The sequence below is a fragment of the Mirounga angustirostris genome, unplaced genomic scaffold, assembly GCF_029215605.1.
Source record: "Mirounga angustirostris isolate CCGP_5_RB_7025 unplaced genomic scaffold, mMirAng1.0.hap1 SCAF_7, whole genome shotgun sequence".
Taxonomy (NCBI): domain Eukaryota; kingdom Metazoa; phylum Chordata; class Mammalia; order Carnivora; family Phocidae; genus Mirounga; species Mirounga angustirostris.
Genome location: NW_026991715.1, coordinates 127,555,373 through 128,132,088, shown reverse-complemented (window position 1 = coordinate 128,132,088; position 576,716 = coordinate 127,555,373). Strand labels below are relative to the sequence as shown.

General features: G+C 42.6%; 7 protein-coding genes, 1 long non-coding RNA gene and 1 pseudogene across 16 annotated transcripts; 5 read left to right on the top strand and 4 right to left on the bottom strand.

The window, feature by feature from the left end:
* Positions 1–58,049: 58,049 nt before the first annotated feature.
* On the top strand, positions 58,050–84,839 carry TARS1 (threonyl-tRNA synthetase 1). Of its 2 annotated transcripts, XM_045862734.3 has the most exons (19): positions 58,050–58,249; positions 62,717–62,797; positions 64,779–64,969; positions 68,977–69,100; positions 70,601–70,722; positions 71,207–71,324; positions 71,591–71,655; positions 71,744–71,822; positions 72,576–72,722; positions 73,853–73,951; positions 75,084–75,250; positions 76,398–76,560; positions 76,657–76,794; positions 77,710–77,787; positions 77,949–78,049; positions 78,140–78,244; positions 80,222–80,294; positions 82,782–82,896; positions 84,313–84,839. In XM_045862734.3, exons 1-19 carry the CDS (start codon positions 58,193–58,195, stop codon positions 84,459–84,461), a joined length of 2,172 nt encoding a protein of 723 aa, XP_045718690.1. In that variant the 5' UTR covers positions 58,050–58,192; the 3' UTR covers positions 84,462–84,839. The 2 variants fall into 2 exon arrangements, with proteins under 2 accessions (XP_045718690.1, XP_045718698.1); XM_045862742.3 differs by lacking the exon at positions 77,710–77,787 and having other exon boundaries at positions 58,080–58,249.
* Positions 84,840–116,275: 31,436 nt separating this feature from the next.
* ADAMTS12 (ADAM metallopeptidase with thrombospondin type 1 motif 12) lies at positions 116,276–414,916 on the bottom strand. Of its 4 annotated transcripts, XM_045862677.3 has the most exons (24): positions 414,484–414,909; positions 407,094–407,458; positions 301,434–301,584; positions 244,436–244,632; positions 243,619–243,702; positions 231,977–232,101; positions 228,125–228,274; positions 219,066–219,209; positions 218,355–218,499; positions 212,727–212,819; positions 211,163–211,308; positions 206,778–206,947; positions 194,387–194,520; positions 186,409–186,529; positions 176,315–176,559; positions 174,236–174,374; positions 166,677–166,803; positions 158,978–159,188; positions 149,098–150,207; positions 144,104–144,256; positions 137,000–137,176; positions 133,861–134,004; positions 126,986–127,139; positions 116,276–119,995 (listed from the first exon to the last, which is right to left on the bottom strand). In XM_045862677.3, the coding sequence occupies exons 1-24, from the start codon at positions 414,608–414,610 to the stop codon at positions 119,817–119,819; spliced, it is 4,791 nt and encodes a 1,596-aa protein (XP_045718633.1). In that variant the 5' UTR covers positions 414,611–414,909; the 3' UTR covers positions 116,276–119,816. The 4 variants fall into 4 exon arrangements, 3 of the variants coding, with proteins under 3 accessions (XP_045718633.1, XP_045718641.1, XP_064452876.1); XM_045862685.3 differs by lacking the exon at positions 126,986–127,139 and having other exon boundaries at positions 414,484–414,910; XR_008505101.2 differs by lacking the exons at positions 116,276–119,995; positions 126,986–127,139; positions 133,861–134,004; ... (4 more) ...; positions 166,677–166,803; positions 174,236–174,374 and having other exon boundaries at positions 176,422–176,559; positions 194,380–194,520; positions 414,484–414,912.
* On the top strand, positions 127,134–134,939 carry LOC135365448 (uncharacterized). 2 transcript variants are annotated; one of them, XR_010413332.1, is made up of 5 exons: positions 127,134–127,584; positions 132,126–132,331; positions 133,405–133,527; positions 133,609–134,009; positions 134,100–134,939. It is a non-coding gene; the product is annotated as an uncharacterized LOC135365448 (long non-coding RNA). The 2 variants fall into 2 exon arrangements; XR_010413331.1 differs by lacking the exons at positions 127,134–127,584; positions 132,126–132,331 and adding an exon at positions 132,387–132,897 and having other exon boundaries at positions 133,405–134,009.
* A 16,716-nt stretch (positions 414,917–431,632) lies between the features above and the next one.
* RXFP3 (relaxin family peptide receptor 3) lies at positions 431,633–433,346 on the top strand. Its single transcript, XM_045888053.2, has one exon. The coding sequence runs from the start codon at positions 431,907–431,909 to the stop codon at positions 433,281–433,283; it is 1,377 nt and encodes a 458-aa protein (XP_045744009.1). The 5' UTR covers positions 431,633–431,906; the 3' UTR covers positions 433,284–433,346.
* Positions 433,347–437,580: 4,234 nt separating this feature from the next.
* SLC45A2 (solute carrier family 45 member 2) lies at positions 437,581–478,898 on the bottom strand. The gene is made up of 7 exons (XM_045862664.3): positions 471,956–478,898; positions 469,945–470,121; positions 451,799–452,124; positions 446,675–446,818; positions 445,857–445,980; positions 440,692–440,906; positions 437,581–438,383 (listed from the first exon to the last, which is right to left on the bottom strand). The coding sequence occupies exons 1-7, from the start codon at positions 472,338–472,340 to the stop codon at positions 438,165–438,167; spliced, it is 1,590 nt and encodes a 529-aa protein (XP_045718620.1). The 5' UTR covers positions 472,341–478,898; the 3' UTR covers positions 437,581–438,164.
* A 285-nt stretch (positions 478,899–479,183) lies between these two features.
* On the bottom strand, positions 479,184–497,291 carry AMACR (alpha-methylacyl-CoA racemase). 2 transcript variants are annotated; one of them, XM_045862641.3, is made up of 5 exons: positions 496,925–497,291; positions 494,699–494,842; positions 493,430–493,590; positions 488,782–488,968; positions 479,184–480,087 (listed from the first exon to the last, which is right to left on the bottom strand). In XM_045862641.3, the coding sequence occupies exons 1-5, from the start codon at positions 497,169–497,171 to the stop codon at positions 479,678–479,680; spliced, it is 1,149 nt and encodes a 382-aa protein (XP_045718597.1). In that variant the 5' UTR covers positions 497,172–497,291; the 3' UTR covers positions 479,184–479,677. The 2 variants fall into 2 exon arrangements, with proteins under 2 accessions (XP_045718597.1, XP_045718607.1); XM_045862651.3 differs by lacking the exon at positions 494,699–494,842.
* Positions 484,987–486,506, top strand: LOC123853796 (protein SET-like; annotated as a pseudogene).
* Positions 497,292–501,398: 4,107 nt separating the features above from the next.
* Positions 501,399–524,832, bottom strand: C1QTNF3 (C1q and TNF related 3). Of its 3 annotated transcripts, none has more exons than XM_064596804.1 (6): positions 524,425–524,832; positions 519,099–519,210; positions 516,498–516,652; positions 512,441–512,570; positions 506,748–506,847; positions 501,399–503,312 (listed from the first exon to the last, which is right to left on the bottom strand). In XM_064596804.1, the coding sequence occupies exons 1-6, from the start codon at positions 524,686–524,688 to the stop codon at positions 503,153–503,155; spliced, it is 921 nt and encodes a 306-aa protein (XP_064452874.1). In that variant the 5' UTR covers positions 524,689–524,832; the 3' UTR covers positions 501,399–503,152. The 3 variants fall into 3 exon arrangements, with proteins under 3 accessions (XP_064452874.1, XP_045718577.1, XP_045718584.1); XM_045862621.3 differs by having other exon boundaries at positions 524,386–524,789; XM_045862628.3 differs by having other exon boundaries at positions 524,605–524,786.
* Positions 524,833–545,738: 20,906 nt separating this feature from the next.
* Positions 545,739–547,807, top strand: LOC123853463 (pyruvate dehydrogenase (acetyl-transferring) kinase isozyme 3, mitochondrial-like). Its single transcript, XM_045888042.3, is given in 2 exon segments — positions 545,739–546,500; positions 546,503–547,807. Coding segments are annotated over 2 exon segments (1,107 nt in total). The 5' UTR covers positions 545,739–546,022; the 3' UTR covers positions 547,132–547,807.
* The last annotated feature ends 28,909 nt before the right edge of the window (positions 547,808–576,716 follow it).

The window sequence follows — 576,716 nt, the reverse complement described above, 5'->3', positions numbered from 1 at the left end:
CTTGGTCTGCCAAGATCCATGTGCTGGTTATAATCCTCCCTCCTCCATCACAGTCAGGTTCCCAGTGATTGAGCCCTAAATATTCCCCTGCACTCCTCATGGTGGGAAATCAGAGTAGGGGCTCCTGTAAAGCAACACACAATGCTGAGAGATGAAACGGTTGTCCTCCCTGGGTTCTCTTTTCCCACTGAAGGAACCAGATGCTCAGCAGAGACCTCTCTGCATGGTGCTGTGCTGGCCTAGAGGAGGAACAATGCAGTCAACGTGTAGCTATTTCTCTTACCTTTCTAAGGCAATCTGTTGCCATCTGTCACGGTCTCTGCGGTGCAGGGGGTGCTTCAGCCTTACCCCTATGTTCTAGGATTCTTAGTGGTGTCTTGTTCTTGAACAGTTGCTAGTTGTTGTTCTTGTGAGGGGTGCAAAGTCAAGAACAATCTCTGTCACCATCTTGGTGACATCACTCTGACCAAAACCCATATATATATTTTTTAATCTTTATTTTTTAAAATTCCAGTATAATTAACATAGAGTGTTATATTAATTTCAGGTGTAAAATACAGTGATACAACAATTCTATGCATTGCTCAGTGCTCATCACAGTAAGTGTACTCTTAATCCCCTTCATCAATTTTGCCCATCCCTCACCATCCCCCCGGCAAGCACCAGTTTGTTTATATTTAAGAGTATGTGCTTTTTGTTTGTCTCTTTTTTTCTTTGTTCATTTGTTTTGTTTCTTAAATTCCACATTTGAATGAAATCATATGGCATTTATTGTTCTCTGACTGACTTATTTCACTTAGCATTATACCCTCTAGATGCATCCATGTTGCTACAAATGGCAAGGTTTCATTCTTTTTTATGGATAAGTAATATTCCATTGCATATATGTATATACCACATCTTCTTTATCCATTCATCTATGAATAGACACTTGGGTTGCTTCCATATCTATCTGGCTATTGTAAATAATGCTGCAATAAACACAGGGGAGCATATAACTTTTCCAATTCATGTTTTTGTTTTCTAGGGCTAAATAATAGTGGAATTACTAAATCGTATGGTAATTCTATTTTTAATTTTTTGAGGAACATTCATACTGTTTTCCACCATAGCTTTCCCAGTTTGCATTCCCACAAACAGTGCATGAGCGTTCCTTTTTCTCCATATCCTCACAAACACTTGTTTTTTCTTGTTGATTCTAGTAATTCTGACAGATGTAAGGTGATACCTCATTGTGGTTTTGATTTGCACTTCCCTGATGATGAGTGATGTTGAGTATCTTTTCATATGCCTGTTGCCTATCTGTATGTCTTCTTTGGAAAAATTTCTGTTCATGTCTTCTGTCCATTTTTTAATTGTATTTTTTTTTTTTTTGGTATTGAGTTGTATATGTTCTTTATATATTTTGGATATTAACCCCTCTTTTTGTTTCATTGATGGTTTCCTTCAGTATACAAAAGCTTTTTATTTTGATGTAGTCCCAATAGCAAAACCCAAACTTTTAAAACAAGCAATTAAAGCATTACAACTTTGAATATTCAGCCCCTCTAAAAAATTTTAAATAACTTGATATATTAAAAAAGAACAGATTACTATAGTAACAGATGATAATAACAAGTAAAAATTTGGCAAAATCTAACTAGAAATCAAACTACCATGTTATTTCTTAGTTTACACCAGCGATTCTTAATGTTTTATGGGATGAGGATTTATTAAGGAATCTGATAAACACTATGAATCAACCTCTACCCTCAGGAAAACACACACACACACTTTTACAAGAATTTTACAGAAAATAGTAACACTGAGTTGTGAGCAATATTAAAACAAATAAACCAATTAAGATCTAGAAGTCTACCATTAATTTGATGAAGTTCACAACTTAAAATGGGAACAATTTATAAAATGGCACTTAGAATCCCAAGATAGGCCACAATATCAATAAGTTATGTGGGTAAAATACTGTATACATAGTTTTTTTAAATAATAGAGAACAATCCCTTCTAACTGGAATCAATTGATAATTACCTATTGGGCATCTACTGTATATGCAACTGGAGTAGGCATATCAGGTACACAAAAAAGTATAAGACTTGGTCAGAACTCTTTAGATAGGGATTGCTGACTATCCCCCAACATCTTTTCGTCTCCTCTACCTTAGTGAAGAACCCTCAAATGGGATGACATTTTCAAAATACTGAAAGAAAGAATAACTGTCAGCCAAGAATTCTATTTCCAGTGAAACTGTTCTTGAGAAACGAAGAAGAAGGGGGTCTGAGTGGCTCAATCAGTTAAGCGTCTGCCTTCGGCTCGGGTTATGATCCCAGGGTCTTGGGATCGAGCCCCGCGTCAGGGTCCTTGCTCTGCGGGGAGTCAGCTTCTCTCTCTCTCTCCCTCTGCCCCTCCCCCGCAGCTCGTGTTTTCTCTCTCTCTCAAATAAATAAAATCTTTAAAAAAAATAAAGGTATTAAAAATAGTAATAAAACAACTAGTAGCCATTGAGTGCTTACCACCTGCCAGGCAGAATGCAAAGCACTTTATACACATTTCTCATTTAAGCCTCACAGCAATCCTATGACATGTAGACTATTATTAGCACCCAACCCTTACTCTTTTAATATTTGAAGAAACTGAGTTAAGAGAGGTAACAAGACATTGCCCAAAGTCACATGCTAGTAAAAGTCAGAGCTGGGATTTTAATCCAGGTCTGCTTGAATCCAAATCCCAGGTCTTTAATCTTGTTATATATAATATAAGGGAAATTTGGGGTTGTGATTCCCGGCATTAGTAATTCCCTTTTGTTGCCTGGATTGTTTGAGAAACAATCTAATAAAAAAAATGTAGAGAATCCCTCAGGGAAAGAGTTACAACAATGCAAGTACACCATATAAGAAAAGAAGTTCCGTACCTCTACCAAGTGCTCCCCTAAGAGGGGAAAAAAGAGAAAAGGGAATCATACATCTCTTATACATTCAGAAGCGATAAAAAACCAAAAGGACCAGCTAGAGAAAAACTGAGAAGTATATATGCCAGGGTCACATCCTACTCTTGGAATCAATTTCTACCCTAATAGCCACCCATCTATCTTTCCAATTATAGGTCCCAGAATTGTTCTGTGCTCTCCTCCATGAAACATTTCTCTCAGGCAACAAACTCCTTTCTAGATATACTTACTAGGATTGAATAGTATAGCTGTCTAGCCTCCCCCAGATATTTATGTTTTAAGCTTCCACCACGCCTAGTGGCAATCAAAACAATATGGGAGGGGAAGCACGTGCACTGGAAAGCCAAGAAACTATTTATTTCCTGGCCCCTGAAAGGTGCATAGTGTGAATGACAGATTCTTCATGTTATGGTGTTAGGAACTGAGCACACGTGAAAAAAAGCACCCATCTGGGAGCTGGAGGACCCATGCTTGTATCTCCCACTTTGGCTACTAGAGTATCTTTAGCAAGTCACTTCACCTCTCTGGGCTTTAGATTCCTTATTTGTAATGAGGGGGGACTATAATAAATATTATATATATAATACATATATATTTATATTATAAATATAATATAATAAAGAATTTTATAACATTTCTAGTTGCAGAACCCTTTCACCAAATGATATCTTTCAGGGAAACTAACAATGTATAATAGACAAAATGTGAAACTACTCTGAGTGAAGGTCAAGGGGACCCTTTCCCATGCCCCATTGTAATAGATCATATTAAGGTGGTTCTCATTTTAAACATTCCATGATTATAAATAAACTCCTTATAACCTGAGGAGAAGGCAGCGTCCCTTTGAGCAGCTGCACCAGAGAATCCTCTGGCCCCCAGATGGCTGCCCTCCTTTATCAGTGAGCCTCTTCCTAAAGCAAATAAGCAAAGAAAAAAATCCCACAGAAACAGAGTCCGACGTGAGGACTCAGGGAGCCAACAGAATGTTCAACTCTATCCAGGCAAACTAAAACACATTCCAAGGAAGAGATAAGGTTTATGAAAAGGAAACTAACACAATCACTTAAAAGAATTTCAACATTAAACCACTCAGGCCAGGCTGCCAGGCCACAGGGAGGCTACAAAATTTCCAAGGTCAGCCCTGAAAAAAAAAAAAGGCTTCACAAGGACCCATGCCTTGGTTTTCCTCTTTTGTTTCCCATTGCCCTGGGGTCAACTTCTTTCAGGTCCCGATGTGTGGGAAGTGGCAGTACATTGTACACAGCATACATTTCTTCTGGCACTGAGTCCTACAGGAACTCAGCATTTTGGGAAAAGGGATTATAGGAAGAGTGACTACAGATTAATAAATCTGAACTTTTACATATATCAGAACAAAGTAGTCAACTCAATAGGGTCACCTGATGAAAAACACAATACCCTATTTTTGAATTTTCAACAGATTTCAGATAAATATGAATTTCAGGTAAACAACAAATAATTTTTTAGGATAAGTATACCCCGAATATTGCATTCTTAAAATAAAAGTATTGTTATTTACCTAAAATTCAAATTTAACTCAACATCCCATGTTTTTGTTTGCTAAATCTGGCAATCCTAACCCTCAAGATGAAAACATACTCCAGCTATATTTCCAATATCCAAATCATTTTTTTAATCCTATTTGGAAATGGCCTTTACAAGATGAGGGACATTCCTTCCCCAAGCCTCTATAGAATTAAAGCTTCAGCCTTGGAGACTGGATTAAATTTCTGAAGACTACCAAACGTTATTCCTCAATTGTGTGAGTGAATGAGAATGATCAAGCAAGGTGACTCCGTTTAGGGCCAAAACATGAGGTGTGATTCAGTGTTAATGAAATGAGTTGTCTTGTGAAACCCACTATCTTTACTAACTCTCTACTGCCTACAGAATAAATTCTCAGTTTTGCAATACTGCATTCAAGGTATCCAGGTAAATCTATCTCTCCAGCCTCTGTCTTCACCCACTAGGGCCACACAGGCTACCTGTTGATGGATCCTTTCATACTACTTCTTAGTATGAGAATACTACATACTTATTGCCTTTATCCAGAAAGCCCTTTCTGGCCCTACCTACCTGATTGACACTTGTATTTCAAGACTCAGCCCAAATGTTACTTTTCCAAAAGCCACTTTAAATCCTCTCTGAACTATGTGGAAGGAAGGATGAATGCATGGATGGATAGATGAACCAATAAAACTTCTTTATAAAATTTTCTTACCTCTATTCTCAACTCCCAAGCACAGGTTAAAAACATAGGCTTTGGAGTTAGGCAGACCTGAAATCAAATCCCGGTTGTGTTATTGAGTAGAGATGTGATTTTGGGGAGAGAAGTTTAACATCAATAAATTGCAATCCCCTTACCTGTAAAACTGGGATAATACAGCTCATCCCACAAAGGGTTATGGGGATGATTAAATGAGATAGAGTAAGAAAAAGCACTTGGCATAGTGCCTAACTCAGAATAAACATTTGCTAAATTGTAGTTATTTTCTTATTAGTAGTACTCCTTTCTTTGTGTTCTCTCAGTACCCTCCTATCATAGAACTCAAACCACTTAACTGCATTTAACAATTTATATAGCTCCTAGACAAGGACCACTTCTTTTTTTTTTCTTTTAAGCATCAGCTCCTACCACACAATTCCTAGGGGTGTAGAAGAACAAGAGAACAAAAAGGGAAGAATCCAATATTTATTTAATGTAACTATATAAATATGTACAAGGCACTGTGCAGGACATTTTCAGTATACTACTTAACCTCCATACGAGACTTACAAAGTAGATAAAATTATATCTATTTAAGAAAGAAGAAACTAGGGGCACCTGGGTGGCTCAGATGGTTAAGCATCTGCCTTCGGCTCAGGTCATGATCCCAGGGTCCTGGGTTCGAGCCCCGCATCAGGCTCCTTGCTGAGCAGGGAGTCTGCATCTCTCTCTCCCTCTGCCTGCAGCTCCCCCCGCTTGTGCTCTCTCTGTGTCAAATAAATAAAATCTTTAAAAAAAAAAAAAAAAAGGAGAGAAGAAACTAAATCCTAAAAGCTCAGTGATTTACTCAGGATTCAAAGGTAGGTAATGACATGAGCAGGATTTGCCTCCAGGCCTATCTGACAGCATGCCTGCCTGAGCACACCACCCACCCACACCACAGAGATTAGTCTCTTGACTTTCCCATTTCCAGCTCTTTCTAAGGTCAGAATGAGTAAAGGTTATGGAAATCAGTGGAAAGTTTTGCTTAGTGGAGGTAAACTAGGGATTATGATAAGGAGCAAGAGGAAGCACAAAGGGAAAGACTTGTCAGGCAATTATAATAAGACAAGGGGAAGGCTATCTTGTGCCAATTACCTCAATTTCTTTTTTCTTCCTTCAAAACTGTTTCACATATGATTTAATAAGTCTTTAACTCATTATTTTTCAGTTAATATCTAAGAACATCAAATATAAATAAATCATTCTACTTTAAAACAAATCAAACATTATAGATAACAAAGTCCTCTTTGCCCACCTCTCCAATCCTGGTCCCATCCCTACTTATTCCAAGCTAAAAGATACTGGATAAGGTATGTTCTCTTTCAGACATTTACAAATGCATTTACATACAGAAATGTGTAGCCACATAAAATATATATTGTTTCATGTTTAATTAATGAATAAGTTATTTTTATTGTATACACAAACAAAAAAAATAAAACCCCGATTTACCCAACTCCTATTCTATGTAGGCATTCTCTAACTCCAAAATGGGTCTTTCCATTATTTCAGGGATTTCTGATAAAGAGATGAAGCTAATTTACTATTTAGTATTGGTATGGTCTACTCAAAACTGGATTTTAAGAGATACATTGTAAAAGAAAGCCAAAATAAAGACTACTACCTGAATTAAGAACTGAACCACATTTTTTTAAGTTTTTTTTGTTTTGTTCTTTTTTTTTTTTACAGAGAGATGGCGGGGGGCAGAGGGGGAACCGGGTAGAAAAAGGGAGGAGAGAGAACATTAAGCAGGCTCCCTGCCCAGTACAGAGCTCGATCCCATGACCCTGAGATCATGACCTGAGCCAAAAGCAAGACTTGTTCACTTAACTGACTGAGCCAAAATCAGGAGTCATTCACTTAACTAACCGAGCCACCCAGGCACCCTGACCACATTTTTTTTAAAGTGAAATTCAAGCCAAACTTTTGCAGAATACTTAGTGTCTTCATGGATGGAGCCCCATGGAACATAGTTTGAAAACACTTGACTTGATATTCTCTAGGCCTTTCCTAGGACTATATTTCTATGATTAATAAAGTGTGTGCATATCAAATCTAGACTCTGAAGAGGAAGGACTTGGTTCTTTGGAGGTATCAGAAATCATAGACCCATGAGCCTCAGCCAGGTTGGAGCCAGTTCTGACCTTAAAGAGTCCCTCCCTGCAATGCAAACAGTCCCATGTTGTTTCCCCTTCCTGTACCAAAAAAAAAAAAAGTACACATAAACATATCTTTAAGTGTCAATTTCCTTGTTGAGACCATATTATAATGGAAGGGTTTTGCTGAGAGCTATAAATAGTAATTTCCTTCAGTAGTGATATACTCTATTTCTGGTAAGAGCAAGGAAATTCACCAGCTTCTTCCCGGCAACACTATACTACTTATATAAGAAAGTGACCTACAGAAGCAGGATGGCCATATATAAGGTAAGAGGGTGGGTGAGGGGCCTGGGAAATGGAAGCAGCAGGGGTTATTTTACTTTATTCTCCTGAAACTCCATTACCCCATTTCTGTATATGAGGAAAAAAGTAGAAAGGTGTCTCCATGGTCTCCCTCTCTTTCACAAAAAAACCACCTAAAGCTCTCCTCTTCAGGGCAGGAAGGATTTGAGATAAAAGACATATAACCAAATAAAGTGAGTGGACCCTTTTTGGCTGATTGTAAAAACAACAAAAAAGAAATGTCAAGGCAATCAGAGAAATCTGAATGTGGACTTGGTATTAAATAACAAATATTCAGGAATTATTAATTTTATTAGATGTGACAGGGCACTGTAGTCAAAATCTGTCCTTTTTTTTTTTTAGATGCATCCTGGAGTATTTAAGGGTGAAGTGCCATGCTGCCTACTTGTGAGGGTATGTTTGAAATTTTTCATGATAGTTTCAAAGAAGAGAGGTAAAAAAGAGTATGGCATAATACTGATGGTTGTTGAAACTAGGTGATGAGTTCATGGAGGTTCGCTGAACCCCTTATTTTTGTATATGTTTGGAAATTTCCATAATAAAAAGTTTATATTGAAACTTCTGAAATGTGACCCATTCCTTTAGCTAACCACACACCCATGTTCTTCATTTTTCCCACCCATCTACTATGTTGATTATCACTCTAATGATTGGCATCAGAGTTTAGTGGTTAAGTTGCAGGCTCTAGAACTACACTGTCTGGGTCATTGCTGGGGTCCTAGCATTGCCCACTTGATCTTATGAGAGTTCATTTACCTCTACATCTCCTCACCTGTAAAATGGGAGATGATCATATTTGCCTTTTGGGCTTTTATGAAGATAAATGTGTTAATAAATGTATTTAGAATAGTGGCTGGTATATAATAAGCACTCAATAAATCTTAGTCATTATCATTATTAAGTAACTTCTGAAAGTAAGAAGGTACACTACAACATCATCTAGTCTTATTCTTTGTTTAATAAAAGAAAAACTTAGGGTCAAATGTTTTTAAAAAAGAAAAAAAAATACCTGCCTAAGGACACAAAGTTGGATAAAGGCAGAGCAGATTAGAATTCAGCTTTCCTAGAATCCTGGTCAATGTCTTTATACTTTATTCACTTTAATACATATTCAATATTGAATTGAATCAGTATTTGCCATGCTCTCTGCTTAGTACTAAGTAAAAGATTAGATCTTTTCTTTTAAGTAATATACCATCTAGTTGGAAAATAGTAATAATACTAGGTTTTGTACAGTGACTTTCACTTTTCAAAGTGCTCCTAACAAGCTCAAGGGCAGGAAAACTAATCTCTAGTGACAGAAATCAGAATAGTGGTAGCCTCTGGATGGGATAAAAAAAGGGACATGAGCGAACTTCCCACGGTGAAAGAAATATACTATATCCTGATTGGAGTGTTGGTTACACAGATACATACATTTTTAAAACTCATCAAATTGTACACTTAAGACATATGCATTTCACTGTACGTAAATAAATTTTACTCTAAGTTTTTAAAAATCCCTCTACATACATGTATTTTCCTGGCTTCTCAACACTGTTAACTACAGCAAAGAGATATTTCTTAAAAGCTGAGAAACGTGGAAGTTTTAAAAGGGCGTGTTCAAGGATATACAGCAAAGCTAAAGCTAGAAGTAGGTCTCAGTTCCTGGCCCAGTATGACTTCAAATTCAAGAATGAACTCAGACAACACAAGGTATTAGTATAAGTGGGAAAAGAGAGGAGAGGATAGAAGAATTGCTAGCCTTGTTTGGAGAAAATATGGAGAAGACAAGGATCAACACAGGACAGATGCATTCGGGAAGGCTCTGTGGGTAAAGTGGGACTTATTTGAGTCTGTCACGAATGCTCTGGTGGCATCTGCCCCTCTCTGTCACAATATCTCAGGCTCTTTGAGAGCAGGAATCATATTGCATGCAGTGGACTCCAGGCATAAATACTATCACCTCAGCTTGTCCTCTGGGGCCTCTAATTCTGTCTTTTCATCCCCTCTTGTAACTTCTTTCCAGTGAACTCCCAGGACACGGTCAATCCCCTCAGGATAAACTCTGAGCCAAGTGTCTTTACTCTTCCTAATGGCAAAAGCCTTGAGAACAGGAGTAGTAGAACAAAACTCCAGACATTCTGTGGGATACAGTGAGTGTTTAGTGGTTAAAATAAAAGTCCATTGTCCCTTATTCTTCCCTCCAGATTTTATCAACATGGAAAATAATGCCCTTCACGCAATGGCAAAGTAAAGTACAATGTGGTCTTTAATCTGTCCTTCAGTGTTTATATGTGAGCCATTTGGCACCAAGTAAGCAAACAGGTTCACTTTAGTGGAGGAAGGTTGTCACTTTCACACAATGCATCTGAGCTAAGTGGTGTGATGTAACTACTGTCTTAAAGTAGAACCACCCACTAAGGAGTTCTGCTCCTGCTGTTATTGGCTTCAATAGCCTGTGGTTTAACTGCACATGCTGAATGACTCAGTAGTTCACTGCTGTATACAATCCTCACAATCTACAATGCACTAGCCTTTAGAACTGGAAGTTTCCTTAAAGATCCAAGGATGGGGGTGGGAGGTGGGGTGGGGAAGGGGCAAGCATGAGGAATGGTCCAGTTACACAGAGCCGCCAGGTCTTGTGACCTGAAACTTCCTTGTGGATTTTAACTTGCAATTGATATTTGATTATTCTACAGTCTTCTTAGTCTCTAATTGCTCCATCCCTGGTGGCTTTGCTTTCCTAATGACAACAAGAGTTCTGAGGGACGAGATCGGGTACGTTCAGCAGGGTGGTATGGCTGCTACCTTCCGCTGTCCTGCCAGGTTCTGAAAAGATCAGAAGAATAGTTGAAGTCTTGAGAGCTGATGTAATCCAGGGTCTGGGAATTCTGCTTTTAGAACTGGTATATGACCTTTTGGAAGAAGAAGATGAATTGGAGAGAGAGGTACATTTGCAGGAGCACATGGGTGAAAAAATATACAACTTAGAGTGTAAAAACTCTCCAGCTGAAATTTTTTGAAGAAAATGTGAATTTTTGAGAATTTAATCTGCCAGAACTAAAGACCTATTTTCAAAGGTTTTTGGCTTAAACAGAAACAAACCCATAATAATGGCTGGAGGCCATTCACCATCCTTATATCTCCTTTTTTGTTGTTTTTGTTTTTTTTATAACTGGAAAAAAATGGGATGGAACAGAGTAATATGAAGCAATGTTACACTGGCTATCTTACTCTCTGGATGAGGAAAATCTGTTAGAAGATGTCTGTTTGGTTACTGTTTACTGAGCCTTAAACCACCAACTTCATATTTAGAACTTTATTTTTTTAAGGTACTAATTAGCTTGATTATAGGGCCATAAAATTAGATTGGAAGTTTTACATAGTACTATAGTAATAAATGCAATAGGAGAAACAAATAATATGTCACAGTGATACTAGTTGTCATTGTTAATAACTTTAGGTAGTAGTTGATAAATTATTTTTTAAAAAAGCCAATTAATGATACTGGTAGTAGATTTGAATATGAATATGAAGTTGTATCTACCACTTGAGCAACTGAATTCCTTTTTCACATATTGATGGATGTTTAACCTTTTATTTTCATTTAATATGAACGTCATTTCTGGCATATAAGAATTGAAACTAAGAAATATTTTGGCTTTGTCAATCAATGTTTTTGTATACTGTTTTTTTTTAGAGTAATATTTTCATCAGCAAAAACATTTCTTAAACACTAATTCCCTTTCCAATTAATCAATTTGTAAGTGAAGTCCAGATCCTTTTAGTTATGTTGGACATATTTATCTCCTGAAGTTCTATCTTCTTGTACATCAAATTATTGGTTGTCTTTAAATGTATGACTATATATCACGTATTTTATTGGTTGTTTAATAGGGGTAATTCCCATGTGAGAAATAAATTGTTTTTTATAAAAGTTAAAAAAAAAAAAAAAGAGAGAGTTCTAAGGGAGAGACTTTATCATGGTGCAGGCTCTAGCAGGTAATAACTTCATACCTTTCTCACACGACTTACCATTTCATGAGCACCTACCATGTGCCAGACACTGGATTTTTACAATGACTCTATGAGGTGAGCACTATAACCCTCACTCTACAAACAAGAAAAACAATCTACCAAAGTAGGTAGTGGCAGAGCAATAATTTGATCTTATGTCTAACTAATACCCCTATGTGCTTTTCATTTATCCACACTTAAATCATTGAATTTCTATGATAAGAAAAATTTTGTACTTTCAGTTACCTATGTATCTTTAACTTTAGTGATTCCTTTCTGTTATATTAAATTAAAACTTTTCAAGCTACTCTTTAGTGCTTAGAAATTCCTCTAGACAAGCAAAAGATGGAATTATCCCAAGGACCAATGGCTGGATATTTTTTATTTGTTCTGCCAGATCTCTTTTCCACTCAGCTTTGTGCTCTGGGAAGTAGCCTTTATGCACTACATCATTAGTTCCCGACTCTCTGGCTTTCAGCTGGGTTTACCCACTGGGAGCACTAGATGGAGGTTAAGAGAGAGAAGAGAGTGTTAATGATAATAATATTTTCCTTCTTCTTTTAATTCTGATATCACTGGACATGATAGAGGTCGTTCAGGTTGGCTGGTTTTATCTACAATAGCCACAGCTCCTATCCTGTGGCTCTCTCTTCTGGACCCATACCTATTGCCTTTGGGGTGAAACTTCTCCCTTCACTTGTCCATTCAATTTAGGCGTACCAACTTCCCACTGTTGATAGCCCCAGAATGCTTCATCATCCCTTGATACTTTCCCTTAAACCTATTTCACCTGAATAAATAGTTCCTAAATTAAATTTTCCTTAATTGCTCCACTTGAGGATCCCATGGATTTCCTGCAGGTTTTCAAAATGATACAACATGAGCTCTAGAATCTTTTTGATGCTTTGGATCACTGAACAAATGCAAGGTGCCTTTTCATGCATACATTTGTGCATTCATTCAACAAATACTTATTGAGCACCTATTGTGTGCCAGGCACTGGATTTACAATGGTAACAAATGTGGCCACAGCTCTCCTACATAAAATAGAGTAGATAGATTAAACAGATAATCACACACAAACTAGTAGAACACTATAATTGTGCCATGGCCCAATGAGGGCTAATGAGAGGAGTCAATCTGGTAGGGAGATCAATCAAGGCTTGCATAAAAAAGCAAAAGTTGAGCAAAAGACAAGTAGGTATTTATTGGGCATAGAAGAACAGAAAGAGCATTCCAGGCAGAAGCTGATGGCTGATAAAAGCTGGTGTGGCAGGAACAGAGAAAGCAGGAGATGCTTGAGGAAAGATAAAGATGAACAGGCTTTGTAGGCCATATTGAAAAACTGCCTTTATCCTCTAGTTTATAGAGTGTGAAGACTGGGTTGGATGGCCAAAGTGGATTGAGCACAGACCAAGTAGACAAGGTGAGAGGTAATCTAAATGGTGGTGGGGAAAATGGAGAAAATAGATTGATCTTATATAGAGATAGAGAGAGAGAGACTGAAAAATAGATTTGATCCTCCCTGGAAGATTTCAGTGTCTGGTTCCTTATATACATTAATACAACTGTCTTAGGGCAATGACTTCTCAACAAATGGAAAAATTCTTCCTTCTCATTGTGAGATACGGGTCAAGAAAGATTATTCTAGGTCTAAGAAAAAGGATGAAACTCAGTAATGCAGTTATATACACAGGGTCAGGACATAAAAACGGTCCCCATAGTGACTTCCTGTCTTGACCTTTCTAACAATTCTCACTCCTTAGAAATTCAACAAGGCAGAGGATCATAGGGGAAAAGAGGAAAAAATGAAAAAAGATGAAACCAGAGAGGGAGACAAACCATAAGAGACTCTTAATCTCAGGAAACAAACTGAGGGTTGCTGGAATGGAGGTGGGTGGGAGGGATGGGGCGGCTGGGTGATGGACACTGGGGAAGGTATGTGTTGTGGGGAGCGCTGTGTATTGTGTAAGACTGATGAATGACAGATCTATACCCCTGAAACAAATAACACATTATATGTTAATAAAAAAAAAGAAAGAAAGAAAGAAATTCAGTAAGAAGTTCAGACTGAGTTCTAGAGAGAGCAGAGAAACCCAGAGAGATGAGAGTTACAATCTTGGCTCTCCCACTTACTGTGTTGACTATGGAATTAGTTAATTTCTCTGATCTTCACATTCTTCTTCTGTAAAATGAGAATGATAAATATTTCATAGGATCGTTGTAAGGATTAAATTAGGTAATGTATGTGTATACATATGCTGTTCACTAATTCAAATAACAGAAAACTGATTTTAAAAGGACTTAAAGCAAATTTATCTAATATATTGGGAAGTCTTAGGTATGACAGATTTCAAGGTTTACTGACTCAGCAGCATAGTCAACCTCTTTCTGACTTTCTCCTCTGTCACCCTGGATGTGTTGTTGACTCTTGCACTAGCTCCCCTCATGATCGTAAGTTAGAAGTATCACATTTAAAGAGAGAAACATCTAAAGTGGAAAGGAATATCTTTTTCACTATTCCCTACTTGAATGTGAAAAACCTTTACCAAACAACAACAGACTTATATATCTCATTTACTAGAACTCAAAGTAAAATACACAAAGGCAGGAATATTTGTCTGTTTTGCTTACTGATGTATCTCCAAAAATCAAAATAGTGGTTAGGCCTCGAAAACCATTTATTGTTTGAATGGACCACATGCCTAATTCTAATCTAACCACTAGTAAGCAAAGTGGGATTACCATGTACTGGCACTTTTTCTGTAAAAAGCAAAATAATAATTTTAGGTTTTGTGGGCCGCATAGAACCTCTATAGCATATTCTTCTTTTTTCAACCCTATAAAAATATAAAAAATATTTTTAGCTCATGGGTCTTCCAAAAACAAGCCAAGGAATGGATGGCCCATGGGCCATAGTTTACTGCCCCCTGGCTTAGATTAATCATGTGGGGTGAAATGGAGGGACAGTAAAGCACCATGACCAGTAGAATATGTACAGCACTCAGCAGAATCCCCCACATGTAAAATGCACTCAATAAATATTAGCTGCCATTGTTTTTGATGATGTATCATTTTCCTTGTTCTTGTTTTTCTAGTATAGCTGGACTTCAGAGACCTGTGTTCTGTGATAAACCTGCCATAGGTTGTGGACTGCCTCTGACTCTGGACTGAACCATGTGAGCCAGTGCACAGAAAGATGTACCATACACAAAGAAGATAGAGAAAACAATAAGGTCAGGGTCAAAAACCAAGATTCACAAAATTAGCAGAGGATGTGAGAAGTGTATTATGGTGGAGGAAATTAATTCTATTCCCAAATACTAGAAAACTCAAAGTTAAAAAGGTAGGGGCGCTTGGGTGGCTCAGTTGTTAAGCGTCCGCCTTCGGCTCAGGTCATGATCCCAGGGTCCTGGGATCAAGTCCCGCATCGGGCTCCCTGCTCGGCGGGGAGCCTGCTTCTCCCTCTCCCTCTGCCTGCCGCTCTGCCTACTTGTGCTCTCTTTCTGTCAAATAAATAAATAAAATCTAAAAAAAAAAAAAAAAAGGTAAAATAAGTTCCTTTACTGTCTCAGAATCTTGAATAGGCTAATTGGCGACCAGTCTCACCAAGATAAAAACGTCTGTACTATTTTCAGTACAACAGAATTCTTTTTCCAGAGACCATTGCTATGACACTTTTTTTAAAGATTTTTATTTATTTGTTAGAGCACAAGTGGGGGAGTGGCAAGCAGAGGGAGAAGCAGGCTTCCTGCTGAGCAAGGAGCCTGATTCGATGCAGGACTTGATCCCAGGACTCTGGGATCATGACCTGAGCTGAAGGCAGACGCTAACTGACTGAGCCACCCAGGTGTCCCTAGAGACCATTGTTATGACATTTTAAAAAACATTGCCTTTGAGGTTTATAGCTGGTATATCATCTTCCTTATTTTATACTACCTGATCTTCAGCAGCAGCCCACTGAAGCTGGGAAGAATGTTATTATTATCCCCACTCATTGGTGATATTAAAAATATTTAACAACCAATATAGCTTGGGACCAATCATAGTCCTGGAATGAGGTGGGTCTTTAATGCCCCCTGCTGAGCCCCACACTGATGCTTTTGTTACTAAATTATGAGGAGGTGGGTGGGAATCTTAATGGAGGGGATCAGTTAGAGTAGCTATTCACCAAACAGTACAGAAGGATTTCAATATTTTAATAAGCAGCATAGCTATACCAGTGTGTACCAGATTACTATGAGCCCTACCTACGTTTGCCAACATAAAGGAGGAAGGAAGGAAGGAGAGGAAAAGAGGGGAAAGGAGAGGAGGGGAGGGCAGGAGGGAGGGAAAGAGGGAGGGTGGGAGGAAAGGAAGAAAGAAGGGAGGGAGGGAGGAAAAGAGGGAGGGAGGGAGGAAAAGAGGGAGGGAGGGAGGAATGGCTTTTCTAGGACTATAAATCAGTAAATTGCAGAGCTTGGATTCAAAATTAGTCTTCAATAATCCAAATTCTCTACTATTTTTTCTGTTACCCACTTTCTTTTTTTTTAATTTAATTTTATTATGTTATGTTAGTCACCATACATCAGTTTTTGATGTAGTGATCCATTACCCACTTTCTTTACTTGTATGTTCTTTTTCACATCCTGTGGATCATCCTAGTCAATGACTCAGATCAGAGAAAAGAATATTGTATTTGGAGACAGAAGACTTATGCTCAGGTCCTACTTCTGCTATTTATTAGTTATGAGACCTTGGGCAATTCACCTGATCCTACAAGACTGAGTTTCTTCACTGGGGAAATCACAGTAATTATGTCTACATTGCAAAGCAGCTGAAGAAAAGCTTTGTAAAATATTAAGTACTATCCAGATGTCAGCCATTCACATTATGCACAAATTGGCAGTTTTCATCTTAAAAATCTGAATGTTGGAACTGGAATTTTCCAGATGAGAAAACTCAGACTTCTGAGAGATTAAATGACTTGCCCAAGGTCACACAACTAGTGATGACAGAGCCAGGAATGATTTCAAAGCTCTTGACTTCTAATTCATGGCTTTAGCTTTTGGCAGCCTGCAAACTCACATCACAGGCTACCTACAAAGATAGAAATGTGAATGATCCTAACTTACAGTCAGAGCTATGTTGGCAGGCCTTTGTCATCAGCTCCTTTCAAGTCTGTAGGAAGAAGGCCTGCTTCAGGCCCAGCATATATCTTCTATAATTCAGGGTGCTACTAGCCAATTGCTAGGTCACTCCAGCAGCTGTGGGACTGGAATAGCAAAATTATGGTGTTAATGTCAGTATTTCTGCTACAGATATGCAAGCAAACGATAGCATGGATGGGGACAGTGCCTACCTCAGAGGGTCTGACCTATAAGCCCTCATCTGCCACAGGCCAAAGGGGTCAGGATTCGTAGTATGACAACTGAGAAGGAAGAGTTATTCTCAGCTTAGGAAGATTTAGCCTACGTTGCCCCAAAAAGACAACTCTCACTGAAAAGCAACAGAAAGTCAAATCAATCCCAGAACTCTAGGCAAACTGAGTAAAGCAATGTGGTTTTGTAAAATCTGGTTTTAGAGTCAGATAATTTTTGGATTCAGATACCAAGTCTTCCACTTACTAGGTCTGGTAGTCATTTGCACAGCCCCCCAAGTTTCTAGCTCTGCCTTCCAGGCATATGATAGGGCTACACTTCCTAGCTTGCCTGTGGTTAGGTAGAGTCATAGGACTAACCCTGGCAAATACATTGAGAAAAAGGGACATATATCACTTCTAGGCCAAGCTTTTATTGCTGCTGTGACACTCTCTAGAGATGTCTTGTTCCTCTAGTACAGCAATATTTGTGATGGTTGCTGCTCTGCAGCCTGGATCCCTAACAACGATGAGTAGGGCCCTCCTGCTGACTCACTGCGAACATGTGACACAAGCCAAAAATGAACCTTTGTGTTTTAAGTCACTAAGATGTGGAGGTTGTTTACTACTGCAGCATAATCTAGCCTATCCAAATTGATACATTAGCTATATGATTTTTAGTAAGTTACTTAGCTTCTCTGAGCATGAGTTTCTGATGTTTAATATAAGGATGCACACCTTTTTACGACTGTGAGGATTACCAATAGTTTATGTAAAGCAGCTCACAGCTCCTAGCACGTATTTGGTCCCCAAGCAATGTTATCTATTACTATTACAAAACAGTCAGGGAGAAAAGCAGGTGGAAGCAAGATATCCTTAAGCAAATCCATAGCTCTTAAACTCTCCTGAGCCAGTCACCTAGACATAGAGCTTTGGCAGCCAGGAGAGCCAGATAGAAGGAGGCCCCTGAATGCCTCCAGTCACTTGTTCATTCTTTCATTTTGTAAATATATAGTGAGTACCTACTATGTGACAGACACTGTTTAGGCACTGGAAATATAAGAGAAACAAAGTCCCAGCTCTCATGGTCTTTACCTATGCCACCTAATGCATTTGAATGGCTGTTTTTTGGATTACCTAATTGTACCCTCAGAGGAAACAAAGAGCCTGGAATTTGATCCTTTGCATTTTAGGGGGTTTTAATTCCTTGGAAATATTTTTGCATATATTAACAGACTCAATCCTCACTGCACTTTTTCAAATAGGCAAGGATGTTATTACTGTATATATTCACAGGTGCAGAAATTAGGGCTGGGAAAAATTAATTATTTTGTTTTTTTTAGCATAAGTGGCAGTGCCAGATTTAGAATCTGTACTCTGTTTCCTCATTGAGGGTCATGTTCTTTTTTTTAATCCCAGGTTGACAATAAAAACTTGAATCACCATCTTGCCCAGGGATACTCCTAGATAACATTTTTATTTAAGTACTGTAGGTGAAATATAAGAACGGAGTCTTTCTGTGGTTATAGTAATAAACCATCACAAATAGGATTTTAAACAGAGCTGTCCTATACCAAATTCTCCCTGCTAATGGGTCAAATTTCAGAAAGTTCCTACTTCAAACTCCATGTGTGGAGAGAGACCTAAGCACACATTTAATGTAGATGATCTCACCACCTTGGTGCAGTATGTAATCAGAAAAGACCAACACAAATATTTTCTGGCCTCCTGGTGTCTTTATTGTTGGAGTAAATGTCCTAGAAAGTTAGGCCACACCTAGTTCCTCACTTACAGCTCAGTATTTTATTCTAAGCCCATGCCTTGAAAATCCAACATGTCAAGGATCAATTCAAATGTCATCTTTTATGGAACCTTCTTTAATTGCCTTATCAAAAGTGATGTCCCATCATCCTTCATCTGCACCTTAATCCGGTTCCTATTGTATCCTAAAGTCATATCCAGATGGTAGTGAAACAGACTGAGCTGTTGTTCCACATAGGGAAATGATGGAAAATAAAATGAGAAATACAGATTGAGTCAAATTGTGGAGGTCTCTGAATGCCAGACTAAAAAGTTAGATTTTCCTCTATAGGCAAAAGTAGCTGCTGGGAAACTTGGAGTGTTTACAAAATATAAATATAATCGTATGATCACTCACCTGCTGAAAGAAAGGGAGAAGGTAGAATAGAAATCGGGTTTCAATAACGTGAAATGAGAGTCTAAACAGTTACTTTTGTCTTGGGGATATTTTTAGATTTACATTTGACTAGTTACATTTGTTCCAAATCTGATAAACAAGCTGCAGGTGAACACCTGAACCAACACTTGAGAAACTGGGCAGTGTGATAAACTGTGAAACCTCGCAGGAATTCTCCTAGATCACTACTCTCTCCTGATCACTACTTTCCCAGCAGATCAGAGAACTCCGAAATAGAAGTACTCTTTCCACAAAGTTAAGAAGTTGAATTAACTGGGGCGCCTGGGTGGCTCAGTTGGTTAAGCGACTGCCTTCGGCTCAGGTCATGGTCCTGGAGTCCCGGGATCGAGTCCCGCATCGGGCTCCCTGCTCGGCAGGGAGTCTGCTTCTCCCTCTGACCCTCCTCCCTCTTGTGCTCTCTGTCTCTCATTCTCTCTGTCTCAGATAAATAAATAAAATCTTAAAAAAAAAAAAAAAAAAAGAAGTTGAATCAACTAAATATTGATTGGCTTTGAAGAGGGAGTTTGTATTCACACAGATGTCACTATAATCACCAAGGGACCCCGGGCTTCTTCAGTTGGCAAACCCATCATTCATGGCAACCAGCTAACACCTGAGACCTTTTCCTAAGTAGCGTGTGAAATTCTGAGGTGTTCTCACTTCTAACGTGTTAGACACACAGACTGCTCCGCATGAGTTGAACCATGAGGGTTCAGAAACGGGGCTTTCGGCATCTCCCAAGTGAAAAAACGACGACTCCTCTCCACCAGCACCGACTCCAACTCACCAGCGCGGCTTGGCTGGCACCGCTTCACGTCCCATCTCGCTGCAAGCCTGTCCTGACAGAAGCTGTTGCTCTAAACCTACGCGTTGTCACTAATCTGGCCAGATCTTTGCGGCGCCGTACCTTCCGGTCAAACGGCCGCCATCTTGTTTGTGCCGCGCCTGTTCCAAGAGCCACTGGCGTGCCGCCCAGCCCCGCAAACGCCTCTCTCTCTCAGTCCTCCAGCGCCGCTCTATGGTACGTCCCTTGTAGTACACATACCGTCGTTTCGCCGTCTTCACTGCTCGCTAGTCCTCCCCAGCTACTCTTTGCTGTCCTCTGTGAGGAGAGCACCAGCCTTAAGCAAACCGCATTTGGCACGTTACCTAGAATAGTAATCTTCAAACTTTTTAGATTATTTACTCCCAAAAGATTGAAAGTTAAGTATCCATTCACACATTTTTAACTTCTGTCCTTTAAAATTTCTCACCATAAATTTAAATAATTGCAAAGGGGGATATTTCCAGTGCACTGTAAATAGTAACATTTAAAAACAAAACTGTTGCATCGCTTTATAAATCTGTCCAGTGAAATCTAAATGCCACAATGATTTGTTACCCGTTCACGGCGCCTGGGTGGTTCAGTGGTTAAGCTTCTGCCTTCAGCTCAGGTCATGATCCCAGGGTCCTGGGATTGAGCCCCGTGTCGGGCTCCCTGTTCAGCGGGAAGCCTGATTCTCCCTCTCCCACTTCCCCTGCTTGTGTTCCCTCTCTCACTGTGTCTTTCTCTGTCAAATAACTAAATAAAAATCTTCAAAAAAAAAAAAAAAGAAAATGAGTAAACGAACACTTAACATATATTTTACACTGTTACTTTTTTTTTTTTTTTTTTTTTTGAGAGCAAGAGAGCCTGAGCAGGGGAGGTGGGGAGGGGCAGAGGAGAGGGAGAAAAAGAATCTTAAGGCAGGCTCCATGCCAGACCTGGGGCTGGATCTCAGGACCCTGAGATCATGACCTGAGCAGAAACCAAGGGTGAGTGCTTAACCCACTGAGCCACCCAGGTGCCCACACTTTTGCTTTTTCGGTCATCAAAGAGAATACCCTCATAGAATTTGCCCAGAGAAATATGTCTCTATGCTCTATTGATCCCCCTGTCATAGTTCTCTACAACAAAACTATGTTATTCAAATATGTATTTATGTTTTTAATTTCCTTTATCCATAATTCTCTTGTTTATAATTTCTTCTAGATTGAGTTAGCCATTAAAATTATTACTAGCACATGACTGTTCCAAACAACATAAATATATTTAAAAATTTGATAATTATTTAATAAAAAAGTAAAATTTTACTAGACATATATCTTTTAAATAATATATAAACATAATATATGTTACATATTATATATTATACATATGTACATTACAAAACATATATTATGTATTTTACAAAATACCTCATAGGAAATGTAGAGCTGAAGTTGCAATAGGAAGGCCATCAGAGCGACGACAATGTTTTACGAGGTTCAGAAGGCAGTGGCAACCTCCTTGATTTCTACAAAGACTCTTCAGTGCATATGGGAGAAAGCCCCAATTCCAGCCAGGGATTTGAAAACCTCCCAAATGGGGCCTAAACTTCTCTTTCTAGATTTTCTTATTGCACTTTCCTTTACCAAATGCTCTCCTTTTCTGCCAACATATGCTTTTCTCATTTCTGTTTTTTTGCTTTATATGAGAACCTCTCCCCAGACAATGCAGCATTCAGACTCAGTAAGGGATTCAGAAATGATGGGAGGTATGCGTTTCTTTTGTCAAGTGGTGGAAAGGTGATTGTGAAAGGAATGCTGGGAAAGAGAACTAGAATGACATCCAACTTAGGCTGATCAGCTTTAGGAAAAAGTGAATGTGGAGCTTTAGGATTTAGAAACGTATTCCCTAAATCTCTCTCAACCCACTCAACCCTTCCCAGGAGTTTCTATGCACCGGAGGGGTACAAGTAATCCAGTTTGTTGACAGTTGACCTAAATAAAGGATAGGTATTTGGATTTCAAATGGCTCAACTGATAGGCATTTCCTGGATAATAAAGTACAAATAAAACAGCCAGAAAAAGAGAAATAAGCCCTTATTGAGGCCTGACTTTTGAATCAGCCACTGGGCTAGGTGCTTTCATATACAGTATCTGATTTCAGTCCTTACATTAACTCTGACAGAAAGATGGAGCATGTATGAGCTTCTTCCACAACACCGACTTGCAAATATTATCACATCCTTTTAATGTTTTAATTCAAATCAAATTTGGCTTAGCCCCACCTGAGATAGCTAAAAATCAGCCACCACTTAATTTCCTCTCTCCTCTCCACAGCAATGTCTGATTTTCAAACCAAAGTTCTGGGTGGTGATGGTCTTGTTAGAAGGGAATGCCTAATACACAAAGAAATTTAATTCCCTTAGGAATTAGGCAGCACAAAACTCCGGGACATAGGGCATGTGGAATGTGCCAGAGAAAGGGAAAATTACTTCTTGAACCTCCCATTTTTCTGTAACATTGAAACCAAACAAGATGGCAGTTAACATCTGAGTAAAACTTCTAGTGGCATAGTTACTATTATCCGCATTTTAGAGGTGAGGTGAGAAAACTGAAGTTCAAGGAGTTTAAGCAATTTGCCTAAGGCAGGCAGCCAGGAAAGGCGATTGATTTAGAATGGCCTTGCTCCAGTGTTAACCCTTCCCCTAATTAGATGTGGGAAAGTTTGCTTTCTTTCCCCCCTCATTGCTCTGCAGCTGTCACACATGAGTTTGGAAAGCAAGGCAGGCCTTTTCAGTAGGTCTGTGTGAATATACCTGTAAGCGGAACGCTGGAGGCTTGGTGAGCTTTACTGCTCAAAGATAAGACAAAAGTGAGATGCTTCTGTGCCAAGCGCCCTCCACTTTTCTTGCTTCCTCCATGGACATCTGTGCTTTTGGTTGGCAGTAAAGTCACTTGATCCTACTGGGTCATTCCATTGGAAAACTTAAAGCCAAGTGGCAATCCAGTCATTTCCTTTTTGATTCTGTCAGTGTTCATACAGTACAAACAGCACAATGAACCACTACTACATACCCAGAGCCCCCACAGTCTGGCTCTGTGGTGTTCTTTGATCCAGTCTCTCCTCTTCAAACCCCTAGCAAAAGATCTACCCTCCACCTGAGCTTAGGGTAGAGTCCTCAGACAGTAATTCAGGTTCCATGTTGAGCCAATACCTGATTGTCTTCTAATCAGCCCCCTCGCCGTGGTCAGAGGGAAATATTCTAAAGCCACAGAATTCAATCATTTTTAAGATTTAAGACTTTGAATACATCATCCCTGAGAGAAAATCTCATCAGTGGCTTCCTTTCTACTATTTCAATTCAAATGTATTTTTTATTTTTTATTTTTATTTTTTTTTAAAGATTTTATTTATTTATTTGAGAGAGAGAATGAGATAGAGAGCATGAGAGGGGGGAGGGTCAGAGAGAGAGGCAGACTCCCTGCTGAGCAGGGAGCCCGACGTGGGACTCGATCCCGGGACTCCAGGATCATGACCTGAGCCAAAGGCAGTCGCTTAACCAACTGAGCCACCCAGGCGCCCTCAAATGTATTTTTAAACCATTTCTATCTGCTTGATGCCATAGGGTATATAAAAATAAAATGCTTGCAATAAAGCTGGGGATCTAAAATGTTTAAGAGGAAGCAACTTAAGTTTCTTGGTAGCAGAGATGGAGTTTTCACTCCTTGTAATCCTGTGTGTTGGCAGAAAAGGAGAGCATTTGGTAAAGGAAATTGTAATAAAAAAAATCTAGAAAGAGAAGTTTAGGCTCAATCTGGGAGGTTTTTAAATCCCTGGCTAAAGAGTTAGCCCTTTCTCCTATATGTACTGAAGAGTCTTTGTAGAAAGCAGGGAGTTTGCTACTGCCTCTGTACCTTGTAAAAGACTGCCTTCCTATTGCAACCTCAGCCCTACATGTCCTGTGAGGCATTTGGTAAAATATAGAATAAGAAAACTCTGTCACGAAGGCAGATATGTGTGTGTCTTTACCTGGGAAGGAAGCTTCGGAGTTACTGCAAAAAAATCTGAGAATCCATATGCACAAACTGCGCTATCTGTAAAATACATAAATAATATCTCACATATACAAGTACCACTATTTTCAAAATGTATGTAGATATAAATAATATTGGGAATGCTGGAGAATGAGCAAGAAGTGGAACAAAGAAAACTCCAAGTCATCCCACCTGAGGTCATTCTCAATTAGCCAATGACCAGCCAAACCCCAGGCATGTGAGCAAGCCTAGCCAAGATCAACAGAGCCACAAAGCCAACCCAGAGCTGGCCACAAGAGTGAGACCAGCTAAAAGAAGCTAAATCCTTATTAGATTAGTTGACCCCCACAGACTCACGTGCATAACAAATGGTTATTGTTATGTCATTGAAGCTTTGAGGTTGTTTATCATGACAATAGATAACTGAAACTACCACTTACCAGTTCTGTAACCTTCACCTATAAAGTGAAGGTATAAAGGTACTTACTTCAAGGATTGGCATGAGCACTAATTGAGACAATATGCATGCAATTCTTAATACTGTCCTGCACTCTAAAAGTGGTTAGTGGTATACCGAGAACAAGAAAGTGAGAGTGAGAATGAATGAGAGAAGGGATGTGGGAAGAGAGAATGAATTCCTGCTACCCCACCGCCTTGACCTCAGGGGCATTACTGGGTTTTAGCACAAATGGCATAACATTGCCAAGATCAATTTTAAGCATTTAAATAAAACTTTGCTGAAGTTCTCAGATCACAAAAGGGAATTAGAGTACAATGAAGCAAAATAATCTGTCTTCCAGAATATCTTCAGCTATGTCTTCCAAAATATCTTCTATGGGAGTACTGCTTGGTATGCACCCTCTGCCTCCAGATGGAAGTGAGAATCTTTCCTCACCACTCAGGAAAGCCCCTGAACCCATCTCAAAGTCCAGACTCACTGCAGTACCTGGGTGTCTCAGCTGGTTAAGCATCTGACTTTGGTCCAGGTCATGACCTCGGGGTCCTGGGATTGAACCCCATGTCAGGCTCCCCACTCAGCTGGAGTCTGCTTCTCCCTCTCCCTTTCCCTCTGTCCCTCTCCCACTCATGCACCCTCTCTCTCTCTCTCTCAAATAAATAAATAAAATCTTTAAAAACAAAAAGAAAGTCTAGACTCACAAGGAGGTAGACTTAAAAGAAGCAGATGTTTTCTCCCTGGCTAAGAGGTGCCTCCCCAAAATTAGGAGAATCAGTGTCCTGACAGAAGCATGGTCCCTTCCACAGATGATGTACTCAGAGACCCACCCCACCCACCCCCTTTAGAAGGATCCCATTACCTAGTCACGGTAGAGTGGCCTTAACAAAACAACCATGTCCGAACACAATACAATAGTTTATATACCTGTCCAAGATGTGTGAACAGGCAGGGCACACTGGGGAGATGAGCTCACAGATAAAAGACAAAACAATTCTCACAGAGCATTCGTCCATTATGTCTTCTACCTACAATGCCAGGTCCCCTCTCTCCCTACTATTTTCATCGTTTCAAGCTTCAAAGCCATCCCATTTTGCCTCTTTGAAGTTTTCTCTGATCGTCATCCCAGTTCAAACTCCTGCAGGAGTTTGTCCATAGAGCAATCACATAGAAGAGGGGGAAAATATAATTCTGATGGTCAGAATCCCAGCTATGCCTCTCATCAGTAGTGGAATCTTGGGCAAGTTGTTTAATCCATCTAAGCCTGTTTCCTTACCTAAAAATAGAGAATGTAATAACACCTGCTTTGAACAATGATGAAGTAGGCTATTAAAGTACTTAGTACAACCTGGCAGATGGTAGATGTTCAAGAAATGTTAGATATTATTATTATTGTTGTTGTTGAAATAATTATTTCGCAGTATGTGATGATACTAGCAGAATATTTGCCACACAGTCGTGAAATATTTTATTATTATTAATTAGTAATCACTTTATATTCTATATTTTTTACTTTTCCTGTAAGAGATTCTTAATTCACACTTTCGTAGTGAGTCACTTATCCATCTTATCCCCCTAGTGAGATTCTAAGTTCTTGAAGACCCATCATTCCAAAACATCTTATCTGTAGAGGGCAGAGAAATTTGAGGTATTCAGAGTTTTAGTGGTATTTGCTCTGTGGTCAGGAATTGCTAAACCTCCCTACTAATGAAAGAAATACTGTCCTTGAATGCAAGTCCAGCCATGCTGCACTCTGCAGGCTAACTATATGGGGGACACAGGGTCTCTTTTGCCCTTAGCAACCAGGAAGAATTAAGTTAGTGTATCAGATCTCCAGCATTCCCTAGGCAGGCAAGACAGACAGACAGCCTGGAGAGGAACTGTCTTTAAATAAGTGGTAACTGGGAAAACAAGCTCTTTCTGCAGTGTTAATAAGTATGGCAAACCCAGATAGCCTGGGTGCCCAGGTCCTGGGCAGAATTTTGATTTAGGATTCCTTTTTCCCAGTGAGTCATAACTGTCATGGTCCTAACACCTGTCACCAGAAAAAGGCAAAATCAGTGTAATCACAAGAGCAGTTGCCCCAGAAATACATTCTTTTAGCAGTTTGGTTGGAAGAAGTTCAAGAATGCAAGTAATGAGTTGATTTCAAATGTGAAGCGACCACAGTTGGCCTAAGTGCTGAGCTCTCTGAATTTAAGGGAGAAAGGAAAGGAGAGACAAGTTATTTTATTAACAACAGCAGGAAATCACGTTATTCAAGACTCGTTTAGTAATGGGTAAAATCAGCTCTGATGCCAACATTTCTAGTCCAGAACTATGAAAAAAATTATTGGATTCCCCAACTGAGCAATTAGTGATGGGGTTGGCCAGATAAAAAGAAGAGAATTGACGGCCAAAAGAATAATTATCTGGGATTATACCCACCTTTTAAAATAAAGCCAGATGAAAAGATGACAAAGCAGCCGCAAGGTCTTTAGATGGTAGGGTGGAGGTTACAGTTGACAGCATGGTAATATTATTTTCTTGTTGTCCATGTTATTAAATTCCTTAGAGGTCATATAGGCCATTTGATGAAATGAAAGCCATAAACCAATGCAGTCATCTTGTCCTAAACCATCAACTTTGAAATTCCTGTTGCTGATGGTCCAATTTCTTTGAAATCATTTTAGCAAATCAAACTATAATAAAATCTGACTCCAGTTTTGATGTCTAATCTTCAACAACTTTTAAGCCTTACCTCTCCTGCTTCCCCTTGTAGTCCACAACTGAGCAGGTCATAAGGCCCACATATTTTTTTCCTTTGGCACCAGCAGAATATTTAAACCATGCAAATAGTGGCCAGTGGTTAATACTTATCCTGGCCCCATCCCCAAATCCCAAGGTCACTTGTTTCTCCTGTCACTCAAGCTGTTCCAGACAGGCTTGAGTATCTGCCTTATTCTCCCTCAGGAAGAAAAAGAAATAAAAGGCATATGGATTAGAAAGAAAACTTAAAACTGTCTTTATTTAAATATAGCACAACCTATAGGAAATCCGAAGGAATCTACCTAAGGGAAACTATAACTAATATGTGAATTTAGCAAGTTTGCAGTTTGTATGGTCAATATTTTAAAAACCAATTGTATTTCTATCAAGTAGCAACAATTGGAAATGGAAATTTTTTAAATTTTCATTTATAATAACATCAAACCATAGAATTCTTAGGTATAAACTTAATAAAATATATGCATGACCTGTCACAGAAAACTATAAAACATAGCTAAAAATTTTTGAAAGACATAAATAAATAGAGAGATATACTATGCTTATGGATCAGAAAACTCAATATTGTTAAGATGTCAATTCTCTCCAAAGTAATTTGTAGATTCAATAAAATTCCAATCAAAAATCCAAGCAGACACCTTTTAGAAACTGACAAGCTGATCTCCAAATGTATATAAAAATACAAAGGAACTAAAACAGCCAAAATAATTTTGAAAAAAAGAATAAAGTTAATTTCAGGAGGTACTGCAATGCTACAGTAAGCAAGAAAGAATGGTGTTGGCATAAATTTAAACATACAGGTCAAAGGAACAGAATTAAAATTCTACAAATAGACCCTCATGTAGATAGCCAATTGATTTTCAACAAATGTTCTAAGGCAATCAGTGAGGGAAAGGAAATCTTTTCAACAAACTATGCTGAAATAACTGAATATCCATATGCAAAAAAGAAAACTCTTTATGTTCTCCAATATGCAAAAATTAACTTGAAATGGATTGTAGAACAAAACATAGTTTTAACAAAAGCTAAAACTATAAAATTTCCAGAAGAGATCATAGGGGAAAATCTTAGTGACCTTTGGTTAGGCAAAGTTTTTTAAATTGGATACAAAAAGCATAAAATATTTAAAAATAGAAAGATTGGATTTCATTAAAATTGAAAACATTTGCCCTTCCAAAGACACTGTTAAGAAAATGAAAAGGCAAGCCACAAACTATTATATGAGCAGTTATTTGCAAAACATATATCTAATGAAAGACTTTTACCCAAATTATATTTTTAAAAATGCTTACAATTCATTAGGAAGAAAACAAGAACAAAGGAAAAAAGATTTTGCACAGACACTTTACCAAAGGACATATATGAATGGCAAAAATTTCTTAACATCATTAGTCATCAGGGAAATGCAATTAAAACCATAATTGAGGGGTGCCTGAGTAGCTCAGTCAGTTAAATGTCTGACTCTTGGTTTGGACTCAGGTCATGATCTCATGAGTCCTGAGATTCAGTCCCTCGAGGACCAGCTCTGCGCTCAATGCTCAATGGGGAGTCTGCTTAAAAGATGCTCTCCCTCTGCCCCTCCCCCTCCTTTAAAATGAACAAATAAATCTTTAAAAAATAAATAAAACCATAATTGATTATACCACTCATACTCTAGAACTCTAGAACTCCTAAAATCAAAAAGACTGATAACCTAAGTGTTGGCAAGGATGTAGGGCAACTGAAATGCTCACAAATTTCCATTTCTTATAATGTTAAGCATACATGTGACCCAGCAACTAAGATTTTAAATATTTACTCAAGAAAAGTGAAAATACATGTTTACATGAAGACTTGTGCTCATATATTCATAGCAGCTCATAAAAGCTGAAAAGTGGGAGAAAAATATTCACCAAACGATAAATGGAATATATACTTTGTGATGTACTCATGCAATAGAATATTATTCAGCAATGAAAAGAAAATGACTACCAATAAACACACAATGTGAACGAATCTCTAAAGCATCATGCTAAGTAACAGAAGTGAGACCAAAAAAAGAAAGAAAAGAAAAGAAAACTCTACATACTGTATGACCTCATTTACATGAAATTCTAGAAAAGGCGGAAGTATAGTGAAAGGAAGCAAGTCAGTGGTTAATGGAGCCAGGGAATGGGGAGAGGAGATGGATTGCAAATGACACAGGGGACCTTTTTGTGGTGATAGAAAGGTCTTATATCATGGTTATGATGGTTGTTACACAACAGTAAATTTTGTCAAATTTCATCAAATTGTGCATTTCATCCCATGAATTCTATTCTAAAAATCTGTTCTAAGGATAAAGCTTTGATATGTGGAAAAAATAAGCCAAATAGTATTTATTGCATTTTTTAAAATAATAGAATAATGTCCAATCGGGAATAATGTCAAATTGCAAGAAATTTAATAAAATAAATTATGGTATATCTACAAGATGGATTGCTATAAAGTTATTTAAAAATAATGGTGTTGAAGATATTTAACGACACAGAGACATATGGTTACTTTCAGGTAGATAAAGATAAAGTAGTATGCCTATAGTCCATTTATTATCCATTTATGTTATTGTTTCATGTATGTATATATGTATATATACATATCTTAATATGTATATATACATATATTTAGATCTCTATAGATCATTAGAAGGTTATGCACCACGACTTTAACTGGTTGTTTCTTCATTTTACTTATCTTTATTTCCTAAGTGTCTGATAATAAATATGCATTTCTCTTGAAGTAAGAGAAAAAACAAGTTACTATTTTTAAAAATACATATTCTTATGGCCTAGATAGAAAAAGAGACATGTAAATAGCATAATACATGATAGAATGAAATAAATACCCATAGAAGGTGAGGGAGAACAGACTGTGTCAAGTATAGTTTCATACCAAAACTGGAACCACGGCACTCTCCAACTTTCAGACCATGACCATGTTATTCTCTCTGAGACACTGAACCCACTTTCTAGACTCATGATCGTTTTCTCTCAGAAGATCCATGATCCTTGGCTGCCACTTTGTCCCTCATCCCAGTGTATCAGACAAGTAAGTATATTGATATTTGAACTTCAGTTGTGGATTAAATTCAATTTTCCTTCCACAACAAGTCAAAGATATACCTGGATACCTGCAGGTCAAAGACAATTTCCAGAGGGCCCCTGAAAATTCCATGGTAGAGTAGAAAATGCTGAGGGGAAAGAGCACCTCTAAAAGGCATTGTATCCTCAGTGCCTGACACACAGAAGATGCTTAGCAATATTTGCTAATTATTTACTGGATATACTGAGAATAAAAGCATGAGCTCAAGATTGTTTTGGCTGCTTATTGCCCTGACTTAATCTGGGAGGACTTCCTGAAAGAACTGGAATTCTCTGGTTTAAAAGCAATGTCTGCACACCGCTTCCACCCTTGTTACTCTTACATTTGGAGCAATTCCAAGACAGAAATGTTTTCTGTTAGTCACTAGGATGCTTCCCATCTCACCAGCTAGGATATTTATACACTAAACCTATTTCCAGTGTTTTCTACCAAACTTTGCTAGTAGTGCTGAGGAGGGCTGAGCAAGTCAAGCAATAAGCAGTTTGGTCTAAATTCTCCAACTCTTTCTCAATATTCTGGATTCACTAAAACCCCAGACATATTCCTACCTGGCAGTTTTGTATGTTACTTTTCAAACTCAGTGGATTTTCAACAAAACTGAATCCCTGTTGCAAATCTGTTTGTGTTCTATTCCATCCAAACTCAACTTTGCCAGAACCATCTAGGGTTTCTAGTTAGAAGCCTCCAAAGTCTTGTGTCTAAGGAAAGGATAGCAGGAAATCCCAATTTACACATAAACAAACTAAGAGTTTAACATCCAGTATGAATAGAGACTGTAGTATAATAAAATCCAGATTATAAATTTTAATTTATGGTGTAGAAAAATGAATGCAGACTAGGAGTGGGATATTAGTCCAAAATCTGCCTTTATGGCTGTTTGATTAAGGCAGGTCACTTAAACTTTCTGAGAAACCTCAGTTTCCCCCTATACTGTCTAGGAGAGCTGGTTTCTTTTATTTGGGTTACCAAGTTCCTTTCAACTCTAGGATTCTATGATTTTATAATGTTCCCTTACAGATGCTCAGGGAAGGCAGTCATTTGGCAGGATGCTTCCCCAGTCCCTGCCTTGTGTCATTACTTGTCAGTGTGTACAAAACCAATAAATAACCCATTGGTTGCAAGAAAAGTATGTGTTGGATCAAGCTGATATGTCTGCTCTCTGCCTTTTGGAGAGAACAGAAGAGGCTTTGATGTTGTCAGAATGGGGCCACATTTTGACCTTGAGACCCTTCAATTCCAAGTGGCCTCCATTGCCAAATACATGAAACAATTATTTACAATTAAAGAAGCATTCTGTACCTCTTTCAAAACTGCCACAGTTTTTTATTTTTAAAAGAAAAACAAAGCATAATCCCAAAGATTAAATCTCTTACTTGGAAATGGAAGAAAAAGGCATGCAACGGCAAGGGCGGAGGGGGTGGTCCTGGAACCTTCTTTTTATATACTGCTCCTGTTTAATGTCAGGTAAGGGACAGGGTAAGTGATGTAGCCAGTCTGCATGCTACTAGGAAGTTAACCCAGATTTCTGGTTTATAATGAAGAAAGCTTAGACATGAAACAGATATGTGTAATCCTGCATCATACCCAAAAGTCTTGAGGCCTTTCTCTGCTTAACCCGGGTCTCCAGATCAAACCTTTCCTTGGGCTGAGACTTTATAGTGGCCCGTGGGATTGGTGATGTACAAAATGCAGCACAATTCCTGTCACATGAGAATTGTTGCTTCCTTTCCCCTTCCCCAAATGTGCTGTACAGATATCCAAAGGCCTGCCTTCTTCCACATTCAGTCAGTTCTTTCAGAGTAGAATGACATTTTCTGAAATGTGTCCTATGAAACTCTAATCCTGACAAATAAAGTGACACATACTAAGAAGTTTGAGATGTGCTGCATAATCTTCTCTTGAGGTTCACTTAAAATATCAAAAGCTCTAAGAAGTCCCACACACAATAAATGATGCTTTTGTTATTGGCCAGGAATGGCAAAGGCAACTGAGCACTTTATTTCTCTATAGATAGTCCATCTTTCCTGGTCCCAAACTTCCTCTCTGACTTATCCGCAGCCGGCCCCACCGCCACCACTCCCAGCAGTTGGAAATAATCTCTCCTGCTCTGAACTAGATCTTTATTTGTATCTGTCTCATAAACTTTTTAGTTTGTTTTCTGTTTTATAGATATACATAGATACGTTTTATCTCTCCTGATTGCCTGTACACTGCTAGAGAACTGAGTCCTTGCTCTTCAGTCTTTATCTACCATAGAAGACCTTGTAAATGTGGTTAATCTATACATATTTGGTTGAATGGGTCAATCAGTCTAGGAACTAGCATCTTCTAAATATTTGCACCTTCAATTGGTAAATAACAATGGAATCTACACAAATTCTCAAGTAGTTAAAAAAAATCCTATACTCAAAGTTAAAGTTGAAAAATGAAAATATTACCACTAAGGGTAGAAGCATCAAATGTCTCCTTTCTTTCTCTCTTCACTAATTCAATTACAAAAAAACTGGATATCATGACTCTTGCATCTTCAGATCTGGAAATGTGCTTCATAGTCATGAAATTTAGGTACCATAAATTGACTTCAGAGGAATATGTTGACTTCAGGGAATCCATTATAAAAAGATTTTATTATTATTTGTGAATAGGATTATGTAGGTTTAATATTCAGAGAACTATGGTGTTAAGGGCTTTGATGTCACATCTTATTCGTTAGAATGGTGATTGTTCTAATTTTACATTCTAATTATTTAAAAATGACCAAATAAGAGGTCTACATAAATGATCAATTATGAATCAATTTTGCTTTCATAAAATGTACCCAACATTAAAACCAGAATGGGGCGCCTGGGTAGCTCAGTGGTTAAGCATCTGCCTTCAGCTCAGGTCATGATCTCGGGGTCCTAGGATTGAGCCCTGCATTGGGCTCCCTGCTCCTCAGGAAGCCTGCTTCTCCCTCTCCCACTCCCCCTGCTTGTGTTCACTCTCTAGCTATGTCTCTCTCTGTCAAATAAATAAATAAAATCTTTAAAAATAAATAAATAAATAAATAAAACCAGACTGACAGAATTAGATAAATTTTTGGAGGATGTGAGTATTGATCTCTAGGGGACAAATATGAATAAGATATAATCTCTATCCTTCTCTAATTTTGAGAATCAAAAATGTCCGGTCATTGCTACATATATCTCCTAAGAGACAAAACTGCCCCAGTGGATAACTTTTGCCATGCAGGAAGAGATACTTAAAGTTGTATAGGGTTTCAGAGTCATCTTCTGACCACTAATTCTCATTTTACAATCCTATTAGATGTAGGAAATGTAGAAAACCTTAGGCTAATTGTAGACCACATCCAAAACACAACAATAAATGTTTGATATTATTTCCTCTATCTACAGAAGAATAGAATAAAAATTAAAATATTTGTACTTTCTGGGGGTTTGAGTACACCACTAATCATTCATTTATTGAGTTCTTTGCATACAGTAGCCAGCTAAGGATAATGAAAATAGAAGGGTCTGATATGTTTCTATGTTTCTATGTGTAATTAAAATCTACTTGAACAACAGAAGTAATAGAATTAAACAAATGGCATCTTAGATATGATAGCTATTCCTGTTTTTTATATGAGAAAACTAAGATCCAGAAAAATCAGAAAGGTGATATGACTTAAGGACATCTACCTAGTAAATGCACTTGGGCTAACACATAAATGTCCTGATTCCAAGTCAATAACTTGGACCAATACCAAATATTAGCTAACTGCTAAACAATGTAAGACAAACTACAAGTTTAGGAGGTGATTAGAGCAAAAGGAAATTGAATAAGGGCTGGAATAGTCAGAAAAGGCAACAAAGAAGAGGAGGGACTCAAGGCAAGCCTTAAAGATCACAGGTGGCTTCAGGAAAGGGGTTGGGAGGGCTATGGCAGCTTTCCCATGGCCTTGGTGCCAAGTTGGAAATGACATGAGAGGAGGCAGAGAGGCAGGAGAGTATCTGAAATGAGCCAGGAACTGAGTTCATGTAGGGAAAGAAGAAAAATAAGATTTGGGATGGTTTTCAAAATCATTCTGAGAAATCCCAGATTACCCTCTTTTCTGGATATTGTCCCCACTTTTGTTCTTCAATCTGCAAAATGTCCTACTGGCTCACAGAGGGCCTTTGAGAGCAGCTTTGCTGGAGGTGAAAGGTATCCCCAGGTTTTAAGGCACCTTTGGAGCTGCCAGCCCCCCAAAGCCATCATCCTTATGATTCACTTTATGAGTTCAAAAAATTCTCACACACCAAAGTGCTAGGAACAAAAACAATCATTGGGTTTCTAAGACTGAAAATTTCATCACATTTTTCCCTTTAGTATTTGATCTTGAATATTAAATGGACTTGATCCCTTTTGTCTTGCATAAGCTAAATTTTCCCTGTGTATCAAGGGATGAGTCTGGCATCAGTGAATGGATTAAGTAAATCATGAGAGAAGTGAATCTGATTATATGGTTCAAGAAATTGAATTAAATAAATAAAAGACCCAAAACATGAAAATTTCATCAAAACCTGGAAAAGATCCATTGACAAGGCTTCTTCAGGAAAGAGTAGATGGGAGTCAGCTCACTAATATTGTGAGCTTTTTAGAAAGATTGCCTGGAAAAAAAGAAAGAAAGAGAGAAGCCATACTTCATCATATCAGTCTATTAAGAATGGAGGTGATCCTTCCAATGTGTGTGTGTTTGTGTGTGTGTGTGTGTGTGTGTGTGTATACATATGTCTGGAGAGAGAGAATGAATGTGAGATGGAGGACTGGCATTGAATCTAGAAGGAAAAAATGAAGAAAAAGGTAGATGCTCTAGCTGAGGTTTAAAAAAAAATGCAGAGAGGCAAATACAACTCTAATACAGTACTTAATACCACTATCACAAAGTGATAGCCAAGGTAAATAAGATAGTCTTGTCTTTCTCCCACTTTCTCGGGCATTTCTTAAGCAAAACACACCCCTAAGGCATTGAGTCGACTTTGCCCACTGTTCAAGCCTTCTAAACAGATTTGCTGAGTACCAAATGTATAATTCCTTTTCTCTCTTATAATCAAATTTCACTTGTACGAAAATGTTTAGAGAAGTAGGACACCAACCGGAGGAGACATCATGGCGTCTGTTTCAGATATTATTCCCAACCGTATCTCTGAGTCCAGTGAAGAGGGGGCTGCAGGTAGAAGCCTAAGGAAATGTTTTCAAAGGGATTCCATGAGACATGGGGACCTGCTCAGTAAGGCACTGATGTTTTAGGTGACAAAGTATGGCACAAAGCTAGGAAGCAGGGCCTTCTTCACACGTCTGTGTGAAGCATTTCTTCAATACAATGAGAACTTTGGAAGAGCATGAGGAGACTGCATCCTTAAGGGGATGACACTTAGAAAGAGTACCAGCAGTTGGGACTCTGTTGGGACATATCCCTCAAGGAGCCTTTTCATGTATTGAATACCTCAATAAAATTTATTGAACAGATCTCTGTACCAGCCATTCTTCTAGATTCTGAGGATTCCTCAGTGAGCAAGAAGCAAGGGCAGAAGAAGGCAATAAGAAAAATAGAATAGCACATGAGAAACTATTTATGAGCTCATCTGGGACATTACAGAGACTCTCAGAAATAACTAGGGTAAAGTGGAGCTAGAAGCCTGTAGTTGGAGGTTGGACCTATGCAGATGAGGACATAATCCAGTTAAATTCATAATCCAGTTAAATTTTGGTTAATATTCCTACTGTGACCCCGTGGGTATATGCACACTGCTGTATACATGTATGCATAAGGGCTGGAAGAAAATACCAAAATGGTAACAGTGCTTATTATGAGCAATAGGATTATGAATATTTTTATATAATTTCATATAATAGTATATATTTTCAGATGTTATAGGGTGAGTAGATATTATTATTACAAACAGAAAAAAATTTTGATTAGGGAGCAAGTGGCATTACTTCATCATTGCTTTGCTTTGGGTAATACAATTCTCTAGGGGAAACTGACCATGTTGTTTATTTAGAAGAAAGGTATTTCAAGATAAACTTACCAAAACAATGGATTAAAATGGAATATGTTTCTAAACAACATTATAGAAGGAAGAACTGACAAATTCTCTGCTGATGGTTTGTAATTAAATGTCTAACCTTAATGCATCTTTTACTCATTCCAGCAAAGTAAGTTTTACCAAAAATGAAAAAAATGTGGGTAATTATCTCTCTCCAGGAACAAAAATCATCTCTGTAACTTCCTAGAAGATCAATTCTACATCAATAAGTAGATAATTAATTGAACTCTCCAGACAATTCAAGAATTTAAATATCACATCTTTGTCCCGATGTCTCTATAAAGAGATGCAATGGTTTACATGTGTTCTATATCCTGTTATCATAAATGTGTACTTTCTACTTCATTTGTAAGGATTTCCCCTTGAAACACTAGTCTTCAAAAGTTTAATTTTATGTCTAATGAAACCATGCACCTTAATGTTATGTATATTAATTGCTTCTCCTAGAGAGCTATAATTCAACCTAGTATTTGATTCAGTTGTTATTCCTTTGTTAGAAAAAAAAAAGCAACAAGAAATTTTATCTAGTTTCTCCTCTTCAGACTTAACTGCAATTTAAAAAATGGAAGATTAATTTTCCTAAAAACAATGTGCTTTATGCAAATATGAGCAACATGACTTTGCCAGAGTTGGAGAAATGAGTAAGATACAGAGATAGGTAGCAAGCCTGGAAAAGGCAGGCTTGGGTGGGGCATAAAAATGAGGGATCAGCATCAGGACCACAAAGTGTGGAAATTCCTGGAAGTGCGAGACTCTGGAAAGACAGGTAGGTGATGGCACTGATATACAGTGTTGTCCCCAAATGGGTCACTTACTACTGCTTGATGATGATGTTCGTGGCAACTATGCACCTTGCATCACTACTCCCACAAAATAAACTATCAACACTGATTTGGTTGAATGAGACCTTTAACAGAATTCATGCAAGACTTTCAGAGAGTTTCCACAAAACTGTTTTGTCCACAAAACATTCATAGCTCCAATCAATCCAAACACCAGGGCAAGCTCATGGGGCTTCAGAAGCCTGACTGGCTCCATCATAAAGCATGCTTCAGGTATCCCAGCCAGGACACAGACATAACATGGGTATGTACGTGTACTTTGTCCTGGAAGTCCAGACATTAGGGTCTGTTTGTGCCCTCTTGTACCTCCTTGGTTAAGAGGTAACTTTTGAAATGAAGAAGTTCACCCTGCTTAGGTCAGGTTCATTGGGAATCTTTGATGCATTACAGACCTTCCTTTAAGCAGAGAGGCCCTCTGATAAGATCTCCTGGGAAATCTAAAAGAAGAGTTGTGAAGGGCATCACAGATCACACCCAATCTATAGAAAAGCTTGACAGCTGGTTCTTTCTACCACATTGAAAGTGCGGGAACTCTCCCGTCAATACTCTACTGTTTTCTTATTCAGTCTCAGCCTGCCCTGGGAGCCAGGCAGAGCCAGTTGGAAGACATGAGCTATTGTGGGAGCTCTCCCCTGCCTGATGGAGATAAATCAAGTTGGATTCTCAATATACTTCTAAGCCTTGCCAAATGAGCTGTTCTGCCTGAGTAATAATCCAACAGCCTTATTGTAAAAATGCATACACTTTTCCGCATTACAAATGCCATACAGCTAAAAATGCAAGCCCTTCAGTGATTGTCAAATCACACAAGAGGATGGGAATGACATTCATGTTGAATTACAATTCACCATCTCTGTGGTACTTGCCAATGCTTTCTCACTGGTTCCATTTTTTTTCTCTTACAGGATAAAACCAGATAAAATATGCTTTAAGTTTTTCCCACTTAAAAAGAAAAATACAAACCTAAGTAAATAGTACATCTTAATAGTTCTTCTCTTGCTTTCAAGGGAGAAAAACAAGTGGAAAAAGTATTAAATACATGAGTAGAGAAGGAGAATCCCTCCCCTTGAAGCTAAAATGTGGGTGAACAAGTATAGTTGCGTATCAGAAAAAAAAGATTCTGACCCACATTACCAAGCTAAATTCCAAGAATCATCTGGAAAATATGTTTTGAGGTAAATTAATCTGATGCTATTTTCTGGCACTCATCAGTTGGAGTTGTTAAGATTTGGATCATATTTCCTAGTCTACACTGCAGGCTATTCCATTATGGAAGCTCTCTTAGGTAGGAAGGTAAGTCTTTAAGGATGAGGCAAGTGGACCTAATGCCAAAACTTAGCTCTGCCATTAACTAGCATTGTGTCCTTGGGCAAGTGAATTAAGCTCTCTGAGCTTTGGCTTCTTCATTCATAAATTGATGCCAATAATAGTACCTGCCTCATTAGGTGTATTACTGTAGGTAAAGCGGTTAACACCTGCCTGGCATAGAAGTACACAAGCACGCATTAAACCAGGAGTCAGCAAACTATGGCCTGCAGGCCACCAGTTTTTGTAAATAAAGTTTGATCAGAACACAGCCACACCCATTCATTTACATAGTGCCAATGCCTCCTTTCTAGCTACAAGGACAGAGCAGTTGAGACAGAGATCATGTGTTTTGTAAAGCTGATAATATTTGCTACCTGGCCCTTTCCAGAACAAAAATGCCAATCCCTGCGAAACTATTAAAAAATATTATTATGGTAGCTTGCTTTTCTTTTTCTTTTTTTTAAAAATGTAGAAGGAAACTGACCTTCAGAGAAGTGTAGCAACTTAGTGAAAATCACCCAGCAAGGTGGTGACAAGGCTTCTCTTTCCCTTTCTCATTCTGTATTCCTCACTGTGCTTGTAGAACCGTGAATGAAGTCATTTTTTCAGGAAGCATATTTAGCATCGGGTCTCATAATGCATCTGCTATTTTTTCAACTGATTGGCTTTCAATTTAAATTTAACTTACTGAAACCTACTATTATTATTTATGGCTTTGAATATGATTAACAGTTGTACATAGCTTAGTTCATCCCAAGAACCCTTCCCCAAAATATTCTGAATACAAAGTTGGCTCAGATATCCCCACTGTTGCTTATTATCTTTCTCTCTGGGCTCAGTTTGCTTTGAAGTCAGTGAGAGCACAAAACATCCCCAGAGGGGGAGTGTGCCCGACTAGAGCCCTAATCTCTGGAAGTAAGTTTTCAATGAAAGCCTCAGGGTCATCCAAGTCATCATTGAGCCAGTGGGTTAAAAACTGAGAAGTACAGACAAATTGGCAGTTAAAAATTAAAGTTTTCCAGAAAGACGGTTCAACTGAAAAAGCATTTCACTTTCACAACACTCTGGCTCATTTATTGATAAACTACAAAGAGAAATTTTTATAAAGTGAATTTGATGTGCAGCTCCAATCTGTTCACTTCCACCCCCCGAAGTCCCTTGCTATTAAAATGAAAAGTAGAATTTGAACTAAAACTTTAAAATGGGGAAAAAATATGCAAGTAACATGAGCGAAAAAGACAACTGAAGCAGGATTTCTGTGGGTTCATCTCTAAGGCTGAAGAAGGACAGCATCAGAACACACATGAATGGTTCCTCCGGGCCTTCATGTTGTCTGCCCTTCCACTGTATAACCTTTACGAAATGACTTTGTTAAAAACAAGAAATTTTTTGAAAAGAGAATTATGTTCTCACCCAGATGTTGACTCGGTTTATTTGCAGAGATCTCAAAGTGAACTTCTAAAGTATATTCAAAGTCATACAGAATGGGAGAACTGACTGAATTCAAAAATTGTGCTTTAGGATTTGGAGTTGATGAAAAATAGCAACTAGATTTGAACAATTGGAGGTTTTTGCTGTTATTTAGACTCTTCGACATTTTGTTCAAGTTAAGATAATTTATTTTCGTCTTTCCTAAATGGCTCTGGGATTGACAGCAAATTTCAGACTTGAGGCAGAATTTTACAGCCAAGTTGCAAAAGCCTGACAAAGTTTATAGTGGGAATGCTACAACACAACAACATGATTGGCACCACTATAATGGAATCAAAATATTCAGGAAATAAGTTTTTTGACAGTAATAGACAAGAGAATACGAAATTGCCATGTCGAAATAGAGCACATTTCCTGGTTATTTACTGAATTCTGACATCATAACCATTTTGCCCAACATGGGGTTACTTGAGGGAATATAGAAATTCAATCAGCACATGCTTGAGAGATGTGGACACATGTGATGGTCAAAACAACTGGAATCTTCCTACAATAAGCAACTTTCATTTCTTAAGAATAAGTTCATTAAGAGAATTTTTTTTAAAAAGGGAGAAAAAGACTGAAGCCTGACCACATAAAGTAGGAAAAACAGCAGATCACCCCAGCTGTCTAACCCAGGGCAGATATAAACTAAAAACAGACTAGCTTAAGTGCAAGTCTGGTGAGGTGTTCCTTCAGGATGGAATGGAACAGAAAAAAAATGAGAATACAAGAGCTGCTCCCTTAGATTCACAGAACTCCATTCCAGTAGGAGAGCCATAGTTTTATATGCGTTCATGAACAGATGGGTCACATCTCAGTATTGGTGCAGAGTATTCCCATTTTCCTATCTCTGGCAGAATCTCTCTGATCACTTTTTATCTTTTGGAAAGTAGATTGGACCTGCTACTTCACCACCAACAGAGAAGTTAACCCATGGCCTTCCTTTCTGTTCTGTCTTTTTAAATTTTGAACTCCTCTGTTCTCGCAGCTTTTCTTGGGAAGGTGTATGCATTCATCTTGATAGCTTATAATTAATTATATAGCAGTTTCCACTTTCTATACTCTTTCAAACACCCCATAGCACCCCTTTGCAATAGTATTATTATTCCCAGTTTACTCAGGAAACAAAGCCAATATTAATAGACTTATTTATTTATATACATGATCCATTTCCACCCCCATCCTGAGAAAAGGATTTATTGTGACTTCACATTTATAAGCATTACATAAATGACTTTCCCATATAAGCAAAACTTCTTCTTTTTGGACACCAAACTTCATTTTAACCATTTTGTAGGAAATCCTTCTCAAAAGCTTAAATGTCACAAAGGATAGGAAAAACTGGAGAGCTACATGCAAAAGAATGAAACTACCACTTTCTTATACTATACACAAAAATAACTCAAAATGGATTAAAGACATAAATGTGAGACCTGAAAACATAAACTCTTAGAAGAAAACATAGGCAAAATATCTTTGGCATTATCCATAGGAACATTTTTCTAGATATGTCTCCTCAGGCAAGGGAACCAAAAGCAAAAATAAACTATTAGGACTACACCAAAATAAAAGGTTTTTTGCACAGCAAAGGAAACCGTCAACAAAACAAAAAGACAACCTATTGAATGGGAGAAGATATTTGCAAATGATACACCTGATAAGGGTTTAATATCCAAAATATATCAAGAAATTATATAACTCAACACCAAATAATAATAATAATAATAATAATAATCCAATTTAAAAATGGGCAGAGGACCTGAATAGACATTTTTCCAAAGAAGACATTCAGATGACCAACAGACACATGAAAAGATGCTCAACAGGGGCACCTGGGTGGCTCAGTCAGTTAAGTGTCTGTCTTTGGCTTAGGTCATGATCTCAAGGTCCTGGTATGGAGCCCCACATTGTGCTCTCTGCTCAGCGGGGAGTCTGCTTCCCCCTCTGCCTTCCCTCCCCTGCTCCTGCTCTCTCTCGCTTACACTCTCTCTCAAATAAATAAATGAAATCTTTAAAAAAAAAAACCATGCTCAACATCACTAATCATCAGGGAAATACACATCAAAATCACAATGAGGTATCACCTTAAACCTGTTAGAATGGCTAGAAAGAAAGAAAGAAAGAAAGAAAGAAACAATGTTGGCAAGGATGTTGAGAAAAAAGAACCTTCATGTACTGTTGGTGGGAATATAAATTGGTGCAGCCACTGTGGAAAACTTTATGGACATTCCTCAAAAAATTAAACATAGAAATATCATATGATCTAATAATTCCACTATGGTATTTACCCCCCAAAAAACTAAAACACTAATTTGAAAAAATGTATGCACCCCTATGTTTATTGCAACATTATTTACAATAGCCAAGATATAGAAGAAACCTAAGGGTCCATCAATGGATGGATGGATAAAGAAGATGTGATATATATATATATATAATACTCAGCCATAAAAAATGAGATTTTGCCATTTATAACAACATGGATGAACCTAGGTGGTGTTACGCTAAGTGAAATAAGTTGGAAGAGAGAGACAAGCACCACATGATTTCACTTATATGTAGAATTTTAAAAACAAAACAAAGTAGAAACTGACCCATAAATGCAGAGAACAAACTGGTGGTTGCCAGAGGGGAGGAGGATGGGGGAATGGGCAACATAGGTGACGGAGAGTGGAAGATACAGGTTTTTGGTTCTGGAATGAATAAGTCACGGCAGTAAAAGGTACAGCATAGGGACTATAGTCAGTGGTATCGCAATAGTGTTTTATGGTGACAGACGGTAGTTATTACTTACAGTGAGCATAACATAGCATATAGAGTCCTCAAATCACTATTTGTACACCTGAAACTAATGTAACGGTGTGTCAACTATACTTCAATTAAAAAAAAAGCGCTCCTATGTCACAAAGGATAGCAACGTAATTTAACCTTTTCTTGAAGACACAAGGTTGTCATTATAAAGATCTTGTCATTTTATAATGATGTATAATACAGTTTTGTGGGGGTTTTTTGAGTCTAGCAATTTGTCCCCTTATAATCAGGCTATCTGCTGTGGTTTCTTATTTTAGTGGGCCTACCTCTTACAGTTCCATTTCTGTTTCGAATCCTCCAGAGTCCTCTAAGCCAAGAACTAGATTACCATGTTCATTAAGAATTGCATGTTAGATAAGGTTCAAAGGATGATACAGAAGTGAACGTTAATGGGTTTGATGCAGAGACCTTAAAAAAGCTATTTCACTTTTCAAAGAAAGCCCTTTTCAACTTACTTTCCATTCAGGGCCATGTTAAGAAAGGAAAACCTGAGGTTGCTAAAGTCTAAACTTTATAAGCCAGGGGTTTGTGAATTTTGATTGCCATTTTCATTCACATCTACTCAATATCTTGCATTCTCCTGTGAATTATATGCAAGCAGGTCTCAAGGCAGAGGATTAATCTCTGAATAATGTTACTTTTTTTGTCCAGTGTCATTGGTATAATCACAAATCACAGAAATTTGAACAGTCTATCCAAGATCCCCAAATTATTTAGGAAGTAATATGTTCAGGAAGAAAAAGAAACAAAAAACATTATCAAAGTTGAGAATTGATGCAAAACATCATTTCCAGACATTATTCAGTCTAGAGAGAGGAAAGTCCACTGGACTAGACGTCAAGAAATCCAGTTTTAATGCTAACTAGCTACATGAATTTAGCTAAGTCATTTTATCTATCTAATCCAAATAGTCTGTTTTTGTTTTTAATTAACAGAAATGATTGAACAGATATGACTCTTTTTTTTAAATTTTATTTTATCTTATTATGTTATGTTAGTCACCATAACGGATAGGATTCTTAAGGTCCCACTCAGCTCCCAGATATCCTGGCATTTAAAGTATGGTTGGAATTGGGGCACCTGGGTGGCTCAGTTGTTGAGTCTGCCTTCCTTCCAATCAGGTCATGATCCCAGGGTCCTGGGATTAAGCCCCACATCGGGCTCCCTGCTCAGTGGGAAGCCTGCTTCTCCCTCTCCCACTCCCCCTGCTTGTGTTCCTTCTCTCACTGTCTCTCTCTATCAAATAAATAATAAAGAATCTTTTAAAAAAATAAAATAAAATATGGTCGGAATAGCACAAAATCTGTGAGAGGATGACATCTAGTGGCTTCTCAGTTTCTATACATCCTGACAAACAATACCAACGAAGTCACCACTGATTACTACAGTCTTATATATTAAAATATTTAGAATTTTAAAACATAGAGGAATGTAGACAATCATCTAGTTCAACCCACTCCCTTTACACTCATGAGAACTGAGAACTAAAGCAGTCATATCCTTGCTTAAAGACACACAGCTAGAGGTTATCCAAAGTCTACTGAGTCTAAATTTGGTGTGTTTGGTTTTTACATTTTTATGTTCCCCACAAAAGCCAAAAAAAGGCAAGAAATAATACCATAAAAGACCAAGGAGGATTTTATTCCTTTGTGCAAGATCATTATCTGTTGATGGTTATCATACTGTTTTGTAATGTTTGTTTACATGTTTAACTAACCCCATTAGTCATGAGGTTCATGAGGCTAGGGAACCCCAGGTCTCACTCATTTCTGCAGCCCCAGCACCTAGAGTTATCCTGAACCTATCACTCAGGCTCACATCTATCTACTAACTTTCATCTATCTACCTACCTATCGTTCAAGGTTTGGGAACATACTGTCATACATCCTTTTTAAAATTCAGTAAGGAGTGTGCAATTCTATAAAATAAGAAAGTAACAGCATATTTTTAAATGTAACTGTGTATTTTATGTGTGGCCAAAAATAAGACGTATTTATTGAACGATTTTTTCCCAACTTTCTGTTAGAAAACTACCTATCTCCATTCTGCATCCCTTGGATGTGGCCGACCCAGTCTTTCTCAGTGCCAGAAGTTCATGATGAAGGGAAGGCCGGTCCCTGTTTATCTTCCCCCTACCCAAAGTGACTGATTCGGGGACTTTTCTGCTGAAGCCACTGGGAAAGATACCTCCTCTTTGTCTAGAATCTGAGCTATAAATGTGTAAAGATGATATAGACTTGGAATAGCCAGTGGCCATTTTTCCAGCCACGTGGAAAAAGCTCTTCTAAAAATGTAGCTAACATATAAAGGAAAACAGAGATAAAGACAGTGGCCTGGCATTATCAAAGACCCTGAATCTGGCCATTGATTTTCTTTTCGCTTTAACTATCTTGAGTGGGTTTCTTTCCCTTAAAAATAAGGGCTGATAATACTACAACATATTACTCCAAAAGCAATTTTTTGAAGACAAGTCTTTCAGATTCAGTTCCCAACTGTTTCCATGTAAAACAAAGCAACAGGATCCACTCAGTGTGAAAATAGAAAGTCATATCCTAGACATGAAATATGAATTATCTCTTCCTCTTCCTCCGAATGCCTATAGAATGCATTATAATTGATTATTTATTGATAGTCTCTATGTTGAGATATTTTATTTCTTTAAGCTTATTGTGAACTCCCAAAAGGTACAAATCACAGAATAGCTTAGAACAAAGCAAGCACTCAGTAAATATTTCTTTTTTTAAAAATATTTTTATTTATTTATTTGAGAGAGAGAATGAGAGAGAGAGAGCATGAGAGGGGGAGGGTCAGAGGGAGAAGCAGACTCCCTGCCGAGCAGGGAGCCCAATGTAGGACTCAATCCCGGGACTCCAGGATCATGACCTGAGCCGAAGGCAGTTGCTTAACCAACTGAGCCACCCAGGCATCCCCTCAGTAAATATTTCTTAATGAGTATAAGTTCTAAATTGTATATAACTATTCAGTTATATGTAACACCCTCAGAAAATATTTTATGAGAATTATTTCAAATGAAGAAAAAAGAACTTCCTAATTAAATAAAACTTGCAGTAAGGGAGAGACTATGTAATTTGCAGAATTGTCGCCTAAGTGGTTGGTCTCATGTGGCAGTGGCTGCTAGTTTCCCACTAAAATCTCTTCTTCCCAGGCATGACAGAAATTAAGCTAGGTACATGACTATCCAGGTAAAGACTGGATTCCCCAGCCTCCCTAGCAGCTAGGCAACTAAGATTGGACCAATGGGATATGAATAGAAGTGATGATGTGCCACTTCTGGGTCTGGGCCTTAACAAATTTGGCTTGAGCAATTTCATTATCTCTTTCCTTTTTTTTTTTTTTTTTTTTTTGTACATTGCAATACAGAAGTCCCAGCAACCCAAGTGCAACCATGCAGATGAAAACAACACTCTAAGTTAGGAGTCAGTCAGCTATAGCCCACAGACCAGCCACCTGCTTTTCTGTAAATAAGATATTATTGGAACACAGCTAGCCCATTGGTTTACATAGGGTCTATAGCTGCTTTTGCACTATAGTGACAGAGTTGAGTAGTTGCAATAAAGACTGTATTGGCCTGCAAGCCTACAATATTTACTATCTGGCTCTTACAGAAAAAGTTGCCAGACACAGGGACTCAGTATGGCTAGGGGAAAGCATGAATGTACCAGCATGGTCCTTTTGGCTCTGGGAAGGTTGGACCAGCAGAGCCCTCCACTTTAATTAACCCTACAAGCTGAGAGGAACTCATCTGACTATATACGTCCTCAAACTAGCTCAGTGGCTCAGATTGAAATCCCAATATCAACCCTGCCAAGTCAGTTCTTGGGAAGACAATTAAGGATTGTCCAAAAAGTCAATGGAAAGATGTAATAGTTAATTTTCTGTATCAGCTTGACTAGGCCATGGGGTGCCCAGATATTGGTAAAACATTTTTTGGGGTATGTCTGTGAGCATGTTTCTAGGTAAGAAAAACATTTAAATGAGTAGATTGAGTAATGTAGATTACACCTCTCCAATGTGGGTGGGCTTCATCTAATCAATTGAAGGCCTGAATAGAACAAAAAGGCTGAGTTAGAGGGAACTCCTTTTGCCTGATTATTTGAGCTGGGACATCGGTCTTTTCTTGCCTTCATACTCCAACTGAAAAATCAGCTCCTCCTGGGTCTCAAGCCTGCTAGCTTTCAGACTAGAACTTATACCCGTGCTCTCCTGGATTTCCAGCTTGCTATCTGCACATGTTGGGACTTCTCAGCCTTAATAATTACATGAGCCAATTCCTTATAATAAATCAATCTCTCTCTCTTTCTCTACACACACACACACACACACACACACACACATATTCTATTGGTTCTGTTTCTATGGATATTTCAAATGCATATGTTAATAATCCATATATTCCTATGCAAAACAAGAACTGAAAATATATTTTTATTCATAATCAAAAGTCATCATAACTGCATCACTAGGTAATAAGTGTTAAGGGAAAATGTGGATATATGCAGCTGGTGTGTGTGTGTGTGTGTGTGTGTGTGTAGATTTGTTTGAAAGAAAAATGATCTGGTCATGGAATTCAGTTAGAAAACCGGGTTGCTCTTTACCAACAAACACTCAAAGTCTACATTTTCAGAAAGATTTCCAACTTACTGCCCTAATACAATGTTTTTCCTTTGGATTTGATAATGTCCAAAGATTGCACAGATGGAACTTCATCCTTCTAGGCCAGTGTTCTTAGCTGGGTGTGATTTGCTCCCACAGGACATTTGGCAATGTCTGGAGACACTTTGCTTAGCGCAACCAGAGGAAGGGTCTTACTGGCATCTTGTGTGTTGGTGCCAGGGATACAACTCAGCATCCTACAATGCATAGGATAGCCACCCCCCTGCCCAAACAAAGAATTATTTAGCCCAAAATGTCAATATTGTTGAGGTTGAGAAAACCCTGCCTAACGCAAAAGATTGTGCTTTTTGAATGAGAGAACATATCAAAGTCAGGCAGTCATTTATTTAGTGAAAATGAATTCAGAGCCTTTCCTGGAAGCTAGTTTTCACAGAGAGAATTGGGTGTAGAAGAATGTGAGGTTCCTGAGTACCTTTAGGGAATGGCAGAAGTACCCCACAAAGAAATGAGAAGGGAGACATACCAAAGACAAATTGCACAAATTTACAAATTTATGACTTACTTTGCAGGAAAACATGCCCTTTTGGAAATGGGTCCAGACCCTCCAAAAAGCTACTCAAATGTATTCTTAGGAGGCAAGGGGCATATGATGTCTTGCATGCATCAAACTTGAGCTCTTGTTTCTAAAAGAATTCATTGGTTCCTCTCTGACAAAATTAAGCAAAAAACTAAAAGAGCTAAAAGAAGTAAAGAATCAATGCCCAACCTGTGTCTCTAGACCACTGTCTCCAAGTCCTGGGTGGCCAGACTCCAGGCATTGAACACTCCTCCATCCAGTCCCAAGAGGGCGCTGTGGGAACTACTTTTTAAAACCTGGCAGTCATCTTAACTCTAAGCTTCATGTATTACCAGGATCCTGGCAAGAATACCTGGCATTCACAAACTGAGTAATTCAAAGAAACTTTAATAAAAGGACTATTTCCAAAAATATGGGCATGATACAGGGAAAACACATAATACCACCCTTACTCCTGAAGGGTTATTGGGAAGGAGCCTTCCTCTAACCACTAGATTTGGAGAGCTGCTTAGGAAAGACAGTCTAATAAGGGCTTTGACATTTAATCAAGGGATGCAGCCAAGCCATGAAGACCCTAAAAGGAAGTAGCTGAGGAACAAATATATCCATCTAACCTCCCCTCACTTCTGAATGCATGCTGGTACTACTCCTTGACTGAATCCAATGGGCATTGAGAAAGCAAGAGGATCATTTGATGAAGGTCACTGTCTGAGTCCATTCAGGCTGCTATAACAGAAGACCATAAACTAGGTGGCTTATAAACAACAAAAATGTATTCTCATAGTCTGGAGGCTGAGAAGTCCAAGATCAAGGCAGCAGTAGTTTTGGTGTCTGGTGAGATCGCTTCATGGTTCATAGATGGCTGTCTTCGTGTTGCAACCCCAAGTGGTGGAAGGGGTGAGGGAGCTCTCTACAGTCTCCTTTATAAGGGCGTTGTCTTAGTCTGATTATGTTGCTATTACAAAATGCCATGGACTGTGTGGCATACAAACAACAGAAATTGACTTCTCACCATGCTGGAGGCTGGGAAGTCCAAGATCAAGGCACCAGCAGATTTGGTGTCTGGTGAGAGCTATTTCTTGATTCATAGATGGCTGTCTTCATGCTGCATCCTCACATGGTAAAAGGAGTGAGAGAGCTCTCTGCAGTCCCCTTTATAAGAACACTGATCCCATTCATTAGGCCTCCACTCTTAAGATATAACACCTCCCAAAGGTTTCACTTCCTAATACCATCATATTGGTGGTTAGGATTTCAACATACGAATTGTTGGGGAGATACAAACATTCAGTCTATAATAGTCTCCAAGTCAGACCCAGGAGTAGAGTAGGAAGTAGATCTGGAGGAAAAAAATCAGAAACTCTACAACACAGTCCATCCATTGTGATCCTCAGCATGGATTCATATCCTTAATTTAAATGAAAACTTCGTATCACCATCACATATCAACCATTTTATTCTGATTGATACCCATTCATTCATTTCCCACCTGAAAACTAAATGTTAGCTAGCATAATTATTCTTCATATAATGAAGAGGGGTGGAAATAATGAGAAAAAGAAACAGTTAATTAATATATAGCACAGCACTTCTATAGTTGTTCACTAGACTAAAGCTGGTAATCATGGCTGTTTTCTTCCGCCCTCATTTCAAAGTCCTTTTATCTTCTGATAGCACCACAGAAAAACAATATGTCAGTTTTCCTGGGGTACATCTATTTCACTGGGAGCTATGAAGGCAGAGAAGAAAGATAAACTGGAAAGTGATTAGGATCCAAGCTGTGAAGATCTTTTAGTGATAGGATAAAAACAACCATTGTTCTAGGCAATGAAAGACCATCATCATAAGGTTCTCAGCAGAGAAGAGATAGGACAAAAGTGAAGATCAGTTCAGGGGGATTTTTCGGTATAACTTCTAATGGACTTAGAATAATCCTGAGAGGGTAATTAGCCAGAACATCCATTTCCCCAAACATAATTAACTTTTATAGGCCTTTAGAATTTGCAAAGTACTTTTCATACATCTACTTTCATTTTACTCTCCCAACAAGTTCCAGAATCATGTGTTAATCTCATTTTACAGCTGAAGAACACAAATATATCACCCAAGGTCCAAACAGGAAACAGATGGCACACTCGAATTAGAGTAATTCGAAGTGTTTATTTACAACGTGTTATAAAGGGATAGTGGATGTGTAGAGAACCTGGGGCCGGTAATAGTGGGAAATCTGTAACCACTCCTAGGCCAGGAGGAGCAAGGAAAGCCAGCTATACTGGAACCTACAAGGAAAGAGTTGTGTAGAAAGGATTGCCGTGGGATAAGCAGTGACCTTTGGCAGTGAGACATTAGCAAGCCAAAGCAACCTCCTCTCAGGGAAGTGCCAGGAGAACAAAGACCATGATTTTGTCCTCTGCCCTCCCATCTCCTATTAAGGGTCCCATTGGCTGGAGGCAACTAGAAGGTAATGACTCAGGAGGCTACTGATGCAGGCTGTACCTTTCCCCCCTCAACATCTTCTCAAGTCTTTCTTCCACATGAAAAGTTCTTGTCCCTAACACAAAAGATACATGAAGTCCCTTAAGATTGTGTGTAATCATCAATAATATTCCCTCATGATACCTAAAGTGTTAGCTCCCTCTGGTGTTCTTCATATGTGATAGAAGGAAAAGTTGGGGGAGGGCAGAAAAGAAAAAAGTGACGTAAAACATAATTGCTACAATCCATACTTCTTCCTGATCATGAGGGCAAAGTTGGGAATCATAGCACCAGGACCAGCTTTGCGGGTGTATATCTCATGTGGCCACATGGAGCCCTAAACTTAGAAGCATCCTGTACTTAGTCAATACTCTCCTAGTGATATATTGAAGTTCTTGATAATATTTGAACAAGGGTTCACACATATTTATTTTGCTCCGGATTCTGCAAACTAGGTAGCCAATCCTGCGTAGCTTTCTTTTTCTAGCATCTATTCAAGTTACCTTAGCCTTTGTCAGAATTTGGCTAGACAGGGTTCTTTACCTAGTGGATGACCCAAAACTTCCTTCTTTGTCTTTATTGGGTTTTCCAATAAGCAGAACATTAGGTAAGGCAGTATTAAAAAAAATAAAAATGGTTCATTGATACTCTGGGTTCCTGACAAAATCCTCCTTTATGTAGCAGATACCCATTTGCCCTCCACTAATCAGAATCAATCCTTCTGGCCAGAACAGCAAACATCCATTCTGCCTGTGGGTACAGTAGCCTGTAGAGCCCCAAAAGGCCAGGGGGCAGTCCCAACCAATTCATCTGAATCATGACTGTACCCCCCTAGGGACTAAGACCTTCAAAATTATCTAGCCCAAAGTTGTAAGAACCAGAAGCAGAAAATCTTCAGATGAGTTATTAAGGGTTAATAATGAGAACGATCTCTCCTTGAATTCTGGACATCAGACTAAAAGCCCCATAATACTGGTAAAAAATGGTGTACTGGTAAATGTTTAACAACCAGCTCTCTCGGAAAACAATAAGCCCTGATTTGTAGGATCTGCCAGTTTCTGAGGTATAAATATTCCCACCATGGCTAACTTCAAGTTACTAATGTCTGAACTCGGAGTTAGGAACAGATATGCAGTATATAGTATTTTTTTTCTTTTTTTTTTTTATTATGTTATGCTAATCACCATACATTACATCATTAGTTTTTGATGTAGTGTTCCATGATTCATTGTTTGCGTACAACTCCCAGTGCTCCATGCAGAACATGCCCTCTTTAATACCCATCACCAGGCTAACCCATCCCCCCACCCCCTCCCCTCTAGAACCCTCAGTTTGTTTTTCAGAGTCCATAGTCTCTCATGGTTTGTCGCAGTATATAGTATTTTACCATACTGATAAAATAGACAAAAATGAGCTCAAGAACAGAGATAATATTTAATGTAGTAAAATAATTAGGAAGTGGTAAGTTTTGCATATTTATTACCTCTTAAAATACAATATATTTGATTATAAGTTTATATAATAACTATAAATTAAGTATATATGTAACATATACAATTTATATATGTGTATATGTGGCAAAAATGTAAAGTTATTTCAGAATAAAAGTTTCTAGGGGCGCCTGGGTGGCTCAGTTGGTTAAGCGACTGCCTTCGGCTCAGGTCATGATCCTGGAGTCCCTGGATCGAGTCCCGCATCGGGCTCTCTGCTCGGCAGGGAGTCTGCTTCTCCCTCTGACCCTCCCCCCTCTCATGTGCTCTCTCTCTCATTCTCTCTGTCTCAAATAAATAAATAAAATCTTTAAAAAAAAAAGTTTCTATATTTTTTATATTGAAATAACTTTATATTTACAGGAGAATTGCAAAGACAGTACAGAGTTCCCATATGCCCTTCACTCAGCTTCTTCTAATATTATCATCTTACATGACTGTGGTACATTTATGAAAGCTAAGAAATGAACACTAGTGCAATATACAAACTAAATTGCAGACTTCACTTGAATTTCATCAGTTTTTCCACTGATGTCTTTTTTCTGTACCAGAATCCAATAATCCAATTCAGGATACCACACTTCATTTAATATAATTTAATTTTTAACCATGATTATGCTTAACAACTGACCTGCAAGATTTCTGAATGGGTTCTCAGCTGTTTATACTGTGACCAGGAGCTGATTTTTTACAGTAGTTTTAGTTGGCATTTAACTTCAGCAAGCCAGGCACTTGTCCTTATAAGCAGATTGTATGGGCCTCCAAGAATGGCTTTGTCAGTTTTTCCTTGCACTGAACACTGGGCTTGGGTAATCTGTTAGGTATTGTTAAAACAAACAAACAAACAATATTTGTTCTTTCACAGTATTTTTCAGCCAATGTGCTGAACGATAAAGTACAAAGGTGACTAATATATGCATGGGCTATGGAGTAGTCTTGTATAATAATACTAGTACTAGTACTAGTTTTAGTACAAGATCTAGGTATCCAGAGCTAGATCAACTGCCCTAAATCCATGCCTGTTTGCATGATTCTGGAACCATATTTAAAGGTAAAGGGGGAAGGCTGAAAAGATTAACTTTTTTTTACTTTTGTGGTTTGTCCAGAGGTTTCACAAACCATGTGATCTTAAGCAGGTTCTTGAGAGTTAAGAAAATTAAGAAGAAAAATTGGTAGGTGTTATTGACAACAACAACAACAAAAGACCATGGGCCTTTATTATAAAGAGAATATGCTCTTCTGGGGGACTGAAGTGGAGAAAAAATTCAATTAAATTATTGTAAACCCAAAGGTGAAGAAAGTAATTACAATTTTAAAAAGATAAAAGAAGGCAGGCTGATTATGCTGGAGGAAGACAGAGGTTCCCTTAAAAAAATTATGTTAGCGTAAAGAAAGGAGAAATGATATCTTTAAGAAAAAGATAAGTACATATAAAATGGAGTAACTTCAAAATGTAGTAGAGGAGTAAGGTATTCTTCAAAAAGGTAGTAGAAAGCTAGGGTATGTTCAATGTTATTAGATCAGAATAACTAAGAGATCCACTGAAATCAAACCTAACAGAGGATGGAAAGCAAGGTCTCTAAACAAACTAGAATAACTCACTTACAAGAAACCAGGATTCAAATACCATAGAGAATACCCTCTTCAAGGTATAGATAGACTTTCTATTTTGGAACTATCTACCAAAGGTTGACACTGTCATTCAAAGTGCCCTAAGGACATTTGGATAGATTTGAAATTGAAACCAGAAACATTGGTGTAAAGTACTCAAAGAATTAGCAGGTGAGTTTCAAGTTGACAGTTATTATACCTGTGCCCTGAGTAAACACCATCTTCTAAAATTGCATCAGCATTATCTTCTGTGTTATTATCTATACAAATGTATTTTGTATGGTATGAATGTGCATGATGATTGGTATCATTTCTAATGACATTCCAAATTTTAATCATATTTTTAGATTAACTGTAGAGAAATCAGAAGAAAAAAAAAATCCACATCAGCAAGGACCACATGTCTAATAGCTCTAAATATTTTACACTAAAACATAAACCAAGATTTATTTGGAAAGCATTATGTCACTCTAAGTGTGATTTGTGGGTAATTATATCATAATGAACACCTTATAAGTGTAGTGTCACATTTTCCAAAGTGCATTCATGAAATAACTATTTCTGTTACAGTCAGAAGTTCAGCATCTCTGCCTCCCCTTCCAACAAAAAGCTCTCACAAAATCTTCTTTTTAAGTGAAACAGCACTCAAATTGTTTATAGTGAAAATATTGCCAGATAAATCACAAACACATTTTGCCTTAGAGATATAACTCATAGCACCTGTCATGCTCAGCATCCTCTTCTAAAGGTGCCCACACTCCACAATGAGGAAAGCATCTGATCCCTGCAGCATGATGGCTACACCATATGACCAGCCCCTTAACCACTGCTGAGCAGACTAGGGGAGGTGCCTGACCTGAAGGAACAACCCCTCAATCCATAAGCTAGCCTGTGACCTATGACTACGTGGCTTGGTAATTAGACAGCCACTCTCATTCTGCTCTTCAGAAATTTGAACCACAACATATAAAGTAAATTGGTCAGCTGGTAATAGGAGGAGGAACAAGAGACTAGAGTAACTGAATCATGTTAAGAGTGGAGTACCAGAGCTTAAGTCACACCTTTTTTTTTTTTTTTAAGATTTTATTTATTTATTTGACAGAGAGAGACACAGTCAGAGAGGGAACACAAGGAAGGGGAGTGGGAGAGGGAGAAGCAGGCTTCCCATGGAGAAAGGAGCCCAATGTGGGACTCCATCCCAGGACCCTGGGATCATGACCTGAGCCGAAGGCAGACGCTTAACGATTGAGCCACCCAGGCGCCCTAAGTCACACCTTCTTGTTACTCTAGAGACCTTGGATTTTGATTAACCATCAAGCTACAGTCCATGCAGTCTCCCATGAGGCCCAATTGTTCAGTTTTCCCTGCGGTCCATGTGGCCGGGCTACACAGATGAGATTCCTATTTCCCTTTCTACTTCATGTGGTTTTATTTTTTATTTTTTTTAAAGATTTATTCATTTTAGAGAGAGAGAGAGCACAAGAGAGACCATGAGTTGGGGGGAGGAGTAGAGAGAGAGAATCTTCAAGCAGACCCCCACAGAGCTTGGAGCCGGAAGCACAGCTTCATCTCACAACCCATTAAATCATGACCTGAGCCGAAACCAAGAGTGGGACACTCAACCGACTGAGCCATCCAGGCTGCCCCTACTTCATGTAGTTTTAGAATAAATTCCTCATTTGTCAAAAATCACCAACTGACTCTCTATTTCTTGCAACAAAAAGAGCATCCTTCCCGATTCACCCCATAATCAGATTCTTACTCACCTGGCCATGTCCCAGCTGTGTGTTTTTCTGAGACATACTAACACCACAGCCAAACTTCCAATGCATATCTTCCATTGCTGCATACTCTACTTCCCTTTTTAAAAATGTTTTTACATGAGTGAATAAAAGATTATTATAGAGATTATATATTTTATAAAGATTATAAAGATTTATATTTTATAAAGATTTATATTTTATATAAATATATATTATAAAGATTTATATTTTATAAAGATTATATATTTTATAAAGATTATTAAAGTAGACTCTTCTCTAATTCATATTTTTATAAAGTTGATTGTATGCAATCTTCTATTATTTGTAACATTATTTGTGGTATAGTTCATAATTAATTTTGTTTCACTTCTCAAAAGGCAGAGCAATTGAGTCACTGTCCTAAAATGTATGTAGGTTAGAGGGCATCAATTATAACACTGCATGTCAATCTTGTGAGTAAATAAACAAAAGTTAAAAAATAGCACGTTGTCCTCTGGATCTGGGATCTGTTGGAAGCTCCCATTATCTCTGCTTAACCCTAAATGCACATATGATGGGGGGAAAAAAAATCCCTTCCTAACACTAGAGGGCACTGTGCCATTGGAATATCTCCCTGAGAGGTTTCCACACTAGCAGGGGATATTTATAGCTTCCCCTACATTCCCATAGCACACTGAATCTTCCAGAAAAGATTTTTGCTTTTTCTTTTTTGCCATCCTCAGACCTGGGCTGGTTCTCAGGTTGAATGAGAACAAGGGGTTAAGAGAAGCTGCTACAGGCCAAGTTGCGTAGCAGTAAAATGAGTCTGCAATTGTAGCCTATACTGTTCTTCGTGTAGAAAATTCAGTAGTCTCAATCTTTCTGGTCCTTGTTATCTTTTTTAAAATTAGCATACAATTCAGACACGTATATACAATGAGCATAATTAAATTATTTTATTTTGGAAAGTAAGACTAGATCTTGTTGATTCTCATTATAATTTAAATATAAGTCAGATTGGTCTACTTAAGCCTATTAAAATTGTATAAAACTCCCGGAACTTCTTAAGGAGAACACCCACCAAGTAGTACCAATAATCTACTCTTATTATAAACCTTCTAGATATAGTAGTTTAGGGAGTTTGACTCCTTTCTTTGACAATACAAATTAAGAAGTAATTTTTCAAATAAAATTTATCTCAACACTTATTAATGCCCCAACATTTATTGAACAACTTTTTGCCAGGTTTACATCTGCTAGATGCTGGCAAAAGATATACAAGTCGTGTTTTTGTTAAGTTTTCAAAGTAGAAGACAGTAATTTTTTATATTGTGAAATTGGTCTGATGGGTGCTACTGAGAGCTACACGAAACTACCTGCAGATATAACAGGGAGACTTGGTCCCTCCAGTAAGGGTGGTCAAGAAACGGTTCCCCTAAGAAAACGATTCTTGAGATCTGACAAATAAGTAGGGGCTCAAAAGGCAAAAAGTGTGTGGAGGCAGACAGAGGAGAGGATGGGGAGAACTACCTCAGCACGTACAAAAAAAAAAAAAAAATATGTGGGAGAGCCCCTAAGGAATAAAATGTTACTATAGTTCCAGCTCAGTGTGTAGTGAAGGGGCGAGAAAATTGGGCAATCGACGGGCTTCAAAGCCATAACTACATTTATTCTAAGAGTAAATGAAAGCCACTTAAGTTTTAAGCAGAATGTTGCCGTGATCACATATGTATTTGAAAAGACTATCCTGGTGCCCTGTGAAAAACGAAATGCCAGGTTAGAAAGCTGTTGTTCTTTGTGGAAGGATGGCTCTGAAGGTGCGGGTTGTCGAGGCCTGATGTTTAGAAAGTAAAATTCATACAACTTAGTGATGAACTACATAAACTGTGAATGAGCTCATTGAACTTCCGGTTTCAAGTTAGTAATTGTTTTTAATTGGCTGGTAAAATAAATAAAAATAGGCCCATTCGATTCCAAACACTGAGGCTTATGCGTGAGATCCCCGGAGTCAGCGTGTTTAGTTCCTTAAGTAAAAGTCTCGTATTTTCCTGGGCCCTTTGGAAATGCTCTCTGACGCATTACAGATTGGCGGAGGCACAGATTAAGGAAGGTCCGAGGAAAGGCGCTCGTCCCTGGATCATCAAGGCTTGGGTCTCGGGAAGGCTGAACTGCCATTAGGAGAGCTCCATTCACCGCTACAGACAGAGAAGCCTCGGAAGGCCCCAGAACTCGGCAGTCACGTCAGGTCAGGCAGAGCAGAAGCCGTAGGAAACCCTGGGCTCTAACCCTGATCCGTCCCAGTGACAGGGAGAGCATTCGGGTCCCTGGAGACTCCCAGAAGCTTGAACCCAGCCCCTCCCACTCGCTATGGTGGCTGGAAAGGTCCTTGACTAATAGGCGAGTAAGCGTGAAAAAAAGGTGCACGCGCATTGAGGACTTCTAGGCTCTCGGAGGGGTTAAATCCTGCACCCGCAGGGAGTACAGGTTTAGCGCCCGCGGATCCCTTTCCCAGGCCGCCGCACTCTGTTTTCCGAAGGAAAAACCAAGTTTTTCCATTGGTTTAGAGACGGAAGGACCCGCCTTCCCCAGTTGTCGATTGGCTGCCCGTTCTCCCAACGGATTGGGAGGCGGGGCTTGGGCGCTTTCCGATTGCATCAGCTGGTCCTTTCCGGGCCACGTGGCGCAAGCGCAGTGTTCCCGGGGCCCCAGCCCGCTTTTGACTGGCTTCGGCTCCCCTCTCTTCCAGAGCGTCGCTTTTGGGTTCCGTCTTTCCTTCGTGGTTTGTTGATGTCGGAGAAGAAGGACAGGAGCCCTTCAGGGAAGATGGGAGACGAGGAGAAGTCGGTGAGCGAACTGAGTGGGTCCCGGAGGCAGGCTGGGGCTCTGCGTGGTGTCCACGGTGCCCAACCGGGCAGGAAGAAGGAAGCGGCCCGGCCCGTGTGGGACCCGAGGGGGGCGATGGAGCTCCTGGACGAGCCAGAGCCTCTTTTGGGCAGAAACTGTCCATTTATAAAGTAGGGCGGGGCCTTGCAGGTCATCTCTAGGTCCATCCTCTTTTAGCACATGAAGAAACTGAGACCCTGAGAGAGGGACTAGCTTAGAGCCAGACATCTAATTGGAAGCCGAGACAGAATTAGAATCTAGGACTCGGGACTCCCAGAGTAATGTTTTTTACTCACTTTAGGCGGGAAGAACATTGCAGAACCTCATTTAATCCTAAAACCTTGTAGAGGTAAAGAGCTTCAGTTTAAGGGAGGGAAAAGGGAATCCCCGAGATCTGACCCAACTTACCCAAGTTTGGGTGGTTTATAATAAGTAAGTGGTAGAGACCGGGTGACCCCAGTTGACAGACCTTAGAGAGGTTACACACTTCCCCTGCCTGGTGCTGTAGACATGCCTTACCACATTCACACCTGCTGATCATTTCATCTTTGAACTTTCCCTTTGGTGTCATCCATTCCTTAGGAACAACTCCCAGGTCACTTTCACACCACCAGAATGAGAATTTTTTTTTTTTTTTATGGTCAGCAAATGTCAGGTATTCATTTTGCCAGGCACTGCTAGAAGATGAAGCTAGGCAGATGAAAAGGACCTAGTGCCTGACGTCTAGGACTTTACAGCCTGGTGTGTGAGGCAGGAAGATAGTCATTGTGCAGTGTGATCAACCCTATGGGAATGCAGAAAGAGGGAGTGCCTAACCCTGCTTGGGCAGGGCTCCTTTGAGTTCAGTTAGGAAGTAAGAGTCTAAGTTCACCAGGTAAACCAGGCAGGGCAGTGCTTCCACAGGTAAAGGTAGCAAGGGCAGTGAAAAGGCACACCCAAAGTGTCTGTGAGGTTGCTTGCAAGGGATCAGCCTGAAGAGGGGGGAGCTAGAGCTCTTAGAAGGATTTCAGGAGATACTTGAAATTGTGATCTACAGGAGAAAGTTCTTAAGCAGGAAAATGATAGATGTGGATTGTAGTTTTTAAAGATCATTCTGTCATTGGGATGGAAGGTATGTTGGAAAGAGGTGAGGCCATAAGCAGGATGCTGTTGCAGTAGTCCCAAGTGAGGAGTGGTGATGTCTTAAGCTAAAGCAGCCTCAACTCTAACTCTCTGAAAAGATAAATCACATAGAAGCCACAATTTTCCCAGTAAAATGAAGATGTCCTCTAACTCAGGAATAGAATGGGGAAAATTCATATGTGCACATTCTAAACCGTATAAATCAAATTTAAGGTGATAAATGGTGCCTATTCATAGAGTTTTCTCTGTTTATATTTTTTCACTTAAATATGGTATCTCTATTGTTTTGTAACTTGTTTACTTTTTTTGCTTAATAGTCTGTAGTCAACAACTTTCCATGTCCACAAATATTATGTTATGCCATTCTTAATTGAAGGTTATGTAGAGCTAACAAATACATGATTTTCTCTTCTGTAATAATTTGCAATACCTAATATTTATCGAATGCTAACTGTGGATCTGGTACTATATTATACATTACATGCATTAACTCAACGTTTTCAATCCTTATATAACTATGAAGAAGGTTCTGTTATTATCCTCATTATACAGATGAGGAAATAGGCAAAGAATAAGTAAGTACCTTGCTCAAACCCAATATTCTGTAACAGTACTCATAGCTCTGGTGCTGTCCTGCCTCCTGTCCCCTGCCTAGAAATGAGTCAGGGACAGATACTACATCAAACTATTGGACTTCAGTACTAGACCAGCTGTCCCAGTCCCTGGGGTTGAATTTAATTACACTACACTCTGTAGGTACTTTTCCTTCAACTCCTAAATATCCCTGAGGAAGGTAATTCTGTAGCTTCCCTTCACAGTCCCAACTGTGTTCCAACTTTTGGATTGAAATTTTAGATTGCTTATACATAGATACACGATGCATAAATTCACATATTTTTGTTCTGTTTTTGTTGGAAATAGAGAACAGTTGCCCAACATCTTCCTAATTGTTGTAGTAAAGATGGGATGGAGCTCAGGGTTCTAGAGAAACCTGTTTCAATGTCCTGGCTTTACTACTTACTAGCTGTATACAGATAGGCAAAATACTTTACCCTCCTTGGGCCCGTATTCTCATTTATAAAAAAAGAGGCATTTAGAACACAGAAAACCTTTCTGTTAATTTTCACCTTCTTTTCCACTACTCCTGTTCATTGGGCAGATATCCATATGACCAAAGCCAAAAACATACACTCCGAAAAGTAGAAGTGTCTCATTCTTTTTCCATTGTAAACCTGCACACATCTGCAATTAAATTTCATCCCTCTTACCAGAGATACTTGACTAGTTGCATCATTTCTACAGTAGAGCAAAGGCATATAGAGAATCTTGTAACCCTGTTGGTTAGTGCTTTATTGATTAGAATAGGCTTGAATTATGTTAATTATTTATCTATTGACTATAAATGAACCTGAGAAGTTTGTGAAATCCAGAATCCCAGAGTGGGAAAAGTTTTAGCTCAGCTTGAAATTGGAAGTCATATATTTTTTAATTTAGTTTAATTTTTAAGTTATACAAGTAATACATTTCAAAATGTCCGACTGTTAAGTGGATAAATAATGGAATATTATTTGGCAATAAAAAAAAGAATGAAGTACTGATATATGTAACATGAATGATCTTGAAATCATGCTAAGTGAAAGAAACCAGTCACAAAAGACCACATATTGTATGCTTCCATTTATATGAAGTGCCTGGAATAGGCAAATATATAGAAACAGTAGATTAGTGGTTGCCAGGGGCTGGGGAGAAGAGAAAATGGAGTGACTGCTAATGGATACAGTGTTTCCTTTTGGGGTGATGAAAATGTTTTAAAATTGATCTTGGTGATGGTTGAATGAATACATTAAAAACCACTGAATTGTGTACTTTATATGGGTGAATTGTATGGTGTAGGATAATGTCTCAATAAAACTGCTAGGAAAAAAAAAGACCACAAACATAGAAAACTATAATAAAGTCCCCCCTTCTTATTCTCAGTTCTACCCTCAAAACTCCTTCACTGCTGATCATCACTTCCCTCTTTAGGGTGAACCACTGTCAGCACCTGATTGGGTATCTTTCCTGTGACTTAATGTGTGAACCTAGAAAAATCATCTAGTTTTTTCCCATTTAATTATATGTGTAAAATGGGAATGATAATAATGTCAATCTCACAGGGTTGCCAAGAAATAGATGCGATTGTTTGTGGGGAACTTTGTACATTGTAAAACTTTTTGTAGTGCAATTTGCTTTAGAATGTTTCTGTCTGAGCAGTGAAGTAAAGAATTCATTTCTGTGAAGATACTCTTCACAGTATCCCATAATGAATTTCAGGGATTCTTGACCTTGTGAACTGGATAATTCTCTGTTTGGGAAGGCTGACCTGTGCATTGTGGGATGTTTAATAACATCCCTGGTCTCTAGCCACTGGATGCCAGTTGCACCCCCCCCCCGCAGTTGTGACAACCAGTATCAGCAGACATTGCCAGGTATCCGCTAGGGGGCAAAATTTCTTCTGGTTGACAACCACCAGTATAGACCAACTCTACACTGGTTGCCTTTTTGCACAGGACTTACTGCTTTAAAACTTTCTATGCCTTCATGTACTTCTAATTAAAGTCCACATTCTTTATGGTAACCCCATAACCTTTAGTGTTTGCTTCTGTCTAAGCCCTAGTCTGTCTTAACTGACATGATTTCCTAAAACAATCTGTTTTTGTCAGCCTGGTTTTGTCATTCTCTCCCATTTTTTTCTCATTCTCTGTCTCAACATTTCCAACAATTTATTTCCTCCATTCTCAAAACCCAGCCTGTTGAAATCTTCATCCTTTAAAGTCAGTTGTCCTAACTTACTTAACATCTAACCATAGTGCTGCAGCTGTGTTCTTTCCTTCTCTGGGAGTTTCTCACGTGTGTGCCTCAGTTTCCCTGCAGAGATTAAGTTTGCACATCTAAAACATTAGATTTTTTTTTTTCTGCAAATACTATTACTGAATAAATTGCATGCTTTTTTGTGGCCATATACTGAGTATATGTCCAGGCAAACCTGAAGTGAGAATCACAGGACAAGCAAAGTAAACGAAATCAGAGGACTTGAATGTTATCAGGTTACTCCTCTCTACTTTTTAAAGACTTGTCCTTATTGCAAGTTGTTAATTTGTCTTTGACAGTGGTGAAATCTTTTAGTCTTTCAAAATCAGATTTACTCCCCCCCCCGCCTTTTTTTTAAATACATGCTAAAAATCCTCAGAAGTTTTCTGGGTGCAGCATGAAGGGGTGTCAAATTAGAGTAAAATATAAAATCTTATTTCTTCTTTGCTTATATAGGTAGGTGCTGGGGAGGAGAAGCGAAAGGAAGGAGGCAAGAAGAAGAACAAAGAAGGATCTGGAGACGGAGGCCGAGCAGAGGTGAATGTTTTAGAGCCCTCTTATCAAAGATTGACAGGTGGCAGGAGCTGTCTCACACTTACTCTGTATGAGATTGTAATGGTTTACATGGCACTAGGTGGAACACTTGGAGAAGAATTAGGAAAGTCAGGGTGGAAAAAGATTTGCAGCTATTTATTATTGAAAAAGGAAAACAACATTGAAGTACAATTGCAAGATGATCTTTGGGATTAGATTTGGAAAAAAAAGAGGAAAAAAGTTGGAAAGAAGGGGATTGGTAATTACTCAGTTGCCAGATTGGATGCCAGCTGTCTGATCATTTCATTCAGTGAGATATTAAGAGGTAGAGACTTGATGTTTAAGTTTACACTGAATGCAACAGAAACCAGAGAGGGCCCAATTCCTTGACCCATCACACTGTTTCCACAAGGACTTGCCACTAGGGTTTGGTTTTGAGCCAGATAGATCTCCTTGAGACCTCTCCATTGTAAAGAAAATGCTTACAGTTCCCCCAGCGCACACTGAGAGGAGGTAGTATTTCAAAAGTCAGCCCAGAATCAACCTGATTTCTGGGTATTCTGCTTTAGGAGGCAGTTAAGCTCGTCTTCCCACTTTATTTTTGAAGTTGAACTGCTGTGAACCATGTTTCAGTTTTTGCTTTAGTCATTGCATTTTATTAGAGACTCCTTAGAAAACTACCAGGATGCAGAAGCACAAAGGAGCAGGCTTTGTAGAAGTGTCCTGTAGCACATAAACTGGCTTTACAGAGCTGCTCTTACTAATGCTGCGTTGGTAAATTTCTAGTGCTTTCATTTACTGAAGGGTCATTTTGTAGGTGATCAGGAACTAAGTGTTGCTTACAGCCCTACCTAACCACTTCTCTTAGGTTTTGTCCATTTAGTCCACTGTAATTGTGGGGGAAATTGTTGATTGTGAATTTTAAAATTTGCAAGTAAATAGAAAACTGTGTATGTTTCCTCGTCTGTTTTTCATGGTTTCAGTACAGTGGTACGTGTTATTCCGTCACAGCTTGAGAATTAGCCTGCAAAGAGGAAACAAAAGGTGCAATTAAAGGACCCTTCTGATTAGAGTATTTTAAGTACAAAATGTGACCATATGTGTCTTAAATGATCTGTCTGGAAAAAAGTTCACCGTGAGCTGTCTAAGACCTTTCTTCCTCCTCTCTGCTCCCATCACTTGTGTACTTGTCTTACCTCCCTTCTCAGGGCAATGTGCAGGTATTCTTCTTCTCTTTGAATTCAGAGGGAATTTTCTGTGAATGGGAGCCCGTAAGTCAAATGAATTTATAGTTGATTAGTTAAGAATTGTAAGTGAACATATAGTCTGACCAGCTGTACAGACCATCCCTTGAACAAGATTGAAACAAGATGGAAAAGCCATTTTATTTCTAGTATTGTTTATAGCTGTATGTGTCATTTGATTAGAAAAGACCTTCAGAGAATGTCTTAAAAGGAACAAAATCACCTTATGCAAATAGCAAATGGTAATAATTGTCCATTTAAGATATTAACAGCCCACGTGTCTGTTGTTACTTGTATTTTTCTATTTTTTAAAAAATGCTTATAGTAGGGCGCCTGGGTGGCTCAGTTGGTTGGGCGACTGCCTTCAGCTCAGGTCATGATCCTGGAGTCCCGGGATCGAGTCCCGCATCGGGCTCCCTGCTCAGCGGGGAGTCTGCTTCTCCCTCTCCCGCTCCCCCCTCTCGTGCTCACTCTCTCTCTCTCTCTCAAATAAATAAATAAAATCTTTAAAAAAAAAAAATGCTTATAGTAAAAATTATAAGAAGACAGCATTTAATTCTTTTTCTTACCTTAATTTAGGACATGATTAAGCCAGTGCTTAGTGATTTGGGCAATCCATTTACCGTGTTGCATTAGTAATCATAATTTTTGTATTGTCTGTTTTTATTATTTCTTTCTTTTTTCTAAAGAGGAAAGCAAGTATTTACTGATCATTTATTTCCTCATTTGTTGTCTTGCAGTTGAATCCTTGGCCTGAATATATTAACACACGTCTTGAGATGTATAATAAACTAAAAGCAGAACATGATTCCATTCTGGCAGAGAAGGCAGAAAAAGATAGCAAGCTGATTAAAGTCACTCTGCCTGATGGTAAACAGGTCAATGCAGAATCCTGGAAAACTACACCATATCAAATTGCTTGTGGAATTAGGTATAAGCTACACCTATCTTGACCTCCTATTGTTTGTAACTAAGTTTTTTTATTGTCAAGTTTTATCTTCATAATATTTTTATGTTACTGTTTGTATTTTTAATGTTTATATTATTTGGGATTTTAAAAAATCAAAATGATGTGGAGCTCTATACTCAAGATTCAAAGTTAAGGGGCGCCTGGGTGGCTCAGTTGGTTAAGTGTCTGCCTTCGGCTTAGGTCATGAGCCCAGGGTCCTGGGATTGAGCCCTGCGTCGGGCTTGAGCAGGGAGCCTGCTGCTTCTCCCTCTGCTTGCTGCTCCCCCTGCTTGTGCGTGCCTGCGCACTCTCTCTCTCTGTCAAATAAATAAATAAAATCTTTAAAAAAAGTTCCTTTGAAAAAAAAAGATTCAAAGTTAATTTTTGAGAGAGTCCACTTTGGTCTTATTTTACAAAGGATTTTATATTATTAGTTCTACTTTGATTGTAAATATCACAAAACCAAGTAGACAGTGTTTCACTTATTTTGACTTAAATGTCTGTTTTGAAGTTAAAAATGAAGGTAGAACATCTCACATGGGGACGTTAAGAAGCTAATATAGGACACGTGAAAATAATGTACTATTTTTAATAAATTCAAAGGACCATGTCTGATCTTAAAACTTGTATTGGGTTGAGAGAAATAACTGAGAATTAGATGTATACTTTGTAGTAGAGTCAAGCTTTCTTACTCTGATATGATTGGGATTAATAGTTGTTTATAGGAAATGATAAAGATGGGAAAGCATAAATTGATGTACATATCTAACACCAGGTGTTGGCAAACTGTGGTCATAGCCTACTTTTGTATGGCCCAAGAGCTAAGCATGGTTCTTAAATGGTTTGAAAAAAAAAAGAAAGAAAACTAAGGTATGACAGAGACCATGTATGGTCCAGGCTGAAATATTTAGCCCTTTACAGAAAGAGTTTGCCAACTTCTGTCTTAAACATTTTAATTTAAAACACGTAAATACATATTCACTATATCTTTCACCCTATATATGTAATTATTTCTAATTTATTTTTATTATCTCATTATATGTTGATTTGAACCACCTGCAATCAGGCGACTGTCAAAAATGGTTGATTATCATCAACTTCATATTGTTGAACCTAAGGCCTAAAACAAGTACATACAGAGGTTTGGGAACCAACCTAGCTGATTAGCAGTAAGCCCACTATGCAGCTGGTGAGCGTAGAAGCAGTTGGCCTTTGAGCCATGAATCTTTATTGTGTCATGGACACTAGTTAGTACTTTTTACAAAGAAAATGGAGTGTTTCAGTTAATTTGACCATTGATTCTACCTAAAGTACTTATATCTTACTCCAGAGGAAGTAAGAAGGAAATTGTAATATCAAGGTTTCCATGTGAGATCATAAATAACTGGATAGACCTCTAAATGAATAAGTTCAACCTTGCATTTTGGAGGTGACTTTCATGGGCATTTTGATTAAGGTAATCCTCCGTTGTTGCACATTGAGATTGTAGCTGTGTTGGTATTAAAATTCAGGCTCCGATTAGTCCAGGAACTTTTTCTCTACATTCTACAATGTTGTCCTCCAGATTACATTGTAATTTTATCAAATAACCAATTAGAAAATATTTTTTTTGAGAACTGCAAAATTTAACATAAAGCTTTGATCCACAAGTGAGGGTGCTTTAAGACATTTTTACAAAAATACAGAATAAATTCTTGCTGTTGTGTGAAAAATTATAGCATGAGTAACAGACTATTGAAAGGTTTGGATGGTAGTTGTGAATACAGAAGGGAAGAGAAAAGAAGCCGTGCTCCATGTGCTTCAAAAGGTTTTTCTTTGAAGTTCTATTTTGTTTTAAATCTGAAGGTTTAATTACTTTATCCCTTCTTTGGAAAATCGAAATGATCTCATATGGTCTGTGCGTATCTACATTTTCAAAGTAACTCTGCTGTTAGCAACACAAGGCACTATTTTGGACCCTGAGATAAAAGCCATTTTCTTCCCAAAGAATATGGAGAATATTAGTCACCTTTTGGCCAATTCTTTAATCTTCTGAAAACTTTTACACCAATATGATAAAATAGATTTCTCTCTGCCAAATCCATGTATGTCTTATGAAATGTGTGTATTTTTTTCATTTTGTTGGCTTTATATGATCTCAGAAGGAAAGAAAACATTGGATGTAATCTGTTGGAAATTCAGTGAATTTGAAAATGGGATGGGAATTTATGGTTTACCTTTTGTTATAGTGCTGTCCTAAACCTCAAGTGGGGGAGGTTGTATGTACTTAGTTGTACTTATACAGAGTAAGAAGAGAACCATCCAACACTGCACGTCTAGCCAGCTGAAGCCTTCAGGTGGTAGATTTATTTAAGATTAACATTACAAAGACTGTAAACTTTTCCTTCAAAGTATAGAGGGCTGTCTGCTTTTGTTGAGTTGTCTAGGCTATCACACACTGTTACTTCTCTAGCTACACATTCAGACCTGTAATCTGATTAATCTTACTCAGTTCTCTAGCCATGCAGCTTGCTGAACCTTTCGGTTTGGGGTTTTTTTTTTAAAGATTTTTTATTTATTTATTTGACAGAGAGAGACAGTGAGAGAGGGAACACAAGCAGGGGGAGTGCGAGAGGGAGAAGTCGGCTCCCCACTGAGCAGGGAGCCCGTTGCGGGACTCGATCCCAGGACCCTGGAATCATGACCCGAGCCGAAGGCAGACGCTGGACTGAGCCACCCAGGCTCCTCTTCCTGAACCTTTCTTTTTTTTTTTTTTTTAAAGATTTATTTATTTATTTATTTATTTATTTGAGAGAGAGAAAGAGAGAGAGCACATGAGAGGGGGGAGGGTCAGAGGGAGAAGCAGACCCCCCGCCGGGCAAGGAGCCCGATATGGGACTCGATCCCGGGACTCCAGGACCATGACCCGAGCCGAAGGCAGTCGCTTAACCAACTGAGCCACCCAGGCGCCCCCTGAACCTTTCTTTTTTTTTTTTTTTTTTTTTTTTTTTTAAAGATTTTATTTATTTTTCAGAGAGCCAGCGAGAGAGAAACAGCATGAGAGGGGAGAGGGTCAGAGGGAGAAGCAGGCTCCCCGCTGAGCCGGGAGCCCGATGTGGGACTCGATCCCAGGACCCCGGGATCATGACCTGAGCCGAAGGCAGACGCTTAACCATCTGAGCCACCCAGGCGCCCCCCCCTGAACCTTTCTTAACACACATCTCCCTCATCCGGAATGCCACCTCCTCTCCTTTTCTGATCTTTCAGCCCTGATCTTTCAGCCCCTCATTACTTTATCCTCAAACCCTGTCCAGACTAATCTGACTTTTGCTGCTTTCCAGTCCTCAGAATTCCTGTGGCTGGTACACTTGGTGTGGTCTGATAGTGTGGTCTTAATCGCTTGGTGATAGTTTATATTGTGTTCTCTGTGCTGTGTGTGTAAATGGCTTTTTAAATCCATATTATAAACCAGTTTTATTGACTAGTCCTTTATTTTACCTATATGCTTATTAAAAATCATACCATCTTAGTCATTTACAGAATTTATTCTGTGGCTAGCATTACCTCACAGAAAAAAATCTATTACAGATTTCAAGTAGGAGGGAGAGCAGAAGAGTTACTTAGTAACCCCTCTTTTTCTTTTTTGGAGCCTAAATAGCTTGGCTTTGTGGAAAACTTTATTTGGAGAAGTGAAAAGATTAATCAAGCCACTGAAAACTGTTTATCACAGTTGTGTCTGCTTAAATAAGAGGCATTGAATGTAAAATAATAGTGTTCTGGATTTTGGGGATCCTCTAGTTATACTTGGGTACATTTTGGGGGTTTGTTGCTTTTTCCATTTTATTTCAGAAAGCTATAATATACATTATAAGTAATGTATGTAGTGTTAATATAGAATATATATAGCGTTTATTTTCCTATTCTTGTTCTCAGATTAAGTGTTGTACTACAAAAGACTCTTTTTTTACATTCTTTTGTTTATATATATGCTTGTGTGTATATTTTTTAAGTCAAGGCCTGGCTGACAACACTGTTATTGCTAAAGTGAATCAAGTTGTTTGGGACGTAGACCGTCCTCTGGAGGAAGATTGTACCTTGGAGCTTCTCAAATTTGAGGATGAGGAAGCTCAAGCGGTAAGTTTTTATACAGTAGTCACTGAATTTCAAGATAAAGGTTCACATTTCCAGTGTCTTCTGCTCCCACTGTCAGTGGGTTTAGAGTTTATTGGTGTCTCGTTGTCATATTTGAAATCTTCATTTTATCTTTCATTTAGGGAGCAGCATAAAAGAGCTTGCCTTGTGTATTTAAGAAGTGAACATGAATAAATTTATTTTCATTACTGGATAGTTCAGTGAGAAAAGTGTTCTGGTAAAGCAAGTAAAAATTGCTTCTGCCCTGTCAGTCAACACTTAAGCAAGATATATAGATTTTACAAATAAAATTGAACAATTCTTTAAACTACTCTCCCTATTGGACAGTTAATTTCCATATTTTCCTCATCTTAAAATGCAAATCTGCTTGAAAGCACTATAAAAATCAGCCTGCATTTGATGGCAAGGTTTTCTTATTTCTCCATGATAGTATACCATATAAAGGGAAATAAAATATTTTGTTTTATTATGATAGTTTACTTATGTATGTGTATCAGTGGTTTTCAGATGTATTCTGCACTCCTTAAGTTTTTAATGAAAATTTTAAAAATCATTTTGGTACCTTAACAAATCTTAAAAATGTAGTTGTGGATATATTCTGACTCATCTACCAAGTATAGATGACCCCTGAACAATATGAGTTTGAGGTCTACTAATACACAGATTGTTTTTCTATAAATAAATATCTGTAAGTATTTTTTGATAAAGTAGATGTATTTTCCACATGATTTTCTTAATAACTTTTTTTTCTAGCTTTATTATAAGAATACAGTATATAATACATATATCATACAAAATATGTGTCAATTGACTCTGTTATCAGTAAGGCTTCTGGTCAATAGTAGGCTACTAATAGGTTTTTGGAGAGTCATGAGTTATACTGAGTTTTTGACTGCATGGAAGGTCAGCATCCCTAGCCACTGCATTGTCCAAGGGTCAGCTGTATTGCCATCACATTTCAGTGTCCATGTTTGTCCTTGTGTTTTATAAATGAGTTGTGGGGACAAGTTACAACACCTTAATTGTTTGCGGCCAATAAGGAAAAAGAGAATGTAATTAAGTAATGTCCCACATCTCAGTAAGGGCCACAGCATAGCACATGGGATGTGGGACATAGGCACATTGTCTCCAAAGACCCTGGGTCATTACAGTCAAGAAGACAGTCACTTTGTGAGTGGCAGTTGTTTTCAGGGAACAGAATCTATTCCTTGTAATTAATGATGCTAATTTGAATTTAATTAGTTTGGAAACAACTAAACCAGACGATCTCTAAGGTACAAAAGCAACTTAGTAATTAAAACCCTCCTAAATCATTTTGGCTCTGCATAGAATCACACCAAAGTTTATACATTTCTAAATTTAGATTTTTCATGTCTTTGGTTTATTTAGAGTAAATTTTATGTATCTTTTTCAAGGCAGCCGTATTAATTGACAGCATATATGCCCAAACTCAGACCATCCCATTTTTCTTTGCATTTTCAGGTATATTGGCACTCAAGTGCTCATATCATGGGTGAAGCCATGGAAAGAGTCTATGGTGGATGTTTATGTTATGGTCCACCAATAGAAAATGGATTCTATTATGACATGTACCTTGAAGAAGGGTAAGTTATGTAACTGAATAAAAAATAAATTCTGAATTACTCAGAGTCCATATATTATTTTTAAAGAGTTCTCAGTAAGGAAGGAATGATAACAGGCTTACTGCTTAATAGTTACCAAGTATTTCCACTATCAAAACTTGAAGTGTTGTAGTAACTTAGGAAGTGCTAGTAACTTATAAGAGCTCTTTTGTAGATCGATGGAGGTAGAACCCTAAGGTATGTTGGGAAATAAAGTGAAGCCGGTCATAGAGGTGGTGGAGGGAGGGTTCACTAGTGAGAAGTCTCCGTGATGACCAAGGTAGAAGCCACTGAAAATATAAAATATAAAAACAATAATATCTAGTTTAAAATTCTAATATATGATGCAAGGGTCTATTTTTTTATATTAAAACTCTTCACGTTTTTTTTAAAGAAATACTCCTCCAAGCTACTATGTGAGTAGAATAGAGTGGAAAGAGATTAATTATACTTCCTTTTCCTTCAGGGGTGTGTCCAGCAATGATTTCTCTTCTTTGGAGGCTTTATGTAAGAAAATCATTAAAGAAAAACAAGCTTTTGAAAGATTGGAAGTAAAGAAAGAAACTTTACTAGAAATGTTTAAGGTAAACTGAGCTGTAACATACAGCCTCCACTTCTGTGTCACTCTGTAATGTTACTTGAAGTTGTCACACTGGGGTTTAGTGTATTAAATTGAAGCCTGTTCTTTTCTTTAGAAAAATGTAACAGTGTTTTTAGAACATGAAATATTGACATACTTATTTTCCTGCAGTGCTTCGATAAGATGTATTTTGAGTTATATTTTAGCTGTAGTATTTAGAGATAAAAATTAAAGGAGGGTTTTTTACAAAACAATTTTTCCTGTTTTTAGTACAATAAGTTCAAATGTCGGATACTGAATGAAAAAGTGAATACTCCAACTACCACAGTCTATAGGTGAGAATGTCAGTTGTCATTAAATGTAACTAACTGGTATATATGTCATTTTAAGTCTTTGTTAAACTTCCTTTCTTTTAATCTCTAGGTGTGGCCCCTTGATAGATCTCTGTCGGGGTCCTCATGTCAGACACACTGGCAAAATTAAGACTTTGAAAATACACAAAGTAAGCAATGTAACTTTAAAGACTATGTGAATGTATCTATCTGTATATGTTTAAACTTCTCTTGGTTTATCTTTCTGCCTATTTTTCTCTTGCAAATATAAGGATGGATTTTTTTCTCATGCTAGTCACTGTCTTTTTTAAGTGACTAGTCTTTTTTAACTGAAAGTCTGAAGCTGTGACAATTCATCACCAGAGCACGTGGGGATGGAACTTTACCGGATTCCCAAAACTCACACAGTCATGGTTTGAACAGCTTTGAAACTTAGTATTAGTATGTGCTTTTGCTCTTTGTTTGTCTTAAGTAATAATTACTTTATTTGTGCTTTTTAACTAAACTAGTCCTGCCAGTTTTTCCCAGTTCATAAATATTTTATGGGTGATTATCAAATGCACTTTAAATTATAAGAATAAATTGGGTCATTCCAAGATATTTTTTGTTGGTTTACTTTCCATTTTTACTTAATCTTCTTGTGGGAGATGCCCTTGCATCTCATGTTTGTGGAGTTGTGGTTTGAGTGGATGGTTGAGAGGGAAGTATTTTTGAGGGAATCAAACAGCCAGCTTTGTACCTTAGCTCGGCTTCAGAGCAACTGTGAGATGCTTAGTAAGTGTGCACCTTTTACACCATTTTTCTTGTCATAAGGACTACTATGAATTTGACTCATAGACCACTATAAGAAATAACATCTAGTTCGAAATAAGTGAGATAGTAACAAATTTGAATATTGTTTCATGGTTAATATTTGTTTTCAGAATTCCTCCACATACTGGGAAGGCAAAGCAGATATGGAGACTCTCCAGAGAATTTATGGCATTTCATTCCCAGATCCTAAAATGTTGAAAGAATGGGAGAAGTTCCAAGAGGAAGCTAAAAACCGAGATCACAGGAAAATTGGGAGGGTATGTTAAAAAAGAATAATAATGTTTCTAGGCTGAATTTTCTTTATTTTTATTTGCAACTTAGTTGTATTAAGTACTAGGAATTTCCTTTTAAAAAGATGCTGTAGCTTTCCTGTATTGTGCTGTATCCTATATAATCCATAAATTACTTATTATTATCTTACTGTTATCTTACTTACTGTTTACTGTCTATATTATCTTTCTAGGATCTAGTGCTCAGTACCACCGAAATACTCATTTTAACTACTATTTTTATTAAGAACAGATACTGATGACCTAGTTTCCTGTAAAAGCAGCATAGCAGGGTTTCATAGAGCTGGGAGATACTTTGGAAATTCCTGGTCTCACGGACTTCTTTTAAAGATGTGGAAACCAATTTCCCCTAGAATTAATCTTCTTGTTGCCCAAGGTGACATAGCAAGTCACCAGTTGATACTATGGTGTTATTTTCTTTATCCCTGTTCCCCTCAGTGTTTTCTAAACTGGAAATTAGGTTTGATAAAAACATGACGTTTCTAAAATTGGGTTCACTCTGTGCCATCTCCTACCCTGCTCTCTCGGTGGCCTGAAATAAATTGCAGTGGTAAGGAAGCACCAACAGTTGGTGGGGCCCCTCCCTGAGAATTCTGGGCGTTTGGTGGGGGAGTGGTGGGCCAGAAGGTAGGAGGATGTGCTGCTTTCACCAAAGCCCAAAGTCAGGCAGCTTCATCTGTGTCTTCTCTTTCATTATCGCTGTCCTTTTCCTGGTCTCCTTCCTGCTGCTCCTACTTTAAAAAAAAGAAAAAAGGAACAATATTCACATCTCAGAGCTTTGAGGAATTAAAACTGTGAGAGCTCCCACTGTGGATAGTTGAAAAGAGCTAACCCCTGCTCCAGGTCATTCTTGGGTAAACTTGACTGGATTCCGGAATGTAACAGGCAGAGAACGTACTTAATGCTAAGTTATAAATCAGCTGCGATTCTGTACTATTGAATTGTACACCAGAAAAGTTAACAACGTCTTCTTTGATGCAGGAATGGCATACATTAAAGTATGAGATATCATGGTCGTATTCTGAACTCAGGAACACTGAAGTTTATGTTGATGTTACGTGCATATATAAACATTCTTTTGCTTTTTTTTTACTCAGGACCAAGAACTATATTTCTTTCATGAACTCAGCCCTGGAAGTTGCTTTTTCCTGCCGAAGGGAGCATACATTTATAATACACTTATTGAATTCATCAGGGTAAACCATATTCACTATTTTCTTCTGTAAATTTAGGAAAAAAGTTGATTATATTAAATAAGGTCTACTAAAAGGAAAAAAACAATCTTGTATTTGAGAAGAAACATTTAAAGGAATAAAAATGCAAGTGTGAATTATCATAAAATGTTTAAAAAATTCCTTCCTCCTGGAGCACTTGGGTAGTTGTCCGTTAAGCATCCAGACTTGATCTCAGTTCAGGTCTTGATCCTCAGGGTCATGAGTTCAAGCCCCACATCGGGCTCCATGCTGGGCATGAAGCCTACTTAAAAAAAAAATTCCTTCCTCTTAATACATGACTTTGTCCTTATACATGGGTATGTACACAACAGAGAAGCTGGTGAACTTAAAGTGGGAGCTCTGTATGCTCTTTGACCATTTATATTTTCCTCAAAAAAACAAGTTAGTCTTTACATTGCTTTTTTATTCTTTATAAAATATGAAGTCTTTCAGGCTCAGGTTTGTAGGGAATAACACCACCACCATCTGCATACTCACCCCTTGATTTACCACACATGTGCACTGGGCTATATTTGCTTCACATTTTTTTATTTAAGTAAAGTAATATGTGTAGAGTAAAGAAAAAAGCTCCCTTTTAGGACCCCTTTTGATTCATTTCCCTCCTTTCCTAGAAGAAACTAGTATTTGAAGTTAGCATAGATTCATGTTATTTTATATCTACCCCATACATATGTACCCTAAATTATTTATGTGTTTGTGTAGTTCAAATTTACATACGTGAAGTCTCATTGTGTATCAGTCTTCATAATTCAAAAAATCATATTTTAAAAATCCTGTTTATTTTCACTTGTTACTTACTCTGTTCTTTAACTACCACACTAGGCCCATTCCTTTATTGGTGGACACTGGTGTGATTTCTAATTTTCTCATATTAGTGATTGTACAGTAGTAGCATTGTTTTGATAGCCCTCCTTATGTGTGTGCAGGAGTTTCTTCTTTCATATATACCTCCAAGTAGAATTTCTATATTATAACGTATGTGTATCTTGAATTTCACTAGATCCTAGTATAAAACTGCTCTTTAAATTTTACTCCCACCAGAAATAAGAACTTCTCTATTTCCTACATGTGTATTGTGTTTGTTTTCTAACAGAGCGAATATAGGAAACGAGGATTCCAGGAGGTGGTCACCCCAAACATCTACAACAGCCGACTCTGGATGACATCGGGCCACTGGCAGCACTATAGTGAGAACATGTTCTCCTTTGAGGTGGAGAAGGAGCTATTTGCTCTGAAACCCATGAACTGCCCCGGACACTGGTATTTAGTAGCTTTGAGTTCCTATTAAAGATTTTCCCATGCTGCAGTTGGTCCTGGTATGCTCTCCCTCCTTTGAAAGAATTTTTGTTTAAAACAAATTATGGAATCAGAAGAATATTTCATTGTAACTTTGTTGTGATATTATAACATCTTTCCTGCCGAGTTAGAGCCTCAGATATGTAGACATTCAAGAATGGCAGTGGGATAATAGCAGCGAACAGGTAGAATATAAAACAGGTAGACTGAATGTGGGCATGGCCAGTTCTCTAGAATTTTTTTTTTCTTAAACATGTTCTTTTAAAACCTGCTAATGAATTGACATACTTGGGAGATCTTCCTTGCTTTGCAGTTATTTCACTTTCTATCCTTGAAAGTTAGACGAAGAGTGACTTCAGGGGAATACTAGGGAGAGCAGTGGCTGCCGGTGGCTCGGTATCTCCAGCTCCTAGCAGCAAGGCCTCGAAGGTGACGGGGGAGGGGAATCTCCCTAAGGGAACTGGGTTGTAAGTCAGCGGGCCAGCTGGCTTTGTTCTTAGTTTTCCCAGATTCTCTAAAGTTGCTGAAGCACCTTCAGACAGAACTGAAGCAGTTTTGGGAGTGACAAGAAGGCACAGTCTTTAGTTTCCAGTGTATTAAATGATTAGTATGGAGCTAAGATTTTTTTTTTTTTTTAAGATTTTATTTATTTATTTAAGAGAGAATGAGATAGAGAGAGAGCATGAGAGGGGGGAGGGTCAGAGGGAGAAGCAGACTCCCTGCCGAGCAGGGAGCCCGATGTGGGACTCGATCCAGGGACTCCAGGATCATGACTTGAGCCGAAGGCAGTCGCCTAACCAACTGAGCCACCCAGGCGCCCCAAGATTTTTTTTTTTAATATGAGCATTAAAGGCAGTCCTCAAGTTAATGGAAATATTGAGCACAAGGATTTGACTCCAGACCCATGGGAATCAGTTTTTATTTTCTCTTAGTTGTGGATGTTTGTATTATAATTTATTTGCTATGTTATTCATGCAAGTGCTTACATTGTGGTATGAAGTCCAGAATTTGAGAAGTGTTGCTTGTATAGACAGCCTTTCATATATTAGAAAAGTAGTTTTATGCTTGTGAAATTAATTATCAGTGGGTTTTAATTTTCTTTTTTCTTCAGCCTTATGTTTGATCATCGGCCAAGGTCCTGGCGAGAGTTGCCTCTGCGGATAGCTGATTTTGGGGTGCTTCATAGGAATGAGTTGTCAGGAGCACTCACAGGACTTACGCGGGTACGAAGATTCCAACAGGATGATGCTCACATATTCTGTGCCATAGAGCAGGTATTACGAGATTCTGTGGGATAAAATAATTTGAAAGAATTGTGAAAAAAGTCAAGGAGAGTTACCACTGTCTTTTTTTTTTTTTTTAATTTAAAGATTGAGGATGAAATAAAAGGTTGTTTGGATTTTCTACATACAGTATATAGCATATTTGGATTTTCTTTTAAACTGAACCTGTCTACTCGCCCAGAAAAATTCCTTGGAGATATTGAAGTATGGAATCAAGCTGAGAAAGTAAGTTTTGTTTTTCAGCATGCTTGAGTACTATTTGACTGAAATGAACTTGTTCTAAGAAACAAGGCTCTTTAAATGGCTAAAAGCAAGAGAAAATTGAAATGGTTCCTAGGTTTGAGCAAGCTAGTTTTTTTATGTATGATTTCATATTACAAATGGTTGAGTATTTTTTCAGTCATCAAGCTGTAACTTATAAAAGGGGGGAATTGGAGAAAGGTGGTCCAAAGATAAAAACTTTCAGTCATGAGAACAGCAGATACCAGGGATGTGATAGGCATCGTGATGACTTTAGCAGACACTGCTGTGTGATACACAGGAAGATTGGTCAGAGAGTAAATCCTGGGAGTTCTCATCACAGGGAGAACATGTTCTTCTTTTTTTCTTCTCTCTTTTCTTTTTTTTTTAATTTCTTTTTTATTTTTTATTTATTTATTTATTTTTTTAAGATTTTATTTATTTATTTGAGAGAGAGAAAGCACATGAGAGGGGGGAGGGTCAGAGGGAGAAGCAGACTCCCCACCGAGCAGGGAGCCCGATGCGGGACTCGATCCCAGGACTCCAGGATCATGACCTGAGCCGAAGGCAGTGGCTTAACCAACTGAGCCACCCAGGCGCCCCCTCTCTTTTCTTTTTATTGTGTCTGTGTGAAAAATGGATGTTCGCTGAATCTAACCGGTAATCATTTTACAGTATAAATCAAACCATCGTGCTGTGCCTCTTAAACCTATACACTGATGAATTTCAGTTATTTCTCAGAAAAGGGGATTTGTATGTGAGTATGTTTAGGTGGACAGAATTCTAACAGAGAAAATAGGGACCCAAGAAAGTAATTACTGTAGTTTTAGTCTTAGATCAGGCTGGAAGAAGGGAAGTTGCAGATGAACAAGAATAAAGATCATCTTGCTTTATCCTTAGCAACTTGAAAACAGTCTGAATGAATTTGGTGAGAAGTGGGAGTTAAATCCTGGAGATGGAGCTTTTTATGGTCCAAAGGTCAGTATGAAAGTATATTGGAGTAATGTGATTTTTATTTTGGGGTGAAGAAGACATACTTTAAGTTAGAAAGAAAGCCAGTCTTGTTATAACTACTGAGTTGAGCTTTAAATATAGACAGCATCTTAAAATAACCTAGTCTTTACGTCTTTACTTCTTAGATTGATATACAGATTAAAGATGCAATTGGTCGGTACCACCAGTGTGCAACAATCCAGTTGGATTTTCAGTTGCCCATCAGATTTAATCTCACTTTTGTAAGGTGAGTTTCTGGAGTCTGCTCTGAGTACTCGCCTTTAGGGGGATATAAAGGAATATGTAAAGTAAAACCATACTTTTTTTTCCTATGTAGCCATGATGGTGATGATAAGAAAAGGCCAGTGATTGTCCATAGAGCCATCTTGGGGTCAGTGGAAAGAATGATTGCTATCCTCACTGAAAACTTTGGCGGCAAATGGTAATTTTTGTCATTGTTTTTGTCTAGACAGTGTAAATTGACTAAAAGAAATGTCTGCTGTCCAGTTTAGTTATGCAGTAGAAAAGGAGAATGATCTGATTGTCACTTCTAATTAATGACAGGTGTTCTAAGGAATCATAATCTAAACCCAAATTTTTGCTTTAAGAATAATTATTAGTAGTATTTTTATTTCAGAATTTGATTTGTTTGAATTATATATAATACTTTCTAATTGGGAGTTATTATACGCTAAGCACATTTGTTGCTTTGGGATTAACATGGTTTTGATGTTTCTGTCTGAGTAAACAAGAGTACGCTTTGGGCTTACTTTGTTGAGTATTGCTGATCATAATAAGCAAGTATTTTGACATCCCTTAGAAGCCAATTACTTTTTTTTTTTAATTGATCTTACTTCAGGGGTTCTTTATTTTATTTTATTTTATTATGTTACGTTAATCACCATACATTACATCATTAGTTTTTGATGTAGTGTTCCATGATTTATACTCTGGTTTCTCTTCAGATCGTATAAATCTTTCGCCAATTACTTTTTAATTGAAAGTACAGACTCCAGACTGATCAACATTTTTTGTCTTGTTTCTACAAGATTATGCTTTTGCTGGCAGGATATGAGCACATAACTTCCTTTTTATTTTTAAGCAGTTTTGTCTGGGCCCACAATTTGTAAAGGCAGTTGAAAGCCACACAAGGTTATAAAACACCCATTTTGTAGAGTCTGCCATATTAATTGTATTGATACAAAACTTTTGTAAAATGTTAATGTGTTTTACCTTATATATTGTAGTCATTTCAATTTTATTTCTAATTTGGTTAGTTCGGTCATTAAAGGGAGTTTCTCATACTTGTCAGTGAAATGAGATCATCTCTTTTCAGTTCTGTTTCACAAAATCAAATCAAATATGGAAAACACTCTCTACGTGGTTTCTAGAGACTAGGGCGATCCTCAGCTGATTGTTCTGTCAAACCTGTAATAGGTGGGAAACAGCCAGTTCGGGCAGAATTTAGTGCCTTTTCCCTGCTGTAATAAAACAACTGAAACTAGAGGACTGATTAAGAGAAACACTAGTCCTAATGTCTGCAGCATAGGGAGGATTTGACACCTGAAATACTCCACAGGTAGAGTTACAAATGGTCAGTTTTTAATAAGAAGTGAAAACATAGGAGAACTTAGGGTAGTCAGGCTTGCAAGACTCCAGACATTATCTAACAAGGCGCTATAGGTGGCAGTCTGCCTTTCAAAAAAAAAGTGAAAACACTCATTTTTATCAAATACTGTCACCAGTTATTATCATTTATAATTTGCTAAATCCCGCAAAATGGATCTTGAATAACTGAAGGCATGGTCTGGTCCATGTCCCCCATGAAGAATAATTAATAAGAGAATGTTGAACAGTGAATCACTAAATGCAATTCTTTCTTAGCCCCTCTGGCAGCTGGTGCGTGATGTTCTGTTTCCTGATATGTTGAGGTGCAAGGCATAGTCCCTGCCCTCAATGTGCTTTGCCATCTGCCTAGTAAATCAAACCTTAGTTACGGATTTTCCTGATTTAAGTTGCCCTCTCTGCTCCTGAATCTCCTCCCTTTAGTCTTTATTGGATATAAGGGGCAGGGGAGAGTTTTTTAAAGTGGCCCTTGGAGCACCTGAGTGGCTCAGTCAGTTAAGCGGCTGCCTTCGGCTCAGGTCGTGATCCCAGGGTCCTGGGATTGAGCCCCACATTGGGCTCCCTGCTCAGCGGAGAGCCTGCTTCTCCCCCTCCCTCTGCCTGCCGCTCTGCCTAATTGTGCTCTCGATCTCTGTTAAATAAATAAATAAAAATCTTTAAAAAAATAAAAAAAATAGATAAAGTGGCCCTTACATATTATAGGAAGATACTGAAAAGCAGGCTTAAGAAATGTGCCATCGTTTTTTAGGAAAGGACCCCAATCCACATTAAAAATTTTTAATTTCTTCTAAAGGCCCTTCTGGCTGTCTCCTCGCCAGGTAATGGTAGTTCCAGTGGGACCAACATGTGATGAATATGCCCAAAAGGTAATCCTTAAATACAACTTTTCTTCAATTTACTGTCTGCCACTTGGCTTTTTATATCTCATAAGATGTACATATCCTTGGTAGATCAAGCCACTTGTGGTATAGAGAAATGTTCCTATTTCTGAACAGATTACATTACCTCTTTGATACTTCCTACATGTTTCATGATCAGAAGACATAAGTTGAATAGTGTTTTAAATACACTTGTATATTTTAGTGTTTGTATGAGGAAATAATGCCCCAGTACGATACGTAATTTCAGATGCATAATGCAATTTAAGCTGCTCTTTGATCAAAGAATAATTTTGCTTCATGTTTGTAATGTAAATTTCTTCAGTTATTTGCAGATTTTCTTTTACCTTAATGGTGTGCCAGTCCCATGTTTTGCCCTACCCATTAAAAAACTACCTTACTAACAGATTTGTAAATAGCCATTCATGCTTCACACCCTAAAGACTAGAACAGTCTGTTCTGTTAGAGGGACAGTTCCATACTAAGGAATTTCAAATCGTTAAAAGTCGTGTTATAAATAATCATTGTTTCGTAATTGCAAGCTAAAAGTAATAAATTGGCTAGTTAAAACAGATTTAAATATCAGGGAACAATATCATAATGTCAAAACCATCATGTTTCTAGATCATCAGAATAAATTGCACTCAGGTCTTAACTGTCTTTAAAAAAAATTCATGAACATTAGACCACCTGAAAAGCAAACCATTCAGACGTACTATATTTCTGTTACTGCGCACAATAGTTTTAGTTATAAATGATAAAAATCAGTTATGTCCCGTGCTTAATTGATTGTACTTTCTCTTATTTGCACTATGAAAGCTCACATGGTAGGAGAAAGGTCTGTAATTAAATAACTCAGTTCTCAACTGTGACAATACTGACTTACCCCCGTTCCGTCGGTGGTGGGGGTTGTATCTGGAGTTATGCAGGCATGGGGTTTTTGGTTCTATTGAATGGACGCATCGGGGAGCACTACTACTGATACTTAATGACTAGAGACCGGGGTGCTAAACAGCCTGTGATTATCCACTTCACCAGTTCCCGAGTAGTGCAACTCACATGCACACAAGGGCCCGTGTGAAGAAACTAAAACACTATGCTTTATTCTTTAAAATAGCTTACAGTTGAAAGTATAGTCTTATCCTGGCACCCGTAATAAACCGTGCAAGAACCCTTCTAAAATTTGCGTACTTAACAAAAATCCCTATTGGTTAATGATCACGTAGACAGCCTATTAGTGAAATAAAAATGGTTTATTCAGATCTTTTTGTCCTGTTAGTGGTAATTGGTTGTCAGGTAGATGGAAATTTTAATCTAGTTTAACTTAAAATTAATAAAATTTAATGTAGTGTTGCCTTTTTTTTGGAAAGGAAAAATATTGAAAACATTGTTTACTATTTAATATACAAAAACTTAAGATGGTAAAGTGGAGATGGTATTTTTGAGGGGAGAAAAAAAGGCATGGAATAATAATCTCTAATGTAGATTGCCAACTTTAGATTCCTAGAAGTTTATTTCAAGAAATTACAGTTTGATCTTTGGCTCCTTCATTTAAGAAGGTTTCTTTTTGGGGCACCTGGGTCGCTCAGTCGGTTAAGCGTCTGACTCTTGATTTTGGCTCAGGTTCATGAGATCAAGCCCCGTGTCTGTTTAAGATTCTCTCTCTCCCTCTCCCTCTGCCCCTCCAACCCCCACCTCCGCTTGCACACTCTCTTAAAAAAATGCTTTTTTTTTAATCAAAAAATACCTGTTCAGAAAGAAAAAAACTACCTTTTAGTATTTCTCAAACTTGATATTTTCTTTTATTTTACATAAATTATTCTTGTAGAGTTCTATTTTTTTTCTTACAGAGTACTGTTTAGCTTAGGTCATATACACAAAGTTATTATTAAAGAAATAATTAGTGTTAAAAGACAATTTTATATGACTGTATTCCATTCTCTAGAAACACAAAAAGCTATTAAGATGGTTTGGGCCTATTGTTTGTGCTGTCAACATTTCATATTAAAATGTTGCACACACAAATGACAGCAACAACTGAATTCCTGTTACCAGCTTGCTGCCTATTTGAGGGATCAGAAATACTACATTCTGTGTTAGATTGGACATCCATCATTATGTATTAATGTGGAGACTGATAAGCAATTTGTTCCTTGGCAACTATTTAGTGACCATAAGATATGTTTGCAAAAGGATTTTTTTCTTTTGTAAAGAACTGATTAAATTTATCTGATTGCCTGAATTCTGATTTTTAAGGATTTTCTAAAACATTTACCTCTCAAAAGCAAAATATGTCATTTTAATTTTTGAAAATGTAGTCCCAAGTCACAGATTAATAACATATTCTTCAATATACCTACTAGCATTTCTTTTTTAATAATTGCATAACTATTCAAATCATGTTAAATAAAATCATTTAAGATCAAAATATAATTCTTATTTTAGATCTGAAGAATTCTGTATCTGTTTAAATAGGTATGGCAACAATTCCATGATGCTAAATTCATGGTGGACATTGATCTGGATCCGGGCTGTACGTTAAATAAGAAGATCAGAAATGCACAGTTAGCACAATATAACTTCATCCTAGGTAAGAAAGGAAACTTACCAAAGAAAACCTGCCAAACCTTAGGAAAACACTGACGTCTTGAGACTTATGAGAATTGTGTTCGTTAGTTTAGTTCCCTCTAATCCAGATTCTTGCACTATGAAGTTTGTTCATTTGTTGTAACAAAGGGAAATTCTGGTGTGAAAAAGAATAACGGTAAAGGTTTGTTTAAAAATCTTCTTTCCTGGGCGCCTGGGTGGCTCAGATGGTTAAGCGTCTGCCTTCGGCTCAGGTCATGATCCCGGGGTCCTGGGATCGAATCCCGCATCGGGCTCCCTGCTAGGCGGGGAGCCTGCTTCTCTCTCTGCCTCTGCCTCTCTCTCTCTCTCTGACTCTCATGAATAAATAAATAAATAAAAAAACATTAAAAAAATAAAATAAAATAAAAATCTTCTTTCCTTTATCTCCTATTCCTTCATATGGTAAGTTTTTATTAAGTTGGCTGGATTAAGTGACTCAGTAAGTACAGTGGCTTGAAGCATTATGAAATGATAGATTTTTTTAAATGAAAAGATTTTTAAATTGGTCGCCCAACTATACATGGTCACCTGATGAACATTTTATTTTTATTTTATTTTGTTTTGTTTTGTTTTTAGTTTTTATTTTTTTAAGATTTTATTTATTTATTTGAGAGAGAGAGAGAGAATGAGAGAGAGCACATGAGAGAGGGGAGGGTCAGAGGGAGAAGCAAACTCCCTGCCAAGCACGAAGCCCGATGCGGGACTCGATCCAGGGACTCCAGGATCATGACCTGAGCCGAAGGCAGTCGCTCAACCAACTGAGCCACCCAGGCAACCTTGTTTTGTTTTTAAATAGATTTTATTTTTTAGAGCACTTTAAGTTTGTAGCAGAATTGAGCGGAAAGGACAAAGTTATCATGTATACCTCTTGCCCAAAACCGACACAGCCGCCCTCACTACCAATATCCCGCACCAAACTGGTATACTTCTTCCAAAGTCTGCAGTTTACATCAATTTACATCAGTGGTTGGTTTTGTACATTCTGTGGATTTGGACAAATATATAATGACATTTGTCCACCGTTACAGTTTCACTGCCCCCCCAAATTCTCTGTGCTCCACATACAAAACACTCTTCCTAACCACAGGAAACCACTGATTGTTTTTGTTTTTGTTTTTTTTACTATTTCCATAGTTTTGCCTTTTCCGGAATGTCATATAGTTGGAATCAGTATGTAGCCTTTTTAGATTGGCTTCTTTCAGTGAGTAATAATGCATTTAAGTAAGATTCCTACATGTCTTTTCATGGCTTGCTAGCTCATTTGAACATTCTAAAGAATCAGAAGCTACATGGTGGCTTCTGGGTCCTAGGATCATTTCTGTTCAAATGTTCAATAAAAATCCTTCCACCTAACAAAGCTTTGTGTCTTTTGTTTTAGTTATTGGTGAAAAAGAGAAAGCCAGTGACACCGTTAATATCCGTACAAGAGATAATAAGGTACATGGAGAGCGTACGATTTCTGAAACCATCGAGCGGCTCCAGCAGCTCAAGCAGTCCCGCAGCAAACAGGCAGAAGAAGAATTTTAATGAAGAACTTGACCCCGATCGGCTCAGTGGGAAAGGATTCTGTAACATTAATTTTATACTCTAGAAAACATCAATTTATCCCAAATTTGGAATAGTTTAGCAGAGTCTGCACAGGTGACTGCAGGATCAGCCTATTTTGTGTCCTATACAGATTTTAGACAACATGTATTTGAAGGAAGTAATTAAAAGACATTAAAGTGATTGTATTTGTTAAATAAACACTGGAGCACTGGAAATAAAACATGAAGAATGCTTTAATGTAATGTGGGAGAATGTTTTTTTATAAATTTAATGAAGTTGAAAAACAAAAATTTTCAGATTTGATTAAAGTAAAAGACCAGAATTGGATTATATTGTAAAAATAAACACTTGAATTCATGTGAGTTTCAGTGCTCTGTCCTTCACATACGCATACACCTGCCTGGAACAAATTGTGAGATTCAGTGATTATCTTTAATGTTTTTTAGTACGTTGTCAGTTGGGAGGGAATGCTGTCCTCAGAGTAGGGGATGGGCTGGGTGCCTGCTTCTCAGGCATAGGAGGCATTTTTTTTTTTTTTTTAAGGTTATATTTATTTATTTGACAGAGCAAGAGACAGCGAGAGAGGGAACACAAGCAGGGGGAGTGGGAGAGGGAGAAGCAGGCCTGCTGAGCAGGGAGCCGGATGCAGGGCTCAATCCCAGGACCCTGGGATCATGACCTGAGCCGAAGGCAGACACCCAACAACTGAGCCACCCAAAGGACGCATTTTTTTAGGAGTGTCACTTCTTTTTGGATATGAACAATTAGAACCAACTATGGATCTAACATAAAGTAGATGTGCACAAATTTTTAAGATGAAGATGAGTTTTCAAAGAAATACATGTGGCTGGCAGACTGCTCTGGGCCATAGCATCCTGGTTATACAAATTCCCTGTTCTCTCATAAGGAATAATTTTTTAATTTTCTACCAGTAAATGATGATTGGGAAAGTGCCACAAAATGAGCTCCTTGTGTGGACATACATTAATTCCTCTTTAATACAGTCATCTGGAAAAGGCAACAGCCTGTCAGTTCTCTAATAACCCCAGTAGCTTGTTTGACAGGGTCACTTGAAAATGAAGTCATTTTGCATAGATTAATCCTTAAAAGAGATAAGACCTCTAATCATAGGGATTTTTTTTTTTAGAACTATAATTAAGCCTTGCTTATAAACGTCTACGACTTAGCTTTTGACAGCTTTGTAATGAACTTTTATATGTATTTTGAGAACAATTACATATTTGAAACAAAACTTTACAATTCTAAGTCATAACACCAAAGTTTCTGATTCATTTTAAAACCATGTGTTTGATTTTTATTTCTTTACAATTCATACTATCTTAATTTGAATTTTTCTTTAGTTTGAAAAAATTCATATCATAGAATCATTTCAGATGGTTTCCATAATACTCCAAAAACCAACCTTGGTTTAGCTAGATTTTTTTCGGTACTTATTTTACACAAAGCAAGAAATGGGTTGTAAGTGATTTCCTTGAAATGTTTAGAGAAGCTTTATAAACCTCTCAGAACTTAAGATACGAAAGTATAATAAAGGCACAGGTAGGTAGGACCAGGAGTCCAAGAATCCTCTTTGTAACCGACACCTTAGCCTTAGTCCTCAGTCCTCAGTTCTAGTGGAAACATTAGGGCACAACCCTGTAAGAGCTCTTGGAACTGGGGGCTTATCCCATCAAAGCTCTTAAGTCTGTAGTTCCTCCATTGTGTTTTTTTGTTTTGTTTTGTTTTGTTTTTGCTCTCTCCTGGAGTGCAGAGACTGTTCTAGTCACTGTTTTATCCATCCATTCTATTCTGGTATTTGACTTGAAGAATTGAAAGAGCCAAATTACTAAGCTTTTATCAAGGAGCTAGTCTAGAGTTCTATGATCTCGGTAATCAAATATGCAAGAACAGTTTTAGAACAGTGACAGCACAGTTGCAAACAGCATGCGACTAAATCCGTAAAGACCAATTTTGTGAAGTAAAATAGGTACCAAAACCAAAATACGTAGCAAAATGTGTAAAATAGGTGCGCCTAAACCAGAATCTGCAGACACTAAGTCAGGAGTACTGAGGCAGGTTAGGGAGGTAGAGGCAAGGTAAAGGGTAAAGGACCTAGAGTGGACTGAGTTCACACAAACCCTCTGCTGACTCGTGTGACCCATGAGTCCCCTCAGCTCACTTCTTCACATTTGTTAACAGCAAGGGACACCTGCATCTCACTTCAGACCCCTGTACCATGACTGATAGCCCAGTGCTCCTCAGATCGCTGGGCATGCGAGTCACCAGAACGTGGCATGAAATACTCACTCTAGGTTCTGGGCTGGGTTCGAGATGCTGCATTTAACAAGCTCCCAGCTGGTGCTGAGAAGCACACTTTGAGAAGTCACTCATTCTGATGGGTCTTGCTCAATTCGGCCTTAAAAAAAAAAAAAAAAAAAAAAAGAACAGTAATAAAAGGCTTAGGAGGAAATCAGCCTCTTGTCCTTTGACCCTCACCTATTCCCACGGCCCCAGACAACCACTTTTAGCTGCGCTGGCGTATGCCCTGTTCCTCTTTCTAAAGACGGCTGCTCTCTCTTGGTTCATCAGTTTTGGAACCCCTCTACTGACTTCTGTTTCAAAAGATGGGAATTTTATTTCGTACTCCTTCATCTTCTCCCTCCATTGTTCCAATATCTCACCTTTTTGTTAAATCCATATTAGGTGCTACTTTTACTATGTTCATAAATGCTATTGCTCTAATAAGCCAAATAGTCTTCTATGATTACATTATTTTTCTAGTACAATTTTTTGTTTTACTGGAGCTAATAATTATCTTTTAAAATATTTTCTTGGAATATCTGACTTGACCAGCTCTGTTTTATTCCTTTCACTCCAGTTTCCCAAAAGTCAAAATTTTTTCCAGCTTTATTGAGATATTATTGACATATATGTGAGTTTAAGGAATACAATGCAATGATTTGATACACATATATGTTGCAAAATGATTATCACAATAAGGTTAACACCTTCATCCCTTCACAATTATGATCTAAAAGTCAAATTGGACAGACAATTCACTGGTTCCATTTATCTTGTGAGACAAATCCCCTTTAGATTCCCGTCTCCTGCTCCAATCCAGGCTCATGGCAGCCCTCCCTGTGTCAGCCCCACCTCTCTAGCATGTTTGGTCCTCTTTCCTGGATTCCATGTTTTCCTTTTTCTGGGCTACTTCCTGTTGGACAGGATTTTCCAGTTGCTTTTCAAAGAAGGGTGCATAGGATTCTTGACTGCAAACAAATTTTTTTTCTCAGAATTGAGAAGACCTTGATTCCATTTTCTTCTGCCTTCTAGTGCTTCTATGAGGAATCCATTCCGATTCCCGTTCTTTTGTATGTCCCCAATCATTTTCTCTGAAAGGTTTAGATCTCTTTTATTTAGCGTTATTGTTCTGAAATTTCATGATGATGGTGTAGGTCTTTTGACTTCCAGTATAGTGAGTGAGCAGCCTTTTCATTCTGGACATTTGTATGCTTCCGTTCTGAGAAATGCTTTTTGTGTTGCCTTTGATGGTTTTCTCTTCTGTTTTCTGTTCTTAATGGACTCTCTATTATTCAGGGGTTTGTTTGATTTTAGTTTTCAAGAGTTCATTCTTGTTCTTATGTTATTCCTTATGTTATCTTAAAGCATCCTATTCTTGTTCCTTGAATTCAATTTCTTAGGGTATTTGTTTAAATTACATTCAAGTTTTGTATAGCACACTGTATTATCTCCACTTTCTTCTAAGTTTATATGTTTATGTTCTGGTCTCTGTCATATTGTAAGTATGCCTAACTGCCAGAAATCCTTGTTGAAGAGTGAAGCGCTAAATGCATATTAGAAATGCGCACACGCGCTTGTGTGTGTTACAGAAGGTGTTTTATGGGTTGGAGGATTCAAGGAATTAATATCTGGTAGGCAAATTATTTTCTCATTCTCTTCTGTTCTTAGTGGAACTTCTATTATTTAGATGATCTACTTTCTAAGAGTTCTTCTTAACTTTATTTTCCCATTCATTCTACTGATTTTTTAAAAAATATTTCAATTGTTTACTTTTTAAGTTGTTAAAGTTCTTCCTTGTTCTTATCCTGTTTCCTTATATTATAGCATCCTGTAGGGGGCATTGTTTCTTTAGAGAACTTTCTTCCAATCTTCCTGTGAGGTAGCCTGTGGCTTTTGGTGTTGCATTTGGGAAGGGGGCTAAGGAGAGGAAGTCTAACAGCCAGTATGCAGACTGTCACTTACACTCCTATGGCCAGAAGAGTACATCATCATAGCCCTCCCCTGACTCTGCTGTCCCTGCAGTCTGTCTGGTCCTCTAAAGAATAAACCCAACAATCTTGGAGGGGGCGGGGGTAGGGGGAGAGCAGGCAGGATGGAACAATCACCTGACTGCACAAGTTAAGATGCAGACAGGAGTCTTAACTGCTCTCCATGCACTTTCAGACAATGCTTTTATATTTAGTTCCCCTTTTTCCCTTATACCTGATCCTCTAATTCCTGAATCCTCAGTTCTTCAGGGCAAATAGCCATGCTACTCCAACCCTTCTCAAGTACTTAAACTTGACCTTTCTTTTCCCTGCTGCATCCAATGCCCCATATACTTTCCATCTTCAGATGTTGTGGTTTTGGTTACAAATGTCTCTTCCTAGGGCAGCCTGCTAATTGCCTGTCCAACTTCTTCCTTCCTGAACTCAGATTTTGTTGAGGAAGTCACTGTGCCCTCCTTAAGATGCTCAGCTTCCCAGAGGTTTGTTTTTCCCCTGGGAGTATTCATGAGATAGATCAGACCAATGAGATAAGAATGGGAGTCCTGGGTGGGAGTTCTGGGAAGGCTTGCTAAAGAGGACATTTTTTTTTTTTTTTTGGCCCTTTCCCTGCCCTTCTTGTCAATTCCTTCTTCCTCTTTCTGCTTGGAAGGCAATTCAGCAGCCATCATGCACCCACAAGGTGACTATGAGAATGAAAGCCTCATGTTCATAGTGAAGAACAGAATGATAGAAGGACCTCAGCTCCTTGGTGATGTTGTGGATCTGCTGAACCTGCCCAAACTGCCAAACTCTGGGTTTCTTCTGTGAGAGAAATAAACACACATTTGATTAAATTCCAACGGTCACATTTCTGGTTCATTATAGCCAAAGCAGTCCCCAACTCATACACCTTCTTTCATCAAAGATGAACAAGTGTTTTGCTCTTTGTTTCAAGGTCATTATTTGAACTAACAGGACTGAAAGTCCTTTATCTGCCTTAGGATCTCACAAGAGTCTAGTCTTCCAATTCCTTTTATTTTACCCCTGCCCCAGGACACCTTTTGCTTTTCCTCCTCACCAAGCCTTGACTTCCATGGCTGATCACTTGAATTTCTTTTTCACTAACACTCTCAACTTTCAAACATTGTGGCTCAGTTTGACCCATTGAACAAATACTTAACCTTCCTCCATTCCTACAGCCAAATGACTGGGCACTGTTAGGAAAACGTATAGAACCATAAGAATTAGTGCCACATCCAGTTCATGATCTCCAACTCAGATGCACAATAATTTATCCTCGTGAGTAGTTTCTTTATCCAGTCTCTCAGTAACTATCACTACTTTCTTCAAATCTACTACATCTCTCTCAGCTTATCTATCTAAAAGCCTATGGAAATCATGCGACTTTATGTTTTCAAATGTCACTTCACACTTCATCTACCCCCCTCACTCTCAGTAGACTACTGGCTCTCCTCTTACTTCATTAAACCTAGAAATCTCTATCAGTGCTTCCCTCCTTCCCTCCAGTGAATGAAGTCTTCTTCCTTCTCCTTTTAAGGCCAACCATTCTACTGGAGCTCTTGGTCCTGTGGGAGAAAATGTGGGCTAGAGGCAAAGGTATGGGCCTTGTAGCCAGACATTTGGGTTAATATCCTAACTCGCACTTACCAGTTAGGCAAGTTCATTTAATTTCTCTGAGCCTCTTTTCTTATCTATAAACTGTAGATAATGCCTCTTTCATGAAATTGTTACAGAGTCACTAAGTTTTTTATGTAGTGTAAGAAAATAATGTTGTTCTCATTTTTCTCCAGCACTTCGCTACAATAGTTATTTCTGCTCTATCACCAACTTCTCTACCTCTCAACCCCAAAGCACCATCTTTTCTGTTCCACTGTATTGTGTTTTTGCATATTCTGACTTCAACCCCCTCCACGCCATTGAAGGGGTGCTTTCCAAAGACCAGAGATACTCTGTGCTGCATTTGACCACTCTCTCTGAAGGAATTCATGTGTTCAGGGGGAAAAATAACCCATTGGGATCCAACTATGGAACTGGGGCTTCATTAGGCAGTGATCAATGAGGATCTTGTCCTCATGGAGTTTACAGTCTAGTAGGAGAGGAATAAATCAAATACTTACAGTCCTGATGTATATTGTGGAGGGAGCACTGGGACAATGGAAGCACGCATTGTCTGCAGAGTCATGGAAGGCAGATCAAGAATAAAGGGCAGACTGTGAAATCAGGAGCTGTGGAGAATGAGAACAAGGGACTGATGGAAAAGCTATCAGGACAGAAGTGACCAGGCTTGGGAGGAGGAATGGGAGAAAGAAGTAGCGGGAATAGGAGGCAGGGATTCTGTGGAATTGATTTAGATTTGCAATGGCCTGCTTGAAGTGACATTTACGTGTTGACTTCGAAACTATAAAGTCATGTGCTTTCTCTAGGCTCTTAAAATATTCAATCAGGGAGACTTAGGTAAGCCAATTTCTTCATGGCATGACTTCCTGAAGTGCATTAAAGATCTCCAGTGATGCTGGAAGTCCGTTTATCTAAGGGGACTCTCTGGCTACTAGTGTAAGGAATTCACTCTGGGAAAGCCTCATCTAGGAATCTGTAGTCGTGAAAAAATGAGGCTATTTTAATTCCAGGCAGCAGAGGGCAACCTTGCCCTCCTTATCCAGATTGATACAGGCTTCAGATAAGGTTAAAGTAAAATCAGTTAAAATCATCTTAGTGCTAGTTCGAGATTCTTCTGTTTCCTCCATGGTTACCCCCAAGTTTATCTCCATTATTGCAGAAAATCTGCCATGAGAATTGTTGGAATAAGCGGCCCATTGAGGTGCCAAAACTAACTCAGGTGGAAACATCTGTCTGAGTTGCCCACTTACTGGAGAAGCATAATGGAATCAAACAGCATTATTTGATTATGTTTACATCTTAAAATGGGACCCTGCACTGGTCATTCTCAGCTGCTCCTCATTATAACCATACAAGATTATGTTTCATATGTGTATGTATTTATCATAAATGTAAGCTCATTTAGAAAAACTAGAAAATATAAATAAAGAATAAAAGACTTATAATTTCATAGCATAGATAATTACCATTATACTTTCCTGTATATCCATCCACATTAGACTTATAAATAGGATTATATAAGTTTAATTACCTGATTTTCATTTTTGCTTTATATCCCAAACATCATTTTAATGTCTACAGAATGGATCAATAAATGACTATAACACATGAATTTAATAAAATTCCTACACTTGAGCATTTAGCCTCCAGCCTTCTAAAATTATATACAGGAATTTTGAAACAACTTGTAATGCAACCTTCTAATGTATTTTTGTTGATGTTAAAAAAAAAACTTTCTCTGTTTTCATTATTTCCCTATTCATATTCTACATTAACCATCATTATGTTTCTCTCCATACCTCTCTCCAAGTTCATACAGGAATGTTCAACCATCTATGCACTTACATAGTTTTTTTTTTAATAAACAAAAAAAAATAGCATTATAGGACATACATCTTGCTTTTCTTGCCTAACAGTAAACAGTGGCAAAACCTTCAGGTCTATGGGTATAGATCCAATTTATCCTTTTAAGAAGCTGTAGACAATCCCATTGTAAGACATAATCACTTACCTAACAGAGAAAGACAATTTTGCCAACCTGAAGGGTAAAAAATGCTAACTCACTGCTCAATGATTTTGTTTCTTCTAGTACTAGGATGTAAAATAAACTGTTGAACGAGAGATATAGGCATTACTTCCAATTTGAAGATAAGAGATGGCAGAGCCATGGCTGTGCTGGGAGGTTGAAGTGTAAAATGCACTTGCCCTCAGGCAGGGTAGCGGTGATGTGAGGCGCCCTGGGTCCGTCCCACCTGGCTGTGACCCCAAAGTCTTACCTCCATCCTGCCAGCTCTGCTTCGGGCGGCTCCTTCCCCGGGGCCAAACTTGACTGGAAAGGGAGCAGGACAGGCAAAGGGGCCCAGCTGATTCTCAACTGTGGCCAGAAAATACGAAATAACACAAAACTTTATGATACATAGAGTTACTATTATAATAAGTGATTGGAAGGAAACACATTTTTCTATGGCATTATTCCCCAAAGAGGATCAGTAAAGCCCTTTTGCTAAGAGACCTTACAGGAACTTTTTTTTTTAAAGACAATTTTTTTTTAAAGATTTTATTTATTTATTTATTTGACAGAGAGAGATACAACAAGAGAGGAAACACAAGCAGGGGGAGTGGGAGAGGGAGAAGCAGGCTTCCCGCGGAGCAGAGAGCCCGATGCAGGGCTCCATCCCAGGACCCTGGGATCATGACCTGAGCCGAGGGCAGATGCTTAACCAACTCAGCCACCCATGCACCCCTTAAAGACAATTTTTATTTTTTAATTTTATTATGTTCATCACCATTCATTACATCATTAGTTTTTGATGTAGTGTTCCATGATTCATTGCGTATAACACCCAGTGCTCCATGCAGAATGTGTCCTCTTTAATACCCATCACTGGGCTAACCCATCCTCCCACCCCCCTCCCCTCTAGAACCCTCAGTTTGTTTCTCAGAGTCCATAGTCTCTCATGGTTCATCTCCCCCTCTGATTTCTCCCCCTTCATTTTTCCCTTCCTACTATCTTCTTCTTCTTCTTCTTTTTTTAACATATAATGTATTACTTGTTTCAGAGGTACATGTCTGTGATTCATCAGTCTTACACAATTCACAGTGCTCACATAGCACATACCCTCCCCAATGTCTATCACCCAGCCACCCCATCCCATTCACTACCACTCCAGCAACCCTCAGTTTGTTTCCTGAGATTAAGAATTCCTCATATCAGTGAGATCATATGATACATGTCTTTCTCTGATTGACTTATTTCGCTTAGCATCATACCATCTAGTTCCATCCATATCGTTGCAAATGGCAAGATTTCGTTCCTTTTGATGGCTGCATAATATGCCACACCACATCTTCTTTATCCATTCATCTGTTGATGGACATCTTGGCTCTTTCCATAATTTGGCTATTGTGGACATCGCTGCTATTTAACGTGTTCATTTTAGTTAAATCAAGGGTGTCATGGGATCAGTAGCTGGGGATTAGATACATAGGTAAGGAACTGGTGAGGGGGAGATATAAGAATATAAGGGTTTTAGGGTTTGGGAAATAATTCCCCTTTCTCCCTCTCCTGGGTGCGAAACCAGTTGAGAAAGAGAGAGAGGGAAAAAGAGAGAAAGTCTAGCAGTTGGAGAGCCTGTCATTTCCTTTATCACTAACAAACTGTTCGGAGTACACAGTCCCATATCTGTCATTCTTTGTAGAGGTAGATGTAAATTCCTGCATCCAGTCCAGGGAGAGTTGCAAAACCCTCTTCTGAGGGGCGCCTGGGTGGCTCAGTCGGTTGAGCGACTACCTTCGGCTGAGGTCATGATCCCGGAGTCCCTGGATCGAGTCCCGCATCGGGCTCCCTGCTCGGCAGGGAGCCTGCTTCTCCCTCTGACCCTCCCCCCTCTCATGCTGTTTCTCTCTCGCTCGTTCTCTAATAAATAAATAAATAAAATCTTAAAAAAAAAAAAAAAACCCTCTTCTGATAAAACAGGAGGCAGAGCACCTCCTGGACTAGCTGGTTCACAGCAAGAGGAAGAAGACAGGACTAACAGGAGGAGGCTCTTCCTCTTACCCATCTACCAGCTAACATGCCCCCCTTAGTTGGGGAGTGGGGAATAAAGAGAGGTGAAGAGAGGAACCAGAGCACTGACTCTAAATAGGAGGAGGGAATTAACATTCTATCAACAGTTGTTGCTTAGACTCTTATTCAGGGATGCTCCAGCCACCGAGAATGCCCAGGTAGGTTACAAAATGCCCATTTGGGTGTTTAGGCTGCAAAGGTCAAAGCCTCAGACCAGGTTTCCTCTCTGAAATGTAAATGGGACTCTGAATTTTTTTCTGTAGCCACTACTTTCAAAAGCACCTGCTGTTTGGAACTCTACCTGCTCACAACTGACTGCATAGACAGAGGCCCAAGGGCTTTGTTTACACGATCTGGAATGAATAGCTTCCATACACCAGCAATTCTCAGCAGCTGCTCATATATTAATGGAAGAAACAGTGCATATGTGCTAAAATCTCCATCTGGGGCTGTCCTGGGAGATGTGTAAGCTGGATGTGGGCAGGTGTGGCCACTGGAGTCAGAGGCTGCGGATCCGGGTTCCAAACTCCAGCTCTGCGCCACTAGAAGCAATTGCATCCCTCCTCCCTGTGGGCTTCAGTTGCATTTCCTGCACCGAATGAGGGGTTTGAGTATATGGCAACCCTTCCACCATAACACGGGTTCATTTTAAATATACGAAAGGAATACTCGTTACTAATGATGCATCTATGTTTGGGAAAAAATTCGGCAAACTGGATGTGATGACAGTTCAGATAACGAGTAAATATTTGTAGGTGACAGGATGGACAATTACTGTTCCCTACCAGGATTCTTAGCAAAAAACAACGGAATCCCCTCCAGCTTGTTCAAGTATTAAAGGATACTAAGCAGTTCACAGAGCCAGCTCTAAGCTGGGATTCCGCCCTCATGTCTCCATGAAGGCTGCCTTGTAAAGCTGGGCATCTCTCCCCATAATCCTCCTGCCTCTCTTTGCCAGCAGATTCTCATGGTGCTGCCTTCTTCCCCGAGAAAATCTTGCTCCTTGTGCTCTCGTTTCAAGGGAGGTTAGTGGAGGGCAGAAGGGGGAAATTGTGCCGTGGTTGTAGGAACAGAATTCAAAAAGTATTGAGTGACAAAAAACACGCAAATGTGCATGCCCACTGTTGCCATCCCGTCCCCCAGGCAGAAATCCTGGGGACTGAAATGTAATGCATCACGATGCCTTTGATTTGCATGTGTGTGCCCACACATCATGGAACCAGAGAACCATCGTATATTAATTTGCCATCATAGTTCTTGAAATAAATACTTTCTTTAAAAAAAATTCAGTTCCGGCAAGTGGAAATCATTACTATGTTCATGGCTATGAAAAAGGATACGTTACGTTAAATTTGCTATTGACTATTAATTCAGTATGCAGCAAGATGGAAAGGTTGAGTAAGCTGTCTTAAGGCGGGGTTTTTTGGGGGGGGGGAAGGGAGTGGTTAGCCAATTCTTAAGTGTTCGTTTTTCAAAGGTTAGCCCCTTCTAACACATTTCAAAATCACCCAGGGTCCTTGTTAAAATCCTAGGCTGATCCCTGACCTAACAAGTCAATATCTGGGGGGAAAATCTGGAATATATGGTTTAACAAGCTCCTTCGGTGATTTCTCCCACATGCCAAAGCTTGAGAACCTCTGCGTTATGCAGCAAATATAGAGACTGTGAGGAATATTAATACATTTAAAGTTAATTAATTAATAGATACAGCAGGGCATTGTTTATATTGTGATTTCTTCTAGTCTTTGTTGACTTGCAGTCCACAAATTCTGGAGTGAAAATGTCTTACTTTTGCCGGTACATTTGAACTTTAAATGTCTAAGGTTTCCCGGCAGTCGTTAGCCCACATTTTTCTAAGTCAGTGGTCACAATCAGGGCACCACTGCTTAGTGAGGCCGTTGAGTTTTTGTCTTTGATAGCAGAGCGGGTAATAGGGCTAGTTTCCAGCCCCCACCACCACCCCCGCCCCACACTGGGCTTTGACCTCTAATTGGCATTTATTTTTAAAAATGTAAATGTCATCCTCCTTCAAGGAAAACGATTCCATCAACTTTCCCACTAGCTAAGCTTTTGAAGCCAGTGTTCCCCAAACTGAATGCACATCAGAAAAATCTAGAGGGTTTGTGGAGTCGGCAAGACCTCTGAGTCGGTGCCCAGGATGTGTGTGGGGTCTGCGCGCTGGGCACTCACCCCAGGGGACGCTGATGCAGGAGCCGCCCTTCCAACCACTTGGAGGGCCCTAGCTCCCCAAGTCATCGTTATCCTTCTGCCATAATCATCAGGAGGATCGCTGAATTGTCTAAGAAAGATTCTAACGAGTGCGTCTCAGGCTCATGAAGAACGCAGACAAATTGGGGGGGTCAGGGTGTTGCATCCAGCTGTCCAGACATTCCGTAGCCGGGCCCCTGCATTGGCTGCACCTGCAGAGACGCTGCAGAGACACTCGGAGGAGGGGAGGAAGTCCTCTCCCACCACCTAGTTCTTCGCCATTGCTTCCCACTGGCGGGCTGCGCTTGCCCAGGGCAGCGCCACAAGCCACTTTGACTTGGGGCTTTAAGAGTTTAACTCTTCTGCTTATTCCTCACCACAACTTTGTGAGGAAGGCATTATCATCATCATCAGCTCCGTTTAAAGAAACTGAAGGTCAAAGAGGTTGGCTTGCCCAAGAACATGGCCTGAAAGCCATGACCAGGTAACAGTGAGTGTCGACGGAAAAATAAGGCCAACCTCAAAGTAGTTTAGTAAATGCTTTATTCGTTGTCTTACTGAGGACAAGAGCCCAGAAGGTAGTCTTTCAGACTGCTCTGAAGAGTGGCGCAGAGCGTGTCAGTTTGCAGGGGATTATATGTGAAAAGCGGACGAGGTTCCCATGCTTGCAAGCAGTTCTCTGAAGTATAATTGTGGGTCATGAGGTTTAATTTGTGTGGTTGGAAAAAATAAAGGCTTACTGATTTGCACATGGGCACATGAAAGACCCTTAAGTCATCTTAATACATTGTATTTCTTTCATATCTGCTTCTTCAGAAATATTGCCTGCACGCCTCGGCCTCAGTGGTTTTCTGGTTCTTCTTGGTTTTGTTTTCTCCTTGAGGTCACTGGGGATGGTCACAGGAGGCCGGCAGCAGTCACCTGCTGCAGTGGAGGTGGCACATGAGGATGGATGGAGCTCGTGCCTGGTTCCTAGGGAGCCTTGGAACACAGCTCTGAGCGCCGGCGGGCAGCAAAGCTCAGGGGAGAGCAACTGAGCCGCCCATCAGGCCAGTGGAGCCTGTCCTTACCTGGGATGGAGATGGGGCGTGGGACTGACACCTGACCTCTCATAACCAGATACTCTTAGGTGTGAGAGGCCTTGGGAATGGGAGCAGTAGGCCCGTCCTTTAGCATTGGAGGGGCCTCAGGGAATAACATGCCTTTCCGAATGGCAAGTTGCAGGACTTAAAACCCCTCCAAGAAGTATTTTTTCCTGTGGGCTTACATAGAGCCTTTGCAGCCTCTAATTATTATCTGCATCTCAAGACCCTTCCAGTACCATTTCCCGCGGCACACACGGAAACCCAGGAAGGCGCCTGGCCCGTAAGAGGTGGGCACACACCGAGATGCCCCAGCCATGAGCTTGTCTCAACGTTGTGTTAGGGCTAGAGGTGCAGGTGGCCATGAAACAGCAAAACCCATGAATAAGAATAAGACAAGGAGTTGTAGCTGGGATCTGCCTTAACCTCAAGATAGGAGAGAACTGATTCCAGGTATGCTAGGGCTGAATCAGAAAGACCACAAAAATCCACAGAGCAACATCTCGGTAAGTTTTCTCTCTCTCTCCCTTCCTTTCCTGGAAAACTCAGCCCAAAGGTGGGATTGAGCAAAACAGGCATCTATTGTGGGGTGAGGGGCAGAATTAGTGCAGGATGTCAGGGCCTAAACGGGGTGAGGAGAACACCAGCGGGGTGAGCAGCAGGGCAGAGTCCTGGGAGTCTGAACAGGGTGAAGAGGGCGTCCAGTCCAGTAGAAGTGGTGGTGGCCCAGAACAGAAGGTGTGAACACAAGTGAGGTGAAGAAGGGTCCGTGGGAGAGGGGGAAGGGTTTGATGGGAGAAAATGCAATAAATAAATCCATGGAGGAGGATGGTGGGAGCCAGGTTTCTCACAGTCCAAGAAGGGAGAAAACTCACATAAGTCCTATGATACTCATTTGGAATTGGAGATATCAGCGTGGATTCATGATTTTCAGTAAATATAGATAGGTATAAAAATAAATATAGATATAAAAGTTTGTGTATACACACACACACACACACTCAGACACCACCTTAAAAAAGTGATCAAAATTAACATGACTAGTGATGGGACAATTTGAAATTGTGTGCCACTTGATGGGATTCGGTGAGAAGAACATAGCCTCACTTCTGTGATATTCCTGCCCAAAACTCTAACCTGAATCTCATCACGAAAATATCAGACCAATCTGAACTCAGAGACATTTTACAAAACAACTGGCCTGTAATCTTCAAACACACAAGGCCCTAAAAGTCAAGGAAAGATGGAGGCACTGGTCCAGACAGAAGGAGAATATGATAACTAAATGCAATGTGTGATTCTGGGTTTTATCCTTTTTCTATAAAGGACATTATTGGAACAATTGGTGAAATGTGAATGGTGTCTGAGGACTGGAGGCTGGATAGGTATCTGTGTTGATATCTTAACTTTGATGGTAGTTTTGTGGTAGGAGAATGTCCTTATTTATAGGAAATATCCTGAAGTATTCAGGGGTGATGGGGCAATGGGTCAGGAACTGATTCTCAAATGGGTTCAGGGAAAAAAGTTCTTTATACTATTCTTGAAACTTTTCTATAAGTTTAAAATTATTTCCAAAAAATGTATTAAAAGATTTATGTATTTCCTTAAAATTGCTTTTGGGAGTTACTAACCTTGGGGCACCTGGGTGGCTCAGTTGGTTAAGTGTCTGACTCTTGCTTTCAGCTCAGGTCATGACTCAGGGTCCTTGGATCAAGCTCCTCATCAGGCTCCTCATCAGGCTCCTCATCAGGCTCTGCACTCGGTGGGAAGTCTGCTTGGGATTCTCTCTCTCTCCCTTTTCCTCTACCCCTCCCTCCCCCACTCTCTCGGTCTCAAAAAAAAAGAGAAAGAAGGAAGAAGAAAAAACAAACCTTAACTGTGGATGCTTCTTTTAAAACTGTTCAGGGGGCGCCTGGGTGGCTCAGTTGGTTAAGCGACTGCCTTCGGCTCAGGTCATGGAGTCCCTGGATCGAGTCCCGCATCGGGCTCCCTGCTTGGCAGGGAGTCTGCTTCTCCCTCTGACCCTCCCCCCCTCATGTGCTTGCTCTCTCTCATTCTCTCTCTCTCAAATAAATAAATAAAATCTTTAAAAAAAAACAAAAAACTGTTCAGGAATTAGTTGGGTTTTTTTTGAAATGCTTCTATTTTATAGGTATAAATAGTAAACCTGCTATTACCCTTCTCTTTCCAATATTTAGATATACAGCATGTAATACTAAACCATGTTTGATTTTTTTAAAAACGTTAAAAATCTGACAATAAAACAGAGACATGAAATAAGATCTTTCACTGAAGACAACGCTTGCATTTCCTCTTTTTCTCCCATTAAGGTAGCATGAGCGCAGTTAGGGCAGAGGGATGTGCTTCTGCCAGGAAAAGCCTCATTAGTCCCAAGAAGAAGCCCTGCCACCTGTCCCAGTCTGCCCAGCGGTCACAGGCACCGTCCTCAAGGGGTCATGCTCCCGAGTCTTGGAAACACACCTCCGTGCTCCGCGGTGGGCCACGGCACTTAACTGCCCTCGTCCCCACGTTTGGCTGACGGGCTGTGAAGCATGGTCTCACACTTGCTCAGCGCTCTGTGCTGGGGCTCAGATCTCACCGGTGGTTGGAGGGAAGGAGTCGGAAATGGATCGCTGAGCACAGGAGTCATAGGTCTCTTAATTCACTCTCTGCTTTCCCCTGACGTCCTTGTAGCAGGATAGAAACATTCAACTCTTGTCACAACTCAGAGGTGAGGGGAGAAGGAGATTGTTTTCTCTTGAGCCCTCTCATGCGGGATACTAGGTGAAAATCAACTACATCTCCACTCCAGTCTAAAGCTTATTCCCTCTAAGTGGGGTTCAGTTCCTTTTTTTTTATATTTATGTTTTTTAGTAATCTCTACACCCAATGTGGGGCTTAAACTCAGGACTCGGAGATCGAGAGTTACATGTGCTTCTGACTGAGCCAGCCAGGCAAACCTTCAGTTCCTGGGTAAGAATGCTCAGTCCAGGGGCACCTGGGTGGCTCAGTCTGTTAAGCATCTGCCTTTGGCTCAGGTCATGATCCTGGGATCCTGGAATTGAGCCCTGAGTCAGGTTCCCTGCTCAGCAGGGAGCCTGCTTCTCCTTCTCCTTCTCCCTCTGCTCCTCCCCACTGCTTGTGCTCTCGATCTCTCTCTCTCTCTCTCTCAAATAAATAAATAAATAAATAAATAAATAAATAAATAAAATCTTTTAAAAAAAAAGAAAAGAATGCTCAGTCCCTCAAATAACATCTCTTCCTTTGTCTCTCTCCCTAAGAATGTGTCTGATATTGGAGAATATAGCTTAATTGTCCTTGCGGCTTTGGAGAGAAGTTGGGGTCCCCCAGGGAACTCTAGAGACTTTGTGCTGCCCAGTGGATCTGGTTTCTGGATGTTTCTTTCCTACCAAGTTACTAAGTACCTTGTTGGTCCCCTGTGCCAACATCTGGGTGGTATTAATTCGGGGTCGTTACTATTCTTTGGGCAATGCACCCAGAGTTGCTTTCTGGCCGATCCGATTTCATCTCAGCTACTGCTGGTATTAACCAGCTGAGATACACAGTGGTCTCCAGCTTTTGCTTCTTGTCCTGTGGGAGTTTGTGCAGGGCTCCCTTGTCCCAGTTAAGACAACACCTGGCAATTTCCCCCAGGCAGACAGGCAGGTACTTCCAGGTCCTGTACAGCGTGCCCCGAGTGGACTGGGGCCATGGACCTGGGACCCTGGGTAAAGTGCTGAACCTCTCTGCCTGCGATTCTTCATCTATAAAATGAAACTCATGAGAGCTAATATATATTAACAATCACTATTTGGCACTTGTTAATGTGCTTTACATCACGATGTGCCAGGTAGTTTCTTCAGAGTTCCTGTGTTTCTCAGACTCTCTGTGACCAATGACTGCTCTCTTCCTTTAATTTCTAGTTTGCCACAGATTAGTGTTTTTGCAAAATACGTAAAAACAAATTAGTGGAAAATGACAGAGGAAGAAAGAAAAAAATATAAAACTTGTGCATACTGTTCATTGAAGGTCTATGTACGATTAATGTGGAGAATTATTATTATACTAGCAACTTGTTATTTCACAATTACTACCTCACAAGCAATTATGAGTGAAATAGCAAGTCCTTACATTAAGGTTCTTTATGCATACCTTGGATAAATACCATACACATTGATATTTAAAATTTGTAATATGACAAATGAGATTTCTTTTTGCTTTTTAAACCCACTGATCCAATGAGATTTGCTTGACAAATTTTAAAACAACTTCCACTACACTTCATATTGATCTGATTGCGGACTGGGACTAAGCAATTTGTGGACTGTATTGGTTCATAAAATACACTTTGAGTAGCATTTTGTACATGTTCTACATGCATGAACTGATTTAATTCTCACAATAACTCTATGAGGACAATATTATTATTATTACACAACTAGGGAAAGCAACTAATAAGTGTCAAAGTTTTGGGACCCAGGTTTTGAGACTCCAACGCCATAGAATGTTGTGGAGTGAAGGAAAGATGTGCCTAGGCTTTCCTCATCTTGGAGACCCAGGGTGGAGTGAGCTAATGATCACTAGGCTGTGGAAAGGGCATGGGATGGAATTAAATTGAGTTGGAGTGGTCTGTGTCATTGAGGAATGGGTAAAATGGATGAAATGGTTAAAATCAAATGATTTTAGGGCACCTGGGTGGCTCAGTCAGTTAAGCGTCTGCCTTCGGCTCAGGTCATGATCCCAGGGTCCTGGGATCGAGTCCCACATCGGGCTCCTGGCTCAGCGGGGACCCTGCTTCTCCCTCTCCCTCTGCCTCTCTCCCTGCTCATGCTCTCTCTCTCTCTCTCTCTCTGTGTGTCTCAAATGAATAAATAAAATCTTTAAAAAAATCAAATGACTTTAGTGAAAGATAAATAACAGGTCTGGGTAAAACCAAAGAACCTATGGTGGGGACCCAGCCCCTAATCCTAGGGGTGAGGGGAGGCCTGAGAGTTGAGAGGTCCCTGTTGCTCAGTGTTGGTTAAATATCCTTCAACCAGAAGATAAAGAATAAAGCATGCAAAGGATCACCACTTGTTCTGTGAACCAAGTGGCTGATATGGACAGTTGATTGTAGTTAGCAGAACAGCGGGGCTGATTAACCACATGTCGTTGAAAGAGATGCTTGACCCAGTTCTCCGTCCGGCTGCCTATACCATTTAGAAGGGAGGCTTGGCTCCAAATAAGTGTTTTGAGAACGTTCTAGAAAGTTCCCCTTTTACAGTAGTGTTTTCATGGAAAGGGAATAAAATGTTCCCAACATCTTATTTTATCCTTGTGACTTAAATAAGACCTTAAGAATTTGGGAAACATTTTCTCTATGATAAAGCACATAAATAGGTGAAAGGGTATATTTCCTGAATATTCTTATCCTAAAGGATAAGAATAGAGAAAGGTCATGCTATTCGAGGTGTTCCTGCCAAATGCAGGGAGGTGGAAAGAAACCAAGATGAGGGTAAGGTACGGGAGTGTATGTGTGTGTGTATGTGTGTGTATGTGTGTGTGTATGCACACGTGCGTGTTTCCCCACTTTGGGGGGCAGCTCTCCGACTTCCTCACAAATACGTTCTCTGACCCAGCCTGGCTGCAGAGAGAGATAGAGGTGACTGCAGGCTAGCCGTAAGTAACGACACTATCTCAGTTGAGGTGGCCTCTCAGCTTATTAGGCGTAGACTTGATGAGGGTGAGGTTTGAGAATTGGGCTACAAGTGTCCATCGGAAGTACTGCATCTGTAATTTCTCCTCCTCTGGTCCCTGGATGGGCCTTTCTCCAGGACCTAGTACAGTACCCAGGCCTGGAGTTCCTTGTTTGGTGGCTTTTAGTCCCCATTCCCCACTACAGAGAAAAAGAGAATACAAGAGTGTAGCCCAAAACACAGTGTGATCATGTTATTCACTTACAACCCCCTTTGATGGCCTCCTTCTATCCTTAGACTGAAGTAGAAACTCCTTCACAAGGTGCCAAGGTCCTTTGTAACCTTTGTGGTAGGCGGAATAATGGCCCCGCCAAAGCTGTCCGTGTCCTATTCCCCAGAACCTGTGGGTAGGTTAGATTCATGGCAGAGGGGAATTCAGATCGCAGAGGGCATTATGGTTGCTAATCTGCTGACACTAACACAGAGAGAGCATCCTCGATTATCTAGGTGGGTCCAATGTAGTCACAAAGGTCCCTGAAAGTCAGAGGAGTCCAAAGAAGAGAACCAGAGGGAAGCCATGTGCGAATAACTTGAGCAGCTCGTGCCGGCTTTGAAGACAGGATGGGGGGATGCCTGGGTGGCTCAGTTGGTTAAGCAACTGCCTTTGGCTCAGGTCATGATCCTGGAGTCCCCGGATCGAGTCCCACATCGGGCTCTCTGCGCGGCAGGGAGTCTGCTTCTCCCTCTGACCCTCCCCCTTCTCATGCTCTCTCTCTCTCATTCTCTCTCTCAAACAAATAAATAAAAATATTAAAAAAAAAAAGGAAGTGAAAATAAAAAAAAAAAAAAAAGAAGAAGACAGGATGGGAACTGTGAGCCAAGGGATGCCGGCAGCCTCTAGGAGCTGGAAGAGGCAAGAAAGTAGGCTCCCCAACACCTGGATTGTAACCCCGTGAGGCCGGGATTGGACTTCTGACCTCCAGAAGTGTAAGATAAGAAACGTGTGATGTTTTAAGCCATCCAGTTGGTGGTAGTTTGTTGGAGGACTCAAGCTCAGCTTCCCAAGCAGGAAAGCCAGCAGGAAAGTCTTTCTCTTTTTTCTCTCTCTCCCTGTGGGGCTCGGGCTTCAGTTTCAGCTCCCTCGTGCACGGTTACATGAGAGAGACATCCTACGGCGTGTTCTTCCTAGTACTTCTACCTAGTTCTTCCCTGGGTGGGCGTCCTGGCTTGAAATGCCGCATGTAGACTGTGGCACCCGGGACAAAGGCGAAATACGTTCCTATGTTTTGTTTTTCCTCGTTTTTGTTTTTTACACTCCAGATAGACCCCCTGGGCTCCTCAGGCCAGAGGCGTCTGTGGGTGAGAGGACATGTGAGTGCGGGCTGAGGAGGTGACATTGCGGCCTCGACCCACAGAAAGCAGGCAGAGCGTGGCTGCCCCAGCTTGAAGGGTAAGTGTGCAGGGCTCGTGGGCAGAGCAGATCCCAGATGACCGGGCTCTCCTCTTCCCTCCGCCGCGGAGATGTGGTTTGGGCAAGTGTTTAGAACTGCCTGCAGATTTTGAGCTGGAAACCTGAGGCACCAGGGAGGCGACCCTGCATGTCCTAAGCTCCTGGGGAGCTTGGCCAGGTCCGTGTCCCTCACGGACTTGGGATCAGTTCTGGGGCTGGGCCAGCTTCTCAGGAGGCAGGACCGGCTCAGGGATGGTTTGTTTAACTTCTCAGTCACAAGGGCAGAGGACCGTGGGACGCTGGATGGAAACCCAGGCTGGGCTGAGGATGTAGCTTGTTCTATAACCTTTAAGCATTAAGACATTTGGTATGTGGACCTCCAACTGGACTCTTACTCCAGGCCCCACAGATGCCAGGGACAAGGCTAAAGCAAACACCGCTTGGGGCTCAGAACAGGCGGGGCGGGGGCCAACATTTGGCTGGTGGAAAAACCTTCGGCAGCTCTAGAGAAACCCAGCACATACTCTCTCTGCTGCCCGAGCTGCAACAGGCTGGGTCTGGTGCAGACAGGAGGAGGGGTCAGATCAGTGTGAGGACTGGGAGGGAGTACCCATCCAGCCCCCTCTGAGATGGCCCAGTGTACCCTTGGTCTCCTGCCACGGTGAGTGAATAGGGCAGGACACTGTCTCTGAGTTTCAGTTTCTTGGGCATCCCACTCCTCGGCTCGGCTCCTGGATGCGCACCTGCTCACGCCACTACATTCTCCCTCACAGATAGGCTGCTTTCATGTCCCAGGGCATGACCCGTGTCTTCTCACCTCTGCCTCCCCACTCTCCTCCAGCCCCTATGTTAGCTGCCTCCTCCTCCAAATTCCAACTTCTTAACTACACATCTCTCCTATGAATCCATGAACAAAAGAAAAGATGATTTCCACAAAAGTTATTAAATTCTTACTACATGGCAGGCACTGTGCTGGACATTGAAATTCTCAGAACATATTGCCTGTCTCACTTGCTGAGTGAGATCTGGGAAAACAGAGGTTTAGATGCCGCAGTGGGTGGTCAGCTAGCTACTCATGCTGAGCCTCAAAAGGTAGTGGGGGTGATGGGGATGGCTCAATCATAGTCTAAGCTCTGACTTTCGGCTTGGCAGCTTTAGAAACTGAATTTTATCTGAGGAATTGACATATTAACCAAGCTCACAGGAAATTGATGTATAAACCAGAATATCAATTTATCATATTTCCAGGAGTACTTTATCAGTTGATGGTGATAGTTGTGTAGGGTGGTGAATGACTTTCTAGTTTGGAAAATGGTGGAAAAGCACTTGCAAACTTATCTTTGTTTGCCTCCTGTAGGCGCTGAAGAGCAACCAGCTGTTTTCCTAAGATTTCTCCTTAACAGATCAATTGTGTCCATTGGGCCTCAGCTGGCTTTCACAGGCTGGCGTAACTAGATGAGATTTACAATTGCAGCTCTTATTGCTTTGACGAGGGGAATGACCACGCACTTTGTCAGTGTTCCATGAACTCACACCAAAAGTTAGATACTGGTGAGCCTTTCCCCAGTTAGAAGTGAATAAGTGAAAGTAGGAAATCTCATACATTTTTTTTTATAAAGATTTTATTTATTTGACAGAGAGAGACACAGCGAGAGAGGGAACACAAGCAGGGGGAGCAGGAGAGGGAGAAGCAGGCTCCCCTCAGAGCAGGGAGCCCGATGCGGGACTCGATCCCAGGACCCTGGGATCATGACCTGAGCTGAAGGCAGTCGCTTAACCAACTGAGCCACCCAGGCGCCCTCATACATTTTCTTTCAAACACTTTTTCCTCGAGACATTGGTGACCACTATTCCTTCTTTGCGAGGAGAAGTTAGCAGAAGCCGAAACAAATGAATATGGATCAAACACATAACAACAGATGATCCTTCTTCTTCACTCAGACACACGTGTGCATGATTTTTATAGCATGTGTGGCCGAGTATGCATTGAATTGATTAACATTCCTAAGCCCATTAAATAAATATAAGTAGATTGAGGGGTGGCTTGGCTAAATCACAGTTCAAATGTTGGAATGCAATATTACTATCTCATGATGTTGCTCTAAGAGGCATCACTTCCCGTGTCTTGTCTCCCTGGTCACATCCGATGTTGCAAAGCCGGAGGCAACTTCTACACGTGGCCGTTTCCATTCCGTCTGGCAATCTTCCTAGTGATGGGAACAAAGTTTATCAGTGCTGCTATGCAAGCTGCTCCTTATTCCATCCACCCTAAACTACCGGCCTGCCAGAGAGAACTTGTGTGTTGTTCTTGCCAGCCCAGCTTCCCTCCTGTGCTGACCCTCTAAAGAGGGTCCTGTCATTGGCAAGCCCATTCCTGGGTTATATGCTGCCAATTGAGGAGAGTGGTTAAGTAGACTCGGGCCTGGAGAAGATGGGGACAAGTAGGGAAGGAGTGGGGCTTCCTGACAACTCTGGTAAGTATTAGGGTTTGAGAAAATGAGCCTCTCTAAATGTGGGACAACTAGAAGGGAGAAGAAAAAATTTAGAGAAATACAACTGTAGGTTTTGAACTGCATTCCTTCATGTTCTTTGAGAGAAGCTAGCAAAGTTTGGAAATACTTTCCACTTGCTTTTGGTTTGTTTCAATGAGACATTGTACTTAGATTGGGCTACTCAGGTGAAATTTCTCCCTGTCAGTGATTTTTCCAAACTCTGATGGCTGGTTATTCTGATTCCCTATGCACAAACTATTCTGCTTTGTGGTGACTTTTGATGTATTCCCTTTTACTGTATTTTGCTTCTGAATTCGAGGGAGAGAATCTCAAGCAGATTCCCCACTGAGCGTGGAGCATGGAGCCTCATGTGGGGCTCAATTCCAGGACCCTGAGATCATGACATGAGCCGAAATCAAGAGTGGGACACTTAACTGACTGAGCCACCCAAGAGCCCCTGAATTTTTCTTTTAGATGTTTGGGTCAGCTCTCTGCTGGATGGCAAACTCCTTTAGGGTGGAGACTTGTCTTTTTTTTTTTTTTTTAAAGATTTTATTTATTTATTTGAGACAGAGAGAATGAGAGACAGAGAGCACGAGAGGGAGGAGGGTCAGAGGGAGAAGCAGACTCCCTGCTGAGCAGGGAGCCCGATGCGGGACTCGATCCCGGGACTCCAGGATCATGACCTGAGCCGAAGGCAGTCGCTTAACCAACTGAGCCACCCAGGCGCCCTGGAGACTTGTCTTGATACTTCTTTGAATTGACCCTAATTTAACGCACAGTGCTTGTTGTCCAATGGGCAGTCAATAAAATCCTTAGTGAACAAGTGAATGCTGTGATGATGCTAACACTAGGTTTCTACTCTTTTACCTACACAGCTTTTCATGGCAGGAGGACCACTCTCATCAAAGACCCTGGACAAGATCATGCCAAACTAGACAGAGCCCAGAGGCTTATCTGCCAAGTAACCTGCTAAGGAGCCCCAGAAGATCCTTCTTTGTTTACTTGGCTAGAGTGGATATTTTCTTCTACATCGGACCTCAGAGGCCATGTACGATAGCCCAGCCAATGCATCTTGGGGGAAGCTGGCCTTTGGAATTGCGACGTGAAAATGTATTAGGAATACTATGGTACAAATGAATAGTCAACAAAATTTCAGCTTGGGGAGTATCTTGAAAAAAAAAATCCCTACAATGGAGACCACAGCTGTACCACCTTCACTTCTGATCTCCCTGCTACCAGTAATCTGATATTTAATTTTAATTGACAGCAATTTAATTTTAATCTGACAACAATTTTAATTTAAAAGTAACCCTCTTGTCCCTGGGTTGTTACTCCCTAAGTAAGAAGGAGAGAAGAAATGTTTGTCAGCTTGCATCTTCTTTCCTCGTCTTCTGAGGTTCAGATGCCCATTCAGATGGATTCAGATGCCCATGTGCCCAAACACAAATGAAGGAGAGTTTTCTTAATGTTTTGTTCTTTGGTAGATCATAAAGGCAATTAAAGGCAATTGGCTTCCCAGCAATACGTAACAAATCCATTTCTCAACCCACAAGGGTCAAGGAGATCTAATTTAATCTCATGCTTTATTAGCTTACTTGTTGTCTGAAATCGAAAACAGATGCTAAGACAATCAGCCAAAAACCAATTGCCATTTTGTGTAGCCGTAGATTTAAGCTGGTCCCCTGCGGCTCTGCCCATTGGACTCCATTAACAATTATTTCCACTGAGTTGGAGAAAGGTGTTCCTGTTTATTAGCTGATTGGCACCACCACTGTCTACCACTCTAATTTCTTCTCACGAGAGGCTTTCTTTCCTGTGGAGACTCAGCATTGATTTTAAATGGGAAATACCAGCTTTGTGTGTTGGCCAGGTAGGTTGGCGCAGCTTTTCTCCTCCTGAAGACAGCCACCAGGGGGCAGCCCATGCCTGAGTAAGCCCAGGTTTGTGCGAGAGGAAGTGAGGATGACCTGGGAGGGACCATGGAAGTGCAGGTCTGAGAAGAGGCCAACACTGGAAGAGGTTTGGGAGAGGGAGGCAATTAGGAGACCAGGAGAACTCCCCTCGCCCTGGAGATTCCTAGAATCAGTCTCCAGAGATGCATCATGAAGAGGCTATGTGGGAATGGAGATGAGAGCTCGTTAGGCTGGCCGCCGGGACATGGGAGAATGGAGGACACCCAAGGCTGGGCTTGCTGTCCCCAAATGCCTCCTCATTATGGGTAATGTTTCACTCCCTGGATTCCAGAGAGTTGTTGTTCTTGTTCCTGTGTATATTGATTGTTTCCGTGTTTAATATTTTGGGTCTAGAGGCTACAAGTATGCCTCAGCACCATGTGATCCAGGCCTGGTCATGTCTGGTTTCTGGTGGTCTCACAGCTTACTGCAATGGGGTCACGCATATATGATCATCTTTCTATGTTCCATACATGCTGTTCTAACACTTCTCCTGACAGAAAAGGACCAGGCAAAGTGACCTAATTCTAAGGAAGCAGGATCCACTGATGAAATGTGATGCATTAAATTGGTGATCAGGAGACTCTCAAGGTGCTCAGAGATCAGGCAGAACACCTGGGGAACTAGAGGTCAGAATCCAGGGAGTGTCCTGAGAAACAGGCATGACTGCCCAGAAGGAGGAGAGTGTTTGGTACTGAGCCACCCATCCTCATCCCTGTGACACCAAGCCACGACCCTGGATTCTGCCCCAACCAAGGCCAGGCTGTGAGAGCTGGTAGATCTTTGTCTGCAGAATTGAGTAGACACTGGGGGTTCAAATGGGAACTGTGGAACAATAGATTTGACAAGGGTGCAGCACAATCAAAGCCATTGTCCACCATCTTTCTTTTCTACGGTAATGTCAGGTGCTGCCCTTGTGATCATAGTCAGCATTCTTTCATCTCCCAATATACACCCAGTTATCTTAGTTTGGGTTCCCCCAGAGCCTGAGACAAGGACTTGGATGAGAATAGCTTATTTGGGGGAGCGATCTCAGGAAACAGAAGTAAGGGAGCAGGGAAGGAGAAAGCCAGCTTCAGGGTGTGTTACAGAGGTTGCTTCTGTGGGCGACAATGCTAACACCTCCTGCGAAGCATGCAGGATTCCCACATTTGTGCACCTAAAGGATGGGGGTCCTAAACATTTATCCACGGTGGCCACCCCCATTGGTTGAGAGTTGCCCCAGCAGTCTTAACTCCTCTGCCTTTCAGAGCTGCATGTACAGAGGGTGCTCTGGAGCAGAAAGCAACCAGATGCATGGCATGTGCTTGGAGCAAGATGAATCTGGGCTCGTACAGAACTGAAATGGGGCCTTGGGAATGTGGCCAGAGGTATCTGCTATATCAATCAAGCAAGTCTAGGTTAGAGCAATGGTTCTCAAAGTGTGATTTCCAAGACTAGCTGCTGGAAACTTATTAGAAATGCAAATTCTTGGTACTGAGTCAGAAATTCTGGGCACAGAGCCCAACAATATTTCACATGGCCCTTTCTAGTTGATACTCCCTCCCGCCCAACCCCTAGAGGCAACTGTTATTCTGATTTTTTCCACTATATATTGGTTTTGCCTGTTTTCAAATTTTATTTTAAAAAAGATTATGTAGTCTTCTTTTGGGTAAAGCTTCTTGTATTCAGCGTATGTCTTGAGGTTCTTGCATCTTGTTGCGTGTCTCTATAGTTCATTCCTTTTTATTGCCGAGTAGTATTCCGTGATATACATCTATCACAGTGGGCTTATTGCTCTTGCTGTTGATGGACACCAGAATAGTTTCCAGTGTTTGGACTATTTTGAATAAAGCTGTATCAGCATTTTGGAAGGTAGTGTAGTTCTTGCAGGGTAATGATAATTAATTAATAATTGATAGGATAAAGAATGAATAATTAATACCACCTGAATGCTTTACCTAACTCTCACGGTCATGAAATGCCATGACCTGTGGAGGTCATTCTAACCCAACGTTCTCTTAGACTTTAGCATGCCCGGCACAGTCTTCTCGCACCTCGCAGCACCAGACAGACTTCAGTGCTATACTCAGAGGCCATTTTAACCAGTGAAATCACCAACAAAAAGCACTAAACTGTGAAAAACATGGCACTAAATAGACCGTGAAAAGAACACTCGTTTACTATATGAGAGCTGAAACAAGAAGCATTGCCTTGTTCAACCTCAGCTGGGAATATGTGTGCAGGTGACGCCAATTTTTTGCAGATCTGCATGTATCAGGGAGCATTGCCAGTATTGATCTGGGAGTTATGACTACATTTTAACAAATAGGCGAATTCGCAAACATGGAATCTGTGACTGGTGAAGTTCTATCGCACACAGAACTTGGAACTTGGTGCACATGGTGGTTTCTAGTCAAAGGCCCAGTTATTTAGTACCTGCTCCATGGAGAGGTGGGTCCATGTCCTCTCCCCTTGAATGTAGGAAGAGACCTCACTGTTGCGAGTTCAATTCCAGTTTGTGCAGAAGTGATTGGTGTTTTCAAGGGAGAGGGCAAGAGCAGGAAGGGTGGCGGGGGGGGCTTGAGCAGAGTAAAGAGGTGAAAAATTACTAAAATTGGGTTAGAGAGTTGGTCAGTGTTAATGTGATTAGGTCATCTGTGTCAAAGTGGGGCTTCTATCCTCCCACAGAGACTGGGAAACTGGGAAATCACCCTTCCCGATGATTATATTTCAAAGGAATGGCTTTCAGTCCTTGAGAAAGACACTTCTGGGTTGTAGGAGATACATATACATCTCAAAGGGACGGGGAAAGGATTTATAATAAGTTTTTAGTAAATACTCTAAGAAAAGGGAAGTCAGGGGCCTATCCCCAAGTGTTGGCTGGAACAAATGCTAAATTCTTTCCGTGCACTCGAGCTTTTCCAGACAGAAACTCATCTGGGATGGGGGGTGGTGGGAGGTGGGGGTAGGGTGGGCTGTCCCAGAGACAAGGCCTTAAGCTGCTAGAATTCCCACTAATATTTGCTCAAGTCTCTTAGTGCAGGGGTTTTGGATGGAGTCATTCGTGCAAAGTTTTTGCAGTTCTCAACGTCATGGGGCAGAGACAAATTATCCCTCTGTGTATCTGCTTGCTGAGCCTCTGCCCCACATCATCGGCAAGCACGATAAAGTGGTGGCTCTTCTTACACCAAGGAGTTTGGGGGAAGTTTGGGAGGCAGTAACAGGAACTGGAATGTTGCGATTCATCTCCTCTGCCAGGAGTGGCCCCCAGCCTCCTGCCTCGAACCAGTGTAAATAAACCAGCTGGATAAAGTGCCTTGGATGGATCGCTCATTCCGTCCTCAGAGTCGTGGTCTGAAGAACACTCAGCAACTGGGCTGCTATGGGTTGAAACTGGAAGAGAACCATTGTTTTACTTGGCATCCAGCCCATGATTGGCTCCAGGATAGTGGAGGGTGATGGGGTGAGAGGTGGAGTGGAAAAAGCCAGTCAGCTGCCATCAAAGCTCTGTTGACTGACAGCAAAATTGGACTAGCAAGCAAAGAGCATTGGTGTGGGGGGTTGGGGGGGACTGCAGTGAGGAACTGTGCAGCAGGGGAGAAACAGAGGGGGGATGTCCAGCAGGATTTCCATAGTGGCCAGAAGGTAAGAAATCATCATGTTACAGACCTTCAGAGCAGATCTGACTTCAGAGCACACTGTATCCAGCCTTAAACATTTCCATCAAAGAGTCCCAAGGCAGGGGAGAGGCCGACAACAATTGAGGAAGTGCCCTTGGAGTTTCCCATTTTATTTCAAGGATTTATACTTCATATGCTACAATATGTATTTTATTTTATAAAGTGCTTCCCTTCTCCTAACCTTGCATCACATCGATAGCTCAGAAGCTGCATCATGCTTTTCATGTGGTCTGAATAGCCCTCAGATGCCCGGACTTAGTCCAACAGCCTCATTCCACAAGTAGAGCTGTCCAGGCAACCATTCCTTCCATGTCAGACATGGCATTAAGAACTGGGGGGGTAATGATGAATAAGAAGTGACTCTTGCCATCAGGGAGCTGATCACACATTGGGAGACAGAAATGTAAGTGAATGAATCCACAAGACTTGCCCAAAGTCTACAAGTTGGTGGTGCTGGAACAGAGACTTACATCTAGTTCTGCTCCCAGTGTAGTCTGTTTGCTTCCACCATACTGCCTCTCCTTCAAACACTGGAAAGACCCCAGAAAGAGGACGGGCATCAGACATTAGTGAAGTGGAAACATTGGGCTCCTTGGTTTCAGCCCCTGGATCCTGTGTGAGAGGGTAGTTCACAGGGCACCCATATATGGTCCCAAATACCATTCCTGAAAATTGCTTGAATGTTTCAAGTGCCTATAATTAATTGTTGATTACTAGCTATGATGGTGAGTTTAGCTCTCTCTGGTGGTTCTGAATGGATTACCAAATTCAGCTTCCAGAATAATCTTTCACCTCTCAGTTACTAAGACTTTCATGTATCTTCCCAGCTCCTTCACTTGGCATCAACACATTTTTATTGAACACATACTATGTGCTAGACAGTGAGCTAAGTTCCAGGAACAGAAATAACAAAAAATATTCTTCTCTTCCAAGGGCTGAGTCTGGAGGAGTGGCATGTTGGTAAAAGAACTTTAAGCAGGTTCTTGGCAGTCTGAAATTAAGAATATAGTTAGTCATGGTTTAAGAGTTAGTTTTCCCCTGGATCTGTTCCTACCTACCCTACAAATTCCTGATAGTTTGGGAGCAACAAGAGAATGTCTCCTGTGGATTAATTCTCTTAATGGCTTTCTCCCACACCTCAGTGGTTTCCTATCGGCATTTGGGCAGGACAGTGCCCCCCCGCCCCAGCTGGCTGATGCCTGATGCCCAGCTCCAGCCAGACTGTGCTGCTTCTTTGGGAATCTCTTGATAGGACTCTGACCCCAGGTACCATAGACTATTAGTACTGAGGCTGCAGGCACCGTCACTGAGGACCCCTAGTCTGGGCAACTGCCCACAAAGCTAGAGATGGAGGTGTGCCAGGCTGTACCAATAAAAGGAGAGAGTTTGGACTTGTCCAGGGAAGGCGTGGGTAATGCTTGGTTGGGGAATGAGCACAGAAGCAGGACCACTCTCTCACTAATCTCTGTCTTATTTTTTACTATGCCTGCCACGTATTTTCTTTGTGATCTTTAAAAAATGTCATATCCTCATTTAGGATTTATGGAAAAGGAATCTTTTTAGATAATGCCTTCTCTGTTCTCCTCAGCCCCACATCTCTTCCCTTCATGCTACTTTTACCTCTCTTGCATAGAAACAAGAGGACTCAGTGTTGGTAGTGTTGGGATATCCTTTTGGGACCTTTGTGATACCCTTGTCAATAACTCTTCCCAGTGCAGGAGGGAATGCTGCTATTGGTGAACACTTAATGGCCATGGATACTTTTAACGGGTTAATGGGTTGAGTGATCCATCTCTCTCTCTCTCTTTCTCTGGCCCCCATCTTTCTTGAGCCTGAAACCTGGAGAGATAGAGAAGGATAGGAAAACCCTTTCCTGTCTGCATCCAAAGTATGCTCTCTAGGCCAGCCTCACCTTTAGGAAAGCTATTATTTTGATCTGACTTATGTCTGTTCTGTTTGGGTAGAAAACTCAGTTGGAAGAGGAGGATTATTCCAAATCCCCAATATGTCATTTTTCTATTTTACTTGTTTTTGGTTTATTGCCCCTGGCTCTAGGATTGAACACTTGAGCCCCCAGGGGCTGATTAAATCTCTTTTGGAGCTATGCTCACTACTCTTTCCTCCAACATTAAGATGCTTTTTCAAGCAGATGTGCTTTGAATCCTGATAAACATGTTTTCTTCTTTGGAGGTTTCCTGACCCACCTCATCAGTCTTTTTGTGGGTTCTGAATTTTAGGGTGAGCTCAGTTTTACTCAACCCAGAAATGCTGCTACTCACTCCAGGGTGATAATCGTTCGAGTGCAGTTCTTCAACTTCAAACTATTGACATTTTGAACCAGATAATTCTTTGTTGGGGGGAGGGGCTGTCATGTTGTATGTTTAGCAGAAATCTTGGCGATTCCTATAGCACTCTCTCCCCACTCTCCTACCCCTCAAATTGTGAAAACCAAAAATGTTTCCAGACATTGTCAAATGTTTCCTAGGGACAAAAATCATTCTTGATTAAGAATTATTGTTCTAGAGAAAAATAGACAAGGTGGAGGAGGATCAGAGAAGTGTCTCAGTCTTTCTGGCAGGGTTAGTGTAAGCTTCTCAGGGAGAGACAGAATTTAATCTGAGTTTTGTAGGATAAGAGTTCCCTAGTCATCACAGAAAGAAGAGTTTTTAAGGTACAAACAAGGAGGTGTTCATGGCCCTCTGTGAGGTCTTCTCGATCAAAAAATGATACCACTCTTGCGTATGCCTTTGAACATCCTAGGGATTGCCCGCAGATGCCTGGCTCTTGCCAGTCTCATTTTTACTCGTTCCATCTGAGTAAATTCCATGTCTCCATGTCCAAATTCTAACTTTGCTGACTACACTTGTTATGCTATGTACCATTTTGGAAAAAGGACTGGATTTCCAGAGTAAGATCCTCCAGAGATGGGTTACTTTCTCTTAAACATTATGTCTACATGTTGGATAGATTGAGGAAGTAGGTTCTACTGTGAGCTGCACGTCTGAATACACTGAACCTGGTGCTGAGGAGAATTCTAGGCATCACTTCAGATCATCATACGGTGGGCTGTGTCAGTTGTATGATCATTCAGGAGAAGAGACCTACGTTCTACCTCACCTGGGTTGTGACTCATCCGGGGACATAATGAGCTGGGGTGGAAGAGAAAGGAATCTGCATGGAGTGTGGGAGGAAGAAACTGGCATCATCCTCCTCCAGTTGCTAAATTCCAGGGTAACACTGGTGGGTGGTGGGAGTCTCACAGCAGGAGTAAATGAATCACATGGAAACATCAATGAGTTTAGCCATTTATTAATACCACCCAAAGGCAGGCTATGATTACAATCTGGTTTTAAGTACTGAGGTACCCACCAAGGGACCCCTTAAGGAGGCTGGGCCTGGCCAGCACAGCACAGAGATGCAGGGAGAGCAAATGGGTTGGGCCATATACATTATACAACCACTTTGGAGGACAGTCATAGGTAGAACTGTGCTTTGCCAACTATGTGGTTTTTTTTAAATGGTATAATTTAAAATAATAATACTAATAATAACAATATTTGAATTTGCAATACAACAAAACAGGAGTAGCATCAAATATGTTGGCTAAGTTATAGCACCAGGCAATTCATGTCATGTGGTTTCTCCCCTGAAAGTGAATTGCTGTGCACTGAGCACCAGATACACTGTCCCCTGGCTTCAACCTAAAGTCAGAGGGAGAAGAGCTAAGACCTGCAATCTCTGGGGTAGCAATGTGTAGCTCTTAGAGTTTGAAGGATTTAAGCCAATTGATTGGGAAATGATAGTCTGAAACAATATAAATCTCTCAAATTTGCTTCAGAAACTTGATGAAATCTATCAAAAACATTCCCTAAATATCTGAAAGCACCACATTGGGACGCATGCACCAAGAAAGCCCATCATCCAACAAGTCATTCCCACAAAGAGGCAATTGTAGTATCCACGAAATGATTTCCCTTTTTAGAAAAGTATTCACTAGTCTCTTGAAATACTGTTTTCTCATGGTGCACTAAATTATGTTTCAATATTCAAGAATTAAATTAACCCACAACTTTTCAGAGAACAGCGAACTCTACCATGTGAAAGGCAATGTAAACCAACATGGGTTCGAGAACCTTGCTGCATTTAAGCACCAGACCCTGCGGTGGCCTCTCTGGTTCATGGTAGATGGGTATCCAGTGTGTCTTGCTACACCTCTCACTTGCTTGTTCAAGGTGGGAAGAAAAGAGGACGTGTGTTAAATAAACCAATGATGCTGCTTTCGTGTTGTCCCCTGTGAGCTCTGAAGAAATGGTGAAGACACTGTCTAGGTTCTTGTCTTCAGAGTCTCCCCTCTCTGATCGCAAACACAGGGACCTGTCAAAAGCCTGATGATCCAAAGCTGAGTGATTGTCAAGGTAACGACTGTGTCAGATGACTCTAACAACAAGGGCTGTTTCTATCCTGGAGTCCAGAATAATGGATGCCACACAACTATCCCACAACGCAGCCTCCACACAGGAAGGGAATGTGTGAGATGCATGATTAGGGGCTAATTTCTTGTCTTTGAGAAACTGGAGAAAGGCCTAGAATGGAGTATCTGGGCAGACCCTCCCCACATGTCTATCATCTTCTTCACCACGTGGGTCATAAATAACGTGGCCCACTTTGTGTATTGGGAAATCTGGCCTAGCTGAGTTTGCTGAGGTCAGTAGGGATCTGGGTTTATTCCTGAGTTTTGAAAGACTGGTCATATCCAGGTCTCTGATGACATGCATAAGCCTCTGATAGCTAGTACAGTACCAGGTGAAATAACTCAGCCCCAGTGACGACATTCAGCCCCCCGAAAGCCCACACTCCACTCCAGGAACAGTCTTAGTGAACTGCCTCATTAGAAAAAACCAGATTCTCCTCTACCACTCACATCACTAACCATTTAAGCCTCTCCTCTCTAAAACTGTCATTTCACCAGAGATTATATCATCAGCCAGCAATGTTTGCCTTTAAAGACAGAGAATACAAGAACGTCATCATCGAGAAATAAACTCCCTGGCTTCAGGTAAACATGTCTGTTTTCATCCTGTTTCTCTTCTTTCTTAAGTTCCATCCCAGCCCTAGTGTTTTATTTTCTACAGGAGTTTATCAGAATAATACACATTAGTGGCTTGAAAAAAAAAATACAAAGCACATCATATAACAACGTTAAGCTTCTAGTGTCCAAGCAATAGAACTGGCATTGGCCAGCAACACCATTACACGTTTAACAGATGCGGATGGACTTGCCCGCTGGTACATCTATCTGTGTGTTTATATTAGTCCTGCCACCTTCTAGATACTAGCACCGTTTTTCGAGAGCACCATTCTGCTGAACGGATGGGTAATTCAAGGGAGCTAGGGCACACTGTGCTCCATGGGGAATAGCAACTGCCCTCTACCTGTGCACAAGTCTGCACGACGCTGCTGCTCACAACGTGAAGGCCCCATCCCTGCCTTCCCCTCTGTCAAGAGGCCCCCACCCACCCACCCGTCCTCACTCTCTGGGTTCAGATCATGTAAATGCCTCCCCTTACAAACTAGGAAAGTTGCCTTGTATTTGAGACCACAGCCTCCTGATGGGTGGTGAGAACATCCAGAATAAGCATTTTCACGTTCATTTCACTGTTTTGGACTCTCCTGACTTGGAGAATAGATCAAGGAACAGACCTTCCAAAGTAACTATTGGGTGTATGGGGGTCATGTTTAACCTCACTTTGAGTTGTGGGTTTTTTCCCTCAAGACTAGAAGTTTGTATCAGTTCTTGTACTTAATACAGTTGACCTGGTCCTCTGAAATATTTTGATCTTGAGCTCCATCTTCTGTCCTTGGGGTAAGTGGGGGGGTGTCGCCCCCACGGACCTGGCTATGGCAGCTCTTGTGCAGGAACCCCCAGCAGTGGAAAGACAGTTGGACCTCTGAGTTGATGACTCAGGCAGGGAACACACTGGAGAGGAAGTCAGACGGGAAGACTCATCAGCTCTTCCCCAAAGGAAAGGTATTGGCCAGGAAAGTAGGAAGTATAAAGGTCCATGTTTCTTTTCTTACACCGGCAAGAAATTGATTTCTGTTCATTTCCTTTTTAAGAGTTTTCATAGAAATTATCCTTGAGTCAGAAACGTCTTCCCTAGAATTAAGCTAAATCCCTTACCTTTGCTAAATCCTACAGTTTCTGACCATTTCCTCTCATTTCTCATGTCTCCAGGCAGGCACAGGAGTCTAAAGAGCCCAGATACCGAGTCTACGGGGGCTGAGTGATAATAGCCAACACTGTCTCTCCCTGCCCCAGCTGAGTACTGGCTAAAGAAAGTGGCCCTCTGCCTGGGTGAATTAAAGGAATGTTTCTGAAATCTCTCCCATGACATATTGAACAGCAGCTTCCCCAAGCAGGGAGGGAAAAAAAGGATGATTTCACCAAGGTAAATCAACAAGACTGCTCCCTGGATGCATGTGGTTCTATTTCCTGATACTCCTGAGGTAGTCTGGGAAAAATCTGGTGTCTTCGTTTTTACTTTCAAGGGGGGAAAAGACATCATGTCACTGACTTACCTAATTTGGCACCTTTCCCAAGAGCACATCCCAGGAGATGCCTGAACCTCTTGGATATCTCACCTGTCAGGGAGCAGCAAACATTACAGTCCCATGCCTTTTGCAAGGGCATTTAGTGGCTAATAAAACACAGGGGATTTTGTTTTGAGCCAAAGTTGGACTGGAAAACCTCAGTGAAGTGGTTTCCTGGGGCTAGAATGCAGTCGAGTCAGTCCCCGGGCTGCTGCAGTCTGTGGTGGGGGGTGGCTTCCTTCTGGACTTAGAATGCTTTGGGGTTTTTGAGCAACTGTGGCTTTCTTGGCCTTCGGGTGTGGACGATGTGTGTCTGGGAACATGAGAGGCAGCACTGAGCCCTCACAGTGGGCACAGAACATTTCTTCATGGTTTTTAGTGTTTGGCAGAAACTGGCTGATAAGTTGTCCTTGGTGCAAAGTAAATCTGTGGAAGGAGAGAAAAATAAAACAAACAAACAAAAAAACAAAGATTATCCTTTGTAAGTGAATGAGCACAACTTCTATTAATGGAAGATGTTATATGTCTACCCAGAAAGGCTTCACAATAATTCACAGTAGTTGACATCCACTGAACAGTGATTATGTAACAGACACTGTGCGAAGTGTTTGTGTTAAACTGAATTATGAGTCACAGTTCTTCACTCCTGTGTAACAGTGTTATATACACATTCCCACCCTTGCCATGGCTGCCTGGTGGGCGGTGAATACTTCACTGCTCGACTTTGGCTTCAGCCCAATACTTGCTTTGGACAATGTGGTATCAGTAGAGGTGATCCTTATGGGGCCTTGGGAGGTGCAGGGGGATGAGCCTGGCCTGATGAGCTTCTGCTGTCCCCAGGAGAAGGACCTGGTTCGCACAGCTAGTGGACCACAGAGGATGGGAGGCACATGGAGCAAACCTAGACCGAACCTACGGCTGGCAGTCAAGGCCAACCAAGGCCAAGCTAGATTAGCTGAACCTTAGCTGACCCGCAGACGCTGAGCTAACTACACATGATGGTAGTTTTAGGGCCCTGGGTTTAGAGGTGTTTGGCTCTGCAATATTGTCATGCGATAGTTGAACGCGATATTTCACGTGCATTGCTTCACTTAATCTCCCCAGCAGTGCGATCAGGCAAATAGGAGTCTTTCCATTATACAAATGAGGACTGTGAAACCTACAGAAGTTAAAAAGCTGCACAATGTTACCCAGCCGGTAAGTGGCATAGCCAGAGCTCAACAGAGACAGTTTTACCAATCATACCATTCAAAGCACCAGACAGTAACCCAGCTAGCTGACTAACCAACGAATTCTGAGCAGAGCTCAGCAGGGCAGAAGCTACAGATATATAAAATGTGATCACTGCTCTCCAGAAATGTACCACGTAGATGAAGACATAAAACATACACAGATAATTCCCACAGTAAGCATCCGATGAGTTACCTGGATTCTAATCCTTGTTCTACTCTGAAACCTCTAGGCAAGTAAGTCCCTCATCCACCCCCCCACCCCCACCCCTTGGCCTGATTTCCTCATCCAAGATGCAGGGAATTTCTCAGGGGTCCCCAGCACATACATTCTAGGAGCGGCACTCAGGTTGGACTGGTCCATGTACTCTTGGGCTGGAAGATATTCAATAAGGCCCCAAAGAGCAGATTTTTCTTCTCTAAAGTGAAATTGTTTCAAACTTTGCCTGAGTGCCTCTCTGACCTCTGGTTGCCTTGCTTTCTTCCTTACAGAAGAGATTGGAATAGTTTTGAAGAAAAACTTTTTTCACAAACAGGCTCCTGTCTTCTGTCAATAGGACTGGCAGTTAAAAGTAGAGATTGAGGTACTATCCTCTTTACCCAAAAACTGTGCAAGTATTTTTTCCTCTTTCTGCCTTTTTTTCACCTTCCAGTCATGAAGGCAAAAAAAATGCTTTTAATCTCCTCATAGCTCATCATTCTCTTGACGGGACCTTGTTTTTCCGCGAAGAAATAAATGTCTTCGGTTAGCTGTCACAATCCTATTTTGTTTGCAGGTTCGAACGGCACTTGGGAATTGGTAACACACAATGTTCCTAGAACCCAAAAATCTTCACTGCTGATTCTTTTCTTCTTTAGGCCTCTTCTTTAAGCCTATTATAAAATCCAATCTCTCCTAAAATCCCACAGGAAAGTTTCTTTGATGCTCTGTTTCAGAAGGAGTACACGTTTCAGCCAAGGAGTCCTACTGGAAGAAGAATTTGGGCTCTTCCTCTCCCACAGCTCCACGAGGGCAGCCAGTGTTCTCCGTGGGGTCTGGACCAGGCATCACGTGCACTGGTGTTCAGAACCAGGCAAGGATTCCTTTCTAGGCTGCTGGCTTTGGAACAGGACCAGCATGGACACCTGGGTGTCACGGGCCTGCTCCAATTTCTTAGCCAGTGTCTCCCGAAGCCCTTGTGGATGGTGGCTGGAAGAGGGGCATGTGGTGTAGCTCTCTGCCCCACATCTTCCCTGAAATGAGTATGGGAGTGCTCTGGGGCTACTTCAGGAAAGGAAGAAGACAGAGGAAGTGTGAGAGCTCAGCTTGCATCCCATCTCTTCACGAAGCTTCTCTTGGCCATGCTGGCCCACATGGATCCCCTCTGTCTCAGTCTCCCAATTTGCATTATTATTGTAACATTTGCTCAAACATAGCACTACATTCTATCTTGAACTGTTCTGTAAATGATGGTATGAGCCTTTTCTGATAAGGCTCTGGTATGATCTCTCAAGGGTGTTTACCATTCTAAAAAGGACTTCCTAGAGCCTCCCAAAGCCCTAACCTGTTGTGGGCTGAACTACATCCTCCAAAGTTTAAGTGTCCCCCAAAGTGGGAGTGGTACATGAATGTGACCTTATGTGGAAATATTTCTTTGAAGGTGTAATAATGATATAAATTAAGATGAGGCCATACCAGAATAGGGTGGGCCCTTAATCCAACATGACTAGTGTCCTGGAGGAGACACAGGTACACACAGTGAAGAGAAAGCCACCGGAAGACACGGACATCTGAGGGGAAGCTGGCTGTGTGAGGACAGAGGCAGAGATTGAAGTGACCCAGCTACAAGCCAAGGAAAGCCAGGGATTGTTCACAACCACCAGAAGCTAAGACAGAGAGCATGGCCCTATCGAGACTTTGATTTTGAACTTCTGGTCTCCAAAACTGTGAGAATACATTTCTGTTGCTTTAAGCTATTTAGTTCCTGGTAGTCAGTTATGGTAGCCCTAGGACAGTAATGCACCTCCTCCCCTATGACAACAGTCATAACAGAAATACAATGTATTGAGCACTTACCCCATACCAGGTAATGTACTTCCTAGATACCATCTCATTGGATCCACATAGAAATGGACTTGTAGGTATAGCTATTCTTTTAAAAACTGAGGTGTTCCAGAAAGGTTTAGTAACTGGCCCAATACTGCATAGCTGACATGTAGCTGGTGGCTGGGATTTGGATGTTGCTTCAGGGCCTCTAAAACTCGGCCACCAAGGGAATGAAGCTCTTGTACTGGCAATGGGGAAGGAGGGGGTCACATGGACAGAGTTTCCTTGAACACAGCATCTTCACTTGTTCAACACAGGCCCCCCAACTGTCAGGTTAGGTGAAACCTCCAGGAACAACAGAGGCTCAGCCACACCTGGTGTTCTTGCCTGATCTTGGGAACCATGGGATTATGAACTCTGCTTTTCAGTGGTCCTCGGAGCCCTGGAAGCATGCTGGGTCTTGCAGTCCTCCTGTTCAAGAGTGGGGGACTTGAAGGAAGAACGGATAGTGGTGGCCTAAATTGGGAGCCTGTGTTCCAGGCCCGTGTTTAGAAGCTCATTTAGACAATGACCATGAGCCTAACATCGTGGCATGGCTTGACTGCACAGTTCTCTTTATTATTATAAAACAATGAAGGCTTGTTGTGTTCATCAGCAAACTGGATCCCGGCCGAAGCACACACAATGCTTATAATTAGGGGCAACTTGGAGAGGAGATCCCAATTTGCCTCTGCCAGTTCAACAGAAACCAAGCTTGGAAATTTAAAGGGACAGTTAGAAGCTTGTTTCTTTGTTGTCAGCTGTGTCTAGGCTGAAAGGATAATATTTTGCCCACAAAAGAAAGCTGAAAAACAATTTCAATATTGCTGACAAATACAGTTTCTGTAAGAGTTTGGGTTCCTTGAGGCCAGGGGCTGTATTATACTCATTTCTGTATCCTCACTTTTTAGCACTTGTCTGAGACGTATCTTGTGATCCCTTATATTTGCTGAATAAATGAAAACATGAAATCCTATTCATCTGGAAGAATATTCCTGAGTAGAAAGTTTGCTGACTCAAATGTTCATTTGTAGCAACTCTGGGCCCAGGTACTGTCTTTATTACTTTCCTTATTCTTTCTCTTGCCTTCTCTACCCCTCATTCCTTAAAACAAACAAACAAACAAACAAACAAAATAAAACAAAAAACCCCAGGAATGGTGTGCATAAGAGTTTTGCTTTTGTTTTTTAATCATTATGAGTGTAATGCCTAGAATATACCCGATACTCAGTAAATACTTCTGGATAAATTAAAAAAGTTTTAACCTACTTAGGGTTTTACAGTCTCTACTTTGGAAATGGTAGTTCTGATTTAGAATTTAAATCATCAACAACTTAGATGGCATCTAAAGGAAGTAAAATGGCCTGGAGGAAAGCAAACCTTATGTGGAATTGATATCTGATCTTGTAAGATGGACACAGGGCATATGTCTACTGTGATGGCTAGCTGGCTGACAAGATTCCAGGCACTGAATGATTTATTTTCAAAGCATTTCAGAAGGCACAGGGGTAAGGGTGGGTGGTGGGTCTTTAAAAGCAAGGAATTTCTTGAAGCTGCTCTTCATGTTGTTTCTATATGAGTAAGCATGCTCTGCCTTCAAGAGAAGCTAGTAGTTAACTTTTGTTGCTCTGATAATTGTTGATGAGTGAAATTCATTGCTATTTATATCCATTGTCAGTCAGCTGTTAGTCATCATCTTGTCAGTGTGAGATTTCAAGAGAAAAAAATACCAAGCATGCATTTAACCTGGTTTTGATTATTGAAGATTGCACTGTCCAGCAATAAAACAGTTAAAGACCATCTACGTAGAATTGAACAGCCCTTAACACTGGGCATGGTCAAGCAGGACTATATTGCTGCAGTCTCCTGAGTGGTCTTCCTTGTCTATCTTCCACATGGCAGCCAGCATGACTTTCTCATCTCCACAGCCCTGTCTGGAATACTCCAGTTCTCCTTCTGCATTGGGGATAAAGCCCAAACTCCTTGGCATGCTTCCAAAGCTCCAGCTTTTCCCTCCAGCCCTACCATTCCTAGCTTCCCATGACCTTCATACTTGAGTTGAGTTAGACTCCTGTGCCATGACCTTGTATTCTTCCTAATTACTGTAGAAACTGAAAGCCTCTCCAGGAACCTCCCGTCTGACCTATCTATTCATCCTTCACTTCCTCTGCAGACCTTCCCTGCTCTCCCCAGTTTACAGTTAATGCCCTTTCCAAGAACTCTTGTAACATCCTTACCTCCCTTATCAGTGTCACTGGGTTGCAGCTTTGTTTCTTGTTTGACATTATGTTTACATGTAGTCAAGTCAGGGCCCAGCAAATACCTGCTGAGTAAGTGCATGATTTGTCAACAAGCAACCTCTAGGGAAAATCTTCTCAGGGTATGACCTCTAATGGCAGTCTCTGTTGAACATCAGCACCCTCAGTCCTTGGAAGGAGGTGAGGAATAGATTAACAGACCACAGCCTTCACTACCTCTCATCTTGAAGGATCTTCAGGACACAACTACCACTGTGTACAACCAACATGCTAGTTTTCAAGAGTTTTTCACTTAGCTGCTGATGTCTAGTAGTCAGTTCTTTAATTAGGGGCAGAGTAAATTCACCCTGACCCTCTAAATCCCAATCTCAGGACTACATCTATAAGAGGCATTCTTTACTTTGTAACAGATGGAACTATCAAAAAATCCTCTCTCCCTGCCTGAAAACCTTCTCTCTAGGTTTTTAATTTAATTAAAAAAAAAAAAAAACCCTCACATATCAATGAAGCCCCAAATGCCAATGGAATGGACATTAAAATTCATGTTTGAACCCATTCATAAATGGATAAGAAAACTATAGGCTACTGAAATGAGTAAGTTGCCCAAGGAAGGTAACTGAACCGGTTTGTTGATGGAATTTTCTTTTTTCTTTTCAAACCTACTTAATACCTGGTATTTAAAATCTTGACAATACCTTTGGAAGGCTTGTGTTATTATTCTCCTTACATCCAAAAGGAAATAGGTTCAGAGCATTAAATACCCTGCCAAGGTCACATAGATAGAAAGAGGCTGCTGCAAGATGCACACCCATTGCTGTCTGATTCCAAGGCTGGATTCCTTTCACCCCTGAGGAAGTGAGGCATGGGAGGGAGAAGGAGACCTGGCCTGGCACTCTGGCTCTGCAATCGGTCCCCCCCTGTATTCATAAACAGGCCTCTTAACCTTTCCAGGCTGTAGTTCAACATACTTAACATGACAAAGGTGATCAGAAGTCATTCAACTTGGGATGCTTTCTGAAAGTGGAGGTTGGATGTAGCAGACAACACTGATGCTCCCCTGTTTGGGTCTCCCTCCTTAGATTTGTTGCTTTGTTTTCATGTGTCACCCCCGACCCCCCAGTCCCAGCATCCCTGTTCTTTAGCCACTAATACCCAGAGACCCTGGCTCTTTTGGAGGATTGCCGACAGAGCCTACTGGAGCTGGTTTGTCTCTCCATGTAGAAAATTTTTAACACCTGCGAATTCCCTTCCGCTAGGGTAGCCCTTGGCCCATGGTTGAAAAGTGTGGGAGTGTGAAAGTCCAGCTCCCCGGCCTCAGGAGCAGACGGCTCCGACCCATGGCTTCCACCCTGCAGCTCCCCTGTGGGACCAGGCTGAAGCAGCCACCTGGCTGTGCTTTCTCCCTCCTCTGTCCTGCTTCCCCCACTCCCTTCACGGTTTTCCTCGGGAGCACTTCCGAAATGGATCCCTTGCACCCAGATCTGCACCTCAGAGCTGTTTCTGTGGAATCTGATCTAAGCTGGTGGTGCTGCATTGACAGAGAAGGCCGTTCAGGACATGACTGGTTTCCTGAGAAAGGCTGGCGCATCTCTCAGAAATCCCGGAAAAAGCAGAAGTGATTCTCATCTGTGTAGGATGACGTCAGTGTGAATGCACTCTGAGATAGGAAAATGGATGAATAACGCCTCAAGGAATTAGAGTCAAACCTCACCGAATGGACAGCTTGCTTTGAATGGAACTGGCTGGCCTCTTCAGTATAAAGATTCCTGGCGCAAAAAGGGGACTAAAACTATCCACATCAATTCACACGGGACACCTTATTTATGAAAAGCTCTCTCCCCAGCCGGCGAAGTCATTCACCCACCATCACTCTTCTTGCAGGCCTGCTGGCTGCATTTTCGGAATTCTGCAGGTCTGGATTCGTGATCACACAGGCATCGGTCTTCAGTCGTATTGTCCTCTGAGGAGACGCAAAGGACGGTCCTCTTCTGAAAGCCACCCCCACAGGAAGCGGTGCACTGAAAGAGAGGGGTGCGCGGAGAGTCACAAGTCTTCCCCAGCGGCACCACGGGGGCTCTAGCGGGGCCCTGCGGCCACCGTGCTCAAGTAGGGGCAAGTCCCCATTATCAGGAATCGTCTTGAAGGGGTCAGAGAATAAAGCCCTAGTCATCTGGAGATGTGAATTTAGGAGGAGGCTGTATTACTGACTGTGGACTGAATTTGGCTTAATTTACTATGGGGTTCTCCGAAGAATGTGGACAAAGGTTGAACAGCAAGAAGAATAGCATAAAATTTTGTATCTAGGCCCCGGTGCCTCAGAAATCCAGTTTCTCTGAACTTGTTTTGATTTGGGGCTGGGAATCAGTCGTGAGGAAAGAGAAATGGGAGAGGAAAACCATCGAGAAATGGCGAGAGAATGTGGAATGGGCCCGACTGGACCATGTGGGGCCTCAAGCCACACAGGTAAGATGGAACCCCAGTGTCAGGAAATGGCGGCCTACCAGCAAGGGAGGTTCTCTGGCCTGCGAGAGCGGCTTATGATTCCTGGGGATGTGAGAACATGTGTCTGAATTTATCACATACACTTGTGAAAAAAAAGTCTTTTTATTGTGTCTATCTATAAAACATAAAAATTCGCTATTTTAACCGTTTTTAAGTATACCGTCCAGTGCCTTAGGTGCATTTTCACTGTTGTACAATCATCACCTCTATCCTTCTCTAGAACTTTCTCATATTTCCAAATTGAAACACTGTCCCCATTAAATAAGAGCTCCCCATCTCCCAGCCCCAGCCCTAGCCCCTGGCAACCACCATTCTATTTTTGTCTCTATGAATTTGACTATTGTAGATACCTCATATAAGTGGGATCATACAATATTTGTCCTTTGGCCCTTGCTGATTTCAATTAGCATAATGTCTCCAAGGTTCCTCTGCATTATAGCACGCACCAGAATTTCTTTTAAGCTGGAATACTATCCATTGTATGTTTATACCACACTTTGTTTATCCATTCATCTGTTTGGTTACTTCCAAACTGTTGCTTCCACATTTTGGCTATTGTGGACCCCAGATACTCTAATGATTAACATCTATTTCATGTTTTATTTCTTTTAGCCTTATCTTTCTTATATAATCAAAACCTCGCAGAGGGCAGAAACCAGTAAGAAATAACTATTGAGCTGATCCTGAGTAAACAAAAGTGTGCAACAGAGGACAGTGGGAAGAACGAGGGAAGTTAATCAAGCCAGAATTTGACAAAGAGTACTGGACCAGGATTCCAGAGATTGGCTTTTCCACTTACTTCATATTGTCCTGGATCATTCGCTCAACCTCTCTCTTTCTCTGTAAAATAAGGTTGTTAGATAAAGAACCAATGCCTTCCCTCCCTGCTTTCTGCTCCTAAGGGTCTGATGGAGCCAGGCTGGGCTGGTCCTGGGTGTGGAAGTCCTCCTGGCCCTCTTGGGCAGGGCAGATTAAGATGAAAGAACTAATTCCAAGCCAAGCACAAAAATAAGCAGAGAGGTCACTGTCCATGCATTTATTAGTCAATGAAAACGACTTGTGATAAAGATGATGCATGAATTTGTGTGGTACTTAATTGGAGGATTAAGCATGGTTGCTGATTTGGGTTTTGTTAATAGTAGTAATGCTGTGAGTTGCGGGTTTTAGAGAGAAGGTGCACGTCTCTCAATGCTCAGTTCCACTTCTTTGGAACCAGCGACAATAAGGAATCTTTGTGTAGAACTGAGCATCTCAAAATAGGGATGGGGCTAAGGCTGATTAGCTGAACTCCACACTAGTCTCACTCAGTCATGGATGCCCTGTCCAATCAAAGTGCAAAGGTTCTCTTCAGCTTAAACTGCCCTGTTTGGAAATGTTGATTCTCAGGATTCAGCATATGATCGGCAAAGGTTCACCGTGTGGGCAGCTATAAAACTCTGGTGTTGCTACCACTCAAACAACATGGATGGAATGGAGAAATATGAACAGGAGGAACCATTAGATATTTTAGAACTAATGAAAGCATCTTCACCGAATAATTTTCTTGCACTTACTACTAATTCCTGGTAGGCACAGTTCTAAGTGCTCAGGAGATATCCTTGAGTTCAGTCCTGGTAACAACCATGTAAAGTCAGATTTGTTTTCTGCTTCTGCTGGTGTAGAAACAGGTCCTCCTCTCTCCTGACTTTCCTTTTTCTTATAGCATTTAATGGGCATGGAACCTCATGTTCTCCAAATCTGGAGAATTTTCTTCTATTAATTCTTTGATCACCTCATTTCTATTCCATCCCCATTCTCTCTTTCTGGAATCTTATTTTGATGTTATGTCTCCTGGTCTGATCCTCTACTTTTCTTTTCTTTTATCATATTTTCTTTTTGTCTTTGTTCTCCTTTTCTTGAGAGATTTCTCCACATTATCTTCTACTTACTTTTTTTACTTTTGCTATTATAAAAATTTTTAACTTTTTCTTATATTCTCTGAATATTCTTTTTATATAGCTGTGCTAGGAAGCTATGTCATGGATGTAGGCTCTTGTTTCTCTGAAGAGATTATAGTTTTTTGGGATGGAGGGAGTTCGATGTTTCTTTGGTTTTTCTTTTCAAGGTCTCTGTTCTTTGGAGTTTCTTTTGTTCTGTTTGTTATTTTGTCCTTGGTGTGATAGATTTTTTCAAATGTCCAGTAATCCTAGGCTATTGACTTAAGATGAGGTACCTATGAGTTGATTGGAAGTTGCATGGGTGCAGGTACTGACAGGTGGCTTTATATAAGGTGATCAGGAAGAGATCTATTATGTGAGGTTTTTTCTCTTGAGGCTAACCCAGTCCCCTGCCTTTGTGAAGCTCTCCTGGGGGAAGGACACTATTTATTGCATGTATTTTCACTTGATCATTGGTGAAATAAACTCTTTTGTCCCTACCAACCGTGACTGATTCCAAAGTCTCTCTTGGTTTGCTTCTCCAGTGAGAAGACCTCCAGGCTCTGGTCAGGATGTAGGAAAGATCTAAAGATCCAACTGTCTCTCTTTATAAACTTTTAACCAACGCCATTCCCCGCACCCCCCCCCCCCCACACACACACTGCTGTCTCAGAGGTACCTGGGAAATCTCTGCTATGGACAGTTTTCAGCTTTCTCTGGCATGCTAAGTCAACTGTAAGTTTGGCTATCTGCTTCTAGCTTCCAAAATTTTATTGATTTCTTCTCCAATATTGTTTCCTGGCCTCTTGTCTTTGTGGATTTGTGGCACTTTTAATTTTTTTATCTCTTCTATTGAATGCAGTTTGGGGAAGAGAAGCAAATGTATATGTTCAACCCATCCACATGTGTTACTTGGGCTCTATAATTTGCCTTTTCCACTTAATAATAGATGTTGGAGGTCAAGAGCAATTCCAAAAGCTGGCTTGGTAGGTGTTAGCCACCCTTCATGTCCCCTTGTCTTGATATGCACAATTGATGAATTTTTGACACATGGCTCTTCCAGGGAAACTTTAACTCATGTCCACCTCCAAGAGGCAGTTACCTCTAACTCTCTCTAAAGTAATTTTGAACTTCTGCTGTTAGAAATTTTTACAACTCAGAAATATAGGTCTACCTCATTCTTAAAAGGGCTATACTAATATAAATTAATAGATTAGCCAGTTCTATCAGAGCATATTAGGTTATTTTTAGGAATTGCTATTATAAACAACATGGCAATGAACATCTTTACCATCATTTAGGATTTTGTTTGATGGTGTATTTGTGGGCTAAATTATTACAGGTAGAGCTGCTGAGTCAGTCTATGTATTTTAAGTTTTTCACTGATTTTAATGCTTTCTGTTCTAACTCCAGACAGATGATTATAACTGAAAAAATGTGCTGGAAATTGAAGAACAACAAACACACAAAACCTCATTTTACAACTTGAATGCTACCTAAGAGCCAAAATGAGAAGCCGACTGCATTCTTACAGGCAAAGGGGGGTGTTTTTGCTAATTTCCTCTTCTCAGTGAGTTCCTTAAGAGCAGGATATGCTTCACACATCATTACTGTAATATTTGCTGGGCTATCATTATCTTTCTTGCCAGAAAGAATATCATTCAGCTTTCCTTTACAATGAATAATAAGGTACCAGAGCCTCAGGGAATTGACAGACTTAAAAATGTCCATCTGTAGTTGTTAATCTTCTATGAAAAAATTCCTGAGTGGGGCCCACATTTTTAACATTTTCATGATAGTTCATGTTACAGCAATTATTTTCTTCTAATGGTCATATGTGATTTGCTTAGTGATCCTTATATTGTTACCCAGGGTTCCAAGGTATTTTTTTTTTAAGATTTTATTTATTTATTTGAGAGAGAGAGAGAGAGAGAGCATGGTGGGGGGAGGGTCAGAGGGAGAAGCAGACTCCCCGCTGAGAGGGGAGCCCAACACAGGGCTCAGTCCTGGGACTCCGGGATCATGACCTGAGCCGAAGGCAGGTGCTTAACTGACTGAGCCACCCAGGCGCCCCCCACCCCAGGGTATTTTTGAAAAGCCTAATCCTGAAACACACATTTATTTGTTGGGTTTCATCTTACAGGTTCTGAACTCAATGGTGGATGAAGAAATTTGGTTTTGGAGTAACTGAATTTCTAGGGAACAGGAAATGAAGTCATTTTCCAAGGGAGATATTGTAAGATGCCCAAATATAAAGTGATCAAATTACATTTACATGAAAAAAATTACAATTGCATGTGACATTTTCCACTGTTCACATGACCCATGGGGACAGGGTGAAAGCTGGGTGCTAGCCCCGGCAGACAGCTTAGTGGGACGCATAAACAAAAGCTTGCTCTGACACTGGTATCTCCTTCGGCAATTCATCATGAATCAGCATTAGATGCCAATGAAAATAGGGGATTCACAGAAAGTACTATGTGCCCTGTCTACTTAATGAAGTGGCTGACATCATTCTTCCTTGTCTCCTGGACATTTTTCTAAGCTATGAAAATAATAAACGATGCATTTTTTATATTTTTGCAGGCTACATGATTCATGTACAATGTCCCTTTAGCAGTAATGAATCATCTTGTTCTTCCTGGATTCAAGTGGGTGATAGCCAGAGACCAGCACAACCTTGAGTTGGACGCGCCAGCAGAAGCCTTTCTCAAGAGCACGTGCCAGCCTGCGAACCGGTCATGGGCACGCAGGAGCAACCGCACCACTCTGAACAATGAGAATCAATAAGGGTATGGCGGCTGCAAAGTATCTGGGGGCATTACATTTGGCAAAAATACTGCATTGGCCTGTGTTATAACTATCAAAATATACAAGAACAAGCTACTTTAAAAAATATTAATAGTTGAGGGATTTGTGTATCAGATCCTCTTGCCCCCCCCACCCCCCCCCCACCTCCCCGTCTCCCAGTTGTTGGCTTTTGATCCATCCCAGCTGAGGTGGTAACCAACTTCAGGAAAGCACAGCCCAACCCATTGGCCTGCACCTCCCATGTTCATGCTGTGTGCCTCTCACCTCCCGACTCTCTTCTTGTTGAGACATGAGACACGGTGGGGCCTGCCCAATGCCCACACATGAATAACCCAGGACAATAGGGGATATTAGTCATCTGAGAGGAGACTTTTTACGCAATCCCAAGAGATAGGAGCCAATAGATCATCTCCTCCCTTCCTGCCCCTGGACAAACTACCCTAAGAGGAGGTAGTTCATACAGCTTTTAGAAGGCCTTCTTTTGAGAGCAAGCAACCAGTTGTTCCTGACCCCGAGCAGTGGTCAGTTAGGACACGTGGTCAGTTTGGTAACGTATCACCTCATATTCGTTTCCCCTCCTTCCCTCCCTCCCTCCTCTTTCCTGTCATCCCTACATCCTTGACATTGTATTTCCTAATAAAGTTTTAGATTTGGCCTTAAGACTCCATTTTCTAGAGAATCCAGGATATGACAAATCAGAGGGATGGCACAATCTGTCTATGGGAGAATTTTCTTTGTTGTTGGTGTCACTGATACAGTTACTTATATAACAAGTAAACTTTTTTTTTTTTTAAAGATTTTATTTATTTATCTGAGAGAGAATGGGAGACAGAAAGCATGAGAGGGGGAGGATCAGAGGGAGAAGCAGACTCCCCGCCGAGCAGGGAGCCCGATGTGGGACTCAATCCCGGGACTCCAGGATCATGACCCGAGCCGAAGGCAGTTGCTTAACCAACTGAGCCACCCAGGTGCCCATAACAAGTAAACTTTGTGAGGACAATAAGTCTTTCCCTCATTTGCAGTTTAATTTTTTGTTTGTCTCTTCATCCAACAGGCTGGCCATCTGGCAAGCTGATCTGCGGGTTGACAAGATCTGAAACTCACAAAATCAGGCTAAGCCTCAAGCTTCAGGGCATATCCACTCCTGATTGATTCAGGAAAAGCCCCAGGATCCAAGGTATTGGGACCCCAAATTGCCTTTCCTTAGGTTTTGTGCCTCTGGGATAATATTGGTATTTGATCTGTTTTCTTTTGATAGTGTTTGAACTCTTCTCTTCTGAGCTCAAGACAGTAAACATTGAACCACATGTCAGCTAAGGCTCAATTTTTAGCAGACTTAGAGGTATGGATGGCAGAAGAGTACCAGAACTAAAATATATAGAAACCCTCTGTAAATCAATGGAGACGCTGAACATTGACAATGAATATACCTTACCTTTGAAATCTAGAGGAAAAAACGCTATTTTTTAAAAGACTGAAGTCAATGGAAGGGAATATAAGTGACTCTTACCAGGTCCCAGTCCCCAGTGGCCCAATGACAACAGGGGTGGCTGTTGCAGGGCGCCGTGGGCGTGGGCCTTTCCGACCAGTCACAGAGACCTCCCGGACAAGTCACGGCTCTCTCCTGAACTCCGCCTCCACAGGACCTGGAACACTGAGGTAGGACAGGGACACATTTAGGTAAAAATCACCTGACGACATTTGCAGTGATCAGGGAAGACCTTCTTATTATCATTTTTGTGGTTACAGAGCTATTAAGAATACCAGTGTCTCTACTGGAATCTGCACCAGGTTCCTCATGATGACCACATAACAGTGATGAAACAAAAATTAAAGAGAGAAGGAAATTAATAAAAGGCATTCTGAGGATATGAAGAGGAGAAAAAGAAAATCAGAAGATGCCACATAGTTCAATGTAAAACAGTATGTCACACAGAAGGAATTCTGGTTAAAAACCTAAATGAGTGGTCATTCCAGAATGGACGTCATGCTATTTGCACTCCGGCTTCTAGCACAAGTATCTAGAAACCAAAATGTAAAATGTAGGTGTTTTCATTATGATTAGCTCCAACAGTCCAAACAGGGAGCACGCATTTGCAATAGAATTTTATTTCCTCTTAAAATGGGATTCAGTCTTCCTTTCCCACTACAAAATGCTTTAGAATTAAATTTGGCCATACTTGGAATAGGGGAATTGATGGGTTTGCCCCAGGGTCTGATCCACTGACTGTAATGCTCACAAAAATAAATTTGAGATGACAAGCTGGATTCCTAAAGGGATACAACTCTAAAACGTGTCAGGTTTTTGCTCACTAATATAATTTTATAAGATCTATTGTCTCATTTTCCTAAGGTTTCTAGAAGGAAATTACATTATCCACTAGGAATCTTTGAAACATAACATAATAAAATTTAAAAAATTAAAAAAAAAAAGAAAAGTACTTTGAAAAATCTTAATTATGGTATGGTAACAACAACAGCAACAACAAAATAATTATGGTTGGCAACATCTTGCTCATCACATCAGGCATGACATTGAGTGGTGGTGCCATAGAAAACAGGATAATTACATGCAATAAACGCTTTCTGCTCAATGAAAGAACTATTCTCTTGCTTTCACGATATTCCACCTTTGAGAATCAACATGGATCTTTTTGCCTATTTGTTGTTTTTAACCCTATATGAGGAGAGAAGGAGAGGGATTCTCCCATTTGAGATCATCATACCTACACATGTGCATATATTCAGGGCCACCTGACCACATAATGTCCAGGAAAGAAGGTGAAGAAAGTACAAACCAGCGGTTCTCCAAGTGTGGTCTCTGGACCAGCGACTTTAGCATCTTCTGGGTACTTGTTAGAAATGCAAAATTCAGGCCCCACCCCAGACCTCCAAATTGGACACTCTGGGGGTGGGATCCAGCCATTTGTGTTGACAAACCCTCCAGGTGATTCTGAAGTGTGCTAAAATTTGAGAAGCTCTCCTGTAGAGACATCCCCACAGCAGAAATGCTTCTTCCATGCCGGAAGGCTGGGCCGGCTGACAAAGCAAAGGGGCCCACAATATTCTCATGATGGTAGTCTCCTAGTATGTACAGACAAAGTAGCATCAGGAGTAGTCAGGGTAAAGCACCTAAGGGCTCCCAGACTCTCAAAAGCTCCAGAGAAATACTCAAAATGATTTTTGCATTTTCCATCTCCCTCAGAGGGTAGTCTTCCAACTGTGTGGTTTGCTCACACAGAGTAGACTTCAGAAAGGAGGGTGGTGGGAGCTCTTCAGGGAACAGCTCCTGGCTGGGGCTCCCAGAATACATCTTTTTCAGAGAGCAGATCTGATGGCTCATCTTTAAAAACCTGCAGTTGCATTTCTCTACCAGGCTCCTCTGCAGATCCCTGGATTCTGAAAGCTGTCACCAGGCTCATCATACATGGATGGCTTGGAGGCCTAGGTCCAGAGCATGGGAGTAGCAGGCACTTTATGTGCCCGAGAGCTGAGCAGGGAAGGAGGAGAAAGAAGGGACAGTGGTAGCTGCTGCCCCAGAAAGCCCCAGGTACTGGCCCAGAGCCTCAGGAATCAGCATGGTGCTTGACATGTAGACAGGAAGTGGCTTGTGGGCGGGGGGGGCAGTCTTCTGTAAGCTTTGACTCTAACTCTGTGTCCTACACTCGTGGTTCACCACCTTCCTTTCCAGAGCAGGTGGAGGGTTTGGTCCCCCCACCCCAACCCCCGCAAACAGTTACTGATTCACTCTTTCTCCTCAGTTCACTCTGTTCGATGCCTACTGGGCCAACTGCTATGGTAGAAAGAGCAAGGCGCTGGAGTCTGCCTTGTGCTGAAACTCCTGTTCCACCATTTATTTTCTAGTTGTGTGAATGCATGTAAATTTCTTAATCGCTGAGTCTCAATTTCTTCACCTATACAATGAAATTAATAACGCCTACTATTCGGGTTGTTGTGAGAATTAAACCAAGTGTCGTAGGCAAAATGCCTAGCCCACAGACACACTCAAAACATGCTGGGTTCCTTTTTTTCTCTTCTTTCTACCACACACGGATATGGTTGGGAGTAGTTTTTGGGAGCTGTTGACGTATTTGCCTACTGGCAAATGAGAAGAGCAGTCACTTTCCATTCATGTGCTGACATAGGGCAAAGACCTAGCAGAGCCTAGGCCCTCACAAAACAGAGGACAGACACACACAGGCACAAACACACTTCTTTGTATTTGTATAAACAGTGATCTGGGCATTGAACTGAGAGGTGGAACTCTAAAATACACTGCGTGTGGAAAGGAGCTGGCCATGCCCCCCAGCTCAACTAGGCAGAGGCCTAGCAGAGGGATGTGAGACTCCGCCCTCAATGACTCTCCTCAGAGTGGTCTGCACGCATTTCCCCAACATGGTCCCCAGTTCTGCCCAGTATATCCAGAGGGAGACTGGGTTGTGCTAAAACACTGAATTGTCACAGCTGAAACCACACAACATAGTCTTTAAGTTGACCTGTTCGGCCTCCTCCATAAAGTGCTGGGCCACTGAGTGGAGGCCAGTCATTGTCACAATGCACGTGTGGTCTCCCCTGACTTCCAGACTCGCGAGGTAACACAGAGATTCGCATTTGCCTGGGTCTGTGGATGATGTATCTGGAGGCCATACCTGGCTCCAGGGCTCCACGTGCCACTCCTCACAGGGCTCCATGTTGCAGCTCATGCTCAGCGGGGGACGAATGCCAGCCAGGAACTGGCAGTGAAACGGCCTCAGGTTGCGGTGGTCCCGGCTGTCCACACACTGAATCTCCCGGATCTGGAAGCCCCCGCTGCAGTTTCTGGAACACTGCATGCAGAGGGACACAAGAGGGGATACCTGAGTCCCTGGCATCAGGCTTTCATTCCCCTGAATTCCAGGGGGGTTTGCAGAGAGAACCATGGAGTTCCAGGCTTCCAGGCACAAAGCAGGGTGAAGTCTAGCTCAAGTGACCTGTTTCCCTCACAGGCCCTGGAGAGGGAGTCACTCAAGCAGCATCCAAAGATGGGGCCGCCCATGTCAGAAAACACAGGCGGGGAAGTCTAAGAACCGGGTGGCAAGTCCCGTTCTGTCACTCACTTGTCATGAGCTCTTGGGCAAGTCACAGAAACATTCTGAGCCTCAGGTGTCATAATTGTAAACTGGGATAGAACTGCCTCTCCCAGGGCTGTGGTGAAGATCGCAAACCCTGGGGTTGGGTGTCTGCAGGTGCAGGTCTGCCTCAGTGGGCAGCCAGTCCCTCTGGGGTGTAGTCATCCTGGGTGAACGAGGCTGCCCACAAGGGGACGTCTCTGCCAAGCCACACCCATCTCTCCCCCAGAATCCTGCTAAAAACCTGTTGGCTCCGTGACTCTGAAGGCAGGATGGGTTGCCCTTTGTCAAGTGAAGGGCCTATATGAGGGAAATAATTGGAATAACTGCTCAGCAGTTTGACTCACGGGAGTGAGCTGGTCCCTACCACCATCCTTCCTCCCAGAGCCGACATCCCCTGCCTTCATCACTGAGAGTTTGCTCAGCACAGGCTCATGGAAAGCCATTACAAGGCCCTCCTCACTGCCCCCTCCCACACGCTGACAGCATGCATAGCAGCCCCTGCATCCTGCTGGCCCATGTGACAAGGGACAGATTGATGCTCTAATGCTTCCAAAAACTGAATGTTTAGCTTCTTAGAAATAAATGACACTTGCCAAACGGCACCCCCCCCCCCCGCCCCACACACAAAACAAATAAAAAAACCTCACTTTCCTGGGCACCTGGGTGGCTCAGTCGGTTAAGTGTCTGCTTTCGGCTCAGGTCATGATCCCGGAGTCCTGGGATCGAGCCCCGCATCGGGCTCCCTGCTCGGCGGGGAGTCTGCTTCTCCCTTTCCCTCTACCCCTCCCCATCGCTCATGCTCTCTCTCTCAAATAAATAAATAATTTTTTTAAAAAACCTCACTATTCCGGCCATGTAGTAAGTACACAAAGTAAAAAGTAACTGTCAGTTTGAAATGAGCCACAGAACAAATGAGGAAACATGCTAATAATTTCCACACAAAGCAGCCATTTGTTTGACAAAACAGATTTCTGGGAAATAGCATGTGATAAAGCAACGGGGCTCTGTATTAGGACAAGGGAATTTTACAAGACGTAAGTATGAAATGAGATTTTATTTTCCTATTTTTCATTTGTTGCTGCAATGTTTCAAAATTCAATTTTCAAATTAGCATTCCCCTTTTGTTATTCACATTCAATGGGAAATGAACTTTATTAATATGCTGAAATAAATAATAAGGGAAGACACTCACTAAATCCATGACTTTTCCATTCCATTTTCAAAACAGCCTCTTGTTCAGTTAGCAAGAGAGAAGGGGCAGGATATTAAATCACTCCTAATGCTGTTCTGTTTGTATGCTGAATGCCAATTATTATATTCATTTTCTTACTGCCCTAGAGGACAGTCATTTGGATTCATGTTTTCCTAACCTGGAGCCTGTGGACCAGACTGAGGACAGAAGCCAGACTAGAACAAAAAGCCTGGCCAATGCCCTACTGTGACCAAAAGTGCTCATTTTCCAGTTACCACCTCAGCTCTGGTCTGCAGACCAGATCAAGTTAGAATGAAAAATACCCTTAGCTTATAGGGGCCACTGGAAGAGAAAATGAAATCACAATTCTCCCTTGTGTTGTTTACAAAGTCATCCTGGTACACGTTCCATGTTAGACTCACACAGGGTGTTCAGTTAAGAATAGTGAAATGCTCGAGCATAGCGTTGGGAGGTCGGTAGACTGCACTCAGGTGTGATCCTGACAGCAAGTGGTTACCTGACTGTGGGTTAACCACTGCTCGTCTCTCAGCCTCTGTTTCTCCATTGGTGTGGAAAGGTTAAACTAGATGATTAGACTATCCCAACATTCTGGAGTGGTATGAAGTATGGGATCGCTGCATTGTATTCTGTTCTGATTTCAGAATACTTTTCTTGCTTTCCAAGTTGAACCAAATACTAAATTGGGATATTAAAAAATTCTTTTCTGTTCCTTTCCTTATGCTGAACAGTTTCATAAGACTCTTAAGATTAAATATTTCATTCCAAAAATTCTAAGCTGAACAGCACCAAAATTCATCCTTCCATCTCTTCCCCCATGCCACCCCCACTTCCCTTCCAGTTCTTGGGCATTTCTATGTTCCAGACTCTATATTCCAATGTAACAGGAGAGGAGAGTTACATAAATGAGTAGAAGGAATAAAGATTACATCATACGTTGTTCATGATCTAATGAGGGCACAATGGAGGAGGTGGGCAATTTCACCTGAAGAGGTCAGGAAAGGTCTAAATGAAGGAGCCAAAGTTTGAGCTGAAGCATATAGGATAAGCAGATGCTCACTCAGCTGACAAACAGTGTGGGGGACATTCAAGATGGAGAGAAGGGCACATACAGAGGCACAATGCTATGAAACAAGACTTGCTTGGGAACAGCAAGCGGATCAGACTGCTAGGGCAAGGAGTGGGGGTGGACAGAGAGATGCGCAGGGGCCATCATGGAGAGCCCCAGGGTCTGGACATCAGTCCTCACTGGAGTGGTCTTGAGTTCATGCTTCCTGTGGTCCTAAATGCTTCTAATTCATTGTCATTCCTCTATTTTTTAGGGATCCCTTAATCTAAAACCTTCGGGGGTGTTATATGTCTGACGGTTCAGACTTACAACAAATTATACCAAGAATAAAATAAATGCTGTGATTTTTAGTCTATAATGACCTTCCTGCTACTCAGTGTTTGCTTTCTGGGGACAGAGGCTCCCTTATAACATGCAATTCTATGTTTTGACATCTGCACATTGGACTTTAATATATGTTCCTGGGAACATGTTATATATCAAAGTTGGGGATGGTCTGTATTTAGCAAGAAAGGGGCTCTTTCCCTATAAGTTCATTTCTAAAAATTCAGATCCAAAAAAATGTAGCAATGCCCCTGACCATCTATAAAATCTAATAAACACAAAGACAAGAAGGAGAATAAGACAGAAAGACTAGCAATATATACAAATATATTAGCAAATATTTGAAACCCAAGACCATAAGGAAAGACTGCCACTTTCTCTCACTTTCCAGCAAAAGTCAATGACTGCTGAAATAAAGGTGCAACACGGCCTAGGAGGGAAGACAGAACATGCCAAGAAAAAAATGTAAAAATGTTTCTGATTCATTTCAGAAACAGTCAAGATCTGTTAAGACTTAACTATGAAAAGGGAAGTGCTCGTTCTCAGAAAGCAAATAAAGGGGCTATCAAATCACCAGTTGACAAAACTTCAGAAGGTGCAGGGATCAAGATGTTCCACCAGGCGGTGAGTGGAGCTGTGGGAGATGCATCGTTTTGGTGTCAAACCCAATGGAAGGCTTTTCAAACCCATTTTGTCACTTCCTGAATTTCCTGCATGACGACACTCCCTCTTTTTTCCTCATACAAATTTTAATGCTCTGAAATTGGTGTGTGTCTTACAACTGATGTACATATTTATTGTATAATGTTCTCTTTCTTCCTGAAAAGCTGTCATTAAATGGATGACGTGTCCCCCTGTTGATGGTTTCTTAAAACCGGGAGCGTTTGGTAACAGCTGTGTGATCGAGCATTCGTGATTTAAACACCCCGAGCTTTCATTTCCTCAGTGGGAATTATAAAGAAGGTCCTAAGCTGGATGAAAACAGAACTGATGATCTAAAGCTCTTGTGTAATGCTAGGCACGTGATAGTATTGGCGAGTGCCAGGGCCCAAGGTAGGTCAAGTCCTCCAAAGTTCCTGGACACTTTGAGCACCTTGTCTGCTTAATACTGGGGAGTAGACACCTGCTCCAGCCAGTCCTGTTGACAGAACTTTCTCCAAGTTCACCTGTCTACAGGCTTTCTGCCCTGAGTCCAGGAAGCCAGAGGTTAGTAAACACCCAAGAGCCAGTCCTGACTTTTATCTGGAGCTCAAAGTTTGCCCAGGATTTCTTCTGAACGGTCTTTTACCATTTACAAAGCTGTTTCACTAACATTCTCTTTTCTGATCCTTATAACAATTCTATGAGGTAATTGGAGGCAATATCATCCACTTTACTTCTCAGAGGTGAGAGAAACACAGTTTCTAAGATGAATGCACCAGTGTCATATGCTGGTCATGACATAGCAGGGCTGCCAACCCACATGTGTCCCATCCACCGCCCAGCACCACTTTTAGGATTCAGTTCTGCAGAACCGTCTTCCCAAGCATGCCTCTGGGACAAACCCGAGGACTACAACCTTAACTTTGCTTCAGACAGACTGATGCGTGAAGGGGAAGCAAGCCATCCTGAAAGACTGCTTCTAGACACGGTAAAGGCAGGGGGCTGAACGTAGAGTCCTATTCTACTCTCACACACAGGGGAACGTGTCCACAGCAGCTGTATCAGGCTTCATCAGGGAGCCCCACGGTGCTGGAGACAGAAGCCAGTAAAACAAGCACAACTCAGTCAGCCATCACAAAGCGAGAGGACTGCTGGCGAGTGACCCAGAGGCCTCAGGACTGCTACCTGTAGGCTTGGGGCCGGCTGAGGCAGACCCGCAGTCCTATGAAGATTAAGGTGTCTGTGGATGGGGGGCGGAGACTGGGGGGATCATGCAGAAGATTCAAGGTAAAATTAGAATTCTTCGCTCTGAGAAAGTATCTGTGAAAGGGCAAACCATCAACATGGCAGAATCTAAACCCTCTGGGCATTTAAAGACATTAAAAGGGCCTATGCTCCGACTCTAGGTTTTGCAGGTTTGCCTCTGAGCGTGTTTCGAAGTCCTAATAGAACAGTGAAATGAAGAAGGCCCTCAAATCTTTCCTGGTGCATGATTTGGACTTCAGACATCTGTATGAACTGGTTAATAATGCGGTAGTTAAAAAGGAATTATACTTACTCATCAAAATTTAAGATAAAATCTAAATTAACATGCCTGGGAAAAATGGAAGTCAGGTGTGTAAGACCCATAATAATAGAAACACAGAAGTTAGGGCAATTGACGATCAGTGGTTAAGCCACATCTTTGACAAGCTTTATCTAGTATCCCGAGAGAAGAGACATTTTCTTGAGTGAGAGGAATGGAGTAACTTGGGAGGATCCGATCCTGGATGTGGTGGTTATCTCATTCTGGCAGGCCTGGTGATATAGGAGAGCTCCCACGAAACCACCAGAACCAGACGTACTGCAGGGGGGCATACATAGCCCCGCAGCCTCCCTCTCCCCACCCCCCACCCCCACTCCCCCGCCATGAGAGAGGACACCCAGAGACAGACGGGCCGGCCGAGCAGGGCTTTCCTCAGGAGGTCTGACCCCAGAGAACTGCTTCTGGATCTCTCATGCAGGGTTTTTCACAGGCTAGAATTCCTGGTACTTTTCATGGGAGTGTCTTTTCAAAAGTGTGAATGATTTCGCACATCTGTCCTTTCTTCGAGCTAGACAATTTCCAAGGAAAGGACTATTCGCAATGATAACAAGGCGGGCCTTTAGGACTGCTCAATGTTTGGCCAGGTAAGGATATAAAATGTCTCTTGAGATTTTTCTGGATATGGAAGAGAATTTGTAGCAAAGCATTTAGTCCTTGCTGGATCCTGAGTTTGTAAGAAGTTGGAAGAAAAAGAAAGAACTAGCACTCGTTCTTGGAAGAAAAATAGTATGAAAGCAGAAGAAAGGGAGGGTGGCGGGTATCAAAGGGATGTGTGGTAATCTTTCAGGGAGTAACCCTACTGTCCCTCTCTTCCCCAGAATTGGAGCCTTACTTTGGGAGAAGGGGCCTAACGCAGATAAATAATGTTGCACGCTCCAGGCTTCCAGATAAGTCTGCCAGAACCAGAGACGTCCAGTGAGACATCTGGTGGTCCTGCTTGTCTGGGAGCAGGAGCTCGATACTGGATGATGGAGCTAACATCTACAAGGCTCACCAGCCTCTCCAAACTTCTGGGTAGCTCTTTCTTCTCCCTTCTGTGTCTCAGCTGTCAAGAGAAACTGGCAGACAGAAGGCGCATGCGTTGCTCTCACCTCTGCACCTCCTCCTGCCCATCAGCTGTCAGCCCCACCACTGACGGGTGTCCTATCCCCCAGCGGCTGGCTCAGCCCCAGGCCAGCTTGGGCCTGGTTAGTGCCCCAAAGCACCAAGGCTAACTAATCCCGGAACCTGATATAGTCTTTCACAAGGGACCCTACAGACAGCACAGCAAGATGAGTAACCACAGCCAGATTAGCAGAGAGGGTATAACCACACTTCAAAAAGATCAGTATGGGAAATACACGTTGAAAGACCAATTTTTTTTCTGTCTCCGCTTTCTTTTCATTTGGGGTCTGAGGATGAAAAAGTACGTTTCCTTCGTGAGCAGCTGCTGAGTCATGACTCAATGATACCTGTGAGGATGTCTGGTTTAGAATTTAGAATTTAGAATGCGACATTTAAGTAATTTAGAAACAATGTGGCATGCTGGACCAGCAATCCGATACACGAATTTAACGTTTTGTTCCAGTTTATCTGGGAAGGGGAAAGGCCAGCAGGTAAAAACATGTGGGTTAATAACAGCCCTGTATGTGTTCTAAGGCTGCTGGATAAGTTCGAGCGGGCCTATGGTGATGCCCAGGACTGACTCCTCCAGGTGGTATCAGAGGGAAGGGCAGGAGGGAGGCAGCAAGGGAGGAAGGGAGGAGACACGCCTCCTTCCACAAGCGCGTGGCAAGGCTGTCCCCCCAGAACCCACGGAGCCCGGTCACTTACCTTGCTCCACACCCCTACTCTCCAGCTGGTACAAGGACGGAGGTGGCACCTCTTAGCGGGGTCGGGCTTCTGGACGGTGGCACAGTCAGAATCCGTCCCGGTGCTACAGTCCACGCTTCGCCAGTAGGCCCCCAGCCCACAGCTGGTGGAGCACTGTGGCGGGGAGGGGGACAGAGAGGACAGAGGCTGAGGGCCGCCTTCTCAGACATCCCCCGCCACAGCCTGCAGTCAGGCGTTCTCACTCTTGGACGCTCACCTAATCGCCCGCAGAGCCTTTCACAGAAATACCAGCGCCAGGGTCCCGCCCCAGACAAATGAATCCGAATTTCCCTGGGTAGGGCCTGGGCTTCAGTGTAAAAAGAAATGCCCTGGGGGGAGGGGTGCCTGGGTGGCTCATTTGGTTAAGCGGCTGCCTTCGGCTCAGGTCATGATCCCAGGGTCCTGGGATCGAGTCCCGTGTCCGGCTCCCTGCTCGGCGGGGAGCCTGCTTCTCCCTCTGCCTCTGCTCCCCCTGCTTATGCTCTCTCTCTCTGTCAGATGAATAAATAAAATCTTAAAAAGAAAAAAAAAGAAATGCCCCAGGTGATTCTAATAAACAGCCTGCGATGAGAATCTCTGATCAGTGCATGAGAAGAAAAGCAAGGGGAAATCTGCTTCTCTTTAAAAATCATCCTGGCCGGAATGTCTGGGGGCTGCAGACCGAATGCCCACTGCACTTCTTATCAGTGCTGTCAGTCAGTGCACAGGGGGTGTCAGATCCACGCATCTGCCTGTTAGAACACCGCAATGACCTTATGTCACTTCCTCCTCTCCACGACAAACCCGTGGGTAGACCAGGATTGTCACAGTGCAGAATAAACCCTATGAGGCTCGGAGAACTGGCTTGACCAAGGAGTAAGCCCGGGGCTCTCTGCCTCCAAAACGCCATATGCTATCTGTTAGAGCAGTTCCTCTCGAACTTCAGCCTCCATAGGCGTCACCTGGGCACCTTGCTAAATGCAGGGGCTGAGTCAGCAGGTCTGGGATGGAGTTGCAGATTCTGCATCTCTAACCAGCTCCCAGGTGCAGCCTACAGCCGACCCTCCAACGGATGCATGGCAAGTGAAGCTGAGATCTGCTGAGCTCAGCCCCACTCAGCAGAACCTCCCAGATGATCCATAGACTCATGAACAAAACTCTGAGGTTTTGTGGTGGTTTGTCATCTAGCATTATTGTAGCAATAGGCAACGGATACAACCACATAACAGGTATCTTTCCTACATTTTCTCTAGCCTTCTGAGACTTGGGGTACAATTAAAATTCTGCAGTTAGCTAATGGTGTGATCTTCTTAACTCCCTAGCCTATAAAACTGGTGGTAACATTAGGACCACAGAGATTTATGCACATGGTCAGGACTCTACAAATGTTACCTATTAAACACAACACAGCTGCGAGGTCAACATTGTGAGTCCCACTTTCCGGGTATCTGGGGCCCAGAGACAGAAGCCACGTTCAAGGCCACATTGTGTCTGTTGTTAATTTCATATTATGACAGAGAGAAAAATATATTTGCCCAAACCCAGGAAAGGACCTAGTGAGATGGAATTCCCAGGCTAGTGATAACCTGGTAAATCTCAAGTGGTGTCTAGGACTCTTTGTACCATATTTGTGTAGCAAATAAATGCATGTTGTCTCTGGGGCTCTGACTTTAGTCCTGCCAGATTCAGATCCCGTGAGCAGACATTTAATTCCTTTTGACAGTTTTTACGGAGGCAGCCAACAACAGCGCGAAGGGAAAGCTGACAGAGGGAAAAGCACGGAACACAGTAAAAGTGAGATGGGGTTCCATCAACTGTCACTTGTATTAGTTTCAAACTGGGAGTGAGGGATGAGACAAGAAAGGGGGACCCTGAGGAGGCGGAAGGACTTCACTTTTTCCTGGAAACCTTCATCCTTGTTAGGTTTGCTAGTGGCCCTGTGGCCACCGATGTACCAGGTCAAGGAGCAGGTTTCGGGATGTTCAGAACCGGAACTAACAAGGAGGGCTGCGTCGGACTCACGTGAGAACTGCCGTGAATGGCTCCAGAAAATCGTTCTGTCAGTTCACACAACTGCACAGATGACATGTAACGACCAGCCCTGGGGATCTGACCGGGTGACGGGGCAATTCAGTGAGCCATGATTTTCTGACCACGTAAGAGCCACACCATGCACACTGCATAGCGCCTAGGTTTTCTGCTTGTAAACAGATACCAGAGCAAACACTTACTGGGTGCTTCCTATGTGCCCCATACTCCCCCGAGTACCTTACACATAGTTACTCCTTTTACCCCCTACCGATCCTTGAGTCGGGCATTGTCACTGTCCTCGTTACACAGATGAGGAACCTGGGCATGTGAGGACACAGTGAGTGGCCGAGCAGGATTCCAGCCCAGAAAGTCGGGTTTCAAGCTTTAGTGTCTTTTTATGGTGTTCACTTAGTCTTTATATCCATTCTTTAATTTTTGAAGTCACAATCTGAGGAACGTGTTGTGTACAACGGGGAGCCTGAGCAGCCCTTCCACACAGGACAGAAAGTGGGGGGACATGGTGAGAGCGATTTCGGATCAAATGATAAGGAGCTTTAGAAATGACTTCCAATCTTAGGGGTCAGGAGAGGCTTTCTGGAAAAAGCAGCTCAAAGTTTGGTCCTGAAGACCAGGGCAGGATTCACAAGGGCAGAGGAGGAGGAGAAGGCACTTCAAGGCAGAGGGAACAATGTAAACAGACGGAGTGGGGCAGGAGGCTTAGGGGAAACCGAGCAGTTTCGATCTGCTGAATCTAAAGATGGTGAGGCAGAGGGGAGGCAAGTAAAGCTGTTGGACTGTCCGAGTCGGTTTATCTGAATAATGGAAAGATTTGTGAGCAGGAGTTTGGAATGATTAGCGAATTTTTTCCAAAGACTAACTTGGCAATCTTAGGTCTCTTGTGATGACGTGTGGAAAGCGCTGCCGAGGGGAGAGGCTGGAGGTGATCAGACCAGCAAGGAGCCGAGAGCAGTAACTGAGGCTCCTTTCTTGACTATTGGGTCACTGCTGGCATTGGACCGGACAATTCTTCCTTATAAGAGACCGCCCTGAATGTCGCAGGGATTTATAATCTTCGGCTCTCAGATATTCAGTGTGGGTAGCGGCCCCCTCCCCCATCACCGGAACAAACAAAAGCATCCCACTCTTCTCCACGTGCCTCCCGCCATTAGACTGGAAACCACTGGCCCCAAATGAACAGGAAATAAAGAGGAGATGACAGAGATGACGAGGTGACACTGACTTGAAAACCTGTCCGGGTTTTTATAGGGGGCTTGGGGAAGACTGATATCAATGGGGTGACTGAGAGGCCATCCTAAAGAAACAGCTTCAGAAATGGACAGAATAAAAAAGTCACAGGACAGTGGGAAAACCAAAGTTTTCATTCTGAGTCCTGATCCTCTCTGACAATTCTGTGTATTAAAGATTTTGTCTCAAAAGATGTATAAAGGGGGCAGGCAACCCAACCCTATCACAAAGGGAATTTCTGCCAAATGTTGAACTCTGTTCTCATAATATCCTTCGCAGCTCTGAAAAACTGCAATGTGGACCAAGTCCCTTTTTCTAGTCAAACTACCTGGAATTAACAGCTCTCAGTGGCTTCACCATGGTTGTCAAATTTTTGGTGAGCTATGATGTATTCTGTAAGACAGTTTATTTCTGTCAAAGACAAATGATGACATTTGCAATAAGTCAAGGGTAGCTTGATTTACTATAATCAAAATATATCAATTGACTTCTGGCCTCTATGATCATCTGAGCAAATATATACTTTTATTTTGGTTTAATTTACAGGTACACCACACTTTACTCAGAGATAATGTATTTTTTACAAATGGAATAGAGTGGAGTTAGAAGGTTCATCATCCAACTGACAATTGTGTCTTTAGACAAGTCACTTGACTGCCACAAATTTTATTTTCTCTATCTGCAAATTGGCATAAATGAGACCTTACCTGCTCCTCAGGATTGTCAAAAGGAGAAAACAAGAACTAGATATGAAAGTGGTTTGGAAATTAACATGCTTTATAAATTAAATGTACTGTAGTTATATTAGCTGCAAATACTTCATTTCTCTTTGGCCAGGGAGAGAAGTCATGTATCGTCACAAAAATGCTGACTAATTTGAACATGTGATTATTTTGCCACAAAGTCCTCTTTTGAGTTGTCAAATTATTTTAACAAGTTCACAGACCGTGCATTCAAAATTCAAACGGATGAAAATGATTTTGATGCTTCAGAGGGCATTAATTAGTTCCAGAAATGGAAAAACAAGTATTTAGCCAAATTTCTGAAGCTTGAAAAAAGGGGCCAACATTCTGTCGTCATATTTATTCTCTTCTTCTTCCATATTCTAATTCTTTTAATGAGCCAAAATGATTTTTTTCATGCAAGTACTCAAACAGACCAACAAGAAAAGAAAACCATTGATAACACTGAGTTAGAGAATGCATTTAAGGAACTTTATCTTCAATTCCCACTCCAATTAGGATTACCTGACAGATCTCGAGTCCCAACATCAGCTTTGCGAGTGACATGCTACCTCAGGCCCTTCCAGCCGCTCCTCAGCGGTTCGAAGCTGGGGGCGTGTTGTGGGTGGTCTACACCAGCGCCACCACTCCACAGGTAAGAAGCGGCTTCTGAAACATGGACTGAGTTCTCCGCTCTCTCACAGCTGGCTTGCCCAGCCCTCCTGACTTAGTTCAGAGTTCTTTTCACTTTATCGCACCATATTTGTCCTCCCTCCCCGGAGATTTTTATTTTTCCCTCTCTCCTTTTTGGAGTTAGGGAGGAGAGGAGGGAGGTGAGGGCACGGACCTGACTGCTTCACGTTTCTTCTACATCGGGCTAGATCTTATACAAGCCCATTTTGAAATGTGCACAAGAATGCAAGAGCCCTAGCTATTTCCCTACAGAGTCGGGCATGGGGTGAGAAATGGGGCTCCTACCTCACTCCAGTTTCCAACAATCCAGTATGCGGAGCCGCCGCCTGTTGAGAGCTCCTTGTAATCCGAAGCATTGAGCAAAAACCCCTCAGCGATCAGACTTGTTTCATCTTCCTCGGTCAGGACCAGTCCAGAACCCTGCGTTAGATTGGCATTGCTTGGAAGTTCTGGAGGGTTATGGCGGACCGCGTGTTCTGTCGGTGCTGGCCGGCGGTCTCCTCCCAGAGGGAATGGAGTGTTCGCTGGCTTTTCAGTGGCCATCCCCTCAGCGCCAGGCGCACCATTTTTGAGAGTAGCAGGACTTGGGCTGGGCAGCAGACCTTCCATCGCTGTGCTGAAGGGTGCCCAGAGATAAGGTGTTGGTGGAGGCCCAAAGGGCATTTCCGTACTTCTCACCACGGAAGCATCATTTCCGGCTACTCTGATTTTAGTCCATGTTACGGACTTGTTTTCATTTTTGTTCTCAGACTGTTCGCTGTCTTCCCCTGAGCCACTATGAATCTCTATCCCTGGCTCTTTGGTCAAGGTATCGTAAAATGGAGTCACCTGCCACGTCACAGGCTTGCCGGAAGACGGCAAATCAGCACCAGTCACTGTCGTGGTGAAAAGGTCTCCCTGTGAGGTAGGAGCAGTGTCTGAATTGGGAACATTCTCTTCATTTGGCTGGGTACTCAAAGCCCAGGAAGTGAGGATGGGCTGGGAAGTACTTCCGGTGGAAAGGACATAATTGGAGCCCGGTTCAGTTTGGCGTGAACTGTTCTGACACCGTTTGGCATCCAGGTCTCCTTGTGCGGGGGCCGTGGTAGGACCGGGGCTGCTGACGGCCCGAGCGCTTGTGCTCACAGGCCCGGGCACCGTGGGTGTGCTCAGCGTTCTGGGACTGAATGGAGTTGGAAGGATGGGCTTCAGGGGGTCCGGCTCAGATGTTGGGAGCTTTTTCCCACTGGGAATCATGCCTTTGTGGGGTTTCAGAACCCTTCGGACAGAAGGGCATTGCTGGAGGCCACAAAGAGCTCGGCTGTTGGGTTTCCTTGTCGCATCGCAAGGTTCGTCATGGTTCTTGGCACACATGACGCTGCGGATCCGCACCCCACCGCCGCAGGAAACAGAACACTGGAAAAGAGAGACAGCTGTTAGATTCATGGGAAAGGTGCACTGGTTCTCTCATGCTCAGGTTTACAACAGGCGAGAACTGGCCCGATGGAAACGGAGCTGGGCAGCCGAACTTGTTTTCTTCCATCTTTGTATCTGGTTTCTGAGCTCCTTTAGTTCTCCAAGGAAATAGGTATCTGCTGGAGACCAGAGGGGGTTCAGGACCAACCATTTACTCTTCGCAAACTGAATATATAAGCCACGACATAGTAAAACTGAAGTGTCCCTGGGCTCTGAACACAGGACAGAAAATTCACAGAAAGTGCAATGATGTATACGAGTTACCTACTCTTTTTAAGAGATGGTAAGATTATCTTTCCTAGGGTTGTGATGCTGTTAAATTAACACAAACTGTTTATATATTTTCCGGAGTCTTTGGTTATAACAAACCTTCCCTTTATATTTAGAAAACACCCAATGTAACTGACAGAGTCTCACCCAGGCACACCGGCTCCATGTCCACTTGCCTATGTCAGGTGGAATCAGATTAAAAGCTAGACAACCATCATACTCACACCCGTACACAGGTCCAGGACCTATTCTGAAATTGAAAGGTGGGTAATTAATCGAAGTAGAGAGATACCCTTTCCAAAAAGTGAGTCCCGTAGCATGGTGCCAATATGAGGGGCCATGGCTGGTACCACCCCCCGCCATGTTCCCTCCTCATTCTGTAGGGTATGCCAAGCACAGGCAGCTAGAGCACTTTTGGAAGAATCCTAACAGGATAGTCTTTCCTCAGGATTCATGGTAAAGAATCATTATTTCCTCAGTCTCAGCAGCTGCAAACTACATCTACGTGCTACATCACACGAAATTTCTAGATGTTTTGAAAAAATCTATACTTTTACCAGACAGCTCTATGTGCCTTTCCTTTCCAATTTTAAGTCAGCCACCAAATGTACTGCACTTGAATATGAACCTCTGGGGGTCTTCATGGGCTGTTTCACATTTGTCTGGCTTATATTCCTGACCTCAAAGCAGGTTTCTTGAGGATGGGGATTGCATAATGCTTGGCGGATTTCCAGGGGCTCACAGCCACAATTCTGTGATATGACGATGGCCCTGTGAGATTTATAAGGCAGGAATTAGGATTCTGCCTTCCATGGGAGAGGAGGCTGAGACTCAGGGACTTGCTTGAAAGGCTGCAAGTCGGTGGCAGAGTAAAATCAGATTGATTTCACAGCCTCCATGAAATCTAGTGCAACACACTGACTGGTAACCATCCACTGATTTCCGCTCTTGACCACAAACTCTCAATTTCCGAAAAGCTACCCAAAGGCAGGAACTAGTTCTTATTCATAACTGAATTCTAGGATAGTTCTTGGGACACAGCGATCACCTGATACATATTTATTAAGTGACTATTTTACCTGGAAAAAAAGAACAGGAATGGGAAAATTCTGTGGGCTTATGCATTTTTTAGCTTAAGTTTCTTGCCTTCTCGAGTCCTATTTTTAATTTCCTCGGTGTAGGAAAATAATATGGATGTATAAAACTCCCCCTTTATTTTGTTCCAGTCAAGCATCATTTCTCCCTGATGTCCGCGAGCTCTGGGAAAGCAGATCCTTTGAAAAGCAGGAGAAGCTTGTCAGCACAGGAGACCGTGCAGCTGAGAGCGCACTCAGCTGCGGAACTGGGGTCACCTCACTTTGGAACCTGGCAAGGGCAGCCCGGAGCCTGTTACTTTCCTGGTTTACTACAGTATTTCTGCCTTCTTCTGTGCGAAGGTGCCTTAAAGCACTGTCCGCTTCGTCTTCCTCACTGGCTCTCCACTTGTTACATTCTAATCCAAACCCCTTGAGTTTTCAAATCTCCACTTTGGAAAAAAGATCCATTCAATCAAACACCCTTCACGTAGGTCCGAACTTATTTCTGCGCTGCTTGCCTCAGGCAGGCTGGGTTTCGAGAGCTGGCCCTTGAAAGAGGCCCCGGCTGACGCCAATGGTCCTCAAGTGGCAGGTGCACCTCCCTTTGGGTTTTTTCTTTCCAAGAAATGTCAGAGTAGACAGCTACATGGCAGGAAGCTCTCTGATTTTTCTTTTCTTTCTCTTCATTCCTTTGTTTGTTTGTTTCGACTTGAAATGCTTATCATGTCCACAGGGAAGCCCAGAGACACACACCTGTCTGTGGGAAGCTACGAGGTGAGCAGCTGCCTGGGTGAAGTACTTGTAGGCACATATCTAGAAGATACTGTGGATATCCACCCATCCCACTGGTTTGTTGCCAGATTTTTTAAGATTTAGATTTCCTAAGGTTAACAGATGGATACATATATATATTTTTTAGAGTTTATAAATTACACGTATTAAATAACCTTATTTACCACTGTGTGAATTTGCTCAACCTAAAAGAATAAAACAGGAGTAAATAAAAGCTATTTAACGGGTTGCTTAGTGAAAATACATTAGATTTTGAGCTTTTAAAACTGAAGATTACTCTAGAACAGAGATTCCAAAGTGGCAGCCTCAGGACTACATTTGACCCAAAACATTAATTCTTTGGCCTGCCCAATCTTTTTTGTCTCTTTCTCTTTTTTTAAAAAACGGTGGCAAGGAGAGGTGGAGGGGGAAGGAGAGAGAGAGAATCTCAAGCAGGCTCCACGCCCAGCACAGAGCCGGCCACGGGACTCGACCTCACGACCCTGAGATCATGACCTGAGCCCAAATCAGGAGTTGGATGCGTAACGGACTGAGCCACCAGGCGCCCCTGGCTTGCTCAGTCTTAAAACAAACAAGCAAACAGATGAAATACAAACACTGAATTAGTAGCCAACACTTAAAGCAGATTTCATATTAAAATTCCTTATTTTTAGCTTCTCTCAAAAAAGCAGAGGATCTGCAATTACTGGCGCCATTCTCAAATGGCACCTCACAACTTCCTTCACGGAGCCCGGGGTCTGGGAGCGGTTCTTATGTTCTCCAGCACACCTACCTTTCATCCCCACCTGCTTCCCTCACCCACAGACCCGGAAGCTTCCAAGTAGCCCAAGGATGCCATTCTTCAGCCCCGGGGCGTATCGTGCCCAGCGGGACAGTGTTAACGATCTACCAAGTCTGTACGGGGCCTACAAACGAAGTTGCCTTTTCTCGTAGCCACGCTGGAACAGGCAGCACTGGTTTGTCCTCAGCCCCATGCTCCTTCCGATACATCTTCCACCTGCGATTATCTCCTTAGGAGCTGTCAAGCCCTTCAGATGAGATAAACGCAGGGCACAATGCTGCACTCAGAACTCATCCTGATGGGTAGTTTCGGAACTCTCAAAGCCAGCATCTGCTATGATGACTTCGTGCCCTGACCTCATAATTTCGAACTCTGTACCAGGCCAGCAGCTCGTCAGTCTGCTCCTGTCCTCCCGGGGAGTCATCTTGCTCTCACTTGTCATTCCTCCAAGATGAAGGCCTGTGGGAGCCGCTGAGAAAGAGGGTTGCTTCTAAATGAGTCAAGCCACCCACCTCAGGTGCACTGTGGGAGAGGGGAGCTCACAAAGGGCTCAGAGCTGCAGTGCTGAGAGTTTTTTCAAAAACACAGTCGGGGCTCGTCACAGAGTTACAGCTAAAGGGCCGAGGAGAGAAATAGCTAGTGCTTTGCCATAAAAACATTTATTGTGTAGTCTCGGGAATTTATAAATGAATGATTGGATCTAATGCTAAAACCAGCTTTGAAAGTAAGCTGAAAAACTTAGGTAGCTCTTATGGGTTGAACTGTGTCCCCCCACAAAAAGATATACTGGAGTCTTAACCCCTGCCCACCCCCTCCCCCTAGACCTCAGAATGGAGACTTATTTGGACATGGCGCCTTTACAGAGGTAATCAAGTTAAAATGAGGTCCCCAGGTGGGTCTTAATCCAATATGACCACTGTCCTTATAAAAAGGGGAATTCAGATACAGAGACACACACATAGGGACAATGCCACTGAAGATCAAAGCGGAGATCAGGGTGTTGACAACTACAAGCCAAGGAAGTCAAAGGCCACCAGAAGCTGGAAGGCATGGAACAGACTGTCCCTCACAGCCTCGAGAAGGAACCAACTCTGCCAACACCTTGATCTTGGACTTCTGGCCTCCAGAGCTGTGAGACGATACATTTCTGTTGTTTAAACCACCCCGTTTGCGGTTCTCTGTCATGGCAGCCCTAGCAAACTAATATAGTACCCTAGATAATTTAAAAAGTATATCAGACAGGATGAAGAGAATCAACATGGCCCCCAACTGGTTTTCTGTGAGTGCTTGTGTCAAACGAGGATGCCTGTATGTGTTCTCCAGGAAACTGGGCAAAGCACAGGCTGCTGACATCCGAGGGGCACTGACATGCTGGTGCACACAGACATCCCCTGCCACAGGACGAGGTGGTCCAGCCCCACAGAAGTGCCTTGGACCTCAACTCAGACTGGGGAGTACCACAGGTAAGCGACTCAGAAGTGTCTCCTCGCCCTCCTGCTCCGGCCTCCTTCGGTCTGCAGGCATTTCTGTGAGGCTTCACACAAGAGCTCCCTTTGCTTCTCGTTTAGCCACAGACACGCTGCTGGTGTTCGCTGTGGGCGATTCCGTCTGAGGAGGCAGGAGAGATTGTTTGCGAACATCAGCATCTAGTTTCTCTGGTCACTCGGATGCTCCAACACCCATGTGAACCGCTTTGCACTTGACAGAGTCTCAGTAAGTTGGTTAATTGTTTTGTTCATTTGTCTGTGTGCTTTCATCAGGCACACAAAGGGCTCGGGGGCCGCCCCACGCCCCGTCAAGTATGTTAAAAAAACATCTCTAGTCTCAAGGGAAATATCATAATTTTTTTTTTTCTCTAAAAACCATCTGAAAGGCTTTTTCTTCTTTTGCTTTAGAAGTATTTGGAGGGGGGGGAGCAACTTATTTAAGAGGGCTCTGATTTCTCAGCAATCGTTAGGCTTAGTCTGGAATTCCAGCAAAGTGACAAAAGCTGATCTCTAAATTGTTTCCAAACATAATATGATTTTTTATGAATACTACGGGCTGTCAGATTGTTGTATTTTGTAGATGTGTGAGATGCATATGGCAGAGTGTTCCCAGTAAAACTCTGCATTCAAATCCTGGCTCCACTGCTTAAAGGACGAGTCTCTAAACATCTCTATGCCTCAGTTTCTTCACCTGTAAAATGAGGCTAATAAGGCTGTAAGGAGGTATTGTGTTAATACCTATAAAAGTGTTTAATAGTAATACCAGTAAGTATCCAGTGGGTACCTGCCATTAATATGTAATTCAATACTGATTTATGATTTTGCTGTGTCCTTTGTTTTTATGGAAACCATCCATTAGCTTTTTCGTTAGGACTCAAACATTTCTGTAGACCCTTGACCCAACCCTCATGCTTACAGTGCTCCATGCAGAAAATGGCCCTGACCTTGGGGCGAGGGTCTAGATGAAAATGCAGAGGGGCACAGATCAATTCTGTCAGGGCATCTGGGTGCCACCAACTGGACAAGGCTTACAAAATCAGGGTAGCATAGAAGATAGACACTGGCCTTCTTGCTTGAGAATGAAGTTACCATTTAGCAAACACTATTTGTGGACACTGCTCAAAGGGCTTTGGTGGATTATCTTCAAGCCTCACATTAACCCTGTCTTTATAAATGAGAAAAGGCTGGTGGGGGCGGCGGGGGGGGGGGGCGCGGGGCGGTTAACACTAGCTCAAGGCCACACAATTAGGGATTGTCAGAGCTAGAAAACGTAGGAAAATTACTCTCCCACTAAATCTATTAGTGTCTAACTGCCAGGAGTAAGAGGGGAATTCATGAACATCAACCTCATGGAGTTATCTTAAACGTTAAATGAAACGAACCCTACAGTGTGAAAAGCACTCAACAAATGATAGATGATGTTATTCCCATCTACTTACTCTGCTAGGAAATGACTGTATCTACAGCTTACTATGTCCCAGGCACTGTTCTAGTAAGAAGTTTGGAACTATTAACTCATTTCATCCTCATAGCGTCTCTTGGGTCTAAGTACTGCTGTTATTCCTGCTTCATGGATGGAGAAAACAAGCCACAGAAAACTAAAAGGAATCACAAAGAGATTAAAGTCACACATCTAATAAGTGGCAGAGCCAGGATTCGAACCCAGGGACCCATACTCCTGAGACCGTGCATGTCCTTCACCACTAGACAAGGCATGTCACTGAAGCGGTATACCTAATAAAAATGGGGGCCACAGAAACTCTGATACTGTGTTTACAACAAATCCAGTCCTCCTTCTTTACCCTTCACATCCAGAAAGTAGATTGGGTGAAAACAGAGCAAGATTCTTGGTGAAATCTGAGATTGGGGGTAGGAGTCAGTGTTCAGGGCATGAGCTTAGAGAGGGAGGGCCTGGTCAGATGGGCAGAAAGGGCCCCCCAGCTCTCGCTAGGTCCTCCTTCAGACCCCTGCTGGGTCAGGGATGAAGGTGCCAGCCTGGCACAACTGAGCCCACCCTTCTCTCGTTGCTTGGGTTGGCAGAGGTGTCTTGGCAGGGAAGGGAAGTCAGCCCAGAGAGGATGACTCAGCAGGAGCCTCATAGTTCTTGGATCTTTTGGCCTAGTTACCTCCTAGCTTCCGACATCCAGGGTGACCCAGACAGCCCAGTACAGACCAAATCCTGAGGTATCTCTGGAGCACTATACCCTGCGTCAATTAATGCCAATCTCAAGACAAGATCCAGACCATAAATACTATGATAGCAAGAATACAGCACTGCATCATCTCTCTTAAAAATGTATCTGGGCCTAGTTAGACTATCAGAGACATTTCCTCATATTCCAGAAAAGTTCATTAGAGGGCTCACATGTACAGACATTAGCAGGACAGCAGAGGGAAGAAAGGGAGATCCACTGGGTGAATATTTCCATGCTGATTTAACTAAAAGCACCTCTCATGACAGCATCCCAGGGCTCAGCCTTTCTGCTCAACTCCATCCAGTGGAAGCCAGAAACTGAATCCCATGTCTGCTCACAATACACTATGCAATGGCCTGTATTTGGGACCACAGACACGAGTACTTGTCACATCGTGCCAACTTTTTGTCCCTTGTTCTCCAGTTAAGGCACATCATTCTGTTCCCCATAAACATGAGCACAGTAAGAACTTCTCAGCCAAATATGTAATTGTAGTCCTTTAAAAAAGCACAAAGAATCTGGCAATTAGTAAATTCTACTCGACAAGAATTATGGACTGCTTTGGATGCAGCCCAAACTAGTAAACAGATGTAATGGACCAGTCACGATACCTTGTCCAGCCTTATTTTGACAACACTGTAATTTATAGCAATCCAGGCTGGTGGTGGCCTAACAGGCCAGGCCGGCCACAGGCTCTCACTGCCCCCTCCCAGGATCAGCCCCGTTGCTGATATGTGCACAGATTCGTAGTATGCTATTAGTTTGCAGGTATGTTTTCTTTGCTGGTATTTTTCTTTCTTTCTCTCTTTATTTCTCTCCGTCTCTGTCTCTCTCTCTCTCTACCTTCCTTCCTTTCGGTTTTTGGTCCCATCTCTTCCATTTGATAGGAAGTTCTTACAACACAGGAAACATACTTGCCATTTTCTTTTTATTTTCACCTCAATGCCAAGAAAGCATTCTGCAACAGATTTAGAAGCTAAATAAACCTAAACTGTGACTGTGAGCTAATGAAATAAAGTTCTGGAAATAAGGTTATCAGAGTGCTGTATTCAAATGAGTGTTTTCTGCTTTCAAAGAGCTTCAGAGATGGCACCTTTGCTGATACAAATTTTCAAATTCTTCTTTACGTAATACTTTGGAGTACCTTTATTAGTACAGATGGTACTTACTGCATTCTCCTGAATCAAATATTTTCCATTTGTCTGAAGGTGAGCCCTAAGAGGAGTTCCTACGACATTCTGGTCAGTGATTGCATTATTAACAAAAAGGACAGGGCTTTCTAAGGAAGCTCAGAAGAAGTCAGCATCCACCCATAAAGTCTGGACTGTTAGTTTAAAAAATCATGTAACTTGTAGTCATTCCTGACGTCACTGAACTGCAGTGTGCCCCTGAGAAGTAAAGCAAGGCCCCTGGAGACTCCAGGACTTTTGGAGAAAAAAGGCTCTGCCCAGTGGACTCCAGGAGCACCAGGCATGACAGGACCAGGTTCCATGGTGACCTAAAGAAAAATGAAGCCTGGGAGCTTTTCGTGACCTCCTAGCCCACTGATTTCTAAGTATACTTAGAGGATCTGATCAGATTAATTTTGGGAAAATGCAACAACACTTATTTGAATTTATGTGGCTAATAACAGTACACGTTCTAAACCTCGGTCAGGTCCGGCCTTGACCCATGCCAAAGAGACAGACGATTCGAGGGGCTTCTTCAAGTGTCAAGTACACTGCCTACCATTCTACTATTACGGCAACACTCGTCCAGTTTTAACTCTCACGGTTTCAGGGAAACAGAAATGTAAGTGTTTAACAACCTAGCTCTTGATTTGCTGCCGATGGTTTAACAACGGGACAGCAAAAAATCCTGACAATGCACCCATTAGCTGTTGAGAGCCTGGGCAAATGGGGTCCAGCTCATCCCTGGCAGGTGTCTGACTCCTGGACGAGTGAGAAGCAAATCCTGTAAGAACAGAAAAGAAGCAAGATCGGATACAAGGCAGGCAGAAATGCAGGAAACAGGCCAGAGGTGATACACACCAGCCATCGTGCAATTTTCTCTCCAGCCACTTTGGGTTGGTTACTGAAGAGGCAGGGGTGGGGAAGTGATGACGCTCACCTCACTCCAGTTGCCTACTGTCCAGTCTGATGGACACAAGATGTCTCTGTTGCAGGAAGTGAGGGTCTTGGGCCTCAGCAGGTGCTGGCAGTCTTTAGCCGAGAGAGCCTGCTCATCAGAGCCCATGGTCTGGATGCACAACACCGTCCGCCTCTTCTCTCCGTGGGGCCCACACGTTGCTGAGCATGCTTCCCACTCCCCGGCCCACCACCTGCAGGCGCACATGGACACCAAAAGTATATGGACACATTCAGTTCAGCCACAGGAAAGAGGAACCGGGAGCAGAAGTGCAGGTCGCAGAGCTGGGTGGCCCTTGGAGTTACTCCAGCCCGTTAGAGGAAGACAGGGCCACAGCTGGTTTGTGCAGTCACGGCTCGAGTTCCCCAGAGCACCCGGCTGGAGGGGATGCTACTTAACAGTGTCTCTGAATGAAAAAAAAAAACAACAACGCCCTCTCTCTTTACAGTCAAGAACACTGAGGTCTAGTTTTCTGTTATTACAGCATCACGTCAAGCAAGTTTAAGCCTTACTTTCCTCATCTGTTAAGTGCGTAAGGCAATACTGACTTTATAGGAGTATTGTAGATTAAACAAAATACCAGATTTATATGTAGTGCACCGTACAGAGCCGACACATAATAGAACTTGATCATCTGTAATTATTTGTTGTTATTTTGACGGTTGCTACCGAGTAAAAGAATCTCATAGAATGTAGGTCCCCTGGCTCCTAACTGAATGTTTTTCTTTTCTTCTGTGAAGCAGGTACTGAAACAATTGCTGATTTTCAGTTATTTAGGAGATGGTCAGTCAGAGGCACTGCCTTCATTCCCCCCATCTCCTCCAGTCTACCTACTCCTAGTTTCACAGGTCCCTTTGATAAGAAAGCAGGAGAAAAAGAAGAAACAAAATAATTTCTTACTTCTCAGCTATTCATGACAAGTCAAAGTGTTGACACGGTTTGCTAAATAAATACTCTGGATTCACTGTGGAAAAACAGGGATGCGAGTTCTTTCTCTAGCCCCTTATCGTGGATGACTTACTACAGATTCTAGGAGGTTGACCCTGTGGCTACGTAGAAATAGCTTTTGAAAGTGGCAGGGAGCCCTCTCTGTTTCCCCTTCTCCATCACTGTGTAAATCTTCCCCAGCACGGAAGGGAGAACAAGTGTCTTGATCCAGTGTGGTCTGGGTTCACCATTGTTGGAAAGTACGGCCCACTTCTTTGGCTCTCTGTGCAGTAATAAAATGGAATGCTTCTATTTTTCATGGGAAAATAGTACAGCATGTGAAGTCTTTCGTTCCTGAATTTAAGGAAGACTTCTGTCCTTGAGACAGTATGGACTTTTGAAGAAGACAAAAGTTTGTACTATGATTTATAGTTAGTAAGTATTGGATTTATTGGGGTAAAACTTTTGAGTCTCACACTTTTAATCTCAGGTTAAAAATATATGAAGAAAGCTATTCCTTGATTCTGTTATATTCTTCAATCAGTTACTTTTAAGTTATAAGGATTACTTATTTATTCTTTAGTGTTTAACATCTATAATTATGTAATTAAGATGAGTTATTCATTTATTTATTAAGTAATAATAATAAATAAGTTTACTCCCTTATTCCTTAGTGTTTATCATCTGGCTATCTTGTGTGGATAAAGAGCTAATACTGGAACCACATGATGTGAAACCAAAGGAACGCCCACTTTGGTAATTATGAATCTAGTTACTTCACCCTACTTCTGACATGTCTGGGGGAAGCCAGGAATGTTACCGAATATATAAAATGTCATTCTGGAAGGCCTTTAATAACCTGAGTGGACAAAAAAATATATAATTTTTCAAATTACTTGCTACCAGGCTTTCAGCTGTGTCCCCACAAAGTGATAATGAACCTCCCTATATTTTCTCTTTCTGGGATCTCCCCCACAGTCCCTTGGGGACATTTTGCATCTGTTTGTCACTAGTTTAAAGTGAAAACAGCACCTCCCTTTCTTTAATATTTCCCAGCAAAGGTCTTCCAGGCTCAGGGCTCAGGAACTACTGTCAAGTTGTTTTCTCTCGTCCATTTCACTTTTTGATGTCTGCCATAATGCCAGATTTCCAGGAGATGTATAATAGAATATTGTTTTTCTATTTATAGGAAATCTCCTATAAATGTGACAGAAGGCTGTTGAAATGCCCTGAGGGATTGGTGAGAAGGGCAATGTAATGCAAAGAACTCAGCAGGACAAAAACCCAGCCCACTTATTCACCCCAACAAGACAACCTCCCTGGCTTAATCAGCACAGAATTAACAACAACCTTCCCTGATTTGTTCTGGTTTTGCTATTGATCTTCATCTTACCAGAATGCTGATGACACTCACCACACATCATGTACTGTTTCTTACTGTTTTTTAGACCCCCTACAGCAGTCAATCTCACCACCCCAGTTACAATGTAAAAGTCCTATGGGCGGGGGGGGGGGGGGGGGGGGTGCGCCTGGGTGGTTCAGTTGGTTAAGCAGCTGATTTTGGCTCAGATCATGATCTTGGGATCCTGGGATGGAGCCCCAGGTCTGGCTCCCTGCTCAGCAGGGAGTCTGCTTCTCCCTCTCCCATGGCCTGCTCCCCACCGCCGCCCTTTCCCCCCTCCCTCCTCCCCCCCCTCAGCTCATACTCTCTCTCTGTTTCTCTCTCAAATAAGTAAATAAAATCTTTTTTAAAAAAGTCCTATGGACTGGGGCTCTAGCAAAGATTCTCACTATAACAACAGAGTGGGAGGCTTTAAGAAGCAAAAAATTCTACCAATGACAATGATTCAAAAAGATCTGTTTGATTGCTATGCTTCCCTCTTCTTAAGTATAATTTTCAAATTGTTTGGAGGGAATTGCAGCAAATTATGTTTCCAAGGTAAGAGCAGAAGCTGGGGAACGGAATGGGCTGTCTTGCTCCCCTGAAGTGCAACGATGTGCAAAGACAGAGACCGCAGCTGCAAAACCGACGCTCAGCTCACGGAAAACACCTGGGCGCCGGAAGGCACACCTGTGCTGGCCAGGACTGCCCAGCAGCCGCCGGGTGCCCAGCGCCCGCCTGCGGCCACAGCACCTCCTTTCTCACTGCCACCGGGGCTTCGGTACTGATGGTGGGAGAGGAGGCTGCGTCCCTGGTCCATTTCAGAAGTTTGCTCTGAATCAACAAGCTGCATCCATGCGCTCAGTTTAAGAAGCCTTCCAGGGGGAAAAGGTATCACTTGCCTTGTTCTAACAATGCCGCTTTTAGAACGAAGACATAAAGACATGTCAACTAACTACAAAGCCCCAAGGAGGGCAACGACCATGGGGACAGTGGCCAGGAGGCAGGGCTTTGAGTAAGGGGTCCCCACGGCTGGCTGCTGGTCTCGCCCTGACAACAGCTTGCCTTGCCCATGAATATGCATCTGGTAGCCTGCCTGGTTGCGAGATTCCTTGGGAAGTGACCTATTTGTGCTATTCCAAAAAATTCTTCGAACAATGAATCATGGAACGCTACATCAAAAACTAATGATGTAATGTATGGTGATTAATATAACATAATAAAAAAAAATTCTTTGCCACACATTCCAAGAAGCCCCAGTCCCAGGGTTTTCCAAGCTCTGGAGCGTCTATCACTGGGCTGGGGGATCTCTCCTCTTCGCTTGCGTTAAGCTGCCGCCATTAATTTCCTGTGGTTGCTGCCACAAATTACCACAAATTTGGTGTCTTCAAACAACAAAAATCTGGCTTCTTACAGTTCTAGAAGCCAAATCTTGTTTATTATAGTCCTAAAATCAGTGTTACTGGGATGAAATCAAGGTGCTAGCAGGGCTGCGTTCCCCTAGAGGCACTACAGAAGATCTGTTCTTTGTCTCTTTCAGTTTGTGGATGCTGCCTGCATCCCTCGGCTTGGGGACCATCCCCCCAGTCTTTAAGGCTGGTGTCTTCAAATCTGTCCGTTCTGTCTTCATACCACCGTGTGTGTGTGTGTGTGTGTGTGTGTGAAATTTCCCTTTGCCTCTCTCTTATAAGGACCCTTGCAATGACATTTGGGGCCCAAGTGGATAATTGCTGATAATATCCCCATTTCAAGATGCTTTAATTTAATAACATCTGCAAAGACCCTTCTTCCAAATGAGGTAACATTTGCAGGCTGCAGGGATCCGGGTGGAGATGTCCTTCCAACCTGTCCCATGACTTCACCGAGGGTCAGCTTCAAGTCCACAGAGCTCAGCTGGTATCTTGTAAGAATTCCTTTATCAAGGCTCCACTTCTGTGTCCATGGGCTTCCCCCTCAGCTCAGCCTTTCCCCAAGAGTCCTTCAGCCTCTGGACTCTTGCCCCAACATCCTTCTCCCTCTCACACCAGTAATACCTTACAGTAAAGTCACCTCCAACTAGAAATTTTGATAGTTGGAGTGTGGACTCACGTAAGATAACCACCCTTATGGAAGCTGAATTCTGAAAAGAGTGAGGCCAAGTTTTCAGCCACAGGTAAATAAGAAAATGTCAGCAACAGATTGATGTCTGTTCTAAAGCCAGAGCTGATACCAGAATCTTCTTTGACTGTGTTGCTTTTATATACCTAGCCCATGTCCCCAGAGCTCTATCTTGGCCTCAGCAGGTGAGTGTCTGCATCAAGAACCTTCAGAGCCCACCTCCACACCTAGCACAGTGCTTGCTTTGCTTTGGACACAGCCTGGATGGGGGAGAGGTACGTGCCTGTCTTTGGGGGTATGTAATGGAGGCCACAGACTTATAGCTAGACAGCCCTGGGTTTGAACCTCTGCTAGTTGTATGATACTGAGTGAGGTAAGGAAAATTTCTTCCTCTATAAAACTTACATAATAATAGTTATTTTTCTGAGTAGTTGAGAACAATAAAGAGAAGATATAAGGTATCTCTAAAACATCATCAGACATGAAGGAGGTGCTTAAAAACCCCACTGTTTTCAGGGTGCCTGGGTGGCTCGGTTGGTTACCAATCTGACTCTGGATTTCAGCTCAGGTCATTATCTCAAGGTCATGAGATTGAGCCCTGCATCAGGCTCTAGGCTGGGCAAGGAGCCTGCTTAAGATTCTCTCTATCCTTCTCCCTCTGTCCAGCCCCCCTACTGCTCTCTCTTAAAAAAAAAAAAAAAACTAAAACCCACTGTTTTCTTCTTCTCTACTTTCACATTACTTCTGTTTCAGCAAATGTGTGGGTTTTGCACACCAAGCAATTCTGACCCTTACTATCTGGGGTTAGCACAGACCGGGCAGGTTAAGGGCTCAGCCCCACGACACTGCCCCCACCCCTGCTCTTCACATCCAGGCGGTCATCCGTGCTGCTCCCCAGCTGACTATGAATCAGGGGTTCCCACAACCCCTGCCAAGGGTTTGATAAGTTGCTAGAGGGGCTCACAGAACTCAAGAAAACATTTTACTTACTAGATGACTGGTTTATTATAAAAGGATACAACCCAGGAACAGCCAGGTGGAAGAGGTGCACAGGGCAGGGTCCAGGGGAAATGTGGCAGAGCTTCTGTACCCTCTGCACAGCGCCCCCCAGCACCTGCATGTGTCAGGGGCAGAGACCGAATATACTGCGTTTTTGGTATCACACCACCTCAGCGCTCAATAAACGGTAACTGTTGTGTGGCTATAATCACCACTGTGTCTCTCGTGGGAAGTAACAGAAGCTTAATAAATATTTGCTGGCAAGAGTCAGGCCGAGGGAGACTATGTAATACGAGGAAAATGAGAACCTGAATGCCAGGGACAAAATTAGAGCCAGGAAATAAACAGCTGTGGTTTTGAGAGGGTATCAGCCCATCAGAGCAAGTGTCTTTGAAAAGCGAGGCGAGAACCCCAGGCGTGAGCGTCCCAGGAGCGCAACAGGAATTTACTGGTAGAAGGTCAATAACCTGGAGGGAGACGGAGTGTGAGGAAGCACACGAGCCCCGCAGAGCCACGGGCTAGCGATGAGCCCCAAGAAACGTGCCTCCTTCCTGGCTCCCTCTTCCCGGAGGAGAAATGATAGAAAGTGCAGCTACAGACAAAGCCCAGGGAAGGTGACCATGGTGAGGTGAGGCAGGGCGGGTCCTGCTCCCCCCTCATAGCCCCCTCCTTCCCCGTCAGGAACCACAGAGCTGGACTGAGAATAAATCTTCTGGCTCCGGCTGCTGGGTCCCACCTGTCTGCCCCCACCAGAGACCAACATTGCCTGCCTTGTCTGGACTCTTCTTTTTACCCAGTTCTTCTGGATTTATCACATTCTTCTGGCTCTTATTTAGAGTTCAGTTAGTCACTTGTTTATTTATTTTAATTAATTTTTTTTTTTTTTTTTTTTTTTAGAGAGAGAGCATGCATGAGAGTGGGGCAGGGGTGGGGCAGAGGAAGACAGAGAATCTCAAGCAGGCTCCACGCCCAGCTCGGAGCCCAACCCAGGGCTTCATCTCACAACCCTGAGATCATGACCTGAGCCGAAATCAAGAATTGGACGCTTAACCGAATGAGTCACCCAGGCGCCCCACTTGTTTGATTTATAATACCAATGAGTCCCCTCCTGTTTAACTAAACTCCTTTTAGTATGTCTTCTTAGGATTGGAATGAATGCCTGATGGAATCTGCAACCTAAGTGCAGCCCTACTTGAGGTCACTAGAGAATGAAGACTCTCTCCAGAATTAATTCTTTCTCCCTTCCCTTCCTTCCTTCTCTCTCTCCCTCCCCTCTCTCTGCCTCTCTCCCTCCTCCTCCTCCTCCTTCTTGTTTTTTTTTTTTCTCTCTCTCTCTTTTACCTAAGCCCCTAATAACATTCCAGCCACCTTGTCGGATTCCAGTATCTAGAACCAATATGGTGAGCTGCAAGCAAATAGCTCTCTAATGCTGGTTCTCAACCAAGGGTGCTTTTGCCCTCTACAAGACACTTGCAATGTCTGAAGATATTTTTGGTTGTGACAACCCAGAGGAAGGGGGGGAAGTTGCTACTAACATCTAAGCGGATACAGGCCAGGGGTGCCGCGAAACATCCTACCACGCTACAGCACAGCCCCACAACCGAGTTACCCTCTCGAATGTCAACGGCGCTGACACTGGGGAAGCCGGCTCTGGATGGCCACGCTTGCAGGCTGCCTTACGTGCGATGGGCATGTGGTCTGAAGGGGGACGCCACCGCTGACCGGCACAGTGCTCTCGGAAAAGCTGCACCCGTTAGCTCAAAAACGATGGGGGGATCCATATAGCACTCTCTTCAACACACCCTGAGACTTAGGCTTACCAAACAGACAAACACAGAACACACTGGCTTTGTAAGAAATACTGCTCTGTGGAGAGAAGATGTCCTCACTCACAGCTTTCGGCGGCATCCTACAGCACAGCCTCAGGAACCTGTAAGTTTCCCCGTACTTATTCTAATAACAAAGCCTCACAAGTCTCCTTTATCACTGAGCATTAGATTACAATTAAATCAGACATCATGCTTTTTTTTTTTTTTTTTTTTTTTTAAGAGAGAGAGGGAAAGCGCTTGCAGGGCAGAGGGAGAGGGAGAGAGAGTCTTAAGCAGTTTCCATGCCCACTTCGGAGCCCAACTTGGGGCTCGATCTCACGACCCTGCGATCATGACCCGAGCCAGGTGCTCTCAGAGCCGGGCACTCAACCGACTGAGCCACCCAGGCGCCCCAATCACACATCTTTCTAAGCAGACACACAGAGCTCCAATTCTTATCAGTGCTTACCTGGGCGGACAATCCTTTTCATGGCACTTCTTCTGTTTCCCATTGGGCTGTGTTTCTGGGTCACAAAAAGTAGCTTTCACCATCCCGTGGCCCTTCTTCACGCAATGGGCAGTCTGGCGGCGAATACCTGGGGGTCGGGCAGAAGGGTTCACACATATTAAATCCTGAGCCCACATGCTTAGTGTCAGGGGAGGCCTCTGGCCATGTCAAGTGATCGTGCTTACGGCTGATGGGAAAGTTGTCCGTAGGGTGTCTGGTTTCTAAAGTGTGGGTGAGGAATGGGGTCTCTAAGCCACCCATGCTGAGGCTGCCAGTGCGTGGAAGAGATCGTGCTTGAGAAGGACTACCGATAATACAGGTGGATTAATACATAATCTAACATATAGATTCTAATCTAGCTGTGGAGACAAGATGAACACATATACGCCAAATAAAAACAAAGTGAGATTTTAAATAATGAAAGCAGATATTATCACCAGGTGTTATAATACAATTGCTACAGTTTAATAAAGGAACAGAAAAGGTAAGGAGCTTTATATTAGGAAACTCTGAAAGACAGAAATAAAATTCAAAAGAATGTTATAAAGTTTGAGAGGCTATGTTTCCAAACTAGAGGGTTTGATAGCAGGGACTGATAATATCATTGCCCCCTGAGACCAGGTCGGTAATGTGAGTAAGAGGAGCACGGGGGCGGGGGGGGGCGGGGCGGGGTGGCAGGTTCCACACGCAAACCAAGCGCATCTGTAAGCTGGGTTTAACTTTGGAAAAATAATAATAGCGAACACACCCAGTGCTTGCCTTGTCCCAGGCACTGTTCAAAACTGTATGTGTATACAAATAGACAAATATATATAGACATACATAAATATATAAAAATGTGTGTTACTTATTATCTATTTTGATATATAATAACCCAAACCTCACAACAATCCAATGAGGTCAACATTGCCATTATTCGCTATGTGCAAGATGAAGAAATGAGGGCACAGTGAAGCCACAAAGGTTGAGAGAGGAAAGGGACCACAGTTCTGCTAAGTAAGACATCGTTAGCAAGAGAGGTTAGAGGAGCGACCAGAATGTCACTGATGGAGAAGCACACGGATAGTGAGAAGAGAGTCATCATGCATCTTGAGAGGGTAATGCTTCAATGTTTGATGTGAAACACTAGGGGAGAAGACCGAAGACTGGAAACCCTCCCCCCGGGGGGGAGTCAGAGCAATCAGCTTGCACAAATCTTGGCGCCCTGAACTCTCAGGGCATCCAGGCCTTGAGTGGGCTCACTGGTGTACAGAATTCCCAAATTGGAAAGGCCACAAGGAACCCACAAAGCTGGTCACCGCCTCACTTCGGCACATGGAGGGGTTTCCCCACAGGCACGCAGCTGCAGGACCTGACCTGGAACCCGCTGTCCTGTTCGCCATCTCACACCACCTCCCATGAGTTGTTCCAGCCCAATCTCCTAGGCTGACTTTCATACTCAGATGCCAGAGATCACATCTCATCACTTAAAAATGTCAGAGGGAGTTGTCATAGAGTCAGCGAATCCTTTAAAATGAATCAACGATACTTCTTTTCAATTTTTTTTTTGTTTTTTAAAAAAGATTTTCTTATTTATTTATTTGTCAGAGAGAGAGAGACAAAGAGCTCAAGCAGGGGAGTGGCAGGCAGAGGGAGAAGCAGGCTCCCCGCTGAGCAAGGAGCCTGACACGGGGCGCGATCCCAGAACCTGGGGATCATGACCTAAGCCGAAGGCAGATGCTCAAACGACCGAGCCACCCAGGCATCCCTGAATCAATATTTTATTGTTAAATAAAACAGCATTTTCTTCTTTTGGAGAGACAGGCAACCTTTCAACCACTCAGGCTTTCTCAACTGGTAAGACTGTGTTATTCTTCTTTCATCATATAAATAAAACACTGTCAATAGCTGGAAGCAACGTTATAAAAGGAACTCCCATGGCACAAGGAAGGAGTCCTTGGATAGACACAAGCACCTGTAGAGATGTCTTAGACAATGTCAGTGGAATACAGGCTGAGGTGGTTGAAGCCAGAAACACTGGCGTGTACCTGCCGTGGTAGAACAAAAAAACAGAAAAGCTTAGGTACTTAGAAATTTCCTGAAAACTTCGAGTAGTTTGGCAAATTCTTAATGTCAAAACCTAAAATGAAAACATCAGGTGACTCTCAGAGGTTGGAAATATCCCCCCCAAAAGGCTTGTTTCTGCGTATGAATAGCAAAGATAAGTGTCCTTGCTCAATGCTCCTGACTCCAGAAGTAGCAGAAGGGCACAAAATATTACACAAAATCCCTGTTGCAAAGTTAACAGTATTGCACGGGTCAATGTGCTGGATCAGCAGCGAGCTGAACAGATGGAGTCGGCCAGGCAGATACCGTTGAGTGCATAGGGCAAAATTAATAACGATGTGTCAGTTTCTCTACTGGAATTAATGGTGTTTATCACTATATATTACTTGTAATTTATCTGACAAATACTCTCTATTTATGTGTATGATAAACTATATAAACTTCATTCCACAGCATATGCTTAAATCCATCTCAGTAAATGTTTCTATTATTTTTATGAAGTCTTAAATATTAAAAAAATCTTCCAGATATTGTTAGAGATCAGTATCTTCACTTGGTTGACCCTACCTGACAATTATAGTGGATGAAGCCAGATGGATTAGTACTGAGATTAACGCAATTTTAAAATAGTCAAAGAAGTATCTGACTCTGATTTTCCAAAGAAGTGAATTGTCTTCTCAACATCGGTATATGATCACACATCAGGGTCAGATTCGAATGTGTGTCCCTATTTGTGATGCTCATGCTTTTTTTTTTTTTTTAAAGATTTTATTTATTTATTTGGCAGAGAGAGAGTGAGAGAGCACAAGCAGGGGGAGCAGCAGAGGGAGAGGGAGAAGCTGACTCCCCACGGAGCAGGGAGCCCGATGCCTGGCTCGATCCCAGGACCCCAGGATCATGATTTGAGCAGGCAGACACTTAACTGACTGAGCCCCCCAAGTGCCCCGTGATTCTCATGCTTTATCAAGGATATGTGCACTTATGTCAAATGTATGTCAAACCTTTGTCAAACGGTTATTCTGAGCTTTCATAATATTGAGGAAAGGTGTTCATTACAGCATTACAAAAATGTTTATAACTGCAAAATAGTGGAATGTATAAATAATTGTATATTTGCACAATGGAATAGTACACAGCCCTTTAGTGAATGTACTAGAGCTACTTTCATTAGTGTGGATTTATTTCAAAAGCATAATACTGAGTAAAACCAGCAAGACAACAAATGATACATAGAGTATGATACTATTTACAGAAAGCTTAAATGCCTGAGAAACAAGATTTTTTAATGTATATGGCTATTCACATGTATAATAAAAGTATTTAACAACATGCATGAAAATAATAAATACTGGTTTCATGACCCTAGTTAGCTCTGGGGAAAAAGGAAAGGGAGTGGAGTCAGAGAAGAGCTCTTCAAGTATATCTGTGCAATTTTTTTTCTTTAAACATGAAGATTGAAATAAGCATGAGTAATAGTAAGATCTGAGAAAGCTGAGTGGCCGGTATGCAAGAGTTTGTTGTTACATTCTCCATTTTCCTTGGACATTCGGAACGCTTCCCAGCGACAAAGTGTAAGGCTAAAATAATACAGTAACAGTAAAAACAAAAACAAAACAAAGTGGTTGCTACTACCTGTTTGTAACTCTTTTACTATGGGAATCAATTTGGTAATAAGTTTCTTAATATTACCATCATATTTACACTCTTTGAACCTAGAAATTCCAATTACAAATTACACTAATGAAATCATTCTTTATATGGAATTGGTTAAAGACATTTTGCTTTGTCTTGCCAGGGAAATATAACGCATCCGTAAAAATGATAGCTGTGAAGATTGAGTAGCACTTGGAAAGTTAACCACGTTACCACATTAAGTGAAGGCTTGTATGTACATAAATACATCCATGTGCACACAACTAGATACGTCTAAGACTCGGAAAAGGATACTGAAAGGCAACAAAGTACAAAAATGCATATGCAGGGGGATGACTTTTTCTCTTTTTAATTTTCCAGTAAGGTATTTAACTTACTTTTAAAATATAGGAAGTTTTTGCTCAAAGAAAATAAAACGACATCATTGACTTATTCAGTGTTTTGGGCAGTGTCCCATCTTTATATTTAGCCACGTGAGTCCTAGGGGAATATTAGCATCTCACCCTCTGTGTCTGACAGAGGAAAGTAGAAATGCTGTCTTTCTCCTCCGTCAGAGGAAGGGCTCACTGTCATTCAAACAGGCAGTGGGACTGCGACTGGGGTGAGCACGTGGCCACTGTGGCAGCTCGCTGATAGTTCCTGTTAAGGTTGAACAACCAGGATGACATTTGCCCAAGCAGGCTGAGGATAAGGCTGTTATCAGCACCAAATGCCTCCTTCACATTTGGTCAGGCCATTTCATTTCCTAGCCAGGAAAAGCCTGCACAAATCAGCCATTTATCTTGTATTCCTAGGCTCTGAAATATAGCATGTGTAATGCAAACAATTCATCCCATGCTGGAACAGAAAAGGGAGGGGTTCTCCTATTTTGTGGAGGGACCCCTGCCCATCTGGACTGGCTGAGTTTTCCCTCCTTGGGGTCCAGGGACAGATGATTTAAGCTTGCAGCTACACCTGTACTTCGCTGAAAGAAGAAAAATGGGGATGAGAACTGGAAAAAGTATTGGTGACCACAGTCCCCACAACCTCATTTTCCTCGCAACCGCTCCTCAGGGAAATAGTTTTCACGAACTGATTTTCTGCTTAAATTGCTGGAGCTCCTCGGCCAGCCCAGGCCTCCGGGCGGTGGGGCAGGGCATCTGAAAATGCTACAGCCGCAGCCGTGGGCTGCCACAGCCGTGGACAACCACCACCGACACAGCCCCATCACCAGTTGCTGCCACACAACCCACCTTGGACCCTAACGGATCTCCAGAGGCTTAGGATTTCTAAACATCACACATTCTGAAATGAACATGATCCCCAGGATTTCTAAAAGCTAACCCTTCTTGGTTTCTGTACTGAAGGAGGGAAAGAAAGAAGCTGGTTATACAAACGTTGTTCATTAGGTTGATGGCACATGACTCAGTGTCCGCTGTTGGACCTTTTTCCAGGACTGCTTCCTGGGGCAGGGGGAAAGCAGGTGGATGAGGGGTGCAGAGGGAGACACAGGATGTGGGAGAGAAGCCCATGGCGGAGCAGACTGGGTTCCCCTGAACCCTTCACTCCTTCACTTCCACTCCCTTGGCTCCATCGCTGCATCGGGCACTTGCCCCTTGTGGGGCCTTGGTTTATAGACAGTGGAGACAGACTCAAGGCAGGAAGTTCCAGAACAGACTTGGACATGATCCGAAAGGAGAGACAGAGGCGGAGGACTTCTCATCCGGTACTACTATTAAAGCCCCCCAAACGAGTGCAGAGCCCCAGGTACCTGACAGGCCCAGACCCTGCCCTCCCAGGCCTCAGAGAATTCCATCTAGCCTGCAGCAGAGAGAACCAGTGCCCTACGAATGTCCCTGTGCTTGTCCACACTTCCTGGCTTCTCTCTGCAGTTACTGTACGCAGAGGACTAAGGCCAACCAACGAAAGGTGAGCAGAAATGATCTGTGTCACCACCAGGCAGAAGCCCCAAATAAGAGCCAGTCTGGGACACCTGGGTGGCTCAGTCGTTAAGCGTCTGCCTTTGGCTCAGGTCATGGTCCTGGGGTCCTGGGATCGAGCCCCGCATCGGGCTTCCTGCTCAGCCGGAGTCTGCTTGTCATTCTCCCTTTGCCTGCCGCTCCCCCTGCTTGTGCTCTCTCTCTCTCTTGCTCTCTCTCAAATAAATAAACAAAAATTTTTTTTAAAAAAGAGCCAGTCTGCCTCTTCCAATTCTTTCTTCTCCTGCGGGGCACACTGGGAACCACACCTTTCAGATGTCTTAACTCCAAAATGAAGCTGGGCCACCCAACCTGCATCAGACTTAGAATGGGTTAGAAATAGGGGCACCTGGGTGGCTCAGTTGTTAAGCGTCTGCCTTCGGCTCAGGTCATGATCCCAGGATCCTGGGATCGAGCCCCGCATCGGGCTCCCTGCTCGGCGGGAAGCCTGCTTCTCCCTCTCCCACTCCCCCTGCTTGTGTTCCCTCTCTCGCTGTGTCAAATAAAATCTTAAAAAAAAAAAAAAAAAAAAAAAAAGAAGTGATATTCCGGGGCGCCTGGGTGGCTCAGTCGTTAAGCGTCTGCCTTCGGCTCAGGTCATGATCCCAGGGTCCTGGGATCGAGTCCCGCATCGGGCTCCCTGCTCTGCGGGAAGCCTGCTTCTCCCTCTCTCACTCCCCCTGCTTGTGTTCCCTCTCTCGCTGTGCCTCTCTCTGTCAAATAAATAAATAAAATCTTTAAAAAAAAAAAAAAAAGAATGGGTTAGAAATAAACCTACATTGTGTTGAATTCCTGAGATTCTGATTTCTTTATTATGGTAGCAGAACTTTGTCCATCCTGGGTGCCTGGGTGGCTTGGTTGGTTTAGTAGCATCAGACTCTTGATTCAGCTCAGGTCATGATCTCAGGGTTGTGAGATCAAGCCCCACGTCGGGCTCCATGCCCCTCGGGGAACCTGCTTAAGATTCTCTCTCTCCCTCTGTCACTCCTCTCTCTCTCAAATAAATAAATAAATCTTAAAAAAAATAAAGAACTTACTCCATCCTGACATACTTAACAGCAAGGAATCTCTCCAATGTTCGATTTTATGAGAGAAAACTACTCTCTTCATAGATACAAATACTTGGTAAATTGGAGACAGAAAAAAAAACAGTGGGTGGGAATCAGGAGAGCTTGTTATGGTTTGGATTTGGCCATTATTTACAGTCTGCCTCTGGGTGGGGTGTTTGACTTTTGTAGAAGTCAGGTCCTCAACCAGGTTATTAAGTCTTTCTGTTTTGCTTTTTAAAACACATGTAACGGAGCACTGGGTGTTATATGCAAACAATGAATCATGGAACACTACCTCAAAAACTAATGATGTACTGTATGGTGACTAACATAACGTAATAAAATAAAATTAAATTTATAAAAATAGATAAAAATAAAACACATGTAATACTGTATTGTATTCTTGAAAGTTGCTAAGCGAGCAGATCTTACATGTTCTCACCACACCCCGAAAAGGTAACTCTGCGGGATGATGGGTGTGGTGGCTGGCCTGATGTGGTAAACATTTCACAACACACACGTGTACCAGGCCGTCCATTTGTAGACCTTAAACGTACACAATGTTTTGTGTGGGTTATAGCTCCAGAAACCCGAAAACAAAACAAAGCAAGACACGCAACACTTTTTTCAAACAAAACCTTTCACGAAGGACAGTATAAAGGGAAAACTGCCTCTGTCTTCAGACCATGACCAGCATATTCACTCCCACAGAGGCCCCTGGGCCACGTGTGTGGAAGGCTGGGACCTCTGGGCACCACCCGATGGCCCCTCGTGAAGTGGACATGGATTCACATACATAGCAGCTGTCGCTCACCTGTCCCACACGTTACACTGCACTCAGTCCAACGGCCATACTGCCAGGAATACCCCAGTTTTTCCACGTCGTTGGCAAGGCCATCTTTCCGGATTGTGTACTCATACTTGATGCCGGGGTTAGTCACCTGGAACAGCAGCTAAAAGGCAAAAGAAGGGTGACAACATTTTCATGACTTCATACTACAGAACACCGTTGTGTGACTACACCACAGGATGCCCATCATCTTAGGGACGAAGGCATGCGTCAGAGAAAATGCCAACAAATGAACGTATCTCCACCTCTGCCTCTACATCCACCGATTCATCTCTCTGTATCTGTAGCTCTATCTACCTACATCCGTGTCTTTATCTCTCTATACCTCTTGTCCACTTGATCATTTCTTGGCTGAATTCCCACGGAGGTCTAATCCTATGGAAACTGCTCTGAGGGAAGGCGGTAGCATCTTTTCCGACAACAGACTGGTGGGTCACCTTGCACTCTTGTGAACTTACTAACTTGGTGATTACGGGTAAGTTACTTAATCTCTTTGTGCCTTAGTTTCCCCATTTACAAAGTGAGGATAATAATAGCATGACTAATAGGGGTGTTGTGAGAGTTCAGTAAGTAAATAAATGTACAGTGATTCGCATGAATAGAATAGTGCCTGGCACGCAGTTAGCATTCTTTTTTTTTTTTTTTAAAGATTTTATTTATTTATTTATTTGAGAGAGAGAGAGAGCGAGAGCACATGAGAGGGGGGAGGGTCAGAGGGAGAAGCAGGCTCCCTGCCGAGCAGGGAGCCCGATGCAGGACTCGATCCTGGGACTCCGGGATCATGACCTGAGCTGAAGGCAGTCGCTTAACCAACTGAGCCACCCAGGCGCCCCCGCAGTTAGCATTCTATAAACATTGACACTTATTGTTGTTGCTGTTGTCTTACGAACTCTTCTCCAGCTCTCAGGCTGATTAGTTCCTTTAAAGCATATAGTTCTGGGGTAAAAATTGTCATGGCTTTAGCAAGGCATACCACTCTTGGGGCCTTCTCTTCAGCAATCTACTTATCACACGTTTATTTTTTTAAGATTTTATTTATTTACTTATTTTAGAGAGAGAGCGAGTGAGCATGCAAGCAGGGCAAGGGGCACAAGGAAAGGGAAAGAATCCCAAGTGGACTCCACACTGAACACAGAGCCTGACTTGGGCTCGATCTCATGACCTTGAGATCACAACCTGAGCAGAAGCCAAGAGTCAGACACTCAATTGACTGAGCCATGCAGGCGCCCCTTACTACACATTTAAAATGGATTAATCTTAAACTTAGAGGTGATGGATTGGTTGCTCCTTGGGATCTGGGTTCCCATATACAAATCCTTTGCCAAGCAGGCAGGTAAGATGTCAGGTAGACATTTATGAATCATAGCTGTCAAGCCTTGATTTCTGGCTTTTGTGAGTGCTCTGATCTCTGGCTCTGGAATCGCCTCCCTCTAACTTCTGAATATGGTTAGATCTGACTCTTTCTTGGGCCATTTGTCATCCCCAACCTGCCTCGTCTCTACTGGTATAATGATTCCACTCTTTCTCTATGGTTCCTGGCCAACATGAAAGATGAATCACCCGTGTCTTTAAAGTGCACATACTACATTCTGATCCCCTCCTCCCCTAAGAGTTTCACAAAGTCAAACCTCCTGCCTACGAACAACCACATGATAACATATGAAAAAAACATGTCAGTCCATCACCACTGCTGGAAAGCTACCTGGAAGCTCACGCCAGACTGACGTCGACTGACAGCATCCTCTGCACACCTGAGAAACAATCACCCTCAAATGAACAGCCTATGTCAATCATACTGGAAGCTGAACTCAAAACTCCCAGTAGATGACTTCAGGGCCCAAGGCACTTCATTATCGGGGTTTCAGCAATTTCTAGGCAATAAAGGATTAACAGCACAAAATAATATCTTGCTTTCCTCCCTGCTCCTTGTTAAAAGAAGTTTTAAGGGTTCTTAATGAGTGCCCCCTAACAAACACCTTGGGAAAGAAACAGAAAGACCCTAACTAATACACACATGAGCAGCTGCCTTTGCTTCTGCATTACCTGGATCCACACCGACTCATTGGTGGGACCTGTGGCCATCAGTCTCTCCAGGTCTCCTTTCCTGTCATATTGGAAGGTGGTCCCCGCCAGCTTGTAGTTCCCATTCCACTGGATAATGAATCCTCCATTGAGGTAATATTTTTGGGGGTCTTCACTCCTGATGGCCAAAAAGTTTCCAGCTCCCTCAACCTCCATTACCCGTATGTCCCTTGCTCCTTTTGGAATCAGTCCGATGTCCACATAACCTAAGGAGAGAAGACACGATAATGAAAGAGGCACACTAGCTTAGCTGAACACAATCTGTTTCTGAGCAATCATTCATCCCCACTGTTTAGCGCCCTTGCCTTCTTCCTGGGTGGTCACTGGCATGAGCAGATGCACTAGTCACGGGGAATTTTTAAGAGCTTGGCCAGGAGTGGAATGCCCAGCAGCTCTGTGACTCAGGATGCACACAGTTTTGTGAGGAGAGATGAAATAAATGCAGACTGGACCCTGAAACGTTTGTGGTTGATCCAGCATTGACTTTTCTGTGATTTTAAGTTGACAGTTGATAGTTGACAGCCCCTAACTAGCTCTCCATTTGCATTTCTGCTCCCCCTTTTGTTGCTGCTATCAGATGAATCTTTTCAACATTGCCCCGGGTACACCCTTCTCCTCATTCGTCCTCACTGCCTGCAAGTTAAAGACAGACTCTTAGAAATCATCTAATTATAGCTTAAATTCATTAAGAGAATCCCTGAGGGAATCTTGGATTGATTTGCCACCTGGCGCTCTTGAATATAGCTTGTGATGAGAAACTCAGCTCGCTCTGAGCACAGCTTTTTATACTGCTGGACAATTCTCTTCATTAGACAGGTTTTTTCCTTACTTTTTATGTTTTGCTGAAATATGAACTTACATTCTACTTTTGTGAAAAAGCACAGAGGGCATCCGTTTAAAGATGGCAATCAATTCTAGGTATAGTTCTACCCTTATTTACTGGTTGTCATGGCAGGAGACATGCCGGGGACAAAAGGAATTAACACATAATGGTTTCCTCCCTTTGGCAGACTCTGCGCTGAGGACCTTATGCATTTACCCTATTTGTGCTTCTTAAGAATCATGACCTCATAAATGTGATAGAATGGAAAGAACATGGCCTTTGGGGATGACATGCAAACGTGCCAGGGCAGGGGGGTCAGAACACGTGAGCCCTAGTTTCTGCATCATCTTGAGTGAGCTCTATGGTGTTCATTGACTTATTTAATGTCTTCGAATGTCATCTGTACAATGAAGGGGCTCCAACAAGATGGTGTCTGACATCCCTCACAACTCCGATATTCAATTGTTTTTCTCTTTTCCAAGTGAAACATTCCTTTTTCTTTTAACCTTCCCATACAAATGCTGGCTTTAAAACCCTGATCATCCTGGTCATTTTGCACTGGAGAGATACTAGGTTTTTCAACCACAAGCAAACCTTCATCTCTGTCACCTGAAAGTGCCGCAACCGTTTCTTCTCCCTGAGACACTACAGTAGTGGGGAGTCCTGGGGAGCTCAAATCCTAGGGCTGGCCAGCAGGTATGATTTGCTCAGAAGCTCAGGCCATACCCTCAGCTCCATTTTTCAAACTGGCAGCTCTCATTCAGCCAGACCAAAATGCAGGTCTTGTAGTATTTGATTCAATTCCATTTGGCCCTTACAATACCTGCCTGAAATAGCTGATTAAACCTACAAATTTTTTTAAAAGATTTTATTTATTTGAGAGAGAAAGAGAGAGAGAGAATGTGAGCAGGGAGGGGCTGAGGGAGACCGAGAGAATCTGAAGCAAGTTCTGCGCTGACCATGGAGCCCAATGCAGGGCTCGATCTCACGACCCTGAGATCATGACCTGAGCCGAAACCAAGAGTCAGACACTCAACCGACTGTGTCCTAAAACTACAAATTTATAACTAGCTCAGGGAAAATATTTATCACGTGTAATTGAGGCTAACACAATTTTCTGAAATGCCTTTGGAGTGTTGCGACCAACAGCCACTTTCTGACTTGGGATGTCGCATGCCTTCTCATAGCAGAACTCATTCAGGAAAATCAACTGGCATGAAATATTGTGGTGACCACCTTATCTCCTTTGTTTACAGACAAATAACAAAACAACCCCCCCGCCAAAAAAAACCAATGAGAACTAAATGGAAAAAAATCCAAAAGAGTTGTTTTTTATCTTTCACTTAAGAGAGAAAATCCAAAATTAGAAATGTTTATCATGGCAGATTCTTCCAAATTCAAATGGGAGGTACATCAAATTAGAATAAAAGTTTTCAGTGACTATAAGTGCTGCTTCTGAACAGTTTACAGACAGAAGATGTAAACCGAGACAGATTTAGCCATGAGCAAAAGTAATGCACATTTACAAATATATATATTTGTAAAAGAATATCTAAGGGGAAGCCAAAAAATAAAATTATGGTAATTTGGAGTTAAAAATAACCACAATATATCCACCAGACTCCTTTGCACATGACCATAAAAGCCCACACTTTAGAAGAGGATAAAATGAAAAGTAAAAATTTCAATTTTCCTTCATCTCCAGTCCTATGTTCCAAAGACAATTACAGTGAATAGTTTATTTGATTTCTCTTCCAAAATCTTTGTTTGCATGTATAAGCCCATATACACATATTTTTTTAAACAAGTGGGATCATATTACATGAACTATTCCAACTATTGCTTTTTAAATTTAATATACCTTACATATCTTTCCATATTTTTTGAGCATTTCAACAACAGCAAAAATGACATAAACCCATTTATTTAACCAATCTGCTATTAATGGACATTTAATTGGAAATGAATGGCGACAAACAGTTCTGCTTACCAAATGAGAAAACCGAGTTCCCATGAGAGGAAGAAATCTATGCCACACCACACACCTAGGTGGAAAGTACATATACCTATATCTAGGGTTGGCTAGCGAACTCTTAAAATCGCGTTCTTAATAAAAAATGTGGTTGGTAGAAAGAGATTTAAAAAATCCTGAGTATCTTATCCTCAAGGGTCTTCTTCACAGAAATGAGAATCTTATTTAAAAGTAAGGGTGGAAAGTCTCTTAGACATTTATTCTGTGTCAAAGGAAGGCTTTCAGGGTTGGTAAGACTATCTCCAAAGTGTTAAGAATGGTGAATTTTTCATTCATAAAATCACTTCTCTCCCACCTTCCCTAATAAACATTAGTCATTTGCACTAGTACTGGGACAATACTGGGAAAACTGGGGAAGTAGGAAAATGTAATCTTGACCTCAAAGAAGGAGTCTGGGCCCGTGGAGACTCACCTGGAGAAAACATCCCATCACTGAGTCCTGAGCCCCTTGAGCTGAAAGAATACTCAGGGCCTCTGGGGATGGGGCAGAAGACTGGCCTCACTTCGCAATTATCCTAAGAGCTACAAGAGATTATTGGTGCTAAAGTGCATCTTATCCAACGGTTCTTTGTAATCCACCAAAAAGGATTTACCCAGTGGCGTATGTGGTCTCCAGTCTGTCACTTCTAATAAAAAATGTGCTCATAAAGAGATCATATTAGTAACCCCAGATATCTTTTTAAAGCTCATCTTTTAAAAAAGATTTATGCTGTCAGTTCGAGGTGAGCAAAACAACCCTCACTGTGGGCCCAACTCTTATGGTTTAATGTGAGGAGGCTCCTCGGAAAAGCCAGTCCATCTTCTGATGCTTGCCTTGACAGCAATGAGAAGTCAATGTCAAGTTCAGGTACAACCCTGCATTTGACCCTCTCCCAAATCAGAGGAAGGAAGAATTATGTACACATAAATGTGTCCGGCAGATCTTTTGAGAAGTCCAAGTGCCATGACCTACATTGAGAGTTTTAGCTTCAATTATTTCAAAAAGCAGGTTGTAAGGGCACCAGAGCCTTGGCACATGCAATGAGTAACCACAACCCTCTTGCTAGAGGCCAGAGGAAAGGAGACACAGAAGAGGGAACAGATGTTGACAGGGGCTTCCTGACCCTAAATGCTTCTGGGACAAAGAGTGGCAGCCCGGAGCTCTCTTGATAAGAAAACTGTCAAGTAGAGGGCCCAGTCCCTCTCCTTCCCTTCCCATTCCTTCCAACCTGGGATTTCCTAGAAAACATGACCTAAGACAGTCTCCAAGTAAGGTGATATTCTGGTTTCAAGGAAGCCACATCCCTTCTTCTTGCGATGCATTACCTTCTGCCTCAGACTTCCTCTGAAATGTTTTTTTATAAGATTCTCATCCTGTCTTTGTGGACTCATCTCCTAGCCCTGGGCTCCCCTGTCCCAGGCAGTTGTGTGTGTTGTTGGCAAACCATTCTTCTTGGACACTGACCTCCTCGTGTCGTTCACCCACCTGAAATCACACAGCAGACCCTATTCTCTCTTAAGCCAATAGCAAACTGAACCTTGCAGTGTAGCATAGAGACAACCTTGTGTCATGAAGCCATGTCATCGGTTCCTAGAAGTGTCTCTTCCTTCTCACTGCCCAGACTTGTATCTGGACCTTGCGCATACTGCCACCACAGCCCCCCAACCTGTGTTGTGAGGTGTTCTCGATGGGTTCCATTCCTTCATGAGTGTCCTCGGTGTGTCACAGAGACTAAAAGTGGCCCCAAGAAAAAGTTGAGAATCTGCCTCATTATGGGATTAAGATAGCAATCTTAACATAACTTGAAACTGGTGTCAATTCCTAACTCCAGGTGAATCCAACCAAGAAGATCAGTGGCAGAGACTAGGGAGCTACAGCTGGAAGAAGGAAGCACGTAAACATACAGGCTCGAGAAGTGGGTGGGCATCCGGGAGGTCAGGTTTGAGCATAATCCCAGGCAGTTGCTTCTTTCACTACATTCCAGGAATCTCCTAAAGATGTGGATACCAGCAGCAAGGGTTTCTAGAAGAAACTTTCTGTGCCCTTCCTCTGCTTTCTAGACTGCAGATTTTTTTTCATTGTGAAAATGAAATTGTGACGTATATCAGAGGAAACTGAATTAATTTAAATATACCAAGAGAGTTACAATAACTCTATGATGGGCATCAAACCCACTAAACAGATATGCAAGTGTATTTAATATATATTTCATAATATTTAATAAGGAGAAAAGATATTAAAATAAAAGTCTGAGCACATTCCTGTTATGGTGAAATAAAGGAGGTAGGATGCAAGGCTGCCGGTTTGGGCAGTGAGGTAAGTGATGCAATTACCTGCATGAGAGTCCCGGGGCGCTCAGAGAATGGGGTCGCTTTTTCCCAGCACCAGATGAAAGCAGCCAGTGTGAGCAAGACCAGGACCTGGTTTAGTGGTCACTGGGTCTGGCATTAGTCAAGTCTGGAGACGCCAAGCAAGGCCAGAGGAGTCAAGAGTGGTCATTTTAGGAAGCCAGTGAATTAGTCCAAGAGGCTAAAAACTGTCGGGTTTTAACATTTAAGACCAAGGTAGGTGAGGCATACAGAATCAAGGAAATTAGGCAACAGGAAAAAAAAATCCAAGCCTGAGGAACTAGACAACAATGGGTCAGTGTTGTAGGCCAAAAAGAATGGGCTACAAGAGTTTGGGATGAAGGTCAATGTTGTGGGTAACAAGCCCAGGGTGCCCTTGGAAGAACAGAGCTTAATGCTCTACCACTTCCTTCTGAACCAGGCTCCTCATTTAAGTTCTGCCTCAGGGCCACATGGCAGAGTGGAGGCCAGGCCTGTTACCTGGACAGGGTAAGGCAGAGAAGGCAGTGGAAAGAGTCATTTTCTTATTCGTCATTCTATCCCCCATGCCAAGCACAAAATAGGTACTTAATGTTTCTCAAGTAATAGAGTGAATGAATAAATGAATGAGTGATGATATCTGTACACAGTTCACTGTGTTCTGGACCTAAGTTCTTTAATTCCAGACACTTCTACTCACAGTAACCATGGCACTATCCCAAGAGGGCAATTCTTTTTTCTTTCTCCAAGAGAGGAAATGGAAGCTATTCTGGAGGGTCTACAAGATAGTGGGCCTTATGTTCCCCAAGTGTGACACTAACTAAAAGGCATGATGCTGCCATGTGACACACAGTGTCAAATCTACTAAATGAGTTCCTCTTCACAGAGGTAGACAGGGACTTAGTTGTTGGGACAGTCCAAGAAGGCCATGGATAAAGATACCTTCTCCTGGAGACTCAGACCAATTTCAACACTTAGGTATCAACAAACAAATGATCAGCCTTAGGGCTGAGGGCAGTGGGAAGATAAGAAATACCAGACAGGGCTGAAAGGGGCCTCACAAATGGAGGTACAATGGGGTGATTTCCCCATGGTCAATGGTAATCTAGATCAGCACCTGGTCTCCTTTCCCAGCCTATTTTAATTCCACATCATCCATCATCCTCCCTCTTTCTTAGGAGCACTCACAAAACCAAACCAAACCAAACCAAACCAAACCAAACCAAACCAAACCAAACCAAACAACAATAAAAAAGAGGAAAAGGGACTTGGCTAATATTTTATGCTTCCATAGTCAAAGGGAGCAGCAGTGAGAGAGGAGGAGAAGCTGGGTCTGACCACCATGTGCATCTCTAATGCAGACTTCTCCACCTACACTTTTGTTTTAAACCACTCTGTTAAAAGAAAGCCACAAGCCAAACTAAATAGGAAGGAAGAACACAAGTAGACGCATGGATCAGTTAGGCTATGCAAAGTTTGAAAGAGTTTTGGATTCTTCTAGGTGACTGATTACATATTCCCATTATTTCCTAGTCACAGAGATGACCTTGCCTCAAGTGCTAGTGCTACCTCTTGCCCAAGTTCACTGTTTTTCTGGTGTTGTCTGATGGTTGTTAACTTCCCTCAGAAAGGAGACACTGGGTTTTCTCTCAAGGTCATGGTTGTGATAACAAGGCTCTGGAGATCTGACGCCTAAGTGCCAGGATAATGAAGCCATCTCCAACCACAGCCCCCATGTAACCAACTGCAGAAACATACTTGCTCTGGAAGAATCCTCCTTCAGGTCTCCCCTCATATCACAGATTCTTGAAGGTGCCTTGACCCGGGAGACGAAGTTACAGTGTGAACCCCGTAAGCCAATCACTGCTACCCACCAAAGAAACCATAGTTCTTCTTTTTTATTTTTTTAAGAAACCACAGTTGAGGGTGGAGACACAAGGAGAAAAGAATACTTCAGGATATGCACAAGAAGGGGAAAACTCTGAGATTTATGTCTTTGGGCCACAGTAAGAAAGTGACCCAAACCCAGTATTATAATATTAGGTTTATAATATTACAGTTGCAATATTGTACCAATCCATGGTAAAACAAAAACAACCAGAGCTACAACACTACAGCTAAGCCAGCAGGAACAGGACAGCGCAGAGGAAAAATATCCAATATTCCATCAACATAACTGTAAAACAGTTAACGACTTGTCTCCTTTATTGTCAAAGGGATATGGAATCAACCTTAAGAAAACCTTTTTTCATTTGCATTTATATGAGCGCTCACTGAATACCTCCTACAGATAGAAATAACATTTGCTGACTTGGGGTTGGGCAGGGTGGTGACAAAGCCTAAAAGACAATTCACCCCTCAGTTTATAACTGCACTAGAGAGAAAGAATACAACGTAAGGAGAAGTAAGGCAGCATGTGAATACGTACAGAAAACAACTAACTATGCCTTGGGTGTCTTCAAAAAGAGGATGTTAAGTTCCCTCTTTTGACTTTGGCCTTTGAGTTAATCAATCTGCCCAGAGCCATCTCATTCCATTTCCCATAGTTTTGCAGTATTTCTTGGTTTCACTCCTATTGTGGAGTGGTGGCAGCCAGGGTCTTTATGACGTATCTGGCTTTATTAGGCATGCAGCAAAGGTGGGATCTGCCTGGTGGGTAAAAGGAACACAGACAACCCTGCTGGGTGTTAACAGAGTCCAGAGCGAGATCTGGCTGGATTTCCTCACCGCGCTGGGGTTAGCAGTGCCAGAGAGCTTTGAGGCTTTCTCAGGATACGCACAGTCTGAAGTTGACACCACTCCCTGGGTGCCAAGAGCCAGCAGAAGCTCTCTGGGAAGCAAATGGGAGAAGAAGGACTGCAAATCAAAGGCACGAGGGATGCCAAATCTTCGGTGCTGGGCATGTGGCTGGAGGCATTAAGGTCTCTAAGGCAGGGGTGGGGGTAGGAGGGAAGCTCCAGATGCTTCTGGTCTTTTCCCCCACTCCCAAGAAACCAGAGTAGAGTCAAGAATCCAGAACTAAAGCCCATATTCCTAAGGGCTTAGTTAAAAGGTTAAGTGGTGGACATTTGAGAATGAAAACTGCTTTTCAAAAGAGTTACCATAATGTTGGGAGCACAGCATATCTGAGGGCGAAGATATGAACTCCCATAGATAAATAATAGGGAGAGTAAATGTAGAAACGTGATTTTAAGGGTGACTTTATAATCCAAGTAAATAAGGTCACATCTAACTAACAGAAAATATTTACATAGCATCTTTATAAGATTGAATAAATATTAGCTATTTATTTATCATACGCCTAAGAAACGCTGGGTTATCATTCACATTCCAAATAAGTGATTCAAAGGACACGTTTCATGCATACAAAAGCCATCAAATAGAGATAAATATAGTCCTTCAGTGATAATTCTAAAGAGCAAGATAAGCATTTCACTTTACAATTTAACCTTATTAATTCAATAGTCAAAGATCAAAAAATAGGGATGAAATTAAACAAATTCAGGTCGTCCACTGTGACGTGTCCTGGGGGCCAACAGGGCATTTAATCAATGCACCTGGTACTCGAGGGCATACTTAGTAACTTCATCCTGGGCGGTGAGCATGTCTAAAAGAGAGGCACTGCTTTGTCGGGACCCAGGAAAAGGGTGGCCCACTACATCTGGGAGTCCCTGTCACTTCCCGCCCCGGGTAACACTCCAGTGTAGACACCGCCCCTCTCTCCTCAGGCCCTACCTGGGGAGTGCACAGTGGACTCCCTATTCTCAGCATCTGCATTTCTTTGGAATCCAGAGAATTAACAACCTAACTGCCCCCTCCTCAAAGTAGCCTCAAGCAGTGACTGGCGAGAGTTGGCATGTATGGTCTCAGCTCCTTCACCCCTTGGGTGGGAAAATTCCAATGTACAACTTCGACACTGGCTCCTATATAATGGTCACTGGCTTAATGACGCACCCTTTCTTGGCTCTCCTCCTTTCCCCATTTCACTTCTTGAATGCCCTACTGGTGTTTTCCAGGACCCCCCGACTCGCAAGTAAACTCTTGGTTCCTGGATTCTTGTCTTAGTGTATTTCGAGGGGCGCCTAAACTTTGATACTCCGAGCTGTCTTCATCATCTCTGGGCCGAACTTAGCCTCCTCCCAAGACGGCTTCAGCTATCAATCACTGCTGGTGTCAAGGGACCGGCAGTTTCAACTGAAGACAAACAGGCAGGGTCATGGCTGCTTCGGGGTGAGGGTGGGCTCTTCATTCCCGAGGATTATTAGTAGCCCAGAGCCGCACAAAGTAGAAATCTTGTGGAAGGTCATCATGGGAAAGGAACGGCAGAGCATGGGTCAAGAGGGGACGTCAGGTGGCAGCCGCCCCCTGGGACACCATAGGGCGGCAGTGGGTGGGACCCCCTTCCTGGGAGAGATGGGGAAGAAGAGCAAGCCCAAGCCACCTGGCCTTGCCTCTCCTTTGTCCCTGAAGGTGCACTCCGAGCCTTCTGCCTTAAAGCCCACTGCTGGCTTCTCTGCCCTCTCCCTGAGAGCCCGCCCTGTGTCTACACACTTCATGGCCAGCTTTTGAGCTCTGTCTCCCCCAGTTGAGTTTGAGGTCCATTCCTATACCACTGGCTTCAGCCCCGGGTGCTCTCCCAGGAAGGACACTCATTCCCGTTCCCGGGGACAGCCCCCAGGCAGTGGGAGACTTAAATCCCCGTGCAGTGGGAGACTTCCTGTAAGTGCCCAGCAATCAGCCCCATTCCTAAACCTGTCAAGGAGCCCTTATGCCTTTGTCTGGAAGGCTACGTCCCTGCGGAGTTCTTCGAAAGTTACAATCTGCTTTAAAACACAGCCATCCATCTTGCCCTCCATTCTCAGTCCCCTGCCACTTCAATTATTTGTTTGTTACCAGATCCTTCTTTCTGTTTAAACATCTTCTTCACGGTCTGGCAGGCAGAGCCATCCCCAAGGCACACCCCGCAGCGATCCTCCGTGGCATTGGAGCCGATTTCGTAGTCACAGCCGACCATCTGTGGGGAAGAGAGGCTGAGGGTCACCGACACGGACAGGGGACCCCACACCCGCCTTCTCCTTTTCCCCTTCACTCTTGATGAGATCGGGGCTGGGGACAGATACAGGGACAAACGGTTCCTGTCCCTGGGGGCAGCCAGAGGAGTAACCACAGCATCCACCGATGGTAAAGGCACACTGAGTGGGTCTCTGGTTTCCCCTGAGTCACAGCCGGAACTGAACACCGTTCCAAACATTCAACATCGAAAATGTCTTGGGGGGCGCCTGGGTGGCTCAGTTGGTTAAGCGACTGCCTTCAGCTCAGGTCATGATCCTGGAGTCCCAGGATCGAGTCCTGCATCGGGCTCCCTGCTCGGCAGGGAGTCTGCTTCTCCCTCTGACCCTCCTCCCTCTCGTGCTCTCTGTCTCTCATTCTCTCTCTCTCAAATAAATAAATAAAATCTTAAAAAAAAAAAAAAAGAAAATGTCTTGGAATCACAGCTGCTGGAACAGTAAACCCCCTTCTGATGTGCAAGCCTCATGTCCCCTCGTCTCTGGTGAGAATTCCCAGGGATGATGGAGTTACTCCGCCTATAAAGTGGTGGTCCAATCCCTTGCCACGCCTCCCTGGGGTGATCCCTGCCTCCTGTCTGAGCACAGCGGGTGAGCCAGTGGCCACCAAGAGGAAGGGCTGGCTCGATGCTGAGACTCCGTCAGTCCCATGAGGGGTGACATCTCTGACCTGTGGACCATCACCTGATGCTCTGCAGCCTCCTAAGACCCAGCCCCCACTGCACCTCACACGTAGCCGTATCCCAGCCATCGTGAGCTTTCTCCCGTGAGCCGAGACTGACCTCGCCCATGCTCTGGACAGGATCCCTTCCCAGGGCTCTGCCCATCGGCCCTTCTCTGTCACCTTCTTTCCCTCGCCATGGATCCTTCTCCTCAGCCAAGTCTTTCCCACCCGAAAATCCCCATGCTGGGAAAGGAGAGCAATTAAACTGGGGCTGTTCAGTAGCATCAGAAACCAAAAAATCATGACACTTAGACAGAAAGTCACGAAACACATGAGCCTCCCCTGGAGGTCTTTGTTGCTTGCTCTCTGGCCAAAGAGAGAGGGAAACTGGACCATATTCTACTAGTCAGACTTCTCTGCTTGCAAAGAAGTGTGCCTACGCAGTTTTATTTTTATTTTTTTCTCCTTCAAGGATAATTCCCTTCCTTGTTTTATTTTTTATATTTCCAAGTTTGTGTTTTAATCCCATTAGAGTTAACATGCAGTGTCCTATCAGTTTCAGGTGTACAGTAGAGTGACTGGGCACCTCCACAGAGAAGTGGTGCTCATCACATTTCCTTTCTTATTTTAGAGCCAACTCAAATTGACTGAAAGGAAGAACAGTTTGGGTTTTTAAATACACCCTCCCTCCACCAGCTGAACAGAGAATTAATGGCCGGTGACAGAGAATACCTCCATTCCTCAAACTGTCTCTTTAGGTCCAAGGATTGTGTTACGTGACCCAGTTGGGAAAAAAATAAAGTGCTAAGAGATTTTTAAAAAATTAATCATGCTAATCACAATAAGAAAAAGAAACTGTCTGGATGTGTACTCAGTGGTCATGAGTAAAATGTCAGCCCTTCACAAGTGATATGTTTACATCAAGCTTGAGCATACTCTGATAAGCCGATCCTCACAGGTCATACCCCCAGAGACTTTCATTCCTTCTCTCATTTGGGATGAGCCAGGAAATCAACTGGGAGACACAGTAAAGTGTTTTTTCAAATCTCTACCAGAAGAGGATAGATACAAATGTGAAGAATAACGTTAAGAAAGCCAGGAAAACAAATACAGTGAGCCCATCTTTCTCTCCAGCAGTATCTGTCTGCATACTTGGGGCTGGAGGTGGGGGTGGGGGAGGGAGACAAGGCATATTCACTGTCCCACAGCAAATTAGAGGGGTTCTTGTAGAGGCGTCACCTCAACTGCTTCTCCCATCAGCAGCACCCAGCACAAGCAACACTGCATCCAGTGTCTAACACGAGACCTAGGAAGACATAAGCCAGTCCCCCTTGCTGCACATAAAACATAAGGGCTCCCAGGGGAAAGCAAGCAGATGTCACTCTGCTTTTTCGTGCCATGTGCTCTGGCAAGGGGGCCCACGACAATATTGTATTTCCGCCTTCAGCAGAATCAGAGGTGGCTTTCCCGCAGCTACCAAACGCGGACAATGAGTCCAGCAAGGGTCTCCTCAGATGGGACTCCTCACATGCCTGACTGCCACTCCAATGAGCAACATTAAAAAAAAAATAATTTAAATTTCCCATTGTATAATTTCTTTCTTTAAAAAACAGCTTTATTGGGGTGCCTGGGTGACTCCGTTGGTTAAGCGTCTGTCTTTGGCTCAGGTCATGGTCCCGGGGTTTTGGGATCGAGCCCTAGGTCCAGCTCTCTGCTCCGTGTGGAGCCTGCTTCTCCCTCTCCCTCTGCCTGCCGCTCCCCTGGCTTGTATGCACTCTGTCAAATAAATAAATAAAATCTTTAAAAAAAATACCTAAGGGACTTCTGTGAGTCCCAATTTCCTCATCTTTAAAAAAACAAATTAATTAAAATTAAAAATTAAAAACAGCTTTATTGAGGCATAGTAGATATAGAAAACACTGTCCACATTTAATGTGAACAACCTGATGAGCTTGGATTTACACAAATACCGGTGAAACCATCACTTACCATCAAGGTAACAGGCATAGCCATCCCCCCCTCACAGCTTCCTTGTGACTCTTTCTGTGTGTGTGCTAAGAACATTTAACAGGGGATCTAAGCTCTCAACAAATTTTTAAGTGTACTATACGGTATATTAACCACAAACACCATATCCACAGTGATGTCTAGGACTTGGCATCTTGCCTGACTGAAACTTCATACCCATTGAACAACAACTCTCCACGGTTCCCTCCCCTCAGCCCTTGGCATCCCTGTTTTATTCTTAGCTTTTGTGAGGCTGACTATTGCAGATTCTCATGTAAGTAGAATCATGTGGAGTTTGTTCTTCTGTGAGGGTCTTGTTTCACTGAGCATAATGTCCTCCAGACTCATCCCTATTGTCACAATGGCAGGATTTCCCTTTTTTTAAAAGCTGAATAATATTCCATAGTATGGATACAACATGGTATATACCACATTTTCTTTGTCTACTCATCTGTTGATGGACATTTGGGTTGGTTTCATAGGTTGGCTGTTGTAAATACTGCTGTAATGAACATGGGAGTACAGATATTTCTTCAAGATGCTGATTGCAATTCTTTTGGATACACACCCAGAAGTCCCACGTCTGGGTCATATGGTAGGTTTTATTTTTAATTTTTTGAGGAAACCTCCATATTGTTTTCTATAATGGCTGCACAATTGTACATTCCCACCAACAATATGTAGGGTCGCCATTTCTCCACATCTTCAGCAACACTTATCTTTTGGTTTTTTGAAGATAGCCATCCTAACAGGTGTGAGGGGATATCTTATGGTGGGTTTGATATGTATTTCGATGTTCAATAGTGTTAAACACCTATTCATATACCATTTGTATGTCTTCTCTGGAGAAATATCTATTCAAGTCCTTTGCTCTTTCTTTTAATCGGGTTGTTTTTCTGCTATTGAGTTGTAGGAGTTCCTTACACATTTTAGATATTAACCCCTTGTCATATATATGGTTGCAAATATTTTCTCATTCTGTAGATTGCCTTTTTATTCTAATGATTATGTCCTGTCAGAAGCATATCCATCAATTCTTGACCCTGTCATTTGGACTGAAGTGCACACTATCTTGAGTACTAGAGATTTCAGGTTCCAGGCTTTCATCCAGGCCTCCAGCTCTGTTAGTGAATGCGTTATATGTATTCTTAGCAATTCTCACATTTTGCTTATGAGTTAACACTGTTTTACTTTGTAAATTCTCAGGGGACAGAGAAGACCTGAAATAACAACTGGTGCCAAGACCTGATCCACCTAGAATGTCATCACTGCTCCCTATAGCCCCTCGGCAGAGGTAGACAACGGAAGTCTGCCTGGTTCTAAGATGAGACTTGTTCTTAGCTGGTGAAACTCCAAGTGTAATAATGGGGCAGAGTTACGCTTCCCTGAAAAGAACAGGTAAATGATACTGCCATTTGATAAAAAGGCTGTCCTCACCATAACTTTGAAGGTTAGGATCTGGCATTCTGGAGAGAGATGTGGCCCAGACAAACTGATAAGGGGATGTTCCACAAATCACTGAAATGGCCAAAATGGCCTGGAGAGAGAGCAAAGCAGGTTCAGGACAGTTTCTGAGAGAAATGAGAGAGGGGAGCTCACGTAGGACAGGTAGAAAGATATCACGTAAGGTGGAGGACTAAACTGGGATTCACAAAGTTGATTTTTTATTTTAAGATGTATGCAGTAGGCTGAGCCTAAGAGCAGAAAGGGGTTGGGGTGCCTGGGTGGCTCAGTCGTTAAGCGTCTGCCTTCAGCTCAGGTCATGGTCCCAGGGTCCTGGGATAGAGCCCCGCATCAGGCTCCCTGCTCATCGGGAAGCTTGCTTCTCCCTCTCCCGCTCCCCCTGCTTGTGTTCCCTCTCTCACTGTGTCTCTCTCTGTCAAATAAAATCTTAAAAAAAAAAAAAAAAAGAGCAAAAAGGTTGATCGGGTCCAGGGTCCTGGGGTGAGAGGTGGATAAAAGGCTAAGAGAAGTGTGGGAACAGCTGATGCGACAGATCAAGGCATCCGGGCTGCTTGGGAAGGAAGTGAAGCCAGAGCCATGCTGACTGGGAGAAAAGGGGAGAGAGAAGAACCTGAAATCAAGAGCTGGTTCCCAGGAGAAAGGGCTGGGGGCAGGTGTGGGAATACCTGCCCGTAAGTTTACAAGCTTATTCCATGTCCTGCTTGTGATTAAAAATGGGAGATAGGGGTGCCTGGGTGGCTCAGTTGGTTAAGCGTCTGCCTTCAGCTCAGGTCATGATCCTGGAGTCCCAGGATCGAGTCCCGCATCAGGCTCCCTGCTCAGCAGGAAGTCTGCTTCTCCCTCTGACCCTCACCCCTCTCATGCTGTCTCTCTCATTCTCTCTCTCTCAAAAATAAAATCTTTTTAAAAATTAAAAACAAACAGGGGCGCCTGGGTGGCTCAGTCAGTTAAGCAGCTGCCTTCGGCTCAGATCAGGATCCCAGGGTCCTGGAATCGAGCCCACATCGGGCTCCCTGCTCAGCAGGAAGCCTACTTCTCCCTCTGCCTGCCACTTCCCCAGCTTGTGCTCTTTCTCTCTCTCAAATAAATAAATAAAATATTAAAAAAAAATTAAAAACAAACAAACAAAAATGGGAGATAGCCTGAAAAGTCTAAGTTTAAATTCGTATCTTTGATAAACAAGTTTAAGAGTTTAGTACAACTTTTTAAAAAAATGGAGAAGGGCAGCAATAGACAGTTTACCTCCTAGAACAAATTCACTTCTGAGCAAGGCCTGCTGACTCTCTTGACAATGGAATCTGCAAATCTAACAGGCCAAAATGATGGCAAATATCATCATTTCAAAATAGCTGAATATATGAATAAAAGCAAATTCAATGAATGTTTATGTGAAGATAAGCAAACATATTTTCATATTCACAAAGAAGATGGATTAGACACTGCATACATATTTTTTTCTGATGGTGTATCTTTTTATTTCAATATATGTTCAATGCCCTTTGAAAAAACTGTAGTAAATGAGTAAGAAGACTAACAAAGCTGAAAATAACCACAACCTAGATCCTTGGAAGGTAAACTGTATTTAGGCTATTAAGACAAATTTGATTTGACATAATTTTTCAGCTTAAAATCTTGCTCAATGTGGTAAAGAGAGAAAGTGGGTAATTACAGCTTCTAACAAGCCCCAACTGGTTTCCAAAAAGAGGAAGTCAAGCTGAGAGACTCCAGCTTATTCTATTAAGCTGATTTAATTGGTGTCAAGAGAGATACCCAAGATCCCTTATGTTTTGTTCAAAGCACCTGTGTTCTCCATCATATGCTAAAGATACCGTCTCTGTGCTTGCAAAGGTGTTTAGGTCTAACAGAGAATTTTAGCATCGCATTCATTTCTCAGTGATTAAGGTCCTCAGCCCTAGCTGCATATGACAATTACCTGGGAAGTTTTTAAAATGTCAGTGCTCAGGCCCCGAATCCCAGAGGTTCTGAATCAACAGGTTTGAGATAGAGTCCAGATATCACTAGTTTTTTGGGTTTTTTTTTAGATTTTATTTATTTATTTATTTGACAGAGAGACACAGCGAGAGAGGGAACACAAGCAGGGGGAGTGGGAGAGGGAGAAGCAGGCTTCCCGCAGAGCAGGGAGCCCGATGCGGGGCTCGATCCCAGGACCCCGGGATCATGACCTGAGCCGAAGGCAGACGCTTAACGACTGAGCCACCCAGGCGCCCCCAGATATCACTAGTTTTTAAAAGCTCTTCAGATGATTCTAATAGGCAGCCAGGCCTGAGAACCACTGCCTCTGGACGGTGATGGGGCTGTTTTGGCCTGAATTAGCTAGATAAACCTCTTCCCACTCTGGAGAACCGATCTAACCTCAATACATATTAATTACTTCTGGCTCTTTGTAGCTACAGTGATGATTAGTAATGAGTCTGAAAGACAATTTTGCCTGAGTTTTTACAAATGTAGAGTATGATTAGGACTTGCTTTTAACTCACCCATTCCCGGGAATTGTCATGTTGCCTCCTATGCTTTGGTCACTACTGGAATAAGTCAATAGGCAACTTCAAGGTGATAAATATATCTTTCCGGGGCAGTGAACATTTATGGGCAGGAGCTTTCCATGACAGCAATTTAGTCCAGTGGAAAAAAAATTACGATAAACATTTACAAAAGGAAATAAAATGAATTAGAAGTTTATTGTGTGTCAGGGGCTCTGTTAGGGGCTTAACATAGATGTCTGTCTTTAATCTTTTGGACACCAACTAGGAAGTTACATTAACATTCCAATTTTAAGAAAAAAAAATGAGTCTCAGCAAAATATACAGAGTTATACAATTGGTACACAACGGTATTAAGTTCAGATTCTAGAGCCTGAGCACTAATCATTGTGCTTTCCTAACAGCTAATTAGAACTTTTATATAACTTCTCCTTCATTGATTAAAAACACCTTTTCTTTAAACAGAGATTTATGCCTGGGTGTTGGATCACAAAACTTGTTCATCAGTTCCTTGCAAACTAAACGGCAAGCACCGGAAAAGAGTTCTTCAATGGTTGTGCATATAAAAGCACTGACAAATCAGGTCTCAGTCATTTCTGAAAAGGCGGAGTTGATTAATGGAGTCAGTGTGGAAAAGCTAAACAGAAATCAGAAGACCTGGCTGAAAACTACCTGTCATGCCATCTCTCTTCCTAAGGTGGATCATGTTGGTAATCAATGGAGAATTACATGTAAAAATGCTTTGCACAAAACACTACGCAAACTATTGTTAATTTCAGCTTTTTCTCAAGTTTAAGCACTCTGCTGGCATGTAACCAATAAATAATTTAATACCACAAAAATAATCAGGGTCGTCTCTTCCTAATAATTCTTCCTTTAAATTGCTTCTTCTTCAATTTTACTCTGTTCTAACGCCTAAAATGATATCACAGAAAACATCAGTAAGTCAAGAAACAAAGACCACAGCAGGAGGGAAAGCATTCAGTTCCAAACTGTTGGCTCTGATCAAAACTGTAAATTCCTGTCTCACAGATCACATATAAAAACCAGACCAATGTGAGGTTTTCGTGCCAATGTCATGAAAGCAAAAGCTTAGAACACCTGACTTCCTGAATTAATAAAAATCATGATTTTTATAAAGTTGTAGATTAAGGAAACATACCCAATACCTTACATATGCCATTAATACAGACATTTCTGCTGTTGCCACCTTCAAAGCAAGGGGTACCATCAATGACAGCATCCAGCATTTTCTCGGAAAACTGGCCATCTATGGGTCGGCAGTAGAGCTCACAAGGATGTGCTGGAGTGAAAAAGAGACAAATCCTTGCAAGTTAGCTTTTTTAGCTCAGCACCCTTCCTGCAGGATTATTTTTGTACATACTACCCCCCAAGAGTCGTTTATCTGGAGGTTCCCATCTTTCACCTTTCCTGTGACACATGCTGAAAGGCAGGCTTTTTTTTCTTTTTCCAGTTAAAGGGTTCTACAACAAATTAAATCTAGAAGATTGTTTAAAATGTTATGCCCTTTGTTATAAATGATGAGACCTTTCAATCAAACACTGAACTGTGCTTCTAAAGAGAAGGTGCGGAGCCTCTGGTGTTAACCTAGAAACGAAGTAAAAGCAACCACAGGACTCCAGACAAGCATGGCGCCTGCCCACCGTTTGCTGCAAAGTAAGTAGACCTCTAGGGAAGAGGCAGTCCCCTCCCACGGGGCCAGGTCTCTACGAACACTGCCACCACTATCATGACCCCACCACCAACGAACATCTTCCTTTGCTCTCCTCAAGTCCAAGAAGTCCTTGGACACAGATTTACAAACACAGAGAAACAGAAAGCCTGATTTTTTGCTGAAGCTGAAGCCAACGTGCTTACCGTAATGGTCTATCCCATTATGCTGGGTCCTACAATGAATATATTTTAGGGTTTAATTTTCTACTCCCTTGTGAATGAGGATGGGTTGATTTCCAGCACAAGAACTGTTCTAAAGATTTACTTAATAAAATATGTACCTATACATAGGTAAATACAGTAACCAGAAAGATAACTTTGAAAGCATAAATTGCCTTAAAAATTTTAATAGGTAATACCTGTGTATGATATGAAGAATTCATATAGTAATTTCCTTGTGAATGTTACATCTTGTTTTTTTTTTAATTGAAAAACCTGAGAATGTATTTTTCAGAAAGGTCTTTCTTGTGGGGAATCTCTTTTGGATCTGTTTATTGAGGAAGGACTTGAGTTTCTGGGGGGGGTGACCAGCTGAGAGCTCAATGAGACCAGCCATCGACCATATGCCATGGACCCACCCAGTGTGGATGCTAATACAAATACCCAGCTAACACAAAGCCAGAGTGTTCAACCCTAGGTATGGCTGCTCAAGAATGCAAGATCCATTTGGTAAAGAAATAAAAGTACAAAACACAAACATAACTAAGAGCAGAAGTTCTGGGCAAACTTGAGACAGAGGTCAAGAGCATCTGTTTAAAGCTTAGAGGACAAAGGTAAAAACAAAGGAAGCATACTGACTGATGTTATACAAAGAGCAGTGGATAAGTTGTCTGAGGAAATGAACAAAGTCAAAATGAGTTGGAGAGATCACAGCACAAAGCACCAATGGAAAAGGACCAGAAGACCCGGGGACAAAGCAAGACTTGGGATTATTGTAAACCTTTATTCCTGGCAATGTGATTAGCTCTGTCACTGCCTGAACCAGAACAGAAGGGACGTAGAGGGAGCCCCCTGGGTGCAGCTCTGCTCTCCTGGAGATGGGATCACCCATCCAGGTGTGCTGAGTCTGGGGAATCATTTCATGAAACACTGGGCTATTAAGTAGAAGGATGGAGGCAGGGGAAACACTGTTAAATAAGACTTTGATTTGAGCTTTAGAATTTGGATTTGAGATTTTGTATTTGGACACATAAAGCACAAAGAGAAAGCAGCTCTGAGTAATTCCGGAGCTTTTCTAAAGGAATTATCTGTTGCAGCCTGCTGGGAAGGGCTGGGACTAGAAATGAAGAGGCTGCAAAATTTAAGATGGTGCTCACTCTCAGGGGTTGTGTATAAATGGGTCCTCCTAGCAAGGAAATCCCCATCCAATGGCAAGTGTTGTACTGAATTCCAGACTGGTGAAGTTCCAACGGTTGCCTTAGTTTTACTCCCTCTGGGCTTGTACTATTTGACTCACTCCCTGAAGGAAAAAACTATCCAGAGACTTTCACTAGTCTTGTTTATATGGTGAGTTAAGAGGAATTTTGCTTAATAAAATAACAGCCAAGGGCGCCTGGGCGGCTCAGTTGGTTAAGCGACTGCCTTCGGCTCAGGTCATGATCCCGGGGTCCTGGGATCGAGTCCCACATCGGGCTCCCGGCTCAGCGGGAAGCCTGCTTCTCCCTCTCCCACTCCCCCTGCTTGTGTTCCTGCTCTCTCTGTCTCTGTCAAATAAATAAATTAAAAAAATTAAAAAAAAAAAACAGCCAATATATCATTTGCACACTCTTTCCCAGATCTTGTTGTGCTTCACAGCAGTGATCTCTCATTTTAACAGTCACAACCCCCCTATGGTGTTAGTTCTTTTATTATCACCATTTCATAGATAAGGCACAGAAAAATGGAGTTTCCCGAGATCTCACAGTGTGAGTGGTAGAGCTAAACCTGGTGCTTTAGCTTAGAGCCCACTCTACTATCCCCTAACCTACAGGCACAGAATTTTCTTTAACAAAAGCTCTCTGAAGTATCTACTCTTTAGGTTATTAGGCAATGCATTTATTTACAGCTCATATCTGAGGTGAGAACTTGGTAGAATTCCAGTGGGACTCCATTTTAATATTCTCTCACAGGGCTTAAATACAGAGAATCACCAGCCTCTGATTTCTACAGAGAGTGTATGTAAAATTTTAGCTCATGAAAGTCCAATATTTCCTTGAGAAAGTTACTAAAGCTTTCTGTGACTCAGTTTCTTCATCTGAAAAACGGGGATAATAATACCCACCTGGCAATGCAATTGGTGAGGGTTAAGACAGAGATCATATGTTGAGCACTCTGCATGGGATCTGGTATAACAGTAAGTGCTCGACAAATGGCAGTTATGATTGTTGTTTTCACCTCTTTACCATAAACTCTAGATGAATTCTAAAGGTCTTGGGGTTGCCCCACCATGCTATGCTTCTATCATTCCAATCTTCTCCTATAGCAGCCAAAAGACACATATTTTGTAATGCTGGTTCAGTTCTCCTTCCCACACAGACAAACCTTTCCTGAAATAGCCTCTTCTCCTTCAGATTATTCTGTTACACCACTTCTAATCAGTTCTACACTAAATCCAGACTTTGTGTTACTATTTCCTAAACAATTTCTGTCTTGTCAGTTTAGCATAAAAAATTCTAGATCCCTGCTAGATCAGCAGGTGGTTCCATGACTTTCCTTTACTGCCACTCTGGACCCGGTTCAAAGATGTTCTGCTCACACAGTAACTACTGAGGTCTTCACAGCTCTATGCTTTCGAGACTATGGATTTTACAAGCTCCTCAGCCAAGCTGCAATGTCCTCGAGGACACTTAGATCCTCTGTGCATTGACCGGCCATTATTGGCCAGCTCAGAATGTGGAGGAGGAGCCGTAAGACATGCTTGTTGAGGACTCAACTGCACAACAAAGGTGAGAATAAGCACAGTCCAGGGGATTCTGCTTCACACAGCTTGAACATCAGATCCCCAGGGATTCCAGTCTCGGCCATGACCCCTACATCTCACCCAAGGCCTCCTCGGTCTCTAGTCTGAGCAGTGGGCTTGTCCGAGAATGATATTAAAACCTCTAATGGGGTATCTGGCACAGGGTGGTTGTTTAGATGTGGCAAGTTATTACCATTAACCTTTCCCAATGAATACTAGCAGGCCGTTACCCCTAGAAAAGGCTCCTAACGCATGTTTACTAATTAACAGACATGACAGAGGTCAACACTGTTAGGGAGAAAATTTGGGACCAAGTGGCAAAGAGATCATCTCGATCCGGAGAGAGAATCAACTCAGTCATAAAACTGAACCTTGACCTTAGTGATAGAAGTCAAGGGTGTTCATTGCAGCATTAAAGGTTTATCCAGAGAGAAAAGGACGGATCAATGAAGTTGTACTCATATAATGTTGTTTAGTTTATTCACAGACTCAGTATGCAGTCACTACAAGGAATGAAGTAAGCTGTAATATTATGACATTCTGCTAATGAATAAAGAAAGTTGCAAGACTAGCAAGGTATGGTTTCATCTTGTGTGCAAACTAAAACCTGCTGTTAACAATGGTTGCCTCTAAGGAATAAGTTAAGCATGGTGGGATAGTAATTTATTTTTATTTCATTCTATTATGTACACTTGCATGTTTTTTAAGGAAACATACATTCCTTTTAAAAATAACATCTTAGTCATCAGAAAGGATGACTACCCACCATTTGCATCGACATGAATGGAACTGGAAGGGATTATGCTAAGTGAAATAAGTCAAACAGAAAAAGACAATTATCACACCGTTTCACTTATTTGTGGAACATAAAGAATAGCATGGAGGACGTTAGGAGAAGGAAGGGAAAAATGAAGGGGGGGAATCGGAGGGGGAGACGAACCATGAGAGACTATGGATTCCAGGAAACAAACTGAGGGTTTCAGAGGGGAGGGGGGTGGGGGGATGGGTTAGCCTGGTGATGGGTATTAAGGAGGGCACGTATTGCAATGAGCACTGGGTGTTATATGCAAACAATGCAAACATGGAACACTGTATCAAAAACTAACGGGGTTTTTGAGGTACTGTATGGTGACTAACATAAAATAATAAAATAAAAAAAAATAATGTCTTGGCTATCCAACGAGAACACTGGAAAGGTCTCCTTTCTTCTGTATAATAACACATCTCCATGAAGAGAGGCCCTCCTTTTAGGACTTCTTTTCATTTTCCTTATGTAACACATGACTAATATATCCTTCAAGGTCAGACAGGTTAGTTCAAGTCTACTTCATGTAAGAAACACAAATTTCTACCGAATCTAAGCACAGTGGTCCATGGAGTCTTAGGAATAATCTAATAAAGAATCTCCTCTGGCCTTCGTCTTCCATGGTGCTTTGGGTATGTCATTAGGTTGGCCTAGGACATGGGCCTCTGCAGAAGGAGACAGGAGTAGCAATAGATGCTCTTAGTTCTCCATGGTCATCATGAGTATCAGAGAGTCTATCCCAACCTCATGGATTTCAGAACATCCACAGAGTTGAGTATTTTCACTCAGATTTATTCATCTGCCCTGACACACCCTTTGGATCATAAGATTTTTTTTTTTTCCCTCTACCTTTCAAGAGCATTCAAATCCATTTATAATTCAGCTAAGGGAAGAGTCTCAGACTCATTTACTGGTGAACTCTCAGCCTCACACTGTCTGATTAATCCTCTCCAAGGAAGCTTAGGTAACTGAATGAACCTACTGAATTTTTGGTTCTGGTGAAACAGGATGGCTCAAGATTTTCGGATAATGATTTTAAGAAGTGGTCATTAGAAGCCAAAGGTAAAACTTGGTAAGAAGGGAAAAAGTATTTCTTAGGTAAAGGAAAACTTTTGATGCATTTCACATTTTGTAAGTTTGCTATTAGAGTTTCACCATTTAAAAAAATCCAGTTTCTACATTCCATTTTCAGGCAGGTCTCCATGGGTATGAGCCCCAAAGCAGTTGGCCAGGGCATCACACTTGATTGAATGCTCTGTGTCACTGTCTTAAAGCTCTTAATTTTCTTTTTTTCTTTTTTTGAAAGAGAGAGAGTGGGGTTGGGGAGCAGAGGGAGAGAGAGAGAATCCCAAGCAGGCTCCATGCCCAGCACAGAGCCTGACACGGAGCTGGATCTCGCAACACTGAGATCATGCCCTGAGCCAAAATCAAGAGTCGGACACCTGACCCACTGAGCCACCCAGGCACCCCTTGAAGCTCTTAATTTTGTACTTGAACTTGTGTCTTATAGGTGAGATCTGATGGGACAACGAAGTGTGCATGAGCAGAAGACAGGGTGATATGCACATCTGCTGTTCCTTGCCAGATTTTAAGAAATACTAAACCTTAAGCAGAAGGCATAACTTAAGATGTTTTATTGTTGTAACAAGTAATATTTAACTTAAGAAAGAAACTCATTTTAATGACTAAGCTCAGATCAGCTTGAAGGAAAAAAACATATGAAAACTTCCTTACCAAAAATCAAATAATTGCTAAGATCTGTAACTTTTGGCTGGTCTAAACTGATACATTCTTTTACTTTCTGATATGGCAATATTATAATCCCCAAATATATCAAAATATACATTAGCCAAACAGAAGAAGGCATTAAAATTAATATATTCTACAATAACTGTGGAGCTATAAAAACAAGAACAGAGCTAATTTTTTCAAACAAATTAAACCTATTTCACTGATGTTGTAGGTGAGGCTAAATGTAGTAATATTTTCTGTTTGCTATACATTTTTATGTTCTGTCTTTTGATTAATGTGTTTAAGAACTGTGATTCTACCTTTGGAATTACAACTTAAATTATTTAAGAACAATTTTGTCATAATGCTTAAATGTTTAGAAACACTTGGTTTTCAAGGATTCAAGACAGATCAGTTTAACAAAGCCAGCATTTGTCATAATGCAAACAGCAGTTGGGGCTCTTTTCCCCCCACCAGAGTTCCTTGGCCATGAGATCATCTGTTCTTAAAATAGGAACGTCATCTTAGGTAAAATTCAAAATGTGATGCCTGGTTGTTAAGGACACAGGCTTAGCCCAGTGTCTGTTTTACTGGTTAACATTTAGGCTACAGTCAGGCCTGGGCTAATTCCTCCTGGCTCTACTCTATAGTCTGAGTTTGGGCAAGTCACTTAAATTCTCTACATCTATCAGCATATCTGGATAAATTGGGTGAAAACCCTACATTTCCCCATACGATTTTCTTGTAGAGAGAAAAATCAGGAAAACATGGTTATATAACATGCTGAGTGGAGGGCCTGGCACAGAGCAAATACTGACCTAAGTCTAATATAAGCTCTCCCCACTATCAGGATAATCACACGGTTTCACTTATTTGTGGAACATCCGTTAGAAATTAGTTTCACTGGGGCGCCTGGGTGGCTCAGTCGTTAAGCAACTGCCTTCGGCTCAGGTCATGATCCCAGGGTCCTGGGATCGAGCCCCACATCGGGCTCCCTGCTCAACGGGAAGCCTGCTTCCCCCTCTCCCACTCCCCCTGCTTGTGTTCCCTGTCTCACTGTATCTCTCCCTGTCAAATAAATAAAATCTTAAAAACAAAAAAAAAGGAATTAGTTTCACTGCAAGTAGCAGAAAATGTTGCTTCCTTGTCTGTAATAGACAGGACTTTATTTTCCCCCACATGATAGGAAATTCAGAGGTAGGAGTTTACCTCCTTCCAGTCTTCCTGCTCAGCCACTCGGCAGGGAGTGTCCACTTTCTGGCTGCAGTGTGGCTGCTCTGCCCCCCCACCCCCCCCCACCGGGCAGCCGGAGGGGGGAAGGGTGAATGGCAGAAAGGCGAGGGGGTGAAGGCCAGCTCGGTTGGTACCATTAAAAACCTTTCCAGAGGCGCCTGGTGGCTTAGTCAGTTAAGCATCCGACTCTTGATTTTGGCTCAGGTCCGATCTCAGGGCCTGAGATGGAGCCCGCGTCGGGCTCTGCATGTGCACTGGGCTTGGATCCTGCTTAAGATTCTCTCTCTCCCTCTGCACCCCCACTTGCCTCTAAAAAAACAAAACAAAAACAAAAAACCCTCCCAGAAGCTTTACCCAGTGGGGCCTCCATCTTTATCTCTTTGGTCAGAATTGGGTCTCCCAGGAAGATGAGTTCGTGAGTCTTTCCATTTTCCGTCTCTTACTGTAGAGGAAAGTGAGGGCCAAGAGGGTTGGGACTGGCTTTGGGGTGTCTGCAAACATCATCCATATTATTCCATCATTTCCTCTCTTGAAGCCTCAGATTCCTAATCTGTCCAATGAGTGGCTTCTGGCTAGAAGAGCTCGCAGGTTGCTCCCCACACTTACATTCTCTTTAAAGGCTGTTTCTATTGAAAGCCCAAGTATTACTGTAATAAGCTCTGTGCACACCACCCAGGCCCCCGGATGTGGGCCTTAGCCCTCCAGCTCGTGGGAGCACCGCCTGCACTAGCCCCGAGCTGTCACCGTGGCTTAAGAGCTTCCCCACCCAAGGACACTCACTCCGTCCCTAGGTAGACCACACCCCGTGACCGGTGGAGCCGGGGCATAAGATCCCCCCTCAACCTGGCAACTCTGAAACTCTGTGCTGGTTGCAGAGCTCCCCGTGGGGTGGGGTACAGCCTTTGCTGAGCTTGCACTGCAGCACAGCCTCCCCCCTGCACACTCCCTCTGCCTTCCCTCTCCTCTTCTTCCACAGCTGCTGAACTTCCTGCCTGCTAGTGCCGGTCTCGGAACCCTAACTGCAACAATTCCTGAAAGATGTTCCTGAACGATCCTATTCCACGAGGAGCAGATGTGGTCTGACTTCGTGTCAGATCCCCCACCTTTGCTGGAAACCTCACTGGCGTCAAGCATCACTAGGGCTTAAATATCTGGAAGCAACAACTAAAAAATTAGCCTAAATGAATTTGGGCTAAATTGGGTGTTCCGAGAAAGAAGAAAATCTAAAAAGAAAGATTCCAGGAAAGTGATGACATTGAGACCAGGCTCTGGTCATTTCCTAATAGAAGATGCAGGATATAAACACATTTCTATTAACACAGGCTAATAAAGTCCCTGAGAACCTACATAAATTAGTTTCAATCTATATTTATATCAATCTATCATCTATCAGCTTTTTTAAATTTTATTTTATTATGTTATGTTAATCACCATACATCATTAGTTTTTGATGTAGTGTTCCATGATTCATTGTTTGCGTATAACACCCAGTGCTCCATGCAGTACGTGCCCTCTTTAATACCCATCACCAGGCTAACCCATCCCCCAACCCCCTCCCCTCTAGAACCCTCAGTTTGTTTCTCAGAGCCCATTGTCTCTCATGGTTCGTCTCCCCCTCCGATTTCCCCCCCTTCATTTTTCCCTTCCTACTATCTTCTTCTTCTTTTTTTTTAACATATAATGTATTGTTTGTTTCAGAGGTACAGGTCTGTGGTTCAGCAGTCTCACACAATTCACAGTGCTCATCATAGCACATACCCTCCCCAGTGTCTATCACCCAGCCACCCCATCCCTCCCACCCCCCACCACTCCAACACCCCTCAGTCTGTTTCCTGAGATTAAGAATTCCTCATATCAGTGAGGTCATGTGATACATGTCTTTCTCTGATTGACTTATTTCGCTCAGCATAATACCCTCCAGTTCCATCCACGTTGTTGCAAATGGCAAGATTTCATTTTTTAGCTTCTTAGTCAGACTTATGCTTCAATTCCAGCTGTATTATGTAAAATCCTGTCACCATGAATAAGTTATCGTCTCCTCTGAGACTAAGCTTCTTTACCTCCAAGGATGGGAAGGGGGTAAGTGAGAAAATATAGAATCTCATGCTTATATAAATACTGGCTCAGAAAATGCAGTTGATCATGGCAGCTCTTCACACTGGTACCTACATGGAAGTGATCAAGGGGAGTTTGGATAATTTTTTTTTGTCAGGAGTGCTGGAAAAGAAAATGTCTATCTTGGAAAGGAAGTTGATCTAGATTAGTAGTTTTTAAATCTTTTAAGCAGAATAATTATTTTTCTTTTTTCCAACAAGATCTTGCAAATAAAGCAAGGATTTAAAGTCAGGATTTTATTAAGCAAAATTTTGTAAGTTCAAGGATATAATGGCTAAAAATAAGTCAGTGGGATCGAAAGAAATTATTAAGATGAAAAGGAAATTTTGAAGTCAAGTTATGGATGGCAGTTACAGACTTGATGGCAGCATCTAATTTTTTTCTGAGTTTTTTGGTTGCACAGTATTGAAAAATCTTGACTCATACAGGAAAACAGTTACAAATAAGAACAGTTTAGAGCAACTCAGCCTGCAATCTCAGGATATTTCTCAATTAAATTGTGTTGACAGGAGACTTTTTTTCCAAGATCTGCAGAATGCCAAATTAATTTGACTGTGTAAGTCAGTGCACTGGTGGTCTTTGGTATGTTAAAATTTGAAATATAGTATTTTTTAGTGTAAGCATTGTTCTTTATTGCACTTTTATTTTTATTTATTATGTTCAATTAGCCAACATCTAGTACACCATTAGTTTCTGATGTAGTGTTCAATGATTCATTAGTTGCGTGTAACACCCAGTGCTCATCACATCACGTGCACTTTTAAAGACTAGTTTAAAAAGTTTTTTGAAAAATGAAACTAGAATCAAGCATTTTTGGAAGCCCTGGGATTCCATGGAATACTACAAGATTTGATGGAGATTCTATGCTTATTCCAAATGTTTAAATCTATGATTCTTCTGTCATTGGCTAGTTAGCACATCTGCCAAAGGTCACTCCCCAAGACACTTCTCACTGTCCACTGAGTGGGTTGAAAACCCTGCTGTACATTTGCTTTATCCTCTGGTGACTTCTAATGATAAGGCTGGGAGGGTAAAGTGCTCCATGCCTGGCACAGAATTAATGCTCCATTCCCAGTTGTTGACGTGAACGACCTACTTCTCACCACCAGGGGTGCCCATCAACCAAGCAAATAACAACTCCGCAGGTTAGAGTTTAATGAGGGAAATAAATCAGTGTGTTGGTCAAGGTGTTAGCTTTCTGGATTAGCAGCTAAGTTACTATGCTTCAATAATGGCTCCTGAGCCAGCAAGAAAGCCACGAGGACGGAGGAGGGAGGCTTACAGCCCAGGTGGATAGTGAGTTCAGCAGATGGCACTCAGCTGAATTCCCTCCTCTGGTTTACACAGCCTCAATATCAGTGACAGATGCAAAACAATCCCTCCAAAGTGAGTGAAGTTTATGTCCACTTTTATGACTCATTTCTTTGGTACCTATTGCTCTGCTATGCAATATGTAGGCATACAGCAAACTCTTTGTAAATAAATGAAAACCCAAGTCAAATCAGATCTCCTTATTCTAGGTTCGGCTATTGGAGCTGTCAGAGTTCAGCTCAAAGCCCCACCCTGCATCAGACAGGAGGCGGACCCCAAACTAAGCCCCTTTCACAACGCTGGGGCAGCTATGCTGTCTTAATTCTGGAAGGTTGCTCATTCGGGGTCTACAGTACTACTATCCCAAATAATTCCAACAAAATAGAGAATGTCCAAAATATAAATACAGATAGTACTGACTGGATGTACCTTTCATCATTAGTTAGTTGTGTGTGTGTGTGTGTGTGTGTGTGTCCACATGAGTATATACACATGTTCTGCTGTATTCAAATGCCTGGGTCAGGAAGCCGAATTGCCCCAATAACCAAATGACTCACTCCCCTAGAGCATGAATGATGATCAGCAGTGTGGGAGCAAGGAGCAAACGTTGCCCATGACAACCAAAAGCCATCAGGGTATTTCCGAGACCCAAAATGGCAAAGCACTATTGAGTCTTATTGAGTTTTTCTTTCAAAAACAATCGACTCTATAATTTTTTTAAACAGTCCAAATATGTAATTTTCATTCACACAATTCCTCTTGTGTTCTATCATACTGAAACTTCAGAAACTTAAAAAAAATCATGAAAATTTTGCTTATTCTTTACTCCCTTGACTCAAATTTCCTTAGCTCAGGAAAATCTTTTCTGTTTCATTCTCTACTTGAATAATAACACATTGCACAGATATTTTTGGATGCTAATCTGTACCTAATGGTTGATGATTCTTCTTCAGTTTCAGAAGAGAAGGTGTAACTGGGAACTTACACAGGGGAAACACTGTCAAAGCTGATGTTCCATTCATTCTCCAGCTCAGTTGTGTCCCCATCTCCAGATGTGCATCCTTTAGATGCTTGATTTTACTTTTTACACTTCTTATACTGTCCTGTACATACAAAATATTGATTTCTGGCCCAGTGCTGGCTCTCATTTATTTCTGATGAAGGCATTCCTACCATCCTGTTTTTCCTTGTGCTTTTCCTCCTGTCAACTGGAATGACTGATTGTATTTTAAATGCCTTCCCTGTTCCTTCTTGCAGTAGAAAGACCTCTCATGCTTAACAATCATCAACACTTCCTTAGCAGTCTTCTTTGAAGGGACTCCAAACCTACAATGACCTTCTCTGAATTTCCGCCAAAATTACAGTCAGTTCACACACTCATCAAGGAGCACTTTGATCAGCAATCCAGCACTGAATTCCTGCTTGCCCCACTGACTGCTTAGCTGCACCTCCGCTGTTCTGAACTGAGCCACCATGTTTGATAAGTGTCTCTTTTATTTTCCACAGAACCCTTCAACGTGTACTGATCAACCTAACCCAGCCAGCGTTTCCACTTCTAAGATCTAAAACTCCTCCTGGTGCAATTCACTCTCTGTGGAGCTTGGCAGGGCATCCCAGACACCCTGACGCAGCAATCTGCTCTCTCATCATGGCTGTGGCCCCACCTCTGGAATATACTGTCATAGCTCCTTACCTGGATTAAAAACTGGAAACCAGCGGTAGAATTCGTTCTTGTAGGGAACGGTGTCAAACTCACTGCACTGCATCTGCCGGAAGGTGGGCGTGTCCGGGCGGCAGGGGTGGACGTTGCACAAACGGTAGCGCTTCCTTTCCCCGGTGCAGTACTTCCCGCCAAACTTGGGTCTACGCAGGACACAGACAAGCTGTTCGTTTCCTTTCCTTAGAGGCTACCATTTTTCCTTCAACATTCCTTGCCATCTGGTCACGCCTGTTCTTCGCCAAACCACGCCCTGCTCTACCCTCAAAACTCACCTTTTACCTAAATTCTTACAATTTTATACATTTTTTGGCTGTTGCTGTTGCCCACGACCATTCAGGCCCAGGTCTATAGTGGCCTAATTTGAAACAGCGTGTGTATCTTTTCTGCTTGTATATCTTCCCGGCCTCTCAAACTCAAAATATTTTTAGTATATGTGCTGCCGAAGCGAGCACTCAAACTCAAAATATACGCCGAGAAGGGATACATCATTTTCCCTCCAAAATCCGCTCCTTCTCTAATTCCTGTTTAGCAAGTTAAAAGTGGTCAGACTGCAGAAGCCTCCATCCTTTGCCTTCCTTTGACCCCATTGTCCATCAGCTGCCCGATCATCAGTCATGTCTTTGCATTTGTTTCCTCCTCCTCATTCCCACAATCACCAAACTAGTCTAATCCTTATCTCTCCTCCTGTCTCCCCTCTGCCCATCTTTGCCCTCATTCAATCTACTCTATGCACATCTGGCTAATTTTTATGATTACCTTAATTACTTTAGTTTCTTGTTTAAAAACCTTTCATGGCACCCAATGACCACAGAACTGAGTCCAGCCTCTTCAGCTTAATATTCAAGGCCCTCATGATCCTGACTTAATTCATCCTAACAACCACTTCCTACCAATGCTTTCAGGACCTAGAATAATGCTATATCTCCATTATGAACTCTTCCTGGATTTCTGCCAGAAATACACTCTTTCTCTTTTTCAATGACACCTGATTGTACCTACTAGATGCACTTCCTATACTTACCACTCCAAAACACAGTTCACTGATGATCCAATCCAAGCTCTATGTCATCTATGGTCTCTAAGTCATACTTTGAGTACAGAAGGCTCTTAATAAACATTCAATCAATAAATAAGTTAATCTTATTTTAGAATAATCCTTCTCAACCTTTTATTTCCTTTGCAATACACACAAGGGCAATAGCAACCTTCCCATCAGGATCAATTATTCACTCAAAAAGGGAGGAGGAAATATAGCAGAACTGCTGTCACAGAAGAGGAGGAACTCTCTGTCCTTTAACAAAGCTCCAAGCAATCTATGTATGTCTTCTTGTCTCCACCTTGCTGCATCTGAAATCAGGAATTGTGTCTACTTTTGCAATGCAGCATAATGGGCTCAAATAGCTTAGGGTTTGAATTCTGCTTTACTTTGTATTATTAGTTAGATGATTTTGAACAAGTTATCTTATTTCTCTGGGCCACAATTTTTTTTTATTTGTGAAATGAGCATAATAGTTCTTATCTCACAAGATGGGAGGACTAAACGAGACAATGCATAAAGATTTAGTAGAGTAGCTAACACAGGGTAAGAGTTCAAAATGACAGCATTGTTGGATTATTATAAATAATAATCAACAAGTATTTATACAATGTACTCAACATCATTTCCAGGGAGGACAGAGTCCAAAAAAAGGTCAACCCATGCCCTGTGTCTCCTAGAAGCTTATAATCTTGAGGAGAAAAAAAAATCATCTATATAATAAATAAGAGAAAATTTAAGAGCAATTATGTATCCCTGACTGTAAGTACAATGTGAGTTTGAAGAAGGAAGAGAATAGTGGAAGTCAGGCTGATTGGAAAGAACTCACGGAACTGTCCTGGAGAATGGCCTTAAAGGATGGATGGAAGTGGCTTCTCAGTGAAAAGGCAGAAAGCATGCAAGTGAGCAGCCTAAATGAAATAATATTCTAAAGGCACGGGAAAGTAGGACATCTTCCCAAAGTGCCCAGCTGACAGAGAGCCAAGATTTAAACCCTTATCTGCTTTAATCCATAGCCTGAGCGCTCATCCACTGTTTTATTGCCGGACCATACAATCTAGGGGGACAGAGACCTCAAACCTTGGCAGTCGGGTTCATTTCTGGTTGCAGTTGTACTTCTCGTGAGGTTCTGCTATACTTTGCTCTCCTTGAATACCTATGAGATTTTTCTATACTTCCCTCCCTCCCTTTCTCAATGTGGCTTGAATAGGCTTCTGTTCCTCGAACATAAAAGAGCTTTGACCAAGACAGTTCACTTTCACTGACTCCATGTAAAAGGTAGTAAGAATTGTCCATGATATCTGAGGTTAGATTGGTTTTCTATTCATGATGATAGAGTGACACTCTATGACTCAGCACCTCTCCAGTTCATTTCCATCCAACAAACATCACTGAAAGCCTTTTACAAGCCCTGCTGGCTTCTCACTAGACACCTGACCAACATCAAGGGTAGAGTCTCAATGTCAGCTGATCATGCACTGGCCTGAATCTATAACCTGAAGCACACAACTGAATCTGAGGCTGTTTTTCCATTGTCATTGTTTTCAACAAACTTAAGCAAACCAGCTACGGAGATCAGACTTGGTCACTCACCTGAGAAGACTCTATGACAAACTGTGGTCTCTAAGATGGGTGTTAGAACCATTTTTCTCATGAGGCCAAGTTAGAGATTCATCCTACAGTTCCTCAACAAAGATGTCCCTTTCTGACCACCACAGATTACTGACCATCCTCCCGAGAGGCTGTAGACAGCGGTGACTGAATACAGAGCACTAACAATAGGTCCCAGAGCAAATCGCCTACATTTCCTGATCTCTAAAATGGAAATCATATTTCTTATCACATGGAAATAACCCATAAAATGAAGATTTTCTGCAAAAATAAGAAATCCCTGGCTTCTAATTTCTGAAGCCACAGAAATCTTGTATTTAAACAAAAGCAACTTTTATCAAAGAGTAAGATTTAAAAACAATTTCATCCAAATTCCTCAAAGGTACACTTATATGTGTGGTAAATGAGAAAAGATATAATAACTACTATAATACCTACCATTTATGGACAATTTAATGTAGTAGGTATTGTGTTAAACTCTTTATATATATTAATTTAATCTTTAGGAGAAATTTATTATGTATTTTTATTAAATATATATAGTGATGTGTATATATACATGCACACATATTACATATAGTAATATATTTATTAATAAAAAGGAGGAGTAATATCTGGAACTGAGATACTGAGGGTATCAGTATCTCATTACAATGAGATTGTAATCACATTTATCATTTGCCTATAAAAAGAAAAAGAGACTCTTACTCTTCAGTGCAGACTAATGAAAATCTAAGTAAAAGAAGCTTAACATATTTTCTACTTACCAGAGGCATCATATGTACACTTCTTAAAAATTTTACTTGGGAACTCATATACCAGGAAATAATGAAGTTAAGAATGTCATATATATTTGGGGGGCACTGGGTGGTTCAGTCAGTTAAGCGTCTGCCTTCAGCTCAGGTCATGATCCTAGGGTTCTGGGATCAAACCCCACATCAGGCTCCCTGCTCAGCGGGGAGTCTGCTTCTCCCTCTCCATCTCCCTCTCCCTCTGCTCATGCTCTCTCTCACTCTCTCTCTCTCTCAAATAAATAAATAAAATCTTTTTTCTAAAATATGAATGTCATATATATTTGGAAAGCAAGGGAATTTAAATTTAATTCATATATAGTAGCATCATACAAATTTAAAATAATGAAAAACTTAAGCATTTTGATTAAAAAATTGAAAGCCGCTTTGTGAAATAACTTCTATGGAACCTTTAATATGGCTAATATGGAAGCTTAAGGTTCATAAAATCCTTATCTAAAACATTCAAAATAATTATCCTCAAAAATGTACTATTTTATTAGTTACTTAAGGGAAGAAAATTATTTTTATAAAATTAAACGTTCATTATGATTGAAAGAAAGCTACAGTCTTAGGAACAAAATTGAGTATTAAGTAATCTCTCACTGACGGAGTGATGTTATCTAGAAGGATTTCACTGCATAGTCTCCTAAGACCTTTCACATAGACTATACTCTTGCAAATTTGCTTATTTCTCCAAATGATGGAATCAGCTTACTTACCCAAGTTCTAGTATGCATCCAGTGCCACACCAAAATGAAACAAAACAGAACCATATTTTTAAGAATCTTCTGGTTCCCTTTAGTCTTTAGGAGCCCACTGAATTTCTCCTAAGAGGCTTGGGCTCACTGGCATCACGTTATCCAAGATTGGTCTCTGGCGCTCGTGGAAGGAAGGGAAATAGTTTTGGCCAGACTTACTCAGGATTGTTGCAGAGCCTCTCTGCACTCTGGGCTCCGGCCCCACAGGTCCTGGAACAGTGGGACCAGGGTGACCAGCGGCCCCAGCCCCCAGGAATGCTCTCTGGTTTCTTCCCCACTGTGATACACTTGCCAGCCATACACCACTAGGGAGGGAAGAGGCAGGAGATGCATACGTCATGAAGGTTCCCATAGCAAGCTGAGCCAAGAACCCCAGAAGTCTAAACCCAATTCTCCCGGAGCAAACAGCCTTCCTATGGTCACACAGCATATGGAGAACAAAGAAGGGCTTACAAAAAAATGTCCCCCAAGAGTCTTGGGTTTTAGAATCAGACAATGTCAGGGACCGAAGGGATCTTTATGCTGCCTTGTTGCAGTCAGCCAATTCGGTGAGGTTGGCAGAAGGCATGCCAGAAGGCAAATCCACACACCGCTTCCTTCACTGAGAAAGTCTTCCTGTGACGTGCACGGCGGCTCAGTCTGCTTAGTAACACAGTTGTTTTGTAATGTAATTGATTTACTTTTTGCTGCAAGCTCCTTATCTTGCTGCAGACCATAAACAAACATTTTGCAGACTGACATTGAGATAACATTTCTCTGTAGCCTCTGTGGGTATCTCATGTCGGCAGCAGATACCTCATCCTCTTGCAGAAAGTCCACTCATTGCCAAAAAACACTAGTTGAAGTTCTTTCTAATATCGAGAACAATTTTTGCTTCCCTGTTAACTCTATCTGTTGTTTGCAGTTCTAGCTGTGGCTCAGAAAAAATTCCTCTCTCTTCAAGGCCATCCTCCCACAACTGTCAGTTTAAGAAAGCGAACATACAAAAAAGAAAGAAAAGACAATGCAACTTGGTTGTTTGAGGATTTGGGCATGTTTTCTCTGCTGGCCTCCTTTTCCTCATTATTTCTGGTCACTGTGTATTGTGACCAAGTTCTATAATCTTGGTGATGGATCATGCCACTCTTAAGCTGCATAAAAATACACATTAAATGTCTGCATCTTAGGCTCACAACAAGCTCAACTGGTCTTGCTGAGCAGCACACATGACCCTGCTCTCAAGCAGTCTGCAGGATTTCTATCATCTGAATTCTTGGGTGTCTGGCTTTCCTCCTCAGTTAAATGGGCAGAATTTCAAGAAATGTAGTCTGATCAGATGATGAGAATGAAGATAACAAGTGGCTCAAATGCAGCATCTTTGGAAGGCAGAAGCCACTGGCTTGCCTTTTCAGTTTTTAACATGGAGGGGGGAAGAAGTCAAAATGAAGGGTGATAATAAGCTCAGCAGATGTTATTGGCCATAAAATCTGCAGACGTTCATCAAGAAAAGATGGGACAGATGTTTTGCAAGTGAAGTGTGGGACTGGGCCTCAGCCCTCTCTCCTTCACGGTTTCCGATGAAAGCTCAAAAGGCATCATGGAAGTAGAATCCTTCTCCCTGGCTAGTCTGATTGTGTGACCTCCATTCACCCAGACAGCTGCTCTCCAGGGCCCTCTCCCTGTTCCTCCCAAGAACCCTGGGCCCACCCCACTCCCACCTTCCTTCCTCAGCCCAACACGTCACCTTCTTCTCACCACATCGGGTCCCATCTGCAGCGGCATCCAGCTTAGAGCGACAAAAGCCTTTCACTGAGCACCACAGGGTCTGACAGACATTCTGGAAAACAAGTATGAAACTGTACTCTTTGGGATTTTCAACACTTGCACAAAAGCATTTCTACAGGGATGGTGAAATATACACTCGGTCACCCACAGACTCACAATGATGCTGCTGTTGGCAGTGAGCAAGAGTGAGAAGAAGGGCTCATTCAAGAACTCTTGATTCAAACTTAATTTGGGCTTTGCCATCATTCATACACAGTGGTATGGTCTACTAAGCAATAAGAAAATAGGAGATAAAACGCATTTCCTAGGAATGGAGACTAATTTCTGTATGGGTGACACAGCATCAGTGACCTCAGGCAGGGTAACTGGTGACAGCAACCATCAAGGGCCAAAGCAAACTATGCACAAAGGACTCTGATTACAAACAGTTGGGCGGTTATAACTTGAGCCTGCTCACTGAAGGAAACGGAAACTATTCGACTTAGACAGCCTAAGCTTATTTACTTATGACTCAGGTAGCCAGCTTGTTTTATCTGCCAGGGAGTGAAACGGGTCTTCCCTATTGTTTCTCCTCCTACAGTAGGAACAAGGGAAAGTTGACAAGATTCTTACATATCATCAGAAATGGCTCCACTGCTCCTATCCACCTTTTAGTCTTTCTTCTATCCACCCATCATCCATCATTCCATCTATTTAACTATGTTCTAGATTCAGTGGTTTTTAAAATAAGATTTCATATCTTTACACAATTTTAGAGAATTCTCAATCTTGATCTAAGTTTTGCCTCTCCCTGATTACCGCTGTTCTCTCCTGGAACTCTTAACTGCTGCTCATGAGCTTTCCCATTCTGTCCTTCACATCTCAACTTCACTTTTATATTTTTGAACTGTCCATTTTCTTGTATATAGAAGTTGAAAAAGTCTGGTTTTCCATCATGCAACTCTGGGAAATACTCAAGTGAGATGGGAGGTAATTTTCTCAACTCTAAATTCCAGCTGATTGATTTTCTCTTCAACTGTGTCAAGTCTGCTGTCTAATCCAAACACTGAATTTATTATTTTTATTTATTTATTTATTTATTTTAAAGATTTTATTTGTTTATTTGAGAGAGAATGAGATAGAGAGAGAGCATGAGAGGGGGGAGGGTCAGAGGGAGAAGCAGACTCCCTGCCGAGCAGGGAGCCCGATGCGGGACTTGATCCCGGAACTCCAGGATCATGACCTGAGCCGAAGGCAGTCACTTAACCAACTGAGCCACCCAGGCATCCCCAAACACTGAATTTAAAATCAGTGACCATATTTTTCATTTCTAGAGGCTGTAACTGTTTTTAATATATACCTTACAAATATCTTCTAGTGTATTTTTCCTTTTCTCAAATGTAACTCTTCTTTTATGCATTCATTTTATTATCCTTACCTAAAATATTCACTTATCCTAAGTCATTGATGGTTTATCTCTCTTCACTTAGCTGTAGATTGTTTTAAATTTTGAATTAGAAGACGAATGATAAATTCATCTAATCAGAAGCTTTATCTATTGGAGATTTTTCTGCATCTTAGCTGAGCATTGGTTTCTCCAAGGCAGGTTTTTAATCTTTGTTTCTACCAGGTGTCCCATGGTTTTACCAGGTCAGAAATATGTTTATCTTAAATTTTTTTGGCATAAGGGTTCTCTGTTTCAGGATTCTTTTCCTTTAGTGCCTACAGTTCTCAGTTTACGCCACTTCAAAGAATGAAGAAGTAGATCAGATGAAGAGTGGTGGACAGCAGAACAAAGTTTATTGGGGATAGTACAAAGCTCCCGAAGAGGGAGGGGAGCAGAGAGGGTTGGCATTTTGGCGTTTAAATCTAGGGGTTTTTATGAGATTGTTGGCAGGCTGTCTTCATCTGATTAACCTTCCTTGTGCCTGTCACCCAATCAGGTTTTTGTCTACATGCTCATCTACTTCTCAGGCAGTTGTTTGCGTGGGAAAGGGTAGAGGTCTCCTTTCAGGGTGGTGGACAATAACAACATGGGGTCTTTTTCCTTTTAATGGTAGTTTCCCCTGGGGGAGAGGGGTGGGCCTTGCCCGTCTGCCTTTCTTCCGACTATCCTCCATTACAACCACACGAGAGTATAAATTTGAACTCAAAATCAGTGAGGCTGGCCTGTGGTCAAGTATTTGCTAGTGAGAAAGTTATCTACCAGCATCCCTCCCCCTCAAAACCCAAGCTGAGATAAAAGATGCTTCTCTGCCATCTTTACCTTTGTTGCCAATGAGTTCTTCTAGCTCCCCTCTCCTCAAGTCCCCCAGCTTTGTGTAAGAGTCTCAATTCCAACTCCCTGCCTTGCTCCAGGGGTGCATGTCATCATTTGTTGCCACTGGATTTAAAATTAAGGCTCTCTGGTTTTCTCCCTGTCAGCCTCAACGTGCTTATCACTCCCTTCTTTAGTTTTTTTCCCCCCCGAGGATTTTTTTTAAACTTTCTTATAATTTCATTATGCATTTATAAAGAATGATGTGCTAGGTAAAGGGTACACAAACACTGTACTGTTTTTCCAACTTTTTTGAGTTGTAAACTGTTTCAAGATAAAAAAAAGGGCTTTAACAAAGAAGGTTAATATTGTATTCTCTGGTATTTTAGTTTTTTTTTTCTTTACTGAAAAGAATTAGGTTATCTTGGCTGCAATATGCAGGAATCTGAAGTCTTCATTCATCTCAAGTCTTCGCTCTACTTATCTATGTGCCAGGCCCTGCTGAATGTCAGGAATGAAAGGTTCCCTCAGAGTGAGGTGAGGGCACAGATAAATAGAAAGCAACTATAATATCATCTAATAAAGTCTTTGTCCAAGAAAACACAGAATAGAATGCAAAATGATGTTTAAGCTGAGCTCCAAATGATGAATAGGAGGGATGGTGCAGAGGAACCAGAGCATACAGAGCTCAGGAGGTGGTGGAAAACCCACAGCACTTTTAGGGATTGAGGCTGTTCAGTACATGGATAAACACAGAGCCATGAAACAGTAATTGACCAGAGGTAATCAGGGTGATCTGTGTCCAGTAAACCACAGGATACCCTGGAAAATCCTTACCTTTGTAAAACATCTAAAATTGTGGGTAGAAATATTTTAAATGCATTCCTGAGTTGGCAAGAAGGTAAGAGAAATCCTCAGAGGCTAAAAATGTAGCAAAAATGTTGGAGATCTAGAAATACAAACCTGGTCACTTAGACTTTAGTTTTAATGGTCACCTGAGTACTGGAGACAATGACCTGGGCCTGAGTAGCATGGAAAGTTGGACTGGAGACCTCATAAAGACTGTAACCCCAAAGGACTAGCCCTGTGTGAAATGGTGAACTAAGAGAAACCTGGGGACACAGCTGGGAAACGTGTCTGTTTTGATTTTAACTCTAGAAGGCATGGTAAATGTTACCCCTGAGAGTTTGTACCCATGTTGGCCCTCACACAACTCTTGTAGTCAAACAACATCTAACCAATAATTTATTTTAACTGACCCCAAATTCTCTCTGGAAGAATGTGCCAGCCATCTCAGCCTTAAAGAATAACTTGATAGGAAGTTTCACAACCAACAGCTTACAATAAAAACAAAAATCAAGACAAGGAAACCATCTATAATAAGAGAGACCTACAAAAAAATCCCAAATAGGAGAAACAGTTCCACATAGACTTAGGATTCTGGAATTATGCAACATAAATGGCAAAATAAATGTCTCAAATATAAATAAAAAATAAAAGATCATATTGAAAATCTGAATTAGAAACAAGAAACCATAACAGAGAAAAATTAGAAAAATAACCAAATAAACTGTCAAAAGTAAAAAAACAAAACAAAACATAAATAAGATTAAGAAGTCAACAGACAGCTTAAATAGAGGAGTAGTTATACCTAAAGAGAGACCTAGTGAGTCAAAAGATAAATAAATTACACAAAATGCAGAAATATAAAGGGACAAAAAATATGAAGGTGAGGTCCCAAAATATGGAAGATTAGTGATAAAGACCAACATACACGCAGGTAGAACTCTGGGTTACAGAATGGAGGATTAAAACAGTATTTTAAGAGATAAGGCCAGAGAACAAGAGATGGGATGAATCCTGAGGCCCCTTTTAAGCCATTTTAGAGAATGTAAACTTCATCGTAGGGAATGGGGTGACTGAAATATTTTAATCAGAGAGGAACACAATCCAGTTTCCATTTACAAAGGTCACTTTGGCTGCATTTGGGGGATGGATCAGAGTTGAGAGAAGTCGTCAAACTCCAGGAAAGGAGAGCAGTGGGAGAACTATTGCAGTCACCTAGGACTTGGTGGATTTTAGAGATATTCAGGAGGTAGAATTGGCATAACTTGGGAACGAGTTAGGAGGGAGGGGTCAGGAGTTTTTGCACCAACTTGACCTTCTCTATTAAGTCTTGCTCATTGTGTTTAAGCACAGTTACTAACTGCCTCCTCAAAAGGTCTTTCTACATGTCTTTTTGTGTATTGATCTCACTGTATTGAAATTGTTCTGTCTGCCTCCTCCACCAGACCACAAGCTCCTCAAGGTCAGACAACTTATCTTACTAATTTCTGCGGGCTAATCTTTTTCATCTCACTCAGTACACGGCACCAAATCTGGGAGGGGTTCAATGGGTCTTGCCTCGCCCATGTCTATGTGTTAACACTGGCACCTTCACTCTGAAAGGGATGCATTCAGAGAATAGGCCAGACTCAGATCACAAAGGAATGCCACACAAAGGAGTTGGGACTTCATCCTGTGGTCAGTGGACCCTAAGAGCGGAGCTGAGCTGTGGTTAGATCTGTGTTGTTTTGAAATAACCTGAGCAACAATTTGAATGGGGGGAGACTAGGTAATTACAATCGCCAAGGAGAGAAAATGAGAGACTGAATCAAGACAGGACAGTGGGAATGAAGACAACAGGGCAGAGCCACAAACTCTTTGGGATGTTAAATGTCAGGGCTTGACTTAACATTTGGATATTAAGGGGTGCCTGGGTGACTCAGTCAGTTAGGCATCTGACTCTTGATTTCAGCTTGGGCCGTGATCTCAGGGTGGTGAAATTGAGCCCCACATTGGGCTCCATGCTCAGCAGAATCTGCTTATCCCTCTTCCTCTGCTCCCCCCTTCTCTCTCTCAATCTCAAATAATAAATAGACAAAATCTTTTTTAAAAATTTGGATTTTAAAAATTAAGGAGAAGAATGAATTGGGATGAATCTTATTCCTACTTTGGGATCTGGGGGTTCTCTACAACCAGATGAAAATTCAGGAAAGGGAGCAACTTTAGGTTACTATGGAGTCTACAGGTGTGGATCACTGTGATTCCTGAAAATCACTATAAAATGTTCTTCACCACTTGCAAAGGATTGCTGTCTCCACAGAATACCAAGGAGGCACGGTCAAGGAATGTAAATGACTCCAACTTCACACCTTCTGTCTTACAAACACCTTGCCATGAATAGAAGGTTTCTATTTCTGTGTCTGGTTCTTTGGATTACCAAATATTTCCCTGACCCCTCCTTCAGCATGCTAGAGATCTCAAGCCCGGTACACACCCACCAGAGGCACCAAGATACCCAACACTTACTTCTACTTCCTGGCAGAAGGTGGCATTGGGGCCATACTGCAGTTGGCATTGATGGTGGACATCATAGATCACTCCAGGGGCAATGACCTTGGACTTCAAGCCTTTCTTTTGGGGGATGTCATCAAGACAAAACCCCCAGCCCCGGCTGAAAACAAGTTATCAGAAAGGAGAACAGTCGCTTATGATTTCCTTTGTCTTTAGTGTTTTATTCAACAGAAACCTCCATCCCTGTGGTTAACTCTTTGTCCTTCAAAACAACTTTATTTCCACAAGGCACAGAACCCTCCAGGCACAAGATGTAGGAATGGCCTAAAAGGAAATTAAATCATACCCCACACTGTTACTTCAGCTGTGAGCCAGGAAATACAAGCGGGAGAGTAAAATAACATCATCAGAGGGGTTTCAGAGACCACTCGAAACATATCCCAGCTGTTCCTGCCAGTGCCCGGGGACTTACACACTCAGATCATAAAGAGCCTCCCTGAGCGGGAGCAAGCAACGGGACGGCACGTTCACCTGGCGAGGTGGGAAGGCAGGACCCACCTACATCTCAGGGGCAGAGAGCAGAAGTGAAATCCCCCCTTCTGATGCCACCTGATCCGATGATCTGTGAGAGGAATGGAGACTTCTCCAGGCCTCAGGTAAAACTCCAATGGACTTCCAGTTTCAAGAGCGCCAAGTCAGGCCGTCCTGAAACGTGCTGTCACTTACTCCAGGAAGCGGGTGATGTACTCCTTGCTGCACTTGGACCACGTCAGTGGGGTGGGGTTGTACTGGAGCTGGCGGGACATGATGTATGGGTGCCTGCCCACGGGCTCACAGTCATTCTCCTTCCCGTCATGCTGGATGCCGAAGCTGCAGGAGGGCACAAAACACAAGAGTATTAAGGAGGCGGGGGCATGAAACAGGGAGAAAACTACAGTCTCTCCAAGGTGAAAATTACCCACCGAGAGCCACTTTTGTGCAGAATGCACCTGTTTACAAAGTGGGACTCCGAAGCTGGAGAGGGATAACTAATTTTGAACTAAAAAGCACAGGAAACATTTTAAGCCTATGCAACCATGGGAACCATGCGGCTAATTCAAAAACTTCTGTTTGGCTGAGAGCTCCCAGTTCAGCTTTCTAGGAGTCTGGAGGAAGGAGGGCAAATCCTGCCTCAAGCCATCTTCTTCCTCCGGCTTCAGCGACCACAGCACCAAACACCCAAACCTTCCTTCTCCCTTTCATTATCATGTAAGGAAGGGCATGGAAAGGACAGCCTATGAGAGACTTTGTCAAAGGCCACAAGCTTTGAGTGACTGAGTTTCTTTTGAGTATTGTCACAGGAGTCCCCCAGGATCGGACGCATTAGGGACGCCTCCCGGGTCAGTGGTCAGAGCAGGGGTTTCACAGACAGATGATCTGGAGGGTACCAACTCCACCACTTAATGATCTGGGAGCTCCACTCCTGGAAAATGCAGAGATCATCACAATGCTGGGGTCAGATCTGAATGGAAGAGTCTGAAAACCACTTAGCGAGGCCTGGCATATAACAAGGGCTCTGTGAATAATGGAAATCCTTTATTGTTGTTTTGATCCTTGTCTAACTTCTTCTAAAACATCACAGAGCTCGTGAGTGGTAAAATCAGGTCCTCTGCTCGATCAGCGTTCTTACCCACGTCTTGCTCGCCCTGCTCCCTGGCCTCCCCCTGCCAGAGCTGACCAGGTGAAGCAGCCCTGAACGCCCCGACAGAGCTCGCCCACCATGGCAAGGGGTGCTGGGGAAGGAAGCGGACTCAGAAGTGTCCATTTATAAGCTGAGTCCTCAGGATCGCCCCAAGATCGCCTTGCCTGCAGAGGTCCCCACAAGAACTCTCTTCACTGGGATCTGCTGATGGCACACTTGTATCCCAGCCTGTTGGCTCAAATTTCCAAATCTGAACAGAGGATTTAAAGGTTTCTTGTATTTTGCTTAATGCATTATGATGTTATCGACTTACTTCCAGACTCTGATCACATTCCACGTAAGTACAAAATTCACAAAGGAATCAGAGAATTAATCTACAAAACTCTTCTCACTCAGCCGCAACGAATGTGACTCAATGAAAGCTTTTATTCTAAGCAGGCCTTCCCTAGGCTGTTTGATATCCATTCTTACCCAGCTCATGAAGTATTCTACAAGTTCACCTGCTCAATAATTAGTAAAAACCCTAAACTGTAAGCGTGGTTCAAAAATATGCCTGAATAATGGTTTTTCTAGCAGTGGATAGTCTAATGCAAGAACCGTACAGCTGCATCCTACACACTGGGTGGATTCAAACCTACGTTCAAAACATGTCAGTTCCCTTAAAGCTCATTTTGTTCTATCTAAAGTTTTTTTTTTTTAAGATTTATTTATTTATTTGAGTGAGAGAATGTGTGTGTGCACAGGGTGGGGGGCAGAGGGAGAGAGAGAGAGAGAGAATCTCAAGCAGACTCCCCACTGAGCATGGAGCCTGATCTCATGACCCTGAGATCATGACCTGAGCCGAAATAGAGTCAAAAGCTTAACCAACTGAGCCACCCAGGGGCCCCTGTTCTATCTAAAGTTTTTAATTCACTAAAGGATTTCCCCCTCCAGCTTTGTCACCCCTCTGTACCCCCATGTTATGAGAGAAAAGCAGTGCTACTAACAACAAATGTCCCTCTGGGCTGTGTCTACCATGTCTAAATGCATGGGGTGCTCCTGTCCCATGAGCATAGTGGGCCAGTGAAAGCACATGGGGTCCTAGGGCTGGAGGGTTTGTTTCCAGGAAGCTCCTTGCCAGCAGGCGGGATGGAAGCTGAAGCGCAGCTGGCTGTATGGAGCCCTCTACAGTCTCCAACAACTTACTGGGCTGCTGGGGTCATCTGCTTTACCTCGTGTTTGGCTTTCAACTCCTATGAGATGAGTTTGCCCTAGTATAGATGTGAAACAGCAAGTTAATTATCTGGGTTTCAGGGTATCATTTGATGAATATTCCTTGCCTTTTATTATTCATTTTTTTTATTTGAGTATAGGTGACACAGTGTTACATTAGTTTCAGGTGTACAGCTTAGTGATTTGACAAGTTTATACGTTAGGCTTTGTTCATTGTAGGTTTAGCTACCATCCATCCAGTTACATCACTATTACAATATCATTGACCGTATTCCTTATGCTGTACCTTTCATTCCTGTGATTTGTGATTCATGTTATGGTGGAGAGGTAATAGCAGAGGACAAAAACCATGAAAAGTGTGATTGTGTGCTTTTCAAGCTCATTTAGGAAATGCCAATTTCATATATGTAACATGCAAAGGTCTCTAATGAAATCCAGAAGCAGGAGAGAAATACTGGGTGAATATTGCCTTTTAAGTGTTCATCTATATCATGATATTTTCATTACTTAAAAGGAAAGGATGCTAGGTCTCAGATAAGTTTTTAGATTTCCTCCTAGAATTCTACCTTCATTTTTGGTAATGTACCTATGGAGCCTAATAAAAAGGTAGTAAGAGACCTCAGGAATAAATGACAGATATAATCCAGGGTCCTCATAAATGGATTTTCAAAAAGTTTTCTCTCAAAAATGAAATTATTCACATAAGGCCATAGCACAAGGTAATTAATTTTACTTTCTATTTTGCATCACACATAATCAGTAATGGAACAAAACATGTTTCTAAGAAACAACGGGGTATCTATGTTATTAAACTATAATGAGTGTCTTTGGGGATACTGGTTTATCACAGTTTTGTTTTTTCTTGACCTGCCACTGGCCATTTCATTGATCTTCTCAGTTTCTCAGTTTGGTCCAAGATAATTGGAGCTATATAGCTAAAGAAAGAACTAAATACCTCAGAAGTATCTTTTGCCAAAAGCAAAAGTTTCTTAGAAGCTCCTAAAGTCTTCTCTGGTTTGGTTTGTGTTTTACTAAAGCATTTTTTTCCATCATTCAAACTCAAGCTTATGTGTTCTTTCAACTTTCTCTTTAACAGTGACTCTAAACTTTTTTTTTTTGCCAATTAAAAGACAGTGTTTTAATGCAAATCAAAAGTACCATGAGATATCACCTCACTCCTGTCAGAATGGCTAAAATCAAAAAAAAAAAAGAAAGAAAGAAAGAAAAAGAAATAACAAGTGGTGAGAATGTAGGGAAGGGGCGCCTGGGTGGCTCAGTTGGTTAGGCGACTGCCTTTGGCTCAGGTCATGATCCTGGAGTCCCAGGATCGAGTCCCGCATCGGGCTCCCTGCTTGGCAGGGAGTCTGCTTCTCCCTCTGACTCTCCTCCCTCTCATGCTCTCTGTCTCTCATTCTCTCTCTCTCTCAAATAAATAAATAAAATCTTTAAAAAAAAAAAAGAATGTAGGGAAAAAGGAACCCTCATGCACATAAATCAGTACAGCCTCTGTGGAAAACAGCATGGAGGTTCTTCAAAAACTTAAAAAGAGAAATACCATATGATTCAGTAATTCCCCTACTGGGTATTTACCCAAAGGAAATGAAAACACTAATTCAAAAAAGATATATGTCCCCCATATTTACTGCAGCATTATTTACCATAGTCAAGATATGGAAGCAACCTAAGTGTCCATCAATTGAATGGATGAAGAAGACGTGGTGTGTGTGTGTGTGTGTGTGTGTGTGTGTATATATATATATACATTATATATATATATATAATAGCCCATCATATATATATATATGATGGGCTATTATTACTCAGCCATAAAAAGAATGAGATCATGCCATTTGCAACAACATGGATGGACTAGGGGGCATTATGCTAAGTGAAATAAGCCAGACAAATACCATATGATTTCACTCATATGTGGAAACTAAAAAAGCAAATGAGTAAACAGACAAAAAGCAAAATCAGATGTGTAAATACAGAGAACAAACTGGCGGTTGCCAGAGGGGTGGGGGTGGTCAAAATGGGCAAAGGGGAGTGGCAGATACAGGCTTCCAGTTACGGAATGAATAAGCCATGGGAATAAAAGGCACAACACCAGAATATAGTCAATGATAGTGTGATAGGGTTGTGTGGTGACAGACACACTACACTTGTGAGCACAGCATAACTTATAGAGAAGTTGAATCACTATATTGTATATCTGAAACTATATTGTATACCTGGAAAATGTAACATTGTGTGTCACTTATACTCAAAAAAATTTTAGTAGAAAAAATAAATGATGGTATTTTATTAGGTCATCTTTACATGGCCCATATAGTAGTTACAGGTTTACTGTTTAAAAAACTGACAACCTGTTCTCTATAGAGCCTAAACCATCTTACTTTCTCATCAGCAATGTATGAATGATCCAGCTCCTCTGCAACCTTGTCAGCATTTGGTGTCACCACTATTTTTTTAGTTATTCTGATTGGTGTGTAGCAATATCTCATTGTGGTCTTAATCTGCATTTCCCTGATGGCTAATAATGTTGAATATATTTTCAAGTGCTTATTTGCCATTTATATATCCTTTTTGATGATTTGGTGATTTCATCTCAAAATTATTAACTATTAACATCTGCAAAGACCCTATTTCCAAAACAGATTACATTCTGAAGTTCCAAGTAGCCTTGAATGAGTGAAAGGGAACACTGTTCAAGCCACTACATAGGGTTTGCAAATATTTTCTCTTAGGCTGTGGCTTGTCTTTTCATCCTATTAAAAGAGTCAAAATTTTTTTAATTTTGATGAGTCCAATTTTTTAATGTTTCCATTTATGGACTGCACGTTTGATGTCAAGTTTAGAAACTCTTTGCCTAACCCTAGATACTGAAAATTTTCTCCTATTTATGTCCTAAAAGTTTTTAGTTTTACATTTTACATTTAAGTTTGTGTTCTACTTCAAGATAATTTTTGCATATGATGTGAGACTTAAGTAGAGGTTCTTTTTATATTTTTCAAATTTTTGCCTATGAATGTCCAATTGCTTCAGGACCCTTTCTTGAACAGGCTACCTTTCCTCCACTGAATTGTTTTTATACCTTTGCCAAGAAATCAATTGAATATATTTGTTTTGCACTATTTTTGCATTCTCTGGTTGATTCCATTGATCTTTGTGTCTCTCCGTCCACCCAAACCACACAATCTTGGTTACTGAAGCTGTATAATAAATTTTGAAGTTTTGTAGACTGATTCTTCCCATTTTATTACTCTTTTTCAAATTGTTTTGAAAACTTATTCTAATTCCTTTGCCTTCCCCTATACATTTTAGAATAACTTTTCTATATTTCAAAAACAATCTTGCTGGAATTTTGGTAGAAATATCATTAAACCTATATATTTATTTCAGGAGAATTCATCTTGACCATGTTAAGTCTTCCAGTTCACGAGGATAGTATGTTTCTCCATTTATTTAGATCTCTGATTCTTTCCTCAGTGTTTTGTAGTTTTCAGCATACAAGTCCTGTACATGTTTTGTTAGATTTAAAAGTATATAATAATTATATGTAAAAATTTCATACTTTTGAGTGATTGTGAAAGGTACTACATTTTTGGGTGCCTGGGTGGCTCAGTCGTTAAGCGTCTGCCTTCAGCTCAGGTCATGATCCCAGGGTCCTGGGATCGAGTCCTACATCGGGCCCCCTGCTCGGCAGGAAGCCTGCTTCTCCCTTCCCACTCCCCCTGCTTGTGTTCCTGTTCTTGCTATCTCTCTGTCAAATAAATAAATAAAATCTTTAAAAAAAAAAAAAGGTACTACATTTTTAATTTCAGTGTCCACCTGTTCATTGACAGTACATAAAAATGTGATTGATTTTTGTATGATTATATTGTACCCTGTGAGCTTATTTGTTCTAGTTTGTGTGTTTGCATACAATCTTTGGGATTTTCTATAGATACAATTATATTATCTGCAAATAAGGCTAGTTTTACATCTTCCCCTCTAATCTATGTCTTTTTTTTTCTTGTCTTATTGCACAGGCTAAAACTGCACTCTTTTTTTCTTTATGTTCTTTAGACTTGATCATTTACATTGTCCTATCTTCAAGTTCATTGGTTCTTATTCTGTCTGCTCAAACCTGCCAATGATTCCCTCTAGTTAATTTTTTTATTACAGTGATTGTACTTTTTAGCTTCAAAATTTCATCCTGGTTTCTTTTTAGATTTTCTATCTCTTTATTGATATTCTCATTTTGTTCATACAACATTTTCTTGATTTTCTCCACATCTTCTTTAGTTCTTTGAGCATCTTTAAGGCAGTTGTTTTAAAATCTTTGTGTAATAAATCTGCCATCAGAAACAATTTGTTGATTTATTTTTTCCTTTGAATGGGCCATACTTTCCTGGTTCTTTGTATGTTTTATGATTTTTGTGTGTGTGGAAAAATGGACATTTGAGTCTATTAATGTGGTAACTCTGGAAATAAGGTTCTTCCTCTTCCCTAGAGTTTGCTGTTTTTATTGTTATATCATCATCATCATCATCATCATCATCATTATAGGCTGTGTTTGTGCCAAGGATCAACCTCAGGTAAAAACTTAAGGTCTTCTCAGGTCTCTCTTACCTGGGCCTATGTGGTTACTTTCTAATCTTCCCCATATATGCAATTATTTTTAGAAAGTCCTATTCTTTATTGTCTGGCTCCCCAAAGGGGAAAAGGATAAAAATGAAGAGAGGGGGGAAAAGGGTGCTCTGGAAATCACTCCAGTTAAAGGGGGTTGGGGGCTTGTAACAACATGGAGAGGTGCAACAATGAAGGCTATCCACAACTTTGTCTTTACCTGTATGATTAGAAGTAGTCATCAGCAATCAGAGCACAGATCCTTGACATTTAGGGGACAAATATCAAAATATCAAATCAATTCAGGTAGTGACCCACTTCTACTCTGTTACATAATCTACCACTTCTGATGACCAGTAAACATCTACAACTCTTTGTTTTCAAGAATTCAGGGAAATTGTGCTCAAGTAATGTTACCAAGAGGTTGTCACCTTTACTGGAGAATTTCTAAACTCTGAAAGGTGGATCATACTTGCCCTTGGCTTTATGGCCTTGGCTTTGTGGCCTTCCTCACAAAGATGGTAGGTCCATGTCCAGATAATCATGCCAATGATTCTGTCAAAAATTGGAGCAACTCTGATTTTGTAGAACCTGCTTAGCATATTTCTGAATCCTTTTATAAAGCCAGATTAAGTTGAAGATATAAGGAATCCATTCTTTGAATGCTGGTAATGAGCATTTGAGAGCATCTTTTATCAAGTCTTCTCAATTTTTCTTTACCTTGAGTATACCACTGCTGGGAAGATCTTGAGCAGTTCTTTCTCAGTTTGACTTAGTTATATTTATTTGCACTGCTTAGCCAGCAGGTGCTACTGACACCAAAGACTTGACTGGAGGCTGCAGGGGACATATCCCTCCACATATTAGGATGGAGGATGCCTATACGTTTGCACATGAGAATAGCTTTCATTTTACCAAGTTTTATTATCAGTGTGCCAACAACTACAGCCTAGTCTTTTCAATACCTAGCCTTCTGTCTCCCATCATTAATTACCTGTACAAGCAAGTCACTTAACCTCTTTGTCTTTACATTTCTGATGACTAAGGATACTAAAACATATCACATTTATCTCCCAGGGCTTTTTGGTAAGAATCAAAAAAATGACAATACCTAAGAAATTGCCTAGTTCAACCTACTCACTTCACAGATGAGGCAGCAGGTGAGGAGAGGTGAAGGAAATCATCTAAGGTGATAATACTGGCTGATGGAAAAGCCAGAGTAAGCACTCACTTTTCCCAACTCCCAAGCCAATACTCTAGTTTTGTCATGCAGGTGAAAGTATTTTGAAAACTTCCAGTATTACATGAGAAAAATGATGCCCAGACCAGGGAGGCCCTGCCTGGAATATCCAATCTCCAGGGCTCTTTCCAATCCCAGCTCTTTTCAACCTGTACACTCAAAGTATGTCATGGGGTTTTGCTTCCTTCCTTTATGGGAGGAGATCCAGCCTGGTGGCTACATGAAAGGGAAGGGGTATATCTGAGTCATTCACATGGCTCCGTACTCTGAGCTTCTAAATAGTATGATCTCTTATTTGTTGTTAGTAAATATACCAACAAATTAAGTTATAAATAAGCTAATACCTTTCCTCTGATACCTGGAAAATCCAGAATCCTCATTATCTCTTCAGTCAAAACATTCTGCAACCTGCCTTCCATGAATTCATCTAATCAAATTCACACATTATTGAGACAAATGCACCTCCTGTTAACTGACATTTGCTTGATGCTCTTTTCCGATGTATGGCAGTTTTAAATTTCTGCTTTATTCAATGAGTTCCTTTAATCCATATAAGTAAAATGGGGCTAACAATAGTATCTGTTTCATAAGGTTGTTGAGAGGATTCAATGACACAACATAAAGTGGATGACATAGCGTAAGGGTGCAAAAATGTTAATGTTTGTGACTTTTTAGTGATATTAATATTATTACTATTTCATAAGAACTGAACAGGGATTGTTATTTCTGAATTAATCAAGTGAGTTAAAGCTTATGTCCTTGTCTGTGCTCAACCTATTCTAATTCAGCAAACTGTAGTAGCCTCTTTGATTCTGTGATGTAGACAGGCACAAGTGGCCAGGGAATAAAAGACACTGAAATCTCTGAAGTACATGATGATCCCCACTTTACAGGTGATTCCTCACACAGAGGTTTAGGAGGGTGAGTCTCAAGGCACAATGCAACCCGACTCCTGATGCCCCGTTTAAGGTGCTTTCCCTTCTCTCTACCAACGTGGTGCATAAACATGGCAAGGAGATCCCCATTTCCTTGGCCCTTTACCTGTGTCCGAGCTCATGGGCAATTGTGAAAGCCAGAGGGAGTCCAGAGTCTTCATTGATGTTACAACTCCGGTGAGGTTGGCACATTCCCGACAGGTGAGACAGACCCAAAGTCTCACAGGGGCGATTGACACCAGCACAGATGTCTTTTCTGAAAGCAGAGAACAGAGATGCGTAGGCTCCCAAAGAAACATCTGAAAAAAGCCCTTCTGGAAAAAATATGCATATTAATTCACATTCGATGTGGTCCGGGAAGCATGATTTAAATTGTTTTTAAAAGTCCATATGAATATAGCGGGGCAATTCTGAATTCATTAGATTATTCTGATTTCACTTCTTAATTACTGAATCTCACTAACACCTAAAAAATGTGCGAAAATATGACAAATGTTTTATTTTGAGTTGCTTCTGCCCTTAATCCCAGGAAGCCAAATTACATCGTTTGGACCAAAAGACAAGGATTTGATGGAAAATTGAAGATTATTTGAACTTTTATATAGAGAAAGGACAACCAGCAGTGGCTGAAGGTGTTCAAATATGAAACCCCTTTTTGGTCTTTCTGAGGTCTGTGCTCAAAATTCATCTGAGAACTTTTGCTTATTCATGAAAAAGGCAATTGGTCTCATCAATCCATCCAGAGCTCAAATCAGTTGTCTCTGCAGCCCCACTACTCTAACAACATTGCATATGGGAGGGAAATGCACATGCAGATAAAGACTCCCAGGATCTCAAAAAATACTGGATATAGTCCTTAAATGTAAAATGAGCTCCCATATGTTTGTGGGGATTATTTCAGTCATTGATAAGAGTTAACTAGTCCTTTGGTTTTCCTCAAGAAGAGCTCTTTGCCGAGAGTAAGTAGCACAAATGCCAACAAGGCTCTGAGCTTCAGTTAGTTACAGACCTTCAACTCACCGGGCAACAAATGGTCTGTTCTTTGTTTCCACTGGGCCATGGAAAAGATCGAGCCTCTGAAAACTCCTGTGAGTCCTCAGTTGTCCAGGAGACAATGGCTGGGACAGTGGGACAGGGCAGAGGGGCAGCCCTCATCTCAGGGCATGCCAACTGATCTGGTCTCCACGTTAAGAGCAATGGTTGTTGGGCGGTTTGGTGTTGGAGAGCTGGACTGAATCATGCAGCCCAATCATTCTAAATAATTGCTGGGTCTGTGGGAGGACCAAGCAAACACTGTTCTGCCCCTACTGCAACATGTACTTGTCACTATTTCATTTTTTTTTTTTTTTAAGTCTAGGCCTGCATGGAGCTGCTGGGAAAAGATGATTGGTGTTTCCTGCTAACTCACTGGCTTTCTTATTGTGATGGAACAGGAGTCAGGTCCATTAACTAATTGTTTGCTGAGTACCTACTATGTATCCAGCGCTAAAGAGGACAAAAGGGGGTAATAAAAGAAATGTTTAGGGATGTGAGTCTTCCAGGGCAGGAGCTCGTGCTCCCCAAAGCAAATTAGCTCTACCTATACCATGCGCTGGGAGTAGTATAAGAGAAAATATGCCCTGGTATGCAGCTACAAGTCCCACTTCATGAGGTACATTCAAGCCAAATACACTTTCTCCTCAATGCAACCCTGCAGAAAGCCTGTGGAAGTGGATCTCATCCCAGTCCTCCAGAGGCAAGTCTTACACCTCCCTCCCTGGTCCGGCTGGTTTCTTCGGAACAGAGGTTCCCAGAAGGGGTTGATTTGGCCCCTCACCCACTCTGAGAGGACATGTGGCAGTGTCTGGAGACTGTTTTGCAGGAGGGTGCTACTGGCATCTTATGGACAGAGGTCTCCACGCATGGGACAGCCCTTCACAACAAAGAATTAACCAACCCAAAACGTCAGTGATGCCAATGGTGAGAAATCCTGTTTTCGAATTTGAATTACTCTCCACTGTTTAGGAGCTGGTGAGGTTCATCATACATTGAAACCAGGCCCTTGTTCCAAAGAAGAAAAATTATCATAAGAGAAAGATTATCATAATAAGAGAGCAGATCCTTCATATCCTTATGGGTAAGAGTTAAGAGTATAACTATTAGGGTCCAACTGCCTGGATTTAAGTCTCAGTTGTACCTGTTAACAGCAATGAGATTTGGGGCAAGTGACCTAACCAAACCTCAGTTTCACCCTTTGCAAAATGGGAATGGCTAATGGCAGTCAACGACCAGGGTTGCTCTGGAGGTTAAATGGAATGATGCTTGTTCTAATAGATGTAGCACAGTGCTACATCTAACACTCCCCAAATGTCAGCTCTCATCAACTCACTCATTTCTTCATGTGAGAAGGAGAGAAGAAATGATTTGTGCTTTCAGGGCAAGAAGAGAGGTGGAGCTGACACAGCTTCCAATGGCGGCCCGGAAGCCAGGGTTCTTCCTCAACTGAGCTCTTTTCCTGGCTTCTTGCCCAGGTCCTCAGTGTTTCCTGCCCACTTGCTGGCTCCCCAGAGCCCCTGTGCTTACATTCCCTACTCACATTAACCTACCTCCCAGGGGAACTACTGATGTCACAGGTCCCAATATGAGCCTAATGTAATAGGTTTATGTCACAGACTTCCTTTGGAAATTGTTGGCATTCAACCAACATTTTGACACTATCACTCAAAAGAATGATTCTGATGGTTGGAGTGAAAGCTGGTTATCATCCTTTGCAGGCCATCACATGCACTGGGATACCAAAGGGACAGATGACAGGCCAAAATGTTCAGGGGCAGTCTGTCCCCCCAGGGAGAACATACACACAGGACCTTCCAGCGCCTGAGGTTCTCGGTGGCTGAAAAGTCAAGCCAAGTGGCCTCTTCGAGGACACATCCCTGGATTTCTTGATGTCTCTGAATCTGCGAACTTGATGTCTCTGAATCTGAGAACTTACCTCCCCCATGAATGAAAGACCTTCATTTGTCTGGATTAAAATAGTGTTTGGTACACAGCAGGTATTCAACAAACATTTATTGAATCAATGAGCACACATAGCCTCCCAGAGCCTGGGTTGATCAGAAAAGTTCATTAGCCTTTCACAGCTATGAGTCCTAGAAGGTTGATGGTTTTTATTGTTCTGTAATCAGAACAAAATATTGTCTTCATGGGGGTAAAGGGAGACAAGTGTAAGAGAACAGCTCTGCCTATTCGGGGTGGGCATCTGCTGCCTATAGTCTGTCTTCAACATCAGTCAGGGATGGGTTACCAGGAAGACTGATTTCTGTAGAGATAGTTGCATGTTTCTAAACTAGAGGAAATTTTTCAAAAATAAAAGAAAGGATCGGAAACCTCATGCTTAAGAGTTACAGTAGTCTTTAATGAGGATCTGCAAACAATCTTCCTGATTGTTTATGGAGCTTCACGAAAAGCCAATTTTATTTTTATTTTTTAAATTTTTTAAATTTTTTTTTAAAGATTTTATTTATTTATTTGTGAGAGAGAGAATGAGAGAGAGCACATGAGAGGGGGGAGGGTCAGAGGGAGAAGCAGACTCCCTGCCGAGCTGGGAGCCCGATGCGGGACTCGATCCAGGGACTCCGGGATCATGACCTGAGCCGAAGGCAGTCGCTTAACCAACTGAGCCACCCAGGTGCCCAAAAGCCAATTTTAAAGATGAAATCATCGTTGGGATAGGAAAAAAGCCTGCAATTTGCCCGCAGATGCAGTTCATTAACATGGAGAGTTTTGCTACACACATTTACTAACTGCCCCCTCACTGGTATGGGCATTGGGAGTCATCTGGATCATAGAAACTACCTTTAAAAATGACTGAAAGCAGCAAAGAGTAGGCAATAATGCATAAGTTTGAATACGGGATAACTCTTTCACCCACCAGCCCCCCCATTTGCAGCCCCTGGCTTCCACATAGTCCCCGGGGTACCTGGTGAGGAGGACAGCCACATCATGATGGGCTGGGTTGAGGTCACTCTTCAGATTGATGCTTTTCTGCCACTTACAGAAGCTGGACAGTGTCTTCTCCGCATGGTGGACGATTTTTAATCCTTGCTAGAGAAAGAAGAGGAAGAGCAGGGCACAGCTGAGCTTCCCATGCTCAGGTCTCATTACACAAGTCCTCAGAAGCAGCCGAGTGTGATGAGCTCTTGGTGGGTGCCTCAGACATCTATTTGGCAAGAGTTTGTCAGAAGCTAACTTACTCCCTGTTCTCAACACCATTACCCTCATGACTTTTATTAAAAGAACCTGAAGTCTGATTGCTGTTGCTAGGACTTCTAGTACTATGTTTTAAAAATACTTTTAAAATATCTTGAAAATAATAACCAGTCTGAATTAAGGCTCAAGGGTTGCAATAGAAAATCTTACAATGCACTTCTCAGTATGATTCTATGTGGGTTACTTACTACTTAATTTTATGTGAAATCCCATACTTTTGAATCAAAGGGAAGCTTTCAGTGGGTGACAGTGGGTAAGAAGAGCCCACACACTCACATACTCACATACCCATACACTTCACACTCTCACACACCCACACAAAGGGTCATTTAAGCTCCCTCTCTAAGCAGCCATAAATATACAAACTTATTAGAGTTAAGGTGACCACACAGGCAGAAGCAGAGGGACCCTATTTTAGAATGTTCTCCTTTGACTCACAAAGTCCCTGGTCAGGGCACACAGCTCAAGATGGGATGCCACCGGATCAGAAAAGCTCTGTTTTTGCTTCAATATTGGCTGGACTCACCATTTTGTAGGACTTACATACCAATCCATGAATGTTTGTTTAAAGAAAAGTGAATGTTTACAAACTTCCACTCTCCAGGACCTGAGCCAAATTCAGTGTCAGCAAGGACACCTCTTCATCATCCTGGGGCAAGCAGAGTCATTTTCCAGATGTTGCAGCAGGAACTCTGCCTCCAAGTTTCCCATCATTACTAAGAGCCCATTTCCCTGAAGGGCCTTGGGTTTTATGCATCTAGTCTTGTCACTTCAACAGTGAGGAAATCCAGGCCAGAGAGGGGCACTACCTTAGCCAAGTCACACATCAGGTGTCGGCAAAGCTGTGCTTTGAGTCTAGGTTTTCAGGACCAGTCTGGGATTAGTGGTTTCCAAACTGTTGAGGACTTCTCTCAACTCACTGCTTGAATAACTGGAATGATTTAGCAGTTAGCCAATGGATGATTATTGCTTATTTCTACTCCCCTAGGTCACACTCTCACCCTGGGAAGGAGACAAACACAGGAAGAAACCCTCCACTTCTGAGACACCCAGCTCTTCATCCCCCTCCTGCTCTCTGACTGCTTCTCAGGCTCCTTTACAGGCTCTTCTTCTTCTGCCCTTTCTTTTCGCTCATTGCTTAGTTCACTCTCAATCACGGTCAGATTTGGGGAAGTCATCTATATGCTGCTGACTCTCAAATCTATAACTCATTCCAAATCTCTCCTAGAGTGCAACTCGTGCACTCAAATCTCTTGATAGGCACCTTCTAAATGGTACCACAAGAGCCCCCAAGTCAGCATCCCCAAAGTCCCCCCCCCCGCCCAGTATTAACCTGCTGTTCTTCCTGCTTCCTCTTAGTTGAAGTACCATCAGCTTAGCGGTCTAATCTAGAAACACCAGGGTCCTCCTGTTGGTCTTCTCTCCCTCCACATCCTGCATCCCCATCTGCCCTCGTGTGCTGCTAAGTCTCCCTCCCCTCCACTTTTACTCCCAAGCTGAAACTCTCATCATTTCATGCCTGAGTTTATGCTTGCATCACCTCATAACTGTTCTCCTTTCTTCCTTGTTCTTAAATCCATCCTCCATGCTGTTGCCAGGCTGATCTGGTCAAGACCAAAGTCTGCCCATATAATGGCCCAGGGCTCAAAACCCTTCAAAGTCTGACCTCCAGGAAGCTCTCCCTTCATCTGCAACCTCATCGTGTATGCTCCGGCAACATTCAAAAGGCTGGTATTACCTTCCCTCCACACCCTACACGCCATATACCAGGCTCTTTTCACCTTTCTTTTTTTTTGTAATATTTTCTTTATTTCAGAGAAAGAGAGACAGTGGGGAGAGGGGCAGAAGGGGAGGGAGAGAGAAAGGGAGAGAATCTCAAGCAGACTCCCTGCTGCGCACAGAGTCCTATGCGGGGCTCCATCTCATGACCCTGAGATCGTGACTTGAGCCGAAACCAAGAGTCAGACGCTTAACCGACTGAGCCACCCAGACGCCCCTTCACCTTGCTTTCTTCAAGCTGCTCCTTTATCTAGAATGTCTTTCTTCCCACTTTTACCCCTTCAACCTATTCAGCACCCATCCTTTAAGACTCAATCTGAGCATTTCCAGGAAGCCTTCCCCAACCTCATTCTGGATTAGGTTCCTGCCAGTTTATCTTGTGCCTACCTGGCTCACAGCACTTGCTGCCCTGGGTTAAAATGATCAAACTGTGTGCCTGTTTCCTCCTTAGCTCTTTCAGATCAAAGACTGAGGTTTATTCCCCTACTCATCTCAGGCACTGCCCAGAGCCTGTCGCACAGCAGGTATACACCCCACATTGAGGCTGCACCCCACCCCCCCACAAGGAATGGAGAAAAGGTGAAGAATACATCCACTGTGCTGGACAAAAGAGCTGCTCCCACAAGGACAAGGTTTTGTGGTGAGTCAGTGAAGAGGCAAGATCTCCTGCAGATTAGAGAAGCGGAAGGTAAGGGGTCAGAAGCATAAGAACAGAGCAACAAGCATCTGTAATAATAATTCTGGTGCCTGTAGGAGGAACTGCTTGGGAGGCAGGTCCACATGGATCACTCGTGTTTCTTCACATCATCTGAGCAAAGGCACCGACAGCTTTTGTCTCTTTCCAAGGATATGCAGGAACAGACTTGGAGTACAGAGTCAGTGTTCCCCTCCAGAAAAGAAGACAGATTTCTTTGCTGTCCAGGGGAAAAAAAAAAAAAAAGGATAATGGCTCCCTCCAGGGCATAAGCTGACAGATCTGCTCACAAGCACCTCGGAAGGGCTGATGTTTCCTTGTGTTGGGATTCCTCAGCTGAGATCAAGCCCACAATGTGCCCAGCATCCACCCGGGCCGTCCCCGTCACCCCGGCAAGGGGACAAGAGGGGTAGCTGCAGACATGAAGCTCAAGCCGTGTGTTGTGCTGTGAGGAAGAAAGTCCTCCTTCCCTCCCCGGAAAGCTCATGTCTTCTGCCAGCATCGAGTCCAGGGACGCATGGCTGGAGAGCAAGTGAGCTCGCAGGGAGAACAAAATCTGAGACCCTTCATAGCTCATGACGGCAATGAGGACGAGAAGGGAGAACAGAGACCCAGCAGTCAGGAGAGCGAGGTCGAGGCTGAACCGTCTACACACACGGGCCAGGTGTGCAAGGTTGTCGAGGTAAGCCAGCAGCAGGACGATGGCAGAGGGAGTGAAGGAGAGGAAAAGGAGCTGAGAAGTAGATGGCAACGAAGGGGATTATTCTTCCCACGTTCCATCATTCCTGCAAGAGCAATTCTGGAATAACCTGGGGGTTAGTCACTGAAGAGAAAAAAAAAATGTTAGGGCCTGAAGGCTCTCCTCGAAATCTTCCCTACTGCTTTTGTCATTTTTTGTTTTTTTGTTTTTTACAAAGCAAGTGCCCAATGAGCTAAGTTGCTGATCATTTGTGGCTGGGTCCCTTGTCCCTGTGTAGGACTTCCATGCACGATATGTGGCACTTAACACAAGCTCAGTGACAGGGTCATCAGGATACCTTACTACTTTTCTACTAAATGTCATGACTCTGCCAGGAGGTTTTAAATGAGCACAATTTTTCTGTGTCCTCTTGGCCTCTTAATCTCCAAGTCTCATAAAAGGTTAATCCAGGAAACACTTACTCGTTTATTTTCTTGAATGCACTTGATCACAGACGCCTCAAGAAGCATTAATTAGCTCTGCCTCAGTACCACATGCCCTGAGCATGCCCGAGTTGCAAAAGAACTTTAGGGAGGTCATGCTGGCTCACCGAATGTGGGGAGACTTGGACTACACATGTTCTATAAAGCACCCTCATAAGTATTTGAGCTTATCAAGACAAACACCCGTCCACACTGATTTCACCCCCCCCAAAATAGCTTTCCCTTTTTGTTCTTTTACTGTTTTTTTCTCACATCATTTTCTCAAGTGAGTTCAATTCACTCCCCACTTCCCCTTCCCTACTCATTTGGGTACATGACACCAAAGGATGGGAAGAAGACCTCAAGGAAATCAGCAACAGCTCACAGAAACAGCCCCAAATGGGAGACAAGAAATGATTTTGCAAAATGTGGCTTTTGATATAAATTGTTCTCTCTGGGTAAGCTCCCTTTATAATGAAAAAAAAATCTTGTATCGATTTCCTTGGGAATTGTTAGTAGCAGCTTGGGATTCAATGCATAACCTGATTATTCTCTGCCAGCCAGGCTTAGGTTCCTAGGAAAAAAAGAGATTGGACAGAGAAAAGAAAATAGTACAAAGTTTTACATGAAAACTAAAGAATAACTCATCTGTCAGAGAAAAGATTCTTTTTTTTTTTCTTTAAGGATTTTATTTATTCACTTGAAAGAGAGCGAGCGAGCTAGTGCACAAGCAGTGGGGAGATGCAGAGGGAGAGGGAGAAGCAGACCCACCACAGAGCAGGGAGCCCGATGCGGAGCTTGATTCCGGGACCCTGGGATCATGACCTGACCCAAAGGCAGATGCTTAACCAACTGAGCCACCCAGGCGTCCTATCAGAGGGAAAGATTCTTGATTTAAAAAAGTGATGAGTGTACAAATTGTTTGCCAATATTTTTGACACTTATCCTGAAAAAGCTACAATTATATGGGTTATTACAGACCTAAACATCCTGGAGGGCAGGAGAAATCATCACCCCAAATTCCCAAAACTAACAGGCTTTTTAACTCCAGAGTCTCGCAAAAGGGAACCCAATATTAAATCACTCCCAGACCAAGAGGAAAATTCATTCTCTGTGAAAACAGTCACCATCTTTCTGCTTATCAGCCCTCTGGCCGCTGCTCCTTCAAGCCAGCCTGACACCCTCAGGCTCCATCCCAGATGGCACATCCAGCCTCATCCTAACTCACTCCCATCCCTGTTTTTTCTGTATCCTATTCTTAAAAGAAGTCTCAAAGTTAGGATCCTAATCTTGTCCTTCCTACTTTCTATTTTCCTTCAACAATTCTGCACAATTTTGTGCAATGAGCATACCAGCAACAAGTTTACAGGGTTGTGATAGGACCTCAGAGATGATGACGAGAAGTAACACTTACCCACTGGTTTCTACGAGCCAGATACTATGCTAACTAATGCAGGAATTCACATGTCTGATTCTCACAGCAACCCTAGGAAGTAGATATGATTATCCCCATTTTACAAAAGGAAGAAATGGAGGCACAAACAGGTCAAAAAACTTACCAAATTTCCTATAGCTTAAAAGGGGAGGGACTAATGATACATCTGGAACTCTCCCTGATGTCAACTGCTCAGAAGAGTTGGAAATAGGAGAGTAATCCTAACCTTAACCTCTGGCCCAAAAGGGGAACAGGGAGGTCATCGAATGAATTGGTCTAAAGTGGAAAGGGCTTGAGGCCAAGTATGTGTCCAAGTCTTTGAGGGAGAATGAAATGTTCAAAGGATGGGTTTAGGGTCATAACAGGAAAATGAGAGCTTGATTCAGGGCTGGAGGGAGGCAGGATAGGACTGAGAGGACACTGCCTCCTATCTGAAGCTACTCTTGGATTTTGTGGCCCATGATGTCTCAGTATGACTGACATGTCTTTCCAGCGCATGGTTTTGGGTACCTCAGTTTCCGCTGGTCTGAAATATGACCACCTCGTCTCTGAGAAAGCCTCCAGGATGCTCCAAATTGAGTATCATGTCCAATTATCCCGGTTTATTCTCAAAACATAATGAAAATCCATAGTGGTTTTTGCATAGCTGTGACTGACAAACAAAAACTGTACTTTATGTATTAACCAGAAAGTCTCTTGGACCCACCGCAGGAAATGAAGTCCAAAATGATGTCAGCTGTCAGATGTGATTAGAATAAGAAAGACAGGAGTTGTAGAAAGGCATTATGGAGGCGGCCTACCTCAGCATTCCCACCTCATGTCACTTTCCACGGAGCCCTAGAACCATCCCTCTAGTGCCTTTCTCTCCATTTCATCCCTCAGTTTGGAACCACCCACAGGCTCCCCTAGAATTAGATCCACATCCCTTTATTTGGACTCGATCCCTTTACAAGGCTTGTCATGACCATGGCCACTGCTGACCCTCATCTTCGCCCTCTGACTGCTGACTTCACATGCTCACTCTTTCCCTTATCTATTATGTACCAATAGGGCTAGGTGGGGAGCAACACCAGACCCGGCCTCTGTCTTTAAGTCTTGGATACTAATGAAGGGAAGTGCATCAAACAAATAGATGTTAAATTACAACTGTGATATGTGCTATGAAGGAGAAATGCACAGCACTGTGAAAGCATATGATAGAATCTTGCTGGGCATGAAGGTCAGGGAAGGCTTCCCCAGTAAACTGACCCTTGAACTGATATGTGAAGGATTAAGGGGTCAATTAAGTGAAGACAAGAAGGAAGACGGTTTGGGCAACAAGACCAGTGGCAGGAGACACCATGAGAAGATTACTGCTCTATCCCAAAGGCAAGAGCGGCATGGTAAGAGATGAGAGAGGGAATTAGAAAAGCACTAGATGGCTTTAAACCAGGGGTGGGGGTCAGAGAATGGGTGCCAGGAGGGAGTGTCATACCCCCAGGAGGGTATGACTGGATTACCATTTGGCTGCGATGAGAAAACAAGATTGAAAGGAATCCAAGTAGACCAAAGTAAACACAACTGTAGCCCAAGAAAGAGAGGACTTCATCTTAAATTTAAGTGATAGAAATGCAGATGGTCAGACAAAACTGGCAACACCTACCGATGGACTGGATAAGAGGGATGGGAGAGGGAGGTGTCATGGATATCTCTGGATCTCTGGCTTCCACCTCTGGAAAGGTGATGATGTCAGCACAGAGACCAGGAGTGCAAAAGACCAGGTGTACATGGAGAGGGGCAGATGGGGACCCACAATTCTCTCTCCTGCCTCCTGCATAGTCCACTGTCTCCTCTGTGCATGGCAAGGTTACTCAGCCTCCCATCTGGGGGTTCATTATCAGTGATGTGTCCTCATGTGTAAGATACTAGTTTACATGCTCAAGCTGACTGTGCAAGTCCCTCTACCTGGAATGTCCTTCCTCACTAGTTAATTCCTTCTCATCCTCTAAAACCCAGCTTAGCCTTCCTAGCCTGAGTGCTCTTTTACTTTTTTTTATGCTCAGGACAACTCAGTTTGAAATTTTCTATTTTGTGCTTTTGCACATCAGACTCTAAGCCTCAGAGGCCAACATAGTGCTTGACATACAGTTAATATCCCACAATCCTCTTTTGATTTACAGGTGGCGAGAAAACAGTGTATGTAGCAATGATGTCACTTCTTCAGAGTTACCTTCTGGATGAGTGCAAAGTGAGACTAGAACTCAGGTCTCCTTGCTCACAGGAGGAGTCCCTCCCAATACCTCACACTGTACTTTCTGTCTCTGGCTGCTACCCTCATGTCAGTTAGGGCTGGGATCATTGTCGCTCATTGTGCTCAGAGCTGCTCATTAGTCAAAGATGTGAAGGTAGCTTGAGTCATGATCTGGCAATCAAGAAAATGAGAATTGCAGGGGCGCCTGGGTGGCTCAGTCATTAAGCGTCTGCCTTTGGCTCAGGTCATGATCCCAGAGTCCTGGGATTGAGCCCCGCATCGGGCTCCCTGCTCGGCGGGGAGTCTGCTTCTCCCTCTCCCTCTGCCTCTCCCCACTGCTCCTACTCTCTCTCTCTCTCTCTGTATCTCTCTGTCTCAAATGAATAAATTAAAAAAAAAAAGAAAATGAGAATTGCAAATTGTAACTCTTTGATGAGACAGCAATTCTATTGTCAAATTATGGACCTTGTATCACATGGAGGGAGATTCTGTAAAAGTCTAAGATATTTGGCAAGTAAAAGGAAGGAAGCCATGTTTTTTGTTTGTTTTGTTTTGTTTTTTAGCAAATCATTTGCATCTCTGCTCTTGCAAAATCAGAACAGGAAGAAGAAAAACAATATTATTGTGATGGAGTCAGAGAGGTAGCTGCCAAATTCTTTCAAAGGATTCTGTTGAGGTTGCTTTTAGGCAACCAACGTGAACAATGGAAACACAGGTAAGGTAGAAGACCCCACAGCGACACCTTCCCCCCCAAATACAGACAGGCCTATTAGGCAACCCACCTCAAAATACCCATAAGCCCTAGCTGACCAATGGGTCAACTGACACCCAGACACCAAAAAAGAAAATTCCATATGTTCCCATTCGTCCTCACCTTCCTTCTTAACTACAGCCTCCACACTGCCTCCCGGCAGACAGTCTCTCCCCTGCTGTCCTGCCTGCCGCTCCCTGGCAGTGGGTTCAGTAGACTTCTATCCCTTTTGCTCTGTCTCAAGTCAATTCTTCCACCTCCCATGCTGCTGGCCTCCACCCAATTGGGTCACCCCACCTTTGGTGGCCCCCCAATCTGATCAGGAGACTTCCACAGTCTCCAAGGGGCATTGTTTCCTAGGGATGGAGAGATGTGGAGTTTTAAGGGGCCTGATCCATGGAAGGCACACTTTGAGGTCTGACTAGCACTCCCACAGGGACTGCAGAGGGGAGTTTCTCCTTGGCTTTTTGTTTGTTTGTTTGTTTGAAAACCCTAAACTTCTACACATTCTGCAGTTATGCATGCATGTAAGAGAGATCATTATACAATGGTGGATATTTGTCTTCCAAAGTATCAAAGTATAACTTTTACAAAGCTAAAAATGTAATTTTCATACAAATATATAGTGAGCATGTTAGGGATGTATTTAACTCATTAATAAGAAGATAGATAAGATGTCCAAGCTGGTTCAAAGGCAGATACAGGAAAGTGATGCCACTTTAGCTGGTGAAACTATAAAGAAAGAATGCTGGAATCAGATTGCTAAATTAGATACAAAATTAGTCAACAGACCAATAAAACCGCAACCTTCAGAGAGCTCTCTGCTAGATACAAATTATTTTCACTTCTTCTGGACAAAAATCATTTATTTGTACCCTGTCAGTTTTCTGCAAATTTTTTTTTTTTTTAAGGTTTTATTTATTTATTTGACAGAGTCACAGCGAGAGAGGGAACACAAGCAGGGGGAGTGGCAGAGGGAGAAGCAGGCTCCCCGCGGAGCAGGGAGCCCAACGTGGGGCTCGATCCCAGGACCTTGGGATCATGACCTGAGCCGAAGGCAGACGCTTAACGACTGAGCCACCCAGGCACCCCAATTTTCTGCATCTTAATACCTAACTTTACTGTGTCTAGGACCTACTCAATAAGCACTTAAAAATCAGGCAAAATTGCATTCCCATAGAGTCAGATAGGTCATGTTAGACATTGAAAAGATACATAGCTTTTGTGTTGCTTGGTTTCTAAGTTTTAGAAAAATTTTCATAATAAAAGGTTCACAGGAAGGAAAAATAATACATCCATCAGTATTCCAAGATACCCAAAGTATGCCTTGAGTGATTCGTTAAGTGGGGAACGGTAGGGGAGAGAAAAAGGAAAATGGATCCAGGCTCCAGATATGATTGTTTTTCAGTCTTCTGATTGTGGAGGCCAAAAAACAGTAAATCCTGCCTCGAGCCTTTTGACCTCAGGTGTCTTGCAGAGGGAGACTTGAATGAGGCCATTCTTCACATATTTCAGCTGCTAGGTAAGGTCAATAGTTTGTAAAGGCATTTCACCAGGTTGGCTGGTTCATTCCTTCATTGAATGTCACTTCATTCATTCATGTCCCAGGCACTGTGTTACGTGCTGGGGATACAGCCAAGAATAAAGAAGGAATTCACATTGTGATGGTGGCTAAGACAGGCAAGAGAAGAGTAAATAGATATACAGAATAGCAATGAGCTGTGAGAGAAGTACCAATAAAGGAAGTAAAGCTTATTCTGTGATGGAGAACAGCAAGTGGGGTTGGCTTTGAGTCGGCTGGTCACTGACACTTCTCTGGAGAGGCAGCATTTAAACAGAGATCTGACAGGTGCCAGAGAACGTGCCAACCATCAGTAGAGCCATGGAAGGGGTGTTTCGGGCATTGGCAATCATAAGTTGCACAAGCCATGAGGCTGAAAAAGGCCATGCGTGTTCCAGAACCTACCTGAAGTCCAGGGAGTTCGAGGTGGGAAACAAGGCAGAGAGCAACATAAGGAAAGACGGGAAAGGGGGATGGAGGCATGATCATGAAGGTCTCTGCAGGGCACGGTAGAAATTTTTTATTTTGTTCTAAAAACAACAGAAAGTTATTTAACAGTTTTGTGCAGTGGAGCAACTCAATTTTCATTTAAGATTACCAGTCTAGGGGCGCCTGGGTGGCTCAGTTGTTGGGCGTCTGCCTTCGGCTAGGGTCATGATCCCAGGGTCCTGGGATCGAGCCCCGCGTCGGGCTCCCTGCTCCGCAGGAAGCCTGCTTCTCCCTCTGCCACTCCCCCTGCTTGTGTTCCCTCTCACGCTGTGTCTCTCTCTGTCAAATATAATTTTTTAAAATGCAAAAAAAAGATTACCAGTCTAACTGCTATATGGAGAAAGGATTATGGAGGGTAAGTCTTAAAACAGGAAGACCATTTGGGAGTTCCCTGCAGTAAGATTACAATAAGGCCTAAAGCAACGTAATGACTGTAGAGATGATGGACCGTGGGTGGTCTTGAGATGATCTTGAAGGTAGCATTGTGGGCATTGCTGTTGAATGTGGACAATAAGAAGAGGAGGATTCAAGAATGACTCCCAGGCTTATGCGTGGTTAGCGAGATGGGTACCACAGAGGGCTGGAGCACGGGGGCAGGCAGAATTGAGATGATCGGGTTGGGAGCAATCAAGAATGCCACGGTGGACTTACTGAGTTTGCAAGTTTGGGTGGGCTCTGACACATTCAGGGTGAAATGGCAAGGAGGCATCAGGACATGAGTCTGGAGCACAAGGAAGAGGTCTGGGTTTGAAGAAGAAATTGAGAGTCTCAGCATGTAGAAGACATGTAAGTCTCTGAGAACAGATGACATTTCCAAGGGCAAAAGTACAGAGAGACAAGACAGCCCAGAGTTGAGGGGTATGTATTAATATGCAAGAGGTAAATAAACACTATAAAGAGTTCAACATTTCCATGTCCCTTTTAACTTTTACTGAAACCACGCAACCATTTCATGATTTAGTCTTTTTCACTGTGGAACATTCTAAGTCCCTGCTCTAAATCTGATTTGTGTGTTACTAGACAAAATGACTGCCAGGTGATTCCAATGATGTCTATCTCAGAAATGTTCTCCATCTCCCACTTGACAGCACAAAATTCCCAAGAAAATAATACAGAAATATCATTTTCCTTCTCAATAGGTTTCTAAACACCTTCCTGGTGCTCCCTTTCTTGTCCATCGAGAGCTGTCCTGTCAAGGAGGTAGTGAGTGTAAGAATACAGGTCAGAAGACTGGAGAGAAACTACCCCTTACCTCTTCTTCTTCAAGTAGAATGAGCCGAACCACAACAATGTGAATTGCATTGCCAATGCTTGGGTTGTGGAACAACCCAGTGACCTAGAGTCAGAAATGGAAAACCATTAGCTCACATGAATAGGTAACAGATAAATGCCAGAGGAGGGGGGAAATAGCATTGTGATGCACTTAAAATAAATGTCACCTTAGAGGTCAGGAATTCTGGGGAGAGTACAACGAAGAGTGAGAGATGCCCCCGGCCCAATCCACATTATGATACCTAAAGGCAACCTTTCCAAGGTGACTGGCTGGCTGTCTGCTTGCGGGACTGGTGCCTTTCTTCTCTTTGACCCTTTCCCCGACCCAGGGTCTTTCTCTCTTTTATTGTCAGTTCCGGAGGCAAATACCTTTCCCCATCTCGACAGGACTAACACTCTCTCTGGGGAGGCAGAAACATCAAGAATGAGAAAGGGAAATCTGGAATCAGGGGTCATTAACTTTATTCCAATTCTAACTACCTGTAGGAAATCATGTTCTAGTTCTTTGCCTCAGTTTACTTATCTGTGCACTAATATAAATTGGTGAGATAAACTCATACTAAAAGGACTGAGTCACTTGAGAAATACCTAGTAGAAAATACGTGATAAATTCCAAACTTCCCTAGGATATGCATTTTTAAGAGACAGACTAATTGGTCCTGAATTTCCATCCTTCCTCATTTAGGCAGGGAATAGATTCATATATACATGTGAAAAGAACAAAAAAGGTCTCTCTTATTTTTGGAGGGTGATGCCTATTCCCCAGCTGCCTCTCCCCACCCCACAGTCTGACTTACCATGTTCATGATGGTGAGGATATAGGACTCCACGCTGTCGCTCCCATGATACTCAATCATCTTCGTGTCGGCCACCACCAGCGTCTCCACCCATCGCTCTTTGCTGATGGAACGCCGAGACAGGCCTCTGCTGGGCCAGTGGTTCCTCTCCCACCTCTCTCGCTGTAGCTCCACCTTCTGGGAGGTGGCAAGACTGTCTAAACATTAAACAGAAGACACGGGGCTAACGCTATGTATCTCCATATACTACTCACCTATGTTTTAAAGATTCAAGGCCATAAGTTTAATTTATGTTTAACAATGTAGGAATGCAATGTTCTTTTTTTTTTTTAAGATTTTATTTATTTGACAGAGAGAGACAGAGAGCACAAGCAGAGTGGCAGGCAGAGGCGGAGGGAGAAGCATACTTCCCAAGGAGCAGGGACCCCGACGTGGGGCTCGATCCCAGGACCCTGGGTTCATGACCTGAGCCGAAGGCAGACGCTTAACTGACTGAGCCACCCAGGCGTCCCAGGAATACAATGTTCTTATATATATGCCTGAAATGGAAGAAGGGACCAATTTGAATGATTATGACCAAGATAACTGAAATCTGCATCTTACAGGGATTCAAAGTACTTCTTTGAAATAATTACTACCTATTTCATTAAATAGGTCCCTCACTATTAAGAAGATGTTATAATCAAAACTGGGAACTTTTTCTTTTCCTCCTCCTCCTCTAAATTATTCAGTGCCTACTATACGCCAAGCAGTGTACAGGGTTTTAAAACGCCAAGTTGTTTATCCTCATGAACATTTGAGGGACGTACTTCTATCTCTGTTTTGCACATGTGAAAATTAATGTTCAAAATGCCTGGTTCAATAATTTCCCCAAAGTCACACAGCTCATAATTTTATGGTCCAGAAGATCCAGGGTTTTCTATGCCCTAGAGTCATGCGGTTTTCATATATGCCACATTGTCTCCCACCGAGTAAACATGCATACAACTGGAGAACATGTAAGCTGGAAAAGCTGCATATACTTCTAGAAGGTATGAAGGTAGAGTCGATACATTAATTTGCTCTGTAACCCTTCCCGCTGCCTCAGTTTCACTGTCTATGTGAAGTCAGAACACACTGAGGAGTAGTTACCAAAAAAAAAAAAAAAGAGAGAGAGACATAATCATAAGTCTGTAATTTCAAATTCATTTATTATGAGCTTCACTTGAAAATAATAAAGCCATACTTTGGTAAAATAACCAGGATTATGTTAGCCTTGCAGGGAAGTCTTGTGAAGGTTTGCAGATGAGGAGATGGTTAACCCCTCATCTGTCTGTGGGAGAACAACGTTCTACTTTCCTTCTCCACCTGCTTTACACGGATAAGTATGCCTTCCCTCAGAAATCTCCAGAGATGTTTTCAACGGGTTCTAACTCTGCACCCCACTTATCCCCCCGTCTGTCACCCTCTTTTCAAAGCTCATGGGAACGCTTCAGACTATGTTTCCAAATCTCTCTGTGCAAGCCAGGGAGCAAGCCACACTTGAGCCCACATGGGGCCTGTGTCTGGGAAGGGGTGTTAGCAGACCAGGCCAAGCAGAGGAATCCTATCAACCCGCTTAGGTGTGATCTCCTTCTCTCAATCCCTCCTGTCCCTGCCGTGTGGGGGCAGACCTCCTCCAAGCTGCAGGAATGCACAGTGCTCTCCCTGAGCCCCCTCCCTTGGCCATGTAGGCTCGTCACCCACCCCCGCTCTCAGAGGCTTCGGCCGGCTCCCTACAGTTGGCACAGAGGGTGCGATATGCAGCCCGTTCATTAAGAGCAGGACCCCCGCCACAGGCTGCAGCTGTGGGTGCCACTCCGCTCAAGCCTCAGGTGCCTATGGTTAGGAGCTGGGGGGACACTGGTAGGATAAAGGTGACCTCTCTGCTTCTCCCAGTCCTTTCTTATCTCACGTCTCTGCCTTTACCCACCCCCCTCCACCTTTTATCTCAACATCGATCAGCAGAGTTTAAAGCAAAAAAACAAAAGATAGCTTTATAGCCCATCAAGTTATTTCCAGCAAACAGGCGAGTTCTCAGTAAATAAAAGGGCAGGTAGGAGGAAACGTGGAAATGAGAATGCAGTCCGGTGAAGACGTGTTCCAACAAGACCTAAGCTAAGCACTTGCTAAAGGCCAGATGCTCGTGCTAATGAAAATGTCATCAGGTTTCAGATAATTCCCAAGGTAGAGATGTCTCTTGTATCACGGATGGTGCCAGAAGCCTTGCAGCAGTGGTGGGATTCAATCTGGGCCCTGATGGGACCGAGCAGGAAAAGAGGATCGTATCTATCTAGGCCGACTTTGTGAGGTTCTCTTGACGTCATCCCAGACTTAACAGAAGAAACGCTTCTGTTCAAAAAATTTTAGGCTGTACAAGAAGTCAGCCCTACACATTTATCTCCAAGGCCTGGTGACAAAGCCAGACAGCTCCTCGGGGGCAGGTGAGATGCCAACAATTCTAGAAAGCTCCCCTGACCCTGCCACCCCTCCCAACACACACAGACTGTCTTAGTCTGCTCAGGCTGCCATAACAAAATACCATAGCTTAAACAAGAGAAAACTATTTTCTCACAGTCCCTGAAGCTGTAAGTCCAAGCTCAGATGGCAGCAAGTGCAGGCTCTGGCGAAGAGCTGGCCGGAAAACTGGCTCTCTTCCTGGCCGCGGATGGCCACCGTCCCACGATCTGCGAACATGGTTTTTCCTCACTGTGTGCATGTGGACAGATCTCTCTTTCGTCCTCTTCGTCTACGGCCACCCATCCTGTTGAATTAGGACCCCACCCTTATGACCTCATTTAACCTTAGTTACCTCCCCAAAGCCCTATGTCCATATACAGTCACCCAGGGAGTTAGGGTCTGCACAGAGGCAATTTGGGAGGACACAGCTCCGTCCATACACCACGCCACACACACTATTCAGAGATGCCTCTTCTGGGCTGGGATGGCTTCTGGGCAGGCCTCACACTGAGAGCTTCCCACACTGCTGTAGCTCCCTGCTCTTCAGGGGGCTTCCAGTGAGGCTGTGAGCACAGAAGGGCATCTCCTGTAGCTTTGTCCTGAGGGCCTAACACCATGTCTGGCAAACAGTGGCACCCAGTAAAGGCTTGATGCGTGGGTAAAGGAAAAACTGAAGATGAATCAGACACAATTTAGGAATCACAAATACAGGAAAACTGCAAGCGCTCTCTACTTTTCCCTCTGGGATGACTCATTTCAATTAAAGAATTCTCCACACTGAGACTGTGAAGTGTTTGTTTTAGGGGGCGAAATCTAGCCACGTGGGCAGTTTACATCAGGACAATTTCCAGTCCTGACCCAGGGCGGACTCTTCCCAGGCCTGAAGCTAGAGAAGGGCAGCTCTCTGTGCTAACAGAGCCAAGGGCCTACGGATCTCTGCAAAATACAAACGATGGACTTCTTTTTCCCTTCCGCAAACCCCGCATGCTTTAGGCAGCTCTTCACGGAGCTCTCTCTCATTTAGAGCTTTCCGGGGTAGCAGAGCTTTTACCTGCGGCCCATCTCTCAGCCTTCCGGGGGGGCCAGGTCGTCTGCAGACAGGGAGGAAGCATGGCTGGAGCCAGGGGCTTGGAGGAGGCTCAAGGATGACCAGGGAACAAGGCAAGTGAACACAGAGGGGAGAAGACCCAGGAAATGATACCTGGACTCTAAGGGATGTTTTCAGCGTGCCAGGAGCTTCTAGCCCGGACAATGAAGCCACGTCTCCACTGAGGTACGTGCTCAAGGCTCTGCCTCTGTCCCTAACTCAGCTGTTCCCTCACCTCGATTCTCTTCCGCTGCCTCATGCACAGATTTCTCATAGAGAGGGGGGATGTCTGCCTGGCCTATAAAGCGTTACTTACCACTAACTGCAAACGGGCCATTAACGGCACCTACTGCCAGATTTGAGGCCCAGCTGCCCCCACGAAGATCCTCTCAGGTTAACCTTCTCCAGGCCACACCCTACAGCTTCTAGACAAATGAGACCCAGGGCCCTGACTGCCCCCTTCCCACCACCAGCCTGGGTGAGGTTCCTGAAACAAAGCTCAGCAGCAACACGATCACTGACAGCCACCGCCTAACAAGAGGCTGGCCTGTGATAAGCACTTTTATTTGATCCTTTATTAGTTAGTTCTCAATAACTTTATAAGTCTTATTATTGCCATTTTAAAATAAGAAATAGGAAATTCAGAGAGGTTACAAAATTTGTTTAAACTCTCTAAGCCAATAAGCAGCAGCCCTGCATTTAAAACAAAAAATTGTTTTTTAAAGATTTATTTGAGAAAGAGAGCACGCACATGTGCACATGCAGGAAAGGGATGGAGGGACAGAGGGAGATGGAGAAAGAGAATCCCAAGCAGACTCCACGCTAAGTGCAGAGTCCCACACAGGGCTCAATCCTAGGACCTTGAGATCAGTACGTGAGCCAGAATCAAGAGTAAGATGCTTAACCAACTGAGCCACCCAGGCACCCCAGCAGACCAGCATTTTAGATGAGTCAGTCTGAATGTCATTTAGATTGGTGGTGTGGAGATAGGGGTGGGGGTCCTGAGAAACCTCTGGCTGGAAACTGCAATGTGGGGAGTAGAAAGGATTAGCTCAAGACGGTCATCCTAGGGGCACCTGGGTGGTTCAGTCATTAAGCGTCTGCCTTCAGCTCAGGTCATGATCCCAGGGTCCTGGGATGGAGCCCTGCATCGGGCTCCCTGCTCGCTGTGAGGCCTGCTTTTCCCTCTCTCACTCCCCCTGCTTATGTTCCCTCTCTCACTGTCTCTCTCTCTCTCTGTCAAAATAAATAAATAAAATCTTTAAAAAAAAAAAAAAAGACGGTCATCCTAGGGGAAAAGGTGGACCAGACACCAGCTGACCCCAAAGCTCCAAGTCCCTACCAGTCCTAAGCAAAGCTCGAAGGAAATTTGTGTAGGAGAAGCTCAACAGGTAATTCGTGACTTTTTGCTACTGGCTTTCTGGAAACAATGTCTCACTTCTCTTGTACAGTCCAGACATAACCTACTGAGAGAAGATGTCCTGGACCCAGATGTGGTGGCTGGAGAAATGGCACCAGGAAAAAGGAAGGACATTTTAAGTCTGATAGGACCTAGAAAGCTTCTATTCAGGCCCACCATTGACAACTGTTCACTCCCCGACACCATGGGCCTGGACTGAACCACTCCTGTACTGAGCCACTTATAGGTCCCATGACCTTGGAGCAGTGTTCTCGTCACCTCCCCCCCTCACTGCCCCCCCCCCCCCGCATGTAATGAGGAAAGTGAACTGGACTCCTACTTTTAAAAATGTATTTTAGGGGCATCTCTCTGCTTCAGGCGGTAGGGCATGCGACTCTCGATCTCAGGGCCGTGAGTTCGAGCCCCATGTTGGGTATAGAGATTACTTAAAAAAAACAAAAAATAAAAAAATAAAAATGTATTTTAGTAACAGAACCCTTTCTTCAGACAAAGATTATGCAAAAAGCAAGGAAAAGAAAGAATCCCAAGGCACACGTGGCAGATGGCACAGAAAGGGAGTCCACGTGCAGAGCTAAACCACCCGATGACACCATCTCTAAGGGTCCTTTCAGCCCTGGGTGTTGTTCCAGTTGAGCAAAGACACCTTCCATTGCCCATACGACTCATCAGTTTGCTGCTACCACACACTTACGACCAGACCCCTTTCCTGGGAGAACACAGTTGCCTTTCCCAGCTGAGCTGAATGTCAGTACTGGTGCTCATATTCAGCAGCAATGATAGTTAAGCTGCCGGAGGTGTCCGTCTCTTCGGACCAGCTTTGGGTAGATCTGAAATGCCTCAGCCAGGAAGCTCATTTTCAGTAAAAAGAAGTCTACTTTATTCACTATGAACCAAAACTATTTTTGTCCTTAGGTAACAGACTATCCATTTCTCAAAACTGGCCACTGCTAAAGTGAAGATGTAGGTCTTCAATGACAAACAAGTGAAGCAACAAGAGTCTAAGTGTTAATAAGCAGGGAATGTCAAAAGCAAGTACTCCCCAGGTTTAGGGCTGTGGACAAAAAGTATAAGTACCTGAAAAAATCAAATGATATATGCTTCCCAAAGGCTGACTGGTCCTGGCTGGCAATGCCCTCACTTCATTAAGAACATGTCGAAAAGGAGAAAGGAAATGACGAATCATTTTGGAAATGTGAAACCTCCCAAAATAACAACATAATTAAATCAAGTGCAGGTGAAAGGGAGGGGTTTTCTTTGTTTTGTTTTTTTTTAAAGCGCTCCAGAGAGCCGATAATCAGAATGAGAATTTATAAAACAATATGATCCATTATTATCTTATTTTAAATTGTCAATTTCATTCATTGCTAACACTCACAATGACAAGCAATTCCACTGATTTGAGATCTAACCCCACACACTTTCTTTCCTTTCCTCATCCTCTGACAGAAAAACATGGTACTGGCACAAAAACAGACATATAGACCAATGGAACAGAATGGAGAGCCCAGATATGGACCCTCAACTCTATGGTCAAATAATCTTCGACAAAGCAGGAAAAAATATGCAATGGAAAAAAGACAGTCTCTTCAATAAATGGTGCTGGGAAAATTGGACAGCTATGTACAGAAGAATGAAACTCAACCATTCTTTAACACCATACACAAAGATAAAGAAGAATGAAACTCAACCATTCTTTAACACCATACACAAAGATAAACTCAAAATGGATGAAAGACCTCAATATGAGACAGGAATCCATCAAAATCCTAGAGGAGAACATAGACAGTAACCTCCTCAAAATCAGCCACATCAAGCTATATCTCCAAAGGCAAGTGAAACAAAAGCAAAAATGAACTTTTAGGACTTCATCAAAATAAAAAGCTTCTGCACAGCAAAGGAAACAGTCAACAAAACAAAGAGGCAACCCACAAACATAGTACGTGTTAAAGTCAAAAAATGGGCAGAAGACATGAACAGACACTGCTCAAAAGAAGATATACAAATGGCTAACAGACACATGAAAAACATGTTCATCATCATTAGCCATCAGGGAAATTCAAATCAAAACCACATTGAGATACCACCTTACACCAGTTAGAATGGCAAAAATTGACAAGGCAAGAAACAACAAATGTTGGAAAAGTTGTGGAGAAAAGGGAACCCTCTTACACTGTTGGTTGGAACACAAGTTGGTACCGCCACTTTGGAAAACAGTGTGGAGGTGCCTCAAAAAATTAAAAATAGAGCTACCCTATGACCCAGCAATTGCACTACTTGGTATTTACCCCAAAGACACAGATGTAGTGAAAAGAAAAGCCATATGCACCCCAGTGTTCACAGCAGCAATGTCCACAATAGCCAAACTGTGGAAAGAGCTGAGATGCCCTTCAACAGATGAATGGATAAAGAAGATGTGGTCCATATATACAATGGAATATTACTCGGCCATCAGAAAGGATGAATACCCAACTTTTATGTCAACATGGATGGGACTGGAGGAGATTATCCTAAGTGAAATAAGTCAAGCAGAGAAAGTCAATTATCATATGGTTTCATTTATTTGTGGAACATAAGGAATAGCATGGAGGACACTAGGAGAAGGAAGGGAAAAATGAAGGGGGGGGAATTGGAGGGGGAGACCAACCATGAGAGACTATGGACTCTGAGAAACAAACAGCGTTTTAGAGGGGAGGGGTGTGGGGAGATGGGTTAGCTTGGTGATGGATATTAAGGAGGGCACATACTGCATGGAACACTGGGTGTTATATGAAAACAATGAAACATGGAACACTACAACAAAAACTAATGATGTATTGTATGGTGACTAACATAACGTAATAAAATAAAATTAAAAAAAAAAAAGAAAGAAACGTGCTGATGCATTTCTCACAATGAAGACCCATGTGGAAGAGGCAGCTAGGGACAGAAGAGGACGACAAAACCAAAAATTTAAATAATCAACCAAGTAGAATAATGAGTCCCAGCAAGCTGAAACGTTGATAGAACCCTAATGACAGCCTTTCCTTAGCTTAGTAAGGAAATGGTGAATAACCAAGGGACTTTCACACTTCACCAAGGCATCATGAAAGGCATTTTATACATAGCCTCTAGGTCCTCGGTGGTGAGCTCTCCATTTCCAAAGGTGTTCAGAAAGAGTTTATTCCTGCACAGTTACATTTTCAAGTAGAATATAGAATTGCACCAGTTTATAAATAACTAGCTATACTGCAATCTAAGCAGGGAATTTAGTACACTTCTCCCAAGCTCTCTTGACCTTGGGACTTGTTGCTTTCAGAGCTCTCGTTAATACCTTGTTCCATGGCACATCACTTAGGAAATACAGCTTTTAAGGATTCCTAGCTCAGGAAGGAAGTCAGATTAAATGAGTGCTGAAGCTTCTTCAGATGATAAGGATCTGTCAATCTAAGATGATCTGTAGAAATGAAGGAAAGGCTGCCTTTTCCAGGAGCTACAGAGTGGGAACAGAAATACAGGGTACCTATTTCTTCAAGTAGCTTATGTTCTCTTTCTAGGGTTCTCTCTGGTCTCAATGAAGGTGTACATCTCGATGGACCAGAAAAGCATATGACTTAAGTAGAACCACTGAAAAAGTGGGAGAGACAGGAGGGGGCTCTTGAAGAATGGAGCCCTTTCATCTGTGGGGAGATGGATGATGGACCAGTACGGGACCATGTTACCAATTACTTAGGGCTGATTGTGGGCTTCAGCAGGACCTTCCAAGAAAAGGCCCACTCTGGAACTCCTGATCTACCTATCCTGGCAGTACTTTAAAGATGACCAAATCCTAGAAACATAGTACGTGTTCAATAAATATGAGCCCAACCGCTTAGCAGGTTTTTCTTAAAACTCACGAGGACCTACAGCCAACTGTTGTCCCAAGGAGGAGAAATGAATCCATGTTATCCAGATAAATCAAGGTCATTCTAAGGTAGTGGGCAACCTAAGGTAGGGACCCTCTCAGCTCAGTGTCCCTTTCCCATCTGTCTACACTCCTGCTCTGTGGTTTGTATCCAACCCTAAAAGTATCATATCAAATACTGAACATGTCTAAGGCAATTTGTGCCTGCCTTTATGGTAACTGTGTCAGACCGCCGATTCTCCCAGTATTGGGTTCTTGATTTTCTTCCTTCTTGATTTTTCTGCTGGGCACATGGCCTCCTAGAATCAAGAATAAATTTCCCAGCCTCCCTTGCAGCTCAATTCTAACCAATGGGACACTTGGGGAAGCACCATGTGTAACTTCTAGAACTTAAAAGGAAGGCACAGGGACTTCTTTTCCTGTTCTTCCTTCCTGGCCCTGAATGTGGATGGTCTGGACAAGAACGTGGAAGCCAGACATCAAAGAAGATAGAACAGGACAGAAGACAGGCAACAGGAGTCTGAGCTCCTGATGATTGTGGAGGATGACACCAACCTTGGACATTTTATCTCCAAATTTCATTTATGGGAGAGATAAATAAAAGTCTATTTTTCAACTAGAATGGAAGAGGGCTATTTTGTCTATCCTTCTATACCCAGCACCTAGAAGAGTTCCTTGCACTCAATAACAATATTTCAAATCAATACATCTTATTTAGAGTTTTCTGTCACACATAAACATATCATCCTGAAGGATATGATGAGTTAATCACTCCTTCCATGTCCATAAGCTTTATCTCTGCTCACCCATAACCCTCAAGGGGTGGGTCCCTTTCCTCTCCAAGTGGTAGCATCTGATCCCTCTCCTTGGATCAGCAAGTTGATTAAGTGTAAATAAACAGAGGGTTCTCTTTTAATACCTCCACTGTGTAAATAGCAGGACTAAGACTGACCACCCCAAATGGCTTCCAGAAACAGCATGTTCAGAAAGGCTACACGCCCACTCGTGCCCTGTGGAACACAATGCCATGAGTCCTGTGTATGATCTTCTTAACATATCACCCACACACAGACTTAAAACCCAGAGTTCAGAGCTCCAGGGAAGCCATCATCTTTGTCTTTAGCATTTGGTGAACATCTGCTGTCTACATTCCCATCTTTCCCCCCACCCCTTTGTTTTTTTGTTGTGTTGTGTTGTGTTTTGTTTTTAACCTCTCAGAGCTCTGCTCATATTCATATCCACCCCACTATCTGCATTTAAAGAAAAGGGCTACTTTTTTTTTTAAAGCTTTTTGTCCAGAATTTTAAAGTTTCCCATATTGGAAGTGAGGGCTAGAGGTTTCTTGTCTACCATATTTTTGTGTTGTTTTTCACAGTGAAACTCAGCCCTACTATATTTACAAAATAGTGTATTCAATTTACAAAAATGTTTTTTGTAAAAGTAGGAAATGCTACAGAGTGCAGAGTTTCCCCATGTGTTATAAGAATCTGTTTCCTAGGGGCACGTGGGTGGCTCAGTCTTTAAGCGTCTGCCTTTGGCTCTGGTCATGATCCCAGGTCCTGGGATTCAGCCCCGCATCGGGCTCCCTGCTTGGCGGGAAGCCTGCTTCTTCCTCTCCCACTCCCCCTGCTTGTGTTCCCTCTCTCACTGTCTCTCTCTGTCAAATAAACAAAATCTTTAAAAAAGAATCTGTTTCCTAAATAGTCTAAAGTCACTGAAGGCACTGAATACAGCGTTTTTTCTTAGCCCTCTGGGATATCACACACTTGACAAAGTAATTCAAGGCGGAGGGAACTCAGGAAACATAAATTATAATCATAGGGGACATTATATCTGCTGCGATCATGGACTGCTTTGTTCTTGTGACAAGTGCCAAAAAGAGAGACTGCAATTTGTTTTGCTCTTTTCTAGTAAAGGTCAGGATGATATTATCATTGTTATGAACCAAAGGCAGGATTTTAACTATTCTCATATGTAGCAAATAAATGGATTTGCCACTTAATTCTCTTAGCTCAAAGCTCTATGTTTCATTTAATCTTTTGCCTGGGTTATCCTGCTGGTCTGGACAGCGCCCCCCTGAGGGGGAAGCCTTTCTTTACAAGGGAGGACAGATCAGAGTCTCAGTCATCTGTGTAACTCAACACTCGGCATTGAGCCTGGTGTCTTCTGACATGGAATAAGTGTCTGCTGAATGAGTATATGGATTCCTTCACTTAATATTTATTTGTGGGACTGGAGTGTCATATAGAGCATTAAATAAAACCAAAAAAAAGTATTTGAATTCTAGTGAGTCTAATCTGATCTTCATCATTCATGCATTCCAACTTCTGTATTTTTCTCAACATATTTAGCCACTTCCAACCCCCGACCCCCAAAGCAGAATGCTAACAACAAATGTGCACATACCGAAAGCTGGCAAGTTTTGTTTCCTAAAGGAAACGTTATTCTGGAGGAAAGTGCTCTCTTTCCTCTAACAGAGGAGGGAAACCACTAAGTAAAAAGGCATTCCCATTTCAGCTCTCAAATTTCTTGGAAGTTCATTACAGAAAGTGGAATTTGGGGTAATTTTTTTCTTTTATCTGCTTTATTGTGTTTTCTACATTACTTTTATAGTTGGAAAAATAAACTTTAAAAAATGTGACGAAGGCCCTTTACTTTCATTTTCTTCACAATTTGTAATTTAATAGCAGCATTTTTCTGAGTATTTACTCCAATTCTCTCATTAATGTTTGTCCTTTCAACCAAGTAGCCAGAGGCTATTCTCCCCAACCATCTACAATGCTTCCCTAGTCACAGCCATTACAGTAAATGACATAATTATTAAGAAATAGCTGATGCGGGCGCCTGGGTGGCTCAGATGGTTAAGCATCTGCCTTCGGCTCAGGTCATGATCCCGGGGTCCTGGGATTGAGTCCCGCGTTGGGCTCCCCACTCTGCGGGAAGTCTGCTTCTCCCTCTGCCTCTCTCTCTCTCTCATGAATAAGTAAATAAAATCTTAAAAAAAAAAAAAAAAAAGAAATAGCTGATGCAATGCATCTATTCATTCATTTTCTGGTTCTCCAAAGGAAGACAAAGAGACCAGGGTGGGGGGAAATACAAAATTAAGGAGGAAAAGAAGGAATTATTCCTTTTATGTAAGCAGCCAGCCATTCTTCTATGAAGGTATGTGGTGGCAAAGAGCTTTCAAAATAGGAACCAGCATTTCCATTAAAGAACTAGAGATACATGAAGTACAAAGGGAGACACTGAACTTAGCCAGATAAATACTCTTTCCGGGGCACTGGAAAGAACACTATGATCCAGGGAAGCACAGGACACTCTGTAGCCCAGCAGTCACAGGCAGCCTTAGTGTCCCCGAAATGTGCTGTATGTCTCAAGTACACCCTGGATTTCTTTTTCTTTTTTATCTGAAGTCAAGTTAGTTAACATACAGCGTATTATTAGTTTCAGAGGTAGAATTTAGGGATTCTTCAGTTGCATACAACACCCAGTGCTCATTCTATCATGTGCCCTCCTTAATGCCCATCACCCAATTACCCCGTCCCACCACCCACCTCCCCTCCAGCAACTCTCAGTTTGTTCCCTAGACTTAAGAGTCTCTTACCGTTTGCCTCCTCCGATTTTATCTTATTTTATTTTTCCTTCCCTTCCCCTATGTTCATCAGTTTTGTTTCTTAAATTCCACATATGAGTGAAATCATATGGTATTTGTCTTTCTCTGACTGACTTATTTCACTTAGCATAATACTCTCTACTTCCATCCATGTCATTTCAAATGGCAAGATTTCATTCTTTTTGATGGCTGCATAATATTATATATATATATATATATATATATATATATATATATATATATACCACTTCTTCTTTATCCATTCATCTGTTGATGGACAGGTGGGCTCTTTCCATATTTGACTATTGTGGACATTGCTGCTATAAACATTGGGGTGCACGTGCCCCTTCGAATAACTATACTTGTATTTTGGATAAATATCCAGTAATGCAATGGCTGGGTCATAGGGTAGCTCTATTTTCAACTTTTTGAGGAACCTCCATCCTGTTTTCCAGAGTGGCTGCACCAGCTTGCATTCCCACCAACAGTGTAGGAGGGTTCCCCATTCTCCACATCCTCGCCAACATCTGTCATTTTTTGTATTGTTCATTTTAGCCATTCTGACCAATGTGAGGTGGTATCTCAATGTGGTTTTAATTTAATACACTCTGGATTTCAAAGATTTAGTATGAAAAAAAAAAGAATGTAAACTATCACATTAACAATTTACATTGATTATGTGTTGAAATAATATTCTGGGTATTTTGGGCTAAGGAAATTATTAAAATTAACTTCACCTATTTCTTTTTATTTTTTTTTCTTGGCTGCTACAAAACTGAGAATTAAATGTATTGTGCATTAGATTTTTATTGCACAGAACTTATTTAGAGCTCCAGACACTTGGTTATTAATCCAGGGTCTCCTAATTATTTGTCTAACGTCTGCCTCACAGAACTGCTGTAAGGAAGGAGTACATTACAATGTGGGGGAGGGCGTCAAGCACATACCTGCCACATACCAGAGTCATAATAAGTGTTATTTTGTTTTCCTTCATCTTATTTGCAACTAAAGATATGATGTTTATAATAGGTTGAAACCTTAGTTCCTCTTGTTTTCAGTTATGTTTATGTAATTTCACTGATTGGGGAGAGCCATGATTTTAACCAGCCTGGCTGCCTCATCCCTGCCCTCGCCTGATAAAATATCTTGGTTCCTCAGGCACTAAAGCAAAACGACAAGGAAGCATCATTCAGAAGCAAGTAATTTTACCTATTATTTTTTTCCATATTTTAAAGGAGAGAGAGAGAGAGATCAGATAGTTCTGACACTTAGATTTATTCTAAAAAGTCACTTCCTGGGGCACCTGGGTGGCACAGTCAGTTCGGGGTCTGACTCCTGGTTTCGGCTCAGGTGGTGATCTCAGGGTAGTGAGATGGAGCCCCACATCGGGCTTGGTACTCAGCACAGTCTATTTGGGTTTCTCTCTCTCCCTCTGCCCCTCCCACTCATGCTCTCTCTTTTTAAAATAAAAAAATAAATCTTCCAAAAAAATAAAAAGTGACTTCCTGTCCTTTGACAGACAAGCAGATAAACAAAATGTGATGTATATACCTACGTACAATGGAATGTTATTCAGCATCCTGACACCTGCTACAACATCAATGAAGCTTGAGGACGTTACGCTAAGTGGAATAACCAGTCACCAGAGGACAAAGACTGTATGATTACAAGTACATGAGGCACCTGGAGTAGTCAAATTCGTACAGAAAGATAACAGGATGGCGGTTGCCAAGGGCTGCCTGGGGAGGGAGAATAGAAGGAGTTATTGCTTGATTGATACAGAGTTTTAGTTCGGAAAGATGAAAACAGTTCCAGAGATGGATGGGTAGGGGTGATGGCACACAGTAAGGTGAATGCACATGAAGCCGCTGAAATGCACCCTTAAAATAATGAAAATGGAACATTTTATTTTATATCGATTTTACCACAATTAAAAAACTAATTTTAAAAAAGGTAACTTCCATGGTAGATGGTGGATGTTAAGTGAACACAGATCCACTCAACCTCTCACACTTCCTATCACCACGTCAACCAGTCCCATAGTGACCTTTAGGTCCCTAAAGAGACTCACTCACCAATCACTATTTCACAATCACTGAAGTGTGCTTAATTATTAAGGCATTAACATTTCAACAAGTAGAGCTGCCAAAGTAAGATTTTTCTAAACGAACTCACATTTTAATTAGCCAGAAATTCCACTTCCCAACACATTACAGTGAAACGAGTATGGCAATAACATAGGTTCAAAGTTTTCCCTGAACCTTTCCGGGACTCTTGACTGCAGCCCGGCTGGTCCCGCCCTCTGTGACTTTCTCCCCCTGCCCTAGGGCTACAATCTACTCACCAATGCAAGACAAGCTGGTCTTGACTGAACCTTTATGCCTCTGCCCACTTCTGCCCTCTTGAGTCTATAGAGTTTTCTAAGCGGCTCTTTTTGGCTTAATATGGACAGCCTGAGATGTGTCCTCCATAGATCCACTTGCCTTGTTGGACTATGTTTCAAGCATATGGTTTTTCCTCTCTAACCCTCCACCTAACTCCTTGTTTGCCCAAGAAGGCAGCTCTGTCAGCATCTACCAAATGTAACTCTTCTCTCGGATGTTGCTTTGGGCCTCCCGGCTTTAGAAAGAGAAACTTTAGAGTTTTCTCTTCTCAAAAATGGGGTAGTAAATTCAATATGTATACAGATCTTCCTTGACATACAATGGGGTTATGTCCCAATAAACCCATTGTCAGTTGCAAATATCATTAAGTCAAAAATATATTTAGTCCACCTAAACCACCAAACATCATAACTTAGCCTGGCCTACCTTAAACATGCTCAGAGCACTTATGCAAACCTACAGTTGGGCCAAATCATCTAACGCAAAGCCTATTTTTATAAGAAAGCACTGACTATCTCATGTAATTTACTCAATACTATACTGAAAGTGAAAAACAGCAAGGTTGTATGGGGACAGACGGTTGTAGGTGTACTGGTTGTTTCCCTCATGATGGTGTGGTTGACTGGGACCTGTGGCTCCCCGATGTCCCCCTTGTTGAGACAGACAGAGACAGAGACAGAGAATCTTAGCCCAGGAAAAGATCAAAACTCAAAGTTCGAAGCATGGTTTCTACTGAATGCATACTGCTTTCACATTATCATAAAGTCAAAAAACTGTAAGCTGAACCCTGATAAGTTGGGAATGGCCCATACTTCACTGTGATACTTAATATAGGCATAAGATACCGTGCATATATTCAAAACCTGCCAGGCCTGCACTACCCTCTCTGGGGAAAGATAAAGTAGAAATTAGAGTTCTTTTTTTTTTTAATTTTATTTTATTATGTTAGTCACCATACCATACATCATTAGTTTTTGATGTAGTGATCCACGATTCATGTTTTTGTATAACACCCAGGGCTCCATGCAGTACATGATACCCATCACTGGGCTAACCCATCTGCCCCACCCCTCCCCTCTAAAACCCTCAGTTTGTTTCTCAGAGTCCATAGTCTCTCATGGTTCATCCCTCCGATTCCCCCCCCCCTTCATTTTCCCCTTCCTTCTCCTAATGTCCTCCATGCTATTCCTTATGTTCCACAAATAAATGAAACCATATGATAATTGACTTTCTCTGCTTGACTTATTTCACTTAGCATAATCTCCTCCCATCCCATCCATGTTGATGTAAAAGTTGGGTATTCATCTTTTCTGATGGCTGAGTAATATTCCATTGTATATATGGACCACATCTTCTTTATCCATTCATCTGTTGAAGGGCATCTCGGCTCTTTCCACAGTTTGGCTATTGTGGACATTGGTGCTATGATCATTGGGGTGCATATGGCCCTTCTTTTCACTACATCTGTGTCTTTGGGGTAAATACTGAGTAGTGCAATTGCTGGGTCATAGGGTAGCTCTTAAGCTCAAGGTGCTCTCTCATTTACTGGAGAAGGAAAAAAAAAGCCACCAGCCAGAAACTGAGAATCATATAAACAATAAATGATTAAAAGCCACTCAGAGTGCATGCAGATAAGCGTTTGGAGGGAAAAGAGATCAAGCTGGATTCAATGAGCAGCTGTATTTTCCAGTCACCAGCCAGGCCCTGAGATCACAGAAGTGAATAAAATCAACTTTACTTCCATTGAGGTGCTCTGCATCCAGTGAGCAGATGGAACAGACTTCCTTCTCAAGGTGGAAGGTAGATTTTCGGGGTGAATGTAACTAGACAGAGGAGAGAGGAGAGCAGATGGGGTGACCAGGATGAACAAAGGTGCAGGGAGAAGGCTCGATGATGCAGCTTTTCAAAAATTCACAACGGCCTGGAGAATTCCAAACTGCCTAATCCTAAACTATTTTCATTTGCCAAATGATTAGGGGACATTAGCTCTCCTTTGTGTTATGTTTTGCTTATTAAAATGAGCTTGTATTTCTAAACCAACACATACTGGGATGGTGGGGTGAACCCAGAGAGCCTGCAAAAGGGCTGCAGATGGAAGCAAAATGTTAATTTTGCTGCAAAGACTCCATGAAGTGAACATTTCCCATGTCCACAGCTGAGTAGTAAGTCATTATGGTTCCCAGCATATGAATACGAAAATTGAGCAATGCCTACTAGATAAGCTGAAAGCATTTAAGAGTGAGTGAAGCTTGTTCTTCCCAATAAGAACGTGTACCTTACGCAATCAGAGTTGCCTCTCTTGACAACGTAGCAGTAGGACAGCAGGGATTACTAACCCTGTTTTCCAGATAGGTCAATTTCATTTTAAAAAAACTTACATTAGGAGGCATAAACACACAGATCAATGGAGCTGAATAGAGAACCCAAAGATAGACCCACAGGAACATGCCTAACTGACTTCCGGCAAAGCTGAAGCAATTAGACATCCATAGACAAAACGAACAAATAAAAAACCTTGGGCTAAGCCTTCCTTCTTGTATAAAAATTGCTTCAAAATGTATGAACATAATAAAAAAAGTATGAATGTATGGATTTAATCATAAAATGTAAAACTATAAAGTTTTTAAAAATAAGAGAAAATCTTTGAGATCCAGGACTAAGCAAAGTGTTCTTAGACCACCCATGAAGGGACAAACTGATGAATTAAACCTCATCAGAATTAAAAACTTTTGCCCTGGAAAAGCCAATGTGAGGTACAGAGCTTCACTTTGTGGTGACAAAAATGTTCTAATGTTGACTGTGGTGATGGCTGAACCACTCTGTGCATACGCGAAAAGCCAACAAATTGTACACTTTTTAAAAAAATTTTTTATAGTATTCTGATTTTTTACACATCATTTTTCAAATCTCAAATTTAAAGATTTTATTTATTTATTTGACAGAGACAGACAGCAAGAGAAGGAACACAGGCAGGGGGAGTGGGAGAGGGAGAAGCAGGCTTCCCGCCAAGCAGGGAGCCCGATGAGGGACTCGATCCCAGGACCCCGGGATCATGACCTGAGCCGAAGGCAGACGCTTAACGACTGAGTCACCCAAGTGCCCCAAATTGTACACTTTAAATGGGTGAATTATATGTATGTGAATTATGTCTCAACAAAGCTGTCATTTAAAAAAAAAAAAAAAAGCCTAGGGGCACCTGGGTGGCTCAGTTGGTTGAGCGTCTGCCTTCAGCTCGGGTCATGATCCCGGGGTCCTGGGATCGAGTCCCCCATTGGGCTCCGTGTTCAGCAGGGAGCCTGCTTCTCCCTCTCCCTCTGCCTGCCTGTCTGCCTACTTGTAATCTCTCACCCTCTGTCAAATAAATAAATAAAATCTTTTAAAAAATTTAAATAAAAAATAAAATGAAAGCCTATGTGAAGAGGATGGGAAAACAAGCTGCAGACTGGAAGGAAATATATACAAATCACATATCTAACAAAAGATTAGTATCAAGAATATATAAGGAATTCTCAAAACTCAATGATAAACCAAAAAAATCAAATTAAAAATAAGCAAAAGACAGAAACAAACATTTCACTGAAGAAGATATACAGATGTCAAAAAAGCACATGAAAAGATGTCCAACATTACTTATTAGGGAGATGAAAATTAAGGAGAGGTATCGCTACATAGCTATCAAGAATGTTAAACTAAAAATAGCGACAGTATCACTATTGTGATATTGGATGTGGAGCAACTGGATCACTTATCCACAGCTGGTGGGAATGTAAAATGGTATAGCCACTCTGGAAAACACTTGAGCAGTTTCTTATAAAACTACCCATGCAATTATCATGTGACCCAACAATTGTACTCCTGAGCATTTATCCTAGAGAAATGAGAACTTACCCAAAAACCAGTACACAATGTTTGGAGAAACTTTACTTCTAATAACCAATAACTAGACACAGTCCAGCTGTCCTTCCATAGGTGAATGGTTAAACAAATTATGGTACATACGTGTCATGGAATACTACTCAGCACTGAAAGGAACAAACTATTGATACACACAACAACCTGGTTGAGTGTCTAGGGCATGATGTTGAGTGAAAAAGCCAATCCCAGAAGGTTATGTGCTGTCTCATTCCATGTACAGGACATTTCAAAATGAAAACAACTTTAGAAAATGTTCCAACAGCTTGGTGGTTGCCTGAGGTTAGCAATGAAGGATGGGGAGCATCGAGGTGGGGAGGTGGTGTGGTCACAAAAGCAACATGAGGGATTCTCCTGGGGAAGGAACTATTCAGTATCCCAACTATGTCAGTGGATGCATGAAACCATACATATAGTAAAATTGTGCAGAACTAATATCACACACGCACACAAATCCATACACACGAGTACAAGGAGGTTGGGGAAATCTGAGTAAGATCACTGGGTAATGTCAATGTCAATGATCTGATTGTCATATCGTACTATTGTTTGGTAAGATGTTACCATTGGGGTAAAGTGGGTAAAGAGTATGTTGGAACTCTTTCTATTGTCTCTTACAACTGTATGTTAATCTACAATTATTTCAATAAAAACTTCATTAAGATAAAAGAAATTCTTTGTCTGAGCTCACATAGGAGCAGCAAAAGCAAAAACTAAATTTAAATCTCCCAATTCTTAGTCCTACTCAATGACTCACCACCATTGAGTCATTGGAAACCTGATAGAGAAAAATGACAGGGATGTTTGGGGCTCTGTGGCTTCGGGAGATTTTTCATCTTCATTTCAAATGGCTTCACGCAGACTATGGGAAAGGTATTGTGCCTATGGTTGGGTGATGTGTGTCTTCAGATTTTATCCCCAGAAATTAAGTCTCCATTTGGTAAAGGACCTGGAAGACTAGAGTCCCTGTCCTGATTTTAAGGCCAATACAAAAGGCCTTCAGGGCCTCTTGCTTAGACAACCCTTCTGAGCTTCTGATCTGTGGTTCCTGCCTAAGTGGACTTAGCACCAAGAAGAGCATCCTCTGAGGAATGGAGGTAGGGTAGGGAAAGGGAAATTGTCCATAACAATAACAGCATGTATGATATAATCCCAGGAATGGAAATTAGAGAGGTGTGCATAAATAAATACAAACAAATAAGACAAAGGAAATCAAATACAATTAACCTATAAAAAGGCCCAGCTGGGCTAAAACCTGCTAAGGGAATTTCTCCAGATTTTGCTTCCCAACATCCAACCACCCTTAGAACCTTCATTCTCTTCTGGTTTTCTTGGAGAGGCAAGACCACTGCTCTCTTCACAACTCTGTTCTTCCTTCCTTCATTACTAGCTGGGCCTGTGGCTGGCAGGTTCCTCCTTTTATTAAGTGTGACCCAATGAGCTCCATCTGCATGCGTTATGGACCATACAGGTGAGTGTCTACTTCTTTCCTTTGAGCTTCCCTTGAAACTCAAAATGGAGTGGCAACCAGCCTACCTGTCCCAGCACAGCCCCTGGGAGCAGGTCTGAGACAAGAAGAAGTTATCCAAATGTGGATGTCTAAAATTACCGAGGAGCTCTCCTCATATTTTGTATGTTCAAAATATAAAGTAAGATTAAACAAAATTAAAAAGCTCATCCAGGCCATGGGAAAAGGTGCTTTGAGACTGCCATATAAAGTGGTAGCCAATCCAGACTTCGGGACAGGGACTCTAGTCTTCCAGGTCCTTTACCAAATGGAGACTTAATTTCTGGGGATAAAATCTGAAGATACACATCACCCAACCATAGGCACAATACCTTTCCCATAGTCTGCATGAAGCTATTTGAAATGAAGATGAAAAATCTCCCAAAGCCACAGAGCCCCAAACATCCCTGTCATTTTTCTTTTTCAGGTTTCCTGTCAATGTCAACTGAAAGGATAGTGACAACCACCAACAGCAAACTTTAAAGGATTTTTGTAGTCCAGGCACCAGATCAAATGGATTTTCTGGGTATTCACAGATGGCCAAAAACAGATTAAAGTCTCCCATAACCTATTCTACAGAAGAAGTGTTATTAATGCTACACTAAATGACCTTGTTCACAGAACCTTAACGAGCACAAAGTTCAATCTGATACATACTTACGGCTTCATTCTCCCCTCAGGCACTCCAAGTAATAAAGATATTGATATCAATAATTTGTATAAAGTAGCTTCCAGCACTGGTTCTAGAGGCAGCCCTGCCTCCCTATAGGATACTCTCTCTTTTGCTACAGTGTTACATGGCATTCATGGTGATCCAGTCTGTGAAGACCTACACGTGCCTTCTCAATCATCAAAGAAATCCTTGTGCCCATCTGAGCTCCCCTATTGAAGTCTTTTATCACTTCTGTGATTTTAAATGCTGAGGACACATGGGGACACAGATAAGAGTATAAGTTAAGCAGAAGGTGCAATTTGTCTGAACCCTTCAGCAGCTAATGGTTCTGGACAAAAGAAAACTTCAAGTGAACTCACCCGATACAAAAACATTGCTAGAAGTGCCTGTGAGTGGCAAATGGCACCGAGTCTATTTTTCACCTCAGTACCCCCAAGCCTTCCTAGGTAAGCACTGCTTTCTTTTATGAACCAACTACCCATTTCTACTGAAATCACAGTTTCCCTAGGACCTTCTCACGGTACTCCTGAGATTTGGAGAAGTTGGTGGTTTTGGTGTTGGGTCCGTACAACCAATGAGCGGAAATCTGTAGGTTTTCAATGATGTTGGCAAATGACTTACGTTTTCCATCTGTAAAGACTAACAACACCGTCTACTTCAGAGTTGTGTCCTCCACAGACCCTGGTATATAATAGATAGTAAAGACGTAAATGGTAACTCCTTCCCTGAATCCATGAACTCCCTCCCTTTGAAACCATCCCAATCTCTCTTTTCTCCTGCCTCCCTGATTCTCCAGTCCATCCCCTTGTGGAGCCCCTCCTTCTCAGAACTCCATCCCCACCAGCCTCACTCTGATTCTCGAATGCATCCTACTCTGTCCCACCTTAGGGCCTCCACATTTAGATGCTGTTTGTTCTGCTTGGCACACCCTTTCCTTGCTCTTTCATCTCCCTGACTCCAGTCCTCCTTCAGATCTTAGCTCAAACGTCCCTTCCTCATGGGCCCTTACCCAACCTCCCTGCCTAGAATAAATCTCCCATAAACACAGGGCTCTTGTGCCACGATGTACTCCCTTTTCACGTACTTATCACACTTGTAATTTTATATTTATTTGAGTGTTTATACATTAATGTCAATCTCCACCACTAGACTAAAAGTGCTTTGAAGGCAGAAACCACATTTAAAGGCAGGGACTTTATCCCCAGCTCAGGACCCAGACAATGTCCTTCACATCCAAATCCCAGCCCAGCGAGTAACTCACTTGCCCTACTCAAATCATTCCCTGAAACTTCCCCCCCCATTCTAGACTCACCCCATCCTCCCCATCCAACTTAACATGGAACTTTTCAAGGCATATTATTACTGATTCCCGCCAGGGGTGACAACCATTGGTAACCTGGCCCCATTGTTAGATATCATACAATTTGTACAGCTGACTTGCTGTTTTTGCTTTCTTTTCAATTATTATTTTGAAACACATGTGACATACTTTGGATCCATAAGCAGCTCAGGAAATCCTAAATTAAAGCCCTAGCAGAGCTGCAACTGGTGCAACCAGGCCTCGGGGACCCGGGGTCCATGCTACACAAATAGACCCTGGTGCCCTTCCCATTCTCGGGAAGAATGTCAACAGACGCAAGAGCAACATCCTGTCACAGAAGCGAAATGCAAAATTAATGACACAGGTGAACATCATCACTGCCTCCCTCCCTGCCCATCCAGTCTCCTCTCTGGAACTGTCTATAGAGCTATAATTGCAGTATTAGTTATCTGTTGAAACCCAGGTACAAGTACTACTACATACAGAGAATAGAATGGAGCCTGGAGAGATGGAAGGCCCTGAGGACACAGGCAGAACAGAGGTCAGTAGCTTAATCTTCCTTTTGAGCATAGAATGATATTGATGTGCAGAGTCTCAAAAGCCAAATTAACACTGCTTCTTAGGAGCTCCTGAGTGACTGTGATTTACCTCCCTCGGCCTTAGTTTCTTCATCTAGAAACAGAACATAGTGGAATTTATCTGATGGAATTATTATAAGCATTAAATGAGTTGATACATAAAACACCTCTAACAGTAGCAGACACACTGTAAAAAATTTAATAAATGTTAATTATTACTATTAATAATTAATTCAATAAATAAAAACTGGCTGGAAAACCTAGTCACCATCAATTAATAGCAAAGGTAGCCTCGGGGTTTTGGATGATAAGAACAGGGCTCAATATATCGCCCAGATGCACCTATGAACCCAGACAGTTAAGCTTTCAAGTGCTCTTCAAAAGTAGGCCTCAAATACAGACAAACATGAATGGGGATGGAAAAGAACTGCATGCAGAAGGAGAAGGTTGTGAAAACGAAGTCATGAAATCCCCATCTTTGCAGCAGATCTGCCTCTTGTAGGTAGGATGAGTCTGCAGCACTAAGGGGAGTGGATTCAGCTGAGTATGAATGAGAGTGAAGAAGTTACCATGGGTCTTAGGGGTGCCAGAGGTTGGGAAGAGAGTCAGTGAGGCTTGACAAGGTAAAGGACAGAGTTAGGGCCAAGTCCAAGATCAGTGAAGCAGACACACTATGACTATTCATGTAATAAACTGGCAAAGACGAACTAGTTTGGCTTCTCAACTGAAACCCCATTCCTCCTGAGCCTAGTGGGAGCCCCTCTTGTACAAAGAGATTGATCCAAATGAGATAAGCTCATGTCCTCCTGCTGCATATTGGGGCTTTGGCTCACTCAACCCAACATCTGGTCTTGAGACTGCAGAGCCGGCTATGGACTACTGGCTGGATCGTGGCTTGGACCCAACAGCAATTCAGGTCACAGGAGAACACGGGTCTGGCTAGACTTCATGGAGCTTGGCCTCATTTTAAAATAAATTTGGAACTTGGTAGAGATCCACATCTTGGTTTTAAACAAATACTAGTCAAATACCCCAAATTCCACCCTGGATCTGTACATGTGGAAGGCCTGTAATCTGGAGCCTTAAAGCTCTGAATTGTTTCTGAAACAAGGAGATGCTTCCCACTCAGTTCTTACCATAGCGTAAAACGCAACAAAGGGAAAAATCAGTATTCTCAAAAGAGCCAATCAGGGAGGTACACTTAGCACACATTGTTTTATCAAGATGTATTGTACACGGATGTGTCCATCAACAGCTGCAGAGAGTGCCAGTAGCTCATTGCTGAGGAAACCGAGTTCTAGGGAAGGCAAACAGAACCAGGTACACAGAAGCCACCAACATACAAAATAATGTCCTTATGCGTTCTTACAAAGAGCTTTTCAAAAGCGCAGATTTAAAGTCAGAACTATCTTTTTCTGATTCATTCTAAAGCACTTTTGATCTTCAAAACTACAAAAGGTCATCACAAACTGGAATTTGAAAATGGACCCAGAATGGGACTTCAATTTATATATATACATGCCCTGCTTTATTTCACAAAGGGCTTAACGTGGTTCCCAAATGTAGACACTATGTTAAGTTATCGCCACATTAACTTACATCAGACCGTAGCAAAAAAGAAAGAAAAATAAGAAGGAGAAGATAAAATGAGTGAAAAATAATGAGACTAACAAACTGGTTACTACCTTCTATCTTTTTTGCTTTGGTTGGTCCACAGACTCAGCTACAGTTCTAGCTATTACTGAAAAAAAGGGAAACATGATTAGTTGTTCAAGTCAGACAAATGTTGATATGACAAAAACCCACTGATCAAGAGAAGGGAAACTGTGAGAACTGACAAAAACAAAACAAAACAAAACAAAAACTGTTAAGGCCTCGTTACTATCATTCAGAGTGAGAGTCTAAAAGATCTAGTTTGTCAATGATCTCCTTTCCAGGGTGGCAGTGACTGCCTTGGTTGGACACCTGTCATCAAGGTAGAGACCAGAAGCCTGGGTGTGGGCTTGGTTGTGACACTATTTATTTGTATCGGGATGTCTGATAAAGTAATGGTCCATAACTATTTCTGGGAAAAGGACCTTTACGAAATTTACCTATCTCTTCTCAGGATCTGTTGACTTGCTGGAGTTCTTTTTCTTTCTTTCCTTTTTCTTCTCCCACTCCAGACAGCAGTTGGTGGGTGGGTGGGTGGGTGGGTGGATCTGATATATCTGTGTCTGTAACGACATTTGTGACTCAGATGTGGAGCTAAAGCTCTTAGCTGCTGGGATGTGGATATAACAGAGATAGTGGTAGGCTGCGTTATTTGTGCTCATGAACTCTGCTCATGTCTGATGGGGCTTCTCTATAACAGATGGTTCTTAAATATGACCTCCCAGTTTTCACTCTGAAATAGAAATTAGTTACTTTAGTTAAAAGTTATAAGTAAGTGGTTGAGATACACTGAGAACAACAGTGCCCAACAAATATAAGTATAAAAATGTGTGTGTACAAAATCATCGGATGTGTTTTTGTTTATCAGTGAAAAAAGAAAGTAACTCCATCTCACAAAAAACACCTGACTGTGCGGCTGTGAAAGAAAGACTGGCAAAAGCCAAAACCTGAATGGGAACAGGATGGAGAGGGTTCGATGAAAAGGGAACTTTACTTGCCTTTCTTCATAAAACCTGCAAGTTTAAGGCTGCAAAGAAGAAACTTATTAAAAATGTTGACAGAGCTGGCTCAATTTTCATTAAAAAAATGCTCACATGGGTGCCTGGGTGGCTCAGTTGGTTAAGCGACTGCCTTCGGCTCAGGTCATGATCCTGGAGTCCCGGGATCGAGTCCCTCATCGGGCTCCCTGCTGGGCAGGGAGCCTGCTTCTCCCTCTGACCCTCCCCCCTCTCATGTGCTCTCTCTCATTCTCTCTCTCTCAAATAAATAAATAAAATCTTAAAAAAAAAAAGAGTTAAATCATCTCTGGCACTTGTTACATCACAAAAATGCCAACAACCCACTTTTTCACCTTGACACAAATGCCGTAACCCTCTTGTGGCAAGATAGTTGTTTGCACAGATTTGTTAAAAATCTGTCTTTTTGTTTTACAGAGATATAATAGAACACATTGATTACTAAACTTGGGCCACACCTGGAGTGTCATACCTGAGTTAAATCGCATTTCACCCGGTACGACAAGCTCACTATTAAGCAACAAAGGTTGGGCTTCATATGTAGAACTAACATCTACAAAACCATTCTTCGAGGAGCACCTGGGTGGCTCAGTCGGTTAAGCGCCTGCCTTTGGCTCAGGTCATGATCTCGGAGTCCTGGGCTCAAGCCCTGCATCCTCGGAAACTGGTATGCATCTATTCTGTGGTTTATTGGGTTCCAAGCTTATGGGCAGTATGGAGAATCATCACTTCCTGCAGTCTTGGAGCCTTAGCAATTTGGGGGAACCTCAAGAAGAGAAGATTTCATGCGCAGTTGTAGGCACCGTAGGTAAAACCTGGATAGAGGTGAGGTTCTTCATTTTGTTTCTCTAGCTTTGGAATAGATAAGCTTCTAAGGAGGATTAAAAGAAACATTTGGAGTGGTGATCTCCGGAATAATAGAGATTACTGAGATGCAATCCTAGATTTTTTACGAAGTCTCCAGACCGAAGCTACGGACTTCTCTGGCTTCTGCAGCTGCTTAGCTTCTCATGGTGGCCCATGTGCTGAAGGGTGGCTTGTGGTATGTATGCAGCTCCTCTGTAAATGAGGCCGGCACAGGACGTAAACCGCAATGAGACCCAGCCTTCTCCTGTGATCAAAAATAATCTCAGGAGACTGTTTAAGACCACATGGGACTAGTAACAAAAAATATCCACATCTTGGAAGAAAAGCAAGAAGATAACTGGGCAATCTTTGTTATCACGCGGGAAGTTGTCTAACGAGCCCACCCAAGGTTCATCTGACTCTCCAGGCTCAGGGATCTAACTTTGTTTGACTTACTATTTACTACTGATAAGGACCCAGGCATTTACAACTCTATAAAGATAGATGTTAATTTGTAGAAAACTTACAAACTACAAATGCTTTTTGTCCAGTGGATAAGATAACCAGAAGGTTATGGTTTTATTGGCCTATGAAGGAATGAGCCAGTTGTATATCTAAATTAGCAACATGATTGCAGTTTCTTCTTTATTGAAGTGTTCTTTTTGTTTTCCCTTTACTGGCTGGTTATATGTTAGTTTTCCATGTCGTATGAATCAGATCTGTTATCTACCGGTCCTCTCTTTACTGTGGCAATTAAAACCTCGCACACTCTCACCAGAATTTGGATCAGAACTGTGCCTTTTTTATTCATTGAGAATTATATTTTGATATGAACCAAGGAACACAGTATAACCACAAACAAAATAAATTTAAAATAACATGAGTAATTTACTTGCCAGGATAAATCATCACAATGATCATTAATCTTTTAAACTCCATCCCTCTGAAATTCCCCCAAAATTTCCTCCCCCAACCCAAGCCCAAGGGCTTCAGATTCTCCTCCACTTTCGCAGTCCTCCTAATTCTCCAGTACAAATGCCCCCCCCCCCAAACTAGTCTAGTACAGCTAAGCCCTACTGAGAAGATAGAGGAGTGTCACTGAGCTTGCCAAACAGAATCCTTATTTTTTTGGTTCAGGGAGAGGAAAATCTAGGGGCATGCGCACAATCCAATTTTGGTCCCACCATAGAGTTAAAAAACTTCTTGGCTTTAGAGGCTGCAAAGTCAGGTGTAAGTAGAAAGTGATTAAGAAAAAAATTCTGCATTTTGGGCTCTGTTGTGTGTGTGCCACAGAAGAAAGGTGCTGTCGGTCAGGGAAGAGTGTTGGGTACTCTGGCATCATGGGGCTGTGCAAGGCTTCCATCTCCTTGCTGAAGACTTGTCATATGAGCCACGAAGAGAAAGAAAGAAGCACTCATGTTATGCTAGCCACAGTGTCCATCAAATAGGTGAAAAACTGAGGCTTGTGCATGCAATATTTTTAAATAGATAAAATTTGCACCCCTCCCTTGCTACTTTCTTTTAGCACCCTTTTGCCCATTTTTTTCAGACAGAAAAGCTCAGTCCTGTCAAGTAAACTGCCTTTCTGTGCGTCCAAAGTTCAGCTAGTCTTACTCAGAGCAGACTCTTCATCTTCTTGTCCAATGGAAGAGTTAAGTGCACTGAAGAAAGGGAAACAATGAACTAATAACAGTCCTGAACAAATAATAATCGTCCTGCACCAGATCCTATCTGAAGCACTTTGCATATGTTAAGTAATCTACACAATAACCCCCTGAGGTAAATACAACTATTACCCCTCATTTTAGAGATGACCTAAGTTCCTTACCAGATGTCACAGAGATAGTAAGTGGCAGAGGAGGGATTCAGACACAGGCAATTTGGCTCTTAACCCCCACACTGTCTCATAAATACCCTCCTCCATCACAAAGCACCCTGTACCAAGGAAAAGATCTTGGTCACTATGAATAATGTAATGGTCCTAATCTTGATACCTTCATCATTATACGGACATTCCTCAACTTACCCAATTTATCTATGTAAGTCATTATGAAATTAAAATTGTACATAAGCCAAAATCCACAAATGAGAGTTTAACAATCCTTGCAGTCTCCTTGGGTTTTCATTCTTAGGTAGGAAGGTAGATGTGTTGAGTAGGTGGATGAAGGAGATAGAAAAGTAAGTAAGCTGTGAAAATGGGCAAAATATGAGCCATAAAGAAGAGACAGATGAATGCTTCAGAAATGCAAAGTAGGCCTGTAAAAGGAGGCTCTTAAGGGGGAGCCAAGAGAGATATGTTTTTGTGACAGGTTTTAAAGGAGGTAATGAGAAAAACATACACTCTTGTACGGTCTGGACTGAATGAAAAGTGATGCAACCCTTCTGGACCACGATTTGGCAGTATTTCTAAAATGTTTAAATACACTTACTCTTTGACCTAGCAATTCCATTTCTACAAATTTAGCTACAAAATAGTTGTGTATGTGATTAGCTTGCTCTTCTGACCAGGGGTGGTAAGTCAGGTGGCGCAGCTGTGTGATGAGTATGGAGTAATTACAGTGACTTCACAGCGCTATCAACTTCTAAGTCTGACGTGGGTTCCTCATGCAAAGCAACATCTAAAATCCCTTCATGACAAATATCCTACCCATAGGACAAACGCTCCTCAATACCCAGCCACTGGCTTTGGTCATCCTTACTTGCTAGAACTTAATTTATGAGTAACAGGCAGCATGGAAAGCAGCAATTTTGCTAGTCCTCTCAAAAGCGGAGAAGTTACTATGCGAGATGAATGCTATTTTTTTTTTTTTTGGTCTTTTGCCCAAAACCCAATAAAAAAGAAAGAAAAAAAACTGCTAAACAGTTATTGAAAAATAGAAGCTAAAGAGAAATATTTGGGGGGTGGGGGAGGAATGAAAAGTCAGATGCTCATGTATATCTAATTTAGCTTTTAAAATGTCACCTGTTGGTTTTTTATATGGTTTTACCAAAAAAAAAAAAAAAAAAAAAACCCATTTGCCTAATTTTATCCATCTGTGTCCACAACCTCAAATCCAAAATCTTTATTAAAAATGTCTGCCAAACATTCCACAAGAAAATACACTGCTTGTAAAAACATCCAAACAAATATCCACAGAAGTTATCCAGAGACTTCTAAAATTGTGAGCAACTCTTATGCAATTGGATAGTGGGATTAAAATGAATTCTTCAGTGAGAATGAAAGAGATTTCTGGCATTGATGTATCAAGCTTCTTAAATAGGCTCTTAATACTCCCCTCATTCCCCAAAATGTGATTGCCAATTCCAGAAAGTAGCTTTATCTTCCAACTCCAGTCGAACTATTTTTTTCTGCATTCAGGAATAAGCATTCTGAGTTCTTCCACCCTTCCTATCATAGATAGGTCATGGAAATTCAGTCTTTTGACAGCAACCATGAACAAAAAGATGCTCAGCAGGATTCTCAATGGTCTAAGGAAAACAGAACCAAGGATCTGATCTGTGTTTCTATCACTAGGGACTTGATGATTCAAGGAAACATCTCATCAACCAGACAGCGAGCAGCTGAGGTGAGCACGAACAATACCAGCTCTATTTTGAAAAGAAGGCTAAATAGAGTTGCATGTTCCCTGTTATATGTGCTTAGTCTGTGTGCAGTCTGTCATCCTAGCCCTAGAATCTAGGATGGAAAGTAAATGGAACCCCCATACACCAAATTGGGACAACCATTTTGTAAAACTGTCAGTAACAATGAAAGCTGACCATATGCATACTGTACAATCCAGCAATTCCAATGTGTGTATCCTAAACACACATGCGCGTGCGCACACACACACACACCAAAATGTGCACAATAGCATTCACTTTATGGACTTCTCTATAGCAAAGAATCATCTCCAACCATAGGCAGTTTTATGGATGAATCTCACCAAGGTAATGTTGAGGGAGAAAAGCCAGGTACAAAAATGTGTATACTGAGTTATTGCATTTTATGAAGTACCAAAAGGGCAAAAGGAATCTATTCTGGTAGAAGTCAGGGGGTAGAACAAAGGCACAGGTAGGCTTCTAGAGGGCTGGTCATGTTCTGTTCTTGATCTGGATGTTAGTTATGTTGGTGTGTTCAGTTTGTGAAAACCATAGATTGTGCACTTATATTTGATAACTTTTTTAAGTTGAATAGATGAAAGAGTTTTAAAAAAAAACAGATCCAGTCCATCAGCTGGAATAGTGTTCAGATCAGGAGGTAGGTTGGATCATGACAGGGATCCTTGCCTTTTCCTTTCTAGACAGTTCCAGCATGGCTAGAGCAAAGGGTTCCATGACCTCCCAGTATAGGAGGGGTTCCTTTTCTCTAAATCTGGATGTCCACCTGCAAGATGCTAAGTGTTGGTAATTCAAAGGCTTCACAGGCTTCAAGACTGGTAGTGACAAAGAGGTGGCCAGGACAGAAGGTGCTGCTGAGACAGCAAAGCAAACACTCAACCCGGCCATTCCTCAATGCCAGAGTAAATATTTTAATTCCGCATCCTGAGTCGGATTGATCTCAGCTCTCCTGGGTCTATTATGCAGCCTTCCCCTTCACCACCTGCCATCTTCCTTTGTTTGTTTTCAAGCAGAAAGCCTTTGCTGAGGGGGAAACTCAGCAGCTCAGGCTACCACCTCCCTACACTAGACTGCCCTTCTTGCAATAGTCCTCTGAGCCTCCAGAGGCCTAGGCCCAATGCTGTGGTCTCTGCTCACAGCGGTATGAGGCTGAGATTTCTCTACATAAACAAGCAGCAGGATCAGTGTGTAAAGACTTCTTTTCATTCCGATGGCAATGTGACAAGATTTCCCCCTCATTGGGGCTTCAGTAAAACTTTCCCTTATAACTTGAGATAAAAGCACTCCTTTGGTCAGAGTATTGTCCACGCAAGAGTATAAGAGTGCACTCTGAACATCACTGCAACTGGGAAGATATGTTTCTATATTTAAACTTAATGAAATGCTCTTATCACCAAAATAGTGATAGGGTCCACCATAATTATTTGCTATTAGAATGTAGCAAAACAGTGTATAGACCTTTCACCAGACGAATAATAAAACCACTGCCACCATTGACCCTGTATTGTGTTGTGTGTTTCGTAACAATAGTGATGATGGCTAGCAGTCACACTATTCTTACGACTATTCCAAGTGTCTTACACATATTAACAAATTTTAATGCTCAGAAACACCAGATGAGGTAGAAATTACTGCTCTCCCCGTTTCACACACGAAAGATGAGCGAGGCCCAGGGATGAAGTACTCTGTGTAAAGCCTCAGAGTCGGGTAGGTGTGCAGCTGGGTTTAAACCTAAGCAGCCTCATTGCCTCCCCTAAGGCAGCTGGATCTTCCTGGGTTTTTTTCTTAGACCAAATATCAAAATAAGCTTGATTCCTTTGCATGCATTTTAGCTACGGCAGATAGGAGGACTGGCTAGAAGGATGGAGAGAATCTAGAGAGACAACTCCTCTGCTAACAAGCCCGAGGGGTCGAGAGGAATTCGCCAGGAGTGATTTGGAAGCAGACAAGTCAAAGGCAGGCAACAGCAGCATCACTAGGTCAGAACCATAGTCCAGGGAGTGACCAGCAAGTGTGACGGAAGCAGAATAGCGAACTGGCCTGGCCCGAGGCAAGGCAGCATTGTGAGTAGAGGGCAAGTGCCCAACACACAGCTGCAGAAGAGAGAGGAACAGAGAGTAGATTGTGGATGCCAGAGACAAGCCAGACAGAGCGGTGCCAAGGACACTCCCATAGCCATGGATGGCTCAGCCTCTCCTATCATGCAGACTTGGGTCATCTAAATTCCTGCTCTTTCCCTACCCCCTCAGCATGTGCGAATGGCCCCCTCCCCTTTCCACTGTCATCTGTCATCGTAATCTCGAGTTGGGACTTAGGCTTTGGAAGGCAAACTCCATTCATTCCTATATTCACTGTCTATAAATGATTCTCTTATCCTCCCTTTTATGTCAAAGGAACAGACACAATCCCATCTCTGTCTGGTTGCTAACATGTGATCTGTGCTTTTGATCTTATTTTCGCACTAAGATCTTATCAGTCTTCCTGCTAACCTCCTACACTTGAACTCCTTGTCCACCTGTTCCTGCCTCTCTGCCTCCAAGTGCACAGAGCTGTCCCACCTCACAGCGATCTGGCTTTGGCCTCCTCATTGGACACACCTCTCTTTCCCTAACAGGAGAGGAGAGAGACGAGAGCGTTAATCTTTTTTTTTTTTTTTTAAGATTTTATTTATTTATTCATGAGAGATAGAGAGAGAGAGGGGCAGAGGCAGAGGGAGAAGCAGGCTCCCCTCGGAGCGGGGAGCCCGATGCGGGACTCAATCCCAGGACCCTGGGATCATGACCTGAGCTGAAGGCAGACGCTTAACCGACTGAGCCACCCAGGCGTCCCGAGAGCGTTAATCTTAAATCAGATCTAGATTCAAGTGCTGCCCACATCAACCTACATGACACTGGCCAAGTTGCTCATCCTCACTGCTCCTGAATTTTCACCTCTAGAACTTGAGGGATAAAAACAACACGAGATGGAGCATGGGTGCACCCCAACACGAGATGGAGCATGGGTGCACCCCTGAATCCTGGGTGAGACAGAGGTAGCCGGTGCTCACGGAACATTTCATGTGCTCCCCTATGTTTCCCAGCCTCCCTTGCAGTCAGGTTGGGTCACAGCCTGTGCACAGTCCCCACAGAGGGGTACATGTGGTGTCAGCTGCAGTTCAGAGTCAGTTCACTCCAGTGCCACCCCCTCCCCTGTCTTTTCCTCCACAGCACTTTGGAGACCCCATGCTTCAGGTGGTAATGATGGAAGATGCAGGAAAGCTGCCTGACCCCTTCCCGTGTCATTTAGGACTGTCCCAGGGGCATGGCAACAGGTGGCACTGGAGTGAGCTTGCACTTGACCCTGACCCTTTCCTCTGCTATGAACCAGTGTGACTAGGGGTGACTGCATCACCTCTCTGGGCCTCAGTATTCTTTTCTAAATGGAGATTTTAAAAATATCATTCTGGATTTTTAACCCCTCTCAAAACATAAAGCCCTTTCTTTCAATGAAATCTGATGTAGAGACTCAAAGTCGAAAATAGAAAAATGTGGAGATGCCCTAAGTTGACTGAGAGGTGAGGGGAAGGGCGAGGACCCACACAGTCACCGGCTCCCCTTGGTCCCGAGATCTGAAGCCAACATAAGTCCCTTTATTTCTTTATGCTAAATGATGCTGGAAACACACATACTTTTCTGTTCTTATCAAAACAATTTTGAGACCAAGCAAGAATATACGAGCTGCATGTTCCGGACATTCCTTTTTCTGGTGGATAATGAATCTCCTCAACAGCCTAGTTATCAACTAACAGCTTGCGTATCAAGGTCCACTTCGTGACGCTCACCTTGCTGAGCCCACTAATCCAAAGCTGTCATGTCATAAAGTCTCCCAATCCCAACCATTTTCTCCCTTGTAGGACCTGTCTTGACATCTCCCCACCCTAGACCTGAAAACCCCATCAGTGCCCTGCCCTGACTTCCCCACTGAGGGACACTGCTGAGCCCTCCCTACTGCGGCATGTCTAACCAAACTAGCTAAGCGGGCAAGGTGTTTCTGGTGGTCTTTGAGGGGTGGACAATTGGGACCCCTAAAACGGCCCTCACTATGGTTCGGCAGAAATACTAACTTTCGGGCGCCTGGGTGGCTCAGTTGGTTAAGCGACTGCCTTCGGCTCAGGTCATGATCCGGGAGTCCCGGGATCGAGTCCCGCATCGGGCTCCCTGCTCAGCAGGGAGTCTGCTTCTCCCTCTGACCCTCCTCCCTCTCATGCTCTCTGTCTCTCATTGTCTCTCTCGCAAATAAATAAAATCTTAAAAAAAAAAAAAAAAGATTCTCTCTCTCTCCGTCTGCCCCTCCCTCTGCACACTCTCTCTCTCTTTCTCAAAAAAAAAAAAGAGAAAGGATTAAATAAGATATATAAAATGAGCATATAGCTCTTTGCATAATGCAGATATTTTATTGAAAACTAGTATTCTTGGGGTGCCTGGGTGGCTCAGTCGTTAAGCATCTGCCTTTGGCTCAGGTCATGATCCTGGAGTCCCAGGATCGAGTACCGCATCGGGCTCCCTGCTCAGCAGGGAGTCTGCTTCTCCCTCTGACCCTCCCCCCTCTCATGCTCTCTCTCACATAAATAAATAAAATCTTAAAAAAAAAAAAAAGAAATACTAACTTTCAAAAACCACTGGGTTAAATGATCTCGGAAGTCCCACTAGCTTTCGCACACAGCCTTCAGCTCCAATCCTGATCTCCTCCAAGTGCACCCTCCAGGTTTGTCTGGCTCTCCAGACACAGTTTCTCTTTATCTGATTCTGTAAGACCCAACATTAAGGGAAGGCATTTGGCACAAGAGCCAGCCCTTCCTTCCCTGCCGTACCATCTCATCCAGCCCTAAAGAGCAAGATTTTGCACTACCCACCCTGATAATAGCAAACTGTTGCCATCCCAGAGCTCAAAACTCTCTGAAATATTTAAAACTCTTGTGTGTATAAGCTTGCCAAGTTAAAGGACGGAGGACGGGGGTGCTGAAACTAGACCACATGGACCAAAACACAGAACCAGGAGCTGGGCACCTTTTAGAGCCCCAGGAAACAGACACGGGAACTTCAAGGTGCGCGTGACCTTGCCAGACAGGTCAGTGAGGAGGCCCCGCACCTTGTGAAGTTCGAGTTGTAGCTATGACTCAGCTTGAAGAGGCCTTGGGGATGTCCCTTCTCAGAGTGCACTCCCAGGACCAGCAGCAGCAGCATCCCCTGGGAATTTGTTAAAAATGCAAATTCTTGGGCTCCGCTCAAGACCTACTGAACCAGAAACTCAAGAGGAGCACCCAGAAATCTGTGTTTTCACAAAGGATTCTGCTGTGCACTCAGGTTCGAGAACTGCTACTATCTTAGGAAATACCTCCCTTAACTCTTTCATTTATAGCTGAGGAAGCAAAACAGAGGCCCAGAGAGGCTGATTCACTTGGTCTAGATCACACAGCTCATTAGTGCCAGGGCCAGGCCGAGAAGCCAGGTCTCCTGTGCCCTCCTGCTCTAGGTCACCTACTAGTTGGCCAAAGCAATAACCACAGAAGACTCGGGGTCCACAGTAGTCACTGAAAAGGTAAAAAAAAAAATATTTAAAAGCAAGGGGTTTAAGGCAGCAATCTGGTCAGAAGGAGGAGTATCCAGGGGAGTAATGTGGAAGCCCCTTTACTTGGCAGGTACACTGATTTCTCTCACACTGTATGCTTGTGTGAGGAGGTCTGGGCAGAGGGTTACAGATGTGGGCTCCTAAAACAATTCAGGCGCTGAGCTCCAAGTCTTGACTTGATCCTCACCAGCTGCTCTTTGGCTCCTGCTGGCTCAGGGGAAGCTCCTGGCTCTAATCGAGTCACGCTCACCAAACACCGCCCTCCCTCCCCCGCCCCCACCTCCTGGCTGCCACAGGGAATCTTCTCTCTCCTCTCACCTCCCCTGGAGGGGTGTGACCGCCTCACCTGCTGGTGGAGGAACAGGGTCGTGAAAGAGGGAAGCCAGACAGAGTTGGGCTGGCAACCATGAATCAAGGTTTCCCTGGCCCTGTAAATCTGGGTCAAAGTCAGGTCCAGCCTGGAGGTCTGGCCTGGGGTGACAGGTACATGCACATGTCCCTGCATTTCTGAATGATTTCTCTGTTAATCCCAACGCAGGTTTTCAGGCTTGTGCGACTGCTCTTTCCCCTCAGGGGCATTTCGCAGCTTTGCAGCCATGTCTCCGGAAGAGAAAGTTAAGAGCAGTTTTCTGACTCAGCTTTGAAGAGAGCGCAAACCCAAAGCAGATCTAATGTTAGCTTTACAGATCGTCCTGAGGTCTGTTTCCTGGGCATCTCCATTTTCCGGATTTTTCCAAGGCCTTGGATTATTACAGAGACTTGGGCGACAGTTTAGGGTTTATTCAAGGGGGGCCCTGGCTCTCTCTCCAAGCTCATTCCCTATTGTCTCTCTGGCCATGCTAACCTTTCAGTTCTTCAAACAAGCCAAGCTGTCTGTGCTCAAGGCCCTCGTGCATTTTGTTCCCAGAACTCACGTTTCCCTAGATGTTGAGTGGATGGCCCCTTCTCCTTCCCTTCTCCCTAAGAGTCCTGTAGACCATCCTATCATTCCCTTGGTCCTCTGTTGCTTTATGCTGCTAATTCCGTTTCTGGTATCTCCTGGTTTGCATTTATTTTTGTTTATTTTTAATATTTATCTGTTTCTTTACCACTCTTCCTATGAAACTGGACTCCCTGCGGGACTGCTGCCTATTGTGTTCACAGTCTACCCTCAGCATCTAGAACGCAGGCACTCCATCAGACATATCTGTGGATTCAATGAAAGCACAAAGACTGGAACCCTTCATATTTTCTAAAGAAAAGAACCAATAAATTTAACAGAAATTGGCTCAAACACCTGGTGTGTCCATGAAATGCTCAGGTGGCAGTTAAATGAGTCTTGGACATCCTGTCCCCCCTCCCGGGGCAGCCCTGAGACCCAGCCTCTTCCCCCAGAAGGAGGCCCCATGTCTTTGTATGCCGCTGGAGTCCCTGGGACCGGAGGAAGTTACTCCACTTGGGATATTTACTGAAATAATACATTTCAGCTGAAAATCCCCAGGCTAGAGAGAAGAGAGAGGGAGGAGCAGAGCCAAAGCACTGACTATGCAAAGTTCCCTAGGAGGACAGCCTGGGAGCAGAGCCAGCTTCCCCGGGGACTGCCTGCTTGGGATGAGATGCTCACACCCCGGGCCCTCAGTGACACGATCGGCCAAGGGTTGCCAGGTGGACAAAGTGAGTTTCCAGTGCCCACAACTTCCAATCCTTCCCTCTTCCCTCCACAGAGCTGTGACCATTAGACTCACAGCCCTCTGCCCTGATGGCCTTCACAGGCTCTCATCCAATCGCCAGCATTTGGTGGGATTGGCCGTCCCTGGACCCTCTCTTCCAAAGCCATTTGCTCTTTAAACCTGACTTCTCCTTACTGACGGTAGGGCAGTGTCCATGCTAGCAGGGATTCTCCACATCACAGGTTCTTCCACAAACCCCAGGCCGGGAAAGACCACCTACCCCATGGAGAGCTCAGACAGCGTGCAATTGAGGAAAGGCCAGTTAGAACAGGGATCAAGAGAAAGCATTTCTAGGATCAAATGCCTATCCAGGAATATCAGGTATGGCTGAACAAGTCATTTAACCTTTTGGTTGTGATGATGTCATTTATAAAGTATCCCATTACAAAATAACATGCACTGTGTGTGCACGCATATACATGGACATGCATGTGTGTGTATATATATGTATATGTGCACATATACATATGGATGCACAGGAGGACTGACGCACATGAAATATGACACATGAATATTAGCTCTATGTGTTGAAGAAGAGCATACTGATATTTTATATTTTTTATACCCATATGAAGTTTCCAAATGTTATATTGTGTAGACATAACTTACACAATCAGGAAACCAGTTTAATAGGAAAATAAGTTCAAGCCCACCAGGTACATTGGTAGTTATAAGATCCAATGGGATAACGCTCGGAAGTACTCTGAATCAGAGGCATTGCCCAAATGAACATCTGGGATTTTGACAACTGGCAGGTCAGGCAGACCCTGCTTGTTAGCCAGTGGCAGAGTTTCCCCCAAATTTCCCTCCACATGAAAAGAAGAGACCCTGGCAGTGGTGAGATCCTTAACACCTAGTTTCAGGCGCAGAGAAAAAAGGTGTCTGTGTGTGTGTGTGTGTGTGTGTTTTATAAATCACTAGTACAAAATGTGTAGCTTTTCAAATAGTACTTATTAAATACCCAACATTTTAAAAATATGTAATAATGAAGAGGGTTCTATGGGCAAAATTTCAATTCTGGAACTTTAAGCAAAAGTTAGAAAGTAGAAGGCTCCTCTCACCCTGGTGCTCTTAACAATGTCCTTCACCATCCACCCAGGGTTAGAAGGAAGGCCCTCCTAGCACAAGGTCAATCTTAATCTTTCTGCATGAAATGGATTATATACAGTTTATGCCAAGAGTTGCGAAAACAGCGTATCAGTGACATTCTGTAAGTATTAATATTGCACAAGGCCACAAGATGGCGATATTATGCTAGTAAAGTTTGTTTGATGCGTGTATGTGTGTGTGTCTGGTAAGAGTTAATCCTTTTCGGAAGGGGTGGATGGACAGAAAGGTGGGAGGTAGGAATGACCACAGAATCTCTTTCCTCCAGCTCCTTCCCTGTTTCTCCTGATCTTGTACTTGCTCCTAAAATATAACTCAAATGCACATTATTTCTTGTATAAAGTTTTGATTCATTAATTCATAATCTCTAGAGGGATGGATTAAAAATCCATAATCTTATTATTTTTCAGTAAGAGCAAAGTATAAACCAGTCCGTGATCTCCCAGAGGCCAATTCCCACCACCGATCTACAGGAAGCAAGTGTCAAAAGACAGAACGGTCCCTCTTCCACCTCATTCTACAGCAGGTTTGTTTCTCTGGGAGCCTGGTCTTCATACCCTAACTGTGGCCGCGGAAGCCAGACAATTCTTTGCCTGGCCCTTTAACTTGGCTCATTTAGGATAAGCTCATTATTTTGCCGAGGCTCTTTGGCAACGGTAACCCCCGCCTCAGCAGAGATTGGGGAAGGGTGGAGCATTACGGTAAGCAGCTCAGGAGCTGGGCAGATCTGGACACGAATCCCAGCTGCAGCTCCATCCACAGCTGCTACCTGGACGAGTGCTGACCTGCCTTGTTTTCTCACCTGTAAACAGGGACATTGAAAATGGCCTCGGTGTTATCCTGAGGATGAGACACGTGATATTGGCAGAGTATTTCACTCAGTATCATACAGATAATAAATGGCAACTTATTTTTGATCACTGTTATTATGAACTACAAATCCATTTCCCCTCTGCTTGTGCTCTTTCCCCTACAGTACAGTGCGTACTGAAGACAACAAGCATGCATATAGGAACTCTTGCTGCCTGGTCTGCAGTCCTAAGCATCACTCAGAAGCCCTAGTGAGAGGGAGAAGATGTTCTGTCCCAGCAGAGGCTGTCCAGGGGAAAGATGCCAGAAGTCTGTAGATGGCTCGTGGTAAGACTGTATCTTTTTAGACTGTGTGGGATGAGGAATTACTCCAAATACACAAGATTTATAGGATACCTAGGATTTTACAACTACCCATCCTTTTATTGTCCATATCAGAGAATGTGTTCTTCAGTAGAGATGTCAAAAAGGTAAAATCGTTATGTTCCAACTCTGACCGGCTGCTAGTGGCTCAAGCAGCACCTGCATTAATACTCCCCGGCTGCCTCCTGGCCGAGCCTGCTGCAGTGCTGTGATAGATTAGTGATGTCTGGCCGGACACCGGGAGCCAGAAGCAGCAACGCACGCACATGCCGCGTACTCACCATCTCCCTCCTCATTTGAAATCCAATTGTAAGCCGTGAAGGAGGTACCGGAAAAAAAATAGGTGAGTATTTATCTGATACTAGGTGGTAGTATCTTACAAAATAGAACTTTGTAAGCATCAAAGGAATGAAAGAAATTGCAAAGAAAACCAAACATTCCAACAAAAGCATAAAACATCTGAGCATCAAAAAATGTCCAAAATAAAAAGAGCAGGAAAAATATTTTTCACAAATATGACAAAGGTATTACATACTTATTTATGAAGCTCTCTTATGAATTATTAAGAAAAATACTAATGATCCAATAGAAAAATAACACATGATACCTCACTGAGAGAAGATTCTTAAGGAAGAATTTTAAATGACTCAAAAGCTTAGGTTACCAATGTGCACACTCATATTCACAGAAGTAAGTCAAGAACTCATGAGACCACATTATGCACATAAAATCAGAGAAGAGAGTAATGTACTCAGTGCTGGTAAGAATGTAAGTGGATGCTTTTGTATGTTGCTTTTAGAAATAAAAATCACCTTTTAGAAAAGACGAAAATACTTCTAGTAACTCATTTATAGAAATCTAATCTAGTATTTTTAAACGTGGGCAAAATTTGTAGCACAAGGATAATAATCATAAGGAATTTTGTTATAACAAAAATTTTTCTAAAAATCTAAATGTCTAAATAAAAGTTGATCTATCCAACAGAGTAGTTTCAAGCAATCCTTATTACTGTTTTGAAATAGTTTTTAATAATTTGAAAAAGATTTATAACTATTATTATTAATGTGCGAAAATTTTGCACATCCCAATTGTGTGTTTCATTATGATATACTGTCTTACACTTTTACAATATTAAATTATATTGTCATGCCATGTATGTGATATTATAGGAAATAAATACAATACTCACAAACAGTGGTTATTTTTGGTTGTGTGATATGAGTAATCTTTATTTTCTTCATTTATATTTTTCTATACTTTCCAAGTAAAAAATAAAATGCATTCCTTATTTCTTTTAACTAGGAAAAAGTTTTCATCTAATTTGATTAAAACTGTCACATGAAGTTCTTTTCAAGCAAACAAACTATAGATAATAGTACTGGAACATGGTGGCCAGAAGTTCTATACTCACACAGACCTTGGTCACTTCTAATAATGTGAGTATGGGCACGACACTTAACCTCACTAAGCCTCCGTTTTCTTGTCTGTGGAATGGGGATAATAATAGTACCTACCCATAAGCCAGCTGTGAGTCTTCAGGAAGAGATACTCTCAAGTGGTTACTATGACACCTGGCACATAGGAGGTACTTAATCCTGATCACTAGCTGGTCTGAGGGAAACTGGCGATCGGCTTGGAACAGATGAGCATCAGCCAGTGAAAGAGACTGTGGCATCCATGCTTCCTTACATTCCACATCATGCTTTACATGATCACGCTTCGTGCAAGTCCAGGAGGCTCTGTGGTTGGTCAAAAGAACCAGTGTGAGCCGGAGCTTCCTGCGACTCTTCATCGATCCATCTCCTAAACATTCCACAACACAGCCAAGGAGGCTCGTCAGCGAGACACAGCTTCTTCCAGCCCCCACAACAGAGACCAGCACTTACTAAGCCCTTCATCCTCTCTGACTCATACAGAAATGTAGCCAGGCAAGGACCACATGCATTTTACAGACGAAGACAATGAGGCTCAGAGAGCTTCAGAAACTCATCTGAGGTCACAGAGCTGCTCCTTGTCAAGATTCACACCTAGATCCACGTGACATCAAAGCCTGGACTCTACAACTACCATCAATACACACACACACACACACACACGCAGCTCTTAGCATCAAGATGTCTCTAGAGGATGGCTGGGCAGTCAGGGAGGGTGCGGCCCTGAGCAGTGGCCAAGCCATCAGAGGGAGCAGGGAGGCTCCAGTCCCCTCCTTTCTCTCCTCCACCCAATAGCCAAGGGATGTGATTCCTGATGTTCCTGCTGGCAACTGGAGACCAAGCCCCTCCACCTCTCCCGGGGGTAGCCATCTCGGTCACTCCTGGTGCTCCCCTTACGCAGAGAGGGACTCCTCAGCCTCTGCCTGAACTGCTGAAAGTGCCCCTGGGTCAGAGGGGAGAACACAGCCCTGCACAGTCAGTCCTCAGGACTTAGAGTGGAGGTGAGACACAGAGCCCTACAGGGAACAGCATCGTCGGCAAGAAACCTTCAGCCAACCAGAACTTACAGCTTCTCTTGACTCTAACCAGCTTGAGACATAGTCACCATCTATTTTTGAAGAACAATTACAAACTTTAAAAATTATAATGACAGCAGATCACGTGTCTCACATGTTCAATTTCATGTCCTAAAACACATGCAGCTTTTTGCATTCCTTACAACAACCCTATGCCCTGAGAGTGATTTTTATGAGCCCAATTTCCTGATAGTGATTCATGAATAAAGGATGTGTGCTCATGTTCAGGGTGGATGAGGAAGTGGGACGCTCGTTGTTCCGAAGGTTGAAAATCGCCAGAGTCCTGATGGGAAAGGCGCTGGTGCCAAAAGCGGGGGAAGCAGGTGGGGAGGGCACTGCCTTGGGGGAAAGCCCAGCGGGGCACCTGGTCAGGGCTATAGAGATGCCCCGGGATATGGCTGGAGGACGACTCATTGGCCCCCTTGTCTAGACCAGTATGTCTGATTTCCACCAGGACACAGCTGCTACAAGGTACCCTGATGATTCCTGCTAAAATCTCAGGTCTCTGGTGGGTTTTCTTGATTTTTAACTGACCTGAGACCTAATAAAATGGTTTTTAATAACAATAATAAATTTGAAATAACAACAACTGACATGCAATAAGCATTTAATATGTTGTATGTGTTTTAGCTTTTTTAATGCCCTCTGAAACCCTTACTGATGAAAAGCCCCAGGCACAGAGAGGTTAAGTAATTTGCCCCAGGTCTTCTTTCTTTTTTTTTTTTTTTAAGACTTTATTTATTTACTTGTCAGAGAGAGAAAGGGAGAGAGAGAGCATGAGCAGGGAAGCTGCAGGCAGAGGGAGAAGCAGGCTCCCCACCGAGCAAGGAGCCCGATGCGGGGCTTGATCCCAGGACCCTGGGATCATGACCTGAGCTGAAGCAGACGCTTAACGGACTGAGCCACCCAGGCGCCCCCCCAGGTCTTCCTTTTGTAAGGGATGAATGAACAAACTCGTGATGAAGGGCTGCACTAACAGTCTAGATCAGTGGTTCCCAAAGCTTTAGCCTGGATCAGAATCATCTGGAAGGCCAGTTAAGACTCACACACTGGGCCCCACTCCCAGAGTTTCTGAGGATTTGAATTTCTAACAAGTTCCCAGGTGATTGCTGATGCTGCTGGTCCGGGGACCAGACTTTGAGAACCAATGGTCTAGACGAGGGGTCAGCAAATTTTATGAAAGGGCCGCAACAGTAAGTATTTTATGTTTTGTGGATCAAGAGGCAAAATCAAGGATATTATACAGGTGCTCACCTAACCATTTTAAATGTAACCGTTTAAAAATATAAAATCCATTCTTAGTTCTCAGGCCCTAACAAAACAGATGGCAGGCGAATTTGCCTTGTGGTCAAGACTCTAATTTCTGGTCTTGGTCCCCCCTTCCTCCCACCCCGCACCAGTTTTCCTGTTTTTCTTGAGGTCCCAGCTGCCTGATGGCCAAGTCAGAAAAGTGCACCTCGGCTTCGTCTGCTGAGAGTTTGACCAAGGTCCAGCACAGGCCACAGAGCGGCAGTGACTGTGGGAGCAACGTCATTAAGGGGAAAACCGCCTCTGCAGCTGGCCCCAAGCCTCGGACACTCACGGGCATCCTCGTCACCGTGGATTTGGAATGTCCCATGTGGATGTCTGGAAACTGATCATCTGTTTGATTTTTCCAGGGCCAGACGACATTGAAAGTTCTCTATTTAGTGTCATTTTCTCTGGGAGTAGAGGATTCTCATAGCTTTTTGAAAACAGTAACGATGATAATAAAGACGTCCAAATTAGCGTCACCACTGGCTTTAAAAGTACATAATATTTTGCATATTTTAGATAACCTCAAAGTGGAAGATCTGGTACTAAAGTTATTCTGTATTTATAAGGGGTTATCTGTCGGAGGGTTTAGTGTTCTGAATTGTGTTCATGGGCTTCCAATTTCTCAAACATCTACTTCTGTCCCCAGTGATTGAAAACAGAGGAAGACACCACAAGCCCCCTGCAGAGACCAACCTCTCCATTTGCCCCCAGGATGTTCACAAAATGAGTGAAGTGGAGGAGACATTCCAATAACGACGCTCGACCACTGTCGGATTTTCCAATGATGACCCCAAGCGGTCCGTGCACTCCCACAGTTATCGGAGATGTGTCGAGAATTCCCTGACTCATTCCAGTTATAGAAGACATGACTCAGAGCCGGTCTCTATGCTGGATCTGCTGGGAATAACAAGGTGAGCATTTACTGCTTTTCATGGCATGCCTGGAGAGTTCTGCAAAATGCATACGTCCAGCTTTGAAGGTCTCCAGCAGGGTCTAAATAGGCTGGCGGCACGTTCCCCACAGTGCAGTCTGCATGAAGGTTTAAATGCTTTTTCACTGGGCCAGCATCCTACACCACACTCCATGGCACAGAACTAAAAAGCTGACACCACAACCCGCTGCCAGTGCGTGCCCCTCTACTTCCTGAAAAAAAAAGAGGTGGAGGCAATGACAGAAAAGGAGAGTGTTCATCACTGCATTCAAGCACCCACACTCTCTTTGCTATTAGCAGAGCTGGTTGCCGGTGTTTCGCAAACTTTCACACCCGGGCACCCGATGCTGGGAAGTGGGGAGCTGTGGAGGGAAGCTCCCTGGAGGGTCAGAGGAATGGGCCTCTCCAGGACAGTCCCACGAGGTGGGGACTGCCAAATCCCGGCCATTCCTCTTCCCCAGCTAAGGTCCATGAGTCCTGATTCAGAACCCTTGGGGCCAGATCAGCTGGAATTCAAAATTTTTGCCATTATAAACATAGTCTGGAAAGCAGGATGGCGGTTAGTCGGGAAGAGAGAAGGGATTAGCTGTTTAATGGGTGTGGATTTCCGTTTTGCAAGATGAAGCATTGTAGAGACTGGTTGCACAGCAATGTGAATGTAAGTACACTTCAAAAGGGCTAAGATGGTAAATTTTATGACACATGTATTTTGCCGCAATTTAAAAAAAAAACAGCTTGGGTCATACACTCTGTATTAGTGAACATCCCTGTAGGGTCTAAGGGAGCACGCTGAAACCAAACACATGGATTCTTCCACAACAAACTGTGCACCTAGTCTCACTAAGATAAATACAAATTATAAGCAGCCTCATATCAATCCGGGTTGCATCCTGCCACCAAATAAGGTTGCTCAACACTAAACTACTTTTGGTTTTCAGGGCATCTCTGGAACTTGGACTTGTAGCTCAGGAACTATGAACCTGAGGCTCACTGATTCCACCCTACCCCATCTTGGTATGGAAATTTTCATCATCCACAGTTTACAGAGGACAAAATAGAAATAAGAAGAAACAGGAGTGGGGCGCCTGGGTGGCTCAGTCTGTTAAGCAGCTGCCTTTGGCTCAGGTCATGATCTCAGTCAGGGTCCTGGGATCGAGCCCCGCGTCGGGCTCCCTGCTCAGCAGACAGCCTGCTACTCCCTCTGCCTCAGCTACTCCCCCTGCTTGTGTGCTCTCTCTCTCTGTCAAATAAATGAAATCTTAAAAAAATAAAAGAAAAAGAAAAGACGTAACAGGAGTAGGAAAACAGTCCCCTGCCCAAGTTGCCTGCCAGCTAGTTGGAATTCAAATCTGCCTGGCTCAACTGCTGAGGCTTCACCTTGACACAGGCTACCACGGACACAGATGTGATCAACAAACAACAGAATCCTAAAGAAGTCCCTTGAAATGTGAAGATGGAATCCTAGAGAACTCAGCCCAATACCGGTGCTCGTGGAAGGTGCGTGAGATGGCGCCATCTGGGATTTTGATAATGGTCTCTCCCCCTGGGAAGGCCATGACTGTTCTCACCAGCCCCTGATTCATGTCATCCTCTGAGCCGGAATCATGAGGAGGATAAACCACTGCTCTGTCCCCAGAGACTGTCCTTTGATTTTTTTTTGTTGTTGTTACTGAAGTGCAGAATATCTCCAATCAGTTGGCTTTTGTCCCCCCTTCCCCTCAACACGAACAGTCTGCTTTCAACTGGGACTGTCCCCCAGAAAGAGAAGGTGTGCAGATGAAAAGTGTCTTTGATTCTCTCAGCCTGGCACATCTCCTGCGTATTCCCAGCAGAAACAAGACCAAAAGGGATCTGAAGCCTGACAGAACTAGCAAGATAAAAGCCTTTGGCTCTCGCCTCGGGTGTCTGAGGTCAACTGCCCTGTCCTTTGGGGAGGAGTGGCTCTTAGCTGCCGATATCCTATCGATCGGTGTTCGTACCAGACCCGCATTCACAGCTGCCTGTCTTCCGCACCCCAACGTTAGCACCCTGGGGAAGCCCCTGGGCGTCAGATGTCCCGTCATGACGCCGGCTGGCCGGGGATGCACAGGGCCACCAGCGGTAACTCAGCGCTCGCGGATCCCACCAGGAGAACGCTCTGGTGTCCCAGAGGAGCCGGCGGGAAGGGCTGACGCCCTGCTGAAGTTTTCCTGGGGGGGGAGCGGGGGAAGACGTGGCTTCATAGAACACAAGCCCTCTGCCCCTCCTGTGAGAACGCAGCAGCAAGACCCCCTCAGAAGTGCAGGGCCTACAGCGCCAGGGGCTGGCACTCTTCTGAGCACAACCTCTCAGCAGGGCAAAGCGTGGACTCTCCCTCAGCGAAGTAAACAAAGAACCCCTCTGTTGGCTAAGAGGATACACTGGGCTTTCACCGTGGTATAGTTAACGAGGGTGGAAAGAACTTCCATAAAATCCTGAGTCATCACAGCTGAGCAAGCAGTCTGCCTCCTGGAGCCAACGGTATATAATATGTGTGTTGAAACACACACCTACGCACCACACACGTAAAGACACGTACACATACTACACAAGCCCACACACCACACATAAACACACACCTACACGCCACACACACACCCCCCTCACTCAGGTTAAATTTAGCTAAAACATGAAGTCCTGAAACCTAGAATAACAATCCCACTATATCCGATGTCACTCAAATATATGTGGAGTCTTTTTAATCCAGCACCACATTTGTGTGTGTGTGTACGAGAGAGAGAGAAAGAGAGGGATGGAACCTGGGTAAGTAGGCCCTCTAATCTTACTACAACATCACATTCTCCCCTCTCTCCAACATGTTAGGGACCTCGGGTCCGAATTCAGTTTCTGGACTGCCCCTTCTTCCCTGCTGACACACCAGACACATCCACTAACTCAGGGCTCTGAGGTTCTGCTGCCTCAGCTTCAGAGCCCCCGAAATGGCAGGCCCAGCAGGCCTCCTAGGTCAGCAGCCTGTGCTCCGAAGTTTTAGGTACGGCAGTTTGGGATGGGGCAAGTGTGTAAAGGAAGCAGAAGGCCCAGAAGGAGAATGGCCCTTGGCAGCCCTGCCCTGGGGACACGGGAGAGATGGTTCACACTTACCAGTATGAGACGCCAGTGTATACAAACCCACTTGACGGATTTTAAACCACACTAAGTAAAGAATGTCAACATTGCTTTGCTTCTAGATACTGCAGAATAAAAACAGAAACAGACTCACAGCATATGAGAGTTAAAAGAATCCACAAAGATCTTCCAAGCCCCTCATCTTACTGATGAGGAAACGGAGGCCATGGTTCATATACTGTGTCCCAGTCAGGGAGGGACAGAGGTGGCACAGAATGCGGTTCTCCTGATTTCCACTCCATTCTTCTCTAAACTCTACTATGAAAGAAAAATGTAAAACTCATTTGCTTATATATGAGCAAAACTAAAATTAATGATTAATAATAATTACCTTTCATCGATGGCTAATTCTACAGCAATCTCGGGCATATCATTAATATGTGTCAGATTCACTTTAATTTTTTGCCACCAAAGCAACTCTAAACCCAGGGCCATGATTTGCAGAGTGCAACACAAAAGGAAAATATAGGGCCCTGGGCAGGGGCAGAGAAGTCAATCTTTCCCTTACAGTCTATGACCTCAAGCTACCCAAGTGGGTGACCCCATGGGATTGCAAACACCACACCAGGAGATGTTCAGTATCTGAATGGGAAGTGGATAAGCGGTCCCTTCTCAGTCACCTACCGAATGTCAGCTCAGGATGGAGAGGACTGCTGCCATGCCTCATCCTAAGACACTGTAGGACACTCACTCCTGAACCTTCTCCTGTGCGTGCACAGGCTTCCCCTGGGGGTGGAAGACAGCCACGGGAGCAGGCCTCCCCACATTGGTGTGCTCTGCCCAGAAAGGGTCGCAGCGGTAGTGGAGTCATAGTAGAAAGTAAAGGTGGCCAAGAACCCATCCTGGGAAGGCAGGGAGGTGGCAAGGTGCAAGAACATGTAGGGGCTGAGGCTCCAGGCCCACAGCACATGGTCCATTGTCTGATTAGACTTCACTTCCAAAGCACAAAGTCGAAGATAAAAAATAAGATAAAATCATTAAGAATTTCAAGATGGCTGCCACGGAGCGCCGCTCTTCTGAGTATGGCCCTGTGTGGTCGCACCAGTCACACACCTTAAAGCCAGTCCTGACTAAAACTTACTGTTGTGTGTACAGTCTTCTGTTGCTCATGCAACAGAACCAACTCCTCACAGCTTGAAAGAACTAGAGGATCACCGTGCAGGTAATCTAACAAGTCACTGCTCTATTAATCAGCTAGGGCCACCAGAACAAAGTACCACAGGCTGAGTAGCTTAAACAGCAGAAAGTTATTTCCTCACAATCCTGAAGGCTGAAAGTCCAAGATCAGGGTGTTAGCAGTCTGCTTTCTTTCTGAGGACTTTCTTCTTGGCTTGTAGATGGTCATCCTCCCCTGTGTCTTCATATGGTCTTCCCTATGTGTGTCTGTGTCCAAATATCCTCTTCTTCTAAGGACACCATATTGAATTATGGCCCACCTTAACGACTGTATTTTAATTTAATTACCTTTTTAAAGATCCTATCTCCAAATATAGTCACATTCTGAAGTGAGGTTCCAAGGGTTAGAACTTCAATAATGAAATTTGGGGGGATATAATATAATCCCTAATAGGCACCATTCCTCAATGCTGATGTTCTATAGGCTCCCTAAAAATTTATATCCCATCTATGGCTTCTCTCAGACAGACCTTCTCTAACCCTCCTGATCATATTGGGTTCCTCTTCTATACACTCTTATGGCATTTGTCACAATGCTCATATGCACTATTTTTACAATTTTTGTTAGGTTCTCCTCCTACAATCTTGTAAGTCCATAGGGAAGGTCCAACTTGCCATGTTCAGAGCTGTGTCACTTAGGATCTGGCCCATAGAAAGCATCAAATTAATGTATCTTGAAGGAAGGAAGGTCAACCAATGACACACAAACTAATGTAAATTAAACTCTGGAACTTTCTAATCTTTGACTTATTGGCCCAGAAAGCACCCTAGGGATCCACTTTTCTGCCTTTGGAGGAGAGGATTTGAAGCATAAAATGCATTCATAATTTCCTCAAATATTTGATTTCAAATCTAACAAGTAAACTTCCTTCCCCATAGAGAAACAATTTCATGGTTATTTATGAGACTTCCAGCTGCTGCACAGAAATGGCGCTATATGGGGGTGGGAATGTTTGTTTTCCCAAACACTGACATTAATCAAGCTGTGGGACAAATACAGAGTTAACATTAACTGCTGCCCAAAGAACACATTCGCCTTGCCTCAGTGACTCAGAGCACTCTTGAAATGCTTGGACCCCCAGCCTTGGTGAGACAAGTGTCTTCTCACACCTGCAGGACCCCGTTGCAAGTACACAACATTCACTGATTCAATGGACAAACATTTATCAACAATTATTAGGCATCAGATACTGGGCTCAATATTTAGGACACAAGTATCCTTGGTACCAAAGTGAGTCTAGTGGTGGAAAGAGAATACAAGTTCAACAGGATAATCACTAATGAAGCTATGATTCATTCATTTACTCACCATTCACTCAACATTTATTGGGTGCTTACTATGGCGGGCTCTGTGCCAGGCAGTGGGAATACAGCAGAGAACAAAAGTGAGGAAGTGTATGCCCTCAGGGAGCCTACATTCTAGTTGGGGGAAGACAGACAATAAACGAATACATAGATAAGTGACATCAGGTGATGACAAATGCTCTGAAAAGAGAGAACACAAGATAAATGGTTTACAAAGTGATGAAAAGACACCTATGTTAGATGGTGATCAGAAAATCTTCTCTGATTGGGTGAATCTGAGCAGTGACCTGAGCAGTGGGACAGAATAAGCCATGAGGAAATGACGGGGGGGGGGGGGGGGGGGGGGGGTTCCAGCGCAAGGGAACAGTAAATGCATAAGCCCTGAGGTGAGCCCATCTGAAGGAACATCTAGGGAGCAGGGAAGGAGGGGGAGGTGGGGAGGCAGGAAGGTAGAAGTCTCCAGGGACCACATCAAAATGCAGGGTGAGCTCAGGAAAGGGACTCATCAGTCCTCCTAGGGCCAACCATGTAGGGGAAGGGGACCTCTCAAGGAGGCAGCTTTTGAAACAAGACTGAAAGGATGCCAGAAATTTGCCTCATGGACTGGTTGAGAATTGTCCTCCCAACTCTCCACAGGAAGTTGAAAATCCATGTGTCCCAGATTCAGAGGCCAGCACTAGGGATGCTAATGACTGACTCAGCCCTCTCATCTTCCAAGGCATTTGCTCTTCTTTGTCTCTCCCTGGAGAACACCCCTCTCCTGCCTGCCTTAGGCTTCCAGGCCTCTGTGTCGCTATATTCCTGGCAGGTGAGTATGCTGTTCTCTACTGCATCCCCAGTTCCTAGAACAGTGCCTGGTGCAGGGGAGAAGCTTGCTGAGGGAATGAATGTCACTTACTTTCTCTTATCCATCCATTCTCTTTTTTTCTAAAAATCAAAATTTGAAGTAGTCACTTTCAGCTACAACCTCAGGCCAAGAGTCCCAACCATGGCCACATTTTGTCTCTTCGACAGCCAGGCATCAGCCTATCTACTAAATTTCTTCAGGAAGGTCTGGGTATTCTCAGAGGTTAAATAGATTCCATATAGCTAAATACAAGTGTGTAATAAGTTGCCAAATGCATCAGAGAAGGTCCGTAAACTCAATACTTACAAGTTCAACATTTCTGAGTTCCTAACCTAGTAGGGAACTCTGTCAGATCTTGGAGACATGCTTGTGAATGAGCAGACATGATTCTTGTCCTCGTTGAGCTTACAGTGCAGAGAAGGACACAGGCAGATATTCATCATATGATAAAGCCTGACGTAGGGAAAGGAGCTGGTGTTAAGAGTCAGAGGAGAGGCATCTAATGCAGATTGAGCCAAGAAGGTTTTCTAAAGGAAGCCATGTGTGAGTCCTAAAGATGAACAGAAGTAACTCAGTAAAGCTTCTGGGGAAAACAAGTTTCAGGCAGAAGGAACCTAACCGCAAGGGCTAGAGGCAAGGAAAAGCAAGGCTTTTTTTGAGAAATAAAAACTAGTTCAGAATGGCAAATGCTGTGTTTGGAGTGATAAGCTCCAAATAGATAGTTATGGTATGTTTGGAAAGTGGGAGCCTATGGCCCTGAAATGATGATGGAACAAGGCAAAGAACAGTAAAGTAGTAAGGAAATGCATGGCAGGGAGGACATGGTGAGGTCTGGCTACTGAGGAAAGGCTTCTGGATCAGGGAGTATCTCAGGGCTACAGAGCTACTCCAGCCCTGAGCCAACTGGTGTTTTGAGTTCCTGTCGTCTTGGTCTTAGATTTTACTACGCAAACAAAAGAAACTGGGTTACCAATTCCTCTTTCCATACATTTACCTATTATGTATTTCCCCAAATTCTCCCCAATAGTCTTCTCATCCCGCTCATTGGTAAAAGCTTGAAGCTCCTTACTAATCTTCCCACCAGTTCTGAAAGCAGATAATCAAAAGCAATATGCCACTCACTAAAAGAAAAAAGTACAGAACAGCAATTAAAATGTTAACTACCTCACAGCAAAGTCAGGTATGGATCACAGTGGGGTGACTATAATCATAAGGCGATCAGGTAAATCAGAAATTTCAAGACAAGTCTCAGGCAGGTTGTACTCAGAAAGTTTGCTGTTAGCCAAAACAAACAACTTGTGTGCTTTAGAACCAGTATGGAGTACGGCAGTGATTCAGAATCAACTAACTGGATTTCCATAAAATCCGAACAAGCCCCCTGCACATACTACATGGATTAGTGATCTGATATACTAGTTATTCTAATGAGCTATTGTTAATGTTATAACATTTGTAACATTTGTTAGTATTTAGTAATGTCTGTGCATGCCATTTAAAAGGCAACTCAAAAATTTCCAAATGACTTCAATAAGAAATCTACTCAAGACTGATTTCTTGCAATATGGTAGACTAGACACTCTGAAAAACTCTCCCAGTATTAAGCCCCTGATAAGCATTGAAAAAGGGAAGAAATCTTCAGAGGCCAAAAATAGAAAAAAAGAAAAACAAATACAAGTAAGCAGAAATGCAGAGAGAAGAGCAAAAGATGGACTGTGATGATCTTTTCTCTGTGTCACTTTGGCTAGCCTGCTGTCCCCAGTATTCCATCAAACACTAATCTGGGTGTTGCTGTGAAAGGTGTCTCCCAGAAGTAAATTCAAGTCCTTCCATCCGTTGACTTTAGTAAAGCCAAAGTAAAGAGAATATTCTTGATAATCTGTCAGCCTGATTTAATCAGCTGAAAGACCTTAAGAGTAGGGCTGAGACTTTCTAGATGAAATTCTGCCTTGGTCAGCTGCTTCAGCCTAGGCCTGACATCTGCAGCCTGCCTTTCCTGATGGCCTGTCCCTGGATTTGGGATTTGCCTAGCCAGCCTCCACTACTGTGGTAACCAATTTCTTGCAGTAAATCTCCTCATACATATCTCCTACTGGTTCTGCTTTTCTGGCTGAACTCCGATTGATACGCACAGCTAGCTGCGGAACTAGGGTATCTGCTGCTCGCTACTTTTGCTCTGGAGGAAAAAAAAGACAAGTTTAAAAGTCAGATCAGAGACTAAGTGAAAAAGTGAACCAGAAAACGAAGAAACAAGTAAGCAAACCTAAAGTTGGTTCTCTGGGCTTCCACTCTGGGTACAGAGGAGAAAACTATTCGTGGATAATCTATAGCCACAAGCCAAAGATTTAGGACCCAACTCCATAACAAATATGTTTAAGTTCAACATTAAGCATAGAGCGATACCACTTCATATCCACTAGACCGACCAAATTTAAAAGTGAGAATAGCAAGTATTGGATGGAATATGGAACAATGGGAATTCTCACTCACCACAATTGAACATCAACTTTGGAAAATAAGTTTGCATCATCCAGTAAAGCCAGATGTATATAACCTAAGAGAAACTCATTCCACCACTTGGTATATGTCTTTGATAACCCTATGGACTTGAATCCTAAGAAACATGTTCAAGAACAGTCTTTACAACATAATATATAATAGCTCCAAACTGGAAGCAGTTCAGATCTACTCACAGGAGACTGGATCAAGTGGAAGATTCACATAATGGAATATAGCACAGCAGGGAAAATGAATGAATTACAGCTACATGTCCTGGTGTAAACATAATGCAGTGACAAAAAACCCGATACATGCCTTAAGATTCCATCTTCCTTCATGGTCTTACCATATACTATAAAGATAAACCCTGGACCAGATCCCTACTTACCCATGTCCTATATTCAGGCTGTCAACTCTATAAAGACCAAGAATCATATCTTATTCACATATGAACCCACAGAACCTAGGAGAGCACCAGCCATAAAGAATATACCCAATAGATATTTGTTGAATTTTGAACACAAAAATGCATGCCAGGAGCCAGACCCCATGTTCCCAGCCTAGAGTCCTAATGCATGAAATTCCAAACTCTGATCTTACCTGCCCGGACCCCTTTCTGCCATAGATGACCCCGCAGCTGTTAGCATCTGATCTGACTAGTGTGAACTCCCTTCCCCAGCTTCCTGAAACCATAGTTCCCCTGGACACTTCCATCTAATAGCCACTATATCCTCGACAAAAAAAAACTTCAGCTAAAGGAAATTGTCATTGTCAATAAAATGAACTTCTGAAGAGTTTAATAAAATGAACTTTTGGACCATACTGATAAGGGACCCACTGTGAAACTCCTGGACACCTTTCTATGTGGGAGATCACAATAAGTACAGAGACACATTTTAGAGGAAAGTAATTGACACATTTTCCTTCCCGAATGACTAGAGCACTTTTAAAGTACATCTTTTTTCAATACCAAAGGGGTTCCTGCTTTAAACATGACAAAGACAGAACATTTTACACAAGTAGAGGGGATCTTTCTTGATATAATCACAGTAATTCAACTTTGAAACACCAACTGACCTAAGTATAAAGTGTACGGTAATGTTGGCTAATGACAGGGCTACTGTCAGTTAATTCCATCATCTCTGCAGGGTAACGTGGTATAAGAACAGCGCAATTACCTTGTTTAGCAAGACCAAGTCCGTTTCAATACACCAAGATTTATAAAATTCAAATGTCATGTATATTTTAAGAATATTCACAAGCACATTAGATTATCCTTAAATCTCTAGCTATCATTTAGGCATTAAATCATGCTTGGTATAGAGATGGTCACAAACAAGTGACATTTTCTCAACTTCTAGAAAATCCACATTACTTTTTTCTATCAGTGTTATGTAGACGAGAGGCTAGTATACTCTAGTCTAATCTATTTGGCTATGAACTAGTCTTCGTTTCATTCTAGTGATTTACTAAACTTCTACTTTGCATCTTACACTATGTTATATACTGTTTGGGAAGGGAATTCCTACTTTAATGGTGCTTTCAAGACAGTTGATAAAACAAGATTTATAGATTCAAAGAAGACATAAAGAATAACCATGAGGGAGTATAAAGCCCTAGGTATAACAGAACCTTAACTTTTAAGCTTGGCTATATTCTGAACACCTATCACCTTGATAGTTTTGAAAGTTCACTCCCTTCTCTGAGTCACACTTGCTTCTTTGGTGAAAAATGGGCCGCATTAGGCACTCTTAAAGGTCCTTCCAACAGACCTAATCTATTCAATTCTGATATTGTGAGGTTTTAAGCAAGTTTAAGAGAGTATCTTTTAGAAGATACATGTGGAGAAATTCACAATGCAAAGATTGTTCCAAATGGGATTAATCAGAGAAGTTTCCAAAGTAATGGTAAATCTTAGGGTTGGTGGAGAATGAGTAAGGAAATAGTATGACAAGCACTAAGGCTGAGGTATGGTGTGTGACCTAACGGGGACATGACATTTGTAAACCTCACTCCTTTCCTATCCATCCCTTTTGCCTTTATGATGAAATATGTGCCATTCTCAGTTCATTATTAATCAAGTCTATCTCAACAGAGAAGGTGTTCAAGGTGGGTGCATGAGGAATAGCCTAACTCATTTCACAGCACAACTGTGGCCCTGGCCAAGTTCACTCACTGCCCTAGTAACTTTCTTTCTCTGCCATGTTGATAACCCAGTGATCTCAAAAAGAGTGAATCACACATACAAAGTGTTATCCCATCATCCAATGTGTAATAGGAATTGGGAAATTCTTCAAGTGATTAGATCAGAGTCCTAAAATTTCACATAGAGACTAAGTTATCTGAATTGGTAACTTAATCAATCAGACCATCCAGAAGAAGAATCTCTTCCCTTCTCTTAGCTCTTGGCAGGAGATTTAGACGGTCCGTTATCTAATTCAGGACAAAGTTGGAATAGCTTCCTAAAGTTAAGGAATGTAAGCAGCTGTCCATTCTTGTGTACAGGAAAAATTATAGACTCAAAATGTCTTCTTGTTTACATACTCTGCTAAGATTACAAAGGAAATTCCCAAGAAAGTTACCATCTATCCCAGGGTCCGGGTGAAGTCTATAGAGAAAGTACTTGTCCCCTTGCCCTCTTCTTCTCCTGCTTGCAAAGTTCTGAGTCCTCCCAAACCTTTATTAGAATCCGCCTGCCCTAATTCTTTCACTCTCTATTTTCCCACTGAGGCCCATGGTTCCCAAATCCTTAAGACATGTAAATAATATTATGGATTCCTTTTGTTAACTGTCCCCCTGGCCCATTATTTTTTTCTCTGAAGAAGGAAGAAACTATACAATATTTAAGAAAATGTCCCAATTTCCAGTGGCCCTTTATGCATAGATTATATCTCCTACAAGTCAAGAGAGAATGTGGGAATTACAAGGACACAACTTGGGTGAGTTCACCTCTGAAAACTATCTGAAACTGTTTTGTACAAGGCAGAGAGGACCAGTTCAGATCACTCTCGAGCGGAGGGTCAGGAAACATACGTCAGTGAACTGCAAACCAAAGGCAGCCAAAAGAAGCTCAGCTGAATTCATCATCTGATAATGTGTTGATATTTCTTTCAGTTTCTCTTCACACATTATCAGCATCATCACACATTGAAATCTGCCTTCCATACGCAGATACAACAAACAGTTTGGTAAATCCACACTAAAGTATTGTAACTTTGCTAGTACTAAAACTCATTGTCTTTAATTCAAACGATCATCCTCTAGGGGATTCAAAAGTTTAAAAACAAACAAACAATTCATCATTATGAGTATCATGTGAATATCATCAATTAATATGGCAAGGATGTGCCAAGGAAGTGAAATTATTCCTACAAGGGCACATACTTTGTGGCAAGAAAGGGGGAGGCGATAACAGATTTGAAAGAACAGGTCACGTTGTGGGGTGCCTGGGTGGCTCAGATGGTTAAGAGTCTGCCTTCGGCTCGGGTCATGATCCCAGGGTCCTGGGATCGAGCCCCACGTCAGGGTCCCTGCTCAGTGGGGAGCCTGCTTCTCCCTCTCCCACCCCCACCCCCCTGCCGCTTGTGTTCCCTCTCTGTGTGTCTCTCTGTCAAATAAATAAATAAAATCTTAAAAAAAAGAAGAAAAAAAGAACAGGTCATGTTGTAATAGAACAATAATGGAACAAAACAGACTCCTCAATGCGGTGAAGAGATTTAAGTCACAATACCCTTTAATCCGCAGGCTTGTTCCTCCTGCTCTGGAGCTCTCTGCCTTGGCTTCCTGTAAATGATGTGTGGGTGGTACTCTCCCTCAGCCACGGGATGCTTTTTGATGGGCTCAATGAAGAAGTCTCCATGTGGTAGATGGAAAAACCCAGTCTGTAAATATACATAATACAAAGGTCTATTTGAATCACTTCTGTATCTATGCAGAGAAAATTAGTAAAGTGAAAATTACATAGATCGTGATGACCCCTTAAAACCCATAAGACCAGTGCTTTCAGAATCTGCCATCTTATCTCACAGAAAAGTGACACATAAATAAGTTAATGAGATGTCTTTATAGTCATAGTTATTCAATGTTTTTAAACCATGGATCCCTTTGAGATTCCAATGAAAAAAGTGTACCTATACGCATGTATCCAAAATGTGGCATGCAATGTTGCAGGTTCATTCCCCTGTCCCTAAAACCCATTGCTGGGTATCTATGAATCTTATATTAAGAACCAATGCTTCCCAGTTGCCCTATTATGGAGTTGGTCCCCATACGCCATATTCCATTGACAATTTTTTGGAACATTTACTTGTATGGGGGTCGTCCAGCTACACGTTCACACAGCTGCTTGAAGTGTTTTTGCCACAGTGCTCTCATGGAAACAAAAAAATCTGAGACTGAGTTTCCAGGAGTCCACAGTGCAAAGTCCTCTGTCAGTTTCCAGGGGAGGGGGGCACTCTCATTCACAGATATGGGAATCAGTGATATGCTGGAAAAAGCCCATCGATGAATCACTCTTTCTGGAGGTCAGGTCTAGAAGGAAAATTTCTAGTGCCAATTTGAGATGTTTAGAAAACTCCTTTGCCAACGATCTCCTAGGCTGGACTTAAGGCTCAGGATCTGAATTTTATATTAATGAAAAAAAGAACTTGCCTAGAAGACCTGCCTAAGGCATCACACTGAGGTGATCAGGAGCTCAGGCTCTGGAATTAAACGGCTTCAATCCCAGGTCCTTCACTTAGGAGCATTGTGACCTTGGGCAAATGACTTGCTCAGTTTCAGCTTTCTCAAGTGAAAAATGGGGATAATCAAGGCTTGTTATGAAAACCAAATGAGTTAATATATGCAAAGCTCTTAGAAAAGGGCCTGGCTCATAGTCTTAACTATCATTAGTCTCTTTCCAGATTTTATGTCATTTCATTGTATTAGGGTCAACATAGCCGTTCAGTGAATAATACGTTCGCAAAAGTAAACCTGGAAACACTGGGAGCTTAGGGAAACTGTGAAGGCTTCCAAGTTCAAGCCCCCTCACCATACCTCAGCAAGCCAGGGCTGCCCTGCTCTGCGGATGAGTCTGAAGACTAAGCAGCCCCCACACTCAAAGGCAAGAGGGGCTCCATGAAAGGAGGCTGCTCTCTATGGACAATCCCTGACTTGGATGTCTTTCCAAAATGTTTGCTTCATTGGATCAGTAACATAACCAGATCTTAACATAAATCTCATAATTGGCTTCCTGTTTTGATTACTGACTTTGAAATATCTTTAATAACAAGAGGAACAGAAAAAAAAAGGCACACTTTACTGGCGGTCGTAAGAACAGCTATGTGACTTTGAGGAGGTTACCCAACCTGCAAAAAAAAAAAAAATGCCTACTACTTCACAGGGCTGTTCGAGGAATCAAATGAGCTAAGGCTTATAAAAGTGCCATGCAAAGTACTTTACAGATGCAAGGTGGTGGTGTTTTCCCTGAGGAATCCCATGGGACATAAAGAACTGACAAGATCCAGATTGTAATAAAATAGCTGCAAACAGACTTGCACAGTGTTGAGATTTGGTTCCATTTCTACTCTGAAACAAAGAGCAGGGACATGAGGAGAATGTAAGCCTGTTGCTGATAAAGCTCATTTGTTCCACAGAAACAAGGAGGACTCAGAGACTCCTCAGGGAAGGCTGGTGCGGGGTCCTTTTGTGCAACTGCTATCAACCCAATATGGATGTCCCTGAAGAAAAAAACAAGAAGGATTGATTGGTATTTCTTTAACCTCAAATTTTGGACCCAGGTGGTACAGAAGAAACAGATGGGGCTCCGGCTGAGAACATAATAACTATTTATAAGCAACATGAATGAGAATGCCTGAAAGCCAAACAAGCATTTTCCTAAAGGCTTACTTTCATCTGCATTCTTCCACGAGGCCAGCCTTGCACCCGGAAATTACCTACTCAGTCTAAATATTTCTCTGAAGCTGGATGGTGACACCTAGGAGAGCTGGCTGACCCACCAGCTGGAGGGAAACAGGACACCTGCTCACATGCACGGACCTCTTGTGTGGGTCACACAGAAGGAGAGGGGATGAAGAGGTAGCCACTGGTTTGGAGGAGAGTGAGGGAAGAAGATTTCCCAGCAGAGCTCCTTCTCCACCAACATATAAACACGGAGCTTTAGACGAGTATCCAGGTGGCCATGGGTTACTGGTCTCTTCTCACCTAACCAGAGCCAGGTCACACTGGAAGAACTCGCTGCCTATGGTTTGCTTTCCAAACAAGGGACAGGCTTCATGCTTTCCTGAAGCGAGCCGCCCAAGAGAATCACCTTCTCCTATTACCAGTTCTGGAAGAGGCACTCTTCATTCCAATCTTCTCTATAACCTGCTGACCTTTCTGAGATCTCTGAAGAAGAATAGGGAATGGACTTGAAAAAAAAGTATCCAATTCACTGGGGGCTTGTACTCTGTTCCCAGAAGAACCAGGGCAGAATGAACCCCAGACAGAAGCTCAAGGAGGACAAATCTGCCCTTTCTCTCCATTGTCACCTACTCTTCCCCCTCAGTCTCCAGTAGTCTCAGCACACTGCTGACATCCTTTTGGAAAGAAACTCACGTCCTTGTTTTAACTAAGTTATAAATATCTGTGAATGCTTCCTGAGGCTATCTTCTAAGAATTGTTTTAAATAAACTTTATTTTGAAGATTTATAAACATACAAAAGGATATACAAATCATAACTGTAAAGTCCCATAAATCTTCTATTGATGGAACACCTAAATGGAGAAACAGAACATTCCCAGCAGAAACTCCCTATTCCCCTCCCAGTCAATACCATCCCCCCCACAGAGGTAAGCATTATTTTGATTTCTAACACTAATATATTAACTTGAAGTCCATCTTTAATTTTTTACAGGAAGCATTATTTGATACAAAAGAAAAAAAAATATCTACTAGTTCATTTCAAGTGTTAGGGACTGACCGGCGGAAAAGATTTTAAGGCAGGTGGATTTCTTAAAGTCCATTAAATCAGACTCTTCAGATTGCTTTATACTCTTCAGGCAAGCCCAACTGGTGGGCATGAGACAAAGGGCTGAGCCACCTTGGTGTGAGGCAGTGGCATTGAACCTCTACTGCCCTCTGCTAAGGAAAGGGGGAGAAGGACTTTCACAAACTCTTTAGAACCAACTTATTTTCCCCAGTCTCAGATTGAGAATAGTTGCCTACAACCTCTTCTCCCTCTCCCATCAAAGTGTTAGTCATCTTGATGTAACTGACATTATACTTCCATTAGTGCGATGATTTAGGGCCCAGTGGGAAACTGGCAGTGTCTAACAAGGAATCTGTGAATAGAGTGTTCTAGAATCACACAACCTAGAGACCCTGAAGAGTCACCTAACCTATGCTGGCAGCCTCGTAGGTAAAACCTAGCAGAATGAAGGGTAACAACAATGGTCTTGTAAAAGACATAGGAAAGAATTACCAAATCAGTTCTGACACTCCGGGTCCTGGGCTGCACAGCTCAAGGGGGTGCTGTTCACATAAGAAAAAGCTGTGAATTGTACCCCCTGGAGCTGTAAAATGGAACAGTGCTGCCAAAACTGAGCAACCTGTCCTGGAAAGAAATTCCTTTTCACTTGAAAATTTCAGAAGTTACCAGATCAAGTTTTTCTTCCCATGGGGACGAAGACAACATGAGCAACATATTGGTTTGGGATAAAGAGACACCCAAGATACTCATCACAGTACATGAATCACTGGAAAAGATACCACCTGTTGCCCATTATAATACACAGGAAAGAGGATAAAGATGCACCCCCACAATCATCCTTATTGATTATCAATCTGTATCTGTCACTTGGCCAGCCCTGTGCTAAGAACTCTAAGACGGGTATATAAACCTCAAGGTTTATAATGCAGCCAGAAGACAAGACTTGATATACAGCACCCCTGAGAAAGGTGTGTATTTGGGGGGGTGGAGGGTCCCTCCCTAGGTGCTACAGATTCCAGTGCTGTGGTTCAGGGAAAATGAAGACCAGTGAGGGTGAGTGCTTTTAGAGGGCAAACACAGAAGACTGCACTTCTATAGTCTCCAAAACACGTGGCAGAGTCCAAAAGCCATGACAGCCTCCCAGAATTACTAACTTCTTTTGTTGCTGGTCTGTAGCAGGCAGAACACTTTATCATTTAATATGTAACCAGGACCCTAAACCAGGACTAGAAGTTAAGAGATGACAGAAGCCTCAGAATATAGATATAAGACCACTGGGAAGATTCCCCCAGGAGTACCTCACCCTCTGCTTGACCCCAAGAGCTCCCTGACTGGCCCGCATGGAGCCAATGATGGGAGCGACTGGTAATGTCATAGATTCATGAAGATTTTCCATATTATTCTTAGTGATACTAATTCATGTGGTGTGAGGAGATAAAGCTCAAGCCAGGAAGACATTCTCTGGTGCATCCACTTGGTAGTTACCATATGTAGGGCAGATATTATAACAATACAGATCTGGTCCCTACCTCTTAGAACGTGCTGCCCAAAGAACTTCCTGTGATGATGGAGATGTTTTATATCTGCACCATCCAATTTGATAGCAATGAGCCACATGTTGTTACTGAGCATTTGAGATGTGGCTAATATAACAACAGAACCGAAGTTTAATTTCATTTAACCTTACTTTTTAAAATTTTTCATGTTGAGTATAGTTGAGAGGTGTACAACATAGTGAGTCTACAAGTCTACACATTATGCTATACTTATTACAAGTATAGTCACCCTCTGTCACCATACAAGGCTATTACAATATCACCGACTATATTCCCTATGCTGTGCCTTTTATTCCCTTGACTTATTCATTTCATAACTGGAAGCATATATCTCCCACTCCCCTCCACCCATTTTTCCCATCCCCCTAGCCCCCAACCCCTCTGGCAATCACAGTTCTGTCCTCTATATTCAAAGGTCTCATTCTGCTTTTTGTTTTATTGTTTTATTCATTTGTTTTGTTTTCAGTTTCCACATATGAGTGAAATCATATGGTATTTCTCTTTGTCAGCCTTATTTCACTTAGCATCATATCCTCTAGGTCCAACCATGTTGTCACAAATGGCAAGATCGCATCCTTTTTTATAGCTGCGTAATATTCTCTCTATATGTGTCTCTGTGTGTGTGTGCATGTGTGTGTGCGTGTGTACACACGTCTTCTTTATCCATTCATCTATCAATAGACATTTAGGTTGCCTGCATATCTTGGCCACTGTGAATAATGCTGTAATAAACAGAGGAGTGTGTGTATATTTTTGAATTAGTGTTTTCATTTTCTTTGGGTAAATACCCAATAGTAGAATTACTGAATCGTAGAGCAAAGCTGGAGGTAACACAATTCCAGATTTCAAGATATATTACAAAGATGTATAAACCAAAACAGCATGGTACCAGCACAAAAACATACACCCAAATCAATGGAATAAAATAGAAAACCCAGAAATAAACTCTTGCTTATATGGTCAATTAATCTATGACAAAGGAGGCAAGAATATACAATGGGGAGAGAGGGTTTCTTCAGTAAATGGTGCTGGGAAAACTGGACCATTTCTAATACCACACACAAAAATAAACTCAAAATGGATTAACGACCTAAATGTGATACCTGAAACCATAAAAATCCTAGAAGAGAACACAAGCAGTAATTTCTTTGACATCAGCTATAGCAACATTTTTCTAGCTATGTCTCCTCAGACAAGGAAAACAAAAGAAAAAGTAAACTATTGGGACTACATCAATATAAAAAGCTTCCGCACAGTGAAGGAAACCATCAACAAAACAAAAAGACAACCTACTGAATAAGAGAAAATATTTTCAAATGATACATCCAATAAGGGTTTATATCCAAAATATATAAAGAACATTTACAGCTCAACACCAAAAAAATATGATTAAAAATAGGGAGAGGACCTGAATACACATTTTTCCAAAGACATACAGATGGCCAACAGACACATGGAAAGATGCCAAACATGACTCATTGTCAGGGAAATGCAAATCAAAATGAGATATTACCTTAAATCTGTCAGAATGGCTACTGTCAAAAAGATAAGAAATAACAAGTGTTGGTGAGGACGTGGAGAAAAAGGAAACCTTGTGCGCCGTTGGTGGGAATGCCAACTGGTGCAGTCACTCTGGAAAACAATACGGAAGTTCCTCAAAAAATTAAAAATAGAAATGCCATATGATCCAATTTCATTTAACTTCAATTATTATCTTGAATTAAAACAGCCACAGGTGGTTAATAGGTACATTGGACCGCATATTTCTAGAGACTGGCTGACGACTGAAGGAGATCCATAGCATAGGCATCATACAGTGATGAGTGCTATAATCAAGGCAAATCTGAAGACCTGCCTTAAAAGAAAAACGAACTGCAAAAATGTGACATTTCACTATAACAGTTTGTTTTTTAAGATCAAGTCAATCAGGGGATGCCTCGGTGGCTAAGTTGGTTAAGCATCTGCCTTTGGCTCAGGTCGCGATCCCAGAGTCCCGGGATCGAGTCCCACATCGGGCTCCCTGCTAAGCAGGGAGCCTGCTTCTTCCTCTGCCTGCCACTACTTCTGCTTGTGCTCTCTCTCTCTTTGTTAAATAAATAAATAAAATCTTTAAAAAAAAAAAAAAAGATGAAGTCAATCAGGAGCCAACTTGGAAACACCAATGTACTGACACAGACTTCAGAGCAATTAGAGAAATAAGTAGCTATAAACAATCCAACACTCGCCAAAATTATAATGAACTATTTGGCAGGACAAGGGCTGTGTGAGGGGGCTGCCATTGTCCTGAGACCAGAATGGAAGGGGTGTGGATGTCCCAGCAGGAGCCTGGGATAGGACTCATGATCATATAGAATTGGAAGCCAGGTTCCACTTCTAGAAAGAGTTGTCCTGCTAAGAGCCCTGAAATATCAACCTACATGTCCTCATACTTCTCCCATGCTCTTCAGAGAAGCCTACCACAACCCTAACATACACAAGACCACATCCCACTCACTGGCTGGCAGTTCAGAGTCTAAATAGTAGAAAAAACAAATCTCTTCATTAAAAAAACTGATGGAATGGATTCCAAAAAATATATAAGATCAAAAAGTTATGATAGGGTCTATTAGAAATAGCTTGAGCAGGCGCCTGGGTGGCTCAGTTGGTTAAGCGACTGCCTTCGGCTCAGGTCATGATCCTGGAGTCCCAAGATCGAGTCCCGCGTCGGGCTCCCTGCTCGGCAGGGAGTCTGCTTCTCCCTCTGACCCTCCTCCCTCTCATGCTCTCTGTCTCTCATTCTCTCTGTCTCAAATAAATAAATAAAATCTTTAAAAAAAAAAAAAAGAAAAGAAAAGAAATAGCTTGAGCTGTGTGATCTTGGTCAAATTAGTCAATACAATGAGTCCCAGTTTTCTCATCTGTAAAATGGGGCATCATCTATCTTAATTTGCAGGGTTGTAAATATCAGAGACATTGTATGTAAAATGCCTAGCAGAAGGATTTACCGCATTTATTGGCACTCAATAAATGCATAGAAGCTCATGTGGTCAGAGCATCATCCACAGTACAATACACACAACAATACAAAGTGGTGATGAAAGCAAGTCTCTCAAGTCCATCTGCTCAGCTCATCTCTTAGCTACAAGTAACTTAACTTCTCTGGGCCCCAATTTCCTCATTTGAAAAATACGAATAGTGATAGTAACTTGCTAACTAACTTATTAAAAGTTGTCATGTGTATTAAATGAGTCAGTGTAAAGCACTTGGATGAATGTTAGCACATAATAAGTGCCCTATAAGTGTTAGCTATTAGCTATTGTGATAGTCTAAGGAAACATTTCCCCCAGATGCCTGGTGTGATGGTGAATTTTATGTGCCACCTCAACTGGCCATGGAATGCTCTGATTAAATATGACTTCTGCATGTATGTGAAGGTTTTTCCATATGACATTAGCATTTGAATTCAGTGGGACTCGGTAAAGGAGAACGCCCTCCCTAGTGTGGACATCACCCAACCCCTTGAGAGTCAGGTCTTCTGGGATTTATACACAGACTGGGATTTATACACCATCAACTCCCCTGCTTCTCAGGGCTTCAGACTCAGATTTAATTATTCCATGGTTTGCTTGGTTCCCCAGCTTGCAGATGGCAGATCATGGGAGTCATCTTCCATAAACATGCTAGCCAATTATTGACAATAAACCTCCTGTATGTACATATATACTACACTAACCGGGGAGAATCAGTGGTGACCTGGCATACACTGAGTTGTCTGAAAAAATCTGAGAGGAGACAGAATTAATAGATTTCTCTTTCTTCCTTTAATAGTCTGAGAGCTCGAAGTAACAGTGGAGGCCTTCTAATCAAACCTCCAAAACATCACAGGAATCTCCTCAGCCTGGAGGGCCGATTTTCTGGGCTTCTCTCGGGCAGAATTGAGCTTAATTCCCAAGTTGGGATTTCTTCAAATGAAGGAAGGCTGAAATCTTCAATAAACTTAATTTCACGTCACTAGGTCAACCATGGATGCCTAGTCTTGGCCTCCTTTTCCCCTGAAAACAGAATCTGCAGCACAGTTTCTCTGCTTCTAATGGGAAAAACCAGACTTTGGAGACAAGGCTGAGTTACCAGTCAATTCCAGCACTAACAAGCAGTGTAACTTTGCACAAGTAATTCAGTTTCTCTGAGCCTGTTTCCTCATCTGTAAAATGGTGATCACAGCATGTTCTTTGCTGAGGAGCTTTAGTAAGAACTGAATAGGGCAATATATAAAATCACCCCAAACAGAGCCTTGTCTTCAGTAAATGTTTCCATCCCTTATGGATTTTCTCAAGGTGATGGTATTTGGACTCTTTTCTGAAATTAAATCATTTCTTCATCTTGCAGCATGGCGAACATAGTTGTTTATTTCTGAAATTACTCAGGTTTTGGCTCCAGAAGAAAACTTTCTACTCACGTAAGGGTAGAAAAGCTGTCTCTCAATTCGTTGTTCTCACTAGATAATACTTGGAACTAAGTGCATTTATTCCATTCTAATTCCCAAGAGCTGTTCACATAGATTCACTGACTGTTGTTCTTATTAGGAAAGAAAGACTAAGTCCCTGACAGAAGAACAGCCACTCAGCCCACTGAAGTGGATCTTTAGAAATAAGAACACAATGACAACACAAAGAGAACAAGGCATCAGATGGTCCACCTAATTCTAATTTTAATGTGCAAAGGAATCATGGAAAGCTTATTAAAAATGCATATGCCCAGGAGTCTTGCCCAGAGATTCTCGTCAGTACATCTAATGTGTACCCAGGAATCTGCATTTTAGCAAGCACTCTGGGGTTTTTGATACAGATAATCCACGTGTCATACTTTGGAAAAATGACACTATTCCATTAGGTGGTGCTTGATTATTTCTATCTTCTTCTACCATCAAACCAGCATAACACTAAAGAATGGAAAGATACTAGCAATGACCCCAATTAGACATTTAGTTCATCTCAACCAAAAGAAGTTTCAGCTATAACAATTGTTGACTACAGTTTGTGGAGAATGTTCCCTTGAATCTTAGGTTCACAGAGAATGCCCATAACATCTTAACAGATCAGGGCAATACAAGATGCCAAAAAGAGTTTAAAACATTCTAGGAAGTAGATTCTCTAATAGAGTAAATGTTTTGGATTTGAAATGTGGATGCATTTGATATTAAGAAGACGGGACATCTGAAAGAGCTAGCTTGACACAAATGCTGAAGAACCCCACCAAACCTATTATTCCTGAAAATTAAAAAAGGAATTTCATTATATCTCAAACCATGCATTCCTACATAAGCTAACAAAATCAAGGAGCATCAGCTAAGAGACACTGTAGCAACCAAAAACTCATCAGAACTTCTCTCTCCCACAGTCTTCAGGGACAGGGAGGGAGCCTCCTGGATGACAATGTCTTACAAAATGGTCTTTCCAGTCCTGAGCAAAAGGAGGAATTGTCAGAGACTTAAGGTCATTTCTAACTACTTCTCCTTCTCTCAATAATCGTCTATCAGAAAAACTTCATTCCTCAGAATTTCTCTATGGCTTTGCCCTTGTGGGGGAGAAGCTCTATGTAGCAAGCCATGTTTGTCAGCACCAGAAAATTGGAAGTCCACCTAAAAAGAAGGGCGAAACTGCCAGCACATTGGAAGCCCAGGAAACATGTTATTAGGAAGAACAATGGGAGAGAACCAGCTTTGCAGAAGTGAAAGCACTTTCTCCCATGGGGAGCAGGATTTAGCCAAGATACAGCACTCTTTTTTCATCATGCCCCAGCAAGTCATCATTCTCAGTCCAGAAGCCATCCTCCACTTTAAGGACACAAAGCCCTTCCTGGGCTGTAGAGAACATGGCCCTGGCTCTGCTTCTCCCACCATGATGGGCAACAGTTCCTGGCTGGGAGTCCTCCCACGTGGGCAGGAGAGAACACGGCAGCCAGCCAAGACTGTTGCTGCAGCTGCCAAAGTGATTCTGGCCTGAAACACAGCATTCCAGGGATGGTTAACAGTGGTCTAGGGCCAAAGGTGGATGTCTTCTCTGGTGGCCTAAGGATGGGAGAAGTCAAACCATGAGGAAATTTGATAGATGTTAGCTTCACTAAGTGCCACAGCAGAAAAAGGGTAAGAAAAAAAAAAAGAAAAGAAACCAAAAAGGAAAAGGAAAGAGAGGTCTAGTGTGAGATGTTGAAGACATGAATGTGAACACTGGTACTTATAACCTCATTACATCTCTAAAATGAAAAGATAAAAAAAAAAAAAAAGATTTGCCTTCTCAAGGGCTCCTTCCTTAAAGAATAAGTCTATACTCACTGTCTCTCCTTTCTACACTCCCCTGAAGTCACAACTACAGCAGAACAAATGTTAGTGATTTGTAATCCCCCGCTGTCCTGTAGGAACAGGTCTGCGTAACTAGTATTTTTGGCCAAGAACAAAATCTTCCTCGGCAGAACGGACTTTCCCATCCTTGAAGACAACATTAAAGTGGTAAGGGGATGAAAAAGAGCAGCTCAGAGAGTCCTAAATGACTATGTTTAAGAAAGAAGCAAGAAGTTGAGAGTCCCGGAAATGAGCCAGGTGTAGACAAAGCAGCCCCTGGAGATGGAGAGACCGGAAGGAAAAGGATCCACAGAGGATCGGAGAGATACAACAGCTGGCAGCCAAAGTGAAAGCTCTGCAAAAAGAAAGTGGAGCTTTTTCATTGAAGCACAATAGGAAATGTACAGTATAAACTCTTTTACCATTTCCACCTGTGAAATCTTCAGTAAAAGAAACATTTTCTCTATTACTTTGATGGGACTAGAAGTGCTGTGTCCTCCTCCAAAGACGGCATGGGAAGAAAAAGAGAGGAGAGTCACTGAAGCAATACATAGAGAGAACCCCTTTTTCTCTTTCAGCAGAAGTGAGGCCTGCTCACGGCAAGTAGGAAGGGCAATTGGGAAAGTGGTCTGAGGAATGGGAGAAGATACCACCATTGTATGGAGCCGGGCTAAAGGCTCAGCTGTCATGGAGCCACTGAAAAGCCAGTCATAGGAAATGACAAATTAAGCAAATGCAGGAGAGGCTGTGGTCAGAAAAGGGAATATTAACATTTAAGTATTCATATGTGATGAAGTTAAGGATCTTGAAATGGGGAGATTGTTGACCCAATATAACGAGAAGTGTCCTTACAAGAGGGAAGCAGGAGGGTCAGAGGGAGTAGAAGGAGATGTAAAGACAGAAGCAGACATTGGAGGGATGGAGGAAGGGGCCACAGGCCAAGGAGCACAGGGGCCTCTAGAAATTGAAAATGGCAAGAGAATAGATTATTCCATGAAGTCTCCAGAAGGATGCAGCCCTAATGATGCTTAGTTTTTGACTTCTGACCTCCGGAACTATAAGAGAATAAATCTGCGTTGTTTTAAGCCACTCTGTTTGTGGTCATTTCTTACAGCAGTCTCAGGAATCTCATACATCTGGGGAGTTAACCAAAGTTAACCCAGTCACAGTAGTCTGGGGAAGGGGGAGTCAAAAAGGTTAAGGATCCATGAGGTTCAGGTGTTGGCCTTGACACACAATAAAAAATACATTTCACATCAAGACTCCAGTACATAACCAAACCAACGTTTCAGGAATTCACGCTTCCCTCCTTTCCTATGTAGGAGGCATTCTGATATATTCCATTCTGTGTTACTCTATTTCGTTTAATTTAAATTCTGGTTCCAACACACGAAGTTGATTTCACATCCTTGTAATGGATTACAACCTGCAGATTCAAAAACATTGATCTGGTGCTTGGACTTTATTGCTCGATCTGGATCTGAGTTCTTTTTTTTTTTTTTAATACATCAAGTGAATTTATTTTCTGAAGATGTCATAAGCATTCCTTTTTCTTCTTTTTAATTTTTATATTGTTATGTTAATCACCATACATTACATCATTAGTTTTTGATGTAGTGTTCCATGATTCATTGTTTGTGCATAACACCCAGTGCTCCATGCAGAACGTGCCCTCTTTAATACCCATCACCAGGCTAACCCATCCCCCCACCCCCCTCCCCTCTAGAACCCTCAGTTTGTTTTTCAGAGTCCATCGTCTCTCATGGTTCGTGTCCCCCTCCGATTTCCCCCCTTCATTCTTCCCCTCCTGCTATCTTCTTTTTTTTTCTTAACATATATTGCATTATTTGTTTCAGAGGTACAGATCTGTGATTCAACAGTCTTGTACAATTCACAGCACTCACGATAGCATATACCCTCCCCAATGTCTATCACCCAGCCACCCCAGCCCTCCCACCCCACCCCCCACTCCAGCAACCCTCAGTTTGGTTCCTGAGATTAAGAATTCCTCATATCAGTAAGGTCATATGATACATGTCTTTCTCTGATTGACTTATTTCGCTCAACCTAATACCCTCCAGTTCCATCCATGTCGTTGCAAATGGCAAGATCTCATTCCTTTTGATGGCTGCATAATATTCCATTCTTATCCTGAGTCTCTGCTCTCTTCCTGTGTGACCTTGGTCGAATTGGTTGATTGATGAGTCTCAGGCTCTTAGTATGAGCAATAGGGAGTGCCTACTTGATAAAGCTGTTATGAAGAATAAAGGAACTATTATGAAGAATCACCTATTACAGTGGCTGGCACACAGCATTAATTAAGAAATAATAGTGGCTTTCCCTGAAATCAGAGAATCTTATCATCCATAAGACCCTTCAAAGGTTCAATTTTGCAGCTTATACTGGAACTATGTCCTCAACTCCATGCATCCACACCTCAAATGCACTTCTACTAACAAAAGATAATTTCTCAAGGTATCCACTATTGCTAAATTACTTTAATTTTTAGAAATCCCTTCCCTTTGTGGAGTTAAAATTCTTTGTCCCTATAACCTCCACTCATCATCTTAGTTCTGTCTTCTGGAGTTACACTGGAATATGTCTGGTATCTTTGGTACATAGTATTTACTTAATTATATTGAATAACACTTATCAGGTGCCACTAAGAGTCCTCTTTTCAGGATAAATATTTCCATTTCCTTCAACCCTTTTTTATTTCCTATTGTGCTCATTCATCAGCACTCTGGTTAATCTCCCTGGAACCATACTACAGTTTGTCAATATTTCTCTTAAAATGACACCAGAATTGGGGGCGCCTGGGTGGCTCAGTCGGTTAAGCGGCTGCCTTCGGCTCAAGTCATGATCCTAGGGTCCTGGGATAGAGCCCCTCATCGGGCTCCTTGCTCAGTGGAGAGCCTGCTTCTCCCTCTCCCTCTGCTGCCTCTCTGCCTACTTGTGCTATCTCTGTCAAATAAATAAATAAAATCTTAAAAAAAAAAAAATTGACACCAGAATTGAGCATTGGGAGTCTAGCGCTCCAATGCCATCAATCTCAGAGAAATAAAATAGTGGGAAAAGTATAATTTTTTCCTTCACAATAATCAAATCCTGCAGGGAAGAAATCAGTAAGGCAAAAATTTGGTCTAATAAGGACTTAACTTCTTTTACTAGGACTTAACAAAAAGATCTCTTTTCTCCATGGTATTTATTACATGGGGTCCAGGAAATGAGCTCTAGAACTGAGGAAAATACATCATGACAACACTGAAGATAGAATGTCTCAGTGACCACTGAGTTTAATGATTATTTTTTTCTTAAACAGGCCCTGAATTGACCAGACATCTTCTTCATTAGAGTGTGATCTCCCTGCCATTCGGACCATTCCCTCAGCATCCTAGCGGAGACGGCCGGTTAACAGTTTATGGCAGTGCTGTCTGGGGTATGAACACACCACACCAAAACCAGCCCTCGGCAAACGGTTCCAATCACTGCAAAATGAGCAGACAGTGCCTGCCTCGAGATTACATTTCAGGGGAGATGTTGATTTCCAGAGTACATATGAATGATGCGTCTTTTCCCAATGTTTTATTTCAAAAAATTTCCACTGAGAATTCAAGGAATAGTATAACAAATACCCCTATGCCATTACCTAGATTTGACAAATATTAGTATTTTTCCACCTCTGAAATGGATATGCTGCATTATTTAAAGGTAATTTGCAGACACTGTGGGAGTCCCGCATTAAATACTTCAGCGTGCTTGTCTTAAGAAGCAGACATTCTCTTAGATAATCGCAGTTCCATTACCCCACCTAAGAAAATTAGTAATAATTCCACAACATAACCTAATTTTCATTCCATGTTCAAATTTCCCGTATTGTCCCCAAATGCTTTTTAGAGCTATTCACCGTTTGTTTGTTTGTAACCAGAATCTAGTAATGTTTAATACAATGCATTTAGTTGTTATATAATAAATTTTTTTAAGTAATTCATATTACCTCAAGCACATAGCTTAATAAAGTGGAATATTTCCTAAAAGCCTGTGATGAAAAGCACTAATCTTTTGTTCTACCTCACCCAATCCTCAGAGGTAATGACTTTTGGCTTTTTTAACCCTATTCTTCTAGAAGATATCTCCATATTTCTAAATAACATGCTGGCGTTTTTTGTTTGTTTGTTTTAATCAGTTTTAGACCTTATCTGAGGTACTGTTCCTGCCATAATAGATAAAGCTTTGGCTCCCTTACACAATCCCTCTGCCATTCTCTCAGTATCCGTACTCCCCTCAAACCAATACAAACAACTGTGTTTACATTATTAAAGCAGCACCAAGGCAAACCTGGTCCTCCGCCACTATGTGCAGATACAACTTACCAGCCAGTACCTACTCTCACGGGCTGGTCTCAATGCCGTACAAGTTACTAGTATTTTCTTTCTTGTGTAGCTTTTCGTTTTTCTTGGAATCTTATCTTTCTTTTCTTACTGCATTGCCTTCTTTGTTACTACAATCCATCCTTTTAAAATCCCCAGCATACCAGGCATGATTCTATGGAGTTCCCTTTTTTCTTAGAGGCTTCCCGAGGAGCTCTCCATCTCCCTGCTCCACGCTGGCCTTGGGGCTCCCAGGCCAGCCCCCAGCCAGTATCTGGGGACTCCCCAGAGGGCACCTCCAGGTGAGATCCACTGATTTCAGGGTTCTCCCATCAGCATGTCTGCTTTATCCGGCATCCAATTTTAAAATTGAGGAATCTAATATCTTTCCTGACTCTCCATCCTTTTTTAGATAGCCTTCACCTCTCTCCCCAGAAAGCTCAGGGATCTTCTCTTTACCCACACTACTTAGAAATTTCACAATTACGTGCCTTCGAGTGAGTCTTCTTCCACCCACTGTACTGGACACTAAATGTAGCTTTCATTCCAGAGACTGTGTCTCTGGAAAAATAGTTATGAAAAATCGTCTTGGTTGTTAGACCTCCTGGACTGCTCTGCCATTTCCCTTACTTTTCATCTCATATTTTCCAAGCATCTTGCTTATCTACTTTTTGAGAGATTCTCTTGGCTTTATCTTCCACTATTTCTATTTGTTTCTTTCTAAATTTTACCAATCCTTTTTTTTTTCCCCAGAAAGCTCTTTTTTTTCCCCAGAAAGCTCTTTCTTGACCTCTAACTTGCTCCTTTTCACAGTATCGTCTTGTTTTATGGACACAATCTATTCCAGAATATTTCTATGAACACTAATGAAAGGTTCTGAGGTTTCTTGTTTGTTTCCTTCCTTTCTGCTTTCTGCATTATCTGATTTCTCCAATGTAATTTTTCCTGTTTATTTATTTTGCTCTACTTATTTCATGTTGGATGTTTTCCAAAAATATCTTGACATCTTGCTTACCCTTCCATATTTATGAGGGGGTCCTGAAAAGCCAGTGAGGTGCTCTATGCTGGCATGGAGGACTTTTGACTGTTGAAGGAGAGGTCTGACAGGTACCTGATCTTTATGGACGGAGGATTTCTTAAATGCTGGACTGTAAAGGTCTTTTTTCTGGGCCATTTAATTCCCACCAGTCTACTGCTGAGTGGATAGACACCTGGCAGAAGTAAATCTGCCCACGGTTGTGGAAGCAGACAACCATTCCATTTTCAGCTCCAGCCTGCAGCTTCCAGCCTCCCTGCCCTCCGTCACATCCAGAATCTCCAAGTCCCAAATCCCTCTGGAGGCTCCTGGGTCAAATCAACTTTCTTTTTGTCTATATCTCACCAGTGTGCACACTTAGCCATGAAACCTTAGCTATTAATTGTCCCACTTTTGTCTCCTAGAATGTTGTCAAAATCTCATATCCTAAGATGGCTCCTCCCTTATTCTCAGTTACTGTTAGGAAGGTGACCTACTGTTCCATCTACCATCTTTGAAAACTCGTTGATGGTTTTAGGAATATTGAATATAAAAACAATTAGATTAATTAAACATTTTAATAGACAATGAGTTAAACCTTCTCACTGACACCAAAGAGATTATAACATTAAATTCCTCCTTTTTAAAACTTAGAAAAATAAGTCTACTTCTTTTTTACTTCATAATTTTAAAACTGTTTATGCCCAAATAGTACATAATGGAGAAATGATACATGTCACAAAACAGTAAAAATCCCTTCTAATAGAATAATTATACATTAAAACATCATAGCACTCTTGTCAAAATCTAAATAGCACAATTTCCTTAATTCTGGAAAGTATGTGGTGAGTGCCATGGAACTTTCTAAAACAGCTGAATGACAGCTGAAGTTTACCTACCATTTGTAACCTTTTCAGTGACCTCAACCCTGATGGGGGCAATGTTCTTGGAGATGAGCTGGCGTGATGCAAATGCCAACCCGTCTGACACTGAATTCATGACCTCCCAAATTACTAATGAATGGTAATTGTTAGGCAAAGAGCAGAAGTATGATCAAGAATTTGTGATCACAGCAAAAATATCAAGATGAGGGTTATTTTCTCTTTTATGCTTTTTCTATAATCCTAAATTTGATACACTTTATATATATTTGATATGTGTGTATACACACATATATACATACATACATTTGATATATATATATATTTTTTAAGATTTTATTTATTTATTTGACAGAGAGACACAGCGAGAGAGGGAACACAAGCAGGGGGAGTGGGAGAGGGAGAAGCAGGCTTCCCACTGAGCAGGGAGCCCGATGCGGGGCTCGATCCCAGGACCCTGGGATCACGACCCGAGCCGAAGGCAGACGCTTAACGACTGAGCCACCCAGGCTGATATATATTTCTTTTATAAACAAAATGATTATTTTTAAAAATTTGCCAATGGTTATCTCTACGAGACACATTTATTTCATTAAGATTAAAATACAAACTACTCCTGGGCACCTGGGTGGCTTAGTCGGTTAAGCGTCTGCCTTTGGCTCAGGTCATGATCCCAGGGTCCTGGGAGGGAGTCCCGCATGGGGCTCCTTGCTCGGCAAGAAACCTGCTTCTCCCTCTGCTTGTGCTCTCTCCCTCTGCTCCTCCCCCCACTGCTCTCTCTCTCTCTAAAAAAATAAAATAAAATAAAATAAAATGTCTACTTAAAAAATTTCAAACAATTCATTCTCTTTTTCATTAGTATTAAAATTGATGGAAACTTAATCAAAATCTGAGAATGAAAATTAAAAATCTTCCACAGTAAAATTGTGCAATTACTCTGTCAATATGGCCATATCATAATATTATGGTCAGATGGACACTCTCACACCTCCAGGGAAGTAAGGGAGAACTGCTTCTCCCTTTTGGGACAATCTGCATCAAAGCAGATTGCACACTGGTGCTTAGAAAAGCACACTTGTGACCCCAAAACTCCACTTGTAAAATTATTTCCAAAAGAATTGATCCAAAAAAAAAAAAAAAAAAGGAAAACAGTTTGTGCACAAATATCCATCACAGCATTATTACTAATATTAATAATAGGAAACAACCTATATGACCAACAACAGAGGGCTGGGAAGTAAATAGAGTAACATTTACACAATAGGATGTTATGCAGCAAATAAAAAAATGTGCTGTGTTTGTAATGATATCAAACAATGTTCGTTATACAAGATTAAATGAAAGGATATGACACTGGATGTTCCACATGATTCAAATTTTTAGAAATATAGAGAAAATGAAGGAAAAAATATGCCATCATTGCTGCTAGATTCCTTTTCCAATAAAAAGCTATCTTATCTGAAAAAAAATACACGTATATTCATTAACATTAACTATAGTCACTCCTGAGTTGTTGGGCAATGGTTACTTTCACTCTTATACTTTTGCTGAAAACTCTGAATTTGCTACACTGGGTACCTATTTCTTATAATAAAAATAAAGTTATCTTCAAAACACTTGCTAGTGCTTTTCTTTGTATGATTACCACATAATTTTTATTTTCCCTTTGTGCCTTTCTGAATTGTTCAAATTTCTGTATTAGCATGTGATACTTTTAAAACATGACAGAATGTATAAAATGTTGTATAAGGCTTTTGTAATTCAATGCCTTGAGTGGTAACACATGTTTTAGCTAGGAGAATAATTTTAAGGATACTAAGTGATCTCCACAGATAAAGTATGATGCTTGGGGGCTATTTATTTAGGAAGCATGGTTTTCACTGAAGTGCTTTCAGAATACATTCTGTTCCTAATATCCAGTCACCACTGTGCAATCACATAGCTAATTGGGGTCCGCAGGTAAAGCCGCTGAGAGCAGGGAACGGGGTGGTGGGGCTGGAGAACATGGACTGTGAGGAAGTCAGAGAGAGAAATGACAAGTACACTGGATCAGCAGAGAAGGGAAAAAGAAGAACAGAAGAACTGGAACAGGGAAGAGGGGCGAGGATGTATCTGGAGCAAGGGAAACAGGGCAGAAAAAAAAGAGCAAAGCACGCCCTTCTTTGAAATCTGTCAAGCAGGAATTTGGAAACAACATGAAATAAACTCACTAAAAGGCAATAATACAAGGTGAGAGGTGTTCTTCATCAGTGGATAAACTAACAGGGTTCAATCAGGCACCTATTTTGTTTAAAAAAAAAGTGTTTTAAAGCTTTACAAAAGGGGCACTTGGGTGGCTCAGTGGGTTAAGCAGCTGCCTTCGGCTCAGGTCCTGATCCCCAAGTTGGGCTCTCTGCTCAGCAGGGGGCCTGCTTCTCCCTCTCCCTCTGCTGCTCCCCCCTACTTGTGCACACGCACTCTCTGTCAAATAAATTTTTTAAAAAGTCTTTTAAAAAAACAAAATAATAAAATTAAAATTAAAATTAAAAAATAAAATAAATAAATAAAGCTGTAAGAAAGTGTTCTGAGAGGCCACCATTCCGGCCCCCGCCGGTGGGCAGATAAGAGCGCTGTGCATATGGACACTCAGGCATCTCCCGGTGGCCCAGGGAGATGCACTGTTCATTGCTGCTCATGGCCACCCTGTCACCTTCACTTCCTCTTCTCTGTCATTCCCTGTTTACCGCACAGCAAAAGAGGGAGAAGGGTAGACAAGTTTTTGAAAAGCACATCTCCCAGGCCAGAGCGGTGGTTTTGAATACAACGTCAAGCCACAGGAAAGTAACAGCATTAAGCTTTGGGAGGCTTTAGGGTTACCCAAATCACTATTCCAAAAGCCTTTCTGAATCATAAAGAAAGGAAAATTCTTTTTTTTTTTAAGATTTTATTTATTTATTAGACAGCAAGCGAGAAAGAAACAGCATGAGAGGGGAGAGGGTCAGAGGGAGAAGCAGGCTCCCTGCTGAGCCGGGAGCCCAATGTGGGACTCGATCCTAGGACTCCAGGGTCATGACCTGAGCCGAAGGCAGTTGCTTAGCCACCCAGGCACTCCATACTGTGAGTTTTAGCTATAATTTATTTGGTTCAAATGTTCCTTAAAGGAAAACAGGATCCCACTTATTGCAGTGGTCAGGAACATTTAGTGGCATGATAAACTATCTAAATTGGAGGTTTGGGTTTGTTTGTCTGTTTTTTTAAGGTTTATTTATTTATTTGAGAGAGAGAGAGAGAGTGGGGGCGGGAGGGGCAGAGGGAGAGAGAAAAGTAGACCCCCCGCTGAGCAGGGAGCCCAACTCAGGGCTCGATCTCATGACCCTGAGATCACTGCTGAGTTGAAACTAAGCGTCAGACGCTCAACCGACTGAGCCACTCAGGTGCCCCTACCCAACTGTTATACACTAAAATGCACACTGTTAAAAGGAGACAACTAGAAAACAAAATAATATATATGTAGTAGACAAAATAAAGCCCCCCAAAGATGTCCATGTCCTAATTCCCAGAAATTGTGAATAAGCTAGATAACATGGCAAAGAGAAATAAAGAATGCCGATAGAATTAAGGTTGCTGATCAGAGATGGGAGATTAGCCTGGACTATGGGGGGGGGGGCGGTGCTGGTGTCATCCAAAGGATCATTATAAATGGAAGAGGGAGCTAGAGAGATAGCAGTGTGAAAAAGACTTGGCCCAACTTTGCTGGCTTTGACAATCGAGAAATAAGGACATAAGCCATGAAAGGGACTTCTGGAAGCTAGAAAAAGCAAGGAAATAGTTTATCCTCAAGTCTGCCCCGCTGACACCTTACTACTGGTTCACTGAGATGCATATCAAACTACTGACCTCCAGAACTGTAAGATAATAAATCTGTGTTGTTTTAAACCACACGTCTTGGGGTAATTTGTTAAAGCAGCAAAAGGAAACTCACACAATATGCTTACATACATCAAGGGCCAAAGATGAGACAGGGCCAGCTAGAAGAGGAGTGCCAGCTCTAAATAAAAGAAGATTACCTAAATTTAGATGAAAGCTAATATCCAGCCCTGGGGTTGATGGAAAGGGCTAATTTTGCTCCCTGGAAATTGCAGCTACTTGGTTCAGGTTAAAGAGTTTGAAAGAACTTAAAGAAGAGGCCACTGTAATTCACCTTAAGTCAGTTACACTGGTAGGAGTTCATCTCAGCCCCGGGAGTTTCTGCCAAATCAGCACAAAGAAAATGTCAAATTTCTTAGGGTTGAAATATAGTTCTCGTTCCACTGAGAAGAAAATTTAGAAACAGGAGGCACTGAGATATTTAGTTGTCTTTCAAGATGTCTTAACATAGGATTTGGGACTCTGAGGTGGAAGGCGCAGAGTGAAAAATGGAATAATGTAAGGCAATCAGGAGATGCAGAGTCTTACCCCAGGATGTGACCTGATGCAGTCACTGAATCTCTTGGACCTAAGGCTTTTCAGATGGAAATTATAATACTTCCCCTGTCTTCTTCCCATAGGTATAGTGAAAGGCAAATAAAACTATATACATGAATCTACAAGTAATACATACTCACATCCATCCTTCTATCATTTTCAGCTGAAAAATCGCAATGACTTATTTTGCTGCAAATCACAATTCTGCTTTACTAATAGTTTTCTTTCAAATTAATTCATGCCTGAGATGGTGGGTGGGTGTTTTTTAATAATGTGACAGTCCATCAGAAAAAGTCTCATCAGAAAAAGCTCATGGAAAGCATGAGCTCATGATTTTAAACGCATTTTCATTCCAAAGGTTCCAAAGAGACCTTCCCAGAACAGTCTGTGTGACTTCAATGGCATTAAGGAGGAAATGGTCTTAGGCACTGGGACCAAGTTATTTCCGATAATGAACTGAGTATAGGAAAATCTGAAATCTGTAGGGAACAAGAGATCCCATTCGGATCAAGTTTTAACCTTCCTGGAGTCCCCTGGGAAACTGCAAGGACACTGTTGAATTCTTTCTCATTATTTGTAACTTGCACGCTGTTGTACATGGCTGGGGAAAGGGGAGTCTTCAACTGTCTCTGACTCAGCTTTTCCCAGGACATATTAGGAACTCCAAATAAGTCCAGCTCTCACTGATTTTATGTCCCCAGCTTTATCTGGGGTTTTGGAGGGGCAATATAAAAATGTTTTAAAAGGTGTTTCTCAAATCTGACTGAAATATACATTCAGAAAAACTCAGGGGTCTAAGCAGAGAGTCCACTTTGCATCAATAAAATCGTGTTTTGTTCAGGGTCCCTGCCTTCAAATTCTTCTCTTGTCCCCTTCCTCCAGACACACATACACTTCTCATGTCATCTTCTAGAAAGTCCTTCCCTGACCATGCAAACAAAAATATAAATAGCTCCCACCCTAGCACTCCCCATTCACCTTCATCCTTTTTCTTCACTGCACTTATTTCATACTATATATTGGCATATATTTACCAGTGTAATCTCGTCTAATGTCACTCTCCACATTACTATGTCAGTTCCATGAGGGGAGCAGTTTTTGTCTATCTCGTTCAATGCTGTATCACCACCATTTACTTAGAATCAGGCCCAACACCTGGTAGGTGCTCAACATATGTTTTCTTGTATATTCTAAATCTCCTAAAGTAATTAGTTTTTATTACTAAAATTTTAAACTAAAAAAAATGAATACCCATCCAACAAAAATAGGTACAGAGGGGGGTTCTAGTTCCCCATTATGCATGTAAGGAGCTAGGTAGTCACCATTCCATCCTAACAAGTAAAAACCTCACAGACTGAAAAATCAACACTCTTCTTAGATGCATAAAAGAGGGGGAGGACACAGGGCAAACTGCTACTCCCAGGACTGGAGACACAGACTGGTGAATACAGAAAGCAGCAGCTTACCGGAACAGACTCACGAGTGGAAACCACCATGGGAGCCAGAACCGGGAAAACCTGAACTGTAATTCTGAAACATTAATGGAGGCTCAGCATAGACACAACTCTGAGAATTAACACCAAGGGGACTCATTTATAAGGGACCCCTACAAAACTGTGAAACTTGGCCAAATCCACACAATAAATATCAGGAAAAAAATCCTCTCATTCTTCTGGCAGGAGGAGAGCAAAAGGAACCATTATGAAATATTCCAGAACACTATGTTCTTCACAAAGCCTGCCTTCAGAAGAAACTAGTTAACCAGAGCCTCATCTGCTCGGGTATTATCAAAGCCTGACTTACCTTAGGGAAAGGAAATACCCAACTTTAAATAGCTGTACATGGGAAAAAGGAAATACCCAACTCCTGTCACTCAAGCCCATCTTGTCCCACCTAAAGGGAGGAAAAAACTAAGAATTACCTCTGAAGTTCACAGCCCGTAGGCGAGGCTCACTAAAACAGAGACCTAATCATAGGACTACAGAACCCTTTCTTTTCCCCTAAACCTCACCACCACATTACTAAAGGTCTACTTATGGCACTTCCTTTCATCTGGTATATCATGTCACCTATCAAGAAAAAAGTACCCCCCAAAATGGTAACTATGTGAGAAGATGGATGTTAATTAGTTTGACTGTAATAATCATTTCACTATGTATATCAAAACATCATGTATAAACATACACGATTTTTCTTTACAAAATTACAAAACATACCAAAAGGCAAAAAACACAATTTAAAGAGACAGAGCAAGCATCAGAACCAGACATGGCAGGGATGTTGAAATTATCAGACCAGGAATTTAGAACAAATATGATTAATGTGCTAAGAGCTCTAACAGATAATGTAGACAGCATGCAAGAACAGATGGGAAATGTAAGAGAGATGGAAATCCTAAGAAAGTACCAAAAAAATATGCTAGAGATCAAAACTACTATGACAGCAATAAAAAATGCCTTTGATGGGCTTATTAGCAGATTGGTCAGGCCTGAGAAAAGAATCTTTGAGTTTAAGAAGATACCAATAGAAACCTCTAAAACTGAAAATCAAACAGAACAAAGACTGGAAAAAAAAAAAAAGAACAGATTATTCAAGAACTGTCGGGGCAACCATAAAAGGTGTAACTTATCCATAATGGAAATACCAGAAGGAGAAGAAAGAAAGGAAGCAACAAAAGAAATACTTGAAATAAAAAATGACTGAGAATTTCCCCAAATTAATACCAGAAACCAAATCACAGGTCCAAGAAGCTCAGATAACACCATGTAGGATAAATGCCAAAAATACTACACCTCAGCATACCAGAGGAAACAAAAAACCTTGATAAAAATATCTATAAAAACCATAAAACTAACATCGTACTTAACAGTGAGAAACTTGAAGCTTTCCCACTGAGATCAAGTACAAGGCAAGTATATATGTCCTATCTTACCACTGCTTTTCAATGTTGTACAGGAAGTTCTAGCTAATGCAAAAAGACCAAAAAAAAAAAAAAAAAAAAGAAAGAAAGATAGGAAGGGAGGGAGGAAGAACTAAAAGATACACAGATTGAAAAGGAAGACATAAAACTGCCTTTGTTTACAGATGACATGATTGTGTACATAGAAAATACAAAAGAGGGATGCCTGGGTGGCTCAGTCGGTTAAGCATCTGCCTTCAGCTCAGGTCATGATCCCAGGGTGCTGGGATGGAGCCCCTCATTGGGCTCCTTGCTCAGTGGGGAATCTGCTTCTCCCTCTGTCTCTCCCCCTAGCTTGTGCTCTCTCTCTCACTCTCTTTCTCTGACAAATAAATAAATAAAATCTGTTAAAAAAAGAAAATACAAAAGAATCAACAAAAATCTCTTGGAACTAATAAAGTTTATAGCAAAGCTGTAGGATACAGGTTAATAGACAAAGGTCAATCACTTTCTTATATATCAGCAATGAATAAATGAAATTTGAAATTAAAAACACAATACCATTTATATTAGCACCCCCAAAATGAAATACTTAGGTATAAATCTAACAAAATATGCAAAAAATCTATATGGGGAAAACTATAAAACTCTGATGAAGGAAATCAAAGAACTAAATAATTGAAGAGATGGTCCATGTTCATGGAGAGGAAGATTCAGTATTGTCAAGATGTCTGTTCTTCCCAACTTGACCTATATATTCAATGCAATCCCAATCAAAATCCCAGCAAATTATTTTGTGGATATCAACAAATCAATTCTACAGTTTATAAGGAGAGGCAAAAAACAAACAAACAAACAAAAAAGAATAATCAACACAATACCGGAGAAGAACAAAGTTGGAGGACTGACACTACCCAACTTCAAGATTTATTATAAAGCTACAGTAATCAAGGGGTGCCTGGGTGACTCAATCAGTAAAGCATCTGCCTTTGGCTAAGGTCATGATTCCAGGGTCCTGGGATCAAGCCCCATGTCGGGCTCCCTGCTCAGCGGGGAGTCTGCTTCTCCCCCTCCCTCTGCCCCTCTCCCCATTTGTGCATTCTTTCTCTTTCTCCCTCACTTGCTCTCTCTCAAATAAATAAATAAAATCTTTAAAAAATAAAATAATAAAATAAAATACATTTTTTAAAAACCTACAGTAATCAACACAGTACAGTATTGGCAAAAGAATGAACAGACAGATTAACAGAACAATATAGAGAGCCCAGAAATAAACCCACATGAATACAGTCAACTGATCCTTAACAAAAAAGCAAAGGTAATACAATGGAGCAAAGATAGCCTTTCCAACAAATAGTGATGGAAGAACTGGAATCCAAATGCAAAAAAAAAAAAAAAAAAATTAATCTAGACACAGACATTACACACTTCACAAAAATTAACTCAAAATGCATCACTGACCTATATGTAAAACACAAAACTATAAAATTCCTAGAAGATAACATAGAAGAAAACCTAGATCACCTTGGGTATGACAATGACTTTTAAGATACAACACAAAGGCGGGGCACCTGGGTGGCTCAGTCGTTAAGCGTCAGCCTTCGGCTCAGGTCACGATCCCAGGGTCCTGGGATCGAGCCCCGCATGGGGCTCCCTGCTCGGCGGGAAGCCTGCTTCTCCCTCTCCCACTCCCCCTGCTTGTGTTCCTCTCTCGCTGTGTCTCTCTCTGTCAAATAAATTTAAAAAAAAATAAAATCTTTAAAAAAAAAAAAAAAAGATACAACACAAAGGCATGATCCAGGAAATAAACAACTGATTAGCTGGACTTCATTAAAATTAAAAATTTATGCTCTGCAAAAGCCAACATCAAGAAATAAGAAGAAAAGCCACAGAATGGAAGAAAATATTCACAAGAGACACATCTGATAAAGGATTGTTACTCAAAATACAACAAGAACTCTGAACTTCAACAATAAGAAAACAAACAATCTGATTAAAAATGGGTCAAAGACCTTAACACACATCTCACCAAAAAAGATACACAGATGACAAATAAAAATATGAAAAGATGCACCACACCATATGTCATTAAATGCATATTAAAACAACAAAAAGTTACCACGGTACACCTCTTAGAATGGTCCAAGTCTAGAACATGACAACATCAAATGTTGCTGAGGATGTGGATCAACAGGAACTCTCATTCATTCCTGGTGGGAATGCAAAATGGTACAGCCACTTTGGAAGGCAGTTTGGTGGTTTCTTACAAAACTAAACATAGTCTTACCATACAATCCAGCATTCGAGCTCCTTTGTATTTATCCAAAGGAGTTGAAAACTTATGTCCACACAAAAACCTGCACTTATAGCAGCTTTATTCATAATTGCCAAAACTTTAAAGCAAACAAGATGTCCCTCAGTAGGTGAATAGATGGATTAACTGTGGTCCATCCAGACAATGGAATATTATTCAGCACTAAAAAGAAATCAGCTATCAAGCCATGAAAAGACTTGGGAGTAAACTTAAAATGCATATTACTAAGTGAAGGAAGACAATCTGAATAGGCTGCATACTGTATGATTCCAACTATCTAGCATTCTGGAAAAGGCAAAACTATGCAACAGCAATAAAATCAATGGATGCCAGGAATTGGTGGTGGGAAAGGGACAAATAAGCAGAGCACAGAGGATTTTTAGAGCAGTGAAAATACTGCGTATAAAAATATATTAATGGATACATGTCATCATACATTTGTCCAAACCCTTAGAATGTATAACACCAAGAGTGAACCCTAATGTAACTATGGACTTTGGATGAGTATGATATGTTAATACAGGCTCATCAATTGTAATAAACATACCACTCTAGCAGGAAGTATTGATAATGGGAGAGGCCATGCACATGTAGGTGCGGGGAGTATATGGGAAATCTCTGTACCTTTCTCTTAATTTTGCTGTGAACCCAAAATTTCCCTTAAAAAAGTAAAATCTTAAAAAATAAAGTTTGTTTAATAACACAGAGTTTCAATTTTTGCGAGGTGAAAGGAGTTCTGTGGATAGATCCATAAGGTGAATATATTTAATTCCACAGAACCGTACATGTAGAGATGATTAAGACAGTAAATTTTATAGTATGTGTATTTTACCATGATATAAACAAAAACTGCAAAAAAAAAAAAAAGAGAGAAAAATATACCCATTGTCCTTAAAATGATAATACTGTGAAGGAAAATTATGTTGCAGACTAGATACCCTTTGCGGTTCCTTTCAATAAGTAAATTCTATGTAATTTTAATTTTAAATTTCCTTGCACAGAGCTAGTATAATCCACCCACACCAGAGATGGCAAAAACCATGCTTTCCAATGCTGCCACACGCCTCACCTACATGGCCCTGTGCTGTGTTCAGCAGACACTACTATCCTTTTCTAGCACACTCTCACCTTCTACCCACATTACAGATCCTCAACAAGTTATCCAGGCATCCTCTACCAATTAATAAAACTTGACATTGCGAAATGAAACTTTTTTACCATTGTGATCTAGACATAACTCCTCCTAAGATGTTCTATTATTCATTGAGAAAACATATGGGAGATCAGGACATTGAACAAAAATCATGGCAGAATTAAAAATATATATATATTAGGAAAAAAGATGGAGACAGGTCCCATTTGTGCCCACATGCGTACATAATAAAGTACATATATGAATGAAAATTGAGAGCCTTTTTCTTCAGGGTTCTTGGAAAGAAGCCAGTAGGCTATGCTTCACTCCTTTGCACAATGAGAGTTCTGTCTTAAGGACAGGTCTGCTTTACTCTTTTTTTTTTTTATTCTTATGTTAATCACCATACATTACATCATTAGTTTTAGATGTAGTGTTCCATAATTCATTATTTGTGCATAACACCCAGTGCTCCATGCAGAATGTGCCCTCCTCAATACCCACCACCAGGCTAACCCATCCTCCCACCCCCCTCCCCTCTAGAACCCTCAGTTTGTTTTTCAGAGTCCATCGTCTCTCATGGTTCGGGTCTGCTTTACTCTTAAGAGCTGAGCTAGTACATACTGGATAAGTTTTCACTGGATTTGATTTATTTTGAGCACCTACTATTTGAAGTAGGTTTTACATTAAGTAAAGCACCACCACATGTGATGTACATATGAATAATGCTTGTATTTTGTCTTCTAGATACAGGCATGAACAAGAGATACCAAAGCAAGAGCTACCACACTGTGGATGTATAAAGAAAGAAATTAATTCCATCTGGGAAGGTTTCACAAAGGGGATGTTTGTGAAATGGGCCTTCCAGAATGAGTAGTACTTTACAGTTTGGGAAGAGAATCTTTAATCCACTGAAAAGACTCTGCACAAAGCCCAGACAGGAAAGGTATAAGGGATAGCCAGGATTCCAGAAAATGTGAGCGTTCATGATTGAATCCTCTGTTCCAATTCTTCTTTGTCCTTTTAAGAAGAGCATTTGTTGCTTATCTTTCTGTTAAATCATATTTCAGGCTCCAGAGCCTATCTCTTCTTGAATTGAGGCTCAACACAGTAACTCTTTGGCCAACTTCTTAATAATCAGTCTACTCGATGCTAAGAAAGGTCATGTTCTCGGGGCACCTGGGTGGCTCAGTCGTTAAGCGTCTGCCTTCGGCTCAGGTCATGGTCCCAGGGTCCTGGGATCGAGCCCCGCATTGGGCTCCCTGCTCCGCGAGAAGCCAGCTTCTCCCACTCCCACTCCCCCTGCTTGTGTTCCCTCTCTCGCTGTGTCTCTGTCAAATAAATAAATAAAATCTTTAAAAAAAAAAAGAAAAATCATGTTCTCGATATTTTGGTTGGAGCTTGGTAATAGTAGGCTGAGAAGTTTTCACAGATTTAAGAACCATGCCCCCTCGAGTTTTCCTTCTTCCTCCTTAGAGAGCTTGCAGAGAGCCCCGGATGCTGATGGCTGAACTATGTTGTCTATAAAATGAAAGCCTGCTGTCAGACCATTCACGGCCTGGCATCTACCCCAGGTATATATGTGTGTCATCTACAGAGCCTATGTCATGGCTTGTCACAGCTACACCATTGTGGCCATCAGTGTGATAAACTAGGGTCTGTTTTTCTATATGAATTCTTAGTAACTGGACTCAGAATTCCCCCAACTTCCTGTAGTAGTATGGACCTAACTATATGCACAAACCTGTGAAGCAGAAAGATTATATGTATCAGTCTTCTTGGTCTACCCTACACCTTGTATCCTCCTTAACCCCAAGCAGGTCTTGATGATGCTGAATGCCTTCTTTCCAGGAGCCTAGCACAGAACCACATACACGGAGCTACTAAAAAATTAGCCTTTTTAGGATATTGATGATGATTGATTTTTTTAAGACACATATAACCTTCAATCCTTTATGCTGAAGGGGAAAGAAGAGGTTGAGTTGACCCTTTATCCAGAGAAACACTGTAAAGAAGCTGCTGACCATCAAGCATTGGCCAAGGAAAGCAGCTGGCTGGGTTTCCTCCAAATCCACCATATTGAATTTTTCTTTCACTTCGCACAAACCTGGTGGGAGATCACCACTTTCATTCACCCAATCAAGAAGCATGTGTTTAGGGGCTTCCTATCCGCCAGCTTCTCCTTCAAAGCCTTGAAAATACTGAACAGTGAACATACTAGACACTCCAACCCTTGTGGAGCTTATGCTCCAGTGAGGAACACAAAGAACTAAACAAGCAATAAAAACCTATTGTAATAAAAGTCCCGATAAGGAAGTGTAGGATTCAGTAAGAACACACAAGAACCTAGGAATTCCAGGAAATACTCCCCAGAGGAAATGACATTTAACCTAATCTGGCACCAAATAACACATTTTGGGGGTGCTTGTATAGAGGTGAACTGTGCTAGCTTTTTCTAAGCATACCTGTACATGTTATGAGAAATTATCAAAAACTCTGAAATAAGGCAAAAGGATGGCAGCATTTCCCTTTGACTTCATACTAGCACACTCCCAGGCCCAGAGGAATGTGCTCTTATTTGAGTAAAAACTGACCATTTTTTTCTTTTAAGATTTTTATTTTTTAATTTTAAGTAATCTCTGTATCCAACATGTGACTCAAACTCATGACCCCGAGACCAAGAGTCCACCGACTGAGCCAGCCCAGCACCTCGAGGTACTATTTACCTTTGATGAGAGTCCAGACTCTGTGAAGTTAGGGTTAACTTGTACAAGATTGAAAAGCTGAAAATGATGTTGTCCAGTAGAAATGCAAATGGTTACTTTCCAGTAGAGAATATAACCCTGAAGGCTAGTTTTTATTGCCTCACATCACATTAACCCATTCTGCATGGGACCTGGCATTCTAATCCCAGCAATCTCACTTCCTGTGACTTGTGTTCTGTTTTTACCAGCGTTAGTAGGCTGCTGGTTCCCTCTGTAATGAATTTAACTTTCGTGTGTGTGTGTGTGTGTATGAAAATCAGGTTTTAAACTCTTTGAAAGTGATACTAGGACACTGAAAGTCACCAAGGACAGAAAAGAGAGGAATGCTGTAAAAATATAGATTCTAAGTCTCCAGCTCAAACCTACTGAATCAGGGCGCCTGGGTGGCTCAGTTGGTTAAGCGACTGCCTTCGGCTCAGGTCATGATCCCGGAGTCCCTGGATCGAGTCCCGCATCGGGCTCCCTGCTCAGCGGGGAGTCTGCTTCTCCCTCTGACCCTCCCCCTTCTCATGCTCTATCTCATTCTCTCTCTCAAATAAATAAATAAAAATCTTTTAAAAAAACAAAACAAAACAAAAAAAACCTACTGAATCAGAATCTCTGGGCAACAGGGCCTGAGAATCCTGCCTCTTTTCCCAGCTCCCCAGGTGACGGATGCTGAAAGTCAGTGTGATGGTGTTTGGGAACCATTGGAGGAAAAGCACCCAGAATGTCCCCATGCTCAGAGAAGTCATCCTCGACACAAGCCTAACCCCCATCAACAGAACCTCTCCTCTTTATTGCAGAGCTTTGAGCCCCAGAAATTATAAACCCCTCTTGAAGATGAATAATTAAAGCTATTATTAGCCATTTATACTTTGGGGTTGTGGAGGGACAGGGAAGCAAATGGAGAGATCTGAGAGAATAGGATTTCCGAGGTAGATAAAGGAAAGAGGAGAATAAAATCTCCAAGTGGGGGTGAGGTGAGGAGGTTGGTGAGCATCAGCAGCAACAACAGCATCATTACCATCGCTACTTTGCTTACAGCCCTGGACAGAACATGACCACGTTTAAAAATAATAAATTTGAACGTATATACCACTGGTTGCCAAACGTATGCAAGGTTCCTTCCAAAAAAAAGATACACAAAAAGTTTAAGACAGAGGCTGCAAATTAAATCCATGAAGAAGGGTAAAATTCAAGTACCTCCACCATGGAGGCCAAAATTGAGCCTCGTTGCAATTAAAAATTAAATCTGCCCTGAGCTTTCCAGTCAGCCAGTTATGAGGGAGATCAGATGCCTTACTTGAGTGTTGTTCTCTGAAAGAAGGAAGTTTTAATAACAAAAGATTCCTTCTGACACTAGAAATCTGACCCACTCATGCAGGGTACAGGGAGATGCTTAAGAGGTACGGGCTCAATGATGGGTTTAATAGACAAAAAGCACAAGTAATTGTCACATGGCTGCTTTCTTTCTTCCAGCTCTCAAAAAAAACCTCAGGGTGTCTATTTAGGTGAGGTTTTGACAGGAATCGGAAGAGTTGAAAGGAGAGTAAGCTCAGGTGATTCACACAGAGTGACAAGTAAAGAAAACAGGGTGGAGAGTTTCCTATGTAAAGATCTTCTATAAAAGTGTCTGAATTTTCATTTATACAACCAAAGACGAAGTCTTCATCAGTATTTAGGACTTCATCAGGCTAATAGTATACTCAGAATGTTTCCTAGGGGCGCCTGGGTGGCTCAGTTTGTTAAGTGTCTACCTTCAGCTCAGGTCATGATCTCAGGTCCTGGGATGGAGTGGGCTCTGCGCTCAGCAGGGAGTCTGCTTGTCCCTCTGTCCCTGCCCCTGCTCATGCTCTCTCTCTCTCTCTCTCCTCTCTCCCTCTCAAGTAAATAAATACATAATCTTATAAAAATTGTTTTCTAAATCACATTGCTTCAAAGAGCTAACTTCATCCCACTGGGTCAGGCACATTTTGCTGCCCAGCTGACTTCTTTGTTTTTATAGCTCTCTCCTGAGCTGAGTCTAGTAAACGTGGAAGTAGTCTCTCCCCTTCTCACTGGCAGAGCATTTCAGGAGTTACTGGAAGTCATGCAGCAGGAGTAATATCAGAGAATCTCAGGGGCAGGACAGAAGTTTCCAGGTAAAACTCTGAAGTTTCCAGGTAAAAACTGACAAGCAACTTCTCTTTTCTTCTGTCTGTTCACTTTCACCAAGAATATTGTGGTGGTAGATACAGAATACGCGCTGCATATAATGCATTAGGAATAGCAAGTGTTTTCTGGGATCGAGTTGACAGTGCAGCCATGGACACAGAAGTTCAGCCTCTCAGACTTTATGCTCTAAGGTTACAAGATGGACAGTCTCGATTCATATACACAACAGATAAAAATTTTTTAAAACCTGAATTAGTAGTTAAAAATTTCCCACAAAGAAAAGTTTAAACCCAATGTCTTCACTGGCAAATTCTATCAAATATTTCAGGAGGATATAATACCAATCCTATACAAAATCTTTCAGAAAACTGAATAGAAGGTAAAACCTCCCAACAATTTCTGAAGACCGTATTACTAGAACATTAAAGTTAACAAACACAATCAAGAAGAATGGAATAATTACAAGTCAATTTCTAAATACATGGGCAATATTTATACCCTGAAATCTATAAAATATCACTGAGATTAATTAAAGAATTTCTAAATAGTTGAGGAGACATACCATGTTCAAGGACTGAAGACACAGTTTTGAGAAATTCTCCACAGGGTGACCTATAGATTCAACACAATCCCTATCAAAATTCTGGGTGCCTTTTTTTTTTTTGTAGAAAATAATCAGATGATCCTAAAATTTATATTGAAATGAAATATACCTAGAATAGCCAAAATAGCTTTTATAAAGAACAAGGTTGGAAATTCACTACCTAATTTCAAAACTTACTATAAAGCTACCATAATCAAGACAGTGCAGTATTGGTATAAGGAAAGACATACACACCAATGGAAGAGAACAGAGAGCTCAGAAATTAACCCTTACTCTTAAGTCAATTAATTTTTAGTGAAGTAGCCAAGGCAATTTAATGGGGACAGGAGAGGGAAAATGGGAAAGGAAATGGAGCTGAGACAACTGGATATCCACATGGAAAAGAATGAAGATGGTACCTACCTCACACCATATACAAAAATGAACTCAAAATGAGTCATAAGCCTAAATGCAAAGGCTAAAAATATATGAGGAGAAAATCATTGTGACCTTGAATAAGGCAAAAAAAAAAATCTTACATATGATACCAAAAGCACAATGCCTAAAAGAAAATATTAATAAATTGAACTTCAACAAAATTAAAATTTTTTTCTCTTCATAAGATCTTTTAGATAAAGAAATGACATGGAGAGGGAGAAAATATTTGCAAAACACATATCTGATAAAAGACTTGTATTCAATATATTCTTACAGCTCAGTAAGAAGACAAACCAGTTACAAAATAGGCAAAATATTTAAACAAATACTTTAATGTAAAAATAGGACTTGGAGCCCCTGCTTGGTGCAGTCAGTTAAGCACCTGACTCTTGGTTTCAGCTCAAGTCATGATCTTGAGATTGAGCCCCAAGTCAGGCACCACACTCAGCACAGAGTCTGCTAAGATTTCTCTTTCCCTCTGCCCCTCATTGGGCTCTCTCTCTCTCAAATCAATCAATCAATCAATCAATCAATCTTTCTTTAAAAAAAACGATACGACTTGCCACTAAGCTTACAAAAAGATGTTCGACACCATTAATTAGGGGAATGCAAATTAAAACCCTAATTATATACCATTACATACCCATTTGAAGAATGGTTATAATCTAAAAGACCAGCAATGCCAAGTGTTGGCAAAGATTTGGAGAAACTGCAACCCTCATATATTGCTGGTGGCAATGTAAAATAGCATAGTTGTTTTGGAAAACAGTATGGCAGTTTTTCAAAAGACTAAACATATACTCTTCATATAACCAAACAATTCCACTCCCAGGTGTCTACTCAAGAGAAATGAGAGCAGAGAGTCACACAGGACTCGTATGCAATATTCACAACAGCCTTATTTAAAGTAGCCGACAGCTGGAAACAATCCAAATGTCCATCGGCTGGTGAATGAATAAACAAACTATCAATACAATGGAATACTGTTCAGCAATAAAAAGAACGAGCCACTTATACATGCGACAACATGGATGAACCCCAAAGGTATTATGCTAAGTGAGAGAGGCCCGGCATAACAGACTACATCTTGCATGATTCCATTACGTGAAATGTCTTTAAAATGCAAATCTCGGGAGACAGAGAACGATGTCTGCCTGGGGCTGGGCTGGGAATGGGAACTGCCTTCAAATAAGCATGAGTGAACTTTCTGGGGTGACAGAAATATTCTAAAAATGTATTGTGGTGATGATTCCACAATTGCTAAGCTAACTCCAAAATCACTGAACTGTACAATTAACAGTGGGTGAAATTTGATGATATGCAAATGATACCTTGATAATCAAGCTACTGAAAAACATTTCCTAAAAATAATGCCCGTTCTTCTGGGTTCGTGGTTCTCTGATGAGGGTGGGTGGTGGGGCAGGGGAGCAAGACAGAAGGCAGCATATTATCACCTAGGAAGGCTTTTTTTAAACACACGTATTTGTTCTGTACAGTATAATACCAGGCATCAAAGAATAGCACCATCCATTATGGGGAGACTTACACAGTTTGCAGATGATTCTGATGATTCCAGGTGATTCTGATATGCATTAGCCCACACACATATACTCCTGAGAATCTCCTCTTGATCAGACTGGGTCCCAGGAGTCCATGTTTTCAATAAGCAAAACGGCTGATTCTTGGGATCAGACAAGTTTAAGACACACTGCCCATGGTCTACAATGCCAGAAACCTTCAGCCTGGTGGCAGGGCACGGTGGGATCAATAGGACTTTGGGGAGACCCATTTTCTGACCTTCTTCCAATCATATCTATTCAGTCTACCTCCAGTGCCAGACACCAAGAACAGCAAACCCCTGCCCGATTCTAATGAATTAAACCAACAATTAAAATTCCCAATCCCTCCACCTTTGTAGGGATTCTGGTTCACTGAAAAGGATCGCTCTGAGCTCAATACCAGAAAGGCCAGCCATTTCATTATGATTATGACCTAATCACATCCATTACACATGTTAGCCATGAAATAATCTGCTTAATTTATGCCTAGGTGTGGTCCTCTATGGATGAAAAGTGCTTTGGGCCTTTCCAATTCAGTGATTATAAGATTATACTTCCTCTTTTGGGGCTCCTGGGTGGCTCAGTTGGTTAAGCAACTGCCTTCGGCTCAGGTCATGATCCTGGAGTCCCGGGATCGAGTCCCGCATCAGGCTCCCTGCTCGACGGGGAGTCTGCTTCTCCCTCTGACCCTCCCCCCTCTCATGTGCTCTCTCTCTATCTCATTCTCTCTCAAATAAATAAATAAAATCTTTAAAAAAAAAAAGATTATATTTCCTCTTTTAAAAGTATCGTCTTTTTCTTTGTAACCTCTTGTCATTGCTTAGGCAGGAGGAGTCTCCCATCCTTGGAAGAACACAGGAAACATTTAAAAAATTAGCATTTGCAGTCACCTCCTCTTGTTTTATTTTACTGACTGTCCAGTTTACCCAAAAAATCAGGTTGCTAGAGATAAAGGTTAAAGGTTCTTATTTTTTAGAAAAAGGACAGATTTGTAAAGGAGGGAACATGGGGACTTCAATAAAATTAAGGTGACCATCCATGAAAGGGTCATTGCCAGTCCCATGCATGTCAGCGAGGTTCCTAAACCTGTCTAACAAATTGCCTGAAACTCCTACCATTCCTAGCATTTGTGAACAAAACCTTACGCATTCCCATGAAGGTTCGTTCATAGTGAGAACATGTTTTTTAAGAGAGCAGCTACGTGTACTCCAGTGACCACATATTTGAGAGGGGTATGGCAGTGACATTTGTAATCGGAACCAGCACGAAGGCTGAAAGAACCGAATGGCATCCAATCCATGGGCTCCCCTGGATTGTGACCCATCCTTAGGAAGGCCTGTCTCCTGGTTTCCATCTGAGCTGCCCACATCCTCGCCCCCTCCACGTCTCAGTCCCGGGGGACCCTCAGGCATGACTGCTCCTAGGAATCATTATTGCATCACTGTGTGGGGTTACAGCAGAGTCTCCCCTATATAAAAGCGAGTGGCTTTTCTCCTGGATACTTAGAGGCACAGGGAGGTAGGACAGGAAAAAGAGCTGTTTTCTCCCAACTCTTCCAGAGGCATGAAACAGACACTGAGTGCCTACCACGTGCAAGGGAGTGTTTCAGTACCAAACAACTGAAGATGACTGTAACACAGTCCCTGCCACCACCGAGAAGCTCCCAGCCTCACTCAACGGGAGGGAAAAGGTGACGCTTAGTCACCCTCAATCGAGATGATCTCATAAGGATGCCATTAATTCCAGAACCAATGGGCACCCCTGTCCCTACCTTGGTCACCAGCTAATGGTTGTGGAGCACACCAAGAACTCCACACTGCAGTCTGTTCTGGAAAAGACGCCTGCCCACGAGTGGCCCCCCTGCCAGAGTGACTCCCACCACTTAACTGACTTAACAGACCTTGGAATAATGTATCTCCACCCGAAACAAACAAGCAACTCTGGGAGAGGTCTGGATCTCTCTCTCTCCCTCTCTCTCAATCCAGCCAATAAATAAGTACATATCTAAGGTAATAAATATATTAAATTTGACAATGACTCACTGGAATGGTATGAAAATGTACCAAGAAGGGAGGAAGAGGGTGGGAAAGAGGGGAAGGGAGGGAGGGAGGAAGGGAGGGAAGGAAAGAAGGGAAGGCAAGGGGAGGGAAGGCTGGAAGGAGGGAAGGAAGGAAGAGTAGGAAGGAAGGCAAGAAGGAAGGAAGGCAGGAAGGTGGGAAGGCAGGAAGGCAGGAAGGCAGGAAGGCAGGAAGGCAGGAAGGAAGGAAGGAAGGAAGGAAAGAAGGAAAGAAGGAAGGAAGGGCAGGACTATAAAATATACCCGGTAGAGGTACACACAAAAAAGCAAACATCTTCCTCTACTCGACAGCATGGGGATTCATTTCCCAGGGCATCCAGGTGAGTTGGGGTGGGGGGGAGAAAGGGACACGATTCAGAGAAAACTAGAAGCAGGTGCACCAGGCAGCTATTCTGAATTTCTCCAGTTGTGAGAGGATCCTTGCCTTACAACCTTAGAGGAAGCGAAAGGCTATTTAAGAGGAACAAGTGTCTCTCACCATAAGCAAACCAATACAAGAAAGCCCCACTTAACATCCGCAGAACACTTCACAATTTCCAAAGCACCTCTGCACACATCCTCCTTTGTTCTCCCAGGATCCCTGTTAGAGAGGCAGGGCGTGTGTCACCACTGTCTTTCCTACAGATGCCCCAACCCAGTTTCCTTCGAATTCTCTGTTTCTACGGTGCTCTGCAGAAAGTCCTATCTCTCTAAGAGCAAAATCCCAGCTCACTGAAAATGTGATTCAGGGCCCAGAAATCACACACACACACACACACAGAGGATCACACAGATCCTGTAAACTGAGGCATGGTTTTGCTCTGTAAGTAAACAATTAGGATCTATGGGAACGTGGGAGGTTTAAGAGGTTGTGGACATCACGTGAGTTCCCTCTGGGACAGAAAGGCCACACATGCTGAGCAAGGGAACAGCCTGGCAGCGTCGGTGTCTTGGGCACAGGGCCTCAGATCCCCAGAGAACAGATGCTGCCCTACAGGGGAAGTCATGAAATGTGGACACAGACACATCTGTTAACCAACACAGCAGCTAGCACTGCCCACATATTCTGTCCCCCAGGCTGAGACCAGGCCATACTCCAAGGGGAGGGGAGGGACGGAACAGCCTCTGTCACTCAGCGCCCCTGCCTACTAACCAGCCCGCTCCTGCCATCTCTCCTTTATTCTATCAGAAAAAGCCACGGGAGGTTTCTGTGGTTGCCCGCACTGGCGTCTCACGCAGGAAAGCAAAAACTAATAACCGGGTCCACAGAGGAGGGAGACTGCTGGTGGCCAAGGGCAGCACAACAGCCATATTCCCAGTGGGTCTGAAAAGAAATGATGAACATGTGAGCAACAAGGCTCCTGACATCCTGTCGCTCGCATTTCAGAACTATTGGCTTGCTTTCCTTTATTTTGAAATTACTTGGTGTTCCTCAGCAAAGGAAATAGTTGACAAAACCAAAAAGACAACCAACAGAATGGGAGAGGATATTTGCAAATGACATATCAGATAAAGGGCTAGTATCCAAAATCTATAAAGAACTTATCAAACTCAACACCCAAAGAACAAATAATCCAGGGTGCCTGGGTTGCTCAGTCGGTTGAGCGACTGCCTTCGGCTCAGGTCATGATCCCAGGGTCCTGGGATCGAGTCCCACATCGGGCTCCCTGCTCTGCGGGGAGCCTGCTTCTCCCTCTCCCACTCCCCCTGCTTGTGTTCCCTCTCTCGCTGTGTCTCTCTCTGTCAAATAAATAAATAAAATCTTTAAAACAAAACAAAACAAAACAAATAATCCAATCAAGAAATGGGCAGAAGACGTGAACAGACATTTTTCCAAAGAAGACATCCCAATGGTCAACAGATACATGAAAAAGTGCTCAACATCACCCGGCATCAGGGAAATACAAATCAAAACCACAAAGATACCACCTCACACCAGTCAAAATGGCTAAAATTAACAAATCAGGAAACACAGATGTTGGCAAGGATGGGGAGAAACGGGAACCCCTTACACTGTTGGTGGGAATGCAAGCTGGTGCAGCCACTCTGGAAAACAGTATGGAGGTTCCTAAAAATGTTGAAAATAGAGCTACCCTATGACCCAGCAATTGCACTACTGGGTATGTTCCCCAAAGATACAAATGTAGTGATCCAAAGGGGCACATGCACCCCAATGTTTATAGCAGCAATGTCCTCAATAGACAAACTTTGGAAAGAGCCCTGATGTCCATCAACAGATGAATGGATAAAGAAGTTGTGGTACATATATATACAATGGAATATTATGCAGCCATCAAAAAAATGGTATCTTGCTATTTGCAACAACGGGGATGGAACTGGAGGGTATTATGCTAAGTGAAACAAGTCAACAGGAGAAAGACAATTATCATATGATCTCATGGATGTGAGGAATTTGAGAAACAAGACAAAGGATCATAGGGAAAGAGCGGAAAAAAATGAAACAAGATGAAACCAGAGAGGGAGACAAACCATAAGAGACTCTTAATCATAGGAAACAAACTGAGGGCTGCTGAAGGGGAAGGGGGCTGCGGGATGGGGTAACTGGCAGTGATGGACACTGGGTATGTGTTGTAATGAGCACTGGGTATTAAATAAGACTGATGAATCACAGACCTGTACCCCTGAAACAAATAATATATTATATGTTAATTAATTGAATTAAATAAATAAATAAATAAAATTACTTGGGTGTTCCTGACGAAGTGACTGACTCCAAGGAAAGTCCATTCTCATGTGGTGCTCCCCAGTGGGCTCTCAGTGCAGGCACACTAGCCTGGCTTTGCAGCCTCCTCCCTCTGACTGGCCACCTGAGTCGGCCCTCGTGCCTCCTCTCCAGCTGACAGTAGATCCAGGCTGGTAGCTGCAGTATTTTCAAGCAAACCTCAACACCACATCATTTCACACCCAAACTACACTATGATCTTTTAAAACTATGTACATTTTCAAGCATAAGCACCTAATTTTTTGACAAAATTGCAATTTTCTCAAAAAAAGTTTCTTTACAGTTCATCTGTTCAAATATGGTACAGAGAAGTTCCACACTTGGCATCTGGTTGTTTTGCCTCTTACTGTTTTATTCGAGAGCAGGCCCACCCACCTTTCCCCACTGCCATTGGCTGGGTGCAGAAACCAGGTCTATTGTCCTATAGAATGTCCCACATTCTGAATCTGTTTGCTTCCCTGTGGTTTTCTTTAACCCTGTTCTCCTATAAACTGGTAAGCTAGAAGCTTGATTAGATTCAGGTATGTGGTACACATGTGTGTGCCTATATATGTGTATGGGTGTATATATATATATACACATACATATGTATACATATATATCTGGATCAAATCAAGTTTCTAGCTCCATGTACATATACACATATGCATATTGATATCTATATACACATATCTATGGATAAATGGTAGATATCAGCTACCTTTATATATATACACATACATTCATATGCATTATTTCTATGAACAGAAATACTTCATAGGTTGGGCTGTGTTCTTTTTTTTTAAGATTTTATTTATTTGACAGAGAGAGCGAGCACAAGTAGGCAGAGTGGCAGGCAGAGAGAGAGGGAGAAGCAGGCTCCCCGATGAGCAAGAAGCCTGATGCAGGGCTCAATCCCAAGACCCTGAGATCATGACCTGAACCGAACACAGATGCTTAACAGACAGAGCCACCCAGGCGTCCCATAGGTTGTGCTGTGTTCTTCCTGCTGCATCACACATGAGGGATCCCTGACATCTGGTTCTGCCACATGTAGTGATCCTAACATTTATCAGAGGGTTACCCGGCGATTTCGATCCCTCCATTGTAAAGGGTGGGGTCAGACTCTCATGAGGAAAGCAAACCATGCCCAGATCTGAAAGGGTTTCCGGAGATGGAGGCCAGTGCCTCTGGCTTAAGCTCTGTCCCTGATGTCTTCCCCGCCTGCTCACAGCTTCTCATGTGCAAAGCACTACAGCTGGTACACGGTCCCTGGCCTCCTGCAAAAATTAGATTTCTACAAGCTACTGGGTTGAAATAACCCACAGGAGTGATCAGGAGTTTGAAAATCTTAAACTACACAAAGAAAGGGGCCTGGGCAGCATAGAGCACTGAAAAGTTTGAGATCTTAAAGTTAATCCTGATGTCCACAACTAAATTTATTATTATATATATGGTATTTTCAAACTGGACCCTTTTCTAAATGAATCTCAAAGTCTGGTACTCTTAGCAAGATAGTACCAGCAATAATTATTTATTGCATGATCCTGGGCTCTACTATAGAGGGAGTAGATACGAGCTTGACCTCTTAGACTGGTGGAAAGAAAAGACACCTAAAAAACTGACCAAGACCAATTATGGAGTGCTACGTTATTAAGCATTAGTAACAGTCATATGGGACAAAATCAGCAACATAGGCCTCTTGGGGCAGGAGGGGAGGGGGTGAAACCCAGAAGGAGCCTTGAAGGAAGGATGGAATTTCAAAAGTGGGAAAGGGGAATATGAAACAAGAAGAACAATTGAATTGAAGGCCCAGAGAAAGAAATGGCAGAGAAGAATAAATATTTGGGCTTGATTGAAGGAGAAGGGACAGTCAGAAGAGTGGAGGAAGATTAGTGTGGAAAAACGCTACTACGTAATCAGCCTTAGTTGGCTTCAATAAACTCAATACTCATAGTCAGGGGGAAGAGTTGACCAGATGATCCTTCAGCCAAGCGCAGTGGTTCTCTAGCTTGACGTACAGTGCACTTGCCTTCCCTCCGAGCATACCTCTAACTTCAGGAACTACGACCAAATGCATGAAATATGAGGAGAACAGTAGAGCGCAGCATACAAACAAGTCTCAGATGTGTCGCAGACTTGGCAAGTTTCAAGGAAAAACGGATAAGTGTTTTCGGAAGAGTCGAAGAAGAATTCCTGTAAGAGAAGAGATGGTATTCTCCTTTGAGCGTCCTTATTACTTAAAAAGAGTAGAATTGGGGGCGCCTGGGTGGCTCAGCCATTAAGCGTCTGCCTTCGGCTCAGGTCATGATCCCAGAGTCCGGGGATCAAGCCCCGCATTGGGCTACCTGCTCGGCGGGAAGCCTGCTTCTCCCTCTCCCACTCCCCCTGCTTCTGTTCCTGCTCTCGCTAACTCTCTCTCTGTCAAATAAATAAATAAAATCTTAAAAAAAAAAAAAAAAAAGAAAGAAAGAAAGAGTAGAATTGAAGGCACTCAAGCAAATGGCATTGTTGGCCTGGTGAGGGGAAAAATGCCTGGAAAGATTCTTGTCTCTTTGGACCCATCCTGCTGCAGGAGCAGATGCTCACCCTGCTGGCCTGTCTTTCCTCTTTATAGGACAGCCACGGAATTAAGTCAAATATGTCAGGTCCTCCGGCAGCGGGGACAGCAGTGCAGGGAGGGAGCAGCCGATGGTCTAGCAGACACCCTTCCTTGGCTCTGTTTGCCTCTGGACCTGCCACCCGCGGGCGGCACATCAGTGTCAGAAGCATCAGCAGCCACAAGAGATGTGTGTTTCAGCAGCCTCTGGTCCGGCAGGGAACGGAGCCACCCACACACCTGAGCAGTGTCCTCGCAGTGGACGAGGGGCCAGTGGGAGAAAGATCAGACTCCAGAGCTGGAGGGAAGAGCAAGGAGGCAGTGCACCTTCCAATTCTATGAATCACATCTTGAGCTGTCACCTGTAGGAAATTCAGCTCCCCAAAATAGCCTCACTGGCAGCTTGAAATATTCTTAAAATGACAGCCATCTGACGATGTCCTTTTCCTCGCAGAGACGCCATTATTTACATCTTTTTTAGTAATTACGAAGTTTTAAACGTTCGGAAAAGACCCTTGAAATGTGTGGTACCTTCAAGCAGCTGTCATAATAACAGACTTTCAGGTACAGCAAAGTCTGGGTTTTATTTGGAAACTCTAAATGCACAGCTCAGGGAAGTTGGGAAGAAATGTCCTCTATATTTCTGCTCCTAAAGCAAGCACCATATGAGCAAACTCCTAAAGCTCCTCACTTCTATTTCTGGTGTAGAGGTAAGGAAGCTAAGATGCGGGGCGAGGGGGTTGTTCCAGAGGAATGCACAATGTTCCTCTCCCTCAAAGTCAGTAAGAGCTGCTCCGGCCCAAATATGGAGGGCTCTAAAATTTGCCACTGTTTCGCCCACTGATCGAAGTAAAGGCTGAAGAGAATGAAGGAACCAATATCCTTAGGCCAACTGCCTCAAAAACAATGAAATGTTGGAGCAAGCAGAGGAACAACAACAAAGCCCAGGAAAAACACCTAGAAACATCATTTGGAGAACCACACTCTAGACTAGAGTCCTGCTGATACCTCCATGATGACAAATAGAACCTTTCTGGGCACATGGAGAACCTCCACGATCCACAACTTACTCTCCGTTGTTGGTGCAAGAGAAAAACTTACAAGTGCTCAAACTATAGGTACAGTGACGTTGCCTAAAGCATCATTTGTAACACCTAAGCGTCCCATCAATGAGGACATCAATAGGACAACAGACTATGGTACATACCTACAGTGCATATTGCTACATACTAGCTGCACAGAGTGTGCGCATAAGGCAAGGCGGCCACGTCCATCTTACTCACTCCTGTGCGCAGCACAGGGCCTGGCAAAGAGCAGACACTGGACTCATGAAAAAGTGAATGGAATACACACACGACTGCGCCAACTTTAGAAGAAACAAGATTTTTATAGACATGGAAAGATGTCAAGGTATATTGCTCCACAAAAAACACCAAATTATTGAGCATAGGGATCCATTTTTATTATTAGTGATACATATACATTTATTTCTTTATATATTCTTCATATTAAAATTATATGTTTAGGGCGCCTGGGTGGCTCAGTTGGTTAAGCGACTGCCTTCGGCTCGGGTCGTGATCCTGGAGTCCCGGGATCGAGTCCCGCATCGGGCTCCCTGCTCGGCAGGGAGTCTGCTTCTCCCTCTGACCCTCCTCCCTCTCATGCTCTCTGTCTCTCATTCTCTCTGTCTCAAATAAATAAATAAAATATTTTAAAAATAAAATAAAAAAATAAAATTATATATGTTCATATAGATATGAAGTATTTATTTGTTTTTTTAAGATTTTATTTATTTATTTGACAGAGAGAGACACAGCGAGAGAGGGAACACAAGCAGAGGGAGTGGGAGAGGGAGAAGCAGGCTTCCCGCCGAGCAGGGAGCCCGATGTGGGACTCGATCCCAGCTCCCTGGGATCATGACGTGAGCCGAAGGCAGACGCTTAATCGACTGAGCCATCCAGGTGCCCCAATATGTAGTATTTATATACACCTGTAGGACCTATAACTGTGTTGCTCGCTGCTCTCCAGTACTCCTCTCTTTCCAGGCACATAGAAAGCTGAATTTCCTGGCCCCCTTGTTGTTGGGTGGGGCCACAGGTCTAGTTATGGCCAAGGAGTTGTGAGCATAAGTGATGTATGTCCCTTGCAGGCCACAGCATTTACATACCAACACATGCCTCAGAGCAATCTTCCCTCTCCCAAGTTTTCTTCCAAGTATTTGTCGAGATCGAGCCTCTGGCAACTTGAATTCTGGGATGACTATGAAGAGCAGCTCCCCTAGTCAGTATCATATAATATGGGAATGAGAAATAAACTCCTGTTGTGTTCAGTTGGGTTTGGGGTTGTCTGCTACCCCAGCATACCCTATTTCTGACAACTACAAAGCACACACACACACACACATTCAGATACATATACACGCACACACACATTTGGCTATTTATATGCAGGCGTACATATATGTGTATGTGTATTTACAAATACATAGGTGCAAATATCAGCATGCATACAAAATCTGTAAAAATAAACAACAATCAGATAAGGTGGGATGAAAATGGGATTAAGGAGGAGCTGTCAGTACGTATTTTACGTAATTCTCTATTTTAAAAATTGTTTTACACGAAACACGATCACTTTTGTAATTAGTAATTTTGACTGCTACCTGCTCCTGATTTGTCCATGTGTAAGGCAAAATCAGCCAAAAGGTGACCTCAAGCTGTCGCTCTCTCTCAGTTTCTGATGTCTTCACCTCCTGGCATCAGGTGGTGTATGATCCCTTGGAATCATTTAACTGAGTGGGTTAAAATGGAAGGAAGCTTCCTCACTGAACCAATCTAGGCAAAAGTGAGATCTGAGAAGCCTCTTTCCTTCAGTCAGTGGTCTCTTCTGTACCCTTCCTCTTCTTTTCTGTTCTCTCTTTTCTTAGCAGTCTAACATCCCTACTTCCAAGGTACCCAAATATCCTAAGCTTCTCCTCCAGCCCCATCAAAATCTCCATCAGCATCTTGCTCTACGCCATTGATTCTCAATCTTGGCTGTACTTGGGAGGCACCTGGGGAGCCTTGAAACATCCCAGCGTCCAAGCCACCTCCCAACCAGATGAACCTGAATTCCTGGTGGTGGGACAGAGAGGCACTGGCAGCTTCCATAGCTTCCCAAGGGCTTGTAACATGCAACCAAGACTACCAGGCTACCAAGGCTTAGAGAAAGGAGCTGATGAGGACCCACTACTCTAAACTGGTAACAGCATGAGCAGTTTTGTGACCCCTCCTGGTAGGAAGCAAGTGTATCTGAACAGGGATCAAATCCTTAGGTTAAAAGACTGAAGCTCAATGGGATAACACAAAATGGAGTGCCCTCCCCCAAAGCGTCCAGAAACCAAAGCTTGTCTCTCCCATCTCTCCTTAAAAATAGAGAAAGGGAAAATGGGAAGAACTTCAAGATCAACTGTTATTTCATAATATTTGTCTGACCATGAAGAGGCATCCCAATGAGCCAAACTTCGCTTGCTACAAACTGGAATCCTTTTTATTGTACATCGTTAAGCTGGTCAGTTCCAACTTGGTAATTGCTAATATCACGAGCGCTACTTGCCATTTCAATTCTGTGACAAAGCTGTGGCGCAAGGAACAGTTTCAAAAGCCTACCCACAGCCTGAATAGCATTTATCTCACATCATCATTTCCCTTAAAAGGTCAAAACTAGAGAGTGGGCGGAATGGGCGAAGCAGGTTAAAAGGTACAAACTTCCAGTTATAAGATAAGTAAGTCATGGGGATGTAATGTCCAGCATGGTGACGATAGTTAGTAACAACATACTGCATATTTGAAAGTTGCTAAAAGAGGAGATCTGAAAAGTCCTCATCACAAGAAAAACAATTTTGTAACTACGCATGGTGACAGATGTTAACTAGACTTATTGTGGTGATCAGTACACAATAACATACAAATCTCTAATCATTATGCTGCACACCTGAAGCTAATATAATGTTAATGTCAAATTTGCTTCAATAAAAATAAATAAGTAGACAAATAAATAAATAAATGTCAAAGTTATACGATTTCAAATGAGCACTTTTTGACTACTGATGGTCAGAGATTCCTTCAAGGCAGCTTCCTTCTTTCCGGCTGTAACAGGATTAAATCGGGTCCAAAATGAAAGGCAAAGCATTCACAGAAGGCAGGGTTGAAAAGAAGCGGAGAAGCCTTCTATAAATTCAGGCAGGAGAAGGTAACATACTGACAACAAGAGTGTAACAAGCAATCCTTTAGCTCATATTATATCGACAAATTTAAATACTTAGCTTCCCACGGTCCCAGTACCAGTTGCTAGACAGGGAGAACTTAGCCTTCACTTTTTTATTCTAACGATGGTCAATGGTCTATGATCTTCCTGGCCATGCCTGTTGAGGAGGGCTCCTTCCCAGAAGACTCAAGGCAAGGGCATCCCTGTTGTAATCTATTTAAATGCTAGCTCCTAGAAATACACACACCTGTTAGGTGTAGCTTTCTAATACCTCACACCTGTTAGAATGACTATTATTAAAAAGACAAGAGATAACAAGTTTTACAGAGGATATGGAGAAAAGGGAACCCTTGTGCACTGATAGTAGGAATGTAAATTGGTGCAGTCACTATGGAAAACAGTATGGAGAGTCCTCAAAACATAAAACATAGAAACAGCATATGATCCTGCAATTCCATTTCTGGTTATTATCCAAAGAAAATGAAGTCATTATCTCAAAGACATATCTGCACCTCTATGTTCAATGCAGCATTATTCACAATTGCCAAGGTACACAGATGATCTAAGTGTCCACTGATGGACACATGTAAAAGAAAATGTAGACATATATACATAAATATACATATATTATACCCACACACACAATGGAATATTATTCAGCCTTAAAAAGGAAATCTTGACATTTTCAATGACACAGATGAACCTGAAAGACTGTGCTACATGAAATAAGCCAGACACTCCCCCCTCCAAAAAAAGTACTGCATGCTATCACTTATATGTGAAATCTAAAAAAAAAAAAAAAAAAGTCAAACTTAGAAATAAACAGTAGAAAAGTGGTTGCCAGAAATAAACAGACGTTGGTAAACGAGCACAAACTTCCCATTAGATGAATAAGGTCTGAGAATCTCATGTATAATATGGTAACTATAGTTGATAACACTTTTTTATAATTGAAATTTGCTAAGGGAGAGTAAATCAAATGTTCTCATTTTTTAAAAAATTAATACGTGAGGTAATGGATATGTTCATTAACATGGTGGGGAGAACCGTTTCACAATGTATACATACGTCAAATCATCCCACTGTATACTTTAAATGTCTTAACAATTTTGTCGACTATACCTCCAAAAAGCTGAAAAAACGTCGTCTCCTAGACTTGGTAGACAATGGGGTTAAAAGAGTGAAAACAGCATATATAACTGCTAACAGTTTGATAAGCCTTCTCTCGAACTCCAGACTCCCCCATACCAGTGTGGAATAGGGTCTGCCAGGAAAAAGATTCTGGGATCCAAGGGAACACAGCAGCATTGACCCCTAGATGACCAGGGCTGAGCAAAGAAGCCAAAGTGAACTCGCTCATAATGCTAGAAGGTACTGACGATGGTGGGGATGGGGCTCCCCACAAGAGAAATTCAGCACATTCTTGACCACTTCAGACTATGTGTGCATTCTTTGTAAAATGGGAGCGATAACACCCGCCTTACTGATTTACCACCCATTCATCAGACACTTTCATTGGCCGACTATTTCATTTAAACACGAACTAAACCACTCTTTTGGCCGTCTGTGAATCTCATCATCCATAAAATGGGGTTAATACCCCACTGGCTAGGTTGTCAAGGGGATTAAACAGAAAACTATGTCGTTGGGGCGCCTGGGTGGCTCAGTTGGTTGAGCGACTGCCTTCGGCTCAGGTCATGATCCTGGAGTCCCGAGATCGAGTCCCGCATCGGGCTCCCTGCTCGGCAGGGAGTCTGCTTCTCCCTCTGGCCTTCCCCCCTCTCATGTACTCTCTCTCATTCTCGCTCTCTCAAATAAATAAATAAATCTTTAAAAAAAAAAGAAAACTATGTCGTAAACCACCCAGTTCAATGCTGACAAATAGCAGATGTTCAGTTCGTGTATTTCCTACCTCTTTCTTTGCTGGTCGAAATTGACTAAAAGCAAGACTGTGGAGGCTAGTCAAAGGGGCCACGCCAGAGCCAACGGCCCTGGGTCCAAACAAAAGACCAGGAAGGCATCACGGAGGGTGTGCTTGCTACATGATGGATGCACCATATTCCCCTCAACCCGGGTAAGTGGGAACTGAGGCAAGGTCACTAAACGAAGGAGCAGAAGAGAGCGGAAAGCCAGGGTGTGTTCTGGGGCTAGAGAGATCGGTGACCAAAGTTCTTAAAAATGCTCTTGGCAGGGCGCCTGGGTGGCTCAGTTGGTTGAGCGACTGCCTTCGGCTCAGGTCATGATCCTGGAGTCCCAGGATCGAGTCCCGCATCGGGCTCCCTGCTCGGCAAGGAGCCTGCTTCTCCCTCTAACCCTCCCCCCCTCATGTACTTTCTCGCTCTCTCAAATAAATAAATAAATCTTTAAAAAAAAAAAAATGCTCTTGGCACCAGGATTATGGCCTCCTGTAGGGGCCCAAGCAACACAAGCTATGCCAACCAGGCACTGGAACCGAGGGAGACACCAATATAATACCGTTTCTGGTAAATTTTTAAAAATACAAGGCTTGTTCTAGTTTTCACTCATTCTGTAGTCTTACACACATACACACTGCAATATGGTGAGTGGCTCAGGCAGTCAGCACATAATAAAGTAATTATGGGTTATGCATTAATTCAAGGCACTGTACTAGCTTTGCAGTGTCCAGGGAGAAGGTGAATGTCATGAGGAAGCTTAACACACAATCTGTGCCCTGAGAGCTTAGTCTAGTGACACAGATGAGACAAAGGACATGAGGGGAAAAAAGCCAAAGAACAAAAAGCCTAGGACTGGAAAACCTGATCCGAGAGGAACATTCGGAAAGCATCACTAGAGATAACATGGGTTTGCCAAAGAGCTCAGTACTGTGCAAACTCTGGCCATGACTCACTGGATTCTCTAACAAGGCTGGGGTGAGTTTTGACCATGTCCCTGAGCCTTTAACTGTTTGTTTCTACTACAGTTCTCACAGTCTGAAGGTTTTTTCCTAGAAAGAAACAACCAGAGTGGTTTTACATTAACTAGCTTTTTACATGTTAAGGTCTCTTAGAGTCAGTGCAAAAGTATTCTTTAAACACTAGCTCACGCTGGCTTGCACCAGACTGAAGACTGTAGAGGAAACAAACGAAGGAGTAATCTCAATCTCTTCCCACAAGAGGCCTTTAGTGGTGTGCTGTAACCCCCTGTACCTGCTTGTGAGAACCATTTGCTAAACATTCAGGATTCTGTGAGCTGGTTGTTAAACTGAGGTGTGATTGCTTGAGTAATGGTTCTCCAAAACACATCATGTCTTAATTCCTGCTGCATATGAATGTCAATTTATGGGACCAAAAAAAAAAAAAAAGGACTTTGCAGATGTGATTAAGGATCTGGAAATGGGGGGATTATCCCGGTGGGCCCTAGGAGACGATGTGGCCACCCAGGGAGAGAAGGGGGTGACGTGTCCACAAGCCAGAAGCTAGAAGAGGCAAGGAACGGATTCTCCCCTAGAGCTTCCAGAGGGAGCATGGGCCTGCTGACACCCTGATTTCACTCCAGTGGAATTGATTTTGGATTGCTGGCCTCCAGAATGGTGAAAGAATAAACTTTTGTTGGTTAAAATTTGTGACAATTTGTGACAGTGCCCATAAGAAACTGAAACAGGTGGGTAGCCTGAAATCAGCCATGGTAGAATATCTATACCACAGAAATTGGCAAAGCTACAAATCTGGGCGTTTAGTTTCAGAGAGCTGATGTGTACTTACATTACAATTGGGTAGTGTAGTCTGAGATAAACAACTAGAGAATGTCACTTTGTGGCATGACATGACATGATGTCCTATGCAGTGAGGTAAAATACTAGAAAATGCACTTAACTTGTAGCCAGGTTCCTCATTCTGATTCTTTCCCCATAGATTCCATCTGTCCTTACATAGATCTCTGCTTTTCTCTGTGGTTTCCTTCCGGAAAATGTAAGAGCCTCAAGACAATAAAGGCCGCTTTCAGTCTAGAAACATGTACTAAGCATCTACTGGGTAGCAGAAACAGTGCTGAAGGTACAAAGATGAGCACGACAAGATGCCTGTCATTGAGGAGGGGACACTCACTGTGACATCAGATAGCCAAGTGGCCAAAAAATGCCAGTGTGAGGTAAAGGTCAAAGGTGACTGTTGAGGTGTTCCCAGTCTCTGTGATTTTCACTCTTTCTGACCCCAGTGGCAAATGACTGAAATATCTTGTCACTGGGAAGTGGAACCCTTGGCAGGAGATGTTTCCCCAGATTAACCAAAGAGCTTTCTCTGAAAGGGGCTGAGCCGGAAAGTTTGTTTTTCTGTCCAACACAGGACCAAACCACTATCTCCCAGCAAAGCTCAACAGGGCTAAGTAGAGAACTGGATTCTAACCACAGGCAGGTAGCATCTGTCAAACAAAAGGACACCACCCACGGTGTCACCAGGGGGACAGTGCTCATCATGCAAGACGCCTCCGCTCCCACCAATGTTACCATAGCACAGCTCCAATGGCCACCTGGGTCCCTGTTCTCTGCATCTTTTCCTATTACTCCTCATAAATGTCCTCGCTGAGTGCTCTGCTTCAAGTTCTGAGAAGATTTCAGGCAACTTCTTCTGGTGGCATCTGAATATATCATCTAGGAGTGGCTTATAGAAAACAATCTAGTCTTTCCTTTTTAAGACACCACATCTCTAAATTCTTCTCTATCCTTCTCTGTCCAATCCCAAAACTGCCCCCAAATATCCATTATTTTTATTCAGAGCCTGCGGTAGATTAGGTTGTTCAAACATATCCTCTACCTCCCCATCCAACAAATACAGTTCTCTGCTCCCTGACTTTGGGCTTGTCCACAGGACATCTTTTAGTGAAAGGGATGTTAGCAGACTGGGTACAACTGACTGTGTCAACTAAGTTTGCATAGTGGCCCCCACCTTCCTCACCTCTGCCATAGCTCTGGGAAGAGCTTCCACCTAATCTCTGCTGACCCTCAGAGGAATTACACCTGGACCAGATGAGCTCAAACCTGCATGGCGAGCCAAGGCCTGCCCACTCCAAGCTCGCCTGCAGATGTATGGGCAAGAGTAAATGACTGCTGAGCCACCGAGTCTTCACTTTCCTCCTCAGATTAAGAGATCCTGGGAAACTGACAGCACTCTAGAAACCATTTCAAGAAAATGTAATTCATAAGTGAAAAGAAGAATGCTTTGTCCAAAAGGAGGTATCGGCCTAAGGCAGTTGAGTGGGGAGATAAAGTAGCAGAACCACTTAGAAACTGCAGATGACACCTATCTGACCTGCTCATCTCCCCAACTTCTATGAGATTTACCAGCCTAGGAGTGGGGGGTGGGGGAGCGCCAGACATTGAGCTCCAGTGAGTCAGATAAAGAGCACAATGGGGGGGGAGCCTGGGTGGCTCAGTCGTTAGGCGTCTGCCTTCGGCTCAGGTCATGATCCCAGGGTCCTGCGATGGAGCCTCATGTCAGGCTCCCTGCTCCGCGGGAAGCCTGCTTCTCCCTCTCCCACTCCCCCTGCTTGTGTTCCTGCTCCGCTGTGTCTCTGTCAAATAAATAAAATCTTTAAAAAAAGAGCACCATGGGTTACGGAATAGAGAAATATTTGGAAGCCAATGGGAACTGGCATAGCAAAGATGAAGCTCCCATTCATCACAGGTACTTTTTTCCCACAAACACACAATGTCTGTCTAGTGCCAGTGTAGTCATGAGACCAGCATTTTGAAGGCTGTAATTTACTGTAAAGTGTGACAGTCTAGTCAGTATGATATTATACATGCACTAAAGTTTAAATTCTAACCATATGCTTGATGCACAGCCCAAGAGTGGTCATCCAGCATTAAAATAAAAAGAGGCACACTCCCCAAGTGGCTCCTACAAAGCCTACTATTTGAGTCAACATCAACAGTCTACACCTTGCTAATTAGCATAGTGTATATAAAAATACACTAATGAAAGTCGTGTCTTGTTAATTACCATAATGAATATTAGAAATGTGTTCTCACTGAAGAAATTGAAGATGTTCAAAGTATATAAACTGATAAGACAGCTGAGCAACACTCTCCATTCCTGTATGAACAAGGTATAAGAATCTAGCAAGGCGGGCGCCTGGGTGGCTCAGATGGTTGAGCATCTGCCTTCGGCTCAGGTCATGATCCCAGGGTCCTGGGATCGAGCCCCGCATCGGGCTCCCTGCTCAGTGGGAAGCCTGCTTCTCCCTCTCCCACTCCCCCTGCTTGTGTTCCCTCTCTTGCTGTGTCTCTCTCTGTTAAATAAATAAATAAAATTAAAAAAAAAAAAAAAAAGAATCTAGCAAGGCTAGAAACCTGTACAGGGCATGCAAGCCTGAACCCTCAATCAGACCCACATCCACTCACTGACTACACAGCATCCTGCCTAGGAAGCTAGCTATGTCTGCCTCAAATGAGCTGTTCCATACTGGGGGGCAGAGCACCTAAGAGGAGAGACAAGCTTACAGGACAGATCTGAGCGATGTTCTGTGCCTGCCTTGTTAATGAATGCTTGTCTAATAAACGTCTGTACGTGCGATGGAAGAAAGAGGTTATGAGGTCTATGCCACAAAAGCAAAAAAGCCTTTTCTAATTTGGTAAACTAACTTTGTGAAAAACAGAAATTCTAGAACATTTAAAAATAAATTAGATAGCATCATGTTTAATTAGAATCCACTGCAGTCTAAGGGGCAAATAAGTACAATGTCTAATATTAGATGCTAAGGATCTGCTGCAAACCTTAGCTTTCTCACCTGTAATACAGAAGTCACCTACACCTTAAAGGAATGCTATTATCAAATGGGATAATGCATTATAATAATTAGAGTACTGGGTACTCACAGCAGATTTGGAACACAGGAAGAAACACTGCGCATTTTCAAAAGGTGTACGTTCCCTCTCTCCCCTCCCCTCCAATATCCAGAAGTTACTGAAGAACCTAGAAATGCATTCGGTATACACACAAGATGATGAAAGGATTTAAGTTCCCTGGTTAGCCTTCAATAAAAGACCAACCCTAAAAGCCCTCAGTGGCAACCCTGCCGGGACCCCTCTCACCCCTGAGAGCTTTTTTCTTCTGTATCCTTGCTCAACAGATCCCCTATCACTTTACTCACTCTCCTTTGGCCGTGGGATTCATTCTAGGACTACTGTGAGACAAGAACCTCGCGCTCCAGCTTCAAAATGCCCGTGGCCGTGGGGACGAAGCGAGCTATAGAGAGAGCAAGGTGAGGTGTGGGACAGAGAGGTGACGGCTGATTCTACAATGTTCCCAAGGAAGAGAGGATGACAGGATCCAGAGCTTAAGAGGACAAGCACAAACTTTAGGCAGAAGGAAGGAGGCCCCTTCCGGTAGAACCAGAAGGAATTAGAAAAATATACGTCTCTACGTACACAAGTGTGATTCTCCGCCATGAATGCGGGACCACCAAAAAGCCAGGCCTGGGGAAACGCTATTTCCATGTGCAGAGATGTTTTAGGCACAGGGGAGTCTCTGTCAGCAGTGGTTCTCCAGCTTGGTGAAGCTGTGGACTCCCTGAGAAGCTTTTAAAAAATCCTGTCCTCAGGCTACTCCCCTTACCCATTAAACCAGGATCTCTGAGGTGGAGCACAAGCTTCAGTGATTAGGAAACAAGCACCCAAGAGACCCTCACTGCAGTCAAGCTTGAGAACCAGGTATCTAGAAATGGGATGTAATTTAACATTTACCATTAAGAAGTAGCTACATATGGTTAGAACCAAAAAGAACTTTAGAGAGCCTTCAGTTTTAAAACACAGCAGCAGGGGCGCCTGGGTGGCTCAGTCGTTAAGCGTCTGCCCTTGGCTCAGGTCATGATCCCAGGGTCCTGGGATGGAGCCCCTCATCGGGCTCCCTGCTCCACGGGAAGCCTGCTTCTCCCTCTCCCTCTCCCCCTGCTTGTGTTCCTTCTCTCGCTATCTCTCTCTGTCAATAAATAAATATTTTTAAAAATAAACTTAAAAAAAAAAATAAAGCATGGCAGCAAATTTATGAAGGAAAGAAGAGAAAATATCCGGGCGCACTGCCCATACAAAGGGCAAACATCATTCTGATAAACGTTCGTTTACTTGCATAGATGCCTGTGAATGAACTGGGTCAAGATCAATGTACCTCTTACTGTGGGTCAGCTTCCAAAAAGTTTGAAAACCAGCGACCTAAATAAACTCCTTGTTCACAGATGACAAAATTGAGGCTCAGATAGATTAAGAGTCTTCTTGAAAGTCAGTCACACACACGCACGATAGCAAATTCCAGACTAGAGCCAGGTGTTCCTGACAACGACTTGCGGAGCACAGGTGGTCTTCGGTCTCCTGTGCATGCTGGTTGGTGTTCCCGCTCAGCACTCTGCTGTAAACTCCCCAAGGGCAAGGATTGTGTCTTCCACTCTTTACATTTCCGACATCTGCAGCTTTGAAAACACTGTAGGCCTAGCACTGAGGAAGTACATAAGAAGTAGAAGACATTTTAATCCTTAAGAAGATGAAATTTAACTGGGAAGGTCAGGTTAGAAGCACGGAAGAGCATGATGTACTGGAAAATGCTACATTATGGGGAGCCATGAGGGCTTAGAGCCACGGCAAGAGTAGAAGCACGAGCGTGATCCTCACCACGCAAATCTCTCCTCCCTGGGAAAACCCTCCCCAAGCATTCTGCATTGTCATCTCTAGAGAACGCTACTGGAGAAGTAGAACACTCATCTGGTAGCAGAAAAAAATGCTTTAAAATAGGTCTGTAAAAATAAAAATCCCCTCATGAATTCAATGTCCCTTAAATAGGATTTATGTGGTGGGTTCCTCCTAGACGTTCATTGCCCTAAAATTTCCAAGTGCCTGTAACTAAATATTGAGCATGTTTAATCAGGCAGTAACTGCTACTTCACATTTTCCCTTCAGCTTCCAGGATGATGAAAACCAAATGTTCCAATCACAGTAAATTCACTAGCAAACTTTTTTTTTGGCTCATTACATCCTCTTGCCCCCACATATGCTATTTATCTTTCATGTTTATGCTATGGGTCTTACTAACTTGTGACCTATCTCAAATCTATTTAGAAGGAAAGCTGAAGAATTCGAGCGGGTTCTCCTGTGAATCCCACGGCATTATCTGAGAGCCCGGAAAAGTCTGCAGCACCCGCAACACAAGGAGCATAATGTCATCATCCAGAAACTTTGTCCTGAAATAGGGCTCTGGTCACTAAAGGATCTGTCTTCCTCCGGCTCCACTTTTGACCTCTGGACACGGAATAAAGCCAGGACTGTCCTTACTTGACACCACAACGGCCCCTAGGGACAGCAGGCTAGTTATCTCTCAGCCAGGCTCCGTCATTTCGATGTCCGTACACTCATCACCCACATCTTGCTTCATTAGTAAATTAAATCCTGGTCACTCCCTCTGCTCTCTGGCCCACCTCTTCCCTGGGCTCTCTCCAGGACCTCCTTTGCCATTTAGTTACAGCTGTTTGCCTCAGGGGGTGACGGGGGATGGCAGAAAGAACAGTGGCCTTGAAGTCAACTCCGGGTCTTGGTCCTGCCTCTTCCTAGCCCTCAAGCTTGTTCTCCCAGACTTAGTTGCCTCATCTGTGAAAACAACAACAAAAGGCTGGGGGTAACGGTATTTGTTCTGTCCACTTCCAGGGTAAAACCCAACTCAGTAACGGGATGTAAAAACACTGTGCAATTAGGAAGATCAAAACGAGAGCTTCCCAAACTTTTAGTTGCTTCAAATTCCCCAGGGAGTTTGTGTAGAGGGGAAAAACAAATGATGTGCATAATAAATAAGGAAAATACATAGTTTGTTAAAGTAGTGAGTTGAATTTTCACAAAGGTGAAATTCAAAGCATGGCCAGGGAGTGCAAGGGAAGGGTGATTTTAGTTTTAGTTTTGGGTTTTTTTTAATTTTTTATTTAAATTCAATTTAATTAACATATAGTGTATTATTAGTTTCAGAGGTAGAGTTCAGTGATTCATCAGTTGCATACAACACCCAGTGCTCATTACATCCAGCGCCCTCTTAAATGTCTATCACCCCACTGGGGAGGGTATGTGCTCTGGTAAGCGCTGTGAATTGTGCAAGACTGTTGAATCTCAGATCTGTACCTCTGAAACAAATAATGCAATATATGTTAAGAAAAAAAAAAAGAAGAAGAAGAAGGTAGCAGGAGGGGAAGAATGAAGCGGGGGAAATCGGAGGGGTAGACGAACCATGAGAGACGATGGACTCTGAAAAACAAACAGGGTTCTAGAGGGGAGGGGGGGTGGGAGGATGGGTTAGCCTGGTGGTGGGTATTGAGGAGGGCACATTCTGCATGGAGCACTGGGTGTTGTGCACAAACAATGAATCATGGAACACTTCATCTAAAACTAATGATGTAATGTATGGGGATTAACACAAGAATAAAAAAAAAATAATAAAAAAATAAAAATGTCTATCACCCAGTTACCCCATCCCCCCACCTCTTCTCCAGCAACCCTCAGTTTTTTCCTACAGTTAAGAGTCTCTTATGGTTTGCCTCCCTCTCTGTTTTCTTCTTATTTTTTCCGGAAGGGTGATTTTAAATAGGAAGGTCAGAGTAAATCTTGTCGTAAAGGTGACGTCTAAGAAAAGACTTAAAAGAGGTGATGACCATGGAGCTAGGGGGGCAAGGGAAGGAGTGATCAAGAAGGGCAAAGACCCTATGGGGTGCGCTGCATGTGTAGGCTGTGTTCAAGGCACAGCAAGGAGACCAGAGTGGCTGGAGGTGAAAGGAACCAAGAAAAACAGAGAGGAGTTGAAGTCATATTGCTCCAGACACTGTAAGCTGCATTAAGGACTTTGGCTTTGACTCTGAGTGAGGAGAAGTGCTGAGAACAGCCTGTACAAGGGTGAAGGTGGAAGTGGACCAGTTAGGAGGTTCTGACCATAACCAGGGAAGCAAACAAGGTGTCCTGGGACAGGATGGTTCCAGCAGAGGAGGAGAAGAGTAGATGGAAGCCAGACCTATGCCAAAGGGAGAGCCAACCGGATATGCAGACGAACCTGGTGGGTGAAAGGAAGAGTGAAGTCAGACAGAACTCAAAGGACAGGGAAGCCACCAGGTCAGATGGGAAGACTGTGAGTCGTGCAGGTTTGGAGAGCAGGGTGAGAAGTTCTGGTTTAGACAAGTTAGTTTCTTTAGCTCAGGGGAACATGCAGAAAGATGAACACATCTTAAGTGGACAGCTCAGTGACTTTGGACCCAAGGAACACACCTGGATAATCACTACCAGGATCAAAAGATGGAATATTTTTGCCAACAGGGAAGGCCTTTTTCATGTGCCCCCTAGTCACCACTCACCCCAAAGGTAACTTATTCTGACATCCATCACCATAGATTCGTTTTGCCTGGTTTTGAACTCCATATAAATGGAATCACACAATATGAACTCTTGTGCCTATTTTTCTCCTTCAATATTAACCTGTGAGAAGCATCTACGTTGTTAAGCATAGCAATGGCTCATATTGTTTTCATTGTTGTATGTTATTCCATCATTTAAATACACTACAATTCATACATCCATTCATTGTTGGTGGGTATTAGGTTTGTTTCTAGGTTGGGGCCATCAGTGATGTAATTTGCCATTACATAGCAGAATCAATTATTTTGGAGGCTTGCATCTCTACTTGAGGCCTCAGGGTCCTGGGGAGATTAGCACAGAGGTAAGGGAAGTTTTGGGGGGATCATGGGACAATTTAGGTAGGGCATTGAAGTTGAAAATCTTGCACAATGAGAGAGGCAGACATCCTGTGGTCCTACCAAATGGAGGAAAGAAGAAGGGATGATCCTGAAAGGTAGGAAAGATAAGTTTTACCCAGATCCATAAATGTTTCTAGGACAAGTCCCAATTCTAATCTCTGAGTATCCAGAAAGGATTCATCTAAATTGTAATGATATTACCGAAGGGTCCTCTTTCTTCTCTTTCCTTTTACAGCTGCTGTGGACCAGTACTCATCACTTTATAGACGAACAGGTCATAAAGAGACAAGCACCCAGGACCCTCTCATAGATCCTCCTTAACTCAGTCTGCAGACTCATCACCACTTTGCCATCCCATAAGTAATAAGTAGTGTGATACTCTAGAAAGACCATGAGGACCCCGGACTGAGTTCTCGTCTGGTTCTACTACTTGTCACTTTGAGCAAGTCAATGGACCTCCCTGGGTTTCAATATCCTTAAGTGAAAAGCAGACTGTGAACTGCCTCTAGGGTCCACTCCTGTCTTCTGATTCTGTTTTCCTCATCTTCAGGATTGCAACATTCCACATGCTTCTAGGGACATGTTATCCAACATATCCAATCAAAAAAAAAGGACTATGAAACACTTAAGTACTTAGTGTGGTGCTAAGATACAATAAAGCAAAGTGGATTACAAACCAGTGGGAGGATTCCAACAAGACTACAAACCCAACAGAAATGCTAGGCTGGGGGAAAATACGGGTTTCCTGGGAGCACTTTGGGTGAAGTTGAGCAAATGGATAGCAGATGAGGAATGAGTGAGTAGGATTATTTTGGATCAGTTTTACCTTAGCTGCCCACCTTTACATCTTTGCCTCAGATACCTCTACCTCTAGGGGCCTCTGTCAACACTGAAACCTTCCCACACAGAACATTCTTTAATTCCTAAGTCTTTCAGATGAGAAAGTTTCTGAGCAATATAAAACTATTTTTTCCTCTCTAAGTGTCTGTGTGGTTTTCAGTGCTCCCTTCTTGGGGTTCTGGAGTCAAACATGAGAAACAAACAGCCACTCAGTCTACAAGCTGATCACAGTATGTGCTGTGTTAGCCAACTCAAGCTGCGCTCTTAAAAAATACTCGATTTCTACAGAAAACTGCTGCTTGGAGGACAAAAGGAAGGATAAAATTCTGTCATTTCAAAAAGGCAATGGGAACATAAATGCATGCAGCCACAATGAAAAACAGCACGGAGTTTGCAAAAATTAAAAATAGATCTACCATATGATCCAGCAACTCCCCACTGGGTATTTATTCAAAGGAGACAAAACCCACTATCTCAAAAAGACATCTGCACCCCCATATTCATTGCAGCATTATTTATAACAGTCAAGATACGGAAACCACCTAAGTGTCCACTGATGGATGAATGGATAAAGAAGTTGTGGCATATATACATTATATATATATATATATATATATATATATATATATATATATATATATATAAAATATATATATGTAACAGAATATTACTAAGCCATAAAAAAGAAGGAAATCCTGTCATTTGTGACAACATGGATGGAATTTGAGGGAATTACCCTAAGGAAATAAGTTAACAGAAGAAGATAAATACTGTATAATCTCACATGTATGGAATCTTTTTAAAAGAAAACAAATCATAGATACAGAGAACAGACTGGTGATTGCCAGAGGTGAAGGTGTAGGGAGTGAGCAAAAAGAGTGAAGATGGTCAGAATCAATCAAGATTGATTGCAGGTGTGAATGAATGAATACTCAAACCTGATTCTTCTGATTCTGGTGCAGGGCAGTTTCAGTGCTCCCTCACCCTGCCCAGTCCCCCTCTCTAAGCCCTGAGTACTCAAGCTGGAGCTCCTGCTTTTCCCACTACACATCCTAATAGGAGTTCCTCCACTTTTTATGATGGAAAATAGCCAACGTTACGAAAACAGAAAAATTTAACACACCTCCACATACTCATCACCCCCTTTCAACAATCAGTAATTCGTGGACCATCTTATTTAATCTATAGCCCACCCACTTCCCCAAATCCATGTCCCGAATTATTCTGTGGCAAATCCCAGACATCCGTTAATTTCATCAACAAATATTTTAGTATACATCTCCAAAAATGCAGATTCTTTAAAAAAAAACTATGATATTATTATGCCTAAAGAACTGAATCATAATTCTTTAATTTTATCCAAATATTCAGTGTTCAGATATCCTTGATTATCTCATCTTTTTACACAAACGACTTTTTCTCCCCCTTGTTTTTTTTCTCATTTAACATTACATCATGAAAATCATTCCATAGTATGATATATATTTTAAAAAGCCATTTAATATAATAAAGCATGAGGCTTTCCCATGTGAAAAGAAAGCTGCATTAGCCAGATAAGGATTTACTTGTCCATAAATGCTCCTCTCAGAAGAATCTAAGAGACCTAAAGGCATCCTTCACTAAGCAGCAAGGGGTCATCCCACAATGGGGTCATCAGTGATGTCGTTTCCTAGTCTTGACCTAGACAGGAAGGGGAGAAGGGCAGAAAAGAGAAGAGAAAGGAAGACCAGAGAGAGAAGCTCTCAGGACTCATAGAAAGCTAAAAGTCGACCCCCTGGAAAGGGAAAAAGGAGCATTCACTATTCTCTGGCTTCCATTTTGTATTTGTGATTATCTAGTAGTAATTTCACTAATCCTTTCTGTTATGTTAGTAGACTACACATGCAGGCCCCTCAAGATGGTTGTTCACATAGTGAGATGACATTTAGGCATCTCTGGTACTGACTGTGACCTTGGGGAAATCATTTAATTTTTCCAGGTCTCAGTTGTATCATTTGTAAATTTTGAGACTATGTTATATAATCTCAAATGTTCCTTTAGACTCTAACATTCTGTTTCCTTTTTTAAAAAAATTGAAATAAAGTAATTGAAATCACGAGAATTATTTGTGATATTTAGAACAAAAAAATATCAGGGCTTCGCTCTTTGCAGAGGGCACTTCACTCTTTGAAACCAAGGGCAGATTTAAATTAAGCACAGAGCAGAGTGCTAACAACAACCCAGCTGTTAACACGTGGGAACACTGAAGGAACCCCATGAATTGTTCACTTCTAAGAAAGTTATGTGTGGCATGTCTGGGATCTCTTAGAGAAAGAATTTATACAAAGCTGTAAAAATGTGTTTAGTAGGGGCACCTGGGTGGCTCAATCGGTTAAGCCTCTGACTTCACTCAGGTCATGATCTTAGAGTCCTGGGATGCGCCCCATGTTGAGCCCCACATTGGGCTCCATGCTCAGTGGGGAGTCTGCTTCTCCCTCTCCCTCTCCCTTGGCTCCTCCCCCACTTGTGCTCTCCCTCTCTCTCTCTCAAATAAATTAAATAAAATACTTCTTAAAATGTGTTTAGTAGATCACACATGGCATCTGCATAAGATGTTAAGACAAATGCAAAATAGTTGATGGGCCAAGGACATGATTCTGTAGCCAGTAGAACTGAAGCCAGTTCCCGCTGAGACAGGAAATCTGTTTGATTAGAGGGTTGGGTTTTTTATTATTAAATGATAACTTTTTATGGCTAAAGTATAAAAAGAGTTTGGAAAATAGAGATTAGAAAAATATTAAGGTGATTATAACACCAGTCAACTACTGTCAACTACTGATGACATTCTTATAGCTTTACTACTAATATCTATAATATTTATTTTTTTATAGTAGTTTTGTTGGGCTTTATTTATTTATTTGACAGAGATAGAGAGTGAGCACAAGTAGGCAGAGCGGCAGGCAGAGAGAGAGCGAGAAGCAGGCTCCCCAATGAGCAAGAAACTTGATGCGGGACTCAATCCCAGAACTCTGGGATCATGACCTGAGCCAAAGGCAGATGCTTAACCGACTGAGCCACCCAGGTGCCCCAGTAATATCTATAATCTTTATAATTTAAAACTGTGACTCAAGTTCCTTTCACATTTAACAGTATTATGAATTCTCTTCTTTATCATCAAATAATCTTCCAAAATACTGAGAATGGCTACATAATTTTCCATCGTATGAAGATACTCTGAGCATTTCCCAATTGTTGGGCATTTGGTTTGTTTCCGATGTACGTTTTTCATTATTATGGCCAATGCTTCTGTAAACATACTGGTAGCTGAATTTTAGAGAGTATACTGGAAGTAAAATTCTAGAAACGGAATCTTTAGGTCATAAATCATGCAAATTTTTGTTTTGATCTGTATCAACACACTGCCCTCTGAACATACTTGTGCTCAATCCATTCCAACCAGCAGAACGTGAGTGTGCCCTTTCCCTTACCACAGTCAGTACTTGCTAACTTTCACCTAACTGAAAGCTGATAGGCAACAAATACATCTTTCTGAGCATTTTAAATAAAAAAAGAAAGACTCATTCCTGTGGCTCAGCTACTCTAAGACACATTTTTATCAAATCCATCGAAGTGCTTCCTTCCTTTCTCTAGCTCTGAACTTGTTCTGCAGATCCTGATTACTCACCTTCACTCCTTCAATCTCTTTACTGAAGAGTTTGCAACAAAATAATGGATCTCTGCCAAGCAAGTCATCGATGACTAAATTCTGGCTCTTCATTTGAAATTGCTGAATTTTAGATTTGCTAAAACTGTTTACTCTCTGTCTAGACCGAAACAGTAAAACTTATTATTCCAAGTGTATCTGACCAAGATTTAGGAGCCCTCAAGTCATGTCCCATTTTGTTTCCACAAATGTTTCTCTAAGATACTGCTTAAAAAAATATTATATCTTTCCTTCATCCCTTATCCCCTCTCTATTCTTGGAATCTCTACTTATCACCATGGAATATTCCACTTCCACAATTAAAGACCTACCATTTCTGTCTTTCACAGCATGCCTTAAACCTTGATTACTTTGATTTTAATCTTGGAAAGAAAGCCACATGAAGCTCCACATGGTCTCTAAGCCTGCTCTCCAAGTGGCAAAGCTCTTCCTGGGGGGGAGGGAGATAGGCAGATATCCAACTGCCTATCTGAACAGCCAGAACACAGAAGCACTGGCGGGCAGATTTGAGCCCTAGCTTTGGTTGTGTGATCATACTTACTTTTTCTCTGGGCCTCATTTCCCTTATCTGAAAATGAGGGAACTGGGTTATATTCTCTAGGAGACAGTCTTTCATCTCTATGATCTTCTCCAAAAGTTCCTAAGTTCCCGATGAAAAGGGAATTTCTAGACATCAATCATTTTAAAAGGTCACTGCACAGCAATTAAACTCAATCGAGAAAAATACAAAGCCCTCCTTCAGAATACCCATAACATTTGTTGTCCTATCTACTCTAGCACTTCATTATATTCAATTGCAAGCCTTTCTCCCCAGATAGCAAGCACAGCTGCCTTCAGGGACCAAACTGGTAATAGAAGTGAGTGAAGCATGCTAGCTTTTATTCTTTCGAAATTGGCACATGCTTTATTCTCAAATACACAGATAGTCTTCATGTTAAAGGATTATGCTTTCTCCCGTTTTCCTGATACATTTAACACCACGGATTTATCTTTTGTTTCTCTTTTTTATATGGTTATTCATGAGAAAAACAGTATCACTCAACAATTAGAACAAAGGTACAAAACAATGCTGAAGGATGACGGCCCCATTGCAGCCTTGTGTCAACGAGACACAGGGAGTGGTGGGGACTGCAGTGAACTTGATAGGACTCACCAAACTCACCAATCCAGTTGGGAGGAAGACTCGGCCCACAGGGACTCTGGCCCCACAGGCATGCAGCCTTGTTGTTGTAAGATCTGCTTTTTTGAGGAACAGGATCTTCACATTTTTAGGTAAAAACTCCTGATATTTTACTTGCCAGCTCTGGTTTATGTATAGTATTATGCAAGCTGAATAAAATATGTCCTGGTACAGTCAGTTTGGGATCTACCCTGTTGAAAAAAAATCAGAAGCAACCATCTGATGAGACAAAGGTCTCATTCTGGAATCAAAAAGTAAGGGTGAATGGGGGCAGAAAGGGAGAAGCATGAAGAAAAGCGACCAACCACCAAGGTTTGAAATTATTAAAGATTCCAGAGCATATCCTGGTCATGAGCCAACTCACCCACTGAAGAGGGTCCTCCCTTTTCAATAATAACAGATAATAATAACAAGAACTAAGATATACTGAGAACATTCCAGATTCTGTGCTAGGGCTTCATAGGGTTCATGGCATTGAAACATCAAGATCCCACAGCTTCAAGTGTCTCACCCAGGACTCAAACCCAAGACCATGCTCTTAACCTCTATGCTCTCCCCTACGAAGCCAATGGCCTGAGGAACAGACCAAAGGAGATGAATTGTGCACTTGTAGCAGCCCCACTAAAGGGCTATGGGCCTCAAGTGCCCTTGAAGAAAGTCTCCCTTCTACCACACAAGACCATCTGTCAGTCCATCTTAGCAGAGAAAGCTGCTCCCAAGTTTACATTTTGGTAAGTTTCAATGGGGCAATTTAGTCAATATAAAAATTTTAAAATGAACAATAATAATATAAACATGCCTGAAAAAATCAATTCCCCCACTCTAAGTCACTCAGTCTTCATCCAGGGCAGAGGGAGAGCAAGAAAGGGCCCTGCTTGTTGCCCAAGAAGAGGAGCTAGTCAGCTAGCATCTGTTAAATTCAACAACGAGGCCACTAGACTGAGGTGGGTCAAATGCCACAGTGGCCTCCATGAGTAAACCAAACTCTAAGCCTCTACATGCCACAAGTTTACAAAATCGAAACCTAAGGACAACCAAACAGCCAACTAGGCTGTAAGCTGTAGCCAATCAAATACTTTCTTAGCTTCCACACCTTACCCTGGTTCCTGTTGGCCAGACACTCCTAACTCTTTCTGGTTTGGCATTGCTTGATTTTAATCAATTTTTGCTCAAATAAACTCTTCCAAATTTTAATATGCCTCAGTGTACCTTGTCACACTCTGAAGAATGGTTGTCTAGGGGCAGGCCATCGGTGCAGGAGTACAAATGAGGAAGAAAGGCCCTGGGATGGGATTTGTGGCTGAACTGCCTAGCTATTCACCAATCCCATTTCCTCTTTCCAGGCACACAAAACAACCTCACAACCCTTGTTCCGTAAAGTTATGCAGTCATGGCTAGGATGGAACCTCCTGAGCTGGCCTTGAAAATCTAGGAGAACCTCTGCTCACATCTTGATCGCTTTCAGCAGCTGGGGTGGGGGTGGGAGGGCTCCAACATCGCAGAGCCACAGGATGAAGGAGTTTGGATTCCTGAGTCACCCCTGGAAGGGGAGCCATTTCTTGGAGCAGAGCCATCAGAAGAGATGCTGACCCAGACTGGACTATGATGTGAATGAGAAAATTTCTTGGAATTGGCCACTAAGATTTGGGAGTCACATGTTAAAATAGCTAGCAAGCATATCCTAAGAGTTCCCATAAAAACTAAAGTGCTAGGCGCCTGGGTGGCTCAGATGGTTAAGCGTCTGCCTTCGGCTCAGGTCATGATCCCAGGGTCCTGGGATCGAGTCCCACATCGGGCTCCCTGCTCCTTGGGAGCCTGCTTCTCCCTCTGCCTCTCTCTCTCTCTCTGTCTCTCATGAATAAATAAATAAAATCTTTAAAAAAAAAAAAAAAAAACTAAAGTGCTTTCCTCTATGCTTAACCAAGGGTCTAGTTTGCACAACCAATTCTGCCCTTCAAATAATCGAAGAGCTTACTATTAAGGAAGTCCCCAGAGATCACCCACAAAACCTACTGAAAATCTCCTTAGCTGTGTGAAAAGCCAAGTCACCTAATTGCAACTCTAGACAAGGCCTCTTGGCCACATGTAAGAAGAGAGTTCCTGAAAACAAAAAACCAGCTGGTAGCCAGAAGTCTACTGATACCTATGGATGCACTTCTTCAGGGAGAGAAACTGAACTGGACAAACCATTTCACTAGACAGGAGTTTTAGCCAGTGGCCAAACTTTCAGCTGACAAACACAGAATGTGGCAGAAGCTCCTGCCAAGAGAAAAATCCACACAAAACCAAAGGGAGTACTTTGTTTTTTAAAGCATTCAAGTTTCTTCACTCCAGAGTTGTATAAAATTATTTGATCAATATGTAGTGCTTTAAAATTTTCATGTGATCAGAACTGCTTTTGTTTTTGCAAAGAAAGATCAGATGATTTCCAATTGATAATTCTAAAATGTACAGGTTCTGCTAAGCAAATTGTGACTGAGGTAGAAGCAGTAATTGATTACATGAAAATTCTCTGGAAGTGGGAAAGAAAGCTAGACCAAAATGCAAGCAATTCTTCCCTGTGTTTCCTTAACTTCTCCAAGGAGAAATCGCAGGCAGCATTCTGTCACGCAGGTCCTACATCACGTAACCTGAAGAGTTAGTCCAAACTATCATCAGGCCTAGAGGATGTGGCTGAACCAGGTCACCTCTGCAAACTGGATTTAGAAAACACCACACTGGAACATATTCTTCCCTTCCACAGCTGAACAAGTTGGACAAATCATTCGACTCACTTCTTGAACTACAGTTGGGGCAGGGTGTTAAAAAAGCGCTCCCTCTTAAAAAGAAGGAAGATTAAATACATGGTATTTTCATCTGTATATTCCTAGATTATTTGTTGGCGATAAGAGTTAGAGACATTTCCACAGGAAGTCAAGAGATAAATTGGTTTTTCTACTTCTTCTCCTCTAAAAGTTTATATTCAATTTATACCTCTTGATAAGATCCACGATAGTGTACTTGGGGGAAAAAAAAGTTTTTCTTCCTGAGCCATGGATCTGAAACTTTTTTTTAAATGGCCATCTACTCAGTGGGAACAGAAGATTCACAGCTCACCTAAGTCATCTATTTTCTAAAAATTTTAATGGAAAAAAGTGGTACAGTACTAGCAAATCTCCGGAAGATTACACACGAAGGTTTGAGCAATAGGATGTGGGTAATTCAATTTGTACCTCAATGTATACATCCCTAGACATGCACATATATACACATATATGATTTAAAGTCTGTTTGAAAACATATGCCAACTATAGAGAACTGCTGGTTACCAGAAGGCCGGTGAGTGGGAGATGGGTGAAATAGGTGATGGGGATTAAGATGCACTTGTTATGATGAGCACAGGTGATGTACAGAAGTGCTGAATCACTACACTGTACACCTGAAACTAATATTACACTAATATTAACTAACTGTAATTGAAATTAAAACTTAAAAAAATATTTTTTACCAAAATGGGTACCACTACACATTATTTGGTAAACCTAAGTGACAAATTAAATTAAAAATAGTAAGTGTAATTTGTAACTAAAAAGCAAGAATAGGAGCAAATAAAAACAAACAGCTAAGTACCACCCTGATGGTAAACCAGTAAGAAGCTTCTGCCCAAAATCTGCAAGAGCTGCAGCTACCCATGTGTTTGGATGACAGTGGGCCCTCTGCCAGGCATTTCAGGGCAACTGGGCTTATTAGTAAAATACCAAATTAGAGCCCATAATAAGCTCCAGTAATGCACTAATTTTAGTTTATGAATAATAAAATGTAATAACCCTTAACAACTCACATAATTGACTACCCTTAAATAGCTCTTAGTCACCCACAAAAATTAAGGTCTACGGAACTGGGCACACATCATTCCCCTGATAAAGTCCTGGCCCCTTTCTCAACCCATCAGGAGGCCCTAAAATCCACGCACATCATTCTGCGTGACTGCTGGTAATATCAACACTGAGCCACTGTTTTGCGTTCAGGCTTTTGCATTCTGTTACTTACAAAAATTACCTTGTGAACTGTTAGGAGCTATGAAACAGCAGAGAACAGTTAAAAATGAAAATGAGATTCTGGCACCAGGTCCTCAGAACACTTAGTTTCAAAGAAAAGTCACCCAGACATAGAACATAAAATAGTTTTAAAAAAGAGCTGCATTGATTGTAGCCATGCTGCGGGGCCTGGAAAAATACTACATCACACATACATAGCTATGTAGATGTTACTCAAAACCTGGGAAAATTAACTGGAAACAGGAAGTCCAAAGTCTGAATGCTAGAAGGCTTTTTCTTTGATTCTCCCATGCATTTTTATTCTCATCGATTATTCTAGAAAGGCACAAAAGTAATTAGCAACAATAGCTGTTAGGTATCCAAACCCCCGATACCCCTCCTAGAATAAATGAAGATAAACAGATGGTTTCTCAAGTCACTCTGGCTGCATAAGTCTTATCCTCACCTCATATTTTTTCTCTGTGCATTTCCAAAGGGACTACTTTGCAGAAAAGAGGTGGACAGATGCTATGCTTGCTGGGTGACTCTTGAGAGTGGACTCGGGGGGAAACCTTGACATCTCAGGCACCATCTTTCTTCTGCACAGTCAGGAGGCTGCACTTCTGATGCCTAGGCAAGCAAGCACTAGCAGAGGATAATGCAGACCAAGGCTGGGCACCAGAATGCCAGAAAAACAGCTCCAAGCTAGAAGGACCTGGAGAATGTAACTGAAAATCTATTCTTCAAAGCCATTAATGAACAACATCAACCCCATCTTGGGGGAATGCACCCACTATACTTGGCAGGCTATTGGAAACTGATGAGGCAGCCTGACCAAGTCAAGTCCCTCACAGGCATATGGTGTTTTTGTGAGGTTTGGAACACTGACTTCAGCTCGATAAGCCTCAGGTGGCATCCTGCATAGCAAGAATGCATGCGGCTCGTTATATTCGTGGCAAGGTTGGGTTCCTCATGGTGCCTTCCATGATATGTTTACTCCCAGATCAAGTCAAGTTTGAAGATGAGGATGAGGTCTTTGCAGCCTAGGAATACTAACTGAAGGAACTATGAGCAAACAAACAAACGTGAAACCCTTTCCTGGAGATCACAGACTCTGACAGGAGGTCAGTGTCGTAGGCACACTTCCAAGAAGGTCCCAGTCCCTGCTGTCAACACAGCTTCTCCCAGTTATTCAAAGGAACACTAATCTAGGGGCTGCTGTGAAGGGATTTTACTGACACAGTTCAATTCCCAAGTCAACTCACCTTAAAATATAGAGATTATCTGGGGCGCCTGGGTGGCTCAGATGGTTAAGTGTCTGCCTTCAGCTCAGGTCATGATCCCAGGGTCCTGGGATCGAGCCCCACATCAGGCTCCTGGCTAAGCGGGGAGCCTGCTTCTTCCTCTGCCTCTGCCTCTCCCCCTGCTCATGCTCTCTCTCTATCTCTGTGTCTCAAATGAATAAATAAAATCTTTAAAAAAAATAGAGAGAGATTATCATAGTGGCCATGATCTAATCACATGAGCCCTTTAAAAGCAGGGTTTTCTCGGTCTCATCACTGGGAAAGAAATCAGAGGTTGGAAACAAGAATTTGTTGTGTGGCTGCTGGCTTGAAGATGGAGGGGGGGCATGTAGCAAGGAATGCAGGTAACTTCTAGAAGCTGGCAGTCTCCCTGGCAGCTTTCTTAGAACCAGCAAGAAAACAGGGACTTCAGTCCTACAACCACAAGGAACTCAGCCTAGAGACAGACTTTTCCCCCAGAGCCTCCAGACAAAAACTCAGGCAATCTACCACTTTGATTTCAGCCACATGCTCCCTCAGCAGAGAACGCAGCCATGCTATGGCAGATTTCTCACCTGCAGAACTCTGAGCTACTAAATGGGTGTTGTTGAAAGGTGCTTAGTTTGTGGTAATTTGTTTTAGCAATAGAAAATTAAAACCTCGGAACACCTGGGTGGCTCAGTTGGTTAAGCGTCTGCCTTCGCCCAGGTCATTATCCCAGGGTCCTGGGATCGAGTCCCACATCGGGCTCCTTGCTCAGCGGGGAGCCTGCTTCTCCCTCTGTCTCCTGCTCCCCCTGCTTGTGCATACTCTCTCTCTCTCTCACTCTCTCTGTCTCTCTGACAAATAAATAAAATCTTAAAAAAAAAGAATTAAAAAAAAGAAAACTAATACCTCAGCACATTTCCTTTTATCCTCATTCCTTTCTCATTCCCCTTCACCCACAGACAAACTGCTGTTTGTACCTTTGAATTTGTATAGGTCCTGAAAAATATATATTCTTGTCTTGTGTATGTAGTTTGATTTACATCAACAGTATTGTGCCACACCTGCCATGCTATTTTGGGTGGGTTTTGGTGGGGGTTTTTTGTTTGTTTTTTGGGTTTTCCTGGTTTTTTGGGTTTTTTACTCAGATTTACCTTGTCAAGATCTATCCATTTGCTGTGGGTATATCTAGGATTCCCTTCTAATTGCTACAAAGTATGCCGTAGTGTGTATCCACTACATTTTTATTAATGCATTTTTTTTTAAGTTGGTCTTCAATTCCCTGCTACCAAAACCTGCACTGTGATAAGCATCTCTCACAGAAGTTTCCTCAGGATCCTAAGAATCCCTCCAGAGTGTACACCCACAAATAGGATGGTTAGGTCACAGAATATATGAATACTTAATTTAACCATATGCTATCAGATCACTGTCTCAAATTGGTCACAACCAGCTCCTCCCCTAGCAGCACATGGGATCCTGTTTTCTAACTCATCCAAGATACGACATTACTAACTTCCTCATCTTTGTCAGTCTCCTCGGTATAAAGTGTTATCTAGTTCTTTTGACTTGCATTTCTCTGATTCAGTGATTCTGAGTGTTGCCTCATGTAGTTATTAGCCACTTGGTTTTCCCCTTTTGTGAACTGCTTGCTCCTATACTTTGCCAATTTTTCTACTACGTTTCCCATCTTCTAGATTTGATTTGATTCTAGATATTGACTTTTAGAAAGTCCTCGTATCTTTTGGATACCAGACTCTTCTGGTATCTTCCAATGTGATATTTTTCTGTTAATGCAGAAATCCTTAATTTTGTATAACCACATTAATCAACGTGTGCTTTATAATTTATACTTTATTGGAATCTTTTTTTTTTTAAGATTTTATTTATTTGTCAGAGAGAGAGAGAGACAGAGAGAGCACAGCAGGGGGAGCAGCAGGCAGAGGGAGAGGGAGAAGCAGACTCCCCACTGAGCAGGGAGCCCAATGTGGGGCTCGATCCCAGGACTCTGGGATCATGACCTGAGCCAAAGGCAGATGCTTAACCAACTGAGCCACCCAGGCGTCCCAGGAATCTTTTTATAGATTTTATTTATTTATTTGAGGGAGAGAGAATGAGAGACAGAGAGCACAAGAGGGAAGAGGGCAGAGGGAGAAGCAGACCCCCCTGCTGAGCAGGGAGCCCGATGTGGGACTCGATCCCGGGACTCCAGGATCACGACCTGAGCCAAAGGCAGTCGCTTAACCAACTGAGCCACCCAGGCGCCCCCCAGGAATCTTTTTAAGAAATACTTCTCACCATTAACTCACTAACATATCATCCAGTACTGTCTTCACTTGATTTCATATTTTTACCTTTCCCATTTCAGTTCTTAATCTACCTAGGGTCCAGATTTGTATGAGAATGTAGTTTTACTTTTCTCCATATTGCAAGCCAGTTTTCTTAACACCATCTCCTCAACAATCCACCCTGTGTAGAAGTAAGTTGAGAAATATGGATGTGTGTTGGGCTGGGAAGCCAAAGTGATCCTACCATTCTCTGTGGGATGGCAAGATGTAGTCACTGAAGACGTTGGTGGTGGGGAGAGGTAAGGGGAAAAATCTGTCTCAGTAGATACTGTCCTCAACAGCCTCTTTGGCCCATGTGTTTTAATTACCAATCTCAGATTTATTGGCTTTTATTGAAAACCAGAGTTCCTTTCCACTTGGGAGGGTGGCAGAGAAAGGGTCATGGTGGCATACATGTAAACCCTGGTGACATCAGCAGTTGGCATTAACCACACCACTCTGGATATGTTGTTCCATTCCAACACAAGCCCATCCTACCTTAAAATCTTCTTCATCGCAAAACTGATAAGGTCCAATGGGATAAACAAATGGTACAGTTAGGCCAATGATGGGAGAAGAACCCATTAAAAGAACCACACTTGTGAGCTGTGCCTCCCCAAGCTAGCACCCCCTGAACATAATATGAGAGAAGACTCTTGGGCCAGCTACAGGATTTGGTCTCAGACGTCGGGCATCCTAACATACCCTGTCAGCAAAGCCCTCACCAGATAGGATCTTTTGTTGTATATTTTAAACTCACTGCTTTTTTTTAAAGTTTTGAGGGAGAGTTTTCCATTCCTCTTCTAATTCAGCCAGGACCTTCCCTCCCCACCCTTCCAAAGCAGTACAAAACTAACTTTCTGCTCTATTCACTCCCCTCCGCTTCTCATTCAGTCTGGAAGTTCAGAAGTGATTTCCCAGGAACTACATGGAAGGAGGATCTGACCTCTGGCCTACAGAATGCCCCTGCCTTCTTTAACCCCCATGGGTCTTAATAATTAATTCCTCCCTGGGCCTCTCTGTTTCCTTGAATTCATTCCCTGGAAACAATTCTGCTATACAGCTGTGAGCAGTCCACTGAACTAAGCAACTATGGTCAGAAAGTACAAAGCCTCCCTTAAGAAGGGCCCTTTCCAGTTCCACTTTAATGCCAACCAGCTTTCCTCAATTCTCAAAGAATTCAGCCTCTCTTTACTGAGGAATCCATCTGGCACCAGGGATGGAAAGTCCATTCACCCACAGGGAGAGTCAATAGGCCTCAAGGCTCCTCAATGGCAGTCAGAAATCTTTCCCCATTACCTTCTCAGTCAGTCTGCACCTCTGACTCAAAATGTTAGTGTCTTGAACCCTGATGTACAAAGGAAGGTAGGTGAGACATCCCAGAATGTAAAGAGGCTTGGGTCATTGAGTATAAATCAAAATCAAGAAGAAGATAAGGCAGCCTTTTCTGGCCAGCCCATGGGAATGGGGTTCTGATAGATTAGAGGAGAAGAAGGGTAGAACAAGTTTGGGGTGAAGATCAAGGATCTATGAGCAAGGCAGACCGGAATGAAACAGCCCAACCAGGGCTCCTGAGAGCCACAGTTGTGGCTCTATTCCCCTTGCAGGACAGAGAGGGGGAGTGACACAAAGGGATGGGTCGCAAAGGGGCCGGGACAATAGAAGTGATGTGATAAATGTGATCTGTATCACAATTTGACATAAGAGCAACCCAATTACATGACTATATTCATTTTCAAAAGAGATAATAATCAGCATATGGTCAGCCCACTAATAAAGCAGCTGGGTAACACAGAACAAAATAAAGGTCTAGGGACAAGGGGGGCCGAACAATTCTAAAGCCACCTATTAAAGAATTCTCCCTTTTCTTCAGCTTCTTCAAAAAAAGTCCATACTATAACTGTTGGCAGTTGCTGATTTGAAGTCCCTGATTCCTGGTTTAATTCCATTTTCGAAATGATTTCCATTGTATCTGTGCTACAGACTCTTACCTTATGAAGTACATACACACACATAACTGAGGACACACCCAAGAGCAGAGTGCAAAAAAAACTAATTGTAGGGGCGCCTGGGTGGCTCAGTTGGTTGAGCGACTGCCTTCGGCTCAGGTCATGATCCTGGAGTCCCGGGATCGAGTCCTGCATCGGGCTCCCTGCTCGGCAGGGAGTCTGCTTCTCCCTCTGACCCTCCCCCCTCTCATGTGCTCTCTCTCAATCTCTCTCTCTCAAATAAACAAATAAAATCTTTAAAAAAAAAAAAAACTAATTGTAATAATAGAAAAAAAAATAATAGTATGTTAGAGTCACTCTGTTAGCACACAACATATACTAACTCATTGAGTCCTATAAAGTAGCAACTATTTATATCCCCATATGTTGGGGCATATAGTAATTGACTATCTAGTCCAAGATCATACAACGAGAAGGGGACAGAACTGGGATCCCAATTCATGCACTCTGGCTCCAGAATCCATCACTAAAACCACTGTGCCACCCTGCCTCCTAAATGATGGGGACTTAGCTGCCCAACAAAAATAAATAGTGACCTTAAGGTGAGCTTTCCTGCGAACGATTCCCCCCTAATTAGCCCGAACAGCAGTATAACTGCTAAAGGCAAATCTTTTGCTTTGACACGGCCCTTTAAGCAACTGATTGCAAGAGGTACATGGTCATTTCCAGTCAAAGGGCCCAGTTCCATCATCTGGTTGGTCCTCAGCCTGGGTGACTTCTAACTCCTCAAATCACATGGGAGACAGCACTCCAAAGCCAAGAGCTTGCTACATCCCATTTACTATGCTGCTTAATTAGTAATAGCATGACAGTTGCAAATGAAGCTGACCCCTTCATTATCTTCTTTTTATTCTGGAGACTTTTTACTATTACTATCCCACCTGCCTTCCCAGGAAACAAAATATATTGCCATGGCAAATGATTAGCTGTCCAACGTTAAAAATCTAGGTGGCAGAGAGTCATGAAAGCCCTGCCCCCCAGCCAAGGCCAGAAATAGGCAGGAGCCAGAAATAGGCAGGTCCTCTCAAGTACCTCCAGGGGGAGTCCTGCCAGAAATGATAGAACAAGGGGTGCTCCCCATTAAGAGTCAGGGGTTTACAGGATCCATTGAGGGGTAGCTGGTACCAAGCACCGTTCCTTCCCTTCTGACGAATGTAACACTTTCCAAGGGTTTCAGATTCATAGTTCAGGTGATCACCAAGACTGTCATTTGTGACTTTTGCTGAAATTTTCTGGAAAGGTTCAAATAGAAGAGGGGTTAACAGTTATCTATCTGCAATTTGCTTTCTAAAGGCAAAATCCTGGATTCTGTGGGTTGAAGAAATTAAATAGTAAATGGGATCTTTTATTCATTTCTGAGGTGTGTGCCCCCGACTTACTGTGGAGCTTCATCAAAATCTAGAAACTTCCCATGCCTCAGTTTCCTCATCTGCCCTATGTGACAGGTTCCTACCTGACCACATGTTTGCAAAGAGAGTGACCTGCTAATGAACATCTGGTGATGTAAGAAGAAAAACCTTTTGGCATGGGCATTGTACATCTATTTAAAATTACAATATGAAAGCCAAAAATAATCAATGTAAGGCGTCTGGGTGGCTCAGTCGTTAAGTGTCTGCCTTCGGCTCAGGTCATGATCCCAGGGTCCTGGGATCGAGTCCCGCATCAGGCTCCCTGCTCGACGGCGAGCCTGCTTCTCTCTCTCCCTCTGCGGCTCCCCCTGCTTGTGCTCGCTCTCTCTCTGTCAAATAAATAAATAAAATCTTTAAAAAAAATAATCAATGTAGTTGGAATTTTCTCAAATACAATATATAACCTTTTCAGGGTTAAACTGAGTTCCAGTCAACTTCTGTGCAGGCAAATGTGTTACACACTAAAAACCCCACAACACACCTAATGTGTCCAGTTTCCACCACTTGGTATGACACAGGCTCAGAATGAAAATTTCCAATCAGTGCCAGAGGGGAGGTAGTGTTTTCCTCTGGTATGTTTTGATTCAGGGACAATGATACATTTGAAATGATGGTTTACAAAAGAGCTGAATTTCCCCTTCTTTAAATATAACCCATACTTTGCCTCCATTTATATCAACATAAATATAAGGCTCACTCCTTCTAACTCTCACACATGCACCAGAGACAACAATGGGAGGCAGAGACCAGACAGAAAAATTGGCCGGACATCAAAAATTGAAAAGAAGTACAAACTTCCAGTTATAAAATAAAATAAAATACATAAGTCCTAGGTACAGCACAATAACTATAGTTAATCATACTGTATTGGATATTTGGAAGTTGCTAAGAGAGTAGATCTTAAAAGTTCTCATCACAAGAAAAAAAAAGAAATATTTGTATCTACGTGTGCTGATGGATGTTAACTAGATTTATTGTGGTGATCATTTTGCAATATATACAAATATCAAATCATTACATTGTACACCTGAAACTAATGTAATGTTATATGTAAGTTGTATCTCAATCTTTTAAAAAGTGAGGAGAAAAAGGTCATTTGCTATTTCTCCATCTTTTGGTGAATGTTTTCTTCTTCCTTTTTTAAAAATTCAGTCAATAGAGTCCTCTATTTTTTTTTCACTAATAATTTTTTTCATTTTATTTTTTCTCATCCTGATAAGTGTACTCTTTAACCCCCATCACCTATTTCTCCCACACCCCCCACTTACCCTCTGTAACCATCAGTTTTTTCCCTACAGTTAAGAGTCTGTTCCTTGGTTTGTCTCTCTCTCTCTCTCTTTTTTTTTTCCTTTGTTCATTTGTTTTGTTTCCTAAATTCCACATATGAGTGAAATCATATGGCATTTGTCTTTCTCCGACATTTCACTTAGCATAATACTGTCTAGTTCCATCCACATCACTGTAAATGGCATGATTTCATTCTTCTTGATGGCTGAGTAATATTGCATTGTGTATATACGCCACATCTTCTATACCCATTCATCAGTCAGTGGACACCCGGGCCACTGCCATAGTTTGGCTGTTGTAAATAGAGCCCTCTTATGAGCACAGATTCCAGGAACACACTGACTTCTCTCTAATCCTAGATCTTTCAGGAACACAACAGCTATGAATAAAAGTAAAAGATGTGAGTCACTGCCCCCATAATTTTATAAAAGCACACAGAAGTTAGCATGAGATGATGAAGAGGAGTAACTAGATGGGGGTGTGATGGGGAGAAGAGAAAATAAATTTCTGTTCACAGAAACTTTGTCCCATTAAGTTCCAAATGTGCCTCAGGCCACCAAGCAGCAGGAAGTACTTTGTAAGTACTTTGTAAGCTGTTACACAAATTGGCTTCACTGGACTTCAGCTCAATAGAAGTAGTAGGATGAGGGGTGAATTTCATTTTTCTCTTTGTAATTTTTATGAATGTTTCAAATATTCTACAATAAGATGTGTTACTTTTATATTTAGAAAAAATAATAAAGGGTATTTTTTTAAAAAACAAGTTCTCAGCATTCTTAAGAAACACAGAAAGGCTTCCCGCAAAGCTGCCTACTTCACAACGAGCTAATTGTCAGGTATGTGTCAGTGAGTGACTTCCTCCTCACTGCGGAATCCCCTGACCGTCTATAAACTCTGGGCTTACATTCCAGGGGCCAGGGCCCTGCCCTTCTCCATAAAAGCCCCACTGGAGGAGTCGGAAGGCCAAGCCCATCTGCCAAAGTCAGACGGACCCCTGTCAACCACCCCCTCACACAGACAGATTTCACCCGAGTTCCCTGGGCAGACAGGAATGTAGGACAGATGTCACCACTGCTCTGGAGGATTAGGACACTGTGTTCCGACCGTGCAAACACACAGGCCACTTTTGACCAAGAACACTTCTTCCAAACGCTCGCTTGAAAATACATATTTAGGTCACAAGTCAAAGGCTTGTGATACTCACTGATCATGGGAAGACTGGTGATTCCAACTCCCCTCACATCCTTGGGAGCAGTTAAGTCCCAAGTGACACCTGGGAGGAAGGGGGGAGGGCAAGAAAAAAGCAGAGAAATCACCTGCCCCATGACAACACCTGACAGAGCACTAGCAATGGAAGGCAAGGATCAGGCTCTCTCTGTAACCCGTGAGTGGTGCTAAGCACTTTTCAAATGCTATCCCTTTAATTCTCAGGACAACCTCTGAAGCCCATTCTGTTTCTCACAAATGAGGAAGCTAAGACTCAGAGAAGCTACTTGGCCAAGGCTGCACAGTGAGTAAGTGGCTGAGCCAGGACTGGAGCCCAAGCTCATCTCCCAAGCCCCCATTCCCAAGCACTCAGCACCATAAACTCCACTAAGGCAGGGCTATGGCTACTATATCCCCAGTGGGGTCCACCGTCAGGATTCACCAAATAAGGGAAGAAGACCACACAGCCTGCCCCCGAAATTAGCTTCACTCACAGAGAACCACCATTGCCAGGTAAGTCCCGGTCAAGCATTACCCTCAGGCCTTACACTAACTTTGCAAAACTGGAACTATGATCCCCATTTCAGAGTTGTGATAACGGGCCTTAAAGCAATGAGACATGTGAGACATTCTCAGGATTGGAAAATACAGAGCAGGATAAGACGTCCCCCCGCCTGGAAGCATTTATAAGCAAATTGAGGGTACCATCCCTGCATTACCTATCTAGCTCAGCAGTTTACACAGAGACCCAAATGAGACACATGTCCTGGGCAGAAGCTCAGTACAACTATAAACATTCCTGGTTTTGTTTATGTTTTCTGGAGGTCTACACGCTCAGGACATTCCCAGTATCACAAAGCACTCACCCAAAAGGGAAAGCTGAAGGAATGTGAGTGCAGAATCCTGAAACTATGCAGCCATGTCCGCTGTGGTCTAGTTGGGTCAGGGGAGAAGGGTGTTCACCAGCCACAAGGAGACTCCTCCAGCTAGAGGAGAAGGTGGTGACAATTTGGAATGGCTTGAAAGCAGTCCTAGAAATCATCCCTCCCCTAAACCCTGACATTCTCGATGGGTGACTCACTCCCTGTGTTAGCGCCAGCCTTCTCCAAAAATCTTCCTTCCATATGCAAATATCCAGATGTTACATTTCTGGGAGGAGAGGAGAGGCAGCTGGACAACCTAGGAGGCTAGAAACAACTCCATTCAACAATCTCTATTTCATAGTCACTAGATATTAAGGCTATAACAAACAGTAAGAGTGAATGAGACAAAGGATCCTCTGCTGTTAGATGAACTTCCATTCTAAGGGAGGCAGACAATGTGGGTTTAAGGCAATGAAGAAGCACAAATTAAAGTGCTGGGGAGGAGAAAAATGGGGAAATGGAATGGAAGATGATAAAGTGGGGCAGACACTGACTTGGAGAGCTCAGCTGACTCTCAGAGGACATAATAAGTAAGCAAAGGAACCAGATGCCGGTAAAGAATGTTCTAGCCAAAGATAGCAGCACTTGCACAGGTGGGAAAGAGCCTGAGGCAGCCAAAAACATCCAAAGCAGACCAGAGTAGTTGAGGCTTGAGGACCAGCAGATGGACTGGGCAGACCAGAGCCTGCAGAGAGAGGTCATGCCCAGCCTCTACAGAAGTCTGGGTTTTAGCCTACGAACAATGGGTAACCACTGGACGGGCTTAAGTGTGCCAGACAAGACTTATGTTCTTAAAAGGTGACTCAAGCTGTTCTGTGTAAAATGAATCCTACAGCAGCAAGATAAACAGCACTGAGACCACAAAAGAGATGGTGGGCCTGGACTAGAGTGGGAGAGTGGACATAGAGAAAAGAGAAGGACTTGAACTATGCTTTGGAGACAGAATCAACAGGACTATGGATGGACCTAGATGTGGTAGTGGGCAGGAGGAGGGGCAGTCACGTGTCCCCAGCATTAGGACAAACATGTATTGTAAGGAAATCATCATCAGAGTTCTGCTCACTACACCCACGTGAACAAACAAATTCCTCCAACGATAGACCAATTGGGTCCACCAGGAAATTCTTGAAAAGCATCCATTTCTTGTAGGAATCTGACCCTGTAGGGCAGGGAATGCCTTTGTTTCCAGCTGAATGGGATGCCTTGGCTGAGGCAAAGCTCTTCCTATTACCTCCCCAGCATCTGCTGTGGCCTTCCTGCTTGGTACTTCTTGGAGGGTAGGATTATTCTGTGAAAGAAAGTTTAAAAGAATGTGTGGAATAGGATAATGATGCAACCAAGGAGACAGGTCAATGGCAATGAATATCTGGATTCAATAACAGCATTACTCAGTAAACGCTTCCTATAATCAGAACACTGCTGAGAATTAATTATTGAAAGAAACCTCACTTGTGACTTTTTACCAGGGAAAAGAGATTTCCTACTGAGGAGAGCCTGCCTTTCAGAAAACTTACTTTTAAGATATTTAAAAGTTGTGGAGTGCCTGAGTGGCTCAGTCAGTTAAGCATCCAACTCCTGATCTCAGCTCGGGTCTTGATCTCAGGGTTGTGAGTTCAAGCCCCGTGTTGGGCTCCACACTGGGCGTGGAGCCTACTTAAAAAAATGTAAAAGTTGTGAACAATATGAATACATTATGAAAACTATAACTTACTAAGAACATTAAATCATCACAATAAAATTAGATCAGTATTTGTGGTTAGGCTTAACATCTCTCCCATTTTTTTTTAAAGATTTTATTTATTTATTTGAGAGAGAGAATGAGAGAGAGAGAGCACATGAGAGGGGGGAGGATCAGAGGGAGAAGCAGACTCCCTGCCGAGCAGGGAGCCCGATGCGGGACTCGATCCCGGGACTCCAGGATCATGACCTGAGCCGAAGGCAGTCGTTTAACCGACTGAGCCACCCAGGTGCCCCATCTCTCCCATTTTTTTAAAGTAAGAACTGTCATAAGGAACCACACTGCATTGTAATCCACAACACTGTCACAGAAAAGCTTACATAGAAATTCCCCCAACGCCTCAAGTGGACTTACGTGGGTGTCTAGACATCCAGGATGAGCAAGGACCATAAAATTTAGAAAATATGAAGCAACAGGGTCGTCTTTCAAGAGTTTAAAGAACCAAAGATGTTCCATCACAAGAACCATGTCAATTGCAGTTTCTTAGATCCCAATAGCTGAACTCATTGGAGTCAAAGTATAAAAAAGAAAAAATTAAAAATAGAAAATGACAGTATTAGAGGAAAAGGTGAGAAAAGATATGGGAAGCTAGATGCAGACAAAGAGAACTGTAAGACATAAAAGTATTAGAGAAACAGAAGTAACAGGGGTGAGGTGAGACCCAGAAAGAGCAAGCATGGGAAAGATGGAGAGGGACAAAGGGATTAGGGAGGAGATGAAGAGACAGAGTGTAGGAGGGAAAAAGACAGAAGGAAGAGCTCACCACAGGATAAGGTTGGTCATTTCCTAAAAGAAAATGTGCCCCGAGGCTAGACAGTTGACTAAAACACTTGGAAATGATAGCATAGTCATCTTAACTTCCTCTTCTGACCGAAAAACAACTGGTCTCAGAATGGCCCAACTCTGAAATTAATCTGAGATGCTATTTCAGCTCTCAGTTCAACCTCCCTGGATGGCAGGTTCCTCATCATTTACCAGATGCAGAAACTTGAGCAACTTACCTAACTTCCCTGTGCCTCAGTTTCTTCTTCTGGAGAGTGGAGATCATAACAGGACCACCTCATAGAACTGGGTTGAAGGTTAAATGAAATTAAAAAGTGAAGCGCCTATTATAATGCCTGGCACACACAGCTGAAAGTTCAATTTAGTACTGGCTCTCTTCCCAAGGTCCCAAGAGTGCAGCAGCCTTGGTCCTCCATCACTTGAGACCCTGGGCCCCCAAGGCCAACCAGCAGGAGTAGGAATGATCTTCAGCCTGCAGACTCAGCCTCTGCTCGGTTTCTGATCTAGCCAGTGTTTCAGCCTCAGGCTCCCAGCTACCAATCTACCATGGTCTAATGCAGAGGTTCATGAGGCTAGAACCTTCCATGTCTGCTAAGCTGAGCTGCCTCCATGACCAGTCCTGTCATGTTCACCTGGTCTTTGTGGCTGACCTTCAGCACAGTCTTTTGGCTCATACACTAGCACTGGATTTTCACCCTGAACTCCAGACTACCCAGCCAGGGGATGCTATCCCCAGCCCTCACAGGTTCTGGCCAGGGTTCCGAGGCTCCAGACAACGCTTGAGCTGCCTTCACCTCCTGCTCCCAGCCTCACGCTTTTCTGCATCTGCGCCCACTCGGCTTCCATCCTCCTTGTATCAATCAGCACAAGGGATCCAGTCCCACAGCCGGGTAGCGCCCTAAGCCCTTAGCCTGAAAACCGTCTGCCGGCTCTTGGACATGCCGGCGCCCAAGCCTCGCCCCGTGAGCACGCAGCTGTCTAGAGCCGATGAGAAGCGGCCGCCGCCAGCCTCGCGGGCCCCGCGCTGCCCTGCAGCCCAACCTGCAGCCGGGAGCGCACACCCACCGGCGGCATGTCCGCAAGCTGGAGCTGAACAATATGGGCTTTAAGGCTTTCCAAAGCTGCCCACCACCCCACAATCCGCTCAGCCACCAGCCCAAGCACTCCACTGCCCTGGAGATCCTAGCGGAGGAGAGGCGGTGGGCAGAGGCCGTGGCCAGGGCTGGCGACAGCCCCCAGGGGGACACGTGTTTCCCCGCTGGGGAGAAAAGGGTGCAGCCACCTGCTTGGCGCAGCCAGGAGCAGCAGCTAGAGTGCATGCCTAAGAGGGAGTCCCTGAAGGAGCAGCCCGAGAGGGATGTCTTCCTCCACGTGGTCTTCGGGAAAGCAGCAGCCGCAAGCGCAGAGGATGCGGGCCCCGGGACGGACGGGCAGAGCGGCGCAGGGGGCTGCGGTGGGCAGGAGTGACATCCGCTTTGACTTCCAGGAAGGGGTCGCCAACACCATGCTGCGCGGCTTGGGCATCAGGGACCTGCGTTGGCCCGAGCCCCATATCCATGCCAGATGCCCCCAACCACGTCACATGTCCCGGAACCACGCCCGACACCCCGGATGCACGCCGGATGCCCCGGAGTCCACGTCAGGTACACCCTCCAGCAATGCTGGTCGCCGCAGAATCCTCGATCCACACTGGATGCCCCTGATCCACATCGGATGCCCGAGAGCTATCCCAGACACCCTAGGACAACACCAGACCCCCCGGATCCACACCAGACACCCTGGAGCCACGCCAGAAACCCCGGAACTAGGACAGACGCTCTGGGATCCATGCCGAACACCCCAGATTCACGGAGTACACCATGGGGTTCACGCCGGAGGCTTCGGGTCCACATGGGACACCCCTGATCCACATCAGAACCCCGCATCTGGGCATACCCCGGGGCTTACGCTGAACGCGGTGGCCTTGCGTTCTCTCTGCTAGAATATGTACAGAAGTACAGACACCCTCAAAAAATCTTTATTTAAGTCACACCTTTCAAAATAAAAACCCTATCCATGGCAAAGTCTTCTCACTGTGCTCTGGGTCTTGGACATTCTTACTGCCTCAGGGTCCTTGGTTGAACGACTATCCTCTCTCTGTAGGGTTAACTTCTGGTTCCCCATGGCTCCTCTCAAGTCTCTCCCACCTTCCAAAAAGAAAAAGTCAGCTCATACATAATCTTGTGTTTCTTCTTATTCATTGACCTGTAATTTTCTTTCCTTCAAAAAGAACTGACCACATTTTGAACTTCATTTCTTTCTCTGCACTCTTCCATGTAATACACTCTGGTTTCTGCCCATCCCGCACCACTGTTCATCATGCTCGCCAGGATATTGCAGACCCTGACACCTCTCTGTTTTCCTATTATAGCACCCTCTTTCTGACTCCATGATCTTGAACACTGAGATACCCGAATGAATGGTGTTAACACTCATGCATCAGGTAAGACTCAGCCTTGTCTCCTTAACTAAGTAGGGCCTTCTCAGTCTCTGGAACAACGATTATGATTTTACTTTGTTGGGACATCTCCATATATAAGCCCAACAGGTAATTGGAAATGTTCATCTATGACTCACAAGAGAGAGAAAATACTTGGTAATCCTATGTACAAAAATGAAATGTGTTCTCCTGGTGCCTTTTCAATCATGTCTCTGCTCCCTTTACTGATCCACATTCTTTTCTTTCCAATGCTTACATAAATTTAAAAGATGCTTTACTTAGAGATGGATTTCAAATTATACAGCTGAATCAATGGTAAAACAGCATGGACTTGGGGGCTGACTTCACTGTAAATAAACTTACAGAGTTGCCCCTATCTACAAAGGGAGGGTTAACAAAAGTATAAGTCACAGTCTCATAAAAGCTTTTTAGAGCAAAAAGAATTCAAAACAAGAGTCGTCCACACTGCAACTCTTAAACGACCTTTTCACACTGAAACTAGCATAAAGTTGACTTAGTATCTACAATGTTCCACAAAGAACTATTGAGAAAACTTCACAGGCAGCTGGAAAAACACAGGGAAATAGGAAGCAGGCATGGTGCCAACCACTGGGGCAGTTTCTCTAGCTAAGCCATCTAATGGCTAGGGCAGAGGCCCTGCAGATAACTCAGACAAGAACAGAAGACTCTGGGACACCAACAAAGTGGGCTTTACATCCAGAGCCAGGGTAGCAGGTATGAACCCAACAGCCTGAAGCAAAAGCAAGGGCAGCTACCAAAGGCAGAGCCAGATGCGGTGGGCACAGAGAAGAACTCCCAAGGCAGGACTGAGAATCTGTCATCAACCCAGATGGAATCACAGAACACCTGAATTGGAAGGGCATTTAGTGATCACCCAGACACACATGGTCAAATTACAGACGAGGTGCCCTTCCCCCTCCCTACCCTCTTCTCTTCCTGGACAATTGAGTTCTAAAGCCCTTAAGTAGGTCAGAACGCAGAAGGCATCTGTATGGGGTTGGAGTAGGGATGTCAGGGTTCAGGGATCACTGAGGTGGAGCAGAAGAGAACATCAGTGCCCGAGTAGAGTGAAAAGATCTCTGTGGAGGGGAATGTGTGATGCAGGAGAACAGAACCCAGAACGCAAACAAGGCAACAGCAATGCTGGGTTTCAGTGCTAGTTTCTGAGCTCTGACAACCCCACGGGGCAACAGCCTAGCTAGAGAATCACAGCCCCATGGCCTGGCATGAGGGCCAGAATCTAAGCGAGATGAGGAGAGCAGTCACATGAGGCTTCTGGCGGGGAGCCAGCGTGGAACAGGAAGCCCATTTGAGGTGAGAAGGGCATCCACGCAAGAGAAGAGGTGGTCACAGCAACGACAGCAATGGGGCACGGGGCACAGACAGGGGTGTGATCCAAGGAGACAATATGCTAAGAATAACAGGAACCAGTTTTGTCATTGTCAAAAAGATATTTTTACAAGTTTGGAAAGAGAGAAAATTAGAATGAATCCTGTGGTATTGGTCTGGAATTGAAGGTATTGCTGTAAATTTATGATTTCCTAGATAGATACATAGACTAACAACTGTAAGTGTACTTGTGTGTTTTGATTTATGTGTATATATGCATCTATACGCATTCCATTGAGAGGCCTGGAACAGCAACACCCAATAACAGTGAGTACATCTAGTGCCCAGATCTTTGCTTAAATACCACTCTTCTGGGAGCGGGGGTTGTGGTGGAGGGAAAGTTCCCTGAAGAAATGACTGATTCTAGGGCTGGGAAAATACAAGGTGAACTTAGAACATCTTATTGTACCAGAAAACAGCAGAGTGCTCAAACAATGATGAGACGAGTCCGAAGGACACAGAAACCAGATTGAAGGGCTCCCACTGGCCAAACTGAGACCACTGAGCATGGCAATATTGCAATAAATAATGACATATCACACTAAATAATAATGTGTTAGTATGGACGTATTAATATAAATAAGAGAATGAGTAAATTGAAAGTCTGTGAGGAAAAGAATGCTCACATAGTTTCAAAGTCTTCCCCCTAACTATTTATTAATTAGGAAGAGGAAAGAGACTAACTTGCTCTCTGCCCTCTGGCCACACCACCTTCTTGCAGTTCCTCCAAGAGGATCCCTTTGCTCCTTCTTGCTCCAGGGCCCATACACGTGTTCCAGAAATGCTCTCTTCCAGTCTTTTCTCCCGCTTGTCCTCCAAGCTCAGATCAAAAATTATCTTCTCACAAAAGCCTCCCAAATCCCAGACATCACTGGGTCCTTCCTTTATATGATCCCATAGCATTCATAGTGCTTGCCAAGACCCCAGTTATATGTTTGCAGTTACCTATCTAACAGCTAATCCCAACAGAGAGGCACAATGACAGCCTTCTGATATTGTGGACACTTATTAATGGTAGCAGTCAGATGCTGGGATTTCACTTCTCCGTGTAAGCACTCGCAGTGGAGTATCACCAAGGTGGACATTAACAAAACGCACGGAGGACCTATGGGGAGTCATTTATTGCACCTAGCAGTCAAAACCAACTCCCTGAATGAAGGAAGTCACAGGAGGCCTTGGAATGCAGATCTTCAGGCTCCAAACTTAGTCCTACTGCGCCACCAGGCTATAGCTCTGGTCCGGGAATTCTAACTGACATTCATAACGTCTGTTCTCCACACAGACACTGAAATTTTTAAAGTCTACACTAAAAATTTCCCTCCAATTTAAGACTGAATAATTAATTAGAAAGAGGAGATTATCTATATGTAATCATCTATATTATTATATATAATAATAATCTATTATCTAGATTATGAATAATCTTTATTATTCAGCCTCAAAAAGGAAGAATACAAATGGCCAACAGGTCTATGAAAAGATGTTCAACATCATTAGTCATCAGGGAAATGCAAATCAAAACCACAATGAGCTATCCCTTCATACCTGTTAGGATAGTTGTGATTTAAAAAATTAAAAGCTAAGAATTGTTGGGGAGGATGTAAATAAATTGGAACCCTCATACCCTGTTAGAGGGAATATAAAATAATGCAGCTATTGGAAAACGATATGGAAGTTCCTAAAAAAAAATTAAGAATAAAACTACCATGGGGTGCCTGGGTGGCTCACTTGGTTAAGCGTCTGCCTTCAGCTCGGGTCATGACTCAGGGTCCTGGGATTGGGCCCTGCACGGGGCTCCCTGCTCAGCTGGGAGCCTGCTTCTCCCTCCCTCTGCCTGCCACTCCCCCTGCTTGTGCTTTCTCTCTCTCTGTCAAATAAATAAATAAAATCTTAAAAAAAAAAAAAAAAAAAGAATAGAACTACCGTATCATCCAGCAATCCCACTTCTGGGTATACACCCAAAAGAATTGAAATCAGGATCTCAAAGAGCCCTCTGCACTCCCATGTCCACTGCAACATTATTCACAAAAGCCAAAAGATAGAAATAATCCAACATCCATCAATAGATGAATGGATAAAGAAAATAAGGTACACCATGGAATATTACACAACGTTAAAAAAGGAGGAAATTCTACCATTTGTGACAACAAGGATGGGGCTGGAAGACAGTATGCTCAGTGACATAATTCTGTCACAGAATGAATGTTGCATGACTCCTCTTACAAGAAGCATCTAAAATAGTCAAAGGTGTAAAGTGGACCATAGAGTGACGGTTATCAGAGGGTGGGGGAGATGGATATGGGGAATTAACTGTATTTAACAATAAGGTGTTGCATAATGAAAAAATGTCAGAGGGGGAAGCTCATGTCAAGTGTTCTTACCACAAAAAAAGAAAAGGAAAAGAAAGAAAGAAAAAGAGACACAGGGAAACTTTTGGAGGTGATGGCTATGTTTATTACCCGGATTGTGGTAACGGTAACATGAGTATATATATATCTCCAAATGCACCAAACTGGATACATTAATGATGCGCAGTTTTTTTGCATACCAAGTATACTTCAGTAAAACCTGAGGGGTGAAAAAAAGCACATGCTACAACAGGGTTGAACCCTGAAGATATTACACTAATTGAAAGAAGCCAGTCACAAAAGAGCAAATACAGTATGATTCCATTTCTCTGAGGTACCTAGAGTAGTCACATTTATGGAGACATAAAGTAAAATGGCGGTTGCCAGGAGCTGAGGGGAAGAAGCGAATGGGGAGTTGTTGTTTAATGGGTACAGGATTTGGGAAGCTGAAAAAGTTCTGGGGATGGACGGGAGTAATGGTTGCACAAGAACGCAAATGTACTCAATGCCGCTGAACTTCACCCTTGAAAATGGTTAGTTTCTGTTATGTGTATTTTACCACACACAAAAATAGTCTAGAATAATACCTCTTGAAGGCTAGGCAGAGCAGTTGTTCTGAGAAGGTGACTTGGGAGTTTCTGGGAGGCCGAGGTAGGTGACCAATACAAGTTACATCATAAACCTTTTTGTATTTTTTAAATGTTGCAGCACATGAATGTATTACCTGCTTCAACAAAAAATTGTAAGTGGAGAGGAAAACCTGGAGTCCTCTCCTGTGCTGATTTGCGTTCTAGATTATTTTTTCTTCCCCTGGATCAGTAATAAAAGCTTGGGCAGAAAGAGAGTGAAAACTAAATGCTCAAGTTTAAGGTAGAAAAATGTGTTTAAGAAAAAAGAAATAATTGAAAATGTTAACTTATTTTGTCCAAAAGACTAAATGATGAATAATATAGTATATGCTAATTCTAGGGTACAGCAAATAAATGTGAATAAATAAAATTATTTACTTGAACATTGGAAAAGCCATTTTTCTAGAGGACTGAATCTTCTAGTTATTCTGCAGTGGTAACAGTAACATTAATAATAATAACAACAGTAATGGCTACAGTTTCTTGAACATTTGCTCTGGGCAAGACAGTGTTACATAATCAATATTTCATTTAATCCTCACAGCTAACCAATTAAAGAGGTATTATTAGATTAGCCACATATTACAATCTCAGAGAAAATTTGCCCAAAGCTACCGAGCTAAAGACCAAAATCTATGTAACTCAAGAGACCTCCAGGCTCTAAACAGTAGAAGCCTCTCATCGAGGTGACCTTGGGAAATCTCCAGGGAAAATTATCACAGTAAAAGCTCTGAGAGCAACATCCTCCTTCTGCCAGCCATCCATTTCCATGGCACAGAACATGTCAGTACCCACCCCCTGCACAGCTCGGCCTAGAACACGATTTCCCACTCTCACATTTTTGACTTGTTCATATTTCAGATTCAATTTTCAAGAAGAGGTTTTACTTAGCCATGAATCATCACCACAACCACCACCACCATCATCGTCCTCCTCCTCCTCCTCCTGTTTTTGCACACATTGCCGCAGGACAGTCCGTGCCTTGGCCACAGACCGGTCACAGTGTCAGAGTGCCTGGGTTTGCAGAGATGGTAGAAACTGCTCACCCTTCACTTCACAGACCAGGAAGCTAGGACCACAGGTGTGAAGGGACTTGCCTTAGCGCTCCTGCGAGCTAGGAGCGGTCAGACATAAAGCACAGGTCTCTCAACTCCAGGTCCAGTGCTTTTGATTAATAAAAGCCTAAATCTCAGCGGACTGGCCTAGAGATTAGAATAAAAAGGAAGAAAAGCCTGCTTATCAAACATATCTCTCTATTAAAACAGTTTAATGTAAATAGAATTAAACTAGTAAAAGAGCAAATCCTTTCCAGAGAAAGGATATAAAGCATTTATCAGTGGATCTCAAATCCTTTCCTGGTCATTTGCCATGGCTATCTGCCATCACAACCTTCCAAAGAGAAAAGAATACTCAGAAGGGAAACTGCAGGGGTGCCTCCCATCCATCATCCAAGCTCAGATGTGCCCTCTGGTCCAGTGCAATTTCAAATGAATGAGGGTCAAGGATGTTTTTACACATTTAACTGTAACTGTGATTTCAGCCATTTCTCCTGCAACATAGCTTCAGATAGAAACCTCTTTCTGTGGACTTATTCTGTATTAGCTAGCTCCCTCCTCCCACAACTAACACACACACACACACACACACACACAGAGTCTGCTCCTCTACCTCCAATAAATTCTATTTTATCCGGAAGCTTTGCTGTGAACAGCCTATTTCCACTGTTCTTTCTCTATCAAGCTACACAGAGATTGGAAAGGAGTTAAGAAATTTTTTTAAGTTTATGTATTTATTTATTTTTAAGTAATCTCTACACCTAATGTGGGGCTCAAACTCATGACCCCAAGATCAAGAGTTGCATGCTCTTCCAACTGAGACAGCCAGGCAACCCAAGATAAGAAATTCGGGGACCTGGGTGGCCCAGTTGGTTAAGCATCTGACTCTCCATTATGGCTCGGGTCATGATCTCAGGGTCATGATCTCAGGGTCATGAGATCAAGCCCCGCATTGGGCTCCACGCTGGGCATGGAGCCCGTTTAAGACTCTCTCTTCTCTCTCATTCTGCAACCCACCCACCCCCGGCTTGCTCTAGTGTGCACTCTCTCTCTCTCAAAAAAATATATATATATAATTTAATAAATGATATATGAGATATAATTTAATGTAATTAATTTAATTTAGTTAATATATACTATTATATATAACATGTAAGTTACTTAAATAATTTATAATATATAACATATAAAATATGTATTATAAAATATACAACGTATAAAATTATATGTTAAATATACCTGTTTTGTAAGTTAAATAACTTGTAAGTTATATAAGCCTCGTTTTAGCTAACTGCTCAACTTCATGTGTTCCTGCTGCAGATCTGCTAAAAAACAAAAGATAGTAAAAATAACTAAAACACAGCAAGAGTAAGAAAAAGGAAGGAAAGCCAAAGAGAAAGCCCAGAAAACCCACAACCGGCGAAGGGGGGGAGGATCAGTCATCAGAGATAAGCTGAGAATGTTGGAGAATCAGAAAGAGAAAAATTCAGTTGCAAACTTAAAAAAAAGGAAAAAACAAAACAAAACAAAAAACTTGCAAGAAGAAAGGAAGCCTGCTTGGAAGAAAGATGTGGTATCTGATGACCCAGTCAGAGAGTGTGGAAGTTGTGTATTTTTAAATTGTGTGACTCATTCCTTAGGGCCAAAGCAGAAATCAAGTGAGGAAAAAAATTCCCAGAGAAAAATATGTCAACAGGGTGGCGGTGGTGAGGGGAGGGTGAATTGGTGACGAGGGGAATCAATGACACCCAATGGGACCATCTAGTATGAAATCGTATCATTCTGACAAATCTGTTTCTCAGAATAACTTATTGCCCTCCCCTCCAATTTAACTGCCAAACCCTGAAGGAATGTGTAAGTGGGAATGAGGCTGAGTTAGAGTAGTGGGTCTGGTACAGGATGCACTGGGGTATGAAAGTCACTCTGTTTTGTTTTATTGTATTGTATTGTATGGTATGGTATTATATTGTGTTTTAATTTTGAGAGAGAGAGAGAGAGACAGAGAGCAAGGGCAGGGGGCAGAGGGAGAGAGAGAATTCCAAGGAAGCTCCATGCCCAGTATGGAGCCCGAAGCAGGGCTCGATCCCACAACCCGGAGATCATGACCTGAGCCAAAATCAAGAGTGGGACACTTAATTGACTGAGCCACTGAGCGCACCCCCCCCCCCAAATCACTCTGTTTAAATGAATGCCTGAAATATCTCAAGGAGAAAAATCAGCAAATCCAACAACATACACCATTAGGAAATCTCGGAAGATCTTATTTTTTTAAATGTGTTTGTTTAGAGGAAGATTTTCAGTGTTGGATTATCAGAAAAGCCTTAAAAGCAAATAACCAAGTATAATCAATGAAGAAAGTAAACAGGACAACCGTGGTGTTACCAAATGGTTTGTGGGGCACATATTCTCTAAAATCCTCATGTATTTAGTCAAGGATACAGAACTTCATGGACCTAAGGTGGACTGGCCCAGAAGCAGAGGCCGTGTCTCCTGTCCTGTTGTCTATGGGGTGCACTGTTGTAAGTGGCCCTCTCTGCAAGGGTAGTGTCCTCCCAGAACTGAGAGGAAAGCCTCATTCTTGCTTTGCCCTTTTATTCCTAGACTTTCCTGAACATCCTGGAAAACTCCACACTTACAATCTCTTAAGGGAATATTTATAAACATCAAGGTTTCCTAAATTTGTTGACCCAAATTTAGCACCAGCAAGGCTCCATCCCCTTGGGAGTGGGAATGCAATTCTAAACAGTATCAGTTGCTATGGTCTGTCCCAGTCTTGGGAGGGCCAGGAAAGCCTATCTGTTCTCAACAGCTTAGATGAAGACACCAAAACAAAAGATTATTGCTTAGTATACTCACCAGAGGTGAGATTAAAGAACTTGAGAACAACGGGAAGTTGTCCTGGCAAGAGCTGTCCATGCCAAGGCCAAGGGTCCTAACATAACAAAACGCCGTGGAGGACAGAAGAGCAACAAAGGATGACAGAGAGCACATCTGGCCACCGTAACCTGTCTTACTTAGCTCCCAAGCCCTCATGTGCATTTTTGGTCTTCTTTTTTTTTTTTTTTTTCTATTTTATTATGTTCTGTTAATCACCATACATTACATCATTAGTTTTTGATGTAATGTTCCATGATTCATTGTTTGCATGTAACACCCAGTGCTCCATTCAATACGTGCCCTCTTTAATACCCATCACCAGGCTAAACCATCCCCTCACCCCCCTCCCTTCTAGAACCCTCAGTTTGTTTCTCAGAGTCCATAGTCTCTCATAGTTCCTCTCCCCCTCCGATTTCCACCCCCTTCATTTTTCCCTTCCTACTATCTTCTTTTTTTTTTTTTTTTAAACATATGATGTATTATTTGTTTCAGGGGTACAGGTCTGTGATTCAACAGTCTCACACAATTCACAGTGCTCACCATAGCACATACCCTCCCCAATGTCTATCACCCAGCCACCCCATCCCTCCCACCCCCACCACTCCAGCAACCCTCAGTCTGTTTCCTGAGATTAAGAATTCCTCATATCAGTGAGGTCATATGATACATGTCTTTCTCTGATTGACTTATTTCGTCCAGCATAATACCCTCCAGTTCCATCCACGTCGTTGCAAATGGCAAGATCTCATTCCTTTTGATGGCTGCATAATATTCCATTGTATATATATACCACATCTTCTTTATCTGTTCATCTGTCAATGGACATCTTGGCTCTTTCCATAGTTTGGCTATTGTGCACATTGCTGCTATAAACATCGGGCTGCACATACCCCTTTGGATCACTACATTTGTATCTTTGGGGTAAATACCCAGTAGTGCAATTGCTGGGTCATACGGTAGCTCTATTTTCAACTTTTTGAGGAACCTCCATACTGTTTTCCAGAGTGGCTGCACCAGCTTGCATTCCCACCAACAGTGTAGGAAGGTTCCCCTTTCTCCACATCCCCACCAACATCTGTTGTTTCCTGACTTGTTAATTTTAGCCATTCTGACTGGTGTGAAGTGGTATCTCATTGAGGTTTTGATTTGGATTTCCCTGAGGCCAAGCGATGTTGAGCACTTTTTCATGTGTCTTTTGGCCATTTGGATGTCTTCTTTGGAAAAATTTCTGTTCATGTCTTCTGCCCATTTCTTGATTGGATCATTTGTTCTTTGGGTTTGAGTTTGATAAGTTCTTTATAGATTTTGGATACTAGCCCTTTATCTGATATGTTATTTGCAAATATCTTCTCCCATTCTGTCGGTTGTCTTTTGGTTTTGTTGACTATTTCTTTTGCTGTGCAAAAGCTTTTTATCTTGATGAAGTCCCAATAGTTCATTTTTGCTCTTGCTTCCCTTGCCTTTGGCGATATTTCTAGGAAGAAGTTGCTGCAGCTGAGGTCGAAGAGGTTGCTGCCTGTGTTCTCCTTTAGGATTTTGATGGACTCCTGTCTCACACTGAGGTCTTTCAACCATTTTGCATCTATTTTTGTGTGTGGTGTAAGGAAATGGTCCAGTTTCATTCTTCTGCACGTGGCTGTCCAATTTTCCCAACACCATTTGTTGAAAAGACTGTCTTTTTTCTACTGGACATTCCTTCCTGCTTTGTCAGAGATGAGTTGACCATAGAGTTGAGGGTCCATTTCTGGGCTCTCTATTCTGCTTCATTGATCTATGTGTCTGTTTTTGTGCCAGTACCATGCTGTCTTGATGATGACAGCTTTGTAATAGAGCTGGAAGTCCAGAATTGTGATGTCGCCAGCTTTGCTTTCCTTTTTCAACATTCCTCTGGCTATTCGGGGTCTTTTCTGGTTCCATACAAATTTTAGGATTATTTGTTCCATTTCTTTGAAAAAAGTGGATGGTATTTTGATGGGGATTGCATTGAATGTGTAGATTGCTCTAGGTAGCATTGACATCGTCACAATATTTGTTCTTCCAATCCATGAGCATGGAACGTTTTTCCATTTCTTTGTGTCTTCCTCAATTTCTTTCATGAGTATTTTATAGTTTTCTGAGTACAGATTCTTTGCCTCTTTGGTTAGATTTATTCCTAGTTATCTTATGGTTTTGGGTGCAATTGTAAATGGGATCGACTCCTTAATTTCTCTTTCTTCTGTCTTGTTGTTGGTGTATAGGAATGCCACTGATGTCTGTGCATTGATTTTATATCCTGCCACTTTACTGAATTCCTGTATGAGTTCTAGCAGTTTTGGGGTGGAGTCTTTGGGTTTTCCACAAATCTTTTTTTGAATCACATTATCTAAGATTTCTCTTCCCCCTTCTATCCATCAACATCGATTAGAACAACAGCATCCCCCCTACTGTTTCTAAACTTCATGAGGCTTAGAACATCGGGACAGTAATTTGCCACAAGGATGCAATATGTGGAAGGGTGAACTCAAGCAGAACTAGTTTCTCTGGGTACGGTGGGCCGATGCCTGTCAAATTGTAATGCACAGGGGCGCCTGGGTGGCTCAGTCGTTAAGTGTCTGCCTTCGGCTCAGGTCATGATCCCAGGATCCTGGGATCGAGTCCCACATCGGGCTCCCTGCTCGGCGGGAAGCCTGCTTCTCCCTCCCCCACTCCCCCTGCTTATGTTCCCTCTCTCGCTGTGTCTCTCTCTGTCAAATAAATAAATAAAATCTTTAAAAAAAAAAATTGTAATGCACATACAAATTACCTGGGGAGCTTGTTAAAATGTAGGTTCTGATTCAGCAAATCGGGTAGGACCTGAGAAGTTTCATTAGTAACAAGCTCCATGTGATGTTCAGGCCGATGGTCCATGGGCCACACATTTTGTAGCAAGGACCGAGTCCACTCAAATAACAGACCCAAAAAGGCAAAGGGTCTCAACTAAGGTCACAGGGTTAATAAGTACTGAGCTAGGACTTGAGCCCAGTTTCTCTGACTCCCAAATCTAGTGGGATTGCTCTGTACAAAATATATGCCAAGTCTCCACAGATCTGGCTGTATGTCTCTCTGACGTAGGTTGTCTGGTCAAAAATAAATCAGTTATGGGACACCTGGGTGGCTTGGTTTGTTAAGCAACTGCCTTCGGCTCAGGTCGTGATCCTGGTGTCCCGGGATCGAGTCCCACATCAGGCTCCCTGCTCAGCGGGGAGCCTGCTTCTCCTTCTGACCCTTCCCCCTCTTATGCTTTCTCTCTCCTTCTCTCTCAAATAAATAAAATCTTAAATAAATAAATAAATAAATAAATAAATAAATAAATAAATCTGTTATGTCACACTGAAAGATCATCTCCAACAACCAAGTGAAACATTTTTTTTCAGTTACAAAACCTAAAACCCAGGCCTCTTGTTTTCTCATTTTTCAAAGTTCTTATTAATATCTGTTCATCAATGGAGACATTTGTGAAAGGAACTAGAGCTTTCTGAAAGCTAATATTTAAGCTCCCTGGACCTATGATTCATACACAATCAAAAAAGAAGAGGAACGGTAATATATGAACATCAAGTGGGAAACTCTGCACATCTCATCTTCAGTCTCTGTAATGAAAACAGAAATGAGATTCAAAATAAAGCCTTCGGAGAAGAGATATACAGGAGAAGGGAATAACATCTCCAGCTGCATTTCTGTGAACACATAAGCCAAGTAATTAACCCAGTAACAAACAGAGCACCTGGCCTCCTCTCATCCCCCATAAGCCGGGGGTCATTCCTTCTCCTGGCCTGTGCTTGGTCCACAGAGAAGGCCCCTAATTCAAGACCTAGCAAAGGGAAGAAAATAACGCTGCTTCTTGAAATACAGGTTCTTCAGTTCTCTCTCTCACTTCCAATCCATCCTGCTGGGAACTCACAAGATAACTGAAAAGGAAGCAGAAAGATGAAAAAGAAGGGGAGGGGGACAACGCTCATGGGATGAGTCTGTAACACAAAGCACTAATAATGAGGAGCGGCATCTTCTGCCAGCCAGAGGCCCTGTTCCAAAGTCTCACGTCGGAGTCAGCATGGGTCTGACCAGGCAACCCCCAAAGGTCAGGGGTCACGGGAATTCTTCAGCCTGGGAGCAGAGTTAGGGGATACACAGAGCATTTCTTTCCACCCCTCCTGGCGAAGAACGACAAACCTGACACACAGGCATCCCACAACTCAAACAACTGTGTTCTGCAAACAAGCCACAGAGTTCGAGATCAGGAAGCAAGGCAAGAAGCCATGCTGGGCAAGTTTTCCCACACAGTTCTGCCAATGGATTTCATTCCTTGGCTACATCACCCTGGGCTTCAGCCGGAGCTCAAGAACAAGAGGGCAGAAATGGTTACATTCTTTGATTGTATGGAAAAAGAAGCCGCAGACCTTTCCATCCGGGCCAAGAACTGAACTGCGTTTAAGGGAGTACAGTGGTATGAAGCATACCCCTCTCTCAGTGGACGCGCCATCACACAGCATAGAGTTTTAAATGCCATTCATCTCATTGACAACATTTGCACAGCAAAACACAGAGAATACTTCATTCTTGCGTTTTTGGAAATGAGAACCTAACAAAGTTTAAAGAGTTACAATGATATAACAGCACATCCTAATAAAAACTGAGGTCTTATTAGTGAGAAGCTGGAAGACCACTCCAAGGCTTCATAGGGTCCTGCATCCTAAGATTAAATTTCTTTTTTGGGCAGATGTTCCATTTGCTCTGGTGACAAAAAGTAAAATTCTCTTCACCTCAGTGTAAAGATGGCTAAACAAAGAAACAGAGGGGTGCTCTTCAAACATGGTCATTGGGTAGAAATGTTTTTCTCTGACATGTCAATAGGATCTGAGCATTTATGTAACTGTATCTTCCTAAGAAGCCTCCTCCCTTGTTCCAGCTCAAGCAGTTGTTCATTGGAGATCAGAAGCAAAGAACCCAATAGTCTCAGGAAATAGACACCGACTTGTTCTTCACCTTGAATTGAAGAGGTTGGGGAAAAGTATTGGTCAAGACTTTCGAGAGCTCAATGGAAAAGGATCTGCTCTTTTTTTTTTTTTAAGATTTTATTTATTTGCGAGAGAGAGAATGAGAGACAGAGAGCATGAGAGGGAAGAGGGTCAGAGGGAGAAGCAGACTCCCCTGCTGAGCCTGATGTGGGACTTGATCCCGGGACTCCAGGATCATGACCTGAGCTGAAGGCAGTTGCTTAACCAACTGAGCCACCCAGGCGCCCAGGATCTGCTCTTAATGTGCATACACAGCCCACCTCTCCATACTGCTATATGAAACTGAGTACCTCAAGCTTTGGGAAACATGCTGACAATGGGTGACTCTGTCCTCATGTGACTGTCATCTGGGGGCAAAGGGATGATAAAAAGCCCTCTTTTCCTCCTGAAGCTAGGATTTGGTTCAGTTGGTAGAGCGTGAGCTAGATTTCAGCCCTCACTGGTCCCCATGATGGGGTACTTTTATGGAGTTGGCTTTAGGTTGGGGTTTCCCCTGAAGCAAGTAGCTATTCCTTGCAAGAAACACCTGGAAAAAAGAAATAGAAGATGGGCTTGAGTCTGGGGTGGGGAAATTTTCCTCCTTTCTCAGAGGCCTTGTGATTGGGCCCAGGACTCAGTAGAGAACTATGCTTCAGTGCACCCGACAGCAGGGAGATGGCCAGTAAGGCAGATCCTTGCTACAGATCAAAAGGCCAGGTGCTTGGTCAGAGACCCTCTTGGAGCTCAGCCTAGACTCAGCACAGCCAAGGCGAAAAGAAGTCTCAGGTCATTATGTGTATTGTCCTTCCTTCTCTTTATATGCAAACTTTTTAAAGAATCTTACTGAAAATTAGTTTGGAATCTGATGTGCTTTGCAGAACTAAGAAAAGCCCTGACCCAGGCCCAGAAGAGAACAGTAAAGTTGATAGCAGTGTCTCCTTCCCAAAGTCAACATGATGGTGGCAATCACAGTGGCAGTCACAGTGTTCCTGGAGCCACAGTGTTCCTAGCGTCACAACGCTCTCAGACCCAGGAGGGCCACATAGCAGAACAACATCACACTGCCCTGATGAGGAGCCAGTGCCCTGGGAACACACCAGAAGTGATTCATGGGCCATTTAAGCAGACTGCATTCTAGAAGTCAATAGGCGGCGGGCGAGCCATTGTTTGGGTGGTTGAGGAACCATAATCTCATTGTGAAGCCAAAGCCTAGAAAGGTCTACAGGAATGTGGGGCAGTAAAAGGCTAAATGCTGAAATAAACGCATCCTTCCCTTCAACCACTATTTACTGAAGGTTTACTATGGAACACAACTAGATGTGTGAACAAGACAGCATGAGGGAAAGAAAAGTTAAGCAAAAAAGAAAAGAAAGTATCAGGTATTTTAGGTTCTTTTAAAAATAAAACGGGCAATGTGATAGAACACTGGAGGCATCTAATGTAGACTGAATGGTCAGGGAAGATCATGAGCTGGGATCTGAAAGACAAGAAGGAGCAGCGATGTAGAAATCTGAAGGAAGAACATTCTAGGCAGAGGGAACATGAATGCAAAGGAGATGAGGCAGAGTGTGTTTGGTGCAACTGAAGAACAGAGAGGTCAGTGTGCCTGGAGTACTCGGCGGGAGGGCAAGGTGATGGGGCAGGAGGGCAGGGAGGTAGGCAATGAGCAGGTCAGAGGGAGCCCGGAGGCCAGGACAAGGCATTCGGGTTGTATTCTACCGTGATGGGAAGTAAGTAGAGATTTGCAGCAGCAGAGCGCACTGCTCCATGAATGGGTTTAAAAGTCCAGTCTGGCCATGGTGAGAAATGGTCTGCAGGGAATTAACACAGGAAGTGGAGGACCACTTGGGAGGTCAATGCCGTGGTCCAGAAGAGACAGGACGGTGACTAGAACTAGGGGAAAGTCTCTCAACCTCGAAACTACTAACATTTTGTACCATATAATCCTTTGTTGTGGAGGGCCATTCTGTACACCGTAGAAAGTTTCCAATATCTCTCACTAGAAGCCAGAAGCAATCTCCCCTTTCCCAGTTGTGACAACCAAAAATATCTCCAGACATTGCCAAATATCCCCTATAGGGCAAAACTACCCCTGTTGAGAATGAGCAAACTAGGGTGTTAGCTGTAGAAGTGACAAGAGTGGTAGATTCTGCACATATTTTGATGGAAGAGCGGACAGGATTTGCTGATAAGAATAAATAGAGAGTGGGAGAGAAATAGATGAGTCAATGATAATTCCACGGGTTTTGGCCCAGGTAACTAGAAGAATGGAGTAGACGTGCCCAGCGATGGGGAAGATGGCTGGAGGAGGGAATAGAGAGGATTGCTTTGGGGACGCCTGGGTGGCTCTGTCGGTTAAGTATCTGCCTTCAGCTCAGGTCATGATCTCAGGGTCCTGGGATCGAGCCCCGCATCAGGCTCCCTGCTTAGCAGGGAGCCTGCTTCTCCCTCTCCCTCTGCCTGCCGCTCTGCCTCCTTGTGCTCTCTCTCTCTGTCAAATAAATAAAATCTTAAAAAAAAAAAAAAAAAGAGGATTGCCTTGAACATGTCAAATTTAAGATTCCTATTAGGCATACATGTAGAAATGGCAAAGAGCTGGAACTATCAGAGTTAGATACATAAATTTAGTAGTTATTCGTATACATATACAGAGATAGAGGCAGATGATATAGATGATAAGCAGAGGAGTGATGACAGACAGATAGACAGACAGGTAGACACAAAAGACAGATAATTATACAAAGAGATGATTAGATAGATGATAGATAATAATGATAGATGATAAATGAACAGATAGACAGATGGACAGACAGAATGACAGATAAGTAGATAGCATTTGAGGCTGGTCAGGATCACCTAATAAGAGGGTCAAGTTAGAGAAGAGGGAGCCACAGACCAAGCCCTGGAACATTCTATTAATTAAAGATATGGAAAGGAGTAAAGGATGTTGAGACAGAACTCTCAGAGTGGTGGGTAGGAGTAAAACTGTAATAATACGGTGTCACTTAAGCCAAGAGAAAAAAATACTTAAAAATAGGAATTGTGTCACATGGTGCTGAAACACAAGTACAAGGAAACCAGAGAAGCACCTACTGGCAACACGACCTTCACTGATGACTTGACAAGAGCAGTTTTCATGAGGTGTCATAACAATGTGGGTAAAGAGATTCAGCTACTCCTACTAAGCCAACAAAAGAACTGAGTACTTTTTCAAGTATTTGAAGCTGTTATCTACAATGGTGTGAGATAAGCAGGGATGACTAATGAGATTATCCATATTTTTCGTGTAGAAATAGTTTGCAAGGGGCATATGAGGTTAAGGCAGTCACTGAAATGAAGGTTCTTGCTACAGCTTTTGAGACAAGCTGCACACTTAAAAACCTACCAAAAAGGGAAAAGGGCACTGGAATTCTTCAGACTGAAAAGAAATCCTAAATCATACTAATGAGGCATAGAAACTTGGGTTCCATCAGAGCAGACTCTTCTCCAAACCTGCTCTGAATCAATGAGCTAAGTCTTGCCCACCAGCCCCCATCTTTCAGCAGCAGGGAAGACAGTGAGGTTCAGCACAGAAGAAATTACTATCATTCTACCAGACTAATTTAGAATCAGAAAATTCTCCAAAACAGAATACTTCAAGAATAAACGTGAGTGAACAAACCAAGGGAACAAATTTGCAAAAACAGTTTCACAATTTTTCCCCAAATAAATTCTCTGACCCAGAAAAGTAAATTAAAAAAAAAATACAAGGCAATTATTGAGTCCATTTAACAGCCTCATTCTCTAATCATACTAACTACTGGACAGGTGGGATGGGCCTGCAGGTCCATAAGAACAACCCATTTAATGGCTGGGAGATTTCCTGGTGAGAAATGCCATCAGAGTGAGATTTAGAAGGGAGGGCCCAAGGAGCTACAAAATTCTCACCTTGGGAAAGAGGGAAGACCAAACATCTTGGATCTTTCAGTCCCACCAGTCAACCTGGATAGGTTTCATGGGAAGAATTGGAAGAGACTTACCATGTTCATGGATTGGACTAAACATAACAAATGTTAATTTCCCAAATTTATATATAGGTCTAATATAATTCTTACCAAAATCTCAGCAAATTTTTGTGGTCAGATTATTCTAAAACTTATATGGAAAGGCAAAGGAAGGAGAATTACTAAAACAATTTTGACAAAATATAAAACAGTAGGAATCATTCTACTTGATTTCCAGACTAATTATATAGCTATAGTGATAAAGATTCTACTGGTGGAAGAGAATATAAAACTCAGAAATAGACACAAAAATATTTCCAAGTGATTTTTGACAAGTATAGAAGCAATTCAATGGAAGGAAGGTAACTTTTTTTAAAAAAATGGTGCTGGAGCAATTGGACATCCATAGGCAATAAGAAAAAAAAGAGAATGAGAATGAACCTCTACCTAAGTCTCACATCTTATACAAAAATTAACTCAAAATGGATCATGACTTGGGGCACCTGGCTGGATAAGTTGGTTACGCGTCTGCCTTTGACTCAGATCACGATCTCCAGGCCCTGGAACTGAGCCCCAGGGCGGGCTCCCAGCTCAGCAAGGAGTCTGCTTCTCCTCCCTCTTCCTCTCCCCCTGCTTGTGCTCTCTCTGTCTCTCTCTCTCTCAAATGAATAAATAAAATCTTTTTAAAAAAATTTTTTTAAATAAAGGGGAAAATTTTTTTTAAAAATGTATCATGGCTTAAATATAAAATGCACACATAAGGAAGAGCTGGGGGGCTGAAGGAAACAGGTGTGTCTATAAAAGGACAGCACAAGGAATTGTTTGTGATGGAAATGTTGGGCATCTTGACTGTATCAATGTCAAAATGCTGGCTATGATATTGTACAGTAATTTGGGCAAGATGTTCCCATTGGGGGGGACTGAGTCAAGGGTACATTGGATCTCTCAGTATTAGTTCTTTCAACTGCATATGAATCTATAACTATCTCAAAATAAAAAGTTTAACTTTAAAGAAAAACTGAAAATAATACCTCTTTGAAAATTTCAATTCATAATTGAGCTCAAAACAAGAAAGAAAATCTCAGTGTGCTAAAAGGGAAAAGGAAAAAGTTGAGTGGGAGTTGAAGCTTAGTGGCCCTCGAGAGAGAGAGAGAGAGAGCCATGACCAGCTAGCTAGCTATTCAGATTAGGGGTCAGGATCTAATGCCCCGGTAGTGGCTGGAATTGAGGCTAGGCTTTAGGATAGAGCCAAAAATCATATTCACTTTAATAAAGCCTGAGGTGAGAAATACTGTCTCTGACTGTGAACAAGAATTTAAAATATTTACTAAAATAACAAACATTAAAAATATTTACTGACTCAGGTATACAGTCCAGGTGCTGGGAGACTAGACCAAGCCATCGATGAAGGGGGTTACCCATGAAGGGTCAGAACCCCAATCCCGTATCATGCAGAAGTGTGGAGTGTAACACTTTACAGAAACGTCAACTGAAATACTAACAACAAACTGACCTGGAACAAATCCTTAGAGGGCCCCTGGCAACAGCAAATCCAAAACGACCCCCCTGGGAGTCTCACAGGTAATGACTCCCACCAAGGAGGACTTCCAAGTCTAATTGATTAAACAACACGGTCTCTCCATCAAAGAACTTAGAATGGAACAAATCAACTAAACTGTTCAAAAGAAGCAAATTCCATAACTTCAAGGTTATAAAGACTTGAAGGGAGAGAGTGACGAGAATGGTAAAGACGACAGAGGGAATGCTGCTGGGCTGGGACACGGGCTGACTCAGTGGAGAGCAGCCTCCAAGAAGATGGGGACCAAAGCCATGTGGAAGGTATTAAGTGGAGGAAGGAGGTCACCCCACACCCTGGCCCGAGTGACCTTTCTTGGGTCTTCAGTTTGCAACCATCTGAGCCTGCTCCGAGGGAAGCTAAATAGACCCTAAATTATAGACAACCCCAAGAGAACACAGCCTACAGCATTAGGGTGACTACATCTAAAGCAAAGATTATGCCAGGCCTGAGCCAGAGAAAGGAGAAGCAGATGTCCTCCTCCACATGAGAGTGTTTGCTTCCTCAGAGAGCCTTCCCAAACGCCACCTCTGTCCTTAGGGTGGTGGGGGGCATAAAAGTGAATATATCCTAAGCCTGCCGTCCTGTGAATTTGATGGAGGGGTCATGTTTGGGTGAAAGGGAAAACAAATACCACAGAAGTCAGATTCCAGATAAGTGATCAGGAGAAATCAGACACACGTCCAACCACTATCACTTCGATGCGGAGCACTGGCCATAATGGTACATGAACTTGGAGCCAGCCAGCTCGTATGCTCACAGAAAGGGAAGAAAGTCACTTGGATTTTAGTGCCTATTTTATAACTGTCCATAAACTGTTCAATTCTGTGTAACGGGCTACAAAATTATGCCAGTAGACTCGTTCTTCTGGCAAAAATCATTCAGCAATTTGAATCTAAAATTTCCATCATCTGGCTACCACATTAGTCCATTAGTGACTATTTGCTTCTTTGTGTCCCTGTGTTTAGTATGAATCTGGAATCTGAATCTGAAAATGCCCACATGGTAGTCCACACTGCTCCCTGGGGCCATTTGAAATTGAAAAGGTCCCAATATTCTGTTCCCGAGCGTGGAATAATGCTAAACAGTGTGCAGTCTCCCTGAGAAAGCACAGGATGAAAAGGGGGGACAACTGAGAGCAGCAGTTCTCAACCCTGGCTGCACGCTAGAATTATTCGGGGAGAACTGCTACTTTAGAGTAATATTGGCTAATACTGCTAATTAATCCCCACTCACGCTAATCCATTGGCTGGCAACACCTACCACACATTAGAGTTTCCTAGGGAGCTTTAAAAAAATTACTGATGTCTGAGCTCCAGTCTCAGACCACTTAAATCCAAACATCTGGGAGGACGGGTGGGGAATGGGTACTTTTTAAAAGCTCCGCAGAGGATCCTAATGTTCAGCCAGGGTTATGAATGACTGCTCTAGTCCAGTCTTAAACTTCAGTGAGCACCAGAATCTCCTGGAGGGGTCATTAAAACAAGCGTTTCAAATAAGCAGATAACAGAGATAGAAGGTAGATTAGTGGTTCCCCAAAACCAGGGGAGGTGAGGGGATTAGAGGGCAACTTGTAAGGGGTAGAAAGTCTCGGGCTCAAATTAGCTGCGCAGTAAAGTTATTCGACATCTTCAAGCTTCATCATCTACTCAAATATAACCAAGATGGGGGGCTGGAGAGCAGAAGAGGATGACATACAGAAAACCCCTCACACGCCACACAATCCAGTACCTGGCATATTGGAAACATAAAAAATTGATAATAGCACCCAACATCCATTGAGTGTGTATTATTCGTAAGCACTCTCCTAAGGTGTTTACATGTATTTATTCATTTAATTCCCACAATACTCTATTACGGGGATCAGGACTTTTATTTTCCTATCAAAGCCAGATAGCAATTTTGGGGGCTCATGGGCCATACAGTCCTGATCCCAACAGCTCTGCTGTTGTACTGTGAAAGCAGCCTTAGACAATGTAAACACGTGGGCTTCTCTATGTTCCAATAAAACTTCATTTATGAAAACAAGTGGTGGTCCAGATTTGGTCTGCGGGCCGTTCTTTGCCAAGCCCTGCTATGTGAGATGGGTATTGTCATTATCTCCATTTTATCTCTCACAAGTGAGCAAACCAAGGCACGAAGGGATAAACTGAGCCTAAGTTTCCGTATGAAGTCTGATGACGAAGTCCACATAGTCAGCTATCTACCAGAGCAGCTGCTGGCGACACCGTCTTCGCTATGAGCCTCTCTCAGTCCAAACCCAGGTCCTCCTAATTCAAAAGGGGCTGGCCAGCCACTCAGGTACAATCCCCTCAGAGCGGCCTCAGAGGCTGAAAACCCGACTCCAGTCCTCCCTTCCCCCCACGCCGTTCCTGGTGGAAGTTCTCCCTGCTCTGAGGCCTCAGCGCCCTTACTCTCCATACCTCCCGCATTGGTCAACTTTTACTTTCATGCATTTCTCCCCAACCCGTTTGGCAGCCAGGACCATGCACATCACAAGTGTTGAATCTGCACGTGCTGAAGGTGGGTGCGAGCCCACTGGTAACTGGGTGTGCAGGCTGGGAGGACAGGGGCCTGGGGGCAGAGGAGGGAGGCGAGGGACCCAGGCACTCACCAGTCCCTGGCAGGCGCTGAGGGCCGCGGTCCCGATCCTGGTGCCCCGTTGCAGCACTGTGCCCCGGAGATGGCAGGGGGGTGCCGAGGAAGCCACCATCTTCACATGGGAAAGGTTCCCGTATCTCCGCTCCAAGATATAGCTTTTGGAAAGAAATCCCTGATTGACGGACAAGTTAAAGAACAGGTCCTTCTCCTCGTGTGAAATTCTGTAGTACACCCGCTCCTCTGGGCCATCCAAGTCTCTCTTCCTCCTGTTGTTGCTGCTGACGGGATGGTGCAAGCCATAGGACTGAAAATGCCCACTGGCATCTACCCGGACGGGGGCCACCACGTGGTATTCAGGCAGGGCCTTGATAAAATGCTCTGAAAGAAAAGGACACAAAGAATAAAACTGAGAGCACTCTCTGCTGAGTCTCCAGCAAGGTAAGCGCTCGGCCATTTGGAACTTAGACTTTAGCGTGTTGATGGCAAAATACCCCTGTTGGCCTGAAGTTTACAGATCCCATCTACCGCACAAACACCGGCAACAGTAAACTCCCTGAACCACTCAAAAGCGACTCGGGGCCCCTCCTGGATGACACGTGGCAGTCTGAGCCGGCACCCGGGCACAACTCTGGATGGCAGATGTTTTCCCAGAGACAAATCAAGATGAGAATTCACTCATGAGGCGTCCAGTTAGCAAGGAGGCAAGGTCAGCTTAAGGAATGTTTCAAGTCTTGAGTTGATGAATACAAGTCACAGAGTCTCACTGTTTATTTTAAGGAGCTTAAACGCCTCAGGAACTTCCCATTAACTCAGGTTCAAAGAAAAATAAAAACAGCTAACCCGTCGTATAGACTCTGACAAACTTCACACGGATCACAGCATTAGTGTTCTGTAACATGAAACCGGTACTTAAAGAAACAAAGTTGGATTTTTTTTTTTTTTATTTTTACAAAGTATACAAAATAAAATGGTAAGATGAAAACTTTAAAAATGCAAGACAGGACACTTGTCCCTTCCACACAGGAGAACACATACACCTTTTGGCTTGCTCACGTTTAAATTCCCACCACTTCCTCCTCATCCTGATGTTTGAAAAGAACAAGGAACCTAACTAGCAGGGGCGAATCATCCCTCAGGATGCCAGACTACTTCAGGCAAACCATTAGCCACTTAGTAAAATAACTCATTGTTTGCGTTAGAGAGAAAAAAGAAAAGAAAAGAAAGAAAGAAAAGGAGCCAGGGAGGAAGCAAGAGAGCGAGAAGGAAAATCAAATTCCACTTGCCACCTCCCAGATGTATTCCTTGCGCCTTCTAGCTTACGTTGTTTTCTACAGTTACGTCGCACTTTTGCACTCTCTACTGATAGCCTGTTTATTCTCACTTAGGCTTGAACATCCCAACTACAATCCCCCTTCTTTCTCCTAAGGTCCCTGGTTCAAGTTCTTTCAGGTCCTTAACTTTCCATACCTCTCAGAATAGCCTCATTTTACCATGGTTTTTGTGCATCAGACTTTATTCCCGAAGCCTCTGGAGGCAGAATCTTGCCCATCGCAGCTGCCTGGCTCGCAATGTGTCGCTCTATCAACGAGCACATCTGTAGTAGGTTAATTAAAAGAACTGGACTTAATGGGGTACATTTATAAAACAGCCTCTTTTCCCAGACAACTGCCTTCCAACACACTTTGTGAAATTGTTCATCTCTGCCTTGGATGAAATCTGGGGCAGAGCGCAGAGTTTTCAACTTAGGTACTAATAAATAGTCTCCGTTTTTTAGGTGTAAAAAAATCCAGAATCACTGCTTCTAATTGCAGCAGTTCTGAGCAACAAATCACACAGCAACATGGACAAACCTTTAAAAACAAGGTTCAGTGAAAAATAAGAAACAATACAAGTTAATACAGAGCCACTGACATCAATGGAAAATACATGCACACCAAAACAATAATACAAAGTCAGCCAGAACATATGCAAAGGAAAAATACATATGGAACCCATTAAAATGGTTTTCCATGAGGAGGAATGGGAGTGGGGACAAAAATGCAAAAAAAATAATAAAATAAAGCAAGAAAGGGGTTTTGCGCAAATCAGTGACGCTAGCGTGCCATGAACTAGGAGTCAAATTGACTCAGTCCTCTGATACTCCCCAAAGAATATCTGGACATATTTAGCATCAGAGTCTCACCGACCTTCCAAGTTCAGAGCTTAGGAGGGGAAAGGCCAGGGTGGGTCGGAAGAAAGTGGATACAATTGGCTTCCTTTGGGTTACTCTTTTCTTCTGCTACTCACAGTAATGTCTCTGGCTTCTCCAGGGTGAGCAGTGGATGGAAGTTAGGGGCAAAAAAAGTCTTACCCAACAGTGTATAGCCATCATCTTGCAATGGGCCCGGCTGTGCGTGCTCACTGCCCAGATGCTGACTCCCCCTCTCAGGGAATGCTCCTATTTGCCTTATAGGGCCTGTCGCTGAAGATGCATCTCAAAGAATTAAACATGATTTTTGAAAGTATAAAATGAAAGATAAAGCTTGCCTAAGCCCTAGCACCTACTCCTCAAAGAATAAAAGAGCAAACAAATTTAGAGCTCTTGACCCAGTTGCTTTCTTTCTAATGGGTTTTGAAGAGATCCAGCATAAGTTGGCTATACAATAATATAATGATAATAACCACAGTAACCATTTAACGAGCACTTGCTATGAGCCAGGCACCATCAGTCCCTTCTCACTCAGTCCTCACAATTTCAGTGAATTCTCATTTCATAGATAAAGAAACAGAGCCTAAGAGAGGTCCCAGAGCCAATATGCAACATCACTTATACTGAAATCTCATGTTTCCTATTTCAAAATCATGTTCTTAGCCCCTGTACTTCATGTACATAAGCAGTTGCCCTTGGCAGAAATGTATAACAGAGTAGAAGTGATATCACTGCCCTGGGGAGATGATTTGACAAGAAGAAGGTGGCTTGACTTCTTTAAAAGGCTTCAATTTGCTCAGCAATAAAGGGAGGATAATAATGGCCTGTTTGGCAGGTAGAGTAACAAGGGGTAAGACTAGTTTTGCCTCTTGATTTGATTGCAAACGAAGCAGCTAAGCCATGTCAGCCCATAGGTGTGGACAGAAATAAGAGGCCACGGGAGTGTGACTTATGCTGGTGGCCCACCTGCCGTTGCTTTATCTATACAAAGGAGTCACAGTACGAGTTTTCACCCCCTAGGGTGGCTGTGAGGATCCAGTGTGTATTAATATATGTAATAGATGTAGAGCGGTGCTTGACAAATAGCACTCAGTGGCTATGATTGGTATTAAAGATAGAAACTTGGCCATCAAGGATCACTGTGGCCATAAATAGGTATAAACTCCAAGCAGAGACAGGAGAGAAGCCCTCGCTCACCTTGGCTTCCTCTCAGTGGGTATTTAGTTTGGAAGATGAGGTAGCTATAACTTTGGCCAACAGAAGGCAGAGCTCAGAGGGGATATGATAGAAATGGAGAAAGTATATGTCAGGAAATAATTTTTACCATTCCTGTGGTCAAGCCCAGCATTTAGAGTATACCAATCTGGTCTTGTCTAATCTGTACGGTTCTCTGGGACAGATATTATTAACTATGTCCCTCATCTTAGCCCTCATTCCCACTCCTGTAAAAAGACAATGGAGAAGGACAAGGATTCATTCTGGGGTGATCTGACCCCGAAGCCCACCCTTCTAACCGCTGCCCTTGCTGCTTCTCAAGGGGCTACCGCTGAGAACCAGATGTCAAGTTGGGGAGTCAACAAGGCTGTGGGTGGGAGGAACTGAGGCACACTGAAATCCCATCACAGTCTGCAGCTTTATGGAAACACATTATCAGCCCTGAATACCTTGACTTGCCTTCTTTAAAATTAGCCTCGAAACCCTCGGTCACAAACATTGATGATACTTCATGAGAAGCTTTGAGTGAAGCCTGTTGGCACAAATGCTTTTGAAAATTCGCAACATCAGGCGATTTTTTACCCTCTGCTTAGAAAGAAAGGAGAGAGGTAAGAGAATATTTACCTGCCAGATTTTATAGTTTAGGTTAAACCTATACTTAACTCTTTGTATTGTGTATTTCTATCTTAGAGAGCAATGAATTTCTAAGGACTCTTCACTAAAAAGAGCAATGAAATTCTCTAAGAGTCAGAAGTTCATTTTCATAATTCTCTTCCATGGGATGCTGCAACCTTTCAAATATATTTTTACCACAGAAAACCACATGTGTCAAGATGTGGAGGATCGCGTTGATCCCTCCCAAGTTGTAAAATACGCCACAGGAGGTTGGAGTTGCTCACCAACTATATGACCACCAACCTCCGGACTATCATTGCTTATGATAACAAACACAAATAAAATACCCAAACTGTGAAGTGTCTTCTTACATAAAGAAAATACATGAAATCACTTCCTTCTTTCTTTTTTTCCAAATAGCATAGATACATTATTAGGCCATTTGTCTTAAAGCACACTCAAAACACTTGTCTGGAAACACTCCCTCTGTTCTTACACCAACCTGTGCTGCCGAAAACACATTTCTACTGTGGGATAAAGTGCCCGTCCTGTTGATTTCAGAGTTGCTGGGAGCAAAAGAGATCATAGATGCAGCCGGTGACTTGTAGACAATACAAGGAATAAGGAACCCAAGGGGCTATCACTGGTTGTGGGAAAAAAGGCAGTATGTTGTGCGCAAGACTAATATTTCCCGTTGTTCTGACACTTGGTTGGGAACCAAGAAACCTTGTGGAAGTCACTGCACTTTTCTATATCACAAGTGAGTGATGTGGAAAGAATACTGGGCAGAGTGTCAAATCTGCCTTTTCTGGTCCCAGAAAAGATTGGATGTACCTCTGTGTTCTTTTCCAGGGCTAAAATCCTCCCTCTGCCCGACCCGTAGGGCTAGAAAGAATGTTAATGATTATCTAGGATCAGAATGTTTCCAACCACACCCTGTACAATCCCCTCCACCCCTCGGGTGAAGGAGCACTTCATAGGTGCTCACTGAACACACTGACTAACAGACTCACCTCCGAGGCCCCCCCTTCCTCCTCTGGAAAAATAAGGATGGCAGAGATGATATCTGAAGTCACTTTCAAGTTTAAATGCTCAGAATTTGGGTGCAATTCAAAAATGTCAGAGGGCGCCTGGGTGGCTCAGTTGGTTAAGCGACTGCCTTCTGCTCAGGTCATGATCCCGGGGTCCTGGGAACAAGTCCCACACTGCCCCCCCCCCCCCCCGCTGCTCTGCGGGGAACCTGCTTCTCCCTCTCCCTCTGCCTGCCACTCCTCCTGCTTGTGTGCTCTCTGTCTCTGTCAAATAAATAAATAAAATCTTAAAAACAAAAAAAATGTTGTCAGAGTAGAAGTGGAAATCTAGGTACAACGGTTGTTTGTGAAATGACAGGCTGATCATTTGGGGCAAAACCCAGGTCATCCTAGTCCCATGAAGCCGTAGAATTTTCTCATCCCTTCTCTCCACCTCTCTCTCTCTCAATTGTTCTCCCTGTCTCCACTCGGTTCTAAATGAAGCCTGCTCAGGAATTTCTCTGTTGCACCAAATGTGGATTACTTGTAAATCCATTGGTGAGTTAAGAACAAATATTCTGGAGAAGACTTTTAGAAGTGGAAATTATTTTTAAAACCTAAATATCTGTGCATCGCTGATAAACTCCAAGCCCTCTACAGCTACTTGTCAGTGTCAAATAGTTTCAGCACATAACCCCAGTGGCCACCAAGCAAAACAACCATCTCTCCCCTTCCAGGGAGGAGAGAGCAACGCCCAGGGGGGGTCTGCTCCACACTAAGCTGAATTCGCTTACAAAGAAGATGTGGAGCAAGGAGAGCTGAAAACCAACGCAGGAGAATGTGTGTCTTTGAACCAAATCCTCTCCAAACGCCCTGGGAAGTGCTCACAGGCTCTGATTGTGCTGCCAGAAGGGAGACTTTTCACAAAGGGGCTGTTTTTCAAAGAAAAACAAATGCTGCTATTTTAAACTTGGGGGTGGGAGATTGTATCTGGAAGGTTTACACAAGCAAGTGCTGGGTGACTGACATCTAACCCTGGTGTTCAGGCTCCAGCTTCCAAGGAAAGCAAAGGGACTTGCTTCGGATTGCTCCTGAAGTCACAGCAGATGAGCTCTCAGCAGTATTTGAACTTTGCAATGTAGGCAGAACCCTGTGTGGAAATCCTCAACAAAGGCAGGCTCCTGATCTCTGCCACCCAAGTGGTCTTGCAGATTAAAGGGGGCCCAAATGCTAGAGAAGCTTCTCAAGGCTTGAGCATAGTCAGCAAACACTGAACATAATGTTTGCTAAAGCAGTGGTGGGTGGGTGGGTGGGTGGGTGGGTGTGTGTGTGTGTGTGTGTGTGTGTGTGTTGCCCCTACCCTATTATTGCTAAGAGGCCAGCCTCTGGAGCCAGGCTACCTGGGTTCAAAACCTCACTCCACCATGAGCTGGGCCCATAAACTCATCAGGCTTCCTCAGCATTAAAACCGGGACGGTAACAATGGTCCCTGCACCCCAGAAGGCTGTGGACAGTGGTTGCTGGGCTGACACATGCAGAGTGCCTTAGCAGTCTCGATGCATGGAACTTTCTCCAGCCATGCGGGCCATTGCTGCCCCTCTATCTTCTCCTAGATGCGCAAGGAACTCCCCACCGAACACAAAAGTGTCTCTGACCCTTCCAAGTCCAATAAAAAAAACCAAGGCAGCCGTGCTGCTCTGCCCAAGGGGTTAGGTTTAAGGACAAGTTGTCCTCACAACCCCGCCAGTGTTTTCCATAGCATTGTATGTTTCATGACATTCACAAGGACGTGCAGTCAGCCGCCCCCAGGAAGGCAGGACAGGGAAAGGTGAGCCCCTACAGTGGTAAATGTCCCCCAAAAAGAACTGTTATTTTTTAAAAGACAGCCCTAAATCTTTCCAGGAAACCAAAACACAGCCAAACTCACTCAGCAGGGGGCCGGAATCACATTTCCCCTCCCCTGTCCAGAGCTGAAACTAACTGGAAACACCGCCAGTGGCCAGTTGGAACTTAAAAAAAAAAAAATCATTTTCCATATTCATGATTTGAAAAATAGAGGATTGAAACAGAGCAGCATTCAAAGAAGAGACAAAAGGGGGGGGGGGCATTACCAGTTACCTCTTGGGTCTTTCCTGCCACAGCATTAGTGTATAAGAGACGGGATACTGGCCTTTCAGTAAGAATTAAGGAACCATCACATTCAACACTGAATTCTGAGACACCCTATGTTACTGAGCTCCCAGCCCAGATTTCCTTACAACTCAGCCAAACAGTTTTGCAGAGTTCAGCCAGTGGGGGAGGGGAAGGGAGAGCAACCAACTTTCCACGCGTCTCACCACCACGGTTTTCAAAGGAAATAAAGAAAAGCCACTAACCTTGCCTCCTGTCCGGGAAGTGCACCGGGCCTGGCTGAGCTTGTCTCCCATAGCAAAGGGCCCCAAAGTTAAGGAGGTGCGCTACAATGGAGAGGTTTGCAAGCCAGCTCCTCTGGGCACATGGCATGATTCGGTTGTTGGGGAGAAGAAAAGTCACCAAGGTTTAGCTCTCAGCTCAAGAAATCAAGTCCTCGCCTGTGGCCGAGCAGAAAGATGCAGAGGTGCATGGTCCAGGAGTGGGACGGAGCGGCTGCAAAGCTGCCCACGACTTCCCTTTGCTTTTTCAAGCAGAAAAGGGCTAGTTACCTTTATCCCCCTTCCCTCCTGAAAGGGGAATGATTCAACTGGCAGTCTGCTTTCCGCGGGGTGTGGAACGGGTCAGAGCGGGAGGGGGCAGCCCACCCAAGATCCCCACCCCTCTGCCTTCCGCGCCCGGCCTCGCAGCCAACTCCGCGCATCTTCCTCCGGCCTCCCACCCCCACGCTCCTCCGGCCCCGCCCAGAGCCCTGCCGAGCCGGCCAAATAGGGGAGACCCGGGAGAGCCACCCTGGGCGGGACTGCGAAAAGAGAGGCCCCCAGGCCAGCCCTCCCTGGCCGAAATACAGGCCGAAAGTGCCGAGCGCAGAGGTAGGGCACAGGGGACCCCACTCCTCCACCCTCCCGGCTCAGTGCTGCCCCCTTGGCTGCCTTTGTCCACCCAGTTCCGAACTTTTCCTAACAATGCTCTACGGAGACCCCTCCATCCGCCAGGCTTCTCGGGGATTCCCTTCCAAGGCATACTAGGACTTCCATTTAAAAAAGAAATGGGCAGTTTCTCTCTTGGCCAAGTCACACAGAGGGAAATGGCCTGAGCTAATCTTCTGGTTCAACCCTGAACAAGTCCATGGGCACGAAGACGTGATGAGACCAAATGATTATGAGCTACGCTGGGTCTGCAGGTCCCTTTGGTGCCTTTCTACTTTTATTACCCCACCTTTCCTAGCCCACCTCCACTCACCCACAAGGAAACCAAGACAGCGGAGGAAGTAAATAAGCCCAAGACCTGTGTGAAGGTATTTCTCCAGTTGACCTGCCCAGCTGCTCATGGAGGGGGCATCCACTGGGCTGGAGCTTTACATTACTGAGAGAATGCTGCAAACCAGGGAGCTCGCTAAGCATCCTGAGAATTTACTGGGTAATCCAGCCAAGATTTCACACCTCTGGGCTGAAACAGGCTTCCTTACTCCATTCAGGAGGAATTTGGCCCCATACTGGTCCTCCATGGCCTCCAGCCAGCCATGTGTCCAATGAGAGGTGCAGGAAAGCAACTCCTTCAACCCTGTGCAGGCCTGGGCAGCCCCAGCAAAGCGTGATCCAAGGGCAAGGTGGTCCTCACAGGCTTGGGGTGGGTATGAATCCTTCAGACTGGAAGCATATGCTCCACGGTATTTCCAGGGGGTATGAATTAGTTTTCTATTATCGCCATTAAGCATTCCCATAATGTTGGCGACTTAAAACAGCACAGATTTAGTGTCATATAGTTCTGGAGGTCAGACGTCTGAGATGGGTCTCCCTGGACTAAAATCCAGGTGTTAGCACAGCTGCATTCCTTTCTGGAAGCTGTGGGGAAGAGTTGTTTTCCTGTTTTTTTCATCTTCTAAGAGGCTACCCACACTCCTCAGTCCCTTGCCCTCTGCCCCTGGTTTCAAAGTCAGCGATGGCCAGTGAGTCTCCTATATGGCATCATCGTGACACTATCTCTTTTCCCTCCCTTTTCCATTTATAAGGATCCTTGTGATGACAGTGGGCCCACTCAGATCACCCGGAATAATCTCTTGATCTTAAAGCCAGCCCATTAGCAACATTAATTCCATCTGCAACCTTTATCCCCCTTGTCGTGTAACATGGCATGTTATGTCATCATGGGCCAGTCATGGAAGTGCTCTGAGCCTCTTCTCCTGTGACGTAAATATTAAGTAGGAAGAGCATAACTTAAGTGCAAAAGAAACTCAGATATGACAGGCGGTCTGGTGAAATGATCAGGCAGAAATGCAATTACAAGGGCACTGAAGAACCACTTAGAGCCAGAACTCCTTTTGTTTCTTTTCCTTTCTCCCACTTTTCCTTCCCCTCAGTCTCCCTCCTCCACTTCCTCCTCTTCTTCCTCTTCATTTTATCCTTTTAATAGCAAGCGGAGTCTCATCTGAGGGTGGGATCACTCCTGGCTTCCGTGCCCTGGAGAAGAGCTATGTCTCTCAGGTAAAAAACTCTGGGAACTTTTGAGTCCCAATAATGTCAGGGAATATCAGGGAGGATCCATGGAACATTCTGGACTCAGAGTTTCACAACCTCTTCAACTCTAATGGCTTTCCCCTTACTTTCTCTGCCCCTCCTACTCTCAAGACCATGACCAGAAATACCTGTCATCCAGAGTCATCCAAGCCTGAAATATTGAAACTATAAAATCCCACCAAAATTTTGTATTCTGTCAGCCCTTTCAAACCTTTATACCCAGTACCTTGGGTCTTCAGCCTAGTAAGGACTGCCTGTCTCCTGATCTCTCCATCTTTGGTTGTCTCATAATCTATGAGCATCTCTCTGGCTTTATCTCCTTTTCTGCCAGCCATATCCTATGATTCATCTCCTTAAATAATCTCTCACCAGTGCCTTCAACTCTTCCTCATCAAACTCTAACCTTGTTTTACCCTAACTGCTGATTTTCTCGCTTTTTGTTTCCAAGTGCTGTTGAAACAACTCACCTAATTGCACCTACTGGTGCAACTATCAATTCATGTCTCCAAGTTCAGCAAGTTTTCAACATGACTCAGCACAAATACGCATCCTGCTACTATTCTAACACCAAGTTCTTCCTACTTTTTCCAAAATTTACAAAATACCTCCAAAGCTTGGTATTTCCTCGGGGTAGAGGGAAGAGTTCATCTTACTCAACTTTTCCTCTGCTCTTTGGGAAAAGGTAACAAATGTTCTTGGTGACAAAGGTTGGCAGTGATTAAAAAAAAAAAAAAAAGCCAACTACCTTTCCTGATATGTCCACTGTAGAGAGCAGAGCTGTGAATCACTGCAGAGTCTCCAAAATATCCCTGAGGTGGCTGATGAAAATATACTACCACTGAAGAAAGACTATAAAAACATGTAAAATACAAGAATAATAGCTAAGAAGAGAAAAATTTATTATACACTGATTATGTACGGGGCACTGTGCTGAACACTGTATCTGCATTACCTTATTTAATCTTCACAAAAACCTATTAGGTAGGTACTATTATTATCCTTGGTTGATAGGTGGGGAAACACTGAAAGATTATACAACTTGCCTAGGACCACATCACTATGAAGTGGGAAACCGGATGAAGTAGTGAGGGTCAGAAGAAGGAAAAGATTTAGCCAAGCCACTAAACAGAATCAAACACATGTCTGTCTTACTTAAGGCCCCTGTGTCATGCCCTCATTCACAGAGAGTGGAAGGGCTAAGAACACTGATATACAGACATCATTGTAGCATCTCGGGTGGTGGTTTAGTTTCCTATGGTGAAGTGTTTTCTGTGCAAAAATACAAATTGTGACAAAAGATATAAATTGCCTCACCAAGAGCTCCCTCTGTTTTCATGAGCAAAGAAGGCTTTCAAAAAGCTCATACTTTCCAACTAAGCCTATAGAAGCCCAAGGGATAGCTAAAATTAAGGACAGGGAGTCCAGTGCATTTCTCAGAGCTGTCATTAACACTGGAAAGGCAAGATAAACTGACTGCAAACAAAAACAAACCCAAACCACCCTTTCTTCAAAAATCATACATTTAAATATTGTTGTCACATGTACTATTTTCTTTTCTTTTCTTTTTTTTTACATTTTTATTTAAATTCCAGTTAGTTAACATACAGTGTAATATTGTTTCAGGTGTACAATACAGAGATTCAACACTTCCATACAACACCTGGTGCTCATCACAGCAAGTGCCCTCCTTAACCCCCATCACCTATCACCCATCCCCCGACCCACTTCCCCTCTGGTAACCATCAGTTTGTTCTCTATAGTTAAGAAAGAGTCTGTTTCTTGGTTTGCCTCTCTTTCTCTCTCTTTTTTCCCCTTTGCTCATTTGTTCTGTTTCTTAAATTACACATATGAGTGAAATCATATAGTATTTGTCTTTCTCTGACTGACTTATTTTCCTTAGCATAATATTCTGTAGCTCCATCCATGTAATTGCAAATGTCAAGATTTTATTCTTTTTGATGGCTCAGTAATATTCTATTGTATATGTGTACCACATCTTCTTTATCCATTCATCAGTCGTCGGACACTTCGGCTGTTTCCAAAATTTGGCTATTATAAATAATGCTGCTATAAATATTGCATGCATGTATCCCTTTGAATTAACATTTTTGTATTCTTTGGGTAAATACCTAGTAGTACAGTTGCCAGATTGTAGGGTAGTTCTGTACTATTTTCTTTTAAACCTCTCTGCAGTCTTAAAAGAAGATGGAAGTAAGTATTTGTAACCCTCAGAAGTGTCAGTTCACTTTTATTCTTCCACCCAAGTGTATTCAGTGTGTAAGTGGATCAATCATCAGCGCTGCCCACTCTGCACACTCAGCCCGCAGAGAGTTTGCCTACCTGGCTCAATCTGAAGATCCTGGAATCTATGCCTTGCAGATTTTGTAGTTACCTGGCCTTGGATCAAGTGGATTCTATTTTGGAACAGTCTTCTGATGTTGTAATTAATCAATTTAATTAAATAAACAGTGTCATGGTAATGCCCCTTTGAAAGCCATGGCTGAAAAGGCTATGGATCCCTGATTAATGAAACATACTATTGGCTGGAAGAAAACAGCATATTTCAGAAAAAAATGTGTAGCACATAGATCAAATTATTGCAGTAAATTGAAACTAACTTCAGTTTGTTTTTTAATGCACCTTAAGCCTAATCAAAATGAAATACAACAAGATTTTACTGGGTTGGTAGGGGGAGATTCACATGGGAGGTCTGCCAGAGAGAGCCCAAGTTATATGGGGGGGGCAGGAAGGAGCCTATTGAAAGGTGTCAGAACCTCAGCCATTTTAATTGTCATCCATGTAGGACCGCTGCCCAATGCATGGTATCAGAGACTGAGCAGAGTGAGGAGGGCATCCATCTGAGAAGAACTGTCCCAGCAGGGTGTTGAAATAATGACAGGGTAAGGAGGGGTGGGGTGATGGTGGCAACTGATGGTGGTAATTGGAGATTGGTTGCATACATACTGATCAGATGAGTAAACGTAGCAAGTATAATGGGAGTCAAGTCTCTCACTACCAGTGAAGACAATTACCAATGTAAAAAAAAAGAGGAAAGTAGAATAAACTCTATGTTGGATTATAACTAAGGTAACTGGTATGAATCCAAAGTTGTTGATGATTGTATAGGCGCATATAGAAGTAAAGATATAGGGCGCCTGGGTGGTTCAGTCGGTTGAGCGACTGCCTTCGGCTCGGGTCATGATCCCAGGGTCCTGGGATCGAGTCCCACATCGGGCTCCCCGCTCTGCGGGGAGCCTGCTTCTCCCTCTCCCACTCCCCCTGCTTGTGTTCCCTCTCTTGCTGTGTCTCTCTCTGTCAAATAAATAAATAAAATCTTTTAAAAAAAAAAGAAGTAAAGATATAAATAAGCATAAGTATTATGTATATGTGTGTGTACATACATATATTGTCTAGGCCTGTTCACTTGAGGGTGTTGGAGCAACGACTCCCCAGCAGCAGTGAGCACATCTGACGCCCAGATCTTGGATTCTAAATACCATTCTCCTCTAAAAGGAACCAGGACTCCTTAGAGAAATGACTGACTTCAGAACTAGGGCTTGGGAGATAGAAGATAAAACTGAAACATTTTATTGCTAAAATAAACAAACAAACAAAACAAAACAAAACAAAAACCTCGAAGAAAGATGAGAGCTTGTCGAAAGGAGAGAGGGTTTAACATGAAAGGCCCCCCACTGGCCAAGTCTAGGAAAATTTAAGCAAAAATATATAATAGTAATAAATTATTAGTCTTAAGATAAGAACCCATGAATCCATACTGATACAAATAGATAAACGAATAGAGAGATTGATGAGGAATGGGAACTTTATATCATTTTAAAGCATCTCCTCCCAAATGTTTATTAAATAGAAAAGCAAAAAGAGGGCGCCTGGGTGGCTCAGTTGGTTAAGCGACTGCCTTCGGCTCAGGTCATGATCCTGGAGTCCCAGGATCGAGTCCCGCATCAGGCTCCCTGCTCAGCAGGGAGTCTGCTTCTCCTTCTGACCCTCCCCCCTCTCATGCTCTCCCTCTATCTCATTCTCTCTCTCAAATAAATAAATAAAATCTTTAAAAAAAAAAAAGAAAAGCAAAAAGAGTACTTCAGCATAGACAAGCATAGCAAATATCCCCCTAATCAAGTAAGCAAAGAAAACAAAATCAGTAGTGTGGACAATCAAAACCGCGTGCTACCTGACAGGCTCCAGTAAGAACACCATCACTCTGTAAAATATCTGCCCAAGATACATAGCCTGAATCTAATCATGAGAAAACATCAGACAACTGAAATCAAGGGACATTCTACAAAATAACTGTGGTTTTTTGTTTTTTTTTTTAATCTTCAAAATGCCAAGAAAGTCAAAGGAAAGCTGAAAAACTGTTCCAGATTGAAGGAGACCAAAGAGATATGGCGACGAACAGCAACACATGATTCTGAAGATCCTTCTGTTACAAAAGACATTGTTGGAACAATTAGGAGACAGAGAATGGGATGTTAGTATTGTATCACTTAATGTCCTGATTCTGAGGGTTGTGGCTGTGTAGAAGACTGTCCTTTTTTGTTAGAGATACACATGAAAGTATTTGGAGGTGAAGGGGCATCTAGTTGACAATTTACTCTCAAATGATTCAGAACACAAAATGTTGTCTCTAACTTTACTTCCAACTTCTATGTGAGTTTGAGATTGTTTCTAAATAAAAAACACAAAATGTGACAGTATGTTCTTATTCTTTAAAATAATTTGACATTTGGTGGAGATACTATAGAATTGGAAATTAGAGAAGCCCAATAATGAGAAGTTGGTAGCCAACTGAGTGCCCATGCCTGGTGGTCTCTGAGCAGCCATGCTGGCACCTACAGATGCCATCATTATCAGATTGGTCCTGTGTTAGTCCTGAGCCATGTGGGCACCAGTCCCTCTCTGTCATTCTGCCTTAAAGATTAAGTATGAACTAAAGAATAGTGTGCCCATTGTTCCCAAGGAGAGGAGGAAATTAGGAATGGAATGTATTAGGGAAAGCTTGAGCACGACTGCCTTAGCAAAAAGAGAATACTTCATATCTTCATTCAACAAATATTTATTGACTGCCTTCTGTGTCCAGGCATTGGGAATAGAGCAACAAATGAAATAATCAGAGACTCTTTCCTCATGTTTGCTTGAGCCAGGGGGAATGAGAATAAACAAGTAAAGATATAATATGTAAGACAGTGGTAAGAACAGTGGAGAACAATGAACAGACTAAGGAGGACTGGAAGTGATCGAGATGGGTGGGTTCCTATTTTATATAAGAGGGTCAAGAATGGCCTCCCCTAAGATGATTTTAAGGGAAGGCATTAAGAATCTGGATGAAATAGGTATCTAGGAGAAGAGCATTCCAGGCCAGGGAGACAGTAATAGGAAAGACCATCAATTGGGAATAAGTAGGAATATGCTTAGAGAGCTCAAGAGGAAGCAAAGTGTTTGTTGTGACTATAGTGTGTGAACAAGGGCAGAGTGGTGATAGACAGGAGAAGGGAAGGTCATGAAGGCACTTAGATACCACAAGGAAGACTTTGGATTTGACCCTGAGCACTTTAAGAGCCATTGGGGGTGGGGAGGTTGAGTACAGGAGTGACAAGAATTGACTTAGGATTTATAAGGTCTCTTGGGCTGCTGTAGAGGGAAAAGGAGGAGCATAAAGAGCAGTTAGGAGGCCACTGAATTAACTCAGGTACAAGATAATGATGGATTACATTACAGCAGAAGACATGGTGAAAATTGGTCAGATTTATTTTGAAGGTAAAAAAACAAGACTTTCTAATCAATTGGATGTGTGAGAAAAAAGAACTCAGGATGGATTTCAAGGTTCAGAGTTGCCCATAATTGAGATGGGGAAAACGGAAGGTAGAATAGAAATGGTGGGAGTGGGGAAAATCAAAAGTTTAGTTTGAGACATGTTAAGATGTCTCTTAGATATCTGAAAGGAAATGTCAAGTAGATCACTGGATATACAAGTCTGGAGTTCAGAGAGAGGTTCAGGTTGGGAAGTCATCATAGGTATTTGGATGATATTAGTAGTCTTGAAATGGAATGAGAATACCTATTGTATGCATGTAGCAGAGAAGAAAAAAGACATGAGGCTTGTACTCTGGGTGCAATAGACTAAATATCTGTCCCCCTGTCCCCATCGCTACACATAAACAAAATTCATATGTTAAAATCCTAAACCCCAGTGTGATGGCATAGGAAGGTGGGGTCTTTGGGAGGTGATTAGGTCATAAGAGTGGAGGCCTCATGAATGGGATTAGTGCCCTTATAAAAGAGAGCCCAGAGAGCTCCCTCACCCTTTCTACCATGTGAAGACGCAGCAAGAAGTTGGCCGTCTGTGAACCAGGAAGCAGGCTCTCACCAGGCCCTGACTCTGCCAGGGCCTTGATCTGGGACTTCTCAGCCTCCAGAATTGTGAGGAATGAATTTCTGTTGTTTATAAGCAACCCAGTCTTTGACATCTTTATTATATCAGCCCAAATAGGCTAAGACCCTGGGAGAGCGCCAATATTTAGAGTCCCGGGAAATAAAGAGAAATCAGCACAGGAGACTGAGGAGTGGCCAACAAAATAAGAAGAGAATGAATGGTGAGTGTGGTATCTTCAAAATCAAGTGGAAAGCATTTCAAGGAGGAGTTATTCACTAGCACAAACTGGAATAAGAACAGGAGAAAAGTCCAGGCTTTACATACTCTGCTGCCCAGAAGGAAAAAAATGGAAGAGAAAGATTGAGTTCGTTTGGTTAAGAAACAATAACTCCACCTACTAATAAATGTAGCTCGATCAACGTCCTTGGAATCTGACCAATCATAAATTCTTTCATGGAAAGCAGTGTCAGGAAGGTATGAAAGTGCCAAGGAAGGTTCACAATCCTAGTTTATCCCACTTTTAATATTCTTTTAACCCACTGAGGTCAACAAGAGCCCATGAGTAGCCTGGGCTGGCATTCTCCTCCTCAGAGGAGAGCTCCTGCCCTCGTCCCAGGGGGTCACCCCCCTGATGTTCATCACTGCTTTCTGTTAGCCTCCTGTGGTCATTGAGAGCAGATCAGCTATGCCCCCAAGGAACTTCGGAATGAGTTAATGAGATCAGTTCAGGTAGCAATAAAGATATACCATAAGAGTACCCCCCTTTTTGTGTTATTGAGGTACAATTGATATGCAATAAACCGCGTATGTTTAAAGTATACAATTTTATGTGTTTGCAAGTGTATACATACACACCTGCAAAACCATCGCCACAGTAAATTTTGACATATATATGTGTATGTGCACATGTGGTGTGTGCGTGCTAGTGTGCGTGGATCAAACCAGAAATTTCTTCCTGCTCCTTTGCAGTCCCCTCCTCCTGTCCCTACTTATATGACCCCACAACCACAGGTAGTCACTCCTGTTGTCACTGGACATTCATTAGCAATTTCTTGAATTTCACATAAAGGGACTCATACAGTATAAACTAACTTCTGCCTGCCTTCTTTTACTCAGCATCATTATTTGGATATTTTGTGTCCTAGTGCGCTGCTCCTTTTTATTTCTGCACAGTGTTCTATTGTAGGGATCTACCACTGTGGGCCCATTCATTCACCTTGTCACTAGTTTATCTGTTGGTCGTTGGAAAACCAATGGAGCAAAAACTTGGTCAGCAACACCTAGCCTAAAATCAGGCAGACGCATACATACTACTAATTCCTGTTAAAGATATTTCCTTGTAACTTAGGAAGCAAGGCCCCTAAGTTCTCCAACAATCTCATTTCAATGGACAGTATATGTTTCTCCTAAGGATGAAGTGACTTTAAAAAATACACATGAAAATCACAACAAATTCACTTTGAAGTTAAGCCTGGATAAAGATAAAACTTCTCTGTATGGTTTTGTAGAGTTTCAACATAGCTTGTCCACTCTGCCAGACAGAGATGTAGGTTATCTCTATAGCCACGAGATGAGTATTTGCAGCCCTTTGGTCTTCAGAGCACAGAAAGCCAGACTCTGTGCTTTCAGAGACCCTTTCATGAGGCCCAGGAGACAGCTAGCCGAGGGCTAGATGCCTCTTCGAACACCTTTCTCTACCTTGGCCACACTGTCCAAATGGTGCCCACCAGGATGACCTCCTTGGCAACAAGAAGGCCTGTTCTGTTGCTTCACAGCCCCTCTGAGTGTTGCAGATAACACTGACTCAACTATTAGTTGATTGTTTGCTGTCCTATTAAACCTGCCCCCAGTCTCCTGAGAGGCCTCCAAGAGCAAAAGGCTGTATTGATTCAGTCACCACTTCCTGCAGTAAAGTCGTGGCTGTGATCCGATTAAGATGTTGTGATTCCTCTTTTGAAGGTGAGAGGACTGATAACGTATATGGATAGACTGATGGAGTCTTTGAAACCCAATGTGAGAAAACTGGGCACACAGGATATGTTTTTTGAATACATGGACTAGTATGTAAGGCAAAGAAAAATCTGTGAAAGACTCGTAGAAAGAACTGATGTTGTCAAGTGGTGAATTAGAAAGCAGGCAGCCAAGCTGAATTTCACTGTGTGAAGTTAATGAATCTCATGATTCCTTATCTTGATTTTCCCCTTGATTATAAACTATAGATACAAGGACTATGTTTTATTTATTGCTGCATTTCCCTCAAAGATAAAAATGATAAACAAATATTTGATCCGAGGGTGGGTGGCTGGGAGACTTAGTGGCGAATGTTCTGGGAACGACCTGCTTTGAGACTCATGGACACACCTCTCCATTAAAGAGTTGGCTTCCTCTCCTAACTCCCAGGTAGCCTCTGGGGAACTCTGGGGAAACAGATTCTGGTTTTAGTATTAGACTATTCATTTCTCTCTTTGCCCTTAGAAATAAATATTCTCCTTTATGGATATGCTGAAAGCCCCCCGAGTAACCCCACCTTGGCCGCTCTGGTCTTCTCTTGACAGTTCCTCCACCCACTCTCTCTGAGTCAGCAACTAGAAGGTTAATCCCTGACATCGCAGGGGCTGTCCAAATGTTCTGCTCTTATCTTTAATATACCCATGCTGCTTCTTTCTTTGGAATTAAAGTGTTTGTCTTTCTCTAGGATTTTGAGTTGGAAGCTTAGATCATTGATGTTTAACCTCTTTTCTTTTTTTTTTTTTTAAGATTTTATTTATTTATTTGGCAGAGAAAGAGACAGCGAGCGAGGGAACACAGCAGGAGGAGTGGTAGAGGGAGAAGCAGGCTCTCCGCCGAGCAGGGAGCCTGATGTGGGGCTCGATCCCAGGACCCTGGGACCATGACCTGAGTGAGCCAAAAGCAGACGCTTAACGACTGAGCCACCCAGGCGCCCCAACCTCTTTTCTTTTCAAAAATATGCACTTACAGCTATAAATTTCCCTCTAAGCACTGTTTTGATTGCATCTCAAAATCTGATGCCATGTTTTATTATGATTTACTTTAAAATATTCTATAATTTGTTTTATAACGTTTTGTATTTTAGTTCTTTAATCAGGGTTGTTTAAAATGTGTGGCTTGGGGCGCCTGGGTGGCTCAGTTGGTTAAGCGACTGCCTTCGGCTCAGGTCATGATCCTGGAGTCCTGGGATCGAGTCCCGCATCGGGCTCCCTGCTTGGCAGGGAGTCTGCTTCTCCCTCTGACCCTCCTCCCTCTCATGCTCTCTGTCTCTCATTCTCTCTGTCTCAAATAAATAAATAAAATCTTTAAAAAAAAAATAAAATAAATAAATAAATAAATAAAATGTGTGGCTTAATTTTGAAACATTCAAAGACTTACAGTTATCATTCTTTTGTTGATATCTAGTTTAATTCCACTGTGCTCAAAATACATGTTCTGTATGATTTCAACCCGTTGAAATGTGTTGAATCTTGATTTTGGCCCAGCAAGTGGCCTATCTTGGTGAATGTTTTATGTGTATTTGAAGAAAGTGTGTATTTTCAGGATGTTAAGAATAGAGTGTAGAACTTACCTTTAGGATGTTCCTCTTTTGGGGTTTGGCCTGAAAGCCTAGACTGTTTACTTACTCCCCTCCACTTTACTAAGCTTGAATTTCAGTCTTTATTGTTCCAGCACTGCAGAGCTGTAGGACTTCAACTCCTGTTTCCTGCTGGGTATTGTGACAACCTGCCCTATGTCAGGTTTCAAGATGATCCCAATGATGTCTGCCTCCTAGTAATCATATGCCTATATAATTCCCCCCTCCTTGAGTGTGGACTGGACTTATTTTTTTAAGATTTTATTTACTTATTTGACAGAGAGAGAGAGAGAGAGCACAAGTGGGGGGATTGGGAAAGAGAGAAGCAGGCTCCCCACTCAGCAGGGAGCCTGACACTGGGCTTGATCCCAGGACTCTGGGATCATGACCTGAGCTGAAGGCAGATGCTTAACTGGTTGTGCCATCCAGGTGCCCCTAGACTTATTGATTGGCCTCCAAAAAATAGAACAGGGAAGAGGTGGTGGGAGTATCACTTTTACTAGATCATAAAAACACTATAGCTTTCATGCCAATTCCTCTCTCTCTCTCTCTCTCTCTCTCACTCTCATCACTCACCCTGCTGGAAACCAGATGCCATATTGTGAAGCAGCCCTGTGGAGAATCCCACAGAGTGAAAGATCAAGGTCTGCCAACACCCTTCTGAATGAATCCCCCTCCCTACCACTAAATCTATTAAATAAACCCACAGCCCCAGCTGATAGCTTGCCTGCAATCCTATGATAGACCTTGAGCCAATGACCCTATGCTGCACCTGGATTCCTGACCTACACAAACGGTGAGATGATATTTGTTGTTTTAAGCCGTAAAGTTTTAACATAAATTAGTATTCGGCAAGAGATAACTAACACAGGGAGAAATGGAAAAATAGAAGTAGATAGATTCAGGAATTTGGGGGGTTTGTTTTTGTTTTTGCTCTTGAGAACATGCTAACAAGACCTTCTAGATTGAATTAAATTGGTGTAAGGAAAAATGAGAGATAAAGAACTACTCTTGGGGTTTTGGTTCAAACAGTTATATGAACAGTAATGCCTTAGACTAAGATTGAGTAATCTGAAGGGAATTAGCAACCATGTAGAAGTGCCAAGTAGCAGTTGGATATGCAGCTTTGGAGTTCTGGGCATTAAAGGCTGAAAATCAGATCTGGGATGATAGTAGTATCAACCTCACTGGTTTTCAGTATTAGGTGAGAAAATTCAGATAAAATCCTTTGCACAGTGCACATGGTTGTTGCCTGTAGTTGGTAAAATTTTATCTCCTAAAAAGATATGTTCAAGTCTTAGTCCCTGGTACCTGTGAGTGTGACCTTGTTTGGAAATGTAAATGTACATTCTTTGCAGATGTAATTAGTTAGGATGAGGTCCTACGGATTAAAGTGGACCCTAATTCAATGACTAGTGTCCTTATAGAGAGAAAACAGAGATACAAAGATATACACAGAAAGAAGAATGCCATCTGAAGACAAAGACAGAGATGACAGTGATGCACTTACAAACCAAGAAATCAACATAGACCCACCAGAAGTTGGGAGAGAGGCATGGGATGTTTTTTCCCTCAGAGTCTCCAAGGAACCCACTCTGCCAACACCTTGATTTCTGACTTCTAATCTCTAGGATTTTGAGATAATAAATTTCTGTTGTTTCAAACCACCTGTTTTGTTGTAATTTGTTACAGCAACTCTAGGAAAATAATAGTGTCCAAATAAATGTGAAATATAAGTGGTTATCATTGTTTCTATTATTATCATTCATATTGTGCCATTGTTGTTTTTGTTGCTATATATCCAAACACCTAGCACATTGCTTTGTGCCTATTAGGAACTCAATTCATAATTATGGTAAAATAAAAATCTGTGATATCTGCAGACTGAAAAGAAGTAATGCACAGCGAAGGGTATCTGCACATATTCCAAAAGAATCTTAAAAGAATAGATTCTTTTTTCTGAAAACCCACCTGGCTTTGTAGAATCCCAGAATCAAGATTGTATATCTCCTCTCTAACCTGAATCCTGTAATGTCCTGTCTCCTCATTTAGATCCAGCTCAAGTTCTGTCTTGCTACAGTCTACCCAGAACAAACAATCCATATGATAACAGGCTCCCCCAAACTCACACCCTGGCCTTTACTTACCTGTTGGTTATATACTACATTATTTGGATATGATCTTTTATACCTAAGTGATATTTGACCACAACTGATATGTTTCTCTCCTTGAATTTTTTAGATGATGTTTGAGAAAAGCATGGCCCATGCTTTTAAGATAAATGGTCCAAAATATCTTTAGTTCATATTGGAAAAATTCATTTCATATTTGAAAGGGGATTTTTGCTTCCATAACAAAGGCTTAGTTAAGTGATACTATAAATTCCTGAACATGATCTCTGGTTCATTTGCAGAGAGCAGATTTGGAAATGAAGAACATTCTAGGCTCAGAAGCATCTGGCAGCATTCTCGGAGAGTAGCCCTTGGGAACAGCCTCTCCTGAGGGCTCAATCTGAGTTGTGTGGGCTAGTATTCAAGGCCTGGCGTACCTCAAGAGCACATGGCCATCCCAGTCCCACAGTGAAGAAAATGTCATTGTTGGGCCCAAATGCGATTTTAGGGAAACTTGCCAAGACCTCCTTCTTTTCCTTTGCTTCCAATCCTAGTGTGTGATAAACCATCACTGGACATTAATTACTTTGGGAGACTTAATATTTTTTACATGGAATGTTAGAAAAGAAATAAAAGTCCAGATGTTCCCAAACTTGGGAAAAAATTAATATCATCTGGAAGAATGCTTTTAAAATGTAGAGTCTTTGGCCCTTTTCCAAATCCACTGAGAATCAGAATCTCTGGGCCAGTGTGGGACTGGGGGGAGAATTGCAATTTATATTTTTAGCAAGCTGCCCACCTGACTCTGATGTCATCTGCTTAGTACCTATCCTCAGAATATTTGAAAACTATAATTCCTTCCATATACAAATGTGAAAACCAAGGCAAAGTGCTGTCAGGGTATGCCCTAGTCTTCTTTGTTTTTCAACAGCACCTTGAAATTTTTTTTTTTTACTTTTTTTTTAAAGAAAGGAGAGAGAAAAATTTGATGGAGAAAGAACTGTAAAACACGAAGTGAAAAGTGAGCTTGAAGGTGAGACTACTAAAACAGAGATAAGAGGTGTCCACAGAGGCAACCTGTGGTTTGGGAGCAATAATCAGAGCAGGGTTGAGCTTCTCCAGATTAGAACAGTTCAAAGGTGGTTTGGTTTTGGTTTGTTCTTTACTAAAGCCCTGACGCCCTCTAGCAGGCAAGTGGAGAAGTCCAGAGTCTCTAGTGAAGAGTGTTCTGTGCTTGGAACTGGGTTGCGGCTTTGGAATCCAGATTGTTTCGGTTTCCCTTCATATGTTTTGGGTACCACATTTCTTTTTTTAACTAAGTATTTTACCATCTCCTCTTCTTGAAAGTCATATCCTCTCGATTTCTGTAAGTAAAGTTGTGGGCTTCGCAGGAGAGAGAACAGCCATGCTTAAGATACTTTTGTTTCAGTTTCGTTGGGGACAGTGAGGAAAACATTTCAAATTTCTCAAGTCCACCGTAAAAAGTGCAATTTACACTAGAGCAGTTGAACTGGCATTTAAATAAACTACAACTTGAGAAGTAATTCAAATGGTTTACACTGGTTCCCCTTGTCCAAAATAGCTTAGAAGATTCCTTAGCATTTACTTCCTTTGGTCTAAAAAACACCTGTTAAAGAGTTCTGATTATAATAGTAGTGAAAGGAAGCGGCTGCTGGTCCAAAAACAGCCTTATGGAATCCTCTATTCCAACTAAATCAAGGTAAAGAGAGTGCATGTGGGTAAACAATTTGTGGAAGAGCTTTGGGCTGAGGGCTGGACAGGTGATATCTAGTGTCTGTGAAGTCAGCTCACCAATGATATATTCTCGGCTTAGGTTCAGTTCTCAGAATATACCAAAGGCAGAGGGCAACACTTGAACCCAGAGTTTTGCTATATGAGGACGCTTTGAAAATCCTGACAGTCACAGGCACCAAGTAAAGTGGTTAGATAATTAAAGAAGGAGAAGCGTAGCTTGTGTTTGTCTATCCGGTTAAAGCCCATCATCTGACTTAGGGTCTGGGCATGAAGAGGTTGCTCATTGCTTTTAAAAACAAAAATGGGCAAGAGATCGTGAATTTTTAGAACCATCTTTCATCACATGGGATCATTTCAAAGATAAAGTGGGAGTAAGGAAGAAAGAAAAAAATTTCTAATACCTGTAGTTATGTTTGGGAATAAGAAAGAAAAAGGGATCGCAAATCAAAGCCGACTCTTTCTCCAGCAACAGAGGATAATAAAGGGTTACAACCATGTCCTGAAACTTTGAAGTGGAAAAGGGGAATCAGCTAGTGGGCTCTGCCCCCTACCCACAGCTTCCTCCTCCCGGAGGAGGAAGTTCAGCACCTCGGAAAGCGCCCCCTCTCCCCCGCGCGGGGGTTACGCATGCTCCCTGGGAGCCCGCAGCCTAGGCTTTGCGGGTACAACTATAACTCGGGTGGCCGCAGCTGGCGACTCCTGGGAGCTGACAACAGCGGAGAGGTGAAGGCGCGAGGCAGCTGGGTAGACGTCGAAAGACCTCCAGAGGGTCAGAGCGAGGTAGACGGAATTCTCCTATCTTTTTCTCTCAAAGGACAGAAACCTCGTCCAAGCAGCAGCGGAGGGAACCGACAAAGGTATTTGAAAGAGAAGGAGCGAGCCCCCCGTAGCGCTCCTGAGCGGCAGGGTGGGTATAGGCTAGTGCCCAACAAAGGCAGTGGGGGGACGTCTGAATCGTACGGCAAGGACCGGGAGACTCCGACCTTGGCCAGAGAACCCTTGGGCGCGCGCGCACCGTTCGCCTCAGAAGCTGCGCTAGAACTCCCCTCCAGAACAGACGCCAAGCGCAACTCCGGCGTCCGAGGCTGGGCACCCCGCGCGGGGAAAGCGTTTGGCACCTACTTTCCGGGAACTATCTGCAGCTGCGGCTTTGAAAGCTCCCACGCATGCCCTGCGCCCTCGCCGGGACAGAACCCCCCGCGAGTTGGACTGGCTTCGGTCTTGACTCCACTCTCCCACACACACACCCCGGAACAGGACCTAGAAGCCCCTGCGCTTGCAGGTGGTCGCTGCCGCCACCACAGTCACCATGAATAAGGAGGCTGGCGGAGACGAGCTCGCAGAACTCTTCAGTCTGATCCCGTACCTTCTACAGGCGGCCAACACCAGCGGCAACGCGTCGCTGCAGCTCCAGGACTTGTGGTGGGAGCTGGGGCTGGAGCTGCCGGACGGCGCGGCGCCGGGGCATCCCCCAGGCACCCGCGGGGCACAAAGTGCGGACACCGAGGCGCGGGTGCGGATCCTCATCAGCGTGGTGTACTGGGTGGTTTGCGCGCTGGGGCTGACCGGCAACCTGCTGGTGCTCTACCTGATGAGGAGTAAGCACGGATGGCGCAAGTCCTCCATCAACCTCTTCGTCACCAACCTGGCGCTGACAGACTTTCAATTCGTACTCACCCTGCCCTTCTGGGCGGTGGAAAACGCTCTCGACTTCAAATGGCCCTTCGGCAAGGCCATGTGTAAGATCGTATCCATAGTGACGTCCATGAACATGTACGCCAGCGTCTTCTTCCTCACCTCCATGAGCGTGGCGCGCTACCGCTCGGTGGCCTCGGCTCTTAAGAGCCACCGGACCCGCGGGCATGGCCGGGGCGACTGCTGCGGCCAAAGCCTGGGGGACAGCCGCTGCTTCTCAGCCAAAGCACTGTGCGTATTGATCTGGGCCTCCGCCGCGCTGGCCTCGTTGCCCAACTCCATCTTCTCCACGACCTTCAAGGTGATGGGCGAGGAGCTGTGCCTGGTGCGCTTCCCCGACAAGTTGCTGGGCGGAGACAGACAGTTCTGGCTGGGCCTCTACCACTTGCAGAAGGTACTGCTAGGCTTCGTGCTTCCGTTGTGTATCGTCAGCCTGTGCTATCTTCTGCTGGTGCGCTTCATCTCCGACCGCCGCGTGGCTGGGACCGAAGGAGGAGCCTCAGCGGCCCGGGGCGGCCTGGCCGCAGCCAGCGCCCGGAGACGGTCCAAGGTCACCAAGTCAGTGACCATCGTGGTCCTATCCTTCTTCCTGTGTTGGCTGCCCAACCAGGCGCTCACCACCTGGAGCATCCTCATCAAGTTCAACGCGGTGCCCTTCAGCCAAGAGTATTTCCTGTGCCAGGTGTACGCGTTCCCGGTGAGCGTGTGCCTGGCTCACTCCAACAGCTGTCTCAACCCCATCCTCTACTGCCTGGTGCGCCGCCAATTCCGCAAAGCGCTCAAGAGTCTACTGTGGCGCGGCGCGTCGCCTTCCCTCACCAGCATGCGCCCTTTCACGGCCACCACCAAGCCAGAGCCCGAGGATCAGGGGCTGCAGGCCCTGGCACCTCTCCACCGGACCGCGGAGCCTGACCTGGTCTACTACCCACCCGGCGTGGTGGTCTACAGCGGGGGGCACTACGACCTGCTGCCCAGCAGCTCCACCTACTGACTCGGGCCCAGGTGGCACAGTCGCTGCAAAGTGGCCTTCCCCGAGTGGGGAAAGAGGGGAGCGGATTAGGAGATGCTGGGGGCCCACAGGATCCAGAGGTAGGAGGGACCAGGATAGGGAAAGGCGTAAAGGAGCAGCCTGTGAAAAGGCGGGGGAGGGGAGGCTGTCTGCGGAGAGGGGAGGCTTCCAAACCGGGTGGAGAGAGGACGCCGGCAAACGGGCCGAGGTCACCCTCACAGGACTAAGCCACCAGCCTGCGTCCCCTTCTCCCCGCCTACGCCTCTTCCTCCCTTAAGCTGTTAACCCAGGGCGGGGGTGGGGGGCGCGCAGAAGCGGGAAAGGAATCAAGAACGTAGAGAAATTGGGGCACGAGGAAGTGGGGCTCAGCCAAAGGTGCGCAGACAATTGAGCGCATTTATTCCAGCCACTTTTATGGAGCTCTTGAAGGGGTCCTCAAAGCGCATCCAACCGCGGGAGCCGCCTACAAAATCCTTTGCGCCTTGGCACGCGAGACCACCACAGCGCCCTCTGACTTGCTGCGTGGCTGCGCAGGAGACCTAGTTCGCGAATAAGAAACTTCTTCGGAGTCGGAAGGAAGTAGTGACCACCCCGATCCGCCCTCCAAAGAAAGGCACCGCGAGAGGGGCACCTCCCAGGGGGGCATTGTATCGTTTATCATCCCGGACAGAGCGAGTGGCTCTGCGGAAGCCGGACCGCGACTCTGCGCTTAGATGTCACCGAGGCAAAATACTTGTCTCCAACACGCGCTAGCCATTCGCTGGGGAGTGGCCTCACTGCGGGAGGAAGCGGATGCAGTGTGATGAGAGGGACTGAAGAGAGACCTCTTCGGGCCACCGCCTCTAAAGGAAAAGGGGAGCTGACGTGCTCCTTGGTGACCGAGTAGGAAGTGAGTGCGCCAGGCGCTCGCTGGCAGCCGGGACGTCCGGGTTCCCCGGAGAGCGGAGGGGGCGCCTGGAAACACTGCGCGCTGCAGGTGAGCTGTGCCCTGGAGCAACTTGACAAGTTCTGAGTAGACAGGCCTGGGAGTGGAGGCGTCTCTGCAGCGCCCCCCCACCCCCAGCCCTCACTCTTCGCGAATCCGGATGTCCCTTTGATAGCGGCTTAGGACCAATCAGTAGAGGGATGGCTCCGCCAGAGTTTTTGTAGGCTTAGATAGAAAACTAAGAGATGCTGTAGAAATGTGCAGGGGCGGGGGGAAAGGGGGGGTGTTCCTGGAAACCAAATTTCAACAGGAGGGGTGGGGTGGGAAAGGGAACGGAAGACTCAAGTAAAATCTGTCCTAAAGTGAAGAGAGTACAGAGAGTCTGTTCTAAGGGGATCCTCAGAATTTCTGGTGTGGGGTTCTCTCTTTCTCATGATATGGAGAGGACAAGGTGGGGAGTAAGACTTCCCATAGGACACACCTTAACCAAGTTCCATTTATTCTAAGCAGTGCTCTGCACAGTGAATGAGTATTATGAATTCTTCTGTAACCCCCAGGCAATCTAGGGAACCATCTCTGAAGAGTGACACGTTTCTTAGGACAATTCTGTTCTGGTCACAGCAGTTTAATCCTTTCTTGAGGATGCTTAGAGAATGGGGATCAAATATCAGTGTATCCACCCAACCGCTAGTTTTGACAGAGGTGCTTCTGTTCTCTTTGGCGATCTAGCTTGGGGTAAAACAGCAACAACAAGAAAAACCCAGCAACGTGGGCATCTACTGCTGTGGTTATTTTAATACAAAAAATAATCATTATACAAACATGTCTGTTTAAATAACCTCTCAAACTGTAAATCTTTTTGTAATTTTGTTGGAAATTTCCGTATATTGTCTGAGATTTAAGGGTAAGTGTGACCATCTACAGCCCTAGCGTCCTTTATCCTGCTTTCTGTGACAAAACACAGTGCAATTACTAAGCATTCATACCTTTGCCACAAAAACAAAAGCTTCCTGATTTCCTCAATCCTGAGCAGTCTTGAGAAGTTAACTGTTTTAGAAAACAGAATAATGCTTTTGTTTTAAAGCAGTCAAATTAGGGACCCACCCGTGGCTGGCTCAGTCAGTAGAGTATGTGACTTTTGATCTCTGGTTCCTAAGTTCAAGCCCCATCTTGGGTATAGGGTTTGCTTTAAAACATAAATATATAAAGTAGGCAAATTAGTCTTTCTTTGCCCTTTAGGAAGAAAAATTATTGATAGATATTGAATAGCAATTGGGCTAATAAAAATTGAACTGCAGGGCGCCTGGATGGCTCAGTTGAGTTAAGTGTCTGCCTTCGGCTCAGGTCATGATCTCAGGGTCCTGGGATTGAGTCCTACATTGGGCTCTCTGCTCAGTGGAGAGCCTACTTCTCTCTCTCCCTTTGCCCTTGCCCTGAACTCAGAATGATTCTGTTCATTTTTTTTCTCCCTGCTCGTGTTTTCTCTCTCAAATAAATAAATAAAATCTTTTACAAAAATTGAACTGCAAGCCCCTCCAAGTCCCCAAAACAAAATAAACATGCAAGTGAACACCCAGAAAGAACAAATAGTAGTAGCTTGGCAGTGTATCCATATATAGTGTTGATATTAGACTCTTATTGAGAGATTCTCTTTATCAAAGGAACTTGCCATTTCAATTCTGACAGTAAAATACTGTGTTGGTAGCTTGGGGTTTTTAGGAAAGTATGTTGAAGTGTGTGCTTCTGCTGTGATGGACACTAGAAAAATGGAAGGGGCTTCATGAAAGAACACTGTGAAAAGAATCAACTGGTCCCCATCTGAACCTGAGGGCTTGTAAGAACATGGCTGGAGGGAGCAAAAGCTATGACTTCCGTCTACCACAAAGACAAAAAAATGAACTAGGCAATGGCCACATTTTTTTTTTTTTGAGTGCCAGTTGCATGCCAAGCCCTGTACTGGGTGCTGAAATGGCATATACCAGCTGGACACACTACTGACTTTTACATCTAGAAGGAGACAGAGCCATGTCCACAAGGTACTAAGTCATGGAACAGTGAGTTGAATGTCATAGCAAGGACTAAAAGAAAGTGCTATGGGAATATAAGGGATAGAAAGCTTGGCTCTGCTGGGGGTGGGAGGGGGGGAGTCAGAGACTTCCTCACCAAAATAGTACTTGAGATGGACCTAGAAATATGGGTACAATTTAGATGGGCAAGAATGCCCATTTAGACAGGCAGTGGGGACATAGAAAGGACATTTGAAGCTGAGGAAAAGCAATGATTAAAGGTTTGTGATTGAATGTCTGCTGCATGGTGGGGGAAGCAGGAAGCAAAGCAGTTTGGCTTCCTTTTCTTCTACAGAATTTTCTGGGATTTCTATTCAGAATTTAGGTGTCCCTGTATTTGTTTTATTTGTCTGGGAATGGAACATTTTTGTCCCAGAGAGAACATGCCATTGGTATACTGAGAACAAGTACTTGAGTTCCCAAAGGTGGTTAAAGGCTTTTAAAATTGGCTTCTATCCACTCATTCAAACCTCAGTGGAGTGGAGTTGAAAGAGCCCAGTGTTTATTTGAATATTTGAGTGTGTGTGAGTGTATATGTATGGGGGGGGGGTGCATGCTCTAGCACCTTTCTTCATGCCAGCAACCCATCCAGTACTCCAGCTGAAAAGAGCTTCACTCATAATAAAGACCATGACCTGTGGTTGGCCAAAGATGATGACTTTTAACTTCTTGGAGTCCAGGTAAGATGGTCCTCAGCTGCAGGTCACTCTCCTAGCTCACCCATTCATTGATTTCAAAATCTTCAACCACCAGAACAGTCTTTGGAGAAATGATCAGGAAATAAACATTGAACTCTGCAAATAATTCCATTTTTAAGCCTTACAGAGGTCAAGGACAGGTGGGTAGAGCAAGCGAGGTAGCTGTTTCTTTTATAAAGGTGCTGTTTCTTTTATAAATGTAGGGTACTGACTCACATGGGGTCCTCTGAGCATTTGCTCATCATCATCCCACACTTACCGGGAAGGAAGCAGGTATCGATTGTCCCTGATCGTTCCTCTAACTCAGTCATGACCTTGCAGCTCTGGGATAGATAATGTGATGGAGAGGGAGGAAGGCAGACTGGGGAAGATGGAGTGGTTTTGAGTGTTGACTGTCTCATGTAATTTATTGAATACTGTACTGAAAAGGAAAAAAAACTGCAGAGCTGTATGGGGACAGAATGGTCAATGTACCAGTTGTTCATCTTTGTGATCTTGAGGCTGACTGGGAGCTGAGCTGTCACTGCCTAGCATCATGAGAGAGGAACATACCGCATATCACCCAGAAAAGATCAAAATTCAAAATTCGAAGTATGGGTTTCTACTGAATGCGCATTGCTTCCCAACTATCATAAAGTAAAAAAAAAAAAAAAGTTAAGTTGAACCATTGTAAGTCAGGGACTATCTGTCTATATGAGCAAATTATGAATTAAATATGAGTAAATTAATATCATAAAATAAATCATCAGCAGTATTTTGAGTATTGGTGACTTAATGAAAAATATGACCCTCTGACAAAATACGGACCTCTGATTAGGAAAAAAAAAAACCACATGATAGAATAGACCCAATTTGTCGTGTGTAGAACTAGTCTGCTTCTCGAGTTTTGTCAAGGCCAGAAATAGCCTGAGATGGAGGAGCTCTCTCCAACACTCAACCTTTGCCCCAGTGAATGGAGGCAGAGCCCAATCTTTTCTAAGATAAATGATGCCCGAAAGCTGGAAACTGTTGTGCAGAGAGCTGGCAGAAAGTGAGGTGTGGGCAGACAGCTGAGGCTGAGGTCTTATCACAGGGCATCCAATGGGCAGACCCTAAAACTGCAGAGCCAAAAAAAGAGACTGATTTCCTGCCATGGACTTCCCTGTGTCTGAGGGAAGGGATGACGTTTATTGATCTAATCCACGTATCTAACAAAGAGAGCCACAAAACAGGAGCCGATCAGCGCCAACGCAGAGGCCGTGATCACCACGATGCCGCTCCCAGCCTTGTTGACCAGAAAGCCCAGGCCACCTCCAACCAGGATCTGCGCCAGCTGCACCATGCAGGTGAGGACAGCGCAGGCCAGGCCCTGCCCTCTCCCACCGTCCTCGCTCCCTCCCGGGGCCTGCTGTCTCTGCAAGGGAAACACAGGAACACGCTTCATCTACAGGAACTGTGCTTTAGGGCAGAAGCTGGCGCACACTTTTTCTGTGAAGAGCCAGATAGGAAACCTTTCAGCTTGTGGGTCCCATGGTCTTGGTTGCATCTACACAACCTGTTCAAGACCAAGTCTTAAACTCCCCTGTTAATGCCTAGGAAGGTTAAATGGTTAAGATATGCAAAATTATCTCTTCCTAAGAAGTCAGTAAGTAGGGGCACCTGGGTGGATCAGTTGTTAAGCGTCTGCCTTTGGCTCCGGTCATGATCCTGGGGTCCTGGGATCGAGCCCTGCATCGGGCTCCCTGCTTGGGGGGAAGCCTGCTTCTCCCTCTCCCACTCGCCCTGCTTGTGTTCCTGCTCTCGCTATCTCTCTCTCTGTCAAATAAATAAATAAAATCTTTAAAAAAAAAAAAAGAAGTCAATAAATACAATGTAATGGAAACTCAATAAATATGCCATTCCTTTCCTTCCGTCGTGTTAGAAGTTCAAATATGTATAAGAAGGGTATTGAAGCACAGATCTACATAGGAGAGGCAACATAAAAAAAAAAAACAAAAACATTTCAACCTTTCAGAATGCAGTTGGTCTGAATTGGTTGATAATGTTGCCATTCATCGGGTGTCTTTTACGTGCTGGGCCTTACACAAGATTCTTTGGCTTGTGTCGCTTCGCTGCTTCACCGCATCCTCCCCTCCTCCCGGGTTGCACATACTATCATCCCCATGGAACAACAATAATACTAACTACCATTTTTTGAGTCCTTCCCAGGTGCCAGGTAGGCATGATGCCAGGCACCCCACTTGCACTACCTTGTTTAATTTCATTTTCCAACCACTCCTTAAGGTGGGCTTATTTTTCCTATTTGCTTGATTAGGAAGCCCAGGCCCTAGAGTCTGAATGATAATTCCTATATCATTAAGTAAAAAAAAAAAAAAAAAAAGCATTGTGCAGAAAAAAGCACATAATACTTTGAATACGAGAGGAAAAATAGGAAAACAGATTCATACTTGCTTGGTGTTCATTTTAAAATACTGGAAGGATAAGCAAGATAAAGAAGAACCTAGCAAGGGGCTCACGCGTAAGCCCTGGAGGGCGATAGGAAAGGTGTCAGCGGGAGCCACTTCGGGAGTGCGCGTGGATATGGTTGGCATTGTTGAACCATGTGAACATACTGCCTTATCGAAAAAGGAAATCATTTTAAGGGATATTTAATAAATAAACGAATAACACCCCCTGTGTCACACACCTGCCAAGTAGGGGTGGCAGGATTTGAATCCAGGTTTCTCTGAGTCCAAAGCTTGTGTGTTGCGCCCTGGTACCACCTAACTGCCCCTAGGAGGGACGGTTCTGCGTGATAACTGTCTCTAACAGCAAGACCCTTGCGTGCATCGGAACATTAGTGACACTGATTGCCAGGGGGGTGAGGACAGCCACAAACTCTCGTTTGGAAGGTTCTAACTCCTGGTGCCACTTCGCCCTGCGGCCTTTGCCAGGTCAAGGCATAGGGAAAGCGGCGAGCATTGCAGCCACATAAACGTGTTTCTGCAGCGTCACACTGTGATAGAGTGAGCTGGAAGTTACCTCTTTAGCTCTTGTATCACTACTCCAGCTAAGGAAAGGTGATGCCTATTTTCATGGAGAAAAAGTGACATCTTTTGAAAAGAAGAGGTGGTTTTCTTAGAGCAGAAACACCAACCCACTGTTGCTGGGGGGCAGCATGGTGCCTTGCCCTCCAGCCTGAGCCTCAAGGCAGAGCTGGGGCAGGCCTCCCTGGAGGCAGCTGGTGGGCTGACCACCTGCAACCTCAGCTTTCCTCCTTGCACGCAGGGTCTGACTTGCTAAAACCTGGTCTCCAAGGGAAATCTCCTACCTTTACCCAACGATTCCCAGAAATGCCACCTTGCAGCCACGGGGGTGGGTGCCAGTGCAGGGGAAATGCTGCAGGTGCTCGGGACATTGGGGCAGGGGTCAGAGTCCCCAGGTTCCCCTTTCTTTGTCTGTGTGTGATAACCAGGGTGGGCTTGTTTCTCAGCATTACTGAGCCTTCTTTCCCTAATCAGATACCGGAGGGTAACTGGACCTGCTCTACAGCTCTCCAGGTGCCCAGGGCTTCCGAGTAAGGAGGGGGTTGTGGGCTGCGAAGGTGGTCATGCTTTGGCCAGACCATCACTACATTTGGCTGGGCATTTTAGAGTTGCTGTTCCAAGACCCTGATTCTCCAGCTCTGCCCTTTACTTTCCTACCACATCCCCCCAGCCTTCCGGTGAAGTTCAATGACGCACCTTCTCCTCCTGCTCCTTGCGGTGGTACTTGGCAATGAGGTTAAAGGGCACAGTGTACAGAGTGCTGGACATCACACCAAACAAGGTACACAGAGCCAGGGTGGAGTAGACGTTCGGGAAAAGCCCAATAAATCCTGTCCCCAGGCCAAATAGCAAATACCCCATGAAGTAAAGACCCTTTAATCCGATGTAGGATACCAAAGGTTTCTGAAAGTCTGTGGGGAGAAGAAAGAAAGAAATTACAGCTGGAAGTGCCTCACAGCATTTGGTAATTTCAGACAATCTTTTCTTTTGAAGATTCACTGTTTTTTAGGAGCTTTCCTTTGATACCGAATCAGGAACAAAAGAACCTCCTTATCTTTGCTTCAAAATAGCTGGCTTTTGGAATCGGTTTTAAATCCTGTGCATGCAGACAGCTGGAAATTGTCTTGCTAGGTTGGTTTTTTTTCCCACAAGTAAGGACCAGGCGCCGTTCTGGCAGGCAGCTGAATAGCAATAGGATGCAAAGAGGTGCTGGAAAAGCGCACCTTGGCTATGGGACTGTGGGGGTGCAAGACGTGGAAGAAAAGTGGGTCCTTCTAATTCACAGAGTCTGGCCTAACAGGACACAAACAACAATCCAGGCCTATTTTGGCCCCATGGCCCAAAGTCAGGTTGGAGGCAACTGAAACAACCAGATTTTAAGAATGATCCAAGTCATCTGGTCCCTCCACCTCCATTTGAATGTCATCTGCATACCTGAGAAGGAAGCCAAAGAATGTTCTTTGTCTAAAGACAGGTTCCCTGACTTGCCAACACTTCCCAGGCTGGTGAGGGGCCCTCACTATACCCAGCACCTCCCCATTGCGGGCTCCCTCCCTGTCAGTCCATTCCCATCACTTCTCAAAACCTCAGGTTCCTCATCTAAAAAAACCTACACAAACAAATGGAACTAATAAAACCCTTCTTTGTGGTTGTTGTCAGGATCAAATGAAATCCAATGCTTGTGACATCACTCAGCCCAGTGCCAAGCACACAGAAGACATCCCGTTAATGGTGGCTATTGTCATTTCAACAAATACAGGCTTGACTGAGGCTGAAGATGGTTATCTCTTAACTTGGTTCCCCACCCAGCAGGTAAATTTGGCTTGCTCATAAAAGTACTCTAGTAGAGTTCATTCTTAAAAATTGAAAATTCTGCTTTACAATGTTTTACTATGTTTATGTTCTGCTTTACAATGTTTTACAATGTTTACTATGTTCCACCATGGTAGGAGAATTCCCTAAAAAACTTCAGTCTTTCGGAGCACCTAGGTGGCTCAGTCATTTAGCGTTTGCCTTCGGCTCAAGTCATGATCTCAGGGTCATGGGATGAAGCCCCGCATCAGGCTCCCTGCTCAGTGGGAAGCCTGTTTCCCCCTCTTCCACCCCCTGCTTGTGTTCCCTCTCTGTGTCTCTGTCAAATAAATAAATAAAATCTTTAAACAACAACAACAACAACAAAAACTTCAGTCTTTCTTTTTTAAATAGCTATTTCTCATCCATAGGCTCCCTATCTTTCCCCTGGCCATTCTACTGGAACACGAACCCAGGGGATAAATGATAAAGACCGAAATGTGTCTATTCAAGAATGAAATTCTCCCTATCTATCCAAATAACTGTTAGATTCACATCACAGAGACAAGAAACCTAATCTGTATTACATTTGAACCAATTATGAAACTAAATACTGTCTCAGATCATCCCATGGAAGTCAAAGCTCTGAAAATGACAAGTGGGCAACGTTGCTTCCTCTATTAAGTTCATACCATCCCTAGGGGGCTGTTGTCAAGGTTGAGAGAAAAAGCAGTATAGAGCTAAGTCAGTTTCTGTTTGCTTAATGATTATATTTATACAAAAAAATGTAATCTAGGTGTCTCAGTACCTAAAAGACACCATCAGTATTCACTGGGGAAATGCTCTCATCCAATATGTAGGCCAGCCAAGAAGAAGGCAAAGAAGCATAAAGAGCTATTTGGAAACATAAGTAACTTCAGAACAAAGACTGAAAGCCAAGCAAAGAATCCTTTATCCATGAAGAGAAATCAGTCAGTGTAAGGGTAAACCTGACTCGCCCTCCACTGGGTCTAATACCCAGTCATAGTTATGTCCTCACACTGTGCCTCTCATTAGGATTGGAGATAAATGACGGATTTAAGCACCAGCTATGACTAGTAATGTCAGATATGATAAATTGGCTACATTTCAGTATTCGATATTGCTATTTTCATGGATCTAAGTATGCTTGCTATGCAAAAGGAACTTGAAAATACCATACCTCACCCTCCACCCCAGCAGCCAGTTTGCCCTGCCAAACTCCATCTGGATAGAAATTCCAGATCTGCATCTGATGTTATGTGATGAGTCCAAGATAAATGGTGCACTCTGGAACTGAAGGAAAAGACTGATTCTGCTCAGGGTGGGTTAGAGTGCAGAGGGAAAGAACTTGGAAGATTTAACAGACAAGGTCCATTGGAGCTGAGTCTAAAAGCAGGATTAGCAGTTGTCTAGATGTGGAATTAGAGAGAGCATCTGGAGAAGGAGAAACTAAAGGCAGTAGGAAATACACAGAGCTGAGAAAGTCTGTGTAGTGAGTCATCAGGGGTAGTGAATCTGAACAGGAGTGAGAGAGGTCAAAGTGTGAACGGGACCAAACTGAAAATCATGGAATGCCAGGCTGAGGACTTTGACTTTATCTTATGGTCACAGAGAGCTCCTGAAGATCCTTAAGGGCTGGTTGGTATTTTATAAATAAAATTTTAGCTCTAATTCAAATGAAAGGGATCCCATAGGGGCACCTGGGTGGCTCAGTCATTGGGCGTCTGCCCTCGGCTCAGGTCATGATCTCAGGGTCCTGGGATCGAGCCTGCATTGGGCTCCCTGCTCAGTGGGAAGCCTGCTTCTCCCTCTCCCACTGCCCCCTGCTTGTGTTCCTGCTCTTGCTATGTCTCTCTCTGTCAAATAAATAAATAAAATCTTAAAAAAAGAATTAAAAAAAAAGAAACTTACTTTAAAAAAAAGGGGATCCCATAAATTTATATATTAATATAACTTTGGGAAACTATTCAAATAATAGTTTATTGTACACAGGGCTTTTAACTCAAAAGGACCTAAAAATAACATGCATTTTAATCTTCAAGTGCAATGAAATTCATACAAGAACTAAGACTAGACTAATGGGATGTCCCTAGTAGGGATTCTTTGAGAAAAAATTATTTTTTAATTGACACAAAACTAAAATGCATATTACTTGTGGGAAAATGGGCTCCTCTTACAAGAATGAGGGTGGTAGTAAATAGTACCCCCAGGTCTTGAAAGCACAAAGGGATTGAGATGAATAATTAGACCCTTTTAGTCTACCAATCTCGGATTCTATTTTAAGTACTTGAAATCTTCCTCCTGCGATTTTCTTAGTTCATGCACTCTAGGGGGAAAAAGGGAGAAATAGAAGTTTTAAGCCACTATTATCTGGTTATCATAAATTTTAAATTAATAAAGTTTATGGTTTCATGATTACTGGGCTCCTGAATTCCTTACATGTTTGTATTAGGTGACCTTTTCCCAACTGTGCTATATTTTGAAGAGATTTGTTGATCTTGAAGCAGGTTTCCTGCTGTGCTATGGCTAGGTGGAGGTCAGACAAGGGGTCATTATATGCATTCATTCTCTTCCCCCCACCCAAGAAGCACACTTCAATGGCAGAACGTGTGCCCCTGAGAATGGTAACAGGGATTGTCCTCCGTCACTTCCCACTCTCCCACCTGGGCCATAACCCTGCTGTCCCTTGGGCCTACCCAAAGCTTAGAGCTCTGAGTTGGGGGCCAACTATCTCCCCATAATCCAGGAGGAGCTCCCATTATTATTAGAAGCCCAATTTCCATCCCAAATGGGGGAACCTGCATACATTTTATAGGCTAGACTATTTCACTTAATTCAGTGTATACAGGTCTTAGAGATTTCCATATACATTGGCAGGCACCAAATGAGACTAGGGTTATAGTATATTAGTTTGGGATTGTTTAAAACCGGTCACAAGGATGCCTGGGTGGCTCAGTCTGTTGAGTGACTGACTCTTGATTTCAGCTCAGGTCATAATCTTGGGGTCCTGGGATCGAGCCCTGCATCGGGCTCTGAGCTCAGCTTGAAGTCTGCTTATCCCTCTCCCTCTGCTCCTCCCCCCATGCTCTCTCTCTTTTTCTCAAATAAATAAAATAAATAAAATCTTTAAAAAACACAATAAATAAATTAAACCAATCACAGAAATCTCTTTGTTTGCAATGTCTTTACAACTAAAACTTAGCTAAGTGGGGGTTAATCAACTCTGGTCCCCATGGAAAGCTAGTACCTGAGAAAGAAAGTTGTCATCCTCAATCCTGGAATAGTGCTCCTGTGACATACTTCCCTCCCCACCTGAGCTAAGGTCATTTTGCATGTTAATTCTGTCACCTAGCATATTAACCATCCCTCCTATGTTCTGTCATATACAGATCTAATAAGCGTATCTGTGAAACTCCACCAATGATCTTATTCCAGTAGAACATAGACTTGATGCTAATCAATACTCAGAGCAGAGACTCTAGCCCTTGTGCATCTAATATTCCACCATCTTATTTACAAGATTTCCTTTTATTTTCCAGGGAGCTTTGATCAAGAACCCATGGACTCCAAGGAAAAAGTAATCAATGAGGAAAATAACATAGAATTCAATATGGCAAAGGATACTTCTTGTGGTCCTTTCTAAGGGTCCTTTCTGATCTCCATATATTTATCAAGAATCTGGTATTTTATTTTATTTTATTTTATTTTATTTTATTTTATTTTATTTTATTTTATTTTATTTTATTTTATAGATTTATTTATTTGAAAGAGAAAGAGCAAGCATGAGTAGGAGGGGCAGAGGGAAAGGGAGAGAAAATCCAAAGCAGACTCCACACTGAGGGAGGAGCCTGACATGAGGCTTGATCTCATGACCCTGAGATCATGACCTGAGCCGAAACCAAGAGTCAGATGCTTAACCGACTATGCCACCCAGGCAACCCAAGGATCTGGTATTTTAAAAAGCAAAAAAATAAATATAGAAATATAAAACCCAAGATTCTGCTAGACCAGAGCCCTCTAGAAGATACCTTCAGGAGGAAGAGACTTACAAGAATAAAGTGAGGAAAACACGGAATTGATGCACAAGCCCCAACATCCAACCTCGACCCCTCTTTCATAGATGAGAAACTCTGTGGAGTTGTGTGCACTGTAGGGATCCCCTTGGTACACAATCTGAAAGAGAGATTTGGGACCATTGAGATACAAATGCAGTGTGGTAGGGACTCCCTTTCATGCGCTCTGCTTCTCCATCCTTGGGGAGTGACATGTTACTGCCCGGGGGCCCTTCCTAAGACACAGAGCTCATTCTCCCATGACCACATCACCCCTTTCATCCTTTTATGCTTCTACTCAAGGACCTTCCAGAAGTCCTAATGCCATCAAGTCTAAACAATATTTCCCTGGATCATTAACACCTTTCTTTCCACCTAACATCTGGCCCCCGCCTAACTTAGGCAACCCTGCCACCCTTCTTCCGATACAGCCAACAGGCTTCTGACTCATCTCCACACATACCATTCTTATTCCTGCTTGGAATGTTTTCTCCCTCTTCTCTCTCTGTCCAACTTCCATTCACCTTTCAAGGCCTGGATCGTACTATACCTCCTTCATTAAGCCTGCCATGACTACTGCAGCTCACACTGATTCTTCCCTATCTGTTGTATTTGATCAAGAACTGGTCCCATAGAGATGTCTAGGGTGTAATAACTTGGCTCCAGTTCCTGTCTGTAAGACAGCTTCTTGAATGTACTCTTTCTTACACTCTTACTGTGCCCATCCTAGGGGAGAGCCTAGAAGAAACTCGACAGGTGCTGAATGATGGATTGATGTGCAAGTCAATGAGTATGTGCACAGACATGTTTATTACCTGGCCCATGAAATCTGTAAAGAAGAGCATGTTAGACAGGAAGGCGGTCCATCCAATGAAGTGGCTGATGCAAAGGCAGCGGTAGTGGGGAGGCATATTCACCAGCGCGCTCAGCAGTGACTTCATGGTCATTGCCTTCCTAGTCTGGAATAAAACATGAAACAGGTGTGACCTTCAGTGCAGACATGCAGCCAGCTGTGTGAGCCAGAGCACACAGCCATGTTACATATCTGTCAGTCGATTACCCCACAGAGTCACACTTTCTCGGCATGGCACCAAGGTTTCCACGGAGAGGTCTTATAGGAGGTGTTCTGTTAAGTATGTGTGGATATTTAGCAGTTTCAGGCCCAAATAAGGCTTTGGAGAGCTAAAGGTAAAGGGACTGGAAATGGGGCTTGCTTTGGGCCAAGATGTAAGAGATATGTAGCATCCTGTCTTTGAGTGACAGAACCACTACACAAGGACAGAGCTCATAGATCTAAGCTAGCCCTTAGATGATTATAATTCTTAGATTTCTTGAATCCAAAAGTGTGGTAGGCTGAATTCTAAGATGGCCCCATGATCTCTGTCCCCTGCTGTTACCCCATAATTATGTTATGTTACATGGCAGAGGGATTTTGCAGATATAATTAGGGTTACTAATTTCTTGACTTTTAGTTAATCAAAAGGGAGATTATCTGGTGATTCTAACCAAATCACATGAGCCCTTTAAAAAGCAGAGAATTTTCTCCAGCTGGGAGCAGAAGAGGAAGTCAGAGAGTTTCAAAGCACAAAGGTTACTGGTTTTGAAGGTGGAAGGGGTCACATGGAAGGGACCTTAGAGTGGACTCTAGGAGATGAGTGACTCCTGGCCATCAGTCAGCAAGAAAATAAGCACCTCAGTCCTATAATCACAAGGAACTGGATTCTACCTGAATGAGCTCAGAAGCCGATTCTTCCCCAGTTGAGCCTCCGGATGAGAATGCACCTCCATCAACAACTTGATTTCAGCCTTGTGAGACCCTAAGCAGAGAACCCAGTTGAGCCCACCCAGATTCTGACCTATAAGACTGTGAGATAATAAATATGGTTTTAAGCTGCTCAAGGTAATTTGTTAGGTAATTTGCTAGGTAGCACAGAAAATTGATAGAGAGAGCCAATCAGCTCCCTGCTCTTGGTCACGTACCTCTTCCCAGTTTATTTCTCTGGATCCTGCCATGAGCCAGCACACATAAATGAGCCCTATGTGGAGTCAGAGGTGAAAACAATATAGAAGACACACACACACACATACACACACATACCCACATTCTTTATTTTTTTTTAAAGATTTTATTTATTTATTTGACAGAGAGAGACACAGAGGGAGGGAACACAAGCAGGCAGAGTGGGAGAGGGAGAAGCGGGCTTCCCGCTGAGCAGGGAGCCCAATGTGGGGCTCAATCCCAGGACCTTGAGATCATGACCTGAGCTGAAGGCAGACGCTTAATGACTGAGCCACCCAGGCACCTCCCCCCCACATTCTTTAATTTAGGCTTAAATTATGTTGAAACCAAAGGCTACACTATTTTTTTTGTATCAGAAACCTTGAGAAGATGAGAAATTTTGAACTATTGACACAACTGTTTTGAAATACAAAGAATAAAACAGCTTTCAGCATCTTGTTATATAAGAGAAGAAAGACACCTTGGGAATATTAAGACACTGAGACTATAAACATCAGTCATGGTGGGGTGATAGGCCTTTCTTCTCAGATCTTTATTTATTCTGAATCTCAACATAATGAAATTGAGTCCTGGCTAGTTTATTTATAAGGTGGTCTCCTGGGAGTTTCTATTTTAACTATAACAACATATTGTTTTATAACTCTTAACTTTATATAATAATGCTTTTTACTTCAATATTTATTGTGGAAAAATATATTTACTTATTGTAGATTTGTTATATAAATTGCTTTTTTAATTTGTTAGTTTTGTAGTAGTTAACCTACTGGCCATGACTAAACTGATCTTACACAGTCATCCCCACCCTTATGCATGGGGGATACATTCCAAGACCCCCAGTGGATGCCTGAAACCGCACATAGTACCAAAACCTATATAGACTATGTTTTTTCTTATGCACACATACCAATGATAAGGTTTAATTTATAAATTAGACACATTATAAGATTAACAACAATTATAAAATGAACAATTATAACAATATACTATAATAAAAGTTGTGTGAATGTGGTCTCTCTCCCAAAATATATCATTATGTTGTACCTACTCTTCTTCTTATTCTTGTGATGACATGGGATGATAAAATGCCTATGGGATGAGATGAAGTGAGGTGGATGACATAGCATTAGGCTACTATTGACCTTCTGATGATAAATCAGAAGGATAATCTGCTTCCAGATGGCAGTTGACCACAAGTAACCGAAATGTGGAAAGTTAAGCTTCAGATAACCGGGAACAACTGTACCTAGTCAGTATTTAAAAAGTATAGACATTCCTTTGGAATTAGGAAAAATAACTTCTCTGCATGTAAAACATGGTAACTGTAAAAATAAATGTTGACTGAAAAAAAAAAAAAAACCTCAGTGATGCCTTGTTACTTTTTATTTGACCATAGGAAGAAGCTAAGGGTATAGAACAAAAAAACAACAGGGGCTCCTGGCTGGCGCAGTTGGTAAAGCATACAACTCTTGTTCTCAAGGTTGTAGTTTTAAGCCCCACGTTGGGTGTAAAGATTACTTAAAAAAAATAAATAAAATCTTTAAACAACAACAGCAACAGCCTGAGTTTCATGCCTCAGACTAAGTGATTTATTTTTACTTTTCTTCTTTTCTTTCCAAAAATGCAAAATTTTAAGACGTGAATGTGGCCAGCAAGTATTCATCCTCATTCCAAATACTAATTTATGCTTCTGCCTTATACATAATTTTCATCCTACTTTCATTGTTAATCTGTTTTCCTCTCATCCAAAAATAAATATGAACTTTCAAATTGTGCCTAGTAGTTCTGTAAAAGCTGGGAATGTAAATATTCAAAGCCCTTTGGGTATTTTCACTCAGAATGAAAATTCAGCTGACATCTTATTCTGTGACTGCTTGATTCCCTTGGTGAAGTCCTTTCAATAGTTCTGAACCCTTGGGAGTTGCTCTACTTCACATATTGTACACCTTTGTCAACTGGAGATGGGGGGGGTGGATTTATACATGAAAAAGGCACAGAGGCGAGAGTAGGAAAGAGAACTTCACAAGCGTACACTCAAAAGGAGACTACTGAAATATTGAGGTAAGCAATGATGGCATGGAGGAATTGTCAATGAATTTTATGGGATCCAGTTTGAATCCTGAAATAATTCAGGCCTCCTCTTGCCATTAAAAAAAAAATAATCCCAGTTCTCAAACTGCACCACCACCCTCATTTTGGAAAGTGTATATTCTACCTTGGAATATAAGTATTGGTATAAATGGCTTATTATGGCCCCTGTTAGGGCTGTAAATTCTTGAGCATAGGAAGCAGAGATTAGTCAATTTCATGATCCCTAAATACCTAGTAATGCTTTGTACATACTTGGTACCTGAAGTAGTTTGTTGACTGAATAATGACTGTAATACACTTATATACTTATATAAAGCTTAAAAATCACCTTTGCATGCTTTATCTTAGCTGAACAACCCAATAATCCTGGAAAATAGATAGGCCCACCCATCAAGAGAAGTTGAACTCATAGAGATTCACTGAGCTTGTATGAAAGTTCTGTTAGAGCACAGATTAAATCTGTTCCCTGTTGGTGTGTGAGGTGCTCAGCCTTCTGTCAGGCTCATAATAGGCACTTGTACCTCACCCCTTACTATGTGGTAGGAACTTTGCATGGCTTATGTCATGGAATTTGCACAAAATCCTTGTAGGTAGATAGAATCACTTTCTTATTTTACAGAAACAAATGCCCAAGGTCATGCATTCCAGAGGTGGTAGAGGCAGGATTTGAACACCTATGCTCTTAATTTTTTTTTTTTTTTTTTTTTAGAGAGAGACAGAGTGCCTGTAAGCATTGGGTGGGGAGGGGCAGAGGGAGAGGGAGAGAGAGAATCTTAAGCAGGCTCCACGTTCAGAGCAGACCCCGACGCCAAAGCAGGGCTCGATCTCACCAACCTGAGATCATGACCTGACCCGAAACCCAAGAGCTGGATGCTTAACTGACTGGGCCACCCAGGTGCCCCATATGCTCTTAATCTTCAGGCTCTTTACATCAAGTGCCTGGTAATTGTTGAATGAATAATACAGGTCAGTCAGCTAGAGGAATCAAGATTTAAACCCAGGTCTTCCACAACCCCTTTGCCAGTGAGGGAATCCTTTGTACTTATATTAATGAGGTATTGCCATTAAACTCAGCTTGAAGGAGGATGCAGCTGTGCATCAGTGTTGTCCAAAAGAACTTTCTACAGTGATGGAAATGTTTTATATCTGCACTGCCCTGGACTGTAGTGCCTAGGCCCAAGGAGCTATTAAGCATTTGAAATGTGGCTAATGCAACTAAGGAACTGACATTTTAATTTATTTCATTTTAATTAATTTAAACTTAAATAGCCTTATGTGACAAGTAGCCAATGTATTGGTCAGCACAGTTCTAGCCTCTTCTCTCTGACAATTTCCCCTTAACCTAGTCCCATTTCTCTGTAATTTAGTAGAGTTTTTTTTTTAATTTTTAAACTAATTAATTCACTGACCAGTTCACTGAAAATGACCTAAAAAAAATATTTAATCAACTCATGAAATACAAATTCAGCATGCCCAACCCAGTTACCAACCCAGGGATGCTGTCATTTGGAGGAACAAATTTATAATCCCAATCTAAGAGTTAAGATATTTCTTGAGGCCTAAAAATGGTTCCAGGCTTCTCTTATGGTCTAACATTTTGGAACTGGCTTCCTCTTCTCTACTCTGATGCTCTGAAAAGAATAAGAGGAAGACCAGAGGAAAATGCACACATGTTTAAAGTTTTAATTCAAAGGGATAAGAGCGAAAGGGGATTGGAGGATTCAATTAGACTTCACATCAAACAAGCCAACAAAACAAAGAATAATAAAAAAAATAAGGGTAAGAGCAAGGATATTTTTCCTGAGTAAAGAAAAAAGAATTTGCATCTTACCTGTTCAGCAGGATTTTTGTTTTTTTCTCCCTTCAATGTCAGCTCTGGGTTTACAGAACCGTTTTTAGCTTTCTCAATAGACCCATACTGGTACATTTTGTCTGATGGCAATGGAAAGTCCTGGGGGGCTTGCTGTGGGGATGTGTCCTTTGTAACATCTCTAAGTGGGGCTTCAGGAATACTGCAGAGATGAATAATAAAACACAAAGTGAGCACCAAGGCGGAGAAGAAGAACATGACCTGGAATTCTGTGCCCAGCATTCTTCCTATCTCCAGATGAGCCCAGTCGATGGCACCCAAAAGGTAACCCAATGCACCTCCAAAACCTAGAAAGCAAGAAAGAGCTGTATTAGCATAGTTAGCAAACCATCTTCTCTTTTCATGGTGTCCAGGCACCCCCCCCCCTCCTTCAGTGGGAAAGCTCCCTGAGGACAGCAGAGACACCTGGTTATGATGGAGAGTTAACGCAGCAGGAGGCCAAGACATCTACAGCCACGAAACACAGGTACAAGCTCAGTTCTGACATATACTTGCTGTGCCCTTGGCCTTCCTCACTCATAATGTGGGGGTAATGATAGAAGAGCAACCTATGTACGAGTAGGGTCATGATTGGAAAATGGACTAGTCCCAGACACAAATATTGCCACCATCAGAAGTCCTGTGCCCTTTCTAAACTGCACTCTCTAGGGGCGCCTGGGTGGCTCAGTCGTTAAGCCTCTGCCTTGGGCTCAGGTCATGATCCCAGGGTCCTGGGAACCAGCCTCGCATCGGGCTCCCTGCTCTGCTGGAAGCCTGCTTCTCCCTCTCCCACTCCCCCTGCTTGTGTTCCCTCCCTCTGTCTCTCTCTCTGTCAAACAAACAAAATAAAATCTTTTAAAAAATAAATTAAAAAAATAATAAACTGCACTCTCTAAACTGCTTCAGGACTAAAATTCTTGCCCTTAAAGAGCCCCAGAGAGAACCAACCTCTGACTGCAGTGAAATTATTTGTATTGGCATTTATATGTTAATTAGCTTCTTAGCATGACATGAGTTTGCAAAGATCAAACAGCTTTAAACTCTGTCTTCTTTCCTCTATTAGAAACTAAAGGAATTTGTTCCCAGTTGATAGACACAGAACAAATAACAAAAGTTGAAATAATGAATTTTTTAAAATCTTATTGTCATCTCACGGGACGCTGACCTGAAGTCTTTCCGTTGCTAGTTTTACCTGCTTTTTCTACAGACAGTGTGATTTGAGGGACATTGAGGAAGGACTCCCCCAAATCGATCCTGCCCTAATGGTCTAATATTTGAAATCCTATCAATAGTGATTCATTCTTTTTGGATTTTAAAATACAAGTGCCCTTTGTTGGTGGGAATGCAAGCTGGTGCAGCCACTCTGGAAAACAGCATGGAGGTTCCTCAAAAAGTTGAAAACAGAGCTACCCTATGACCCAGCAATTGTGCTACTGGGTATTTACCACAAAGATACAAATGTAGTGATCCAAAGGGGTACGTGCACCCCAATGTTTATAGCAGCAATGTCCACAATAGCCAAACTATGGAAAGAGTCTAGATGTCCATCAACAGATGAATGTTTAAAGAAGATGTGGTATATATATAATATATATATTATTATATATATATAATACACACACACACACACACACAATGGAATATTATGCAGCCATCAAAAAACCGAAATCTTGCCATTTGCAACGATGTGGATGGAACTAGAGGGTATTATGCTAAGCGAAATAAGTCAATCAGAGAAAGACAAGTATCATATGATCTCACTGATATGAGGAATTTGAGAAATAAGACAGAGGACCATAAGGGAAGGGAGGAAAAAATGAAACAAGATGAAACCAGAGAGGGAGACAAACCAGGAAACAAACTGAGGGTTGCTGGAGGGGTTGGGGGTGGGAGGGATGAGGTGGGCTGGGTGATGGACACTGGGGAGGGTAGGTGCTATGGTGAGCGCTGTGAATTGTGTAAGACTGATGAATCACAGACCTGTACCCCTGAAACAAATAATACATTATATGTTAAAAAAAAAAAAAAGAAGAAAGTAGGAAGGGAAAAATGAAAGGGGGGAAATCAGAGGGGGAGAGGAACCATGAGAAACTATGGACTCTGAGAAACAAACTGAGGGTTCTACAGGGGAGGGGGTAGGGGGATGGGTTAGCCTGGTGACGGGTATTAAGGGGGGCACGTATTGCATGGAGCACTGGGTGTTACACGCAAACAATGAATCATGGAACACTACATCAAAAACTAATGATGTAATGTATGGTGACTAACATAACATTAAAAAAAAAAAGATAACAACAACAAAAAAAATACAAGTGCGCCTGCCCCAGGCAAGACACTGTATTACCCAATGCCAAAGTAGTAAGTGCTCTTCACATAGTGGCAGGTATCAGTGATTCTGAAAATGCAGGGTGGGGGGGCAAGGGGGATACACCTGGGGGAGTAAGGAGATGGATGCCAAACACACTGCCTACCTACATCACAAACTTATGTAGGGCTGATCACCCTGTCAGATACCTTTATATGTCAACCTCCCATCATGCCTTACCAAATACTGATATCTACCTGAACGGAAAAGTTTTGTTTTTGTTTTTCTTGTGTGAGTGAAGTCTCCATTTTATTTCCCAGATAAAAGACAATACCCTCACAAACCAGGGAATCGAGGAAGAAAACAGAACTTAAGGAATTCTCTAACTCTAACCCTAAACACCCAACATAAACCTTGACCCCAGGAACACAAATGTGAATGTCAAATACCATGACAACTAATTTATCTCGAATGGTGGAAGAATGGGCGATTCTAGTCACACTACATTCTGGTTAGTTGCAATTTACTACAGAGGATATCTACAGATGACCAGCTGTTTAACTGTTAACCAATGAATTTCAAAAATAAAGCATCATTGTCATGCCCTAAGTGCCAAAGCATTATATGGGAGAAGTATGGAGAGACTGTGGCAAATGGGTGCAATGAAGTTAAACATATGTCTTCTGCCAAGAGGAATATATGGTCTAGTTATAGATGATGGGTGTATCCATAAACAGATAAATGACACATATTGGGGACCTGTCCTGGCTGGTGGGTTCCAGGTTTTGAGAGGAAGGAGAGGCCCCTGAGCCAGCCACATTCTGTTGTGATTCAGAGGGCAGTTCTGGGACTACTGGTGCCTCAGAATCACCATCAGACAACAACTCTCTTTATCACATCGTGGAGATGCCCAGGGTGTCAGAGGTCATGGGCTGAGCCGAGCAATCAACCAATAAAGATGTACTAAATTCCCAGCACTACTTGAGGGTCTATCTAAATTAGGATTTCCCAATTTCAACACTATGGACATTTTGGGCTGAATGTTGTGAAGGGCTGTTCTGTGCATTATAGGATGTCTAGCAGCATCTCTGGCCTCTCCCCGCTAGATGCCAGTAACAACCTCTCCACTAGCCTAACAACCAAAAATGTCTCTGGACATTGCCTATTGTCCCGTAGGGGCCAAAATGGCCCCCAGTTGAGGACTCTTGACCTTAATTAATCCAATGGAAAACTTACACATTCCTTTTTTGAAACTATTTATCATTTGTTACCAGATCAATGTTGTCATAATGTCATTTAATTCTCCTGTCATTTATGCCTCTTTCCTTCACAGTTACCATTCTGCTGAGCAAAGGAAATGTAAAGCCTGCCCATTTAAAAGAATTTATATGTGAAATAAATCCTCCACAGTGCAATAAAATGGTGGTTTTATTTTATGAATATAAATATATGGGTATAAATCTAATGATGAATTCATATTCAATATTGACTAGAATGATCAAGTCCTACAATTGGAAGGTTTCCTAGTCTATTTTCATGTCTGCTGGCTTAGTATACTTCAATAAATATTGTTGAGCACTAAATATATGTGAAGGACTCTCCTAGCTTCTGGGAATATAGATGTAAATGAGACACAGCACCCTTTCCCTTCCTCCACAGAAGGCAGTTCGAAGTGGGAGAAGCAGGTAAGAAAACAGCTACTTTTTAAAAACCTGTAGTAAATGATGATAAGGGGTACCTAGGTGACTCAGTCGTTTAAGCATCTGCTTTTGGCTCAGATCATGATCTCAGGGTCCTGGGATTGAGTGCTGCATCATTGGGCTCCCTGTTCCGCAGGAGGCCTGCTTCTCCCTCCACCCCTCCCCCTACTTGTGCGTGCTCTCTCTCTCAAATAAATAAATAAAATCTTAAAAAAAATAAAATAAAATGATGCTAGAACTGTGAGCTGGGTACTCAAAGAGTACGGAAGAGTTGTGAAGAGTTTGTTATTGGCGCCTAGTTAAGAGTACCAAGATGATGTTGATTATTTAATAATTATTATAGGATTCCTCTTGATTAGCAATGAAGTTCATAAGAGTTCAAATATATCAATGGTTGCAAGAATTTTAGAGGTAGAAGGCTGTTTGGAACTCACCTGGTTGAATTCCATCTGAAAGCCAAGGGCTTACAGTAGTTAAGCGACAGGGAAGAGCATGGAAAGAAAGGATTTGGAATTTTCCCTGATTTCAATCCCCACCTGTGTGCTTTCTAGTCATGTGATCTTGGGCACTTCTCCTCTGAGAAATGGGGGTGGTGACCCCTCCACGTCTGAGTCTTAGGAGGGCTAACATGACAATATACGTACCGCATCAGCACAGAGGGTGGCAGAACCGGGGCCCAAACCAAGTGCCCTACAGACTTGCTACAGAAACCCTAATTCCCAAGCCTTCCCCAGAAGTGGGAGAAGACAACTACTGCACTCAGGGTGACAATCTGCCTAGAGCTGGCTGAAAGGACTTGGACATCAAGGCCCAGTGATTAGAATCCAGGGATCATTCTGGGGGCTGACCCAGGCCTACCACTGACCAAGCAGGGCAGGTGGGAAGTATTGTGGAAGAAAAATGTATCCCAAACCTGGAAAGAGTAAAAACTGTTAAGTGCCTGATTTAAAAAAATTAGACTAGGGGCACCTGGGTGGCTCACCTTCGGCTCAGGTCATGATCCCAGGGTCCTGGGATCGAGCCCCACATCGGGCTCCCTGCTCTGCGGGAAGCCTGCTTCTCCCTCTCTCTCTGCTGCCGCTCCCCCTGCTTGTGCTCTCTCTCTCTCTCTCTGTGTCAAGTAAATAAAAGTCTTAAAAAATATATCAGTCTAGGGGCGCCTGGGTGGCTCAGATGGTTGAGCGTCTGCCTTCGGCTCAGGTCATGATCCCAGGGTCCTGGGATGGAGACCCACATCGGGCTCCCGGCTCAGCGGGGAGCCTGCTTCTCCCTCTGACCCTCTCCCCTCTCATGCTGTTTCTCTCTTGCTCGCTCTCTAAAAAATAAATAAAATCTTTTAAAAAAAAATATATCAGTCTAAAGCAATGCTTCTTAAACTTTAATGTGTGCATGGGTCATATGGACGTCTTATTAAAATGCAGATTGTCTTGGTCTGTTTGGGTTTATATAACAAAAATGCCATAAACTGGGTGGCTTATAAACAACAAAGATTTATTTCTCACAGTTGTGTTGGCTGGGAAGTTCACGATCGTGGCGCCAGCAGATTGGGTATCTGGAGTTAGTGTGCCTCACTAATTCCATTCAGGAGGCCTCGTGACCTAACACCTTCTAAAGGCTCCACCCCCTGATACCTGCACATTGGATATTGGGGTTTTCACATATACATTTTGGGGGACAAACATTGAATGTATAGCACAGGTTCTGATTTTAAAGATTCAGATTCTGCATTCTTTCCAAGCTCCTGGCTGACACCAATGGTGCTAGTCCAAGCATCACTCTGCGTAGCCAGGTAAGAGAGCAGTTTCTTTTTCTTTTTTAAAGATTTTATTTGTCAGAGAGAGAGAACAAGCACGAAGAGTGGCAAGCAGAGGGAGAGGGAGAAGCAGGCTCTCCACTGAGCAAGGAGCCCAATGCGGGGCTCGATCCCAGGACCCCGGGATCATGACCTGAGCCAAAGGCAGACGCTTAACCGACTGAGCCACCCAGGCGCCCAAGGGAGCAGTTTCTAATCAAACCAGCTCCACCCTTATCTGATATTCTCAGGGAATAGGACTTTGTTTTCAGAGGATATTTGACCAACAGTGCAAAACTGACAAAGTACAATGATGTGCAGTTGTGTAAAATTGAGGTTAAGTTGCAGACATTATTAGGGTTCTATGATTTGTGTTAAGTTTCTGCAGCCTAATAAAGGAATTACCCCAAAAATATTACAGAGGAGTTATAGTTTTACTGCCCTGTAGAAAGTTAATCAGATTTACATCTAACCTAACACTTTTTCTTTTGCTAGTCACACACACACACACACACACACACACACACACACACCCCCTGCAAGAACTTGGGGAAACTGTTCTTTAGGTCTTCTCTGTCAGTTCCCTCATTAGTTGAGCAAAATTTTGACACCGGCTTCAAGTAATTTAGAGAATTTCGAACCCTCTCTTCTCTTAGGGAAGCGGAGGAAAACAAAACAGGCGAAACTGTTTCATTTGTCCCAAAGCTATTGTAGGATGTAGCTAACTGTTACAACAAAACATGCCCGGAAGGAATAGTGGGCCATTGGGGTAATTATTCCAGAGACAGCATATTAACACTCTGGATAGAAACACCCTCAGATATGATAAAGGCCAGCAGAGGGCTGTAGGGATTCACTGAACACTTTCTTTTCTGTTGCCTCTGCTTAAGCGAAGGATTTTATCTTCAAAGATAGTCTCCAAGACAAAGCCAAGTCATCTTAGCTGCAACAAAGGTCAATACCACCTCCCACATCTACATCCAGACTGCATTTCTCTCTCTGCCAGCATTAGTCTCACTGGGGCCTCTGGGATTAACCACTAGGTTATTGGCCAAACGGTAAGCTGGAACATCCACGGGACATCTGCTAATGTCAGATGAGGAGCCTTTACAAAGACTTTGCAAAGAAGAGCCCACAGTGATTCAGCTGGCTCCTTCACAGAACCAGGCCATGTTGTCACACTCAGACCACAGTCAACCTCAGAAGAATGCATGGCTGGACGGACAGATGTTATATTTCATAACTTATGATACAACTTGAACAAGGCTCGTCCTGGAAGAAGTCCAAGCATATAGAAATAGGGTTATTTTTCTTTAGCTTGCAACTATAATAGGTAAAATGGGTAACGGGGGGAGTTGCAGGACCAAGGAATCTAAAGAGTCTATCTATGTCAATCTCTGCATCTACGATGTACCTGTAATTTCCCCTCTGCTTCAGGCGTATGACTTAACAATCCACATTCTGATGGCAAAATAGCTCGAGTCAAGACAGCTAACGGTGTGCAGCTAGCTACTTCAACAAGAGATCGAACTAAAAATCCCCCAGGTTCCTATGGAGCTCATGAGAGAGTGATTCTGACTCTATTCTAGATACTAAGAAAACAGCAATGAAAGTATTCAGTTAGGTATATGGTTCCTACCTCCCCCCAACATATACACACTAATCCTGGAGAGGTAACAAATAAGTACCAGCTACTGTGTGTGTGTGTGTGTGTGTCCTTAGACCCAGTTATCAATACAAATTGATGGAGCACCCACTCTCCAAGAACTGTGCGAGGCACTGGGGACACAGCCATGATTAAGACAGACATGACCTGTCCTCTTGGAGGCTGAGAGTAAAGGAAAATCAATGAAGAAGACATATATACTCTGGTCAAAGAGAGAAAACACGAGTAATTAGACAGTTCTTCAGATTTACAAGGCAACTTTTCTCCCAAAGCATGGTGAGATAATATATTTAAAGTGTTGGCCATTGTTTCCATCCCAGCCCCCCCCCCACCACCTGTGGTCCTGTGGTATTTCCTTATGTCCTTGCCCCTCTGGGCCCTTCCTTCACATTCAAGCTGAGCCAGGGTTCATCATTTCTTTAGGGGAAGGACAGGAAAGTAGAAAGCAGAGAAACAAGAATGTGTCTTCTTGCTTCGGAGTTTCAAAAGTCCTTAGGCTCCAAAGGCACAGAGGGAAGATTTGGTAGAAAATGTGATTTAAGGGGCTCCCGGGTGGCTCAGATGGTTAAGCGTCTGCCTTGGCTCAGGTCATGATCCCAGGGTCCTGGGATCGAGCCCCGCATCGGGCTCCTGGCTCAGCGAGGAGCCTGCTTCTCCCTCTCCCTCTGCCTCTCTCCCTGCTCATGCTTTCTCTCTCTCTCTCTGTATCTCTGTGTCTCAAATGAATAAATAAAATCTTAAAAAAGAAAATTAAAAAAAAAAAGAAAATGTGATTTAAGAGCAAGGCATTCGTGATGAGTGCACACGTACCGGTGAACCCCTCAGGCAGTGGTGGTTCTGACCCTGCTCTTAGGGCCTAGTTGGTACTGGGAGGGTGGGAGGGAGGGAGCAGAAGCACCCCCAAATGGCTTGGAGGGATTCCCCAATAGAAGGGACCAATGCCTCACTTCCTGGGCAGACCCCAGGGAGGCAATAAGACCTCGAGGAAGAAATGGTTTGCAGTGGGTCTAGATAGATGAGCTGATGGTGCGTCAGGCTCTGTTCTAAGTTCTTGACATATATTGACTCATCCAGTCCTCACAACAACACTTTGAGGAGGGTACTGCAATAGATTCCTATTATTAGCGGTAGTTGTGTTAAAAGTCACCCCAAGCACTGAATTAGTGAGTAGCAAACAACTGTTCTGAGGGGAAATACGAGGCTCAGTTACTGTGAACCTTTTCACCAACTGATCAACACAGTGCTTCCATGTGTGTTTCCATTTAGAGATACTTAATATATATTGTTGCTTCATTAGCGTTGAGCCCATGGGCAACAGCGCTGTAACTCATGCCTGAACAAAACTTAACACCCATATTTTCTCCACAAGGCACATCACAATGTTCTGGCCCTTTTGAGCCCCAGACAGCACTTCAGCACTATAGTTGGGACCATTTTAAACACTGAAATCACATACACACAAAAAAGACAAACATGCAAATGATTTGGCACTAAATACACCATGAAAAGGACACTTGTTTACAATATGAGAACCAAACAGGAAGTCAGAGGTCACCTTTACCTACCTCAACTGGGAATCTGGGAATGAGGCCTCGGGTGACTTCAAATTGTCCCTCTACACCCCACACTTGTTTGCACAGGACTGCAAATGAGCTCCCTGGATTGCTTTGGATGTTACACAGAAGTTTTACTGAGTGAATTTACAAATACAAACCCATGAATAATTGATCAACTTGGGGCGCCTGGGTGGCTCAGTCAGTTAAGCGTCTGCCTTCGGTTCAGGTCATGATCCCAGGATCAAGTCCTGCATTGGGCTCCCTGCTCAGCAGGGAGCTTGCTTCTCCCTCTCCCCATCACCACCCCCACACCCCCGCTTGGGCTCTCTCTCTCTCTCTCTCAAATAAATAAATAAAATCTTTTTTTTTTTAAGATTTTATTTATTTGACAGAGAGAGACAGCGAGAGAGGGAACACAAGCAGGGGGAGTGGGAGAGGGAGAAGCAGTCTTCTCGTGCAGCAGGACCCTGGGATCATGACCTGAGCTGAAGGCAAACGCTTAACGACTGAGCCACTCAGGCGCCCCTAAATAAATAAAATCTTTAAATAAAATTTATCAACTCTATTTTATCTCTATCTTCGAGACAAAGAAAGCAAAAAGCAAAGCGAGTTTGCAGCTCACAGAGTTCCGCTCACCTTGGCATGGGGAGGGAAGAGCAGAATGGCAGGGAGGGAGCCAAGAAGCCTGTGGTTCTACAGGGGCCTCACAAATGAGAATAAGACATAACTCAATTGTGACCACTTCAGCTTGAACACCGAAATGCGGTGGGACAGTGGACATCTCAGTAAATGGCCAGCGCGAATAGATGACACCAAAACCCAGGAACTCTCTGCCCCAAACCCTTGCACTCTAAGTCCCCAGAACTTAGAAGCCACCTTGGGGAAAGCAATGGGGAACATGCTAAACCAAGACTAAATTTTCACCATCCTGTGGCAATGAGGCTCAACACAGGAGCGATTAAATTAATTTTGGGGACTGGTATGCACTCCCATTTCAGACATGAAGATTTATCCAACACTGCATTACTGAGCATTAGCTATGCTGTAGGAAAAAAAAAAATTGCAGTAAAGCAATGCCGAAATCCTGTTCTTCTTCATCATTAAAGAAATAAATGCAGAGAACTGGAGTAGGGTGTTTGCCAGAGGTCAAATGCGCTGAATTTGCAATTTGTGTTCCTGCTGAAAGCTGCCAATATGTGCGAGTATGTCTAATGCAATAATGGTTCACATAAAAGTATCCACCTTAATTATCCCCCCATTTTCCCAAAAGCAAGTTTCTCGATTTGAGAAATGCACAACTATTGCTACCCTAGTTCAGGTAAGATTCCCGAAACTTCTCATTCCCTGACACGACACAAAAACCCTAACTCTTGTTTCTTTGCTTAAGGATTAGAAATGACTGCAAGGTCAGGTAATTAGCTGGCCTGGTTCTGGAGCCATTTGTGATTACCTTGGGTTTTCTTTTAACTCTGCAGAGTTAATATTTTAGCTCTGAGTTATAACAGCTCAGTTGACTGTAAGGTTAATCACTGAGCACTTTGCAAAATGCTTTAACTCTTCTAGTGATGGAGTAGCACGAAGCACTATGCTAGAGAGAAAAGGCTCAGGACAGGAAGTCACGAACTGTCTGTGACATCCCTTCGGCGATTCAGCAGGTCCCCTCAGCGCTCCACCCCCTTCTCCAACAGCTGCTGCAGGGCCCGGTTGTAAGCCAGCTTTGGCCACCTTTACTCAGGTGCATCTGGACAGTGCCTTGCCTGAGGGAACCCACACTCAGGTTGGGGTCAGCACTCACACAAGTGAGGTTAACACCCATGGGGCCACCCTTGGCCATGGAGATGGGAGCCAATGGATTAATCCCCCTTCTTGATCCCCTCAAATAAGAAAGTTCTGAGACGAACTCCATTAGGCTCCTCCTCAGAGGAGCCTGGTGAGATGGAGGACGGTCACCCAGAGCAAAGGCCAACTCTGCAATGTCTCTTATATTGGCTGGTTTGCTCCACTCCACCATTTCCTCACCTTCACACTCCAGAATCCTTTTCCAAATAAATTATGCATACAAACTTTCTCTGGGGCTCAGGTTTTAGGGGAATCTGGACCAAAATATGAACCATGTCTTTGGTTGGCTGGCTGGCTGGCTGGTTGGTTAGTTGGTTGGTAGGTTGGTGAGGTTTTGCCCCTAATCTAGCCTACTGCTACCCAGCTGTGTGACCTTGGGTTAATCGCTTTACCTCTCAGTAACACAGCCTCCGCAAAGGTACAGTGGGGATGGTAAAACAGAGTATTCGTCCCGCCAATATTACATGAGCATATTCCAGGAGCTATTCTAAGGACTGGTGCTATAGCAACAAATAGGAAAGATAATGTTCCTAACCTCAGGAAGCTTAGATGTTGCTTAGAGAGGCAGAAAATAAGCAATAAATGAATAAATAATATAGTTAGGTAACGACAAACACATCACAGAGGAGGGGCTATGTGACTCCAGAGTATAACGAAGCAAGGAATAAAACCAAGGCGATTTGGTATCTGGGTACCTCTTTCAAGCAGAGGACAGAGCCAGGGAGAAATCCCCTCAAGTGTTTCCTTCTCTAATCTGCCTTTGAGATTCTTGGAGAGATGTGTTGCTCACGCTTGAATGGAAAAGAAATGGCAATTTGGAGACATGAATTGTTTTGCTCTAAGTCACCCATGTTGCCCACAGAGCTGACATTCCTGTGTCCTTGGCTTATGCTCTGGCCACATCTTTTCTGAGCTAAGTGACTGAGGAGATGTGAAAATTCACCAGGGACGGAAACTTCAAAGGGAACCCAGCTGACACGAGAAAAACCACTCATGCATTCAAACAGACTCTAACTCGAAATAAAGCATCTTTTCCACTTGTGTGAGAGGTTTGCTCACAGGAGCTCATGCCTAACCTTCATTAAGACTCTTTCCTTAGTCCTTAATTATTTCTAATCAGATCATTTGTAACCTGAGCATTTGTATACATACTTTGGGATATTAAAAAACCAGAAGAGTTCAAAAGAGGTTGTGCTCCACAAGTTACCCATCCTTGGACGTGGGGCAAGTTCCTCTCTGAGTTACCACAAATAAAATTTTGATGGTTTTTATAAGCCCAGTGGGAACAGAGGGAATGAACTAAATATAGACATTTGGTGTTTGATCCTTTTAAACGATCTCTACTCTGGGCATTTGGCAGGATATTAACATTGTGGGGGCACCTGGGTGGCTCAGTCGTTAAGCGTCTGCCTTCTGCTCAGCTCATGATCCCAGAGTCCTGGGATCGAGCCCCGCATCGGCCTCCCTGCTCAGTGGGGAGCCTGCTCCCCCTGCTTGTACTCTCTCTCTCTGTCAAATAAGTAAATTCTTAAAAAACAAAACAAAAACTAACATTGTGTAAAGATTCACTTTAAGATCCTGTGAGGAAACAAGAGTTTAGAAATACTGAAACCACTCAGCAGTTAAGAAGAGGGGCGGGGATTTGAACCAGGACAACTTTTCCCACCATGCCTCGTTCCAGTCACCCACTGCAGGATAGAGCCAACTGCTAAAGATAGTAAGGTGGTGGGTTCAGCTTAACAGATATACACTCAGTTGGAAGCATTCTGACACAAAGAAGGAATTCTCTACTAGTGAATGTGGGTTCCACAGGCCCAGATGCACCCAGAAGTGAAGGCATGGGGTAGCAGCGATGGTGGGAGGAAGAGTTAGTTACCTTCAAATATAAGAGACAGAAGAAGCCAGGGGACAAAAATGTCCCCTGGGAACCAGTGGAGACTTTTCTTAAAAAAAAGAAAAGTCAGAAATATGCTGGGAAATATTTTGGCAACAAATCCTTGACACTTATTTGCAAAGCATTTGGAATTGTTAGGCCTGGACTAAAATGAAATAAATAGCTCTGAAATAAATAAGAAGAATTTCAATTTACTCAGATGATTGGATTCCTTGGGTAAACAATGTCTTGCTGATGATGATGAAAATCAAAATGGGCTTGATGAGGGAGCAGAAGGCTAGCTAAGGACAAAGCACAAGCTGACACCATGCAACCTCCCCCCTTTCCCCCACTCCTGGGTGGGATTTGTGTGACATTCCTCCAGGAAGCTCCCAACTCTCTTTTTGTTAATGCCTTACTAGAGGGAAAAACCTTAACTTGACAACGGCAAGGCCTCGAGTATCTTGTAGGTCCTCTTTAGCATATGAAAGTTCTTTTGAAAACCTCCCTTTTCCCTACCCCCAGTTCCCCAGTATATAGTCAGCCCCAGGGCAGCAGCTCTTTCTGCCCACGGGTCCTGTCCCCGAGCTTTAATAAAACCACCATTTTGCACCAAAGACGTCTCAAGAATTCTTTCTTGGTTGTCGGCTCCGGACCTCACCCCACCAAACCTCACCTATATTCCAAAACTACATCAGGCTCTGACAATGAACCTGACTTTATCATAAAATGCTTGATTCAAGCAGAATGCTATAGACATTTCTTTGCCAAGTTCATGTGAATTCAGGAGGTCTGGCCTGTATGCAAAGACAGAGCAGTATGATAATGCATTGCTTGTTATTTTTCACTCCATTTTTTAATGTGGTCTTCCATTCAGAGCAAGGACACTATGGTGGGGTAACACATCCATGTTTAACTGGACAGAGTTCAACTATTCATACTTTGAAAAGAAGGGGAGAGAGAGATTAATATTTTAAATAATACAGGTGACCCTATCTTCTCTCCCATTCATTGAGCCCACGTCCAGCAGTAAACATTAAAGAGGAGATGTTTCTGCAGATATATTTATATGTATCCATTGCTATGCAGGTCTGTGCACACAAAACAAGGCATACTGTATTTTATGTGTGAGATATTTATGAATAATAGAGACTCTATGATTATCACTTAGGCCAGGACTCTAGAATCTAAGCTTTAAACAAGGTGAGACTTCACTGTACTGTTTTAGAAGAGGAAGATGTTTTCTTTTTTTCTAATAGGAAAAAAAAAAGCTTGATTTGAGCCATCCACACACCCTCAGGGGTCCCCCTTTAACCAGGGACTGTTGGCTGGGATTCAGAGCTCAGTGTTGGTCATGAGACAAAATTAGATAACTAAATGAGCATATTTATTTGATTGATACAATTTGCCATCAACTTGATGTAAAGCTGCAGGAAATGTAAGCCGGGTTATGAAACCAAGAATCTCCTTTTATGCAACTAACATTTCTAAGTACCTGCTGTCCACAAGGCAGTGGGTTAGAAGCCATAAGGAAATAAACCCTAATGTTTTTACAAACTGTGTAGTTCATAAAATCTTGTAAAAGAGAAAGATAAATACACACTGAATTAGAATACAGGGGAGGCTGTAAACCGTCCTATAATAAATGTGATCAGGTAACATTGTGAACTGGAGTATAATTTTAAAATGCAATTTCCTTTCAATTATTCACGAATAGATTGGGCTTTGAAAGTTCTTTCTTGCAATAGTCTTGGCCTTTAATTGTTCTCATTAGGCTACCACTCAATTGTATTTGTATTCTATGTGATAGCTACCACCTTTTGGCCTATTCCATAATAATTACCCCTTCCTGCTGGCTAACAGAACTAAAATTTGGTTTAGGGATTTGCCTTTCCCAACCTCCCCAAACCCTCACTTTTCCAATCTCCTAGGCTCCTGGGGGCTCATGTGGCCTAATTCTGTCCAATGAGAAACAAGCAGAAGTCTATGGGAATTCTAGGAATGTTTTGCTTTCTTTATAATTTTTTTTTTAAAGATTTTATTTATTTATCTGACAGATAGAGAGAGAGAACAAGTAGGCAGAGAGACAGGCAGAGGGAGAGGGAGAAGCAGGCTCCCCGCTGAGCAGGGAGCCCGATGCGGGGCTCGAACCCAGGACCCTGGGATCATGACCTGAGCCGAAGGCAGCCGCTTAACCAGCTGAGTCACCCAGGCGCCCCAGTTTTGCTTTCTTTAAAAGAGACATATGTTGAGGGGCGCCTGGGTGGCTCAGTTGGTTAAGCCACTGCCTTTGGCTCAGGTCATGATCCCAGGATCCTGGGATCGAGTCCAGCATCGGGCTCCTTGCTCAGCAGGAAGCCTGTTTCTCCCTCTGCCTGCCCCTCCCCCTGCTTCTGTTCTCTCTCTCTCCCTCTCTCTCTGACAAATAAATGAATAAAATCTTTTAAAAAAAAGAGAGAGAGAGAGAGACTTATGTTGAAGCCCCGATGTGACTACATTTGGAGATTAGGCCTTTAAGGAGGTAATTAAGGTTAAGTGAGATCATAAGGGTGGGGCCATAACCCATAGGACTGTGTTTTGTTTTGTTTTTAAGATTTTATTTATTTATTTGAGAGAGAGAAAGAGCACACAAGCAGGGGCAGAGGAAGATGGAGAAGCAGACTCCCAGGGAGTCTGATGAGGGACTCAATCCCAGGACCCCAGGATCATGACTTGAGCCAAGGGCAGACGCTTAATCAACTGAGTCACCCAGGTGCCCCAGGACTGGTGTCTTTATAAGTGGAGGAAGAGTCATGAGGAACATGTGTACTGAGGAAAGGCCACGTGAGGTCAGAGTGAGGGGAAGGCCAGGTAAGGACCAAGAAGTGAAGTCTCACCAGAAACCAACCCTGCAGTCCCTTGATCTTGGACTTCCAGCCTTCAAAAGTGTGAGAACATAATTTCTGTTGTTTAAGCCCCCAGGCTGTGGTATTCCGTTATGGCAGCCCAAGCAGATGACATGGGACCCAAGGGCACTGAAGTTCAGGGTATGTATGAGATGAACTATAGCCTCTGCCATCTCTCCCTGCTGGAGTTACCCACCTTGTCCATACCTCTATGTTCATCTACTTCATAAACTCTTACTTTGATCACTTTGTGGGTAGAGTCCCTGACCAAGTTGTTTGCCTGCAATTTAGAAGAAAGGGGGTCTTCTCCCCAAGAAGTGGATGGAAAGTTTCCAAGCAACTTTGATTTCCAAAGGGAGAAAGGGGGAAGGGAATTTTGAAGTTGGAACAGAAAAGGGCAGGCTCCTTTGTTTTTCCCAGAAATATTTATTTTGAGCACATATGATATGCCAGGCTGTGCTGAAGGTATAAGGGATGCAGTGAGTAAAACAGACCTGGCCTCTGCCCCTAGGAACATGTTGGGAAATTGTTCAGAGCAAAGAAAATGTGGAGGGAGTAATGGGAAGTAAAGCTTGAAGAGTAGGATGGGAACAGATTATGGGGAGTCTTGAACCCTGTCTAGGAATTTGTTCTTTATCCAATAGGTGAATGGGGAGCCCCTGAAGGTGACTGAACAGGACAGTGCCCTGGTCATAGCTGTCTTTTAGTAATATGAATCTGAAAGCTGTGTGTTGATTCAATTGAAATAGGAAGAGATTAGAGACCGGAGAGACAGTAAAGGGAAAAATACTAAAGCTCAGACAAGATGTACTGAGAGTCTGAACCAAGGTAATATGAAAATTATACTATGTTTGCTGAGACCACCATACACTAATATCAACAGAAAACCTTAAGATATTTTCTCAGACTCATAGAAATATTACCATGTGTTAGCCTTTGAAAAGTTCCCTAAACACCGAACTCAATCTTTTTTTTATATACTTTTTTTTTTTTTTTAAGATTTTATTTATTTGACAGAGACACAGCGAGAGAGGGAACACAAGCAGGGGTAGTAGGAGAGGGAGAAGCAGGCCTCCCGCGGGAGCAGGGAGCCCGATACGGGGCTCGATCCCAGGACCCTGGGATCATGACCTGAGCCGAAGGCAGACGCCCAACGACTGAGCCACCCAGGCGCCCCCCAAACTCAATCTTCTAATATTAGAGGCAACAAAGGAGAGACTGGCCAGGACTAACACTGACATGAGCTGGGAAAGGGTGGCCACATTGCCCAAAGTACTTTAGAGCAATAAAACTCTCAATGTGTCAGGTTCAAAAGCCAAAAAATCTCCCACTGTTGTAATTAATTTCAGCAAATGATGATAAAGGAGAAGGGATTTAAGTTGGAAGACTGCAGGTCGAATCTCTATTCTGAGACCCTCTAGCTGCAGACAGGGTGGTCAAGGGGCCACAGACGGATGGGCTGGACTCCGGCTCCTCCATCTTCCCTAAAGCAAAGAAGAACTACTCTCCTGGCTGGGCAGCCCCCTTCTTCCAGAGTTCACCATTCAGATTTTGGTGCAAATGACCAATATTGACCCAACGGCTGCCATGAGCAGGCACTGCTCTTGGCTGTGGAAACATAAACTGAGCAAAATGTAAGATCCTGCTTCTCATGGGAGCTATCTGGCCATGAACAGACACAGAACATATCAAAACATAAAATAAATATATTGGCTGGGCCATAAAGATATCAAATAAGGTGGACTGATAGAGCACCCCACCAACTAGATATGAAAACACTCCCAGGCCAGGATCATGTTGTATTCTGATGTATAACCTCCCTTCCCAGGGTCCTAGAATAGTCCTGACTGGTGCTCTATAAATGCATATTGAGCATTGCTAGCATTGCTCTAGATGAATGACCCAACAGCAACCAAAGGACAGCAAAAGCCCCAAGAATTGAAGAGAGCCCCTCATTTCAAACCAGGAAGTTGAGGAAATGCCAACTCATTATATATATAAACTAAGAAATCTCTAGGACATGTGGGGCTTTTTTTCCCCCTTAGGACACTTGCCACAGAATCATCCGGGATACTTATTAAAAATGCAGACTTCCGGGCCCCATCTCAAACCCAATAAATCAAAATAACAAGAGGAGAGGCCGGGAAGCTGCATTTTTAACAAGCTCCTAAGTAATGCTGATGCTACGTTACCGATCTAAAAAAAAAAAGAAAGAAAGAAAGAAAAAGTAAAATGCACAAGGGCCCCTTTTCATTGCAGTTGTAAATGTCTCCACAAACCATTCTTCAGAAAGCTCTTATGTATGAACTTCCTTTGCAAAACCTCCAGAACCCAGTCACAAGCTGATTTGTTTAGGGAAATGCACTGAAAGACAGAGCCCGCGTGATGGGAGCCTTCCATCAACAGATCCATTCATTCAAAAACTCTGACGTGTATGGACACTAGATGGCTTCAGTGGAAGTGCCTCCCTGTCTGGGGAGCTTAAGGTGAGACTTTCTGGAATATTCCCTACCTGTGAAGAGGGCATGGTAGTGGAGGCCCCTCTCCTTATCCTCATGGGAGCAGACATCAAATAAGTAGGCTTTAATGGGCCCATCAATGAAGTCAGCAGCAAAATCAAAGACAACTACACCTATCATCGTGATGGTTATGGCCCAAATCCGTTTCCTTCTTGGATCAGCAATCAAAGCTAAAAAGGAAATCAATATACATCATCTAAATCCCGCTTTAGAATGATTTGCATTTTTATTTCCATCAAAATGTCCTGTCATTAAATTTCTCCCTTTGCTTTCATTTTGCTTTGCTTTTCCAAATAAAAATGGCTTCATTATTTTTTCAGGTTTTAAAAATTATACACGTGAATGACAGAAAAGGTAGATCTATAGAGACAGAAAGTAGATTGAAGGGTTGCTTGGGCCTGGTAGGGAGGAGGGAATGGGGGATGACTGCTAATGGTTACTAGGTTTCTTTTTGGGGTGATAAAATATGGTGGAATTAGATAGTGGTGATGGTTGCACTACCTTGGGATATGCTAAAAGGCACTGAGTTGTATGAATTTGTATCACATCTCATTTTAAAAAGTTGTTTAAAAAATTATACACCATTGTAAACCATTCCAAGAATGTAGAAAAGCTGGGAAAATGCTTCATCCCAGCCCCCACCAATGGTCATTCTTCAGATACCCCTTTCTGTACGTACGCACTAACAGAAAAAGGTGTATACCTGTGCCCTAATGCAGTGCTTCTCAAACCTCAGCATCCTTAATCATCCCTTGGACAACTTGTTGAAACAGATTTACTGGGCTCTGTCTCCATAATTCTCCATGATTCTCCCACGAGTCTCTAGGAGTTCTGAGGTGGGGTTGGGCATTTGTCTCTCTAACAGCCCCCAGGGATGATGATGCCCTGGCTCTGAGGACGACGCTTGGAGGAGCACTAACTAATGGGATCAGGTTGGAACTGCTCATCTATAACCAGCTCTCCTCATTTCTTTGCATTTCAATTAATGGAGATCTGCTGCATAATTTTTAACAGCTGAATAATATTCACTCTGTGGACATGCCCGAATTCATTCACCCAATCTCCCATTAGAGAAAAAAGAATCTTTTCCCTTGCTTTCAGTTTCACTTAAGAATAATGTGCAATATATGCACATTTTTAAAGATTACTGCATAACAATAAGTGAAAAATAAGCCTACACTCCACTTTTTACTTCCAAAGTCCTTTAGTAGTCCCCCCTAGAGGCAACTATTCTTATCAGGGGGTTTTGTGATTATATTGCAGAAATAACCTACATTTGTGTGTTGATGCCCTCTTTTAAATACATACAAATGATAGCTGATTATCCTGCCTCATTATCATCCATTCTGCTAGCCTGAGAGTTAATGGTCCAGAAATGGGTGCTATTTTTGAGTTTAACAATTCTTTTTTCAATGAAACTTTTCATGTACTACCACCAGTTACTGATTAATTGGTGGCTGATTAATGTCAAGAAAAAGTGTTCACCATGAGGTTTGTTTTTGTCCAGAATTTGCAGTGCAAAAATGTCCCCTTGAGCTGACAGGCTGATGTCCTCCTCCCATTAAAAGACTCTATGTAATTCTATGAACAGAATTAGCTCTTATTTAGATATATAGGTAATTTATTATAAGTATTCATGGAATCATATGGCAAATGGTTAATTTGACAAAAATACTAACTAAAGCATAAGCTCAAAGAACACTGCAATTGATAAACATGTAAAAATATTTCATTTGATAAAAGAGATAAAAACTTATTCCTATTTTTAAATCCTCACAACAATAAAACAACAACAGCAATGCATCCTGATGTTTCTAAAAGTGAAGTGTCCCCAACCACGGAATTTGGGTCATTCCTAGGTGGAAGTTCATTGTAACCTAGGAGAGATAATCGGTTCTAATCAATTTCTAAGTAAGTGTCACATAAAGAAATCTGCCTTCTCCTCCTATTGAGTTGCATAATGGGCCCCTTTCCCCTGCCTGCCCACCTGTGCAGCCCACTGACCTGATACAACAGCGTCCCCGTTTAGGTACAGAGCCATGCCCGAGAGCATCAGGAGGCCCAGGGTGAGGATGTACGGTCTCCGCCGGCCCCACCTGGCCTGGCAGTGGTCGCTGGCTAATCCCACCACGGGCTGCAGCAGGAATCCCAGGGTGGGGCTGAGGAGCCACACCGTGCTGTACAGACTCTTGGGCAGCCCCACGCTGAGCAGGACCGGGGTCACGTAGGCGGCCTCCACCGCGTAGCAAAACTCCCGGCCAAGCATGGCCATGCTGTGCATGATGAGATTGCTCGTGGGTCTTTTGGGTGGCTCCACAGGGTCAAAGGGGTCATCCGCAGCTGGGGACTTACAGGTATGAATGCCAAGCTGCCCAATGTTGCCGCCCATGGCCACAGGGTGAGGAACCTGCCTGCAAGCTCACCAACTTCTATGTGGCCCTCAGGCTTCTGGCCCAAGCTGGATTTGACGTGGAACCCGGCTGAGCGGCCAACAGAGATGGTGAAGCTGGGGGAGGGGCTCAAATTCTTTCATGCCTCTAAGATCACAAGTTATGATGAGAGGGAAGGGGGTGGGGTCAGGCAAGCAAAAGAGATTAGCTGCTGTGAGCCCTCTGGCTCCTTACAATGTTTGTCTAAAGGAATCTTTCTTTGTACAGTCTCTTTCTCCCTCTCTGTCTCCGTCACACACACACTTAAACACACACTCTACTACCTACAATCACATACACAGCTTTGAGACGGTGGAGCGGTATGACGCAGGTGTTAAGTCAAAATATGAAGGCATCAGTATCTCCTTCTAAACTTTTTCTAGATAGAAATATTCTGTTTTCCTGAACACAAGTTTCTATACACGCACCTCAAGAGTCAATTAGACTTAAAACCGTGGGAGGTTGCATCCTTTCTCTAATCTCTAGCTGTCTCATAGCACTGTGATATTTCCCTTCGTTGCACTTAACACACTTTATAATTGGATGGTTCTGTGTTTATTCTTTTTTTTTTTAAGATTTTATTTATTTATTTGACTGAGAGAGACAGCAAGAGAGGGAACACAGCAGGGCAAGTGGGAGAGGGAGAAGCAGGCTTCCCGCTGAGCAGGGAGCCTGATGTGGGGCTCGATCCCGGGACCCTGGGGATCATGACCTGAGCTGAAGTCAGGCGCTTAACGACTGAGCCACCCAGGTGCCCCAGTTTTGTGTTTATTTTATTTCTCCTGTTAGTCTTTGATCCCTTTAAGAGCAGTGATCAGGTTTATTTCCGTCTTTATGGTATCCCCGGCATCTCACATGATCTCTGACACCTAGTAGGTCCTCAATAAATATTTGCTAAAGGAATTATTGAGTGAATAAAGTGTATACACTACATTTTGTAGTATCAATCAACTGCCTGTTTGCTCAGGTCCATTCCGGGCTCCTCCTCACATGTTCTATATCATAAGAGACTACATTTCCCAGGTTCCCTTGCCCTCTGGCTTCTAGCTAGGTTGGGCCAATGGAAGGCATTGGTGGGAAGACTGGGAGCCGGAGGGAAATCATGTTATTTTCTTCCTTCTCTTTCTCCTTCCTGAGCTGTCCATGGCAGTGGCTGCATTTCCACAGTGGGTCCAGCTTCCACCAGGCAACCTTAAATTCTGGGTCCTGCTAACACTGTCTTTCCCATTATCCCCTGCAGCCATACGAATGGCCCTGGCTTCCCTGTTGTGGTTCATATCTGGATTGCCTGCCTCACTGTCCCCTGGGCTTCTCAGCTCTTTTATCACCAATGAAATTCTCTATATTACATTTCCTGACTGATTGATATTTCACCCATCCCCACCTGCCTCCCCTCTGGCAACCACCAGTTTGTTCTCTGTATTTGAGTCTGTTTTTTTGTCTCCTTTTTTCTTTCCTTTGTTTCTTAAATCCCACATATGAGTGAAACCATGGCATTTATCTTTCTCTGACCTTTTCACTTAGCATTATACCCTTTAGGTCCATCCATGTGGTCATAAATGGTAAGAGTTCATCTTTTTTTATGAGGAATAGTCCATTGTATATATACACCACATCTTCTTATCCATTCATTATTGGTGGACAGTTGGGTTGCTTCCTTATCTTGGCTATTATAAATTTTGCTGCAAGAAACATAGGGATGCATGTATGTTTTCAAATTAGTGTTTTTTGTTTTCTTTGGGCAAATACCCAGTAGTGGAATTACTGGATCATAAGGTAATTTTATTTTTAATTTTTGGAGGAATCTCCATACTGTTTTCCCCAGTGGCTGCACCAGCTTATATTCCCACCAACAGTGCAGGAGGGTTCCTTTTTCTCCACATACTTGCCAACACTTGTTTTTTATTGTTTTTTTATTTTAGTCATTCTGACAACCATAAGGTGATTATCTCATTGTGGTTTTGATTTGTATTTCCTTGATGATTAGTAATGTTAAGGATCTTTTCATCTGTCTGTTGGCCATCTGTATGTCTTCTTTGGGAAAATGTCTATTCAGGTCCTCTGCCCATTTTTAATTGGATTGTTTGTTTTTTTGGTGTTGAGTTGTATAAATTCTTTACTTATTTTGGATATTAACCCCTTATCAGATATATCATTTGCAAATATCTTCTCCCATTCAATTGGTTGTCCTTTTGTTCTGTTGATGGTTTCCTTTGCTGTTGAAAAGCTTTTTATTTTGGTGTAGTTCTACTAGTTTAATTTTGCTTTTGTTTTCCTTGCCAGAGGAGACATATCTAGAAAAATGTTTCTACAGCCGATGTCAAAGAAATTACTACCCATGTTTTCTCCTAGGAATTTTATGGTTTCAGCTTTCACCACGTAGGTCTTTAATCCATTTTGAATTTATTTTTGTTTATGGTGTAAGAATAAATTTCCTCTGTTTTAAAGACTCTGCATGGGTCATATTTTCTTTGTTGGACCCTGAGTTCCAGTGAAAAGTCTCTGGGGCAAGAGGAACACAATCTTATGGGAAGGGCCCTAAAAATGGTTTAAGAGCAAGACTCAGAGTCAGAATATTAAAATTTAAATTCTGGATCTGCCTCTTCTTAGCAGTACCTTCCTGGGCAAATCACTCAAACTGGTGGTTCCCAAACTGTGTGCTAAGATGCCCCAGCACACCACATTGAACTCAGAGGGGTGCCTCAGGATATTTAAAATTTCAAAGATAGTAAACAGAGTGAAACTCAACATCTGTCAGACACCACATGAACTGCCAGTGAGGTATCTCACACTTTCAACCTAAGATTGCACTCTAATCCTTTCAATGAAGCCAATAGTATATGAAAACAAATGTGGAACAGAAAATGGGGGTAGTGGTGTCCAATCCAATTTTGAGGCATGAGAAGCTGCACAGTGGCCAACACATGTATGACCCACAAGTGTGTTAAAAATGAAATAAAAATTAAAATGCTTTCTCTCAATTTATGTGTATTATATTTTTTCAAACAGTGAATTAGCTGTTGGGGCATAAATATTTAAGTTGTTGGGACCTAATTATTTATAAATGGAATAACTAGATACTTCTTTTGGCCTAGGGGAACCATGAACAAATTATTCAGACACAAAGGGAGATGTGAACGAAGGTTTAAAACCATCTGAGCCTTGCATTCTCATCTGTACAATGAAGAAACTTGCCCCACCTATCCCTGTGATTGTTGAAGAGAGACTGGGATACTGTATGTAATGGATGTTTTTTGCTGCCTACCCAACGTCCATTCTCCACTCTTTCCATCCTGATAGGACCTGGATTAGATTCCAGAATCCACCCCTTCCTCACACACCCATGTGCTTCCAGCTAGCTGAGTCCAGGGGCGCTCCAGGAGCAGGCTGGTTTTATCTAAGGACAACCCTACCTTCTCTGATAAAGACTGGCGTAGGACTGGCCTATGCCTTAACTCCATCAAAAGAGACACAAGATTTGCTGATGGTTCCCGAGACCATCTCTTCTTCTGGATGTCCCTGTGTGTGGATATGAGATCTAGAGCTTGTTACCAGGCTGAGGATAAAGTGAACATATGGAGGATGGCAACTTGACAAGCCACAAGAATGCAGGGAAATAGGGTCTGGGTGACTGGATTCAGGCAACCCTAAAATCCTTCTGGATTCGAGGTATGTGAGTCAAAACATTTCATATTTTGGATACTGTTACTGCCAGTTGAAGGCATCCTGATGTGACATAGGTAAAAGTATTTTGCAAATTATAAAGTACAATGTAATTGTGACTGAAGCCAAGAATGTGCTTGGAGGAGTGATGTGAATACAAAGAGGCCTGGATACAGCCAGTCATCTTGTTCCATGTGATTTATTTATCACCATACAGTTGGTAGCATCTCATCACTTCCTACATTGTAGGATAAATAGAAAGTGCAAATCAGTGTATATTCAACTATACATTCAAGAATAAAATTCCTATTTACTCAAGAATATAATTTGTCTTTCATTAGAATTTGCCATTTTCAATTTCCTGCTTCTCCTCCATCCTCCTTATAGCCTCCTATGTTCTTTTCACCTGCCCCCTTGCCTATTCCTAAGTCTACAGTTTGTCAAAAGATAACAAAAGAGAAGTGTAGCATTTCCCGCACAAGGTCTTAGACTCTTCAGAAGAAAAGTATGGGTCACTAACAAAGGCTATTATTAACCTTATTTACATACCTGTATTCCTTAAAAAGTTTATACCCTACAAAAACCAATTTTTCATTCAACATTTGATATGAAGTAAATTAATCACAGAAATCAGTATTTTGAGCTAGCCCATCTGTTTATTTGCAGATTTTTGCCAACTGGCTCTTATCCTTTCCCTCATCAACCCTTCAACAGTTATTTTTTGAGTACCTATTATGACAGTAACAAAGGGAAAAAGACTTGGTTCATATCCATTAGGACAGTGCTACTCAAAGTGTGGGCTTTGAACCAGCAGCATGATAATCACCTGGAAGCTTGGCAAAAATGCAAATTCATGGGTCTGGCCCTAGACATACTGCATGAGAATCTCTAGGGGTGGGCCTAGGAATCTGTATTTTAACAGTATCTCCAGATGATTCTTCTGTGTGCTAGAGCAACTACTCTAGGAGCTTATGACCTAGTGAAGAGTTCTGTAAACTACATTAAAAGCAATGACTATCCTTGGAGATATGTACAAAGTGCAATGGAAACATAGGAAGGGCCCCTTAGAACTAAAACTTACTGAGCACTTAGGATATTCCAGGCATATGATAGGCCTTGTCTTAGCATAGTGATTGAGTGATATTTGAACGCAAGACCTTTCTGACTCCAAATTTCACAATCACTGTATAAAACTGCCCTAGGGCTGAAAGTTTTGCAAAGAAGGCTGTGTTTGAGCCAAGTCTCAATTTGCTAAATCAACAACCTGGAGCAAAAGGGACTAGGAGTATTGTTAGTCCTGCTAAATGTTACAGTACGGAAAGGAATGGAAGCAAGAGAGACCATCACATAATTAGGAACTTAAGGCAGTCCAATGTAAAGTGCCGGGGAGCAGCGAGTGTGGATGGGACTAGACAGCTAGGGAGAAGTCTTGTTATAAATAAAGGGTTGATATGCCATATAAATGGATTTATATTTTGTTATATAGAAAAAAGAGAGGACCATTGAGGAATTTTACAGGACTGAAAGACCAGTTTGGTGTGATAAAGATTACCAGTAGAGTAACATGATACAAAAAAAATGAAGGCAATAATACTGGAGGTCAAAAGTCAGGTAGGCAAGCTGAGCAGTAGGCCGTGGTGGAGATAATAGGGGCCTGAATGAAGGCACAAAGGGTGTTGGGCAGAGGGGACTGGTACGGAGCTAGGAAGATGGAACTGACAGCACTTCACTATTGAGATTCACTTCTTTAATAAATATTTACAAAGTTTCCACTATGGGCCAGGTGCTGTTCTTGGAACTGGGGATTTAGCAGTGACTAAAACCCACAAAGTCCTTCATAAAGCTTTCATTCTAGTGTGCCTTGGTTAAGAGGGCTGGGGCTATTCAGTATAATGTCAGTAATGATACATGACGTGAAGGAAAACAAAACGGGTGAGGTGAGAGTGAGTGATGAAGTGGCTGCCATTCTAGGGAGGGGTCAGGAAAGGGTGCTCCATAAGGTGACATTTGGGCAGTGGCCTGAATAAAGTGAGGGATAAGCCATGGATCTACTGGGGCAGAGGCGGACATGATGGGAATGGAGGCTGGAGACTGGTAAGTTGAGGAAGAGTCTAGAAGGACTTCCAAAAAGATGGCAATTTACTGAGAAAGAGATGTGGGTGGGTGATGTTAAGAGGCAGCCACAAAGAGAAGCGGGGCTCTCAGTATGGTGGTCTAGATGGAGACTGGGGATTATTTGAAGAAAATATCAAGAACATTTTCTAAAATTCCAATTCAGATACTGGCTGAATGATTTTATCACATAAAAAGGATCAGACTTTTTTTTTTTTTTTTAAAGATTTTATTTATTTATTTGACTGAGAGAGACAGCAAGAGAGGGAACACAAACAGGGGGAGTGGGAGAGGGAGAAGCAGGCTTCCCGCTGAGCAGGGAGCCTGATGTGGGGCTCCATCCCAGGACCCTGGGATCATGACCTGAGCCGAAGGCAGATGCTTAACGACTGAGCCACCCAGGCACCCTGGATCAAACTTTTCTAAGGACTTCATTTTGGTAAACAGTAGAGCCAAAGTTATTACAATGAGCCACAAAATGCTTTTTAAGTGCTATTTATTTATTTATTTTTTTTAAGATTTTATTTATTTGAGAGAGAGAGAATGAGAGACAGAGAGCACGAGAGGGAGGAGGGTCAGAGGGAGAAGCAGACTCCCTGCCGAGCAGGGAGCCCGATGCGGGACTCGATCCCAGGACCCCGGGATCATGACCTGAGCCGAAGGCAGTCGCTTAACCAACTGAGCCACCCAGGCGCCCAAGAAAGCCCTTTAAATAGCACTTAAAGGGCGCCTGGGTGGCTCAGTTGGTTAAGCGACTGCCTTCGGCTCAGGTCATGATCCCGGGGTCCTGGGATCGAGTCCCGCATCGGGCTCCCTGCTCGGCAGGGAGCCTGCTTCTCCATCTCCCACTCCCCCTTCTTGTGTTCCCTCTCTCGCTGTGTCTCTCTCTGTCAAATAAAAAAAAAAAAAAAAAGGGGGCTTTCTTGAAAGCTTTCCACAAACTTAAAAGCATAAGCAAACTTTAGGGAGGGGAAGGCTTTATTTAATAAAAAGCATTATATTTATTCATTTAAGGTACACCATTAACATTTTAATTTTTTTTTAAAGATTTTATTTATTTATTTGAGAGAGAGCAAGAGAGAATGAGGGAGACAGAGCGTGCACGCACATGGTGCACACAGAGGGAGAAGCAGACTCCCTGCTGAGCAGGGAGCCGGGTGCAGGGCCTGATCCCAGGACCCTGAGATCATGACCTGAACCAAAGGCAAACGCTTAACTGACTAAGCCACCCAGGTGCCCTATTAACATTTTAATATTAAAAATATAATCTATCAAATAAATCGAAAGGCAGAAAAACTGTCACAATTTGATACTGGTAAACTAAAAACATTCCTAAATCAAAAGCCATGATGTTAACCATTTTCAGAATTCTATCATTACTGTGTAATCAGTCTTGTTTCTTGATTGGAATAGCTGGTCCACTGTGATACTGTTCCTTCATGTTTCCACACTTAGAATTTTATGTATTCTTCTGTACTGAACATGCAATATTCAAATTCATTTGAGCTACGAGGCCTGGGACTTAGAGATTAGCTCTTGGCTTATTACTTTCAATAATTTTATCTGAGGTAAGCTGATTGATCTCTACCTGGCTAAACCCAAATTCTCTAAGTATCTCTTCAGTATGTTCTCCTACAAAAGGATTCCTTTTGGAAGAAGGGGTAGCTGGGGTGTCTGACAGCAGAGGTGCAGGGCGGGGACTCACCCCATGCTCCTCTTCAGTGATAAACGAGCCCCGTTCTTTGTTATGATCATGGTGGGCAGCTTCTTCAAACGTCAGAACTGGAGTCACGCATGCATCTGTGCCATCGAAGATCTGACACCACTCTGCCTTTGTCTTCTTTGCAAATACATCTGCAAATCTCTTCTTCATTTCTGGCCAATCACTCATGCTCATCTGATGAGGAAGCTCATCAGACTTTAGCCCAAGTCCTGAGATAAAAACACAATTTCTTAAAATTTTAAGCTTTGGGTGGAGTGATTATAATCAAGGAAAATGCATTTTGACCTCACCATACCGTCCCAAACAGGATGTTCTGTAAGATTTCTCAACTGGGTCAAGAGAGGAAATTCAAACTCAACTTGAAGTTGGAGCCAATGGCTAGAGGTAAGCGGGTAGCAGGACTCCAAACAGACTTCCCACTGGCAAGATTTTATTATTTATATTTCATCAAAAGTAGTCTATTTGTAAAGGTCTAGTTTCCAGAAATTGATTTTTTCCCCAGAGTAAGTTTTCAAAAATAAATTTCCTCATGATGCTATTATCTGTCATACTGAATTCAAACAACCCCACATTTTATATAGTGTACCCAAACCCTACAAAAAATAAAATTTAAATAACTTGACACACAATTATCCCATTTTTTAAGAAAACTGAAGGTAAATGATTAAATTCAAAATTGCAATTTTATATATAATATTCACCTCTCTTTATTTTGGTCAAATAAAAGAGCTCTAGTAGGACGGATGTGTGACTCATTACCCTCTTAGAACACTGCTGTGAACTAGAAACAGAGGCTTTGTAAGATAACCAGAGACACACGCAACAAATTATTCCTACAGCAAACATGACAGAAAGTGATCACCCAGCCAAATCATGAGTGAGGCACACAGACTTTTGTGTCAAGCATGAAGGAGACCGTGAAGGGCCCATCAACACACGGTGCAGAAAAGATGAAAGCATCCAGCTGCGGATTTAACAGAAAGGATGGCTTCTTGGGCCCGTGACCTGATCTATGCCTCCTTTACAGACTAAAGCTATAAAGCATCTGCACCCCTGCAGATGCACCTGAACTCCAGAGCGGACTGAATTATACCCAAAAGGCCACTTTACTAGGGTTTGGTGTAAATGTCATGTTTACTCCCTCATGGAAGAGGGTTTTTCAGTGTAGACGGTGAGAGTGGAATAATAATGAAAGGCCCTTCTGCTTACGCATGTTATTTTGCATAAGTTTAGTCAAGTTAATCTAATAATTATCACTTTTATCATCCTTTCCTTCCCTATCATGTAGAAGAACAATGACTAATTGTAAACTGCTCTGAAGAGGAAAATCCCTCAAGAGGTAAGAAGACATGAATACCGAAAGCCATTCTTAGGGTTCTGAGGTATATAAGGAAATAAGGAGAACTCATACAGTTCTGGACAGTTGTGAAAAGACAACTGTGGGATACACAAATAAATTTTTCTCTGTAGCCACTTGTCCCATTCAAATACCAGGAAAAACATGGAGCCATAACTTCAGGTTTATCACTATAATCTACCCCAAAAAATGTTTCTAAGGATGTCTTTTACTTAGCTTTCTTCTTCCTGATTGCCCCAAACTCTGTGATTAAAAAACAAATAAAATGACCAGTTAGCCAAAAATAGTGATATAGATCATAGCTACTACTAGAAACATTTGCATGCTTTATTTTTTTAATTTTTTTTTAAGGATTTTATTTATTTATTTGAGAGAGAAAGACAGAGAGCATGAGAGAGAGCGAACACGAGCAGGGGGAAGGGCAGAGGGAGAGAGAGAAGCAGGCACCCCCTTGAGCAGGAAGCCCAACTTGGGGCTCAATCATAGGACCCTGAGATCATGACCTGAGCGGAAGGCAGACGCTTAACCAACTGAGCCACCGAGGTGCCCCTGCATGCTTTTTCATTCAGAATGTGATCAGAATCCTAACACTAAATAAAACTGGATCCAATATGTTCTCTCTGTAACAGACATTATATTTAAGATCAATGGTCTCACAAGCTATAGTTTGTATACTGGAAAAATACTAGAAATCAAAGGACCCCAGCTCCTACTCCTAATTCTGACACCCCAGCTCTTCAACTGTCTTCTCATCCTTTCTCAGCCCACAGTTTCCCATCCTGCCCAGGACCCTGATCAAGGCCACAGGATTAGCCACCAAAAGTTTACGATAGGCTGTTTCCTGTGCTCTTGACATTCCTGTATGGAACTCTAAAACCACTCCCCCACATAAATACAACTGTAGATGGTAGCTAGTTTTTATAGCATAACCAATATTAAATTTCTGGTATTTTAAGTCAAACATTTCAAGGACTGGTCTGTAGACTCAGACACTATTTAAAACTTGGGAAAGTATGTTTTAATTTCCAAAAAGCTACCTTAAATACACATATACATACACACAGGCGATTATACAAAATACTTATTATTTTAAGTATGTGTCATAAACTTTACTGCTCTGTGACACAATATCTGGCAAATATGAAGCAGTCAAAAATTCATGTTGTAAGCATGCAATGTTCTATGTACAAAGATTAATGTTTATTAATAAATAATGTTTTAGTACAGGGACACCATACAATATCATATGGCTGCTATATATATCATGAGGCAGATTTTTTGGATTGACAAGAAAGGACATCTTTAGTATACTGTTGAATAAAAAAAATAGCTATTAACTACAAATTTACATGATTATATACTGTATATAAATATAATTTATAAATAAATAAAACAATTGTGTTGATATGTACACAGAAAAAGTTCATGAAAGCCACATCCCAAACTTTCCCAGAGTGGAAGGACAGAGAGAATTTTTACTTCTTATTTTACAAATTCTGTATTATACTTTTTTCTAAAACACACATTATTTTGAATTATTTTTCATTTTTTAAAAATTGTCATAGCATAACATTTATAGTAATTCTGTTTTAAGTTTCTGAGTAACTGCCACACAGCTTTTTACAGCGGCTAAATAATTTTTACATTCCCACCAGTAACGCACAGGCCTACAGTTTCTCCCACAACCCTGGCAACACTTGCCGTCTGCTTTCCTTTTAATAATATTTTGAAGTTTTAGAACTACTTTAAAAAAATTCTCTAGTGCTGGGGCGCCTGGGTGGCTCAGTTGGTTAAGCGACTGCCTTCGGCTCAGGTCATGGTCCCGGGGTCCTGGGATCGAGTCCCACATCGGGCTCCCTGCTCGGCGGGGAGTCTGCTTCTCCCTCTCCCCCTGCTTGTGTTCCTGCTCTCGCTGTCTCTGTCTCTGTCAAATAAATAAATAAAATCTTTAAAAAAAATAAAAAAATAAAAAAATAAAAATAAATAAATAAATAAATTCTCTAGTGCTTACTGATTATACTACAAGAGTCTTGTTATCCCAAAATGTCATGAAATTCTGTGTTTTCAGATTTCTTTGCCCCAGAAAGCAGCAGTAGAATCTGTACCTTGCAAGAACCTTGTGTATTTATGTTCAGACACTGAAGAGTTCAATGAAGTATGGTCTCAAGATCTCAAATATAAGGTAAAATAAATGAGGTACATAATTAACACTACCTAAAAAAATCATTATGGATATGGCCATTGGTCCAGTTGGGACCTGAGAGAGAAGTAATGTACATGTGATTAGTAAAAGTACTATTTTTGTAAATAAATACTGTAAAAGAAAGAAAATGCTGAGGCATTTTGGCATGGACTGTGTAGATTAGCCAAAGCTGATTGAACATGCTAAGTCAGCCTGAACCACAAACCACCTATCAGCTAAGGATCCCTAGTGAACTTTGAAGGGAGAGAGGAGGTTAAGGATACCATAAAAGGCTGTAGATGCAAAGAGAGGAGGCTATAAAAAAAATCAGGGTGGTTACAGAGTTTAGACTTAGAAAGAGAAAATCTAGAAGGTGGTCAGAAGTTGAACGGCTGGAACAATTAGCCTGCTAGAAAAATATCCCATTTCATTTTCAGTGTTTCCAGAAAAACTCATTCATTGTGGTGGAGTGTGAATGTTAGAAATTATCGTGCCAAACACATATGTTTTATCTTAAGATAACAACAAGATACACCAAGGAGGTAAGTTAACTTCTGGAATGGCAGAGCCAGAACCTTCAAAAGCCTGCTCTTGCATAAAAGCAACAAGAACCCTGGCACAAATGGTCAGAATGAACCTTTTCATAACTCTGGAAATTAACCAAAAGTTTACAATAATCCAAAAAGCATTTATTCAGGAAAAACAACTACATCCCAATAAGATCGGTGAGACTTGTGGTGTTATAACTTGCACTAATTTCATCCCTCTCTTCCCAGCTCTGTTGTAGCCGTCAAAACCAACGGGCTCCCAACCACAGTGCTGTAATAACTAACAGGATAACTGCCATTGTAGGAAGCAAATGAGTTGAGAGCTTCCCCAAAATCCCATTCCCAGAGAACTGCCATTTGTCTAGCAGCTCCCTGAAAGGCTCCATTCTCAGGGCTTGTCTTCATTTGATCTGACTTAGAGCTCACAATGCCCTATTCCTGGAACACTTTTGACATATGTCAAAAAAATCAGTGGCAATTGTTTACTATCATAGCTATCTGAGGTGGCATTCCCTGTTGGAACTAAAAGGAAGCTGACAAGTAAACTTAAAAGTGGGGAATAGGATTTTCATGGGGGGCTCTGAAATGCTCCAACATTTTCCTGAGAATTTAGAAGGCACATATGTAGGGCTGTGAGTATGCGCCCAGGAAAGATCTGAAAAGGTCCTAATCTTTCACCTCTGGTTGACCCCGAGTCTCCCTCCGCACAAGCAAGAAGTGAAGGCACAGAGCACCTCAGGAAAAGATGGGAAATTAATTGGTTCAAAGCATTTAAGGACATCTCTATCCAATCATGACCTGATCACCAAGCTAATGGAACAGACTTCAGTGGCTGAACATACCAAAGAATACGGATTTAGTCCAGGAAAGTCATTAAATAAACAAATAGCAGAAATGACAAACCCAGGACTGAGGAGAAGGGAAAGGAAGGTGAGACCTGATCTCCAGAGTTGCCACATTACAGGATTTAAAATATCAAGTTTCAACTAAATTTGTGAGGCATGCAAAGAAGAAGGAAGATATGACTCACACGTAAGACAAAAAGCGATGAACAGAAACTGTCCCTGAAAAAGCCAAATATCGGACTTATTGGAAAAGACTTTAAATCAGCTAGCTACTTAAAATATGTTCAAAGCACTGAAGGAAACCATGTCTGAAAAATTAAAAGAAGGGTTGAGAATGATGTCTAATCAAAGAGAATATCAATAAAGAGACAGAAATTATTGAAAAAGGAACCAATAGAAATTCTGGAATTAGGGACGCCTGGGTGGCTCAGTTGGTTAAGCATCTGCCTTCAACTCAGGTCATGATCCCCGGGTCCAGGGATCAAGTCCCACATCAGGCTCCCTGCTGGGGGGGGTCTGCTTCTCCCTCTACCCATCCCCGCTGCTTGTGATCTCTCTCTCTCTCTCTCTCTCTGACAAATAAAATCTTAAAAAAAAAAAAAGAAATTCTGGAATTGAAAACTTCATTAAAGGGACACAGCAACAGACATGAACTAGCAGAAGAAAGAATCAGGGAACTCAAAGAAAAGTAAACTGCTTATCCAGTCTGAGCAACAGAAAGAAAAGGGAAAAGAAAAATGAACAGAACCTCAGAGACCTGTAGGACACCAGCAAGAACAGCAACATATGGAGTAACTGGAGCTTCTTCCACACATGCCTCTGCCCTTGTTTCCTGGACTTTCCTCACAGCCTGGCCCCCAAATGCCAGTCTTCACTCCTGCCTCAAACGAAGAAACCGAGACTGCCACCTGCCCCCAAGCCAGAGGGAGAGGGAGACATCTCAGCCCTTGCTAAAGGGAGAAAAACAACTGCAAGCAATCAAAGATGTTGATGAAATACAAGGTGAAATAGACTTAACAGACATGTCAGTGAGATTTTGAAAGTAGAACAGGAACAGGAACATAACAAACTCTGCCAACCATTTCTTCAGGAGAAGGCAGAATTGACTGCCCAAACCCCAAATTGGGGGGTAAGAACATTTGTCAACCATCCACAAGTGTCTGCACTGCTTGGGGAGGAGGATGAAGAGGTGTTACATTATTTGACAAGAGTTGAAGTGGCAGAATTTGAAGATATTAAATCGGGTTACAGAACAGAATATTATTTTGATGAAAATCCTTACTTTGAAAATAAAGTTCTCTTCCAAGAATTTCATCTGAATGAGAGTAGTGATCCACCTTCAAAGTCCACTGAAATCAAATGGAAATCTGGAAAGGATTTGATGAAACGTTCAAGTCAAACACAGAATAAAGCCAGCAGGAAGAGACAGCATGGGGAACCAAAGAGCTTCTTCACCTGGTTTACTGACCATTCTGATGCAGGTGCAGACGAGTTAGGAGAGGTCATCAAAGATGATATTTGGCCAAATCCATTACAGTATTACTTGGTTCCTAATACATATGAGAAAGAAAGGGAAGAAGATGACGATGACAATGAAGAAGGTATGGAAGATACTGATTAAGAAGATGAAGGTGAAGAAGATGAAGGTGATGATGAGGGGGAGGAAGGAGAGGAGGATGAAGCAGAAGATGACTAATGGAACACTGACAGATTCTAACCTTCCTTTTTTAATTCTCTCCAGTCCCTGGGAGCAAGTTGCAGTCTTTTTTTTTCTTTCCTCCCTGCTCTTATGCTCATTTGCCCTGTTTTTTGAAGTCTCTTTTCTTTCCCTTTATACTAAAGGTTCTCAACTTATTTTGGGGGGAAATACCTTGAACAAAATACTTTGGGAAAAGAATGTCCACCCCTCTCTGTTCCAAATTTATTTTTATCCCTTCCTGTCTCAACAAAAAGTTGATGGCATCAACACCACTGTGCTCTGTGGGAAAAAATAAAAACCTGCTCCCTTAGCTCTGCTGAAAGCTGGAGGGTGCTAGGCCCTTGTGTGGTAGTGCACAGAATTCCAGCTTTTTTTTCTCCAAACAAATCCAAAACAATCTTGAAAAAGAATAAAATTGGAAGGCTCACACTTTCTACTTTCAAACTTACTACAAAGCTACAGTGATCAACACAGTGCGGTGCTAACGTAAGGAGAGACATGTACATCAACGGAACAGAATTGAGAGTCCAAAAATAAACCCTTACACTTAGGGTCAACTGATTTTCAACAAGGATGCCAACACCATTCAATGGAGAAAGAACAGTCCCTTTGACAAATAGTCTTTGCTGGGAAACCTGGATAGCCATATGCAAAACAATGAAGTTGGACCCTTAGCTCATCCCATATACAAAAATTAACTCATAATTTAACAGAGACCTAAATGTGAGTGCTGAAACTATAAAAATTTTAAAAGAAAACACTGGAGTGAGACTATAAAACTGGGCATTCTCTGGATAACTTCTATGCAATATTTATTAAAGGATAAGTAATAAAAATGTGCTAATCAGCTTACATGTTATTAGAACTCAATAGTAGCTGAAACAATTGTTCAGAACTCAAACATTTTTTTCAATGAGTATATTTTATCATTGTCATTTAGAATTGCCTGTGAATGATGATGATAAAAAGCTGACTGAAGTTTAGTCATTTTTATTATTGTATTTAAATTCTCTATAGACAATGCATAAATATACAAGGTTTACGTCAGGTATGGACTCCACTGTGCTCTATCCTGCTGCCTTCCAAGGCCCGAGGAAGGAGTGTCACTCCCACCACTCAGCCCCTCACATAGCATTGTTCTGTCCTTGATTTTGAATTAAGACCTTCCATTCTTAGTTTTAATTTCTGAACAGAAAAGCCTTTATTATCTAGAGAAACCATTCTGTTCTACGTTTCTCCAACTATATTTAAGTTAGTGAAGTTAATATTGTTGATCATAAAATGCTTTCTGATGCTTGTAAAAGACAATTTCAGTTATATGCCAATAACTGTAGGTAGTATATTGCATCTGAAAAACTACCAAACATAACAACAAAACTCCACACTTAAAGTTGAAAAGATAGATGCACCATGACCAGCTTGTCACACCACCTTATATATTCTACAACTTCTTACTCAGGTATCTGTAAAGTAAACTTTAAATTCAAACATTTTACGGAAACAAAATAACATTAGTCCAATTATTTAATTAGGGAAGAAGAGATCCCAAATATTCCTGCTAACTTGTGGCCACGTGCAAATAAGACAAGAATCTACAAGAAAGGTAAACTGTAGAAGCATCAAGTGATAATAACATATTCCAACAAAATCTTATTCACCAAGGTCGCTCTGTATTCTAGTGACCCCTGACACTGGGGAGGACTATAGGTGACATCTATCAAGGTATAAGAACTGGTAGAGGGGCACCTGGGTGGCTCAGTTGTTAAGTGTCTGCCATGGGCTCAGGTCATGATCCCAGAGTCTTAGGATCAAGCCCCACATCGGGCTCCCTGCTCGGCGGGAAGCCTGCTTCTCCCTCTCCCGCTCCCCCTGCTTGTGTTCCCTCTCTCATTGTGTCTCTCTCTATCAAATAAATAAATAAAATCTTAAAAAAAAAAAGAACTGGTAGAACCAGCAGGTCATTCCTAAGGAAGAATAAGATGTGGGCACACAAGGGCAATATAAATATCTGAGTATGAAATGTGATAAAAAACTGAACTTCCACAAAATGGATTATTTTTTTAAAGTCTGAGCTATTTTATAGACTTGTCAAATTACCTGTCAATTTAAAACATAAGGGAAATGCCCCACAATATAATGATGGCTATAATTAGGTTAATTAGAGGTAGATACATAACAAAAGACACAATGAATTTCAAAAGGCTCCAAAATAGAGGTTACAGAACATCCACAAGAAAAGGGGAGATGGGGAAGGCACATGAAAGTTACTTACCTTTGATCAGCAGCTTGTAGAACTGGGGCTCTAATGCTCCAACAGCCATGAACCCCCCATCTGCCGTTTTGTAAGTTGTGTAGAAAGGTGCTCCACCATCTAGTAAGTTCTGTCCTCGAGGCTGTTCCCACATTCCTAGTTGTTGAGATTCCCACAGAAAAGAACTCAGGTATGCTGTTCCTTCCACCTTTGAAGAAGAAACAGGATACAATATGAATCCAGATATTTAAACTATAAAGGCATGATTAATTTCCACTTAGATTTTTTTTTAACATTGGTATACAAATGTTTCTTAGAGTATAGGAAGATTGTATCTAATTACACAACTTCTTTGATATTTCAAGAAAGTGTGTTAGAACAGGTTTATGGTAGAGGGTTTCTCCACTATTCAGGTCAGAAGATACTTTTCAGAAAAGACTTAGAAGGAACTACTTTTGTTCTCCCTTTCAAATAAAACTGCCAAATGTTGATAATTTTTGAAGCCAAGTGAGGGCACATGGAAGTTCATTATATATTCTCTCTATAATTATATATGTTTAAAACTATCAGGATAAAAAGTTAAAAATAAAGCAAAGAGGCTTTTGAAAATCTATCTTCTGATCTCAATACCTATAAACACATACACATAGATATATGAAGCATATCACATTATAAAGGTAAATCATATTACAGTTAAATTTAGCTTATTTTATTTTGACTCCAAGCCCAAGAAAACTATATTTGAATATTTAATACATTTTAATTTTAACAATCACTAGAAAGTAACAAACATAACAATATGAGTGGCAGATACATGGGTTTTCTGAGTCCAGACAAACTAGTTTGGGAATGCCAACTTCCCACTGAGTCCTGAAGTAATAGTAATGGATTCATATCCTCAGGTATAATTGTTACAGGCTGGATGTACTGGGCTATCCAAAGAAGACTACTTCCCTCTCCTAATGGCTTTATGATCCTAATGATCTAGGCCCCCAGGGAGAACGCCATCAAAGTACCCTTGGTGGGCCTACGGAATTTCTCACAGTTACTGGCTACGAAACAAATGCAAAATGTATCTTTGGATACATTCCAATTTTCCCTTTTAACTTGAAATCTCATGCACACCTAAATTTATGGCTTTGAGATCTGACATACCAAATAGTATGTATATTTTGTATAAGTGGCTTCTTTTGAAACTGGGTTACATAGATTTTAGAGTCCCCATATCTATACATATACATACACACACATATATATACATACACACACACGTAGAATGATACACCACATATAACGATACATATACATACATAAATGTATATACACACATACACAAAATCTCCTTTATATACTAGATATACTGGTGAGTATCTTGAAAAAACATGCACTAATAGAGTTACGGGTCCAGTTTGGCCCATCCAGAACACACAGAGGTTCTGATTTAATCCTAATTTTATCCTAATTTTATTTGGGTAGGAGAATATAGGACAGCAACAGCAGTTACAATCCTCACCTCCACACGCTACCCAGATGTACATCTTCTCTTACCCTTCACGCACATGTTGAGCAGCTGACACAGACAAGAGCCCTTTGACACAAGGGAACTGCAGCCTCAATTTCCCAACCTTTTACACTGTTCTCATCATGTGGGACCACAGCCTATGTGCTAGCGCCCAGCCACCTCGCCCCAGGTCCAGCGCCCTTCCCCAGATCAGGGGTAAACACGGGAAAACAGACATCATGTTCCACAGTTTTCTTCACTTGGCAGTTTCCAAGGAGACGACCCCCGGACATCACAGGCAAGCCTGAGTCAAGGATTCTGCCGCTAAAAACACTTGAAAACTATGGCCTAGAAGAATAAGGTATCTGCGCTCACTCATCAGCTTCTATAACTATTTGTATCACAAGGGTTCCCAGAGATGGGAAAGTAATGAATATCATGCTTTACTGACCCATAAGGCCTTGAGTTATTAGCCAACACTCACTTGACCCTAATGCAAACATGAACCCCGAATCAAGTTTGCATTTCCACATATACTAACAACCGACTATCTTCCTAATCATCATGTAATTCTGATTAGACACAGTCTGATGAAAGCAGCAATTACCTTTTATTGATATTTGACTATAAATAAGCAATTACACATAATTAGTAAATTATTCAAATTATTATTAAGTAAGTATTTAACCTTATATTCTCCTTAAAACTCCCAAGGTCTCATGTTTGTTCTTAGCTCATTCCTTTTGGACCCCAGGGACCATGTCCATGGAGGGCAGTGACGGAAAGCATGAGTTTTCATGCCCATGAAGATGTCACACTGCCTGCGTCTGACCCTCTCCAGCCACCTGCTTTGGAAGGCAGTTCCCCGTCTCCAAGTTGGAAGTCTTCAAATGCCAAGAGAGTGAGCACCCCTCCTTGACGGAGCTATGTGGGTCAGAGGGAAGACACAGGGAAAGCCCCTCGCCCGTGCTTGGCCTACAGTAAGTGCACAGTGGGTACCACTGCTGCTCCTAGGTGTGCAGGGACTGGGCCAGGAGCTGGAGATAGAAAGACCAATCACACACCACTCCTACCAAAGTCACTTCAGACAGGGACACAGAGGACAATGTGAATGTCACAGGAGTTAGCCTGTGAGAAGGTAGTGCAAGCCAAGGCCCCAAGATGAGGGGCCCTGGAAATGGCTTTTGTAAAAGGTCACCAATGGCAAATCCAATTTACACTGTTCAGATCTAAACTCTTGAGGTCTCCACCAACATCTGGCCCTCTGACCATTCCTTCTTTTTTTTTTTTTTTAGCACTTTCTCTTTCCTTCGTTTCCATGGAAACACACTACAGTTCTCCACTTTGCTCTCCTTAGCCCGGTTTCTCCTCTTCTGCCCACTCTTCAAACCCAGTGTTCTGTCTGCTTCCCTAGAGGACCACACAGTCTCAGGTGGCTCCCAAATGACTCTACAACTCTTTCGAGTCTCTAACTTCGAGTATTCACCTCCATCTGGACATCTGAGTGACTTCAAACTTGAAATGACCCAAACTGAATTCCTTTTATAATAATAATAATAATAGAGCACCACCTCTATGCCAGACACTGTTTAAACCCTGAACAACGGATAAATTCATTCAGTTCTCTAACGATGCTCTGAGGTAGGTACCATTGTTATCTCCATTTTACAAAGAAGCAGCTGAAGCGCAGGGAGGTAAGTACCTTACCCGAGATCACAGAGTGAGTCGGTGGCAGACCTGTGGTGGAGGAAGGGGGGCTGCCGGAGTCTGTGCTCCTACCCACTAACTCACGCTGCCTCTTCCATCGGCAGTCCTCCCCCATGGTGCCAGTGCTGCCATCCACTGGGTCACCCACAGCAGAAACAGGGGAGTCAGGGCGCCTAGGGGGCTCAGTTGGGTAAGGGGCCCACTCTTGGTTTCAGCTCCATTCGTGATCTCAGGGTCCTGGGATCGAGCCCTGCATTGGGCTTCTCTCTCAGTGGGGAGTCTGCTTGAAGATTCTCTCTCTCCCTCTCCCTCTGCCCCTCCCCTCACTCAGATGCACACACTCTCTGTCTCTCCCTCTAAATAAATCTCAAAAAAAAAAAAAAAAAAGAAAGAAACAGGGGAGTCAGCCTTGACTCCTCCTTTTCCCCTCACTGCCAATGCATCACCAAATCCTGGCAATTTTACATTCTCAGAGATAAATTTCCCTTAAACCCAGACCCATTCTATCACCAATAACTTTAGTGCTCACGCTTCTCTCTCAGCAACAACCCAGTAACTGTCTCTCTGCCTCCAGTCTTGTCTTCCTCACATTCATCTCCATTCTCCCTCCAAAGAGCTGCCCAAATGCAAACCTGTAGTGGTGCTGGACTGGGTTCCTTCCAAGGGGCTGAGAGAACTTGGGCTTCCTCCTCTTTAAAATAACATACTCCAAGTGAAACTGCTGTTTTGAGGATTAGGAGAAACTGCACAGGGAAAGTGCCTAGCATAACATGAGGCCCATTCTCAAGGCATGGCAGTGAAAAAAAAACGAAGCCTCACAATGTTGGAGTCTCCCCGAAAAACGTAGAAGGAAGGTCTAGACTGGCCCATTTTACTTTAGCACCCTTAAGAATCTTCTCTATCTAGAGGCGCCTGGGTGGCTCAGTCATTAAGCGTCTGCCTTCGGCTCAGGTCATGGTCCCAGGGTCCTGGGATGGAGCCCCGCATCAGGCTCTCTGCTCGGCGGGAAGCCTGCTTCTCCCTCTCCCACTCCCCCTGCTTGTGTTCCCTCTCTCGCTGTGTCTCTCTCTGTCAAATAAATAAATAAAAATCTTAAAAAAAAAAAAAAAAGAATCTTCTCTATCTATCTGCTAAGGGAGACTTCCTGAGCCCAGTTTTAAATGAAGATTGCTTGAAAAATGTATTTGAAGCACAAGAAATAGTATGGGGGAAACTGCTGAAACCAACACAGGAATCAGATGAGCCACGGAAAGTTTAGAAAATTGATTCCACAAACAGATAATCAATGATGACATTCTAACACACGTAAAGGATATGAAGCTATTTTAAAGAAAAGTTAATTTGGGTTCTAACTTCAAATCTCATTCATCTCCTGCCTTGTTCAGAAAAGAATCCGAGGCAGCTGCCTATCATACTTAGGAACAACCGGGAGGCTTATCACTTCCCCTAATTCACACTTACCATGCTTGCATCGATGACCTGACCTTTGCCAGAGCGTGTGCGTTCAAACAGAGCCATCAAGATGCCCAGCGTGCACATGAGGCCGCCACCACCGAAGTCAGCCAGGAGATTCAGTGGGGGATATGGATTCTCACCACTTCTGCCGATTTTTGATAGAACACCTACATCATTAAAAAACATCAGGGAACAGTACTTGTAAATTTAATGTCTCTTTTAAATAAATACATGAACACCTGAAGAGGAATAACCAGTCTCTCCAGTTGCTAACATAGTGAATACTAGTACATAATGCTTTTCCAAATCTAAGCCTATTCAGCATATTTATAAACAGGCTTTTCCCACAACAAGGCTCCTTGTTTTGTTTTTTGTTTTTCTTCTCTAAAACTTGATTCCAACTCATGCTTTCAGAATTTTATTGCTAAGTTTTTACTTGCTGAGTTTCAGGGAAAAAATTATTGTTATCAATTTAGTTTATGGCTTAACAACAGTATAATCCACTGCCATTCTTATTAGAAAGAGATGCAAGAAAATGAACACAAGAAAAATAAAAGTGACTACATTTTAAAATAGCTGGAAAAACCGATTCCATCCTCACTCTTTTCTTCAACCTTTTAAATTTGTACTCACAGGAAATTTGAGACTTTCTTTACTCAAAAACACATACTTTCTTAGGATCCTAGGACTGGGTCATTCTAAGACATATTCTCACAGGCAAAAATTCTAATAAAGTGATAATATGACCTAAAACTACAGGTATTTAGAGAAGTCTAAAATGGTGACTCAGGCAATGATTCTCAATGAAGGTAGAAGGAGAGGGGAGGCGGGATCAAATGATATTAGCATTTTCAAACTACAGGACAATCAGATCTCTTACTTCCTGGCAGGGGCTTGCCTGAGAATTGATTATACAAATGTAGTAAGTAAATGTTACTAGTGAGAGTGTATTATCCCTCAAATGTGTGAAAACAAGGGGAAAAGGGTTGAGAATAACTGTTCCAGGACAAACCAACCCCCCTCTTTAATTTTAACTAGGTTCCATGTGCAAAGTGGGGCTTGAACTCACAACCCTGACATCAAGAATCGCATGCTCCACTGACTGAGCCAGGCAGGCGCCAGACAAACCCGCCCTTTTTGAACGACCATTGTCCCCTTATTGATTCTGGTAAATATTTAAATCTGCACCTTTAAAAATTCTTTATAATTAGTGTAACTGTCCATCTCGACCTGGAACAAAATAAACAGTACAGAGAAATTATTTTGTCGATGTACCTGACAAAGCCAAATAGTTGATGTCATGGCCGGCTACTCTAGAGAATCTTCCTGACTGGCCAAATCCACTCAACCTGGCATAGATAAGCTTTGGATTCTCCTTCTGCAGAATCTCTGGGCCTAGCTGGAGTTTTTCCATGACACCTTAAGAGAAAAGTAACAGTGATTTTTTTTAAAGAAGGATGAACTGAGGATGGGTATAATCCCGTCTCTGTGGCAAACAGAAAATGGCACTCTTGCAAGTCATACTAATAACGTTTGTGGTGGGTTTTAGCATGTTTTAAGGACATGGACACAATGAGTGAGGTCACCACTTGTGCAATGTGTGACTTCTGCCCCAGAATACCATTTCCTTCCAGCCCTTCCTTATTTCCCTTCAGGCATATCCAAGCTCCTTCAATCCCCATAGTGTGCCTTTCATTCCTTGAATCAGTACCTTTATAGTTCCCCAAATCCTCTCCTTAGTCATTTATTAGAAATGGTTTGTTCTCTTGGAGCAGTTACCCTGGGGCTTTATTTGGTCAAAAATACACTTCTGAAAACGGCTATTCCTTTTAGGATCTTTTCTTTTTCTGTGCCTGCCATCACTGCCCACCACCTTCTACCTCATGCTGCGCTTCTGTGTGTAGATATTCCTTCACCTTCCCTATCAGCTTAGAATCCTCTGGTAGGATTCACGTCTGATCTGTTTCCTCGGGCCTCTAAAGTGCCTAGCATGGGTACCTTCACAAAAGGCTCAGCAAATATCTGTGGAAGGATTTGCTAAAATAGCATCTAAGAGCTCTTTATCAGCAAGTACCATATTCATTGCACAAAATTCAGATAACTGGTACTTTAAATCTCCTGGGACTAAAAATAATAAAGATTATATAATAATTTTATGGTCTTTTTTCTCCTAAATGTACATAAATTACAAAAAAAAAAAAAAAAAAGAATTCCAGTCCTCTGCTTAAACAAACACTAGCCACAATCCTCTCACCCAGTAGCTATGCCTGTATTCAGGGCTCTATTTTCCTCCTAATTGCAAGACCTTGGAATCAACCATGTTGAGCCTCCATCTTTAAATGGGGTATTATTAAATTATATAATCCTAATCATTAAATTATTATAATCCTCCAATCTGCTGTGAGGATAAATGAATTAACACGTTTAATATGTCTGGTGCCCCACAGACATTCAATTCACTCACCAAACATTTACTGCCTTCCTGCTATATACCAGGCAAAGCTTTGGTTTAGTACTTGAGCGAGATTACCTGGCAGCTGTCTGAGAATGGATCCAAGTGGTGCTGGACCCAAACGCCACCTTTAAAAAGGCTGTTACAACAGTGTGAAGGAAGCTACAGCAAGTATGGAAAGCCCGAGTGAGAGAAAGGAGGAAGAATGTCTGGATTCCTGATAACTGTAAGCAAAAGAAGTGAAGAATATTTGGAGTCATGGACGGGGTGCAGGCTTCTGATTCAGGCAACTGGGTGACTATTGGTTCCATTTACTGAGACAAATAATATAGAAGGAGGAGATGCTATTTTAGGAGGTAACATAATGGACTTGTTTTGGGATTTGTGGAAGTTGCCATGCCTGGGAGACAGCCAGTTAAGAGATGTGCACGGCTTGTGTATTCCAGCGGTCTGTGGCTCTAAAAGAGGGGGGTACAGTTATAGATTTGGTCATCATCTGTCTATAAAAGGTGAAAACGTTCGGAACAGATAAGGTGGCTCCAGGACGCAGAGTGTAAACTAAATTGATCTGAAGCTGGAACTTGGGAACACAAGGATTTAAGACAGAGTGTTAGCCTGGGTCAGAGGATAGCTTTTGGAGGGTACACCAACCCCCCAAACTGTAGACAAACTTCGACTATGTACCTATATGCAGTTTTCCAGGGAGGGAAATCTATGGCTTTCGTTAGATTCTCATAGGATTCGTGACCCTCCAATAATAAAGAAAGGCAAATACGAAGAGGCGATGATAAAAACGAGCAATGTGGGAAGGAGCCGGCAATGGGTATAAGGAGAACAAGGGCAACAGCAGTATCTAGGATTCCAAGTACGGAAGATCATCCCAAGGGGCGAACGGTCCACTGCAAACCTGACAGAACAATCTAGAAAGGCAGGGACAGGAAAGGGTTTGAGCGGCAACAGGGCACGGGTGCAGCGGGCGCTGCCTGTCAAACGTCCCGTTTCCTGCGTCCCGCCCCCCAGCGGCGCTGAGGAGGCGCCGGGGGGCTCACCATGGCGGAAGGGCTCCAGCAGCACATCCGTCCGGGCGCACAGGCGACGCAGCACAGCCGCCCCCTGCGGCCGCTTCAGGTCCACCGCCAGCGAGCGCTTGCCCCGGGCCAAGAAGCTCACATCTCCGCGGGAGCCCAGTCGGTCCACACGCACCACCCGCGCCCCGAAGTCCGCCAGGACCATACCGCAGTACGGGCCCGGGGCCAGGCCGGCCAGCTCTAGCACCGAGATACCCTTCAGCGCCATGGCTCCCGGGTCTCCAAGTGAAGAACTGTCCCAGCCTAGACGTAGCGCAGGCCGCCAGGCCGCCAGGGAGGCGGGACCGCCTAGCGCTCCCTCCCTCCTGCGCCTGCGCGGGGCCCTGTCCTGGAGTCTGCGCATTGGGCGGATCCCGGCTCCGCCTCCTCGCCGGGTCCGAAGGGTGATTTCCATTTTTCTCGGCTCCTTGCCCTTTGAGGGGTTGCTAGTCACATGACTCAGACAGGATTTCTTTGCTTCTCTTTCTGCATATCCAATGTTAAACTGAGGCTTGTTAAAAATTTTAAGGTTTTTTTGTTTGTTTGTTTGTATGTTTGTTTGTTTTTTTAGCAAAACATATTCTAATCAAGCAGGACCCAAAATGAAGTGATTAGGAGCATTCTACCAACAGGAGCTGGGGAGAGGCTTTTACAGAGAAAAGCAAATAAGTGATTGATTAGCTGCAGGTGAAAGTCTGCTTGGCTGTTTGTGATGGATTGTTCTTAGGTTTCAATTTCATGACTTTGAGACATTTACAGGGTTATTTGTTTAGTAGGCTGCCAAGGCATTGAAACCACAGCAGTCTAATGGCCTCCTTGTTTAATTAATATAACACCTCCTTGACCCTCTCTAGCCCATGTTCCTACCTTTGTTCAGACGTAAGCTTCCTTACCCCCTTCTCTTGTTTTATTTTTATTTTAAAAAACTTAAAGAGAAAATTGCAAAGACTGATAAAGAAGACATCCAGATTGACACAATATTTTTTTTTTATATTTGTTTCCAGGGAAACAGTATACATATAACAACCAGGATGGATTCACATGAATCAGAAATATTACCCAGCATCAAGTTTTACTAATAAGTTCAAAGATACAGGTCATGGAAAGGCTCAGACAAATCAGAGTTCTTGAAAATCTCACATGGCCCTTCCTTCCTACATTGGACACATACCCTCTGTTACAAGCTGAATTATGTCCCTTCAAAATTCATATATTGAAGTCCTAACCCCAGTACCTCAGAATGTGACTGTATTTGGAGATAGGGCTTATAAAGTGATAACTAAGATCAAATGAAATCATATGGGTTGGCCTTAGTTAATATGACTGGTGTCTTTACAAGAAAAGATTAGGACACAGAAAGCAAGGACTGAAGGATGGCCATGTGAGGACGCAGCAGAAGGTGGCTATCTGCCAGCCAAGGAGAAGGGCCTCAGAAGAAACCAAACTTGCACATACCTTGATCTTGTACTTTTAACTTCTAGAACTGGGAGAAAATGGTTTTCTGTTGTTTAAGCTGCCCAGCCTGTAGTACCTTATTATGGCAGCCTGAGCAGACTAATACAACTATTAAGAGGGTTGGCGGTGGAGAGTTATGATATTTTGTTATAGCCCTAGCAAACTAATATACCCTCTGACCCATGGCTATAGTTTAGGTCTCTAACAAGCTTCTCAGGTACCTAACAGACTTCATTTTACATCCTAGAGAGTTACTTAGCTCTGGAACCATGCTTCCTAGATTCTGGGTTTATTTAGCATAAGTAATGCTATGGCCAGGGCTATCTGTTAAATGCATCAAATAGATAAATTCTCTTCCTTCTAGCAAATATCATTCATCTATTTACCTAAGGTAAATAGATACAAAAGATACAATTGACAAGGAGAGTCATGTGCCTTTTTCTTTAACCCTCAAGTCATCCCTGTAGTAAAGGGAGCAAATAGATCACAGGCCAGCAGCTTTTAACACCTTCCATAGCTAAAGTCTCCTTTACCCTCCCTACCCACAGTTATATTTCTCTGCTCCTGCTCACTCCACTGATCAAGACATAAGCACTCCCATGATTTTGATATATGGTCCACAGTCTATTATATCTATTGATGCTGTAGCTATACTATTTATATACTACATTTTGTTTATATATATCATATTTTGTAGTTTTAATTTCCATAAATGATGTTACATTGCAGTCACTCTTCTGAACTTGCTTTTGTAGTCCATCTTATCCTAACTTGTCTCCCCATTTCTACTCCTTTCTCTTAGATCCATCAGATTCTTGGCTTAAATACAACAGAATTCATTGGAAGGATATCAAGTAGCTTACATAATTGCCTGGTGCTGCTGAATTCAGGCCACTGGAGTCCCATCCAAGGTCAAAGCATGAAAGTCTGTTTGGGATATAGATCTACACAGTTTTCACTCACCTCTGCCCTGCTGAGAGATTTACACCAGCCTGATTCTGAGTCAAAAGAACAGAGGTACTTACTTGAAGGACCTCCCACAGAAGATTAAGATGGGGCCATTAAATTATAATAATGACTCTGGTGGATTGAAACACATTAAATATATGAAAAATCATAAGTTAATAATAATGCTTTTTAAGAGATCTTATTAATCACCTTTGAAGATTTCTAGGGCACCAACTCATTATTCTAAAAACTGATAAATAAAAATGAAAAAAATCAAGCATCAATCTTGTCTTCCATATAAACAGTATTTCAGAATAACCAAATAGCTAGTGAAAGAATGTATTTCTTTTAAAATGTCACTATTTTTGCACAGTGAAGGAAACCATCAACAAACCAAAAAGGCAACCTACTGAATGGGAGAAGATGTTTGCAAATGATATATCCAATAAAGGGTTAATATCCAAAATATATGAAGAACTTACACAACTGAACACCAAAAAAAAAAAAAAAAAAAAAACCCCACCAAATCATCAAACTAAAAATGGGCAGGGGGGGCACCTGGGTGGCTCAGTGGGTTGAGCATCTGACTCTTGGTTTTGGCTCAGGGTCATTTGACCTCATGGGTCGTGGGATCAAGCCCAGTGTCAAGCCTTGCGTTGGGCCTCGTGCTCAGTGTGGAGTCTGCTTGAGACTCTCTGTCTCTGCTTCTCTCCCCACTCATGCTTTCTCTCTCTCTTTCTCAAATAAATAAATAAAATCTTTTAAAAAGGGGGGCAGGCAGAGGACCTGAATAGGCATTTTTCCAAAAAGACATACAGATGGCCAACAGACACATAAAAGATGCTCAAGCAAATCAAAACTACAATGAGGTATCACCTTACACCTGTCAGAATTGCTAGAATTAAAGAGACAAGAAATAACAAGTGTTGGCAAGTATGTGGAGAAAAAGGAATCCTTGTAACAGTTGGTGGGACTGTATATTGGTGCAACCAGGGGGAAAAACAGTATGGTAGTTCCTCAAAAAATTAAAAATAGAATTACCATACGATCCAATAATTCCACTACTGGGTATTTACCAAAAATAAAAACAAAAACACTAATTCAAAAAGATATATGCACCCCCATGTTTATTGCAGCATTACTTATAATAGCCAAGATATGGAAGCAACCCAAGTGTCCATGTATAGATGAATGGATAAAGAAAACATGCCATATATATATATATATATATATATATATATATATATATATATATATACACACACACACACACATATATGTCTATAAAATGGAATATTACTCAGCCCTAAAAGGTGAAATTTTGCCATTTCGGACAACATGGATGGACCTAGAGGGTATTATACCAAGTGAAGTGACTCAGACAGATAAAGACAAATACCATATGATTTCACTCATATGTAGAATTTTGAAAACAAAACAAATTTTGAAAAAAAAAAACCAGACAAATACAGAGAACTGATGGTTGCCAAAGGGGAACAGAAGGGATGAGTGAAATAGGTAAAGGGGATTTTTTTAAAAAAGTTGGTTGCTTAAATGATACCTACCTACTATCTCCTTTTTACATCCTCAATTTTATGAAAACTTGTAAAATTAATCTTCCAGATATAATTCTGGTCATGGGTAAAATTGTGAAACAATCAATCTTGATCTTCCCCCACCTTCCTTACTAAGCACTCTTTTTTACACCTGGGACTTATTTGCAAGCCTAAAGTCTTTTCCACCTGCCTGCAACCAAATTGGGTGTCTCTACTAAGAAGAAAACTAGAATTTACATCAGCATAGAAAGACCTCATATATGTGATGAAGATCCTGGTCCCTTAAGATACTCAGATTACATTAAAGGACCTCCTCCAAACATCAATGTCTTAAATTTGCAGAGGGTTGAAGTCATAACAATGGGATAACTGAAAAGTGGAGTATTTTGTAGACAAATGACCATGCTCTGTGCCTACATCATCGATGTATGGCTGTTTACATCATCTGCATGAAAATATTTTAACTTTGTGTTAACAAACCATAGTGACTTACAATGTATGACTATTCAACTTTATTCAGAACATTATAAAACAATACATTTAACAAAAGTATGTTTATTTCCATACAATGCTTTTACATTTTTCTCACCTCAGTTTTATCTAAAGCTAAGCCAATATCTTCTTCTAAGGCACTTTATTAATAGTGTATGTTCTTTAGACATGGAATCCCTTTGGGCAACATGCAACATTCAAATGTCTGTTGGCAATACACTTTTACAAAATATTTATGATGTCTGGAAATAATAAACCTCAACACCCATGACCACACAGCCCCAGGGGCAGTGGGGGACATACACAAAATCACAAAAACATTACCAACCAGTCAAGCACATTTTGGCTAATATCCATAATATCCATTCACAAATAACGTTGCTTGTGTTGGTCAGGAAGAATTTAAAAATATTTATAGATCAAAAGAAAGGGTCAAAGACAGAACTGAGCATGGAGCACACCAAGTTAGCTGATAGGGCAGTCCTAATTAATTCTTTCTGCTTCTAGCTAGAGGGGGTAATCAATACAATTAAACCCATAGTTTAAAAGCTTTTGTGGAAATTCACATTGTAACAGAAAATAAATTAAGGGCTAATTGCTTCTAAGGGATTCATTAAATGACATGTGCTAGACAGGTATCTCTCTAGTGCATTTTAAATATAATTTGACATTAAGGTAAACACATATGCCAATGATGCTTCCTTTGCTTAAAATAAACAAAATCTGTGTACTATCTTCTGTACTTGTCCCTTTTTGGGGAGGGACAGGCAAAAGTAAAGGAGCACAGCTTCATTGTAAGTATTGCTTAAATATGGTAATCAAAAAAGTCATATCATTTTTTATTTTTAAAAAGGTTAAGAGATTTTATTTTATGTCTTCTAAATGGAATGCCCTTATATTTTGTATCCATTAGTTTGTATGTAACTGAGTTTACAGCTCCTTCGAATATCAGTATGTGTAAAGTTTATTGGGGTAATTTCTAAATTGAGAGAGAAGAAGATCACTGTATCTGTATATATGGATGTAACCTCACTTAAGCTGGCCAGGGTCAACAAAGATCGATTATAATCTGAGAAACACAATGGGAAAAATTCAATATAATAAGTCAGATCTGATAAACCCAATTTTGGATCATGAGAAAATTCTATATCCAAAAATATAAGCCATTACAAGTCAAGATTTAATTACAGCAGTATTCTTATAAAAAAAAAAAAGGAGGAGTCCATTATTTATGGGCATTGTGAATACTTTTCTTATCTAAAAGCTATCTGAAACTACTAAAAATATCTATATTTATTCATAAATATTGACCCACTGGATCAAAGTGTTACTTCCCAGTCTAGGTTTTACAAATGTTTCTGGTAACTTGGTCCTGGCAAGTGCCCTTGTTCCTCCCAGGCCCCATAATAATCACTGCACCCTGGTCTCTGAAATGTTTTAAAGAATGATGAACCACAAACCTCAGGAATTCCTGAAAGTTGCTATTAAATTAAAAACAGAGCAGCCAAATTCTTTGCAAATGACTTCTTTGATGGAAACAATTATTTCCAACCTGTATCAAGAAGGGAATTCTTTTTTAGGTGCCTGGGGAAGAGTAAACATGCCAAGTATATTAGTCAAGGTCACTTGAGGGGAACTGTTTTGTGGATTCTTCTTCTGAGCTCCTGAGTAGAACCCTCAACTCTAGTGTCCCTCAGATCATAACAATACCAGTGCAGCCATAAATCTTCCCAAAAGTAGAGCTGGTCTATTCATATATTTACTTGGTTTCAAAGAGCAGGAAGCCTGCGAAGGTAGAGAAGCGCTGGTGGTCCCCATGAAGAGCGCCATTGCCCATTCTCAGCCAAACCTCATCCCCTTTAGCCAGCTTCAGTACTGCATGGTTGCTGGACGTATCTGACTTCCCCTTTGTTTCATAACTGTAAAGAAAAAAAGGTACCAACTACTTAGTCTTTGCAGTGGACAGTCACCTCTTTACCAAAGTATGTCCTCCCCTTCTCCTCCAGACTCTCATGCACTTAGACTCCTATGATTAAGTTCTCTAAATAGCATGTGAACAAAAATGACATGTACCACTTATAGGATTGGACAACACAACTCTCCCAAACACCTCTCCTTGCTTCTTCCTCATTATGACCATGTGGATTGGTAATGACAATGACCAGAATGACCTTGGAAGCCAAGTGTTGTAGCCTGAGTTCTTGAAGACTATGTTGCCAGAAGCTCTGTCTCACTTGCCCCAACCCGGAACAACCACTCTGGACTGTTCCATGAGAAGAAAAGTGATTTCTATTATGTTTAAGCCATTGGGTTAATGTTATAGCAATTTAGTCTACCCTAACTTATTTAAAATTTGGTACTGAAGGATGGTTTTGCTATAAGCCAAACTAAAATATGTTGCATTGGCTCAGGATCAGGCAGAGAGACAAATATTGTGGGCTTGAAAGCTGGAGACCTATGTCGTGATGGGGCAAAACATTTAGGAAAACATCGGATAATGTGGAAAGCAGACCTTATGTCTACCAAGCCTATACCCTAAGAAAGGAAGTGACTGGGGCGCCTGGGTGGCTCCGCTGTTAAGCATCTGCCTTCGGCTCAGGTCATGATCTCAGGGTCCTGGGACCAAACCCTGCATCGGGCTCCCTGCTCAGCGGGAAGCCTGCTTCTCCCTCTCCCACTCCCCCTGCTTGTGTTCCCTCTCTTGCTGTGTCTCTGTCAAATAAATAAATAAAATCTTAAAAAAAAAAAAAGTGACTGGAAAAGGCAAAATACTGCTTTTAGTAAGATGTTTCTGCAAAAGACTAGTTCAGACAAAACCTGAGATGTCTGAAGCACAGGAAGCAGAAAGGGAGAGTCTAGAAAGTTGAGGTCTAACAGGGTTGGAAAAGCCAAGTGCTTTTATACCAGAGATAGCAGAGATAGTCGATGTTGTCCTATTAAGACTTCTCATTCAATCTAATAGACACAGCCTGTGACATAACTTGATGGATTAAAAATATTGCCTTTCTACCTAAATCTATTGTTTAGGTAGTCAAGACAGAAGGGCCTGAAAACAAGGAATCAAGGAAAGAACAGGCTGAAAAACTGTCAAGAAAAGAATGTTGGGTGTGGTTTGCTAACACATATAACTGACTGGTAGCAAATGGAATAAAAGCCTGCTAAGTTTCTGAGGAAATGGTATTACCCAGAAACCCAAACCTGGCTCACAAAGGACTTGGGATGTTTGACTAAATACTAAATACTCTTAGACCTCAAATTTGCACGAGCAGGAAGTGGGCTGTGAAAGACCCCAGGGAAAGCCTACTCACTTTTTAGATGGAGACAAATAAACAAGGAAGGTCCTCTCAGAGAACAGAATTAGGGGCCAAAGAGAAAAACAGCTGAGAGGCTGACTTGATAAAAAGGATTGCTCATTCCTAAGCTTTGAGCTGGATGCATGAACTGCAGTTTTGGATGTCTTCCGTGGGGGTGGAGATGGGGAGACATACATTCTAAATGTAGAAGAATTCAACAGCTACTTGGTAGCCAGAGGAGCAGAGAAGCCTAGCTTTTCACCAGACTCCATCTCCCTGCTTCCAGAGGAGCAGCTCTACTTTTCCTTGCTGCCCTTGCCTTGGTTGAGGGGAGTTAGGGCTGGGGAACAATGTAACTGTATTCTCTGAATAGAATGTGTGATGCATAAACATCTTCACAAGCTTGTTGCTCTTTTCTCCTTCTGACTATGGCAATGACAATGACCAGGGAGAATTTGCAAGTCCGTTTTACAGGTGACAGAACTGCTTTCACCAGTCTGCATCTCTCAGAACCCAGATACAGCACCTCCCTTCCAACCTGCCTCCACCCAAGCCCTCCTCCACCCTCTCTGCCTCGCCCTTCCCCATCCTGGAGCTGGTCAAGCAACATCGAGTTCTGCAGTGTTTGAGCTGCCATATTGAGTCTCTCTCTCTTTTTAAGAATTTATTTATTTATTTGTTTATGAGAGAGCACAAGCAGTGGGGAGAGGCAGAGGGAGAGGGAGAAATGGACTCCCCACCAAGTAGAGAGCCGGACGCAGGGCTCCATCCCAGGACCCTGGGATCATGGTCTGTAACAAAGGCAGCCGCTTAACTGACGGAGCCACCCAGGTGCCCCTTGAGTCTCTTTTTTGCAGCAATTTCACCTACTTCTCTTTTTCTCTTTTGGTTTTTCAAATACATCTTCCCACTGGAGGCCAGGTACCAGAAGAAATGGCAATCCTCCCAAGTCATCAAAAATGACAGGGATAAGATAGCAACTAGAGTTTTTAATAAATAACTCAACCACCCATTTAGTTATGGGAAAGATGTTGGCTCTCTGCCTCTTTCCCACATCCTAAGCTTATATCAGAACAAGTTGTAATATTTCTTTTTAAGATAATTTTTTAAAGATTTGTTTATTTATTTATCGGGGGGGCACAAGCCTGTGTGCACATTAGAGTGAGTGGGGGGAGGGGCTGAGGGAGGGAATCTTCCCAGTAGACTCCCCAAGAGCAGGGAGCCCCATGCAGGGCTTGATCTCATCACCCATGAGATCATGACCTGAGCTAAAACCAAGAGTGGGCTACTCAACCGACTGAGCCACTCAGGCGCCCTAAAACAATTTTTTTACAAGAAGCTCTAGGGCCAGGCATAGCCTAAAGACCCGGGTCTACTCCCAGCTCTCTACCTGTCAGCTGAGGAAGATAGTAGAGAAGACCATCAATAGGGGTGAACTCTGGCCAGAGTAAGAAAATAGAAGAAAAGGCTGAGAAAGAAGGAAAGAAGTTATGAGTTAAGGAAAGAATACAAATGGGGGCGCCTGGTTCAGTCAGTTAAGCGTCTGCCTTCTGCTCAGGTCATGACCCCAGAGTCCTGGGATGGAGCCCCGCATTGGGTTCCCTGCTCAGCGGGGAGCCTGCTTCTCCCTCTCCCTCTGCCTGCTGCTCCCCCTTCTTGTTCTCTCTCTCTGTCAAATAAATAAATAAAATCTTAAAAAAAAAAAAAAGACTCTCTCTCCCTCTCCCTCTCCCCCTGCCCTGCTCTCACAAGCACATGTGTGTTCTCCCTCTCTCAAATAAATAAATAAAATCATTTAAAAAAAAAAAGATACAAATGATTAGTTATGGGGAGTGTTGCTAGTGATTAGCTCAAGGCCTTTTATCAACCTGCTTATTCTTAAGTTCATCAGATTTATTTCCTCCCAAATAGTAATTATAATCTGGCCATATATTGGTATATGGGAGCTCTTGGTGATGACAGGTCAGGTGCTATTGATTCTTACACACTCCCTGGCATTTGCCATCCTTTGAGCAAGCCATGGTGGCATGGTTGATCCCTGTGATAGAGAAGACCACCCACCTGTACATGCTGAACACTGTATTGCCATTGTGCATGAGGTACACATACACTTCTTCAACATCCTCATGCTTCATCATGCTGAAGGTGAAGAAATACACACCTGAAAAAGGCAGGTATATAGCCACATTTGTATTAATATATTGTACATCGAGGCCCGGGAGATATACTGTATGACTTCCCTTTTTTTGTTTCTATTCTATTTGGTATGTAGGCTCTTCTTCGCCTTTATTTGTATGAGTGTTCCTTTATCTGCTCTCACCTTCAAACTACTTTAAAGTTTTTTGAGACTTTCTCACTGTGGGTACTATGTATCCCCGATAAGTGCTTACGGTGAGGTACATGCTATTCCTAGGTATCAATTAACTGTCATTAGGTTAGCGCCTACCACAGGACTCTTATTAGACAAGGTACAGAGCCCTGCGTGGATGAACACACAGCCTCCGCGGCCTAACAGAATGAACCATGTGTAGCATTACAATGGATGAGTACCCTCAGCACAGAGATGTTACCCAGAGATAAGAAGTATTTTAGCAGATAAGTGTTTATCAGTTCTGAAGAAATAGTTTTAGTAATTTATCGTGTTATTCATTGTAAGTAGATGAACTTATGTACAATAAAGAGAGACTCAACTATGACTCAGCGGCATGACCTTGCTACTAAAAATAGGGATCCTTCTCATTTGTAAAGGATCAATGTATTTTAAAAGATGTGAGTTTTCTTATAAGTCTCTAGGCCACCTAACAGAAAGGAACTTAATATGACCCGATACAGTCTAAAAGATTAAAACGAATCAAAAAGCAGAGAGATGAGCAAAAAGGAAAATCTTCCCAACTCCAAATGATGTGGGATTTGAGAGTGCATTTTGGAAAGATGAATGAATATACATCATCAAGCTTTTATGGATTTCCATGCTACATTTTTAAACTAGTGACCTTGTCTTAGTCCATTTGAGCTGCTATAACAAAATGCCACCAAATGAGCAGCTTAGAAACAACAGCAATTTATTTCTCGCAGTTCTAGAGGCTGGAAGTCTGAGACCAGGGTGCCAGCACGGTCAGGGGAGAGTCTTCCTGCAGGTCACAGACTTCTGATTGTATCCTCACATGGCAGAAGGGGTTACGGGACTCTGTGGGGCCTCTTTCATGAGGGCACCAATCCCATTCACAAGAATTCTGCCATCATGAGGTAATCATGATAGGCCTTTGGGCCCTACCTCCTAATACCATTAACTTGGGCCTTAGGTTTTCAATGTATGAATTTTGGAGGGACACATTCAGACCATAGCAGCAGGCCTTGTAAGAGAAAAAGCCAGAAATGTCTTTAAAAAAAAAATAGCATGGCACAGTCCTATGCTTTTTTTCAAATGTACAATCAAGTAAGATAGAAGCTGTAAGGGTATCATGTTGACCGCCTGCTTCTGAGTCAAGTTGAACCAATTGAAGAAGTGTGATTATGCTTCACTTAGTGCCAGGCTTGCATATTCAATACGCTGGGAATGAAAGAACTGGTATAAAAATCAGTCATATCCATTCGTATGCCTAGAGATTGGTTCACAGATGAAAAGTAAAGGCAGATTAAAATTAAAGGACTTGAAGAAAGCAGTTTATGGTGTTTAGGTTTTTATATTTTACAAAACGTATTAGACACACACACATACACACACGATACACGCATGTGACAATTTTCAATGCCTCAAGAAGATAAAGCTGCAATCAAAATGGCAGGAAAAAGTATTGGTTCTCCTGAAACAATGATGGCTGCTATACAAAATAGATTGCAGAAGCATGTTAGAAAGAGCAGACTAAGGGGCACCTGGGTGGCTCAGTCGTTAAGCGACTGCCTTCAGCTCAGGTCATGATCCCAGGGTCCTGGGATCAAGCCCCACATCGGGCTCCCTGCTTGGCAGGAGGCCTGCTTCTCCCTCTCCCACTCCCCCTGCTTCTGTTTCCTCTCTCGCTGTGTCTCTCTCTGTCAAATAAATAAAATCTTAAAAAAAAAAAAAAAGAAAGAAAGAAAGAGCAGACTAAGACACCAGATGGGGAATAAATGAAATGCCTAGAAGTGGAAATATAAAAGTGAATATATATCATATCCACCTATGGCTTTCTTCTGCAAGGGAAGATACTGAAAGAAGAGGCAACACACTTGTGCTACAGTTTTCAGGTCTTTGTGTTACTGTAATTGCAAAAATCAGCCTTCTCTGTCCCATCACTACCAAAGTCAAAAAGTAGAAAATGCTCAATTTGTCATCTATTGGATGAGGTTTAAAGTGGGAGGCAAATGATGGTTGTTACCAAATGATGACCCAAGAGAGTTCCAAAAAACTACTAAATCTTTGAACTTCCATTATAAAGCCCTTGAAAGCAATGGAGCCATCGGGCATCTCGAGGTGCTTATGTAAACTGCAGCCCAGATAGTGTGTAACAAAATAGTTACAAGATAATTGTAAACCTTCAGAGCAGAAAATCACATAAGAAGGTTTACAACTGGTTGAAGTGTGATGAAAGATCGCTTCTATCACTTCATATATCTGTTTATTTCTGAGTTTAGCTACATGGAAAACTAAATCAAGGCATTAAAAGCACTTGTGACAAATGTAGTATGGCGACTGCATCCATCATAATTTTCCTCTATTCCTTCTAGATCCCACACAGGGAAATAAGGAGCATTGAAAACAAACACCAGAAAGAATCCATTTTTCATAAAACTAGGAGTCTGAAAAAAGCCAATAAACTTCAAATACTTGTAAGTTTGTCAAATGCAACAGACAGCAGGCAGAGTCGCAGAGGCAAGGAGTTTTGAGGAGGCCAAGCCGAGGCAGATCTCACAGTACTGGAAAAAAGGCACTCCCTGATGGAGAAGGGCCACACATGTGGAAAAGCAGCTCTTACGAGCATAAGTGGTGTTTTGGGGGAACATTGCTAGATAAAGTACAAAAAGTGAGGTGAGTGGTCCTAAAGTGGCAGATTTCTGAAACTACCAGCAAAAACAGGACTCCTAAGGGCAAGAGAACTACACGTGCAAGGCTGGGTCTCACAAGTCTTCCCAGACCCACTGCAGTCTGAGGAGGGAAGCAGAGGAAGTGTGGCCACACAGAGAAAACACACAGAAGGGCCACACTTCAAAGAGCAGACTGAGTCCCCTGCTAGCAGGAGAGGGAACCACGGAGCCGGAAGTATGCTGAAGTCCCTCCGCCTTCAGCAGAAATTACTGCCCCTGGCGGGTCTAGGGAAATCCAACTCATTCAACCACCAGTTAATTTTAGAAAGTAGAAAACATGAGCAGAAACTACCTATAGAGGAAGAATACTCACTGAGAAGAAATGTCAGGTAGCAGATGAAAACTGTAACCAAATATTCCATCCTGAGTTTAAAATATGTTAATGAAGCAAATCCCTCCATGAAAGAACATTATTAACTCACGGCAGAAATGTCCAGACAAAGGGCGCCTGGGTGGCTCAGATGGTTAAGCGTCTGCCTTCGGCTCAGGTCATGATCCCAGAGTCCTGGGATGGAGTCCCGCATCGGGCTCCCTGCTCCACAGGAAGCCTGCTTCTCCCTCTCCCACTCCCCCTGCTTGTGTTCCTGCCCTGGCTATCTGTCTCTCTGTCAAATAAATAAATAAAATCTTAAAAGAAAGAAAGAAAGAAAGAAAGAAATGTCCAGACAAGAGGAGGAACTAAAAACTGGGACTAATGAGTAATGTTAGACATAGAAAGAGTAAAGAAAAATCACAGAAATAAGACAGAAGAAATTGGAAGAAGCAAAAAGGAAAATTCATCCTCAGCATATGTAATTAAGAACATGCAGAATAGTGATAGAGAAAGCAAACAACATGAAATGGAAATTAAAAAAAAACAGCAAGAGATTCGAGAAAATAATAGATACAGAAGACAGATGAAGAAAAGTTAAACACAAAACCAACAAAACATAATGGGAGCCCTTCACAAGTTAACCAACCAGTGGTGTCCTAAAGTGTGTGTGTGTGTGTGTGTGTGTAGGGGGGGATGCTTGTGAGTGGTCAACCCCAAAGGGGAGGAGTATTTTATGATTGACATGGTTTAGAATTGCTGCACTAGGATGACGATAAAAATCTAGTGACCTTTTCATTGGTCTTACTATAGTTCAAAAATATCCCATAGACAGGGGCACCTGGGTGGCTCAGTCAATAAGTGTCTGCCTTCGGCTCAGGTCATGATCCCAGGGTCCTGGGATCGAGTCCCACATCGGACTCCCTGCTCCGCGGGAGGCCTGCTTCTCCCTCTCCCACTCCCCCTGCTTGTGTTCCCTCTCTCGCTATCTCTCTCTCTGTCAAATAAATAAATAAAATCTTAAAAAAAAAAATCCCATAGACAATGTGCCCACTTATTGCCTGATTGCCTAACACAAGTCAGACTGTTCCCAATGCCACCCCACCTTAGTACAGCAATGAGAAGGAAAAACAGTGTTTAAATTTATATTTAAAAATATAATTCAAAGAAACTTTTCAGGGCAAAAAGAAGGCTTACAACCACATATTCAAAGGACAGCAGGAAAAGTCTACCCAGACGATCAGCTTGTGGTGGCTGAAAGTAAGGAAGTTGTAGGGGCTGAATGCTGACCCCCAAATCGGCCCAATTCCTAAAATCTCCAGGAGCTGCAAATGATACCTTATATGGCAAAAGGGACTTTGCAGGTCTGATTAAATTTAGGATCTTTAGATGGGGAGATTATCCCAGATTACCCAGGGGGGCCCAAGGTGATCACGCTGCCCTTGAGAGCCAAGGAGGTCAGAATCTGCCAGGAGGTGACGTGACCATTGAAGTAGAGACTGACATGATGTGGCTGACAGAGAGGGAATGTCGACAGCTTCTCAAAGTTGCAGGAGGCAAGGCCCTCGAGCTTCCAGAGGAACCAGCATTGTCTATACCTTGACGTCAGTCCAGTCACACTGATTTTGGACTTCTGACCTCCAGAATTACAAGAGAATAATTGTGTGTCATTTTAAGCCCCTTAGTTTGTGGGAATTTATTAGAGCAGCAATAGGAAATGAATACAGAAGTGCTCGAGAAATTTTAAAAATTCAAATAAAAAAACTATTCAAAGGATCAGGTCCTCCTTGGGGTGGTGGTGAGAGGAGGGCACCGTAATGACACATTTAAACTGTGAGAATTATGATCTAAAGAGTTTTAAAGTCAGAGGTAACTATGTCCTCTGAGGGATTATTTGCTTCAGTTCGAATCAGAGTCAAAAATCTTAGTAATCATAGAAGTGTATTCATCTGGGACGGCTGGGTGGCTCAGTCAGTTAAGCGTCTGCCTTCCGCTCAGGTTATGATCCCGGGGGGGGGGGGGGGGGGATGGGGGGGCGGGTCCTGGCTCAGCAGGGAGTCTGCTTCTTCCTCTCCTACCGGCTCATGCTCTCTCTCTCTCTCACAAATAACAAAATAAAATCTTAAAAAAAAAAAAAGTGTATGCGTCTTTTTGAATTCTAATTAATTTACTTTGAAATCCAACAGAAACCTATATATGAGCTGATTGTTTTAACCGGAATCAGAAAGAATTCTCAACTCTCTTAGTGTCTTCCTTTCTTTGTTTCCTCTTCCTTCATTTTCCTTCCTCCCCCATTCCCTCACCTCTTTCCTACCTTCTTTCTGTCCTTCCTTCTAGATTGCTAGTTGAATAATTCAGTCATTCATTTATTTTTACATCTCACCTGATACTGGAGCCCCAAATCTACCAGTCATAACATCAAAGAAGTTTCCGATGTTCGTCTCCACGCTGCTGAAGATAATCCCGCTGTTCTGATTGCTGAAGTGGGTTGCCAGAGAAGCCATGAATGCAATCTAAGGAAAGTTAGTTAATAGGAAATTTACCTTAAAGAAATGGGGTTTTTATAAAAGTAAGTTTAGTTCAATATTATTTGTAACAACTAGATCGGAAATAAACAGAAAAAAATTAAATAAATCATGGTAATTTCTAACATTTTATGCTATGAAGCCATTAAAATGATAGTATATATCAGCAGTTCTCACCTTGTGTTTCAAAATGTTTTTTGAAATATTAAAATTCTATTACTGAGAAAATTTGGATGAAATCTACTTATAGCTGTTAAATGCTATTAAATGCACATTAGCATATTAAAGGATCTGAGTAGGCCTGCAGCCAAATAACCTTTTAATTTTGTTCACTCTGTGTTATTTTTTTCTCCAAAAGAACTGTGATATTATGATTTGTAATAAATATACATTTAGTCTTTGTCCCAGTTTTTGGCACAGAGTTCCCAAAACCATTGGAATATCTTAAGTGTTTAGGGAGAGCAAGGGGTCTTTTGTTATGTTAATGAGGTGACTTTTGGAAAGCCCCTAGGTAACCTAAAGATAGGGGCTCATTGCCATTGGAGCCAACGCTGGGATTAGAGGGTTGAAACTTTCAGTCCCACCCCACATCAGGAAGGGCAGAGGGGTGGGCGGTTGAATTCAATCACCAATGGCCTGTAACTTAATCAATCAAGCCTATACAATGAAGCTTCCATAAAAACTTAAAAGAAAGGGGTTCAGAGAGCTTCTAGGTTGGTGAACATGGGAAGTGCAGGAGAGTGGTACTCGGTCTTTGAGAGGTCAGGGAAGCTCCGCACCCCTTTCCCTAAACCTTGCCCTATGCATCTCTTCCATCTGGCTGTTCCTGAATTATACCCTTTTACAAGAAACCAGTGATTGAGTAAGCAACATGTTTCTCTGAGTTCATGCTGGCAATTACTTGAACCCCAGGAGGGTTCATAGCCTCCCCTTCATAGCCGGAATGTCAGAAGCACAGATGACAATCCAGACTTAGAGTAGAGTCTGAAGTTGGGGGTGGCAGTCTTGTAGGGCTGAGCTTTTACGCTTGGGATCTGATGCATTCTCCAGGTAAGTAGTGTCAGAATTGAGTTGAATTGTAAGGACACCTAGCTTGGGGGTGTGGGAAAACCCCCCCACACTGGAATTGTACCGCTATTAGACAGTCACATTTGAAAATCAATGTCAGTCCCCCATCCACATGAGTCATTGTAACTGAGTGTGAGTTAGATCAATAAATTCTTGGGGCACCTGGATGGCTCAGTTGGTTAAACGACTGCCTTCGGCTCAGGTCATGATCCTGGAGTCCCGGGATCGAGTCCCACATCGGGGTCCCTGCTCAGCAGGGAGTCTGCTTCTCCCTCTGACCCTCCCCCTCTCATGCTCTCTCTCTCTCAAATAAATAAATAAAATCTTTAAAAAAAATTCTTTAGCTTCCTGGGATTATCAGTCTTCAATGAATGGGAGTTTTAAGGGAGGGGCTGAAAGAGGAGAGAGGGAATAATTTGAAGTTTGGAAGACCCAGGGGAAAGCAGGCTTAGGAGAATCAACACGGAAAGGATTTGGACAGTCAGAAAGACAGCATGAGGGCTGTGGACTCGGAAGCAAGGGGAAGGAGAAGGATGACCCCGAAGGAGGGATTTCGGAAATGGGAATGAAGGGGCCTGGAAGTCACCCTTCTTTATAGGCTGCCTGAAACAAATCATTCTTCCTCTGTAATGCCTCCTTTAAAACAGGTGAATGTAGGGGGTGCCTGGGTGGCTCAGTCGGTGAAGCATCTGCCTTCAGCTCAGGTCATGATCCCAGGGTCCTGGGATGGAGCCCTGCATCGGGCTCCCTGTTCAGAGGGGAGTCTGCTTCTCCCTCTCTCCTCAGTGGGGAGTCTGCTTCTCCCTCTCTCAGCTCATGTTCTCTCTATCTCTCAAATAAATAAAATCTTAAAAATAAATAAAATAAAATGTGTGAGTGTAGTTCTCCCAAATTATTACATTGTGGTTTTAGGGTAAAATAATTGATGGAGCATTTTAATAATTGCCCAGGGTGCGCTCCATCAGACTGGCTACTCCAGGGCCCCCTGGCCCTTGTATAACCATCACAGGTTTAGAATTAAAGTTTCTAGGTTTGGGGATATTAATCATCCCTCTCATTAGACACCTTTAACCTGGCCAAGCGGCATCTGTCTTCTTTTCTTTGTAAATTTTTGCCGGCCCATTAATCCCAGGTTGCTAAGATTATTAAACAGCGTTCCTTTACAAGTGACAAAACCTCAAAAACAGTTCGAGAAACACAAAAGACCTCTCAGGTTATAACTTAGAAAACTCGAGGCCCAGAAAAATGATGGAATGTATCCGAGGTCAAACAACCATCAGATATGCCCAAATAAAAAGCAAAGTTTTCCCCCAATTGATCTTTCAGAAAGAGTCTCTGTATTCTGATTCTTTAAAAGTCTCTCAGGCTATGGTATATTCTCTCAATTACACACAGCCCCCAGCTGTGTGAAATAATATTTCAACTTTAGATGCTGCCACAGCAATCTGCTTTCAGTAGAAACCATACTTCAGATTTTGAATTTGGATCTTTTCTGGGGCTATCAATAGGCAATAGACCCTTTCTTGTGATGGTGGGCAGGGGCAGCGGGCCACAGCCCCCAGTCAGCCACACCGTCGAGAGCGTCAGCAACTAATGATACACTTAACAACCATTATAATTAATAATAAACACTAACTTTCAATGTTGATAGAAATCCCTTGGAAAAATCAATTTTAAAAACATCAGCCAGGAAATAAAGAAATAGCCAAGACTTAGTAATTTTCTTGGTGACCTAACCTTGCATTTGCAAGTTTTAGATGTTATTGGCCACAAGAATTTTGAACATCACTTAAAAGGGAAATAAACAATAGACAAATGAACACGTAAGCTTAGGATAAAATATTCAATTATAGCCTCATAAATAGATTCAAAACATGTTAAGCTGAAATAAATATAATTTAGTCTAAACTAGGATGGATGACTCAAAAATAAAATGTCTCTAGCGATAAAGAAGATGCTGATGAGAAAAGTTTATTTCTTTTTTTAAAGTTTTTTTTTGAGGGGGGGCACCTGGGTGGCTCAGTCGGTTAAGCAGCTGCCTTTGGCTCAGGTCATGATCCTGGAGTCCCGGGATTGAGCTCCGCATCAGGCTCCCTGCTCAGCAGGGAGTCTGCTTCTCCCTCTGACCCTCTCCCCTCTCATGTGCTCTCTCTCTCTCAAATAAATAAATAAAATCTTTAAAAGATTTATTATTATTATTATTGACAGAGAGATAGAGAGCACAAGTAGGCAGAGAGGCAGGCAGAGGGAGAGGGAGAAGCAGGCTCCCCAGTGAGCAGGGAGCCCAACTCGGGCTGGATCCCTGGACCCTGGGATCATGACCTGAGCCGAAGGCAGCCACTTAACCGACTGAGCCACCCAGGCGCCCCAAGAGAAAAGTTTAAATAAAAACTGCCACAAGATCTTGAGTTGATAGAGAATAATACTTATATATTAATATCCATATATATGATTTAAATTGGTAAATGTAACAAAATGAATAAATAAAATATTTGAGGTAGACACATTCCATTTATATATTTGAGTTACCAAAACCCTTTTTATTTAACATCTCTTCCAATTTGGAAAACGGGACATTAGCTGATACTCAGGGCTTCTGTGTATTTAGTCTAAGAAGGGAGCTGAATTTCAACTTCTTAGGAATGATTTCAAAATGCTCTTTGAAGAGTACAGGCCGCCTGCCAATGCCCTGCAGTGGGGTTGAGCAAAGCCAGCCTCGGGCATGCGGGCATGTGGGCCAGCAGCCATCAGTGAGGATGTGAAGAGGCACTCGGGCCTTCTGCTTCCTGGACTTCAAGGGTCTGGGCAGTTTAGAAGTCCCATGGAGATCTGCCCAAGGTGACTTACCTGCAGTTCTGGCGGAATCCCCGGGTAGCCCTTTTCTCCCTTGGGGCCATGCTGCCCTCTTTCGCCTCGTGGCCCCAGGTCACCTTTGTCTCCTTTCTCACCTTTGGCCCCTTCATGGCCAGTGGCTCCATTATTGCCATTGTTCCCATGGTTTCCTTAAATCACAAGCAGAAGGCATCATAGGAGAAAGCCCCCATCACTCACACTGACCATCTATTGTTATACAAATGCAGACCTGTTTTTTTTAAAGATTTTTTTATTTATTCATTCCAGACACAGAGATACAGAGAGAGAGAGAGAACATGAGTAGGGGGAGAAGCAGAGGGAGGGGGAGAAGCAGGCCCCCCGCCGAGCAGGGAGCCCGATGCGGGGCTCCATCCCAGGACCCTGGGATCATGACCTGAGCCAAAGGCAGATGCTTAACCATCTGAGCCACCCAGGTGCCCCAGACCCTTTCTTCGAAAATGTTCGCTCTCAATTGCAAAAGAAGACCATTTGAAACAGTCCCAAACACAGCCAAGGAGGCATCATCAAATGGGTTCTCTTACATGGGACACTGAAGACAGCCTTAGCTACTCAAGTCTCCAAAGCCTGTTTTTCCTATAAAGCAAGAGTTGGGTGAAAAATTTTGAGGACTGATGATCACAGTATCATTTATAATAGCAGAGATTAGAAACAAACAATACTGGAAGAGCTCAATTAAAAAAATGGCACATCCCAGTAAATAATGTTACATCATCACAAAAAAAGAATGCTAAAGGAAAATATTTAATAACATTTAATAATGTTCATGATACTTCTAGATAAAAAAGTTATGAATCAGTAGAGACAGTGCAATATTATGTGTAAACAGTACTTATATATTATGTAAAAATATTTCCAGTGGTTTTGTTTTTTTTTCTGAATGGATGAAACACGAGTGGTTTTGTGTCCTGCTATGTACTTTTTCGTCTCTTTGAATTTTTCTGTAAAGGATGTGCACCACTTTTATCACCGAGGGAGATGTAAAATCACTGATACAAATTGTAACAATAATTTTGAAAGCAAGACTTAGATAATGATTTCAACTCGTCACTTTGCCACTAAGAGACAATTTCTACAACTCTCCCTTTATTTTATATTTGTTGAATTTCACACCCTGTCGCAGTTTATTTTGCATGCTACCTTTGGTCAGGTATTATACCAGGTTTGCAAACTCTCCAGATAATTGAACTTTGACTGTGTTTGCAAGTTAATGGGCCCAAAAAAAGCCATTTTGATTGGGAAACATTTAGTCAAGGCCAGCTTGTTCTGTACCCTCAAAAGAGTTTAGACTTCAGAACATTTTAAGAGGATGAATATTCTCTACCCCCAATCACTGCACCTGCTAGAGCCACCCTTAACATTCCATGACATAGACTCCAAGACAGTAATCACGGTGTAAAGTCTAACAGAATGTTTTCTCACGTTAAATTTGGTTTCATAAGAGAAGCCACTCAAAAGTATATTAAAAAATCAAAACTCGGTGAACCCGGGTGGCTCAGTCGGTTAAGCGACTGCCTTCAGCTCGGGTCATGATCTCGGGGTCCTGGAATCAAGCCCACGTCTGGCTTCCTGATCAGCGGGGAGTCGGCTTCTCCCTCTCCCCCCTGCTCCCGCGCTCTCTCTCTTACTAGCTCTCTCTCTGTCAAATAAATAAATAAAATATTTTTTAAAAAATTAAAACTCAGTTGATAAATGTTAACATCACTGAGGGTAAGTGAGAGAAGAGCAAGTGGACTTCTGTCAAATCCTGAGAAAAAGTCCTACCCCCAGTAATTAACCTGTAAAGAGGAAAACAATTAACCCTCAGATGGATTTGGGAGTCCTAAGACAGAGAGGATCTGGGCTACCCTTTCCTTGGCTGACCCCAGACACTAGCCAGTTTTCAGAACCTCCCATGTCTGGGGCACACTCTGTAGGGTAGGGTGTCTGAATGGAGCCTGACAGCGTTTCCCATGCCGCCATGTGGTGCTGGAGCCCAAAAATGTTCCCATGAGCCCAAGAGAGGCATGAAAGTCAACCAAGAGATAGCTGAACGTGGACAGACCCTGAGACTAAGGGAAGAAAAACTTAGCTAGACGCAGAATCAGACGTAAGGCTGCGTAGTTCAGTGAACGGCACTGTGGAGACGGCTATAGCCAGCCCAGTAGGCGCTCCTCTCCTCCCCACCTTCACTTCCTAAGTTCCCTGAAAGTTAGATAGTGTGTTGCATGAAGTGCGTTGTGGCAGAAAGGCCCAAACAAGAGCATGTCCAATAAGATCCCATGATTCTGTACTCCACGCTGGTGAAGAGCCTCCCCCTCTCTGCCGCCGACAGTGCATCTGGTGCCCCAAGATGACGAACACCTGTGGGATGCTGCAAGCTGGATAAATAATAAATACTATAGAGTTTATGGTATATTGTTCCACCGAATTGGCTCTGTAAACCCAGTCCTCGCCCAAAACTCTCTTTCGGATTTTCCATGCACACCCTTTGGATCACGCACAGTGAACCCAAATTATTTCGATTCGCCCTGGCTCTGATTTTGGCACAGTGCCCAATTAGACTGGCAACAAACAGAGCATTTCTCTCATCCTTACCTGGAATGCCAGGGGGGCCAGGGGGCCCCGGGGGACCTTGGTAGCCTCTGAAGCTGTATTCTCCATGGCAACACTTGCTGCAGTCTGGGGGCGGTCCTCCGGTTTGTGGAGACTTTAAAAAAGATAGAGAGAGAAGCTTCAGAGAATGGTACTGGGGAGTCATTAGGACTTGTGAATTTCCCTTGGTCTCGTCTTTTGGGTAAGTTTAACTCCAAACAACCTACGACAGCATCAGAAAAGCTGGTGTGGGGTGGGGGCTTGAATGGCATGCTAGCTAAAGAGAGCCAATGACCAAAAGGACAAGGAAGCCAGAGGGTCAAAAGAAGGGCATGCTCTTTGGAAGGAGTGTGGTGTTGGCAGGGGATGGGGCAGTGTTTCTGGGAAGTACTGTCTTGAGCTACTGGTGACGGCCAAGGAGGAAACCCCTTCAGAGGTGGACTGGGAGGTAGCCCTCTCATTCCCAGCTGCCAGGAGCCTCCCCTGTCACTCCTTTGAGTAGGTGACCCTCAAATGGTAAGAACAATCAACTTCCAAGATACTTATTAAGAATTTCTATATTCAGGATACTGGGATAAGAGTTCTTAGAAATTTTGAGTCAAAATGCCACTCTTCCCGTCACAACACACTTAAACTGCCTTAGGACATGGAGGAAACAAAGTATTCTTTAGCCCAGCAAATTACTATTAAGTATCTACATCTTGAAACAACTTTAACTCCCCCTTAAGCAGTATTTAACCTCAGGTCCTGTTTCACATTTTACTTCAAAATTCTAAAAGATTATCACATCGTTCGAACCAATATTCAGTGAGTACTTAATGGGTACTAAGTGTACTCAAATGTGACACTGAGGGGACTTGCTTATTTATTTAAAGAAAAATTTCTAAAATGTGTGCTTACTGTTGAGGAGCTACAGATCTAGTACAAGAGCTAGATTCACTGATAAAATTTAGAGTGATACTAAACTGGTAACTTGCCTTTTGATTGTGTAATATAAAATATTTATGGAAATTTTCCTAAACTTGAGTTATAATTCAATGGTCTGTTGAAAACAGTGTATTATTTCTAAAAGATTCTAAAGAAAGGGAAGGAGCAAAAGAGGGAAGGATAAGAGCAGAGGGAGAAAGGAAGGAAGAATTTGAAATTCAGGTTTTCTCTATTGCTAGAAATCCAAGCAGAAAAGTGAGTCAAGTCTTCCATTGCTGCACATTTAGACTTCACTATTTTTTGTTGTTGTTTAATCAAAAATGGGCTTGGACGTTTTCCTCACTCCCTCATTCCTTTTCCTTTAAGGCCTCCACCACGCTCATCAGGGAAAATGCAGGCTATCTGTAGTCTGAGCATTCTCTTGCAACACCTCAGAGCCGGAGTCTCAAGTGATCAGGGGCCACAATGTGGAGCTAACTCCTGTCTAGTCTTCTGCCCACCAGACCCCACACTGGACAGATATGGGAGTCTGCAAAAACCTTTGGTAAAACTGGTGAAGGAAAAGAAAATCAGCTAAAGCAAGTGGTCTGGGACAAGGAAATTCAGACACTTGGAAAGTCAGACACCACAGCACCACCCCACCTTCTAATCCAAGGACGTAATCTGAGAAGTAAGTATTTCATAATTTCCTGGTATGATTTTGCTAATGTGAAATACAGTTTTTTTAAGTTCCAAGAAATCCAAGGCTCTGCCAATAATGGGCTTTGAGGGAGAAGGAGGGAAAATTCTGAAGCGGGAGCCATTTGAAAATAGAACTGAGTTCCTGGGATGCTAAGAATTTTAGGAACATGTCTGTCCTGGCACCAGAACTCCTATCTCAGTTCTGTGTGGCTTTAGTGATGTCACTCCCCCCCCCCACCGCCCCCACATCATTTTTCTTGTCTACTAAATTAGGGCACTGGGTAAAATGGCCAGGAAATTTCTTGCCAGCTCTAAGAGCAAGCAAAGATACTAAGGTCTTTCCTAAACCCTCAAATAATGGTTTAGAAAAATTCTATTTGTAAAGTCTGGTGTCTGAATGTGAGAAGTTAGCTCCAGGAGAGCGGGCTGCTCGGGGGGGGGGGGGGGGTGGGTGCCCAAGCTACTCGGGAACACTTCGAAAGCAGAGAGCTGCCACCCCAGCAGGGAGAATCTTCTGGTTCCTACTAGTTGGTCATGTCCTGAGAGCCCGCCTACAACATTCACAAGTTCCTCTGGCCTGGTCCTTCACAATACAGTCAAATGGAATAATGCTTGCAAGCCTTTTGAGGGACCCTTAGAACAAGTTAGACAGGATGTGTTAATTCAGAAGTTATCACCTAGGTAAGGGACAATTACACGCTAGGGAGTCACTACATATACCCTCTTAAGTTTATCAACCCTTTTCTCATAATCAGGTCAAATGTGAAAGCCAAAGGAGAATGAGCAGCACGGGAGGAGGAAGGGTTCTCTAAGACAAGTCCCAGCCCTTTTGTGGATGGAGGCCATGGGGCAGCTACTCAGGTTCAGCTCTGCTGTTAGCGAGTGACTTCTCAGAAAGAGGGCCCACAGCTCCTTCTTTAACCGAAGAACGAGAGAAGAGAAAGGAGAAGGGAAGTGGGAAGAAGGGGAGGAGGGAGTCCAGGAGGAGGAGGAGGAGGAGGGGAGATTGATAAAGGAAGAAACTGCCTAGAAAAGAGAGCCCAAGTCTGCTCTCCCCCCAGTCTCTGCACACTCTACCCACCACGAAGCCCATGGCCAGAGTGCTTTTTCTAGAACATACGCCAGACCATCTCACTGCCCTGTTGTGAGCAAACAAACACAACTTTGGCAGGCAAACTAAGGTCTGAGCTCCTTAACCGGCCAACAGAATCTTCCAGGCTGGCACTGAGATCATCCTGTGTCTTCCTTGAACAGCTCAGGGGCTCCAGCTGCGCCCATCCCTCCCAGGCTCTCTCATCTCTTTGCCGTCCCACATAGTTTTAGATTTTATGTCTTTCGTGGATAACGATCCTTTTTGCCTCACTTTTGGGATCCACTGCAGCGGCCACCACCACTCTGGCACTTTCTCCCCAACTGCCTTTTGTGCAGAGATTTTGTTTACCACACGGTATTCAATGATCTGTTCATTTGTCCCCACGAGAGCCCTTCAGAACTGTCCGGAGATAGGCTTGGGCTTATTTATCCCCATCCTAAAGCTTGGCACATACTAGAAGCACAGGAAATCATAGGTGAAACAACAAATGAGGAAAAAGAAGAATTAAAACAAGAGAGGCGGGGAACGCAGGCAAGAAGGGGAACACAGGAAAATCCTAAATGCAGTGAGTCTCCATACCCATTGGCAGAGGAGCCTATTGAGGATCGCCAGAATATCAATGGTTCTAAATCTCCTCAGGATCTGCTGTTGGGGGTTTGTTTGAAAATACTTCAGGAGCCCAGGAGGGTTTGAAAGCCCACCCCCTCCCCACTGCCACTTCAACAAAAGAAAGCCAGGAAGTGACTTCCCGCCCCTCTCATCTGACTCCAGCATGTTGGCTGCCTACTCAAAGGTACGGCGAAGTAGAAATGTAATTTGGATTCCAGTGGTCAGCTGGGTGTTGGTTGCCAAGAAATAACAACAAACAGCCTACATCTGCCTTCTGCTGCGTCTGGGAGCACATACTGCGAAGGCCAGGGAGGGCCCAGCAAAGATCCCACCCACTGAAATGGAAAGTCCAGGTCAAAGCCTGGATGAAAATGAAAATATCTTCACCACAAGGAAATACAGAGGACCATGAGTCACCCTCCAGCCAAAAGATTATCAGATGAGGGGTGCCTGGCTGGCTCAGTCAGTAGAGTGTGTGACTCTTGATCTTGGGGTTGTGAGTTTGAGCCCCACGTTCCACTCCACGCTTAGTCCCAGAGTCTACTTAAGACTCCCTCTCCTTCTGCCCCTGCCCCCACCCCGTGCACTCTCTTTATCTCTTTCTAAAATAAATAAATAAATCTTAAAAAAAAAAAAATAAAAGGATTGTCAGATGAAAGGACAATCTCTAAAAGTGGGCTTTGAAAAATAAGTATTTGGAGGTTATTATTTCTTTTGTGGCTCCTTAAAGAAACAATTTTTTATTTTTTTAAAAAAGATTTTATTGATTTATTTGACGGGGGGGGGGGGGACGGGGAGAGCACAAGCAGGGGGAGGGGCAGAGGGAGAGGGAGAAGCAGGCTCCCTGCTGAGATCATGACCTGAGCCCAAGGCAGACGCTGAACCCACTGAGGCACCCAGGTGCCCCAAGAAACAATTTTTTTTTGACACGGTCTGACAGAACAGTCTGGGCGACTGCACTGTGCAGCTGAGTTAGAAATCCCAGCTCAGCCCCAGATCTCTAGCTGATCGTGTGTGGGGTTTCAGTCTGATCATATCGCCAGTCTCAACCCAAACTTTTCAGTCTATGAGAGGCCAGGCTTGGATTTCACCTGCATGAACATTTCCAGGGCCTGTTGAATGCAAAGACACAGTGAATTTTTGTTCTAAAACCTCTTCGTTCAAAGCTCTTGTAATTCAAGGTAACTCTTCTTGCCCCCTTCCTCTGATTTCAGCATGCCAGATGCCGAGAAGGTAAGTCAATATCCGTTTTGTCTGTTCTTAATGTTTTAAATGAAATTGAATTTCACCAATTTGCAATTCACTACATTGAAACCTGACCTCACTCCAAAAATCCCCAAAAAGAGTTGAAAGATGTTTCCTTGGACACTGAGTTCACACCCAGGGAAATAAATCAAGTCCTCTGTGATTATCAGGCTTTAAATCACACAATGAAGTTTTGCTTTTAATACACAGGCAGTCTTTTTTGCTCTAACTCTATGGTTCACAGGCTGAACATAGAGGCTTAGCAACCTAGACTACTATAAATCAAATAAACAAGCCTGGCATGAAATGTCACCGTCAACTAACACATCAAAGTGAAAAACTCAAAAGGCAACTTCTCCCTGCTGGGAAGCATTAAGAAAATCCAACTCTCTTAGAATCTGCAAATGATTGTCTCCAGCAATCCGATACGTCTTATCTGCGTGCTCAGCACTTTTCACACCAAGAGAGCAAGAAAGAAATCAAGTCAGAGCACAGCAGGGAGCTGGCTGCTCTGTTCTTGACCCCGGGGGACACCGTGTCCCCCCACATCCTCTGCTGATTTCCTAACAGAGATCGGCAGTCGTACCCCGCCAGGACCCCAGAGCAACCCAGAAAGACCCCCACAAGCAGCACAGCAAACTTCTCGAAAGCATTGATCCTAAGAATCGCAGCTGAAAAAGAACAACAAAACTCGTTAAGCTTTCACAGTAATCCTTAGAAGAGAATTCCGAGTACCTGGCCCCAGAATGGGGTGATCTGGGCTAGGTCATCTACCTCGGGGTGCGGTAGCTCATCTGGTCTCAGGGGTTTTAGGTCTGTAGAAGTGTTATTATCCACAGTCCCAGTTTTAGGATGGCTCCGCTCTCTCACTTTCTCCCTCCTGGAGCCGCTACGGCCAGTCTGCTGGTGGCTTTGCACTATTCTCGCCTCTACTTTATTAGCTCTTCCGCTCACCTCCATGTATTCATCTTGACAGAGGCAAAATGGGAGGAAAAGCAAAGCCAGCAGGTGCCAAGAGCCGAGCTGCCTCCCGAGCATGATTCTCAACAGAGCCCCAGAGCCTCCTGGAGAGCACGGCGGGGCTTCTCAGGCAAATGCCAGGGCTGGAGAGGCGAGCTGCCGCCGGCTGGGCTCTTTTATACTTTGGTGTGTAATAAATAAGGCTGCAGGCATGCCAGAGGGAAGCAGTCCTCCTCCCCAGGCAGGACAGCCCCCATTCATCACTCCCCCCCCCCCCCCCGCCAGGCAACCGGGTTGATACGTGCAGCTCCCAGTTGGTGGGGTTCATAAATGTCACACCTTGGCACGTTTGTGTTAAAGTGTGAGGGAAACATACACAACCAGCTGGAAACAGAGAGCATGTGTCCAGAGGTTTGCTTTCGTGATTAGACATGTGCCTTCGCGGTCTGAGATGCTTTTGGAAAAACCTGCCCTCAGGCTTGCCAGGAAATTTGGGCTTCACTGCATCAGTTCTGTCTGAAATGGCCAGGCGGACTAGTTCAGGGCAATCCGGAGAGCTCATGCACTCTCGCTGTACAGCTAATGCTTCTCCACGCTGGTCCGCTTAAGGGAACTCATTCCTCCTTCCAGACGTCAGCAGCAGAAGGCAGTTGGGTGACTCCAGAACGCTGAGCTGGATTCGGGTGCAGAGTCCCCGCGTCTAGCAAAAGCATTTCCCCATTCTAGTCTAGATTTCCCTTTCCCCTTTGTTTCCAAAAGCCAAGGTTAAATTAAAGTCAGTGATTGCCAGATGAAGGTACAACATCCTGCTTTCTATTAGAAGACGCTTGTCTGTCTCTGGCTACTCATCCTTCTGGCATATTCTTGATTAAAATGGAAGAAATGGAAAGGGCCAAACCAAACACGCTGCTTCATCAGATCAGAATGGAGAGAATTATCATTTCTTTTATTTGCTACACTTATTTTAATTTGGTCAAAGAGCAAATGGATATCCCTAACTTCTTTATGATAATAAATTAAGGGCATTTATGTAGCCGGGCCATGAAAATTTGCTTCTATTTACATATCGTTTCATTTAATATTACTCATTCACTCACAAAACAAAAAGTCACTGCCCCCCCTCCCCCAGGAGAATTGCAGAGACCTTGGGACTTAAGGGACAATGAGTGGCAAGTGTCTCCTGCTCAGTGGACAAGCATGGCACTGTAAGAAGGCCAAACCTGGGAGAAGCCAGGCCTGATAATGAGGTGACAGAGCAGCTGGAAAGGGGGAAGAAGCAGCAAAGGACCTGAGACCCAGAAGTCACTGATTCAAATGGTATCACTTTTGCCGGACAGCTACCTCTATATATAGGCTATATATAGTCATGCCTATTCAAAAGCGAGCAGTTCTCACCCAGTGGCGGATCAGAGGCTCTGCCATCCCCATCCCGTAAGTCTACCCATCCAAAATTTCCTCACTGTTGAGTTCTTGGAGACCTGTGATGAGCCCTCCTAGGCAGATATCCCTAGGGAAGGTAGTACATCAAGCTGTTATCTGGCATTAACTCTTACTGAGGATTTCTTTCCCAGACCTGGAGCTGAGACGGGTGTTGTGGGCAAGCAAGTGGATGGAATATCGCTGTGAGAGAAAAGGCCCAAGGGAGTGTCTTAGTGGGGATGCTCCCTCATGGAGGCCTGGAAACAATTTTTCAGGGAGACCACAAAACAAGAAATGGCTCAGAAATCTAGGTCACCTCATTCAAAGTTTTCTAAGAGCTGTCCCTGGCACCTCCCACAACCTGGACCATCTGGCTAACTAGCTACAAGTCAACCTCTTCTGACTTTCAACCGCATCGAGGCTTTCCACTGCTGTTTTCAATCCTTTCAACTATTCTAGTAGTTCTCAATCCTGGCTGCCCATTGAAACAAACCAGGAAGGTTCTAAATATATCAGTGCCTGGGCCCCATCCCAGAGCAATTGAGTCAGAATCTCTAGTGGGGCCTGGGTGCCAATAGTTTTCAAAAAGTTCCCTGAGTTGATTTTTTTTTTTTTAAGATTTTATTTATTTTATTTGAGAGAGAGAGAGTATGAGAGGGGGAGGGTCAGAGGGAGAAGCAGACTCCCTGCCGAGCAGGGAGCCCCATGCGGGACTCGATCCAGGGACTCCAGGATCATGACCTGAGCTGAAGGCAGTCGCTTAACCAACTGAGCCACCCAGGCGCCCTCCCTGAGTTGATTCTAATATGCAGCCAGGGTTAGGGAGTTGCTTACCCATCCTCCCCTTGACTCAACAGGAATAAATAAAAATATCTATAATTTGGTGAACACTTACCATGTGTCAGACAAGTATTTCTTTGCTTTAGGTTACTGACTTCTCACAGCAAACCCATTATTGCCATCTTTTAGATGAGGAAACGGGGGCTCAGAGAGGTAAAGGGACTTGCCTGGCTTTATACAATTGGAAAGCCGTCATTAAGACAGGTATCTATCTGTCCTCCTGCCTTCTTACAGAAAAGTAGGAGAAGACCAGCAGAGAGAAGGCCAGCTCCATAGCCATCTGCCAGGAGGCTCACCTGCAAAAATCAGGTCAGAAGGTTATGAGTGGAATTATGTCACCCAAAAAGATGTTGGAGTCCTAATCTCCATACTTCTGCGAGATGACTTTATTTGGAAATAGTCTTTGTAGATGATCAAGTTAAGATGAGGTCACTGGGGTAGGCCCTAACCAGATACAACCATGTTCTTATAGAGGAAAAATTTGGACACAGAGACAGACACGCACGCAGGGAGAATGTGGTGTGTAGACATAGGCAGGGATGGGGGCAATGCATTTACAAGTCAGGGAACACCAAAGATGGCCAGCAAGCCACCGGAAGCTGGGAAAAGGGCGTGGAGCAGATTCCCCCCACATAGCCTGAAAGGAACCAACTTGACGTCAGCCTTCCAGCCTCCAGAATTAGCAGACAATGAATTTCTTTGTGTAAGCCCCTTGAGTTGTGGTACTTTGTTATGACGGCCCCAGCAAACAAATAGGTGAATATGTGGGGAAGCTTTGAAGAAACCCCAGCCCCCATCATCTTGCCAATGAGGAGAGGGCAGTCTGAAAAGACTTAGCCAATTGCTCAAGTTCAAGGATGCAGAGTCGCAAGTCTGGCCCCAACTAGGGGCCCCAGCCCATAGGCATGGGTCCCTTTTATTTGTCTCCCATAATTTCCCATTAGGTTCATTTTAAACTTTGGCTTGTTATTAAATCTTACTTGGGGTTATCCTTTCACACATGTTCTGGCCATGTCCCTTGTATCCAGTTTATCCAGTTTTCAAAGATGTGAATTGGAGTTGGGCCATCATTTCCTGCCTGTGAACAGAGTACTGGAAATATGTAGAACCTGCCCCCAGTGAAAGCTGGAGTCCCCGTTCTGCACCGAGGTCTGGAGGCATCCAGCTGCTGAGATGAGCTGGGACTGCCACTACATCTTGCTTGCTCAGCTGGCCCTGGGGGTCCAGCCAGGAGGTTGGCAAAGCCACCCCTGTGAGCAGCAGAGATACACATGAATACATGTGAAAACTCAAGCCTGTGAATCAGCTCTGCAGGCTGGAAGCAAATATTTGTTTAGCTCTACAAAGGAGGCTGTTATGAAATGTGTAGGTGCCCTGTGGCTTCCCCCAGGGTGCTCCACTGTGGCCTTGGCCAAAAGGAGATCAGCTACGGTCTGGCCAGGGACAGTCAAGGACTGTGTGGGATTGAACGTGTCTTTATATCAGTGCCAACTTGAAGGGTAGCTAAAGAAGGCATCTGTTTGCATGATTTTCAGGAGCAGTTGGAGTGTGACCCACCTCCCCTCTACCCCTTCTCACTGAAAAATACTCCAGCGCTCAGCTCAATGAATTCTGGGATTCAAAAATCAATACTTGATCCCTCGGATTTAAACCGATTAAAGGTTTATTAAAATGCAAATGAAATAAAAATACTCTCTTAGAGGAGGTGGTTTAACTGTATTGCTCACTTATATCTTAATGTTGAAGGCTTTTAGATCCTTTTCAGAGAAGTTTTATTTGGAGAAGCATCAAAAGAAAGGAATGTAATGTGTTCAAAAGGGGGACATTGTCTCTTAATATTAGCTATTGTCATTTGAAGAGAAACAGGTTCATGCTTGACACCCGTATGGGGAAGAATAAGAGAGGAGGTTGGTTGACTGGTCAGGATGTCCTCACTTGGCTGGAACTACAGATTTGGGCCTGACCCTCATTCGGCAAGTGCAGGATACCCGTTGCCAGTGACCCTGAGATAGATCTGTGTCCATAGCCAAAATAAGGTCACCAAAGACTGATGTATAAAAACCAGCATTCAAATGTATTCACTTATAATGAAAAATATGGCTTTCAAGTGAACTATACGTGTTTTACATGCTTGCCGAAGAGAAATTCTCTCTGTAGAAAATTTGCGTGAGAAGCCAATTCTAATCAGAGAGATGTATGATAAGCAGGAAAGTGTGTGTGTGTGTGTGTGTGCATGCACGCACGTGTGTGAAGTGGAATTTTTCGGATAATATTAATGGCTCATATCATCAAACATTTGTTTCGGTCAGGATCCAAACAGAAAAGCAGAAACCATTCCAGGTATTTCAACAGAGAGAATTTGATAGAAGGAATGGGTTAAACACAGAGATAGGAACTGCAAAAAGCAACCATCTCCTAAGGCTAGGAATATAAAGCGAAGAGGTGGGTGTTGTCAGAACTTAGAAGCTGGAGGTAGGGACCCCGGCAGAGCTGGGACTGGGACTTCTGAGGAGGAAGGACTGCCCAAGGTAAGCTGGTACCTTTGTCAGGGTGCGGTGAAGTTAATTCTGGGCATATAGGAAGATGTCTGTCTGGGACCAACTCCAGCTACCAGAGGGTTATCGGCCAGATGACACAAAAACAGCAAGCAGAAGGAAAGAACAAGTGTTTCCTGGGATCTTCCTACCTTTCAGCATCTCCTTCCAATGCCCCCTATTCCTTGATCAAGGAGAAAAGTAATTTGCAGATTCCTAGCATCACAGCGCTGCTTTGAGGGCTGGGATGGAGCTGAGAGACAACGGGACAGCTTTAATAACCTGATGCACCAATCTCTTCTCTAGGAATGTTCCTGCCACAAGAAACAGATATTCAAGTTCCTGGGGTGGCACTTGAGACACATCACCCAGCTGGGTCTGTCTGAATTCTCCTTTTGTAAATTTTATTCAAATCATCTCCATTTTTCCTAACAATTTCTTTCTTTAGACAGAGGACAATGCAATTTCTTTTTTTTTTTTTTAAGATTTTCTCTATTTATTCATGAGAGAGAGAGGGAGAGAGGCAGAGGCAGAGGGAGAAGCAGGCTCCCCACAGAGCAGGGAGCCTGATGAGGGGCTCGATCCCAGGATCCTGGGATCATGACCTGAGCTGAAGGTAGACACTTAACCAACTGAGCTACCCAGGCAGCTGACACTGCAATTTCTTACCCAAAAGCTTTCTTATTTCCTCTGTAGATTGCACCCAGAACATATGGATTGGATTTAGGGTATGCATAGATGATTTTCAATCTTTCTCATTAAAGTGACATGGTGACTGCAGGGGCGCCTGGGTGGCTCAGTCGTTAAGCGTCTGCCTTCGGCTCTGGTCATGATCCCGGGGTCCTGGGATCGAGCCCCGCATCAGGCTCCCTGTTTCGCGGGAAGCCTGCTTCTCCCTCTCCCACTCCCCCTGCTTGTGTTCCCTGTCTTGCTGTGTCTCTCTCTGTCAAATAAATAAATAAAATAAAAAAGATTAAAAAAAAATAAAGTGACATGGTGACTGCATATAGGACACTAACAATGACCTTCCCCCAGACTAGTCTGCCCAACCCCGTTTTGCTCGTTGAGAAAATCAGAAGTTCACTCCTGCCTATGGAGGCCAAAAAAGCTTTCTTCATTCTGAGGAAGCAAGTCCCCCATAGGAAGTAAATCATGATTGATGTCATCTTTTCGGCCATGTTTATTCTGGGCATGGACATTGACATAATACAGTGTGAAAGAAATCTGCTAGGGTACCTGGGGGAAGGACCCTCACTCATAAAAAGGGACATACAAAAAAGAAATGTACCTTTTCTGTCTCTTCTTCCACTTAATATTGCCATGTTTACATATGAAATGTGGCAACACCGAGCATGGCAGAACTGAAAGAGATAAATAATTTGGTCCTTGATGGCATCCATGAGCCCTTGATTACCTAATCTTCAAGCCACTCAGCTGTCTTGCTATGTGAGATAATATACTTTGTGTTATTTATGCCTCTGATAAATAATACTGTCTTTATTGTATTAATACTTTCTACACATTTGTCTTATCTTTTCAACTAGATCAAAGATTGTGAGGGAAATATCAATGCCACGTATATTATTGTGAAAAGCCTAATTCTACAACTTTCACATAGCAAACACTCCATAAATACCTTTCATTAGTAGAATAGGTAAATGGAAAATACAAACCAAATTAACTATTAAGTTTGGACTGATTAGTTAAAGCCTGCCTAAACTCAAATAAACCAATTATAAAAGAGCTGAGGTGGGGGCAGGGGGTGGCGCCTGGGTGACTCAGTCAGTTAAGCATCTGACTCGATTTCGGCTCAGGTCATGATCTCAGGGTCATGAGATCGAGCCCCACAATGGGCTCCATGCTGGGTGTGGAGCCTGCTTATAATTCTCTCTTTCCCCCTCCTTCTGCCCCTCCCCACCCACTCTCTCTCTCAAAAAAAAAAAAAAGGATGGATGGACGAATGGATGGTAGATAGATGGATGATGGATGGAAGGATGGACAAATGGACAAGTGATGACTGGCTTTGGCTTCAGACCCAACTCAACTTTTGAGTCGACTCCTCAACTTTCTAGCTATGTTACCTTAATGATTCTAAGCCTCAGTTTCCTCATTAGTAAAATGAGGCTAATGATCTGTCTCATGTGGTGGTTTTGGCACTCAGATTGTAGCACAGAGGTAGAAAAAAGGGTGGAGTTGGCAGAAATTATTAGAAAGAAAACATCAGGTTAATATAAACTTCATTATACTTCCTGCTAGTGCTTGGGCAATTTAAAAATAACATTTGAGTCATTAAACCTATTAAGAGGTTTCAGATCGGTAAAAACAATCAGTTTCTCTTTTTAAGTGCAGGGAAATTTTTCCTCCACTGAATTAAGCTACAGGGTGTTGGAGTTCAGTAAATAGTTGGGGAGCCTTGTGTAATTTTAAAAGATATTTTGTTAAGCTCTTTTATTTCCCAAGGATACATTTGAGAAAATGCAGAAACAGATACAAACTCCCCAAGGAATAAAGTTCTATAGATTTATGAATAACTCATATATAACTTTTAATCCACCTTGAAAATTAATCATTTGATTCAGCAAATAGTAGGGCAGCTCTGTCTTGCCTGCTTTCATGGTCTGCCACAGCCTGTTCCAGGATCTTCTGGAGGTATTAAAGAGCAAAATGTTTCCACATGAGTAATGCTGATTCCAGACACTCCACCCGAACCACAGAGGGAGTAGATCTGGGGTTGGCATCCCAAATACATTTCTTTATTCCAAGCCTAAAAGTAGGCCATAAAGGAAAGGCATTCTTGGATTCTGAACCAAGAGTCCACCCAGCCGTGTCCCCTAATGAGTGTACTCATCTCATTGGTTCCTGTCTGCTGGTGTGACATGGTGCTCTCATCCTTCAGAGCCGTTTGCCCCATTTGTCTGCAGGCCTTCCCACAGATCCTGTCAAATGCTCATGTTCTGTGACTGCATCCTTGGCTGGCCCCATTTAGGATGGATTTTGGTGCAAAATCAGCCAGTTATTATGCATCTGGTTGGGATGTGTATCGGTGGAGAGGTCACACGTTTTGTGAGCAACAAGAGCACCCCAGGATTTTAAGAAAAGTAGAGTCAGCTGTGGCCCATTTAATCTAATTCCTCTGCCCTGTTATGTGTGAGCAAATAATGGCCCATAAAGGAGAAGGGACATGCCCAAGGTTATGCAGCTAGTTAGAGGCAGGGCCAGAACTAAAACCTACGTCTGTTGACTTCTAGACCAGTGATCTTCATGTTTCCTAATGAATGATCTATTAGGTATCCAATCCAATGAAATGCTGCTTTTCAGTGTTTAGGTACTGGAGGGAGATTAGTTAATTAACAGTTTTTGCTTGCCTAGATTGCACTCAGGATTCTAAGCCAGACCCAAACCCCACCACCTCCAAGAAGACTTCCCTGATGAAGTGGAGATAGTACCAGGCGAAGTATGGGAAGACCTGGCTTTGGGTCTCAGCTGTCCTTTAATAACTAGCCCTGTGGCCTTGAGCACAGCACTTCCCCACACTACCTCCGGAAGTGGGTCTCTGAGTCTCCCGGAGCAGGGCCTCCAGGGAGGGAGGAGGAAGAGACCAATGTTTTCCTCCCTTTTTTCCTGGTTTGTTCCTCTCCTCTGGGAAAATGGGTCCCAGGCCTCTGAAATGGCATAGGGCCCTGTGTTAAACCCTCAACAGGGGAAAAGTATAGCTGGGAAGGGAGGGCATGGAGGTGAAGAGTGAAAAGAGGAAAATAGATTTCTGTACCCCAGTTCCCAGAGATTCAGATATCCTATTCTAGGAGTCAATAACGTCTTCTGTAAAGGGCCGTGCAGTAAATATTTTAGGCTCTGCTGGCCATACAATCTCCGTTGCCACCACAGCTCGAAAGCAGCCATAGACAACGTGAGAATGAATAAGCATGGCTGTGTCCCAATAAAACTATTTACAAAAACAGATGGTGGCCCTTAGGTCACAGACCCTGGTCTATTCCAAACCTGATTATCTTCAGGATCTTTTCAGCTGAATTACGGAACAGACCATCTGGGAAGTCACTGTGCTCTGTAACTTTTAAGGAATAGTATTAGCATATGAGATGATACGGTAAAAAAGGACAACAGGCGATGTTCCTAAACCAGCTGTGAGAATCTGAATTTCCCATCTACTTCACGACCTTCCCATTTGTCTTCTTGTAGCTTTTGTCCATACCTTCATGATGTGCTTCTTATCCCCTTCCTCCTCTGCCTTCTCCTCTTCTCTCTCCTCCTCCTCCTTGTTGATGACCACCATCACTTTTCCCCACCATACACAGACCAAAAAGCATGTGTATCAATTAGAGATATGGCTGTAAAAACCAGGAATCATCACAGGATGTGATGGGCAGAAAAGCCTTGCCTTGGAAAGTTGTAAGGTGCTCACAGACTTGTCCGGAAGCCAGAGGACCAGACTTGGAAAGCAAGCAGGAAGCGCAGTATAGAGGGTCTCACACAAGAACCTCATTACCTTGCAGCAGGAAACTTCAGGCCAGAATGTCACCGTCCTGGAGTCAGATCGTGCATATTCCTGGACACCCCTGAAACCACCATGACTAAATCTTAACTGACCCTTTGTTCTTCATCACTTATTCCAAATTCAAGACCTGGTTGGCAGTAGGTGGTCGCCTGATTCTAAACCACACACCCGGGCCGTAGCTGGCAGAGGATAGGGAGAAAAGGAAATCTCCATACTTCAAGTCCTATAGTGGACAGTAGAGCATTGGGTCCCACTGGTAGTACACACGATGGGGGATTCTTGCCATATGGACAGGGTACAGACGCTATAAAGCCAATACAATGACAAAAGTCAATCAGCACAAATGAGAATTCAAGGCCAAAGTTGACCCCTGGGTGAAACACTGAACTCTCATATGAGGATGGACATATGAGGAGTAGAGTCTAAATTAACCAGAGTGTTGTTATGTGTGTGCTGCCTATGGGCTCAGGGATGAGAGGGAAGTGGAGATTGTCAACATAACCAGACTCACATTCCCTGGCTATGGAAGTATTTTCAATTCACAGCAAGGAGCATGAGGTTGCAGATTCCTCACTGACATGGATTTATACCCCTGTGGGTGCTGGTTGGTCTGCATCTGTCACATCTGTCTTCTAAGCCCATGGGGGCTTTACTAATAAATTGAAGCTCTCCTGAGACAGATGCAATGCTCTGGCAGTTATCCCCATGAAAAGCTCATATTTTCCAATATGCAGTGGGAAATCTGCATACATCTGTCTTCGATGCTGAAACATGCAGCAGCTGAGGGACAGCTGCTCAGCCTTCAGATAATAGAGTTCATTGCTCCCTGACATCCACCCCTCATAATTTGGTCATTCTTTTCAAATGGCTGCAGTGCTAGGTAACAAGCTACTCTGGGATGTATCCTCTAACTTGGTCATTGTCACTAGAATTTCGGGGACATCTTTTCTCCAAGTTAAGGGCAGCATTCATCAATTTTACCCTGAAATGCATGATTTTATACTTGTTCCCTCCAAAATTTAATTAGTTTACCAGAAAAAGTCCTTTACTTTTATTGGAAATTATGTAAGGCTTTGATGAGTCCCAAGCCATAATGTTATGGTTTCACAACAGACAACACATTGGGAAGGGGGAAAGAGAGGAGACTGAATGAAAACAGAATCAATGAAATGCAGTTTTAGCTATTCATCGTGATACATCCTCTTTGCACTCTCTCTCTTACAGTTCCTTGTGCATGTATTTATCACATCCATTTTACCTGTCCCAGAGCACATATATTTATATCCAATACTTGCCGTGGAGTCCTGGTTCACGCTTTTCTGTTTTTGACATTATTCTGGATTGTAGTATTTTACTTATTAATTTGTATCGTGACTTTTATACTCAAATGAGCCAGTCTGGGTAGTTACTGCATTTTTATGAATTGGGATATAATGCAGGCCAAAAAAGTAACAATGAAAAAGGAAAATTTAATAAACACAAGCAATAACCTACTAATGGCATTAGCAGACTCCAACCACATTTTTAATTGAATAGGAGTAGAGCCCCACTGACAAATATAGACCTTGAGTTCCTTTTTTTTTTTTATGAGAGAGAGAGAGAGAGAAGCAGAGGAAGAGGGAGAGGGAGAATCTTAAGTAGGCTCCACACCCAGCACAGAGCCCCATGCGGGGCTTGATCTCATAACCCCAAGATCACGACCTGAGCTGAAACCAAGAGTTGGAGGCTCAACCAACTCAGCCACCCAAATGCACCTATAAGTGTGCTTTCTAATTCTTTTAGCAGCAATCCTTTGTTAGATGACACTTTTTTGAGGATTGGGGCAAGTTTCTCTCGTCTTTAAAGCAATGAGGATAGCAGGGAGCCTAAGGCATACACCTCACATTGACCAGCTTTATTCAGGGGTAATGAGGCAATCCCATCCCTGAAGTAAGCCAGGAGGTACCTCAGGTTCTTAGAGGCCACAGTTCCTCAAGCAGAGTTAGGTCAATACTGTGCTTCCTGTCATAAGCATGCCAGTGCTGGCGGATGTTTGCAGTCAACAGCCTTGTGATGAAGCCCTCAGCTATTTTTCTGGGTGGGAGAGCTGCCTCCCTTGGCTCCTCAGCTGCCTGAGCTCCAGCCTGGACCATCCCTGATACAAAGAAGAAGATCGTCCAGGCTTGTCCTGTAAGAGGGCTCAGTCCGCTCAAGAGTGAGGCTGTGAGTTTCCAGAAACACTTACAGAGCGAAGAACAGTGTGGGTGAGGGGGAACTTCTGTGGGAAAGTTTCAGCGAGATTTCTTTTCCCATTGTATTGACTGCCCCTCTGGGAGTATCCTATGAGGCTTCTTTTCATTTCAGATCCAATTCTACCCCCCACCCCGTTCCTTTTGCCTATCTTCTCTGACATAGAGACCATATGATTTTCTTGGATTCTGATTCTGTCACCATCCACTGAAAGTTGCAGATTTGGGATAAAGGGTGAGGCGTGGGAGAGAGTGGGGAGCAAGGCGTGGGAGAAAGGGGGGAACCACAGTTTAGAGATCTCTGGCTCATAAAAAGAGTCTGGACCATGTCTCAAGGCCCTTGCGTTCCTGCCTCCAGCATGTGCCGAGTCCACCACAACTACCACAGCCCCTGGGCTCTGGTCCTCCATCTCCCCTGGGCCTCTGAGGGGTATTATTACATGATGGAGAGTGGCCACCTTCCTCAGTGTCATTAAATAATACCCTTCTAAATATATGACCGGCATGGAGAATGTGACCTTTTCTACCAACTTGCCCACAAAGGCCTCTTAGGCGAATACTCTCTCATTTCAGTGACATCACTGTCTGGCTCTGTGGGGCTAGTCTTGAGCAGTGTGAAGAAGTGGACATATACTTCTGCACATTTACCCTGGCCACTGGCCCCTTCTTCTTCCCCCTGCCCCACAGAGGCTGGTGTTCCCATGAAACTCCTTCCTCCATCTGAGAAGAAAGGACCACTGTGTTCCCTGAGAAGCCGGGTACTGAGGCATTAACATTTTCATGATGGTTACATTTTTTAAAAAGATTTTATTTATTTATTAGAGAGAGAGAGAGAGAGAGAGAGAGAGCATGAGCGGGGGAGGGGCAGAGGGAGAGGGAGAAACAGGCTCCCTACTGAGCGGGGAGCCCAACGTGGGACTCAGTCCCAGGACCCTGGGATCTTGACCTGAGCCAAAGGTAGACGCCTAACCGACTGAGCCACCCAGGCGCCCCGATGGTTACATTTTTAAAGAGAGTAATTTTTTTTTTATTTCCTCTTTTTTTAAAAAAAAATTTTATTGTTATGTTAATCCCCATACATTACATCATTAGATTTAGATGTAGTATTCATGATTCATTGTGCATAACACCCAGTGCTCCATGCAGAACGTGCCCTCCTCAATACCCATCACCAGGCTAACCCAACCTCCCACCCCCCTCCCCTCTAGAACCCTCAGTTTGTTTTTCAGAGTCCATCGTCTCTCATGGTTCGTCTACCCCTCCGATTTACCCCCCCTTCATTCTTCCCCTCCTGCTACCTTCTTCTTTTTTTTTTCTCTTAACATATATTGCATTATTTGTTTCAGAGGTACAGATCTGGGACTCAACAGTCTTGCAGAATTCACAGCGCTTACCAGAGAACATACCCTCCCCAGTGTCTATCGCCCAGTCACCCCATCCCTCTCACCCCACCCCCCACTCCAGCAACCCTCAGTTTGTTTCCTGGATTAAGAATTCCTCATATCAGGGCGCCTGGGTGGCTCAGTCATTAAGCGTCTGCCTTCGGCTCAGGTCATGATCCCAGGGTCCTGGGATCGAGTCCCACATCGGACTCCCTGCTCCGCGGGAGGCCTGCTTCTCCCTCTCCCACTCCCCCTGCTTGTGTTCCTACTCTCGCTATGTCTCTCTCTGTCAAAAAAATAAATAAAATCTTTAAAAAAAAAAAAAAGAATTCCTCATATCAGTAAGGTCATATGATACATGTCTTTCTCTGTTTGACTTATTTTGCTCAGCATAATACCCTCCAGTTCCATCCACGTTGTTGTAAATGGCAAGATCTCATTCCTTTTGATGGCTGCTTAATATTCCATTGTATATATATACCACATCTTCTTTATCCATTCATCTGTCAATGGACATCTTGGAAGAGGGTAATTTTTAACTCAAAAGAATAAAGGGCTGTGATGAAATTGTATCCATGAATACCTGGTACATAGTAAATGTTCAACAAATAGTTGCTGAATGAAAGAATGTGTTCTTGTTTGATCTATCCATAGTGACCACAGCTTCTTGTGACATGGCTCCCTGCCCCCCGTCTGACCCTGCAGAGGGCTGTAACTGTCCTCAGTGCCAGAGGGAGCTCCAGTTCTCAAATCTCCGCTCAATCAGGTTCTTCCTTCAGTGCCTTCAGGTTCCCTCTCTTCAACATAAAAATGCCATCGATGTGGATCTGCCAGCAAGTTGTAGCCTCAGGGTTCACTTCCTCTACCTCTCATCTTGTACTCAGTTAGGCTGGCCCACCTGCCATTCCCCCTTTGTGCAGCGCCCATTCCTTCAACCGTTCAGTGCGAAATACTGGTTGAGTTCCTCCCATACACCCACCCGGCACTGTCCTAAGCACTGGGATGTGAGCCCCTCCCCACAAGCTTGCATCTAGCACCAGGGCTGCACTGACACATAGCATGGGAATTTCTCCATCCCTAGGTTTCCCTCACCAGACAGATCCCATGCCTCCCTCTGTCTGCATCCTCCACTGCTCCGAGCGCACCCTCTGGCCAGAGGAAATGCCTGTTTGTCCCCTGGAACCACAAAGGCAGCCCAATCACCACAGTGGGGCTGGATGACCCTTCTCCTGGGTCCTTCCACCACTGAGTCTTTCTTCCCAGTCCAACATGCTTACCCTCTCAGGCTAATGTGCAAGTGACTAATGAAACCCTTATCTCTTTGTGCCTTAAAAAACACAAATCTTTAGAGAAAAAGCTTCAGAATGCTCATCAGCCTTAGTCTCTTCCAGACTGAAGAAGAGTTCTAGGAAGATGGGTAGTGACAGACGCGAGCATGGAGGGAGGGACAAATGGTGAATTTTACACGTAATCAGTTCGCCCGTGTACCTTTATCTCCTTGTACGGGGGCTTAAATAATGAACATTTAGACAATATAATGCCCCTCTGTAGTTTCTTTGCACCTTCCTAGGCATATGTGGAATTTACCAGAGATCTCTTTTGTCAGCCAGCAGGTGGGAGGATTCAGAAGGAAAACTGAAGATAATTTTAGATTTAGATCGATGGCAGACTGTTAACTTTCCCCAAACTATCTGTTTTTCTCTATTCCTTAGTAATAGGATTACATATAGGGCATAATGGCTACTTGGAATAGAGATGACATTTCCCAGGTTCTCTTGCAGTTAGAGGAAGCCTTTCTGACTAACTTTTGGCTGATGGAATATATGGGGTCTTATGTGTGAAGTCTTCATTTTTCCTCCTTTCTGCTGATGGGAATGTGCGTGTAATAGCTGGAACTCAAGCAAGTATTTTGTACCATGAGGTGGAAACCATTAGGACAATGTGAAGCAGTTAAATAAAAAGTTAAATAAAAAAATAAAAAATGACTATTGTGAAACTAATGTACCAGCTCTTGAGTACACAATTCTAGACTTCATTTATGTGAGAGAAATAAACTTCAATCTTGTTTAAGCCCTTTAACTCTTTAAAGGTTAACTTTTCTGTCATGTGGAGCTGCATCTAATCCTAACTGATACAAGATTTGTGCAGGTGCATTATTTCTCTTTGCTCTCAATTCTTTTTTTTTTTAAATATTTTATTTATTTATTCATGAGAGATAGAGAGAGAGAGAGAGGCAGAGGGAGAAGCAGGCTTCCCACGGAGCAGGGAGCCCGATGCGGGACTCGATCCCAGGACCCTGGAATCATGACCGCAGCCGAAGGCAGACGCTTAACCATCTGAGCCACCCAGGTGCCCTCTTTGCTCTCAATTCTATATTCTTATGCACAGGGATTGATTCTACATTTTTGTACACAGGAAGAAGTAAGTGGGATTGCAGATGTGGCCTTTTATCTCTCCTCAAAAGTTGACCCCAAAATCGAGGAAATTTGGAATATGTGAGATATGTGACCCAGGATGAACAAAGAGATTTATTGCAATGTTACCTACTGAAATAAGAATAACATGAGACTGAATGGCCATAAAATTAAGTAACTAATATTTATTAAGCACCTAATTATGTGCATAGATGGTACAAAGCAACGTGGCAGACAGAAGCCCTCCAACGATGTCCACGCCATAATCCTTGGAACCTAAGAAAATGCTACGTTCCATGGAGAAGGGAATTTGTAGATGTGATTTGGATTGCAGGCATAGGATAGGGAGACCCTTTCACCTGGTGGGAGGCAGAGGAGACATGCAAGAAGGGGAAACCAGAGAAATTCCAAGTATGAAAAGCACTGGACACACCGTTGCTGGCTTGAAGGTGGAAGGGGCAACGTGCCCAGGAATACAGGCCAACTTGGAGCTGAGAAAGGCTCCTGGCTGACAGGCAGCAAGGAAAGGGAGTGGTTGGGTAAATGATGGTGCAGCCATTCCACAGCATACTATCCATCCACTGAAAATGAGAAGCATTTAATTGACATTGAAAGATGCTCACCATACATTAAGTATTAAGAAATGTTCAGTGAGGGGCGCCTGGGTGGCTCAGTCAGTTGAGCATCTGCCTTCGGCTCAGGTCATGATCCCAGGGTCCTGGGATTGAGCCCCGCATCGGGCTCCCTGCTCAGAGGAGAGTCTGCTTCTCCCTCTGCCCCTCTGCCCTGCTTGTTCCCTCTTTCTCTCAAATAAATAAATAAATAAATAAAATCTTAAAAAAAAAAAAGAAATGTTCAATGTATAAAGCATTTATGCAATAAGCATATCTGCAGTGTAAAATTTTTCAAAGTCACAAAACTAATCTGCAGACCTCATTTTATACATTTGTTCTAAACCTAACCAAATTTGGGTCTTGAGCTGCCATTCACCTTGGAACCAGAAGTGATATTGCCAGTAAAAGACATATTTGGTTAATTTATTAATAACTCAATCGTTTCATATGTGAAAATTTTCAATTTCAGGAGGCTGCCTTTCCCCATTTTTTTCCCCAGGGCGACAACTAAGTTCTTGGGAGAAAGTTTCTGCCTGAAGGTTATAGCTGGACCTATGTCCTTGGTCATGTGGGTGTTTTGTGCCCCACGGAGGCCAGAGGAGGCTCCGGGGACTCTCCCAGGCCCTGCTGCTGGGACAGATCTGGCAGCCATTTCTACTTTCTGCCACTGATTTTTCACTTTTAGTGTGCCACTTCCATGTGCTGCAGCCCAGGAGTCGACAGGATTTCTCTGAGGGAAGGAAGGAAGGAAGGTTGAGTGGAAGAGGTTTGGGTTTTTTTTTAAGATTTTATTTATTTATGGGGCACCTGGGTGGCGCAGTCGGTTAAGCGTCTGCCTTCGGCTTGGGTCATGATCCCAGGATCCTGGGATCAAGCCCCACGTCGGGCTCCCTGCTCAGCGGGAAGCCTGCTTCTCTCTCTCCTCCCAGCTACTGTTCTCTCTCGCTATCTCTGTCTTTCTCTCTCTCAAATAAATAATTAAAATTATTTGAGAGAGAGAATGAGTGGGGGGAGGGACAGAAGGAGAGGGAGAAGCAGACTCCCTGCTGAGCAGGGAGCCCGATGCTGGGCTCGATCCCAGGACCCTGAGATCATGACCCGAGCCGAAGGCAGACGCTTAACCGACTGCGCCACCCAGGTGCCTTGGGAGAGTTTGAGACTACAGTACAATTCTAGGGAAATCTGGTGAGGCTGATGGGGACTCCTTGAACCAGTCACCCCTCCCAGAAGCAGGCCAGCCCAGCATCCCTGCCATGCTCAGTTGGGGGCTGGGGAGCAGCCTGTGGAAAGACTGGTCTCCATAGGAACCTGATGATGGATTTCTGAGCCCAGCAGCTGGGGTGTTGGTCACATATGAAATAAATAATGAGATCTAAAACATTTCCAAAGCATTGCATCAGCCAGATTGAAAGAGAGGTCAACATTTTTTGAGAGAGCCATTTATAGCTAAGGCATGGTAAGGGATGGAAACATAATACGTTCGGTTGCTGGAAATTCTTCATTTGTTCATTTGGTCAGAAAGTCATTCCTGTCTTCCAGACTCCAGCTGACATTACGCCTGCACTCAAGGAGTTTACACTTTGGCAGGGAGACAGGTATTAATCATCAACAAATGTACAACTGCAAATAATTATATACACACGTGCATATGCAGACACATTTTTAAGAAAATTGAGGCTGTGCATCAGTCACTTTCTATACATTCTTTTATTGAATTCTTTCAACTGTAGTGGATCTTTATCTCTATAATTAAGAGTTCTGGGCATGATGACAATCATATGCATCTGTAGCTGAGGAAGTTATATAAAATGTCTGTTACACAGCCCATTGGCTTTCTTATGCTGTCTGCCCGTGGGGTGCTGGTACATGGCTAAGTCCCATGAAAGCAACACAGGGGATCAGAATACGACCCCCACCCTGATCCTCAGCTATACAGCCCCACTGGCCCATGCTGCACTTGGAACTGAGCCCAGTTCTATACTGGGCTCTCTTTCCCCCCACTGTGATAATCCTGAATAAAACCTTCGTGGAGGGGTCCCCCTCTCCTCTCTCATGCCTGGAGTGACAGGATGACTGAACCACTGTATTCACCAGAGATGACTCTAAACTCTTACCAGACCAAGACACAATGATAGCGATCTGCCTAACAAACTGTACTTAACAAACCTTGTCTTCCACTAGGTTCCCCTCTATATTTACCTTCCCACAGTTTCCCGCCTCTAGGAGCTCAAACTCCTTTACCTTTGTCTATCACATCTCCACAATTCACCGCTCTTTGGTAAACATGGTATATATGCTCTCAAGCCTAGACACTTCTTTGGGTTTTCATTTATTTGATATCAAGGACTCCATGTACACATAAAATTATTAATACCAAATAAAATTTGTATGCCTTTTCTCCTGTTACTCTGTCTTTTATCAGTTTAATTTCCAGGATCCCAGGTACAGAACCTGAAAGGGTAGAAGTTTTATTTTTCTCCCTTACAGTTTAACAAGGGAAAAATCAGCATGGAATGAGGAAGGAAAAGGAACAGGCTAGATCTCTGAAAGGGAGTACCATCTATTGACATCAATATCACCTGTGAGGATGCTGTGGTTTGAAGTTTGGGTCCAAGAGCAAACAGTCAAGAAAGAATTCTTGAGACATTTCAGTGCTGAAAGGTGGTTTTATTAAGCACAGGGACAGGACTTGTGGGCAGAAAAAGCTGCATCATAAATGTGAGGAGTGACCGATTATATAGGGTTTTGTTTATCCTATGGAGGGGAGGGTGATGTTAGGCTTCTAAGAAATGGAGTCTATAGGTTCCTGGAGGTCTGACTATTATTAAGATTGTGCTTTTCTTGTAAATCATCAAGACAGTTAAAAACTGATGGAGTTTTATGTCATGCATAAGAACTGCAATCTTTATCAGTTGACCATTTGTTTGTCCTTTCTTTGTTCCTGGGCAGTCACGAGTGCTTGAAGAATGTCACATATATGCGGCCTTTGGGGGAGGGGGGTGTGGACTGTTATTGTGCCTTCTGCCCTCAGCTTGCCTTTTGTTATCTCATCATTGTCATTTGGGGAGTTTTTAAATCTGGTCTGGGACGCCAGGGTGGCTGAGTCAGTTAAGCGTCTGCCTTCGGCTCAGGTCATGATCCCAGGGTCCTGGGATCGAGTCCCACATCAGGCTCCTTGCTCAGCAGGTCGCCTGTTTCTCCCTCTGCCTGCCGCTCCCCCTGCTTGTGCTCTCTCTCACACACACAAAAATAAATAAAATAGTAAAATCAATCAATCAATCAATCTGGCAGGGTATGGTGTCCTGGTGCTAATTCATATCCCAAATATTGTACCTTTTGTTTAGATATTTGTACTTTTTTTTTAAAGATTTTATTTATTTATTTGACAGAGAGAGAGAGAGACAGCAAGAGAGGGAATATAAGCAGTGGGAGTGGGAGAGGGAGAAGCAGGCTCTCTGCTAAGCAGGGAGCCCGATGCGGGCCTCGATCCCGGCACCCTGGGATCATGACCTGAGCTGAAGGCAGACGCTTAACGACTGAGCCGCCCAGGCGCCCCTAGATATTTGTACTTTTTTTTTTTTTAAAGATTTTATTTATTTATTTGACAGAGAGAGAGAGACAGCAAGAGAGGGAATATAAGCAGGGGGAGCGGGAGAGGGAGAAGCAGGCTCTCCGCTAAGCAGGGAGCCCGACGCAGGCCTCGATCCCAGGACCCTGGGACCATGACCTGAGCCGAAGGCAGATGCTTAACGACTGAGCCACCCAGGCACCCCTCCTTTTTTTTTTTTTTTTCAATACTGAAAGATAAGATGCAAGAGGAAAGGGATCATGACTAATTTTACTGCCTTCTACATCTCCAGTGTTGAGTACAAGGTCAGTAAGCATTTGTTGAATGCATGAGTGAATGAATGAGCTTCACAGGGAGGAGAAGCAGGCTCCCCACTGAGCAGGGAGCCCGATGCGGGCCTCGATCCCAGGACCCTGGGATCATGACCTGAGCTGAAGGCAGACGCTTAACGACTGAGCCGCCCAGGCACCCCTAGATATTTGTACTTTTTTTTTAAGAGAGATGTGATGCCCTCTGTCTGCCAAGAAATTAAGTAAAGTTATAGAATTACTACCAAACGTTTCTTTTGTGGGACCACAGATTGAAATATCATCCACATATTGAATTATAGTTCCTTGAGGCCAGGAGATATCATAGAGGTGTTTACTAAATGCAGCCGTGAATGGGTGAGGCCTTTCTCTAAATCCCCGGCATCAAGACTGTCCAGGTTCATTAAGCTGCCTGTGGGCTTGAAGGTGAGGCCCATTCAAAAGCAAATAGGGGCTGTGTTTCCTCACCCAGGTCATCACAATCCTGACCTGTGGATTTACTTCCTTCCAGATATTACAAAGGGTACCAGGGTAAAAGTTTTAATTCCCCAGGCATTAAAGAGAACAGCTTGTCCTCTTCCTTAGGAAGAGCAAAACTGCTTCCTAGTTTATACATTAAATCTCATCTAAGTAATGGAGTGGGACAAGATGGAAGGACTAGAAAAACATAAGTAACCAACTGGCTTCTGTACTTACAGGTGAGAGGTATTGTCTGGTGACACGTTTTGGTTTCCTCTTCTATGCCAACAATTTTATGGTTAGAAAGACTAGTAGGGCCTGAGTGCTGAATAAGAATAGAGCAAGTGGCTCTTGTTTCATTAAGGAAATTGATAAGCTTACCTCCCATGTCTGGGCAACCTGGGACTCAGTGCTGATATCAGAGGAGCCGACCAGCCTCAGGGTCCCGTTATGCCAGATCTACCGGTTCCTGCTCGCAGGCAGGGAAGGGAAGGCCCATCCTGGCCAGGGTGCTAACTTCCAGTCAAAAGGCAGGCTTTTGGTCCTCCCCGTGGTGTAGCCATGGCTAGAGGATTGCAGCCTGAGCAATCGACGTGAAAGTGTTCCAATAAGACCACACTCCTTGAGAAGCCCCTGAAATGAAAGTAAAGGAAGAGAAGAGGAAGTGCTCATCAAGTTTGCACTAAGGCTCAGAGTCTAGACGAGAAGACGTGAGCCCCACGGTGGGCGCCAAAATGATGTAATTTGAAGTTTGGGCCTGAGAGTGAATGGTCAAGAAAGATTCTTGAGACCTTTCCAGTGCAAAAAGGTGGTTTTATTAAGGCCCGGGACAGGGCCCGGGAGCTGCTGCGGCGGGGGCTGCTCCCGCGGCGCCAAGGCCGAGGCGGAGGCCGGGGTGCGAGCTCGGCTGACGTGCCGGATCCGCGCGGCTCGGCTGCATCGGCCCCCGCGGCTGCCTGAGCGTCTCGGCTGGTCTGTGCACGGCCTCGGCGAGGGTGCGGCTTTTCCGCTGGCTGCTGAAGGAGCCGGTGCCTAAGCAGACCGAACGCTACTCGCGTTTCTCGCCATCGCCACTCTCCATCAAGCAGTTCCTAGACTTCGGGAGAGCTAATGCACGTGAGAAAACTTCATATATGTTTCTACGAAAGGAGCTTCCTGTAAGACTGGCCAACACAATGAGAGAAGTTAATCTTCTGCCGGATAACTTGCTTAACCGCCCTTCGGTGGGGTTGGTTCAGAGTTGGTATATGCAGAGCTTTCTTGAACTTTTAGAATACGAGAATAAGAGCCCTGAAGATCCACAGGTCTTGGTTAACTTTCTGCAAGTTCTCATTAAAGTCAGAAATAGACACAACGATGTGGTTCCTACAATGGCACCAGGAGTGATTGAATACAAGGAGAAATTTGGGTTTGATCCATTCGTTAGCAGTAACATCCAGTATTTTCTGGATCGGTTCTATACCGACCGCATCTCTTTCCGCATGCTTATTAACCAGCACACACTTCTGTTTGGTGGTGACACCAACCCTGCTCATCCTAAACACATTGGAAGTATTGATCCCACCTGCAATGTGGCTGATGTCATGAAAGATGCCTATGAAACTGCCAAGATGCGTGTGAACAGTATTACCTGGTAGCTCCAGAGCTGGAAGTCGAAGAATTCAATGCCAAAGCTCCAGACAAACCTATTCAGGTAGTTTATGTGCCCTCACACCTCTTTCACATGCTATTTGAGTTGTTCAAGAATTCAATGAGAGCAACAGTTGAACTATATGAAGACAGAAAAGAAGCCTACCCGTCTGTTAAAACCCTTGTTACTCTGGGTAAAGAAGACTTGTCCATTAAGGTAAGTGACCTAGGTGGTGGTGTCCCACTTCGAAAAATAGACCGTCTTTTTAACTACATGTATTCAACTGCTCCTAGACCTAGCCTGGAGCCTACAAGAGCCGCCCCTCTGGCTGGATTTGGTTATGGCTTGCCAATTTCTCGTCTGTATGCTAGATATTTCCAAGGAGATCTAAAACTCTATTCCATGGAAGGAGTCGGTACTGATGCTGTCATTTATTTAAAGGCACTTTCAAGTGAATCATTTGAGAGACTTCCGGTTTTTAATAAGTCTGCGTGGTGTCATTACAAGACCACACCCGAAGCTGATGACTGGAGCAATCCCAGCAGAGAACCTAGGGATGCCTCAAAATACAAGGCGAAACAGCACAAGGTCAAGACTAATAGAACTTTCTAGAACACTGAATGCTCATGTCCTCTCTGAGAAGAAAGATTGTCTTCCACAGGTCAACTGGAGAGAACTCGTTTCCTCCACCAACTCTGAGCAAGGCACCATAGTACTCCAGTGCTTGAATGTGTAATTTCTCTATATGAGCTGGACCTTCTCCACAAAAACCTTCCTATAGCTGCTCCAGATCTTCACTAAAGTAGTAACCCGAGCAGCTTTTCCTAGTATGTTGCTGTGGTTTGGTTGGCGCCTGTCGTAAAACGGCACAGAGCCTCGTTAGTGCTCTGGTGCCCTCATACCTCCCTCCTCCTTGTCATAGAGTCGAGTGTCTACATTCTCCCCAGGAGTCTAAGCTCCTTCCTCATTCCAGATACAGCCAGTTTCTGTGGTTGCTCTTTGTGACCAAACACCATGGTTTTCCAAACCACTGACTAAGGCCTGGGTGATCTGGAAGTTGAAGACACCAGCAGAGTGTGTCTTGAATAATTCAGTCCCGGGGCCCTTCCTCTCTCATATGCGTCCTTCCTCACTCTGTGATTTCAACTTTTGCCTTCTTCCATCTGATCGGAGTGAGGTGCGGCAAGTTTCACATTGGCTCTTACTCTCTGATGCATTGATTTTATTTTAAAATTCATTTGTGTACTTCCATTCTGTCAATTAAAGCATTCCAAAAGTTAAAAAAAAAGCACGGGACAGGACCTGTAGGCAGAAAAGGCTGCATTGTAAGTGTGAGGAGTGACTGATTATATAGGCTATTTTTTTAATCCTATGGAGGGTAGGGTGACATTAGGCCTCCAGGAAATTGAGTCTATAGGTTCCTGGAGGTCTGGCTCTTATTAAGATTGTGTTTTTCTTGTAAATCATTGAGACAGTTATAAACAGATGGAGTTTTATGCCGTGCATGACTGAAATCTTTATCAGTTGACCATTTGTATTTCCTTTTTTTGTTCTTGGGCAGTCATGAGTGCCCGAAGAAGGTCACACATATCTCACCTTTGGGGGTGTGGTTTGTCGAGTGTCGGTGTGCCTTTTGCCCTCAGCTTGCCTTTTATTATCTCATCAAGGAGAGAATGGTTTTCCTGTGTAGAGATAGAATGGTTATTTGCAAACTGGATTCTTTCTTTTCTTTTCTTTTTTTTTTTATTTGAGAGAGAGAGAATGAGAGACAGAGAGCATGAGAGGGAGGAAGGTCAGAGGGAGAAGCAGACTCCCTGCCGAGCAGGGAGCCCCATGCGGGACTCGATCCCGGGACTCCAGGATCATGACCTGAGCCGAAGGCAGTCGCTCAACCAACTGAGCCACCCAGGCGCCCCAAACTGGATTCTTTCTTAAAAGCAATGTGGGAATATGAATGTGGGAATTACAATCCTAAAGCATATATTCTTGGCATTTGAACTTTTTAAAAGTTTTGTTCTGTTTTGTTTTGTTTTGTTTATTTGACAGAGCATACAAGCAGGGGGAGCAGCAGGGAGAGGGAGAAGCAGGCTCCCACTGAGCAGAGAGCCCGACACGGGGCTCGATCTCAGGACCTTGGGATCATGACCCGAACTGAAGTCAGACACTTAACCGACAGAGCCACCCAGGTGCCCCTTGGCATTTTAATTTATGACCCACATGGTAAAATGGGTCTGCCACGAAATGTACATCCCCAGCATCTGTCTGTTTCTATTTATTAAGGTGATGGCTCTTCCTAGGGTCATCATGGATGACATATTGTATAATTTTTTTTATCTGCCTGGGCCCCCCTATTTGTGTCCTGCGGGGAGGGCCCTGCCTTCTTCAGGTCTCAGTGACTTCCACATATTGTTCGCCCCGTGAGCACCACCATTGACTACCACTGCTCAATCACCACACAGCAAGAGGGCCCCCCATGACTTTATTAGGACAAGAGATGCTCTTATCTAAGCCCCTCTGTTCCAGGCCTTGTTTTTGGAGGGAAGCACTCACTACAGTTTGTGAGGGAAGGTTCTATACAAACAGGCCTTCTGGCTTTCTGACCACAGCTGTGAAGTCAGCTCCCAAATGCGATTCCCAGCTGCTCCTCTGACTTGACCACAGACCACATGGCAACTGGCAAACCCAGTAGGGAGCCAAGCCACTCTCGGCTGCTCATCTGTGAATCTTATTCTTCTAGTATTACAGGAACATCTGCAAGGTTCATTTTACCCCACAGAGTAAGGAAAAGAAAAATGCCACATACTGGCTTGCTTGTTAGGAATGAAAGACTTTCCATTGAGCTGGGCCATTTGTCTCTGAATAGCAATGTAAATGAAATCATTCTGCAGCTGGGGCTCCCACAGCCAGATGCCCAGGCTCAGAGACCAGGCTGTCTGGGCCTGTCCCATCTTGGCTCATAAGAGGGTTTAAGGTCAAGCATGCTGGGCAGTTGTTGGCTCTTCTAAGACCCCTAAACACAAAAAGATAGGATTAAAGAAAAGCAAGAGAGATGTGGAATTTGAATAACTCCGAGACTGAAAACATTGTAAAACCCTGAAATAGGTAACAAGCTTATGAAGATCATGTCCCTTTGCATCTTCAAGAATAAAGGACCCGCTCTGTTATCCATCGAGAGGCAACACCAGTCCACTCAAAATTCATTGCTCCACCACAGCCTTCTTCTTTTGTTCTCCTCTAGGACGTTTTCATTTGGGGTTTCTGAATTTTATTATACATGCCCATCCCTGCAGAAAATCATGACAACCACAACAAACCAGGTTTGAGATGTCCAGAGACAGAAACTGGTTGGTGGGAAATTAGCACAGTCATCAGATGGGTAAAATTCTAAGTGGAGGATTTGGTTCTCACTGATGCATAGGCCAAAGGGAAGGTTCTGTCCTGGTATATGCTGCATCGTGCATCATATACATTTATAAATGCACCTGAATTGTGTCCCACAAAAAGATAGGTTCAAGTCCTAACCCCCTGTACCTGTGAATGTGACCTTATTTAGAAATGGGGTCTTTGCAGATATAATTGAGATGTCAGTTAAGATAAAGTCACACTTACATACTTTCTCATATTGAAGTCGGGCAGCCCCTAACCCAATGACTGATGGCCCTTTAAAAAGAAGGAAGCAGGGTCACAGACACACCTGGAGGAGGCCATGTGATGGGAGGCTGAAATTAGAATAGGGCAGCCACAAGCCAAGGAATGCCATGGCTGATGGCGGTATCAGAAGCTAAGAAGAGGTGAAGAAAGGATTCTACCCAGGGTATCAGACAAAGCATGGCCTTGCCAACACCTTGATTTTGAATTTCGAGCCATCATAACTGTGAGAGAGTACATTTCTGTTGTTTCAAGCTAGCTGGGTCACAGCGCTTTGCTACACTAGCCCTAACCAACTAATACGGCACCTTACTTTTTCTTTTCCTATTTTCATAAGAAATCACATGAAATAGAACTGTGTTCCAAGGGCACAGACCTAAGGCAGTACTAGCAACAGTGAGTGTATGGAATTACATATTCTTGGGATGTAGTTTTTGGATATGGGTGATGTTTGGTGGGGTCCGAAGCCAATAGCCAAGAAAGAATTTTTGAGACATCTTTGGTGCAAAATGGTGGTTTTATTAAAGCATGAGGACAGGACCCATGGGCAGAAAGAGCTGCTGCCCCAGGACTGTGAGTGGCAAGTGATTATATACTTTGGTGGGGGGGAGCAAAGATAAGGGAAGTTCCAAAAGGATTTTCAGATGCTAAAGAAGACTCACAAGGATCCTAGAGGCCTGGCTATTGTCAAGCTAAGGTAGTTTTTCCCTCTAGCAAGACATTAACACGAAGACAGCTAAGGACATTTAATTTTATCTACATTTTCTTCTGCCTTTGTTTCCCACATCATATCCCCCTGAACAATTTTGACCCTTAAATCTTCAAGGTTGTTGAGGGTGGAAGGTCTTATCTTCAGTAACTTCTTCCTGCTGGAGAGGGGTGTAGAGATGTCCTTACTTACGGGTCAACATTGGTCAGTTGGGGAGTTTATCTGTAGGCATTACCAATGGCAGTGGCAGCCAATCCAAGGTCGACAACATAGATGAACCTCCTTAAGTAGAAAGGATCGTCTGTCAGCTGGAAGTTATGACAGTGAAGGAGTCTGGGCACCAGGGAGAGAGACACCGGAAAAGACAACAAAAGAAGGTTACTATTATAAAGAGAAAGAGGAGCCTAAATAAAAAGACCTTTGATAATTAGTTAAACCAGTCCTTTATTGTTGTTGGAAGAGAAATTTGAGGTCTTCCACAGGTTCAAAGGAATAAGAAGGCACGTTAGTTTGCTCATTGGTTTCCTGTGAAGGAGATCCAGGTTTTATTCTACATATATGAGCCCATGAAGAGTGCCCCTCTAATTTTACTGCAGTGGGTGGATATAATACAACCTGGTGGGGCCCTTCCATTTTGAAGTTAAATCACCTGCTGTGTTAGACTTCCAATCCTTTCAATAAAATGGTTTATAGGGGGTGGATTGCTAGTGACAGTCAGATCAGGTTTAGGGAGGATATGGTTTGCATATTCATTTAGAGATTTATGAATTAACCTGGCCTCAAGTGAATAATTTAACAGAGCATTATAGTCTCCATCTCTTGATAGGTCTACAGTGAAAAAAGGTTCCATATAGTAATTCAAAAGGACTTAACACTATTGGTTGTTTTGGGGCAATTCCCCTTCTAAGAAGCCCTACTGGTAAAAGAGTAATCCAGTTTTCTTGAGTCTCAATGCTTAAAATCTAGTATCTACAAAGATGTGTTACTGAAACATTTTCTCTCTATAATAACCCCCATTTTTAATCAGAGATAGCCAAATCAGGACTAATTTATTTGTATAACAAGTCCACTTTTTTTTTAAAGATTTTATTTATTTATCTGAGACAGAGAGAATGAGAGAGACAGAGAGCACATGAGAGGGGGGAGGGTCAGAGGGAGAAGCAGGTTCCCTGCGGAGCAGGGAGCCCGATGCGGGACTCGATCCAGGGACTCCAGGATCATGACCCGAGCCGAAGGCAGTCGCTTAACCAACTGAGCCACCCAGGCGCCCACAAGTCCACTTTTAACAAACTTGGCCTAATGATTTACATAAGCTCAGCAAGAATAGGGAGAGATCATATAGATCTTTTAGGATTTGCTTTGCTGGAATGTTTTTATAAGGAATCTCTAGGTTGAACTTTTAGTAGCCTCTCCAGGCCAGAAGCCAAGCCAAGTACTTGCCATCAGACATGCCTGCAATACCTGTAGATTTGGACAAATTCCTCTTCTTGAGATCCCCAAAGTGTCCAGAGGTTCCTGCACCTGCCAGGAAGTGACATTCTTTACTCACCTGGTGAGGCTGCTGGGAACTCTGTAAGCAGGAATCAAGCTAACATTTCCAAGGGGCCCTATTGGCTCCATGCTTCATAAAGTCAACCTTAGTTCCTTAAAGCTGTATGGTCATATCTGAGTCTATGCATGTCTCTCAAATAGGACATTCCAGTCAAAGCTTTGGTAAAATAACCAATGTTTCCAATGGTGTCCTGTTACAAGGAGAACACATTCTTATTGAACTTATGCAAATGACTGTAATTGCCATGGAAGAAAGAATACTTACTGAGACCTTTTGAATTTCAGAGGGTTCAGGTAGAGAGAAAAGTTAAATGCTTCAATCTGGGGGTGCCTGGGTGGCTCAGTCAGTTGGGCATCTGCCTTTGGCTCAGGTCATGATCCCAGGGTCCTGGGATCAAAGAGCCCCACGTCACTCTCCCTGCTCGGTGGGGAGCCTGCTTCTCCCTCTCCCTCTGCCACTCCCCCTGCTTGTGCTTGCACTCTCTCACTGTCAAATAAACTAATAACATCTTTTTTAAAAAAAATGCTTCAATCTGTTCACAGAGGAATAGTTTATTATTTCTGGATATCATTGCTGTCTTAAGGGAACATTTCCTTAGGCCGGAAGAGCAAATATTAGAGAACCAGCAATATTTCAAACAAGAGTCATAAACTATAACCTTCCTCAGTTTAGTTAGTCCTGGAATTTCTTACCCATTTCAATTTTATCATCTTAAAGATATTGAATACCTGTATTTGTCCTAAAAGTCCTTTTTATGAATCCCTTCGAAGATCAAACATGTTTAACAAGAGAATAAGAATAATAACTGTAAATGAAAAACTAAAAAACGGACATGGTTAAAGATCTTATGAGAGACTGATTACAACATAGCTGGAAAGGAAATCTGGTTATTTCTGTGACACATAATACTTCAATAATCAGAACACTAAATAATTGCCTTATACCAGAACATATTAAAACTTCAGGAACTGCATATCATCTCTAGAGTAGTTACAGCATTTACCCAAGCAATACAACCTAAGGCTTATTATCTGTTTAACAGTGCTTCCAGAGTAACTCAACATACCAAATAAAAAGGCCCAATGAGCTAAAGAGAATTCATTTACAATTTAAATCTTGGGAAGTTTTAAACCACATGCCTGAATAGGATTACAGATCATTACAAAACTTAAAATTTTTGATTTAACCAAGATGACAATAAGCGATTCCAAAGGCAAATACATAGGGTTATATAGCTGTTAGCAAAACTTAGCTCTTTAATATTGAGACGTTTTAACCAAAGACCTGATAAAGACAAAACATAGAAACTTGTTTTCTGGGCAGACAAAAGAGAAAAAAACCTTTGTTTATATTTTATCAGGAGCAGACCAATAATTAAAGAAAACTTTGTCTTTTGAAAAGAGAGTAGAATTTCACACTCTTAGAAACCTTAATCTCCAGTGAAGACTAAGTAGTAACCAACTGTGAACTGTTTCACCAGAATTCTTTAGATGGCAAATGTATGAATCTATTAAGCACAAAGCAGGTTTACCAACAAACTTAAATATCCTTAGTTTCTTTGCAGTAAGAAGTCAAAAGCTCAAACCTATGTTCAGTAATTGATGATTTAGCCCTTTATCCCATTTGTAAAAGACCTAGATGTCCAATGAATTCAATCCCATTTATCATCCAAGCAAAACTTTCAAGTTTCAGGTTACCAAAGACTTTGAAAGATATCTTAATAATTACCCATGAAAACTTAGAGACAGACAATTAACCGCCATTTTAGTCATCTTTTTACTAAAATTGCAACAGAGATAACATGAGCTTTGTTAGAAGATCTTGGTAGAATAAAAGTTTCACATTTAATGCTGATAACTTTAAAGACAGGTCTATATTAATTAGACCAACAAACTTTAGTTTAAATACATAATTTTATATTCCACCTGGATCCATTTTTAAAAGTCAATTTGTTCCCCATTGTCAATTTTTACCTGAGACACTGTGGGGAAATCTGGAGTGGGTGGTGTTAGGTCCAGGGGGTGCTCTTCTTCTCTCTTTAATAGTGAGGGTGGGAGGAGGAGCCAATGGAGGATGGTCTAAAAGCCAGTTATGGAGGTCACCCCCAAAGTAGTGCAGAAACAGGAAGAGGGGGAGGCAGAAGAGGTGAGGTGCTGCCAGAAGGCAGACTTAAGAGGGTTCCGGGTTCTAGAGCTCATCCACTTGGACAGATGAGCAAACGCCATGTTTTTTTCCCACCAACAAGGCAGTCCATGTCGGGCTGGAGAAGACACGGAATTTCCCAGAAACAAAGGGAGTTTCAGCAGCTGCTTGGGAATATTTCTTCAAGTCCCCATCCTGAGGTAGACTAACCAGAGACAGTTGGTTCCAATTGTAGCCATTAACCCAGGAAATGAATGAGGGAGCTGCCTCCCACACTCCGCTAGAGTAACCTGGGTCTATTAGGAGGAACAGCTGAGAGAGAGAGAGAATCAGTGTCCCCATTGCTAAGGATGCCCTGTGTTTCCTTCAGTAACTTGGGTTTATTGGGAAGAGGCCTATTTAGATAATTATCATCTAATATATCAAGAGGGGGTTTACTGGTCTGGTTACTACCAAACATGTTCTGCAAGAGGCCCTATGATCCCTGAAAGCCTGGATGGACCTAGGTTTCCTCAGGCTATTTGCCTGTTTCCTGAAGAAGAGACCTAACTGATAGATCCTACCAAGGCCATGCAGTACCTTACTTAAATTTTACACTCCAAATGGTTTCCAGTGGGTTAAACGGCATCCCAAGGGAAAGTCCTTGGGGACTGAAGAGAGAAGGTCCATTACCAAGAAACCCATCCCCCAACTCCTGGTGGCATCACATGTGCAGGATATATCAGAGGTTCAAAGTGATCCAAGGTGTCCCTGGAAGGAAATCGCTATGATCACTGCTTGCCATGAAGGCCCTGTAGGAGGGAGTCCTGCCCTCCCCCCTACTCTCCCCACACTCTACTTTCCCTCTAGACTGCAATGGGCGTATGGACCAATTATGCCTTGCCATGAACGCCACGTGCGCCTTGGCTTGCCTTGAAAGCCATGTAGAACCTGCCGTTTTAACCCATGGAACACACCAGAGAAGTTTTACACAAGGAAATTACCCAAATTTGTAACTTTAGTTAGTAGATATTTCTGACAGAAAACAGTAAAGATAGAAATCCATCATGATCTAAGCAACATTCTAACACACATAGTCTTTACAACCAACTTCCCTAGGAAACGGTCCCCAGTTGGGTTTTAACTCCATTGGGTACTGGTTTTGGCTGGCTCCCAATGGAGATCTCGAGGCCAGAAGCAGCTAGACCAGAGATGTGGAGGTGGATCATATTAGACCAACGAGGAGGAAACCTCACAGGGGGGTCTTAAGATTGGCAGACGTGCTAGTCACTTAGGTGGCTGTCCCATGCCCAAGATAGACCACTTTGTATAAGGACAGGAGTAAAGAGAGGTCATCAAGTTTTGGGGTCTTATTACCATTCCGCTCAGCATACTAACTTCCAGCCAAAAGGCAGGCTTTCTCTTCCCCGTAGAGTAGCCATGTGGTAGAGGATTGCAACCTGAGCAATTGGCATGAAAGTGTTCCAATAAGACCACACCCCTTGAAGGGCCCCTGGAATGAGAGTAAAGGGAGAGGAAAGTACTCAGCAAGTTTGCACTTAAGCTGAGTCCAGATGAAAAGACTCGAAGACCCCATGTTGGGGGCCAAATGATGTAGTTTTTTAATATGAGTGATGTTTGGTGGGGTCCAAAGCTGATGGCCAAGAAAGAATTCTGGAGATGTCTTCAGTGCAAAATGGTGGTTTTATTAAAGCATGGGGACGGGACCCATGGGCAGAAGGAGCTGCTGCTGCCCCAGGATTGTGGGGGGCAACTGATTATATACCTTGGGGGGGGTAAAGATAAGGGAAGTTCCAAAAGGATTTTCAGATGCTACAGAAGACTCACAAGGATCCTGGAGGCCTGGCTATTGTCAAGCTAAGGTAGTTTTTCCATCTAGCAAGAATTAACATGAAGACAGTTGGGAGTTTCCTGGAGGAAGGTTATACTCTGCCGGCCTCAAGTATTTGTCAACGGGCTGTGGGTTATAAGGACATTTAATTTTATCTACATTTCCTTCTGCCTTAGTTTCCCACATCATTTGCATCCCAACTATCAATCGTAATATGCACATTTAAATCAGTCATGATGAAATAAACATGGAATTTCTATTATCTCTATAGAAAATTAAATTATAAAATTATTGTCATATGGAAAAGCAATCAAAGAGTACACAGTCAAAAACTGTAGGAAAAAAGTACTCAGAAGTATGTCAAACAGTTATTTAATATAAATAAAATGTTAAGATGTCCAAAAAGACGTGTCTGTGTCCTAATCCCCAGAACCCATGAACATTACCTTATTTGGAAAAGGAGTCTTTGGGAGCACCTGGGTGGCTCAGTCAGTGAAGCGTCTGCCTTCGGCTCCGGTCATGATCCCAGGGTCCTGGGATTGAGCCCCACATCAGGCTCCCTGCTCAGAGGAGAGTCTGCTTCTCCCTCTGCTCCTCCACCCTGTTTATTCTCTCTCTCTCTCTCTCTCAAATAAATAAATAAATAAAATCTTAAAAAAAGGAAAGGAAAGGGGGTCTTTGCAAATGTGATGAAATTAAAGGCCTTGGGATGAGATCATCCTGGATTATCCAGGTGGATCCTACATCCAATGACAAATTACCAGAGACACACAGAGGAGACAAACAGAAAAGGAGGAGGCAGGGGGACAATGGAGGCAGAGTTTGGAGAGATACAGCTATAAGCCAAGGAACACAAAGGCATGCCAACAAAGCCAGGAGAGAATCCAGGAAGGGATTCTCCCCTAGAGCCCCTGGAGGGAGTGTGGCCCTGGGACAACTTCACTTATTCCCAGAGACAGCCTTTGTTCTCCTTTGCCTGTGTCTTTTGTGTTGTTTGTCATACAAAGGAATTATCGCAAGGCGGCACTCCGGCCTAGGCCCTGTAAGCCTGCTGTTGGAGCCCTTCTGCTGAGTTCACAGTTCCTATCAGATCAGCGTCTTTTTAGACAAACTTTGCTGTGGGTCCCTTGTGTCAAAACAGGATGTGGTTTTTCCTCTTGTCTTGCTCTATGTCCTAAGAGTGTGGCTTTGTGACCAGTGAGAATATTCGCTCTGTTCTCTGCCATCTGGAGGGTGAACTGACCAGGGTGGATGTACCCTGTTGGCCAGTCAAGTAGATCAGTACAGTCTTTGTCTGGTCATGCCAGCTGTCAGGAGAATCGGCCAGAAGAGGTCCCACCCCAGAAGGGGCCTTTGTTGTCCTAACCTTCCTTGCTTGTTAGTGCTGAAAAGTCTCATTCCGGTAGCACCTGCCTGGTGACAGATTAGCAGATCTGTGGCTGGAAGCATCTCACATTTGTGGGAGATAGGAGACACCACAAACACCAAATCATTCTCACTGCCCTATACAACAAAGGTCTTGCTCTCTTACACTATTCTTGGGAGTAAACTTTGGATCATGGGGCTGCATCATTTATGCCCTCTCCAGGGACACCTCTTTTTTTTTTTTTTTTTAAGATTTTATTTATTTATCGGTCAGAGAGAGAGACTGAGAGCACACAAGCAGGGGGAGCGGCAGGCAGAGATCCCAGGACTCTGGGATCATGACCTGAGCCGAAAGCAGACGCTTAACCAACTGAGCCACCCAGGCGTCCCTCCAGGGACACCTCTTGTGTCCATGGTAAAGTTTTATTCTAAGCCTGGGAAGTTGCTTCCAGGTCTTTCCATAAGAGGCTTATTGGATTCACTCACTAGTAGAATAAGTATACTAATGGGGATCCCATTCATCAATGGCCAGATGATGGATCTTTTGAATTAAAAAAACTTCTATATCCGAAAAAAATTTTAGAGAGCTCTCATTCCAAACAGCTGCTTTATTGATATTTATGGGAAGATGAAATTGAAAGGAAGATATAAAAAAGTATAATGGCTAGCCTTAGAGAATCCCTTCATAAAACGAAAGAATAGAAGTCAGACTTAGAACAAGAATCAAAAACCAAATTTGACATAAATCCGCTTCTTACACTCCTCTTTATTCCCAACTCCCTGTCCCTGACCCTTCAGAAGACCTTCTGTATCCCTGGGCCCCTGGTCTAGGCCTCCTCCTTCAAAACCCAACCCCGGCTCCTCAGCTAATTTCCTTAAATCCTAAAACGCTAACTTCCCCAAAAGAACCCTTGAAGAACCACCTGCCTACTTTAACTTCCCTTTCTTTACACGATTTACAGAGAGCACTTCTGCCTGATCTCCAGGCTCTGGGAATCCAGGTTGCTTGTGTAAATGCTGAATGTCAGGAAGCAAATCTAGTAAGAGCACCCAGGAAGCGTGATAAAGCTTATGTGCCACGCCTTTTAATTCCTCTTATTTTCCAGGGCCTTGAAATCAAGCTCTGAGAGTTTCAGGCATTCCTGGGCAATGTCTTTACAGGTGTATCCTGAACTCCCACCACAAAGAACTCGTGTCCCAAGGATTCTACCAAGTTTAGAGAGGAATTAGAAAGATGAGCAGTTATTCACAACCCCACTCACAGAGACGTTGCTTGGCTACTAAGGGGCATTCTTTCAGCCCATGATTATACAATGTTTATCAGGCCAGAGGGCCCCCTGGAGAAAACACCCCCCACAGGGGCAACAGATAGCCAGAGCCTCTCTCCGGCCCTCCTAGGACTGATCAGGAGATGGCTCAACTAGAAGCTGATATTCAAGGGCTAATTGGAAAGATAAAGGAAGCCTTTCCTCCCAAAGTAAACTAGTCTAAGGTTGAAATGTACACGCTGAAAGAAAGGGAATGCCCAAAAGCCTTTGTTGAATATCTTATACAAATTTTTCAAAGGCACACTGCATTAAATGCGGAAGTCCTAGAACATAGAAATCTTCTAATTTCTGCTTTAGTGGGAAATTGCCTCCCCAGTATAAAAAAACAAATCCACAGTAATATGATCAGTGGGACAGGGCAACCAGTCAGTATAATAAGGAGGCAGCTACCCCGTTCTTTGAAAATAGCTTGCTGGACAGCAGAGGGGAAAGGAACTAAAAGCAACAACTCTTGCTTTGTTTTTTGTTTTGTTTTGTTTTGAATTTTTTGGTTTTTTTAAAATTTAAATTCAATTAACCAACATATAGTACATCATTAGTTTCAGATGTAGTGTTCAATGATTCATTAGTTGCATATGACACCCAGCGCTCATCACATCATGTGCCCTCCTTAATGCCCATCACCCAGTTACCCCATCCCCCCACCCACCTCCCCTCCAGCAACCCTCAGTTTGTTTCCCAGGGTCAAGAATCTCTCATGCTTTGGCTCCCTCTCTGATTTCTTCCCATTCAGTTTTCTCTCCCTCCCCTTATGATCCTCTGCAGTATTTCTTATATTCCACATATGAGTTTCAACTCCTGCTTTGTGACTTGAATCTTCAGAGAGGCAAAGCATGACTCTGAGAATAACTCAGAGGCCACTCAGAGGTCTCTCTATTGTCTCCCAAAGAAACACAGGACATTGGAAGAGAAACTGTCCTGCACTTAAGAAAAAGGAAGGTTTAGAAAGCAATTCTCCTAAATCCTACAACCCTTTGAAAATTCCTTTTTTCCCCCGAGGGACAGTTCCCCCTTAAATAACAGGGTCAACTGCTCCTCAGCCACACCCAGATCTACCATAAAACTTAAAATGGAGGAGCAGGAACTGGAGTTCTTCACTGACACTGGTGCAAATCTCTCCCCCATCCACTCAGAGCATTTATCTCTAGCTGTCGCTTCTGATTCTAAGCAGGCTGTTGCAGGCTGAGGGCAGCCTGTCTTGTTGCCCATATCCCAGCCTGGCCTCTTAACACTCACCTTGCCTTTCTAATTTCCAGTTGTTCACCAGGAAACCTTCTTGGTGGAGATTTGTTGAGTAAATTAAATGCCACTATAAATCACAGTGAGAAAGCTTTTTTAGTTCTCTACCATTAGACCAGACCCCAAGTTTCCTGATTTTTTTTTTTTATTGGAAACTCATTCTGATCAAAATTCCTCTGAGGATGAGTCTATAATAGATGTCACAATCAAGTCTTTGGGCCACACACGCAAAAGAAGTTGGATTGTTACAGAGTGCAGAGCTTATGTGCATTTCTTAGAAAAGAAATAAACCATTTTCATCAGTAGCTCACTACCTTCTCTCCAGAGATGCACAGCAAAGAATTAACCCTATAATAGACTCCCTCTTGAAATAGGGTGTTCTTGTCTTTACTACCTCACCCTGCAACACCCCGATCTTGCCAGTGAAGAAAGAAGGCAAATTTGAGTCAGAGGGAGACCAAATTTGTACAGGACCTGAGGGCCATAAACTGTTTTATAATTCCTTGGCTCCTTCTGGTCCCAAATCCTGCTGACATTCTTACATCATTCCTGCTGACAAAGCCTGGCTTATAGTAATTGACCTCTGCTCAACTTTCTTTTCAAGCCCAGTGTACCCTGAGTCCAAGTTTCTTTTTGCATTCACATTTAAAGGGAGATAATGAACATGAACTCACATACCCCCAAAGATATTATGAATTTCCTTCAATATTTTTCCAAGTGCTTAAAGCCAATCTAGATTTATAAACTTTGCCCAAGGTTCCACACTGATGCAACACATTGAGGACCTGTTACTCTGTAATCAGACTAAGCATGGAGCCCATCTAGACTCCTGTGTTCTCTTACTTTTTTTTTATTATGTTCAGTTAGCCACCATATAGTGCATGATTAGTTTTTGATGTAGTGTTCCATGATTCAATAGTTGCATGTAACACCCAGTGCTCATCACTACACATGCCCTCCTTAATATCCATCACCGGCTACCCCATCCCCCCCACCCCCTCCCCTCTGAAACACTCAGTTTTTTTCCCAGAGTACATAGTCTACATACTGAAGAATGAAACTCGACCATTCTCTTACACCGTACACAAAGATAAACTCAAAATGGATGAAAGACCTCAGTGTGAGACAGGAATCCATCAAAATCCTAAAGGAGAACATAGGCAGAAACCGCTTCAACATCAGTCATAGCAACTTCTTTCAAGACATGTCTCAAAAGGCAAGGGAAACAAAAGCAAAAATGAACTTTTGGGACTTCATCAAGATAAAAAGCTTCTGCACAGCAAAGGAAACAGTCAACAAAACTAAGAGGCAACCCATGGAATGGGAGAAGATATTTGCAAATGACAGTCAAGAAATGGGCAGAAGACATGAACAGAAATTTCTCCAAAGAAGACATATAAATGGCCAACAGACACATGAAAAAGACACATCAGGGAAATACAAATCAAAACCACAATGAGATACCACCTCACACCAGTCAGCAAGGCAAAAAAATGTTTTATTATGTTATGTTAGTCACCATACAGTACATCATTAATTTTTGATGTAGTGTTCCATGATTAGAAAGGCAAAATTTAACAAGGCAGGAAACAACAAATGTTGGTGAGGATGTGGAGAAAGGGGAACCCTCCCACACTGTTGGTGGGAATGCAAGCTGGTACAGCCACTTTGGAAAACAGTATGGAGGCTCTTCAAAAAGAAAAAAAACAGGGAGGGCAAAGATGGCAGAGGAGTAGGGGATCCTATTTCAACCGGTCCCTGGAATTGAGCTGGATATCTACCAGACCACTCTGAACATCCATGAAATCAGCTTGAGATGTAAGAAGATATATCTAGATCTCTACAAACAGAATATTGCCAGCGGCTGGTCTCAAGGTATGAAGCGGGGAGCCGTGATTCCGTGGGCAGATATCGGAAGATAAATGGAAGGGGAAGGAAGCTGCCATAAGCGCTTGAGCTGGGAAGGTGAAATAACACAGGAGCACAAAATCCAGGCACAGACTTGCAGACCAGTAGTGGTGGGGAAAGAAGTTTAGGGCAGTCCCCCGTACTGAAACCTGGAGCTGTGGGGGCATGCATGTAAATGGGGGGCAGCTGGCGGTTTTAGAAGCACAAAGGACAGAGACGTGCCCGGACCTGGAAGCAAGGACTGAGAGTGCTGCTGTGGGGTGCACAACCCAGGACACTGTGGTTTTAGCAGCACCAACAGAAACGGAGACAGTGTGGCCTGGAGAACTCACTGAAGAACAGACTGCAATCTCTCTGCTCTGAGGCAGAGGCTTGGAAATGATCACTTCTACTCTGACTCTCCGAAGAGATGCAGAAAGCCACCAGGTAAAGCCCCAGAGAACAAAAGCTCCAAAAAACCAGTTTTCACTGAGCCCGTCCCCCGCACAGGGTGCAGTGCAGCAGGCCCTTCCCCCAGAAGACAGGCTGGAAGAACAAGAGGCTGACAACCCTAAGGTCCCTATAAAACAGGTGCATCTTGCTTGGGTTCTGGTCAATAATTTGGACTCTGTACATTCCATCATCCACCCTTCAACAGAATGATTAAGAGGAGGAACCCCCCAAATAGGAAAGACTCAGAGACTGTGACTTCTGCCAGATTTACAAATGGATGTAGATATAAGCAAGATGTCAGAAATAGACTTCAGGGTAACAGTTATGAAGATAATAGCTAGAATGGAGAAATCTATTTATGGCCACATAGAGTCTCTAAGGGCAGAAATGAGAGCTGATCTGGCAGAACTTAAAAATGCTATCAATGAGGTCCAATCTAATCTAGATACTCTAACAGCTAGGTAAACGAGGCAAAAGAACAAATTAGTGATCTGGAAGACAAACTGATAGAAAAGGAGGAATGGGGGAGGCCTGGAACAAACAACTTAAAATCAATGAAAACAAAATTAGAGAAATAAGTGATGCCATGAAACGTGCCAATGTCAGAATTATTGGGATCCCTGAGGGGGTGTAGAGAGAAAGAGAACTAGAAGATATATTTGAGCAAATCATAGCTGAGAACTTCCTTAACTTGGGGAATGAAACAAGTATTTGTGTCCTACAGGCAGAGAGGACCCCTTCCACGATCAAGGAGAACAGACCAACACCCCAGCATGTAAAAGTAAAACTCGCAAATCTTAGAACCAAGGAAACCATCTTAAGGGCAGTTAGGGGGAAGAGATTCCTCACATACAGAGGGAGGAACATCAGAATAATGTCAGACCTATCCACAGAGACCTGGCAAGCCAGAAAGGCCTGGCAAGACATATTCAGGGTACTAAATGAGAAGGACATGCAGCCAAGAATACTTTATCCGGCAAGGCTGTCATTTAGAATGGATGGAGCTTCCAGGACCGGCAGAAACTGAAAGAATATGTGACCACTAAGCCAGCCCTGCAAGAAATATTAAGGGGGGGGGTCTATAAAAGGAGAACTACCTCAAGAGTGATATAGAACAGAAATTTAAAGAGACAATCTATAGAAACAAGGACTTCACAGGCAACATGATGACAATAAAATCATATCTTTCAATAATCACTCTCAACGTGAATAGCCTAAATGCTCCCATAAAACGGCACAGGGTTGCAGATTGGCTAAAAACACAGGATCCATCCATATGCTATCTACAAGAGACTCATTTTGAACCTAAAGATACATCCAGACCTCAAAAGAAAGCTGGGGTAGCAATTCTCATATAAGACAAATTAGATTTTAAGCTAGAGACTGTAGTTAGAGACACAGAAGGACATTATATCATACTTAAAGGGTCTATCCAACAAGAAGATCTAACAATTGTAAATATCTATGCCCCCAACATGGGAGCAGCCATCTACATAAGCCAACTGTTAACCAAAATAAAGAGTCATATTGATAATATGTTAATAGTAGGAGACCTCAACACTCCACTCTCAGCAATAGACAGATCATCTAAGCAGAAAATCAACAAGGAAACAAGAGCTTTGAATGACACACTGGACCAGATGGACCTCATGGATAGATACAGAACATTCCACCCTAAAACAACAGAATACTCATTCTTCTTGAGTGCACATGGAACTTTCTCCAGAAGAGACCACATACTGGGTCACAAATCAGGTCTCAACTGATTCCAAAAGACTGAGATTATTCCCTGCATATTCTCAGACCATAATGCTTTAAAAATGGAACTCAATCACAAGAAAAAATTTGGAAGAAATTCAAACACTTGGACGCTAAAGACCACTCTGCTCAAGAATGTTTGGGTCAACCAGAGAATCAAAGAAGAACTTAAACAATTCATGGAAAGGAATGAGAATGAAAACTCATCAATCCAAAACCTATGGGATACTGCAAAGGGGAAATACATAGCCAACCAAGCCTCAGTCAAAAACATAGAAAAATCCTGAATTCACCAACTAACTTTACACCTTAAAGAACTGGAGAAAAAGCAACAAACGATGCCTAAGCCACGCATTAGAAGAGAAATAATTAAGATTAGAGCACAGATCAATGAATTAGAAACCAGAAACACAGTAGATCAGATCAACGAAACTAGAAGCTGGTTCTCTGAAAGAATTAATAAGATCGATAAACCACTGCCCAGACTTTTCCAAAAGAAAAGAGAAAGGACCCAAATTAATAAAATTATGAACAAAAGGGAGAGATAACGACTAATACCAAGGAAATAGAAACAATTATTAGGAATTATTATCAACAACTAAATGCCAATAAATTAAGCAACCTGGAAGAAATGGATGCCTTCCAGGAAGCCTGTAAACTACCAAGACTGAAACAGAAAGAAATTGACAACCTGAATAGACCAATAACCAGTAACGAGATTGAAGCAGTGATCAAAAACCTCCCCCAAAACAAAAGTCTGATGGATTCCCTGGGGAATTCTACCAAACATTCAAAGAAGAAATAATACTTATTCTCCTAAAGCTGTTTCAAAAAAAAAGAAACAGAAGGAAAGCTTCCAGACTCATTCTATGAGGCCAGCATTACCTTGATCCCCAAACCAGGCAAAGACCCCTTCAAAAAGGAGAATTTCAGACTGATATCTCTGATGAATATGGATGCCAAAATTCTCAACAAAATCCTAGTTAATAGGATCCAACAGTACATTAAAAGGATCATCCACCACAACCAAGGGGTATTTATCCCTGGGATGCAAGGGTGGTTCAACATTCGCAGATCATTCAATGTGACAGAATACATTAATAAGAGGAGAGAGAAGAACCATATGGTCCTCTCAATTTATGCAGAAAAAGCATTGGACAAAATACAGCATCCTTTCCTGATTAAAACTCTTCAGAGTATAGGGATAGAGGGAACATTCCTCAATTTCATAAAATCCATCTATGAAAAACCCACAACAAATATCATTCTCAATGGGGAAAAGCTGAGTGCCTTTCCTTTAAGATCAGGAACATGACAAGGATGCCCACTCTCACCACTATTGTTCAACATAGTACTAGAAGTCCTAGCAACAGCAATCAGACAACAAAAAGAAATAAAATTTATTCAAATTGGCAAAGAAGAAGTCAAACTCTCTCTCTTTGAAGATGACATGATACTTTATGTGGAAAACCCAAAAGACTCCACCTCCAAATTACTAGAACTCATACAGCAATTCAGTAATGTGGCAAGATACAAAATCAATGCACAGAAATCAGTTGATTTCTTATACACTAACAATGTAACTGTAGAAAGAGAAATTAGAGAATCGATTCCATTTACAATAGCACCAAAACCCGTAAGATACCTTGAAATAAACCTAACCAAAGAGGTAAAGGATCTATATTCTAGGAACTACAGAACACTCATGAAAGAAATTGAAGAAGACACAAAAAGATGGAAAAACATTCCATGCTCAAGGATTGGAAGAATAAACATTGTTAAAATGTCTATGCTGCCCAGAGCAATCTATACCTTCAATGCTATCCCAATGAAAATTCCAGTGACATTTTTCAAAGTGCTGGAACAAACAATCCTAAAATTTGTATGGAATGAGAAAAGACCCTGAATCACCAAGGAAATGTTGAAAAAGAAAAACAAAGCTGGGGGCATCACATTGCCTGATTTCAAGCTATATTACAAAGCATTGATCACCAAGACAGCATGGTACTGGCACAAAACAGACATATAGACCAATGGAACAGAATAGAGAGCCCAGATATGGACCCTCAACTCTATGGTCAAATAATCTTCAACAAAGCAGGAAAAAATATGCAGGGGAAAAAAAGTCTCTTCAATAAATGGTGCTGGGAAAATTGGACAGCTATATACAGAAGAATGAAACTCGACCATTCTCTTACACCATACACAAAGATAAACTCAAAATGGATGAAAGACCTCAATGTGAGACAGGAATCCATCAAAATCCTAGAGGAGAACATAGGCAGTAACCTCTTCGACATCGGCCACAGCAACTTCTTTCAAAACACTTCTCCAAAGGCAAGGGAAACAAAAACGAAAATGAACTTTTGGGACTTCATCAAGATAAAAAGCTTCTGCACAGCAAAGGAAACAGTCAACAAAACTAAGAGGCAACCCACAGAATGGGAGAAGATATTTGCAAATGACCCTACAGATAAAGGACTGGTATCCAAGATCTATAAAGACCTTCTCAAACTCAACACCCAAAAAACAAATAATCTAGTGAAAAAATGGACAGAAGACATGAACAGACACTTCTCCAAAGAAGACATACAAATGGCTAACAGACACATGAATAAATGTTCATCATCATTAGCCATCAGGGGAATTCAAATCAAAACCACATTGAGATACCACCTTACACCAGTTAGAATGGCAAAAATGGACAAGGCAAGAAACAACACATGTTGGAGAGATTGTGGAGAAAGGGGAACCCTCTTACACTGTTGGTGGGAATGCAAGTTGGTACAGCCACTTTGGAAACCAGTGTGGAGGTGCCTCAAAAAATTAAAAATAGAGCTACCTTATGACCCAGCAATTGCACTACTGGGTATTTACCCCAAAGACACAGATGTAGTGAAAAGAAGGGCCATATGCACCCCAATGTTCATAGCAGCAATGTCCACAATAGCCAAACTGTGGAAAGAGTGGAGATGCCCTTCAACAGACAAATGGATAAAGAAGATGGGGTCCATATATACAATGGAATATTACTCAGCCATCAGAAAGGATGAATACCCAACTTTTATATCAACATGGATGGGACGGGAGGAGATTATGCTAAGTGAAATAAGTCAAGCAGAGAAAGTCAATTATCATATGGTTTCACTTATTTGTGGAACATAAGGAATAGCATGGAGGACATTAGGAGAAAGAAGGGAAAAATGAAGGGGGGGAAATCGGAGGGGGAGGTGAACCATGAGAGACTATGGACTCCAAGAAACAAACTGAGGGTTTTAGAGTGGAGGGGCGTGGGGGGATGGGTGAGCCCGGTGATGGGTATTAAGGTGGGCATGTACTGCAAGGAGCACTGGGTGTTATATGAAAACAATGAATCATGGATCACTACATCAAAAACTAATGATGTATTGTATGGTGACTAACATAACATAATAAAATTTAAAAAATTAAAAAAGAAAAAAATAGAGCTACTCCTGTGTTATTTCCATGGCCAACTGCACAGGGGCTATCAAGCCTCCAGATCTAAATTTCAGTGTTTGTAGACAAGTGTTTTTTGTTTACATAAGAATGAATTATCTCAGGGCTTTCAAAAGCTAAATCCAAAATGTCTTGAGTCAATTTTCCCTTGAGTAAAACAAAGAAATAGTTATGTAAATGTTTAGGGCCACTGGCTATGATGGCCGGGGGATTCCTAATTTTGCAGTTTTTGTTAAAGTTTTGCAGTTTTTGTTAAACTTTTATATGCTCTTCCTTTAGATATCATCTCCGAGCCTATTTCCTGGACTTCCAGGGCACTAACCTCCTTTGAAACCTTAAAATGATCTCTGTCCACACCCCCAGCTCATAGCTTACTTAATTTTGACCCACCTTCTCATTAATACTGCCATGAAAATAATGGCATTCCAGGGCAACCTCCTAGATCTGCCCTAGAGCCTATTTCTCATGCCAATTAGATCCTGTGGCATCATATGCCCCCATGCTTAAGGGCAAGGCCACAGCCGCCACTTGATTGACAGGCTCCTCCATTCACCTGTGTGTTTCCCACACGGTGTCTGCTCTCTTCACATTCATAAGACACAGTGCTTCTCTGCATGGTGACAGACCACTTATGAACAAGCACTTTTGACTAAGCCTTCCATCATCTTCCATCGTTGTAACACTTGACATCCAGCTGCTTGACCAGCCCTCTCTGATGATGGGAGCCCCGCTCTGTTCCCTGTGATCGCCTTACAGCTATACATACGGTCTCAAAGCCACAAGACCACCTCTCAGACATCCCTCCAGACAATGCAAGCTCACTTCTATTTGGGGATGGCTCCTGTAAACAAAATTTCCAGGGACACATAATTACTCACGAAGCCATCATTTTCCAACATTAAATACGGGATGCATATTCATTGCCCACTGTAAAATAGCCCAAGTGGCTGAATTCATGGTTCTTACTAGAGCTTGCACATTGCCAGAAGGAAACACTGCTCCTACTTACACGGAAATTTACACAAATATGCTTTTGGACACTGCCATGCTGTTGGCACAGTTTGGAAATCCCATGAATTCTTAACTGCTTATGGGCACTCCAGTGGCTAATGAGCACATAACTGCTGACCTATTACAAGATATTCACCTCCCTTCTAAAATCACATTGTTCACTGCCCAGCCCGATGCTGAAGAAACTAATGTTTTATCTTTAGTGAGCAATAGGGCTGACAGGGCTGCCAAGTATGCAACCCCAAACAGACTCCTTTATCCCTTCTCCACCCACTTTTTAACTCTACTTTTATCTCTGACTGATATGATTAATTATGAGGCAAATGGCCCACAGTCTGAAAAGGACACTTGGAGACAAAAGGGGCCAAACAGTTATCAGATGGATTATACATTGCGCCAAAGAGATTTTCTGTAGCCACTTTTCTTCCAACTTTTGGGCTTGACTTATCTTCCAACAGATGGGACATAAGTGCAAACAGAGGATACTTAAGGAACTAAAAGACAATCAGTTTTGCCCAGGTGTCCACAAAATTTCTAACCAAACTCTCTCCCTGTGTTAAGTCTCACGACATTTCTAGAAGAAATCAACATACCCCCAAGAAGTCCTCCCAGGCCCACACCACCCTTTGCAGCACTCCAAATGGATTTTATAGATTTGCCCCCAGCCTGGGGTGAGTCTTACAATTTAGTTGTTGTCTGTGTGTTTAGTGGATGGATGGAATGCCATCCGACCAGATGTGCTGATGCCCACAAAGGTGGTGAAGAAATTAGTACCTGAGATTACTCCTGGTGTGGGCATTCCTTTCTGGATTGAGTCAGACTGGGGAACTCACTGTACAGCAGAGATAAACCATCTACTTGTAAGAACTATGGGGTACTCATTAAAATGTCATACTCCATGTCACCCTCCATCATCAGGGCAAGTGGAATGTAAAAATCTAGATGTAAAAGATTTGTCAAGAAACTGGACTTAAGTGGCCACAAACATTGCCCTTGGCCCTTTTTAAGATCCAGAATACCCCAAATAAGAGACATGGATTGATCCCTTTTGAAATGATGTTTCGTCATCAAATGGTCTTGTGGCTTTGAGACGGCATCTCTAAATCTTTCATTCAGGGATTAAGTGAACCATCTGATGCTATGACTAACTATATACAAGAACTAACTAGTATACTGGAAGTACATCATCAATGGGTAAAAGAGGCATGGCTTCCACCAACTGATGATGCTTGGCACCCATTTCTACCAGGAGACCGGGTATTTTTGAAGGGTTTTCAAAGAAAACCCATGCTATCACCTCACTGGGAAGGATGCTGTGAGGAACTGCTGACCACCTACACTGCCATCAAAGTAAAAGAGAAATCATCCTGGATTCATGCAAGTTCCACCAAAACAGGCCCAGATCATTGTTTTCCAAACAACTGGGAGATGATCCTTCCTGGTGACCTGAAGATAAAGATTTCCAGGGCCAAGTCCCCGGCCCCAGAAACAGATGGCATCATGACATAGACGGTTTTCCCCAAGATCATGAATCAAGAAACTTCTCTTTCACCTATCCCTCTTTTTTTTTTATAAGACTCCCTAATATTAAGACAAAAACAAAAACACAAAATCTCAACTTTCTTTTTAATAATTTTTCACATTTTAAGTCATTGAATAGAAGGCTGACCAAAGAATGTTTGTTTCTATCTATCCTACTTCCCCTCCCGACGTTTCTGCTATGGGTTCTTTTCCAGCCTGTGTCTTATTCTTACTAATCCTCTCTTTTTCAACAGGTCAGGCACAGATCAAACACCCCCTTGTGCCAGTTTACTAAACTCTGGCCATGTTAACTAACCCATCTGACTGTTGGCTGTGTCAACATTTAGATGCAGAAGAACCCGAACTGGTCTCTGTTCCTGGTGCACTGAGCATAGGAGATGGATGGACGGCAAGGTATGGTATCTATGACCAGAAGAAAGTCACTCTTCCTTTTTCCCTGGGGAGTCACTTGGACCCTGGAAATCTTCTACAGAAGCTCAAGGACTATCCCTTGTCAGGGTAGAAATAATTTTTCCCTTTGCACTGAAAACATATGCCACTGGACTTCTCCCGGGAGATATGCCAAGACTATACAGCAACCGAACCCTGGGGTTTAGTGTTGAAAATGGCATCTTCAAACTTGGCAAGGAGATTAAAAATAGAAGTTTGCCAAATCACCAAATGCATTCTACAGCATCCCTGAACAACATGGGGTATTTCAGCTGCTCCCCTTGTTAGATTACCCAGTACCACAGACTACTTGGGTGGACCAAAATTCTGAACTTACTTGGCTAGGTGACAAAGCTAAGTTTTATAGCTGCGAGAACCAAATAACAGGCATCCTAAATAAGCTATTTTACAACCTGTTCTGCTCTCATAGGCTGACAGGACCATGTGAAATATGGAGATGTATGGACCATTATCAATGGCGAAGATCATGGAATGCTCCACACTTTGAAAATTATAGGTTCCAGGGACACCTGGGTGGCTCAGTCAGTTAAGCATCTGCCTTTGGCTCAGGTCATGATCCCAGGGTCCTGGGATTGAGCCCCACATTGCGGCGGGCTCCTTGTTCAGTGTGGAGCCTGCTTCTCCCTCTCCCGCTCCCTCTGCTTGTGTTCTCTCTCTCTGTCAAATGGATAGAATTTTAAAAACAAAAATAAATAAATAAACACACCCATTGATAAATCATAGAAAATCCACTAATATATCACAATTCCAAGTTTTATTCAGCATTAAGGGTTTTATTCCCAAGTTTTGGAGATTATGATTTAGAAATGGCAATCCTAAATCTCTCTATGGTAATGGAACAAGAGTTTAATACCACAACTCAAACTTTCAGAATACTCCAGGCAGAAGTTAACATTGTTGTGCCCTAGGTACACTGGCCACCCAGCAAGGAGGACCTTATGTAATCAGTGGTCAAACATGTTGCTTCTATGTAAAGAAAATGGGACAAGGAATACCTAACTTAAATCTGTTACAAGAAAGAATGAGAATTTTTCATCAGGTAAATAAAGCATGGGCATTCTATTAGACTGATCTGTTTCCGGGGTCAGGGGACTAGTTTAATGGGATATGGGGAAATGTGAGAATGGAATATTCATCTTCATTCTAATCTACGTTCTTTTTGTCTTTTGCAGATTTCCTATCACTCGTTTACAGACTCGATTTCTCCCTCCACTGTCACCAGCTCAGCTTTTAGGATGTAGAACTTCCAGGGAAGTTTCAGAGGAGGGAACTATAAGGGTACAGGGCAGGCTACCCCCAGATGTGCCACGATGGCATGCTGATTATTTATCATCGATGCTGCTTGGGAAACAGCTGGAACAAGGACACTCAGACCCTCCTCTGTCCCCCTGAAAGTAGGAAACAAATCTTTCATTTGAAAAATATCCTCCCTGTACTAAGAAGTAAAAAGACATCCTTATCACAGAGATAGACATTTTAACAGTAAGAAAGCTATAGAAACAAATCTTATTTTTTTTTCTTATCGCCTCAGCCTATATTCTTAGAATTCCTTATGAATTAACGTTCCCAAACCCCTGTGTTCTTTATCTTGTCAATTCCTCACAAATGTACTGTCTCTTTGTCTAAAATGTATACAAGTACCTGTCTTGGTCATTTCTTTGGGTCTATTATTATTGGGACTCCATGTGCACATAAAATTTTGTAGGTTGTGTTTTTTTTTTTTTTTCCCTCCTGTTAATCTGTCTCATAACAAAGTAATTCCTAAACCAGCTAGAAGAACCATGGGGGGAAAGAAGGAAATTCCTCCCTCCTCTACACTTATTTGTTTAAAGTTGACAGGAAATGCAACCTCAATCATATTTTGAGGATCTCTCTCCCTTCCTGGCATCAGACAAGAATCCAAAGAGCCTACATTTGGAAAACAGGAGCTCTAGACATGAATCCTTCCTGATTACCACTAAAGTGTGACCCATTTGAAATCAAGACAGTTGGGTGGCTTCATTTCCTCTGAGCTAAGGGAAGTAGGGATGTTTAGCCTCAGTCTCCAATACCATTGCTCTTTAGCTTCCTTCTCCTGCTTCCATTCTCAACCCCTGCAGAAATCCCACATGTGTCTCAGCAAGCAGTGTGCTAACAGAACACAGGTTTCCATTTTTAGAAACCCCCCAAAAGCCCAGTGCCCTCCGCATTCCCTGGGAGGCCTGTCTTCTCTCCCCTGAGCCCCTTGCTTCTCCCCCTCACATGGGCTAGCCCCTCATATTGAAACCTGCTTGACCGCAGCTCCCAAAGTCTCTCTCTGGTTCTAAGACACAGAGACCATGAAGGAACCCCTGGGGGTCCCTCCCTGACTCCAAAGATGAAGGCTTGACTACTCTCTTAGGATGCAGGGGGGAGAAAAACTCCTCTTGTTTCTTATCTCTTGCAAAGCAAACATGTAACAGAGCAAAACACACAGAGAAAATCACAATCTCAATCCATAAGCCTGGCGCATTATTATTACTTTTTCAGTTGGTGACACTGAGGTTCTTGAGGTGAAGTAGCTGAGGTGGGATTTAAGTAGGCTGGCCCTTCCCCTGGTGGGGAACAAAGCTCTGGTCATTGAGGAGGGCCCTTGGCCATCCTTTGAGGAGCCCTAACTCCCTACTCAGGGCTCCACCCCTGCTGCCTCACGGACTTGGGAGCAGAAGGCTATCTGAGGACAAAGCACAAGCTGACACCCTACAATCTCCCTCCCTCTTTTGGGTGGGATATGTGTGACATTCCTCCAGGAAACTTCCAAATATCTTAATGTTAATGCTTTGCTAGAGGGAAAAACATACTAGCCTTGATAGTAGCAAGGCCTCCAGGATCCTGACGGTCTTCTTTAGCATATGAAAGTCCTTTGGGACAATGAAAGTCCTTTTGGACACCTCCCTTTTTCCTTACCTCCCCCAGCCCCATAGTATATAATCAATCCCTCCTCACAACCCCAGCGTAGCTCTTTCTGCTCATGGGTCCTGTCCCCAGGCTTTAATAAAACCACCATTTTGCACCAAAGATGTCTCAAGAATTCTTTCTTGGCTCTGGACCCCACCCCACCAAACCTCACCTATCCAAAACTACATCAACATGATCTCTAAACTGAGAACTGAGATCCACTCTCCCTTTTCTGGATGAGTTCCCCGTTCTGTGCAACACAGGAATGATGGAAAGCATTGCAGTGGTGACTCCTCCAAGTCTTCCCACCATCCAGAGCATGGTCTGAAAGGACACAAGAAAGGAAATGACATTTGTTGGCAACATCAGCTACTCTGGGACACATTGTCTCCCACTGGCTCCTGCCTGGACATTTTGAGGAAAAACATGTATCGGGGAAAAAATACACAAATGTGCATTCCTGGAGGAATAGTCGTTTGGCAAGCTGTCCGCCCGAGTAAAAATCTCTCTTCTCCTGAGAAATGGAAAACAGTACCTTGAGGCAGGTCACCAGTTTCTGGAAGCTTTCGGAAGCTGTAGATTAATTCTTTTTGCTCATTAAAAGTAAAGGAATAGATAAAAATTCCTCTATTAATTCTGTTTGTTTCTGCTACTTCACATAGATAAAAGAAAAACAAGGAGATTCTCCCTTCAAAATACCTCTGTTAGTCCCTTTCATCTCATCATCACCATTTTTATGGCTTTATTTTGGGGCCTCGGTCCAGATGGCCACCATTATATCCAAATAAATCCCCCATATCTCTCTCTCTCCATTGCAGTCCACATTGCACACAGTCTCCGGAAGGCCTTTCCCACATGTCCACTTTCCAAATGGCCTTCCCTATTCAGGTGGAGGACAAAGGGCCAAGGACTTAGACCTCTGATGTCATGGCCGAATGAGGGTGTGTGTTCCTGGACAAAACTCACGGGGCTTGCGTGAAAGACCTCTTCTGCAACTTCTGAAACCTGCCTGCTCTGCATTATGAGTTATGGTCATTTGTGAATAGTTTAATTATGCTTTGACACAATTATGCTGCATTGCACTTTTCATGTTTTAGGCATTTAATTCATAAAAGATGAGTATCTGAATTGTGACATTGTATTCCCAGCCCCATTTTGTCATTGCTTTCCATTTCTAATAGACCCATCTTAAATATCTTGAAATAAAAGCCTCAGGACTTAGAAGGCACTCCAGGCAGAGGAAGGACAGAAAATTCACTGTGCCATTTCCTTGGGGTCTGCCCTGGAGGGGAGAAGCTGGGAGGAAAAGGACTAAGCAGAGGAGCAGATTGAAACCCTCAGGAAGTTGGATCCTCCCTCCCCCCTCAGGAACACAAGGGGAAACACTGGCTTCCTCGCAGCCCAGGAGAATCTCCCAGGAACCAGCCTCCAAAGGCACTCTTAGGGAAGAAAGTCATATACGGAGAATGGGAGGCTTTCAGGAAAGCTGAGGGGAAAAGGGCAGTTAGTGTTTGGTCAATGTATTTATGGACTCTATCCCTGTATTTATGTGATTTCCAAACAAAGAGCTGATTCAGTCAGCGGAGCTAAAAATCAGTTAAAACAGTGAAACGTTATTTAGAGCTGCATAAACTAAACAGCCAGTGAACTGAACTTCTCAACACATTTTGATATTAAATATTTCTGTTATGATTCAAAGATATTTATAGGGCACAGATGTCAGGCCCTGATGAGGCGGTGGTGAACTGAAGTCCCTTGCCTATTGGGTCCCCTCGGAAGATCCCACGTGTGTGCGTGCATGGGTGAGTGGTGTGTGTGAGTGTGCGTCTGTCAGCTTCCTTTGTTTCTGAGGATGCATGACCTAACTGTTCCACCTCCCCCACTATCCGAATTCCCTTTACATCCTCAAAGTGTTTGCATCTGTGGTCTTCTAAACACAAGAACTCACGCATTCTCCTTGCCACAAAATAATGCTACCCAAACTGTCCTGTTTCTTTGGGCTCAGCCAGGATATTGAATTACCCGGTTCATAGAGCATATGTTCAGCGGCGATCCTGTTGTAAACAAACATCTCTACCACAGCTGAGCAGGAAGCTGAAAAAAAAAAAAAGAATTCAGTCTAGAATTGCTCAAGAAGATGAGTTTTCGGAGATTAGAGCGGAAGGGGATGACCTACAGGCTTGGAAAATGGTTTGGTGGGACTGGAACATAGCTTTGTTGGGTGACAGTGCCCTCTGTTGGTTCCTTTAAGGAAAACAGGCAGCGTTTTCACTGAGAGCTACTTTTAAGGAAGAACGTCCACTAAGGTCCTGGTGGGAAAATGCCAATAGTTTGTTTCGAGGCATTTATCGGGATGTTTGTCTGCAAGGGGCCCTCCTATTTACCCAACACCTGTGACAGCCACACCATCATTCAGAGCCTGCCTTCCTAAGCGTGTTATTCTCAGGCTGCTCAGAATTCCCAGCCAGGGTGCTTCCCTGTCCTCCTTCCCTTCATATTGCTACCTTTCCTCCTTGTGGGACCTCCCTTTCCCTCATCTTCTCAGCACCGTGGCTCACGGACTTGGGCTCCTGTAAGATCACCCTGCTAAGGGACTAATGGATACAAACAAGACTAAAGAGCCTTCCCCCCACCCCATTATCATTCCAAGGGTATTAATGGGCACCTTCTTCAGACAATGACCCAATCTTTGTTGTCTGGCCAGAGGCTCTCAGTAGGAAAGACATTTCATGCCTGGAAGAAAGGAGGGAGGGATCCTACATATCAGGTGGATCCAACAGGGAAACACTTCTAGAAAGTGTCCTCATCAAAACTGTAGGTAGCAATGGCTGCATAGTGATGGGGCAGGATCATTTCAGAAAACATCTTGCTGAGAGTCAGAGAGTCCTC

Bases quoted from the DNA above. Each gene is read 5' to 3' on its own strand.
- TARS1 (XM_045862734.3), top strand. From the start codon at position 58,193: ATGTCGGAGAAGAAGGACAGGAGCCCTTCAGGGAAGATGGGAGACGAG. The intron at 78,245-80,221 runs GTAATTTTTGTC...TTTCTTCTAAAG, and splicing joins GAAAACTTTGGCGGCAAATG to GCCCTTCTGGCTGTCTCCTC. The intron at 80,295-82,781 runs GTAATCCTTAAA...CTGTTTAAATAG, and splicing joins GTGATGAATATGCCCAAAAG to GTATGGCAACAATTCCATGA.
- ADAMTS12 (XM_045862677.3), bottom strand. From the start codon at position 414,610: ATGCCATGTGCCCAGAGGAGCTGGCTTGCAAACCTCTCCATTGTAGCG. The intron at 218,500-219,065 runs GTAAGTGACAGC...ACTTGTTTTCAG, and splicing joins TACATCACCCGCTTCCTGGA to CCGGGGCTGGGGGTTTTGTC. The intron at 166,804-174,235 runs GTGAGCGACAGC...CCCGACCCCCAG, and splicing joins CAGTGTAACGTGTGGGACAG to GTATTCGCCGCCAGACTGCC.
- RXFP3 (XM_045888053.2), top strand. From the start codon at position 431,907: ATGAATAAGGAGGCTGGCGGAGACGAGCTCGCAGAACTCTTCAGTCTG.
- SLC45A2 (XM_045862664.3), bottom strand. From the start codon at position 472,340: ATGGGCGGCAACATTGGGCAGCTTGGCATTCATACCTGTAAGTCCCCA. The intron at 470,122-471,955 runs GTCAGTGGGCTG...TTTCCTTTTTAG, and splicing joins CGGGGACGCTGTTGTATCAG to CTTTGATTGCTGATCCAAGA. The intron at 446,819-451,798 runs GTAAGATGCAAA...GTTTTATTCCAG, and splicing joins ACAAAAATCCTGCTGAACAG to ACTAGGAAGGCAATGACCAT.
- AMACR (XM_045862641.3), bottom strand. From the start codon at position 497,171: ATGGCGCTGAAGGGTATCTCGGTGCTAGAGCTGGCCGGCCTGGCCCCG. The intron at 493,591-494,698 runs GTACATCGACAA...TTAATGATGTAG, and splicing joins CAACTATTTGGCTTTGTCAG to GTGTTCTATCAAAAATCGGC. The intron at 480,088-488,781 runs GTAAGTAACTTT...TTTTTATCTCAG, and splicing joins CTACAAGCTGCTGATCAAAG to GACTTGGGCTAAAGTCTGAT.
- C1QTNF3 (XM_045862621.3), bottom strand. From the start codon at position 524,688: ATGCTCGGGAGGCAGCTCGGCTCTTGGCACCTGCTGGCTTTGCTTTTC. The intron at 512,571-516,497 runs GTAAGTCACCTT...AACTTTCCTTAG, and splicing joins GGATTCCGCCAGAACTGCAG to ATTGCATTCATGGCTTCTCT. The intron at 506,848-512,440 runs GTGAGATGTAAA...TGCCTTTTTCAG, and splicing joins ATTTGGGGCTCCAGTATCAG to GTGTGTATTTCTTCACCTTC.